Source organism: Aotus nancymaae, unplaced genomic scaffold (genome assembly GCF_030222135.1).
Source record: "Aotus nancymaae isolate 86718 unplaced genomic scaffold, 86718_ANA_hifiasm-v0.15.2.pri h1tg000040l, whole genome shotgun sequence".
Lineage (NCBI taxonomy): Eukaryota > Metazoa > Chordata > Mammalia > Primates > Aotidae > Aotus > Aotus nancymaae.
Genome location: NW_026988454.1, coordinates 10,082,114 through 10,626,588, shown reverse-complemented (window position 1 = coordinate 10,626,588; position 544,475 = coordinate 10,082,114). Strand labels below are relative to the sequence as shown.

Below are 544,475 nucleotides of genomic sequence, written 5' to 3'. Positions count from 1 at the left end.
TGCTAGGGGGTCATGGCAAGAGAGTTTTCCAGTCCAGGTGACCTAGTTGTGAGATTAAGTAGAAGGATTTCTAAGTAGGTGACAGAGCATCCTGGAATCCAGGGCAGGGGAAGGGAGTTCAGAACTTCAGGGAGGAAGGCTGGTGTCACCAAGAAATTTGTCCTTCGGTAGCAGAGCTGCAGTCCTTCGGCAGAACTGAAGACCTAGAGATGGTAACTGGTAATTGTGCCAGACACAAACCCAGCTAAAATAGCAAGGAAATGAAACAGACACCGCTGGTCATGAGCCCAGTTGTCAAACCTGGATCACTGTGATAGAGTCCGACGTACTCTGATGTTGAGTCAGCAAAGCAGACTGAGAAGCTCAGGTCCAGACGTACTTGCTGATTCAGGTCAGGATGAAGGCTGGGTCTGCAGGTAGGAGTCGGGGTTCAGCCTCACAGGGGTGGGAGGCTCAAGGAGAGAGAGGGAAAGAGACAGGGATCTTGCCTTTAGTTGTGCAACATGTTCATCTGCATGAAAGCCTCCATCTTGGGGGCCGTGGAACAGGCAGGGTCAGGAATCCAGCCTGCGTTTAGCTCACCAAAGCCATGTGCTCTGGTGCTGGAATCCAACAGTCTCAGGGAAAGTGCACCTTTACCGGTTCACAAAAAAAAAAAAAAAAAAAAAAAGGTACCACATGGGCCAATATTGGCTTTGGAAACCTGGTATTCAGAGGCTAGAAACCAATTTAAAATATCCCAGCTGCTAGGAGTATATCGCATATCTCAAGTGTATTAAGTCAGAAGAAAATTCACAGGCTTCCAAAGTACCCAAGGCTGCGGTCTCAGAAACCACAGTATGGTTAAAGAGGTGAGAAATGTGTGTAGATTCAACGTGCCTTTCGGATTCAGAGAATGGGTCAGGTAAATATTGCTTCTGAGAGGCGCAAGCATGCTGAAGCTACTTGAATTGACATTATTTGAAAAAATATATACACGATCCTTGGGCACATTTTTATAATATTGGCTTCGCCAACCGTTCCTCTCTGCATTGCGAGAGAATTGTCTACAGTTACTTCCCGTTGGGTGGTTGTATTTTAGGAACGCTTTATTGGGATTTGGCTCCTTTAGTTTACTCTTGCTTGTGAAAGTAATAACCTCTTAGAATGTGATTATACAGCCTGATAAAATATTTACTATCTAATAAATTACATATCATTTAGATGATAGTGTTTTATCTAGGTCAACTGTTCAGGGCCCAATACCGTTTTAAAGTCAAAGCATTTGATGGATTCATTCTGAGTACACTATAAATAAATGCTACCTCAAATTCCGGACAATGAAAATGTGCTAAGGGATAATCAAAGCTACTGTTAACAACGCCTCTTTCAAGGTGATGGAAAGAGCCTGGACTCGTCACTTGTCTGGAAGCCAGGGTCTAGTTTCCAGCCCGTCAGTAATGGGGAAGGATTGCCTCCATGTTTCTTAATAGGGCTTCATTTCCTTCCTCTGTAAAATGAGGGAGTGAGGCAGGGCACGGTGGCTCACGCCTGTAATCCCAGCACTTTGGGAGGTAGAGGCAGGTGGATCACGAGGTCAAGAGATCGAGACCATCCTGGCCAAGATGGTAAAACCCCATCTCTGCTAAAAATACAAAAGTTAGCTAGGTATGGTGACAGGCGCCAGTGGTCCCAGCTACTCGAGAGGCTGAGGCAGGAGAATCGCTTGAACCCTTGAGGCAGAGGTTGCAGTGAGCCAGGTTCACACCACTGCACTCCAGCTTGGTGACAGAGTGAGACTCTTGTCTAAAAAAATGAGGGAGGGATTAATAGATCCACACTTTGTCCAAGTATGTTTCATGCCAGTTCCAGAAGCCGTTAGGTGTTACCTGGACCAAAAACCAAAACCAGATTCTGTGATCAAGTAAGTTTGGCAAACAAAATCTCACAGAATTCTTTGCTTCAGAGCCTCTCAGGGTCTTCAAGAGGAAGGCACAGTAAGCATTGATTCTATAACTTATTTGACTACACAACTCTTCGTTTAGGAGCGTCTTGTGGGCTCATAGATCTTAGAATATAGATATATAGATCAAGAAAATACTGAACTACTTGGTCACTAGGATTCTTTCTAGTTCCTAAACTCTGTGTTAAGTTTGTATGTGTTAGTTAAGTTTGGAGAAATGAGACTATTCCCTTTAGATGACAGAGGGCAATGCGCCCTCTCTCTTGCCACTCATGGTAAGATCTAAAGGTTAGTGATGTCTTTACTCTGCAATTTGTCTGAACCAGAAGAGTGGTCAAAATAGCAAAGACCAGATTTCATGATGGGGTGGAAGCTTTCCTTCTACTTAAGCCAAACACAATATCTCACTTTCCCATGTCAAATTTAGAGCTTTTCTTCACATTCTAAGGGAGAAGAAGGAGAGCTATTTGCTGGGGGAAAAAAGCCAAAATGGTCATGCATAGTCTACTTCATTCCAATCAATTAGGAAGAAAAACGCAGTCCGCAAAGCACATTCTGAATTGGTATAGTTGAGAAACCAAAATAGACTGGCATACAGTAGAATTAGATTTACTATTTCCAGCCCTGATATATATTTATCCTTATTTGGTTGTCTTTTGCAGAGTTGCATGACTATGGAGATGAGAGTGACCTTGGGTCATGTAGCTGATCATCTTGTAACCAAGAAGGATTTCTCCCAAGTTCTCCTAATTACAGATTCAGGAGCAGGCCTATTGTGACTCCTGATTTTAGAGCGCATTCTACCTTACACACAGTTTCTCTTACAGTAACCGGGTACCCAGTGTGCTGTGATTGTGGGAGGAGTAGCATGTACTGGAGAAATTTGATGATGTACTGGATGCTAGTCATATCCTCAGAAAAATGGCCAGGTGTGGTTCCATTTGCAGAGGTGGCTGTGTTTCATCTCACGTGACCCACTTACCCTGGCCAAAGCGAGTTGAACCAGAGTCACCACCAGACCCAAAGACAGCCATGTATAGGCCAGCAGCTCTGCCTAGTGGGAACCACAGTTATCAATGGTCCACCCAATCTGCAACACATGGTATCCTGACGACTTCCTCTCTCCTGGAACTCTGTCTGCTCTTTCCTCTCCTAATTCTCTTGCAGCCGTCCTTCAAGGTATATGCAGGTTTGCTTTCTCTGGCTCCCACACTGTCTTTCATGGGGATATCATGAAAGCCCTTATGGTGTCTTTGCTAGAATTGGAAAAACACACCCCTCTCATGGAAAATGGTTTTATTTAATGCATTAATACCTTGTTGCACACCTGCACACGCAGTGGTCTGGGCAGTACATGCTGCTCCCATAACTACAGCCAGCCGTAAGTACAGCCAGCCACTCAGTTCATGGCACTATACGGGCTTTTACTTCTAGAGGGTTTGTGAGTGGCATAAACCCTCTAGAAGTAAAAGCCCGTATAGTGCCATGAGCTGAGTGGCTGGCTGTACTTCCTAATATTACTAATATAATGGTTAGGTCTGACACGTCAACCTTGCCCCAGTCCATGGTGTGTTCCGCTCCAGGAGTCAGATCTGATTCTGGGTCCTGGTTTTTTCCTGTGTGTGCTGCTCTATTGTAGTGGCTGCACCCATAACTGACCACGTAACTGTTGGGTCACGTGGAACTCTGGACAATACTCTTCTTCCAGCCAATCTTTGACAAGGTCCTGCCTTTCATCACTTCATCAGTAAGATTGGTTGCATTTGAAGCTGGTTGATCACCTATGCCCAAAGAAGAGTGATTTATGTGTCACCTGGAAGGAGACACCTCAGGTCATGCCACAGGTCTCTCCTCAGCCCTGGGCATTTCAATGTATTTATGGATAACTTGGACCTAGAGCTAGAAGGCAAGGTATTAAATTTTATGTAAGGCTCAAAGCAAGAAGGTTTGGTTATTTAATGAATGAGATGAACATGAGAAATGTCTTTAAAATGAACTTTAACAGGGATAAGTCCAATTTTCAGAAAACATACAAGTGCAGGATGGGAGAGATTTGGCCTGCAGCACTTCCCATGACAAAGACATGGACAATTTCATTGGTGATAATGCCGAAACAGCGGAGGCAATTGTGTGCCTGCCTAGGAGAAGTCTCTCCCGCTCATTTCCATCTGTTCTGGGGCCACCATGGAGGAAGCATCCTCCGAGAGCAGGCAGGTGAAGGGGAATGACAGGGAGGGTGAGAAGCCTGAGCCACCTCATCTAAGCAGAAATCATTGAGGGAGATATATTTCGGTTGGAGAGAGAAGAATTGGGAGACTGATGACTCTCTCAGGAGACGCAGAGAGAAGTTATATTGGGTAGATCATGTCTCTATACATGAGAACCTTTTAAAAATTTGAAATGTCCCCAAAATGGAATTAGGTACTTTGAATTATGTTGTTTCCTATCATAAGGACTTTTTGAGCAATAAATGAACATCTTTGTATGTCAATAAACATACCTTTCCAACAGCAGTTTCATAAATATATTTTTTGTATTAATACAAAAAATATATATTTTTAATATGTCCAAGGCGATATAGAAGACATTTCTCCACTGACGGACAGGTTGGAACTTGCAAGATGGCTTATGCCACAGCACATGGGAAGCTCAGCTCTGCTGTCTCTGAAACTTTCTTTTGTCAGCAGTGCAAGAGTAGATTTATCTCTCAGGGAAAATATCATCTTAATCAGACTCACGAGTGAATGCCAGCTTAATATAGTGTAATGAAAAATATGGCAAGGGAACCATAATGGGAAGCCAGATAACAATCAGAAAGTTGCAGGGAACACCCCTGTTTGAGATTCTTGCAGATTAATTAGACAAAAGTAAGGAAAAATGTTTGGAATGATCGAGGATTCAGTGAAATTTCCAGCTATAAAAGAAATCTCAATGAAAGTTTTAACTTTTCTATACATTAACTATACCCCATTAAATGCAAAACACAGGGGAAGAAATCCACTGTGTGGTGATCACAACACTTGACTGATACATATAGGAAGACCTGACTGCATCACTTTTCTGCTCTAGAAGTCTTAATCACAAAGGTTGTTAATTCTTCTCCTTTATGTTATAAATATAATGCCATTCCTGTTGAAATCCACATAAGATCTTTTACTGTTTTGTTTTTTTTGAGACAGAGTTTCACTCTTGTCACCCAGGCTGGAGTGCAATGGCACTATCTCAGCTCACTGCAACCTCCGCCTCCCAGGTTCAAGCAATTCTCCTGCCTCAGCCTCCCAAGTAGCTGGGATTACAGGTGCAGGCCACCATGCCCGGCTGATTTTTGTATATTTTAATAGAGACAGGGTTTCACCATGTTGTCCAGGCTGGTCTTAAACTCCTGACCTCAGGTGATCCACCTGCCTGGGCTTCCCAAAGTGCTGAGATTATAGGCATGAGCCACCACACCGCACCTCAAATAAGATCATTCTTAAACCTTGTCAGAATGATTCAAAATTCATCTAAATAATAAACATTCAAGAAAGTTCAACATTTTGTTGAGAAAGCACTATGATGAGAGAGACTTGCCCCACGATGCTAAAATGCGTGATACTTTATATTAATTAAAGTACTAGCACGCAGAGCAGGAATCTAGATCTTCAGAACAGAACAGTAAGGGCCAAAACGCACCTAAGCACATCTCACAGCTTACTGAACAAGTAGAATATTTCAAATCAGGGGAGAAAGTTCAAAAGTGATTTGGGGACAAAATGAAACAATAAAAGTAATGGGAAAATTATAAATGAATGTCTACTGAAATAAGTTGGTAAATAAGTTGGGAAGAACTTTTTAAGCATGAAACCAAATAAATAAATAGAAATCAGTTTGATTACATAAAGTCTTAACACTGATCTACAGCAGACAGAGTACGTTTGCTCACTTACTCCTATGCCCTCTTCACCCTTGTCAGCCTCTCCGTAACTGCTGGGAGTGGCCACGAAATTAGTTCTAGCCAATGAGACACAAGCAAGGGGCGGCCGGTCTTGTCTCTTCCTCCACTCTTCTTCCTTCTGCCTGGAACACAGACCTGGCGGCTAGTGCTGCAGTGACCATTTAATGATGATAAGGTGACAAGCAGGAAGGCCACGAGAGGACAGGGATGTGAGCCGTCACATTGTCAACTGTCTGAATCAGGTCCAGCAGCTGCCTCTCTATGAGATGGTTGTTATGTGAGATAATACGTCCGCTTTAAGCAGTGGAGGTGGGTTTTCTCTTTTTTGAAGTTAAATTCATTCCTAACTGATTCTGAGCTTAAGAAAAAACATCATATTGCTGCAAAAGGCAAATAACGCAAAAATATTTGCACTATGGATCACAAAAGTTCATATCCCTATTTGTATAAAGACCTCTGTAAATAAGTAAGAAAGCTGTAGCTATTCCACTGTTTAAAAAGAGGGCAAAGATTATGAGTAGGAAGATTTTAAAAATAAGAAATTCAAGTGTCTAATAAATTCAGGAAAACATTTCGACCTCACTACAAATTAAAACAATAGGCTAATGATTTATCACCTAAAAAACTGACAAACATTGGAACAATTATAAATTATTTTCTGGAAAGCAATCTGGCAAAATGTATCAGGAGTTTTGGAATATCCATGCCCCTTGGGAGTCTGTGCAGGGAAATGGTTAAGGAGTTGCAAAGATTTGCTGCAAGGATGTCTCCAACAATGTTGCTAATAATTGCAAAAGGATGGAAATGGAAGACATGCACGAGAGCTTTGGTTACATAAATTATAGGATTGCCCCACCTACAAAAATAATATGTATTTATGAACCTGCTGTCGTAGAGGTATATTTGTTGACATGCAAAGATGTTCATTATTCATTATTAAGTGAACAGCAAGTTGAACCCTCCCCGTAAGGATGAAACATTTCTATTTTTGTTAATATGTGTATTTGGATATTGACGTGTGTAAAAAATGGCCATGGAAGGAAATATATCAAGGCACTAATGTCATCCCTGGTCTTGGCCCATATTTTCTGATTATTTCTGTTCTAAACATGTACTACTTTTGAAATAAGAAAATTATTACTATAAAAATATGTCTTGGTAAATACAGAATTGAAACATGGGAAATTAGAATTGATTATTTAGGCGGGGCGCGGTGGCTCACACCTATAATCCCAGTACTTTGAGAGGCCAAGGTGGGTGGATCACGAGGTCAGGAGATCGAGACCATCCTGGCCAACATGGTGAAACCCAGTCTCTACTAACAAAAAATAAAAAAAGTAGCTGGGTGTGGTGGTGCACACCTGTAGTCCCAGTTACTTGGGAGGCTGAGGCAGGAGAATCCCTTGAACCCAGGAGATGGAGGGGTCGCAGTGAGCTGAGATTGCGCCACTGCATTCCAGCCTGGTGACAGAGCAAGACTCCATCTCAAAGAAAAAAAAAAGAATTGATTATCTAATGGCATCAGGCTGAGAAAAGTTGAGGTGTTCGTTTCACAGTAAGGATATCTAAACATTCTAAGCTATTCAAGCTTGTTCTTCAGCAAGGAAATTCATTGAGCACTATTCATGTCTGCTTCGATAATGAACTTCAGCCGCCTTTTCTGACAAGTACATTTTGCTTTAGATAGTTTGATATACTCAGTCCAGCCAAAGCCAAGTCCTACAGCTTTAATGATGCTTCTGGGTTTTGTTTTACTTTGGGTTTTTGTTTTGAGGCAGAGGAGACAGTGTCTCCCTCTATCACCCAGGTTAGAGTGCAGTGACGTAACTTGGGCTCACTGCAACCTCCGCCTCCCAGGCTCAGGCAATCCTCCCACCTCAGCCTCCCAAGTAGCTGGGCCTACAGGCATGAGCCACCACACCTGGCTAATTTTTGTATTTTGTAGAGATGGGATTTTGCCACGTTGCGCAGGCTGAGGGTACTTTTGTTTTTAAGGTGACTTTGTATTTCTTTATTATTTTGTTCAAGTGATTTAAAACTTAACTCTCAGAGAGCACCTTTTTTCTCTCATTTCCAAGATTTTTTGGGGGAGGGATGAGAGTATGCCTCATGATAGTCCCTAAATATTGGCTGAGAGGTAAGTGTTGGATTCTCATAGGCAGGTACTTAGTCTTTACCTTAAGAATAGAGAAGGTGCGGTGGCTTACACCTGTAATCCCAGCATTTTGAGAGGCCGAGTCCGGCAGATCATGAGGTCAAGCGATCAAGACCATCCTGGCCAACATGGTGAAACCCTGTCTTTAACTAAAAATACAAAAATTAGCTGGGTGTGGTGGCGTCTGCCTGTAGTCCCAGCTACTTGGGAGGATGAGGCAGGAGAAACACTTGAACTAGGGAGACGGAGGTTCCAGTGAGCTGAGACCGCACCACTGCACTCCAGTCTGGGCAACAAGAGCAAAACTCTGTCTCAAAAAAAAAAAAAGAGTAGTGAGAAGGCAGATGGCCAAGAACAACATGATCCTTTGGTAGTTCGATTCTGCTAAGTCCTGTTCTAACTATTTCTAACTTACCATTTTTCACATTTCTGAATCTATCGAGCCATGAGCAAGGATTACATTTCCTTTGCCGTGTTTCTCAGTTTCACTAAACTACTAAATCCTAAAAATGATGATTTTCTTCATGGCAATTACCATCATGACCTTGCAAAAGCCACATATGCCAGCTGGAACTTCTCCAGAATTTCTTTTCTAATGAAGGAAAATATTTTACTTAACTGAGAGCATGACTGATGGGAAAGTAGGGTGCATGGGAAAATATTGAAGTTTATCATCTTCACATCTGTGGCCTGGGGCCCATCAGGAAATAGAAAACCCCTCAGCTGGTTCAGCAGAAGGTTCTTTGGGGTTTTTAAAATTTGTTTGTTTTTCTCCAAGACAAGAGTCTCTCTCTGTCATCCAGGATGGAGTACAGTGGCGCGATCTCAGCTCACTGCAACCTCTGTCTCCGGGGTTCAAACGATTCTCATGTCTCAGCCTCCCAAGTAGCTGGGATTACAGGCACACGCCACCATGCCTGGCTAATTTTTGTATTTTTTAGTAGAGATGGGGTTTTACTATGTTGACCAGGCTGGTCTAGAACTCCTGACCTCAAGTGATCTGCCCTCATCGGCCACCCAAAGTGTTGGGATTACAGGCATGAGCCACTACACCCAGCCTGTTCAGCAGAAGGTTCTTTAACCAAGGGACTGTCACTAGGGATGTAGACAGGGAGCCGATGAGAGGCTGAGGCATCCAGAGACTAGCAACAGTGGGAAGCTGTACAAACCCTAGGCCTCGAGGGAGATGGGGTGGGAGTGTGGATGTTTTGAAACCCAGCAATCTGGCAGAGCCAGGAACTCCTGGAAGGATGTCGTCACTCCCAAAACCAGGCACCAAAGCATGAAGGGAACAAGGAAAAAATGTCCAGCCTCCTGCCCTGGGATGTCCGCTGATGCCTCTCACTGACCCAATCTTAGCAGCTGAAAAGGACCCCACAGGAGTTCTTTGGAGCAGAGAAAGAGGCTGAAGAATGCATCTGTGGGCACAGGTGAAGCAAGACCAGCTCACTCTCTGAAGGAATGTTTTGTCCTTGAAAAGAGATAACACTTCAAGTAAAACATTGGCAATGCTTAGCTGTGCTTCCTCCAAGGTTCAGCTATGTGTGGTTTCAGGACCTTATAATTCTCAAAAGATTAAAAAAAAAATCAGTGGAATTCCAAAGAAACATGTTGTTTCAGACTAATAAATGTTTGTATCCCCCCAAAATTCTTATGTTGAAGTCCTTAATTCCCAATGTGACAGTATTTGGAGGTGAGGCCTATGGGAGGTAATTAGTTTTACATGAAATCATGAGAGTGAGGCCCCCACATGGGATTAAGTCCTTATAAGAGGAAACACCTGAGAGCATGCTCTCTTTCTCTCCATGTGAAAGCACAGCAAGAAGGTGGCTGTCTGCAAGCCAGGGAGTGAGCCCTCACCAGAAATCAACAGAGCTGGCACCCTGATCTCAGACTTCCAGCCTCCAGAACGATGAGAAATGAATTTCTGTTGTTGAAGCCACCTCATCTATGGCATTTTGTTATGGCGACCCAAACTAAGATACATACCTAAAATGAAACATGCATATACTGAAGGCAGTATTAGCCATCATGTATCGAGCACATGCTTGGTGCCAGGCACTGTGCCAAGTGCTTTATCTGCCCAGGGTCATTTAATCCCCACACTGGAGGGTAGATACTGTGACCCCATTTGACACAGGAAGAAACTGTTGTCCAAAAAATTGTTCATCCATCCCCCAAAGTCACATAACTAGCCAGGGTGCAAGCTTTCTGTCTCTGGAGGGCAGGCTGCTGTCCCTGGTGATAGGTGCTGCCACAAATTGGGCCCCACCGTTCAAATGCCCAGAGTGGATGGGGGCAGCTGCTGTCCTCAGTCACTGGAGGACTGGGATAGGCAGTTTGGGGGTCAGGCAGTTTGGGGGTCAGGCGGTTTGGGGGTCAGGTGGATTATTTCTTTGTTTTCTAGCTTCTCTCACCAGGATGACAGTAGGAACCTGGCGGTCTTGTTCATCACTGTATCCACACAACCTGGCATGCAGCAGGTGCTCAATAATGTTTGTGAATACATGACCCCACCAGACAGAATCAGTGTTTGTAACTTACATTGTTTCCACCTGATGACTTTGTGGTTGTGCAAAAATCACCTTCAGCAAAGAGAAATGTACTTAAATGTTTTTATAAATCAGTGGTGTGGAGGTGTATCTGAGCATGGAAACTGGTTGAAACTAGTTACTGCTTCCAACCTGGATCACTAATGTGAGCAGCCCAGCAGGGCCGCATGTGGGAGGTGGCACTGCGCAGTGGGCTGGCCTCATCAGTGTGGTCACAGAGCCACACTCCCACGGCTGACATGTGTGCAGAACCTATCTGATGCCATTTAAATATTTTTGGGTTTCTGTTAATTTAATTTTTATTTTTTGTAGAGATGGGATCTCACTATGTTGCCCAGGCTGGTCCCAAACTCCTGGGGCTGAAGCAATCCTCCTGTCTCAGCCTCCCAAACTGCTGGATTACAGGTATCAGCCTCTAAACACAGTCATCATTTAAATGTCTGTGAGAGCCGTGGCCTGGCTCTATAGGAAGATGAAAAGAATTCAATGTCAAAACAATAGGGACAAAATAGAGAAGTTTAACTGAAACCTTAGTTGAGGAACTGGTTTCCATCATCTTACATCAGGCAGTAATGTTGAAAGAAGTTTGAAAGATTAGATAATGCTGTTACTTGAACCCAGGTGCTGTGAGCTTTAAGATTAACCCCCTCTGCAAAGTAAGGATGAATCTTCCTCTATTGTCGGACTACAAGACAAGCGCACTGGTCCATTATTATTAGTAGTAGTAGTAGCAGCAGTAGTATTTTACCATTCATTTCAATTTTTTTTTTCTTTATATAAAGAACGCCTGAACCCATGATATCATTTCAAAAGCAAAAACCAAAGGCCGGGCTCAGTAGCTCATGCCTGTAATTTCAGCAACTTGGAAGGCTGAGGCAGAAGGATCTCTTGAGCCCAGGAGTTTGAGATCAGTCTAGACAACATGGTGAAAATTCGTTTTTACAAAAAATACAATTGGCTGGGCATGATGGTGAGTGCCTATGGTCCCAGCTACTCAAGAGGCCAAGGCCGGAGGATTGCTTGAGCCCAAGAGGTTGAGGCTACAGTGAGCTGTGATCATACCACTACATGCTAGCCTACGTGACAGAGTGAGACTCTGCCTCAAACAAACAAAAACAAAACAAGACAAAACACAGCAAAACAAAAACCAGGTGGACAACTTGCACATTCCTGTCCAGATGCCACAGTCTCCTGCACGATTGCGTTCTGAGCCTGGCGAAGGTAAGTACAGGAAGTAAAATGCTCTGGAAACTGACAGAACTAAGGATGTGAGGCAAACGTTGAGAGAGAACGGGCATGCTGTAGTTAACTCCAGGTGCCTTAACGGAAACAAGTGAGATCAGTTCACGGCCAGGTCTTGGGAACAGAGAACAGAGAAGCTGAGTTCAGCTGAATGAAGCACCTGTTCACATCCAAGGCACGTGCTTCTCATTGCCCCACCACTCCAGGCTTCTTGGAGCCAATGCATTTCCTCAGCACAAGACTTTTTAGAATTCTTTAAAAACTGATAAATTAAAATTGTATATACATATGGTATACAGCGTGATATTTTGATACATGTATACGTTGTGGGAGGATTAAATCAAGCTACTTGTACATTGCTTCACACACTTAACATTTTTTTGTAGTAAGAACACTTAAAATCTCTTAGCAATTTCCAAGTGTGAAATGTATTGTTATTAACTGTAGTCACCATGATGTACAATAGATCTTTTGAACACTCCTCCTGTCTACCTGGAATTTTCTATCCTTTGACCAACATCTCTCTAATTCCTCCTCCCCCGACCCCCAGCTTTTTAGTTTGATATAACGCTATTTGTTTATTGTTGCTTGTGTTGTGGGGTCACATCCAAAAAATCATTGCTCAGAACGATGTCATAGAGATTTTCTCCTAAGTTTTCTTTCAGCAGTTTTACAGTTTCACTTGTTACATTTAAGCTTTTAAACCATTTTGAGTTTGTTTTTGTATATGATGTGAGATGAGGATCTAATTTCATTCTTCTGCATGTGGATAATCAGTTTTCCCAACACCATTTATTGAAGAGACTGTCCTTTCCCCATCGTGTGCTCCTGGGATTTTTGTCAAAAATCAGTTGGGATGTGTCTGACACTGGTCAGTTCTGGCTGCAGGTAGGATTGCCTGGGGCAAATGCAGGTGCAGAACCGGAGTCTCATGTAGGACTTGGCTGCCTGGCCAAAAAGTGATTTGAACACTTTGAGAAGACGATTGGGGATAATGAAATGGTTCTTTCCACTGGGTGAACTGTAGTTCTAGCCCTATAAAAGAATTAGACATGGAGATGCTGATGTAAACCAAACCACACTGTTCATATCTTTGTGTAAAGTTTAAGAAATCATTGAGACAATCTGACTGTACTTAGATTTTAAGTGTTTGTAATAAGAGAATTGGATGCATTAGAACAAAGACAGCCCTGCTTGTGATTCCACTTAAAATGTGTAATGAAGTAATTGATTTCAGACATGATTTTGGATTGAGTTTAAAATTTGATTAGGCCAGGCACTGTGACTCACGCTTATAATCCCAGCACTTTGGGAGGCTGAGGCGAGTGGATCATTTGAGATTAGGAATTCAAGACCAGCTTGGCCAACATGGTGAGACCTTGTCTCTAATAAAAATACAAAAATTAGCCAGATATGGTGGTGCATGCCTGTAATCCCAGCTACTCGGGAGGCTGAGGTAGGAGAATCCTTTGAACCCAGGAGGTGGAGATTGCAGTGAGCCAAGATCCCACCACTGCACTCCAGCCTGGGCCACAGAGTGAGACTCCCATCTCAAAAAAATTTTTTTTTAATTAATTTTACAAACGAATGTTTAAGTGAGCTTAAGAGTCACTATATTTATAGGTTTAATGTATTAGATTTATTATTATTGTTAAGGATTTGGAATGGCTTTGCTCTTTAGGATAGGCATTTGAAGCAATCCAAAGGAAAATGGAATATATTAAATTCATAACTGCAGTTTCACATATTTGAGGGAATTTAACCGTATGTAAATGGGAATGATTAAGAACATTTAGTCTGTTCAACTTGATTTGATCATTGATAAAAGAAAAATAAAATTAATTATTCCTGTTTTGCTAGATGTATAAGTAGACTAAGAGTTGTCATTTGACCTTAGTGGCTCAAGGAAAACTTTAAAATGTGGCATGCCCTCCTCCTTTCCGGTCTCCTTCAGCCTTTCTTCTAGAGGCCCAGGGGGCCCTGTGCTTTATGAGATTGGGGGCGGGAAGCCTGCCCATGAAGGCTTCAGGACAAGTGGTGAGATGTGCTCCTGTCTCTCTTGGAGGGTCGGGGACTGAGACTGCTTACAGGGCCAAAAGGAGATCTGGCTTTGCCTCTGGGGATGGGCGCCCTGTGAAAAAGCCACACACACATTTCCTAAAAAGAGATGTCTTCAGCAACAGGGGTCAGCAACAAATGGAACCACACTGCACTTGCCAGAGCCTGAGCTTCCTCTCCCCAACACACGCCCACTTTGCACTTTTGCCTACTCAGAGCTAGGTCCAGGAGTCATATTAGCTATTACCCTTTGTCCAATGCTGTACTGATGACACCATTGCCAGTTACCTCTGCATCAAATTTATAGGAAAGCTGGTCTCAAGGCACTATAAGTCTTATTTTAAAGACAAGGAGCATTACTCGGTTTTCAATAATGCATAGATCTGGAGCCTGACAAGACATAAGAGAAGGAGCATTTATCCAGCTGGCAGCAATTAGTAATGGAATGGCACATTTTGAGCCAAGGAATTACACAGCCCCCTAAGGGAAGAGTCAGTACTGTAAGAATAATAACCAGCCATATCTCAGGCCCCTGGCTATGTCTCAGCCATTCACTGGAGTCTTCAGCACATGCACATGGGATACATAAACTGTAAATGGCAAGTCCAAATGAAGACCCACCACAAGACAGAAGACAAGAAATCACATTGATAAGATGGATACCCAGTAAGAATCTGTTGACTTGCCTAGACAGGTAGGGGATTGTATTAGTCCATTTTCATGCTGCTGATAAAGACATACCTGAGACTGAAAAGAAAAAGGAATTTAATGGACTTACAGTTACCTGAGACTGAAAAGAAAAAGGAGTTTAATGGACTTACAGTTCCACATGGCTGGGGAGGCCTCACAGTCATGGTGGAAGGCAAGGAGGAGAAAGTCACATCTTACATGGATGGCAGCAGGCAAAGAGAGAGAGCTTGTGCAGGGAAACTCCTATTTTTGAAACCATCAGATCTCATGAGATTCATTCACTATCATGAGAACAGCACAGGAAAGACCCACCCCCATGATTCAATCACCTCCTACCGGATTCTTCCCAAGACACATGGGAACTGGGGGAGTTACAATTAAAGGTGAGATTTGGGTGGGGACACAGCCAAACAATATCAGGGATATATCTGCTGTCTCAGAGCTGGATAATGATGAAGCACAGACAAGGATCCCAGATACCCAACTCTTTAATGCTCCATATATGGTGATTCTAGTTACTTTTAGCAAAGGTAAAACCTAAATTATGTGGATTCCAATTAAATGGGACAGCAGCAGAGTAAAATATGCTTTCCTCAATGGACAGTATAATTTATTCTAGACCAATTGTGTAAACAAAATAGGAGTGGAACAATTAATAGGCCTATGGACAGACATTCCAAACACTCATGTCCTTTAGAATCACTACCTTATGGTAATTGATATGGAAAACACACACACACACACAGACACACACACACACACACACACACACACACACACACACCCCTATTAATTTTCAAAGGCAATCTAAGGATTTGCAATTGTTAGCTTAATTTGTTTAAAATGCAATTGATAGTAAAGAAAATCTATTAGTAAGACCATTTTCTCTAACTTTAATTGACATTTATTTACTAAGATTCACAAATGAGTTCTTTCACAAGAATTTTTAAAAGATAGAATGGGGAGATATTTGAGACCAAGGAAATGATATTATTGAAGACTTGAAAATATGTTTGGGTCTCTTCTGATAAAGCCTTGTTCCCCTAGGTTAAGACAAGACTGCTTCTCCGTACTCTCAAAAGTACACATCTCTATCACAGTCCTTCCCCCAAGCCATCTTGTGATCATTGGTTATTTGGTTTCTCTCTCTCTCTCTCTTTCTAGACTAAGAGTTCCTTGAGGGCAGGAACTATGTCTTTCTTTGTGGGTCTAGCACCTAACCCAATCCCATGTACCTGACAGAGACTGAGTAGATGTTTGCTACTTATCACTGGGTGACTCAGTTGCTGGTTGAGATGTGCCAGATTGGCTTGTGGTAAATGGAAGGAGCATGCGTGGATATGGTGAACTGACCCTCAGCCACTATCCCACTCCTTCTAGAGGGCTTTCTCTCCTGCAGAGGCAGAAAACTAAAGGCTGCTTCTCTGGACTCCTGTGCAGCCAGTGTTTTATGTGTGAATTTGGTTCTACCAATTAGATGTGCTTTCCTGAGATTTGGAAGTGGGAAGTGACGTGCAAGGGGGAGAGGGGGACGGGTCACTCTTCCCCACCTTGGTTGTTGCTGCTGGCCAGAGAGGTGGTAGGGATTTATTTCTAAGTGTCCAATCACTAGTGGTGTGCATTTTGAGAGCCTTTATGGGTGTATAGGAGGCTCTCTGATATCCAGATTGCAGCCAGGATGGGGTTTGTTTTTTGTTGTTGTTGAGACAGTTTCCCTCTGTCGCCCAGGCTAGAGTGCAGTGGTGTGATCTCAGCTCACTGCAACCTCTGCCTTCCAGGTCCAAGCAATTCTCATGCCTCAGCCTCCTGAGTAGCTGAGATTACAGGCAAGCACCACCATGCCCTGCTATTTTTTTTGTATTTTTAGTAGAGACACGGTTTTACCATGTTGGCCAGGTTGGTCTGGAACGCCTGGCCTCAAGTGATCTGCCTACTGCAGCCTCCCAAAGTGTTGGGATTGCGGGCATGAGCTGCCATGTCCAGCCAGGGATGGGGTGTGTTTTAACTCAAAACTTCCAGTGAAAGCCTCCTGGCACCCTACTTCTCTGATTGAAGAATTCCCTTGGTGATCCAGTTTGGTGGTCTTGCATGGGGGTAATTCCTGGCAGTCAGCTGGGCAAAGATCCTCCAGCCTCCCAGTGATTTCATAAGCCCTGAATTATCCGTGTACATCTCTCTGTGCTTCAGATCATTGGAATGGTTTCTGTCTGCTGCCCTTGAACCCTGACTGATGTAATGGAAAGGAGAAAGGAAGCTGCTTGAAAGGAAGGTTTGCAGAACTTATAGTACAATGTACAGAACAAGGGACATAAGGCAATGAGAGATGCCTGAGAAGTTATCAGGACATGAGAGGCTCCTCTAACCCATGCTTGTCTGTCTTAGACTCTGCTTTCACCACGTTGATGGGTTATGTAAGTACAGATAGCTGTGGAAGGACCGAGAGTGATAGGGGTTAGGGAGAGAGATTTAAGAGCCATCAGCAGAAACACCTAGCAATAAAAGTATATATGTAGAGAAACGCCCCTTGAAGAAGAGATTGCAGAGACTTGAACTGGGAATCATTTCTTATTTTATACTCTTAAAATGAAAATTTAACATATATACAAGAAAGACGGCCGGGTGTGATGGTTCACGCCTGTAATCCTAGCACTTTGGGAAGCTGAGGCGGGTGGATCACTTGAGGTCAGGAATTTGAAATGAGCCTGACCAACTTGGTGAAACCCCATCTCTACTAAAAATACAAAATTAGCTGGGTGTGATGGTGCACTCCTGTAATCCCAGCTACTTGGGAGGCTGAGGCAGGAGAATGATTTGAACCCAGGAGGTGGAGGTTGCAGTGAGCTGAAATCGTGCCATTGCACTCTAGCCTGAGCAACAAGACGGAAACTCAGGCTCAAAAATAAATACATAAATGACTAAACAAACAAACAAATAAATAGATAGTACACATCTTAGGTACTCAGTTCAGTGAATCTTTACAGTGTAAAAACAATTGAGTCACCCCTACCTAGATCAAGCTATGGAACCCTACAGCACCCAGAGGCTTCCTCGTGCCTCTCTCCCAGTCCAAACCCTTCCAAAGGTAACCAGAATTCTCAGTGCTGTCACTGTAGATGTTTCCTTGTTTTTAAAATTTATATAAAATAAATATTGCAGTAGGTGTTATTTTTGTGTCTGTCTGTTTTGGTTTTGTGTGTGTGTGTATCTGGTTTTCACACTCAACACAGGATTTGTGAGATTCAACCATGTTGTACAACTACCAATAGTTTGTTCATTTTTATTGCTGTACACTATTCCACTGCATGGCTTTTATACAATTTATTGATGTATTCTACTATTGATGAATACTTGTGTTATTTTCAGTTTGGGGCTATTATGGATAGCACTACAGTGAATATACTTCTCGTGTCTTTCGATGCACTTCTGTTGGGTATATACCCAGGGGTAGAATTGCCAGGTGATAGGGTATATGTATAGCAGATTTTGCCAAACAATCTTCCAAAGTGATTTTGCCAGTTAGCACTTGCTGCATAACAAGCCACCTGAAAATGTGGTGGCTTAAAGTAGTAACTCATGGTTCTATGGGTCAGTATAGGGAACTGGATTCCTCTGAGATGCTTTATTTGTGCTCCATCTATGTCAGCTGGGTTCCATCCTCCATTTGCAGTCAGCTGGCAGTTGATAGCCTCATCCACATGTCTAGCAGTTGGCTGGTTGTCATTAAGAGTGATGGAGCTATACATCACCCATCAATGTCATTAGGAGCCATGGATCATTCATCATCTGGCAAGCTGGTCTGAGTTTATTCACATGCTGCTGTTGGTTGCAGGGTTCCCAAGACCAGCAAAAGAGAGTAAACTCCAACCTACTATCTCTTTTCAGGTTGCCTGTTGTGTGACATTTGCTAATGTCCCATTGACGGAAGCATGTCACATGGCCAAGTGCAGATTCAAAGAATCTAGATATGACCTTTTGGAGGAAGAAACTGCAAAGTCAGTTGCAGATTGTATGTGTTAATTGCAAATGCATACACAGGTAAGAAGAATTTGCAGCCATTTAAAAATTTGCCACAGTATTTTATACTGATGTATGCTCCCCCTAACAGTGACGAGAGAGCGCAAACGCAGTCCCCCGCTACCACAAATTATGCAGTGGAGTTTCCCACATTTGGGGAAATCTCAGGGGTCAGCACATCCGGAGTGCAACGAACAGATAAGCCTTGCCCTGGGAAAACCGCCTTCGTGATCATGGTATCTCCCCTGCCAGGTAACTATGAGATCCAGTTGTTCTTATCCTCACCAATATTTGGTGTATCAGTCCTTTTCACTTTAGACATTCTGCTAGGTGAGTGGTAACATCTATGTGCTTTAAATTTCAATTGTCTTGATGACTAATGATATCACACACCTTTCCATGCATATGGTCCATTTAGATACATTCTTTCTTGAAGAACCTATTCAAGCATTTTTTCTGTTTTCTAATTAGATTTTCTTCTCAGTTATTTATAGGGAGCACACATATATTTGTATATATTTATTATTTATGAATTCTCATGGCTTGTCACTTGCCTTTTTATTATTTTCATTGTTTTAATGGTGTTTTTAAATAAACAGTTCTTAATTTTAACAAAATACAATTTTTTACATTCTCCTTTACATTTAGTGCTTTTGGGGTCTGATTTAAGAGCTCATTGACTACCTCAAGATGATGAAGATACTGTCCTAGGTTATCTTCTAGAAACTACGTTATTTTACTTTTCCCATTCAGGTCTATGATCTATCTGGAATTGAATTTTGGGTGTGAGGTAGGAGATCAAAATTCATTTTTTCCCCAATACAGCCATACTTCATTTTAATGCCCTCTGTTTTATTGTGTTTTGCAGATATTGCATTTTTTTTGAGACAGAGTCTTGCTCTGTTGCCCAGGTTGGAGTGCAGTGACACAATCACTATTCAATGCAGCCTCAACCTCCCAGGCTCAAGCCATCCTTGCACCTCAGCCTGTCAATTAGTTGGGACTACAGGTGCATGCCACCACACCCAGCTAATTTTTATACTTTTTGTAGAAACGGGGTTTCACCACATTGCCCATGGCTGGTCTCGAACTCCTGGGCTCCAGCAATTTGCCCATCTCAGCCTTTCAAAGTGCTGAGATTTTAGGCATGAGCCACTATGCTTAGCCAGATATTGCATTTTTTATAAATTGAAGTTTTGTGGCAACACTGTGTCAAGGAAATCTATCAGTGGCATTTTTTTTTTCAACAATACGTGCTCACTTCAAGTCTCTGTGTCACATTTAGGTAATTTTCACAATATTTCAAACTTTTTCATTATTGTTATAAGTATTATGATGATCTGTGATTGGAGATCTTTGATGTTACTATTGAAATTGTTTCAGGGTACCAGGAATCACACCCATATAAGATGGGGAACTTAATAAATGTTGTGTGTGTTCTGACGCAATGGCCTCTGATTATTCAAGTGAAAAGAAGAGTCTCTCACTTTAAAGCAAAAGCTATAAATGATTAAGCTCAGTGAGGAAGGCATGTCAAAAACTAAGATAGGCTGAAAGCTAGGCCTTGTATGCCAATAAGCCAAGTTGTGTATGCAAAGGAAAAGCTCTTGAAGGAAATGAAAAGTGTTACTCTAGTGAACACATGAAGGATAAGAAAGTGAAACAGGCTTATTGTTGCCATGGAGAAAGTCTGGATCAAAGATCAAACTAGCCACAACATTCCCTTAACCCGAAGCTTAATCCAGAGCGAGGCCCTAACTCTCCTCAATTCTGTAAAGGCTGAGAGAGATGAGGAAGCCGCGGAAGAAAAGTTTGAAGCTAGCAGAGATTAGCTCAGGGGTTTAAGGGAAGAAGCCATCTCCACAACATAAAAATGCAAGGTAAAGCAGCAAGTACTAATGTAGAAGCTGCAGCAAGTTATCCAGAAGATCTAGGTAAAATAATGGATGAAGGTAACTACAAAAAACAACCAATTGACAATGTTGACAAAACAGCCTCCCATTGGAAGAAGATGCTGTTTAGGACTTTCATAACTACAGATGAGTCAATGACTGGCTTCAAAGCTTCAAAGAACAGGCTGACTCTTGTTAGGGGCTAATGCAGCTGGTGACTTTAAATTGAAGTCAATGTTCATTTACCATTCCAAGAATCCCAGGGCACTTACGAATTATGCTACATCTACTCTGCCTGTGCTCTACAAATGTAACAACAAGTCTCAATGAAACCACATCTGTTTTCAGCCATGGGTTCTTTTTTGTTTGTTTGTTGTTGTTTTTTGAGATGGAGTCTCACTCTGTCACCGAGGCTGGAGTGCAATGGTACGATCTCAGCTCACTGCAATCTCTGCCTCCCAGGTTCAAGTGATTATTTTGCCTCAGCCTCCTGAGTAGCTGGGACTATAGGCGTGCAGCACCACGCCTGGCTAATTTTTGTATTTTTAGCAGAGACAGGGTTTCGCCATGTTGGCCAGGCTGCTCTCAAACTCCTGACCTGAGGTGATCCACATGCCTCGGACTCCCAAAGTGCTAGGATTACAGGTGTGAGTCACCGCACTCAGCCTCAGCCATGGTTTGCTGAATATTTTAAGCCCACAGTTGAGACCTACTGCTAAGAAAAAAGATTCCTTTCAAGCTATTACTGCTCATTAACAGTACACCTGGCCACCCAAGAACTCTGATGGAGATGTACAAGGAGATTCATGTTGTTTTCATGACTGCTAACACAACATCCACTCTGCAGTCTATAGATCAAGAAGTAATTTTGACTTTCAAGTCTTATTATTTAAGAAATACATTTAGTAGTAAGGCTATACTTGCCATAGCTAGTGATGTCTCTGACAGATCTAGACAAAGAGCCAAAAGATTATAACTCAATGAAAGTTGAGATGATCATTAGCAATTTATAGCAATAAAGTATTTTTTAATTATGGAAGGGAAAACCTTTTGGAAAAGAGTCACCATTCTAGATGCCATGAAAAACATTCATGATTCACAGGAGATGGTTAAAATGTCAGCATTAACAAGGGTTTAGAAGAAGCTGATTCCAACCCTCATGGATGACTTTGAGAGGTTCAAGACTTCAGTGAAGGAAGGAACTTCAGGTGTGGTGGAAATAATAAGAGAAATAGAATTATAAATGGAGCCTAAAGATGTGACCGAATTGCTACAATCTCATTATAAAACTTACACATATAAGGAGTTGCTTCTTAGGGATAAACAAAGAAAGTGGTTTCTTGAGACAGAATCTGGTTCTGGTGAAGATGTTGTGAACACTGTTGAAATGACCACAAAGGATTTAGAATAGTCCATAAATTTAGTTGATAAAGCAGCAGCAGGTTTGAGAGGAATGACTCCAATTCTGGAAGAAGATCTACTGTGGGTAAAATGCCATCAAACAGCATCACATGATATAGAGAAATCTTTTGTGAAAGAAAAAAATCAATTAATGCAAAATTTTTTATTGTGATCTTGTTTTAAGAAATTACCAAAGCTACCCCAACCTTCAGCAATCACCAACCTGACTAGTCCATAGCCATCAACATTGAGGCAATACCCTCCACCAGCAAAAAGATTACAACTCAATGAAAGCTGAGGTGATCATTAGTGATTTAGAGCAATAAAGTATTTTTTAATTAAGGCATGTACATTGTTATTTTAAATAATACTATTGCATACCTAGTCTATGATCATATAGTGTAAACATAACTTTTTTTTTTGAGATGGAATTTCACTCTTGTTGCCCAGGCTGGAGTGCAATGGTACGATCTCCCCTTACCGCAACTTCCGCCTCCCAGGTTCAAGCGATTCTCCTGCCTCAGCCTCCTGACTAGTTGGGATTACAGGCATGTGCCACCACACCTGGCTAATTTTGGATTTTTAGTAGAGATAGAGTTTCTCCATGTTGGTCAGGCTGGTCTCAAACTCCTAACCTCAGGTGATCTGCCCATCTTGGCCTCCCAAAGTGCTGGGATTACAGGTGTAAGCCACTGTGCCCGGCCTGTAAACATAACTTTTATACGCACAGGGAAACAAAAAAAATTTGTGTGACTTGCTTTATTGTGATGTTCACTTTATTACAGTGGTCTGGAACCAAGCCTATAATATCTTCAAGGTTTGCCTGTAGACCCACTATCATTTATTGAAAAGACCATCCTTTTTCTGAACTTTGTGTTATATTCTGGTGATCTATTTTAGTTCCCTTTCACTGATACCATAATATTTAACCTCATTTTACAATAAACTTGATATTTGGTAATATAAATCTTCCAACTACTTTTGTTGATCAAGATTGTTTTAACTTTTCATGGCCCTTTGCATTTCCATGTAATTTAAAAGTCAATTTGTCAATTTCCAATTTATCAGTGAACTACAGGCATTTTTTTTAATTGGGACTGCATTGAATCTATTGATGGATTTGAGTAGAATTAACCCTTAAAATATTGAGTCTCTAATCCATGAACATGGTATATTTTTCTCATTTATTTAGATCTTTTCAAATCTTTTCAGGATGTTTTGTAGTGTTTTAAGAATACCCATCTTCTGTTCAATTTATTCCTATCTCTTGCTTTTTATTGTAAATGGTCTTTTAAATTTCATTTTCTATTTTTTTCTAACATAGAAATACAGTGTTAACCTCAGAATTGTCTAATTATTGTGCCTTTGAAGATAATATTTTTTCTCTTTTACTATTAACTTTACTCTTTTACTATTAACTCTTTTACTATTTAACTTTGGTTTTTGCAATCTTACAATGACATACCTATGTGTAGTTTACTTTTGTATTTATCTTGGTTAGAGCTTCCTGAATATAAATACAGCTCAGATGCACAATTATGAAATACAAGAAGCAGAAATACAGCTTCTTGAATTTGTGGCTTGATGTCTTTTGTCAGTTTCGGGAAATAGTTTCTGCCTGATTCTCTCTCCTCTCTAGGAATTTTAATTGCACATATATTAGAACTTTCCACCATGTTTCATGTACCCCTTTTCTCTATTTTTGTATCTTTTCTCTCAGAGCTTCAATTTGTACTTTTTTGAACTAAACTATCTTCCAGTTTGCTAATTTTCTCTTCTGCTTTTAGTTATCAAGTCCAGGTTTAGAGTTATCAATCCAGTTATATTGTTCAGTATAGAATTGCCACTTAAAAAAAATATGTCAGTACTCAATAAAATCCTCCACATTGTAATCTATTTTTATGACTATTTCAATCAGTTATTTTAAAGTCTGAGTCTGATAAACTTAATATGTGGATTAAATGTGTTTCTCTTTTTATTGTCTTGTTTTTTTTCTCTCTATTAAATTTTGGTCTTTGGTCATATTTTCTAGTATGTCTGGTAATTATGGATTAAATGCTGGACCTTATGTATAAAAATTACAGAAGGTCTTAATGATGATTTCCTTCCTATGGAGAGGATTCAGTTTTATCTGGCAGCAGATCACCTTGATCAAATCAGAAATTGAGCTGATTGGAGCGGAGTTTCAGGTTTTGTAAGGGCTATCTTTTCTCTTATTTGCCCTCACTCTTCAAATGTGGCCCTTTAGCGGTTCTCAATGAAAGGTCTGAAGTGCCTACCAGGAATCCTCTTTGTTGGAATGTCCTGAACTCTGAGTTTTGTCTTCCCGGGACCATGAGACCCCTAAAGTCTCAAGTTAACAAGCTGTTTGTTGGGTGGTTTCTTGGTTTCTTGCCTCTTGGACTGTGCATACTTAGTCTAGAAATAGGGCCATTCTGGCTGGGCATGGTGGCTCATGCCTGTAATCCCAGCACTTTGGGAGGCTGAGGCGGGTGGATCACGAGGTCAGGATTTTGAGATCAGCCTGGCCAACATGGTGAAACCTCATCTCTACTAAAAATACAAAAAAGTAGCTGGGCATGGTGGCAGGCACTTGTAATCCCAGCTACTCAGGAAGCTGAGGCAGGAGAATCACTTGAACCTGGGAGGCAGAGGTTGCAGTGAGCTGAGACAGCACCACAGCACTCCAGCCTGGGCAACAGAGTGAGACTCCATCTCAAAAAAAAACAAAAAAAGAAAATAAAAAGAAATAGGGCCATTCCCCTGTGGCCTGCCCAGAGACTCAGGGTCACCAGAGGCTGAGTGATGGGCACCCTTGGGACTGAGCAATCCTTGGGAACATGACTGTGTCATCCACAGACGCAGGCACCTTATGTCCTGGGGAGTGGCTTACTACATTTGCACACGTAAACACCTACCCCACTACAAGAAAGAAGCCTTGAGTTTGGTCTCTCGTGCTTACTTCTGTCCTGTTACGCCCTGGCAGGGCAGCCTGAGTGTGGGGAGAGCAAGCTGTGAGGGCAGGGACCAGAGGGCAGGGGTCCCTTCTCCCTGGCTGTGCCCTCCCAAGCCCTTCACAGCTTAACATGCGAACTCAGCTACTCTCTTGCTCCTCTTCCCATATTTTACATCTTCCATTTTTATCCATTTTTTTAAATTAAAAACAAACCCTTAAAAAAATTCACTGGGCTCTTTGGGGGCCATTTTACTTAGAAAAAAAATCTTTTAAAAAGTGCCGTGTTCGTGCACAGTGGCTAATCATAGCTTCAGGTGGCATGGATACTGATGTTACTGACCTTGTCTTTGACATCTGATTTTGGAAAAGTCGAGACGCCCCTTGGCTGGCAGTAGTGGGGATGGAATAGCATGAAGTCCTTTAGGACCATGTGCAAGTTTCCCTTCTGCTCTGGTGCCTGGGAAGGCTTCCATTCAGCTTGGCCTGTCCTTCAGGCGCGCTGGTAGAATGTTGCACTCACTCTGTAGATGAGAACACTGGACGATGATGAATGTAGACAGTGTGGAAACACGTTTGCAATGTCTCCATCTGAGCGATGTCCTTCCAATACCCCCATTCCCTCTCCATACATGGTTGCTGGTTGGAGGGAGCAGATGTGTTTCCTTGGAAAACAGTGCAGGGGCTTTTGGCTTCTTGTTAGATTTAAGGGTGGGCCTCTTTGAGCTCACCAGGAACTGTTTACTTTTCGTGTATGTGTTTGTACAAGATTCAGGTTCTGGGAGCTGTGTGGTGACTTCCCCAGACCTCAATATTAGCTCCAGGCAGCACCACAGCCTCGTTCCCCAGGGCCGGCCCAGGTCTGGGCGGCTCTTGGGGATACCAGGTACTGGAGGGACACAGGTCATCTCAGATGGGGCACCCATGTCCCTTCCCAGGGTCCACTCTGAACTTTCCCCTGGGACCCTCTAGAAGGTCCTGCTGTCCTACACCTGGCCACCCCCTGCCTTGGGGGGCACATGTCTTCGTTCCCCACTGACTGGGAATGTCAGGCTCCTACAGGCCAGCTGCATGCTCCCCAGGAGCACCAACTGGGAAATTCCCCAACAGGTAAAATCCTTTAAAATGACACTTCTACCTACCTAACTTTGGGGGCCAAATGCCTGAGAGGGAAAGGAAACAGTCAAATGCAAACAAAACGTCATACTAGAATCCTGGAGAATGAATCGAATCGCCCAGGGTGGTCCTAGAACTCCTGTGGGATGGCTTAATACTTTGCTACTTTAAAATACAGAGATAATAGAAACAATCTGAATTTTCTTCATTCAGCTGATAGGGACTTCAGTGCCAGAGGCTGTATGACAAAATTTTGCCTGTACCTAGGAGCATTTTTTAAAATATAGGATTTTAAGCAATGTTAAGTTGCTGATCTAACTAGTGAATTTGCTCTCAAGTGTCACTTACAGATTATTTCTGTTGGAATTGCAAACATTGAGAAAGGCACAGGGATTGAATGACTCTGTCACACACAGCTACTCAAGCACACACGCACTGCTTACTAAAAGCTGAGGTGAGATGAAGGGGGCCTACAAGAATAACGAGTTCACCAACTTTGCCTGGAAAGAAGGGACTGGAGCAGCCAGGAGACTCACTTTCCCGCCTCGCTTGGGCCCTTCTCTACGCCTTAGTCTCTCCAGCACGCGCACACAGCATGCACACACACATACCCTACCCAAAGACAGCTGTGGCCCCCTCCTACACCCTGCTCCCCTCGCCTCCCCAACCCCGCTGGTTGTTGGGGGCTGGAGCGAGGAGGTCCCATGGAATTTGTTCTGGTTTCTAGGATGTAAACAAGAGGACTCCAAGCCATGAATTGCCCTGCTTTCTAGACGGTGCAATGTTGACCCTGCAACTTTAGAATCACAATCATTTATTAATAATTTTTTTGAAGCTCCCATCTACCCATGTTAGAGAAATCAACAGGTTCCAGGAATTCAGTATGTCTCTTTGTAACCTAGAGCATGTTCAGTGTTTGGAAACCGTATTTCAATGATTTTCTGAATACCTTTCACGTGTAGGGCTTCTTCCCCCAGAATCTGACAGTCCCTTTCTGTGAAGAGAAGTGGACACACCTGGGAACCATTCCCTCCCTCTGGACTGTGGTCAGGAAACGCCTGCAGGGCCTTGCCCCGCCTGCACGGTGTCCTCACTTCTGCATCCATACAGGTGGCTCCAGTGGGCATTTTTTAATTTTACATTTTTTACATGAAGCAATAGAAGTAAAAATACTTATTTTTTCAAAATTTAATGTGCTCCATGAAACCTGTTGGCAAGCGCTTTCCTTCCCCACCCTCCCCCATCTAAATCTTTGGTTTCTACTTGTTTTTTGGATTTTTTTTTTTTTGACCTTGTATCCCAAGGACTAAAAAATTAGCACAGACACATTTGATGTTGAATGAACTAGTAAGTCACAGTAGGTGGTGGTCTTCATCAGTTTCTCTGTGTAAGTTTTTAAAGAATGTATGAAGATAGTCATGAATGTACTGAGTGTTCGCATCCTGCTTCAGTTCACCTTGGCTGTGCCTACACGACAACGAATGTTTGACAGGGAATAAAGTCATGTCTGGCGTCATTTGCGCTTGTGTGCCCCTCCCCTTTCAGTGTTGGCTCCAAACCTTCCTTCCCTTTTATGTTCATGGGGAGGGGACCACCTAGCAGCAATCATCAACCAACCAACCAATGGGATCTACTCAGTGGTGAATGGATTGGCTATTTAATTGGTAACAGGTGCTGGCCCGACCACACCACAGCGTGGCCACTGGGTTCCTTTAGAGACGGCCTCCATTTCCAACGTTCCCCCCAAATGTTTGCTTCTTGCCCAGTCAAGAGGGGATCTCGAGACTCCTGAGTGGAGGTTGTGAGCTTGCACCCTGCCTGGCTGTAGATAGACTGTATAGATAGATATATGAAGTGGGGGTGGGGACCAAGGGGCTATTACTGCTGTTTGGAAACACTTGCCTCCCGTGGGTCCAGCCTTAATGTTTTTCTGATATCCTAGTAATAGCAGACCCTGCACAAAGTGGTTATCAGAGTTAATACTGTGAGGATACAAAATAATGAGAACAGTTTTACCAAAGATATGAAATCTCACATCATGTCTGCATTTTACCATTGATTGGAGTGCATCCTTAGAAAACTGAATGTAACAAAAACCCAGGACATTTTTGGAAATTGTATGCTCTCTAGCAACTTTGTGTGAATTTTTATACAAACACTGTTTTACGAGTTATATAAAATGTTATAAAAATAGGAAAAACAAAAGAAATAGGGCCATTCCTTGAGGGGACATTACATGGAGAATGTAGGGCTCACTTCTCTAGAATGCTGGCTCCTCAAATCCTTTAAGTTTGATGGTCATGAATTCTACTTCTCTCCCAGCTCAGTAAGACTCTTGCAACACAAGGTATTACTATTTATTTGGCCTCTGTGCTGCAAAAAATTTTCTGTAATAAATAGCCGTGGTTCACATCAATGCATTTTATTTCTCTCCAGGATCTTGGCTCATTAAATCCTGGTGGCTTTGTTACTCTCTGCTGTTTAGAGCTGTTTTTCTTGGGGGACTGCTTTATCCTACCCATATGGGTTTAAAAAAATTTTTTTTGAGAGAGGCTCTCACTTTGTTGCCCAGGCTAGAGTGCAGAGGCACAATCTTGGCTCACTGCAACCTCTGCCTCCCGGGCTCAAGCCATCCTCCCGCCTCAGCCTCCCGAGTAGCTGGAACTACAGGTGCACACCCATGATGCCCAGCCAATTTTTGTATTTTTAGTAGAGATGGGGTTTCACCATGTTGTGCAGGCTGGTCTCGAACTCCTGAGCTCAAGCAGTCCTCCCACCTCAGCTGCCCAAAGGGCTGGGGTTACAGGCATGAGCCACCGTGCCTGGCCCTCATGGCTTTTTTTGTAGAAGTGTTAGTCCAATACAAGCCATCCTATCAAAGGTGGAAGTAGAAGTTTCCCATTTTTTAATTTTTAGGGAAAAATAATATGTTGCCAGAAGTCTGCATTATGCAAATGGCATATTTATTCTTTCTCTCCCATGCAAGGACGGAGGCTTCTTGTGATGCTTGTGTCTTCTCAGCCTCATTGCTTTATTTGACATTTGCTCTTAAGCAGATTTGAAGACTTCTAACAATTTGGTCACACATTCTGTGATTTTCCATCAGTCCCTGTGGACCTGACGTTTCTCAAACTGGTCTCTGGAGAACAGAATGATTTTCCTTGGCTGCTTAGAGGCTGGGTGTGTGGCTATGGCAGCAGTAGCTGCTGCTCCAAGAGTAGGAAGGGGTTAGCCTTGAAGAATCCACTGGGATAAAATATGGGTTTGTGTCATCCAAAGCTCAGTGAGGAAAACTGGCTAAAATAAATAATTCCCTCTCAAGATATGGCTGTTGCTATGCCTAGGGAGACGGTTTCCATAAGAAACAACAATAAAAATAGCATTATTTTTAAACTGGGAAGGAATGGCACTTAGGTATCCAGATTTTAAAATAATATTGAATAACAGGAAATGTTGAAAGATTCAGCTATTTTCGTTTGACAGCATCTCTTTTTGCATTCCTCCGATTCTGAAGAAACGAAAAAGAGATAGTTCTTCATGTCCTCCATATGCTAGAAAGAAATGTCAAAATGTTTTGAACCTTTTTTATGGGACAGAAATGTAAAATTCTGGCACTGCAATCAGATGTTTCCATTTTTCGTCTATTGAGAGCTTCTCTTAAGTTGTTGAGGATTCTTTCAGCATACTCAAGTTATCAATCAACTACTATGAGTCTTTGTTTGTTTTTTGTTTTTGTTTTTTGAGACAGAGTCTTGTTCTGTCACCCAGGCTGGAGTGCGGTGGCGCAATCTCGGCTCACTGCAACCTCCACCTCCTAGGTTCAAGTGATTCTCCTGCCTCAGCCTTCTGAGTAGCTGGGAGTGAAGAAACACACCACCATGCCCAGCTAATTTTTGTACTTTTAGTAGAGACAGGGTTTCGCCATGTTGGCCAGGCTGACCGCAGGTGATCTGCCCATCTTGGCCTCTCAAAGTGCTGGGATTACAGGCATGAGCCACTGCACCCAGCCTACCATGAGCTTTTAAGAAATAAGTTGGCTTTGATAAGAACAAATGACTCCAATTTTCCCCAATATCTTTGACTTGTTTTCTCTTGTTATCCAGAAATTTGTCCTTGCTTAATGAAACTTTATAAAAACATGTCTCTTCCCTTCTGATGATGGAATCATTCAGGTTATGGAAATACAGACATTTACTTGTGAGAAATGTGCAAAGCGTTTTTGATATTTTAAAACTAATTTATTTTAAGAATTACTTTCTGCTTCTGGTGGGGCAACTCAGCCCACTGGAGGCAGAGTTAGAGGAAGCAGGGTCAGCCGTGGGTGCGGGGAGTGCTAGAGAAAGCCAGGTCCCAGGGGGCTTCCCACCGATGCTCAGACAATTCAGGGCCTGGACCACGCGCTCACAGATCTGAAGTTGAACCCTCAGTCCCCCAGTTTTCAACTTGAAAGAGACAAAGAGTTTTAGAACTTTATTTAACACACAACAGTTAAAGGTAAATTCAAATAACAGCTCAATCGTGCAACTGAGCTGTGTTCAGAAATGCCTCCAGCATAAACTCTGATTGCCTAAGACCGTGCGTCTGATGCCTCTGCTAGAAGCTGGTCCGCACAGCACTCAGGGAGACTGTCTAAGGAAGTGGCTATTGTCCTTTAATGAAATCCCCATAGCCGGGTTCTCTGTGCCAGAGCTGTTGAGCGGTTGAAGCCTGATTTGAAACCTGGGCGTGCCCTACTATTGCTAAGGAACTTCCATATTCCAAAGGAAATAAAAGATGCCAGGACTAAAACGACGGTGGTTCTACTGGTATACCTAGTGATATGTTAGTATTTAGAGACAGCTTAAAAAGAGCTGAGGTCACATAAATAAAGATAGACAAAATAGATATTAGGCCTGGTGCGGTGGCTCATGCCTGTAATCTCAGCACTTTGGGAGGCCAAGGTGGGAAGACAGCTTAAGTCCAGGAGTTCAAGACCAGCCTGGGCAACATAGGGAGACCTTGTCTCTACAAATAATTAAAAAATTAGCTGGGCATGGTGATGTGCACCTGTGGTCCCAGCAACTCAGGAGGCTGAGGTAGGAGGATCATCTGAGCCCTGGAGGTAGAGGCTGCAGTGAGCAGTGATTGTGCCACTGCCACTCTAGCCTGGGTAACAAAGCAAGACTCAGTCTCGAAAAAAAAAAAAAAAAAAAAGAAGAAAGAAAGAAAGAAAAGAAAAAGGAAAAGAAAAAAACAGACATCATTCTGATCTTGTAGGTAAAAGGAATTCCCAACCTTCAAAGTGAAATTTTAAAGCTACCTCCTTTTAGCTATCTTCTGGTTGCCCCAGCCAGGAGTGAACGCCTGGTCTCTCTAATTCAGCATTTATATGCTGCTGTTAGGCAGTGATGACTCCATATGGGCCTAATTTGTATTTCCAGCGTGAAAGTTCCTCAATGGGATTATTATGTCTACAGTTACTTTGTGCCCTCCATGGTACTCAGGAAATTACTTTAAAGCAAGTAGCTGTGTGATCTCAAGGAAATCACATAACTTCTAAACATTTTTGCTCATTTATAAAAAGAGGACAATGATAGTACCTACCTAATTGAGATTGTGTAAAGATTAAATAACTCAAGTGAACTGTGTAGTATGCTGCTTAGCACACGATACTCAGATAAATACTGTGCATGGGTAAATATATGTGTGTGTGTGTATATATATATATACACACACACATAACATATATACTTCTATCTATCAATCTATACACATCTATATATATATAAATATTGATGCTGACCGGGTGTGGTGGCTCACGCCTGTAATCCCAGCACTTTGGGAGGCCGAGGTGGATCACTTGAAGCCGGGAGTTCAAGACCAGCTGTCTCCACTAGGAAAAAAAAGTACAAAAATTAGCTGGGCATGGTGGTATGTGTCTGTAATAGGCCAGCTACTTGGGCGGCTGAGGCAGGAGATTGCTTGAACCTGGGAGGCAGAGGTTGCAGTGAGCTGAGATCGTGTCACTGCACTCCAGCCTGGGCAACAGAGCAAGATTCCATCACGCGCACAAAGACATACATGCACGTGTGGGCACGCGCGCACCTCCCCCCGCCCCCACACACACTGATGCTATGCCATCCCAGGGTTCTGTGGCTAAGATGAAAGAAGAGCAAGCAGTGCCTGGCACACTTTCTAAACACATGCCCTCCCCTTCCCTCTCAATCTTTGTCTGCAATGCTTACTTTTTACTGTGCCTACATCCTGAGGAAACCTGGCTAACTGGTAGAGAAACTAGAAAAGAAAGCATTTTCCCTAGAAGCCAAATGCATTTATAAGTGCTCTCTTGTCACATTACGGAAACTTTCTAACAGCAAATTGTGCTGGTTGCCGCTGTCATCTTTGTTGTTATGTAGAAGCTGCTAAGTGATTTCACCACCAAGTCTGAGGGTTTATAGAAGCATCTCTCCCACTAAGCAAAGACTACAGGCGGCTTGACGCACTACACTAGAATGAGTCCCAGAACATCTTCAGTACGGTGCAATGGAGCAGCTTGGTACCCATTGCTAGGGTACCACTCTCTGTATAGGGTTTCTAGGGTAACTGCCATCCCAACATCCTCGGGTTTGTATTCTGGTTATTCCTCGCACGAAGATGACAATCTCCTTCAAGGCCTGAAGGCCTCTAATTCTATTCACTACTTATGGCTTTCCTGCCCTCCTTCCTCAGACCCCACACTTTCCGAAAACCCTTGCACACTGACCTCCCTACTCCCGCGACCACTCTCTCGGAGGACCTGCGCACCTCATAATCTCCAAACGCAGCACTCTCCTGCCGGACCTCCATGGAGCTGATGTCCTCTCTGGAGTGTTTAAACTGTTCAGTGCCCGTCCTTTTAAAACCCTGTCCTTTATTGGCTTCTTGGGAATTACACTCTGGGATTTTCTCTCTCTGACTAATCCATCTTGCTGCTGCCACCCCCTCCCACCTTCTGTCCCTCAGATGTCAGCGTTCCCCAAGGTTCTGCCCTGAGCTACATTTTTTCCTTGCTCTATATATTTATTCCCGCTAGAATCAATCCACTCATATGCTTATTACAAGAATGGGCCAATGCAGGTAAATTTAATGAAAAAAGTAAAAAAGTCACACAAAATTCTAGACATAAACATTGTCGTCTATCTATATTTATGCATATAGTTGCATTTTATAAAAACCAGATCATTCTATGTTTAGTAACCTGATTGTTTTTCTTTTTCTTTTTGAGACGAAGTCTCACTCTGTCACCCAGGCTGGAGTGCAGTAGCACAATCGTGGCTCACCGCAAGCTTCACCTCCCAGGTTCAAGCGATTCTTCTGCCTCAGCCTCCCAAGTAGCTGGGATTACAGGGGCCCACCACCATGCCCAGCTGATTTTTGTATTTTTAGTAGAGACGGGATTTCACCATGTTGGTTAGGCTGGTCTCAAACTCCTGACCTCGTGATCCCTCTGCCTCAGCCTCCCAAAGTGCTGGGATTACAGGTGTGAGCCACGGCACACAGCTGGTAACCTGATTTTTTTTTTTTTTAAGTTTTTAAACTTTTTATTTGCATATTAAAAAAATGTGCATTCCAATAATTAAAATCATTTCAACAAAAAAAATGGCACTCTGATTAAACTGCATTACAGCCTGCAGGATGCCTTGGGCCAGCTTGGTTTTACTCTAGATTTCACATTCGTCCCACCCCACTTCCTCCACCCCACTTCTTCCTTCACCAACATGCAAGTTCTTTCCTTCCCTGCCAGCCAGATAGACAGATGGGAGAGGCAGGCGCGGCCTTCGTTGTCAGTAGTTCTTTGATGTGAAAGGGGCAGCACAGTCATTTAAACTTGATCCAACCTCTTTGCATCTTACAAAGTTGAACAGCTAAAAGAAGTAAAACAAGAAGGCAATGCTTGTGGAATGTACAGTGCATATTGGCGGCGCACAACTCATTACGATTCGCCTGCTTGCTTCTCCTGTTCAATCGTTTCTTTGGAAGGCAGTGGATTTTTCTCTTGCATTTCTGTCTTCAGTTTCGACTTATCGAATTTCTTGATCTCAGCCATATCGGGTTTGTCAGACATGGTTGCGGAGGAAAAGCGGAGCGAGGCGCACGGACGAGCAAAGTCTGGTCTGCGCAGTGGCCACCACCGAGTTGTCCGGTAACCTGATTTTAAAAAATTCAGTAATATGCTAAGGCAGGCAGATCACTTGAGGTCAGGAGTTTGAGGCCAACTGAGTCAGGAGAGTCTCTTGAACCTGGGAGGCAGAGGTTGCAGTGAGCTGAGATGGTGCCACTGCACTCCAGCCTGGGTGACAGAGTGTGACTATGACTCAAAAATAAATAAATAAATAAATATTATGGTTTGAATATATTGACATGTCAACACAGGATTTTTATCATCATTTTAGGTGTACCATATTGTATTCGTTTTCTAGGGCTGCCATAACAAAATACAACAGCCTGGGTGGCTAGAAACAGCAGTCCCCAATCTTTTTGGCACAGGGACCAGTTTTTTGGAAGACAAGTTTTCCACAGACCAGGGTGGGGGTTGGGGGAGATAGTTTTAGGATGATTCAAGCCCATTACATTTATTGTGTACTTTATTTCCGTTATTATTACATTGTAATATATAAGGAAATAATTTTATGATCCACTATAATGTAGGATCAATGTGAGCCCTGAGCTTGTTTTTCTGCAACTCGACAGTCCCATCTGGGGGTGATGGGAGATGGTGACAGATCATCAGGCATTGGATCCTCATAAGGGTCCGCAACCTAGATCCCTCACATGTGTGGTTCACATAGAGTTTGTGCTCCTATGAGAATCTAATGCTGCCACTGATCTAACAGGAGGTGAAGCTCAGGCAGTAATGAGAGCAATGGGGAGGCTCTAAATATAGCTGAAGCTTTGCCTGCTTGCCCACCACTTACCTCCTGCTGTGTGGCCCAGTTCCAAACAGGCCACAGACCGGAAGTTGGAGATCCCTGGCTTAAACAACAGAAATGTATTGTCTCACAGGTCTAGCGACTAGAAGTCTGACATCGAGGTGTCAACAGGGTTAGTTTCTTCTGAGGTCTTGCTCTTGGCTTGGAAATGCTCATCTTCTCTGTGTCTTTCCATGGTTGGTCTTCCCTGTGTATGTCTAAGATACTGGATTAGGGCCTCTCTCTTTAAAGGCCCTATCTCCAAATACAGTCACGTTCTGAGGCACTGGGGGTGGTACTGAGCACATGAATGAATGGAGGAACAATTCAGCTCATAGTGTGTTTCTCTCTCTCTCTCTCAATCAATCAAAAACAGGATCTTGCTCTCTCATCCAGGCTGGAGTGCAGTGGTGTGATAGCAGCTCACTGCAGCCTTGACCTCCTGGGATCAAGTGATCCTCCCACTTCAGCCTCTTGAATAATTAGGACCACAGGTGCATGCCACTACACCCGGTTAATTTTTTTTTTTTTTTTGGTAGAAACAGGGTCTCACCATGTTGCCCAGGCTGATCTCAAACACCTGGGCTTAAGCAATTCTCCCATCTTGGCCTCCCAAAGTGCTGGGATTATAGGCACGAGCCACTGTGCCTGGCCATAGCGTGTGCGCGCGTGCGCGCGCGCGCGCACACACACACACATATTTATTATACTTCAAGTACTGGGGTACATGTGCAGATCTTGCAGGATTGTTACATAGGTATACACATGCCATGGTGGTTTGCTGCCTCCATCCCCCCTTCACCTACATTAGATATTTCTCCTAATGTTATCCCTCCCCAACCTCCCCACCCCCTGCTATTTCTCCCCTAGCCCCCCACCCGGCAACAGATCCTAGTGTGTAATGTTCCCCTCCCTGTGTCCATGTGTTCTCATTGTTCAACACCCACTTATGAGTGAGAACATGTGGTGTTTGGTTTTCTGTTCTTGTGTCAGTTTGCTGAGAATGATGGTTTCCAGATTCATCCATATGCCTGCAAAGGACATGGACTTATCCTTTTTTATGGCTGCATAGTATTCCATGGTGTATATGTACCACATTTTTTTAAAATCCAGTCTAACCTTGATGGGCATTTGGGTTGGTTCCAAGTCTTTGCTATTGTAAACAGTGCCACAATGAACATACGTGTGCATGTGTCTTTATAACAGAATGATTTATAATCTTGTGGGTATATACCCAGTAATGGGATTGCTGGGTCAAATGGTATTTCTATTTCTAGATCCTTGAGGAATCACCACACTGTCTTCCACAATGGTTGCACTAATTTACACTCCCACCAACAGTGTAAAAGCATTCCTATTTCTCCACATCATCTCCAGCATCTGTTGTCTCCAGATTTTTTAATGATTGCCTTTCTAACTGGTGTGAGATGGTATCTCAATGTGATTTTGATTTGCATTTCTCTGATGAGCAGTGATGATGAGCATTTTTTCATATGTTTTTTGGCCACATAAATGTCTTCTTTTGAAAAGTGTCTGCTCACATCCTTTGGCCACTTTTTGATGGGTTTGTTTCTTTGTTTGTTGTAAATTTCTTTTAGTTCTTTGCAGATTCTGGATATTAGCCCTTTGTCAGATTGGCAGCTTGCAAAAATTTCTTCCCTTTCTCTTGGTTGTTGGTTCATGCTAATGATTGTTTCTTTTGCTGTGCAGAAGCTCTTAAGTTTAATTAGATCCCATTTGTCTATTTTGGTTTTTGTTTTCATTGCTTTTGGTGTTTTAGTCATGAAGTCCTTGCCTATACCTATGTCCTGAATGGTATTGCCTATGTTTTCTTCTAGGGTTTTTACACTGTTAGGTTTTATGATTAAATCTTTAATCCATCTGGAGTTAATTTTTGTGCAAGGTGTAAGGAATGGCTCCAGTTTCAGGTTTCTGCACATGGTTAGCCAGCTTTCCCAACACCATTTATTAAACAGGAAATCTTTTCCCCATTGCTTGTTTTTGTCAGGTTTGTCAAAGATCAGATGGTTGTAGGTGTGTGGCATTACTTCTGAGGCCTCTGTTCTGTTCTATTGGTCTATATCTCTGTTTTGGTACCAGTACCATGCTGTTTTGATTATGATAGCCTTATAGTATAGTTTGAAGTCAGATAGCATGATGTCTCCAGCTTTGTTCTTTTTGCTCAGGATTGTCTTGGCTATACAGGCTCTTTTTTGGTTCCATATGAAGTTTAAGGTGTTTTTTTCCAGTTCTGTGAAGAAGGCAATGGTGGCTTGATGGGGATAGCATTGAATCTATAAATTACTCTGGGCAGTATGGCCATTTTCATGGTATTGATTCTTCCTAACCATGAGCATGGAATGTTTTTTCACCTGTGTCCTCTCTTATTTCCTTGAGCAGTGGTTTGTAGTTCTCCTTGAAGAGGTCCTTCACATCCTTTGTTAGTTGTATTCCTCGGTATTTTATTCTCTTTGTAGCAATTGTGAATGGGAGTTCACTCATGATTTGGCTGTTTGTTGTTGGTGTATAAAAATGCTTGTGATTTTTGCACATTGATTTTGTATCCTGAGACTTTGCTGAAGTTCCTTATCATCTTAAGGAGATTTTGGGCTAAGATGATTGGGTCTTCTAAATATACAATCACGTCGTCTGCAAATAGAGACAATTTGACTTCCTCTTTTCCTAATTGAATACTCTTTACTTCCTTTTCTTGTCTGATTGCTATGGCTATAATTTCCAATAATATGTTGCATAGGAATGGTGAGAGAGGGCACCCTTGACTAGTGCCAGTTTTCAAAGGGAATGCTTCCAGTTTTTGCCCATTCAGTATGATTATAGATAGCTTTTATTATTTTGAGATGCATTCCATTGATACCTCGTTTATTGAGAGTTTTAGCACAAAGGGCTGTTGAATTTTGTCAAAGGTCTACTCTGCATCTATTGAGATAATCATGTGGTTTTTGTCTTTGGTTCTGTTTATGTGATGGATTACATTTGTGGATTTCCATATATTGAATCAGCCTTGCATCACCAGGATGAAGCCTACTTAATCATGATGGATAATCTTTTTGATATGCGGTTGCATTCTGTTTGCCAGTATTTAATTGAAGATTTTTGCATCGCTGTTCATCATGGATATTGGCCTGAAATTTTCTTTTTTCAGTTGTGTCTCTGCCAGGTTTTGGTATCAGGATGATATTGGTCTCATAAAATGACTTAGGGAGTATTCCCTCTTTTTGTATTGTTGGAATAGTTTCAGAAGGAATGGTACCAGCTCCTTGTTGTACATTTGGTAGAATTTGGCTGTGAACCCATCTTGACCTGGACTTTTTTTGGTTGGTAGGCTATTAATCGCTGCCTCAACTTCAGACCTGATTATTAGTCTATTCAGGGATTCAGCTTCTTCCTGGTTTAGTCTTGGGAGGGTGTAAGTGTTCAGAAATTTATCCATTTCTTCTAGATTTACTGGTTTATATGTATAGAGTTGTTTGTAGTAATCTCTGATGGTAGTATGTATTTCTTGTGGAATCAGTGGTGATACCCCCTTTATCATTTTTTTGCATCTATTCAATTCTTCTCTCTTTTCTTTTTTATTAGTGTGGCTAGTGGTCTATTTTGTTGATCTTTTCAAAACCCAGTTCCTTGATTTATTGAAGAGTTTTTCGTGTCTCTATCTCCTTTGGTTCTGCTTTGATCTTAGTTATTTCTTGTCTTCTGCTAGCTTTTGAATTTGTTTGATCTTGCTCCTCTAGTTCTTTTAACGTTGATGATAGGGTGTTGATTTTAGAACTTTCCTCACTTCTCCTGTGGGCATTTAGTGCTATAAATTTCCCTCTAGACACTGCTTTAAATGTGTCCCAGAGATTCTGGTATATTGTGTCTTCATTCTCATGGTTTCAAAGAACAGCTTTATTTCTGCCTTCATTTCATTATTTATCCAGTAGTTATTCAGGAGCAGATTGTTCAGTTTCCATGTAGTTGTGTGCTTTTGCATGAGTTTCTTAGTCCTAAGTTCTAATTTGATTGCACTGTGGCCTGAGAGACTGATTGTTATGATTTCCATTCTTTTGCATTTGCTGAAGAGTGATTTACTTCCAATTATATGGTCAATTTTAGGGTAGGTGTGATGTGGTGCTGAGAAGAATGTATAATCTATAGTTTTGGGGTGGAGAATTCTGTAGATGTCTATTAGGTCTGCTTGGTCCAGATCTGAGGTCAAGTCCTGGATATCCTTGTTAATTTTCTGTCTCGTTGATCTGTCTAATGTTGACAGTGGAGGGTTAAAGTCTCCCACTATTATTGTGTGGGAGTCTAAGTCTCTTTGTAGGTCATTAAGAACTTGCTTTATGTATCTGGGTGCTTTTGTATTGGGTGCATATATATTTAGGTTAGTTAGCTCTTCTTGTTGCATTGATCTCTTTACCATTATGTAATGCCCTTCTTTGTCTCTTTTGATCTTTGTTGGTTTAAAGTCCATTTTATCAGAGACTAGGATTGCAACCCCTGCTTTTTTTTTTTTTTTTTTTGCTCTCCATTTGCTTGGTAAATCTTCCTCCATCCCTTTATTTTGAGTCTATGTGTGTCTTTGCAGGTGAGATGAGTCTCCTGAATACAGCACACCAATGGGTCTTGACTTTTTATCCAATTTGCCAGTCTGTGTCTTTTGATTGGGTCATTTAGCCCATTTATATTTAAGGTTAATATTGTTAAGTGTGAATCTGATCCTGCCATTTTGATGCTAGCTGGTTGTTTTGCCCATTAGTTAACGCAGTTTCTTCATTGTGTTGATGGTCTTTACCATTTGGTACATTTTTGCAGTGGCTGGTACTAGTTATTCCTTTCCATGTTTAGTGCTTCCTTCAGGAGCTCTTGTAAGGCAGGCTTGGTGGTGATGAAATCTCTCAGCAATTGCTTGTTTGTAAAGGATTTTATTTCTCCTTCACTTATGAAGCTTAGTTTGGCTGGATGTGAAATTCTGGGTTGAAAGTTCTTTTGTTTAAGGATTTTGAATATTGGCCCCCATTCTCTTCTGGCTTGTAGGGTTTCTGCCAAGAGATTCATTGTAAGTCTGATGGGCTTCCCTTTGTGGGTAACCTGACCTTTCTCTCTGGCTGCCCTTTAGCATTTTTTCCTTCATTTCAACCCTGGTGAATCTGATGATTATGTGCCTTGGGGTTGCTCTTCTTGAGGAATATCTTTATGATGTTCTCCGTATTTCCTGGATTTGAATGGTGGCCTGTCTTGCTAGATTGGGGAAGTTCTCCTGAATAATATCCTGAAGAGTGTTTTCCTGCTTGGATTCATTCCGCCTGTCACATTCAGGTGCACCGATCAAATGTAGATTAGGTTTTTTCACATAATCCTATATTTTTTGGAGGTTTTGTTAATTTCTTTTCACTTTTTTCTCTAACCTTGCCTTCTCATTTTATTTCACTAGTTGATCTTCAATCTCTGATATCCTTTCTTCTGCTTGATTGATTTGGCTATTGAAACTTGTGTATGCTTCGTGAAGTTCTTGTGCTGTGTTTTTCAGCTCCATCAAGTCATTTATGTTATTCTCTAAGCTGGTTATTCTAGTTAGCATTTCATCTAATCTTTATTTATTTATTTATTTATTTTATTGCATTTTAGGTTTTGGGATACATGTGAAAAACATGCAAGTTTGTTGCATAGGTGCATACGTGGCAGTATGATTTGCTGCCTCCCTCCCCTTCACCTATATCTGGCATTTCTCCCCATGCTATCCCTCCCCAACTCCCCACCCCCCCACTATCGCCCCCTCCCCCCAATGGACCCCCGTGTATAGTGCTCCCCTCCCTGTGTCCATGTGTTCTCCTTGTTCAACACCCGCCTATGAGTGAGAACATGTGGTGTTTGATTTTGTGTTCTTGTGTCAGTTTGCTGAGAATGATGTTTTCCAGGTTCATCCATGTCCCTACGAAGGATGTGAACTCCTCATTTTTAATGGCTGCATAATATTCCATGGTGTATATGTGCCACATTTTTCCTGTCCAGTCTATCATCGATGGGCATTTGGGCTGGTTCCAGGTCTTTGCTATTGTAAACTGTGCTGCAATGAACATTCGTGTGCATGTGTCCTTATAGTAGAACGATTTATAATCCTTTGGATATATGCCCAGTAATGGGATTGCTGGGTCAAATGGAATTTCTATTTCTAGGTCCTTGAGGAATCGCCACACTGTTTTCCACAGTGGTTGAACTAATTTACACTCCCACCAACAGTGTAAAAGTGTTCCTGTTTCTCCACATCCTCTCCAGCATCTGTTTTCTCCGGATTTTTTAATGATCGCCATTCTAACTGGCGTGAGATGGTATCTCAATGTAGTTTTGATTTGCATTTCTCTAATGACCAGTGATGATGAGCATTTTTTCATATGTTTGTTGGCCTCATGTATGTCTTCTTTTGTAAAGTATCTGTTCATATCCTTCGCCCATTTTTGAATGGGTTTGTTTGTTTTTTTCTTGTAAATCTTTTTTAGTTCATTGTAAATTCTGGATATCAGCCCTTTGTCAGACGGGTAGGCTGCAAAGATTTTTTCCCATTCTGTTGGTTGCCGATTCACTCTAATGACTGTTTCTTTTGCCGTGCAGAAGCTGTGGAGTTTGATTAGGTCCCATTTGTCTATTTTGGCTTTTGTTGCCAATGCTTTTGCTGTTTTGGTCATAAAGTCCTTGCCTACGCCTATGTCCTGAATGGTTTTGCCTAGGTTTCCTTCTAGTGTTTTTATGGTGTTACGTCTTATGTTTAAGTCTTTAATCCATCTGGAGTCAATTTTAGTGTAAGGTGTCAGGAAGGGGTCCAGTTTCTGCTTTCTGCATATGGCTAGCCAGTTTTCCCAACACCACTTATTGAACAGGGAATCCTTTCCCCATTGCTTGTTTTTTTCAGGTTTGTCAAAGATCAGGTGGTTGTAGATATGTTGTGTCGCCTCCGATGCCTCTGTTCTGTTCCATTGGTCTATATCTCTGTTTTGGTACCAGTACCATGCTGTTTTGATTACCGTAGCCTTGTAGTAGAGTTTGATGTCTGGTAGTGTGATGCCTCCCGCTTTGTTCTTTTTGCTTAGAATTGACTTGGCTATGCGGGCTCTCTTTTGGTTCCATATGAAGTTTAAGGTGGTTTTTTCCAGTTCTGTGAGGAAGGTCATTGGTAGCTTGATGGGGATAGCGTTGAATCTGTAAATTACTTTGGGCAGTATGGCCATTTTCACAATATTAATTCTTCCTAACCATGAACATGGAATGTTTCTCCATCTGTTTGTATCCTCTCTTATTTCGTTGAGCAGTGATTTGTAGTTCTCCTTGAAGAGGTCCTTTACATTCCTTGTTAGTTGTATTCCTAGGTATTTTATTCTCTTTGTAGCAATTGTGAATGGCAGTTCGTTCCTGATTTGGTTCTCTTTAAGTCTGTTATTGGTGTATAGGAATGCTTGTGATTTTTGCACATTGATTTTGTATCCTGAGACTTTGCTGAAGTTGCTTATCAGTTTCAGGAGATTTTGGGCTGAGGTGATAGGGTCTTCTAGATATACAATCATGTCGTCTGCAAATAGAGACAATTTGACTTCCTCCTTTTCTAATCGAATACCCTTTATTTCTTTTTCTTGCCTGATTGCTCTGGCTAGAACTTCCAGTACTATATTGAATAGGAGTGGTGAGAGAGGGCATCCTTGTCTAGTGCCAGATTTCAAAGGGAATGCTTCCAGTTTTTGCCCATTCAGTATGATATTGGCTGTCGGTTTGTCATAAATAGCTTTTATTATTTTGAGATACGTTCCGTCGATACCTAGTTTATTGAGAGTTTTTAGCATAAAGCGCTGTTGAATTTTGTCGAAGGCCTTCTCTGCATCAATTGAGATAATCATGTGGTTTTTGTTTTTGGTTCTGTTTATGTGGTGAATTACATTTATAGACTTGCGTATATTGAACCAGCCTTGCATCCCTGGGATGAATCCTACTTGATCATGGTGGATAAGCTTTTTGATGTGTTGTTGTAATCGGCTTGCCAGTATTTTATTGAAGATTTTTGCATCTATGTTCATCATGGATATTAGCCTGTAGTTTTCTTTTCTTGTTGAGTCTCTGCCGGGTTTTGGTATTAGGATGATGTTGGTCTCATAAAATGATTTGGGAAGGATTCCCTCTTTTTGGATTATTTGGAATAGTTTCAGTAGGAATGGTACCAGTTCCTCTTTGTATGTCTGGTAGAATTCGGCTGTGAAACCATCTGGGCCTGGGCTTTTTTTGGGTGGTAGGCTCTTAATTGCTGCCTCGACTTCAGACCTCGTTATTGGTCTATTCAGGGTTTCAACTTCTTCCTGGTTTAGGCATGGGAGGAGGCTACTGTCCAGGAATTTATCCATTTCTTCCAGGTTTTCTAATTTATGTGCATAGAGTTGTTTGTAATAATCTCTGATGATGGTTTGAATTTCTGTGGCATCTGTAGTGATATCCCCTTTATCATTTTTTATTGCATCTATTTGGTTATTCTCTCTTTTCTTTTTTATTAGTTTGGCTAGTGGTCTGTCTATTTTGTTGATCTTTTCAAAAAACCAGCTCCTGGATTTATTGATTTTTTGTAGGGTTTTTCGTGTCTCTATCTCCTTCAATTCTGCTTTGATCTTAGTTATTTCTTGTCTTCTGCTAGGTTTTGAGTTTTTTTGATCTTGCTCCTCTAGCTCTTTCAGTTTTGATGATAGGGTGTCAATTTTAGTTCTCTCCTTTCTTCTCATGTGGGCACTTATTGCTATATATTTTCCTCTAGAGACTGCTTTAAATGTGTCCCAGAGATTCTGGTATGTGGTGTCTTCATTCTCGTTGGTTTCGAAGAACATCTTTATTTCTGCCTTCATTTCAGTGTTTATCCAGTCAACATTCAGGAGAAAGTTGTTCAATTTTCATGAGGCTGTGCGATTCTGGGTTGGCTTCTGAAATCTGAGTTCTAACTTGATTGCACTGTGGTCTGAGAGACTGTTTGTTATGGTTTCCGTTCTTTTGCATTTGCTGAGGAGTGATTTACTTCCAATTATGTGGTCAATTTTAGAGTAGGTGTGATGTGGTGCTGAGAAGAATGTATATTCTGTGGTTTTGGGCTGGAGAGTTCTGTAAATGTCTATTAGGTTTGCTTGTTCCAGGTCTGAGTTCAAGTCCTGGATATCCTTATTAATTTTCTGTCTCGTCGATCTGTCTAATATTGACAATGGTGTGTTGAAGTCTCCCACTATTAATGTGTGGGAGTCTAGGTCTCTTTTCAAGTCTTTAAGAACTTGCCTTATGTATCTGGGTGCTCCTGTATTAGGTGCATATATATTTAGGATCGTTAGCTCTTCTTGTTGCATTGATCCTTTTACCATTATGTAATGTCCTTCTTTGTCTCTTTTGATCTTTGTTGCTTTAAAGTCTATTTTATCAGAGATGAGAATTGCAACTCCTGCTTTTTTTTGCTCTCCATTTGCTTGGTAAATCTTCCTCCATCCCTTTATTTTGAGCCTTTGTGTATCCTTGCATGTGAGGTGGGTTTCCTGGATACAGCACACTGATGGGTTTTGGCTTTTTATCCAATTTGCCAGTCTATGTCTTTTGATTGGGGCATTTAGTCCATTTACATTTAGGGTTAATATTGTTATGTGTGAGTTTGATCCTGTCATTTTGATGCTAGCTGGCTGTTTTGCCCATTGATTGATGCAGATTCTTCATTGTGTTGCTGCTCTTTACCATTTCGTGCATTTTTGGAGTGGCTGGTGCTGGTTGTTTTTTTCTATGTGTAGTGTCTCCTTCAGGAGCTCTTGTAAAGCTGGTCTGTTGGTGATGAAATCTGTGAGTACTTGCTTGTTCACAAAGGATTTTATTTTTCCTTCACTTATGAAGCTTAGTTTGGCTGGATATGAAATTCTGGGTTGAAAGTTCTTTTCTTTAAGGATGTTGAATATCGGCCCCCACTCTCTTCTGGCCTGTAGGGTTTCTGCTGAGAGATCTGCTGTGAGTCTGATGGGTTTCCCTTTGTGGGTAACCCGACCTTTCTCTCTGGCTGCCCTTAGTATTTTCTCCTTCATTTCAACCCTGGTGAATCTGATGATTATGTTCCTTGGGGTTGCTCTTCTAGAGGAATATCTTTGTGGTGTTTTCTGTATTTCCTGGACTTGAATATTGGCCTGCCTTGCTAGGTTGGGGAAGTTTTCCTGGATAATATCCTGAAGAGTATTTTCCAGCTTGGATGCATTCTCTTCGTCACATTCAGGCACACCTATCAAACGTAGATTAGGTCTTTTCACGTAGTCCCATATTGCTTGTTGACTCTGTTCATTCCTTTTTACCTTGTTTTCTCTAATCTTCCCTTCTCATTTTATTTCATTGAGTTGATCTTTGACTTCTGATATCCTTTCTTCTGCTTGGTCAATTCTGCTGTTGAAACTTGTGCGTGCTTCACGAAGTTCTCGTGTTGTGTTTTTCAGCTCCATCAATTCACTCATATTCCTCTCTAAGTTGTCCATTCTCGTTAGCATTTCATCAAGTCTTTTTTCAAGGTTCTTAGTTTCTTTGCATTGGGTTAGAACATGTTCTTTTAGCTCACAGAAGTTTCTTATTATCCATTTTCTGAAAGCTGATTCTGTCATTTCATCACACTCATTCTCCATCCAGTCTTGTTCCCGTGCTGGTGAGGAGTTATGCTGCCTTGTAGGGGGAGAGGTGTTCTGGTTTTGGGTGTTTTCAGCCTTTTTGCGCTGGTTTCTTCCCATCTTTGTGGATTTATCTGCCTATTGACTTTGTAGTTGCTGTCTTTCTGATTTTGGTAATTTTAAGTCTGCAGCAGCTGAACTCATAAACCCCCTTTTCTTCTCCCCAGGTGTTCTGGCCCAGGGGTTAGCGCTTTATGCTTTTCAGCTGTGTTGCTACCGTTTTCCCTGCCCACAAGGTGGCAGTCTAGTCACACTCGGCCTGCAGAGGCTTCGCTGAGCTGTTTTGGGCTCCGCCCAGCTTCCATGTGAGCTTCCCTGTAGTCCTGTGGGTGTAGTTAGAACTGCTTCCGCTATGCTGGCCCGCCCCTGTAGTGACGGAGTCTCTGTAGTGGCGGGTTGTCTTGGTTATGGAAAATTGCCCCGGGAACTGCAGGGTGTTTCCCGATGGAGGACGCCCCTCCCCCTCAGAGCTGGACCGTCCCGGGTTCAGCCGTGTTTCCAGAGGGGCCCTCTTTGCCCGGTAATCTCTTGGCTTGCCTCCTTGCCACAGCTCCCCTTGCTGGCCCAGAGGGGACACAGTCTCGTTCACTTTGCTCAAGGAGCTGCTGCTCCCTGCCCCCGGTGCAGGCCGAGTGGCTGCTCTGGTCCAGCCAGCGGAGCTGGGAACCCGTGGAGCTTCTCCGCCTGTGAATCTCCTGGTCTGTGGGCAGTTAAAATCCGCTGCCCTGTGTGCCGCTGCCTCAGCTGAAGCAGCGGCTCTGAGATTCGTGGCGCTCCCTTGCCCAGGGTCTCCTGGCTTGGCTCCCTGCTTCAGCTCCCCTTGCTGGCTCAGAGGGAACTCTGTCTCTCTCGCTCTGCATAAGAAGCCACTGCCCCCCGCCCCAGGGCGTAGGCTGAGCGGCCACGCCACTCAAACCAGCGGTGCTGGTGACCCGTGAGGCTTCTCCTGCTGTGAATCTCCTGGTCTGTGGGCAGTAAAAATCCATCTGGAAATGCGGCGTCCACTCACCCTCTGCGCCTTCTCTCAGAGCTGCAATCCTGACTTCCTCCTAAGCGGCCATCTTGGATCCTCTCCTCATCTAATCTTTTTTCAAGGTTCTTAGTTTCTTTGCACTGGGTTAGAATACGTTCATTTAGCTCAGAGAATTTTGTTATTATCCACTTTCTGAAGCCTGCTTCTGTGAATTCATCAAACTCATTCTCCATCCAGTTAGGTTCCCTTGCTAATGAGGAGTTGTGATCCTTGGAGGAGGAGAGGTGTCCTGGTTTTTGGTGTTTTCATCCTTTATGTGCTGGTTTCTTCCCGTCTTTGTGGATTTATCTACCTGTGGTCTTTGAAGTTGGTGACTTTTGGATAGGGTCTCTGAGTGGGCATCCTTTTTGTTGATGTTGAGGCTATTTCTTTCTGCTTTTTAGTTTTCCTTCTAACACTCAGGCCCTTCTGTTGCAGAACTGCTGGAGGTCCACTCCAGACCCTGCTTGGCTGGGAATCACCTGCAGGGGGTGCAGAACAGCAAGGATTGCTGCCTGTTTCTTCCTCTGGTAGCTTTGTCCCAGAAGGGTACCCACCAGATGTCAGCCAGAGGTGACACTTTGGATATACAGGGGTCAGGGAGCTGCTTGAGGAGGTAGTGTGCCCCTCGTCAGAGCTCAAGTGCTGTGGTGTGAGCTCTGTCGCTCCCTTCAGAGCTGCTGGGCAGGGATGTTTAAGTCTGCTGCAGTGGAACTCACAACCGCTCCTTTTCCCAGGTGCTTTGCCTCAGGAAGGTGTGGCTTTATTTATAAGTCCCTGACAGGCTGCTGCCTTTCTTCAGAGATGCCCTGATCAGCAAGGAGGGATTCTAGTCACAGTCTGCCTGCAGAGGCTTGCTGAGCTGCCGTGGGCTCCCCGCAGCTGCTGTGTAAACTTCTTTGTGTTTTTGTTTACACAGGTAGGGTTAGAGCTGCCTCTATAATGGCAGACGCCCCTCCCCCAACAAAGCTCGACCCTGGAGGGTCGAGCTCAAACTGCTGTACTGGCCGCAAAAATCCCAAGCCAGTAGGATTCAGTTTGCTAGTCTCTGTAGGGATGGGACCCGCGGAGCCAGATCTCCTAGCTCCCTGCCTTCAGCCCCCTTTCTCTGAGGGGTATTGATTGGTGACCCTGTCTTGCAGGCACTCCAGGCGCCAGTCAAAATGGCTGCTCAGATTTGTGCTGGGAACTCTCAGTGCTGGCTGAAATCAGCTGACCAGATTTGCCCTGGAAACCTGTGGCGCCTGTTGGCATATGGGGATCTCCTGGTCTGTGGGCTGCAAAGACTGCTCGAGAAACGCAGCATCAGAACCGGAGCTCCGGAGTGGCTGGACGTCCCCAGTGGCCTCTGTTGGGTAGAAGGGAGTGCCCTCCAGCCCATAGCACTTCCCAGGTGAGGCAATGTCCCACCCTGCCTCGGTTTGCTCTCCTTGGGCTACACCCACTGTCCAACCAGTCCCATTGAGATGAACCTGGTACCTCGGTTGGAAATGTGAAGATCACTCGCCTTCTGTGTCACTCTCACTGGGAACTGCGCTCTGGAGCTGTTCCTATTTGGCCTTCTTGGTGGATGTCTTGGCACATATATTTTTAAAAGGAATTCATTCCTGGACATTTAAGTCATTTTTTTCAAATATTTAGATAATACCATGATAGCCACCTTTTATCTTTAGTTTTGGCGTTTTCTTGTCATCCCTTTGGTTGATGAGTTGAATTTCAGGAGTGGTCCACACCACATGCCAGCTTCCCCTGTGAAACTGACCACGGGCAGCCATTCCTTAACCGCGACCCTGTGCTCTGCTGCATTCTCCATCATTGTGGTAATTATTCTACTCTGCCCTGTGGGGAAGTCCTTAGTCACATTTTTGTCAATACACTTAATGTCGAAGAATGGTTCTTACTTGTCTCTGCATCCTCCCAGGCTAGAGCACATTCCTGGGACTCTGGATGGATGGATGGAATTCACCAATGTTACCTCACTTCCCCTCAGGTGCCCAACACTTTTAAGGTTCAAACCTTATATTTTCCCATCATTTAGGCTCTCTTTGTCTCCTTTCCTTCTTGGTTCTTTCTTTCCATACTCTTTTTACTTTTTAGCCGAAAGAGATTTTTCAAAGCTTTGCCTCAAACTCACTGAACATCTGTGTTAACTTAGATAGCTAGATTTGTGGCACTGTTAAGATACCTAAGTTAAGAAAATGGAATTTTTATTACGCACTTTCCCTTTTGCCAGGAGGATAATAAATATTTAGTGAAAAGCTGATTGAGATAAAGTAACATGGTAAGTTTTTCTTGTGGTGACGAGTTTACGTGTGGACAGAATCATCACAGGGGTCTGACAATATTCACCTAGTATAACTTAGCGCATCACCCTATTTGCACCTTTCCAGTGAATTACACATGCATTTCACCTTTCCAGAGTTCCTTCTAACCTGTGCTTGACAGCTCCCATATTTTGCCTAAACCTCAATGATCAATGCTGCTAATAAGCTGCTGTTCTATGTCTCAGTAGCTGTGGATGCCAACCTCCCTCAGATACAGAGGATGAGGGCTGCACTAATTAGAGACCAGGACACGTTCAAAGAGAAATGCCCTTACACTGGTGATTTGGGGAGGATAGATTTTTTATCCGAGGAAACATATTGTTTGGAAACTCTTTTAGTCATTTCTAAACAAACTTGTTTAGAAATTGTTTCTAAACCAATTTGTTTAAAAATGACTAAAATTTAAAAGTAATCTTATTACTGGCCAGGCCCAGTGGCTCACACCTGTAATCCTAGCACTTTGGGAGGCTGAGGCAGGTGGATCACCCTAGGTCAAGAGTTAGAGACCAGCCTGGTCAATATGGTGAAACCCCATTGCTGCTAAAAAATAGAAAAATTTGCTGGGTGTGGTAGTGGGTGCCTATAGTCCCAGCTACTCAGGAGACTGAAGCAGGAGAGTTGCTTGAACCCGGGAGGCGGAGGTTACAGTGAGCCGAGTTCGCACCACTGTACTCCAGCCTGGGCGACAGAGCTGGCTGGAGCTGTCTTTAAAAAAATAATAATAATAATCTTATTACTTTTGAAATTAAAAAGTAATCTTATTCTTAAAAAAAAAAAAAATTAGGAAATGCTGGCCAGGCACAGTGGCTCGCCACTGTAATTCCAGTAATCTGGGAGGCTGACATGGAAAAACAGCTTGAGGCCAGGAGTTGGAGACCAGCCTGGGCAACATAGCAAGACCCCTGTCTCCACAAAAAAATCACAAAATTAGCCAGGCATGGTGGCGCACACCTAAAGTCCCATCAACTCTGGAGGCTCAAATGGGAGACTCACTTGAGGCTGCAGTGAGCTATGATCATGCCATTATATTCCAGCTCAGGGACAGTGTGAGACCCTGTCTCTAAAAATAACATAGTTGGAAATATTGTAGGAATTTTTAAAAACCCTTTTAGATAATAATATAATAAAATATAATACTCTCCCCGGTACCCACATATAACACAAGAAGTAAAATGCATTCAATTTAAACTCCTTGTTCTTTTTTCTTCTTTCCTCCTTTCCTCTCTCGCAGATGTAACAAATCTCCTGAAATTTGTGTTCAGAATCCCTTTTGATTTTTTCCGAATTTTAGAGTACATGTATTTAACTATAAACAATGTATCCTGTTGTAATTCTCGTAAAAGATGTTATAATTATGTAAACTCCAGCAAATTTCTTTCTTCTCAACATCTTTTTTTCTAAAATCTATGTTTATTCTTATAGTTCTAATGATTTAATTTCACTCCCATATAATATTCTATTTTATGAAAGGTCCACAATTTATTTATCTAGTCTCCTACTAAGGGACATGCAGGCTGTTCTTAATTTTAATTTAATTAATTTATTTTTTTACTGTTTTAAAAACAGTGCGTTAGTGAAAACTCTTGCACGTATCTTCTTCTGCACAGTACTAACTGCCTAGCTGGAGGGATGGATGAGAGTTCTGTTGTTTCGCCTCCTCTTCAGCATTTGGTATTGTTTCAGCTGTGGCTTCTTCATTACCACTGCTTACTACTGAAAGTCGTATAGGACAAGAATCGTCTCAGTTGGTTCAGGCTGCTGTAACAAAATACCATAAACTGGGTGACGTAAACAGCAGACATTTATTTCTTACAAGGCGATTATGATAAGTACGCATACTTTTAGTGGTTATTTCCAGAATAGTCACTTAAAAATAAGGAAAAGAAGTACAGCTAAAAAAACAGTAGAGAAATTAAAATGGAATGTGATAAAAATTTTTGATTAAAAGAAGGCAAGAAAGGAGTTGTAAAGAATCAAAATATAAGATCAGTTATGTAGTTATACAGTCTGATCTCATATTTTCATTCTTTGTAACTCTTTGTATTTTATTTAACAGAAAACAAATAAAATGGCAGGCCTAAATCTAATCTATCAGTAATCACATTCAATGTAAAGGTACTAAGCACGCTTATTAAAAACAGATTGTCAGATGAGATTTATTAAAAAGCAAGACCTAACTACATGCTGTTTAAAAGGGTTACTCTGTGTAAAGTACAGAGGGAATGAAAGCCAATGATAGAAAAAGACATACTATGCAAACAGTACGTGTAAGGAATCTGCGATGGCGACGTTAATACCAGATAAAAGAGACTTCAACACAAGGAATAAAAACAAGTTTTAGTAACTTTAAAAGAGCGGGTCACACAGTGGCTCTATGCCTGTAATCCCAGCACTTGGGGAGGCTAAGGCTGGAGATCACTTGAGCCCAGGCCTTGAGCCCAGGTGTTTGAGGCCAGCTTGGGTAACATGAGACCTTATCTCTACAGAAAATAAAAATAAAAAAAATTAGCCAATCCTGGTGGTGTGTGCCTGTAGTCCCAGCTGCTCTGGGGGTGGAGGTGGGAGGATCTCTTGAGCCCAGGAATTCAAGGCTGCAGTGAGCTGTGATCATGTCACTGCAGTTCAATCTGGGTAATAGAGCGAGACCCAGTCTCAAAAATAAATAAATAACTGAACTAAACTAAAATAATAAACAGATTATTTTACAGATTCTCTGACCACAAAATAATTAAGTTAGAAATGAATAGCTATATGAAGAAATTAAACAACTTCTTTTTTTTTTCCATAAAGCTATATTTATTCAATTTAAATGACAACTTTTATTCTGACAGGGAACATGTCACTGCCAGATGACAGGTTTAGAATCGCCCCTTTAGATCTTTCCACCATTCCAGTACACCAATCGTGTCATCTTACAAACAGAAAGAATATTAATATTTATCATTTTCTTGATCATATTGTCCAAGTCAGGAATGTCCAAAAAGTATTCAGGATACTCATATGACATTCCCACGTTGTTCACTAAGACGCCGATTTCAAGACCAGCCAGGCCTGTTTTAATTTTACCATGAATATCTTTTGATGCAAAGTCAGCAACAATGGTTCTAGTCTCCACTTTGCATTTTTCTTTGATTTCACTGGAAACCTGGTCAAGTTTATTCTGCGATCTGCTGATAAGGACAACTTTCATTCCACCCTTTGCTAACTCTTCTGCATATGATTTTCCAGTTTTATCTGTACTACCTGTGACAACTGCTCATTCTCCAAGCCCTGGGCCCACCCCCGCCTAGTTCCCCACTCCCTCGACCCTGAGGGCGGTGAAGAGCCGGTACCAGATGCCAGATGCGCAGGGCTAGGTAGGCCATGGTGTCTGCGCCCACCCAGTACAGGAAGCTGGCAGCAGGGAGAGCACTCTCCATAGCTTTTCTCTAGACCACACTACCTTCGTGAACCAAAATAACTTACTTCTAAATAAACCACGGAAAAAAGAAAAAATCAGCTGGGTGCAATGGCTCACGCTTGTAATCCCAGCACTTTGGGAGGCTGAGGCGGGTGGATCACGAGGTCAGGAGTTCAAGACCAGCCTGGCCAAAATGCTGAAACCCCATCTCTACTAAAAACACAAAAAAGTTAGCTGGGGGTAGGGGCAGGCACCTATAATCCCAGCTACTCGGGAGGCTAAGGCAGAGAATTGCTTGAACACGGGAGGTGGTGGTTGCAGTGAGCCGAGATCACGCAGCTGCACTCCAGCCTGGGCAACGGAGCGAGACTCAGTCTAAAAAAAAAAAAGAAAGAAAAGAAAAGAAAAAATCATGAGAAGAAATCTAAGAAGAAAATTAGAAGATACTTTAAACTCTGATGGTAAAGATACAATGATACAACATATCACAAACATATCAAAATGTGCGGGATGTAGCTCAGGTGGTCCTCACAGGAAAATCTATAGTTTTAAATACTTGTATTAGAAAATAAAAAAGTTTAAAATTAATCTAAATTTTTATCTTAAGAATCTAGAATAAGATGAGTAAATTAAACCCAAAGAAAATAGATGGGAAGTACTTAAAAATATAAATGAAATAGAAAACAAATAATAGCTTAAACTAACAAAGCAAAAAGTTGTTTTCCTGAAAAAAAAATTAATGAAATGGACAAACCCCAGTAAGAATGATTGAGAAAAATTGCCATTACCTGAAATAAATGATCTTTCAGGCATTAAATAGCTAATAACAGATTATGAACAACTTAAACTAAATAGAAAACTTCCTTGAAAAAACAGCTTACCAAAACAGACCCAAGGTGAAAGAGAAAATAAGAACAGCTCTATATCTTTTAAATAAATTGAATTTTCTATCATCAACTTCTTCTCAAATAGAATTCCAGAAGCAAATGAATTGACTGGTGAATTTTATCAAACACTTAAGAAATAAATATCAGTCTTACAAAAACCACTTCAAAAACATAGATGAGGGAACAATTCCCATCCCATGTTATAAGGCAGGAGAATCCTGAAGCCAACACCTGACAAGACATGACAATAAAAAGAAAAAAGAAAAGAAAAAAAGATGTTATTAACCAGTTACCTTAAGAAACATAAATGTATTTTTTTCATACAATGTTAGCAATTCAAATCCAGTAATATATGAAAAGGACAATATATGTTGATCAAGTGAGAATTTTCTCAGAAATGTAAAGTTTTTTTTTTTTTTTTGAGAGGGTCTGTCTCTGTTACTCGGCTGAAGTACAGTGGCATGATCTCTGCTCACTGCAGCCTCTGCCTCCTGGGTTCAAGCAATTCTCCTGCCTTAGCCTCCTGAGTAGCTGGGATTACAGGCATGCACCACCATGCCTGGCTAATTTTTGTATTTTTAGTAGAGACGGGTTTTCGCCATGTTGGCCAGGCTGGTCTTGAACACCTGACCTCAGGTGATTGACCCGCCTCAGCCTCCCAAAGTACTGCGAGCCAGTGTGAGCCACTGCAACTGGCCCTAAAGGTTTTTATTTTTTTTTACATTCAATTATTAAGCAATGTAATCAATCATATTAGTAAAATAAAGGAGAAAACTATGTCAGTAGGCACAAAAAGAACATCTGACAAACTTCAACACCCCAACATATAAAACTCTCAGCAAACCAGAAATAGAAGAAAATTTTCTCAGCCTGATAAAGGGCAGCTATAGAGATCCTAAAGGTAACATTATTTTTAGTGATAAAATATCTGATGCTTTCACCCTAAGACTGGGAATATGAAAGGATGTTGTCATAAATTTGTTTAATATTTGTTGCTGCTTTGTTTAAAATTTGTTTAAATTTGTTGCTGCCTTGGCATCCATTTTTAGGCCCAACGTAAGTTGTTTAAAACCCAGTCGTAGCGCATCACCTCTGCCCTAGTTAAAACTTCCTCTCCCTGCCTGCTTGTTTTTGATATAGCCCACTTGCTTTTCATCCCTCTAACTCAAAACCCCATATGCCCCACAGCTGCTGACCACTGTAAAATCGAATGACCAATACCAGAGTCAGGTAAACAAGTTCTCCTATTTGTATTTTCCTTAAACTAGCCTGGCCACAGCCCCCACAGCCCCCTCAGGAAAGCCTAGGCAATAGTGCCCATGGACCTTAATGAAGACATAGTCCCAGAAGTCCCTCCCCATGCCCCATCCATCCACTGGGTGAACTCCTTGCAGCCTCCAGACTCCTGCAGGCACCCTTAAACCTCTCTGGGACCTATGAGTAATACATTTCTTTGGTTTCATGCATTTTGGTTTTACTTCCTCATCATATTTCACCTAACTGATACACAGGAACCTAAATTTCCCTCAGTTAGAGTTCTCCTAGAGAGGGGTTATCTTGCCCTGTGGGCACTCTTGAGGCAGGACTTGGTTGTAGGGGTGGGGCTCAGACGGAGGACTAGCTAAAAGGTGGGGACAGCCAGGCGCCATTGTCTCACACCTGTAATCCCAGCAGTTTGGGAGGGCGAGGCAGGTGGATCACCTGAGGTCAGGAGTTCGAGACCAGCCTGACCAACATGGTGAAATCCTGTCTCTATTAAAAATACAAAAATTAGCCAGGCATGATGATGGGCATCTGTAATACCAGCTACTTGTGAGGGTGAGGCAGGAGAATCACTTGAACCAGGAGGCGGAGGTTGCAGTGAGCCAAGATCGTGCAACTACACTCCAGCCTGGGTGACAGAGTGAGACTCTATCTCAAAAATAAATCAATCAATAAAAGAGAGGGACAAAAGCAGCTTCCAATCAGACATGCCTGCCAGTGTGCCATGTCAATTTACCGTTGTCATGACAACATCTGGGCGTTACCGCCCCTTTTTGTGGCAATGACCCAATGACTCAAAGTTGCTGCCTCTTCCCTAGAAATTTCTGCACAGATCTCCCTTCAATCTACATGTAATCGAAAGTGGATATAAATATGATTGCAGACCTGCCCTGAGCTGCTGCTCTCTGCCTTCATGGTGTCCCTGCTCTGCAGGAGCCATCGCCAAGGTGCCACGCTGACGCTTCAATAAAGCTGTTTCCTTCTACCTCTGAGGGGTCCTTGAATCCTTTCCTGGGCAAAGCCAAGAACCCAGCTGGCCATGCTCCACTTTGGGGCTTGCCTGCCCCGCATCACTCTTGAGAGACCTCAAGACGAAATTAGAAACCATAACAATAGAAACCACAACAGATGTCTACGATTTTATTTTTTATAACATAAAAAAGGAAGAACTGTAAAATAAGTATTTGATACTATTTGCTGGTCTGCTTTTTGTGGTGCCTGGACTAGCAATTCTGAAACCTTTTTGTATTCTAGGCTTGAGGATATGGGTAAATGTATTGAGGATCATGGGAGGAAGAAGCTATAGATGTGAAAAGTGGGAAGCAGGGAATACAGATGCAGCTTTAAACTGGAATTACAGGTAATCACCTTGAACACACAGTGCTTTCACATTGAAGAAAGTAAATGTCTATGCATTTGTGTGTCTATGTTTTTTTAAAGTTAGAAACAGAGATGCACAAACACATATATATTTTCTACTAAAAGGAACTTAGGGCCCCTTGGAGAAATGACAGATTGCAGGGGTGGAAAGTGAAAGTACATGATGGGGTTGGAACATTTGACTGAATCAAATAGAAGAGAGACAAGCATTAAACAAACGTCAAATTAAACAGGGATGGCTGGGGCCGTGGCTCACACCTGTAATCCCAGCACTTTGGGAGGCTGAGGTGGGCAGATTACCTGAGCTCAGGAGTTCAAGACCGATCTGCTCAACATGGTAAAACCCCATCTCCATTAAAAATACAAAAATTAGCCAAGCGTGGTGGCAGGCATCTGTCATACCAGCTACTCAGGAGGCTGAGGCACAAGAATTGCTTGAACCTGGGAGGCAGAGGTTGTAGTAAGCCAATATCTCCCCACTGCACTACAGCCTGGGCTCAAGTATCCTCCCCGCTCAGCCTCCTGAGTAGCTGGGATGACAGGCATGTACCACCATGCCTGGCTACTTTTACTATTTTTTGTAGATACGAGGTTCTGCCATGTTGCCCAGGCTGGTCTCCAACTCCTGAGCTCAAGCAATCTGCCCACCTCAGCCTCCTAAAGTGCTGGGATTACAGGTATGAGCCACTGTGTCCAGGTCTTTGTAATTGTTAATTACAATGGAAAAATGGAACTTTATATTGGGAAAACCTGGTGGAGCCACCTTACCCTAATGATCAAAATGAACATCATCAATATTGGGAAAACCAACATCGTGTGCCTTTTGATATGGTACTGAGAAAGACACAGCATCACTGCACTGTTCCTCCTGTCAAAAATGCATAACCTGATTTCTGTCCCCAAAATATCCAAATGAGCTAAATAAAAAGGTGGAGAAAAATCCTAGCTTATTAGGAAAAAAGTATATCTGTGTTGTCCCAGAAAAGATGTAATGTAAAGCATAAGTTACTAAGTTATATTTTGAAATAATTTTAAACCCAGGAATGAGTTTGTATTAGAATAAATTAAAATGTCTCTTAAGGTGAAATATTACAGGAACAACAGAAAGTTCTAAAAAGGAGTTTTAGAAAATGTATTTGCACTCTTTACCTTACTGAGTTATCTACAATCAAGAATAATCTTAATATTTTTACACACAAATTGAAATAATCGTCAGATTTTATTAATGTAAAGTTATCCAGATGTTCATAGAACAAAGACACACACATTTTCCCCCCTGAATGTAGCAATCAGGCTATTGACCCCCTAAAGAAATCTTGTGAGAAAGTAGACACTCTCATAAATATCTCAATTACTTTTAGAAAGAAAACAATATCAAACAATGAAAACTGCTAACTGAGAAAAGGGAAAATCACAATACATTTAATACCTGCATATGAATTGACTATTTATAAGTCATTTTCATATGTATTTTTAAATCTCACAAACAACCTTTGAGGTAGGTGGTTTCAGTTATTCATTCCAATGAGGTTTTTATTCCACAGAAATGCTATCAAGGATGCTAAGATGAAAGAATCACTTGAGGCCAGGAGTTTGAGAACAACCTGGTCAACATAGTGTGTTAAAGGCAGAATGTTTATTCTTAGGTACTGCAAGGAAAAATTAACATTAGACAAAAAGTTTTCTCAGCCAATTTTACTTTCTGCAGAAAGGGTACTACTCGTCAGCAATCTTGCTATGAGAGTACAATGAACAAAGGAAAGGCAGGTGTATTTATCCCTTACGCATTGGGTCCTTACTGCAATGTCCAATCTCCATTGGTTGGAGTCAGACTTCACAATTTAAACTGGACTTGATTGGCTAATAACTTAAAACTTTTCTAAATAAGTAAAGGCAATGGAGAACAAAGGAAAAGAGGAAGTTGCTTATGAAAGGACATAGAAAAGTAATAACATTCCTAAATAAGGAAGGGGCATAGGCTGTGAGCTGGGACATGCCTGTGAGCATGCCCAGCACAAATATCTTGGTTAAAGTACAAGGACATAGAATATACTGTGTGCCTGTGAGCATGTTTAACACCTACACAGGATAGGGCTTAGCGAAGCATTATTAGCAAAAAGCAAGAAGGCTTTGAAGATCGTCTCTAAAACAAACTATTATTTCTAACATTTATTATTATTATTCTTTAACAAGAAGGGAAACTTTGAAGAGGAACTTTTTACTTTCTACATAGCGAGACCCCCATCTCTACAAAAACCAATAGTAATTAGCTGGATGTGGTGGCATGCACCTGTAGTCCCAGCTACTTGGGAGGCTGAGGTGGAAGACTCAAGCCCTGGAGTTCGATGTTACAGTGAGTTATGATAATGCCACTGCACTCCAGCATGGGCAACAGAGAGAGACCGTGTCTCTTACACACACACACACACACACACACACACACACACACACACACAAAGGATACCTGGAAAACTTTGTCCTTGAATCTGGTTTCCACGTATTTGGAAAATAAATAAAAGTGAAAAGAATTGGTTTTTTTGACTAGCGTTAGTTTGGAAATTGCAATAGACATTTCTCAAAATCCATTCTTTACAGAGGAGACAAGAAACATTTGAAATTCACTTTGGATTCTTTCTGATTAAGCAACATTTTCAGTAGAGAGAACCATTTCTTTGTTTTGCTCACGTCCTTTGAGGACTAAATAACCGCTGACTGCCCAGAGGTAGGTGTTAGGAGAACCAGTGCCGGGCTCTGGCCTTTGGAGCTAGACTTGTAGAACTCAGAGCCTCATCCTATGGTGTCTTCCCTGCTGGGCTTAATCTTAGGAGTAGTCAAATTGTTTCTCATTGCTCAAGGAAGCTTCTCCTTTTACCATCATGTTTACTGTTCTGTGGTACATTTTACAATTAATCAACAAAATTGTTTTGGGGACTTTGTATCTCTTCATAATTTCTGCTTCTTTAAAACAGAGTGCATCCTATTTTGCTTCTCAATTAAAAGGTATCTGTATTTTGGGTCAATTTTGGTCTGGGCTGGAGGCACACTCTCTAGACTTCAGCAGCACCAGCAGCTGGAAACAGCATAGATGTGATTCTTCAAAAGTGCTCTCATCACTGTGTGAGGAGCTGGGGCCCAGGAAGAGCAGGCCAGGCTGGAGCAGGTATCTCGTAGTTTTAGCAGTGCAGCCCTGAGGTGGTGTGTTGGCCCCAGGGAGGCCACCACTGCTTGCGTGGGATGGCTGAAACCTGGTGTATGCCCTCTCCTGAATTTGATTGTGAAGAAACAGCAGACAAACCCAATCGAGAGATATTCTACAAAATAAAGGCCTCCACTCTTCCAAAATGTCAAGATCAAGAAGCTCAAAGAAAGGAGGTAGGGCTGTCCTGTGTGAAAGGAGATATAACAGATTTAACAACTAAGTGTGATGGACTGAATCCTGAATTGGGAAAAATTAACTGAATTAACTGGTCCCAAGCCATGGACCAGTACCCATCTACCTGATGATAGGAAGTGGGCTGTGCAGAAGGAGGTGAGCAGTGAGCTAAGAAATTATTTATTTATTTATTTTGAGGTGGAGTCCCGCTTTGTCGCTCAGGCTGGAGTGCAGTGGCATGATCTCGGCTCGCTGCAACCTCCGCCTCCCGGGTTCAAGCAATTCCCTGCCTCAGCCTCCCAAGTAGCTGGGATTACAGGAGACTGACACCATGCCCAGCTAATTTTTGTATTTTTAGTAGAGATGGGGTTTCAGCATCTTGGCCAGGCTGGTCTTGAACTCCTGACCTCGTGATCCACCCACCTCAGCCTCAAAAAGTGTTAGGATTACAAAGTGTTAGGTGTCCTATATGAGCCACCACACCCGGCCCATATAGGACATTATTAAGACAATTGGAGAAACTGTAATATGAGCCGTATGTATGTGTGTGTATAGGTTTCCCTATAATTATATGACCTGGAGAAGGCTATACAACATGTTATTAACATTAGTTACCTGAGATAAGTGTGGGGATGGGAAATTAAGAGAAAAATACGACAATTAAAAAAAATGCACACAGGATGAAAGTAGCATGTATGATATGATTCCATTTTTGTTAAATGATACGGATATGTGTATGTGAGTATATATCCATAAAATGAATTATAGAGATGGTCAACAAATCATTAATGATTGTTATTCCTAAGTGATGGGAATTTGAACTTTTACATTCTTCATTTTTTTGTGTAGTGTAATTTTTTTTCAATGCACAGGTATTATTTTTATAAACACACTAAAAAGTAATATTTTTGTGTTAAAAAGCAAGAAAAAGTCACTCACGGAACAAGTATAAGAAAGTTTTGAGGCTGGGCATGGTGGCTCATGCCTGTAATCCCAGCATGGGATTGGGAGGCCGAGGCAGGCAGATCACCTGAGGTCGGGAGTTCAAGACCAGGCTGACCAGCATGGAGAAACCCTGTCTCTGCTAAAAATACAAAATTAGTCAGGCATGGTGGAGCATGCCTGTGATCCCACCTACTCGGGAAGCTGAGGCAGGAGAATTGTTTGAACCCGGGAGGCAGAGGTTGCAGTGAGCTGAGATCATGCCATTGCACTCCAGCCTGGGCAACAAGAGCAAAAACTCTGTCTCAAAAAAAAAAAAAAAAAAAAAAAAAGAGGGAAAGAAAGAAAGTTTTGAATTAAAGTTTTTCTGCTTTAAACTAATACTTTCTTATAGTGCTGAGTTTATTATTATATTTGAAGCACCTTACATATTCTAACACAAGATGTTCCCAGTTGTGCAGAGCACGTGCTAAAGTGTGAGCTGACTCTCTCGGTTGGAAGAAATGAAAGTGTCTGCTTTTCTGAAGAATCTTGTTTGGTATGGAAGCTTCAGCAGTTACTTCCTGCCATCATAGAGCTCTCTGATGACATCCCTTCTGTCGATTCGGAGTTCTCCTAGGACTGTGACCCTCTGACCTGTATGTACCTTGACCACGTGAACTGCACACTCATTTTTGCCCTTGAAAGGCATATAAATCACATCCTGTCCTGCATCTGAATGTCTTGCCTTTTCACAGTGGATAAGGCTACACTTCCTCTTGGCTTCTTGAAAGTGTGCTGAGAACTAATGAGATGGGTTTGTGGAATGCTTTGAGCTGCTCAGATGAAAAGAACAATGCTCTAGCTTTGTAAATAACATAACCCCTATTGTCAGTGAATCCACTGAGTCATGAGGACAGGGAGAGACCCACTAGAATCAAAGATACTAACAAACCAGGGAGGGCCAGCTTGTTGCTGTAAGTGCTAATGGCAGTGACAGCTGCGGTAGATAAACGTAAAGAAGATAGAGTAATGCTCCCAGAAGGAGGTCTCAATGCTCCCAAAAGGAGGTCTCAATGCTCCCAAAAGGAGGTCTCAACTAATAACAGATGGGGAATTGGTGGATAAACTTCAGCTTCCTTGTCCCTCAGTTGGGATAACTCTGGCAGGTTCCACAACTTGGACTTCCCCAGAGTTCCCCAGAGCAGGGATCCCCAAACCTCGAGCCATGGACCAGTACCCGTCCACCTGCTGATAGGAAGTGGGCTGTGCAGCAGGAGGTGAGCAGTGAGCAAGTGAGCGAAGCTTCCTCTGTATTTACTGCTACTCCCCATTGCTTGCATTACTGCCTGAGCTCCACCTGCCTGAGCTCCATCTACTAACAGATCAGCGGTGGCATTAGATTCTCACAGGAGTGCAAACCCTCCTGTGAACTGAGCATGTGAGCGATCTAGATTGCTCGCTCCTTATGAGAATCTAATGCCTAATGATCTGTCACTGCCTCCCATCACCCCCACATGGGGCTGTCTAATTGCAGGAAAACAAGCTCGGGGCTCTCACTGATTCTACATTATGGTGAGTTGTATAGTTGTTTCTTTACATATTACAATGTAATAATAATAAAATACACAATCAATGTAATGCACTCGATCCATTCAGAAACCATGCCCCCATCCCTTCACCCTCCGGTTCATGGAAAAATTGTCTTCCACAAAACTGGTCCTTGGTGCCGAAAAGGTTGGGGTCCACTGCCCTAGAGGGTCTGAGTTTCAGCAGCCCACCATGGTAACTTGCTCGATAGCACATGCTTTATTCTCTTTTTCCTTCCTGTCTCACTTCCTCACTCTCCTGCTGGTGTTTCCTGCAATCCCCTCCCAAATAAACTGTGCTTGGATTCTTGTCAGTTCTACTCCAGCTAGAAACATCATGTGCTTTCCCAATAATTTACTTTTCTACACCCATCCCCATTTCCCTGAGAGACTAACCCTTTTATGTTTTTCCTGTCCAAACTGTCAAGCTCAGAGTTGCACTTTGCTACAGCCTGGGCCTGAGACTTCTCTTCCCTCTGAAATCAAGATGATTTTCTCTATTCTACTCAGTTGTTGGTTCATCAGACCGTGTGCTCTTTCCATTGTGTGGGGGATGTAGGAAAGCTTGGGTCTGACATCCATACCCAGCCTAGAATCCTGACTCCGTTTCTTACTTACTGCAAAACCCTGGGCAAATCACCTAACTTCTCTGATCTTCAGTTTCCTCTTCTGCAAAATCAAGATAATAATCCCTGCCTCATCAGGTTATCCTCTGGATTTAATGAGAACCAGGAGATTGCCTAACACAAAAATACACTGGAGAAAAGATCATTATCTTTATAATACTGTTTTCTTGTATTAATGAATTTCTCACGTGCCTCCATCTTGTTTCCCAACCTTGACTGTCGTTTCTCTGCCTCATTTGCCTTCTTATCACACTGCCCTGCACATGATGGGCACTAAACATCCATTATCAATTTTCTAAAGCTTTAACGTGTTAAAAGAAAAACTTCAGCTGAATTCAATTTAAAATAGTTTAACTGAGCAAGGAATGATTCATGAGTTGGGCAGCTTTCTGAGCAAGGGCAGCCTCAGTGCAGCCGTGTGGTAGAAGAGAATTTAAGGCAGAAAAAGGAAAGTGACGTATAGAAAGCAGAAATGAGGTACAGAAACAGCCAGATGGTTACAGCTCAGCATTTGTCTTATTTGAACATGGTTCGAACAGTTGGCCACATTTGAGTGGCCAAAACTCAGTAATTGACATACGAGTAGATCATACTCTGTTTACATTTCCATCTAGCCTATAGTTCACAGTGTACAGAGAAACCTTTAGGCCAAACTTAAAACACGTAAGGAGGCAGCATTAGGTTAAACTCGATTTAACAGAAGTAGATCATGTACTCTTTCAATTCAAGACTCATTTTAGGATTATTTGTTATTGGCGTGTTATTGGCGAGGCATTCTCAAGGAATTTTTCGCAGGTCATTTGACTTTTCTGGGCTTCAGTGTCCTTGTATGTGAAATAAATATTTTGGTCTCTAATTCTAAATATGCTGACATCCCTCTAGCATTAAAGTTTGGAATCTATACATTCCTGGAGGGCAAGGATGGTGATTCTTCTTTCAGACCCCTCAACACCTAAACCAATGTTGGGTACAGAGCACGGCATACAGAATTGATTCTGGTGCATGCAGAATCAATTCCAGATGCCTCCTTGGTACTGTTTCTTCTTCTGTCTCTCCTTGGCCCATGCTCCACTCCAGCCAGACTGGTGTTCTTTGTACCCCTAGAATTTTCCAGATTGTTCTGCCTTGAGGACTTGGTATTTGCTGTTTCTCATCATTTGATTCTCTCTCTGCCTGACCCGTCTCTCCAGCCCATAACCTGTTTTGTTTTTTCATTCTCGTAATTGCTCTCTGAAATTGTCTTATTATTTAGTCATTTATTTGTTTGTTTATTCTCTCCACCTCTTACCCAGTCCCCAAATATAAGATTCCATCTTGGATCTTTTTATATCGCTGCTGCTAAAACAGTACTTAGCACAATCTAGCCTCTGAAATAGATAACGGTAAAATAAATAATGAACTCTACCATACCTTATTCAGTAGGCTTTACAGTCGTCACTCAGTATCCTCAGGAGATTGGTTCCAGGATCACCTGCATATACCTGAATCTGCACATACTCAGGTCCCTAAATAGATGCCACAGAACCCGCATATAAGAAGAGTCAGCCTTTGCCCTCTGTATACTCACATTTCCCATCCAGAGATGCCGTATTTTCTATCTGCATTTGGTTGAAAAAAAAAATCCGTGTCTAAGGGCATCCATGCTGTTCAAACCCATATTGTTCAAGATCAACTGTAGTTGGTGAGGTGAATTCTATGGCTATCACACACCAGGTTCTAGTGAACGCCCTTAGTTGAGAGTAACCCATAGAAGTGAATTAACTGCCAGAGGTCTTAGTACACATAGAGGGGGAAGAAATAAGTAATCCCCAGGAGGACAACTGTAGACAATTGTATCAGCTTATTTAGAAATCATATCAGCATATCTTATTTTCTGTGGAAAATTTAGGTAACATTTTAAAATTAGTTCATTTCTTTTTATTATGGAAAATGTCAAACATAAACACGGTAGATGTGGTATGTAAGAACAGCATAATGGACCCTCTTGTACACTGTGGGGGACGCACTCCAGGGTGCCCCCTTGCCCTAGTGTTCATGCCCTGTGTAATCCTCTCCCTTTGAGGGTGTGCAAAACATGCTTTTTGGTCAACAGAATGTGCCCATTTGAAGTTGCCCCCGTGGGATTGCTTTATGTTATATAAAATTCTGTCTTGCTGGAGGCTCACTCTGGGGACTCTCCTTGTGGGCCCGATGCAAAAAGTGGCTGTGCTTGGAAAGCCCAGCTGACAATGAAGTCCAGGTAACCTCCAGGAATTGCAGGTTGCCTCTTGGAGCTGAGGACAGTCTCCACTCTCCAACTAGCAAGAAGCCAGGGCCTTCAGTCCTACTGCTGCAAGGAAAGGAATTCTGCCTGTGCCCGGAGTGACAGTGGAAGCCAGTTCTTCTCCAGTGAATGCGAATGCAGCCTGGGCAGCCCCCTGATGGCAGGTGAGACTCTAAGTGGAGGACTGAGTGTACCTGGACACCTGATCCACAAAAACTGTAAGAAAAATCTGTCTTGTTTTAAGGCCACTAAGTTTGTGGTAGTTTGCAGCAATAAATAATTAAGTCTACATCACCCAAGGTCAACTATTTTTAACTGTTTCCGATTGTTTCATTTACAGCCCCATGTCTGGGGCTGGGAAGGTGGGAGGAGGGGAGTGAATGGGCTGGTGTGTTTTAAAGCACACTTCAGACTTTATATTGTTCCACTGGCAGATACTTTAGTACATATCTCTAACAGATAACGAAGGACTTTTTAAAAGCCTAACCACAATGCCAGAAAAATTAGGTTTAATTGAGAACAAGAGTGGGAATCTTTTTAATGCCATCAAATCAATGGATCTGTTATATTAATTGGACATTCACAGAATAGGCGCTCGCAATAAATAGAATAAGAATAATACCCCATTGATCTCATTAGCTAAAGAACAGGAAAGCATATGAGAGCTTTCACTTGAAATGTCTGAAGCTTTCCAGTTGGTTTTTAAAAAATAGTCCAGCCACAAAGTACTTAATTGTCCCTGTAATATGCTTGGCTCTCATACATTATCTAAAATAATTCAAACCCAATTACGACCGTGTGCTTAAGATCCATTCTCCCTAGACCCTAACCTGCTTTGGAATGGACCCCTGTAAATTTCATTTTTATTCAAAACTCCCTGGCCATACTCTAATTTCTATTCCCACCACCTTTTCCTTACTACAAGAAGCTCCTCCCAACTGGTCTTCTTGGATAAGCCAATCTCATCTCCCTTCGACACTGCTCACTGAGGCACGCTTTGTAACGGACATACTTAGGGTTCAATGCCATCTCTATCACTTGGGAGCTTTCTGACATTTGGCCAGTAGTTAAGCTTTCTCTAAGCTGGAGACAATAATGTCTCGCATGGTTCTGGTGAATATTAGACAAAGAACATGTGTAACGTGCAAAATGCCCAGTACAGAGAAGGCACCGTTCCCCACAACCCTCTTTGTTGGTTCCCATCTCTCACCATAGAGCCCCAGGACGCCCGGCACCACGCCTCACCCGCCCTTGTCGCGGGGGATGCAGGGACTTGTAGTTTCTAAGGCCCGAGTCGTGCTTCCGCTAGGAGCCGGCCGGCGGGAGGAAGAACTACACATCCCAGTGGGGTGTGAAAGGAAAGCAGGGCTCGGAAAACCGAGCGTCCCTGCCCAGCTGCCTTCGCTTTCCGCGGCCCCGGGGCTGTGCCCACCCCTGCGGGGGCTCGGACCAGCGGCAAAGTCCGGGAGGCGCTAGCGAGCAGCCACCCCCAGCTCCGGCCGTCCCAGGGCCGCGCCGGCAGCTCCTCCTGGACTGTCCGGCGGGGAAAGAGGGAGGCGCGGGCGGGAGAGGAGAAGCGCGCGATTCCTCTGCTGCCTGGAGGGCTCCACGGGGGAATGGAGGGAGAAATAAAGCGAGCAGTTGTGATCATCTGTGGGAAGTGGAGACCGAAAGGGCTGGGCGGCAGCAACCCAGAACCTACCCTGCAAGAGGCTTCTACTCCGGGAGGGAGGCCGGGGCCGGAGGGGACCCTGACCGCTTCCTCCGCCCTTCTCTCTCGGCTGGGAAGCCGGCCGAGCCGGGCCCCGAGACCCTCGGCCGCAGCCGGGTCCCGGAGTCAGGCCGGCCTCGGGCCGCCTCTCCCCATCCTGGCACCCGGCACCCCCACCCCATTCCCCGGGCATCAGCAGAATCTCCCGGCGACTCCACCGAGCGCCCAGCCGGGGAGGAGGAAGAGGGGCGCAGGCCAGGGAGAGTCACCCCTGCGCCGCGGCTCCTCAGGTCCCGGGGAGTCGCCAGGACCTGCTTGCCAGTGGCCGTGAGAATGAGCGTGTCCCGAGGCGGCAGCTGCTGCGGGGGATAAACCCGGGAGAAGCCGCAAGACAGACTGAAGTCGGTCAAAAGCGCACGGCGCGGCGCCCGACCCCATCCCTTCTCGGCCGACGCCACCGGGAGCCCCTGCGCCTTCCCCCGGGGCCTCGCCAGGCCCGGTCCGGCCCACAGCCCAGGGCGCCCGCCCGTGGAGACCGGGGCGGGGACCCAGCGGCGTCGGTGCCCGGGCTTCGCGGGAGAGGAGGAGGAGGAGGAGGAGCAGGAGGAGGAGGAGCAGGAGCAGGAGGAGGAGCCGCGGGTGAGGCGCGGGGCCGCCGCCCACCCAGCCTGGAGGAGGCGGATCCACTTGGAGCGCCGCGCGCGCGCCGGGGCTGAGCCTTGCAAACAAGTGTCTGTGCGGTGTCCCCGCGGTCCTCCTCGCGCCGGGGCTGCTTCCTCTGGGCAGGAGGGAGCCAGGGAGCCCTCGCCGCGCGGCCCCCGAGCCGCCGCCGCCCTCTGCCCGGGCATCCCCGCGCGGGGCCCGCGGACTCTACTCGGCTGCCAGGCGCAGCGACAGCGGGTCGCAGTGCGAGCGGCGCCAGGGCTCTCGCCGAGCTGCTTCTGACAGAAAAACGTGCGTGGCTGTCCCCACCCCTGGGAGGGGTTGCCGGTGCCGCGCGCGGCCGCCCAGTCGCCAGCGCTCTCTCCTGGGAGGATCCGCCGCCGGAGAAAGGAGTGGACCCAACCTGGCCGCTGCTCAGAAGTGGCTCCCGAGGAAGCCGGCGCCGGAGCCGCCGCCTCGTGTCCCCTCGAGATTTAGCGCTCTGAGGTCGGCGGGCCGGAGCCGAGGCGCTGCCGGGGAGCTGGGGACTGCGGGGCCGAGCGGGCGGCCGCGCGAGGGGGCGGGCGCTCGGCGACCCGGGGGCCGGCCGGGCTAAGCCCATCTCCCCGGGACACGGGCTGGAAGCGACGGAGGAGCGCTGCCGCGGGCTGCCGGCCAGCGCCGTCCCCCTCGAGCCGGGCTTCTGCTATGACAGTTGGGCTCCCCGGAGGGTTAACCTGGGTGTCCTCGGCAAAGTTGTCGCCGAGCCGGGAGCCCGTGTAGGGGCCGCGGCGCCGCGGCTCGGGGGGCGGCCGGGTGGCCGGCGGCGGTCGTGGCTCGGCGGGGCCCGTGCGGCCGGGGGGCTCCTGGGGGTGTGCGCCCCCAGCCGGCTGCCCTCGTGGATGCCTCCCGGCGGCGGCGGGCCCATGAAAGACTGCGAGTACAGCCAGATCAGCACCCACAGCTCCTCCCCCATGGAGTCGCCCCACAAGAAGAAGAAAATCGCGGCCCGGAGGAAATGGGAGGTGTTCCCGGGAAGAAACAAGTTCTTCTGCAACGGGAGGATCATGATGGCCCGGCAGACGGGCGTCTTCTACCTGACGCTCGTCCTCATCCTGGTCACTAGCGGACTCTTCTTCGCCTTCGAGTAAGTGGCAGCGACCGCTCCCCCGACGCCGCGGTCCCCTCGCCTCTCCTGTCCTCCGCCCCTCCCCAGCCTGCTTTCGTTTTCTAGAAGCTTTATCTACTGTAAATTGTTATATAATGCCAGCCCGTGTTCCCTCTTTTTTCTTTTAAAGGTCTGATTGTTTTTGGGGCCCCACAGAGAACCCCATTCTGGGGCCGGGCTCCTGGGAGCAGTGAGGTAAGGGGGCCACTTGGAAGGCCCCCCTCCACCCCCGCCTTGCTGTTCCAGGCGGCGGATGGGACCCAGCAGGTGGGGCCGCCGGTCCCTGATCCCTGGCATTCTCTCTACCGAGTTTGGGGACCCAGAAAATCAGCTCAGATGTAGCCTGGGGTGGGGTGCGATAGATTTCTAAGTTAGGAATACACAGAACTGACTTTTTCCTCCCTTGCTGACAAGATATAGGGCATCTTCTTAAGCTCAGTTGACTAAATCTCCCATGCAACTCCGACGAATAATTGAGGAATCTTGGTTATTTCAGGTTTCAAAGTGTTGGCCACCTAGTGTGCCCTGGATAGATCATTTCATCCTCTAGTCTCCTACATGTTCACTCTTGATGACAATTTCTGATTTGCCATGAGGTTTCTAAACTCTTCACTTTCAAAAAGATTGCAATAAAAAGTGATCGAAACAATTTGGGAGTATGTGAAAGGAGACCTTAGGTCTGTTAAGGAAGTGTATGACACTGCGTGACAACTTCTGATTCCAGAAACAACCTGGTCTTTAGGGATTATATCTGGGGGAGAAAAAGTACATGCAAGTCTTCACCGTTTTCAGGAAAATCAAATTGGCCAGTAGCAACTGTCCTCCTGCCAACTAATGAAAGGTCTTCTTATTTATTAACAGTGATTAGATAAAGCAGTTAAACCACATTCCAAATCAATTTCAGTTGCTCTTTTTGAGTCCGGCATTGAATGCAACTCCTTATGTAAGTCGCGGTATCCTATGCTCAATGAAAGGTGGAGTTACTTTTTCCCCCCAGAATTTAAAAAAAGCAATATATTTATAGGGAGTTCTTCTCTGGGCTTCCTATATCCTGGTTATTATTGGGCATGATACTCCTTCAGTCTCCACCTCCTCCTGTTGGGTAGGCTTAATTAAAACCTTTCGAATTTATTTACTTTTGTTTCTGATTAGTAGTAATAGGCTCTAATTTTGTGCCTGGCTTTTGCCCTTCCAAATGCTGTCTCAACTGGAAATAAATGATCTCTTGACAATATAATACTTGTCACTCAAAGCCCTCTGACTCTCAGGAGAAACGTTTTGTGTCTGGACCCTGTGCTCTGAGAACAGGCAATGAGAAAGATCTCAGATTTAGGCTAATTCCCCTCTTCCCAGTCCTTCTCTCACACAACTCCTTTCCCCCATTTCTAACGGTGTGTGCAGTTCCTGGGTGCCTTCTTGATGTGTAGATTCAGTGGAGGGACCTGTGTACGGGAGGGAAAGCATGTGAACAGGCATTGAGAGTGGCAGGGAGACACACTCTCCTCAGGCTGCTGTTGCTCCCATGGGCCCTCATTGAGAGCAGCCTCTTATCCTTCCGGACCCTGGAAACTGGAAGAAGGGGCACAGAGGTTCCGCATGAGTTTACGTTATCTGTTAGGATCAACACTGGCACTGGCATGATGATGCCATGTGGTTTAACAGAAATGCCATCTCTCTAATGGTGGATTCGTTACAGGTGGTCCTCTAGTTGCAGAGTATTAACTGTGTTCCTAATGTTAAAAAAAAAAATCCCGAACAGATCCAAATTGGCACTTTTGCTCTTTTTAGTAATTTTAACTGTGGAGAAAATGGGTTAATTTTGTGATTCTGTTGCAGAGCTTCAGCCACAAGTGTGCTTTGTGGAGGATGATGAATATTTCATATTCTGTACATACCTAAATCCCCACTGTATGGTTAGGGATTCCCCCAGTTATTACTTAACATCTTTTATTTCTACCTTCAAACATAGCTTCTAACCAAACCATCATAAATTCATTTTCATTTCTTGATCTCGGCATGTGTTTTTCCAAGAGTTCCCAAAAGTCCTCAACTGGCAGGTTGTTAGGGATCTTTCTCTGCGTCAGTGTTGTGTTAACTGATGACCGTAGGAATAAACGTGTGCACTGGGATTTTATTAGCTGCTATTTGCAGCATCTCTTTTATGTCAGCTCTGTGGGAGTGTATGCGTGTATACGTGTGTGTGTTTGGTCTCCATGGGTGTTGCTTCAACTAGGCAGTTTGACATTTCAAGAAGACAAGAGGCCCATCCTGATGCCTCTGTTCAGAAAAATCAGAGGCTGTTCAAGCTATAGAATATTATGGTTTAGCTGAGAATATTTGTTACTGCATTGCTTTCAAGTTCTTTATTCATAAATTAAATAACCAAATTGACCAGATTAATTTGCTAGAGACCAAAGAACCAGTTAACCCCATGCAGAGGAACAAAATACCAACAGGCCAATCCCTAAGCAAGATCCAGAGGAAATGCCAGTACTGCTAGCCCCGGCCTGCCTTTCTCCTGCCTTCCTCTAGTTACTTATTGAACACATACCATGTGGTCCCCTATTTTGATTGTTTAATTTCATGTCTAGATAGCTTTTAAAAAAAAATTATTATTTTTTATAGAGATGGAGTCTACTTATGTTCCCAGGCTGGTCTTGAACTTCTGGCTTCAAGTGATCCTCCCGCCTTGGCCTCCCAAAGTGCTGGGATTATAGGTGTGAGCCACCACACCTGGCCATCATGTCTAGATAGCTTTTTATTGGAAACAGAGTCTCACTCTGTTGCCCAGGCTGGAGTGCAGGGGCACAATCACGGCTTGCTGTATCCTCGACCTCCTGGGCTCAAGTGATTTTACCATCCTAGCCTCCCTGGTAACTGGATTTGCAGGCGTGCCACACCATGCCCGGCCAAGCTTTGTATGTTTTTATAGAGACATAGGGGTCTCACCGTGTTGCTCAGGCTGGTCTTGAACTCCTGGACTTAAGTGATTCTCCCGCCTTGGCTTCCCAAAGTGCTGGGATTATAGGTGTGAGCCACTGCATCTGGTCATCATGTCTAGATAGCTTTTTACTAGAGACAGAATCTCACTCTGTTGTCCAGGCTCTAGTGCAGTGGTACAATCACGGCTCACTGTAGCCTTAACCTCCCAGACTCAAGCGATCCTCCCACCTCAGCCTCCTTAGTAACTGGCAGGTGTGCACTACTTCGTCTGTCCAAGTTTTGTATTTTTTTGTAGAGACGTGGTGGTGTCACTGTGTTGCTCAGGCTGGTCTCAAACTCCTGAGCTCAAGTGATCCTCCTGCCTTGGCCTCCCAAAGTGCTGAGATTATAAGCGTGAGTCACTGCACCTGACTCTCATGTCTAGATAGCTTTTAATGTTAGTAAAATTCATTGTCAAACATTAGAATTGTGTTTTCCCAGTTACACAAAAGCAAATAAAATGTGTGACAAGAAAATTGAATAACTTAGTCATTTAGTTTGAGTCTTCCCTCGTCTGCAGTTCTTCTCTCATCCCAGCTCTCATTCCTGACCTTGAACAGATGGACAACAAAGTGTGTCCAAGAGAAATGAACTTCCTGGAACTCAGCAACAAGTGTTGATACAGTCTTCAACCCCTGGAGAAAGGCAGGGTAGAAATGAATTATTCCCACATCAAAGATGAAGTGACAGAGGCTTGGTGAGGTTAAATAGTCACCTCCCGTCGCGCAGCTGATTTGTGGGAAGGCTTCTGGCTGCAAAGCCAGTGCTCTTTATGGCTGACTGTGCTGCTCCTGTTTCACGGTTAAAGGCATGGATTTTGGAAGGACAGACCCTAAGATTGTTACTAGCACTATAAACCTGGGCAAATGGTTTGTCTTTTTTAAGCCGTAGTTTCCTAATCTGCAAACTGAGATTAATAATAATCTACATTTAAATGATGGGAAGATTAAATGGAAAAAGTACGTTCTGCGCAGTATACAGTATAGTATGTATACAGTACAGTATATGATATACTGTGTGCCAGTGTCTGGTACACAGCAAGTACTCAATAAATGGTACATGTTATTAGAGTAAACCTTAGAAGTAGCCCCCAAGGACTCTGGTCACCTTTTCTGAGAGCATTTTGAGGAAGGGAACATGTAGGTTAATAAGCAACTGTGACTGTGAAAAAACTCAGAACTGTGAAGTCTGCTGTTAAAGACTTTGCCAGGTGCAGTGCTCACGCCTTTAATCCTACCACTTTGGGAGGCTGAAGCAGGAGGATCCCTGGAACCCAAGAGTTTGAGACCAGCTGGGCAACATAGCGAGACCCCATCTCTAAGTTTTATTTAAATAAGAGTTAAAAATATAAAAATAAAATAAACACCTTTGTTTGAGTCCAAGGAGCCTCTGTGAAGCTGTGGTTTTGCTGTTACCCCTTTAGAATGGGAGTCCTTCAGGGATGTCTGGGGACCTGTTCTTTTTGTTTTTTTTTGAGACAGAGTCCTCCTCTGTAGCCCAGGCTGGAGTGCAGTGACACGATCTTGGCTCACTGCAACCTCTGCCTCCCAGGTTCAAGCAATTCTCCTGCCTCAGCATCCCAAGTAGCTGGGACTACAGGCATGTGCCACCACACCTGGCTAATTTTTGTATTTTTACTAGAGACGGGGTTTTACAGTGTTAACCAGGATGGTCTCGATCTCCTGACCTCTTGATCCTCCCGCCTTGGCCTCCCAAAGTGCTGGGATTACAGGCCTGAGCCACCGTGCCCAGCTGGAGACCTGTTCTTATCCAGACTGGATTTCATATTAGTTTTTGAAGACACCATCCCAGAACAATGAAGACAGTACAGAAAGCTACTAGAAGCAAGCAGATGCAATACTGTACTCTTTCTCAAGCAGGGAAGGACTGCTTATCTGTTGGCATCTTTATGCACCGTATGGAGTACTGATGAAAAGTGACAGCATTTCATGGCTGTGTTTAGGGGAGGTGGGGAGCTGACTGCAATGCTATCCAGACATCTCACCCTCCTTGCAGCCATTAAGAGTCTCATCAAAGGCTGTCTATGCAATGTCATTCTCAGAAGTAGAATTTGAAAAGATCACTGAACATTAACAATTTCTTCTTCTCCCTGACATATACACACATACAGCCTGCTTTTGTTTATAGTTGTAATTTTTAAAATAAAATGTCTTTGGTCCTGAAATATTAAACTTTCAAGCTGGGAGGCTGGGTGAGGTTCATGTTTTCAGCAGCATCATATGAGGTGAGGATGGTCTGCTTAGATCTGGGGCCTGTATCTCCCCATTCTACAGTGTCACCACAGACAAGTTTCCTGGGGCTCAGACACTTGAGAATGTAGGGACATTCTCAGACTTCTCATCACTGGAAGTCCATTGATAGTTTTTAAAAAAACCTTCTCTCTTTCTCTCTTTTCCTCCCTCCTTCCTTCCCTTCTTTTTAAATTTAGCTAATCCCTTCTGAAATAAATGATGGATAATTGGGAGTCAATAGAACTGGGAGCATGTTTGCCTTGAAGATGCAACTTGGGGCTGTCGTCTGCAAATAAAAGTGTCATTTCCAAGAACAATGTCTCTATTCTAGATGGGTAACTTTTACTTTCTAGTAGAGGGTGCTGCCTTTATAACATAGAATGACCCCATCTTTTCTTACCACCTCCCTACCATGCAGAACTGCATCAACCTCTCCACCATCGCAAAAAACATCTGCAGAGGGTCCCATCTGTTTTTTCCAAGTGCTGGCCATGCTGTGCATCATAGAAGACCATGGGGTTGATTCAGACAATACATGACCCTCAGGACCTTACCACAGAACAGTTCCTAGGAACATAGTACATGGAGCCAAGGACATTTATAACCCACTGTGGTTCCACAAGAACTTTAGGTGACTTCAAAACCTTATTAATGACCTGTTGACATGAAAGCACTAACTCATTCATTTGTGTACAAGATCAACACATGTCAGTTCCTAGAGGAAAGGGACTTGCTTTGTTCATGCTGTATCCCCAGGACTTAGAATAGTACCTGGTCCATAGCAAGCTCTCAGTAAATATCTGCTGTTTAATGAAGTAATGGTAATACTGAAACACTTTGGAAAACACCTTTCTTGTTTTTTGAGATGGAGTCTCGCTCTGTCCAGGCTGGAGTGCAGTGTTGTGATCTTGGCTCATTGAAACCTTCACCTCCTGGGTTCAAGCAATTCACCGGCCTCAGCCTCCTGAGAAGCTGGGACTACAGGTGCGCACCACCACTTCCCGCTAATTTTTGTATTTTTAGTAGAGATGGGGTTTCACCACGTTGGGCAGGATGGTCTCGATTTCTTGACCTCATGATCTGCCTGCCTTGGCCTCCCAAAGTTCTGGGATTACAGGTATGAGCCACTGCAGCTGGGCTCTAATAAAACTCAAGAATACCATTGACTACACATGTTTTATTGTGTTCTCTTTCAGCTAGTGGGACGTGACACTAAATTGTGCAGAAAGAACTCCTGTAGGTTTCTATACTAGAATAGTTATGGTTAATTATTTAATGGGCTGTATCTGCATATCCTGGAGATTTTTTTTCTTTTTCAGTACAGTGTTGGATATAATTTATTCACAGCAGAGTTATTATGTCTTAGGAAGATAATTTAAATTCAAAGTCTCAAGGAAGTACATTTTATAGCTGATGTTGTTAGGAAAGTAAAAAACAGTGGTGATCAATAGATACTTAATTAGTTACATCCAGGAATTTGGATCTAATAAAATGTCAGTTGATTCAGATAAGGGCTGGGGACCAACCTAATGCTTTTGTTCAGTTCATCACTAAATGTAAAGACTGGTCCTGGTTCAAACTTATTTTTATAAACTGGATGATCTTCTGTCTCCCCAATTTCCACCTTTTAAAAAATGTAATGTGAGATTAATACAGAAGATTATATGTAACACTTGCAAGTTTTGAAGTAAAATAATATAAAGAGCACCCATGAAACTACCACCCAACCCCAGAAGCACATCAACACCAGCGCTTTTGAATCTACTTGGTCCTCTGTCTTGCTCAGTCCCATCTTCCTGATCCTCCCTGAGGTCATCACAGTCAGAGCTTAGTAATTATCAGCACCTTGCTTTGTCTTCCCCCGGGGATTTTGAGTGTGTATATTCCCAAATAATAGGTTATTTAGTTTGATTTATGTTTCTTTATAAATATGACATCATGCCATAAGGTAGTCTTTTAAAAAATGATAACATTGATTTAATTTGGATTTAACATAAGATAACATCACAGCATAGATTTAAGGCAGTCTATTCATGAATCCATGTAATTCTACAAATGACATAACTTTTATTTTGAAATGATTTCAAACTTCCAGAAGAGTTGGAAGACTAAAGAACTCTGTATACTCTCCATTCAGATTCATCAATTGTTAACGTATTTCTGTAGTTATTTCTCTCTTTTTCCCTCTCTCCCTCAATCTTGCTATTCATAGTTTCCCCTCAGACTATTGGAGACTAAGTTGTGGATATTATGGTCCTTTATATCCAAAAACTTCTGCATGTAAATTTTAAGAAGAAGAATGTTCTCATATAAATACAGTAACGGCATCAATTTTAGGAAATCCAACATGGATACAACAGTTCATATTCAGATTTTGCCATTTGTCTCAATATTGTTGGATTTATCATCATGGTATTTGTTTTCTATTTAACTAATATGTATTTTGTTTCTCTTTCCCATCTTTTGGTTTCTTTTAGATGAATTGCATATTTTTAGTATTTTATTTTATTTTTAACAAAATTTTAGGCTATGTTTCTTTGTGCTATTTTTTTTTTTTTTTTTTGAGATGGAGTCTGGCTTTGTCGCCCAGGTTGGCATGCAGTGGTGTGATCGTGGCTCACCACAACTTCTGCCTCTTGGGTTCAAGCAATTCTCCTGCCTAAGCCTCCTGAGTAGCTGGGAGTACAGGCACGTGCCACCACGCCCAGCTAATTTTTTTTGTATTTTCAGTAGAGATGGTGTTTCACGGTGTTAGCCAGGATGGTCTTGATCTACTGACCTTGTGATCTGCCTGCCTTGGCCTTCCAAAGCAGGATTACAAAGTGTTGGGATTACAGGCGTGAGCCACCACACCTGGCCTCTTCGTGCTATTTTTATTAGTTGCTTAAGAGATTACAATGTGCATCTTTAACCTATTATAGTCTGTCTCCAAATAATAGTATTATACTTCACAAATAATGCCAGAAATAGAAAACATTATAATTCCACTTTCTCCTCCTACCCTTTATACTCATTGTCATATATTTTACATTTATATATGCTATAAAGCCACTAATATTATTTTTAACAATCAGTAGTATTTAAAAAGAAAAATATATGTAAAATAAATATATTTTAAAACACATATACATGTGTAAGATATAAAACGTATATACATATGTACATATATTACATAGAGATAATTTTAAATGGACTTTTATTATTTATCCTCTTGTATTTACCATTTCTGGTACTCTTTGTTTCTTCTAATTATATCATTTTCCTTTGGCTTAAAGTACTTCTTTCAGCACTTCTGATATGCAGGTCTGCTGGTGACAAATTATCTTGGTTTTTGCATTTTCTGAAAAAGTTTATTTTGCCTTCATTTTAAGAAGATATTTTTACTAGATATAGAATTCTAGGTTGATAGTTTTTTTCTTTCAGACCTTTGATGATATTAGTGCCATTGTCTTCTGAGCTGTTGTTTCTGATAAGTTAGTTGGTTTTTTTTTTCAGCATTTACCCCCAAATGTTATGTGTGATATTTCTCCAGCTGATTTTCTCTTTATCTTTTGTTTTCAGTAGTTGGAGTATGATAACATACCTATATATGGTTTTCTTTACATTTAACCTGCTTGGGGTTTGTGGAGCTTCTTGGATCTGTAGATTGATATCTTTCATCAGTTTTGGAAATTTTTCATTCTTTCTTCAAATATTTCTTCAGTACATCTTTTCTTTCCTAGAACTCCAATTACTTATATATGATATCAGTTTGTATAGTCCCATACTTTTTAGATACTTTATTCCATATTTTTGTCTATTCTTTTCTTTTCCTCTTTGTGTTTTAGTTTGGATAATTCCTGTTTGTTTTCAAGTTTAATATTTCTATGTTAAGCCAATTTTGGTATCTTTTTTATTTTGAACATTTCTACACTTAAAAAATAGGTTTTAAGGAGTCTCCATTCTTCTGCTGAAATCCTCCATCTGTTCATGGTCATGTTAACATTTTCTGATAAATACTTTAACATGTTTATTAATCATCCTTTAATAATTCCAACATCTACATAATCTCTGAATCTGCTTCTTTGGACTGTTTCTTCTCTTGACTATGGGTTATATTTTCTTTCTTCCTTCATGCCTTTTAATTTTTTTTGTTGTTGTTGTTGCATGCCAGACATTGTATGTAAGAGATTATAAAGTCTATAGTAATTTAAATTCTTTTTCAGGCCACTAGTGTGTGTGAGTCAATCTAGTTTGTAATGGAAACAGGTTTGAACCTTGGGGAAGCTTCAATTCAATTCATTTTATCACTGACTTCAAATGTTTTGAGGGCAGAACCAGGATTCCCCTGTTAGCAGGGATTGAGATCTGGGCCCTGGAAAAATGCTGGAGATTTTTAAATGCTTTATAGCCCAGGACCAGCTTACCAAATTGTGAAAGATTCCTGTTTTTCAGCCTGACTGCTGGCTTTTTGGGTCACTGGGGAGTTGTCTTTTTGTTCAGTCTTGTACCAAGTTTCTGTACCTCAAGAAATCTCTGCACAGCTGCTCTGCCCCAGCTTTTGGAGGGCTACTGCAGTGGTCTGAGTGAAGGCCTAGAGTGCTGCTGAGTGGCTTTCTCTGTTTTTATATTCTGACCCTTTTATATCATACCCTGAAGCTAGATACTGTAGGCTTCAGGGAAGATGTCTCTCTAGTCTCCGGCCCAGTCTTTGGTGTAATTTTGTTGTGTTTTTGATAAAGATCATTGGGAAAGAGTTGGCTGGTGGCTAGGACTCCTTGGAATTGTAATTCATATGGCAGCTCACATATGGCCATTAATGTGGGTTAAAAATTTAGCTGATTTCTCCTCACTCCTGTTGATGGTGGATTCCTGTTCTTCCTGCTGCTTTGCTAGGGAAGGAAGCAGCTGTTGGCCTTTTTTCTCTTGGAAAGGACTTGACATATTTAGGCTTCTTTGCATTCTCGGCTCCCTGACAGATTTTTTTCAGACTATGCTTTTGTAGCTAATCTGGCTGTTCTCATTGTTAGAGTGGGAGTGATTGCTCTCACAACTTTCAACTTGTGATGTTTAAAAACTTAATACTGTATTTCTCGGATTCATTTGTGTTGTTGCATATATATGTAATTCATTTTTACTGCTGTAAGATTTGATTTGTGTAAATATGCCCAGTTTATTCCTCATATGCTTTTTAATCTTTCTTTCTTTGACTTCTTACTGATTCTTGGCATTTGTTGTCATTTTCTATGTAATGCAGAATCTGAAAGACTTCCATTTTACAGATTTTGATCCTCTTAAATGTGTCCTGGCAATAACTATGACACTTAGACCAAATGCTTAGGCCTGGATAAGTGAGAGAGAATTTAGCTTGGGATTCATTGGCTTTTGTGTGATATTAAAATACTTATTACAATGATAAATCCTAGCTCTTAAGTGATCATTGAAGTTATATACAATTAAGAACATGGTTTATAGAAATACATATCCTTATGATGAGTGAGGTACTTTATCTCAGATCTTCATCTCCTAGCTTAATTCAATGCTAATTTTTCTTGATTTAAAAAGAGAGTTAAACTTTTTCTTTTTCTTTATCACTTACAATACTTTGTGCTTTGAAGCTCTTCTCTGATCTCATACTTAACGTGTATACAGGCCCCCATGTGTGTGTGCGGGGTCTTCTCATGTAGCCAGCTTTCTTTGGAAGCCTTGACAGGAGGGGTTTCTGATTGAATCAGCCAGGCCTCTGCTCTTGTACACTTTCTAGTCTCTGGTGCTTACCTGAGAGAAAACATTGCTTCCTCTGCCATGACTGGACCCAGAGTGAAGAGAAAGGTGTGTGTGTGTATATGTGTTCATCTTCCTTGACTCCAATCCTCCTATCTGAAGAAGTTGGATGATCTTTAATTTAGATTTGTTTTTGCCTTTACCTCCTTGTCCTTTCATAGCTGGAGCTAACATACCATTAGAGTAGACCTCCCTGTCTCCCTCTAGAGACTTTGGATGTAGACTTGGTTTCAACTGCAATGGGACTTTTTAATTTTAGAACAATTTAAGCACACTATTAAAAAACAGCAATATAATTATTTCTGTACATCTTCAAACTTGATTTTAAAACCTGCTGACTTCCATGCTATGGGGAGTGCTGTTGCTGTTGAGAGCCATGGGAATGAGGCGGGACCCAGCGGCTGATAGAGGAGGGTGTAGCCAACGGCTCTGCATGTGGCTTGCCACGAGATAGTCTTATCAGTGGAGGAATGGTGATCTAACCCACTTGGGAAGGAATTTGAGCTCCATAAGTCTGCTATCTTTTGCTGGTTTTCAGGCGCGGCTCATGAATACAAGGCAACAGCTTATTTTAACACTAAATACCAGAGTCTATTTGAGATTTTACTTCTACTTGGTGAGAATTGATTGCCCCTCTTGTACTGATCATAGAAATAAGTCTCTAAAATGTGTGTTCCTGGCTACTTCCTTGACATAATCCGGTCTTTTTCTCAGTTTTCACTTTCCCTTTCTCTCATAAGATCTCTCGTAAGTATACTGTCTCTCGTGGTTAAGATACTGTGACTATGTTCTCTTTTTTTGAAACTTTTTCTTCCTTTAACTTCTAGGATGCTCTTCTCCCTCTTACCTTTAGTTATTTCCTTTTCTCCTGCAATATATATCTCTTCTTTCTTTCTTCCCTTAATTAATTTTGTTCATTTCTCTCCTGCCTGTCTTACTTTCCTAAGCAGGTTTGCACGGTCATGGTGGTTGCTCTGGCCTTTTCAAATGTGACTTTCATCTCTCTGTCTCTGTCCCCTGCTTTTAGAGTGCCTGGCTCCCACCTTGCATTTCCTCTTGCTGTAGAGATCTCCACCTGGGTGTCCTCCGACTCCCAGAAAGCAAGTCATCGAAAGCTGAATGCCTGGCCCTTTCTTCTCAGTAGACAGTGTTGGGGCCCCACTGCTCTCAGGAAAGAACATTTCCTGGGTTGCAGAACTGCGGCCTGGGGACATTCTCACTTCCACCTTTCCCGCCTGCCTGCAGCTCTCACGCTCTACGCCTCCTTTCCTTCCGTGTCTCTTAGACTGCATTCTTCCTCTCTGTGTCCATACTCAAGGTTCTGGTTCACAAACATTTCACAGATTCTTTTTTGTTCTTTTATCTCATCTATAATTGTTATAACTTGAAGCATAATGTGACCCAAGCACTACCTTTCCATCCACAAGACTGGCTCTGAGTTATTTTTGAACAGCTTATGATATGCTTACGTAGGCTTATAACTTTGCTCCTTCAAACAATACTTTTCTTTGGCAAACAAGCCCTGTGGAGAGTTCCTTCCACCAATTTGCTTCAGTTTAACCTATTTCTAGAGGACTAGTACATGCACAATTGGCAACTACAGGGGATGTAAAGTTCACAAAGTAGATCCTACAAGATGTAATAAATACTTTTCTTTTAAACATCAAGATATAGCTTGGAATTCTTTGACATTTTTCCCATAAAAAGGTGGAGTCTGATTCCTTTCCTCTGGAGTACAGGCCAGCCCACATGTGAAGGACAGAATGTGGCAGAAATGATGCTGTGTGATTTCCAAGGTGAGGTTAGAAAACATAGCAAGGTTTCCCCCTGCTTCTCTCTCTCTCTCTCTGTGTGTGTGTGTGTGTGTGTCTCAGGACATGCACCTTTGGAGCTCTGAGCTGCCATACAAGAAGTCGAGTTTCCTGGACACCTTCATAATACAGAGGCCATGTAGAAGAGTTTAAACCACATAGCAATAGAGGTGACAGTGGAACCCCAGCTGAGTAAATGAACCTTCACATGATTCAAGTCCCCCACCTCCGTGACCCCACCCCACTCCCACTTTTTTAAGCCATCCAGTGAAAGCCAAATGGAGCAGATCTGAGCAGTTCCTGCTGAGCTCTGGCTAAATTTCAGAGTGATGAACAAAATAACACCATCATTGTTTTAAGCCACTATACCTTGGGGCCCTTTATTATACAGCCGTAGTAACTGGAAAATGTAACTACCAGAACGTCTCAAATGAAGTGTTGGGACTGGTTTGGGGCATGCAGCGATTCACGTGTGACCAATGACACTAAAGTGACAGTGCTGAAGTTTGAGAATTTTTTTTTTTGACGGAGTCTTACTGTGTCACCAGGCTGGAGTGCAGTGGCGTGATCTCAGCTCACTGAAACCTCTGTCTCCCGGGTTCAAGTGATTCTTCTGCCTCAGCCTCCTGAGTAGCTGGGACTACAGGCACACACCACCACGCCTGGCTAATTTTTACATTTTTTAGTAGAGACAGGGTTTCACCATGTTGGCCAGGATGTTCTCAATCTTTTGATCTCATGATCCTTCCACCTCAGCCTCCCAAAGCACTGGGATTACAGGTATGAGCCACCGTGCCCGGCTGAAGTTTGAGAATTTTTAAAAAATGATTGTAAATTCGGGGTCAGCTCCTTTCCATTCTAGAATGCTTCCTTGAGCAGGATAGAAAGAGTTGCAGCCAGTTTGTGCCCCCATAATTGTGCCTAATCCCAGCACTCACCTGGCAGAAGCTGTCCTTCATCTCCTGTGCCCTGGTGGGAAAGTAGTGAGTAGTGACAGTCTAGGCCCTCACCACCCCACGCCTGGGTGGTGTTGCCAGCTTTCTTCCTCATTCCCTGTCTCTATTTTTATTTATTTATTTATTTTTGAGATAAGGTCTTGCTCTGTCACCCAGGCTGGAATGTAGTGGCATGATCACAGCTTACTATAGCCTTGACCTGCTGGGTTCCAGCGATCCTCCCACCTTAGCCTCTGGAGTAGCTGGAACTGTAGGCACACACCATCACACCTAGCTAAATTTTTTTTTTTTTTTTTTTTGGAGACGGAGTTTCGCTCTTGTTACCCAGGCTGGAGTGCAATGGCATGATCTCGGCTCACCGCAACCTCCGCCTCCTGGGTTCAGGCAATTCTTCTGCCTCAGCCTCCTGAGTAGCTGGGATTACAGGCATGCGTCACTGTGTCCAGCTAATTTTTTGTATTTTTAGTAGAGACGGGGTTTCACCATGTTGACCAGGATGGTCTCGATCTCTTGACCTCGTGATCCACCCGCCTTGGCCTCCCAAAGTGCTGGAATTACAGGCATGAGCCACCGCGCCCGGCCCGCTAATTTTTTTTTAAGTATAGATGGGGGCTTCACTATGTTGCCCAGGCTGCTCTTGAATTCCTGAGTTCAAGTGGTCCTCCTGTCTCGGCCTCCCAAAGTGCTGGGATTACAGGTGTAAGCCACCACACCCAGCCTCTCTGTCTCTATTATTCCTTTACTATAGCCTTAAAAATCCCAAGTTCCATACTATATTGTGTCTATTACATATATAGTGATAGACTCATACACCTGTTGGGAAACCGAATCCATGGAAAGCTATATAAAATCTGGTACCTGAGGCCTTTCTATTTTTCTCAGAATTTATTAAGAACAACAGATGAGAGTCTCTGTTCCCTAAGATCTCAGCATATAGCAGTCCTCTCTGTTGATTTAGGTCTGTTTTTGCCTTTACCTCCTTGTCCCTTCATAGCTGGAGCTAACATACCATTAGAGTAGACCTCCCTGTCTCCCTCTAGATGTAGAAACACAGCTCTCGTAGGGACACCTTTTTGACACTGTCCTATACCAGGATGGTTACCCTTCCCTGGGTTCATGAGAAGGCCAGGGGCCTGTTTCACCTGCCTGCCATGCTGGTGACACACCAAGGCCTTTCCAGAAATAGCCTATGGTGGCCTCATGGTCTGCAGAGCCTGCTGTCCTACAAGGGGGCAGCTAGGCAATTAATGACTCTCAGTGAGCTGATCTCTCCAGCGAGCCTCAGATTTATAGAATCAAAGCAATTTATCATCTTGAATGCTCCTATTTTGGGGTCTTTTAATGCCATGAGTTTCCCATACACACATTCTTGATGGCAGATAAGGGCATTTTTGAACATAAAAGCCAAAGTCAAGTTAAATTCTGCAGCTATATATGGTCTATTTGTCTTTTGAAGCAGGAAGAAGAATTCTTTACTTAAATTATCTCACACTTACAAACTTGATACAAATTTTCCTGTCTCTCTTTAAGATTGCAACCCATGTGCATTAAATTTCAGCGTGGTCCTAACACACACAGTCAAATGGTGATTATGATTCTATGTAGGAAACACACAGAGTTTATGTTTGTTCTTATTCCATTAGCTATAAGCATATTTTGCATAGATATTTCAAGAGGTATGTTCTTGTCTTCTTAAAGGTAGATAGATACTGAATGTTGGAGAAGCCTGCTCTTCCTGGCATAAAATTATTACTGAGGTTAAATTAACAGTGTTTTATATAGAAACTATATTTCTTCTTTGGCTCAAAAAACTAAAGTTAGGAAGTATTCCTTTTTTTGGCGGGGGGGGGATGGAATCTCATTCTGTTGCCCAGGCCGGAGTCCAGTGGCACATTCTTGGCTCACTGCAACATTTGCCTCCCAGGTTCAAGCAATTCTCCTGCCTCAGCCTCCTGAGTAGCTGGGACTACAGGCACACACCACCATGCCCAGCTAATTTTTGTATTTTTAGTAGAGAGAGGGTTTCACCTTATTGGTCAGGCTGGTCTCGAACTCCTGACCTCGTGATCCTCCCGTCTCAGTCTCCCAAAGTGCTGGGATTACAGGTGTGAGACACCATGCCTGGCCTCAGAAGTATTGCTTTGAAGCTGTATGCTTTATTGAACTAGGAAACTACTAACATTCCTTTTTTTTTTTTTTTTTTTTTTGAGACGGGAGTTTCGCTCTTGATACCCAGACTGGAGTGCAATGGCGCGATCTCGGCTCACCGCAACCTCCGCCTCCTGGGTTCAGGCAATTCTCCTGCCTCAGCTTCCTGAGTAGCTGGGATTACAGACACGCGCCACCGTGCCCAGCTAATTTTTTGTATTAGTAGAGACGGGGTTTCACCATGTTGACCAGGATGGTCTCGATCTCTTGACCTCGTGATCCACCCGCCTCGGCCTCCCAAAGTGCTGGGATTACAGGCTTGAGCCACCGCGCCCGGCCTCCATTTTTTAATTTAGAAGTTGAAGTGGCAATGAAGTAGAGTCCCACTTATAACTAAGCTCGCTGCCTCTTGGCTTCGGATGGTGAGACAAGGAATGATCTATCAGGACAGCGTCATCCCCTTGAACCTGAGATAAAGATGATTCTTTATGCTTATGTGAAATTGTTGATTTTGGAAGGTTGTGGGGGTTGGGGACCGTAGTTGGGATTGTCAAGACAGACCTCAAGCTTTCCTGAATGGGAGCCCCAGTCAAGCATGAAGGGGGAGACTTAAATGTGGAAATAAATGGAGAGTTTTTTCTTTACTTCCCATTCTCTCTTCCCCCAGAATTAGTTTTCTTTTGCTGCTGTAAAGAATTGTTACAAACTGAGTGTCTTGAAACAACACAGATTGATGATCTTACAGTCTGTACATCAGAAGTCTAGTCTAATCCTGTTCTCCCTGGGCTACGGTCAGGGTGTCCACAGGGCTGTGTTTCTTCTGGCAGCTATAGGGAAAATTCTGTTTCCTTGCCTTTTTCAGCTTCTAGAGCCATCTTGCAGCCCCTCCCTCCATCCTCAAAGCCAGCAAGGCTCTGTGCCTTCCTTCAATCGTCACACCTCCCTCTGCCTGCAGCCAGGAAGGGCTTTCTGCTTTTAAGAACCCATGGGATTGCCCTGGGCCCACCTGGATGACCCAGGAGTTTCAGCTCAAGGCCCTTAATGTATCACAGCTGCAGAATTCCTTTGGCACTATAAGGTAACGTGTTCACAGGTTCTGGGGATTAGGAATGTGGACGTTTCCTGGGAAACGTTATTCTCCCTTCCACACCCTGATTCTTATTGCTCCCTATATGAATCTGGACTTCAACTTCTCAAGACTTTTCTGCAGCCCTCTGAGGGGGGCTGTCCCAAGACAGTAGGCAGAGGGAGGGATCATTTATCTGGCTGACCACAGTGTCCACTATGGTGAATAACACTTTCCTCTTGCAGACGGGTCTGCCACCCAGTGCAAAGACCCAGGCTTTGGGGAGACAAACCCAACTGCTAGAGGAGAGAGAGAGAATCCAGCCTGGCAGGCAGCATGGGGTTGGCTCCCCAGCTCCCCAGATGGCCCGGGTAGGCAGAGACTGGCGCAGAGGAGTGGACAGTGACTGGATTCGGTGGAGTGTGGAAACAGGGATGTGTGTCTGTAGAGAGAAGGGTCCCTGGCCCAAGACTGAGATCTGGCGAGAAGCTTTTGCCCAGCAGGCTGGGTGGGCCCAAAGTGCCAGGCCACGCTGTGGTTCTAGAGGGAATCTGTCAGGGTCAGGGCAGGGGTGCGGTTACTTCCACAGGTGTCATGTCAGGATACAGGGGTGGCCTGCTGGCAGGGGGAAGAGTTTCCAATGCCAGGTTGGGGCTGTTGCTGCTCTGTTCCCTCTGGGGCTAAATTGAGGGCCTGCTGGAGATTAGGATGTGGATGTTTGCGGGGAGGAAAGGAAAGCAGAGGCTGGAGGCCAGGCTGAATCTGACATCTAACTCAATTTCCTTCTCAGTGTGGGATAGTCCTGTCTCCTCCAAAGAAGACTTAAGTACATCAGTGTCCCCCTGCCCCCACCAATACAGAAAAATGGGAATCATTACTGAAGCTCTAGAAACAGCTTGAATAAGTCCTCTTCCTTCTGGGCCAGGAAGACTGTGAGGATGTTTTACAAGAACACAGTCGATTGTTTCAAATTAAAATGTTTCTTATTTTGTAATACATTTTGCCATTCTTACTTATTTTCCATTTTTTGCCTGGGGAAAGGAATTCTGTCGTTATAATGACTCCTCTGCAAACGATGGCTCATTGCATCTCCACTGACCAGAACAGCAGGAGAGAAAAAGCTCTAAGAGGGGGTTTAGCTGGCTCATTTCCACAGCATCCGCAGTTAGGTTAATTCAGCCTCCAAAGAAAAATGGGTTTCATTGAAATGTCTGGTCGTATACATTGATCAAAATAATTAAGACATTTTACGAACCTCTGCCATTTTCCGGAGGGGACCTGCGTGTCTGTTTTCCAGACAAGTGTCAGGCCGTGCTTTCCTGATTAGCAGCAGTTAGTGGGATGGATAAAGCCTCCCTTCAGAACACAGTCTCATTTCCATTTCTTTCAAGCCACTTATTTTTTCCATATCTTCATAAATTTTTCACTCTTCTTTTGTTTAGTATCTCTTGGTCTCTTGAGTCAAGAAATATTTACTGAGAATGATTGCGTGCATAAATAGTATGTGTTAGAGATAGGATGCCTGTAAGACACCGCACCACACACCCGGGTAGATCCGGGTACTGTTGTCTGTTGCCAGGGCCAAAGTTGGTGTTTTCTAAGTGTTCGAATAAGCACCATGCTGTGGGATAAGGAATGAAAGTGTTTGCCTCATCTGTCATCTGTAGTTGTGTATATATGCCCTGTCTTCAGACAGGCTTAGGTCTCTTCTCATCATTTGTGCCTTTTCCCTCATAAGATTCTGGTTTCAAAGGTACAAAAACAGTTTTTGTTATTGTCACTTATATGAAGAAAACAGAACTCCTAGGAGGTTGATGAGTTCATGAAGAAGAAAGCTCTGGAACCAGGATCCCTCACCTCAGTGGACTTCCCACCACTGGAGCAGCTTCCTTGCCAGGCAGGGCTGACCTTGGCAATGGCTCTTCCACGCGCACATTCCTTTACACATTACAGCTGTCGGGAGGCCGTGCACGATCTCACCATTCTCCATGGCCCTTTCCACAGACCAGGCTGGCTGAGTGGCACTGATCCTGATGCCACACACGGCACTTTCTGCAGTACAGGTCCAAGGTGGGCCTGCGACAAGGACTGGTCAGATTACTTTGAAAGGGGACAGGGAGGGTGATATTTGGGGCAAGGACAGTTTTACTCAGAACCATTTGTGTTGTCACCATCAGGGCTGGATTAAAACCTTTCAGAAGCCATCAGTGCTGAGAAGTGCATGGTAACCTTTTTCTCCATCACCATGTGTAATTTACATATTGAAATACACTGTGAACCATAAAATTTCATTTTTCCCGATTGCAAAATTCTGAATGAATTCTTGAAGCTGAACTTTTTGCATTTTTTTCTTGCCCCTTCCTTGCTGCTCCCCTAGACCATGGTGAGGTCCGCCCTTGGGCAGCTCAGCCGAGTTGCCACTCACAGACAGTGGGACAGAGCGATAGAGAGAGCCACACTGCCAGCCACAGCTCTGCAGGCCTTTTTGGTGAACCTCCTTGGAAATGGTCCTCTCCCAGTGTGAGAAAGGCTGCTGTCACCTTCATCCTGAGAGCTGCTCCCAGTGCTGGGCTCTGTTCCTGGGAAGGCAGCAGTGGGGCTGATGACTGGATAGCCCCTGCTGTACCCTATACCCCCAAACAGTGCCCTTCAAACTTTTAGAGGATGACCTACACCCTTTATATCCAGCAATACGTCATGGAGATCCAGGACACACACACACACACACACACACACACAGAGAGAGAAAGGAAATTTTCACAAAACAGCACTTACTGTGACCATGTGTAGTAAACTCTTTTCTACCCTATTGTTTATTCTAGAATATTTCACTTAAATAATGCTTCTGGACCCATTAACTTAATTTCATGACCCACAACCTGCAACTTGAAAAACACTGCTCCGTACCCCAATACCCTGAGTCCCTCACTGCTGCCCATGGATGTCAGGTTGTCTTATACTCTTGTGTTCACCCTACCGTGCTGTCTGCCGAGAACTCCTATCCCCTCCAGCCCTGAACCTATGAAATGCAAACCGTGGAAGCCTTCCTGATGCCCCTGGCAGTAACCTTGCAGCATTCCCCCAGGTCCCGCTTTCTTCCTGTGGCTCTGCCTCTTACCAGTCAGTGCTGGACTCCCTGTGCCGTCCGTGCACGCCTGCCTTATCATCACCTGTACTGTGCACTCATCCAGCCCAGGACACTGTCTTACTGATCTTTGTCTCCTGTGCCTCTGATACTACTGTGTGGTCCACAGTAGGCACTAAATCAGTGTTTCTGGAACTTCATTAAAAACAATATGCTCTTGAGTGGAGGAGACAGCAAAAGCTTGCCTTTAAAGCCAGGTGCATCTATTTCAAGGTTTCCACGTGTGGAGTGTTTGCATTAGCCGCCTTCATAATTTATTTATCATATGTTAAAGCTTCGCCACAAGAAGCATTGACATAGTTTATCAGTAACCCAATGCTGAGATGTAGAGTTCAAAGATAAATAGAAACATTGTTTCCAATAATGGACAACTAAAAGTTTTTTTTTAGAAGCCTAAAAATATGTCACAATGGGCGCTTTTCAAAATAATGCCTTTTTCTTGTTGTTGACTATTGTCAATCTCTTGGTACACAGTATGTAGATCTAGTTACTGGGTATATATGTACAGACATTGTTTTCCTTACTTCTAATCATACAAGAGTTGAACTGGTAAAAATGCCCTCATTTTATAGACGAAGGAACTGAGGCCCATGAGGGCTGGATGACTTCCGCAAGGCCACAGCTGCAGTAGTGAGAGGCGCACCCGCAGAGTTCACAACTGTAGTAGTGAGATGCGCACCTGCTGAGGTCACAACCACATTAGTGAGATGCACACTCGCGGAGATCACAACCACAGCAGTGAGAAGCGCACCCGCCAAGGTCACAACTGCAGGAGTGAGATGCGCGCCCGCCGAGGTCACAACAGCAGGAGTGAGATGCGCACCCGCTGAGGTCACAACCGCAGGAGTGAGATGCGCACCCGCCGAGGTCACAACCGCAGGAGTGAGATGCGCACCCGCCGAGGTCACAACCGCAGGAATGAGATGCGCACGCGCAGAGGTCATAACCGCAGGAGTGAGATGCGCGCCCGCTCAGCTCATAACCGAAGGAGATGCGCACCCGCCAAGGTCACAACAGCAGGAGTGAGATGCGCACCCGCCGAGGTCACAACCGCAGGAGTGAGATGCGCACCCGCCGAGGTCATAATAACCGCAGGAGTGAGATGCGCACCCGCCGAGGTCACAACCGCAGGAATGAGATGCGCACGCGCAGAGGTCATAACCGCAGGAGTGAGATGCGCACCCCCGAGGTCATAATAACCGCAGGAGTGAGATGCGCACCCGCCGAGGTCACAACCGCAGGAGTGAGATGCGCACCCTCCGAGGTCACAACCGCAGGAGTGAGATACGCACCCGCCGAGGTCACAACCGCAGGAGTGAGATGCGCACCCGCCGAGGTCACAACCGCAGGAGTGAGATGCGCACCCGCCGAGGTCATAATAACCGCAGGAGTGAGATGCGCACCCGCCGAGGTCACAACCGCAGGAGTGAGATGCGCACCCGCCGAGGTCACAACCGCAGGAATGAGATGCGCACCCGCCGAGGTCATAATAACCGCAGGAGTGAGATGCGCACCCGCCGAGGTCACAACCGCAGGAATGAGATGCGCACGCGCAGAGGTCATAACCGCAGGAGTGAGATGCGCACCCCCGAGGTCATAATAACCGCAGGAGTGAGATGCGCACCCGCCGAGGTCACAACCGCAGGAGTGAGATGCGCACCCTCCGAGGTCACAACCGCAGGAGTGAGATACGCACCCGCCGAGGTCACAACCGCAGGAGTGAGATGCGCACCCGCCGAGGTCATAACCGCAGGAGTGAGATGCGCACCCGCCGAGTTCACAACCGCAGGAGTGAGATGCGCACCCCCGAGGTCATAATAACCGCAGGAGTGAGATGCGCACCCGCCAAGGTCATAACCGCAGGAGTGAGATGCACAACTGCTGATTGCTAGTGTGGGGCTCCCTCCACCGCCTCCTCTCTTCTTACTGGGGTAAAAATGAAGTGGTGTATGACATTCCCCATCATCCTGTCAACAAAATATCTCTTTAATGTGAGGTTTTTTGGGCAATTCCTTGTTTTAAGTTTTAATTTCTTTCTTGGGAAAAGTGAAGGGCAGGCCATTACTTCAGCCCTCACTTGAAGGTATTAATATTCTCCGACTGGTGATGTACCTTTTTTTTTTTTTTTTTAAGACAGTGTCTCACTCTGTTGCCCAGGCTGGAGTGAGTGGTGCTATCTTGCCTTACTGCAACCTCCGCCTATGGGTTCAAGTGATTCTCCTGCCTCAGCCTCCTGAGTAGCTGAGATTATAGGTGTGCACCACCACACCTGGCTAATTTTTTTGTCTTCAGTAGAGATGGGGTCACCATTCTGGCCAGGCTGGTATTGAACTGCCGACCTCAGTTTCCGCCAGTGTTGGTCTCCCAAAGTGCTGGGATTACAGGCATGAGCCACCATGCCCAGCCTTGTGATATACCTTCTGTTGCCTTCTGAACTGGACTTGTTGCATTGCACAATAAAAAATTATGCTAATTTTCACTGGAGTTCATAGATTTGGCTTCATTTTAGAGCACCTGCTCCCATTAAAGATGTTAGCACATCAAAGGAAATGTAAATTGAATTTCTAACAAGCACTCTTGGATGGGAAAGGGGTTTTAAACAGAATTTCTTTGTATTGTCATGCTCCACAAGCTGGAACAATAACCTACAATGACCTACTAGGTTATGCATGAAAGCATATATTTTGTGAAATGTGTGGTCATTTAGTTGGGTTGGAATGAAGTGGTCACTGATGTTCATTTTCTTTATTATTTTCTTTAATGTTTTACCCTTACTCAGCCTATGCACCCGGGAAAGGGGAGGACCGTCAGTTGCTTTCTTCCAATGGACCCACAGCCCCTAAACTTCAGTATGATTATTCCCTACACTATTGTTCTCTTCCTTAAGCATTAAAAAAGGGTTTAGGGCTGGCCCGATAACTCTGTCCTCATTTGTCACATTGTTTCTTTGGGAAAACACATTCCCAGTTTCAAACAACCAACCTACAAAACCTTAGGGGCCGCCTATTCACGAAAAAAGAAAGCTGATTTCTGCAGAGCTGATTAGCTGAGCAGAGCTCATTAGCTTAGCTTAGTTTAGCAAGTATGATCTCATTAGCTAATGTGACACCATAACAGAGACACTCTCACCCACCGGTGTCGGGAAGCATGAAAGGCGGTCAGGAAGTGGCAGGCATGGACCCGCCTGCAGGACAGCGGACCTCGCTTGCTGGGCTCCTGCTGAACAAACACAGCGTGTGCCTTGGCAGGTGCCTAGCATGGCGGGCACACAAAAGCACAAACGGGAGGACCTTTCCCAGCGGGGCCTGCCTGCCCATGCCACATGCTGGCTAAGGGCTGGAAGTTTACTTAACCCACACGCTTCCCCCATAGTAGCTACTGTTATTACTCCATTTTACAGATGAGAAAACTCAGTGTCATATATCTTTAGAGTCTATTGTGCAAAAATAGAATGTGTGAACATGGAAAAATGGCTTTCTTTTTGTTTATTTATTTTTGAGAGAGTCTCACTCTGTCACCCAGACTGGAGTGCAGTGGCGCCATCTCGGCTCACTGCAACCTCCACCTCCCGGGTTCAAGTGATTCTCCTGCCTCAGCCTCCCGAGTAGCTGGAACTACAAGTATAAGCCACCATGCCTGGCTAATTTTTGTATTTTCAGTAGACATGGGGTTTCACCATGTTGACCAGACTGGTCTTGAATTCCAGACTTCAAGTGATTTGCTCACCTCGGTCTCCCAAAGTGCTCGGATTCCAGGTATGAGCCACTGTGCCCAGCCAGAAAATGGCTATTTTCTAAAAATAACTTACGTCCTCCTTAACTAATTCCTAGGGCCTTTATTCAGTATTCTTCGCTTTGATAAGACTCCCCAGTGCTGACAGAAGCCTTAGTGGATACCTGGGAGTTGCTTTAGGGAGAGGGTCTCTCCTTTCTCTCTAAAGTGCCCATTTGAGGGGATAAAAATAGCTTTTGACAGTTTTCTAGCAGTGAGTCAAGGACAGAGAGTCCCTAGAGCAGGTGGCACTGTGCTCAGTTCACAGATGCTCAATGGAAGCTGGGTCCTTGTCGTTGGTTAGATAAGTTGTTTTTAAATATCCTTTTTTTATTTTGGAATTTTTTAGATTCAGAGAAAAATGTTGAAAATAGTGTTACAAAACTTTTTCGTTTGCTTGTTTCTCTTTCAGCTCCTCCTCATATGCCCTTTAGCTGTTGACGTATTTGCTCATTAGGAATTAAGAGTTAATGAGTGGATTCCTTATGCACTACTGACATTTCGGGGAGGGGAAAAAAGATACACAAGTCAATTAGAAGCAATGTGTGAAAAAAGTAGCCCTCTGAGATCCCATTCAGAACATTTACAGGGATGCCTTCAGAAGTGGCAGATTTCAACCCAGTGGGTAAAGAGAAACAGGGCTGAAGCTCCTTTAGTTATTATTTTTTCCCGCTCAGTAAAAAAATATATATATTCTAAGTATCTCAGAAATATTTTATGTTAGGGTCTAAATCCAGAAATGTGAAACAAGGAGAGAGACCCATGGGGAACTTTTTTTTTTTTTTTTTTTTTTTTTTTTTTTACCGCCAAGATCCAGTGCAAAACCTCCCCCAGGTGAGCTCAAGATTGAAAAAAAATATATATTCTTTCCTCTTGAAGTCTGGAGATTTTGGTCAGAAAACCTCTTCAAGGGTTGATATTAATAATGATGGTGGTGATGATGTGGAAAATATGTTGTGCTGTTAATAGTAATCATGGTGCCTATTTGCATAAGCAACGGTATTTGAGCAATGATTTACTCAAGTATAAGTGATTCTTTATTACAATTGCCTAACTGTGCTTGTCACTTTATAAGTGAGGCTGTAGTTAGTGCTTTCATGTAATGACTAGTCTTTATTTTTAAGTGCTATGCAAACAGACATTTTGTCATGAATTTGTAATAATTTAGTGTGACGGAGCAGGTGTGCTAACACGAAGATTAAATCCTGGATGAGCTGTAAATGGAGAATTCTGGAAGATTATTCCCCATCCCTCACTCCTGCTTGGACCATCCCAATTTTTCCCTAAATCCTGGATGGGCTGTAAATGGAGAATTCTGGAAGGTTATTCCCCATCCATCACTCCTGCTTGGACCACCCCAATTTTTCCCTCTTTCGTGCACCTTCTAAGTAGGATAATGCCACCCTCGACAGTCATTTGTTTGAATTAAACCTTGTCCTTTTGAGGGCATGGTTTTAAAAATATTAATTCCCAGTGGGAGAGGTGATGTATGGAGTTTGTATCGTATCAGCCCCAGACTGTGGATTAGCTCATCACTTTCCCACCAGGCCTGCGGCCCTGAACAGGAAGCTGCAGTTTAGGAGGGAGAGGGGTAAGGATTTGAAAATCAAAGGGATCCGTGTATCTGTTTGGCTGTTCTTGAACGTGTGATGGCTCCTCAGGTATTGCTCTAAGTAGGATCGTAATTCTCATGTTGAGGTTATGATGTTGACAGATCAGGACATTGAATCATGCCTTTGGTTGAATATGACTTCAGAAAAATATTAGCTCAAAAAGCTGGATGGAATTTGGCTTGCTGAGCTAATGAATGGAGTATTCCCAGCTTCAAAAGAAATACCTGGTTAAGCCAGAGGTTCCCCAGCAGGGCTCTGACTGCTCCGTGGCTAACTTGTATGGCACCTTTAGGGAAACGTTGAGAAAGTCACTCCTTCAAAATGGCTTATTTCTGCTGTCAAAAAAGTGTCATTATATAAATATTTTCATTAAAATAAGACATTTCTCTCTGCTGGAAATATTTCAAAATAAAGATCTAATTCTATGAGGTCTACAGCGTAAATGGTGCCACTACTTGTGAAGCCCTTGTTCAGTGTACAAACTGTGCAACTGAACATGCTTGCGTCGTTTTTCTCCCATCCTCTCTTCTCCGTTTCTTCAGCAAGGCTGAGTCCCCACCAAGCTAACTGCCTGACATACAGAAGAGCCTCTCTTTGTCTGCGGGTCTGAGAGAGAGGCAGTGAGAAGGGGGATAGAGTCTTGCTTGTTAGACTCCAGCTACGAGGCATTAAAGCATGCACTGGTTTTTATTTTAGCATTGCTGTTCTCAACCTTGGATTAGAAGTGCCCTGGATGTACAATAACATTTCCATAAATGTAATGGGCACATATTATGGGCTAGGAATTTATATACATCTCACTAGGCCTTACAACAAATGACCCTATAATGTGGGTGGTTTTGTGGCTCAAAGAGGGTGGGTGACCCATCCACAGCCACCCACCTAGTAAGCAGGAGAACTGAGATATGGACTCAGGCCGCTGGGCTTCAGAGCTGCTGATGTCCCTACACCTGGCCACTCTGTAGCCCCGGCTCTGGGAAGGGAGTGGGACCCTGCCCTCCGCTTTCCTACATGACTGATATGTATAGGCAGCAGCACGGAGGTGGTCTCTGGGTAGGGAACACTCTGCCTTCCAGGATTCATTGGGGATGAAAGTCCCAACTGTTTTATATTCTTCCTAAATTTTGCTTTCCTGTTAAACCAAGATTTACTGGATGCAGGAAAACCTCCCAGCAGTCCTCTAGAAGGAAAACTAACTATTAGTAGTCTTCCTGTTAGCAAATAAAATTCCCCAAATCATTTCTGTAGACTGCCCAGACCAAGGCACTTTGCATCTGAGAAGACACAGCAGTTGTCTCAGCTCTAAAGTAAAAGAGAATTTTGAAAAGGTGGACTCTTGGAAATTCCTGCTGGTGCTTTTGCCATGTGATTACAATGAAGTCGATGTGCCTTCATCCTCCAAGGGCAGAACTCAGTGCTTTATGTTCATTTCATTATAGTCTGATGGGACAGACACTTCTTGTTTGTCCGTCCTCATGTTCCATATTTACTTCAGGCTGATTAGGATGGCATGTGAACTTAGACCTAAATAAACCTTGCTTGGATGGGTCACCTGGCTAAGTAAACTCACCATTAACTTCTCAGAAGTAAAATAAGCAGGAAGCAGGTTTTTAAAATGCAAGTCCTCCGTGCTCTTTTAAGTGCTGCTACGTTGCTAGGAAATAGAAAACTCTTTGTCCTCAAGAAATGATAAAGGCCAAATATAGAAGTAGACTCAAGAACGAGTTAGCTATATTAATGATGATGAATCTTTAAGAAGTTATTTTGTGGGCAAGTTGTGATGGGTGGGCTATATCTCTGTTTTATACATCAGTTTTAGCCAGGATTAGGCTTTGCTTTAAATAATAGAAACCGCCCAAATAACGGAGGCTTAATCAAGAGAAAAACTTATTTTTCTCTCACATAAAATGTCAGAGGTGGGCAGTCCAGGCTGGCCTGGTGGCTTGTCCACGAGATCTTTAGAGACGCAAGCTCCTTTCTGCTTTTTTTTTTAAGTTCCGGGGTACATGTGGAGGATGTGTGCACGCTTGTTATGTAGGTAAACGTGTGCCATGGTGGTTTGCTGCACAGGTCAACTCGTCACCTAGGTATTAAGCTCAGCATTCATTAGCTATTCTTCCTGATGCTCTCCCTCTCCGCCCTCCTACAGGCCCCAGTGTGTGTTGTTCCTCTACCTGTGTCCATGTTTTCATTGTTCAGCCCTCATTTCTAAGTGAGAACGTGCAGTGTTTGATTTTCTGTTCCTGCATGAGTTTGCTGAGGAAAACAGCTTCTGACTCCATCCATGTGCCTGCAAAGGACATGATCTCATTTTTTTTAGGGCTGCATAGTATTCCATGGTATATATGTACCACATTTCCTTTATCCATTCAATGATTGATGGACATTTGGGTTGATTCCATGTCTTTGCTATTGTGAATAGTGCTGCAGTGAACATACATGTGCATGTATCTTTATAAAAAATGATTTATATTCCTTTTGGTATATACCCAATAATGTGTTTGCTGGGTCAAATGGTATTTCTGCTTCTAGATCTTTGAGGAATTGCCACACGCTCTTCCTCCCTGCTTATAATTTCCATATTCCCTAGGAGGTGAGCCTTGTTCTTGTGCCCCCACATGGCAGCTGGATCTCTGGCAACTGCATCTGAGTTCCAGACACCAGGTTGGAAGAGAAGAAAGAGGGGCAGGAGGAACCCCCAGATGCTCCTTAAGAGCTGCTACACGGCATTTCCACTTGCATCCCATTTGCTTGGTCACAGTCACTGTGCCCTAACCAACTGCAGGAACACTGGGGAGATGAGTCTATCCTGTACTTCTGTGCACCTCGCAAAATAATCTCCTATTGCCGAGGGAGGGAGAAGAGGCCAGCTGATATGGAGGAACAACCAGCACTTTCTGCTTCCATGTCCCAGGGGGAAGTGGGTGTGTTGAATCCCCACCGGGGGTGTGGACCTCTAAGGCTGGGCTGGATGGGACATTAAGTGGGCCCTCTGTGGCATTTCTGTGACCTCCCGTCAGGTCTTCTGGTTAAATCCTGCTTTCCAGAAGCAGAGGTAGCAGCGGGTTACCTATGTTTGTGGCTCCTGCAGTTCGCACGCCCTCCCTCGGGCTCTTCTCAGTAGAACAGTGTAGGTAGTGTTCTCTTCGGTGACCTCTTTTCTGGTGAGAGGCTGGACAATGGCGTGACTGCTCCCCTCGGTGCTGGGTGAATATGTTACTCAAGCTCTTGAGTAAAGTAGAGAACGAAACACACTATGCCAGACCTCTGTCTTCATGGGGCACATGTTCTAGTGGGAAGGTCACATTGACTGGATGAAAGGGAGAAGGCATGAATTGCACTCAGCCCTGTCATTTCCTCCTTTTCTTCACCTTCATCATCATCCCGTGGAAGTGATTCTGTGTGGTTTCCCATCTCCTCCAAGGGCATGAGGAGAGGTTGGTCTTCTGCCTCACTGGCAGTGGTTTTTTTTGTTTGTTTGTTTTTTGAGACAGAGTCTTGTTCTGTCACCCAGATTAGTGTGCAGTGGCGCAATCTCGGCTCACTGCAACCTCCGCCGCTCGGGTTCAAGTGATTCTTGTGTCTCAGCCTCCTGAGTAGCTGGGACTACAGACATGCGCCACCACATCCGGCTAATTTTTGTGTTTTTAGTAGAGATGGGGTTTCATCATGTTGGCCAGGCTTGTCTCAAACTCCTGACCTCAGGTGATCTGCCCGTATTGGCTATTCTCAAGAGGCATTTCAGTGCCTATTGGTCATGGAGAGACACTCACAGGCTGGCTTCTCACCACTTCCCAGACTGTCCTTTCCTTGTAGCTTCTGTCTGTGGCATTTTTTTTTCATGGATTCTCTATGGTCAGCCAAGCTGCAGTCAAAACATGCACTGTACTTATTTTGTATTCATCTTCTATGGAAAGTGGAAAAAATAAACAAGGCTGGAATGTGCTCCATCATGGTAGTGCTATTTGGGTCCAGGGGAGACATAAAATTGGCTGGATTTGTTGCTGTGCATTTTATATGAAAAAATGATTCTGAATGAAAAAGTAAGAATTTTTGTATAAAGACTTGCAGACCTTTGAGCCAGAAATAATTTTGAAAACAACAACAACAACTCATTACCAGCTCAATTATTTGGCACCCTAGAAAGAACAGGCTATGAGATAAAAGCTAGTGCAGTTTAATGAGGTAGTAGGCACATTAGGCTAATCTGGTTCCCTTGGAAGCTCCAAGGTTGTGGCAGATGAAGGACGTGGGAGAAGTAAGCTTCCTTGCCTTAGCAAGATATTTGATTCCATCTTTAACACCACAGACATCTGTTAGCTGGAGGAGATGGTCCAGGCCAGTGGCTCAGAAGCTGCAGTTGATAAGGATCCCTTGGGCAGCTTTTGAGTATGCCATTTTCTGGACCCCACCTTAGACCGATTGTATCAGAATCCTGGGACTTAGGGTGAGGCGGTAGGGGTACTGATGAAACTCAGGACAGATTATTTATTAAAAGCTTTCAATGAATGAAAAAAAGCCAAGCTCAAAAGGTTATATACTCTTTGGTGCCTTTTATGTAACGTTCTCACAATGACATCATACAGAGATGGAGAACAGACAAGTAGTTGCCAGGGAGGAGGCAGTGGGGGAGGGGAGGGCTCTAAGGGCAGCATGGAGAGCTCCTTTGTGTGGATGGGACAGGAATGCATCTTGATCAATCTGCGTGTGCAAGAAGATGTCATATAAGTATACACAAGGATATATCGAATAAACAAATACATGCAAAAAAATCTTGCCATCAGAGTAGGATCTGTAGTCTAGCTTATTATCCCATGCCCGCCAACTTCCTTTAGTTATGTGAGATGCCCCTCCTGGGGGAAGTCAGGTGCTGGTACTTTCTTACATAGAAAGTAAGAGGTGTGAAAAGAAGGTTAAGGTAAAGGAAAATAAGAAAACAGAGAGAAAGTAAAAGGTGGAGTACTCTCTGCACTATTTTTGGAGCTCCTTGTGAGTCTGTAATTATTTCAAAATAAAATGGTAAAAAGGGCTTTCCTTCCTGCATTAGGGCTGTTCGTGGTTAAAAAAAAAAACAGAAAGAAAGAAAGAAAAAAAAAAAGAGCTTTCCAGGCACCTCTGATGTGTGGCCACTGCTTTAGACCACACAATCATTGGATATGTGTGCAATTGGTGAGTTAGTGTGACACCGGGGAGTGGTAGAAGGATTAGCTTTGGATATGTAGTTTCTTGGAGAGATATCTACATCTATATCTCTATCTTTATAGATTATAGATATATTTTTTATTTCTTTTGTTTTTGAGATGGAGTCTTGCTCTGTCACCCAGGCTGGAGTGCAATGGTGCAATCTCAGCTCACTGCAACCTCCACCTCCTGGGTTCAAGTGATTCTCCTGCCTCAGCCTTCCAAGTCAGTGGGATTACAGGCACCCGCCACTATGTCTGGCTAATTTTTGTATTTTTAGTAGAGACGGGGTTTCACCATGTTGGCCATGCCGGTCTTGAACTCCTGACCTCAAGTGATCCACTTGTGCTGACCTCCCAAAGTGCTGGGATTACAGACGTGAGCCACCACGCCCGGCCAGTTTGTTGGATATTTTATTAATAGCTAGTAATAGAATACAGTTTTTGTTGCTGTTGTTTGTTTGTTTGTTTTGAGACAGAGTCTCGCTCTGTTCACCCAGGCTGGAGTGCAGTGCTGCCATCTCGGCTCACTACAGCCTCTACCTCCTGGGTTCAAGTGATCTCCTGCCTCAGCCTCCTGATAGCTGGGACTACAGGCACCCACCACTATGCTCTGCTAATTTTTATATTTTTAGTACCGGCAGGGTTTCACCATCTTGGCCAGGATGGTCTTGAACTCCTGAACCTCAAATGGTCCACCCACTTTGGTCTCCCAAAGCGCTGGGATTACAGGCGTGAGCCACCATGCTTGGCCAATAGAATGCGGTTTGCAGTGGGAATTGTCTTAGCTTGGAGTGGTGATTACCTTCACAATTCAGGTGGAAGTGGTGGTACAACTCAAGTTTGGAGAATTGGAGAATGAGGAGTACTAAGCACAAGCACACCATGATTAGCTTGGGCAGAAGAGAGACCACGGGGCTCCACACCCACATCAGAATCAGAGCAAACCATTTGTCAAATGGGGGACATGAAGTTCTGGAAATGAGTTTGCATGAGAGCACCAGTGAGGAGAAAGCGTTGGGAAATCAGGTCCATAGGAAGGAAGAAAGGCTGTGGGATCCGTATTTTTTGGCCCAGAAGTTACAGATACAACAGCTTTCAAGTGCATATGTTTAGAGAGCCCGTGGGGTTAGCGGTTTGGCATCATCACCAAAGTGAAAGGAGGTCGGCTCACAGTGCTGAACAGCAGATTGAAGGGAGACTTCAGGAATAAAGTCTTGGAAGTGAGGGAGACAGTGAACGAGGAAGGAAGTGTAATCCTTTCCGCGGAAGTGTCTAAAGTGCCAAGAACAGTACCTGGCATAGAGTAGACATGCACTCCCTGTTCGTAGAAGAAGCGGTGACATGAGGCCCTGGGGGGTCGAGGGGTGGCCACGTGGTTCTCCTGCTTCTCTCTGCCTCTCAGCGCAAGGCTGCGTCTTCACCACAGCAGACATCTGGGGACAGCTCTAAAACACAGAGGTTTTGCTCATGACACGTCACCGAAGATTTACATATGGAGAGAGAGCTGATGAACAGCTGTTCTCGTCTCCTCGCCTGGCATCTTACGGGCGGTTACAGCTTCTCTGATTCTCTTTTACCAATACTCACTGGTAAGATGTCACTGCCTTAGTTTGCCTCAGGAAGGGGAATTTCTGATTTCATAGTTTTAAAATTACCTGAAATAGCAGATCATGTTCTTTCAGAAAGATTTTTTTTTCTTTTAAAGGTGTCTCTGTTTTAAAGCTTTTTTTTTTTTTTTAAGTCAGAAGGCAGCCAAAAATTCCTCACATTCAGAGACTTAGTGGGATGGCTATGTGGGAGCTTTCTACACTGCATTTTCTAAAATGTCTTTTTTCTGTCTAAGCCTGTCTCCATGGAGCTTCAAAACTCCTCTCTACCCACAACAGTTTCTTTTCTTTCTCTGGAAAATGTGTGCCTGGATTCAGGTTCCATCCATGTGGCTTCTCATGGACATCTGTGATGAGTTACAAGGTGTCTGTCCACTGAATGCCACTATATTCCCTCCACCCTGGAAAGGCCAGGATGACACTGCGCAGGTGACCCAGCGCGTTTCTTTCTGTGCTTTTTTTTTTTTCTGGAGACAGAGTCTCGCTCTATCACCTAGACTAGAGTGCAATGGCACAATTTTGGCTCACCACAACCTCTGCCTTATGGGTTCAAGCGACTCTCGTGCCTCAGCCTCCCATGTAGCTGGGACTATAGGTGCCCGCCACCACACCTGGCTAATTTTTTATATTTTTAGTAGAGACAGGGTTTCGCCATGTTGGCCAGGCTGATCTCAAACTCCTGACCTCAGGTGATCTGCCCTCCTTGGCCTCCCAAACTGATGGGATTACAGGCATGAACCACTGCGCCCGGCCTCTTTCTGTGCTTATTTACTGCTCGCAGAAGTTAATGCATCACTCATTAATGCATCACCCAGTCTGTTATGTCACGTTGAAGCGTAACCAAGGGACTGGGTGCCACTGTGACTTGCTGTCTATACTTGGGAATGCGCCCTAACCCAGTGATGGCCTTGCGCATTTACTCAGTGTTTTATGCAGATGCACGTGACACTAAGTAAAGGGCGTGAAATCAATAAAAGATTCTGGATGTTTGTATTGCAGGTCCCTTCAAAGATGATAGATTCAGTGATTCACTCATTCATTCATTCCACAAAAATGCATTCAGAATTATGGCACTAGGCCCAACTTGGAGTTGAACTGGTAACCCAAACAGACAAGGTCCTTGTACTTATAGGACTTAGAGTTTGAGGGTTGTGTAAGTCTAGGTCCTCAGGGAAGCAGAGGCAAAGAGATTAAATGTGCAAGAATTTTTTAGGGATCCAGGGCTCTCAATCCATTGTCCTTTCTGGAATAGGAGACCTGGGATGTGCATCTCCAGGCTACCCTCATAATGGCAATGGGCAAAGATATTAACCTAAAAGTCACATGAAAAATGCAGAATTCAAGCTCCCGTGAGCTCTAGGAAAGCAAAGGTACAGAGGTAGGAGAGTGGAGTGGAGCTGTCCGACCTGAAAGGGGGTGACAGGACAGGGAAGGCTTCCTCGGGGAGCTGAGGTCTGAAGAATGAGGAGGAGTAAACTAGGCGAAGTTGGGAAAGTGGGGATCACTTCCCAGGAAGAGCTTCCCTCCTGGCGCTTTTGAGGAACTGGGAGGTAGATCAGGCAGGCCTTTTAGATGAGCAATAGTAAGCCATGGGATGGGGGATAGAACACTGTCACAAACAGGCTTTGATGTGAGGGCTCAGGTTACATGTGAGGAGCTGATTGGAGAGAGCAGGGGGTCGGGGAGAGCATGATTGGGAGGAGGCTGTTGAGGAAATCCAGGTGGGCTGCGAATCAGGAATGACACACGTGATGGAGAAAAGGGGATGCCCATCTTGGAGAGGGCATAGTTGATTGTCCTTAGACTGCTTATGGGGAGGGCCGAAGGGGTCATCAAGAATGACTCCCAGGTCCTGGTTTGCAGCATTGAGTGGATGGAGGTGGTGGGCAGGGGACAGGGGGGAAGAGAGAGAGAGGGAGAGAGGGAGAGAGGGAGAGCGGGAGAGTGGGAGAGAGGAGAAGAGAAGAGGACAGAGAAAATGTTTGACTTGTTGCATTTGAGGTGCTTTGTCTGACCTTGTGAGTTATCTATTATAGTTATGGCGGCTTTAAGGAAAATGTCTAACATGAGGGAGTGGCCTCTTGGGACCTGTCGGTTGGGCAGAGGAGGAGGGGAGGAGGGGGAGGAGGGGATGGAGGAAGAGGGGAGGAGGGGGAGGAGGGGATGGAGGAGGAGGGGGAGGAGGGGGAGGAGGAGGGGGAGGAGGGGGAGGAGGAGGCGGCGGCGGCTGTGCAGTGCTGGCTAGGGGCACAGCAAGGGAAGAGGGTGCTTCAGAGGAGGCGGTGAAGTGAATGCCACTGCTAAAATGACTGCCAGATTCGGTGACATGCAGGCCATTGGTGACCTTCCCAAGAGCCATTTTGATGAAGTAGTGGTGGGGACACCAGACTGGAGTGGGCTGGGGAATCAGTAGGTGGCTAGAAGCAGCAAGCTTTACAAGTTTGGCTATGAAGGGGAGAATAGAGCTAGGTCAGCGGCTGGAAGAGGCTATGGGGCTGGGAGACCTTTCTTTCTTTTTTTCTTTCTTTTAATGGTAGAGATTTAAATAAACTTGCTCATTGGCAATGGAGTGTTCCTGAGAAGGCAGGAGGAGTGGGATCCCGAGCCCGGGTGGAGGCCTTGGCCTTGGGGAGAGGGATGCTTCTTCCTGTTGTCCGAGGAAAAAAGACTTGGAGAAAGGGAGTCCAGGATGTAACTGGCAGTGGTCACAGGTTGGCCTTCACGTCCTCCTGGGTTCCTCACTTGTCCTCTCTGGCACAGTCGCTCTACCTTGGTGTTTAACCTGGAGGATGATGGTGTTTCATATTTAGTACCCTAGACTCCCCTGATGTGAGGAAATTATCCTGTGCTTTTTGGAGACGTCTTTCAATAAATAGTGTTTCTGGAAGCATTTGACATGGACGACGATGGGTGCACAACATCAAAACCTATAGCTGTATCTTTCTCTCTCTCTTTTTTTTAATTTTTTGAAACAGAGTTTTGCTCTTCTCACCCAGGCTAGAGAGCAATGGCGTGATCTCAGCTCACTGCAACCTTTGCCTCCTGGGTTCAAGCAATTCTCCTGCCTCAGCCTCCCAAGTAGCTGGGACTGTAGGCACATAATACTCTGTCTGGCTAATTTTTGTATTTTTAGTAGAGATGGAGTTTCACCGTGTTAGCCAGGCCGGTCTTGAACTCCTGACCTCAGGTGATCCTCCTGCCTCAGCCTCCCAAAGTGCTGGGATTATAGGCATGAGCCACCATGCCTGGCCCGGCAATATCTTTCTCTAAACACCAGATGCTGGGATTTTACCAAGGAAGGGAAGGCAAGAAAAAGAAGGAGGAAAAAAAGCAACATGGTCAGTGATTTGAAATGACTGGCCAGACGAGAGCAGAAACGTGGAGCAGCAGACATGGGGCAATAAACGTCTGTTTCCACCCCATCAGCTGCTTCCACCATTAGGGCTCTGGGGAAGTAGAGCCTGCAGGTGGGGTCAGTGTTGGCTTTTAAATGAACTTGGAGCTGAGGCTGAATCTCCCTCACACTGGCTGGAGGCTTCTATTGCGAATGAATTTTCTGCCAGTCCGCTGCCTTCATCTACCTCGGCAGGACTTTCCTAATGGAAACTGAGCCAGGTTCTGGCTTGATTGCGTGAGGAAAAGTCACCCCTGGGATAGAAACTTCCAGCTCCCTTGGTTGGCCCATTGCTTTCCAGTAACTGGCCCAGTCGAGTCAACACATGAAATTAACCTTCATGCCAGATAGAAATGGGATGTGAGTGGAACAGAAACACCTCAGAAGAGTGTGTGTGAATGCCTTGGAGGAAGGAAGTACCAGCACATTCAAGGGACTGAGAGCATTCTGTGCATTGGGGAATCGGCGGTGTGGGAGGGGAGGATGGAGGCCCCATGGCCTCCCCTGGGCATGTTAACATCACAGAACTTTGACACATGCTTCTTGCCCTTCTTTCCAAAGTGAGGGGAAAGGTCTGAAGTTGTTTGATAAGATAGGACGGCAGGCCCTCTGCATGGAACGTGTAGTGTTTGGCTTGTTTCTCTAAGAATAAAATCGAAAGCAACTTTAACCACTGGGTCATCCTCACCCATAGAAGGTTTATGAGAGAGCACGGGTTCTGTGTTTGTTTTTGTTTTTTGAGACAGAGTGTTGCTTTGTTTCGCAGGCTGGAGTGCAGTGGCGCAATCTCAGCTCACTGCAATTCCTCCTCCCGTGTTCAAGAAATTCTTGTGCCTTAGCCTCTCTAGTAGCTGGGATTACAGGCTCACCATGCCCAACTAATTTTTGTATTTTTAGTAGAGACAGGGTTTCATCAGGTTGGCCAGGCTGGTCTTGAACTCCTGACCTCATCCTCCCAGCTTGGCTTCCTCTGATTACAGGCGTGCGCCACCATGCTCAGCTGAGAGAGCACTGGGTTCTTGCTCTGTCTCTGCCGCTGCCTCTGTTGTGCCCACCAACTCCCTTTGCCTCCCTGGGCTTTTCTTTCTTCATCTCTGAAAGACACCGATGGCCTCTAAGCTTCCCCCCATCCCCAGTGATCTCAGTTTCTAGAAAAGTAGGCTGGCTGGCACTTTTGATTATGAAAGCCATGGTGCCACTCTTCCACTTCCACCTTTAAAATAAGGCCAAAATGAGCATTCTGCATTGGCTCCTGCTGCGCTGGGAGGACGGGATCCTGAGGAAGTGCCGGCGCTGTAGTCAGGAGTTTCCAGGACAGTATGTGACTGAGATGCTGACCGTCTCCATGGGCTGTAGCTGCCACCAGAGACTTTTATCCAGGCCAAGAGACCCATGGGATGCACACGTGCAGGGTCATTTGTCTAGGCACAGGGAACCTGGTTTAGGGTCTTTGCAATGTCAGAGGATACTCAGTGTCCATATCAAACAGTTGGTGGTTTTTCCTGACAGCCCTATGAAATTCCTTCACGTCTTTTTTACAAATTTCCTCACTGCCTGATTACATTCTGAACTCTTTTCCTTCTCCTTGCCTGTCCCAAGTACAGGCTTTCTAGATATTTTGAGAACGTTTGCTTGGATCTCCGTATCTCTCGTACCTTTGTTTCGCTCTATAGTTACAGCTCTAAAGTCACTCTTACAAGGATTCAAGGACTAAACGAACCAGACTTCCAGAGAGGACAATGGGAGGATGTTGGCAGAGAAAGTGGGTGCTGGGCTGGTCCCCCTTACTGTCAAGAGAACTATACTGATGATACTTTTGCCTCGTCTGGCTTTTCAGTCGGTACATCATGAATAAACCATTGAATTACTATTTCTTTTTTTTCTTTAAAGTTCCTTTTATGTTCTGGGCTGGGCTAGGCTCATATTGTAACCAATATTGTTATAACAAGTTATTGATACTGTCTTCATTGCTTGTTTATCAGACGGCTTTGCAAGGGGTAGGAAGGTATTTTTAAAAAATCACCGCTCTCAGATGAATTGGTGGAGGCAGGAAGGACAGGGAATGCTATTTCAAGAATGAACAGAGCTCTCCAAATGCTTATTGAAGAAAGAATGGAAATTGGGTAACATTGGGGCTTTTATAGAACAGATGGGATGTGCTCCATGAGAGCAAAGCTTATCAGCAAAGAACTTCTCAGAAGTAAGATGATGTCTATTTTTTGTCATGTCCTGAATGCTTTAGAAGGGTGGATTAAAAGTTAGTGGCAAGGCTGCATGTGGTGGCTCACACCTGTAATCCTGCTCTTGGGGAGGCCGAGGTGGGTGGATCACTTGAGGTCGGGAGTTCAGGACCAGCCTGGTCAAGATGATGAAACCCCATCTTTACTAAAAATGCAAAAATTAGCTGCGTATGGTGTTGGGCACCTGTAATCCCAGCTACTTGGGAGGCTGAGGCAGGAGAATTGCTTGAACCCGGGAGGCAGAGGCGCAGTGAGCCAAGATTGTGCCACTGCACTCCAGTCTGGGTGACAGAGTGAGACCTCATCTCAAAAAAAGAAAAAAGAAAAAAGAAAAAATAGTTGGTGGCAAAAATAACTCCTAGGGAATATAATTTTCTCACTCAGTAATTCTGATGAAGTGCCCCACATGCAAGCCAGGATTTAAAAGTAAACATGGGAGACCAGGCAGAACCTGGATCTTCCCAAAGTTACTCTTCAAGCATCATAGGTAACTCTCATCCCTGGCGCGTAGCAGCGGTGTGGATCACTGGAAAAAGTTATTTTGCTGTGGAGTGCACATGTTTGCGTTTGGACTGTATCTTTCAAATTCTGATTTATCTAGGCTTTGTTAATATCAGTGTATACTCCCCTAATTCATGTCACTATAAGTAGCTAGAAAGGTTGTAGATGATTTGAATGAATTTCTAGGCAGTGATTTTTCTATGTATATCTACCATCTGAATTTCTATGGATTGTTGTAATTGAATCCTTTGAACATTTTGAAAGTGTTTTTCATCTTAATTTAAGAAATCGTAGCTTGGATGCAGTGTCTCAGGGCTGTAATCCCAGCACATTAGAAGGCCAAGGCAAGAGGATTGCTTCAGTTCAGGAGTTTGAGGCCAGCCTGGGCAACATAGTGAGACCTTGTATCTAAAAAATAAAAAAAAATTAGCCAGGTGCAGTGGCACATCCTGTGTGCTGCATGTGGTCCCAGCTGCTCCAGAGGCTGAGGTGGGAGGCTTGCTTGAGCCCAGAAGATGTAGGGCTGTGGTGAGCCATGATTGTGCCATTGCTCTCCAGCCTGGGTGACAGAGTGAGACCCTGTCTCAGAAAAAAAAAAAAAAAGAAAGAAATGATAAACGTAGTACCTGCTATGGTAAAAAATTTGAGCAGTACAGAGGTTGTCGAATGGAAACTTGTTCACCTCCCATTTGCCGCTCCCCGAGTTGTAGCCATTGTTAGCAATGTTATGGCGTCCTTCCAGAATTGTGTACATGTGGGTGTACGTGTGCTCGTGAGTCCCGTTGCAGTTTACTCTTACCCAATCCTGTATGCTCCCGAGATCCAGAGAGAGGCCTGTTCTGTCCTTGTGTATCCGCTCTACCCATTACATGTTGTCATCCCTACCCAAGATGTGGAGAAAAGCGTGTGTGTACGTTTTGCCCAAGTGAGATTCTACTACATATACTGTTCTGTACTCTGTTTTTTGTCAACTGATCACAAATCGTGGGCATTTTTCGTATCAGCACATATAGAGCCCCTCTCCCTTTTTAAGAGCTGCCTAGCATTCTGTAGTAAGGATGGATCCTCATTTTCTCAGCCAGGATGGACTTCTGGGTTTCCAGTTTTCAGCTGTTATGAACTAGGCTGCAGCAAACATTCTTGGACATAGGGTTTGGCACATATGTCTGCCTTTGTTTGTAGAATTGTATCAGATGACTTTCAGCTGCAAGTTACAGAAAATGATGACTTGCCCTGGCTGATATGATACATAAATCTGTTATCTCCATAAAGACGAAGCCCAGGGTCAGGCAGGCTCCAGGAGGTGTTGGTTCATCTGCTCAGCGATATCTCGGGCCCCAGGCACTTTCCTCCTCTGCACTTACCCCGCATGGTCCCAGAAGGGCTACACTGACTCCAGGGGACACGTCCAGACCTGACAACACCCAGGAAAAGGTGAGGCCGTGGCTTCCTGTGGGTCCTTCTCAGAAGTGAAGAGGCCCTGTCCCACCCCTGTCTTATGACCCATTCTCAAACCCATCACAGGCTGGGGTGGACTGTGTGTTAGAAGTCAATTTTTACACTTGCTAAAAGGATGAAGCCTTGCAAATGGGATTGCTGGGTCGGTGATTTTAAAGCTACATTAAAAGTTTTGCAGAATATTCCCAAATTAACTTATGAAGATGTGGCACCAATTCATACTCCTACAGGCATGAACGAGGGTCCAGCAGTTGAAGAAGTGGGTTCTAAAGCGGAGTGTGTTGCACTTCGCTTTCTAAAGGATGTATGGAACAGGACATGTTTTTATTTAACTGTTCATTATCAGAGGGCTGTGCCCTTTATCTAGGAAGGATGTCCAAAGCAGTGCAGAAAAATGATAGGTTTAATAAAAGGTAGGCCTGGAAACATGGGTGGATAAGGCTTGTTCATATTTTGGGAACACAGAGAGGCCTTTAAATTATTAAATTGCTTCATGACTTTGAGTGTGCTGTTTTACTGCTCAATGAAATACAGATATCTGTGTTCTATTCTCCTCACCCCGTTCCCCACCTCTCAGCAAATACACCGCTTAGTATTCCAGAAACATTTGAGTGAGTGAATGTAGTGCCAAACTTCTTCAAATAGACCCATCTCCAAATCATCCTCCAGGTGTGTGTTTCCTTGTTAGTCAGAACCCCACACATATGTCCAAGATAAAGCTATTTAAAGACAGAGTTACTAACCCAGATAGAAAGCACTCAGAGAACCCTTAGCAGTTCAGTTATTATATTGGATTGCTGAAGAATTGTACTGGACTACTGCACTATAAGATGCTAGGATGTCATATATAGTGCAGTCCTTGTGATACGTTTAAAATGCACTCGCAGGTTTAGGGCCATTTGCGGAGCAGCAGGCTTGGAACAGGACTGGGGAATTTCACCATTTCTCTGCTGTAGGGACTCCTGGCGTCTTCCTCCTGGGGTTGTCCCTCCAGTCTTTGGCTGTGATCATAGTGTGGTACCTTTGTTACAATTGATCAACCTATATGATTCATGATTATTAACTGAGGTCTCCAGTTTAGGGTTTACTCTTTGTGTTGTACATTCTATGGATTTATGCCATGCATAATGTCATGTGCACACCATTACAGTATCATACAAAATAGTTTTTTCATATCACACAAGGCTATTTTGTATGATCCAGTATCATACAAAATAGCCTTGTAAATTCCCTGTGCCTCCTCCCCATCCTGCACCCAAAGTCTGACAACCATTAGTCTTTTTACTGGCTCTATAGTTTTGTCTCTTCCAGACTGTCATGTAGTTGGAATCGTGCAGGATGTTGCCTTTTCATATTGGCTTCTTTCACTTAACCATGTGCATCCAAGGTTCCTTTGTGTCTTTTTGTGGCTTGGTAGCTCATTTCTTTGCATTGCTGAATAATATTCCATTGTATAGATATACCACCATTCGTTTATACCTATCGCAGGACATCTTGGTTGCTTCCAGTTTTTGGCAATTATGAATAAAGTTTCCATAAACATTCATGGGCAGGTTTGTGTGTGGACATAAGTTTTCAGGGGTCGTGACTGCTGGACGTATGGTAAGACTATGTTAAGCTGTGCAGGAAACCACCAAATTGTGTTCTAAAGTGGCTACGCCATTTTTCATTCCCACTGGCAGTGAATGGAAGTTCCTGTTGCTCCACATCCTTGTCAGCACTTGGTGTTGTCAGCGTTGTGGATTTTAGCCATGCCAGTAAATGTGTAGTAGCATCTTACTGTTGTTTTAATTTGCAGTTTTCTAAGGACATGAGACATGGAGCATCTTTTCATGTGCTTATTTGCCATCTCCCCAGGCTATTTTAAGGTCTTTAGCATGGCATGAAAACTCTGACCATGGGAAAGCAGAATCGAGGCACTAATGAGAGGAGAGAAGTTATAGTCATTGAAGTGTTGGGCTGGCCATCTGAGCTGTGATTTATTACTAGCCCGATGGAGTGGCCTCGGTCAGCTTTGAGCACATCTCCGTAATTACTTCCCTTCCTTCACTCTATAGAAGTGGGTTGCTCTCTACAAGCATAGGTCAGAACTTGGTCACATTTCAGCCTAGCAGAGTGAATGACTCATTAAGGGAGATGACATCAAGGATGATGGGAGCCCCTGCTTGAGTGGACAGATGTGCTGTTCGGTGTGTGCAGTGGCCCTGTTGGTTGCCTCCCCACCAAACGTTCCCCTCCTCTGCCTTGGCGACAGAGCCCTGTGCCGCAGGCCTCAGGAGCAGCTGTCCTGATCTTCACTCAGGGGAGGGCCTGAAGTCTCAGATGACCCCACCTCATCTGAGTTAAGCTAGCCTGACTTAGGTTTTCTGATGCTTTGCAGAAGAACACATCTGAACTAATGTAATCTCTTTTTTAGTAAGGCCCTTCACTTTATTTTCTTTTGTAGCAAATCCTTAGTGTTATTAGAAAAGCCCTGAACTGTAGACTTCAGTTAATAATCTTTATTGATAGATGGGTGGGTTATGACTGCAGAGCCCAGAACTGAAATAAGTAGACTTTATACCAAGAACTTGGAGTCTGAAAGTTTTCTACAAGTCAAGATAGAAGCAAACTGCCTGCTCAGTGAACTGTGCTTTGAGAGCCTTAATGGAAAAGCACTGAAAGAATCATAACAACTAACATTTGGATTGTGTGTTTTTGTTTGTTTGTTTTTGTTTTCGTTTTGTGACCAAGTCTTGCTCTGTCACCCAGGCAGGAGTGCAGTGACGTGGTCTCCGCTCACTGTAACCTGCACCTCCCAGGTTCAAGCGATTGTCCTGCCTCAGCCTCCCTAGTGGCTGAGATTACAGCTGCCCACCATGACGCCTGGCTAATTTTGGTATTTTTAGTAGAGATGAGGTTTCACCATGTTGATCAGCCTAATCTTGAACTCCGGAGCTCAGATGATCCACCCACTTTGGTCTCCCAAAGAACTGGGATTATAGGTGTGAGCAACCACACCCAGCCTGGATTGTGTGTTTCACATACTTGTCTCATCTGAAGATTCATTTGTTCGCTCAGCATGTGTTGAACTTGTTCTAGGCCTCAGAAGCCTCATAATGATTCTGAGGGGTGGGTATTTTAGCTTCACTTAGTGGATAAGACAGCTGATGAGTGTGGGGAAACTTGAACCCAGGTGCCCGGGTCTCAGTACAGCGCCCTTTCCAACCGGCTGGACTGTAGCTTTCCCCGGCCCTATCCAGAGCATTTCCAGGCATCTGGAGGCTCTTCTCTGGATACTCTTAGGTTAGCTTTATTAATCAAGGGATGTCAACAGCACAGAAAGGTGGGTTGAGGGTGGGATGTTAGAAAACTCTTTGTGTTAGGACACATGGGTACATTGACGCAGGGCTGCTGTCAGAGAAATAATGCAAACTGTATTTTTTTCCTTTGCCAGATGTTTCCCATACATGTTCAATGAGTGTTCCAGATTTTAAGAAATTCCATCTCCATTTCTGGATTCTGTACCTCTATCCCACACATCCTAGTTTTAAAGGAATAGAAGGGACCCCCGCCCACTGTTGTGAAAGCTAAACTCAGCAGCGTCTAGTGGAGCGTTACCTGGGGAAGCAGTGAGCTCTGACAGGATGGAGGGAAGACCATCAATGGAAGGTGACTGGTTTTCATAGAACCCGAAGTAACTGAAAGCTTCTCATGGACCCTTACTATGTGGGCAGACTCTACACTCTATTTTCATTTAATGACTTTTAAAGATGTTCCACATTTTAAGATTTCTATTCCCCATTATTGGGATGGGCAGAGTAAGCCCTGTCCGTGATAACCAGGAGGAGGAATAGTACAGTCACAGTATGCCCAAGGCATTCGCATAGACCCCTTCTGTGTTTTTTGTATTTTTAAATTTTGTACCTTTTAATCTGTATTTTATATTCTTCTTCTTCTTCTTTTTGTTTGAGGCAGAATCTCACTGTGTTGCCCAGGCTGGAGTGCAGTGGCGTGATCTTGGCTCACTGCACAACCTCTGCCTCCTGGGTTCAAGCAGTTCTCTACCTCAGCCTCTTGAGTAGTTGGCCTCTACAGGTGCATGCCACCATGCCCAGCTAATTTTTGTATTTTGTTTTTAGTAGAGATTGGGTTTCACCACCTTGGCCAGGCTGGTCTTGAACTCCTGAACTCGTGATCCACCTGCCTTGGCCTCCCAAAGTGCTGGGATTACAGGCGTGAGCCACCACACCTGACCTACAAACTTCTTTGTAAAACAGAGTGACTCTCTCCACCATCTGTCCTGATGGCCTTTTGGGTCCAGGAGCACAGATCTGTGTAGTTATAGGAAAAGCAGCTGAAACGTGTGTGCTTTACTAACTTTACTTCCCCTCTGTTTAAAAAGCAGCTAATTTACTCTTTCTCATGCATTCTACTTTTCAGTCGATAAGGAAAATGTTTTCCAAGGCCAAACAAACTAGACTGAGATTGTATGCTTGTCAGGAGACCAAACCTTCCCTCAAGGCAGCTGCCACTTGAGTGGGTAAAATGTATTGTCGTTGATATTCCTTAGTTTAATAAGATCTCCAAAGTGGCACTGACTTTGAGTTCTACTGACTTTTCATGTGACTTTAGGCCTTAATTTTCCCACCTCAAAAATGGGATAAACGAAGCCCCACTGGCAGGAGGGATACAACTAAAGGAACTGACACAGATACTGTAAGTTTTAGGGGCCTTTCTGTTTTAAATGCAGGAGGACTCTTGAAAATCCTTTTCCTTGTCTTCGGAATTTGCGATTATTCATAGAGTGGGACGCGATGCTGGGAAGATCTGGCCTTTTTTTTTTCTTAGTGTTGAAGTACAATAACATCATCCATAGGGAAGTAGATGAATTATTACGTTTTCTAACACCTCAAGCTTGTTTAGCCTGTGAAACCGAAGGTAATAAGCTGGATTATATTTTTAAATTACCATAAATAAAGCTCTTATTTAACCCAAATTAGTGAGGCTTTACTAAGTATGGTGGGATTTTCCAGGTATGAATTTTTAGCATATATAACATTTAGATTGGGTATTCTGACCTCCAAATATTATAGTCTGAAGAGACTTGAAAACATTCACTTGTTAGATTTGAAGTTCTTTGACGTAAGATGGTGGCAAAATCTCTGTTTTGTAAGCCAGGAGAATGTATCCCAATCGACAGGCTAATCCTTGAGAAATGTGGCTTCCAACTTGCTGAGCCGATTTAAACTCTTGCCACTCCAGGTGCCATCTGTGGATTTGGAGGATGGCATTGCCTAGGAGCTCACTGGAAAAGCAGAGTCTCAGGCTCCACCCCAGACCTGCAGGCTCTGACCCCGCAGGTGATTGGTGTGCAATATTCTGAGCACACTGGTTCAGGCATCCATCAGCGCTTGTGTAGCCTGCAAAGAAAACCCAGCCTGGCAGCTCCTGGAGGTAAGCTGGGCCTCAACTTGTCTCATCCAAAGCTTCGGCTTATTTCACCTGAGTTTTAGCAGATGTGGGCTTTGCATAACAGTCCGTTTGCACCCAAACCAAATACACTTCTTTTTCATTTCAAACAACACATTCACTGAAATGATTTCCGTAGATGTTTGAGAGGCAGCTACTGTGTGATATATTTAAACTCACTTTGTTCTATCTGAAAAAATGTGTTGAAAAGAATTCTGAACGGGGGGAAAAATGGCAAACCTTAAAGGGATATTGCTGCTGATAAAATGACAGGCCAGTGGTGGGGAGAAATTTTGTTTTGCCTTCAGGACTTATTTATTTATTAAAGAAAACTGAAGGCAGTCTGGAGATGTCAAGCCACAGCTAAAGTAAATGTTGAATCTGACGAGGTCAGACTCAAACACAATCCCTGCCCTATTTTTTAGTGGTGGAATTTTGTATCAAAAGGAGGAAGGACAGCACAGAGAGGGAAAGAGTAAGTGTCTTTCTGAGGCTTTCTGAGCTTGAAGCCATCCTGTTCTCCAGTGCTCTAAGCAGAACACCTAATTAGCAGCGTCAGAGAGCAGATGTGGTGCTTCACTTGGCTGTGAACAAGCCTTTCTGGAGGGCCTTGTGAAATCTGTCTGGGGATCCAGAAACACTGCCCTAAGCAGAGATTTTAGTAACATGGGGATAAGTTTGCAGAAGTTTCGATTGATGATTAAGTGGACAAACCCAAAACCAGGAATCCTGGTTTGACTTCTCTTTCTCACTTCCCCTATCCAATCAATCACAACAGCCTGGGAATTTCTCCACGGGAATATCTCTCAAATATGCCCTTCGCGGCATCTCCACCTCCACCCCAGGCCCCAGACTTAGCTGGGTCCAGCTTCTTCAGCAGGATCCCTGCCAGGTCTCCTAGCTCATCCACCAGCCCACCCACTCTCTCTCTGCAGTCCATAGCCAGCCACACTGTAAGCCAGAGGGAGCTTCTCATACCAACTCCAGAATCAGAGTGTTCTGATGTTTAAAACTCCCATTGTTATTTTTATTGGGATTGCTTTATGTTTATAGATTAATTTAGGAAGAATTGACATCATCTTATTGTTGAATCTTCCTGTCTAGGAATAGACATCAAGTCTTCTTCTGCATCCCTCAGGTTAATTTAAATTCTCTTCATAAGGATCTTGTACAACTCTTGTTTCATTTATTGTTAATTTCACACTCTTGTTTCTATTATAAATGGAGGCCGTTCCTTCTAATACCTCTTGTAACTGGTTATTGTTCATATACAAGCAAGTTATTGATTTCTACATATTAATTTGCTTCTGCCACCTTACTGAATTCTCTTATGGTTTGTGTAGTATCTTAATGGATTCTTTTGGGGTTTTTAGCTATAGAGGCATATCATATGCAAATAATGAGAAATGTACCTCCTTTTTTCTCATTTTTAAATCTCTAATTTTTTTCTCATCCAATTATGTTGGCCAGCTCCTCAAAGAACAATGATAGTGGACATTGGGTCTTGCTTTTGAGTAGTGACATGTGACTAGCGTTCCCTTTCTAAATGCTGAATTTTGGTTGAGATATTGGCATTTTATCATGTTAGGAAATTATCCATCATTACTTCATTAACTAAGCATTTTTGAAGAGGGATCTTTTTAAAAGGCAGGCTTGATCATGTCACTCTTCTGCTTCCTGGTGTTGTGAAGAAGAAACTAAAATTCTCACCTGCATCCCCAGGCTCTGGGCCATCCGGTCCCCGTTTCCACTGCAGCCTCATCTGGCCAGAGGCTGCATTTTGCTGCCTGGGATCCAGCCACACCGGCTGTCTTCTTGTAGCTTCTGGAGCAGACTGTGCCCCTGCCAAGCTTAGAACCCTTGGACACCTGTTTGCTCTGCTGTGATGCTCACTGCTCTGCCCTCTGCCACTCCACGTCTTTGCCTGGCCACCTCCTACTATGTTGCAGAGGTCATTTCAATAGGCCGTTCCTCATGGAAGTCTCCTGATCCCCCCACCAGACTGGCTCCCCATCTAGTCTCCTGCATTCTACCTAGAGAGGCAGACAGGATAGGAGTGTGAGGATCCTGGGACAGTGAATCTGAAGCTGCCAGACCAGGGGTGGGAGGTCCAAAGGAGGCGGACAGGCTGCTCATGCTCAGATGGCAAGAGCCTGGCACAAGGTGGTGGTTCTGGGTTGGGCAGGAGGGATCTGGCACAAGGGACGTTATGGAGGTAAGAGCTACACAGCTTAATGCTGAATGGATGATGGGTGGGAGGTGGGGAAGGGACAGCTAGGGTGAACTAAGGACTCTACTTGGATGACTGGATGATGCCATTGACTGAGATGGAGATTCCAAGAAGAGAGGCAGTTTTGAGGGAAAAAGAATACATTTGGTTTGGAACATTTACTCAGCAGTCATTTACGGAATGCCCATGGTGTGCCACATGCGACATTAGGGTCTCAGGATCCGGGGTGACCCACAGAGCAGTTTGACCCCCACTTCATGGAGCTGACTGGTTGAGTTTGAGGGGCCCACAGGGCACCCAAGGGGAGAAGTGCACCAGCTCACAGGACGTGTGGGTCTGGTGCTCAGAAGAGAGGGTGGCCTGGCGCTCAATGCTGGGGAAACCCTGCTGTGGGTTTGGATGACAAGCATCCTGGGAGAAGGTGTAAGAGCCGATTGGAAGGGAATGCTGGAGGAAAACAGCGGCCAGCTATGTGGGAGGGAACAGAGAGGATGGGGAGCTGGAACCCGTGCCAGGAGGGAGTCAGGCCTCGGGAGGGAAAGCCAGCGTGAGGCCCTGCAGAGCTCAGGAGAGAAGCCTGGAAGTCGTCTCGCCTTTGGCCATTTGGAGGCTGTTCACCTCCACAAGAGCGTTTTCAGTGGAAATGGAGACTTCATTGTAGTGGGTTGAAGAGTGACAGCTGGGGCTGAGGGACCAGGAAGTGGGTGCATCCATTGCAGACAACCTTTCTATAAAAGGCAGCTGTAAGGGAAGGAGAACTTAAGATACTTGTGTCTGGAGGAAAAGGTAGGTGAGGAGTCGGTCTAGAGGAAAAGGAAGAGAGGCACCGTGCGAGCGGGGATGGCAGCAGAGCCAGGGCCCCAGGGAGAAGAGCAGGGTGGAGGGACGAGGCTCAGCCTTAGACTCAGGCCTGGGAGCACAGGAGGCAGGAGGAAGGGCCGATGGAGGGTCAGCTGTGGGAGGGCTTGCCTCATGCCCTTGGTTTATCTGTGTTGTCAGAGGCCAGTGTGATGGTTGATTTTAAACTTAATAAGGCAAGAGGGCAGAGATGTGAGGGCTGAGGTCTCAGTGTGTGGAAATGTCACTCAGTGAAATAGGAAGGGAGAGTGTCTGCAGAGATGCGCAGGGTTCAGGGCCCCGAGGACTGGAGGGCGTTTGTGTTTTGGGGAATCTGCTCCCCACTCTGCTTTCTCCAGCAGGGCCCACCTGCATGGGTTGGTGTGTGGGTGAGGAAGGTTGGCTGGGTTCACTCGGGGCTGGAATTTGACAGAGAAAATGCAGGACCAGGAGGCCAGAAAGTCAATGGCTTTGGGCCGTCAATGGCAAAAGGGAAAGTGATGTGATAAAGCACAGGGTCCAGGCTGGCAGAGGGATGGGAGGAGAACGGGGGGCCTGCAGGCACGAGGAACATGAGTATTGGGATATCGGCATGGGAGGTGGCTTGGATTTTTTTTTCCAGAAATGGCAGATGTGATAGGGCTGTTTCTCTTGGAGTAGTGAGCGTCAGAAGCATGCTGTGAGCTTGACCACCTTCTGTTGGAATCTGGAAACAGGTTTTCATCAAAATCCTTTTCATGACATGTGGCTCCCAAGGACAATGGAATGGTGGGGCTCTAGTCTTCATCTTTTCTCAGTGACAGCATAAAGGATGAATCTAATAAATCACAATGAAACTGTTTTTTTTTTTTTTTTTTTTTTTTTTTTGAGACGGAGTTTCGCTCTTGTTACCCAGGCTGGAGTGCAATGGCGCTATCTCCGCTCACTGCAACCTCCGCCTCCTGGGTTCAGGCAATTCTCCTGCCTCAGCCTCCTGAGTAGCTGGGATTACAGGCACGCGCCACCATGCCCAGCTAATTTTTTTGTATTAGTAGAGACGGGGTTTCACCATGTTGACCAGGATGGTCTCGATCTCTTGACCTCGTGATCCACCCGCCTCGGCCTCCCAAAGTGCTGGGATTACAGGCTTGAGCCACCGCGCCCGGCCGAAACTGTTTTATTGTGATGAGAGGAATATCGGGTTCCTGGGGGCTGTTCTGCCGTTGATATGTGCTGTCTTCACACATCAGTGTGAGGGAGGAATAGGGATTGTGATGAGAGGAATATCGGGTTCCTGGGGGCTGTTCTGCCGTTGATATGTGCTGTCTTCAGCACCTTATTCAACCTCAATATTTTCCGCCAGCAAACTGTTGAGGAGGAGAGTGCTGCAAAGGCAGTGTGCTAACATGGCCACACCCTGGCACAGTCATTGCGGTGTTTGTATGGGTGGCAGCAGCACAGTAAGAAGACAAAGGGCTGCACACACGCCTAGAGACCCTGCCCACTCCCACCCTCCGGGCCCCTGGCCTTGCCAGCAACTCTGATGTAGAAATTCTCTCAGGAAAGTGGACTGGATTTGCCAAGCAGGGTAATGTTTTTCAAAGCCAGTGATCTGGGAACTGGTATTTGTCTAAAATTAGCCTGTGAAAAGATAAGCTTTAATATATGTCATTAGGTGGAATGACAAGTAATTGAGAGTAAAAATTCCCATTAAAAAAAAATCTGTGCAAACAAGGCCCTCTTACATAAAAGGGTACTGTGACTTTTTCAACTGCTTTTAATAGCAGTGCCCTCTGAAGCTGGTGGCCTGTTGTGCCTTGTGGAGGAGCCCCCGAGAGAGGCACGTTCATGCTTAGTGAGTGCCCCGCTCCAGCACAGGCAGCTGGGGTCTCAGGCCAGATTGCTTACATGCTGATTAACGGCCCTCCCAGTACAAGGTGGGAGTTTGATCAAGGCAGTTACAGCGCATTGTTAGCCCTTAGCTGTTCTAGTTGTTGCTTCTTACGTAAAGTTAAATCTCTCTGGTTTGTTCCCAGCAGTCAGAGGTCTCAGCTCCCAGCACTGGCTCCTCCGTGCTTGCTTCGTTGCTGTGAGCCCTCCGCTATGCTTTCACTCGAGTGACATTTATAGCCGTGTACCTGGCTGACAGGAACAGTGAGTCATGGTTTTCCACATTCAGCACCTTTGATTCCTTCCCTTCAAGGGGTGATGAGCTTATGAGTGTGTTGGAAGTGAGTGATTTTATCATTGAAATGACTGGAACCTGCAAGTCTGAGTCAGCTCGCCCTGCATGGATGTTGGGGGGGGTGTGGGGGAAGGGAAAGGCCTAGGATCCACGAATTCTTTGAAAACATTTCTGGGGGATAGGCTCTGTGGATCTGTGCAGTGATCATCTTGACACGGGCGTCCAGACTTTTAGGTCAGCATTTTTCCCACTGAGAGGTGTAATCCATTACTAGGTCATGAAATCAACTTACTAGGTTACTGGTCAGAATGGAGAATAGAATAGAAATAGAGTAGAATGGAAAATGGAGTACGTCTCCTTTGGTAAGGTTGGTGTTGTTTGTGAATGGAAAATAGAGCACATCTTCTTTGGTAAGGGTTGGTATTGTTTTGTTAAACTTCTGTTTCAGTTTAATAGACTGTGATATAAAAAATTTATTGCTGTGGTTAATGGTCCAAAAAGTTTGCACTTCACTGCTCTTAGATGGATGGTAAGTCTGATGAGCTCATTGGATGGGTATTGAGGGTGATTGACTCATTTTTGTATGCCCCTGCCTCTAGCTGTATGTAGCATCTATTAGAGGCTCACTGGCTGTTTGTGGAAGGAAGGAAGGAAGGAAAGAAGGAAGAAAGGAAGGAAAGAAGGAAAGGAGGGAGGAAGGAGGGAGGGAGGGAATAAAGAAGGAGGGAGAGAGATCTGATTTTATGGACTTGAAGGGCTACATAAAGCAGGCCTGGGAATCATATTTCATCACTCAATGTCATTCCAGGGTCTCAGCAGCCATCTCTCTTCTCCTCCCTTTTCAAAACCTCCTCCTAAGTGATCTGGAAAGGGAGTCGAGAAAGTCTCCCATATGATGGCAAGAGGTAATGGAGGTAACCAGCTCCAAACCAGCAAGCCAGAGTTCAGGACGATAGAGAATCTTCAGGAGGGAAGAATGGCTAAGAAAATTGCTGTCCCTGAGCAATGCTGGGGTTTATGGAATCTCTACTCAAGAGATCTTGATTGGATAACGTGATGTGTTTTCTACTGCTGCTATAACAAATTTGCACAAATTTAATGGCTTAAAATAGCACACATTTATTACCTTACAGTTCTGGTGGTCAGAAGTCCAAAATGAATCTCTTTGTCTAAAGTAAAGATACCAGCAGGGCTGCATTCCTCCTGGAAGCCCCGGGGAGAACCTGTTTTCTTCCCTTTTTCAGCCTCCAGAGGCTGCCCCTCCCCCACCCACGCCCACTTTCCCTGGCTTGTGGCCGCCCTCCTCTGTTTTGAAAGCCGGCAATGTCAGGCTGGGTCCTTCTCACATTGCCATCTCTCTGGTCCTCTCTTCCAACTTTTAGGGACCCATGTGATTATCTTGGGCTCACCAGGATAATGGAGGGGAATCTCCCCGTTTTAATGTTAGCTGATGAGAAGTCTTGCTTCCATCTGCAACATGAATTCCCCTTTGCCATGTGACTGAACGTATTCACAGGTTCTGGCGATTAGCATATGGACATCTCTGTGGGACCACTATTCTGCCTACTGCATATGGTTTGAAGATTTCCAATCCCTGGTGGCCCTGCCAAGGCATTTGTATTTGTGTGGTGTACAGTAGGGCTGGACATGTGTGCAAGTGATAAAGCCGTTTCTACAGAATTCATCTCTGGAGAAAGATGTGCCTGACATCTATTTTGGCTGGGTTAGTTGTACAGCCAGGTTATGATATATTCTGGGACTTTCTCAGAGCTGTTGTGTTGCTGATCTGCTTGTTGAAATTGTCTGTAAATAGCAGCTGTCTTCATCTGGCTCACCAACTCCCATCTGCCAGAGTGTATACGGGACATAGGGTGAAAGGAACGTGCGTGTGGGTGGGTGTGTGTAACCCAGCACCCACATCAGGCTCTGTGCAATTGTTTGAATTTAATCTTCAGAATACCCAGTTGACGTGGGTGCAATTACCGTCCCTATTTAGAGATGATCAAGGCTCAGGGAGGTTTGTAATTCATCCAAATAGATCACTCAGCTGGTCTAAGTCTCAGAGCCTGGATTCAAGCCCTAAAGTTCTTCCCTGCAGGAACCACACAGGGTGGGGAGTTCAGTGCCGGACTCCTAGTCCTGGGTGAGACTCTTTCTTTGTTGGGCTATGTCCATAGTGGGTGGAGTACACGGGGGGGAGTACACAGTGGGACCCAAGTACACGGGCGAGAGATCATAGTGCCCGTGTCCCATATCCAATGCAAGGGAACACACCGACTTGGACAAGAATTCTGTTTTGGTGATTGAGGATGGAGGACCTTAGTGTATTTGGTGGGCGTTATGGGGCAAGGGTCTAGGTTATTGGTAGCATGGGTCATGTTGAAATCTCTTTCATGCTGCTGAGGCTATCCAGGGCTACCTCACCTCCTTAGGAAATTTGGTCTGAACCAAACAAGTCATAATAAACCAAACAAGTTACCCGGCATTTTCCCTTTGGCTTTTTATTACTTTTTTAATGCAAATGTAATTTTTTTTTTTTTTTTGAAACAGTCTTACTCTGTCACCCAGGCTGGAGTGCAGTGGCATGATCATGGCTCACTGCAGCCTCAACCTTCTGGGCTCAAGTGATCCTCCCACCTCAGCCTGCAAGTAGCTGGGCCTACAGGTGCACACCACCACATCTGGCTAATTATTGTATTTTTTTTGTAGAGATGGGGTTTTGCCATGTTACCCAGGCTGGTCTTGAACTTCTGGGCTCAAAGGATCCACCCGCCTCAGCCTCCCAAAGTGGTGGGATTGCAGGCATGAGCCACCATGACCGGCTCCTTGGGCTCTTAAGGGAAATGTTGCTTTCATTTTTTCCTCTTGGACCTTTAGAAATGCTCAGCCAGTGACAATCTGCAGAAGGAAAAAGGGGCTCTCCAGGTGAAGAGTGCAGAGTTCACCTCCAGTTTCTTTATGTTTGTGGTGAAATTTGTGTGAAGTGCAGTTGGAGGCTTCATATCTGTGCATGTTTGATTTTTAAAATAAATGGAAAACATTTCCAGCAAAAAGAGAAAAGAACCTTGTCTTGCTCACCTTTCTATCTCTGGGGCTTCATAGAGGGGGCGCTCAACAACTGGGTTGAATGAATAATCAGATTATTCATTCCTTTGTTAATAAAATAGCACTGGAGTTGGAGTCCATGGGGGAGGAAGGGGCAGGCCCTTACTTCAGGGAGCTTCCTAGCAGGTGTGGTTGCCCAGGGCTGCTTTAGAGAGACAGTAGCTGTGCAGGTGGTGTGAGGCTGTGGAAGAGGTCGTAAGTCACCTGAGGCTTGCCTGCCATCACTGTCTTCCTCAGCAATTTATTTTCATTGTCTGGTAGCCTTCCAAAAGGAGGTGGTTTCTTGGATAATTTCCATTATAATTTAATTTAAAATTTGACTTCCTGCGTGAGAGAATAAATGGTGTTGAGACTGCTTAGAGGCAGACCTGTTTTGTACTAGAAATCTAATTAGAGCTATTTTCCCATGATATTATGAATGGCAAAATGGCTTTCACGCCCTGCAAACCACTGACACGAGCCACCTGTTTCAACCTATAGTGACACTAAGGTAATACCAAGAAATGGGGCAGGAAAACAGCTTTTCATGCTTCTGGAAGTTGCCAGATACTGTTGACATTTAAGCATGCGCAACTTTGGGTCCTGTTTTTATGTTTTTGGATCCAGATGGTTGTTCCAAAAGGAGCACTGTCCCTGCTGATCAAGTGGGAAGCAAAGAAACAAGTTTCCTTCTGCGCTGAAATCCCCTGTGTGGGGCAGCTCTGCTCTGGTCGCCAAAGGGCTATAGCATCTTACTGCCCGAGAGCAGCGTGCCTGTGTCCAAGGAAGGTGCTACATGGCCTGTGTGCTCACTTTTCTTTGAAAACCTTGTCATGTGCCTTAGCAGATGGCAAGTTTGCATTTGGGCATGAAATCAAGCACAGGGCTGGCACGATCACTCTATTTCTTGAGACTTACTTAGGTAATAAGAATTTATAATTGAATTAAGTTGGCCCATATAATGAATTGCTTTGATTCTGATTATGTGGACACATGTTTGCAAGCTGAATACCAAATATTATTGTGTATCTTTTCTGTTATAGAAAGAAGGGTAGTTAAAACAAGTAATTGTAGCCCCATCTTGGATAATGCTTTTCATTTGTCTAAAGGCAGAACCTCATAGGTGTTCACTAAAGAAAGAAAGAAAAAGATGACAAAAGTAGTGACCAAGATAAAGCAGAGGCTTAGGGCCCTGAGAGGTCAGCCTGGGATGCGGTGTTCAGGAGCAGCTGTCCACCTGCAGAATCCTGGGCAAACCATGTACCCTCCATGGGTTTTGTCCTAGTTATAATGGGAGAAGTTGACCGGGTGACTCTAGGGTCTCTTTAGCTCCAGAAATTCTCAGATTGTGTGACTGTGGTCCTCTGAAGGGCAGATTTTGGTAGCAGCATCAGGACTGAGTGGGTATGCTCAGACTTGCACACAGACCCCCCCTAACTCATGATCCAAAGCACAGCTAGTGGCCTTTATTGGCCTTGACGAGTGTCCTTCTCAAATGGACACTTTAACAAACTGCGACATGGCATGTGCTGTGAAAATGGTGACTGTTTCGATGTCTTCCAGTTGGCTGGCTCCCATCTTTCCAGAGGGAGCCCTGGACTTCTGGGTAAAAGAAATAGCAGTGACCAGGAACAAGAGATCCACCCTCCGCACACACGCTTTGTTCCTGGTAATTGCATCAGTATGTGACTTAGCTAAGTGTACCCATCATAAATAGCTGTCAGCCCATGTGACGCCAGAGGCAATGGCTCAGGACATGGTTTTTGACCCTCCTAAGATATGTGCTAAAAATTTTTTAAAAATCTGGCTCTAAGATGACAACCTCAAGCAACAAAAAGGAAATAGAGAAGAAAAACAGAATCAGACCTAACATATTAATTGATGATGACTTTTTTTTAGAAAGAGAGAGCTAGCTTATAGTTTTATATATTTATCATACATGTGCACACACACACATAGGATCATTCTATTATATGTTGAGTTCAGGGTCACTGAGCTATTCTGATGTTCTGAATAGACTAAGGCTGGGCCGGTGCAAAGTTGAGGCTTGCCTGATTCCCTCGTTGGGGCCCTGCCAGCTGGTGGAGAACACCCTTAGGAGCTGGGCCTGTTCACACTGGACAGGAGGGTATTTCCTCTCAGCCCAGGCTGGGCTGGAGTGGCCCTGCACTCTCCTTTGTCCCGCTCCCCGAGTCCCCATGAGGACTTTATCTGATGAAGCCATTTCAGCATGGTGGTCACTTCCCACTAGTTCGTCTGCACCCTTAAACATTTTATTTGGGTCATGAAAACACAATTCTATGAATCATTTAGGCCACAGTAAGAGCTGCAATAGGGCTTTCTTTTAATATCCTGTGAGTACTTTCAAAATGGATCTTTTGCCCCAGTTTTATTCAGTTTATCAAATGTTTGTCGGTGTGATTAGGCCACCTGAAGAGGAGCACCCAGGGAGCTTGGCATGACAGGAAGGAGCCAGGGCTTTAAAAGGCTGTGCCAGGCCCCTCCTGTCAGTTACACTGTCTGTGGAGCTATTTGCTTAATGAAACTGGACCCGCTCCACGACGGAGAGAATCCTGGCGTGACATGTTTTGTAATAGCCCCGTTTGGGTTGGCTGTGGCCTTGAAAGAGGGGACCTGCCCAGGGCTTCCCTTCCTGGACTGCCAGCAAAGCCTTTGGAGAACACACTTTCTGGGTTTCTCCCAGGGAGGCTTGTTCATTTTGACCTTTACAAAAGACATAGTGCAGATTATTCAGACCACCACTGAACACAGATCTCCGTGGCTATGCTCATAGAAGATTGTTTTCACTCTGGGAGGAATTGCCATAGCAGTTCCTCGGGGGTTCTTTGCATATGTTTATCTCACTTAATACTCATACCAACCTTAAGAGCTTTACAGATGGGGAAACCGAGGCTCTGCGAAGTCACGGGGAGGAAGCAGGATTAGGATTTAACTCCCTGTTTCCTGCCCTGGGGAAGCTTGCCCTGTAATCCAGACAGATGAGGTAAGTATGGAAATCTGAGAAGAGGGCAAGAGTAAAGGTGCCTCGCAGAAGTGTCTGCACACGTGAAGGGTGGGTGGGAGAGAGGAGGGAAGGAGGGGCTGCAGAAAGTCTTCATGATGTCGATGACATTGGGATGAACCTTGAAGAAAGGCTGGGACATAGTTATGCAGACGTGTGCCTCTTAATTAATGGCAGTTTATGGCATTAGCCTATAAGCTCATTAGGGCGGGCACCCCCCTTCTTCCCTCATCTCTCTCTCTCTGTCTCTTTTTTTTTTTTGAGACGGTGTCTGGCTCTGTCACCCAGGCTGGAGGAGTATAGTGATGCAGTCATGGCTGACTACAACCTCTGCCTCCTGGGCTCAAGCGATCCTCCTGCCTCGGTTTCCCAAGTAGTTGAGTCTACAATTGTGTGCCCCCGTGTCCGGCTAATTTTTGTAGAGACATGGTTTTGCCATGTTGGCCAGGCTGGTCTCGAACACTTGGGCTTAAGTGATCCTCCCACCTCGGCCTCCCAAAGTGCTGGGATTACAGGTGTGAGCCACCGTGCCTGGCCTCCTCATCTCTTTCTTCACTGTATCCCAAGGGCCTGGCAGCATGGCATAAAGCCTGGCACATAGCAGGCAAGTGCTCACTGTATGCTGTTTGGATGGAGAGTTAGGGTGGGTAGGGAAGCGGAGGATGTTTCAGGCAGGGAGAGCAGCATGGGCGTGAAGAATTAGGACAGGTTGTAGTTTATTTTGACTGGTGACTTGGGCAAGGAGAGGACACTGAGTAGTAGTTGATGAAGGAAGGCCAGTAGGGGAAGGTCACACTGTGGGAGGTTTTGGAGGCCAGGCTAGAGAATCCAGAGAGAGGCCAGTTCCCAGAGTCCTGCCAGGTGCCAGTTGTGGAACCTTGGATAACTTAATGTTTCTGATCTTCCTTTTTCCCCCTTATTTGTAAGATGGAGATAATGAAGGTGCAAATGGAGATACAAGGTTGTTTGGAAGATTAAATAACAGATCTGTCAGATGCTCGCCACTGAGACCACAGCAGTGAAGCGTGTGCTTGGTAATAGTTGGCTACTGTTATCCTAAATTTACCAGACAATGGGAGAGGGTGACTTTCCTGTAGGGAAGCGATTTGACTGGGGTGGGTGTTCAGGTCAGTGAATCTGGCAGCAGTAGGATGGATGGGAGCAGAGGCAGCGACCCTGAGGGAGATGTGACAATGAGTTAATAAGCACAAGAGTCCAGATGAGAAGTCACGAGGGCTTGAACTGGGGGGTTGCCCGAAGAATGTGACGATGAGCATAGGCGTCAGGTCCCCCAGAGAGGTCTGCGGGACTTGGCAGTGACCTAAAGGAGGGGGATGAAGGCTTGAATCTGAGCCCCGAGAGGCACAGTGGTGCTATTCATGGGGAGAGGGAAGCCGGGCTCGTTTGCTTCAGGAAGACGATGAGTTCAGGTTGGGTCATGTTGGCTGCACAGTGTCTGTGGAATTTCCAGATGTGGAAGGAGGCCCAGATGCTGGAGGGAGGTCGAGGCAGGGGAGTCATCAGGGAAACTGTCTACACAGAGCTGTCTGCAGGGAGTACTGGGTGGTCTGAGGTGCCTGGAGAAGAAGGCAGTAGGGATTGGGTTGCAGAGGAGGCCTTCATCCCGGGGGAAAGAGGGGGACTGAGACTCAGCAGCCGCTGAAAAGGGCAGAGGGCTGTGGCTGTGCATGTGACATGGTGACAACAGCTGGCCCTGCTTCCATGGCCCTACCCTGTGACTGCAGGTCTCCCCAGTACAGCACAGGCCTTCCCCAGGACCAGCTGGCCCGCGCGTAGACCGGAGCGTGGGCTCTGCATCTGGGAGACTTGGGGGCCGTTGCTGGGCCCCCATGAAGCTTTGTGCTGTTCTGCGCCTTTGTTTTCAGGGGGCACCTGCAGGGGCCCTGCAGGAATGCCAAATCAGGTTAACGGGAGCTCCTTCCATAAGGAGGCCACTGTCCCTGCAGAGGACGCCTAGATCCTCTTACAGTAGTGTCATGAAGATGAATGGCGGTGCTCAGCTGCACTCCCGAGTGTCCTGTCTCCAGCCTTGAATGAGTTTGTTTGTCTCTGTAGTGAGATTGGAGTTCTTAGTCCTTTTAGAAGGAAGCAATGAGTGCTCTTCCCAGAAAAATTCCTGCATATCCCTATATACAGCACTTGGATCAATTCACTGGGCTCATGGGTCCCGGGAAGACCCCAGCTTAAGAATCCTTCTCTCACAGGCTCAGTCTCCGTATTTCTTACTAATAAAATGACCTTTCATATCAGGGTAAAATAGATCCAGACAGGTATGACTAAAGGCTGCTAACTCTTCTACGGAACTGCATTAGTTGATTACTGCAGGATAATAAATTTGTGTATTTAAAACTGAAAAAAACAGTCGTATGTGTGCTATGATTCATTCTATTCTTCCCCATATGAAGTTAGGTGATTATATAAGTCAGATTTTTACAGAAGAAGAAAAACTACAAATTGGTTAAATTTATGACATTAGTGTTTACATGGGATGGTAAGTAAAACAAAAAACTCAGGCTTTCTTTTTTTTATTTTGTAATTTATTTGGTTTTCTAGATAGGGATTAAGCTAATTAAAAGTTATTTGTACTGAACTATCATGTATTTTTTTAATTGAGGTAAAATATACATAACATAAAATTTACCATTTTAATCAGTTTCAACTGTACAGTTCAGTAGCATTTATTATATCATGTAGTTTTAATTAATCCTATTGTGGACAATTTCTAAATCTTAAAAAAAAAAAGAGAAAGTAAAAAAGAGTGTAAGAAGTAATTTACCAAGAAAAAAATATACGTCTTGAACAGGTGGCTAAGGTGTCACAAATTTGGGCTTTCCTGGCAAGAAGAAAGCAAGCATTTAAGATAAGAATGCTTTATGGAAAGTTATTGTAGATTCTAGAAATATAATTTTTTTCAAATGGAGTGATTAATTTTATTTTGCAGGGAGAGGAAGGAAATCTCTGATAGCCATGTTAAGAGAATTTGAAAGATTATAAGGTTAAAATCTGGACTTTGAGTTGCATTTGGAAGCACAGAAAATCAGTGAGACTCTTGAAAACAAATGTCATGTTTTCATCAGCTGAAGTTAACAAGTTATCTTCACAGTTATCTCAAAGTACAGCACAATGCTGAAACCCCCATGTGAATTTGCAAATGTGAGGATCACCATAGTAACATCTATATTAAACTTTACATTTTCACATTGTTAGTAAAAGATGCCTGTGTCTTTGTAAGACTTTCTCAGGGAATAAAAAGTATCTTTCCTTCCACTGTACCACAAGATATTTCTTGCTTATCTCAGGCATTGTTTTGAAATCCAAAAGTCTGGATGTCATATTAAAAGCAGCCAAAATATTAGTGTTGGTGTCAGGATGTTAGAGTACTATTTCCAATAGCAGTTGGAGCCAGAGCTGTGGAATTTATGGATGTATTTGGCTGTGGAGGATTGCAGAGAAATCTGTGGACAAATATATTTTATAAGTGATAAATTCAGGGTATTGTCTGGGTGGTAGTGAATGCCAAGAACTGAATTCATCTAGAATTGAGCATTTGTGCTGAGTTAGCCTCTACTGCTTAGAGAATCATATTGCCAACAAAGAGTTTTTATGGCAGTTAATGTGAGGGTCACTGAGCAACTTTTTAAAAAATGCCCGTTCACTTGGGTTTGGTAAACTCCCTATCCAGAGAAACTGTCACGTTCCCTGTCTAACATAACATTTGCGTCTCTTATTTCCTGCTAAATATTTCCATTCTTCATTTTCAAAACATCTTAGGGCCTTTAAGAAAATGGCAACTCAAGTTACAGAGTGCTAGAATGGGAGAAAGTTTCTGCAGTCTATCCAACTGACAAAGTTCTAATATCCTAAATCTACAAGGAATGTAAACAAAATGACAAGAAAAAACCCAACCCTTTAGAATGTGGACAAAGGACATGAACAGACACTTCTCAAAAGAAGACATTTATGTGGCCAACAAACATATGAAAAAAAGCTCAACATTACTAATCATTAGAGAAATGCAAATCAAAACCACTCACACCAGTCAGAATGACCATTATTAAAAAGTCAAGAAACAACAGATGCTGGCGAGGCTGTGGAGAAATAGGAGCACTTTTACACTGTTTGTGGGAACATAAATTAGTTCAAACATTGTGGAAGCCAGTGTGGCGATTCCTCAAAGACCTAGAACCAGAAATACCATTTCACCCAGCAGTCTCATTACTGGGTATATACCCAAAGGAATATGAATCATTCTGCTACAAAGATACATACACACATATATTCATTGAAGCACTATTCACAATAGTAAAGGCATGGATCAACCCAGATGCCCGTCAGTGATAGACTGGTTAAAGGAAATGTGGTATATATACACCATAGAATACTATGCAGCCATAAAAACAGACAAGATCATGTCCTTTGCAGGGACATGGATGAAGCTGGAAGCCATGAACTAATGCATGAACAGAAAACCAAACACCACATGTTCTTACTTACAAGTGGGAGCTGAACAATGTAAACTCATAGATACAGGGAGGGGAACAGCGCACCCTGGGGCCTGTTGCGGGTGTGGGTGGAGGGACAGCATCAGGAAAAATAGCTAATGCATGCTGGGCTTAATACCTATGTGATGGGTTGATATGTGCAGCAAATCATCATGGCACACATTTACCTATGTAACAAACCTGCACATCATGCACAGGTAACCTGGAACTTAAAAAAATGATAATAAAGAAGCTTACAACTCAATAACAAAAAGACAAACAGCCCAACTAAGAAATGGGCAAAAGGCTCAAATAGACATTTCTGCAAGAAGAACCAGCAAGCCAACAAACACGTGACAAAATACTCAGAGCAATTAGTCGCTAGGGAAATGCAAATGAAAACCACAATGAGCTACCTCTCCACACCCCCCGGGATTGTGATAACTAAAAAATAAAAGGAACATACAAGTGTTTATGAGGATGGAGAGAAATTAGAAGCCTTGTACGTTGCTGGTGGGAGTGTAAAATATTGCAGCCACTGTGGAAAACACTTTGGAGGTTCCTCAAAAAGTTAAGCTTAGAATGACTTTATGACCTAGCAATTCCATCCCTAGGAATATACCCAAAAGAACTGAAAACAAATACTGAAAAAATACATAACATGCCTATGTTCACAGCAGCATTCTTTACAATGGTGAAAATGTGGAAACAGCTCACATGTCCATCAGTGAGTTAATGGATAAGCAAATTGTGGGATGGTCATCAAATGAAATATTACTCAGCTATAAAAAGGAATGGAGTACTGATACATGGTACAATGTAGATTAATCTTAAAAGCGGCGTGCTAAGTGAAAGAAGACAGAAGCTATCACATATTTTATGGGGAGTGACTGCTTCATGTGTACAGGTTTTCTTTTGAGACTGTGAAACCGTTTTGGAATTAGGGAGAGTTGAGGTAATACAACATGGTGGTTACATTAAATGCCACTGAACTGTATACTTTAAATGGTTAGTTTTACCATATATGAATTTTATCTTAATAAAAAGGAGAAAAAACAAGGAATGTGACTTGGGGGGTCTTTTTGGTTCTGAGCTCTTGGGCCTTTTCAGTGTAAACTCAGAGGAAACCTAATAGTGTCCAAGGTTTCCTGTCTCTTTTTTGTGGCCCTGATAGTTTTGTGTCTGTGAGTCACTAGTGAGAGCTGAAAAGAGGGAACCACACCTTTGAGAAGGTGGAAGTCAGGGCAGGGATAGGAAACAGAGATAGCGTTTTGTCTGGAAGGATGGCTTGTGGCTCAGATCTTTCTAGGCTTTGCACATCCCCCATTCTGTCCCAGCAGGTTTCTGATCATTTGAGAAGAGAGTTCTTCAGCTGGAAGTTGATTCCAGGAAGACACCAACACTTGTTCTTATTTCCGAATTTCTGTGAATCTGGTTATTTGTTCTCTGTTGCTGTAGCCTCCTCATCGCTCACTGCTTCTGCAAGTGTTAGATTGGCAGATGTGTTGTGTGGGAGTGAGGAAAGGAAATTTCCTATGTTAATTTCTTTCTGATAAGCACATGTGCAAATCTAGACACAGACTCTTGAACAAAAAAGAAACAGATAAAAGAAAAAATCTGGCCAGGGTGGTGACTCACACCTGTAATCCCAGCGCTTTGGGAAGGCCAAGGTGGGTGGATCACCTGAGGTCAGGAGTTTGAGACCAGCCTGGCCAACATGGAGTAACCCTATCTCTACAAAAATACAAAAATTAGCCGAGCATGGTGGCATGCATCTGTAATCTCAGCTACTTGAGAGGCTGAGGTAGGAGAGTCACTTGAACCCGAGAGGCAGAGGTTACAGTGAGTCAAGATTGTGCCACAGCACTCCGACCTAAGCAACAGAGCGAGACTCCGTCTCAAAAAAAGAAAAAAAAATTGATATCCCTTAATCTGTGTCTGTCTGTGTGTGTGTGTGTGTATGTGTGAGATTTCCATACAGAAAAGATTTCCATTTCATGAAAACAGTATTTTAGTGTTAGCATTACAGTTAACTCATGATACCAATCTTTTATCCTCTTGGTACCTCGGTTTTATTAACTGTAGAATGGATATAGTGTTGCTTGTTACCCAGCCCTCAGAATAATAGAAACAGTGCTTTGTTGAAGAAATACGCTACGTTCATAAAGTTTTTTGAAAACTTCACCTGGGCATGGTAGCTCATGCCTGTAATCCCAAGCACTTCTGGAGGCCGAGTGAGGAGGATCCCTTGAGCCCTGGAGTTTGAGACCAGTCTAGGCAACATGGTGAAACCAAAAAAATACAAAAATTATCTGGATATGGTGGTGTGCACCTGTAGTCCCAGCTACTCAAGAGGCTGAGGTGGGAGAATCACTTGAGCCCAGGGGGTCAAGCCTGCGGTGAGCCAAGATTACACCAGTACACTCCAGCCTGGATGACAGAGCGAGACTGTCTCAAAAAAACCCAAACCGAAACAAAAAAACTTCCACACGCTGCATTAATTACTGAGGTAGGAACTATGGCTGTTATTACAGAATGGCTTTGGTAAGAGAAAGATGAGAACGTCGGTCATGGACTACAAGAGGCATTTTCCTCCTGGCTTTCAAAACGCCTCGGGGGTTTCCAAGCCCTGCTCTCCTAGTGTGCCTGTTTGTTGGTGGCAAAGTAAATATCACTTCCATTAACTAAAGAGAAGAAAATGTTGTTTACAGTCCACCAGCGTTTTGCCTGGGTGATTTTCTCCTGATGTAGAAAGCGTACCCTGGAGGCCACCAGGTCACGTGCTGTTTTGCTCCTGCCGAAGGTGACCCAAGTCTGAAGCCCGCCCAGCAGATGCCTCCTGAGGAACAATTTGCTCTTCTCTTTCTGGCTCTTACTCAGCAGGTGCACTCTTAGAGGCAGCCTCTGCCACTCGCAGCACCCCTGGCGGATTTTATTTTTTTTAATAGCAACAATTCTAAGACCCTTTTCAAGAAAAGCTTTTCCAGAGCTTGGTCAAAGAACATCACTGGGTTGTCATTTCCTCTGTTACTAGTTTGAAGCCAGCCAGGTAGCCGCCTGTCCCACGCCTCTTGGGTTGTGGTCTGATACGGTTAGGCTGTGTGTCCCCATCCAAACCTCAGACTGAATTGTAATCTGAATTGTAATCGCGACATGCTGGGGGAGGGACCGCATGGGAGGTGATTGGATCATGGGGGCGGTTTCCTCATGCTGTTATCATAGTGAGTGAGTTCTCAGGACATCTGATGGTTTTACAAGGGGCTCTTCCTCCTTTGCTCTGCACTTCTCTCTGCTGCTACCTTGTGAAGAAGGTGCCTGCTTCCCCTCCCACCATGATTGTAAGTTTCCTGAGGCTTCCCCAGCCATGCCGAACTGTGAGTCAATTAAACCTCTTTCCTTTATAGATTACCCAGTCTTGGGTATTTCTTTACAGCAGCGTGAGAACGGACTAACACAGGGTCCCACTGCCTGGGTGAAGGGGAGCATTGTGGCAGCACCCAGGGTGATCCTGTACTGAACCCCATCCCTTCTACTCTGTGGCTGTCCCTTGACCTCAACCTCAGCATTCTTTTGAGGAAAAGCACCATGAGCTATGAAGAAACCAGATGTGGACTTTTAATAAAACCAAAAACATCAGCCAGGGAACCACTAGACCTGTTCCTTGAATGACTCACAGTGGCTGCCATCACTGGTGGTGAAACCGATCTATGTGGTGAGGATTAGCACATTTCCAGCTTTAAAATGAATGGCCAAGGGTATTTTCCTACCCAAAGCTAAGATGAACTAGCTGCACATGGATATTCATGGCTCTTATTGATCTGATACACTCTGGCCCGATTGATTGACTCACGTTTGAGTCCCAGTTCTGCCTCTTACTAGCTGCGTGACTTTGGGTCATGGCTTACCCTCTCTGGAACTCAGTTTTCCTCCTCTGTAGAGTGGAGATGTCTGCCTCCTATGGTTCTGTTTCAGATTAAATGCCTTAACCCAGATAACACACTCAGAACAGAGCCTGGCATATCATAAGCATTAGTAAAGGAATATGGTATTATTACTTTATTATTTTTCAGAGTCAGCTAGCATTTAATAAGTGTTCTATGTGTGCTCAGCATTGTGCTAAGTCTTAATATAATATTTTGTTTATTCCTCACAATGATCTCATGAACAGGAGGTTAAGGAACTTTTCCAAAGACAAACTGTAATAGCGGCAGAGTGAACAATCTTAATATAAATTAAACTGACTCCAGAGTATTATCACTGGCTTCTGCAATATTCTTAGATGGTCGTCACACCCGCAATGAAGCCTAGAGTTAGTGAGCGTATCATAGCTAATGACAGAATCCCAGGGCACATGTTGCAGTCTCTGCCTTTTGTGATCAGATGGGCTGTTTGGTAGTGACACCACAGAATACACATTGGGGCAGGGAGCTCTGAGACTGGGGAGAGGCTCCAGAGAACGCTTGGTAAGAGGCTATACCAGGCCGGGCGCGGTGGCTCACACCTATAATCCAAGCACTTTGGGAGGCCGAGGCAGGTGGATCACCTGAAGTCAGGAGTTCGAGACCAGCTTGATAAACATGGTGAAACCCTGTCTTTACTAAAAATACAAATCTTAGCCGGCCATGGTGGTGCACACCTGAAATCTCATCTACTTGGGAGGCTGAGGCAGGAGAATCACTTGAACCTGGGAGGCAGAGGTTACAGTGAGCCGAGATTGCACCATTGCACTCCAGCCTGGGCAACTGAGAGAAACGCTGTGAAAACAAACAAACAAACAAACAAAAAAGAGGATATACTTTACCCCTACATCCAAGAAAGTCAGGGACACTCTTCCCACTCAGTTGCAGAAGACCTTCTGTGGGCAGCCTTTGTAGAAACAGCATTCACAGGCCATCCATTCCCCCACTGAGGGTCAGGTGGAGGGGACTTCCATGGTCTAGTCAGTCCCTCAAGGAGGAGACCAAAGTGGGTGTGGGAGGGGTCACTGGTCACCAAAGGGTCAGGCAGGAGGATCAATGTCCTGAGCAAGCCAAAGTCCAGAAGTGGGCATGTGGCCAGAAGCTCGGCCCAAAGCAGTGAGAACAGGGATCCCAGTGGGAAAAGGCCAGCATTGAGGGCAGCGATTCTGACCGGGTAGACAAAGTGCAGGCTGGGGAAGGGGCCACAGCAGAAATGCCCGGTGACTCCTGGCAGGGATCTTAGCACTGCCAGATAGACACACATACACAGTTCATATCAATTTCTCTCTCTGTCTGTCTGTCTGTCTGTCCATCTATCTGTCTATTCATTTATCTTTCTATTATCTATCATTTTGTATATAAAAAAAAACCATTGAAAATAATAGCTCTGAATTATTGGAGATAAATGAATGATTCCAAAAGAGGCGGAAAAATTCTAAGAGTTAATTTCACCTCTGTCTTCTGCCAGCTTCTTATAGCAGTTTTGATTCGATAAGAGCCATCACGGTTTATTAAAAATAAACAAAGCCAAGATGGGCCGGAAATAGATGAAAACCTAGTTCACTTGTCTTGCCTCCGTCTCCTTCCTGTTACATCTCCATTTCCTGCAGTTGTCTGTCCAAAACAGTTTCTATTTTTAAAGCAACTGAGGATGCTTTTCAGGCTTGGGTTAGAGAGGCCCCTCTTTGGACCAACAGTCCCTCACAGTGAGTGACAAGCCCCCTCTGCCACCTTGGGATGGTGAATGGAGGGTTCTTTTAAGCCTAATGTCCTGCAGAAATTATCTGGGAAATCTACTAAAATAGAGTCTGGTCTGAAAGTAAAACATCTCCTTTCCAGTTTTCTTATACCCAGACCTTTAATGGTTGTTTGAAGAACTATATTTAGATGCAGAAAAAAATAATAACTTAGGCAAGATGGTTCTGATTTGGAAAAAGAGAGAGAGAGCGAGCGAGAGAGCAAGAGAGGTTAGGATACAAACCTAAATGCTATCAAATGCCTAGTGTTTAGTAGTTATGAAACAACCAAGTCATCAAATTTAATATCCTTCTCCCAGCAAGTTCTCCAGGGCAAAGTCACCTCTGGGGCCAGAACCTTTTCAGCAGATCAGACTCTGTACATGGTGCCGATCCAGAAGGGTGAGTCAGTGGATGGAGTGGGGTACCTGAGGGCCATTGCAGGTTTTGGTAATTACCCTTTATTTTAATTTGATCATACCTTTTTGTTTATAACCTTATTCTAAAAATAATTCAAGGTGGCCATGCGTCCCTTATACTTCTTGCAGCCACATCTGTCTTTGGTGGTATTTATTATGCTGGGGACAACTGGCGTCTGTTCGACCCTTACCTGTAACTACTCTGTCATCTGGAGATTATCTCCAGCACAAATCTGTCACCCATTGCTCCACCGAGGAGCACATCAGCTCCTTGCAGTTGCCATTTGCCCCTCTTGAGCTTTCTCCACGTAACCACATCCAATCCATTCCCAGAAACTTAGCTCAATTCCCTCATCTCAGATGTTTTCCCTGACCCTCCAGTTGGTATGTTTCTTCCTTTTTTTTCTTTTTCTTTTCTTTCTTTTTTTTTTTTTTATTGACAGAGTCTCACTTTGTTGCCCAGGCTGGAGTGCAGTGGTGTGATCTTGGCTCACTGCAACCTCCGCCTCTCAGGTTCAAGTGATTCTCCTGCCTCAGCCTCCTGAGTAGCAAGTACCTGGGATTACAGGCGCGTACCACCATGCCTGGCTACTTTTTGTGTTTTCAGTAGAGATGGGGTTTCACCATACTGGCCAGGCTGATCTCAAACTCCTGACCTCAGGTGATCCACCCACCTCAGCCTCCTAAAGTGTTAGGATTAGGGGTGGGAGCCACCGCGTCTGGTTTATCTCTTCCTTTATAAACTCATTGACATATTGGCTGTATTACACAATGAATGACTTGCTAGATCAGAGTTATATGCTGATGTATGTGTGTACAGTGTATATACACATAGGTATGCACATTTATAGGCTGGGCGCAGTGGCTCGTGCCTATAATCCCAGCACTTTGGGAGGCCGAAGCAGGCATATCACCTGAGGTCAGGAGTTTGAGACCAGCCTGGCCAGCACGGTGAAACCCAGTCTCTACTAAAAATACAAAAATTAGCCAGATGTGGTGGCAGATGCCTGTAATCCCATCTACTCAGGAGGCTGAGGCAGGAGAATCACTTGAACCTGGGGGAGGCGGAGTGGGCCAGGGAGGCGGAATGGGCCAGGGAGGCCACCGTTCTGGGCTTGGCGGGCCTTGCTCAGGCCCTTCAGCTGCCGTGTCTCCCCATGGGGTGAGGCGTCCGGGGGTCAAGTGGGTGCTCCTCCCCCTTCCTATGGGCCATGCTCTGGGCACCCGGGGGCTGGAACTCCTTGCCCAGATGACCCTGAGCCCCTTACAGAATTTGCAGGCTCTTCCTTGGGTTTGGTCTCCCAGTGCTACCTGCGTTGCTTGGGGTGGGCACCCCCAGGACTGAGGGAGGGTCAGGGACTGTATGGAAGGAGGATGGCGCGATGAGCACTTGGACACGCAGGCTGGGCTGCCCGCTGCAAGTGACGGGAACAGAGGCAGGGCTGGAAAAGAAGCCAAGACAGGCAGGGCTGCAGGCAGCGGGAGGAAGGCCCCGGAGTCCAGGGATCCTGAGCTGGAAGTTGGCCTCCCACGTTGTCATGAAGTGCATTTGCGAAGGAAGGAGGATGGAAGCCATTGGTTGAAATTTTTTACCTTAATTTGTAACCTTTACATATTTAGGTGGATGACGAGTGGGCCTCTTTTGTACTTTTATTTTAAATGCCACAAATGTTGGGGGCTTTTCTCCTCAATGAAATGATAAGCTTTTGTCAGTGGTGTTTAAAAACGATTATTATTTTTTTAAGAGGTGGGTTCTCACTCTGTTGTTCGAGCTGGAGTGCAGTAGTGTGATCATAGTTCACTGCAGCCTCACACTCCTGGGCTCAAGTGAGCTGCTTGCCTTAACCTTCTGCGTAGCTGGGACTACAGGCCCGCACCACCACACCTGGCTATGTTATTATTCTTGTTGTTTTGTAGAGACGGAGTCTCACTCTGTTGCCTGGGTTACTTTTGAACTCCTGGCCTCAAGTGATCCTCCCACCCCAGCCTCCCAAAGTGTTGGGATTACAAACGTGAGCCACCATGCCTCACCTAAAATATGTTTTTATTTGATTTGTTTATAACTATAGTACTTACGGTCTGACTTCAAGTAACTGAAAGGATGTATTTGAGAAAAACTTTGTTCTACCATTAACTTATCCCTCTCCCAAATGAATATTTTTCCTGTCTAGAGTGTGTTGCGGGGGTGGTGGATAAATGTGGCAGATATCTATTAAATGTCTAGGTTGAATACAGCAGCTTCACAGATAATTATGTAAAATCATTTTGATCAATATTCAGTTCATCTGAACAAATAATGTTTTTTCAGTCTACATTGTATTATCTTTTACTTCCACATACTAACCCCACTCTTCCTCTCTGTTATTATCTTCCATTGATAATTTTCCCAGAGGCTTGCTCTGTCACCCAGGCTGGAGTGCAGTGGCATGATCTTGGCTCACTGCAACCTCCACCTCCAGATTCAACTGATTCTCCTGCCTCAGCCTCCTGAGTAGCTGGGATCACAAGCGTGCACCACCATGCCCAGCTAATTTTTGTATTTTTAGTAGAGATGAGTTTTGCCACGTTGGCCAGGCTGGTCTTGAACTCCTGACCTCAAGTGATCTGCCTGCCTTGGCCTTCCAAAGTGCTGGGATTACAGGTGTGAACCACCATGCCTGGCCATTGCTTTCATTTTTATTAGTCCCTTTGGTTGTCATAAACTCTTAAAGGGAGACATTGTCATCCCTATTTTATAAAAGAGAAAATTTAGGCTCAGAGAGGCCTAGTGACTTGCCCAAGGTCACCTATCTGTGAAGCAGAAAGGCCAGCCCGAGAGTGAAGGTCCTCTGACTTTGAGTGCACGCCTCTTCACATGTAGCTTGCCCAGCTCAGGCACCCAGGACCATACTCTTGTCATAAATAATCACAAACATTTTAGTCGATGGATAGAACATTGGTGGAAGATAAATTTCCTAGGGGTTAGAGTTATGTTGGCAAAAAAAATGAGATGGCCAGCAGAAACCTCAACCCATGAAAAGATTTTGTTTTATCAAATACATCCATAAGTTTCCCACCAAACGTAGGTTGACCTGAAGGTCAGGTAAAAAGAGGAGAGAAACAGCATACTCTACATGGTATGTTATATGAATGTTATTCTACTTCCTTTTAAGCCCACTTTTAAACATTCAGATTTACTGAGGCATAATTTACATAAATAACATTCACCCACTGTAAGTGAACAGTTGGATGAGTTCGACAAGTATGTTTAATGGGGAAAACATCTCACAGTTATCATGACTCCAACCTCCTGGCATCATCTCCTGTTCTCTGAAGTCGACCCTTTCCCCCTCCCCAGCCCCTGCTAATCACCCATCTGCTGTCACTATAATTTCATAGAAAGGGAGTCATACAATATGCAGTCTGCCGTCTTCTCTCACTTTCTTGAGCTTACTTTTAATTGTTCTTATGTTTATTGTTTTGGTCTTTGGGTCACGTGAACTAGGCCTTACTCTCCAAGTGGAATCAAAGGCTGCCATAATTCCTTCTGACTTGTTACTGATGGAAAATTCACGAAAAGAGTGGTAACCTCAGGCAAACTACTGCTTTGAATTTTTTCCCCAGTACATTGATGGGTTTGACGTCAGACAGATTTATGGTTTGAATTGCAGCTTTCCCCATTTCTAACCATGTGAACTTGGGCAGGTTTAATTTCCCTGGTCCGTGGTGCTCTCCCCTTTAAAGTGTGGATAATGACGGTGTGTACCTGATAGGGTTGTTCCGACGACCAGAGAGGGTTTTACACGTAACGCACTTAGCAGTCTCTGCTGTGATGTGTGCTCTGCCACAGGAAATTAATACATTTGATGATCATTTAGGCACGACTTTTCATGTGCTTCCTGTCTAATCAGAGGACTTCTGCTTGGGATGGATGAGGGGAGACTAAGGAAAGGGGTACATTTATGGTATTTCTCAAGCCACACTAATGTGCAGATTTTCCCATAACAGACGATGAGCCTTATATTATGGTGCTTCTGAGCCACATGGTAACACCTTGGGTAGAGAGTTACAAACATTAGCAAATAAATGTATTTAAAGAGGAATAGTTCTGAATCCATGAACTCTGTCTAGCTAAGCATTAATAAATAATTGGCTAAACTGTTTCATGAACTTGAGAAATTCCTGAACATTCAATATTCTCTCTCTTTATTTCCGTTTGGAATGTTTTCTTTGCAAACGGAACGGTCTGGGACTAAGTAGCCGTAAATGGATCAACCATTACTAATAAATAAAATTATTAATAAATAAAAACCAAACTAGTTTCTGAAAAAGTCACATATTTACTGGAAGGCTACTGATGCATTTTGACAATCGGATTTCAAGCCCCGTCCTTGGATTGTAAATAGTCACTGGGTAAGGCAAGTGTACAAAGAAACTGACAGCAGTCTGTGCTTCCCACAAACGTCACCTAAGGAGACTCTGCAGCCATATTTCCACAAGGCACAATTCCATAGTTGGCCTGTTAATAATATTTTACCTTGATTTTAACTTCTTACCGCATCACAGATGTCTTTGTATAGAAACATTTTAGTGTTTTTAATAATTATTGTCAATGGTGGGACGAATGTTGATGTCAAAAATCTGGTCCTGTGTTTGTGTGTGTCTGTAGAGGCTGATTGTGTTCTTTACGGACGAGCTCTGACCGCTTGTCAAGGTAGGATGTTGAGACGGATGGGCTGGGGTGCATTCGCCATGCTTATGATTTCCAAAGAAACCAATTAACCTTTGCTGTGATCTTGACCTTCTTCAGAGCTTACCGATGCTAATTCTCGGTGCATCTTCCGTTGATAAATTTAGCACAAATCAATATCAGAAGTAATAAAAATTTTTGAGGTATTTGGAGAAATGGCAAATGGAAGAATAATAACCTTGTCCATTTTCCGTGTCACGTATTGTTCTCTGGGTCAGAGAAAGGTGGAGTCTATACCTGGTCCTTAACATTAAAAGTGGAGTCATCCTAAGACCTGGACTATGCACTCCAAAAGGGCAGTGTATTCCCCGGTCCTAACAGTGCTTGGCACATAGTAGGCCCTTTATTCGATAAACATTGATTGAATATTTATTTATTCAGCATCTAATAAATGAATATATGAGTTAATGAAATAATAATCAATTGCCAAATCAGTGAAAACTACTGTTATTATTATTATTATTTTGAGACAGAGTCTTGCTCTGTCACCCAGGCTGGAGTGCAGTGGCGTGATCTTGGTTCACTGCAATCTCTGCTTCCTGGGTTTAAGCGATTCTTGTGCCTCAGCCTCCTGAGTAGCTGGAATTACAGGGCCCACCATCACACCCAGCTAATTTTTGCATTTTTAGTAGAGATGGGGTTTCTCCATGTTGGCCAGGCTGGTCTCAAACTTCTGGGTTTAAGTGATCTGCCCACCTTGGCTTCCCAATGTGCTGGGATTACAGACATGAGCCACTGCACTCGGCCTCTTGAATATTAATAATGGAAGGTGGCATATATTTTTGAGGGGAAGCAAGAAAGCAGGCTAAGGGGACCAAAAGTGCCTGCTGGGGTCCCTAGGAGTGGGGAGGTCCCTGGGGCTGTGGGGCCCAACAGGAGATGTTGACAGTGTTGGAGTCCAGTGAGCTCTGATGAATAATCCAGAAAGTTGAGTTGGCCCTGTGCGGGTTGGACCAATTTAGCACAGTATTGATAACCTGGTCAGTGAGTTCTGAGGCCAAAGTGGTGGTACCCCACCAGCTCCTCCTTCCAATCAATCTTGACCTTGGACCAGACAGATTTACAGTCCTGATCTAAGTTTAACCAGTATTTCCAAACTGCTTTCCACCTGCACTCCTAATTTCCTAATGTACCTAGGATTTTTTGTTTTAATAACTAGACTCACTTGAAAAGACTTCAGTTTGTCCATGTACCACTTAAATCACCTGCTGTATGAATCGCCCTCTGGGAAACGCTGGCTTACCCACGTACAACCTGAAATATTCCACCTTTGCTGAAACTCTTCTTTCTCCCAGCAGTGATGTCTGTGAGGTGGGGGTTCTTGTTTTGAAATATGTGTGTGTTGCATATGTTCTGATGTGGTTATTGCTTAACAAAACTCTATTTTTTTAAAGATTCACAGCCTTATGTTTAAAAACAGTTGTGTTCTGTGTGACTGTATAATTTCAGCCTTTGCTTTTGGTAGAGCTTATGATGTCTTAATTTTCTATATTGCCAAGGAAATTTGAACTTAGACTATATAACCCAAATTAAAAGGGAAGGTTTTTTGGCAAATCTCATAAAGATCACCAATACATGGGAAATATTTTTTGTTTTTATTTTTTGATACAGAGTCTTGCTGTCACCCAGGCTGGAGTGCAGTGGCTCGATCTCGGTTCACTGCAACCTCTGCCTCGTGGTTTCAAGAGATTCTTGTGCCTCAGCCTCCTGAATAGCTGGGACTATAGGCATGCACCACCACACCTGGCTAAATTTTATATTTTTAGTAGAGACATGGTTCATCATGTTGGTTAGGCTGGTCTCGAACTCCTAATCTCCAATGATTCACCCACCTCAGCCTCCCAAAGGGAAATACTCTTTTTAATAAACTGCAATTGATCCTTCAGGAAGAGTAATAAGCACAATATTCTTCTTTCCTCACCCTTCCCCTCCATCTGTTGTATTCCCTTTCTCACATGACAGAGATTGCCTGTCCTACAAAGGTCCTGTTGTGAGCTGCGTTTACTTAGGATAACTGAGGGTGTTATTTGACCTGGGTGTCTCCAGGTTCTCAGGGCCAGTTTCTTCAGACAGGTATTCCAAGGGGATCTCTACTTCTCATCTATCTTCTTTAGATATGGAAGACATTCTGTCTCTGTATTGATCTTTACTTTGAAGCTTTATCAAATTTGAATGACAGAATATCAACACCCAAAAATCCTTGACAATCCTAAATTCACCCTTCCCAGATACTGCAGAATAAGGCTTTAAATTCCCATGACCTGTTAACTTTTTCTGTTCTCTCAGACTACTCTACAGCTACCTTTCACTTGAACCATCAAAGGGCCTTAATTCCAAGGCCCTTTTTCACTCAAACTTGAGTTTCATGTAAAAGATCCTCTACTAATTAGACCCCTGGCTTAGATTCACTAGCTATCCTTGACTTCTGCTTCATTCATAGAGTGGATATTTACTGAACATCCTTGACTTCAGTGTCATTCATTCATTCAGTAGGTGTTTATTGAGCATCTACTGTGTCCCAGACACAATGCTAGGTGCTAGAGGTGCAGCATCTTTTCTTTGAAGACCAGATGGGTGACTAGCTGGTCCACCTGAACTTCTATTAGATTTCATTCATTCTAAGGCCATTGCTTTGTGTGTGTGTGTGTGTGTGTTTACCATGGATGACTCTGCATGTAATACCAGTATCTTCTTTACTTCTGGCGGCCGATACATTCTTTTTTATTCTGCCTCTGAAAATAAGCCTGCTGATTAATTGGCAGCTGTTGTTTAAAACCTTCCTATGCTTATCTTGAAGCCTTTAGGTTTGGGGTATACAACTTAGGTTGAGATTTGGCTGTGACCAATAGGAAAAATATTATTTTCGTAGACAAAATGGATGTTTCTGTCTTTCAGGCTAGGACTGGCATGGCAGTGCTGCTCCACAAAGTCCTCAAGGCCACAGACTCCTTTTCACTGTTAGCTGTAACTGGCCTACATTCCCACGGTTACCTCATATTCCAAAACAGCTGCTTCAGCTCCAGCCATTTTATCAACCATCCAAAACATGAAGGGACAAAGAAATAAGATCAAAAGGCATGCATCAGCTGTTCTTTAAGTACTTTTAAAGGCACTTTTCTTCTAACATCAAGGAATAATTCCCTGTTACCTCTCTACTTTATGTTGACATACCACACTCTTTAATTTCAGAAGATTCCTTGCTATGAAATGTGTCTATCCATAAGAGAAAGAAGAAAAATACAACATAACATTACTGATTTTAAAATTCTTTCAATGCCTCTTTTTTTTTTTTTTTTTTGCCTGCCAAGAGTCTCACCCTGTTTCCCAGGCTAGAGTTCAGTGGTGGTGTGATCATAGCTCACTGCAGCCTTGAACTCCTTGGCTCAAGTGATCCTCCCCACACCTCAGCCTCCCCAAGTAATGGGATTACAAGCATGAGCCATGGGGCCTGGCCTTAATGCATCTTTAAACATGCTCTAACACAATTTAGAAAGCAAATAGATATAAACACTCTGATTTTTCTTCTAGCACATATAAAAGCATCTGAAAATTTTGCTAGTTTCCTCCATATTAATGGAGTTATTGAAGAGATGCTACAGGTGAAGCTGTCATTTTCTTCTGTGAATGCTGTATTTGATGCTGACATGGTGTTAAATATTCCTAAGCCCCGAGAGAAGCACAGTGTTGATTTCAACTGGACCAGCAAGCATCCCTTTGCGGGTACCTCCCACGGCCCTGCGAACAATGCTGTTGGTTACTCTGGGCTGAAAACAGGCCTCAGTTTCGGTGCCACCATTTTAACACTCTCACTTATTGCAAATTGATGGGCCCATCCCTTCCAGCTGCACGTCTGTGGCCTGATGTTTCCTGCAGCCAGGACACTTTGAAAGGCAGCAGAAAGCTTTTAGGAGTGAACTGAGCAGGGCAGTCACTGCACGATCATTGCCTCCCGAAGTTCTTGAAGCATTTCCCAGTCCGTGTGGGCAGGAGGACCAGGGTTTCTGACGGTCACCTGCTGCAGACAGTCTCAGTCTTCCTGAAGATGTGTGGTCTATGAGGCGGCAGAGGTGCTCCAGAGACGCCTTCATGAGGGCAGAGTGATCAGTCACCTTGCCTTAGAGGCAAAGTACTCAGGAACTGAGAAAAGACAAAAGCAGGGGAGGAAAGCTTCTGGCCTGGAAGGTGGACGCTGACATGGGTTCCTGTTGAGTGACTTTCATCCCTGCCCTTCCTACCCCAAACGAAGCAGGTGAACCACATGAGAAATCCTCCCGCTTTTGGCAGACAGCGAGTTTTCTCCAGGTTCGTCTTCAGTCTGGAGGCCCTCACGCCGCTGGCCTTGGTGCGTGCGTTTGTGTTGTTTTCCGGCTCCTGGAGTGACAGTGAGCCCGGGGCCCTGCCGCAGGGCTGCTGAGAGCCCTGCCACTTCCCACCTGCTGGTTCCCTCGCTCCTCCCTCTGCAGGACCCGGGCCATTTCGGGACCATTGTAATTTTCTTCATGAGAAACAGAATGTGATCTTTCTTACAGTCAGCTGGGGATACAAGCGGCTCTTGTTAGAAGGAAAATGCCTGTAGAACACAGCATTTTTCTCTCAGATAAAGCAGTTAGTTTTAGAAAGGAAATTACAGAAAGTAACACGTTGGCCCTTTGTGTGTCTGAGCCGCGCTCTCCCTGCAGCTATCTCTGTGTCAATGGCATCCTTTGATAGTCTCTGTGGACCACTTCACACCCCTTTAATCTGACTTGTGGTGGAAAGAAGAGAATTATCCTTAGGTCTCAGAGAAAGAACAGAGGAAATAGGAGTTTTGCTTTTTTGGCAAGGTTTTAGGTTTCATCTGAGTTCATTTATGTTTGCAGATTGCGGCCTCCATTATGAAAACACATCCTTTCCTTCTACTCCCAGAGGAGGCTTGCCGCGGGAGGGCAGCTCTTCCTGACCTCTCCCTCCCTGAGGAGGCTGCCACGGCACGTGGCCCTAGCTTCTGACAGAGGTCCTGGGTTTGGGTTCGAGCAAAAGCAGACAATTCCAATGATGTGTCCTGTTAGCCCCCCGAAGTTAGCATTTTCATTGATTTGCCTGAAAGCAGGTGCTGCTTAGGCAGCTCGTGATCCACCTGGCCCTCTCCTCGTTCATCCTGGGGCTGCCAAAGCAATGGGTGGAGAGTCAGCGCCTGGCCTTGAGTCCAGGCTCCCACGAGTCGTAACTGTAGGTACATCATATCCCCCATGGAACCTGGGTTTTTGTAAAGTGGGAAGGACAATCGGTCGGCACCCAGCGCTGTTAGGGACCTGACATCACATTATTTATGTGAGAGCACCCTTAAAACTGTCAAGAATTGAGTAAGACAAAGCATCACCATCTCTCTCCCTGGCAGCGCGAGCTGCTTCAGAGAGCAGATGTGGGTAGAGAGAGGAAGTGAGCCTTGTCAGCCTGCTCTTTCAATCAGGGTTTTTAATTTTTTTTTTTTTTAAGTTTGGAAATTTACCAAGGGAGGAGGAGATTTAAGCAGAGTTATTTGGAGAATTCAGTGAACCATTCTGTTTCTGTCCACCTGTGTTTGAAATTACTGAGAAGTAACATTGCTATTAGTAATCGCATTACATGTGCTGGTACACAGACTGAGTTGTGGGCTGGGCGGGGTGGCTCATGCCTGTAATCCCAGCACTTCGTAAGGCCAAGGCAAGCAGATCATCTGAGGTCAGGAGTTCAAGACCAGCCTGGCCAACATGGTGAAACCCCATCTCTACTAAAATACAAAAAAATACATATATATATTTAGCCACGTGATTTAGCCACGTGTAGTGGCACATGCCTATAGTTCCAGCTACTTGGTAGGCTGAGGCAGGAGAATCACTTGAACCTGGGAGTTGGAGGTTGCAGTGAGCTGAGATCACCCATTGCACTCCAGCCTTGGTGACAAGAGTGAAAGTCTGTCAAAAAAAAAAAAATGAGTTGTGATGGGCACTTTGTTGGCACCGAGTTGGCCACACATTGAGACTCTGTGGTGAAGGAGTTGATCAGGGCTTCCATGTGGGTCTGGGAACTTTGTTTGGCCACCATAAATAGAAATGGAGTCCAGCGCCATTCCTGGAGCCCAGGAGTGGGAATGCTAGCTGGTATTATAAAACCTGCTTTGTGATCATTTGGGAATGACATTTCCTGGAACTGGAATATGAAACTGGAAATTTGCTCTAAGATTGCTGGAGAACTATCCCATAATGTTTTAAAATGGACAATAGGCCAGGTGCAGTGGCTCGTGCCTGTAATCCCAGCACTTTGGGAGGCCGAAGTGGGCGGATCACCTGAAGTCAGAAGTTTGAGACCAGCCTGACCAACATGGAGAAACCCCATCTCTACTAAAAATGCAAAATGTTAGCCAGGCATGGTAGTGCTCACCTGTAATCCCGCTACTCGGGAGGCTGAGGCAGGAGAATCGCTAGAACCCAGGAGGTGGAGGTTGCAGTGAGCTGAGATCACACCACTGCACTACAGCCTGGGCGACAGGAACAAAACTCCATCTCAAAACAAAACAAGCAAAATAAAAACGGACAGTAAAGGCTGTACCGTTCTTACTTTCTGCCTTTGTCAGCAAGTAAGAACACATGAAAACTAAGATATATTCACTGGAACATTTATCAATCATTTAAGTATTATACCACTGCTTTTTTCATAAACCTGAAATTACAAAAATGTGATTTTACTGTCAACTATTAGTCAGTGATATTCATGTCAAAAATCATGCCTGGGACTAAATTGCCCTTGGCATTGGGGGTCTCTCTGGGGTCTGACATGTAGATCTGCACAGATTCTGTGTTCCTGGTTTTACTGTTTCTGAGTGGGTCTCATCCATTGGCCACTATCTGGCCCCTACCACTTGCTCCCTCAACCAAATGCAGCATTGAGAGATGGCCCCCTGGCCACTGAGCCTCAACTGCTGCGCTGAGGTTTTACAGCTGGGGGGCTGGAGTTGTGCCTGTCCCAGGGACAAGGAGGAGCAAATTTGGACAAATTAAAACCAGTGCAAATATAACCAACTCATAAAACTCTTGTGAGTATATCTGCTTAGACTGGCTTTGCAGGAAAGATGAATAAATAGACCACCTGCCCCCAGTTTCCATCCCATACTCTCTGGCCTCTTCTTTCTGCAGTCGGTATGTGTAGAATCTGGTTATTGTAATTTATTTATGTTTATGCCTAGAGGAGTGTTTTTGTGGAAGCGGGTAGGTAGAAGAAGGGAGGATTGTTCAGGGTAATTGTATGTGATTGCTAACTAACATCTTTTTTCCTCTTCATAGTTCCCATGGTGATTTTTTTCGTTTGGCGTAGCATTGATCTTGTGGGCTTTAATTAGACTCTAATAGTCCCCAAGAGCAGAGAGTGTTGCAATTCATTAGTATTTGTTTTTATTTAATGTTCGTGGATGGGTGGACAGCATAAAATGGTAGAAAATCTATTCTGTTGATATCTGTTACATTGCTTGATAAAATAACAGGAATATAAGAGTAGCGTGAAAAGAACAAATTAAGAATAAATGATTTTGCTCTTTTCCCCTCTTGAAATGTCAATTCAAAAAATTCTTTCGGGATTATCTAGTAAAATTTTGGTTTCAAAGAAATCACAAAAGAGGATAAACCACAGAAGTCCCCAGTGCGTGGGCCTTGGCCTGGGGCAGGGCGGGGCGTGGGGCTCCTGTGAGGGGTCAAGGACCCAGCGTGGTCCCTGAACAGTGAATGGTGCGTCTCGTGTGGATGTGAGTGCTGGTGCTTTTCCCCAAGCGCATGTAGATCCTGTGTGACTAATCAAACGTCAACTCAATGAAAAGCGTAGCTGAATTTAGGATATAACTATGTATTTTCTCAATAACCAAAAGATGTAAAATACAGCTACTAGTAAATGTGGACAGAATTTTTTTGTTTGTTTGTTTTTTCTTTTTTTTCTTTTTTTATTTGAGGGAGACAAAGCGCTCCTCTCACGATGATCCATGGGACCCTATATTTATTTTTATTTTTATTTTTGAGATCAAGTTTTGCTTCTGTTGTCCAGGCTGGAGTGCAACGGTGCAATCTTGGCTCACCACAACCTCCATCTCCCTGGTTTCAGCGATTCTCCTGCCTTAGCCCCACAGGTAGCTGGGATTCCAGGCATATACCACCATGCCCGGCTAATTTTGTATTTTTATTAGAGACAAAGTTTTTCCATGTTGGTCAGGCTGGTCTCGAGGTAATTTCTATGCATGCCTCCATGCAATGGCCAGGAACCGCTGTTCTGAACTGTTTGCCAGAGTAGTGTTGATCTGTATGACAACATAGAGAAATGCAGAATAAAGGTATTTCTCCAGCAGTGTTGATGAAAGAACATTCTGGAAAACAAATTGTTGGCATACATAATGTAGAAGGTGTAGCTCCTGCTGCCTAGACGATATCAGAGCTCCAGGTGACCGTTTGATGATGGCAGCAAGACTTAGAAACAAAATAAGAGATCCCTTCTTCACCAGCTGTGTACGTTTTCCATAGGGTGAGGAGGGAGGCAAATGTCTTGTTTCTGTGGTGGTGGCTGGAAGTTTGGAGGCTTTGCTGGAGGGATAGTGTGAGTCACAGAAGAACAAGGCACCTTGTATTGTGTTGACAGTGGAGTGAGTGTGAACAAGCTTTGCGCACGTGTGGGCGGCCCTCACTGATGAATGCTGCCTGTAAACTGATATGGGAAGAGTTGGGGTTTCCGGGGAGCTTGGAGCAGAGGCAGCTAGAGAGAGCCTCAGGGTGGGAGTCACTAGAATGGGTAAGCTCAGTGAGCTTGGCACGGGGGAGGGAGTGGCCTGTGTGCCCCTAAGTGGGGTGCAGGGGTAGATAAGGGGACAGTTAATGAGCCAGGTGTCCACTTCACTCCTCTGGGTTGGTAAGTCAACATCTAACTGTGATGTCCTTTAAAGAGTCATCTGGCCGGGCATGGTGGCTCACACCTGTAATCCCGGCGCTGTAGACCACGAAGGAGGGAGGATCATTTGACGCCAGGAGTTTGAGACTAGCCTGGGCAACACAGCAAAAGCTCTGTCTCTGCTAAAAATTAAAAAATTAGGCCAGGCATAGTGGCTCACGCCTGTAATCCCAGCACTCTGGGAGGCCGAAGTGGGAGGATCACTTGAGGTCAGGAGTTCGAGATTAGCCTGGCCGATACAGTGAAACCCCATCTCAATAAAAATACAAAAAAATTAGCTGAGTCCAGCTATTCGGGAGGCTGAGGCAGGAAAATTGCTTGATCCCAGGAGGTTTTAGTAAGCCGAGATCACGCCACTGCACTCCAGCCTGGGTGATAGAGCGAGACTCCGTCTCAAAAAAAAAAAAAAAAAAAAAAAGCCAAGCATGATGGTGTGCACCTGTACTCCTAGCCACTTGGGAGGCTGAGGTGGGAGGATTGCTTGAGCCCATGAAGTTGAGGCTCCAGTGAGCTATGATCACATCACTGCACTCCAGCCTGGGCAACACAACCAGTCTCTCTCTCTTTCTCTCTCTCTCTGTCTCTCAAAAAAAAGAAAAAAAAATAAGAGTCATTCCTATGTTGTGCATACCTTTCTGTGTCTGCTTCTCCAAAGAGTGCTGTTGATACCCACATAGCAATTCTTGAATTCCTATGACTAGGAGTTTTGAAGAAGCTCACTGCCTGGGAAATAAAACAATAGACTCTCCACGTAGGAAAGGAATCATTTAGATGACCTCGCGTCCAATTTCCCATGCTATGCAGGAATCCTTCTGTAGTAAAGCTTCCCAGAATTCTGGAATGTGTATCATTTTAATCAAGAGTTCCAGTTCTTAGTTGTACCCTTAAAGTATACGGAGGCAGAAATAATGTTACTAAAACTGGGCCCATGTGGAAACATCCCCCATTTTCTTACGGCTGGGGATGGGTTAGAGACGGCAGGCGAGGAGGGTTTCCCGGGAGAGGCAGGGGTGCAGGCTGCCGCAGGCCTTCTTATAGGGTCCTGAGCCCAGCTGTGTTTCTCCCAGCTGGCACAGGTTGGCAGTAACAGGAGACACCTAGATCATCCCTTTATCTATTTTTTCCTGTATGGGACAATGAATAAAACACATGCATGTGCTCAAGTAAGGCTTCCTTTTCCTGACTGCCAGCCACAGCGATTGACATAGCAAGAAGCAGAGTAAGGGCTGGTTAAACTGCACATGCAATTTATAGTGGAGACTCTTATGTCATCGCTGTGGACTTTTGTTTTTAGAATCTGAAAAACACACGTGCTCCAGGGGCCTGGGAAATTCCCAGGTGGCCACCACCATAAACAGTATGTCTTGGAGTTTGACTAAACTGTGGCCAGAGTTCCAGGCTTCTAAGCACCAGTGATACAAGGCGAGAAGGGGTCGGCATGGGGAAAGATGCCTTTGAAAGGCCGACTGTTTGTGGCCAAAGTCTCCTGCGCCTCTGTGAATGCATTTGATGTAAATTTCTGTTCTTCTTGGTTGAATAATGATTGTTACTAAAAATAGCTTTAAAAGGGACATCAGGATACAGCTGGAGCAAGACAAAGGAAGCAGGGCAGATTGCTGTGGCTTTTGGAACTGCTTTCCTGAACACATTGTACATGTACAGTTCATTACAGCCCAGCCCCATCACTCATGCCATTCCCAGAGACAACGGTGTTCGGATGGTGAAATGCAACCTCCCTGGTCCTGCCTCCAAGTTCCTAGTTATCTCTATAACAGCAGCTACGTCTTTGGTTAGAGTCTTGAAGTTAGCAGCCTCCACCCTTGTAGACAGACATACTCTCCTTCTGGATAGGAAATAAAAATTGGAGGATGCCTGTTGAAGGACAGAGCTGGGCAGCAGTGGGTGGGCAGGTGACAATGTGGTGACACCCTCTCTACCCTGTGAGGGACCCAGTTCCCGCACTTTCCATCCAGCTGCTGGGTGCACTGCCACAGTCAAGGCTTGCAGCATTAGGGATTTATCAGTCAGGGAAACTACACCTCAGAGCACCCAGCCCCCGCCAGAGACAGAGCGGTTCTGGGTCTTGAGATCCTCATATACGAAAAGTCTGCCACTAATTTAGAACCATTTTCATGCTTTAGAAAAAACTTTTTTTAAAGCTCTGTTGGGTCAGATCCTGGTCTATCATGTGACGGTGGCATCAAGGGGTCTCTGCAGGGGGCATCAGACAACCTCATTTCCCTTGATACAACTCACTGTACATCTGTGACTTCACATCATTTCTGAGCTTGTTTATAATTTCAGCCTCTTCAGTGCCCGCTGTGATGTCATGAGTTTTCCACCACCATGTCAAGTTAGCTCTCTTTCTTACTTATCCTAAATTTACCCCTTTAGTTCAAAGTGGTCTCCTTAGCTCTGGGGTTTCAGAGTTGGTGGACACGCCTGTTCATCTTTCTATTCTTTTCCAGTGTATTTTCTAGTGAGATTCGCTGTAGGTTTCCACAGGATGGTCACTCACTGGAGCGATGAGTGCCTTGTGAATCCTTCAAGGACTTCAACAGCCATAAGCCTGTATCATGTTCTGACTTATAAGAAAAACGATTTTTCTTTCTCTTTGTTGTAGGGGATGTCTTCTACCACATTAGGCAAAAAAAGCAGTGCAGTGCCTTGTTTTCAGAGCTTCTGACAAATGAAGATTCCCAGGACTTCTGAGTTAGGCAAAGAAATGTGGTATTTTCTGGCTTCTAAAGATCTCTTTGAGAACCTCTTTGGAGGAGAATGCCTGTGCCTGCTTTGCATTATCTCTTAGAAACAAAAATTATTGTGTTTATAAATCTTCCCTTAACTGTCTGCCCCCGAATCTGCTCTCCACAAAGTGGGAAAAGAATCCAAGGTTCTCTGTTTGAAGTGCCCGGCCCGGTGCTCCCCCAGCCCCGGAGGGCCTGGCAAGGGCATCTTCTGCCCTTCGCTGCCTTTTTTCATGGCTGTCTCTGCAGACTTAGCTGAAGTTCCGCATTAAGGGGGCTGTGTGTTGTGTCGAGCAGTACCCTGTTAATGCTGTTTAGTTGTTTAAGTGTGACCCTCACAGAATTACCAAGGAGAAAATTCTCTACCAATAAAATTTCCTGAAAGTGCATAAAGCTAATTGTAGCTAGGAGTCAGTCTCTTTTCTAGAGCGATTCTTACGTCAGCCGAGTTCAAGTAGGTAGGTGCATGTTACACAGAGAGTTTATTATATGAGTTGTTGGCTGTTCAGACATGCACATAAGACAGCTGGAAATGAGAGCCTTCCCTGGGAAATGCTTAGTTTGGAAAGTGACGACCTGAGAACAGAAGCGTCACAGCTGTTGTTTCTATTGTCTCTTCGGCGTTTAGAACATGATATAGAACAATTGAAATTGGTTTTTCAGTGAAAATAACTGAATAGTCCAGATTCATTAATTTTTTTCTCCTCTTGCTGTAAATGAAGATTTATGAAAAATAATCAAATCTCTTTTCCTGCCTATTCTAATGATGGATTATTGTCTTAAAAGCACCCCCAAATGTAGAGCCCTGACCCCTGTACATTTGATTATCCGTAACAATGCTGTGCTCAACATCACCCCAGCTCTTCACCAGAGGGGTTGACAGTGACTGAGCCTACAGAAAGAATACTCAGAAAGGAATGTAAGACAGCAGCCCATCCAGTATTCCCACCTGAAGAAGATCTTGCCAGGTTAACATGGCTCCTGTGGATAAATATACTCTTAGATGTAAAATAATTCCCAAGCCAAGCAGATGGTGCTGGCACTTTGTCCCAGTCTCTCCCAACTTTACCATTCATTGGTCAGTTCTAAAACTTAACACCAGCCTAGACCCTATAATCCCGGCACTTTGGGTGGCTAAGGTGGGTGGATGACTTGAGGTCAGGAGTTCGAGACCAGTCTGGCCAATATAGTGAAACACTGTCTCTACAAAAAATACAAAATTAGCCGGGTGTGATGTTGCATGCCTGTAGTCCCAGCTACTCAGGAGGCTGAGGCATGAGAATCGCATGAGAATCGCATGAGTCCAGGAGGTGGAGGTTGCAGTGAGGTGAGATCGTGCCACTACACTCCAGCCTGGATGACAGAGCAAGACTCTGTCTCAAAAAAAAAAATTAACACTAATGAACCTTTAAAAAGGTATAGTAAGCAAAGGTAAGAACGTAAGCTGTAATACAAGTTCAGTTCATGTTTAAATATTTAATCCTGACAACTACAGGTATGTGTTGAAAATCCTTAGAGTTCTGAAGTTTTTGGAGGTTGGATGGAATTGCTTCCTGCTCTTGAGAAGACTACAACCTGGAATATTCCGTTTGTGTGTATATTTTAATACACACACTTTGATAACCTGGTTCTTAATTATACATGCTGAATAGTTCCTTTCATCTTAGGACTTTGAAATAATTCATTCATTTACCTTTTCTCCTCTGACCAAAAATAGTTATAGTTCATAGTTTCCCCATTCATTCAGACCAGGAATCGTTAAATTAGATAATTCCTGATTAGATATTCTACTTCTTAGCTGTGTACATAGTGGGAATTCAGTAAATATTATTGACTTATTTAATGGTTACTGTGCTCTTCACATTACACCAGTATCTTGTGAAGTAGATTTTAGGGTGAATGTGTGGGAAGCTATCACTGGTCCAGAATAACTATTTTTCCCTCTTGCTGTAAATGAAGATCTATGAAAAATAATCACATTCTCTTTTCCTGCTTATTCTAATGTTCTATTATTGTCTTAAAACCACCCCAAAACTTAGCAGCCCAAAGCAGATTGTGTTGTATTACCTCCTGGTTCCGAGGGCTGACTTGGCTCCCCTGGTCTTCTCTGGTTAGGCCGTTTCACGCAGCTTCCGTCTGATTCTGGCTGCAGCTCCTGGCAGCAGGGTGGTCTTGGGTAATCACCCTCTAGGGCCAGTCAAATTGACATAATGACTTCATGAAATATTATGCAGCTATAAAAATAACAAGGAAGATTATGTATCAACATGCAAAATGCCCATGATAGAATATGGGTTGAAAAAGTGTTAAAAAGCTAAAGGCATCCATTGACCACAAGTATGTTAAAATAAATACAGGTGAAAAAGACGGGAAAGGAAAATATGAAAAATGACAGTTGCATCAGAGTTGTGAAATTATGAATGTTCCACAGTGTTATTTATATAGTTTTAAACACTATTTTTTTACAGATAGGAAAACTTCAGAAAAATGCCCTAAATGCATTTATTGGTACTCTCAGAAACTATTAAGAAAATTTAAAATTAGATACATTCATATCATGGTAGGCTAGTATTACATAGATTATCTCCAGCTCCTGAACCCGGTGGAAGAAACTGGGCAAGAGATAAGTTTGAGTGTTTTAGAAAGCAGGGCTAATAGAACGTGGTCTTTGGCTAGGAAAGTCTATACAGTGTTCCAGGAAACCAAGAGCAAAGCTGAACCAGCCTTGAAAGACCCAGGCCTGTGCTTCTGTCTCATTCAAGTTCCAGTCAAGCAAGTCCTAAAGACTGGCTCAGCTTCAAGGGGAGAGCAATTAGATTTTATCTGTCAATGGGCAGGAGCAGCAAAGAATCTGCAGCCATCTAACCTACCCTATGACATTCTAAAAAGCAGCATGCTTTTTTTTTAAAATTTTACATTTTAATGGTTGTTTATTGGGTTGGAGCACTGAACAAAAAAGATTTAATTTTCTTTTTAGAAAAGTACAAACATGTTCAGTTATCCTGTTGTGCCAATTTTAATTGGCACAATTAAATTAAATTAAATTAAAATTTTTTAATTTTAGGTTGTGGTAGTTTCAGATTATACTTAACTTGTCATAAACCAAGTAGAGTACATTTAGGTGCCTACTTCGAAACTAATAACATTTTAATTTTGCGGTTCTGACTCACTGTTATTCGTGAGAGCTTTTCTGAGAATTATCTCCTTGAGCTCAGATCTCCTGGGGGACAGAAAGTCCCTACTGAATGCGGTAAAAATGGCCAAGCCCATTAAAACAAAACAATGGCTGCCCCTGTAACCACGCATTCTCTCCAGGAACCACAGCAAATGGGAAATGAAATAAAATGGGTGACTTAGAGCCCTCCTTTCCTAGAGAGTCTGATTTGAACCATGGCATCTGAGTAGTTAATGCCATTCTATTTAGCAAGAGAGGCTAAAAAAAAAAAAAAGAAAGTAATCTTCAAGGTCGGTCTTCTGTGAGGTGCCATGAGGCTCTCGTTAAAACGTCATGTGCCAGGAGATTCTATCCCTGAGGGCAGGTTGGCCTCTGTGACTTGGTCTCTCTCCAGAGGTCTGAACTTGGGCATTTAGAGAGAGGTGGGGGCCGGGGCATGGTGGCTAATGCCTGTAATCCCAGCATTTTGGGGATCGAGGCAGGTGGATCACCTGAGGCCTGGCCAACATAGTGAAACCCTGCTCCTACTAAAAATATAAAAATTAGCCAGACGTGGTGGCAGGTGCCTATAATCCCAGCTACTCAGGAGGCTGAGGCACAAGAATCACGTGAACCAGGGAGGCAGAGATTGCAGTGAGCCAAGATGGTGCCACTGCACTCCAGCCTGGGTGACAGAGAGAGATTCTGTCTCAAAATAAGTAAGAAGTGGGAAGATAAGCATCTCGCCGGTGGGCCCCACAGCCTGAGGGTTTGTTCTGCCTTGGCCTGATCCACAGCCACCTCTCCGAGCACACTCATCCCTCTCTAGGGAGGACTGGAGAGGGGCCTTGGGGCTTGCTGGGATGCTGGCTCATCTCTCCCTGGGTGAGTGTGGCTGCCAGCAGTGCTGGTACCCATGGCAGTGCCGGGCCCCAGGTGCCATGCTCCCAGGACAGCTCAGTGTGGGCTGCACAGGGCCATCTGCTCCACAGTAGCACCCTCCCATTGACGGGATCACAGCTGATAACTGAGGCCCTGGTCACTGCTGCACTCCCAGGGCTTAGGACTGCGCCTGGCACACAGGAGACACTCAGGAACATTTGTTGACTCAGCAGTAAAGGCAGAAATCAAATATGTGTTATTTAAAAAGTTGAATTAGTTGAAAAACCAAAGTAAGAAAATTTCAACTAAAATTAAATTCTTTTGTTTTTTTCAGCCAGGCCTGGTGGCTCACCTGTAATCTCAGCACTTTGAGGGGCCAAGATGGGCGGATCACCTGAGGCCAGGAGTTCGAGACCAGCTTGGCCAACATGGTGAAACCCCATCTCTACTAAAAATACAAAAATTAGCTGGGCGTGGTGGCGGGCACCTGTAATCCCAGCTACTTGGGAGGCTGAGGCAGGAGAATCACTTGAACCCAAGAGATGAAAGCTGCAGTGAGCCAGGATCACACCACTGCACTCCAGTATGAGCAACAGAGTGAAACTCCCTCTCAAAAAAAACACAAAACTTCTTTTGTTGTTTTCTTGAAAAAGATGTAAAATCTGGCAATACTGGGCCTGAGAGGCAGCCACTGGCGGGAGGTGCACAGCGGCTGACCCCACTTGGCGAGGCTCATTCTCCAGTGACTGAAGGCTCCTGCCCCGTCTGTGCCTTGCCACCTAGCCTACTTACCCTGTTTGAGATTGCAAACCCCATAAGGCATGTTCCCATCTCTAATTTGGAAATACCCCTAGAGGTTTTTTTGTTTATTTTGAGGGAGGTCATAAAATTCTTGCATTGCAAGGTTTTTTTTTTACAGCACCTTTATTGAGATATAATTCACATGCCATAAGATTTGCCCTTTTAAGGTACACAATTCAGGGGCTTTTAGTATATTCAGAGTTGTACAATTATCACTCTTTTCTAGTTTTAGAACCTTTTTATTGCCCTAAAAAGAAACCCATACCCACCAACAGTCGCTCCCCACGTCCTATCCCCCAACCCCTGCCTGGCCTAGGCAACCACTAATCTATTTTCTGTCTCTATAGATTTGTCTATTCTGGACATTTCATATACATGGAGTCATGCATTATGTGGCCTGTTGTGCCTGGCTTCTCTCATTTAGCACAGTGTGTTCCACATTTATCCATGTTGTAGTATCTATGAGTTCTTCATTCCTCGTTTTTTTTTTGGTTACGGTGTCTCACTCTGTCGCCCAGGCTGGAGTGCAATGGCCTGATCTCGGCTCACTACGACCTCCACCTCCCGGTTTCAAGCGATTCTCCTGCCTCAGCCTTGTGAGTAGCTGGGATTACAGGCACTTGCCACCATGCCTGGCTAATTTTTGTGTTTTTAGTAGAGACAGGATTTCACCATGTTGGCCAGGCTGATCTCGAACTCCTGACCTCAGGTGATCCGCTGGCCTCAGCCTCCCAAAGTGCTGGGATTACAGGTGTGATTCATTCCTCATTATGGTAGGATAATATTCTGTTGAATGAATAGACCGCATCAGGTTTACACATGTATCAGTTGATGGATATTTGAGTTGGTTCCACTTTGGGGCTATTATGAATACTTCCTGGAAGATTTTAAATCCTATTAAATAATTGTGTGTGCTATATAGCACTTTAGGCATAAGAGAAAAAACATCACATCAGGAAAATGAGGATAGTTTGTCAACATTCCAAAAAGTTTGGAAAATCACTACTATAAGAAGAAAACTGTAACCTAACAACTCCTGAGTTAGAGCAAAGGGCAGGACCAGGGAAAGAACCCGAGCGAAGGGCTGGAGAGGGGCAGACAGAGCAGGCAGGAAGCTTCGCTGGAGGGAGCCTCAGGCAAAGTTTGGCTTTCATCAGCCTCTCTGAGCTAATTCATCTAGGAAATCTTCAGTGTACAGTGCGTGCTAAAGTGAATCTGGCTCTGAACGTGGAGGTAACAGGGATGGTGGCAGCACTGCACATTCTCAAAACCCATTCCTTGTAATATTTTGCATCCCTCTGTTGTTAAAGGGCTTCCAGTGTAGAGGACGTGCTAACACAGCACAAGCCTTCCCCTTAATTGCTAGGTCCTGCTGAAGACCCAGTGGCTGCCCAGTTAGAAAGAAAGGTCTTCTCAAGGATTGCAAACATGGGGCACTTATATGAGTACTATAGCAAACAGCTGTCTCTTGATAGCAAGAAGCTCCCCTTAACACTGTGACCCCAAAAGTATGTTTTCAGAATGATTGTCTAAGTGTATGATAAAGCAGATAGAAGGAGGCCCTGCCCTTTTGTGAAGTTTGCTTTCATTGGAGGAGTAATACTGATTTTCCTGTTTTATGGAGAGGATGAGCCTAGGAAGACACTTGAAAAGCTGTAGGAATAATTTCTTGAGGACCTACTGTGTGCCAAGCACATTCGTACTCCTAATTAGCCCACCATCCTGCAAAGTAGATATTTTGATTCCCATTTAATGGGTGAGAAATTTGAGGCTCAGACATGGCACAGGATTTAAGGTCATTTAACTGGTGAATGGCAGAGCTTGCATCTGAGCCCTGGACAAAGCCTGTAAAACACAAGTCTCTGTTCCCCTAAGGCCATCTTCCCAGGAGATGGTATTTCTGGGAGGCAAGAGGTCTTAATATGAGTGACAGAATCAAATCTCTCTGGGACAAGATGGCCAAAGGCAAAATTGTTGGCGACAGGGTCTAGCCTCCTGAAGCTGGGACAACAGGCAGCTACCCATGTGTCCAGCACAGTACTCTGGAACTCTAAGGGGCTGTCCTCTCTCTGGCAAGAACTCAGAGCCCTAAATGTCTCTTCATCCTGTCCCCAAACACAGCCCACTAAATTGTTGCCCTCTCTCATATGGAGCTGATGAACCCGTATCTGTAACACTGGTAATGACTGGGGCTGCACACTGCTACCCTCCACAGCCCTTCACCCAAATGAATGTCCTTCCCAGTAGGTATTTCAGGCAGCGTTTTGGGGTGTGTGCCCTAGATACTCCTCAAATCACCTTATGAAGGAAGCTGCCTATGTGTAGGGAAAGCTTACGCAATAGTCATTTTGGAAGTTGAAAGACGTCCGGCAGAATGGGCTAGATTATGCTGTGGTTACAAACTACTCCTTAATCTTAGTGACTCCTGACAACAGCAGCTTATTTCTTGCTCTGTCTCTGTAGCTGTTGCAGCTCAGCCTGGGATTCTGCCCTGTAGCTCCCCACACTGGGCCCCAGGCTGATGGAGCAACGATCCCGTCAAATGTTAAGGTCATTGCGGCAGAGGGAGAGAGTCCTGGAGGATGCTGCACCAGCAGTTAGATGCTCTGGTCTGGAAGTGACTCACATTACTGCCATTCACAGCTCAGTATGGCGCTACCCAATCACAGGGGCCGGAAGTGAAGTCTACCAGGTGCCCCGAAGTGGGGCAGAGCTGGAAAGATTTGGCAAACTGTCCTTATGTCCATCACAAGTCTCTTGAAGTGTCCCTCCCTGCCCTCTGTCATTTCTTCCCTCTCTCTTACTGTGGATTACCACAGGGTGGGCTTTGGGTCAGAAGGACCCAGCCCCCATCCCCTAGTTACGGCGCATGAGTGGGTACGTTACCTCTGCAAAATGGAGACTAACACTTACTTCAAAGTGTGCTGTTGTGAGGATTCCATGAGCCTGGCACTGTAGTGTCCAGTAAATGATAACCTATCAGGTGCTCTCTGATGAAAAATTATGTCCTCTCACAGCCACAAAAAGTCCAGTGTTTCACATTCTTTAGATCCTGTTTTCCTTAGATAAGCCGAGGTTTGGAATTCTATTCTGAGGGAAAGAAATAAATTTAAAATGCTACTACTTATATATTTGAAAGACCAGAAGGAACAAAAATTAAATGTCTAACAATAGAAAAATAATTAAGTAAATTGATCTCAAACTCCTGACCTCAGGCGATCCACCCACCTCAGCCTCCCAAAGTGCTGGGATTATAGGCGTGAGCCACTGTGCCCGAGATTAAGTAAATTGACATAATGACTTCATGAAATGTTATGCAGCTATAAAAATAACAAGGAAGATTATGTATCAACATGCAAAATGCCCATGATAGAATATGGGTTGAAAAAGTGTTAAAAAGCTAAAGGCATCCATTGACCACAAGTATGTTAAAATAAATACAGGTGAAAAAGACGGGAAAGGAAAATATGAAAAATGACAGTTGCATCAGAGTTGTGAAATTATGAATGTTCCACAGTGTTATTTATATAGTTTTAAACACTATTTTTTTACAGATAGGAAAACTTCAGAAAAATACCCTAAATGCATTTGTTGGTACTCTTGGAAACTATTAAGAAAATTTAAAATTAGATACATTCATATCATGGTAGGCTAATACTACATAGATTATCTCCAGCTCCTGAACCCAGTGGAAGAAACTGGGCAAGAGATAAGTTTGAGTGTTTTAGAAAGCAGAGCTAATAGAACGTGGTCTATTAGCCAGTAAAGTCTATGCACACAGATGTTATGGTGGCTACTAAATATGAGCAGGCCTGCTGAAGCTGGGAGATTCTTTAGGAGTAGAGGGCCCTTCAGACCTTGCCTGGAGAGCTAGTGGAGCAATGGTCAGTCATCTTCGGTAGTTCGTGGTGGGTTGCCAGGTCAGTCTCTTTCAGGGACCTGAGGACCTGGAGTATGAGAAACATGACTTTTCATTCCTGGCATTTTCGGGTTTCTTCCAGCCCCTGACATAGAGGTCCATGGTCTTCAGATTTTCCCAGGACCTAATTTAAAGCTCAGATGCTCATATCCCCACCCCTAGGACTTTGATTTGGTGGGACTGACGTGGGGTCCAGGAAGCTGCACTTTGATGCTCTCCCCGCAGAGTGTGCTTTGCGCCTGGCAGGAGGGGCTCAGAGATGTGCCTGTCAAGTGATCATACTAATCTGACTTGTGAGGGACTCAGCTTTGCCTATGGTCGGCAGGTTTGCTGCTCTCACATTTCCCATTGATTTCTGTGTGAGCCGGACTCCCCGGCCAACACCAGACACACTTGCTGCCCCCTCCCCACCCAGACCCCCTGAGGAATAGGAATTTGCACTGCACAATGGGTCACTGGGCAATTCCAGCATCTGTGCAAAGTGGTTTCGTGTTGGTTAATGCTGCCTTCTATGAGAAGGAAGGCGTTATCACAGGAGGGAGCTAGCTCAAATGAAGAGTTCGAGAGCCTGAAATAGCAGGGAAAATGGCTGCCTTTGTAAGAAAACTGAACCTACTTTGCTGAGGGGACTGGTTATAAAGCAAGCATTCAGGGGCTGGGCACGGTGGCTCACACCTGTAATCCCAGCACTTTGGAAGGCTGAGGTGGGCGGATCATGAGGACAGGAGTTCGAGACCAGCCTGGCCAACATGGTGAAACTCCATCTCTACTAAAGATACAAAAATACAAAAATCAGCTGGGCGTGATGGTGTGCGCCTGTAATCCCAGCTACTCAAGAGGCTGAGGCAGGTGAATAGCTGGAACCCGGGAGGCAGAGGCTGCAGTGAGCTGAGATCATGCTACTGTACTTCAGCCTGGACAACAGAGCAAGACTCCATCTCAAAAAAAAAAAAAAAGTGATCCAGGGAGAGAAGACAGTCTAGGAAGCCAGACAAGCGGGAATGAAACAGAAGTTTGATAGTGTCAGCCTTTGAAATGCCCCTCTGAGGCAGCGTGGCCGACGTTTTCTGGCCAGATCCAGGGAATGGGTCTTCATTCCTTCCTCCGTGAAGTGGGGGTTCCAATGCTCCCTCCCTCGGGACTCTCTTCCTCGGAGTTCCTCGTAAGGATCAAATGGAATGCTCTAAAGTGCTCAGCACAGTGGCTGACACCGGTGAAATTCGGGTGTTTTCAGCATTGCTTTATGATGAGGATGCACGTGGACGATAGTGAGCAAGCACGTGAAGGCAGGTGGGCATCCACCTGCGCCTGGGAAGAGCAGTCCTGGAAGCCAGCCTCGCTTGCTCTGCCACCAACCAAGGGAGCCTCTGCGGTCAGCTGAGGAAGGGGTGGGGTGTCAGGATGTGCTGCAGCCTCAGCAGTCCCAGTGGGTCCCTCTCACTCGTGGTGGCTATTACGGGCTGGCTGTGGCCGTGGGATCCAGCTACAGGACAGAAATGGGTTTCCCCAGGGCGGGTGACCCATCAGCCCAGGATGAGACCTGGGGCCTTGAAACCAACCCCCTTCTACTTGGCCATTTAGAGCCGTGCACTCGCTGGATAAATATTTACCTCCATGTGGAGGGCTGGGATGGTCCCTCCGCATGGAGATCAATGTTTATCCAGCAAGTGCATGTGTCTCCAGGACCAAGTGCTGGGATTCTGGTTTTGACTTCAGACAATGCTGCTTGGCCTGGCAAATAATAAGCGGAGCGGTGTGGAGTGGAGGCTTGCTTCTGGGAGCTGAGAAAACATAATGATGCACTCCTGTTAAGCCAGAATCCACACTTACTACGTGACTCTCCTGAAAATCAACCTAAGATGATGCTCTCCTTTCCTTATTCTTGCTCCTTTGCTACAAGATGGTACTTTTTGTATGAAAGGCGATTGAAAACAGATGCTGTAGGAGTGGCGACCCCACAAACCTTACAGAAAAGTGAAAAAGGGCCTAATGGGAGAGGCAATTCTGTAGTCCTTACATGTGGATACAAAGGGCAGCTTTGCTCTTAGGAACCTGGGAAGTTTTCCAGCATTTATTGAGCCCGGTGCAGATAAAACCTGTGCCAGCTGTCCCCTGATAGTGTTGATGGAGGTGCTGTCCCCTGATAATGTTGATGTGTGCCAGTGCTGTGATGGACTATGCCGCGTCGTGTTGCTTTCCTGAGTAAAATTAACATTTAAATAAATAAATAAAATTAATAAATTTAAATAAAATTAATATTAAAATTATGCTTTGAAAAGCAAAGATAAGATAATGGGTGCTTTCAAAAATCTGTGATTTAAGAGTAGTACTCACTTTTTAATGAAAAAAATTGTTTATATGTATGGTATACAACATGATATTTTGAAATATGTATGCACTGTGGAATGATGAAATCAGACTATTTAACATCTGTATTACCTCACATACTTAGCATTTTTGGGAGTGAGAACACTTACAATCTACTCTTTTAGCAATTTTTAAGAATATAGTATATTGTTATTAACTTCAGTCGCCGTGACGCACAATAGATCTGTTGTAGCTGTTCCTCCTGTCTGACTGGAATTTTGTGTCCTTTGACCAGCATTCCCCTCCTCCGTGACAGTCCCTGGTAACCCCCATTCTCCTCTCTTCTTCGGTGAGTTTCACTTTTTAAGATCCCACATATAAGTGAGATCATGCGGTATTTGTCTTTCTGTGCCTGGTTTATTTCACTTAACATAATGTCCTCCAGGTTCACCTGAGTTATAGCGAATAACAGGATTTCCTTCCTTTTTAAGGCTGAATAGTACAGATTGACTATCCCTTATCCAAAATGCTCAGGGCTAGAAGTATTTTTGATTTGGTATTTTTTTTCAGATGTTGGAATACTTAAGATTATATTTACTGATTGAACATTCCTAATTCAAAAACCCCAAATCCAAAATGCTCCAAAATACAAAAAAATTTTGAGTGACAACGTGACACCAGAAGTGGAAAATGTCACATGTAACCTCATGTGACAGGTCATGGTCAAAACAGAGTCAAAACTTCCTTTCATGCACAAAATTATTTAAAATATTGTGTAGAATTACCTTCAGGCTACATGTGTAAGGTGTATTTGAAACATAAATAAATTTCATGTTTGGACTTGTGTTCCATCTCCAAGATACCTCGTTATGTATATGCAAATATCCCCAAGTCTTTTAAAAAAAAAATTTATAGCCCTAATGGTCTCAAGCATTTTGGATAAGGGAAATTCAACCTATATCACATTTTCTTTTCTTTTTCTTTTTTTTTTTTTTTGAGACAGAGTCTTGCTCTGTTGCCCAGGCTGGAGTGCAGTGGCGCCATGTGAGCTCACTGCAACCTCCACCTCCTGGGTTCAAGCGATCCTCCTAATTTTTTTTTGAGACAGAGTCTCGCTCTGTCACCCAGGCTGGAGTGCAGTGGTGCAATCTCAGCTCACTGTAACCTCTGCCTCCCTGGTTCACGATTCTCCTGCCTCAGTCTCCCAAGTAGCTGGGACTACAGGCTCATGCCACCATGCCTGGCTAATTTTTTGTATTTTTAGTAGAGATGGGATTTCACCTTGTTAGCCAGGATGGTCTTGATCTCCTAACCTTGTGATCTGCCCACCTCGGCCTCCCAAAGTGCTGGGATTACAGGCATGAGCCACCACGCCTGGCCAATGTTTTTTTATCTTTAGTAGAGATCGGATTTCACCATGTTGGTCAGGCTGGTCTCGAACTCCTGACCTCAAATGATCCACTCACTTCAGCTTCCCAAAGTCCTGGGATTACAGGTGTCGTCCACCGTGCTCGGCCCCACGTTTTCTTTATTCGTTCATTAATGGACACTTAGGTTGATTTATATTTTGGCTATTGTGATAGTACTGCAATGAACATGGAAGCGCACGTGTCTCTTTGACATGTTGAGTTCCTTTCCTTTAATTATATACCCATTTTAATCCATTCTAAGTTGATTTTTGCATATGGCGTAGATGAGAGTCTAATTTCATTCGTGTGGCTTTAGATATCCAGTTTTCCTAGCATAATTTATTGAAGAGACTATCCCTTTGTGTGTTTTAGGAAACTTGTCAAAAATTAATTGAAAATGTGTGGGCTCTCTATTCTGTTCCGTTGGTCAATATGTCTGTTTTTATGTCAGTACCATACTATTTTGATTACTATTGTTTTCTAATACGTTTTGAAAGCAAGTAATGTGATGCCTCCATCTTTTTTTGCTCAAGATTACTTTGGCTATTTGGGATCTTTTGTGGTTCCGTATGGATCTTAGGATTTTTTTTTTAATTTCTGTGAAAAATGTCATTGTAATTTAGGGATTGCATTGAATCTGTAGATCACTTTCGGTAGTATGGGTATTTTAACAATATTAATTCTTTCAGTCCGTGAACATGAAATATCTTTACATTTATTCGTGTTTTCAATTTCTTTCATCAGTGTTTTATAGTTTTCAGCATACAGACCTTTCACCTCCTTGGTTAAATTTATTCCTAAGTATTTTAGTATTTTTTGGTAATTCTTGTGAATGAGATAGTTTTCTTGGTTTACTTTTCAGGTGGTTCATTGTTAGTATATAGAAACAACACTGATTGTTAGTATATAGAAATAACACTGTTGATTTTGTACACTGCAACATTACTGAATTTGTTTATTAGTTTTAACAGATTTTTAGTGGAGGAATTGCAGAAAAATTCACAAAGGTGAAAATTAAAAAACATGCCCTTAGACAACCAATTTCTTCTCTGAAAGTGGGTCAAAGAAGAAATTAAAAGGGAAATTAAAAAAATATCTGGAGACAAATGAAAATGGAAACACACCATATCAAAACATATAGGACGCAGCAAAACAAGTTCTAAGAGGGAAGTTTATAGCAACAAATACCTGCATCAAAAAAGAGGAAAGAGGCCGGGTGCGGTGGCTCATGCCTGTAATCCCAGCACTTTGGGAGGCCGAGGAGGGTGGATCACGAGGTCAAGAGATCGAGACCATCCTGGTCAACATGGTGAAACCCCGTCTCTACTAAAAATACAAAAAAATCAGCTGGGCATGGTGGCACGTGCCTGTAATCCCAGCTACTCAGGAGGCTGAGGCAGGAGAATTGCCTGAACCCAGGAGGCGGAGGTTGCGGTGAGCCGAGATCACGCCATTGCACTCCAGCCTGGGTGGTAACAAGAGCGAAACTCCGTCTCGGAAAAAAAAAAAAAATGAGGAAAGATCCCAAATAAACAACCTAACATTATACCTCAAGGAACAAGAAAAAAAAAAAAAAAAAAGAACAAACAGCCCAAAGTGAATAGAAGGAAAGAATAATAGAGATCACAGCAATATGAAATAAAGACTGTAAACAATAGAAAAGATAAATGAAACTGAGTTGGTTTTTTGAAAAGATAAAATTAACAGATCCTTAGATAGACTAAAAAAGAGAAAAGACTCAAATCAGAAATAAAAGAGGAGACAGTACATCTGATACCATAAAAATACAAAGGTTCATAAGGGACTGCCATGAACAGTTGGAGAACCTAGAAGAAATGGGTCAATTCCTAGACACATGCAACCTATCAAGACAATCATGAAGATATAGAAAACCTGAACAAACCAATAATGAGTAAAAAGATTGAATCAGTAATAAAAAGTCTCCCATCAAAGAAAAGCCCAGAACTTGATAGCTTCACTGCTGAATTCTATCTAACGTTTAAAGACAACCCAATACTAATCCTTCTAAAGCTCTTCCAAATAACTGAAGAGGAAGGAATACTTCCAAACTCATTTTATAAGGCCAGCATGTCCTGATACCAAAGCCAGACAAAGCCCCTACAAGAAAAGAAAATTACAGACCAATATTCTTGATGATCATAGATGCAAAACTTTTCAACGAAATATTAGCAAACTGAATTTAACAATACATCAAAAGGATCATCACCATGATCAAGTGGGATTATCCCTAAGATCCAAGGTTCAACATACGCAAGTCAATAAATATGATACACCACATTAACAGAATAAAGGACAAAAATCATCATCATCATAGACGCAGAAGAGGTATTTGACAAACCTCAACATCGTTTCATGATTAAAAAAAAAAACTCTCAACAAATTAGGTGTAGAAGGAACGTACCTCAACACAGTAAAGGTCATATATAACAAACCCACACTAACTTCATACTCAATGGCAAAAGGTTGAATGCTTTTCCTCTAACATCAGGAACAAGACAAAGATGCCCACTCTCAGCTACTTCTATTCAACACAGTACTGGAAGTCCTAGCCAAAGCAACTAGGCAAGAGAGAGAAATAACAGGCATCCAAACAGGAAAGTAAGGCCGGGCGCAGTGGCTCGCGCCTTAATCCCAGCACTTTGATAGGCTGAGATGGGCAGATCACCTGAGGTCAGGAGTTCGAGACCAGCCTGACCAACATGGTGAAACCCCATCTCTACTAAAAATACAGAAATTAGCCAGGCATGGTGGCGTGCACCTGTAATCCCAGCTACTTGGGTGACTGAAGCAGGAGAATTGCTTGAACCCAGGAGTCAGAGGTTGCAGTGAGCTGAGACGATGCCATTGCACTCCAGCCTGGGTGACAGAGTGAGACTCCATCTCAAAAAAGAAAAAGAAAAACAAGGTTGTTTTTTTTTTGTTTTTTTTTTTTTTTTTGCAGAAAAGTGATTTATTTAGGCAGAGAAAGAGAAAAAGGAGAGAGAAAAAGATGAGCAAGAGAAAGCTTCCACGAAGATTGTGGAAGGGGACCCAAAGATGGAATCCCGGAGAGGAAAGCAGCTTCCACACTGAGTGGAAGGGGACCCCAGAGGGGGAATCCCGAAAAACAAGTTGTTGTTTGTGCAGAAAACATTATCTTAAATACAGATAACCCTAAAGACTTCACCAAAAAAACTGTTAATGCTTTTGATTTTTGAATATGTTCCATGAATCCATCAATGTAGAAATGTCCTAAAACCATCTATGTTTTGTTTTTCTTGGCCTATATTGGCAAAATTTGTTTTATTTTTTTTTGATACATTTATTTTTCCCCCTTATCATAAAAAAGCTCATTTGGCTAAACAGTCCTTATTAAGCAGACATTGGCAAAGATGGATTACAATAAAGATAAAATTTCAATTAATTATTTGAAATTTTTGTCTGTTCCGGACTTGTGGTGTATGGATCCACAGCATAGCTCTGCATCATACAGCCATAATATTTATTTATGTTTAGAAAGTCCTAACAGTCTTTTGCCTCTAGGACCTTTGTCAGTTATTTGTGTTACTGGGACAGGAACATAAGAAAGGCTTTTCCCACTTTTCCACTAGTGTATCTGAGTTTCGTATGAATGACATTAACTTTCTTTTTGAAGAAAAAAAGAACAGCTCATCTGAATCGTGACAAGAACAGCTCATCCGATTCGGAGTGTCTGTGGGAGCACAGGAGATCAGGCCAGGAAGGCGGGTGGGGCCCCCTTTTGACCAGCGCCTCACTATACAGCTGGTCGTATCACATGCGGAAATGGTTCACTCACAACGGCTCAACGGCTCTCTAATTAACTGTCCATTTTCTGTGTAGATTTTCACAAAAAGGAAAAATAAGATAAAAACACTACCTTCGCAGACATGAGTTGCTCATCTACAGAAAGTTTGGCCTCAGATCTCCAGAGATTATTTAAATAAAACACAACAAACATATCAATGATGTCTCCATGTTTTACATGGAAAAAATGAGTGGGAGTGAGGAAACATCACACATGTAAGTATACATAAAATTCCAGAGCTAGAGATAATGTTATAGATGATCTGGGTTAGCTCCAGGCGAAAATAGAAAATAACGGTTTCAGTTGAACAGCACATTGTCAGGGATTTTCAACAATCCGTTGCAACTTACCTGGACAACTTGGTGATTCTGTAGCTCTTGTGACTAAACAACTGATATCAATAAACAATGCAAAACACATTTTTTAAAAACTATCAAAATGTTATTTTCAAGATTGGGGAATAAGGAATATATAGTATTTATACCCCTTTTGTTGCAATGTGAAAATCATCTGTTTTATCTCATAAAAGCTGAGGAAGCCTGCTCAAACATCCTCTGAGCACGTAACCCAGAATCAGGAGCATCAAGGAAGTGCTAGTTAGACTCTTAGAACAACCAGTGTCCATCATGGAGATACAATTGTACCTTCAGATTGGGCTTTTCTTAAAACTGTGATCATCTGATCCAATCCAGAGCATGCCACAGAGTGGGAACAGTCTATCAGGTGCAGGCCATAAGCTAGTTCACCTGCTGGCAGGAATTTAAATCCATCAAAAACCTGACCCAGGCCAGGCACGGTGTCTCACGCCTGTAATCCCAGCACTTTGGGAGGCTGAGGTGGGAGGATCACTTGAGGCTAGGAGTTCGAGACCAGCCTGGCCAACATGGTAAAACCCTGTCTCTACTAAAAATACAAAAATTAGTCAGGCATGGTGGTGGGCATCTGTAGTCCCAGCTACTCAGGAGGCTGAGGCAGGAGAATCACTTGAACCCTGAAGGTGGAGACTGCACTCCAGCCTGAGTGACAGACCAAGCCTCTGTCAAAAAAACAAAAACAAACAAACAAACAAAACAAAACAAAAAAACTTGACCCAAAGTCTATTTGTTATCTAGCATCACCAAGGACAGATGAATGGAAAAAATGTCAGTGATGAAATGCTCCCCTTCCCCAGGGACCTGTCTCAATGTCCTGCCTGGTTCACCACTGAACCTACCATGTCCATTGCTTGTCAAACAGTTCGCTTGATCCTAACAGCGGCCTGTGACATAGGCGGGCCGCTGTTGTCCAGATGGCCCTCCCAGAGTGTCTGCAAACCAAGCTCCCTACCCTCTCGGGGATCCTGGCAGCTTCCCCTCTGTCCTCTTTTTGTGAGCACAGTCTAACGGGACAAGGACTGTCTACTCTCACTCATGGAGGTAGGAAGGCTTGTTTGAGCAGATTCATGTTGAAATCACAGAAATGGCTTAATCGTCAAACCACCACTGGCCTCCAGCTCTCTCTGGGCCAGGAGGGGACGGGGGAAGTGTCCACATGGGCAGGCCCAGTGCACAGCTTTGTTTTTGCACAACTCTACTTCATACATATCTGGGATTCAGTGAATTCTTTTCCTTGGCATTTTGGCTCCGATAACAACTTGCTCAGGTTTAAAGGCAAACACCTTCACGCCACTTGTTTCCACCCTTGAGAAGTAGAGCCAACCTCCTGTGAGCACAGAAGCTTCTGGCAAAGGAGATGGCTAAAGAAGTATCTAAACTGAGGGCTGTGCCTGTGAAAAAGCCTGCCAGGGCACTTCAGAAAGGGCAGGGGCAAGAGGCAAATGCCAGCAGGAGGGCATTTCCAGGGCCTGAGAGAGGTCCTGGGGGCTGCCTGAGAAGGACTTTCCACTCCCCCTGCTGGAAACCGATTGTGAGAAATCAATTTCCCAAAGGTTGTGAAATCCAACTGAAAATATGAACACAGTAAAAAAAAAATACTTAAGACACATAAAATAAAAGCAAACTCTTACACTGTACTTAGGATGTGCCAATCACAGTTCTAAGACATTTATATATCTGTGTTCACTTAATCCTCAAAACACTCCTATGAGGTAAGTACTAATCCCCACTTCCTGTAACTGAAGGCGCAGAGTGGGTATGTACCTTCCTCAAGGTCACACAGCTGGTTGGTGGCTGAGGTGGGACCTGAATCCAGGGAGGTGGGCTCCAGAGTCCATGCTCTTAATTACAATGCCATGCTGCCTTTCTGACAGAAGGATGACAGTGGGGATTACAGGGAGGAGAGATCTCCAGCCCAACACAGTTGGCTGACATTATGTGCCCCCACGGACCTTTCCTTGGTGTCACTGGGTTGGCATGGGAACCAACCCAGGTCATAGATCTAAGGCACCTGCTAAAGGATTCATGATTAATGCTTTAACGCACACACTCTTCACTACCTCCTAGAGGATTCGCGATTCATGCTTTAACGCACACACTCTTCACTACCTCCTAGAGGATTCACGATTCATGCTTTAACGCACACACTCTTCACTTTTTTACTTCACATGGTCAAACATCTTCCATCTAATTATTTTCTTTGGCATTTATTAAATTACTAAGTATAATGGACACTGGCTAAGCATTTACTAAGTACCAAGCACTATGCTAAGTGTTAGGGATATAAAGATGAACTTTCTAGAGGCTGATATTTGGAGCCAGTAATACAGAAGTGACAGGAAAACAGCAGAGTTTAGACAACAATAGGAACTAATAGCTTCCTTCATTCCTTCATGGGACCTCTCTAGATACTGTAAAGGTACCAGTCTTTGACCCTCTTGGGTGTGGACAAGGCTGGTAAAAAACAATCCAGTCATTCACTCCATGAAAAATCACTTTCAGCAAAGTGATTGGAAGTAAAGAAAATAGAACGTGGAAACAGAAGTCTTAAATCTGAACCTGAATTGCCTTTTTAAAAAATAAATTATAAAATTAGCATTGTGGTTAACTTTGGGAAAAGATAAGAGTGTAAGATTGTGAGATTGTTCTAAGAGAAACACAACAGTGTTGGTAGAATTCTACTTCTGAGACTTGGAGGATTTGTGACTGCTCATTTCAGTACTGTGCTTCATAACTTACAAATATTTTATCAAATAATACATAATAAAAACTTGACTCTATCATTGTCCAACTTTTTAAAATCATGATTGCTTCAAAGTAGAGGTACCTAAGACTTAATGTATTGAAGACTCCTGAACACATGTTTAATGCAAAGTTCACCAATGATGTGATCTTAAATTAGAAACTTCTGATTAATCCAGGATGTGGTGCTGAACCTAATTACCTAGTAGCTCTGTTTTAATGACAAACTAATTTAAATAGACAGATATATTAACTGAATGGCTAAGAGTATTTAATTAAAGTCTACTAGAATAAAAACTCACAGCAGCGAAACGTAACATAAAATTGTTAGCTATTTTACTTACCTATGTCAAAAGAAAGTTTTTTTGGTGCCACAAAGAAAAATTAGTACTGGGACAAAGTCCTTGTCAGCAAAGCAATTCTTTTTGCTTCCTGCAGAAAGGGTACTCCCGTTAGCAATCTTGCCACGAGAGTACAACGAACAAAGGGAAGCAGTCATATTTATCCCTTACGCATTTGGGGTTGTCCTTACTGCTGTGTCTGATCTCTGTGGGCTGGAACCAGACCTCACAATCTAAACTAAAACCTGATTGGTTAATAACTTAAACCTTTCTAAACAGGTAAAAGCGATGGAGAGCAAAAAAGAAAGTCCAAATAAGGAAGGGGCACAGGCTGCGAGCTGGGACATGCCTGTGAGCATGTCCAGCACAGATACCTTGGTGAAAGTACAAGGACATAGAATGTGCTACGTGCCTGTAAGCATGTCTAACAGCCACATAGGATAGGGCTTCTAGCAAAAAGCAAGAAGGCTTTTAAAGAAAGTGTTTGAAACAAACTATTATTTCTAACGCTTATGAATTTTTCTTAACACAAGAAAGGAAACTTTGAAGAGGAACTTTTCTACTTCCCACACTACATACCTACTGACCTGTTATCCATCTATCTCGTTTCTCTTATTATTTTGTAAGCAACGAGAGGTGCATGGCTGGGTCCTGAAGAGAGCTTTCCTGGCTCAAGAGTGGGGCCAAGTTCAGAGGGTGGGACAGAGAAGACTTGAGCTCAGAGACTGAATCTCAATGAGTTGATTGAGCAAGGCAAACTTTTTTTTTCCAAACTTGATCAGTTCTTTCCATGGGATGTTCCCACTGATACTACTTCATGGAAAGAAAGCTCACAAAAAAGTGCACAATCTTTACGTTCTGAGAGTTGCTGTTTTCTGGGAAATTGTTTCAAAATATAAACTTGGCCTCTGATAGTCACCAGTTGGAGATGTTTGGTTTGAATACCTGTAGTAGAGTGAGGACACCTAACATCTTTTTTTTGAGACAGAGTCTTGCTCTGTTGCCCAGGCTGGAGTGCAGTGGCACGATCTCGGCTCACTGAAACCTCTGCCTCCCAGGTTCAAGTGATTCTCCTGCTTCAGCCTCCTAAGTAGCTGGGATTACAGGCTCCTGCCACCATGCCCAGCTAATTTTTTTTTTTTTTTTTTTTTTAGTAGGACTGGGGTTTCACCGTGTTGGCCAGGCTGGTCTCGAACTCCTGACTTCAGATGATCCACCCACCTTGGCCTCCCAAAGTGCTGGGATTACAGGCATGAGCCACTATGCCTGGCCTCTAATGTCTGTATTTCATTTACTGTTTCTCCCTTTCCTTCAAGCTGATCAACACTCTCTTCACAGCCTGTCCAGGCCCCAGATTAATGGCCTGAATTGTTTCCCTCAGTGTGAACATTTTACTCTCTTCTCAAGTCTGAATTGGATGACACCTAATGGTTTTAGAGTGTCAAAATGATTTTTTTTTTTTTGAGACGGAGTCTTGCTCTGTCACCCAGGCTGGAGTGCAGTGGTGCAATCTCAGCTTACTGCAACCTCTGCCTCCCAAGTTGAAGTGGTTCTCCTGCCTTGGCCTCCCTAGTAGCTGGGATTACAGACACACTCCACCACACCTGGCTAATTTTTGTATTTTTGGTAGAGACAGCGTTTCACTATGTTGGCCAGGCTGATCTTGAACTCCTGACCTCGTGGTTCGCCCACCTCGGCTTCCCAAAATGCTGAGATTATAGGTGCGAGCCAGCATGCCTGGCCCTCAAAATGATTTTAGAGTGAATCCAGGCAAGATGAGATAGCATGCCAGTGAAAGCCCTGGATCTGGTGGCTATAAGCATTCTGATTACATTTTAATCATAGTTTTCTCTCCGGGCAGCAGTTTTGATATGATTCTCTTGCAGAGTATACCAAATACAGCGTGTTCTTGCACAGACGCAAACCCTGCTATCTCAGCCCTTCTTCGATCAACTCATTCTTTAGAAATATTGGTTTTCCTCCCTGCTGACACTCTGTATGCATTTCATGCAGGTCTTGTTTTTTGCAAAAGACCGTTATGCCTTACAAAACGGCAGCTTTGATGCACAGCGTCTGACTAGGATCCTCAGGCAGTGCACTGTTTGTCCATAAGGCTCATCTTCATAAGAGAAATACCTTTAAAACAAGATGAAATATGTTTTTCCCCCTGAACTGGCGATGTGCTTTCTTTTACATAAAATCGTGGTGGGAAAATGTCAAAGTGAAGCTAGGCTCATGATAGTAATGATGATGATGGGCCTTGCTGAGACACAGCACAGCTCTTTAAACCATTTCATGATTATTACCAGCTAATTCCTAGAGGCCCTCTGCTAGAAGGGCCATTTTTGTTGTTCCTGCCAAAATTACATCAAAGTGGCTCAGGAGGTCTGACGGTGGGAAAGCCCCTTTGCAGCTGTTGACCCTGCGTGTTGTATGCGTGCACATGCGTAGGTGTGCACACACTTGCTGTGTGAGGAAGCCAGACTTCTCTGTTTTGGAGGACTTTAAGATGTGTGACTTAGTGCGCTCTTCATTTATTTCTCTTTGTAATCTCAGATCATTCTGTGTAGTTAAAAAGAGACATGGAGTCAACCTAAATACCCATCAGCAGTAGACTGGATAAAGAAAATGTGGTACATGTATACCATGGAATACTATGTAGCCATAAAAAAGAACAAGATCATGTCCTTTGCATCAATATGGATGGAGCTGGAGGCCATTATCCTAAGCAAATTTACGCAGGAACAGAAAACCAAACAGCCCCTGTGTTTACTTACAAGTGGGAGCTAAACAATGAGAACACATGGACACAAAGGGGAACAACAGACATTGGGACCTCCTTGAGGGCAGAGGGTGGGAGGACGGAGGGGATCAGAAAAGAATGCCTACTGGATACTAGGCTTAGTACCTGGGTGACGAATTTATAATCTGGATACCAAACTCTCATGACATGAGTTTATCTGTATAACAAATCTGCATACATACCCCTGTACCTTAAATAAAAGTTAAAAGAAAAAAACATATTCTTCATTCATATTAGGAAATAAAAACAGTTTTCCTCCAATAATTTACAAAGAAATAATCCTTTCAGACGATCAAAAACTTTTTCAGTATTTACACTGGAATTACCGTGTGTGGTTTGTGTGATTTGCAGTAAGGTAATAAAGTTTTCTTAAAAAATACGAAGGCACCCAAGGGCTTTGGGGTGCAAACACAATTGAACAAAGCTGTGGCTGGAAACTGTCCCTTTGAAAACTGCCTACTAAATTACAATTCCTGATAGTGAAGTGATAGAAGTAAGAAGATTTGGTTCATTTAAAAATCATAGTGAACAGCCTGGCCACCATAGTGAAACCCCATCTCTACTAAAAATACAAAAATTAGCCAGGTGTGGTGGTGTGCACCTGTAGTCCAGCTGCTCGGGAGGCTGAGGCAGAAGTGCTTGAACCTAGGAGGCGGAGGTTGACATGAGCCGCGTCATCCCAACTCCAGAGCAACAGAGCAAGACTCCGTCTCAAAAAACTAATAAAATAAAATACAAAATAAATAGATGTTGGAATTATAGACTGTTGGACCTGGAAATGAGCCTGAGGCCCTGACCCTGATCCCTCATGAACTTGTGCAACAGCACTGGGAGGTCAGGAGCTGGGGTGCCCGCGGTGTCCTGTACGGCAGCGGGGACGGAGCTTTGCGCACGTGGGAGGCTTCATCCTCTGCACACACCTGGTGTCCACCAGGGAGGCAGTTTTGTTGGTGGAAAGGTTTTCATGAAGAAGTATAGGAGCAAGAAAGTTTGGAATGTGATTTCTCTCATCCTGCTGGTGTCTTGCATGTAAAAGTTTCCTTTCTGAGTTTTAGGCCAAATGTTATTTCTTTAGATTCTCCCATTTGTTTATGTGGTTAGATTTTTGTTTTCGTTTTTGTTCGGGCTTTATGGTTTTTCTCCGTGTCCTGCTTTTCCCACTTGATTTCGTGTCTCCGGCAGAGATGGGCAGAGCCCAGGGACTGACTCTTAATAGGCTAAATCTTTTTTAAAATTATAGTTTAAAACCTACACTATTATCTCCACTATTACTGATTTTTTTTTGAAGGGAAAAAAGTCTATAAAGAATGTTTCTAAGGCCAGGTGCAGTAGCTCACATCTGTAATCCCAGCACCTGGGGAGACTGAGGCGGGTGGATCACTTGAGGTCAGGAGTTCAAGACCAGCCTGGCCAACATGGTGAAACCGGGTGTCTACCAAAAATACAAAAAAATTTGCTGGTGTGGTAGCACGCATCTGTAATCACATCTACTTGGAAGGCTGAGGCAGAGGCAGGGCAGGAGAATCGCTTGAACACAGGAGGTGGAGGTTGCGGTGAGCCGAGATCAGGCTACTGCACTCTAGCCTGGGTGACTGAGTGAGACTTGGTCTCAAAAAGCAAAAGAAAAAGAAAGAAAAGAAAAGAAAACAAAGAAAAAGAATGTTTCTAAAGCTGGCATCCTCCTCGTTTTTTCCATTTCCCACTTAGGAAATGAGGTGACTGTGTTAGTTCTGTTCCGCGGTGTTTACCATTCCATGCTATTAGTTCAGTGAGTGGTCCTGGGCCTCTTGTCTGACAATTTCTAGGTGTGTTCTTGGTGACTGCTAAGAGAAACAAGCCTCTCCCACGTGTAAGAGAGTCGGCCTGCTGGTACATCACATCACTACGCCGATATCTCTGAATTTGGCCATATGGTAGACACTCAGCCATGACTTCAGTATTTCAATTCCATAAACTTGCCAAGCACAGCCTCTCCTACCTGTATTATCTTGGGCAGCCAACACATTTCCTGCTGACACATCTTCATATAAATTGAATCCATGGAAAAGGCAAATGTGAATATTCCTTCTCACTCTGAAATTCTAAAATTCCGATTCTCACTTCGGTGTGTAAGTTTTTAATTCTCCAAGTTAGATCTTGAATCATTTATATAGATATTTCCATTCTCACTTCCACAGGCACATATTGAGCACCTACTAAGTGCTAGGGCTGGGGGTCCAGAGATAGGAGATGCTGAACAGGGTGGCAGAGTAAGCCTGCTGGTGCTGCGGGGACTCGCAGGGAGCCTGATGGAAGCCCTTCCCAGAGGAGGTGGTGCTGGAAGGGAAGCGTCAAAGAGAAACACAATGTAACCAGGCAGAGAAGGAAGGCAGGGCAGGCGTGGCGAGGATGGGCGAGGCCCGGGGAACAGGATGTGTAAAGGGAAGAAAACAGAAGGAAGTGTGGCGAGCTGCGAAGCGAGCCTCGTATGAGGTGAGAGGCACGGGAGGATGCAGGAGGAGGGCAGGGAGGCGACTGCGGCAGTGCCTGCTGTTGACTGCAGGCCTGAGCCCAGCTCTAGCACTGGCCGGTGTCAGCAGCATTTTTGCAGGTGAAGATGCTGAAACATAGAAAGATCCAGCAACTCCTGGACACATGAGTAATAACTGAAAGAGCAGACTTGGAACTTGGGTCTTTGTGACACCAACCGTCAAGCTCTTCCTCCCTCTCTCTCCACCTGCGTCCCTAAGGCTGGGGGATTTAAAGCACCCTTTGACCCTGGCCCCGGCCGCCTTGCCAGGAGTGTGGGTATCATCCTGGGGGACCTGGGGCCGACCCCAGAAAGATTTCAGGCAGGAGGGAGTTGCAGTTGGGTAGAGAGGTTGAAGGGAAAATGGGACCGGGTGCCGGTCAGCTGGGCCATTCCGCTGGGTGACTCAGTTCCAGCGAGGTCCTGGAGGGGGCCTGGGTGGCATCTGGAGTCTCACCGACCTCGTCTTCTGTCCACCATTTCTTTGCAAACCTGTAAGGACTAAAGAAAATCCAAAATAAAGAAAAAAAGGTAGTATCAGCCTGTAGTACTTACTGAACCTTTCTACATGCCCTTGGCGAGCATTACGGCATTTAATTCTCATAACAACCCTCTTTTTGTTTGTTTGTTTTTTGTTTTTTGAAACAGAGTCTTGCTCTGTCTCCAGGCTGGAGTGCAGTGGCACCATCTCATCTCACTGCAACCTCCACCTCCTGGGTTCAAGCAATCCTCCTGCCTCAGCCTCCCGAGTAGTTGGGACTACAGGTGCGCACCACCACGCCTGGCTAATTTTTTGTATTTTTAGCAGTGATGGGGTTTCACCATGTTGGCCTGGATGGTCTCAATTTCTTGACCTTGTGATCCGCCTGCCTCAGCTTCCCAAAGTGCTGGGATTACAGATGTGAGCCACCGCGCCGGGCCAACAACCCTCTTAAGTAGAAACAATTAATATCCTTCATGTACAGATGCTGACTGGCCTAAGGCCACACAGTCTGTGCGTGGCAGAACTGGGAGGAAGCCCAGGTGAGAGCACTTAGCCTCTGTGGCTACTCCCTTCCAGCAGCACAGGGCTTGGTGCACGATTGGAATCAGAGCTTTTCTAAATCTCATGGTTGTCATTGTTATTTTTAGTATTACTATTCGGCAGCGGCAAGAGCTAAAGGCAGGTGGCAGAACCCAGACAAGCAGCCTCATGACCGGCAGCCAAGGTGTTATTTACCTGCCGTGCCCTCTCCCACCCAGGCGGGTCCCCTGGAGCTGCTCTTTCTCCAGCCCCTTCCAGGTCTCAGAGGCTCTCACAGGAGGCTCCCGCCCCTCCCCAGCTCCAAGATGCCCTGGACTGGGAGCCACGTGCTGGAGGGTCATCCCCTTTGCTGCCTGGTGGCGGTGGACTCTTTCTCAGGAATGGTTTCTGCCCACTTGCAGCCCAGGTGGGACCTGAGAATCCACACCATCCCTCCCAGAGAGAAGGCAGCCAGTCCCTGCCTCGCATCCCTTCCTGCGTCCTGGGAGACCTCCCTTCCCAGAGGCAGCATTCACTTCTCTCCAGACAGACCTTGCTGGGCATTTGGCACCGACTTGCTTCTTAATTGCGGTGGGAGGCAGGTATGAAAGGAAGTTTGGTTTGAGAAAATGTTGGCTGATCTTCTCCACTCCACTGTGATCAGACTTCAGGCTGGGAATCTCCTGCCAAGGAGTCCACGGAGCTGGGTTTCTCCGTGACTTGAACTCAATCGAAGATTTCAGGGCATTCTCTCTGGGGGTCCTTGCATCTGAAATTCAGTCCCCTGTGGTCCAAACAACCCTCCATTCACCTTGCTTCTAGGAGAGGGTGTGTGTGTTTAACAGGCACCGTCATCCTACATAGGGAGACTCAGAAAATTTAATCTGAAACTCAAGATGTCTGACTAGCATACCCTTTTTAGGGGTATTTAAGAGCTTAATTTTTAAATCTCAAATGGCCACAAGGCTTCTTTCATTGCAAAGTGTACCTGGCTTTGCAGAGGAGAATTACCTTTTTCTTAGCTAGCCCTCTTTCCCTCCAGGGTCGCTGGGTAGTCAAATGTCCTGTCAGTACTCCTACCAGTTTAGTATTTTTCTGTCTTTAGGCAGATTAGAACACTGCTGTCCATAGGGCTGATTGGACCTCACAGATGTGTCTTTAAGAAGAACATACACATTTGCATGAATGGGCTTATCTGCGAGGCGTAGGGCGCCCCCTCTTACCGGAGTTTACATTCTGAGCCGCAGTGTGGGGGCGCCTTAGTGTGGCTGGTGCGTCTGTAGCAATCATGCCACACATTTAATTTCCATAAATTAATTGGGAATGTGTGTTTCGTGAGCATGAGGAAGGGTTGTTACTCTGTTTTTAATGGATTTACAAGATAACCTGATGCTATGCTGTTTGTTTACCGTAGCGGCTTTATGGTGTTTTGTACCAGCAAACGGGCTTCCATCAGCATAACTCTGTCTGGAATAAAGATGCTTGCAGATCGAGGGTGTAAGCAGCCTCCCCATCCTATTGACAGCGATTCCTGAAAACTCACAGGGAATCTCAGCTTGCTCATTTGAGTTTTATTCACTTTTCTCACATAGGAATATTTAGAGTTGAAATTTTTAGAAAATGCAAACATTACTGGAGGCTTAAATTGTAACGCGAACCTAATACACAGAACAAACTCACGCACAACTGCTTTCTTCTTAAAAGTTGTAGTAGCATTTATGCTGCACCAGGGAAAATCCCGACAGGAAGTGTTGGTTTTGAAATTTGCAAGAAAAATGGCCAAGTTTTTTTAAACACCTTTTTTTTCTTTCAGTTGTTTTTATTGAATGGTTAAAAAATGTTGTTCTCGTTTCGTAGAAGTTTTACATTTTAGAATGCTCTTTGTTGAGGCACTTGGTGTTGGTGCTGTCTGGATTCTGCAGTGGAGGGTGGTGGTTATTCATAGGGAGGGGCTGAACTAGGTATGATCAGAACCCAGGATGTGACCAAGCCCCTCTCTACCAGGCACGCTGTGCTGCAGGTCTGCAGGCCTCCAGGCCTCCAGGATGAGAAGCGCCTCTGACGGCAGTGGGGAGGGGAGGAACGTGGCTTCTCCTCCCAGGATGCTGGGAAGCTACTGCAGGGTTTATGTTCGTTTGAGACAGGATCTCACTCTGTCACCCAGGCTGGAGTGCAGTGGCATGATCATGGCTCACTGCGATGGGAGTGGGGACGATTGGGTGTGTGGTGTTAGAAACTCCCTGTGGCAGCTGGGAGAGGAAACGATTTGCTGGGAAGAGTGGCAGAAGGAGACCAGTTAGGGACTGCTGCCGTAAGTGGGGAGAAAGGACAGTCATGGGGAAGGGAGGGATGTGGGCAGACCTGGGAGGTGGAATCTTCTGATGTTGGTGGGATGGGATGGTGGAGTGGAAGAACAGGAGATCCAGGGTGACCCCCTCCGTTTGTAGATAAAGAAACACAGTGGACGCTCATGCCATTTACTGGAATGGGGAAGTTGGTGGGGGGTGGGGGGAACAGGTATTTTATGGGCAGAGGGGGCAATGCATGAAGAATTATCAGGGCTCACAAATTCCTGTGGGTGTCTCTAAACAGATATAAGCATTGTTCGTTCACAGTTTTCCGATTCTGTTTTAAATGCTTGAATCTGAATTAGGAAAATCACTTGGGTAATTTTATCTGCTTAATATTTGAAAAGTAATTAAGCCAGCATATATTCCACATACGAACACACACACTCCTCAAGACGCCGGGTCAGCCGGCGATGAAGAAGCACAGATGTGATCCTTGGCCTTGAAAAGCTTTTACTCTAATTAGGGAGGCAAGGTATATCTACGTGAAACCCTCAACTAATTATCACTTGTAATTATCTAGAAAATTCTAATGGCAATCTATAATCAAGCATAATGTAACACGAATTGTATGTGAGATGCTGAAAGCATAAATACACAGGAGAATTTCTGGCACAAGGATGAAGTCAAGGAAGGTCTCTTGGAGGAGTTGAGTCTTCACTTGGACTTTGAAGAAAGTGTTCATTCCTGCCTTGTAGAGAAGACAAGGAGCACAAGGCCAGTGGGTGAAGAATCAGGGAGGGCAGGAAGGAAATGAATGAAGCCTCGGAGGGAGCGCCAGCGGATCTCAGGGCAGTAGTGATATGAATAATGGTGCAGCTATTGTTCTGCTAGTTGCTGAATGTCTATCAATACCAGGCACTTCGGAGGAGCTTTGCAACAGTTATCTCATTCAACTATTAAAATAATGTTGCAAGATAAGTATCTCTATATTGTACATATAAGAAAAAAAGCAGGGGGTGGGGGCATGGGGGAGACTATTAGGGAGGGAAGGGGGAGGAGGGCAGGGGGGCCCAAGTGTTTCCTGAGGGCCCAGGCTGCCTGTCACTGGCTGGCATGGGCAAGGTGCTGTTCCCCACGCTGCACCTCATCCTCAACACCAGCACTTCTGACTGCACCAGACGGTGCCCTTCTCAACCCTGTTTGTCCCCTCATTCTGTGGGTCACATTTAGGGTATGCAGCCACCCTCCAGGGTGGACATTCTTATTCGAGGAGGAGAGGTGTGTTGGGTCTGGGTACACAGACGGGCTCAACACCTGTCCTCTCCCTTCGCCTCTTCTCAGTGAGGTTTTGTCTTTTGCTGAGGATGGATGAGGCCATGTTCTGAGCTTTTCCTGTGTTCTTTTAGAGCCAAGGTCAGGAACCGCATTGATTCTGTGGTCCCCATAGCACGTGGCACACTGCCGTGCATATAGTGGGCATTCTGTAAATATTTATGGAATGACTGATTGGGCTAGGTGAGTGTTCCTGGACATGAAAGGAGATGAATTGGAGACTTTATAAATGGAAAAACTGTAGGACTTGATGAATACTTTTATGAGATTATATCGGTTTCCTCTTCTTTATTTATCAACTTCTGTGAATGAGCTGAATGTGAATTTCTACATTAAAATTTAATTTGTTAAGCTCAGAAGTGAAGGCTCCAATCAGCTGCTTTGGCTGGGAGTCCCCAGGCCTGGGGCCGTCATTTGGCTCTGGTTGAGTCTCACTAACAGGACACCTTACTGACAGTGGCTTTGGCTGTCACCTGATTAACAGCTCTGGCTCCATAAACTGGCAGGTAACAGCACTGGAATGGACCCGGGGAGGCTGAGAGTGATGGTAACCATAGTCTGTGAATGGCCAGCAGCGCAAGCGTAATCCTGAGGATTAATTATTTTGATTGTCGAATTATCTCTCGTGTGGATTTGCCATTTTCTCAGAAACGCACGGAGCTCACCTGTTCAACTGTGCCGCTTCCTGGTCCCTACCGCAGGCCGGCCAGGGAAGCCAGAGCATTGCCTCCCCTTCATCACAGGCTGCTGTAGCGACTCAGGTGCTCCATCCAGCAGCCCTCCAGGCAGGTGCTGTCCCGTCGGGGGAGGAAACCCAGCCCTCTCCCTTGGCTCCTCTGCTACCTGAACCTCGACCCTTGACATCCCCCTCCTCAACCCCAGCCACTATACGGTCTCCCTGTGTACTCTGGAGTCACCTTCCTGCCAAGAACCCCAGTGACCTCCTCCCCAGCCTTGTCCTGCACCACCCCACTTACTGAGCTCCGGCCACCTTGCCCTTCTTTACTCCAGAGACCTGGGGGCATTTCACTGCCTGCCCGGCCTGCTCGCTGTCCTTCCCCTTCAGCTATCACCAGGAAAGCGGGAAGGAGGGAGCTCCCTGGTCAGCAGCACAGCCAGTTCTAGAATTGGGGAATGAGCTTTGCGGGCAGACTGCTCTTTTGTGGGTCAGGCAGCAGATACAGAAGAGGAAGGGCTGTTTCTTACCCGTTCAATCCATTTGCTGAGTGTCTTGCGTGGAAGGCTGTGTTCTAGCTGCTGGGACTATTGTAGTGAACTAAACAAAGCCCCTGGCCTCATGCTGCTTACAGTCTAAGGCATGACAAAATTACTTTACTATGGGATGCATGGGTGCTGAGAGCTGGGAAGGGAAGACCAGCATGTGAGGTGCTTGGGAGTGGCCAGCAGCAGGGTGGTTTTAGAGGAGACAGGTGGGAATGGGGACCTAGAGGGGAGGAGGGGTGCTTTGCATGAGACCTTCCAGGCAGGGTGCACCCTGGGAGCACAGGCCTGGCTTGTCCTTGGATCGGCAAGGAAGACTGTGGGAAGGGAAGGCAGGGAGGGGAGGATACAGGAGATAAGATATCATGGCAGGGGAGGGGCCTGGAGGTCAGGATGGGATGGGAAGCCACTGGAGGGCTTTAAGCAGGGGAATCGCCTTTTAGCCTTGAAAAGTTTGCTCTGGCCCATGTAAAGGCAGAAGCAAGGAGACTGAGGTACTACTGCAATGGTCTGGGCAAAGACGGTGGTGCTGGGACCAGGCTGTCCTTGTAGGTACAGAAGTGGCAGGACGTGACATGTGGTCTGGGGAAGAGCTGATGGATTGGATGTGGCGCAGGAGGAGAGGAGTCAAGGATGAAAGGAAGGTTACTCCAGGATCACAGACGGTTGGATCAGACACCTTGCCCTGCAAAAACATGCACCCAGCCCCTGCGCCCTGAGTCGGGTCTGCTCGCACATTCTGAAAGAAGCCTGCCTTTCCCTCCGGGCGCTTATCTCGGGGTCTGGGCATGGGTAGGGTAGGTAGTGTGAGTGTGTGACCGTCTCTCCAACGCGGGCTCCGCGAGTGAGGGGCCTTATAGCCTGGCGTGCAATGAGGACGAAACAAATGCTTTGAGTGAGTGAATGAAGGGGCCTTAGAGAGGTTGGGAGGCATGGCCAAGGCGCTGAGGTGGTGAGTGGCTTTTGACCCCCCTCCTAGCCCCAGGAGCTCTCTTCTCTGCCCACCCCATTCTCTGATGGCTTCTGGGGCGACAGCAGCAGCGGGATTTCCGAGGTGACGATTTGCTCTTCATCCTTTGACTCACCCCACAGGCGTACTCCCTCCCCTTTCTCAACCTCCCTCCCCCTTTGTCTGCCTCCCTCTCCCTTTCTCAGCCTCCCTCCCCCTTTCTCAGCCTCCCTCCCCCTTTGTCTGCTTCCCTCCCCCTTTCTCAGCCTCCCTCCCCCTTTCTCAGCCACCCTCCCCCTTTTTCAGTCTCCCTCCCCCTTTCTCTGCCTCCCTCCCCCTGTCTGCTTCCCTCCCCCTTTCTCAGCCTCCCTCCCCCTTTCTCAGCCTCCCTCCCCCTTTTTCAGTCTCCCTCCCCCTTTCTCTGCCTCCCTCCCCCTTTGTCTGCCTCCCTCCCCCTTTCTCAGCCTCCCTCCCCCTTTCTCAGCCTCCCTCCCCCTTTCTCAGCCTCCCTCCCCCTTTCTCAGCCTCCCTCCCCCTTTCTCAGCCTCCCTCCCCCTTTCTCAGTCTCCCTCCCCCTTTCCCTGCCTCCCTCCCTACTCTTTCTCTCTGTTTTGTCTCCCCCCGCCCTCCTGCTCAGAATATTTTGTTCTGGAACACTGAAACTATTCTGATGGAAGTGTTTGTTTTCTTGTCACCCATGTGACGTTTGGTTGCTCCTCCTTTCAGGAAACGTGCTGTTCACATTCAGTGCTCAGTGAAGGTTGCAGTCTCTATTAGGGCTCCTGGCTCGGGCTGGGTTTCGGCATATTCAGGGAGCTCTTGTTCCCTCTGTTCTCTGCACTGTGCCCTGTTAGAGAAAGCTATCCAGTGCTTGCAAAGCCTCTGCCTGTCCTCTCTCTTCCTCCTGGGAGGGCAGGTCAGCAGCCCCTTGGGGAAACTGGACACTTGTTGGGAATGAAGGGTTCTGCGGAAGGTGGCGGGCAAGAAGGAGCACAGCCTCCGGCCAGGGGCTGGATCACAGTCCCACAGTGCAGAGAATACAGGGGGAGGCGGAAAGGCAAGGGCTGGGCATGACCTCATGGTGAAGGCCTGTCTGCAGGCAGATAAACAGCAGCCACCGCAAGGGCAAGCCGGATAGTCTGAGGGCTGGCACAGGCCCCGGCTCTGGGTGGGCGGAGAGGGGGAGGAAGTCAGCCCTGCTGGTGAGAGGGGCTCTACAGAGGCCAGGCACAGAGGGAGCCTTCCTCCAGGAGCTTCAGTGATGGCCTCTCCTGGCAGCAGAGTGTTTGCAAAGTCCCGGAAGCCAGAAGCATGCCAGTCAGACAAATTTCCTGGGAAATCATTCAATAATGAGGGAGTCTTCCCAACCCACAGGCCCCCAGCCGTGAGAGGTGACCCAGAAAGTGTGAGCCACATCCGTGGCATTGGGATGAACACATCAGGATGGTGGGCACAGCCCTGGAACTTCCAATGCAGCAATGCTGTCCTGGGGGGTCTCAGACATTTTGGGGTGCAGAAGCCTTTCCTGGGAAGTGCCCACTTCATGTCTGTGCACCCTGGTCTGCCGTCCTGTCTGGGAAGTGGGACAGCACATGCCTCGAGGCCACACCTGGATTTCAAACCTTTAATGCCGGACAAGAGCTGGAAGCAAAGAGTGGGGCTTTATGTGGCTTGGGGTGTCCTTGTTTGAAAGAAGCGTGGTCTTGCCCGCAGGCCCTGTAGGGCCCTGGCTCCGCTCTGACTTTTGAGCCACCTTAGCCATTTTGCTTCCTCAGCTTGAGCCTGCATTGCCTCAACTCCAAAATGAGCGGGTTGGACTTGATCACCTCTGAGATCCCTTTAAAGTCCCTACATTTTGCAATGCTGAGGCCAGAGCCCCTGGGATGTCATTAACATGCAGTTGACCATGAAGGGCTGGGCCCTGCCTAGGAACTGTTTGACACAAAGATGGGGGACCAGCTGTCCTTGGATGCCTGTCCCTCCTCCAACCTCCCCACCCCCACTTTGCACCCTGTGACACTCTTCTCTGCCACCACCCTCCCCAGGGGCTCTGCATGCCTTCTGCCTAGACATCCTAATGGCGGGATGGTAATGATCTCTGGTCTGGAGGGGTAGACGGGGCATTTGTTCTGCTTTCCACTTGAAAGATGGTGAACCTGAGGTTTAGAAAGGGCAGCCAGGAAACATGTGGCCTGGACTGCAGGGCTCCCAAAGCTCTTTCCAAACTTACGCAAGATGTCGAGGACCGTGGGCAGATTTTTATAAAGAGGAACATGACTTACTTTCCTTCTAGATCGTGGCACCTTTGAGAACACCCATTCTTATAAAATCTTTTGTCCCAGTGCGGTTCACTTTGTTTCATTAAGGAAGTTTACAAGAAAATAAGTTTTTAAAAATTGAATAAATACAAAGGAAGAATGGTAAATTGCATCTTGTGGGTTCTAAGGTCTCAAATCCATTTCATTTCCTGAATGCATAATGCCGAATCCGTTTCATATCCTGAAGTCATAGCCTACATTTAAAAAGTGCCAGGGACAGCCAAACCAATAGGCAAATAATGAAACGCTCATTGATACCTTGAAAGTCTCTTCTTGTCTTGGTCCCCAAAGACTGCATTTTCTTCTCCCCAAGTTCCCTAGAAATCATGTAGCTTAGATTTGGTGTCTCAGCTTTTCTTGACAGCTGTGTTCTGCCACTACATGGGGGTACAGCCTCCTCCCATGGTGCCTTTTTGTTTTTTTTTGTTTTGTTTTTCATTTCCAAATGGATGCAGAAAAAGTATACCCCAAGGAGACTTACAGTGTTTTTTTTGCAAACTCTTTCCTCTCAAAGCTTCCATCTGTAGATTCCTCACCAAGCACTGATGAGATGCAAACTTCTATTTTTTGGAGAATTTAAATAAGCTATAATTTTGTTGTCCTATGTAACTATGAGATTTTTTTAAAGCAGTCTAAAATGGGAATCGAATATAAGCCTTCTGCACTTCCTGTTTCATTCATTTAACAAATATTTCTGCTGTACGTGCACTGGGAGAGCATGATGAGCAACTAACATGTGAACTGGGCCCGTTTCTTCCCTCGAGTTCCTTGCAACCAGAAAGGCTGCTCATGTGTCGTGGACGCCTATAATCCCAGCCAGCCAGTGGCTCCTGCCTCTAAGGACGGACTTTGCACAGCATCAGAGACCCCAAAAGCAGGAAAGCAAGCCCGGAGAGGCATGAGGGAAGGAGGTTGTTGGATAGGCATGGGGAGATACATGACATCTCATCAGGAGAAGATGGCAGGAAAGAGCAGCATTCTTAAAAGCAGAGCAGGAGGATGGTGGTACCCAGCAGCTTTGGGAAATGTTGAGAAGTACGGGTTGATTTTTATTTTTGAGACTGTATCTCCCTAAGGTGGTTCTGAGATGGGAGGTTGAGTGAAACATGACGCCCCCGCCAGTTCACTAGGACTGTCTCTAGGGTCTCTGTCCATAGGCCTCATGTAGCCTGTAGGGTATGGGGATAGAGATGTTCCATTGAGGGCTGGTCCCCTCCCACACTGGGGAGTAAGTCACCCCTATGCTATTTTAGTTTAAATTCTGTCCCCCCAAAAGATATGCTGGAGTCCTGACACCCAGGACCTCAGAATGTGACCTTATTTAAACATTGGTTCTTTACAGAGATTATGAAATTAAAATGAATTTATATGGGTAGGCCCTAATCAGATATGATTAGTGCCCTTATCAAAAGGGGACATTTGCACAGAAATGGACAGGCACAAAGGGAACATGGTGTGAAGACCCATAGGGAGAAGGTGGTGTAAGACCCATAGGGAGAAGATGGTGTGAAGCCCTGTAGGGAGAAGATGGTGTGAAGACCTGTAGGGAGAAGATGGTGTGAAGACCCATAGGGAGAAGATGGTGTCAAGACCCGTAGGGAAAAGATGGTGTGAGGACCCCTAGAGAGAAGACGGTGCGAAGACCCCTAGGGAGAAGATGATGTGAACACTCATAAGGAGAGGATGGGCGTGTGCCTGGGATGATGCATCTACAAGCCAACAATGCCAGGAATTGCTGGCAAGGAAGGACCCTTCCTTATAGCTTAAGAACAGGGACCTGCCACCACCTTAAATTTGGACTTCCAGCCTCCAGAACTGTCAGACCCTATTTTTCCATTGTTTTCAGTCACCTGGTTTAAGGCACTGGTTATGACAGCCATAGGAATTCAATACACACAGAGACCTGCATGAGCCACCCAAGAGCTTCCTTTTACACGGGTCTCAGCAGCCAGGACGCATTTCCTCCACCACTTCCCCTTGCTCTCCTCTTCCTCTCTGCTTTTCCTGTGAACACAGTCACATGAAACATGGTGTGCGCGTAGAGGTAGGGTGGTGTAACAAAGCCAAGATGCAGGCCAGCATGAGAGGGTGGGTTAGGGAAGGGGAAGGAGCTGCTAGACTCCAGGGGTCTGCTCAGAGTAGCACTGGATAAGGGAGGAAACTGAAGGTGAAATAAAAAATAACTTCATGATTTGGAATAGCAAAGCTCTTTTATTTTGAAAATTATTCCTCACTTTGGACAGTGATTATGGTGATTGTGATGAGGAAAGTGAGAAGGAATTTCCATTTTAAGAACAATTGTGGGTTCCATTACCAACATGATTAACTTCAGGGATTGGAAAAGGTGGAGCTTGGAGGGGCTTTCTGGAAATTCTGGAGTTATGGATAGTTTGAAACGTATAGTTTTGAAAACATGGTGGAATGTGGCGTTCATGGATTAGGATTAAAAGTTTTTACTATTCTGTGAGTATTCCTGAAGGGCCATGATTATGCAAAGTGGTAACAGTTGTAGTGACGTTGCCTCATGTGGGGTGTGGTAAGGATCATGTGGAATTTGCAGGTAATGTTTATATCCCAGTGTGAACTCCACGAGGAAGGAGTTATGAGGATTAGGCTCTGATGTGCCCACAGCAGCTCAGTACCTCCATCCCATTTACAGGATGAATTTGGGGATTTGACAACCTGAGATCTGTGAAGATCTCATGATGAAATCTACCAGAAGACATCTGCCAAGGAGAAGCAACATCTGAGGATATTGTTTGTGAATTATAGAATCAGTGAATTAGTTCCAGCTTTCAACCCAACACCCTCATTTTCACCAGATGAGGAGCCTGTGTCTCAGTGACTTGCCCCAATCATACTACTAAAGATAGTGAGTCAGAACCACAGTTCAATTTCTACCATCCTGATCAACAAACATTTTCAAGTAATGACCACGGGGCCAGCACCAGGAAACATACTCTCTCTTCTCATAGCCTATAACCTAATCAGAGACAAAGCCAGTATCTCAGCATTGTCTGATGAAGACAGTAAGGGCAACAGGAGGCGAAAGGGGCTTTCCATAATCCCTTAACCTGGAAAACCCTGCTCTTCTTCATCTGGTACCTAGAATAATATTTGTCTTGCCTCCTGAACTTGTTACATGAAAATGGTTTGAAAACTAAAATGCACTATGAATGGAGGACATGTTAACAATAGAGTCAGGGGCCGGATGCAATGGCTCATGCCCGTAATTCCAGCACTTTGGGAGGCCTAGGTGGGCAGATATCTTGAGGCCAGGAGTTCAAGATCAGCCTGGACAACATAGTGAGACCACATCTCACACACAAACACAAAAGGAGTTCAGAGAAGTGAGAGATGGATATAGACTTGGAGAGTGGAAAGTAGAATGCAGCCCTTACAGTGGGTATAATTTTGACATCTGTGGCTGAGGAGAGTGTCCAGGAAGAATGAATAGGATGAGCAAAGGCAGGAAAGTGTAAATTGGGGAAAGAGAATATTGATCAGATTGATGAGTTTGGCTGGTATGGTGAGTTACTGTGAATCTTCCAGCCAGTATTTGCAGTCAAGTCCAAACCAGAGTGGCTCGAGGGATTTGGTATAGATACTGTTACAGGTATTATTGTTGTTGCACAGATTAGTATTATTTGTGGAAGATCTTTGAGATAAACATGATTTCTTTAGTCTCTTAGTAAACATCTGTCCCATTGAGCAGGGAGAAAACATATTTTTGAAACAGATGTTAGCACCTTATTCATGCTCTCTCTTGTCCTACTTTATATCTTTTCATGTACAAAAGTTAAAATAGAAAACAGCAAATTCAGATAAAGGTGGTAGTATATCCAGAGAATAGTGCAAAAACGTCTGTCAAGCTAAACTTGGGACTTTAATAGGTTAAAGCTGCCATGACTGTTATCTGTGTTTCTGTTGCATTGAATTGAGCGGCTGTTATGCAGGGACAGCTGAGCAGATTTTGACCACCTGTGGTTAATATTAATTTGATTCATTTGGGTTCTTAATAGCTCTGGTGAAGTGGAGCTGTGTTTGACAGTACTTTTGTTTGTGGTTAGATGATGTATTCAGTTCTGAAACTTGAAGAGAAAAATAAAAAAAGAAAAGAAAATGTTGATAACCTGCCTGGTTTTAATCCCATTTGCCCCCTATAGCTCATAAAACTCTTGTAGCTAAACTTCCACTGGGAATCAGGGAACACTTTTGGTATGCGGGCCCTGCTGTTTCATCCTTTGCTATGAAGCAGTGTTTTAGTCTGTTTAGGCTGGCAAAATCCCCTAGAGTAGGTGGCTTAAGCAACAGACATTACTTCCCAAAGTTCTGGACATTGGAAAGTCCAAGATCAAGGGTTCAGCAGATCGGGTGCCTGCTGAGGGTGGCTTCCTGCTTTGCAGGTGACACCTTCTCCTGTGTCCTCATGTGGCTGAGGGAGCCAGCCCCAGGCTCTTCCTCTTCTTCTAAGGACACTATTCCCATCATGGGGCCCCACACTCATGATCTCATTTAACCTGAGTCACCTCTCAAAGGCCCCATTCCTCCTGATACCATCCGGTTGGAAGTTAGGGGTTCAACATATGAATTTTGGGGAACCCATTCACTCCATAGCCAACAGCATTTGGTCTGAGACCATGAGTCCAGAACCTGCCTCACCGAAAGGGTTTCGTTACTGCCATTCCCCGTGAACTTCTTTATCAGGGTTGCTCTTGGGATGAGAGCAACATGAGGATGGTGTTCCATGTCACAGGATGAGTGAGTTTTTGCTACTTGGATCACTCTATGCATGTAAGCAACCGCCTGCTTATAATAGTGATCTGAAATGTTTCATTTGAAGAAGTAGAGATGTGTTGGAAGTTTGTAACTCTTAGGTCTGCAGCTCACAGGAGACAAATTGATTGATTGATTGATTCATTCATTCATTGATTATTCATTCATTAATTCAACAAATATTTGCTGAGGACTAAGCATTATTCTAGGTGCTAAATGATTTAGCCATGAATGAGACAAAATTCCTGCCTTCAAGGGGCTTATGTTCTAGTAGGTATGTCTGATGATGAGGAAGTCCACAGATACGTGTATAACATAGTATCAGATTATTATGACAGGCAGAAGAAAATTAAGAAGGGTGAGGCAGCAGACCATGACTTGGGGAGATGATGCTGTTTTAGATGAGTTAGTCAGGGAAGGCATATTTGAAGAAGTGACACTGAGCAGAAATCTGAAAGAAGGGATTGAGACTTGAATATCTGAGGGAAGAGCATTCCAAGGAGAGGGAACAGCTAGTGCAAAGGCCCTGAGGTGGGGATAAACTTTGCATGTTTGAGGCATGGGAATAAGATCAACGTCACTGGAGTACAGTGAGTTAGAGGCTGAGCGGGAGGAAGAGGAAGCCAGTGAGAGAGCTAGGGGCCAGATCAGGTAAGGCCTTACAGACATGTGAGGACATGAGGTTTTGTTTTTAGCATAACTGGAAGTCACTTTTAAAATATCACTCTAGCTGCTGTGTAGAGAGTGGGATGTAAGGGGGCAGAAGAGGAAATGGGAAACACAGAAGCTATCACAAGATTTCAGTTGAGAGACGCACGTGGATTTGGACCAAGGCTCGTGATGGAAGAGATGGGAAGTAACTGGAATTAGGAGCATTTTGACAGTGACACGATTTGCCGATGGATGAATGTGGGGTGTGGTTATCATGGGAAATAGCTTTGCTCTCATTCTCCAGGTAGAGATGCTGTTTGCCACAACCATGAACCCCCACCCATTGCCCAAGAGCAAACATGGTCCACAGCGGCAGAATCCATGGCCCTTTCATGAAGGTGAAGGATGGACAAAGCCTTAAAATGGCTTCCATCACTTCAAATGTGATTCATTTTCCATGAAGAACAGAATCAGGATTTTGCTTACTTTGTATCACCTTTTAAAACCCTTTTTTCAGCAACCTTTCAAAACCACAACTGATGTTCCTTAGTTGAAAAATTAAATAAATTGCAATTTCCAGGAAAACAAGACCCATTATCATGGGCACGTTATGAAGTTCATTATTTAGCATATCGGAAAGATTGGATTTGTTTACAGTTTCTTCTGCCGGATAGTAATCCTTGACAGAATCAGCACAGTTAATGGTGAAAAGTAGGCAAATAATGAAAATTCAGATTTTTCTCTTCTCATTTCTGGTAGTTCAGGTTTTAAATAATTTTCTTTTAGGAACAATACCCTGTTTTGGATTTCTGGTTTCCTTTTGTTCTGTCACTATTTTTTCCTTCCTTCCTCTAAGTCTGTTTATCACATTTTTCCCTTGTAAAAAAATAATTTGACGTACTTTATATGTTTTCTAAATTTGTCTAAGACAACTATGCAATTGCTTAGGGTACTTTTGTAAAAAACAATGTACAGAATTAAAATAATGTGATTTGGGGGAAGTATCAGCTATTTCTTGTTTTTTTTTCCAAGAACAATTATTCCAGGAATCTGTTCTACTCTAAATTAGCTGTATCTTCCCTGTTCTTTAAGGTTGCATTTACAGCCTGTGGTAAAATTTAAGCCTTGACATTAAAACCATGTCAGCTCTTGTTTTGTATCCAGAACATGCAAAGTAAAGAGCGCATTCATGTTCAGAGAGCTCCTGCCTTTCTATAAAGTCAATATTGTTTTATTTTGGAATGCACTGACAAGACTAGCACTCCTGTTGCTGATTTCCTCAGGCAAAGACCATGAATTTTGCATTTTACTGGTTCGTGGAGCTGGTAGTTTGCAGCAGAGTATCAATGGTTAGTTTTGTGATGAGTCTGATTTTATAAGATTGTTGTTCTCCAGCTGACATAGTCATTGCTCAGATTCTCTATTGTTAAGGATATAATTTAATGATGCTTTACTTCTGCTAAAGAGGAAATATATTTCAGCTTCTTCAGGACACAGGACTGTGTTTTAGGCTGGAAGGATTCTAAGGCCAGGACTCAGCCTTTGACCACACATGGCCACCATGGAGGTCAGTCTTCATGCATTCTCCCAATGGCATTAACACCACAGACATTTATGGAGCACTTATGATGTATTGTCATAATCCACTCAACCAACTTGCAGTGTTCTACTTGCTGCAGTTGAGAAGGCAATTGAATCTCAGAGACAGTAGTTGTCTTTCTCAGGGCCTGCAGGAGTAACCAGCAGGACCAGTGGTCACGTCTGGTGGAAAGGAGGCTGTAAAGTACAGGACAGCATAACACCTTCCTTTAGGTTATGTGCAGCCTAGAAGGGAAGACCAAGAAAGTCATGATAGAAACAGCAAGAAGACCACTGCATGTACTCAAGGACACCATGACTGGATGTGAGCCGAAGATGTCCCCACTGTGTTGAGGCAGAGTGGATGACAGAGCAGTCAGGTGATGGCCGTGGCAGCATTAGTCAGGTGATTTCTCCACATTGAGTGGAATTTAACTGCTAGCAACTATTCTGAATGATCCTGTTCAGGGGATTTCAAAGTCTGCTTTGGAAAGAAAGCCCATGCTCAGCAACCCCAAATTTCTGAGTCTTATCCCTGCTACCTGATCCCCACCTCACACCACTCATCTCCTCCTGCCTGGAGATGATGTGAGATGTCAGGTTCATCTGTACACATCCACCTGTTGCTCTTGTCCAGCTGCCCACAAGTGCTAGGAATGCTACTCATGGCTTGTAGTTTCTGTTGTGTTTACTTGTTGTTGTTTTTTTTTAAGACAAGTTCTTGCTCTGTTGCCCAGGCTGGAGTGCAGTGGCACAATCTCACTTACTGCAACCTCTGCCTCCCAGGTTCAAGAAATTCTCCTGCCTCAGCCTCCCAAGTAGCTGGGATTATAGGCACCCATCACCATGCCCAGCTAACATTGGTATTTTTAATAGAGAGGGTTTCACCATGTTGCCAAGGCTGGTCTCGAACTCCTGTCCTCAAGTGATTCATCTGCCTTGGCCTCCCAAAGTGCTGGGATTACAAGCATAAGCCACCACACCCAGCCATGTTTCTTTGTTTTTAAACTATACAACTTGTATCAAGATGCTTTTGGTTGAAGTAACAGAAAGCCAGGTTCAAATTGGCTAAAGCAGCAAAGAAATATATTGATTTGCCTAAATAGGCACTCAGAGATAGCGGGCTCCATGTTGGTCCATGTGACAGTTGAGCAGTGTGAATGAGGTGGTTCTCATCTGTCTGCTCGGCCCTCCATACAGGCCACTTTCCTCTCTGATTGCTTCTTCTCATGGGCCCAGGATGGCTGCCAGAAGCAGATGGGTCCGTATGCTTCCTCTTTCACATCCAGTGTCAGACACATCCTGGCTTCCCATTGCTGCTTGTGAGATGAAGGAAGGATTTTTCTAGATGCTTCCACTAGTCCTGTCTTTTTCTCTCTTTAGACAAATTTTGTTTACATCACCACTCCTGAACCAATTACCTTCAAGAGATGTGGGATTCCCTTAGACTACACATATCCTCCTTTTGAGCTGAGCTCCAATCTTCAAGCCACAGGCTGCTGTTTAATGGGAGTGGAGTTGAGTAATGGCAGCGTCAGCCACAATGCCCATTATACAGAGACAAGTAGTCACGCAGAATCACCCACTGTCTCTTCATGTGTCTTGATTTCCATCCTCCTAAGAAAGATTTTGGGCTAATGGATAGTGTGATACACAGTATGACAAAATGAATTGCCTAAAATTATTAGGAGCCAGGTGGTAGACAATCTAAAAACATGAAAACATGCTCAGCCTCATTAGTAATCAGGAAAATGTAAATTAGGATCACAGTGACATGCTTTTTACTCCTACTAAGTTGGCAGGAATTAAGAAGTCAGACATTACCAAGCTTTGGCAATGATGTGTATGAGGAAACAGGACCGCTTGTATACAGCTCGTGGGAGTGTAATTTGGTACCACCACTTTGGATAAAAAATTGGTATTATCTTATAAAGCAGAATACACATCTACCCTCTGACTCAGCAATTCCATTTGTAAGTATATATACTAGAAAAATGTTTGCAATTTCTTGAGGAGGTATGTTTGAGATTGTTCATGATGATACTGTTCACAATAGCAAAAAACTGCAAACAATATAAATGTTCAAGAAGAGAAAAAATAAATGCACCATGGGATATTCATCCAGTGGAATATTATCCAGCAGGGAAAACCAAAGACACTACAGCTACGTGTACTTATTATTATTATTTTTGAGACAGAGTCTCACTCTTGTCTCCCAGGCTCGAGTGCAATGGCGCAATCTCAGCTCACTGCAGCCTTCACCTACTGGGTTCAAGCAGTTCTCCTGCCTCAGCCTCCTGAGTAGCTGGGATTATAGGTGATTATAAACCAACCACCATGCCTGGCTAATTTTTTTATTTTTAGTAGAGACAGGGTTTCACCTTGTTGGCCAGGCTGGTCTTGAACTCCTGACCTCAGATGATCTGCCTGCCTTGGTCTCCCAAAGTGCTGGGGTTACAGGCATGAACCACCATGCCCAGCCTGCATGGGTATATCTTAAAAATTTATGGTCAACAAAAAAAGTTGCTAAAGACTACATTCAGTAAAAGAACTTTGTTTGGAGACTGAGACTCTCTCTGTTGCCCAGACTGGAATACAATGTTTGTCAATCTCAGCTCACTGCAACCTCCATCTCCCAGGTTCAAGTGATTCTCCTGCCTCAGCCTCCGGAGTAGCTGGGATTACAGGCACCCACCACCACACCCGACTAATTTTGTATTTTTTGTAGAGACAGGGTTTCACCATGTTGGCCAGGCTGGTCTCAAACTCCTGACCTCAGGTGATTCACCTGCCTTAGCCTCCCAAAGGGTTAAGATTACAGGTGTGAGCCACCGTGCCTGGCCAATACGTGTTTATAAAACTCAAAAGCAAGCATATGTAAGCGATAAATTGTTGGGAGACATCCATGCATGGTAAAACTATGTTTAAAAACAAAGATGGTTTCCTGGGAGGGAGCAGTCTGGAAGGTAAAATCCAGGAAGAGCACAAAGTTATCTCCAATGATGTTGGTAATGGGATCTAATCTTTAGTTAGGTGGTAGGATTGGAAGTGTTGTTTTATTTGGGGGCCTCTTAACTTTCAATCTATTCATATAAAATATTGCATAATAATCTTTAAAGTATAGGCTCACTGTGTTCTTAAGAGAATGTGACTGCATGCAGTAGAGTGGCAAAGTAAATGGAAGCCATGCCTGATGAGTGACTTAATAATTTGTGAGGAAACAAATCATCATGTGGTTGGGGGAACCAGTAGCTGTAATCTATTTAGACCTGGAAAAAGTCTTTGATTAAAGGCTGTGTCATGAGTTATTAAAACCCTCAATGACATCATTGTGGCTTGGGGAAATGTTTGTTCATGGATAAGGAGGCAAGGATCAGAAGTTAAAAAAATTTTTTGTTTAAATGAAGAATTAAATGAGTCTTCATCTGCGTGTAGACGTGTAAGTGTTTTGTTTCTGTAGTGATCAGAGTTGATATTTGCCAGTAGCACATTTTCAGTAAATGATTTGGAAGGGCAAGGAAGTCCCTTGGTTAGATGTAAGCTGAGTGCACCCAGTTGCTGAAACACTGAGAAAATGAGGCCCAGTGAATGGGATTAGGGCCTGTTTGACTCAGAAATACAGCAGATGAGCTGTAATGTAGATAGCACCTGTGTTTGGTAACTTGTACTTCTCATTAAAGTCTTCTCTGGTCACTGATCATCAGTGGGAAAACACTGTAGCTTGGGTGGTTCAAGGCTTTTCCCACATTTAGCCTGGAATGGAATCTCTTCATGGTTAGATGGTAAGTTCTATTTCTGGTGTCATTTGTGTGACTCAGCACAATCTCATTATCCCTCTTTAGAAACGTCCATGTCTCACTCACAGAGTAAGACCCAGACTGAGTCCGGGGTTGAAGTCTCTGTCCAGTCAGTGGTGACTACATTACACAATTGTTATTTTTGTCAACCTATCTCAGTTTCCTTATTGAGGAAATGAAAGGATTAAACTGGACTATTTCTGAGGTCTCTTTCAGATGCAATATTCTGACTCTGGGAATCCATTTGCTAAAAACGCTGGATGTTGGAGGAAACCCTCTCCTGGGTCAACATGAGACTAACATTAGCTGCCTTCTTGCTCACACCGTTGTGTTTGTGCGTGAGATGATGTGTACTTCTGTAATCCCCTTCGAACATTATTTTCCTGTTGCTTGAGTTATGTTCTAGGTCCTCTCCCTGAACTATGCAAATGAGAGTAAACTTAGCGATGACAAGCTAGAGTCTTCCAGAGTTTCTTTATTAATTTGCTTCTGCCGTACAACTTATATGATGTGTGAAAAAGCCCATTAACTTTAGTGAGCCTTCATATGCTAACGATGGATATATTTTATATTGGTCCCTGGGGGAATGTTAATGTGAGCTATTGTCTATATCTAAAGGAAAACAACCCTTCAGGATATTAGCTAGTGGATGCAATTGTGCTTGCATAAAACTTCCTAAACATCCATCTCCTTCACTCAGAGTGAATGTGGCCATTGATGAGTGACACTTAGGACAATAGAGTCATTTAAAATTTTTTTTTTGTTTTTTATTAAAGTTACACATAGTTTAAAAGGCCAAATTGTGCTAAAAGACTTGTAACCAAAACCAGCCATCTCCTGTGACCCCGTCCCCTATTCCGACTCAGTTTCGACTGTTTTTGGTGTTAACTTCCACGTTTCTAAGTAATATGTGGGTATTTCTCTCTTGGTTCATTCATGTTAGACATTATCTATTTACTTTTTATTCTCTTACGCTCTCCCTTCCTCTTTCTCCCCTAATCCCTTCAGAATAGCTATATCATAAATTTTTGTTAAATCTATATCCAGACTTTTAAATTATTTTGCCCATGTAAATATTTTCACACCTGTGCCAGGTTGTACACTATGAATATTTCCTTGTATAACATTTTATATTTGCTGACTCTTTTTTTTTTTGAGACAGAGTCTCACTCTGTTACCCAGGCTGGAGCTCAGTTGTGTGATCTCAGCTCACTGCAACCTCCGCCTTCCAGGTTCAAGTGATTCTCATGTCTCAGCCTCCTGTGTTGCTGAGTAGCTGAGTAGCCCTTAGTTGAGAAGGGCTTTTGCCATGTTGGCTAGGCTGGCCTCCAACTCCTGACCTCAAGTGATCTGCCCACCTTGGCCTCCCAAAGTGCTGGGATTAGAGGTGTGAGCTACTGCACCTGGACTCCTGACTTGTTTTTGTATTTGGACTTTTTCACATCTTCCAACAGCTCTGTAAAAATATGTCCATCCACTTATACCCATTGTTATTTTACCTCTATCTGAGCCTCCTTCCACTTCAGTTGGATTGGCCTGGGTCACTGCTGTCACTCTAGAGTCTCCCATCATGACTATCCTAAGGGTTTTCCTTGCCCTTCTTCTGGATGGGCATCTTCCTTGGCAAGGGACATCCTTCCTGTCCTGCATCCCAGGTCTTCAGCTTCGTCATTTTCCTCCCTGTTTTTGGTGGAACACACCCTGTGACATCTTAAAGAAGTGATACCTTTTTGAGATTTTAAATATCTGAAAATACGTTTATTTCAATCTTACACTTGATTGATTGTCTAGCTGGGTATATAAATATGAATGGAAGTCATCCTCAGTCAGACTTTTGAAGCAATGAATCCATTGTCTTCTAGCTTCCACATTTTCTATTCGGAAGTCCAGTGCCATTTACTAAATGTTTGAACCTGACCTTGTCCCCACCATTCCTTTACCTTTTCCAAAGCTTTTAGACATTCTTTATAGCTGGTGTTCAGGAGGTTTTGTTTTTCCAAACGATGATCAGTCATTGTGTTGGGCTTGAATACAAGGGTGGTGGTGAGTCCTATTGATGTAGAAACCTGTGTTTTTCATTTCTAGGAAATATCCTTTGATAACTTCCTCCCCATTATTATTATTTTTTTGTCTGTTCTCTCTATCTGAAACTTTTTTTGTATCTGTAACTCTTTTATTTGGATATTGATGTCTTGTATTGTTTCCTTGAGACAGGGTCTTACTCTGTTGCCCAGGTTGGAGTGCAGTGGTGTAATCATGGCTCCTTGCTGCCTCAACCTCTAGGCTCAAGCAATTCTCCCACCTCAACCTTCTGTGTAGCTGGGACTACAGGCGTGTGCCACCATGCCTGGGTAATTTTTTTTATTTTATATTTTTTGAGACAGGGTCTACTATGTTGCCCAGGCTGGTCTTGAACTCCTGGGCTCAAGTGATCTGATCCTCCTGCCTCAGCCTCCCAAAGTGCTGAGATTAAAGGTGTGAGCCACCACACCCAGCCAATGTCTTGTACTGATCCCTTAATTTTCTTAGCTTTTATATTGTCCATCTCTTGATCTTTTTGTTGTACTTGTTGGAAGATTTATTTATCTTCAGTGAATCTTTTCATTAATCTGCAATATTTTTCAGTATCAAAAACTCCTTGTTCTCTGTTCCTTTTTAGTGTCCTATTCTTGCTTTATTTCTCTGATGATATAAATGATAGTTTCTTTGAAAAATGACAGCTAGCATTTATATAATAAAGAAGGAGGCACTGCTCTAAGTATTCTACATGTATTAACTCATTTGATCCTTGTAGCAACTCTTTGAAGCAGTGTCATCATTACCATTCTTATTTTACAGGTGGGAAAACTGAGGCCTAGCGAGGTTAAGTGACTTGCCCAGGCTCCCACAGGTAGAATGTGATAAGGCCCGGTGTCAAACCATTTTGGGTTTAGATACCATGCCCTAACCATGAAGCAGTATTGCCTCTGCTCTCTGCATCATCTCTCTCCTCCTCTCTCTGTCTCTCTCTCTCTTTTTTTTTTTTTTTTTGAGTTCCTCATTTTTTTGTTTTTGTGTTTTTCATATTGAAGGCTTTAAGGGTGAATTATTATGAAGCTCACTGCAGGCTTTGTTTGACTGAGTAGAGCCTTTTGACCAGTGGGCTACCAGACTGTAGTGTGACTGGGTAGCTAGCCAGTTTTGTATTGGAGGCTCTCAATGATCAAGGGGTCTTTTTTCTAGGGCCCTTAAGTTTTTCAAAATAAAGGTCCTCTAATCTCCTGCAGTAAAGCTCAAGCTTGGCCAATGGTATCCTTTTTTTTTTTTTTTTTTTTTAATGATGGAGTCTTGCTCTGTCACCAGGCTGGAGTACAATGGTGCAATCTTGGCTCACTGCAACCTCTGCCCCCTGGGTTAAGCGATTCTCTTGCCTCTGCCTCCCAATTAGCTGGGACTACAGGTACACGCCACCACACCCAGCTAATTTTTGTATGATCTCAATATCTTGACCTCATGATCCACCCAGCTCGGCCTTCCAAAGTGTTGAGATTACAGGTGTGAGCCACTGCGCCCAGGTGGCCAATGGTATTCTTAAACTGGGTGAGAGAAAGGGTTGGGGGCCTTGTTCAGTGCACATATTTTTTACCCTGTCTTCAGGCTGGTATTCCATCTGTATCCTGTTCTGGAGTCCCTGAGTGTAAGGCCTGTCTGATTTAATTTTTTCAGTGTATACTTTCCATCTTCTGCACAGGAAAATCTAAAGTCAGACTCCTGGAACAGAATATCATGCACACGACCTGCTTTCCGTCCCTAAGCTTTCTAGGTCTTGCTGCGGGAACTCGTGTGCCTGTCAGCCTTACCCTCTCTCCTTCACCCCCACACTCCATGCACTTCCTTTGACCTTCCTCAATTCATGAAGGAATTGATCATTCCTCATCCGTTTTCACTTGCAGCTGCTTCCTGATCTTTGTGGTGGTATCCTTCATAATTTCATTCTCTTTATGCGCAGCTCTTCTACCTTCTGTATTAGACAATCATAACAGTAGGACCTGATCTCATTTCTCGTTTCTTCTGATTCTCACAAATCTACAAATCTTAGCTTGTGTCCTTGGTGCTTATTGATCTTTGATCGTGAGCTCACTGCTAGCTTTTTGTCTGTGGAAAATCCCACAGGCCTATATTAGGGACGCTAACGTATCTAACTTTATCAAGATCTGTGGGATCAGCAGACCTTAGGCCCCTTCAGCCTCACTGGATCTCCACACAGGAGGCCTAAGGTCAGCGACTCTGCCTTACAGCTGGTCCAGGGCTCAATATCGAAGCTCATGGTGTATCTATACATTGGCATCAGCTGCCAGTGCAATCCTACCCTATGGTTTGCCCACCAGTAAGTGCTGTGGTTCTGCCCCTAACTCTTTTTTTGCAGAGTCGGGAGGGGCTTGGAGGCTTTCCCCACTTCTGAGAGCTCAGCAATGGTAGGTACGCCGCGGCTGCCGTGCAGTGCAGGAACCCTTCCCGGCATGGGGCACGTTCATTGCACAGCACTCCTCCAGGCAGGCACCCAGGGATGGTCACCAGCCCCGAGTTTCCAACAGATACCCAGGGACGGCCACCAGCCCCCGAGTTTCCAATGTCCTCTGCCTTCCTCAGACACCTCCCTTGCTTCAGCGGTTTCAATAACCACACTGGGGCCGCTTGCTCCCCATGGTTTTGCCATTTGCTTTTTTCAGCATTAGAAAAATGTATATATTTTTTCATCGTAATTTACCTTTGTGGCTTAGAAATCAAATCGTGGAAAGCAACTGTCTCCAACTCCACCCTCGCCAACCGCGGCCTCCGCCTCAGAGCCAGAGCCTCTTCCCCTTCCTTACTAGGCCGGCTCCTTTTGTGTGAGTTCCAGGGCCCTGCCGTGGGGGCAAAGAGGATGGAGTTGCTTACCCGCCATTTCCTCACGGCTGGCGAGGCTGCTTATCGTGAAGGGAGACAGAACTGTGAAGCAGGAAGCAGGAGCAGAATCGCCCTCACCTAGAAATTCTCTTTTAGTTTATTTGCTTCCTGGTTCCGTTATCTTTACACTACAGCCAATCGCTCTGCTCAGAGTAGAGCGTGCAGTGGGGTAATTGGTGGTGAAAGTGCATGAGGAAACATTTTTATATAATAGAACGTTTACTTGCAAATATTGAAAATGCACAGCATATTTGATTTCCACATCTGCCTAATACATGTGCTCTGTCTCCGTATTTACCATTATCGTCTTTTATGAGCTGGGAATTTCTAGGGGACCTCTGTGTGTGTGTTTAGTGTAGCACTTAGTGCAATGTCATCAATAAATATGCTTTTAATCCTGGTGATGATATTGATCACACTCATGATGTCTGGGAGAGAAGGCCTTGGCTGTGCCGCTCACTGGTCTTGATTTCTTAGAACTGGAGCATGGACGACATGCCAGAAATGGGGAAGCAATGAACTGGAACAGCTGAGAAGGTCGCAAGAGGCTGCCTGGAGGAGGATGGTGATGGCACTGTCATAAATGCTTTCTGTGTATTATTTAATTCTTGCAGTTTTCTCCTGTGATAGGTACAATTATTATCCTCATGCTTAGTACAGGAAACTCAAGCAGGGTGAGGTTAGATTAATAACTTGCTAAAGTCACGTGGCAAGTAAGTGTGGAGCCAGGATTTGAATGCAGTCATCCTGGCTCAGGATCCGTGGCCCTGGCTGGCCCTCGATGCCACTGAGGGGCCCTCTGTAGGGCTGACTTGCCTTCCTGAGAAGCCCCTTCCTTAGCTCGTGGCCGCATAGCCCTCTGACAGTCCTCATCACCAGCTCTCCTCTTACTTTGGCCATTTCCCCCTTAGGATTGGAGTGATCCATCCTTCAAAGACAGAGCCATGTTGTACACTGTGTTAAGCACAGTCCATGGCTCACAGTTCATTCACACACACACATGCACACACATGTGCACCCACATGCACACACATGCGTGCGCACACATGCACACACACACGCACACATGCACACACGCACACACGTGCACACACATGCACATACATGCGGGCACACACATATGCATGCACATACACACATGCATGCACACACATGCACACACACATGCACACACACGTGCAGTCTGTTGGGAGGAAGAGCAACAATACATTGCTTATTTACAAATGGGCAAGGCCATGTGCAGTGGCTCACACCTGCAGTTCCAGCACTAAGGAAGGCAGAGGTGGGGGAGACAGCTTGAGCCCTGAAGTTTAAGATCTGCCTGGGCAACATAGCAAGACACAGTTCTCCACAAAAAGAAAAAAAAGGGAGAGAGAAATGGGTGGACTTGTCAAAACAGATAAAAATATATTTGTCTTTCAGTATCTGTATTTTCTAATCTGTACACTCATCGGAATGTAGGATTAGACTATACCATATACTCTTAAAATGTTCCTATCATTATTTGAGAAATTACATATTTTATAGATTCCAGCTGCATATGTTTCCTAACCTCAGGAAAAGCATGTTTCTGCCTTTATATTCCATTAATATTTCATTGTCAGTGACAAAAGTTCAAAAGAACCCAGAAATGAAACAAAATCCCCAATATTTGGGAACACTGAAAAAGGCATGTGTATTACTGTCATAATAGTGTTCCAGCATAAACAGTTTATACAGGACTTTGTTAAATAATGTATCCACTTCTGCATAAACGTCTGGCAAATGCTGTTATTTCTAAGGAGATTGTTTAGCTGGGGACACCAGGGGAGATGGCTCAGCTTGTTTGTGACGTCTCGCTGTTGAGCAGATTACTCTTAATAGCTTACTGTTCTCTGTAAGATGAAAACAAAATTGACTGCTCAGCACCATTCTCCTCCTCTTAGTGTCATTAGTTTTCATAAATGGACACTAAACTCTCATGAGTTGTCACTGATAGGGCTGTAGGAAAGGTGTGTCACAGCTGTGAGTGTAGTGGTGGCGTCCACACCTGTCAGCACAGGCAGGGCCCAGGGTCGGAGCTGATAGTAAGTCGGTTTCATTCTGAACATTCATTTCTGAACATTTCACACCATTCCCTAAGCTGTCATTGCTTTGTTACTTTTTACCTGATTGCACCCTGAGCTCCATCTGGGACTCTGTCAACATTGACATAAGCCTGGGAAAACACAGACTCATGGCTGTTTTTACCTTTCGGTATTTATGATTTACACTATGCCAGGCACATCACTAAATACCATAGGTACATTTACTTCATCCAGGCTGCATTATTATGGTTACGTGATTGTACTATTTATATATTATATTCTGTTATTATAATATGTGACGATGATGATATGATGGGTCATCGCTTTTATTTTACAATGAAAAGGTTCAGAAAGGTTAGGTAAGTTTGCCTTAGTCACACAGCTAGTGATGGAGTCAAAGGTCAAAGGCAGGCCTTCCTGACTCTGAACAAGATGCTCCTTACCCAGCCCTCATGGAACCTGAAGGGAACTTGGAAATCAGCTGTTTCCAGCCCCTCATTTTATGGATGAGCAAACCTTGGCTCAGGAAGAGTCGATTGCCCCAGGTCCCCTGTCAGTGGCCTTCAGGCCCCGGTCCCAGGCTCCTCCCACGGTGACACGCCATCCACATCCTTTCTCTCGGAAATGGCTGGTCCCTCCTGCCAGTCTTCCTGAATGAGTTTGCTTCACCAGATTTGGCTCTGTCTATGGAAACAAAATGAGTTGAGTTTCATTGCAAGCGTGAAAAATGTAAGTTCAGAGATGGAAAGGAAAAACAGTTGAAATATAACATATTGAAGGCAAGTGGGCATAAATACGCTCCAGGGCTCTCAAGTTTTTGGAGGGACAAGGCAGAGTTATGTGTAAACAAGCGACAAGCCAGCTCACGGCCGTGCAGCCCAGACTGCGCTGTCATTCTCCTCTCGGGATCCATCTGCTCTTCAGAAACATTGAATTTTCCTTTCTATGCCCGTGGTCACTTTCACCTGTGCTCAGGCACAGTCGGCTGTGCAAAGAGCAAAACCTGGGCGTTCTCGGGTGGCTGCTGGGGCTGGGATGGAAGGTTCTGCTCTAGAAGCCAGGAAAACAAAAATATCTGCCTGTTAGATTGCAGTGATTAAATACCCTGATATCGCCAAGAGGTTGGATTGGAGGAAGTCCCTGGAATCCTCAATCTAGTAGTTCGGTTTCTGTGTTTATTACTAGGCAGTGAATATTGAGTTTCATGGCAAATGTCATACAACTCGAACAGCCCCTGAGGCAAGAGACGGACCCCTTATTTGGGTTATCGTTTGAGCCCTGCAGCCTCTTGACTGCTGGGAAGCGTCACAGGCCTTGACCTTGGAAGGCTGACCCAGTCTCTCTTCCCTGCTGGGCGGTGGGGAGTGGGTGATGTCCAAGCCACCGATATACAGGCACAAAAACCAGGTCGACAAGGAACCCATTCCAGGAGCATGGGGGTGTTTGGGGCCTGGGTCTCAGAGGAGCTGTGTTTTGATGGAGTCTCCAAAGTACAACATCTGATTCTGGACTCGGCAGGTCCAGAGACTCAGTGTTGTCACAGCAGTTTCAGAAGTGTTTGCATTGGACCTTACAGGTGCCTGAGGTATCAAAAGGATGCTAGTGCATTTAGTGAGAACACTTTGTAAAGACGGGAATATTCCTTTCCAGCTCTCCAGCGTGTCCTGCACTGGGGAAGTGGAATTTGTGGCTAGAAGGTTGCTTGGTGAGTGGGAACTGAGAATTCATGGGGAGAGGTGACCCTGAGTGACACCTCATGCCAGCCACGCATGGCCTAGTGAGTCATCCCACAGTCGAGCGTATCACTGGTGACCAGAAGATTGCCTTCCTGTGGCAGCATCTCCACTGGACAGTGAGGAATGAACGCTGCAAAATTCTCCCTCTCCGAATCTTTTCCACGGTCTTTCCAGCAGAGCACAGTGTCACCGATTGCATTCCAGCTCACGCGATTCTCGTCACATTTTAGGCCTTCTTTTCTGAGCCGATGCCAAATCACACACAATGAACTGGGTGCACTGCGAGTTTCTTCAGCCACAGGTTCTCACACGATCTTCGCACTCCTTCGGCTGTCTCCTAACACCAGCTAACTGCATCTATCCTTTTATTTAAGTAAACATTTTTATAGCTGTATAGTATTCATTTGGGAAAATGTACAAATTGTGAAGGTATAGCTCGATACAGTTTTACAAAGTTGTCAGACTAACATAGCCAGCAGGTAGAGCGAGAAATAGAACATTACCAGCACCCAAGTCCCCTGTGTGCCCCCCTCTCAGCCACCACTCCCTCCAGAGTAACCGCTACCCTGCCCAATAGCATCTTAGCTTTCATTTTGCCGGTTGATAAACTAGATAGTAAAACTCACACTGTATTCTTTTTGCTCAACATAATTTTGCAAGCTATGTCTATGGTTGTTTCATGTAGCAAATAGTACGTTTATCTCATTCCTGTACCATACTCCATGATAGTAATATATAACTTATTACTACATTCTAACGTTGGTACTTGCCTAGAATCATGTGAGCTGGAATGCAGTCAGTAACACTGTGCTCTGCCCAAAAACCATGGAAAATTCGGAGAGGGAGAATTTTGCAGCGTTTATTCCTCACTGTCTGGCAGAGATGCTGCCACAGGAAGGCAAGGACTTTCTGGTCGCCAGTGATACTAACGTTTCCGATTGGGGCTTTTATAATAGTGATGCTGAGAACATCTGTATATAGCACTGCAAAAAATCAACCACGTTTTTAGTTTACTTAACTTTGCTCTCTTAAGATAATTTTATTGCAAAATTCTGGGAGTACCTTATTGCCATTCCCATGAACAGGCTGTGGGTCACTGAGTGCCTGGTCCCTGCTCTGTCTGCCATGATGTCATTTGTGGACCTGGTCGGTCTTTTCCTGGCAGGGTGTAAATCCATGGGAGCGTCTCCTGCACGTAGTTGAATGAATTATCAGTTGAATGAATGTCCTGATGAGGGACTGGAGCCTGAAATATTGGATTGCAGTGGGAAAAAAAATCAGAGTTGCTTCTTTCTGTTTCACCATTGCAGTGTCCCAAGATGCTACAGCAGTTGTGGAAGAAAGCACAAATCAGGGAGAAGGAAGGTCTAGTCTGAGCTTCAGTGAAGCCAGAGACCTGAAGGGCTCGGAAATGGCAACCCTCTGAGGGCCTTCCTGCAGGGGTGTCAGTCATGGGCATGCTGCAATGCATTCAGTTAATAAATTTCAAGAACCACTCCAGGTGCCACTGTCATCTTCCAGATGAAACCCGTTCCCATGGTATCTGTCTCATCTGTATCACACAGACACCAAAACATGATGGTACCTTGGGTACCGTGGGTACCTTGGGTACCGCCGACCGTGTCGGCATCTTAGCTCCCAGCAGGCTAAAGGTTGCAGCTTGGTTGATTTTCCTGAAGTTCAGCATTCCCATCCCTTTGTGGAAGGCCTCATAGAACAAAGACCACCCACCTGCGGTTGCTTTTCTTTCTATTCTGTGTGCTTCAACTCTAAGGAATCATTAACCATGAAGGAAGTGGCTCCCGCTAGATCTTCCTCAAGCCACACTGACAGATCTGCCATTAGGTTCACTGTGGATTCCAGCAGGTGATCCTGGATGGGCAGTAGCTCACTGGCATGGACTGAGGTCTCAGGAGGACCGTGTGGGGTCACTGAACTCCCCAGGAGTAATGCGGAATGGTGGTTGAGGGCGGGAGGGGGGCTCTTTACAGACAATCTGAGATGATGTGTAGTTGCCAGACTGTGTATGGTGGAAGAAAAGTGCAACAAGCTAATACAAGTAACAAGTTAAAACGGACAGAAGACAGAGGAGTGAATGACCATCCAGTTGTTAGTGTACTGGCCTCTGTCTGTAGGTGACACCCACCTGCCCGGGTGCACCAGCGGATGGGGCTCAGCTCACCTGTCCCCACCTCTCCCACCCTCCTTCCTAACTCACCCTAGTTGTGAAACGGTGCCCACCTTTCCCAGTCGTTTCACGCGACCCTGCTTTGGTGATTTAGAATCTGTCTCAGCGTTTACTTCCTGGAACCTTGGATGGAAGCCAGAGAGAGCTCGCATCAGTGGCTTCCCCGCTGCCCTGGACTGGCTTTGATGGTTGTTTCTCCAGCACATTCTTGTGAGGGGTGTGGTCTTGACAGTCACATGTGGCTTGAGATCCTCTCTTCACGTGGGGCACACAAACGCTACAAGCCATCCAGCGGCCGGCCGAGAGAGGGGAGCTGTCAGTGGTGAGGACCGGGGGAGGAGAGCCAGCTGACAGCTGCCCGTTACCTGTATCTGTGCACCTCTGCCATTTTCCCTGTTGTCAACCCAGCGTTATGAGGGCTGACCCACGGCTCATGGGCTCCGGTGAGCAACAGGAACTGCCGTGATCTCGGAAACACAGATGAAGGGAGTTGTTCAGGATTTTCCTGACGTCTAAAGAGTCCAACTGCAAAGCAGCAGCTAAATTTAAGTTTTGTTTTTACATATTTTCCAAATCTTGATATTAAAACTACGATGGTGTCTTTACTTCAAACTGGAAGCAGAGCGATAAGTGAAGCTGAATATTTATTTTTATTTTATTTTATTTTTTGCTATGAAGCAGTTGCCAGGAATAATGTCTGTTTTTACCACATACTGATGGAAGTAGGGCATTGCCTGGCCAAAAAAGAGAGGCTTTCCTCACTGGCAGCCTTAGCTTGGGATGCCCGGTGACTGTGGTGGGCAGCTTGTATTTACTTGCCCAGAGAGATGAGCTCATGGGAGAAGTGAGGACTTAAATGAGAGACTTTTCTGAAAGGTGCCATCTTGGATGTTCATAGAAACATTGATTGCCTTCCCATGGATCACTGAAGCAACTTAGATCCACCGAAGGTTCGGAACGCCAGCCTCCTGGGTCACCAGCAGGCAGAGCCTTGGAGCCGGGGTCTTGAATTCCAGTCTTAGCCCTGCCCCTCAAGAGCTGTGTGGTCCAAGGGAAAAGTGACTTCCCCTCTCAGCTCTTCCTCTGCAAAACAAAAGGATTTATTTATTCATTTTTATTTTTTTTCATTAATCAAACATCTCCTGAGCATCTGATAGGAGCCCACGGCTTGGCTAGGTCCTGAGGATAAAATGCTAACCTCCCCGTCCCTGACCCAAGGAAGTCAAAGGGTCCCGATTAGAGAGAAATGGGAATGCCAGCAATTGCAGTGCCGGGGAAGTGAAGTGACTGCCAAGAACGCCCTGCTGGCAATGAGCTGGCATTCGGGAGCCTGGGAATGTCACTCAGGACAGACTTCTTGGAGTAGGTGGCCCTTTGACTGAGATGAAGGGAAGAGAAGGGACTTGCAGGCTGAGGGACGATCCCAGGGTGCCCCCCAAGATCTAAGGTGTGGAGTCCGTAATTGAGGTGTGTAGCCTCTCCAGAGGTGTCACTGCGTTCCATCCCAGCCCTGTTCTGATCTGGGACCCTGGCTCTCAGGACAGTCTGTTCCCCATCCGGACTGCAAGGGAGGAGCCTCCAGGAAGACCTAGCTGTCCTGCCCCGTCCAGTCCCGCCCACAATGTGCTTTTGGCTCTTCCGGCTTCGGGGTCTTTCTTCTCCAGCTGTCCTGGCTTCTAAGTCTCATTGGCTCATGTTTAAATACAGACTACCTGGTAGCCGCAGTTTATGCCAGAGATGACTTCCTAGCTAGCTCATATTATTTAAAATGCACATCATTTGAGACTGGTGTTTCCAAAGACATACGTTTATAGAAAGGGAGGTATGGTTTTCAAAAGCACACATCTATAACCACTGAGCAATATTTTTGCATGTTTTGAGCCAAGTCATAAAAAATGCATAATAACATATACACAATAGTAGTGTTTTATACTAACTGGCTTTCCAGAATTTTTAAGTTTCTAGTGTGCTTTCCACCACTAGCCTAGCATCTGCCTCTTAATGAATGCGTAAATACCATTTCTATAGACGATCTTTTGGGAGATTTTAAGTGAAAATAGTAGTAAGTATTTAAATAACAACCCAGTAGCCAGCAAAGTCACATGTGTTCTGAGACACGAAACAAAAGTGCTGGGCATAGATTGCCGAGAAAGAACGGCTACTTGCTCTTTTATCTGGGAAAGTAGCCTAGTAATTAGAAGGGAGCGGAGGGGACAGTTCACTTTCTGCCAACTTAGAAATTCTTTAGTTCTAGACCATTTTTTATTAATTCAGAGGGATTTGAATTTTTGCACATAAAATGAAGCTTTTAAAAACACTTTTATATCATGTGATTCCAAATGCATATAAATTTCAAAACCACATAAAATGTAACTGCACCGTGTGTTTACCAAAGTGCCGTGATTAGGGGAGGGCAGGCCAGTGGCTGTTTATTGAAAGCCAGCCTGGCCTGCGGGGACAGTCAGTCCCACTTCTTCATTGACAGATGGAGAAGCGGGGACCCTGGAGGCAAAGTCGGGAGTCCACACTGAGTCCATAGTTTCTTTGTTGCTTTCTGGTTTGGAGTCAGGCGTTACAGCTCCGTTTGGAATTTGGGCCTTCCAGCATGGTGCTGCCACACGGTATGGGCTCAAAAAAGTCTGGAAGCAGCCTTGAGTAGGGCCTGTGTGGTTTCTACACGGCACCTCAGCTTTAGAGCAGGAGGCTTCTGTCTTTATCCATTCAGGGTGTTACAGCAAAATACCAGGCCACAGGTAGCTTACATACAACAGAGACTTACTTCCCGCAGTTCTGGGAGGTCCGAGATCAAGGGGCCGGCAGATTTGGTGTCTGGTGAGGACCTACTTTCTGGTTCAAAGATGGCGCCTTCTAGCTGTGCCCTCACATGGTGGAAGAGGCCAAGCAGCTCTTTAAGGCCTTTTTTTTTTTTTTGAGATGGAGTTTCGTTCTTTCACCCAGGCTGGAGTTCAGTGGCCCGATCTCCGCTCACTGCAACCTCCGCCTTCCGGATTCAAGTGATTCTCCTGCCTCAGCCTCCCCAGTAGCTGAGATGACAGGCATGTGCCACCACGCCAGCTGATTTTTGCATTTTTAGTAGAGATGGGGTTTCATCATGTTGGCCAGGCTGGTCTCAAACTCCTGACCTTGTGATCCACCCGCCTCAGCCTCCTAAAGTGCTGGGATTACAGGCGTGAACAACTGCTCCCTGCTTGGTCCTCTTTTACGAGGACCTGAACCCCACTCATGACTTAATCACCTCCCGAAGGTTCCACTTCCTAATGTCGGTGCATTGGCAGATAGGTGAATTTTGAGGGAGGACCACACAAATTGGGACCACAGCAGCTTCTTTGGTGTGAGGAGAGGCTCTGGCACGGTTTCCTGGACAGGCGGAATTCAGCAGCGACAGAGCAGGAAGGTGCTCATTGTGAAACCTCTGGTGGGGCCATGGCTTCGAGCCACATCTGGCTTCTACTAGGAACCAAGGAGCAGCTCTGACTTCTAGATGGACTGGATCAGGCTTCCCCATCAACAGTTTAAGAATGCTTGCTTAGAAACTCTAAGGCCATCCAATAAAGGAGAAACATTTGAGACGGTCTCTCATCCAAATAAACTACAAAATTGCTAAGTACATAAGAAGTTGCATTTTTTGGAGAAAAGTACAAAGCTGGTTACACAGACATCCAAAATGAGCAAGAGTGGTGGTGCATTTGCACTTCTCACTTAGGAGAGGAATGACCTTAGAGAAAGTGCTGAATGACATTCATCAATGACCACAATACCTACCCGTAGGATTGCCGTGAAAATTCAATGCAGCCTTTGTGTTGGGTTCCTGGATCTGTTTCATGCAGTGTGTTCATTCCTCGCTTTTAGATACGAATATTATGTCAAAAGCCAAACTTAGATACAAATGGCTTTCCACAACTAAAACTGAGAAATTCTACCATCAGATAAGTAGACTTTAGACTTGATGCGTAATCTCAAATTAAAAGTAAATGCTCGTGAGAAACTGGTACATCTGGGTTCACAAACAGCCATGGATTTGACCCTGTGTCAGTGATTTTCACACCAGCTTTTTGATGAAGTGTGGGGGAAATGTAATCTTGCCTGTGGTCCCTGTTTTTTTTCCCCCTATTTCCCACTTTTATGATCTTAGAAAAATAATTAACAGGAAATACAGGCTCAGGAAAAAGAAAACACAGCAAACTTTTAGTGATATGGGTTGGTCCCCAAAACTACAAGAACCATTTTTATAAATTTTTATGATATTCATATAAGAAGTGACTTTTTATTATTTCAAAAGCCTACTAATTGTAGGAAGTTTTTTTCTTTTCTTCTCTTTCATTTCTTTTCTCTCCTCCCTCCCTCCCTTTTCTTCCCTCCCTCCCTTCCTCCTTCCCTCCCTTCTTTCCTCCCGCTCTTTCCCTCCCTCCCTCCCTCTCTCTCATCTTCCTGCCATTCTTCCTTTCTTTCTTTCCCTTAAACTTTGGCTCTGAGCACTTATTTCCAGACAGCCATTTAGGAAGGCTGCACTGGTCTCCATACCCCACCAGGAAGAGGGTGGATGGGATCTCTCTCTTTCTCTGTAGCCCTAGGGGCATTAGTCAATGTAAATCTACAAAAGCTGTCCTTAATTTCCTTTCTTTGATTACTAGTGAAGTTCATGGGCACTTAAACTTTTTCTTCCGTTAAGACCCTTTCCTGCCCTTCAGGAGCCATCTGCTTTGTTCTGTTTTATGATATATTGAATACGTGATGTGTGATCCAAAAATGTCTTTCTCGGTTCATCTCCGTCCCCAGTATATTAATGAAAGAGCTCTTATCTTAAGCCTTCATTGCTATTGACTTTTTGTTTTCCTTTCTGTGTATCCCCGTGATGGTTCTCATGGGAGGCTGGAAGGTGGGATACCAGAAGGTCTCATGAGCTGCTTTGCAGACTCCACCACAAAGACATGCAGATTTCTTCTTTCTTTATGCCACTCAAAAGAATATCGGACCATGGGGGCATACAAGTTGGCATAGCCAGATTGGGGAAAGAATATACTTTAAACTTGTTAGAAGACTAGCTGGGCACAGTGGCTCATATCTGCAATCCCAACACTTTGGGTGGCGGAAGTGGCGGGATCACTGGAGCCCAGGAGTTTGACACCAGTCTGGGCAACATAGCTAGACCTCGAGTCCACAAGAGAAAAGAAAAAAATTAGCCAGCGACAGTTGTGCATGCCTGTAGTCCCAGCTACTCAGAAGGCTGAGGTGGGAGGATTGCTTGAGCCCAAGAGATGGGGGCTGCAGTGAGCCGTGATCGCACCAGTGTACTCCAGCTTGGGTGACAGCCAAGACTGTCTCCAACCACAACAAAGACTCACTGGTAAATGTTTCTCTCCTACTATTTTGTAAAAATTATGAAAATATTTTCTTAGGAAATAAAATAGGACAAAAATTACATGGTTGGTGGTATCTAACACAGGGTTACAGAAATTCAGCTGGAAGAGATTTAAGGGGGTCTTTAGGAAATGCTCGGATGGTTGATTTGTGTTCACTTTATTGCAGATAAACAGACTTCACTCCTGTTGATTGGCAATTTTTTTTTGATGGATTCTCGCTCTGTTGCCCAGGCTGGAGTGCAGTGGTGTGATCTTGGCTCACTGCAACCTCCACCTCCCAGGTTCAAGCGAGTCTCCTGCCTCCGCCTTCCGAGTAGGGTAGCTGGGGCTACAAGTGTGTGCCACCGCACCCGGCTAATTTTTGTATTTTTAGTAGAGACGGGTTTGCCATGTTGGCCAGGCTATTCTCAAACTCCTGACCTCAGGTGATCTACCTGCCTCGGCCTCCCAAAATGCTGGGATTATAGGCATGAGCCACCACACCCAGCCTCTTTGCAATTTTTTATTAGGTAGTATTCAGCTCACCAACTTAATTTTAAGTCTTTCTGTGGCATGTGGTTGTACATATACACGTTTTCTCTTTCCATATTAGTTTCTTACTTATCTTTGTTTACATATTAAGAAGACAGATTTTCAGCCAGGCATAGTGGCTCACACCTGTAATCCCAGCACTTTGGGAGGCCAAGGCAGGTGAATCACAAGATCAGAAGTTCAAGACCAACCTGGCCAACATGGTAAAACTCCATCTCTACTAAAAATACAAAAATTAGCTACCTGTAATCCCAGCTACTCAGGAGGCTGAGGCAGAAGAATTGTTTGAAGCTAGGAGGTGGAGATTGCAGTGAGCCAAGATTGTGCCACTGCACTCTAGCCTGGGCGGCAGAGCAAGACTCCGTCAAAAAAAAAAAAAAGAAAAAAAAAGACAGATTTTCTTGGTCATTGTGTCTGTAAAACTTTCACATCGCCTTGAACATAGTCGTGTAGACCATGGAGTGGTGACCCAAGCTTCAGTTAATCAGTGGCAGAGCCCTAACTAGTAATTTAACAGGTTTTCATATATCGGGAAGGATCCTTGTGTACTACTTGGCCAGTCAGAGGAAACTGCAGGTGGAAAGAATATTCAGGATTTATTTCCTTCACTGTGATTCTGTAATATTCACTATCAGAAGAATATTCCATTTTCATTTTACATCTGTAGTTTTCTTTACTTTGTGCCTGACAGAACCACCTGTGTTAGTGAGCTATTGCTGTGTAACAAATGACCCCAGAACTCGGTGGCTTTAAACAGCAAGCATTGATTATCTCACAGTTTCTTGGATGCGGCTTAGCTGTGTCTTCTGGCTCAGGGTCTTCCACAGGGCTGCAGTCAAGATACGGCTGGGGCTGCCATCATCTCAAGACTGAACCCAGGGAGGATTCACCTCTCAGCTTGGGGCTGTTGGCCAGAAGCCACCCTTGTGAGCCTGGCCATATGAGCCTCTCCATAGGGCTGGGATTTTTTTGATTTTTGTTTTTTTGAGACAGAGTCTCACCCTGTCACCCAGGCTGGAGTGCAGGGGCATGATCATAGCTCACTGCAACCTTCAACTCCCAGTTTCAAGCAATCCTCCTACCTCAGCCTCCTAAAGAGCTGGGACTAAGGCGTGTGCCACCATGGCCAGCTAATTTTTAAGGTTTTTTTTTGTAGAAACAGAGTCTTGCCATGTTGCCCAGACTGGTCTTAAACTCCTGGGCTCCAGTGATCCCCTTCGCTCGGCCTCCCAATCTGCTAGGATTGCAGGCCTGAGCCACTGCACCCAGCCTCCACTGGGCTGTTTACAGTGTGGCAGCTGGCTTCCCTCCCAGAGGGCCAGTGAGAGCTCCAGAGGCGGGGAGCAAGACGGAAGTTGCAGTCTTTTTTGTGACCTAATCTCACAAGTGACACCCCACCACCTTGGCCACTTTCTAGAAGCAAGTCAATAGGCCCAGCCCCCAGGCAAGGTGAGTGTGAAAACCGGGATGAGGGATCACTGGAACCGTCCATCAGGCTCCCTACCATACTGTGGAGTGACTTTTCCCTGCAGGGCCTCATTTAAAATGATTCTGGGCATCAGAAGGCCTGGAAACATTGCTCCTTCCCGTCCCACTGCTGCTGGGTGCCTTTGAGGGGATGGGGCTTCCTACTGTTAAACCACAGGGCTAGCTACTGGCTTCCAGCTGCTTCCGCTTTCCCCACCAGACTTCTCTCTTTCATGGACTTTTCAGGAATTGCCTGGCTTGCCCTCTCTTCCAGGATAGAGCGATCACTCTTCTGCCTGAATGCTCTCTGAGCTTTGAAGCCAACTTCTTCCTACTCCACTGAACTCTGAACCAAACAAAGAACTCTCATAAACTTTTACTTTAAACTGCAGGGAAATCCACTGGACTAAAGCAAAACAAGGAACAGCAGGGAAGTGTGGGGGTTACCAGAAATCCAGGCGAGTGCAAGACTGGCTCTCCTAGCGGGAAGGAAATACTATTTATGGACTATCTCATGCCTACCTAGAGGCTTTGCTAAGGGTCTCCCTGATGCTAACTCGTCAATTGTCAATGCAATAAGACTATCGTCACCTATAATTGACATTATTCCAACTTAACACATGTGGAAATGAAGACTCAGAATAAGGGACTTTCCCAGGCTTACAGAGTAAGTGCCCTGCTGCCCAGGATCCACTCCCAGTGCCTAAGGCCTTCCCGCGACACCACCACCACCCTCTTCTGGTGGCCTCTGTCCCATCTCCCAGATTTTTCTGGTATGGAAGTGAGTCAGGTTCTTGTTTTCAACATTGGTCTACTCAGTCTTCACAAGGTAAAGTTCTGTAGACTCCAGATAAAACTGGCAATAGGATAGTACCCCTCCCCCATCTCTTCCAGAACCTTCTTCTCACTCTCCCATTTTGCCTTGGGCTATTTTTCTCTGTCACACAGAGTGTCTTCAGCATTTGAGAGTCTTGCCCACCCTCAAGTTTGTGGGTGAGGAGGGGGCTTCCCTACCTGCCCCTACATCTGCGCTAGTCTCAGGGTGTCCTCTGTGCTCCTGCCTACTTCAGCGACTGTGGGAACCCGTCTTCTCTAAATGGACTGACACGGGTGCGCAGGGCTCGGGCACCAAGGGCCTGGGTAGATGCTAATTTTTATTTGCTGGATCATAGAGAGGGGTTCTGGGGATGCGGGGAGAGGGGCTGGGGCAGTGGGTGGCCACTGGGAGCCCTGAGGGACTTGGGTTGGCATCTTTAGTGGCTGCCCCACAGTGTGCTCCCGAATAGGTACTTGGGTACCTACCTCCCCTCCTAAGGGTAGTATTTCATAGTACTGTTGGGGTCCAGAACCCCTTTGAGAATCTATGGATCCTCCCACACAGTGTGAAACCATGACCTCCAGGTGAAGACCATGGCTGTAGGTAAGGCCAACGTCCTCTCCTGTCGCTGCAAGCTGGTGACCCTCAGCTGAGCCACCCTGCAACTGGTGCCTGAAAACAGTTTACATCAGCTGGGGGGCCATGGCTGCATCAGCACCCCCACCTCCTACCAGACTTGGGGCACCTCCCATCAACTCCAGGAGCTCCCCAGTTCCTGTTTCTCCTCTGAAGGAGAGGCTGCATTGTCAGCTCACGTGGAGAACAGGAACAGTTCATATTCCTTTGCTTAACTGACCTGTTTTCCTGTCTTCCCACCCAGATCTTCCATTCAAGAATCTCCCCTTCAAAAAAAAAGTATTTTTCAGAGCTTGCTGTTATAGTCAGACAATATTGAAGTCTTTCATCTTGCACCATGCAGCCTCAGACTCTCCACCCAAGGGAGAATAAGAGTCAAAACCTCAACTGATGGAAACTTCTGGTGGAAAAAGCTTCCAGAACTTCCCAGAGTACACACTACAGACACGAGTTTTGCCACTGAGCATGTCGGCTGTGCTAGAGCATTTTCAAGCTGTTTTTCTGTGGCCTTGCTTGGTGGACCTCTGCTTTTTGACCTCAAGTTTCACAAGTGCTTAAAACACGAAGCAGTGTTTTTCTGGCAGCCATGTAACAGTCTCTCAGGAAGTTGTTTCTGGAAATGGAAAGACCATTCTCAGAACGTGACAGTTCCTTAGGGCTCCAGTTATTCTGAATGTTCAAGTCAACTGGACAATGTATGGCGCAAGCCTGAGGGTGAGAGGGAGAGGGATGTAGCTGTAGGAGGGGCTTTCCGAGCCTTCTTGCTCTCCATTGTATCCCTCTACACTTTCCCCGTTGATTCTCCAACTTTGCCATCTGCTTGGCAAAGTTCAAGAAAGGAGGCACTTATTTAATTGATTGTAGTTTCATGGCAGTCCCACCTCCCAAGCATTCCATCAGGCCAGCCAGGCGTGAATTCCATTGTTTCAATCCCTCTTGGTGTTCTCTAATTAAATATGCTTTTTCCAGAACTTTCTCCACCACATTCCTTAAGGTCATTTCCACCATTTTTCCCTAGATCTGATGCTCACTATTTTGTCAAAGCCCTTCTCTTTTTAGTAATCAATTAATGGTCGTGTTTGACATGGGAAAGTCCTCAGGAGTCCTTCTGTTCTATTTCAAAATGAGCTGAAAAGATGTTTATCTCCGAAGTATGTGACTTAAAGAAAACTGAAGTAAAGAAATGATATGAAAGTTAAGCAACAGATGAATATACTTGGAAAAGCACAATTAGATGAAGACTAGGGGTTGGAGTGGGTAAGGCATTAATTCTTCAACAGCACACGGTATTTTTCAGCTTTCTCCCTATGAGTTCAAAGAGTTTCATTGAAAGTATATCCTTGTACTTCCTAGCGTGTAGGAGACACACTCAGCCTTCCAGTTTTACACAGTCCCTACCATCTGTACTCTTCCGAGTTTCCTTGCCATTCCTGCTGGATACGAGTGGATACTGGAGCAACGGATAGAGTTTCACACTGATGTTCCGGAAGTGGAGGCCTCTGGAGTCTCTGCAACCCTGCCCGCTCTTCACAGGGAGCAAGTTACTCCTGGGGTGTGACTGGGAATTTTAGAAAGTTTATCTTTTTTTCATAAATCAAAGTTTATGCTTTAGCTTTGTACTGGTCAGAATCCTCTAGTATTCAAGCAAAACTAACTGTAAGGGTCCTTGGGTTCTTGCCGAGTTTAAAATGAAGAAACTGAGGCCAGCACAAGAAGATCCAATGCGAATTTATTCAGCTCCCGGGCGAGGTTCTGCGGTTCGACAGGAGGGGCCGGAGAAGTCGCATGGACTCCTCTCAGACGTGGGGTTTTATAGGGAGCAGGCAAGCTTGCTATTGGCAGGTAGGCAGGGTTTGAATGCTATTGGTTAGATTTACAAGACTTGACTGCTATGGGGTAGATTTAAAGACTCGAATGCTATTGGGTAAATTCACAAGACTTCTTTTGCATTTTGGCGGGGTTTTTTAAGGGAGGGCTAGGCTGTGTGAGGGGGGTGGGCGTGTCAGAGCTCCCAGAGAGGGAGGGGGTGCGTCCGAGCTCCCGGCGAGGCGACCGGCCTTACACTAACCAGAACGGTCTTTGTTTAGCATACATGTATTTTGCAATAACAGGAGGAGGCATCACCATTTAGTGTCAAGCTTGATTGACAGGGCCCCTGGGAATCATGGTTTCTGTGTTATATAGAAACCACGGAGCTAGTTATTCTTCAACTGGAATTGGGAAGCAGAGCCCAAGAGAAATGTTCTTGCCCTTCGATCACTAAGGCTGCCACCTGACTGCTGGCAATCCATCAATGAGAGACTTTGTCACCCAAGACTCCCAAGCTTGTCTTCTCCTCAGACTGGACAAGGCACCTTCCTGCTGAATAGTTTCAGGTTTCACTGTGTTCTTAAGTACATTTAATGAGGATCACTGAGATCCTTATAAAAAGGGGGAAAAAGGCACAACTGTTATTATATTCCACTAAGAAAGTGTATGAGTGTAGGCCTCACTGCGGCGTGATTGAGAGACCGTGCCTTGGGCTCATGGGATTTCAAGACGGCCACATCTGACTGACTTCTGGTTCTGAAATGTATTAGCTAAACCTGGCTCAATCAAATTCATGAACCTCTTATAAGCCTTATCAGTCAAATTAATGAACCTCTTAAAGTCTTATTAGTCAAAGTAATGAACCTCAGTTTCCCCATCTGTAAAATGGCCTCTGTAATACCAATGTCATAGACAATTAGCTGTGTACATTTTTGTGGGCATTATATGAAATGTTACATGTGAAACTGCCTGCAATGTTGGTACTCAGTCAGAAAACGTGCATTTTCATTTTCTCCCTGCAGTCTCACTATTTGGCTGCCTGTTACTTTGAAAATCATGTGTATGAAACAGTAACAGCCTAGCTAGAACTAAAAAGAAGAAAGAAAATCACGTGTGACCACATCTATATGTCTAGCAGGGATGGATCTTCCCTCTGGATCCGTTTGTTCTGACCCTGTCTTCTCATTGAGCTGGATAATGACATGGTGGGAGCTCTCCCCAACATCAGGGCCGAGAAACACTGTCACCATGTTGTAATGCAAAGGCACTTTGCCAAGGATAATAATACCATGGGCATTGTTTTAGGTGAGGAAAAGGAATCATCTGTGAATGAATGCTAAGTGCTGTCCCTTTAGAGAAGGGAAAGTGAATCCACAGCCTCCAACAGCAACCCAATATCCAAAGACTTTCAGTGAATTCCATTTTGTTCACTTTTCTACCAAATACGCATGTTTGAAGCTGTCTTCACCTGATAGTCTCCAGCTTGGTGTCGCAGGGTTTACCTTGTTTTATTTTATTTCTCCCCACTTTGGAAATAGAACCATTTTCTCCTTAAATACCCTTGTAACCTTTTTCTTTTCTAGTCAAAAGCACCTGTTTCCATTTTGCATAATAATTATGTACTGTTTTTCAAATTATGATGTCTCTGCTATTGGAAACAACATTGTTTTGTGAGTTTATGGGAGAAAGAGCTTAGCCTTCTGCACTCACACGTGTCTCTGTCTGAACCACTGGATATTTCTCACCTCTGCTTCCATGAGGTTTATGATGATGGAGAGGTTAAAAAGCAGTCTTTAATTCCTCTTCGCTCTCAGGGAACACTGTAAATCCAAACGTACTCAGTAATTCTTCCTCCTTTGCAAAAGGAAGAAGGTGGCCCTTTTTCTGCCCTGGGAGTGGGAGCTTCACCCCGGAGGAGCGCTGTCAGCAGAGGCTGGACCACACAGAAGTGGGGTCTGCTCCGGTCCCTCGCCGTGTCTTCCACTGCTTCAAGCGCATGATGACCTTCTCACACGTCACTTTGCAGTTCGCCACCCAAACGTGGACCCAGATGTCCTGGGTCTGCTCTGATGATTCCGCTATGTTCAATTCAGAAAATATTTGCCAAGCGCCTCTTGGGTGGCAGTGTGTGAGGCCTGGGGATGCCACAGTGACTAAGCCTACAGCACCCCTGACCCCCGGACTTGCCATTCCAGAGTCCAGTCCAGGGAGGGACCCGTCACTTGGTTCACTGACCGAGGGAGGCCTGGTAACATTAGGGACAGGGGGGTCTGGGGCTCCCTGTCCTTGCCAACACCCTTCCTCTCTGCGGGTCTCGCTCCTATCACTCCTGCCCCTGACACCCCCCCCAGAAAGGCTTCACCAGCACCCCTGACCCCCAGCCCACTGAACTGGTTCCTCAGCACCTGTGTGTCCACACTTGTTCTTTGTTTGAAGTGTGCTAATTTCCCCCATCCCCCGACTACTGGAACGTGAGCAGCCAGGAAGCCAGGGTCTGGTCTCGATCCTGCTTTCCTAGTACATGGCGCTGTGTGCTGGCAGGTGGCATGTGCCCAGTGAATGTGTGCAGAGTGCCTGAATGGAGGCGTGAAGGAGACTCAGTAATGTCTTGCATCCACAGCACTCATAGACTTGTCTTCCAGCTCTGGAGAAACTTCCCAAGACTCACATGTGCCGTTGCCCCAGAGGCCCTGAGTTATTTCATCTTCATAATGCCAAAGACACTTTTCATAGCAGTAACATCTGGACTTTGTGCAGTATGACCATCCCAGAGGGCCTGGCCTCATTCTGCAGGATGGGTGTGGGGATGCCAGTTCCCTGGCAGAGGCCCCAGTCATGGGTAAAGCTGTGCTCGCTGCCTGCCCACCCTGGCTGAGCAGTGGAAGCCCCAGTGTAGGTCCGTTGGCCATGGGAGCACTGGGAAAGGGGCCGCTGGGGGGTAGGAGCAGGCACAGGCACAGCGGGGGGCTCTTGGTGGCACCAGCAGCCACACCCCTGGGCCATGTCCCAGCAGGGAGCCTGATGGTCCCAGAGCCTTAGGATGGGAGGAAGGGCTTACTGGTGCTGAGTCTGAAACAAGGCAGGGGAGTTTTCCTTCCAACGAGGTTTTCTTGAACATGTAATGATTAAACTAATTCGCATTTTGTTGGAAAAGTCTCTGTTGAACAATTCATTGGCAAACAATGCTCATTGATGAGCTGCCCAGCATTGGGTTCAATTCCACGAACATTGCTGGTGTTGAAGAGATTTAACTTGGGTAGCATTTGACTCTTTCTCGTTCCTGAATGCCTCCTTTCCCATCCTGCCATCTCTGCACCACCCCTAACCCAAGGAAAGAAAAAGGGACTCTACCAGCACCTGAGAGTCTGGATCTCCAGGGGGCTTGCAGGAACTGAGGGGAGTTGGGCCGCATGTGTGGCCTTGGACTGTACTGTAAATATCCAGCTAAAGACAGAAATCTGCAAGGATGACAGAAGAACTTTCTCTAGTCACATTCCTCTAAGAAATTGGGCACAGACCAGAGCTGAGATGGGAGATAGCCTGGGTGTTGCATTCTCACATGTAGGATCCTCCATACCCCGGAACATAGCCAGTCTAATTAAGGTTCTGTAAGGCAACTTGCAAAAATCAAGAGCTTCAGCCCGCTGAGGTTTCAGTCCAACAGAGAACAGTGCGTTATTGTCAAGCATCTTCTTTATCGATAGTTGAGCTTTTAAAAGCACAGATTTTAATATTTTGTCAATTCTCTTTTTTAGTTCAACAAATACTTATGCATTTATTTTTAATAACATATTTTTCTACTACAAAAATAAGCCATGCTTTAATCAAGAAAATTTGGAAACCACCAAGAGGCACATGTGCACAAAATCACCAGGGATAATGAGATAATGGGGCACATTCTTCTAGTTAAGAATATAAATGCGTGTGAAACAAATTTGGTTATCTCGACTGTACTTTGTATCCTGTTTGTTTAGATGTCTCTTCATTTCATTTAACAAATAGTTACTGAAGGTCGACTATGTGCTAGACGGAATTCTAGGCACCGGGGGTTACATCTGTGAACCAGGCAGATACACTTCCTCATTGCATGGAGCTTTTTCCAAGTAGAGGTCAGACAGTAAGCAGGCAAGTACACATGTGAATAGTGTGCCGAGCGGGGCTAAGTGCTATGGGAAAAGTAAAACCTGGAGGGGATGGGGGCGGTGGTGGAAGGGGTGCCTGGTCTTAGGGGGCTGCAGTTTGGAGGCTGTACGCTTATGCACCACAGTCTGGGAAGGTTCTGCAGTGATGGTGATATTTGAGCAAACGCTGGGAGGATCTCTGTGGCTCCCTGCAGGGAGGGAGTTCCAGGCAGAGGAAAGGCACAGGCAAAAGCCCAGAGTAGAGTGGGTCAGCAGGAGGGAGGAAGATGAGGTCAAAGAGGTCACAGGAGCCAGATGGCTTTGTAGCCTCAGCAAGTACCTGGCTTCAGTTCTGAGCAGCGGAGGGACGTGCTCTAGCTTGAGCTAGAGTGCAGGCGAGGGGAAGCAGAAGAGCCGGGCAGTGCTTTGATGGCCTGTGGAGGCTGCAGCGTGGAAAGCCTCCCACGCAGACACCTCTGCCTCAGGCTCTACATGCGAAGATGTTCTAGGAATACTGTGGCCAATTCAGTTCACTCACATTGTTTTAAATGTATGCACAATAGTGATAGATGATTTTTAAATTGGTGTCTAATTAAGTCTATAATAGCTCTTTCAATAAGTATGAAATAAAGATCCCTTGTGGGTAAAGAATATTATCTGATTTGGCACATTTCCCCTTAATGATACATCTTAAAATGTGGGTCCCTTAGATTGGATGAAACAAGAATTATGAATAGAGCAAAAGTCCTGCTATGACTTTCCCGTACAGAGTTTCCAGAATGGAGGCAGAATGGACACCCTTCAAATATAAGCCAGGGTCAGAGGCAGCTAAACCTTCAAATGATATTTAGTGCCAGGGCAAATCCCAAATCGCTACCCTGGACGCTCGGAATGTGCAGGTCTTCCCAGCACACACACCAACAGCTCTAGGGAGAGCTTTCCCGAGAGGGCCCTGGCTTGCCCTGACACTGCCTTACAGTTTCAGGATGCACAGAAAGCAAGATGGAGTTACTTTGGCCAGTTAGCTCAGCGGCCACACATGGTCTGAAAATGACAAAACATTCACCTAAGCCAGGACTCTAATGGAAATCTGCGACATATGGTTGCCATGCCTAAGTAATATTAGGATGTTAAAGAGCAACTTTTGGGGAAAAACAGTGTTTTCCTTCCCATGATTCACACGCTACCCAGAAGCCTCTGGCTTCTAGAGTTTAGTTTTATTTCTTTTCTTTTCCTTTTTTTTTTGGTTTGAGACAGGGTCTGGCTCTGTTGCCCAGGCTGGAGTGCAGTGGCATGATCTTGGCTCACTACAGCCTCAGCCTCCCAGACTCAAGCCAGCCTCCCACTTCAGCCTCCCAAGTAGTTGGGACTACAGACACATGCTACCACACCCAGCTAGTTTTTGTGTTTTTTTGTAGAGACGGGGTTTTGCCATGTTGCCCAGGCTGGTCTGTCTCAAACTCCTGAGCTCAAGCAATCTGCCCACCTCGGCCTCCCAAAGCACTGGGATTCTAGGCACTCCCAGCCTCTTCCTGGAATATTAAATGCAACTCAGAATCACTTGGCAAAAATGTTGATGCACCACAATATTCACTAGTAAGCTCTTGTAAATTCTCAATGGTAGATGGGTAAATTGGGCAGTTCACACGCTGTGATTTGAAGCCTGTATTTTAAAGCTACAGATTCCCAGGTTCTGTATCTATAAGTAGATCTGTCTGGGTGGTCTGGGAGGCCCTGAGTTAATGGGGAGAAATGCCAGATACAGGTGATGGAGCAGAAGGCAGCAAACCACATTGCCATGTATGTACCTATGCAACAATCTTGCATGTTCTTCACCTGTACCCCAAAACCTAAAATGCAATAAAATATATATTTTTTAAAAAAAGAATAAGGATGCTAACTCTGTCTCACACACTTGGAGGGTGTTTGGGCCACACGGGTGGGCGGAAGAGAGCACTATCCTCTTCTCCCCTCCTCAGCTCTCCGTTCACAGAAGTGCTTGGAGCCTGGAGCCCCTCTCCTCACCCAGGAACTCTGCAAGTTCAAGGCAAGACTGTGCTGTATTTAGAGACGTCCCTGTCTAACTCGGCATTTAGCCGGAAGGCCTGCAGGGAAAACCCAAATTTCCTAAGTGCTGTTCCTCTCCTTGGTAGGGTGACCTTCACCTTCCTCCTCCCGTAGCAAGCCTGAAAGCCTCAGTTCTCACACGACAAATGTATACAGAGAGATAGGTGTAAAAACGAGCTGTTGAGCTTTGATGAAACTGAATGTCACCTCTGTAGTCTACAAATGGCTACGTGGAGCCCCACCGTCACCTCCGTGCTTCTGGGTTTGCGCTTTTCCTTCCAGCTTGCTTTGCTTGTATTTTCCATGTTAGTCCCTGGGCTCGCTGATTTACATTCCCTCCTTTGGTACAGGCAGGCATAGACTCCTGGCTGTGTGCATCTGGGGTCATTAACACAGTGAGTCACCAAGGGCTTTCCAGGCACGGGGTCCTGACATCGTGATCTTGTAGGGGAATGTCAGTCTTGAGAGTTTTATGAAGTCATCTATTTGGTTTTTCCTATTCTAGAGTTGTGAGTGGGTATGATTTCTGAATCTCCTTTTTTCTCTATTTGTCTCCAAGTAATGTGCTCATCTTTGCCTTGTTGCGGTAGACTTATTTCTAAGTATGCGATTAAGGAGCAAATCACAAAATGAATGGGGCTTATGTTCCTGCCTGTAAGTGAAAAGTACATTTGTTTTGCAGTGACTCATGTGAAAAGGAAAAAGGGTCATTTTTATTGCAACCCTGAAAACCTCCATTTCTCACAATGCTACTCTGTTATTATTTCAGACGTGTGAGTCATTGGCTCAGGTTATTTCATTTATGATTGTTTGCCTTAACTACTTATTATTGAAATGCTTTGCAATCAAGAATCTGAAATTTAAAATGCTAGGTTATTTTGTGATTTCTGCAAAATAGAAACTCCCTGAATTGAAGTGCGGCAATAATGCAGCAAGGCCACTTCCTCTTCCTGTGTAATAATAAATGCATGCCTCGGCTGCCTGTAATCCCAGCACTTTGGGAGGCCAAGGCAGGCAGATCACCTGAGGTTATGAGTTCGAGACTAGCCTGCCCAACATAATGAAACCCCGTTTCTACTAAAAATACAAAAATATTAGATGGGTGTGGCGGCATGTGCCTGTAATCCCAGCTACTCGAGAGGCTGAGGTGGAGGTTGCAGTGAGCCGAGATTGCGCCACTGCACTCCAGCCTGACGACAGAGCGAGACTCCATCTCAAATAAATAAATAAATAAATAGAAAATGCCTCATTGTTATGTCTAATAAACAGTTATTCTCATGTTTATGCTTTCATATGTACAGGACAGACCAAAAATATCAAATGTAGGTCATCTGCTATAGTCAGGAGTCATGAGCTAGTATTAAACTTTGTTAATGTGTATTCATTTATAGACAAAACGTTAAAAGAGGACTTGAATAGTTTTGATATGGGAAAAGACTCTCTACTTCTTGTTCCAAAGGGCGCTTGGTTTTAATGGCTTTGCTATATCTTGTTAATATTGTTTTGTTTAGTTTTAAAGTTAATCTTCTCCCAAAGAATGTCCTCTGGAAAACAGAGAGACCAGACCTAACTACTCAATAATGAAATCCACATTTCCTATCCAAATTTTTAAGAAATTAATTTAGTCTTAGGGGTTTTGTTCAAGGAATCAGCTTTATGTCAAATTCTAACCTTAAGTCATTCTCTAAACATGAATATAGAATTAATGATAGTATTGATTCTGAGATGTCAGTATCGGTTTGATGCTAAAATGATTTTATATATCTCTCTCTCTTTCCATCCGTCCATCTTTTTAATGACCAAATAGACCGATTGCGTGGTCTCAGAAAATATGGTGCCAGAAAACAGTTCCACTTTTCATGTATAAACATCAAAGCACAAAAACAGTTTTTACTAAAGATTCAAAAAGATTGTTAGAACTGAAAAATTCCATATACTCTTTTGGCAGTGCTATGATTTCTAATTATCACCTGGAATGAATTTCTGTACCTCATATGTACCATGCATTGACAGTGTGTGCGTAGGTATTCATCATCCTATCCAAAATCAAACAGCTCTCGCTGATGTATGTGATTGGAGGAGGGAGAGCTCTGTAAAGGCTTCTCATCATTTTAGCATCTGGTGCTAAATTAGCTAATTTCTTTTATGTTATGAAGACGTATGCTTTCAGATTCTTATTTTTTCCCTCTGTCACTTTCCAATTCAGCTTTATGAAGACTAAGAGGCCTGTAGCCTGTTTGCTACACTGCCCTGAGTTGTATGTAGGTCACAATTCTTGAGACAGAAATAGGATTCCATTTGGTGTTTATATCTTTGGCAGCTGCCTCATCATCTTGTATCAAATCCAGACCCTCAGGGATGGAGTCTTCCTCAACACAGATGGCACTCAGCATTGGAGATCCCATCCACAGTTACTCAGAAATATGAAGGAGTCATTTTCAAGTCCTCTGAGCTCAGGCTAAGAATTTGCCGTACTGTGCACAGCGCTTCCTTCAGCTGTGAAGCCATGCCAGTCTGTGGGTCGACTGAGATGTCCCATTGGTCTCACCGCCTTCAGGAGATCAACATTCACAGTCGTGGGCAGGGTCTGCTTATTGCCTTGTCACAAGGACTACAGGTGCTCTCTGCTTTTTCTGAGCAGCAGTTTGAAGGTGTCTCAGTAGCCCTGACCTCATTGTTTGTTTAGGGTTGGGAATTCTGCTGCTTTTATTAAAAGGAAGTTGCTGAGGATTTCTAGGACAAACTCAGCACTGTCCTCTGTCACACACAGAGGCTGGTGGAACGGGACAGTCACAGAGCACCTAGCATTCATTGTACAGAGTTATACCAACATATGGGGCTTCATCTGCTAGAACTTTAGCACATGGAGAGTCTTAGAGGTTCTAGCAAATGCCCACAGAAGGTGAACGTGAGGCCCACTCAGCTCAGCAAGCTCAGGAATAGCCTCTCCTCTCAGCCGAGGGAGCCTTGTGGAAGGGACCGGACCTTAGCATCTGTCTGAAGGAAGTTACTGGACCTAGCAAGCTGACAAGAGTTGAGAAGTCCTAGAGCAGAACCATGGTTGCTGAGGGTATGGGAGACTTGACTTTCCTCCCCTTTCAGATGTTACAGTAGAATTCACTAAATGGATTCTATTCATTCAGCTACCCAACAAATATTTATCAAACCTGATAGTATTTTCCACCATGTGAGGCGTCCTACTAGGTGCTACAAAGGACAAAAAGAGGAGCAGGGTCCAGTCTCACCCTCCAGGACTTTTAATCTTGTGAGGTGCATGGAGCATGTCCACGAATAGCCACGTGCCCCAAGGAGAAAAGCAAAGGAAAACATGGTGGGGGTTCAGAGAAGGAAGCGATCACTCTGCTTGGGGGTGAGCCCAGAAACTCTAGCAAGGCTTTTCAGGAAGTGGTGTTGAGCTGCAACTGGAAAGCTGGGGGGCATCAACATGCTGAATGGGAGGGGTGGGTGTTCCAGACACTTGGGCTGGACAGGCAGCATGGCGGTTGGTGAAAGCCCATGCCTGCCTGAGATGCCCAGATGTTAGGTGTGGCCACTGCTGGAATTCGGGAAGGGGCGGTGAGAGAGAGGGAGAAAAGGTGACTGGGGGGACTTGGACACCAGGAAGAGCTTGAGCTTCATTTGGCAGCAACAGTGGGGTCACGGAGGGCTTTTGAGCAGAGACATGTGTGATTGGATCTGGCAGTGGTGGTTGGGACAGACTGAAGGAGGAGGATCGTGGTAGGTAGGAATGAGATCACTGTTCTAGGCCGGGCATGGTGGCTCATGCCTGTAATCCCAGCACTTTGGTAGGCCGAGGCAGGAGGATCACTTCAGCCCAGGAGTTTGAGACCAGCCTAGGCAACAAAGTGAGACCCTGTCTCTGCAAAACACACAAAAAGTTAGCCAGGGGTGGTAGTGAAGGACTGTAGTCCCAGCTACTCAGGAGGCTGAGCTGGGAGAATCTCTTGAGCCCCAGGAGTTCAAAGCTGCAGTGAGCCGTGATCATACCACTGCACTCCAGCCTGGGCAACAGAGTGAGACCCTGTCTCAAAAAAAATCATAATAAATAAATAAATAGAGATCACGGTTCCAGCTGTCCCCAGGGGAGAGAAGACAGAGAAGGTTTCTGAGAGGAGGGACTGGAAAGCAAAACAGGGTGGAAGGAAGGCCCGAGTTGGGGGAAGGCTGGCTGTTGCTTATTAAGAAGAGGGAAGGAGGAAGAAAAATGCAGGTGGGCCGTGCACCTCGGTTCCCCCAGGGCTTCCAAAGCACTCGCCAATGCGAGTCTAGGCAGAGTCGGTTTTAACCATCCGATGGACCCAGAGCACGCAGTTGCCTTGTAGCAGAACTCTTCCTGTAGGCTCTTTCCTGCCTCCCTCTCTACTCCACCTGCTTTCTTCTCCACCATGGAAGGGCCAGAAACTGCAGCTGGAGGGCTGGGGAAGTGGAGAGGACTTAACTTCATATCAAGGTAGATGTTACTATTATGCACTGGGATTATTACTCTTTTATTCACTTAAATGACACTGTTTTCTACTTAAAGTGACAAGGGCTTCCTATTACCTTCGTAGTATGATCAGAGAGGTCATGAGACCTGCCTGAGATTTCCAGCAGGGACAGGAGCAGGAGCAGGGTTCCCAGGGAGACACAAACAGTTGCGTTCCGGATCCATGCCCTGATTCCTCCGCGTGCGCCAGCCCACTGCGCAGTGAGAGAACCCTGGCAGGCAGTGGGCCTCCCCGTGTCAACTGGACTTTGCCTTTTTCTCCTTCCCTGGGATGGCTCTTGATAAATCAGTGTGTGTTCAAGTGCAAACAACAATCTACAATGTATTGTCTCTGCAGTGAGAATGTGGCAGGGGACATCCTGGTTGGGGGGTGGAGGTGATGAGAGGCCACAGAGGCGTCAGCTTGGAGGAGTGAGGTAGCTGTGGAAGATCCCAGTCCCGCTGGGAGTACACTCGGGACTGGGAGCGGTGGAGGGCAAGGCATGCTAGAACCTGCTGTAAGAGCAAGGGGCAGCCTTGGCACCGTTGAGCAAGTAGACTTAGAGGTCAACCGAGCTGCCTTTCAGACCCGAAAAGGAAAAGAGAAGCACACCAAAGCCTAAGCTCCACGAAGTCACCTTCACGGGAGAGTTCTGGCCATTCAGAAGTAGCCATCCTTGGAGAAGCTCCGTAGAGTCAAATCACAGCTGTCAACACCTGAGGTGGAACACTGTCTCCTAACCAGGTCTGTCTGGTTCACATCGTCCAGCTGGGCCCTTGCTGAAGCTGGCTTTGCTGTGCCAACATCTTATTCAAATTTGTTAATCTTCAAAAAGGGGGAAAACCTGGGCTTCTTTTCTTCACTGCCATTGTTCAAACCATGTTGAATTGTGAATTTTTTTCTGGAAAATTCTCTTCTACACAGTTGCTCTTTTCCCTAACCATTTTGTAACAAAAAAAATTCCACTAAAGTAGATTATTTTTGACTAAAATTATATGTATTCAGGGTTTATATATATATAGCATATATATATGTGCTATATATGTATACACACACACACCCCTATTATTTCATACCAGGGTAATTTCATGCCTTTAATATAGACTGTGTTTCTTTTTTTAACTTTTTAAATAATTTCAAACTTACAGAAAAGTAGCAAGAATGAGAGTAGTACAAAGAGCGTGCATTCACCCTTAACCCAGATGCAGGTACTGCTAATACTTTATCCCATTTGCTCTGTCTAGACGGTATTTCTTCTGAACTGTTTGGGAGTAAGCTGCATGCATCATGACACTTGATTTCTAAATACTTCGGTGTACATCTCCTCCTACTAGGAAGCTCTTGCACAACCACGGTGCACATTGTCAACGTCAGCAATGGTTCCAGGAAGCTGTGTCTACGTCTGCAGGCCCCTTGAAGGCTGGCATGCTAATGTTGTATCACTTGTCTCAGCAAAGGGGATCACGACTTGTGGCTCTCAAGTCTCACACTCGTGCCAGCATCCCTTTGCCACCCATCGAGACCTGCACAGCAGTGGGGTGCTGGTTCCCAGGGCATCATGACCAAGATCCCTGTCTGCTTCCGAGTCTTGAGCAGAGCTGAGCTTTGCAATGCTTTCTTCTCCAGCTCCCCATTTCTGTTTCGTCTTGAGGGCCTGGAATAGCATCTTCTGATGAGGTGGGTCATCTAGCATTGCTTTCCATGCTAAATGCTCTCATTCCACGATTCCACGTCACGTTCCCCAATCTGCATGATGTTATTTAATGTGGTGACAGTGGACTGACTGTGGTCCCTGCAGATCCCATCCTTCACTTAGGCCCAGGCATCTGACTGCATCAAGGAGCCATGGCAAGAACCGCCCAGGCTCCGGAATACCCGGATCAGAGGCCAAATGTCAGACGCTGCTTCCGAGGCTGGCCTCGTGTAGCGTTTAGTCTGTCCCAGTGGCACCTCTCCCTGACTCACAACAACCCCTGCTTCACATCAGCTTGTCAGACTGACAACAGTGAAGAGATTGAATTAAGAGCTGGGCCCCGTTTGTCCGTTGGTAGCTCAGATGCCCTCTGGAAAAGCACGAGATGATTCTATTGCAGCTGCTGAAATCCCTTAAATCGTCTTCAGAAACTTGCCTGCAAGTCCGTTTCTATAGCTCATTCACTTGGGAATAGATTACCACCAAAACACAGAAAATTGGTTTCTTGCCCTTTGAAAGTGGGTGTACAGTCCTCAGCATTTGGTGCGGGGCTGAAAGTCCTTATGTCGTTTGACCCAAGTGCGAAAGGCCGGCTCTCATGAAGATCATTCTAAATTGGTGTCTTCTTCTATTACGTAATTCCAGGGGAGGGTGGGGGCATCTCATAGACTCACGAACTGTGTTTACAGCTCAGAGGACATGTGTATATTTATACAAGCTCTGTGTGTCTTAGGCTGATTATACAAGCCAGACTAATTTTCATTCTTCTGCCAGCATCTTCCTGTGAGAGCAGAGGGCTTGGGCTGTTGTGCTAGGGAGCGGGGGTTCAACTGTCTGTAAGAGAGGACTGCAGAACTCCCCAAACATAAATCTTTCACAGCGATAAAAAGGGATGAATTTTTTAGTGGAAATCAATTTCTCTCCTCCAAATAAGCTTTTGGCTTCTTAGAAAATGAAGACTGCTTACTGTTGATTCCTGACATTGTATTTCCTCTCTTCCCCTTCTCCCCGGCCTGTCCATCCTGTTGGTAGCTGTCCGTACCTGGCGGTGAAAATCACCCCTGCCATCCCTGCAGTCGCTGGCATCCTGTTCTTCTTTGTGATGGGGACCCTGCTCCGCACCAGCTTCAGCGACCCCGGAGTCCTCCCACGGGCCACGCCTGATGAAGCCGCTGACCTGGAAAGGCAAATAGGTAACAGTGAAGGTCTGCCCTGGCCTCTGGTCACTTCCCTCCCGAGGCCCAGCCACAGTGGGGAAGGCAGGCCGAGGGCCATGCAGGAGGGGCTGACGCTGGGAAGGAAGGAAGGAGGCTGGAAGTCAGCATTCCTTAGTTCACTATGGGGGCAGGATGACCTGCAGAGGAGGTGGGACATAAGGCTGGAGGGACAGGTGCCCTGGAGGCAGGACTCCTGGCCCACAAGAGCAAAGCATTGCCTGTGAGCTCTGCTTCTGATGTTTCTTTGAAACCCAAGTGTTCACTTCTGTTCTGCTAAGCAGGATTCATCCCGGAAGATCTAGAGTTGTAGGTTGCTGCTCTTTTTCCCTTTTGCAGGCATTGGAGCATGACCAGTTTCCGTGATATAAATCTAGAAAAGTTACATCTTAGACTGTGTTCTTGTTTATCCAGCCTAGGATTGAGAATTTCCTTTATTTAAGTATAATAAGCATGTATCTGTGATATGTATTGAGATAAATAGCTTTATTTTTGCTTAGATATTAAAACCCATACTAAAAAGTTTATTACAACCCATTTCGAAGATATTAAAACAGATCCTAATCCCTTACACAACAAAGTTTTAAAGTTTTTTTTTTTTTTAATTAAAAAGAGAGCTTTTTTTTGCTCTTAAAAGTTTGTAATGGTGAATGTGTAGCTTTGCTGTGGTGCCTTGGTAAATTTCACAAGCACAGCAGAGGGGCTGTGATGACTTGGTGTGAACATAAGTTTACACTTGGCAGATATATTTCTCTCCCAGAATTCTTCCTATTCTATGGACTTTCCTTTGCAGCCTCCACTAAAGCTGGAGGGAGCTCCCTGTCTACAGTGTTAGAAGATAGAGCTGTGGATCTTGCTAAAAAGTGCCTATTCTGGTCCTCCCATTCCCCAAGCACTAAAGCACAGCTTTGCCCTTCTCTTGACATCTGCCTTCATCCTTCATCCCTGCTGCCTGGGAAGGGAACAGTGAAATGGGAGTGTGTGGAGTGTGTGGTGTCGTCTGCTAGACCGCAGCTGTCTTGTGTCCTGAGGTAGGAAAGAGGGGGAGGAAGAAGCAGCAGTGGGCGGACAGTCTCTTTCTTAGCCCCTGCATTGTGGGATTCCAAGACAGACATGCTAGTGCATAGTTTTGAGACCCACATTCTATAGCACGTTCATCATTTGTCAGGCCCATCCATGGCCATCACTGTGTTTTTTCACATCTACGCCACCTTGTAAGGAAAACTTTATTATTACACCCATTTTACAAATAAGGAAACTAAGCCCCCAAGAGGGGCTTAAATGGGTGAAGGTGGCAGAGCTGGAGCCTAGAACCCAGGTGTCCAGGTTTCAGAACATTTTCTTTCCAGCTTCTCACATCACTGGGGAGAGAGAGGAAAGTCAAGCTAATGTCCTTCAAAACTCTGTGGTTTATGCCTACATTACCTGAGCAGGTAACTTGATAATCTCAGTGCAAGGGCCCAGCTCCCACATGGGGCTGATGCAGTTTCCTGCCGTGATCCCCGTTTCCAGCTTAGTGCGGGCGCATCTGCAAAATCAGCATGATTAGGAACAGGCTTTCTGCCTTTCTTACAAAGTGGATAAGGCGGAACGCAGTGGCTCATGCCTGTGATCCCAGCACTTTGGGAGGCCAAGACAGGAGGATCACTTGAGGTCAGAAGTTTGAGACCAGCCTGGCCAACATGGCAAAACTCTGTCTCTACTAAAAATACAAAAATCGGCTGGGTGTGGTAGTGCAAGCCTGTAGTCTCAGCTACCTGGGAGGCTGAGGCAGGAGAATCACTTGAACCCAGGAGGAGGAGGTTGCAGTGAGCCAAGATCATGCCACTGCACTCCAGCCTGGGCAACAGAGCAAGAATCCATCTCAAAAAAAAAAAAACACAGTGAGATGCCACTTCATACCCACTAGGATGGCACTAATCAAAAAGACTGACAATGACAAATGCTGGTGAGGATGTGGAGAAGCTGGTGGGAATGTAAAACGGTACATCCGCTTTGGAAAGCAGTTTCTCAAAATTCTCCAAAAGCTAAACACAATTACTGTATGACCCAGCAATTCCACTCCTAGGCATATATTCAAGAGATAAAAACATATGTCCACACAAAGACTTGTATATGAATATTCTTAGCTGCATGATACCTAACAACCCAGATGTCCATCGCAGGATGAACTGATGATCAATATGTGGCATATCCATACAGTGGGATTCCATGAAGCAATACAGGCTGCAACATGGATGAACCTTAGAGGCATTTGCTAAGGGAAAGAAGCCAGATACAAAAGACTACGTACTGTGTGATTCCATTTGTATAAAATGTCCAAGAAAGGATGAATCTTCAGAGACGGGAGATTAGTGATTTCCTGGGGCTGGGAGGGTCGGGGTGCAGGTTGACTGCACGTGACCTGAGCAATTGGGATTATGAACATGATGTGAAATTAGGTCGTGGTGATGGTTGCACAATGCAATAAATTCACTACAAGTCACTGAATTGCACACTTTCCATGGTGACTGCTGTGGTATATAAATTACATCTATAGAAAGATGTTTGAAAAAGGAAGAGGAGAGTGGGAAGGGAGAGAGGAAGAAGTTGGGGTGGAAGAAGCAGAAGGAGAAGAGGAAGGAGAGGGCTTTGGACGCACTCAGACATGGGTTTGAATCGTGGCTCACCGTTTCTCTAATTGTGTGACTTAGACGAGCAGTGCGGTTATCTACACCCTATCTCTCTGTGTTCTTATCTGTGGAACAGGAGTAATGGCATGGAGCTTTTGAGGTTCTTGTCAGGATTCGCGATTATAGGAAAAGTGCCCGGCACACTGTAGATGTGTAGTACAGGGTCTTTTTTTGTTTTGTTTAATTCTTCTCTTTTCCCACCCGGTTTTCTCTCTACCTTCTACAAATGGATGTTCTCATAAAAAGCTTCCTGAACTGTGACAGGAATAAATGGCAGTGCTGGTACAATGTCTTTGGGACCGCTGCCTGCCAGCTTAGCTGTACCTCCTCCAGGCTGAGAAAAGGGTGCAGGCCCCCACAGGCTGGGGTCTTTTCCATCACTGACCTAATTCTTCATAAGAAGTCCTCCTGTATACCACTTGGCTTTGGAAAATAAGGTTGTTTCAATGAAATCTTAACACATTTATGTTGCATAATCTGGCTAAAAGAAAAATGAACAAATAGACTTGGAAACTTTCTATTGTTAGGGTTATTCATTCTAATAATCCATTGTAGATCTCTTACTTATAGAAGCCCATAACGGCCTGTTGGAATCAGCCATCTGAGTAATTTATTGAAGATTTGCCAAGAATTTAAACAGCTTCCCCCTGTCTTCAAACTTCTGAGAGGAGTAGGTGGGGAGGAGGGCTCTGGGCTTCAGAGTCTGTTTCGAGGCTCTTGAAATGCCTTATGCTTCTTTCCGCCGAAAGAATGTTCCTGATGACTTAGGTTGCAGCTAAAAAGACATCAAAGAATAGCAGCAGGGGGCCAGGGAAGCTGGGGTCACTGGAGTCTTCCTTGGAAACTTCAGTTTCAGAAACTCAGGTTTCACAGCTCACCCAAGGATGATCTGATCCTAAGCAACTGATTTGGGGCTTGAACAAAATGACAAGTACTGTACTAGAAATCACAGGATCAAAGCATTTAATTTCGATTAGGGGTAGACGTTTCCAGGGATCAAAATAGGGGAAAGGACTTCACATTCCCACAGGTGTGCTCTCTTCCCACCCTCCACAGTCCTGACCCGATCGATGCTGAGACTCAGGTAGTGCAGAGGGCGCGAGGAGCTGAAATGGGAACTGGGAGGAATTGGCTCCCAAAGCAAGGCTAGTGATGTAGAAGGCACCTCCTCCAAGCCACAGTAACCCGGATACCATATACATGATGGACTTTGCTTGGTAAGAGTGGAACCAGATAAAAAGAAGCTGGCAGACTTTTAAAAATTCACTTCTGGCCGGGCACAGTGGCTCACACCTGTAATGCCAGCACTTTGGGAGGCCGAGGCAGGAGGATCATGAGGTCAGGAGATCCAGACCATCCTGGCCAACATGGTGAAATCCCATCTCTACTAAAAAAAATACCAAAAGTTAGCTAGGCATGGTGGCACACACCTGTAGTCCCAGCTATTCAGGAGGCTGAGGCAGGGGAATTGCTTGAACCCGCGAGGTGGAGGTTACAGTAAGCAAAGATTGCACCACTGCACTCCAGCCTGGTGACAGAGCCAGACTCTGTCTAAAAAAAAAAAAAAAAAAAAAAAAAAATTGCTGCATTGATGCAGAATCTGAAGACTGATTGTCTCCACCCTGTACGTGTTGCTGACGGCGTAGAATGCCACTTCTGCAGGCAGAGTGGATGCGCCCATGTGTGTGTGCATGTGTGCGTGTGTGTGTCTGCGTTTCTTCTCTCCTTCTCTCCTTCCTCCTCCGCTCCCTCCCTTTCCTTCTCCCTGTCTTTGGTCAAATTCTCATCATCCATACATTTTCCTATAGTACATAGAACCAATCACCAGTACTAAGAGTAAAGCTTATCTTTTGTTATTTCCTAAATTAATCCTTGAAACAGTCTCTGGAGGAGATTTTTAGAAACCACAGCACAGCAACTTCCTGACCCTACGAAAGACTGGACTTGTCATGAACACAGTTCCATCCCATCCTAGATAGAGCATCTCCTGGGAAGACTTCCACCACCACAGGAAGTTTTGATCCACTCATTTGACTTGCTGGGCTTCCTCCCCACCCCAAGATATCTTAATTCTGTGTTTAAGAGTAGAAACATTGGCTGGGCACAGTGGCACATGCCTTTAATCCCAGCACTCGGAGGCCGAGGTGGGCAGATCACCTGAGGTCAGGAGTTCGAGACCAGCCTGGCCAACATGGTGAAACCCCGTCTCTACTAAAAATACAAAAATTAGCCAGGCATGGTGGCAGATGCCTGTAATCCCAGCTACTCGGGAAGCTGAGGCAGGAGAATCTCTTGAACCCGGAAGGCGGAGGTTGCAGTGAGCTGAGATTGTGCCATTGCACTCCAGCCTGGGCAACAAAGAGTGAAACTCTGTCTCCAAAAAAAAAAAAAAGAGTAGAAACATTTTAATTGAAATTTTAACGACACTAATGGATTTTTGTTGGAGAAAGTACTTTCTCAGGAAAAGACTATTTAAGTTAATTTAAGACCATAATTTTCCCTATCACACAAGTTATTTCCAGTTTTTTAATTTACATTTCTATTTCACTAAAATTCTTTTTATTGGAGTAATTTCTTCTCTGCATAAAATTTGTAACTTTTTCACTGATCAGTATTATGAATGCTGCCATTGTGAATTTTTTTATAGAACTATTATTTCTACAAAGACCATTTTTTCTGTGATTTTATTTTTTTACCATATGCAATTTTGGAGAATTTTTTTGTTTGGGTTTTTTTTTTAGGCAGTATTAATTTCATTTTATGTTGTCAATACTCACCATCAAATTGCTTTAAAATGTGATGATTTCATTGATTTTTACCTAACGAGTAGTCTATTGGCTGCAATTGATCTGTGATTGAATCTTGACACACTGTGTGGTCACTGTGTACTGTATACTAGTTGTCCATACTGTTGAATACACACCCCTCCCCCCAAAAAAAGTTGGCAGGCTCAAAATAGCAGGCATTACAGGTGGCTACGTTGATTGCTTTTTGTCAGTTTTCTTTTCAGAAGGTGACATTTTCTGGCCAGGTGCGGTGGCTCACACCTGTAGTCCCAGCACTTTGGGAGGCCAAGACAGGTGGATCACGAGGTCAAGAGATAGAGACCATCCTGGCCAACATGGTGAAACCCCGTCTCTACTAAAAATACAAAAATTAGCTGGGCGTGGTGGCATGCGCCTATAGTCCCAGCTACTCGGGAGGCTGAGGCAAGAGAATTGCTTGGACCTGGGAGGCAGAGGTTGCAGTGAGCCAAGATCGCGCCACTGTATTCCAGCCTGGCACCTGGCGACAGAGCGAGACTCTGTCTCAAAAAAAAAAAAAAAATTAGCTGGGTGTGGTGGCAGGTGCCTGTGATCTCACCTACTCGGGAGGCTGAGGCAGGAAAATCGCTTGAACCCGGGAGGTGAAGGCTGCAGTGAGCCAAGACTGTGCCACTGTGCTCCAGCCTGAGCAATAGAGTGAGACTCCATCGCAAAAAAAAAAAAAAAAAAAAGAAGGTGACATTTTCTATTTCCTGCAACTCATATTTGCATCTTTCTACTTACCTCCAATGTCGCCACAATTCACCCTTTGTGTAATTTTTATTTGCAGTGGCCCTTTCAGCCTCCCATGCACTCTGACTAGGCCACAGAGCTCTGTGCAGAATGGATTGCACCTGCCAGTGTGGGCATCCTCACTGCCTCTCCCATCCTCCCTCCCTGCTGCTTTCTGCCCTGTTCTAGGTGGTCACTGTGATGCCGCCTCAGTAGCCTTTGGACTTTCTCCTCCACCACCAGCTTTAAGCACTTACCTGTGCCCAAGAAATGAAATAGTCCCTGTGCTTTCCCATGCGTCTGTGTGATTGGTCTGCTAGGCCCTGATGAACAGGCCGGAAAATGTTCATGGCTGTTGATGATGAAGCATCTCTCCCCGTGCGGGATGCAGCCACACCGTGGCATTTGCCCACCATCCGTATCCTGTTATACCTTTGATGATGCCCGTGCTTGGGAGGAAAGGGGTTTGCCAGAGGTCACTTAGCCAGAGCTGGGAGTCCAACGCCCATCCATCTGATATCACACCCTGTGCTCTTACCCACCATATGGTCCTGCCCAGCTCCTGCTGCCTTGGGGACCAGGACCTGAGCAAGCGATGCTTGGCTCCCTGGAGCAGTGGCACATCCCCTTCCCATGGACCACATCCCTCTCCCCAGCCCAGCCTTTAGCTTCGAAATAGAAAGCCGTGCCCAGCATGCTGCAGCCCGCAGGTCTGGTTCTCAAATCCTGGGCTCAAGTGGGTGGAGGAGGAACTTCAGGGAATTTCCAGACAATCTAACTCCCCTCTTGGAGCTTCTTGAAGATACAGGGGCCTTTTCCAGTGGGACTCTCGCTGATGTCTAGATGTTCTGTGATGTCTGAAGCTAGGGAGAGTGAGGGAGTCCCACCGTGTCTGACTTACCTTCTGGAAGAGATAAAGGCTTCTGAAGAAAAGGACATCCTAGAAAAAAGGGTAGATTCCTTGTCTGGGGAAAATGCTAGAACCATCTAGAGGTGCACGGATGCCCGGAAGTGGGACAGCGAGGCTCCTTCACAAGTGCAGCGTGTCAGCTCAGGATGTCAAGATCCTGATGTCCCTTTAAACAGAAACCTCAGCCTGGGAGAGCTGGAAACCAGATGTCACAACTCAAAATTATGGTATTTGGGGAAATACCACAAGGTTTTGAAGGGTCTAGTTCTAAGGGAAGGAAGGGTCCAGAGATGTTGTTTTTCCCAGGATTTGGAAGGATGTGTGATTTTCATCCAGGACATTCAAGGAAGCCTGTGTTATTTATTCTTCCTATGGAAATCCACACTTGTGGGAATGTACCATGTGTTGGAATTGAAGCCACTTTCTGATGCAAACATATTTCCTTGATCTTGAACTTGGCAAAGTTACTATACGCTGATTGGTGTGGGGACTTAGGATGACAGCTCTGGAAAGCCGTCCTGTGTCTCCTCTCTCCTGGTGGGCCGTCTGTCACAGAATTGTCCTCTTGGTCCTCTGGAGAGCTTTGTGGGTGGAAAGTGGCATTTTCCTCCTTACAGGAAGAGAAATTGAGAGCGGGAGGTTATTTAACTTGATGAGATCACACTTTTGTGCTCAGCCTGCACTAAGCCTAGGAATCTGAGTTCCTGAGTTCACACAGGCATTCTAGAGAGACCACAACATCACGCAGGCACTCCAGAGAGGCCGCAGTGTCACGCAGGCACTCCAGGGAGACCGCAGCGTCACGCAGGCACTCCAGAGAGGCCGCAGCGTCACGCAGGCACTCCAGGGAGACCGCAGCGTCACGCAGGCACTCCAGGGAGACCGCAGCGTCACGCAGGCCCTCCAGGGAGACCGCAGCGTCACGCAGGCACTCCAGGGAGACCGCAGCGTCACGCAGGCACTCCAGAGAGACCACAATGTCACACAGGCATTTTAAAGACTGCAGCTTTTCCATCCTGAATGTTCTTCTTTGTGTAGTGTGTGTACCTATGTAAAGATGTGAAATCTCTTCTGTAGAATTGATGAACTGCTCCCTAATGCCAGGATATCCTTTCAGGTAAGGGAAAGTCTCTTTCTCTTACTGCACCAATGTCACTTCAGAGTTTGTGTAAAGCCAGCAGGATGATGATGGCATACATGTTGACATGCTCTGCTAAAAACCGGAATGTACTGTGATTAGAATCAGCTTGTCTATACAGGGTCATGGAAGGGGAAGGGTGATGGCATAACCAGGGTGAGGAGAAGATCACCCTGAGGGCAAGAAAGACAGAGGCTTCTGTGGAGTAGGGGAGTAAAGGACCAAGCGGCGTGAAAGGATGGAAAACTTGGGCCCACATGCATGGTTCAAGAATATGATCAAAGCAAGGAGGGAGTGGTCTGGAGCATGTTAATGGAATTCCAGGCCCACGCTTACCCAGCCAAGGGTATCAAGAAAGCTGGTGATGCATGGGTCTGTCATCTCCCACGACAGCTTTCCGTGTCCCCTCCCTTCTTCCTGGCATGAGGCTGCTGCTGGGCTCTGAGTTCACAGGACAGTCCAGCTTAAAGGGACCTCAGCAGTCATGGAGGTCATCCTGGACAAATCCCTTGGTTTACAAATGGGTAAACTGAGGCTCAGAGACAGGTGCAACTCCACCCACTGACACAGAGCCAATCAGTGACAGGTCTGGGACCCTGGTGTGGGGTCTGGTTCTGTATAGCTCTCCTTTGTCTTTTTGGCTTCTGAAATGGAATTTCTAAATCCTTGCTACTCAAGTGAGGTCCGTGGAAGAGCAACATCAGCGTCACCCAGGAGCTTACAGAAATGCAGACCCGTGGGCCCTCGCTCACCTGGTAAATCAGAATCTGCCTTTCAACAAGACCACAGGTGAGTCACCTGAAGGTGAGAAGCACAGCACCGGGGCCTTTCCGCATCCCACCTAGTGACCTTCCTCTACAGCACAGCCTCCGCTTCCTCTCCACGGAAACTCCCAGGACTGGCATAGTTTCAAGAGTTTGGCTAACTACAAATCCCTGTACTCTGAGCATTCCGTTTAATCACCTCCCTCCCTGCAGTGCCTGTGAGATAAGTGGCATCTTATTCCTTACTGTTACTTGTTTAGAATAACCATATGAACTTACTGTGTGACTCTGAGAAATGTGTTGACTTCTCGGGGCCTTAATTTCAGTGTCTGTAAAATAGACCCACTGAGTGCAAACAGCCATTCCAGCATTGTCGTTCTAGGATTCTAGAAACAAGTCCCTCTTCCTCCTTTGCTTGGTTGTGAAAATCTGGGAACCTAAATACTTTAGAAGATTATTTCGACAGTTCCACTGCTTAAACAGAAGAAATGACGTCTTCTGATAATCTTAAAACGCAAAGTTCCGTGCACACCCACGTAAATTCAGCAAGCAAACTGTAGGTACCACAAAATAAGTAAGATATTTCAACGACTCACTGGAATATTACTACCATTCATACTTTAACTGGCGTACTTGGGAGGATAAAGCAAGATGATGGAACAGTAGCTCTTTCGAGTGAGGGAGTGAGTCAGTCAGTTGGGTTTTAGAAGGAAGCCAGAGATGAAACTCTTCATCCAGAGTCGGCAGGGCGGCCGGCACGTGGGGCAGAATGATCTCTGGAACAGCCCTCTGTGGTGGATGCGCTGGGCGTGAGGAGAGGAGGCCACGCGGGCTTCTCGGGAGAAAAATCCCCCTGGACTACGTTAATCAGGGGGGTGGGCAGGCTCTTTGTGTTCAGGAAGTGGGAGGCATTTTTATTCCAAGGGCAGAGGTAGCATGAAAGGCAGCTCAGGAACAAAATCAAACAAAGGACTCACTGAGGACAGAGGAAGTGGACAAAGGCAAGGAGGTGTGGCAGGACCTGGCTGGGAGGAGACCAACCCGGGAAGGCTGAGCAGGTGCAGCCGCGTGGAAGAGTCCCAGCCACGCTGAGCCCGAGAGAGGACTTGGAGAGCAGGGGCTGCAGTCCCACAAGCCAGGCCTTCCCTGCAGAGCCTCTCAGGGAGAGGCCCCGGGAGCCTTCCACACTCTGCCTCCTAAGAATCATCTGCAATGTTTTGGTGGCTGGAGTCGAGACTGGGAATCTGATCTAATCTAGAGCCATCTGCCAAATAACATGCTCAGAGTGCCCCGATCATCTCTCACACCTCACTGTTAAAATTATTCAGACATTTGTTAAAACGCGAAGGCAGACTTTATTCAGGGAGACCATGCAAGACCACAGGGACCAATGTGGTGGGGTTTGCAGTAGAGAAGAGGCCTTGAGCTCCGCTCCAAATACAGCAAGGAACGGTGGGAATTTACAGCCAAGGAGCAGGGTTGGGGGCAGTGGATGGAAGCCTACGAAAAGGGAGCCTCGGGGTGAGGGGCCTTTTGGCTAAACCAACCTAACCGGATTCCACCGCAGGCAGGCCAGGGCGGTCAGAGATTTCCTGGGGGACGGTGGGGGATGAGGAACCCCATCAAGTAGTGAAGGTGATCTGATATTGAGAGTGAGCGTTCTGGCTAACCTGACTCAGCAGGATTCTTGCTAAAATTGGGCATTGCAGAAACAGACACAGAAGCCCCCATATCAGGGTCTCGCTGGGAAGAGCCCTCAGAGATGCCGGACTAGAGTTTGGCAAGGATGGGATCTTTCTTCCTCATCATGGGGGCCGTCATGTCATCCATGTGTTCTCATACTCTGTGAACATAGGACTTTGTCGAGGTATCCTCTTCGGGGCCCACATGCATGTCTGTGATATCACTGAGACTCTGCTGTAATAATCGCCCTCAGAACCCCTGTCATGATCAAACCAACTCACCCTTTGCCCTCCCGGTGACCTTTCTCACTTCTTTACTTTAGACCTGCATGCTGTGGCAGGGGGCAGCTGGCAGCCCGCTCTGGGGGAGCTACATCTCCCTTCCCTCTGTGCCCTGGAAAACTTACATGTAAGGATGGGAGCTACATTAACTGTTTGTTTTGTGTTTCTGGTAGATAAGTTCTGAGATTAAGAATCATTGCCTACAGACATGAGACAACGTATGGCTACCGTGTAGTTGAAAGTCTGACATGGGGGCAGCACTCAGAGGCTATCGGGTACTTAGAGAGAGGACATAGAAGGCAGATGGGGGTGCCTCCGGGAGGACAGTGGCATTGTCCCATGAGGGCTCTTCCCACCACCATGTTTGGTGAGGAAGAAATTCCCCACCATCTTCATCTGTCCAAATTTACCTTCCAAGGCTCCTGAAGGAAAAGCTTGGCTGACATAGATGGGCAGAAGTGAACAGCATTTATTTGGAAACTGTAGATCACACTTTCTAGGAGGAAGCAGAAGTCCAAGCGGATGAATGCCGTGTGACATACCATCACAATTTGGAGTGTACACTTAAAATAATCTCTTTATTTTCCTTCAAGGAGGGAAACTTGAAGTCCAAGTGTCCTTGAGTGGATGGGTTAGTTGTTCTTTACATTCAGTAGAAATCCACAGAATAGAAGCGGGTTAAAATCTTCTCTGCCTTTAACAAACGCAACTCTAGCACCTTTGGTGTGGTGATGGTGGCACCTGCACTAGGAATGCAAGGCAAGTCGCAGGGGAGACTGCACGTGTTCTGGTAGTGACATTTAAAAAGTAAAAAAGGAACAGGTGAAATTAATTTTAATAGTATATTTCACTTAAGCCAGAATATCCAAAATATTATTTTGATATATATTTGGTATAAAAAAAAGTACTAATGGAATATTTTACATTCTTTTTTCACACCGATAGTACATTTCAGTTCAGACTAGCCACGCTTGAGGAGCTCTGTAGGATAAGCGCACAGGACTAGGAGCTCCCACGCTGGACCACACAGATTTAGAGGACAAGGAATTGGGTGTAAAGACTTAACTGAAATCTCTCAGATGTATCCATCTTATTTATTTTATTTTCAATCATTTGAAAGAATTCTAAGGCCGGGCACAGTGGCTCACGCCTGTAATCCCAGCACTTTGGAGGTCCGAGGTGGGCGGATCACAAGGTTAGAAGTCCGAGACCAGCCTGGCCAATATGGTGAAACCCCATCTCTACTAAAAATACAAAAATTAGCCAGGTGTGGTGGTGCACGCCTTAGTCCCAGCTACTCTGGAGGCTGAGGGAGGAGAATTGCTTGAATCTGGGAGGTGGAGGTTGCAGTGAGCCAAGATCACGCCACTGCCTTCCAGCCTGGGTGAGAGAGCGAGACTCCTTCTCAAAAAAAAAAAAAAAAAAAAAAAAGAATTCTAAGCTTTTTGAGGCAGCGAGTAAAACACATGGGCATTTGGAACGAGGCTGTTCCTCTCTGATCATCACTGTGATGGTGCGATACTCTGCAGAGAGCTATCAGGAATCACACAGGAATGCCTATGGCTCTCATCAGCTTGCCTCAGCTGTTGACTTTTGGGCAGGGTCAGTTACAAGCTGAGTCACCTGTGCTCTATATAAGCCGCCATCCAAGTTATGGGTGCCTGCACACCTATGCGTCAATCCTGCCATCCAAGGTGGGAGCAGAGCTATGGACTTCTCTCTCCTCTACTCAGGTCTCATGTTTTTAGAAGAGACCTTGGACAGACCTGGTGATGGTTGCCAGGGGTTCTATCCTAGGGCCCGTCTCTTTTCCAGCTGTCCCTTAAGGACTCAACATGGATTTTACATCATTTGGATGCACCTTCCTCAATGCTACTTCCAATCTAGGAAAGAAAAGACACGTTTCTCTTAGATGCAGATGATGAGGCTTTGCTATCATATACAATATTAATTTTGTGAATGCCAGCAAAAAGCTCATGTTTCTAGAAAGGAACACAGACACGGAGCTGGTCTCCAATGGTTTGTCTGCGTGGTCTCTTCTGATGAGGCTGTGACCCCCCAGGCCCTCTTTGAAGCGGCACGTCTGTCCTGTAGCTGAATAAACTTTCAGTTGGTGACTACAAAGAGAATTCCCCATTTTTCTCTCAAAGAGCACAGACTTTTCAAACCTTTATGTGACTATTTCTTATCGTAGGATGACACGTCCCAGACATGTAATGAAAAATGTTCCTGGATAGCTGTGTACTTAGAAAATTAATCATTATCAGTTAATCCGTCTTAGGCATGGTATTGTCTTAGGTGCTACAGAGGAATCAAAAGAATTCCAGCTGCAGGGCTAGCATGCACAACAGCAGCCCCTGACAGCTTCTTTTTAAACAGAGGAGCATCAACAAGGACAGATTATCATAATGCAGGGTTTACGGCCATGCCCTGTGGCCAGATAATTCCTTGTTGTGGGCCCCCACCCCCAACCCTGTGTATTGCAGGGTATTTAGCAGCATCCCTGCCTCTACCCACTAGAACTGTGACAAAAAAATCATCTCCCCACATTGTCAGATGTCCCCTGGGGCACAAAATCACCCCCAGCTGGGAACCACTGCTGTAATGTGAACTGAATTTGTGAGGGCTGAAGGGACGGTGTGCCTAGGAGAGGATCAGGAGGGATTAATCGAGGGAAGCCTCTGCAGGAGAGAGATGCACCCTGGCTGGGTTCACAAGACACAAAGGCTGTGAATTGCCAGAGGAGAGGGTACTGGGATGGGGGGGGCGGCGGCAGAGACCAGGAGAAGGGAGGCGTTATTTCAGAAACTAGTGACTGAACAGGAAAATGTGGGGACCCCAACTAGATGTCTTCAGCTGGCAAGCGTGGTGTACACGGAGTAATTAGTGGATTTGGTTGGTGTCGTGGCAGGTCATAGCTACACAAGGCAGGGGTCAGCAGGCAAGAAAGCAGAGCCGGAAGAGAGAACAGGGGTGGAGAGGTGGAGGGTGGAAGGGGGGGATGGCCAGCGCCCTGCAGCACCCGCTGTCCCCAGACCCCATGTGCATGTGTCCCACACGCTCATCAGTCCTCTCGGCAGCCCTCTGAGCCAGGGGCTAGTGTGATTCCCACTTTACCGCTGGAGAAACTGAAGCACACAAAAGACGAGTAACTCCCAAAGCCTCTCAAGTAGTAAGCGGCAGAGCACAGCTCAAAGCCCTGCCTGGCATCTGAGCTCACGCCCTCACCATGCTGCTTGATCGGGGTTAAGGCAGTGCTAGGGGCTGGAGCTCCCGTCACAAGCAGGCAGAACGGGTCTGGAATCCAGGCAGTCAAACAAGGTTTGAAAGAAATAAAAATGCCTACCCTAATTGACAGCACAGTCAGGAGTGCGTATGGAGTGAGACTGAGCAGGAAAGCCAGAGATGAAGTCCAGGGAGACAGCTCAGTGTCAAGGCCCCAGGGCTGGAACAGGGGACGCAAGGCTGATGCTGAAGCAAAGGCTGGAGCAGAGTGACAGGTGGGGCTTTGGGAGCAGGCCTGGGCTTGGGGCACAGAAGGGGAAGGAGATGGCTGCCAATGGCTGAGGGACAGGTCCGGGCGGGTCCCAGGTGAGCTGAAGAATTCTGACTCTGATGGAAAAGTCCGCAAGAGGTCAGGGTGACGAGGAGGAGGAGTTGGGGGAGCTGAGTGGCTCAGGTTGGAGATGAGGCTGGGCCTGTGCCAGGGAACAGGAGTGCAGAGGGATCCCTCCAAGAGACACTGAGGGAGGTCTCAGTCCTCTCTCTGCAGGGAAAAGGTCAAGAGCCCGGACCAGACCACGCCACTCTGGGCTGTGTCCTGGGTGGGCTGCTTATTCCTCCAGCTGCAGTCATCTTCTCTGAACCAAGGACAAAATAGCACCTCCTGAATTGCTTGGCTGCTGGAAGAATGAGATGAAATACTGCACATGCGGGCCTAGCACAGCGTCTTGCACACTGGGGCAGCAGAGGAGGATTTGCTAGTGGTGACTAGGTCAGGGCAGAGGGGGAAACTGCAGCCAAACGAAACAGGCAGCTGGGGCAGCGCCACGGAGCACGGGGCACCTGTGCCGGGACGGGGTCTCTGGGAGGGCTCCGCTGGGCATCAGAATTGGTGCCAGTTCTGATAGAAGGGAAAAGAAACTTGACTTTTGCCATGTTAGGATTTCAGTGTCCAATGGCTCATTCTAGAATACATATGGATGTTATAGCAATGGACAGAAAGTGCACAGTCAGTTTTCACATTCGGCAGAGGTGAGTGGCTGGTTAGATAGGTCCAGCATGCATTACATTGAAGAATGAGATGAAAACAAAATACTACTTTAGGGACAAGACTTTGGTTGTTCTTATTTGTAAATTTAGCTCTAAGAATAATTTCAGCCTCAAGACAAGGAAGGGGTTTGTGGTCCACCTCTTGTCAGCTGGGTCCATCTCTATCTGCAGACTTCCTGGTTTCATTTCTGTACCCCTGAGAGAAGTGTGAACAATAGATGGCTCCCAGCTCAGTGCTCCCCAGCAAACAGACTAGAAAAGGAACAGAGGCCGCTCCCCAGTGTGAGGCCGGTGCTGTGCGGTCCGGGCAGAGTGTGGGGGACTGCCCTTGCTTTCTCCACTCTTATTGGGATAAATAGTGGATTTCCCCTGATTTCCAATGAATGATTTTAATTGCCCAAACCAGTGCTGTCCAATAGTCTATAATGTGAGCCACATATGGTAAATTTTCCAGCAGCCTGAAAATTAGTGACTCATGCCTGTAATCCCAGCACTTTGGGAGGCTGAGTGGGCAGATCACCTGAGGTTGGGAGTTTGAGACCAGCCTGACCAACGTGGAGAAACCCCATCACTACTAAAAAGACAATAATAGCTGGGTGTGGCAGCGCCCATCTGTAATCCCAGTGATTTGGGAGGCTGAGACAGGAGAATGACTTGAACTTGGGAGGCAGAAGTTGCCATGAGCCGAGATCATGCCATCGCACTCCAGCCTGGGCAAAAACAGTGAAACTCTGTCTCAAAATAAAAAAAAATCGTGTATTTTATTTAGCCCAGTTATTGGAAGTATGATCATTTGAAAAGTAATCAATATGTAAAGATATTTGAAATATTGAGATATTTTACATTCTCCTTTTTTGTAGGAAATCTTTAAAATCTAGCCACATTATGTGTGCCCAATAGCCCCATGCAGCCATTGGCCACCACCTTGGACAGCATAGGTCTAAATCCCCAGCCAAGATGCTGCCATTCCCCGACAAGGCTGGTAATGACTCTGAGTTGGGTGACATTCACGTCCCCCTGATTCCCTTCTGACGGATGCCTGGTATTCTGATGGTTCATTTCCAACTGGCTAGTCTGCATTCCACAGGGAAAGTGTTTAAGAGCCATTGATCACCCAGAGCGCCCACGGGTAGGCCCTTTAGTGACAAGAGTAGCCAACTGAGAGGGCTGACACCCAGCTGTTACCAAGTCTAGAGGAAAACAAAACTAATGATTCTGGTGCAAAAATGGAATCCAATTTTGTGGAGAGGAGGAATTTCTAATATAAGAAAAGCAATGGCCCATCGATAAAGATTGGATTCAGGCGAAAACAATGAAAGACTCAGAATTGTGTTTTTGGTTTTATGTCTTCTGTTTGGGATCCTCATTTCAGGCCCCTGTGATTCTGTTTTTCCACTTGACAGCACACAGTGTGGTTGTAGGGAGTCATTATGAAAACAAAAATGATTGGGATGGAATTTTGCAAAAATCACCAACTGAACTTCGTTGGTTAAAAAAAAGAAAAGCAAACAAACAATAAGACAAAGTTCCAGAACGCAGAGCAGAGCTTCCTCTTCCCTGCTGTAGGAAATTGCTAGGGGAGAAGCATCTGAGAGCAGGACCTGTACGGCATGGCTGCTCAGCTCCCAACATCAGAAGCTGGATTTCTCCCCAGCTCTCCAATACAAACTAAAGTGACCACTTCCGAGTCTAATCGCAGCTCAAAACACGCAAACAATATGATGATTGGGAGCTTTTTCAGGCTTCCCATGAAGCTCCGTGGAGATAAAAGCAACTAACAACCACTCTTCCATGATGATAAATGGTTGTTGGTTTTCTTTAATCAATATTTTAATAACTGTGTGCACATTTTGGCAGTTATGACTACAGAGAGACTGATGATGAGTACAGAAGCAGATTACAAAGGTCATTCGCAAGGACGTGGTGGTTGGCCATTTCTCTGAGACAAGTGGGCTTCAGCCAGGCACCTGCTGCCCTGCAGGCTTCTGAAGCAGGTGTACTATAGCTGTCGCCTGGGCAGCTGATGTGGCAACAGTCAGCCCCACTCTGGCTGACTCGCTCTGCTCCAGGACAGCTTTGCTCCCCATCAAGTGCAGCAAAAATTCACTCCAGAATCAGCCACTTGCCTCTTTCCGTGGGCATGACGTTAGAACCACTGGCTTTAGAGCTGAGCTGGCCACCATCCTGTGCCTGCATGCGTGGAAAGAATCCACCCAAGCGGGACCTGCCCTCACGTCTCCCCCGGAGGGCCCAGCCACAGAGGGCATCTTCCTGGGAGAAAAGTGTGCTCATGTCTCGTGGCACTTCACATTCTCACTTAAAGGCATATGCCATTCATTGCTTTCACTTTATTTTTCCCCATTTCGAGCTCCAGGTTGCAATGAGTACTCTTTTGCAGTTGTACCAGTTATAAATGTTTTGTCCAGAAAAGAGCCTGGAGGGAAAGCTCTGAAATATCTGGATTTGCAGAGAGAGAGAGTTAGGAACCGTCTTTCTATATTGTATCAAGTTTTAGAAATAAATGTGAAGAACCAAAATAATAAAATGATGGAAGAAACTCAATGTGAAAGAAGTTGAAATAGGCCCCCATTGACAGGGCTGCAGGGAGCAAAATAGAAACTTATTTGAAAATAAATATGAAGATGTTCATGATAGAGTTATTTATAATAGTGGAAAGGAAATAGAAGCAATTTCTATGCATACCAGTAGGGAAATGGATACATGAATTATGCTATGCCTCTATGATGACTGTTTTTCAGGATGTCTTAACATGTTGATTTCAAAAATATGTAATAGCTTATACAAGTTATCCTTATACAATTTCAATGAAAATATGCAAAATACAAAATTGGATGGACATTGGAATCTTAATATGTGTAGCAATCTAGACCTGAAGGAGATATAAACAAGTTTTTTTGTGATAGGACTGGCAAGTAATTTTAATTTTTTTCTCTGTGTGTTTCTGATATTCCCTATGATGAGCATGTGTCACCTTTATAATTAGAAGGAAAAAATCCATAAATGTCATTACATAAACTCTAGCATTAATAGATATGCATTAATAGATATGCATTAATAGATAAAAAATCCATGAATAGTCATTACATAAACTCTAGCATTAATAGATATGCATTCAACAAACATTTATTAAGCAGGACCTCTTACTCATTGCCTTGGCCTTGGCAAATAGTGAATTCTCTCTGAGGGCTTTACTTTTTCATCTGGATAATGGGATCCCAAGCCCTTGCCTGACTCACAGAAGCATTCTGTGAGGAACGGATGCATTCACCTGAAGAAGCTGTGAAAACAGCAAATTGCTTATCCAAGCACGACGCTATGAGGCATCGCGTGTCTAATCGTGAACCCACTAGAACATAAGAAATAAGAAACTGAACAAGGCTGTAATGAGTTGTTTGGAATGGAAGCCTGTAAGAAACTAAAACCAAAAAGCAGCCAGCATTTAAATGCAGATTGCAGAAGGACATTTTGGGGTGCCCAGGTCCTCAGAGCATGGGGGTGTCAGCCGCCCTGTGCAAGGGCGGTCCTTTATTGAATAACACTTCAGAGAGCGTTGCTGAGTGTGGCTTCTTGCAACTACTCCTGAGAATGACATTCACCCTGCTTCATTCAAAACCATCTATCCTATGTGTGGGAGAAGCATTCCTCGCTGGGGTCAGGGCCAGGGACAAAGCTCAGAGGCCGTGCTGAGTTTTCATCAAACACCTGCTAGCAGCTGGCATGTGCTAGGGCGTGGTCTAGGCTGAAGGTTGCCATCCTCGTGCAGAAGAGAATCCTGTGGAGGTTGGAAATGTTTACCTGCTTGTTTTTTTTTTTTTTTCTTACCATGTGTATTATTTTCAATAATAAAATACATATCCAAGTGAGCACTTTCCCCTGGAAATTCTGACTCAGCGGGTAGAGTCTCCAGCAGGCATGTGTGCGAGACCTGCTGTCCCAGTGCTTAGATAAACATGAGGGACAAACGTGACAAAGCAGCCACCCTCGGTTTATAATTAGGAAACAGAAACTATACACACCCACCTGGCACAGAGCAAGTGCTGTCACCCAGACCTCTTGAATTGTTGGGTAGAATTTATTTACTTATTTATTTGAGATGGAGTTTTGCTCTTGTCACCCAGGCTGGAGTGCAGTGGCGTGATCATGGCTCGCTCTAACCTCCGCCTCATGGGTTCTGGTGATTCTGCCTCAGCCTCTGAGTAGCTAGGATTACAGGTGTGCACCACTATGCCTGGCTAATTTTTGTATTTTTTGTACAGATGGGTTTTCACCATGTTGGCCCCCCAAAGTGCTAGGATTACAGGTGTGAGCCACCATGCCAGGACCTGAATTTAAAAGTTAAATGCAGAATACATAGATGTTTTCAGAGTGTTTGACACATTTTTTTCTTTTAGGTTCTGAGGCTTTTGTGGGTTCAGTGAGAGACCTGGGTGTTTATAACTTATCAAACAAAATGGTTTCAGTTCCTCAACTCACAGCTTTTCAGAGGGAGGGGCAGAGGGGCACTTTGAAGGTATCCAGAAAACGTGTGGGGCAGTCAGATGGAGCAGCTGCAACCTGGGGCATCGGGGCTGTGGGGACCTGCAGCAGCCTGGTTGGCAGCCATGAGAAGAGAGGGGAAGGGCCTGCGGGTCAGTCCATCAGCGACCATGACACCCACAGCCCTGGGCAGTGAGGGGAGGAAGCAGGGACCAGGGCTGCCCGACTGGGGTTTAGCCATGAGAACAGCCGGCACAGCCTTAGAGAAGGTGCTGCCGAAGCTCCCAGGGTGGACGCTGGGACTGTGGACTGGAAGCTCTGCGAGCAGGGCGAGGGGGCTCCCCCTGTTCAACTGTCCCTGGCTGGCCCCTCATTTTCTGTTATTGGGGCTAGGGCTGCTGCTGGGCTCTCCATGTGGTTCTCTAAGCAGATTTGGGGTGAGGGGCTCCCAAGAGGGTCTATGAAGACTGTACCCCTTCTTCAGGTACAGGGAGGGAGGGGTCCTTAAGCTGCGGCCTCTCGCTGAGGTCAGTAGACCCCTGGATGAGCCGCCTGAGCAGTTCATTCGCAGACAAGTTCCAGGCCCAGTCCTTAACTCACCATCCAGAGTCTCCTGGAGACAGGGCCTGGGAATCTGCATCTAGCACAGTAATGTTGAGATTCACTGACTTAAAATGTCCTCACACATATACAGAGCATTTTATGCGTGTGAGGTGTAGTGCTGTGAGAGCGGGCAACCTCCTAGAGAATGGAGGTGTCAACGAGGAAGCCACTCAGGACAAGTGTCCCCTCCCACCCCCCATCGACCCCCAAGCAGCCACTGCGCCCAAGTCACGGAAAAACCTAGAACTCCCCAACCCCACCCCTGCCCTGCAAGAGCTGTGCATTCCTGGTGAGAGGCTGCCCAGGAGGTGAAAGGGAGCCAGGCGGGTGGACGCTGGGACCATGTGGATATAGGGTCCACGGTCTTCCTGCGGGCAGAAGCTGGCTCCACAAGGGTCCCTGGCGTCTCCCAGGCACTCAGAGCTGGACTGGGATTCTGCATGTGGTGATTAAGGCAGAGTCCTTGCTCCCACTACAAGCCTGAAGGCTGGCGGGGAAGGCAGCCAAGCTGACTCAAAGGCCTGGATGGAGGAGCTACTGGCCAGGCCTGCCGTCCCAGGAAACACCACAGCCACTGCTTAGAAATGCTTCCTGGTGGCTGGGTGCGGCGGCTCACACCTCTAATCCCAGCACTTTGGGAGGCTGAGGCAGGTGGATCATGAGGTCAAGAGATCAAGACCATCCTGGCCAACATGGTGAAACCCTGTCTGTACTAAAAATACAAAAATTAGTTGGGTGCAGTGATGCGCGCCTATAGTCTCAGCTACTTGGGAGGCTAAGGCAGGAGAATCGCTTGATCCTGGGAGGCAGAGGTTGCAGTGAGCACCACTGCACTCCAGCCTGGTGACAGAGCAAGACTCTGTCTCAAAAAAAAAATAGGAAATGCTTTCTGGAAAGGCCCCTGCCCGGGCTTGGCCTGGTTGGGTGTGAACGTGCCTCTTTCCTGGCTGCAAGCCAGAAAAGGAGTTGGAGCTGGTCTGGGTGACGTGAGATCACCCAGGAGTGCCTGGTTCCTGCCTTGCCCTGCTGTGACTCGGGAGGCTGGTTTGTTTCTTCCCCCTCCCTGGAGCAGAATTTCTCTGTCGAAAGTGGGGGTGTGTGCTCTTAGGTTCCCAATACCTGGTTCTCGGAAGGTGCTTATTAGAGACCCCACGGCAAGCACTAGCCAGCCCTGGCAGCTCCATCTATTCACACTGTGCGTATCCAGAACAAAACTGGTCACTTCTTTACATAGGATGCGAAAAAGATGGTGGTGCGTCCGCAGCCAGCAGGACTGCGTGCTAACCAGGACCAGAGGCACAGGCTGCGGACTGTGGATCAAACGCCCAAGGGCCTCTAAGCCCAGACTTCTAGGTTGGTTAGTTCAGGCTGTGGGGCTGCGGTCAGTGAGGTTGCGTTACAGTTCTGGGACTTTTCTAGAAGCCTGCATGGAAGAGAAACTGTGTGCTCTGGTTGGCTCATAGGCTTCAGGCTGATTTCAGTCTTCCCAAAATCTAGCCATTCTGAGTGGCTCCCTCAGGGGAACCCCTGTCTGCAGACCAACCCCAAGGGCCAGACAGAAAGCAAAAGCCTGCCAGACTTCACTGTAAGGATGTCAGGGCCCTTGTAGAGAGGAAACGGGGCTGGAAACTCAAATGATTTCTCAGAGTCATAGTTCTTCGTAGTGAAATTGACAAAAGAATTGAGAAACTCCTTTTCTGCTGACCAGATTTTAAAAAACAGTAAAACTTCTCACTCTAAAGTTAAAACTGTTGTTGCAAGGTGGTCAGGCTGGCATCTGCTGACTCACACTTGGGGCAGGGCGGGGCTTTGGCTGGATAATCAGAGGCACAAGACAGAGATTCAGATCCCAATTCCCTCTGTCCTCTTCATGCCAACCACACCAGGGTCCTGAGCAAGTCTCTTTCTTTTCCAGAAGTGGGGGGAAGAAAAAAAACATATTCAGAGGCATCAATATGTCTATTTGGCTAGAGAGAATTATAGGTGTTTATGAATTGTCTTTTATATTATGCATACATTTTAAAAATATGTAGATATTGGTGATGAGTACAGACTAATCTCTAGAACTAGAAACTCAGTGTTTTCCTCCTTCAACCCAATACATTAGATGTCTAGTGAGTTGTCAAACACTCTGCAAGGTAGCAAACATTGAAACTAATACAAAGATAAATGAAATAAGTTTTGTGTATGTCAAAATCTAGACCAAACTGCTATTGATCACAAGGTGCTTGCCAAGAAATAATTTCTTAAATCTGTCAGCCCTTACAATTTGATTTCACAGCACTTACAGTCCTTTATTAAGGACCTTTACTGAGCACCAGTAAAGGAGGGAAAAATCAATATTGGCAATCTTACGATCAAACTTAGGAAAAACTCATTTTTGCCTGATTTCCCTTTGAGGACTCATAGGTTTGGGCCTCTGACGGCTGCTCTGGGTCCTCCAAGGTCCATGTGAGACAGGAGGGGTGAAATGATAAACATCTGTGGGTGAGCTCCTGCATGCTGTTTTTGTTGTAAAGTATTTTCCAAAGTAAGACTATTTGGGCCGGGCAGGATGGCTCACACCTGCAATTCTAGCACTTTGAGAGGCCGAGGCGGGTGGATCGCTTGAGCTCAGGAGTTCAAGGCCAGCCTGGGCAGCGCGGTGAAGTCCCACTTCTACTACAAATACGAAAACATCAGCCAGGTGTGGTGGCACACACCTGTAGTTCCAGCTGCTTGGGAGGCTGAGGTGGGAGGATCGCCTGAGCCTGGGAGGCCAAGGTTGCAGTGAACCAAGATTGTACCACTGTGGCAACAGAATGAGACCCTGTCTCAAAAAAAAAAAAAGACTTTGAATAACTTCATTTAATCGCTCTATGTAGAGAGGTGTTGAGATTTTTGGTGTAATTAATGGTGGACTGGATTTGGGTTAAACAAGCATTGATTGTGCTCGCCTACTGTGTGCCTATGTTGACCATCTGTGGGAATAAGGCAAAAATGCAAGAAAGTAGTTTATGGGGAACATAGGCAAGTTACTCAGTGTTATTCAGATTCAGTCACATGCATGTCGAAGAGCCCAAAGCAAAGCAAGGGTCAGTGCACTCAAACGGCCGGGCGCGGTGGCTCACACCTGTAATCCCAGCACTTTGGAAGGCTGAGGTGGGCGGATCACTTGAGGTCAGGAGTTGGAGACCAGCCTGGCCAACATGGAGAAACCTGTCTCTACTAAAAATACAAAAATTAGCTGGGTATGGTGGTGCATAATCCCTGTTAGTATGGGGGGCTGAGGCAGGAGACTGGCTTGAACCCAGGAGGCAGAAGTTGCAATGAGCTGAGATTGCGCCACTGCACTCCAGCCTGGGCGACAGAGCAATTCTCAAACAAACAAACAAAAGGTTGGGTACAGAGAAACCCCTGTCCAGAATCCTAGACCCCAAAACAGATAGGAACCTCTTTCTCCAGCCCTTCGTTATATTCACCTAAGTGACCCAGGGACGTTGAGTCACTTGTGGTGGCAGAGCGGCGACAATATAACTCAGTTTCTTGATTCCCAGGAAAATGCTCTTTCCGCTGCCCCTGGCTTTCTCTTGGTGCACAAGCTGGATAATATTTTGACAGACGAAAGAATGCAATTCCCAGTAGCATAAAAGGCACTTAGAGATAAATGTTATGCTGATGTTACCAAGCAATCAGTGGGCTCACTGCCTGATGCACATAGAGGCCAATACTATGGCACTGGCTTTTGAGAGAAGAAAAGCTCTATTGCAAGTCAACTGGCAGGGAGACAGGCGGAAAAGCTCAAATCTGTCTCTCTGCAAAAGCCTGAATTCCTGAAGCCAGTCCCTCTGTTGGCTAGCCAGATCCAGACTGCTATTTGCCAGGCTGAGGGTGTCTCTCAGTCCACCAGAGCACAAAGTGGCCAGAAAGAGAAACCGCTGTTTGCTAGGAGGGGATGTTTTTCAGTCCCTCAGAACACAAAATGGCCAAGGAAAAGGACAGAGCCCAAAACCAGAGGTGTGCTGTGCTTAGTCCAGAGATCCCATTGCTAGATGCAGAGGATGACTCTTTCAGTCAGCCCACAGGGTGAAGTCCACTTACCACCCTGAAGGAGCACTGAACAAAAGGCCAGACGGCCACTTCTCCTCTTTCAGAGTAGGTCCGAGTGACACTCTGGTGGGCCAGACACCTGTGATTTCCAAGGAGGTCCCTGGAAATCACACCCAACGCCTCTCAGGCAATGTGAGTTAGCCCAGGCAAGCTAAAACTGCCCACTTCTCTGCCCATAGGGATTCTTCGAGGAGTTTGGGACAGAACCCAGGTCCCAGTCCCATCTGGGTCACTAGAATTTTCTTACCCATATTGGGTGGGTTTGGTTGCTTGAGGGGGCATCAGCCCAATGACCACAACCAAGGAAAATTTAGCAAGGGGATTTTTTTTTTTTTGAGTCAGAGTCTCGCTCTGTCACCCAGGCTGGAGTGCAGTGGCACGATCTCAGCTCACTACAACCTCCGCATCCTGGGTTCAAGCCATCCTCCTGCCTCGGCCTCCAGAGTAGCTGGGATTACAGGCGCGTGGCACCATGCCCGGCTAATTTTTGTATTTTTAGTAGAGACACGGTTTCACCATGTTGGCCAGGATGGTCTTGAACTCCTGACTTCAGGGTGATCCACCCGCCTCAGCCTCTCAAAGTTCTGGGATTGCAGTCATGAGCCACCACACTTGGCCTAGCAAGGGAATTTTATTACTTATAACAAGTAAGGAGAACACCAGGTATGGTTACCAAAGCTGTGTCTCCTCAAGCTGGGGGCTGGGGCAGATTTAAAAGCATAGGATAATGAGGCATGATCTAATTGGACCTTGTAATGCAGTGATGCTGGGAGCACCATCTGACTGCCATGGGCTGACACCAGAGCTCAATCTGATCGGATCCTGGATGCCAGGCAGTGTCCACTTCTTAATTTCGTCCCCACTTCTCATTCCAAGCACCTTGGTTCCACCTGTGGTTGCCAGTTTGGTTCATCTGGACATGCTCAGGTTATGTTACCTTCAACCTGACAGTCCATGGCAACTGAAAAACAGATCATAACTTTGTTACATAAAGGTTTAACCCACCAGGTGCAGTGGCTCATGCCTGTAATCCCAGCACTTTGGGAGGCTGAGGCAGTGGATCACCCTGAGGTCAGGAGTTAAGACCAGCCTGGCCAACATGGTGAAACCCTGTCTCTACTAAAAATACAAAAATTAGTTGGATGTGGTGGCATGTGCCAATAGCCCCAGCTACTCAGGAGGCTGAGGCCAGAGAATCGCTTGTACCTGGGAGGCAGAGGTTGTAGTGAGCCAAGATAGTGCCACTGCACTCCAGCCTGGGTGACAGAGTGAGACTCCATCTCAAAAAAACAAAGTTAAGCCGGATTGGTTTGATGTGGTTACACTGAAACAATCTGTGTTTAGTGGGCTAATATTTAGACTCGGCCCCATACAGCACTGTAGGGCTGACAGAGGGCCAGGAGGGGACTTAAAATTCAAAGAGCTACAAGTGGCCCCAGTGAGTGAAATACCTCCTTGTCATGGAGCTTCAGAGTGAAGTGAGAATCTGAAAACCTTCTATTCACTCACAACCAGCCTTTAGGAGAAATAGATGGGACATCTTTCAAAAGTCGTCAATGAAAACTATGAACTTGTATTTTTTTTCAAAGCAGCAGAAATACTTCATTGACATCTAAATTTATGAATTGTAGGGAACCAATTTCTTTTGCAAATGTTTTATGCCTATTTCCAAACTGTTTTAGAAGGAATTTTTTTCTCACTACAAAGTAATATATTTCCATTATAGACTCCTTAAAAAGGATAAGGAAGCAAATGAAAATAAATATATTAAAGGTATTTAATTAATTCTATCAGAGATATTCATAATTAGCATTTTGATCTATCCTTCCAGTTTTTTTCTCTGCATATTATATTTTTACCCAGTGGGATCACATTGTATATTACTATGTTGAAGACAGATTTTTTTTTCCTCTTAATATACTATGAACCTTTCTTAATAGGTATTTCATTTTTATTAGGTGTGTAGTAATCCAGTGTATGATCACATCATAATTTGTTTAATAAATCTCCTCTTGTTGATGTTGAAGTTGATTCCAGTTTTTAATATGAATCGTTAAAAAAAAAATGTTACAATCAGTATTCATGAAAATTTCCTTAAGTCAAATGCCTAAAAATGTTGTTCCTGGGCCAGAAGATACATACTATTTTAATGTTTTGAGATACACAACTAACTTGTTCCCCCCAGGTTGTATAAATTTATATTCTCATCAAAAGTACATGAGCATCCTTATCCTCACTGCTCTCAACAATACCAAATATTGTCATGTAAAATTAACTTCTGACCTCATTTGTTTGAAATTGGCAGTTGAGTGCAAATCACCAACTTTTAAAAATATATTTAGTGATAGTTGTTATTTCTTGTGTAAGTTGCCTGTTCATCTTTTTTGCCCATTTTGTTACTGGAATGTTTGACTTTTTTCTATTCATTTATAAGAACTCTTTAAAGATACTACCCTTTGTTATATATGTTACAGATATTTTTCTACTTTATCATTTGCATTTTTATGAAGTTTTTTTGACATATAGGATTTTAACTTTTTATATGGTCAGGCTATCAGTCTTTTCTTTATGTTGCTGAAGTATGTGACAAGCCAACATATATAAAGAAAAGATTGACAGTCTGACCATATAAAAATTTAAAAACCTGTAGGTCCAAAAACCTCTCTCCACTCCACTCCTCCAAATTGGATAAGTTTATCTGTATTTCTCTAGTTCTTATATTTTTTACATTTTAGTTTCTGGTATGTATTTGAAGGTGTGGTTTTAACTTCAGGTTTTCCCCTCAGATGATTAGCTGTCTATCCTAATTTTGTTTATTTATAATAAATAAACAAAATAATAATTAATAATAATCCATGCTTTCTCCACTGATTTGAAAGGCTGTATTTATCAGATACTAAATCTTAGAGAATTTGTCTACTGGGGATCTTCTATTTTGTTTCAGTATTTTATTTATTCTTAGGCCAATGATTTCCCCTTATTATTTTACTTTTTGAAATATTCTCACATTTATTCTTCCAGATGAAGTTTAGAATCATTTTATCAAATTTGTGTCAAAATTTTTCTAAATCATATTGAGATTTCTATTAGCATTGTAATAGACGTATAAAGTAATCTGGGAAGAGCTGACATATTTAAAATAGTGAATCTTCCACTGCAGGATACAGAATGCCTCCCCAGGGTTTTCAAACCCCCCTTCAAGTCTCCATATTGTTTTCTTGTATTTTTCTTCATATGGAAGCCACCAACTATTTTTTGTTAGCTTTATTTCTAGAGTTTTGTGGTTGTGTTTTTCTGTTTTAAATGGGATATTGTCTTCTTTATAGTTTCCAACTGTTTGTGTCATTAAATATATACAAATATTTTTTAAGCTTGTATATATATTGGTTTATATTGGTTAGCCTTGGTTAATGAAGATTCTCATTCATTTTATCCAATTTGTGTTGATTAGAGGCAAAAAAAAAAACAAAAAACTTAAGACCATAATGGATGGGCATTTCTATTCTTTAAAGTATAGTGTACTTATAAATAGCATCCCTGGCTTCTGTACTGGTAACCTTAATTCTCTTTTCTTCACTGCTAAAGATAAAATCTTGCAACAGTCCTGTGTAGAATGAGCGATAAAGCGGCCCTTGCATTCGGGTCTTTGTGAATGCCCTCAATATTAATGCCACTCAAACTTCAATCAAAGCCCATCTGATTTTTCTGGTGATCATGATGAAGCCTGGCCCTGCCATGGCGTAGTGTCCAGTGTCCACTTTTTACCTTTGTTCTTGTCTACTCGTCTCACAATAATGCAAACACTGGCAGCCCAAATTGATCTCCATCACTGTACAAGATTTACCAATTTCTGACAATGCAGAAATTATGCCCCACAAAGTGGAAACACACACAGATATTTCTAGCTTTGGCTTTCAGTAGAACTGATCTCCACAAAAACAGCACAGCGGTTTTGTGTACATACTCAGAGAACTTTGACACATTTTGAGGGAAATTAAAACTTGGCAAGGACAAAGCCACTTTCTTTTCCATTCAAGGGCAAGGCTTTGGCATCCATGTGGAAAAAATAATATGGCAAAAAATAAGGTAGTCATTAATTTTCATTTTGTTATAAGCACGTATTGGATTAACTCAGTTAAACTAAAGAACTCACAGCTACTAAACACTAAACACTTTTTTATTCTGTTTTTAATTGTTATAATTAGTGCTGTATACATATATTGCCCTACAGAATCTGGGCAGCCCCTGAAAAAAGAGCTTTTCATAGCTGTTAACATCATAGCATCTGACAGTTCAAGGTCTTTGCATGAATGACAATGTCCCTGAACTGCAGGAACTGAGATTGTCATAGTTTAAAAATGGAGAAGCTGAAGCTTGTTTTCTCCACCAGATCAAAAAGTCATACTATTTACTGAGGCCATTCTCTATTTCCATTTTCTGGAACTTATATTTTCAAAACAGTTTGTGGGAATATTTGTGTTTCTATTCATGAAATCATTTTTGAACACTGATGTTTGCCACCCCATAGTCATGTTAAAGTTCACGCAAATAGTCATCTCAACTTAATGCAGAGGCCCTGAGTCTCTCAGCATCAGCACTGTTGATATTTGGGATGGAATATTCTGTGTTGGGAGGGGGGTCCTGCACATTGTAGGACATTTAGCAGCATCCCTGACCATCATCCACTAGATGCCACTTGTGACATTCCCTCCCACTCATGACAACTACAGACATCTCTATATGTTTTCAAATTTCCCCTGGGAGGCAAATCACCCTGGTTGAGAACCACTGCCCTAAGTGATTATGATCATCAGCCAAGTTTAAGATCTGCCATTAAGTGTGATTTGTCTGCACCCTTAAATTATTAGAAGTATGAGATTTCTCCTTGAATGAAATGTACTTTAATATGGTCTTTTTCACCTAAAATCAGCATGCACTCTAGGCCACAGCTGTTGTCGGTCATGATGTTTTTCAAACTGTGCCTCCTGGAGCCCGAGCAAGGGACAGACATGGTGGGCGCCCCCATAAACCAGAGCTGCCTCACTCTCATCTGTTTTGTACACTGAGGTTCCTTGTAAACGTTTCTTTGAATGGAAAGTCACACTGCTATAAATAACAACAAAAACAGTGTGAACACCTGGCCTGGCTGTTTTACTGGGCAGACCTTCCGTAATTAACTAGATAATATCAGCTCTGTGGGTAATGTGAGCATCACATCATGGCTTCTCTCTTTCTCTGTAGTCTGTGTTCTTAGCCAGTTGCTCAGATTCCCCAGCTAATGGTACTGAAACGCAGCCTTGGGGTTCAGCTGTTACTTGTGTAGTGTTTGCCATGGGCCTCAGATGTACACAGGGAGCCTTTATAAAAATACACACTCTTAGCCCCTCCTGCAGATAAGAATCTTCAGGAATGAGGAATCTGTATTTTTTTTTTTTTTTTTTTTTGAGCCGTCCAGGTATTTTCATGCATGGTGCTTGCCAGAGGACCTAAAAGGAGAGCTGGGACTTCACCGAGTTTAGCTAACGAGCTGGCTGGCTGCTGTTGATTTTGTCTTGCCTGCTAATAAACATGTGCACCTACAGCAAGGCTCCTCAGACCTTCATTTGCATCCAAATCCAAATTCAGGGTAGGGGGTGTTGGGGGGGAATCTTTGATAATGCAGATTCTGGCTCAGCAGGGTCGAGGCTGGGAGGAGACGCTGAGATTATTCATTTCTGACAAGTTTCCTGGTGATGCCAATACTGCTGGTCCATGGCCCACACTTTGAGTAGCAAGACCCTAGGTTACAGCCTCTCAGCCTCAGCACTGTTGATATTTGGGATGGAATATTCTGTGTTGGGAGGGGCTGTCCTGCGCATCGTAGGACATTTAGCAGCATCCTGGCCATCACCCACTAGATGCCACTTGTGACATCCCCTCCCACTTTATGACAACTACAGATGTCTCTAGATGTTTTCAAATTTCCCCTGGGAGGCAAGTGGCCCTGGCTGAGAACCACTGCCCTAGGTGATCCTGATCATCACCCAAGTTTAAGATCTGCCATTAAGTGTGATTTGTCTGCACCCTCAAATTGTTAAAAAGACAGACTCTGGGTTTATCTGGCTTCCCTAGAGTACAAGCCACAATAGGAAAGAGAACTTACTTTGTTTACCACTGTATCTATAGCACCTAGAGGAGGGTTGTGCATACAGTAGGTGCCTAATAAATATTTGAATGAATAAGAGAAACTAGCACTGCGTACACATGAAGCTCATTCTTCGAGGCCACCTTTTTCTGTTCTCTATTAAGTAGACAGAAAAAGGTTGCTTTATCCTATTTTCTACTAATATTTCCATTGGGTTTTTCCCCCCTCAATTCCTTGTTAAGGCCCTAAGTAGTCGGGTTCTCAGGGGGCTAGAGGGCCTATTTAAAGTTCTTATCCTACGAATACCTTCCTAGACAAAGTTCTGTCCTCAAGAGATCACCCCATACACCCGTTGATGACCAAGTCTGCGAAAAGCCCAAATCCTTCGTGTTTTCTAACAGAATTACCCCTACAGCTCAAAGCCAGCTTCATGTTCCCAGAGAGGCAAGGATCGTGTGCACTCGCCGCCCCCCTTTCTTTGTCTGTCACAGCCTTATTCCCCCTTTATCTTTCCCACCACTTACACCCTCCTTCCAGCTGTTGAGGAGCTCTGGGGACTCCTCTGCAAGTCAGAGCACTGTCAGGGCTCTCCAACCCTGTGCGCTGCTCCCTCCCAGCAGTGGAAAGCATCCATGCCAGTTGCATCCCATTTCATAGGACCAGTGTGTACCCTGTGGCAGGCCCTTCATGTCCTGCTCTGCTCATGAGGGCAAGCCCACCAGAATGTTTTGAGCCCAAATGGAAAAAGATCTGCTCAGCCTACCGGCCCTGCATGCCTCCAGTGAGGGCAGAGGCTAATCATCTCTATGGGACATGCCCCAGGGCCCTTCCAGATCCCCATCTCCATCGTGGGGTAGGCCACCTGCCGCCCACCCTGGCTCTCTTCTAGGCCCTTCGTGAAGGATCCCTCTCCAAGCCGATGCAGCCTTAAATCATTCCAGCTTTGGTCTCTCACAGTGCTTAGCTCCACACCCTCCCCATCTTTGTACATGTGGTCCAAGCATTCTGGGCATGATGGGTTAATCACTCCTACCAGCTGCTGATCCTGGCTGAGCTTTGTTTCCAGCACTCTCTGTCCAGCCCAGAGGGAGCATAGCTCAGCCGTGGCGCTCTACTCCCACGGAAGCCCCAGGATGTCCCTGGCAGGGTCCACCCTCCCACATGAGCATTCCCCGTGCCGGTGGGCCTTGGTGGGGGAGATGCCTGGATGGTATGAGGCCCGTGCTCAAGCATACTGGGGAACGCTACTCTGTAAGAAACCTAGGGGGCTTTCTTTGCTGCTAGGTTCCTAGTACCTTGGCTGCGCTAATGCTCACATCAGCTTCCTAGAGGGAACACCAGATTTTGGGTTTTCTCAAACGTGTTTGGCATGGACTAGATGCCTCAATACCACCACACTGTATACCTCTCTGTTGCTCCTTGCATTTTAACACAGGAGAGGCCAGGCACGGTGGCTCACACCTGTAATCCCAGCACTTTGGGAAGCTGAGGCGGGTGGATCACTTGAGGTCAGGAGTTCGAGACGAGCCTGGTCAACATGGCAAAACCCTATTTCTACTAAAAATACAAAACTTAGCCGGGTGTGGTGGTGCATGCCTGTAATCCCAGCTACTCGGGAGGCTGAGGTGGGAGAATCACTTGAACCCAGGAGATAGTAGAGGTTTCAGTCAGCAGAGATTGCACCACTGCACCCCTGCCTGGGTGACAGAGTGAGACTCCGTCTCGAAATAAATAAATAAATAAAATAAACATAGTGACCGTGTCATTGCTGAATGCTAATCTTCAGCCTCAGCCCTTCCTCTGAGGTCCAGTTCTGCATGTGCACCTCCCAGATGGTATTTGCTCATGCTCAGTACCACATATGTGCTTCCTCCCACTCCCCTCACTGCAGCGCCACAGAAACCTCCCTGGACTGCCCCGGGCTCCCTGCCTGAGCCAGAATCCAAGATCACCCTGGTCACCTGCCTGGCTCTCATTCACTACATCCATTTATCGTTGGTTTTCCTGTTTTAAAGTTTCTGGAATGTATCTACTTCTCTCCATCACCATGGCCACCACCCTATTTCAAGCTAACATCGTCTCAAGCTTGTATTCCAAATCCCTCCCAACTGTACATAGATCCATTCTTTCTTCCCTAGCCGATTTGTCTTTGATACTGCAGTCGATGTGATATCACTTAATTGCCTACCTGATCACATGACCACACAATACAGAACCCTTCTTGGCCTCTGTATTAGTCAGTGCTCTCTAGAGAAAGATCTGGGGAAACAGAATGTATGTATGGGGGGCAAGGAAGAGGTGGGTTGACTTTAGGAATTGGCTTGTTCTGATTGTGGGATTGGCGAGTCCGAAATCTGCAGGGCAGGCCAGCAGGCTGGAAAGTCAAGTGAGTTGGTGTTGCCGTCTTGAGTCTAAATCCTGCAGGACAGGACAGCAGACTGGAAACAAGGGTGGGGTTTCTGCAGCGTACAGTATTGAGAATTTCTTCTACCTCAGGGGAGCTCAGTATTTGCCCTGAAGATCAGCACCTGATTAAAGGAGGCCCACCCTCATTGGGGAGAGTAATCCGCTTTACTGAAAGTCCGCTGATTCAAATGTTAACCTCATCTAAAAATTATCTTCATGGCAGCATTTAGACTGGTGGTTGACTGAACAACTGGCACGTGACTGAGTCAAGTTGACATATAAAATTAACAGTCACTTTTGCACTCAGCATGAAGGCCAACATCCCAGACGTGGCTACAGGGATTCAGTTTCTTCCTGGTTCAGTTTTGGGAGGTTGTATGTGTCCAGGAATTTATCCGTTTCTTCTAGATTTTCTAGCTTGTCTGCATAGAGGTGTTCGTAGTAGTAGCTGGGTTACTTTTGGTATTTCTGTGGGGGGTAAATAAGTGGTAATATCCCCTTTGCCATTCTCTCTCTCTCTTTTTAATTAGTCTAGCTAGCAGTCTATCTTACTAATTTTTTCAAAGAACCAACTCCTGGATTTGTTGATGTTTTGAATTTCGTTTGTCTGTTTCTTAATTCCCTTCAGTTCAGCACTGATTTGGTTATTTCTGACTTCTACTTGGTTTGCTCTTGCTTCTCTACTTCCTCTACCTGTGATGTTAGGTGGTTAGTTTGAGATCCTCCCTACTTTTCGATGTGGCCATTTAGTGCTATAAACGTCCATCTTAACACTACCTTAGCTGTGTCCCAGAGAGTTTGGTGTGTTGTATCTTTGTTCTCATTAGTTTCAAAAAACTTCTTGATTTCCGCCTTGATTTCATTATTTACTCCAAAGTCATTCAGGAACAGGTTGTTTAGTTTTCTATGGAAATGTATGGTTTTGAGCAGTTTTTTAGTATTGATTTTTATTGTTCTTATGCTGTGGTCTGAGTGTGGTTGGTGTGATTTTTTTTTTTTTTAATTTGCTGAGGATTGTTTTACATCTGATTGTGTGGTCAATTTAAGAGTATGTGCTATGTGGCAATCAGAAGAATGTATATTCTCTTGTTTTGGGGTAGAGAGTTCTGTAGATGTTTGTCCTAGGTCCATTTGGTCAAGTATTGAGTTCAGGTACTGAATATCTTTGTTAATTTTCTGCCTTGATGATCTAATACTGTCAGTGCGGTGTTGAGATCTCTCACTATTATTGTGTGAGAGTCTAAGTCTCTTCATAGGTCTCTAACAGCTTGCTTTATAAATCTAGGTGCTCCTGTATTAGGTGCAAATATATTTCGGGTAGTTAGGTCTTCTTGTTGAATTGAATGCTTTGCCATTATGTAATGCCCTTCTTTGTCTTTTTTTGATCTCTGTTGGCTCAAAGTCTGCTTTGTCTGAAATTAGGATAGCAACCCCTGATTCTATTCTGTTTTCCACTTGCTTGGTAGGTTTTTCTCCATCCCTTCATTTTGAGCCTGTGGGTGTCACTGCATGTGAGATGGGTCCCTTGAAGACAGTATACCATTGAGTCTTGCTTCTTTATCTAGGTTTTCACTCTGTGCCTTTTTTTTTTTTTTTTTGAGACAGGGTCTTGCACTGTCACCCATGCTGGAGTGCAGTGTTGCAATCTCAGTTCACTGCAACCTCTGCCTCCCAGGTTCAAGCCATTCACCTACCTCAGCCTCCCAAGTAGCTGGAACTACAGGTACATACCACCATGCCTGGCTTTTTGCATTTTTAGTAGAGATGGGGTTTCTCCATGTTGGCCAGTCTGGTCTCAAACTCCTGGCCTCAAGTGATCTGCCCAGCTGGGCGTCCCAAACTGCTGGAATTACAGGTGTGAGCCGCCATGCCCAGCCCACTCTGTGCCTTTTAATTGGGGCATTTCCCATTTACATTCAAAGTTAGTACTGATATGTGCGGATTTGATTTTGTCCTCACGTTGTTAGCTGCTTGTTATGCAGACTTGTTTGTGTGGTTGCTTTATTGTGTCAATGGTCTATGTACTTAAGTGTGTTTTTGCAGTGGCTGGTAATGGTCCTTTCTTTCCATATTTAGTGCTCTTTTCAGGACCCCTTTTAAGGTAGGTCCAGTGGTAAGGAATTCCTCAACATTTGCTTTGAAAAGGATCCTATTTCTCCTGCACTTATGAAGCTTATTTTGGCTGGCTATGAAATTCTTGGTGGAAATTCTTTTCTTTAAGAATGCTAAATATAGGCTCTCAATCTCTTCTGGTTTTTAGGGTATCTGGTGAAAGGTCTGCTGTTAGCCTGGTGGGGTTCCCTTTGTAGGTGAATTGCCTCTTCTCTCTACCTTTTTTTTTTTTCTCTCTCTCTCTCTACCTTTCTTTAATTATTTCTTTCATTTCCATCTTGGAGAATCTGCTGATTATGTGTCTTTGGGATAGTCTTCTTGTGTATTATTTTGTAGGAGTTCTCTGCATTTCCTGAATTTGAATGTCAGCTTCTCTAGCAAGGTTAGGGAAGTTTTCATGTACGATATCCTGAAATAGTTTTCCAAGTTGCTTGCTTTCTCCCTGTCTCTTTCAGGAACACCAATGAGCTGTGGATTTGGTCTCTTTACCTAATTCCCTATTTCTCAGAGGTTTTGTTCATTCTTTCTTACTCTTTTTTCTTTATTTTTGTCTGAGTTATTTCAGAGACAGTCTTTAAGCTGTTAGATTCTTTCCTCAGCTTGGTCTATTCTGCTGTTAATACTTGTGATTTCATTATGAAATTCTTATAGTATGTTTTTCATCTTTATCAGATCAGTTTGGTCCTTTTTTATAAGGACTGTTTCATCTGTCAGCTTCTGTATCATTTTATTGCAATCCTTGGATCCCTTGGATTGGGTTTCAACTTTCTTCTAAATCTCAATAATCTTTGTTGCTCTCCGTACTCTGAATTCTATTTCTGTCATTTCAGTCATTTCAGGCTGGTTAAGAACCCTTGCTGGGGCACTAGTGCAGTTGTTTGGAAAGAAGACGTTCTGGCTTTTTGAGTTGCCAGAGTTCTCATGCTGGCTCTTTCTCATCCATGTGGGCTGGTGGTCCTTTAACTGTGGTGTAAGTTGAGTACGGTCAGTAGACTTTTCTGGATGTTTTCAGAGGACGAAGCTTTGTGCAAGGTCTTTATTTATGGTTGAATTCTTGTCCTTGGTTTCACATGGGGAGTATATTAGCAATTTTTTTTCTTTTTTTTTGGTGTTGAAGTTCTGGGCTTTGATACAGTGGATGGCATTTAAGCGTAACGGCCAGCAGGTAGGCTTTTCCTCAGCCACGTGGCTCCTCGGTGTTTCCTCACGTTTGCAGCTGTGCTCCCTCTCCGCATTCTGAGGTGTAGGCTCTTCTCCCACTTAGGCACTGGCTGCAGATCTTTTGGCACTCCCAGGCTGCCCCCCTGCAGCTCTGGGGTAAGCTCAGGCTTTATATTCCATCCCCAGCTTGGAGGCAGCCGAGGAAGGGCGGTGGTTGTAGCAGAGGGCCTTTCACTTCTGTCATGGGGCTCCACCCCCCAAAAGATGCAGAGTCACTATCAATCAGTGCGATTGGCCTGGGATGGGGCAGCTGTGCTGTGGACCTGAGTAGAGGGGATCTTTCTGGTGATGAGCAGGATGGGCAGGTGGGTCCCAGGGGAGACAGCCTGGTCTTCTCCTTAGGGCAGCTGCAGCTTACTGGCAGTATGCTTGAAGCACTCAGGGTCTTTGCTCCTTTCCTGGTCCAAGGGCAGCAAGGCAGCACCCTGGCAGTGGCAGTGGCTGAGGAGCTCTCAGTTGCCTCTGGAGCTGCACCTCAGAGAACGGCTGAGCTGCTGCTCTGGGTGGGAGTGAACACTCAGAGTGCTCAGCCGGGAGGCAGGGAGCCTGCGCTGCTGGCCTGAGCTGGGGAATCTACTTGTTGAGGAGTGAGTGGTAGGGGCTTACAGGGAAGAGAGCCTGGCCCCCTCTCCGTATGGTGGCTGTGGTGTGCTGGAGGTGCCAGTGTAGTGACTAGGCCCTTTGTCCCTTCCCCAGCCTGAGGGCAGTTGGGGCAGTACCTCTGCAGCCGCAATGACAGGAAAGAAGCTTAATCCACACCTTTTATAAGTTGGGATTTTCTTTTTGCATTGTAAGAAAGCAGAGTCCAGTTACTTTATATGGCAACACATAGACATTTGGTCCCTGAATTTGGGGCAGGGATTAATCCGACTTGGGACAAATGGATCTATCAGGATGGAAGTGTTCTGTTATTCCTTCAGGAAGGAAAGATGACTTACTTGAAGTCACAGGCAGAAGTTAAAGAGCTGATAGGCCTCTGGCAAGCCCAGGGGTTGTGTGTGAAGCAACTTAGTCAACAGGCAGCTTCCCGTCCTTGAGCCCACACGCTGCACAGCCCCAGTTTCTTCATCCCCAGCTCCCCACATTTTCGCCCACAGGCCTGATGGCAAGGCTAACACTATGTGTAGTATAGTATGTGTAGGTGCTCTTCTGCCTCGATGCCAACAACGTCCACCAGTTGGTCGGGGCACTCTATGAAGGAAGAGACCAGTTCAAGCTTTTACATTCAAAATGCTTGTGTATAAAAATTTCCTTGAATAATACTGACCCGGGACAGGCACACTGAGCCAGGATCACGGCTGTAATCCCAGAACTTTGGGAGGCCAAGGCAGGCAGATCACCTAAGGTCAGGAGTTAGAGACCAGCCTGGCAAACATGGTGAAACTCCTGTCTTTACTAAAAATACAAGATAAATTAGCCAGGTGTGATGGTGGGACCCTGTAGTCCCAGCTACTCGGGAGGCTGAAGCAGGAGAATTGCTTGAGTCCAGGAGGCAGAGGTTGGAGCAAGCCGAGATCCTGCCATTGCATTCTGGCCTGGGTAACAAAGCAAAACTCTATGTCCAAAAAATAGAAAATAAGAATACTGAGTCATATACACTTGCAGAACTGCTAGAGGTTCGCCCCCAAATCCTAGTGTTTGACTCACTAGCTATTGCAAATGCCTATTATTTCTTTCTCAATCGCTGTATTTAAACCACAAAGAGCAGCCCGAAGAGGCAGAGGCACAATTGTAGCCAACAGCCCAAGGAAACCAAAATTCCAACAAAATACCCAGAACTAGAAAAACTGAGTAGAGCAGAAAACCCCCCTCTGCTCCTGTCTTTGTGCCGCATGACACAGGCCACATGTGCTTGTGATCTCCAGGGATGAGAGGAAGACTTCATGATGGGCCATTGGCCTCAGGCTAGAATACTGAAGAAAACTTCTTTTGTGCTAAGGTTGGTATGTGAAGTCCCGGTTTCAAGGCCCCTTGTTCCATCTGCCCTGGATGCAAGTGTGCCTGAAAGCCATGGGCCTGGGCAGCTGTTGGATGCATTGTGCAGAAGAAACAGCAGCGTGGCCCCTGAGGTACACAGCAGGGCTTCTTAGCCAGCCTTTTTTGGGGGCGCCGCCCGGCCATGCGAGGTTGGCTCTGGATCAGCAGCAGCTTGTGGACAAGTTTCAGAAGAGTCAGAGCCACAGAGCACCTTGGAGAAGCGTCCTCTGCAAGGGAGGGGCTCTAGGCACAAGGTCAGCCTGCCTGGTGGACAGCGTCGCAGCACTTGAGGGCATGCGGCTGTGACTCCTAGGCGGGGTGGAGGCGCTGGAGCATGGCAGTCCCCCGTCTTGGGCACCTCCTATGTGCTAGACCCTCTGCTGGATGATGGGGACTTGAAAGTGGAGCAGCAGGAAGACCTGGAAACAGATCCTCCTGACATCATCATCCTGGGTCTTCCCTCCGGCCTGTAAACACCAACAGCAGCGAAGAAGTCTGAGTTCCTGCTGTGTCCCCAGCTGCAGCCCAGAGCTGTCCCCTATTAGAAGCACAATACAGATCTAGCGGCTGGATAAATAAACGAGCCAGGCACAGTGAGAGCCCAAAGGAGGAAACAAGTAACTTTGCTTGCAAAGTGTTTTCACAAGAGAAGCTGGAACTGGCCCTCAAAGCACAGGATTATCTGCGCAGACAGCAGGAGAGGGAATCCCAAGCAGAGACATCGCGTGCAAATGCCTGGAGGTAGAAAACAGCGTACCCCGCTCAGGGAAGCCCAAGGAGGCCACTGTGGAAGATCGTCAAGGAGAGAGAAGGTTCACAGACAACCTTGTGTGCTGCATGGGAGGGCCTGCGTTTCTTGGTGGGACTTGCATTTAGAAAGCTGACGCTAAGGGACAGGAGAATGGACCAGATCAGAATGGGTGGCAAGATGGGGTTGAGACTCACTGTGCTTATCCGACAGCCCAGCAGCACCTCCCAGGACCCCAGCAGCCCTCTGCAACCCCGAGTGCACCATTGGCTTATAGTAAACCCTTCATAAATATTGGTTGACTCTTTCCGTGGCATAGCTGGGCCCTGAATCCAGGTCTTCTGATCCTTCCATTTCTTTTTTTTATTTTTTATTTATTGCATTTTAGGTTTTGGGGTACATGTGAAAAACATGCAAGATTGTTGCATAGGTGCACACGTGGCAGTGTGATTTGCTGCCTTCCTCCCCTTCACCTATATGTGGCATTTCTCCCCATGCTATCTCTCCCCAACTCCCCACCACCCGCTGTCCCCCCCACACCCCCTAACAGACCCCAGTGTATAGTGCTCCCCTCCCTGTGTCCATGTGTTCCCTTTGTTCAACATCCATCTATGAGTGAGAACATGCAGTGTTTGATTTTGTGTTCTTGTGTCAGTTTGCTGAGAATGATGGTTTCCAGCTTCATCCATGTCCCTACAAAGGACGCGAACTCATCGTTTTTGATGGCTGCATAATATTCCATGGTGTATATGTGCCACATTTTCCCTGTCCAGTCTATCATCGATGGGCATTTGGGTTGGTTCCAGGTCTTTGCTATTGTAAACTGTGCTGCAATGAACATTCCTGTGCATGTGTCCTTATAGTAGAATGATTTATAATCCTTTGGATATATATCCAGTAATGGGATTGCTGGGTCAAATGGAATTTCTATTTCTAGGTCCTTGAGGAATCGCCACACTGTCTTCCACAATGGTTGAACTAATTTACACTCCCACCAACAGTGTAAAAGTGTTCCTATTTCTCCACATCCTCTCCAGCATCTGTTGTCTCCAGATTTTTTAATAATTGCCATTCTAACTGGTGTGAGATGTTATCTCAGTGTAGTTTTGATTTGCAGTTCTCTAATGACCAGTGATGATGAGCATTTTTTCATATGTTTGTTGGCCTCATGTATGTCTTCTTTTGTAAAGTATCTGTTCATATCCTTTGCCCACTTTTGAATGGGCTTGTTTGTTTTTTCCTTTTAAATCTGTTTTAGTTCGTTGTAAATTCTGGATATCAGCCCTTTGTCAGATGGGTAAACTGCAAAAATTTTTTCCCATTCTGTTGGTTGCTGATTCACTCTAATGACTGTTTCTTTTGCCGTGCAGAGGCTGTGAAGTTTGATTAGGTCCCATTTGTCTATTTTGGTTTTTGTTGCCAATGCTTTTGGTGTTTTGGTCGTGAAGTCCTTGCCTACGCCTATGTCCTGAATGGTTTTGCCTAGGTTTTCTTCTAGGGTTTTTATGGTGGTAGGTCTTAAGTTTAAGTCTTTAATCCATCTGGAGTTAATTTTAGTGTAAGGTGTCAGGAAGGGGTCCAGTTTCTGCTTTCTGCATATGGCTAGCCAGTTTTCCTAACACCACTTATTAAACAGATAATCCTTTCCCCATTGCTTGTTTTTATCAGGTTTTTCAAAGATTGGATGGTTGTAGATATGTTGTGTTGCCTCCAAGGCCTCTGTTCTGTTCCATTGGTCTATATCTCTGTTTTGGTACCAGTACCATGCTGTTTTGATTACTGTAGCCTTGTAGTATAGTTTGATGTCTGGTAGTGTGATGCCTCCCACTTTGTTCTTTTTGCTTAGAATTGACTTGGCTATGCGGGCTCTCTTTTGCTTCCATATGAAGTTTAAGGTGGTTTTTTCCAGTTCTGTGAAGAAGGTCATTGGTAGCTTGATGGGGATAGCATTGAATCTGTAAATTACTTTGGGCAGTATGGCCATTTTCACGATATTGATTCTTCCTAACCATGAACATGGAATGTTTCTCAGTCTGTTTGTGTCCTCTCTTATTTTGTTGAGCAGTGGTTTATAGTCCTCCTTGAAGGGGTCCTTTACATTCCTTGTTAGTTGCATTCCTAGGTATTTTATTCTCTTTGTAGCAATTGTGAATGGCAGTTCATTCTTGATTTGGCTCTCTTTAAGTCTGTTATTGGTGTATAGGAATGCTTGTGATTTTTGCACATTGATTTTGTATCCTGAGACTTTGCTGGAGTTGCTTATCAGTTTCAGGAGATTTTGGGCTGAGACGATGGGGTCTTCTAGGTATACAATCATGTCATCTGCAAATAGAGACAATTTGACTTCCTCCTTTCCTAATTGAATACCCTTTATTTCTTTTTCTTGCCTGATTGCTCTGGCTAGAACTTCCAGTACTATATTGAATAGGAGTGGTGAGAGAGGGCATCCTTGTCTAGTGCCAGATTTCAAATGGAATGCTTCCAGTTTTTGCCCATTCAGTATGATATTGGTGTTGGTTTGTCGTAAATAGCTTTTATTATTTTGAGATACGTTCCATCAATATCTAGTTTACTGAGGGTTTTTAGCATAAAGGGCTGTTGAATTTTGTCAAAGGCCTTCTCTGCATCAATTGAGATAATCATGTGGTTTTTGTCTTTGGTTCTGTTTATGTGGTGAATTAAATTTATAGACTTGCTTATGTTGAACCAGCCTTGCATCCCCGGGATGAATCCTACTTGATCATGGTGGATAAGCATTTTGATGTGCTGTTGCAATCGGCTTGCCAGTATTTTATTGAAGATTTTTGCATCTATGTTCATCATGGATATTGGCCTGTAGTTTTCTTTTCTTGTTGAGTCTCTGCTGGGTTTTGGTATCAGGATGATGTTGGTCTCATAAAATGATTTGGGAAGGATTCCCTCTTTTTGGATTATTTGGAATAGTTTCAGAAGGAATGGTACCTTCTGAATTCTACCTCTTTGTATGTCTGGTAGAATTCGGCTGTGAACCCATCTGGACCTGGGCTTTTTTTGGGTGGTAGGCTCTTAATTGCTGCCTCGACTTCAGACCTTGTTATTGGTCTATTCAGGGTTTCGACTTCTTCCTGGTTTAGGCTTGGGAGGAGGCAACTGTCCAGGAATTTATCCATTTCTTCCAGGTTTTCTAGTTTATGTGCATAGAGTTGTTTGTAATAATCTCTGATGATGGTTTGAATTTCAGTGGCATCTGTGGTGATATCCCCTTTATCATTTTTTATTGCATCTATTTGGTTATTCTCTCTTTTCTTTTTTATTAATCTGGCTAGTGGTCTGTCTATTTCGTTGATCTTTTCAAAAAACCAGCTCCTGGATTTATTGATTTTTTGAAGGGTTTTTCGTGTCTCTATCTCCTTCAGTTCTGCTCTGATCTTAGTTATTTCTTGTCTTCTGCTAGGTTTTGAGTTTTTTTGATCTTGCTCCTCTAGCTCTTTCAATTTTGATGATAGGGTGTCAATTTTAGATCTCTCCTTACTTCTCATGTGGGCACTTATTGCTATATATTTTCCTCTAGAGACTGCTTTAAATGTGTCCCAGAGATTCTGGTATGTGGTGTCTTCATTCTCGTTGGTTTCAAAGAACATCTTTATTTCTGCCTTCATTTCATTGTTTATCAAGTCAACATTCAAGAGAAAGTTGTTCAGTTTCCATGAAGCTGTGCAATTCTGGGTTGTTTTCTCAATTCTGAGTTCTAACTTGATTGCACTGTGGTCTGAGAGACTGTTATGGTTTCCGTTCTTTTGCATTTGCTGAGGAGTGATTTACTTCCAATTATGTGGTCAATTTTAGAGTAGGTGTGATGTGGTGCTGAGAAGAATGTATATTCAATGGATTTGGGGTGGAGAGTTCTGCAAATGTCTATTAGTCCAGGTCTGAGTTCAAGTCCTGGATATCCTTGTTAATTTTCTGTCTCGTTGATCTGTCTAATATTGACAATGGTGTGTTAAAGTTTCCCACTATTATTATGTGGGAGTCTAAGTCTCTTTGTAAGTCATTAAGAACTTGCCTTATGTATCTGGGTGCTCATGTATTAGGTGCATATATATTTAGGATCGTTAGCTCTTCTTGTTGCATTGATCCTTTTACCATTATGTAATGTCCTTCTTTGTCTCTTTTGATCTTTGTTGCTTTAAAGTCTATTTTATCAGAGATGAGAATTGCAACTCCTGCTTTTTTTTGCTCTCCATTTGCTTGATAAATCTTCCTCCATCCTTTTATTTTGAGCCTTTGTGTATCCTTGCATGTGAGATGGGTTTCCTGGATACAGCACACTGATGGGTTTTGGCTTTTTATCCAATTTGCCAGTCTGTGTCTTTTGATTGGGGCATTTAGTCCATTTATGTTTAGGGTTAATATTGTTATGTGTGAATTTGATACTGCCATTTTGATGCTAGCCAGCTGTTTTGCCCATTGGTTGATGCAGATTCTTCATTGTGTTGATGCTCTTTACCATTTGGTATGTTTTTGGAGTGGCTGGTACTGGTTGCACTTTTCTATGTGTAGTGCCTCTTTCAGGAGCTCTTGTAAAGCAGGTCTGGTGGTGATGAAATCTCTGAGTACTTGCTTGTTCACAAAGGATTTTATTTTTCCTTCACTTATGAAGCTTAGTTTGGCTGGATAGGAAATTCTGGGTTGAAAGTTCTTTTCTTTAAGGATGTTTAATATCAGCCCCCACTCTCTTCTGGCTTGCAGGGTTTCTGCTGAGAGATCTGCTGTGAGTCTGATGGGCTTCCCTTTGTGGGTAACCCGACCTTTCTCTCTGGCTACCCTTAGCATTTTCTCCTTCATTTCAACCCTGGTGAATCTGATGATTATGTGCCTTCAGGTTGCTCTTCTTGAGGAATATCTTTGTGGTGTTCTCTGTATTTCCTGTACTTGAATATTGGCCTGCCTTGCTAGGTTGGGGAAGTTTTCCTGGATAATATCCTAAAGAGTATTTTCCAGCTTGGATTCATTCTCTTCGTCACATTCAGGTACACCTATCAAGCGTAGATTAGGTCTTTTCACATAGTCCCATATTTCTTGTTGACTTTGTTCATTCCTTTTTACCCTGTTTTCTCTAATCTTGCCTTCTCATTTTATTTCATTGAGTTGATCTTCGACCTCTGATATCCTTTATTCTGCTTGGTCAATTCGACTGTTGAAACTTGTGCATGCTTCACGAAGTTCTCATGTTGTGTTTTTCAGCTCCATCAATTCATTTATATTCCTCTCTAAGTTGTCCATTCTCGTTAGCATTTCGTCAAATCTTTTTTCAATGTTCTTAGTTTCTTTGCATTGGGTTAGAACATGTTCTTTTAGCTCATGGAAGTTTCTTATTACCCACTTTCTGAAGGCTGATTCTGTCATTTCATCACACTCATTCTCCATCCAGTCTTGTTCCCTTGCTGGTAAGGAGTTGTGCTCCCTTGTAGGAGGAGAGGTGTTCTGGTTTCGGGTCTTTTCATCATTTTTGCACTGGTTTCTTCCCATCTTTGTGGATTTATCCACCTGTCAACTTTGTAGTTGTTGACTTTCTGATTGGGTCTCTGAATGGACGTCCTGTTTGTTGATGATGAAGTTATTTCTGTTTGTTAGTTTTCCTTTTAACTGTCTGGCCTCTCTGCTGTAGGACTGCTGAGGTCCACTCCAGGCCCTGCTTGCCTGGCGCTCACTTGCAGCAGCTGCCAAACAGTAAAGGTTGCTACCAGTTTCTTCTGCCTTTGTCCCTGAAGGGTACCTGCCAAATGTCAGTCTGAGCTCTCCTTTATGAGGTGACTCTTTGGATATATGGGGGTCAGGGAGCTGCTTGAGGAAACAGTCTGTTCTTTATAGTAGCTCAAGTGCTGAGCTGTGAGCCCCGTTGTTCATTCAGAGCTGCTCGGCAGGTAAGTTTAAGTCTGTAGCAGCAGAACTCATAAACCCCTTTTTTTTCCCCAGGTGTTCTGTCCCAGGGAATTAGGGCTTTATGAGTTTCTGCTGTGCTGCTACCTGTTTTTTTTTTTCTTCAGGGCTGCCCTGCCCACAAGGAGGCAACCTAGTCACTCTCAGCCTGCAGAGGCTTCGCTTAGCTGCTGTGGGCTCCGCCAAGCTGCCGTGTGAACTTCCCTGCAGTCCTGTTTATATGAGTGTAGTTAGAGCTGCCTCAGGAATGGTTGCCCGCCTCTGTAATGATGGACTCTCTCTGTAATGGCGGGTTGCCTCGGCAACTGCAGGCTGCCTCCGTAATGGCGGATGCCCCTCCCCCACAGAGCTGGACCGTCCCGGGTTCAGCTGTGCTTGCTGTGAAAGTCTCAACCCAGAGCGTTTCCAATTGCTGTTTTTTTGTTTTTGTTTTTGTTTTTGCTTTTGTGGGGGTGGGACCAGCCGGGCCTGATCACCTGGCTCCCTGCCTCAGAACCTTTTGTTTTTTAGTTGAACGGTCGGCTCTCTACCAGATGACCTGGTCCCCTGTTGAATAGGTGCTGGGATCTGTGTGATTTCCCATGCGGTGACCCACTGTGCCGGTTGAAACTGTGGCTCTGAGATTCCTGGTGCTTTTTTGCCTGGGAATCTCCTGGCCTGGCTCCCTGTTTCAGCTCCCCTTGCTGGCTAAGAGGGGACACAGTCTCGTTTACTCTGCACTGGGAACCGCTGCACCGGGGCGCAGGCAAAACAGCCGCACTGGCCAAAACAGCCGCCCTGGCAACCCGTGGGGCTCCTCCGCCTGGGAATCTCCTGGTCTGTGGGCAGTAAAAATCCGTCTGGAAATGCGGCATCCACTCACCCTCTGTGCTTTCACTCGGACCTGCAATCCTCAGCTGCTCCTAACTGGCCATCTTGGATCTCCTCTTTTCTCCTTCCATTTCTTTTATGTAAAGAGCTCTCCAAATATTTAGTCAAAGAGTTTTGGGTTTGGGTTTAATTCTTAAGCTTCAATTTACTATGTCTTTTGAATTCTAGCTTTCAGCTCACTTTGTAACAGAGGTTTAATCTTTTTAAAAATGCACTTTGGAACTAAAAGATCAATAGAGTTTATCTTCAGGAGTGCCAGCAAATACTGGCTTTTGCAAGTCATTGCTACTCAGAACTAGGCTATTTAAAGAATTGTAGTGGTGGTAAGTGTGTCATTCCTGCATTTTAAAATATTCACCTTCACAACTCAATTTCTAAACTTTTCTGATGAAATTAACATAGATGTTTGGTTGAGTTGCTATTTTTAAGAATAGATACCAGGTCTGCTTTTTCTACCCATGTTTGCAGGAATAAACAGAGGCAGTAGATTTCACAGCTGACATAAGGATTATTATTAATCTAGGCCTCTGTGGCACCCAGCTGGCACCCATAGAGACCTGACCTTATATTTGATGGGTTCAAAGCCTGTGATTTCTATCCAGTGCTCAGGGGAAGCACACAGCCGTGCCATCTCTTTGTTCTCTCTTTATTGCAGAATCAGTTGGGAAGCCTCCCTCTTCTTAAGGCCCCTGCTTTTGGAGCTCAGCGCCTCTCCAGATGCCTGTGAAGCCGGCATTTGATAGGGCAGCCACCTGGAGTGCCAGGCAGGTGGGGCACCTGCCAAAAGAGGGTGTCTGCTTGGCAGGGCAAGGCCACTATGAGTCCTTGGACTGGCTCCACAGCTATTCTAGGCAGAAGGGTTGAGCCTCAGGAAGAGAGAAGTAGGAGGCCTTCTTCTTCCTCCTGCCATCGTCCTGCCCTGCCCTCTACATGGCCTACTCTCCCTCCAACCTGGAACTTTAATTTTCCATGAATAATTCACGGCCAGTAGCAGTTCAAAGTGCTCCCCTTAACTCTGGGATTGTACTTTCACAAATACTAAAGCCTTAGGCTAAAGGGCTATGGCAGATTTCCAGGCCTCTAACAGCCATTTAAAGAAGACCGAGGCTCAGCACAGTGGCTCATGCCGGTAAGCACTTTGGGGGTCCAAGGTGGGAGGATCACTGGTTGAGGCCATTGCTCGAGACCAGCCTGGACAACATAGTGAGACCTTGTCTCTACAAAAATAATTTAAAAATTAGGCTGAGTGTGGTGGCCCATGCCTGTAATCTCAGGACTTTGGGAGGCCAAGGCAGGCAGATCACCTAAGGTTAGGAGTTTGAGACCAGCCCGGTCAACATATGGTGAAACCTCGTCTGTACTAAAAAATACAAAAATTATCTGGGCGTGGTGACACACACCTGTAGTCTCAGCTACTTGAAACGATGTGTTTGCTTCCCTTTCTGTCATGATTGTAAGTTTCCTGAGGCCTCCCCAGCCCTTCAGAACTGTGAGAGAATGGCTAGAACCTAGGAGGCAGAGGTTGCAGTGAGCCAAAATAATGCTGCTGCACTCCGGCCTGGGTGACAGAGCAAGACTTCATCTCTATAAATAAAGAAATAAATAAATAAAGCAAGACTTCATCTCAATAAATAAATAAATTAAATTAAATAAAAACTTAGCCAGGCGTGGTGGTGCATACCTGTAGTCCCAGCAGCTTGGGAGGCTGAGGTGGGAGGATCACCTGAACCTGGGAGGTCAAGGCTGCAGTGAGCTATGATGGTACCACTGCACTCCAACCAGGGTGACAGAGTGAGACTCTATCTTTAAAAATTAAAAACATACACACACACACACACACACACACACACACACACACATTATATATATATTTATATATATATTAAAAATATATATATATAATGTGTGTGTGTGTGTGTATGTTTTTAATTTTAAAGAAGACTACAGGGAGGGGCATACCTTTTGGAGCCCCTGAATCATGACATGTGAGTCATGGGTACTGTCAGTGAATGACAGCAGCCCTGCTGGGTGGCAGAACGACACAGCTCTCCAGACACCATGAGCTGTTCTAAATCACCAAGTGCTCTGCGTGAAAATGCTCGGGTGCTGGGTTTGTTCTGTGATGCAGCCCCTCACCTGGCTAAGCTGTGTTCTCTAAGTTTAGCTCTTTATCATGCAAGTGAGTGTATTTGAGCACATAATAAAGAGGCACGTAGAAATGTGTGGACTGGGGAGTATTTACTGGCACCCCACAGTGGGGTTCTCCAACCTGAAAGTTTCAATCACTGGGGAATCTCAGTGGAATGCAGATTCCCAGTCCATAGGTGGGACAAGCCGAGAACCTGTTTCTCTGCTAGGCTGTCAGATGATATGGATGCTGGTGGACCACTCTTGGAGCAGGGCTTCTCATCTTTGGCTGTAGACTCCCGTCTGTATTAGTCCATTTTCACACTGCTATAAAAAACTACCTGAGGCTGAGTAATTTATAAAGAAAATAGGTTTTATTGGCTCATGGTTCCACAAGTTGTGCAGGAAGCATGGCTAGGGAGGTCTCCGGAAACTTACAATCATGGAGGAAGGAAAAGAGGAAGGAAGGAAAAGAGGAGGGTCTTAAATGGCTAGAGCAGGAGGAAGAGGGCGCAGTGGGGAGATGCTACACACTTTTGAACAACCAGATCTCATGAGAACTCACTATCAGAAGAACAGCAAGGAGGAAATCCACCCCCATGATCCAAAAATCTCCCACCAGGCCCTTCCTCTGGTATGGGGATTACAATTCAACAGGAGATCTGGGCAGGGACACAAAAGCGAAACATATCAACATCTCTGAGGAGTTTGTAGACATCTCAGTGCTTGATACAGTTTGGCTGTGTCCCCACCCAAATCTCATCTTGAATTGTAGTTCCCATAATCCCCACTTGTCATGGGAGGGACCCAGTGGGAGGTAACTGAATCATAGGGGCAGTTCCCTCCATGCTATTCTCATGATAGTGACTTCTCATTAGATCCAATAGTTTTATAAGAGGCTTTTACCTCTTTGCTTGGCACTTCTCCTTCCTGCCGCCATGTGAAGGATGTGTTTACTTCCCTTTCTGTCATGATTGTAGGTTTCCTGAGGCCTCCCAAGCACTTCAGAATTGTGAGTCAATTAAACCTCTTTCCTTTATAAGTTACCCAGTCTTGAGTATGTCTTTATAATAGCATAAGAATGGACTAATACAGTAAATTGGTACTGGGTAGTGGGGCACTCCTTTAAAGATACCTGAAAATGTGGAATTGACTTTGGAACTTGGTAACAGGCAGAGGTTGGAACAGTTTAGAGGGCTCAGAAGAAGACAGGAAGATGTGGGAAAGTTTCGAACTTCCTGGAGACTTGTTGAATGGCTTTGACCAAAATGCTGATTGTGATGTGGACAATGAAGTCCAGGCTGAGGTGGTTTCAGATGGAGATGAGGAACTTCTTGGGAACAAGAATAAAGGTGACTTTTGCTATGATTTAGCAAAGAAACTGGTGGCATTTTACCCCCGCCCTAGAGATTTGTGGAACTTTGAACTTGAGAGAGATGATTTAAGGTACTGGTGGAAGAAATTTCTAAGCAGCAAAGCATTTGAGACGTGACAGAGCATAGAGGTTTGGAAAATTTGTAGCCTAATCATGCAGTAGAAAAGAAAAACCCATTTTATGGGGAGAAATTTAAGCTGACAGCAGAAATTTGCATAAGAAACAAGGAGTTGAATGTTAATCACCAAGACAATGGGAAAAATATCTTCAGGACATGTTGGAGACCTTTGCAGGAGCTCCTCCCATCACAGGCCCAGAGGTCTAGGAGGAAATAAATGGTTTCCTGGGTCAGGTCCAGGACCCCCCTGCTGTGTGCAGCCTGTGGACTCTACCCCAGCCACTCCAACCATAGCTAAAAGGGGCCAAGGTACAGCTCAGGCCATGGCTTCAGAGAGTGCAAAAGCATTGGCAGCCTCCACGTGGTGTTGGTCCTGTGGGTGCACAGAAGACAAGAACTGAGATTTGGGAACCTCCTCCTGGATTTCAGAAGATGTTTGGAAATGCCTGGATGTTCAGGCAGAAGTTTTCTGCAGGGGTGGAGCCCTCATAGAGAACCTCTGTTAGGGCAGCGTAGGAGGGAAATGTGGGGTCAGAGCCCCCACACAGAGTCTCCACTGGGGCACTGCCTATTGAAGCTGTGAGAAGAGGACCACTGTCCTTCAGACTCCAGAATGGTATGCTCAGCAAAGCTGCAGACACTCAACACCACCCGTGAAAGCAGCTGGGAGTGGGGCTGTACCCTGCAAAGCCATAGGGGTGGAGCTGCCCAAAGCTATGGGAGCCTATCTCTTACATCAGTGTGACCTGGATGTGAGACATGGAGTCAAAGGAAAATATTTTGGAACCTTAAGGTTTAATGACTGACCTATTAGATTTTGGACTTGCATAGGGCCTGTAGCCTATTTGTTTTGGCCAATTTCTTCCATTTGGAACAGGTGTATTTACCCAATGCCTGTATCCCCATTGTATCTAGGAAATAAGTAACTTGCTTTTGATTTTACAGACTCATAGATGGAAGAAACTTGCCTTGTCTCAGATGAGACTTTGGACTTGGACTTTTGGGTTAATGCCGGAATGAGCTAAGACTTTAGGGAGCTGTTGGAAAGGCATGATTGTGTTTTGAAATGTGAGGACATGAGATTTGGGAGGGACTAGGGGCAGAAGGATATGGTTTGGCTGTGTCCCCACCTAAATCTCATCTTGAGTTGTGGTTCCCATAATCCCCACATGTTGTGGGAGGGACCTAGTGGGAGGCAATTGAATCACAGAGGCGGTTACCCCCATGTTGTTCTTGTGATAGTGATCTCAGGAGATCTGATTCTTTTATAAGGGGATTTTCCCCCTTTGCTTGGCACCTGTCCTTCCTGCTGCCATGTGAAGGATGTGTTTGTTTCCCTTTCTGTCATGATTGTAAATTTCCTAAGGACCCCCCAGCCCTACAGAACTGTGAGTCAACTAAACCTCTTTCCTTTATAAATTATTCAGTCTTGGGTATGTCTTTATTAGCAGCATGAAAACAGACTAATACAACGTCCCACACCAATGAAAGAATCTCTGAGGGCAGGACCAGGATCTCAGCAGTTCTTCTCCATGATTCTTGCCCAGGATGAGTTGGTGTTGTTGTGTGACAGGTCTGAGTGGGTAATGGGACCGATTCCTACCACTTTGGAAATCAACCAAAAATATCTTGCAACCATCTTTGATAGTGTGCGCTTTAAGGGGGTGAGAATTAAAATGAACAGTTACATTTAACATTACCAGCTCTGATGCTCCCCAGGACTGATCCAGTCCCTTAGGTCTGGCTTGCATCTGTTGGCCACAGTGTCTCAGCTGAAGCCCTCATAGAAGTTCTTGCTATTCTCCCTCTGCCCCTGTGCTCCTGTGCTTGACAGGAGCTGTGTAGCCAGCTGTCCCAAATTCTTCTTGTTAAGGCTAATAGGGCTGTGAGGGGTCTAGGTGAAATAAAACTGGAAGTTTTATCTTCCCAGAGAGCAGGGGTTCTCAACCCTTGCCCACATGAGAACAACCAGGGTCATTCTGATTTGATGGATCTAGGGCAGGGTTCACACCTTAGGGGAGTTTTAAAAGCTCCCTTTTGATCCTATTGTGAAATCAGAGACTGTAAGATAAAATGGAAATTTAAAAATTCTACATTTGTATTTTCATTGACATTTTTAGAACTGGTTCTGAAATTCAGAGGTGCCATTGAGATGATAAAATGTAGAAATGATTTTTTTTTTAGACGGATTGTTGCTTTGTTGCCAGGCTGGAGTGCAGTGGTGCCATCTCAGCTCATTGCAGCCTCCTGGTTCAAGAGATTCTCCTGCCTCAGGCTCCTGAGTAGCTGAGATTACAGGAATGCACCACCACACCCAGCTAATTTTTGCATTTTTAGTAGAGATGGGTTTTACCATGTTGGCCAGGATGGTCTCGATCTTCTGACTTCGTGATCCACCCACCTTGGCCTCCCAAAGTGCTGGGATTACAGGTGTGAGCCACCTCGCCCAGCAGAAATGATTCTCAAAATATACATTTAATGATTTTTCAAAAATGTATTTTTTACAATCTGCATTCTCCCCCTCCCATTCTATACTTGGCATTTTTGAGGAAGCCAATGGGCAAAGTGAAGGGACCCTGGAGCTGGATTTGGAGTCCAGCATTCCAGGACAGCGAATTAGGGTGGTATGTTAATTAGGGCAAGGCTAGCATCTGTAACAAGTAACACTCTAGCCTTCCCAGGTTTAAAGCAGGAGTTTAGGCTCATAGACTTGTGCAGGCAGGAAGAGCTCGGGGTGGCCCTCCTCTGTGCAGTCAGGCAGGTCCCCAGCAGTAACTCCCAAGGTGGCCTGGGGCCTCTCCTGCCATCTGCAGGGAGGGGAGGGGGAAGAAGGAATGGGGCGGGGTTCCACAGGCAGGGCCTGGCTGGGTGGGGCTACGTGTGCGTCATTGGCCAGAGCTCAGTCACGTGGCCCCTGGCACGTGTGCAACAAAGGAGGCCGGAGTCCCGGTGGAGGGCGAGTCCCGGAGCTGGTCCGAGTAAAGCATGGGCACCGGGGCCCTGCCAGCCGCTGTGCCTGCCGTCCTGGGAGCTCACACTCCAGGCAAATGGGTCCCGCCGAGGCGAGGGAAGGTCTGAAGGGTCTTTTTCTTCTTTCCTCCACAGATATCGCAAACGGCACCAGTTCAGGGGGGTACCGCCCGCCTCCCAGAACCAAAGAAGTCATCATCAATGGCCAGACCGTGAAACTTAAATACTGTTTCACCTGCAAGATTTTCCGGCCCCCTCGCGCCTCCCATTGCAGCCTTTGTGATAACTGCGTAGGTGAGTAGCGCCTGGGCGGAGCCTGGCGGGAGCCCGGGGCCTGCGGGTGGGCTCTGCGCCTCTGCATCCCCGCGCCATGGAACACTCAGTAATGGTTAATATTTCAGCACATTTGCCTCTTGCCACTGATCCGGTTCACCCGACCTAGACTCACCAAATCTCTTTTGTATTCTCTTTACACCCTGTACCGCCCTAGGCCGCGCCTCCCCCAGCACAGGCACCCAAGGCTGGCAGGTCAGCAGGCACTGGAAATAAAACCGTGTCCCCCACCAGGTCCCTCAATTACCACGGGGCTGGCCGCACACCTACGGGAGGCATCCTTGTGCATGTGTTTGTCCCGATTCCTCAGAGGGGCTGGGTGCTTTCGATCCCCAGCCCTTCTAGGGACAGGAAAAGAGGCAGGGTGTGGGAGACTCCTTCTCCAGGAGCTGGAGTTAGGATGTGTACCCTTCCTGGAGACCACCAGGGCCTCCGCTCTCTGCCTCCCAGCTTCTGCCAGGACAGGCTAGGGAAACAGGAAGAGGGAACTGAGAGTCAGAGGTCTGCAGCTGTAAGGCTAGGCCCCACCACCGGCCCAGCACTGGCCTTCTACAGGTGACCCAGGCCCAACTCCTGGGATTATTTGGCAAGAGCCTCTTGTCACTGCAGACTGAGAGCTGCTCCACACACCCACAGACCGTCTTCTCTCTGTGGTCTCTGTGGCTGGAACTGTGAGAGATGAGGTTGGCAGGGAGATGGCAGGACACCCAAGTGACAAGAAGGGAAGCCAGAAGAGGACAGAAGCTTTCCCACAGTGGGAAGACTCGTAGCCTGCCTCCAGCGGAAGTGACCAGGGTATTCCCCAGAGAATAAGCAATGGAAACCCTGTTACCTCGTACCTGAGAGGATAGGGGTGCACCTCAGAACAAACCTAGTTTCCCTGAGTAACACAGCACTGATTGGCAGCTCTCTTCGTGAGTCTTAGAATTTGTAGTCTCAATTCTTCTTGAGTGAATTTGAGCTGGTCCTTCCCAAGCACAATAAATAAATGTCACTTTGCATGGGAGAGGAGGGAAGAAAAATGCAGCTTCCCAGGCCGTTCAGAAGAACAGTTTTCTTTATGAAATAAGTTTGGAAGTCATACGGGCCTCCTTGAGGGAAATAAGATTTTATAATGTATGTCCTGCTGTGCAAAGCAGTCTTCCATTTATTTGTCTTAAATTTACTTTACCCTAACTTTAATAATCTACAGTTCGGCACACAGCTCGTGTTTTCTCTGTCAGGCCTCGTCTTGGTTTTATTAACGTAGGTAAATGACTTTCAGCCTTGCCTCCCCAACAGAACAGAATGAAATGTGTTCTCTGTCTCCCATGTAGTAAGTAGCTGTCAGTTAAGAGCCTGATAGCTGGCACTATGACCTAGGTTCAGATACCAGCTGCGTGACTTAGGCCAGGCACTGAAATGCCCTATGCCTCAGTTTCCTCATTTCTGTGGTGGGGTCGATAACTGCCTGCTGCATGGGATGATGGAGAGAATGAATGAATGAACGGGTGGAAAGGGCCTGGCGTGTGGCAAACGCTCTGTAATTGTTAGCTGCTAGTGCTGTTGTCACTCCTGCTCCCTTGATAGTTTTGATTGGCTTTCTCTGCACAATGTCTTGATCTTGTATAGATGCAATCACCAAAACTACTCCTAGTTCTCCATGGGTGGGGGGCATACCAGGATTTCTACAAGGACACACAGCAACCTTTGTTTGATTACCAATACCCTTCCTAGTGACGCCAGCCCCAGTGTCCATTCAACACTGATCTCGGGGACAATTTAAGCTGAAGGAGCATGGCGGCATAAATATCTCTTGGGGAACAGTCTCCCTGTAGGAGTTCTCAGGACCCTTTCTTGGGTTGTAATTTTGACCTCCAGGCATTTGACATGATAGGATAGTGTGTGTCTAACACCTGTGCGCGTAAACTGTTCTGTCATCTGCATGCCTTCTCCTGGAGGGCTAATGCCTTATTCCAGTCTGTATTTTGGTAGGTAGGGTGTTATCTACAAAACTAAAGGGCCTGCTGGGCACTTCCTTCTCTTTATTATTTATAAAACTTTTTACTCATTTCTAAACACCCCAGGGTTTCCACTCATTTATCCTCTGTTTCTTGTCTCTAGGCTAGATTGTTTTTTTAATTGAGATGGAGTCTCGCTCTGTCGCCCAGGTTGGAATGCAGTGGTGTGATCTCGGCTCACTGCAACCTCCACCTCCTGGGTTCAAGTGATTCTCCTGCCTCAGCCTCTCATGGTGGCAGGTGCATGCCACCATGCCTGGCTAATAATTTTTTTGTATTTTTCTTAGAGATGAGGTTTCATCATGTTTGCCAGGTTGGTCTTGAACTCCTGGCCTCCAGTGATCCATCTGCCTTGGCCTCCCAAAGTGCTGGGATTACAGGTGCAAGCCACTGCTCCCGGCCTAGGCTAGAGTTTTAATCAGAACTGAAACTTTCTTTCCAATTTCCTGTGACTTACTGTTTTAAAATTCCTTTTCAATTATTGTCAGACATATTCCAAAAGTTCGTGTAGTCACTCGCATTTGTTCCCTCCCATTGCCCGTAGGTGTACATGTTCCTTAAAGAACCCTGATGAATGAGATTCATCACAAATATCTCTGCCTTCCCCTGGTGACGGCGTACTTCTGCATGTATGATAGGGTCGTCTCCTGTGCTCTCTACCAGCCATGAACCTAGGAGCCACCAGGCTGTAATAAGCCAGGAGCCGGGCCTCCACGCTTCTGGTACATCAAAGTCACGGTGGCCACTCAGCACCCGCAAGCGAGCATGGTGGTGGTTATGCATGGGAGACCCAGAACAGGAAAGAGAAAGGGAAAGGAGAGGAAGTGGGGAAGTTTGGGGTGGGGCCTAGAGGAGAAAGACTGGAACCCAGGAGCACACCACAAGCCACGGCCTCTGAGTGGTGCTCAGGGCCAGCTCTTTGGGGACAGGTGAAGACATAGTATATGACTGATATAAAATAAAGCTGCCCACAGGGCTCCTCAAGACACCACCCAGTGATTCAAACCTGCATAGCTGCGGTTTTCCAGTTAATTGTGGGACACGGGGGCCTTGGGTGTGACTGATGAGCAGGACAGCAGATTGGACCTTCTGCGATCAGAAAAATAGAGTGGAAGGCAAATGTCTCCCACTGAGAAGTGGAGTTGCAGAATTAGCCATGATCATATTTTTAGATGGAAAGTTTTTACTGAAAGAATTCTTCTTTTTGCAGCAAGGGAAATAGTACAGTGGTGTGCTGGAAGCCAAGGTGGGAACCTATGGCTTCCCTTACCTTGTAATGAGTGGGTTTGAGCTGGTCCTTCCCAAGCACAAAAAATAAATGTCACTTTGCATGGGAGAGGAGAGAAGAAAAATGCAGCTTCCCAGGCTGTTCAGAAGAGCAGTTTTCTTTATTAAATAAGTTTGAAAGTCATAGGGGCCTTTTTAGATGAGGACTGAGGAAAGAGCTTTCTCTGGTCAAATACAGAGCTGGTTGGCAGACACTAGTGGTTGGGGACCTGGGTCTGAGGACACACAGACCAGGGCTGAATCCTGCTCCTCTCACTCAGTAATACTGGAACCCGGCAAGTGGTCTGAACACTCCCAGCTGTTACTACATCTGTAAAATAGGATGTGATCCTAGTGCTACCTCCTGGGTTTCTTTTGAAGATTAACTGAGATAGTGCCCCCCACAGCACCCAGCACAGACAGACGTGGGACACTGAGGGGTCGGTAAGTGCACGGCTGGCCATTGATATTCTCATCAGCGACGGGAATGGTTCCGTCAGTGCTCCCGAGTAACTGATTCAAACGAGAAGCGTCTTCACAAGGCTGTAGGCATCGCCTTGTTCCTCTGTAACCTGGAAGGATTTAGATGATCTGCCGTGATAGACGTGAATATATTTTCTGTCTCTCTCTGACTTTGTCCGTGTTGCCTGTTTCTGTCTGTCTCTTCCTCCGAATCCTTGTCTGTCTCTGGTTCCCTCTGTGTCTCATCATTGCATTGCTTCTGCACATGTGGGGCACAGCATTTGGGTTGTTTATCCAGGCGGGCTTTGAGGTTATGGAATATTTTTAAACAACCAACAGCTGGGGCCAGAGAGCCACCTCTTCTCGCTCAGATCCTCATATCCCTCAAATCATTAAAGCGAGAGAAACTGAAGGGGCTGAAGAGGCAAAACATGGGCCTGTGAGATGCTCTCAGGCTCGCTATATGTGTTCTAAAGCCCCAGGTGTGTGCTGCCTTCATTTTACTGACAGGGTGGGCCCTATGAGGGATGTCTGTCCTCTGGTGGGCCCTAGTCCAGCCTCAGAATGGCCAGCAGCTTTCACTGGAATTGGGTATTTTTAGTACAGCCTAAACCTATAATAAGAAGGGATTTACATGAACTAGATTTAATCACACACTGTGGGCAAACTAATAAGAAAGTTTGCTAGACAGTAAGATGAAGCAATGTAAGCATTTGCAACTGAGTTACGTAAGAGTCCACCTAACTCTGGCCAGACCCAGGCAGCTTAGTCTTGAGGCTGAGAGGTGGCCTCTGGTGGCAGCTGCTACCTGGGTCCCAGGCCTGCTGTCCTGTCTGAGCAAGGGGACTGTCTCTGCACCTGTGATGCCACGTCTGGAGGGGTTGTGAGGACAAAGGAAGTAGCACATGGAGCTCTCAGGCCGTGCCAGCGCCCAGGGGCATCAAGCAGCACCAGCCTCCTCCCCCATTCAGGGTGTGCCCTGTTCCCTTGTCTTCTGTCCTTTTTGGTGTGGGTGCCACAAAGAGCCTCCAGGTGCCTTCTGCAGGGACTCCATGTCCAGTCGCTTTTATTTCTGGCAGGGCTTTTCCACTCTCTTTTAATTAGCCAGGCATGGTGGCGCATGCCTGTAATCCCTGCTATTCGGGAGGCTGAGGCAGGAGAATCACTTGAATTTGGGAGGTGGAGGTTGCAGTGAGCCAAGATAGCGCCATTGCACTCCAGCCTTGGCAACAAGAGTGAAACTATGTCAAAAAAAAAAATGCATAAATCCTTACAAGCTCCTTTTCTCATTCCCCCCGCTCTTTCTGGCTGTGCTCTTTCTCTCCCAGGCACCTGCTGGCATCTTACTGCACGCTCTGCCTTCTGTCCCACAGCGTCTCCCCGCTGTTGCTCTCCTGCTTCCTCTGTGTGGGCTTCTGAGCTCAGACTGCAGAAACCTTGTGCGTTGCGTACGCTCTGCTGTGTGCTGCCCACAAGAACCCGGCCACTGCTTCACGGTGGCTCATTAAGAGGTTGGACATGGCAGAGGTTTGGCCCTGCAGCTGCCTTCTGGTGTGGATTAGCACTCAGGAATGTCCTTGCAACTGTTTGGGTGTGATGAGAGAGCTATTAATTTCCCATAGGAAAGCAGGTCGTGGGAGGGGAATGGAGGGAGCTGGGATTCGTATCCTCCTAGGAACCAAAACAGGACTTCACTCTGCCTCCTGGTTTCCAGTATCTCTTCATTTCACCAGCGTTGAATGAGCATCTATGTATTAGGCACTGTGACAATAACTAGGTATGTGAAAATAAGAGACAGTCCCTAGGGATCATTATTAAGAGCAGACCAAGGAGAACTCAAGGCAGACAGTATTGTATTTATCATATCACACAGGTTAAAGAGTAATTTTATATTGGTTAAGAGTAGAATTAAGTCATCAATATTTATGTACCAAATAGCATTGCATCAAAATATATAAAGTAAAAGTTGTTAGAAAATGCAAAGGCAATTTGTTATATACATAATGGTGGTGAAAAACAATGGCATGTATCTGTTTTGATGGCTCAAGTCAACAAGCTGTAAGTAGAATATACCATGTATAAGTATAATAAATATATGTTGAGCTTCGTTTTTACAGAGTGTACTTACTATGTTCAACCATCCATGGAATATTTACAAAAATTAATCATATCAGGCCCAAAACATTTTCCAACTTTCTAAAAGCAGGTATCACACTGAAAATGTCATCTGGTGATACAATAAAACTAGAAATGAATCACAAAGACGTAAATGCACAAACATACCTAACTGTAATGCTTTTTACAAAACAACTTTAAAACTTTTTATAAATCTTTCTAAAGAGGCTATTCCTAAATCTTGGGTGACAGAAACTTCAAAGATGCAGTTGTAGAATATTCAGAAAACGGCAGCAAGAACAATGCAAAAGAAAACCATGCCATTCGGAATTCTACGTTTCAAACGTGAGAAATAGTTAACCTAAGCGGAAGAGGAACTAACTGGAAGACTGCCGGGTTGCCGGTAGAATGAACGAGGAGGCTGGAGAATGAGGCTGAGAAACAGGAACAGTGGAGGAGGCTGTTGCACCTGCAGCAGGATTTGCGGCAGGCGGGTGCCACAGGTAGGACGTTTGTGGCTCCATTACTGAGTTCCCTCTGCTGCAGCTGTCGACTCGAAACTCTGACTCTGTCTGCAGAGACCACAACTCCATTCAGAGACCTGGGTGGGAGCCCCGGCCAGCCAGGCGAAGGCAGCGACTGCCCCAGACTCAGCATTTATAATGAGGATGGGAGGGTGGGGCCAGGCATTCCACCTATTTTGGGATTCTCCCCACACAGGAAGTTTACTTTAATGGTGGATGGCCAATGAAATAAAATACTTCAGAAAGTCTAGTACAGAAAACAAAACTGAACTTAGAAGCAAATAAATGTACAAAGCATCCATCTCCAGAAGACAGAAAAAAAGCAGCAAAATAAACTTAAGGGAAACCAGAAGAAAACAATGACTTGGAAAACAGAACAACCCGTATGACGCCGAATCTAATTCTTTAGAAAACAGCCAACCAAGAGATTAACATCTGGTAAGACAAAGAAAATAAAAAAGTGGAAATAGCAGATTCAAATGAAACAAATACAGGTGGGATTTTTTTCTGTATTATTGGGAAATATATTATGTTGCATGTTGTGTTACTCTATGCCAACTGATTTGAAAAATCTCAGTGAAACATGATTTTATAGGAAATGGGCCAAGGGATGAGTAGAAAACTGGAATTGATTACTGGCCATGAAAAGCTGAAAAGTCTGATGAAGAATCATGTGAGAAAGGTGCTGGACCCAGACAGCTTACTTCCTATGTTCTGAGGAGTGTCTGAGAGCTTCTAAAAGGTTGAATGGTTTTTCAGTTCATTTCACCAAAATAGTATAACGCCAACACCAAAACCTGACAAAAATAACAAGCAAAAAAAAAAACCCACCCTTATTTATAAACGTTACAACAAGCCAACATGAAGACGAAGCAAACTTAATCTAGCAGTATAATGAATTAGTCATGACGTGGAAGGGTGTATTCCAGGAATGTGATTTTTTTTAATGGTAATAAAACTGTTAGTATATCAATAGGTCAAAAGATAAAAGGTATATATGATCATGATAATAAATACTTAAAGGGGATTTAATAAAATGTGACATTTGTTTCTTTTTTTGTGTGACAGAGTCTTGTTCTGTCACCTTGGCTGGAGTGCAGTGGTGAAATGTTGGCTCACTGCAACCTCCGCCTCCCGGGTTCAGGCGATTCTCCTGCCTCAGTCTCCCGAGTAGCTGGGATTACAGGTGTGCACCACCAACCCCGGCTAATTTTTATATTTTTAGTAGAGACAGGGTTTCATTATGTTGGTCAGGCTGGTCTCAAGTGATCAACCTGCCTTGGCCTCCCAAAGTGCTGGGATTACAGGTGTGAGCCACCACACCTGGTTGTGACATTCACTTCTAACCATAGACCTCAGTGTATCAAGATTGGGAGGTGTGGTAGGCAGAATTCTGGCCCCCATCACTGCCACTTCCCCCTCACACTCCCTGGGTTGCTCCAGTGATTATGTCACCTTGCTTGACAAAAGGGACTTTGCAGATGTCATAAAAGGTGACTAATCAGCTGACTTGAGAGAGCTTATCCTGGATTATCCAAGGGGCCCAGTGTAATTCCAAGAGCCCTCAGGAGCCGAGCTGGAGCGATGCCATGGCCAGGGGAGCTGCTCCACCTGCAGTCAGGGCCTGTGCCGAGCTCTGGGCTGGTGGCAGGATTCACTGCCTTCCGTCCCGCTTCGAAGGGGCACCCAGGACTCCTCCTGCACTGCATTGTGAGGTCAAGAGATTGAGACCACCCTGGCCAGCATGGTGAAACCCTGTCTTTACTAAAAATCCAAAAATTAGCTGGGTGTGGTGGTGCACACCTGTAATCACAGCTACTAGGGAGAGTGAGGCAGGAGAATTGCTTGAACCCAGGAAGTGGAGGTTGCAGTGAGCCAATATCACACCACTGCACTCCAGCCTGGGGGACAGAGCAAGATTCCATCTCAAAAAAAAAAAAAAAAAGAATGTATTCAGTGCCAGTGGGAGCTGTATGCAGGGGCGGGGAGAGCCCAGATTCCCCAGTTATTCCCTATGCTGAGTTGCCAAGGCTAAGTAGGAGTTACTGGCCAGCCTGCAGACACGCCCAGGGCGCTTAACGGTAGGACAGAGGCTCAGGGATGCTCGGGGAGGCAGGGCATCCAGCCTAGCAGAGGTGTCTGAAGGCGTCAGTAAGGCCAGGCTCCTGAGCATGCGCGGAGCCATTTGTTCTTCACCCGCCATGAGGATGCTTCCTCTGAGCTTTCTGGAGCGCTCCGGACCCGGGCTGGGTTCTGCTACTGCTGAGGGCTCCAGCCCCTTCGTGCTAGCCTGTCAGTTTTGTCTTAATGTCTGAAGTTTTGTTATTTCTTTGTGGTTTAAGCAACAGATCCTGTAACTAAACTTAAAAATCGATCAAACAATCTAATTCATGCTTTTGAGTCCAAGCCACTGGTCATGTCTACACGGTCTGCTAGTCACTGAGCGCTCTGGAAAGTTCCTGCACACCCCAGACCATGGGGCCATTGTCCCCCTGAGTGTCTGAAGTGGATGTTACGTGGCTCACCGCGGGGTGGGATGTCCACAGTGCTTCGTGGCAGTGTCAGGACCCAGGGCTGGACGTGGAGAGTCGAGCAAGGAATCCAGCCGTCTCTGTGGAAGGCTTTATGAAGCAAGCGTTTACAATGAATCCAGAAGCATTTATGGACTAGCTGCCTTGTGCAAGTAGAGGGCAAAGAAATTTCACACAGATCTCCTGCTCTTGAGGAGTTTTCCACATAGGCATGAAAAGTTAACCAACATCATAAAGAAGTATTTGACAAGGTCGTAGCACTCGGGATGACCATTTTAGACCAGGATGTTCATTTGAGACCAATTCTCATAAAGGGGAGAAATGGGAGAAAAAGCTGAAAAAAAGCTGACAGCCGCACCGAGAGCCCTTGGTTGCCCATCTAGGAAAAAGGGACTTGGCCGCTGGAGTGCGAGGCTCGAACAGGAGAGTGAGGGCTGGGATTCGGCCCTAAGAGGACTGGTCTGGCATCCGAGCAGAAAGCGAGCTGGTGACAGGTAGTAGGCAGCTGTTGTCTGATGATGCAATATTACAAGCACCCTCGAACACTTCGGTGGCCCGTAACAAGCAGCATTTCTCTTTCTCATGTGCCTGTGGGACATCTGGGACAGCTCTGGGGATTGGGCCAGGCTTGACCCCAGGCGTTGGTTCAGGTTCAGGTCTCCTCAAATGTTTTTCTGGGACCCAGGCTGAAGGGAGGGCAGCTGCCTGTGGTACCGTCCACCGTGGCCCAGAGCTGAGACGTGCAGCATCCCTTACAACCTCTGCCTGTGCGAAGACTCCATTGCCCAGGGAAGGCACACAGCATGTCAGTGGTCAGGAAAGGGCACCCCACCTCCAGAGGGAGGGAAGTGGATACAGTTGGCCCTCTGTATTCATAGGTCCTACATCCATGGATTTAACCAACCTCGAATCAAATATACTAAGGAAAAAAAATGTCTATACTAAATGTGTACAGGGCAGATGGCTTGAGCCCAGGAGTTCAAAACCAGCCTGGGCAACATGGCAAAACTCCATCTCTACAAAAAATGCAAAAATTAGCCACGTGTGGTGGCAGGCACCTGTAAGCCCAGCTACCCAGGAGGCTGAGGTGGGAGGATCACCTGAACCAGGGAGGTTGAGGCTACAGTGAGCCTTGATCACGCCTCTGCACTCCAGCCTGGGCGATAGAGTGAAATCCTGTCTTAAAAAAACAAAAGTAATCTAGAGTTGACCTGAAGGATACTGGAGGATGTGCATGGGCTGTACGCAAACACTACTTTATTTCTTATCAGGGACTTGAGCATCTGTGGGTTTTGGTATCCGAAGGAGGTCCTGGAACCAATCCCCCTTGGAGACAGAGGGATGACTGTGTTTACTAGGCCTCTCACATGAGGGGAGAGTTGAAGACCCAAGACCAGTTATTTTCTAAGAAGCAGTTGTGCATTTGTTTCATCTTTATTTATTTATTTTGAGACAGAGTCTTGCCCTGTCACCCAGGCTGGAGTGCAGTGGTGCAATTTTGACTCACTGCAATCTCCACCTCCCAAGTTCAAGTGATTCTCCTGCCTCAGCCTCCTAAGTAGCTGGAACTACAGGCATGTGACACCACGCCCAGCTAATTTTTGTAATTTTAGTAGAGGCAGGGTTTTTGCCGTATTGATCAGGCTGGTCTTGAACTCCTGACCTCAGGTGATCCACCGGCCTCGGCCTCCCAAAGTGCTGGGATTACAGGCATAAGCCACTGCGCCCGGCCTTACACAGTGCCTTGCTGGGTGCCCAGTAATCTGTTGTTGACTTGAGTTGCCTAGAATTGAAATTGGCTTCCAGCAATAGATTTGGGAATTAGGGAAGCAGAAAGTGAAACATACCTTACCAGCCTGAGGTGTCTTCTTCCAAGCTGTTTGTGGCTATGTCAGCCGATCCAGCTGCTCTCTGTTGGGTGTTGGCAATAAATGTTTCACCAAATTCCACCCACTATTTGTAGGAGTTGGGCAGAACTGAGCTGCAAAAGCCTAGAAACTCCGATAGTGAATAATAACCCATGTGCCTTAGTTTTGAAAGCTTAATATATGTTTGCACATTTTTTTAAAAAGAGTTATGAAAATAATTTGGTTTGCTGGAACAGGTTAAGTTTCATTTTGTTTTAAAAAGGTTGAAAACTATTTTAAATAAAAGACTAATTGAAATGGAAAGATGATATTTTGGGAGATGCAAGAAGCAAATGTATTTAAAAATCCAGTAATGTGCCTGTGGAAATGTAATTATTATCTTTTTTAAAATGAAAGAAGTGAAATGAATACATAGAAACTATTTGTACTAAGATAGCTCTTCCATTTTCATAATAATATCCTTTATTTATGTATGGATTCTTAGAAAAGCAATGGATTGGAAAGCGTCACTCCCATTTGCTATGGAACTCAGGTTCAGAGAGGGCAGAGACTTGCCCCCGATCAGATGGCAAAGTGAGAGCTAGAAGGCAACCTCCCAGGCTCTGTATGAAGGTTCATAATGGTTCATGGTCTTAGAGCAGAGAGGCACTCAGTGGGCCTGAAAGCGGGCAAGCAGCAGGTGGGCAGGTCAGATTTTGAACGTGAGGAAGGCTGTGACCTCTGCCCCAGCCCAGAGGAACGTTGTCGTGTGTCCAACAGTTAGTGTCAACCGTGAATGAGACTCCGAGTGGGCACAGTGGGTGGGTGGCAGGGGCGTGCAGGAGAGGGGAAGAGGATGATCACATGTGGCCACCAGTCTGTAAAGGCTTTTGAAGACTCCAGGAGGAGTAGCAAAGGTAACCATCTATTATAAGCCAGCTGAGCCCAGGCAAAGTCATAAATAAGCTCAACTTGCTAGTTCTTCCCCCAGGATTATCCTGAAGTTAGCAAGACAGGATGTATGTGCTGAGTACTTTTACATTTTTAAAAATTCTCTCACATATGTATATGAAGATCGCATTACTCTCCTGAAATTATACTACCTGAACATTTTAGTTTTTGGGGTAACATAGGCTCTCTATGCCTTGGACTGGGCGTTTTCCCCTTCAGTGTTCCCGTGAGTCCCTTAAGATCCGAGGAGAGGCCGGGCATGGTGGCTTATGCCTGTAATCCCAGCACTTTGGGAGGCCGAGGCCGGTGGATCACCTGAGGTCAGGAGTTCGAGCCCAGCCTGGCCAACAAGGAGAAATCCTGTCTCTACTGAAAATACAAAAATTAGCCAGCTGTGGTAGTACACACCTGTAATCACAGGACTTGGGAGGCTGAGGCAGGGTAATCGCTTGAACCTGGGAGGTGGAGGTTGCCATGAGCGGAGATCGCACCACTGCACTCCAGCCTGGGGGACAGGAGCAAAACTCTGTCTCAGAAAACAAAAGAAAACAAAAAAAGATCTGAGGAGAGAGTTTAATGAGCTGAGCTGCATGCTTGGATGAGAAAATGCCAGAAATTTGATGGAAGGCAGCAACTTGGATGGAAGCAGTGAGCCTCACACATGAGGAGACGTCCAGTGGTCCAGCCCCATGGCCTGGAGAGAGTGAGTTCCTTAAGAAGCCAGGGAGGGTACTCAGTGGCTGTGAGGGCAGTCAGAGAAGTCCCCTGGCCCCGGCACAGAAGTGCCACTTACCCCTGGGGTCCTGTCACCTCCCAGGGCATGGCCTGACCCGGGGCCAAGAACTTTGCTTCTGGGGTTTGTTTAGAGCAAGGATTCCTGACCTGGGTGCCATGAATGGAAGTCAGGGGCCCATGAACTCAAGAGAAGAAAACAGTTACAACTTTATTTCCACTAACATCTAAATGAAATTGAATATTTCCTTTAATGAATATGGGAAACACATCACAACAGTGGTGTTTGTCACTACTAGAAACTGCAGGGATGTCACATGGTGTCACGGTTATTGCGGATAGCTCAGAATAACATTTACACCTGCTGCTGCTTCAAAATTATGGAAGTTGATAAGCCATAGATCTTGTTAGTTAGCATATTCATAAGTAAGCATGTATTTTCTTACATCACAATGTCAAAATTATGTTAGAAACATTGTCTTTCTTATTGCTTTCTTTTGTCATCTCACATATTTATGTATTTTGAAACATTCTGGAAAGGGGTTCTCAGGCCTCGCCGGAATGCTGAGGGCTTCATGACACACACAGGAAAGCTCAGAATCCCTGGTTCACTCTTGTTGAGGCTCCTAAGTTGTTAGAAAATAGACTCCCTAAGATGAAAAGTCACATTGTCTCTCCACCCGACCAAAGGGTCTGTGTAGATTTTTTTCAAATAGTGTATGTTACCATTTCTTTCAAGCCATGTTTAAAGGCTTTTTTAAAAACAAACATACTGCAGTGGGCTCATTCCTCTTCCTCTCTTTCTTCCTTTTTCTCTCTCATCCTAAACACAGGTGTGCAGCACTCAGTTTCCTGAGGGTGGTTGGGGAAGGACCACCCGCAGTGTGGCCTGCCTGGCCTGGGGTTTTCCGGGAGTAAAGGTTGTTTAACCCTTTCACTGCAAAGAAGCAAGAGAAAGGGCAGTGGCAGGGTGAGGTCTTTGCGGCTGCCCCCCAGCCCTTGTGTCTGAAACAGAACCCATCTTCGTGGCTGTTTAAATGTTGGAGAGTCTTCATTCCCTCCCGTTGTTCATGTTTGTCTCAGTCCTTTCTGCCACTGAGAAATATTGGAAAGAAAAGAACCCCGGTGTAGTTAAAGAGATTAAAACCTGCTCACAAGAGTGAATGGGATATTGATAGGGTCATCTTAAATTTGAAGCAGCGATCCTTTCCAAGCTCCGCATGGGCTTTGTGAGGGCTTGCATCACATCCCTTTCCACTGAAAATTGACAAAAACAAGATAGTATTGCAGAGTGTGCTCTTGGCTCTCACAAGTTAAATTCATAACAATGTGATGTGCCATTTATCATATGATAAAAGTAACCAGTGTCTACCCCAGTTGTGCCTGGAAAAACCACTGGGTATTACTACTGATTTATGGGTTTGTTTTTCATCAACAAATTGAAAACACCCATTTTTTTCCACCTTTTCTCATGCTGGCACTTCACTTTAGGACAGGAAGTCATGCTCTGGGTGCATGGAATTGCCATCATGCTGTGTGTGCTCAGGGAGGCATCCTCAGGGCTGTACCCAGAGCAGGAAGCGTGTCATTCATTCACCCTGCTTAAGAAATAGCCGGCCAGGCACGGTGGCTCAGGCCTGTAATCCCAGCACTTTGGGAGGCTGCGGTGGGCGGATCACCTGAGGTCGGGAGTTCGAGACCAGCCTGACCAACATAGAGAAAACCCATCTCTACCAAATATACAAAAAATTACCCAGGTGTGGTAGCAAATGCCTGTAATCCCAGCTACTAGGGAGGCTGAGGCAGGAGAATGGCTTGAACCCAGAGGCGGAGGTTGCAGTGAGCTGAGATCACGCCGTTGCATTCTAGCCTGGGCAATAGGCAACAAGAGTTAAACTCTGTCTCAAAAAAAAGAAATAGCCACTGACAGGTTGACTGTATGCAGACTCCATGCTCAAGGGAGCTCTGGGAGACAGTGGTGAATGTGATCAGCATGGCCCTGCCTGCAAAGAGCTCACAGATACACACCCACCAAGGTGCACAGGTGGATTAGGAGGCACCGGTGGCGCAGGGAGGTGAGTGACACAACAGGAAAGTCCAGCCCACATGGGAGCATCCGGGAGAGATGCCCAACCCAGAGGGAGTAGCATCCCATCTGGGATGAGCTCTGGTGAGCCAGGCAGAGAGGGGCGAGCTAGGAGGAAGATGGTGCTGTGCACGCGGGAGGACGCCTGTGCTGAGCCCAGGCAAGGGAAGACGGGCCTGCCCCAGGGACCAGAGGTGTGGCTGACGTGGAGATGCACGTCAGTGTGAGTTAGCGTGGCAGAGAGGGCTGCAGCCGGCCGGGAGGTAGGCACATGCCTTATAAACCACACGAAGGAGTTTCGATCTTATCTGAGGAAAAGGGTCAAGTGACCTTATCAAATGCATGCTTCAAAAAGTGCCCTCTGGCCAGGTGCGGTGGCTCATGCCTATAATCCCAGCACTTTGGGAGCCCGAGACGGGCAGATCACTTGAGGTCGGGCGTTCGAGACCAGCCTGACGTACATGGAAAAACCCTGTGTCTACTAAAAATACAAAATTAGCCAGGCATGGTGGCGCATGCCTGTAATTCCAGCTATTCAAGAGGCTGAGGCGGGAGAATCGCTTGAACCCGGAAAGTGAAGGTTGCCGTGAGCCGAGATCATGCCTTTGCAGTCCAGCATGGGCAATAAGAGCGAAACTCTGTCTCAAAAAAAAAAAATTTTTTTTTTAAAGTGCCCTCTGTCTTCCTGGCAGAGAATAAACTGGATGGTGGCAGGACGGAGCCCAGGAGACGGGAGGGAGGCTGTTCCCACAGGGCAGGGCAGGCGCTGGAGCCTGGGAGACGGGAGGGAAGCTGTTCCCACAGGGCAGGGCAGGCGCTGGAGCCCAGGCCAGGGCAGTGGCCGAGGAGACAGAAAGATGTGCGTGATTCTGAAAGAATTTCAGCTGAAGAACCAACAGGCCTCGATAGCGATACTTCATTAAATTCCTGGAGTTGGGACAAAGGAGAATGCTTGACCCCTCTGCTTCCTGAGAGCACGGCGCTTTCCCCATGCTACGAATTAATGCTTTTAAAGAAGAGTAGAGTTCACATATTTTAAGTGGACTTGGTAACCTTAGTCTATAAAGTATATAATTCAGTGTAACCACCTGGACCCCTCGGGCTCTTGGTCCAGAATGATCTGCAGCAGCCTAAAATAAACACGAGGACCTCGAAACAGTGAGATCAGCTCCAGAGAGCCAGAACTGAGCATGACCTGTGTCAAAAGGTGAGCACCTGGAGGGAAAGCGAGAGGTGGGAAATGGATGGAGCAGCAACGGCACGGGACAGAGAGGCCTTAGGAGGAGCCCAGGGCAGCTCGCACTGGCAGAGGGGCCTGTGACTGGCCCTGAAGAAGCTCTTTTGTGACGAGGCCGCTCCAGGAGCAGCTGAGGATGCTGAGTGCCGGGGCACCCAGAATGCTTCCTTTATCCAGAATGCCTCCCCATCGTCATCCTTCTCTTTTGCCCAGTGATCTACAATTTACAGAGCAATGTCAAAGAGCAGGAAGAGTTTTGTGTTGAGTGAGGTAGGTTGTTCGAGGGTCTTAAATAAGAAGTGCCACAGTGAGCCACAAATGGGGCGTCCGTCTTCCATTCTGCTCTGAGCAGTGAGTGTCTTTCTCCGTCTTGTGGAGCCACAGAATAGGGACAAGAGGAGGTGGCCAGGCACTGAGCTTGGAGACGGTGCCCCAAGGAGGAAGCAAACCCTTCAGGAATGCCTGTGGACAGCAGTGGGACACTCGAAGGGGCTCTGGGCAGGGGCTGAAGCCAATGCGAGTCGGAACAAGAGCCCAAAGTGTCAAGGGGCACAAGCAGTGGGACCCAGAGGTGGCTCCAGGCTGGATCAGGGCCTGCTCACCCAGCCCTGCCTTAAAGGAACAACGCCCTGTGGACAAAGAACTGGGAAGTAACATCAGAACATGCTTTTTGGAAATTTTACCTATAACTTTGTGGTGCAAATCATTGCAGTTTATCACAGGGGGCTGCAGGCAGTCCCAGCAGAGTCCTTTGTTGGCCTCATAGAAGCCCAAGCAGTGACCCCAACCGCCTTAAATACAGGCATCCATAGACAGCTCAACTGGGCAGATCCCACCCACGACCTGAGTCAAGAATCTACACCTGGAGTAGAAACTAACTACCCTTCCCGCTGTGCAGTTCTACTGAGGCTTATTGTATCTCAATAGGCTGCACGTTTCAGGTTCCTGTCAGTCACTCCTGAGTCTCACAACAGCCCCTGGAGGTCAGGATGGAGGGAAGGGGCTGCACATTGCGAGGAGGAAAGGCATCGCTGGCCCACAGAGCGGCCTTGGTCTCAGACCCTGGACTTGGAGGACTGGAGCTCACGGATAGACCCCTGTCATCTGAGCTGTCACCCTAAATGCAGAAAGCCAGAATGAGGATTTGTTCATTTTCGACAAATGACTGCAGGACCAATGTTGTCAGGCCAGCGTTCTCCAACCAGGCAAAGCCACCCGCTTCTCTGCCTGGCATCAAGCTGCTTGGGCAGCCAGTTCATAATCAGAGTGCCAATTTATAAGTGTAGAATGAAAACTGAACCATCTAGGAAGCAGAATGGCTGCCTGGTCAGCCCTGTGGGACTTTCTGGAGACTTCTGTCAGAAATGCTCATGTAAGACTGGGAGCCATGAATATGTGCACTTTTCTTTTGAGACAGGGTCTTGCTCTGTCTGCTGGAGTGCAGTGATGCAATCTCAGCTCACTGCAACCTCTGCCTTCTGGGTTCAAGCGATCCTCCTGCCTCAGCCTCCACGAGTAGCTCGGGCTACAGGCACGTGCCACCACATACAACTAATTTTTGTATTTTTAGTAGAGATGGGGTTTCACCATGTTGGCCAGGATGGTCTCAAACTCCTGACCTAAGGTGATCTGCCCACCTCGGCCTCCCAAAGTGCTGGGATTATAGGCATGAGCCCTAGTGCCTAGCCAACGTGTGCACTCCTAAAAAGTGCTTTGATAGAGGACTCTGATTATTTATAATAATGCATCTCATGAAAATTTTTAAACGTATGATGTCTTTTTTATTCTGTGCATTTTTTTTTTTTTTTTTTTTTTTTTGAGACGGAGTTTCGCTCTTGTTACCCAGGCTGGAGTGCAATGGCACGATCTCGGCTCACTGCAACCTCCGCCTCCTGGGTTCAGGCAATTCTCCTGCCTCAGCCTCCTGAGTAGCTGGGATTACAGGCACACGCCACCATGCCCAGCTAATTTTTTGTATTTTTAGTAGAGACGGGGTTTCACCATGTTGACCAGGATAGTCTCGATCTCTTGACCTCGTGATCCACCCGCCTCAGCCTCCCAAAGTATTCTGTGCATTTTTAAAAACCGCTTATGATGAAAGAATGAGGCTACATGTCTAATGCAGTTTTTTGGAGAATGTGTCCCTGGCCAATAGGAAAGTCTCAGCAACAGAATTTCTGGGGCCTCCCGGGCACATTTTCATCCTGTCTTGGCTTTGTCAGTGATACCCACGGTGTCAGTGCCCAGTTTAGAGGCCTTCTTCCAAAGCAAAGGGAGATGTGTGCCTGCAGGTTGGAGCCAAGCCAGCAGGTGCAGGTGGCCTCTGGCCAAGCGCTCACCTAGTTCTGCCTGGAACTGTCAAACTGCAACTCAGCTTTAAAAACATATTTCTTCCACACCCAGAAAAGCCACAGTGATTGCGTCACAGAAGTCCGTTTCTGTTCGTCTGACTTGCCTGTCTGTGCATCTGTTTTGGCTGCTCCATCCCGTTTGTGTGTGTGTGTGGTTCTCATCTTTGCGGCTCTGGGGAGTGTGTGTTCATCTCCGTGTCTTGCTCGTTTTGTCTTCCAGAGTCTCTCTTTCCATCAGGCTTATGTCTCTAGCTCAGACATCTCCTTGGAGCTCCAGACTTACCTGTGCAGCTGCCCGCTGGACATGTCCACTTGGGGGGATTGAAAGTACCCCAACTCATCCTTCCCCGGTGACCCCCTCCTTCCTGAAGGCCAGTGCCATTCATGGGCGGCACAGGCCTGAGAGTCCGACTGACTCCTTCCTCTGCCACATCCTGCTCACCTAATCTATCCCCAGGTTCTCTACAGTTTGCTTACTAGGTGGATCCCAACTCAATCCACTTCGTCCCTTTCCTTCTGTGCACTGCCTTGGCCAGCTGCAAGCTGCATCATCTCTCACCTTAACTGTGCAAGGGTCTCTTAGAGGACCCCACCATCCACTCCTGCTCCTTATCTAAGCTAGCCTCTACACTGACATCAGAGTGACTGTTTCCAAACAGTCTCATTTGGGAAGGAGGCCCAAATCCTTAACCTGGTGTACGAGACCCACCTCTCCACCTCGGCTGGCACCATAGTCCTGTGTGCCCCCTGGGCTCCAGCCCCTGGACCTCCCCTGGTTCCTCTCTGTTCATTCCTGCCCATCTTTCAGGGAGGGGTTCAGTTGTGGGCCCCTCAGGGAAGCCCGCCACTGCACGCGCTTCCCAGAGCTCTCTTTATGCTTCCTTCACAGCACTGAGCAGGGTTGGCATGATATACACTGGGACATGCGGACTCACGTGAAGTCTCTGCCCATGGGTGGGTAAGCTTCAAGAGGTCTTGTCAGTTTCCCTCACTGTATTCCCACAGCCAGCGCCTTGGCTGGCACGCAGCTGCTCAGTATTTACTGAAGGAGAGAAGGGAGGGAAGAAGAACAAGAGAATTTCATGCTCCTCTTGCTGTATCTATCTTCATGTCTCCATCGCAGTTTCTCTCTTAGGGGAAACAAAAGGTATATTGCTTTTGTGGCCCTATGACAAGGTTAGTGTTCTCAACTGGGGGAAAAAAAGTCTCCGGCAGCCAATCTAAACTAAGTGAAACCCATACCCCTCACCCTCAGACCTCCCAGAAGTACAAATTTTAAAATGTCAGACTCCAGGAGGAATGATAATTTTAAACTATTAAGTCTGATCAAGAGCTAGTAATCCTTGCACAGTTCTGGGATGGTGGCAATGCCATCACTGAAAATGACTCACAGCATCTTTAGGCCTGTGACCGACGCAACTTACACGTGTATGTATCTACTCAACAGGCATCTGAGGGCCTTACGTGTGCCTCCTACAAACTTGAATAAAACAGTAGCTTTCAAACTTTTTGCGTTTTACAGCAACTCCCAGTAGGAAATACATTTTCTATGGGGATCCAGTGCACACAGATATGCACATCAAATGGCAAGAAGCAGCGCCTGCCTTTACCACAGGAGATGCTTTGGGACTTCCTATTTTATTGTTTGTTTTTAGTGCTGGTCATGACCAACTAAATCAATTTCATGACTCACCGTTTGATCACAACCCTTAGTTGAAGAAACCCTGGAATCAAGCGTAATTACAGTAGCTCCTTCTGAATAGGCCAAGGGTTGCACGGAGTTATACCGGGGTTAGCCCAGGGTGCCAGCCTGCCTGTGGCTGTGATTTTAGGCTATGACCCTCTGGGCCCCCAAGGATGGCACATTTAGCATGCCACACGATGGACATCTGTTGCCCTGCCGTCTTAGAACAGCTCATTTTTAAATTACTGGTTGAAATAAGCCGTTTCAAGCATCCTTGTTGGCTTGTTGGAGCAGTAGACAGCACATCAGTCTCATAATCTGAAATAAGTTATTTCAGTATCTGTGAACTCACCTGATAGGTCAACCATTCTTAACCTGGGGCCTAAGAACAGCTTCAGGAAATTGTACATAAAATGTGTTAAGTGTACGAGAGTGAAAGGATCCATCACTGTCATCAGAGTTTTAAAGCAGTGGGGAATGAAGAAAAGGCTAAGAACGGTTGCCCTGGAGATTACAAAGAGTTTCTGATGTTCTTGAAAAATAGCATTGAAAGGGCTGACAGCTTCCGGGTTCACTGACTCTTCCTCTCATGGTCTTCCTGATACTGTATCCTTCTTCCTTGGTAAACTTGTTCCCATCACACCTTCACCCAGTCAGCCTCGCAAGAGCTAGAAAATGGCAGCTCTTGGAAGACCCCTTCCACGGCTGGCTGGTGCACCTGAGTGAAGCTCTGGACGACGCCCACTCCTTCGGGGGGGTAGGGGGGCAGGGAGGGAACGGGGCAAAAGGCCAGGATCCAAGTTCAAGTCCTGTGCCTTAGAGTCCTGGAGTCCTGCATCCATCAGCAGGGCCCCACCATGTGGTGTTTCATAAAGGAGCCGCGCCACACCCCAGGAACTTCACTCGGAGCTGCTCACAATAGTTTCAGTCAGCATTTGCCACATTTACTCGCTGACTGCATCTTTTTTTTCCTTTTTGGTTGTTGTAAGCAGTGATCCATTTTAGAAAGTGAAGAATAATGAGGAAACTCAATATATAAAACGGATATAGGTCTAACTGCTGTAGTTCAAGGGGAAGAAAGCCCCAAGGCTCTCCATAGGAAGGGGCTGTTGACGAGGCCTTAACTTCAAGATCATCACAAAATCACAACTTCCTCACTGTACGATGTCTTAGAAACCCTCTATAAATCCTTTCAGAAGACCCAGTGGAATCTCTAGACACTGATCTGTCACAAATGAGAAAATCACACTCCCAGGCCATAACACCACGGCAGTTAGCAGGCCGGTCCACAGGTGTGCACCCTGCCTGCTCGCACAGGGCCCCAGCTGGACTTCATGTTCCGCCATCTCCAGCTTGAAACTCTTAATGATAGATATGTATTCTTTGAGTCTCACTCTGTCTCTCAGGCTGGAGTGCAGTGGTGTGATCTCGGCTCACTATAACCTCCACCTCTGGGATTCAAGCGATTCTCATGCCTTGGCCCCGCAATTAGCTGGGATTACAGGCACTCACCACCACACCTGGCTAATTTTTATATTTTTAGTAGGTGGGATTTTACCATGTTGGCCAAGCTTGTCTCAAACTCCTGACCTCAGGTGATCTACCCTCCTCTGCCTCCCATAGTGCTGGGATTACAGGCATGAACTACCATGCCCGGTCAGTTCTTAATGATTTTTTTTTTTTTTTGATACAGAGTCTCTTTCTGTCACCAGACTAGAGTGCAGTAGGGCGATCTAGGCTCACTGCAACCTCCACCTCCCGGGTTCAAGCAGTTCTTTGCCTCAGCCTCCCGAGTAGCTTGGGACTACAGGCGCCCACCACCACACCTGGCTAATTTTTGTATTTTTAGTAGAGACGAGGTTTCACCATGTTGGCCAGGATGGTCTTGATCTCTTGACCTCGTGATCCACCCACCTCAGCCTCCCGGTGCTGAGATTACAGGCGTGAGCCACCGTGCCCAGCCAATTCTTAATGATTTTTAAGCAGCTGCCCCCAGTTTTCACTTTGCTGTGGGCCCCCTACATTCCATAGCCAGTCCTAACTGGTGGAACTTTTGCCTGTTCTTCTGAGTGCCTTTGTTGAGAAAAGTAATTAAGGACCTGCTGACTGGACTGCAGTGACTCAGGGACACGCTTGCAGCTTGATGTGAACAACAAGAAAGCAAAACAACATGCTATATTTAGAGCCTCAGACGTTGGTGCGGACCTGCGTCTGCTGGCAGGGGTGTTGATGTCATACTTCGTCATTTCTGAGTGCCTGTAGAGCCACCAATCAGATCTGGGCCTAGCCTGGGTCTGTAAGTGCCCCTGCTCTTGTAAATTCTTTACTTAAAGAGTTCTTGCTGCTGGGCTGGCCAGCACGCCCTCATGCTGTGAAATTCTTGAAAAGTTTTATTTATGGAATCGTAGTAGTTGAGTTGGAAAGAACCCTTTATAGCATAACCAACTTGCTGAGGCTGAGAAACCTGTGCACATCACATCACCAAGCAGGCAAAAGGCCAGGACCCACATGCAAGTCCTCTGCCATAGAGTCCTGCATCCTCCAACAGGCCCCACCATGTGGGTGTTTCATGAGGGAGCAGCACCACACCCCAGAAACTTCATTCGGAGCTGCTCACAATAATTACAGTCTACATTTACCACATTTCCAAGCTAACTGCATATTTTCTTTGGTTGTTATAAGCAGTGATCCATTTTAGAGCATGAAAAATAATGAGGAAACTCAATATATAAAACAGACATAGGTCTAACTGCTGTAGTTCAAGGGGAGGAAAGAATTGGTGAGAGAGGGGGCGAGGGGCCTGCCCAGCACCCAAGGGGCTCAGGTTGGAAAGTCAGGTGTCAGAGCGCTCGGCTCTGCAGACAAATTCAGGGGTGCAGCCAGTGAGGGGAGGGGAGGGCGCCAGCAGCAGCAGGAACCACCCAGAGACTTCAGGCAAGAGGCTGCTGAGATGTCATTGGCACTAGAAGGTCCCATTGGCAACAGTGTGGGGGACACAAGGGGGGTGTCCAGGAAGATGTGACAGTGGCTCCTACAAGAGGGCACAGTGCTGTGGCCTTCAGACACCAGGCAGCAGGACAGGAGAGACCAGAGAGACTATGGCCACTTCCTGCTGACCACCGGATGTGAGGGATGGGGGGCACAGGGCGTGAAATGAATGGGTTCCCCATGGGGGATGCCACTTGCAAAGAAGAGGCAGCTTGTGAGGAGGAGAGATGGCAGGGAGTTTCACGACCAGAGCTTGGGACCTGTGAAAGGGGTGGGCCCGTGGGACAATTAGGTCCACAAGTGTCCAGTGGGCCAGCTCACCCCAGGAAGATGCCAGGCCCAAGGCTGGAGCTGGGCACTGCAGTACCTACACGTACCCTGGAGGACGAGTGGCCCTGTGCCCAGCAGGAAGGACTGCCAGGCTGCTCCACCCCCAAAAACGCCCTTCCCAACCTGCGCATGTGCTGTAGACTGAACCTCGAACTGAAGGGACAGAGGGATTGTGGAATCTCAGATGTACACCCTAAAATCCCAACCACATATGAGGCAGGAGGAACAGATACTTCGGGGGGTTGGGTGTCAGATGTTTGCTTGGAGGGACAGTGTGCCATGAGAATGTTAGGAGACCCTACAGATATGTCTGGGTGTCAGACGCCCCTTCTGCCCACCTGAGAGTGGCTTTGCTTCTGTTCCATATTACAAATCAGGGTGGTCAGGACTTGTCCCAGGAGAACCAGACTGAGCCACAAGGACCCCTGATAGGGAGTCTGGACTATGGGGTTCCCTGTGCCCCCAGATTTCAGATTATAGACCGTCAAAGCAGGAATGCCCTGGGGGTCTTCTGACAGCCACCCACCTTTTAGAGCACCATCGTGAATAGTATAAGCATGAATGGCAGCCTCATGAAAAGAACCCTCCAGGTGAATCTGAGGATACACAGGGGACATCTGTTCCTCTTACCTCATCATAACCGACATTAGTGACAGTCACGAGACACTACAGTATGTCTATCATTTTATTACCAGAGGAGGTAACGTGAAAAAGCCTTTGAGAAGTACACAGTACGGTGGGTTCCCAGAGGAAAGAAACACAGATATATATGGCCTTGTATCCTAACGATGACAGTAACGAGGTTGCATCTCCAGTTTCAACTCAGAAAAATGAAATGTCTCTGAAGTTCTGCAGAGGGTCTTCATTCTTTTTGAATTTTTAAAAAATGGGTTCTACTTGGACTCGTCACGGTTTGCTTCTTAAGGGAACTGGCATCAATCCATGAAGCCGTTGGGTGCTGCTCATAGACACGGCTCTCAGTGCTCCGGCGGTGTGGACTCTGCTGCAAGATCCCAGAAACGTATTTACTCTGGAGAATATGCCGATTGGGAATATAATTTTCTCACCTTGTATACATGTAGTCAGACGGTTTTGAAGAGCCTGCGAATTACTAGCTTTCTGTGTATCATATGCCCATAAGACAACTCTATTCTGGAATCTTTATTTTGAGGATAAATTGACTGAGGGTTCAAACAATCTTAATAACTGGACATGAAAGAACGTAAGACTCAGGAGTGTGGAGGAGGTGGGAAAGGCCGTGGGCAGACATCAGAAGCACTTGTTCTAGACCCTGGCAATTCCATTTCACTCCAAGCTGTTTTTCTCGCCTGTGCTCGGGGAGTCTGTGCCACCCGTCACAGGTTAGAGATCGAGTGAGTGAAATAAAAAATGTGAATGATTATTGAAGACCAGAAAGCATTACAAATGCGTTAGCCATTCCGATCTAAGGTGGCGCTATTGATTTCAAGGCCCGTCATTTCTAGAGGCATTGAGAAGTTTCTGAGGGCTGCTGGATGACAGCACGAGTTTGTTTTTCAATTGTGTAAAATAATTTGTTTTATTCCATGGAGAACTAAGGAGAACTCCTAGGCATGGTTTCTGGCCCTGCAAACCCAAAGATGGTGTCAGGCCAGCGCTGAGGGGCTTGGGTAGGTCAGGAGTGGCATGGGCTTACTGAGGACTAAGCCCTTGGTCTCATGGAGCTTTTCTCAGAGTTTTAAAAACGACAGATGGAGAATGAATGAAGAATGAACATACAAAGGCCGTTTTTGAGGCTATACACATTTGAACTTGTATGTGATTTTTTTCTTTTTTTTTTTGAGACAGTCTCACTCTGTTACCCAGGCTGGAGTGCCATGGCGGGATCTTGGCTCACTGCAACCTCCGCCTCCAGGGTTCAAGTGATTTTCATGCCTCAGCCTCCCGAGTAGCAGAGATTACAGGTGCCTGGCACCACACCCAGCTAATTTTTGTATTTTTAGTATGGACGAGGTTTCACCATATTGGCCAGGCTGGCAGGCTGGTCTTTATTTTTTATTTTTTAAAATTTTTTTGAAATGGAGACTTGCTCTGTCACCCAGGCTCGAGTGCAATGGCCAGACCTCGGCTCACTGCAACCTCCGCCCCCCAGGTTCAAGCAGTTCTCCTGCCTCAGCCTCCTGACTAGCTGGGATTACAGGCCCCTGCCACTGCAACCATCTAATTTTTTATTTTTATTTTTGTATGTTTAATAGAAACGGGGTTTCACCATCTTGGTCAAAAGCAGTTCTCCTGCCTCAGCCTCCTGACTAGCTGGGATTACAGGCCTCTGACACTGCAACCATCTAATTTTTTATTTTTATTTTTGTATGTTTAATAGAAACGGGGTTTCACCATCTTGGTCAGGCTAGTCTTGAACTTCTGACCTTGTGATCCACCCACCTTGGCCTTCCAAAGTGTTGAGACCACAGGCGTGAGCCATCTCACCTGGCCAGGCTGATCTTCAACTCCTGACCGCAAGTGATCCACCCACCTCGGCCTCCCAAAGTGCTGGGATTACAGGCATGAGCCACCGCGCTCGGCCGAATGACTGATTTTACCATGGTGATGCAGAGCCCTGATCCAGCTCCTAGATTCTAGGAAGCTTAAAGACCTCTCCAGTGGGTTCTTATTCTGATTCTTAGCAAATAGGAGAGTGCTGGGAGGGGGAGCTCAATCCTTCCCGCCTACCTCACATTTCTCAGTTCATATGACGACCCTCCACACACTAAATTTGGGGAATTGTGGGATTTCCTTTCGGATCTGAACTGATCAATTCACTTTTTAAAGTATCCTCATTTCTACTCATGTTTACTCTCCTTTTGAGAATTATTTACATTACAGATGAAATCGGCTTTCTTTACCTCCTTCCTCCCTCTCTCAAGGCCTTTTGTTTCTCTTCTCTGTGGCTTCATAATCATGTTTGTTTCCACCCAGCAGAGCTTACTCAGGGTGTCACTTGCTTCAGAATGCTGCCTCTGCAGTGCACACCTGTCCTCCTCCTTAAATCACAAAATTCACCTGACACTGGAAAGCAGGGTTAAAAAACAGAATTTATTGGGAGGCCAAGGTAGGTGGATCAGGAGTTTGAGACCAGCCTAGCCAACATGGTGAAACCCCATCTCTACTAAAAATTAAAAAAAAAAATAAATAGCCAGGCATGGTGGTGTGTGCCTATCATCACAGCTACTTGGGAGTATGAAGCAAGAGAATCACTTGAACCCAAGAGGCAGAGGTTGCAGTGAACCAGGATTGTGCCACTGCACTCCAGCCTGGGAGGCAGAGGGAGACTCCATCTCAAAAACAAACAAACAAAAAACAGTATTTAAACAAACCTGGAAAACATGAGGAAATAGAAATTTGTAAAATTGCCTATTTGGGGAGCTAAAGGTACCTCTGTTGTCTATTAGTCAAGCTCCATCATTCCATGCCCACAGAGACTCAGCCACCTGCCAGGTGGTGGCAAGGCCAGGGCAGGAGCCAGTGAGGCCTGGGGGGAGGGGAGGGACACCTTAGAGTCGGCCATGTCACTGTCCAAGGTTACTTTACATTGTAGCATAAAGGTCACAGCAGTGCTACATTTTACTAATTGATTTTACATTGAAATATTTTAGTTTTAGTTTTAGGGTTATTTTTGTTTGTTTGTTTACAAATGGTGCTAAACGCTGCAGAATCTTAATTTATAAAACACTGGCAAGGACTCAAGATCAGAAGAATTCATGCAGATACTAATAAAACAGTCTTTGTGCATTAAATTTTCCAGCTCAAAGGCATCTTAGAGCTTATCTACTTCAATGTTGTACACGTGAAGAAATTGAGTCCCCAGGCAGAAGTGCTATAATAATACTTTAAGGCCACAGAATTAGTTAATATGATTTCTTGATTTTATTTCTTCATACAATTAAGCAGCTAGGACTTATTTTCAGAAAAGGAGCTGAGAAGAGAGAGTGGGGGAAGAAACCGTACCTGATACATTGCTTTACCCAAGAGAACCCTGTCTTAGTCCATTTTCTGTTGCTATAACTGAATACCTGAGGCTAGGTAATATACAAAGAAAAGGGATTTATTTCTTACGGTTCTGGAGGCTGGAAAGTCCAAGTTGAGGGGACGCTGTAGAGTCTCAAGGTGGCCCAAGGCATCGTCACATATGGTGAGGGGGCTGGACATGCTGGCTCAGGTCTCCCTTCCTCCTCTTAAGAAGCCACTAAGGCCTCATCCTGATGACCTCAGCTGCTCCTGATAACCTCTCAGATATCATAGTCAGATTTCCCATCCTCTTATACAGCTACAATGTGGATTAAGTTTCAATGTGAGTTTCAGAGGGGACAAATATTGAAACCCTAGCACCCTCCAAGCTCCACAATCTCAACAATAATGTTTGCCAAACAGCTTTGTCCGATCCACATCTCTGTAAGAAATTTCTGCTTCCAGCATTGACTTTGCTGAGGATGAGGCCACCTTGACTTGATTGAGGGTGTATGTCTCCGCACATGGGCGGGTTCTTTTCTTGTGCTGCAGAGTCCCAAGGGACCCTGGACGTAAAGGCCAGGCCTGGTGTGGCAGGTCCCTTTGTTTCCCCATTCCTGTTGCCGTGCTGGGCCTGGGGCATCCCATCACCAGATCCACCTCGGGGTGTCTGCTCCAGCAGGGACGTGTAGGGTCCTCAGGGCACTCTGGCACAACGACCAGCAGAGGGTTGAAGTAGGAGGCAGTCACAGGTGGTGGCTCAGGGTGCAGATGAACACATGAGTTCCAGTGCTGACTCCTCCATCTGCAGTTTGCCTACCTGTAAAATGGGAATAATAGCATTGAGCTCATCCGATTTCATGAGGATTAAATGACACAGTTCATGTAAAGTTCTTAGCCCAGTGCCCAGCACAAAGCAAGGTCAGGTAGAAAAGATCAGCTAAAAACAGGAGAAGGTGGAGTAAGGCAGATGAGGTTCTTTTCAGAACTCTCCTGAGTCACTGGACACAGGAGCAAAGCTGTTATAACGTAGACCTTACCAGAAGACCTAGAGCCCCATGAATCCTTTAGAGCCTAAAGCAGGGCTTGGTCCTCTAATCCTTCAGCTAGTTTAATATTTAAATATCCTGTTGCATAATTTTATGAATTATGTGGTGACCGTAGAGGCCAGATACACTATGTACCGCTGTATCTCAACATTCGTCTTTCTAAACAACAAATGGAAGATAACTCATAAGGCAACATTTTTCTAATCTTGGAGGCAAAAAGCCCTACGTTTAAAGAAAAGTAATTTTCTGCTTCAGACCTTTAAAAACATGTGACTTAATTTAAATGTGATTAACACTTAAATTAGAAATTTTAAACTTCGACTGCACATTTCCATCTCCTTTCCACCAGATTCTCAAGACGCTCTTGGGGAACGAGGCTGGGATTCTTATTCTCCACATCCTGACCAAGCTGAGCCACTGTCTGCACAGAGCCTGTGACCGCTGCATGGGAAATGCAGAATCCTGGCTCTGGGTCCCCTCCCTGTTGTCCAGGCCTGGCCACAGAACATAATTTTTACTGGACTCCAGATCCACTCTTGAGGGCCTGTTAGAACCCGACTTCTGGGAGAGTTCAAATTCTTAACATTTTTTGACAAACATTTCATTCCTGTCTCCAACAGCCTTCAAATATGACTTTTGCAAATACTTTCCCCGCAATATTTCAGTGGAATTTTTGGTCCCTGTCCTATTGTAGTAATTCTCCAAGTCTCCATATTTTTAAGGCCCCCTTTTCATATTTGATCTCGTCTAGAAATTAAATCTTCCTCTAATCTGAGGAAAGGCGCAGTTGACTAAGCTCAGGGTGGGACCAGTGTTCTAACCTTTCTCACTGATTTCCTCTGCTTTCAGATACAGAATATAGCACCTACCCCCTAGGGCTGCTGTCAGGTTAAATGAAATAGTGCTTCCAGCGGGTACTCAGTAACTGGTAGCTTTCTTTAGTCATTAAGAATATTGTTTTCGGCTGGGTTTGGTGGCTCACGCCTATAGTCCCAGCACTTTGGGAGGCTGAGGCAAGTGGATCACCTGAGGTCAGGAGTTCGAGACCATCCTGGCCAGCATGGCAAAACCCCATCTCCGCTAAAAATACAAAAAAAATTAGCCAGACATGGTGCACGCCTGTAATCCCAGCTACTTGGGAGGCTGACACCGGAGAATCACTTGAACCTGGGAAGCAAAGGCTGCAATGAGCCAAGATCGTGGCATTGCACTCCAGCCTGGGCAACGGAGCCAGCCTCCATCTCAAAATATCAATAAATGAATGAATAAATAAGTAAATAATAAATAAAATTGTTTTCATCATTATTTAGAGTTTTAGGTCCACAAAATAGGACCATAGCTCCTTTTCCTGAACGATGTTCCCACTGGCCACTTTAATGGAACCTTCTTTGCCCACTTAGGATCTGAGGGCAGGTGACTTACGTTCCACTGCAGCCTGTGTAGGATCTGAGGGTGACTTGCATTCCACTGTAGCCTCTGGGGCTCTCACCGATGCCCCACGGAGCTTGAGTAAAACCACCGCTGCCTCCCACCATCTCTCCCCTCCCACTCTTTCTGCATGAGTTGGCCCATGCCAGCTGTTGTCAGCTCTTAGCCCTCTCAGTATCTCCCAGCCCTCAGCCTTCTCAGAACGTATTCAGAAGTCCTGGACCCCTGCTTCGTCTTGTACTTGGCATGCCCAGAATCTCATGTTTTGCCAGCATTTGTCAGTGTCTTCACTTGGCAATCTGGAGTAGTGATCACTCATAAACCTACTAAATGCAATTGAAGACATTTCTGCCTTTACTTAATGCATAATTACTGGGTGTCTGTCTGCTGCACGCCAGGCACTTAGGTGCCAGGGCTCTGAAGGTGACTAGAAATGTTTCCTCCCCTCTGGGAGCCAGCTAGATGAAAGAGGACAGCAGGTCCACAGGTCACTGCAGGCAACTCAGTGCCACCAGAGGCATGGCCAGGGTGCCCCGGCTAGCTAAGTTATTCTCATTATTTTCTAGAATCTTCCATGTTTTCCAGCCATCCCCCACCCTCAGTATTCCATTCACCAGTTGGCTCTTAGGGAGTGGCTCCTCCTCTTTTCAGATGGTTAGGCTGTGTGTCCCCACTCAAATCTCATCTAGAATTGTAGTTCCTATAATCTCCACGTGTGGCGGGAGGGACCTGGTGGGAGGTAATTGAATCACGAGGGTAGCTTCCCCCATACTATTCTCATGAGAGTGAGTGAGTTCTCATGAGACCCGATGGTTTATAAGGGACTTCCCCCTTCACTTGGCTCTCATTTTTCTCTCTCCTGCTAACTTGTGAAGAAAGACGTGTTTGCTTCCCCTTCCACCGCGATTATAGGTTTCCTGAGGTCTCTCCAGCCCTGCAGAACTGTGAATCAATAAACCTCTTTCCTTTATAGATTACCCAGTCTCAGGTATGTCCTAATAGTAGCATGAGAACAGACTAATACATTTTTTTTTTTTTTTTTGAGACAGAGTCTTGCTTTGTCACCCAGGCTGGAGTGCAGTGGCATGATCTTGGCTCACTCTGCCTCTCAGGTTCAAGTGATTCTCCTGCCTCAGCCTCCTGAATAGCTGGAACTACAGGTGTACACCACCATGCCCAGCTAATTTTTGTATTTTTAGTAGAAACAGGGTTTCACCATGTTGGCCAGGATGGTCTCCATCTCCTGACCTTGTGATCCGCCACCTCGGCCTCCCAAAGTGCTAGAATTACAGGCGTGAACCACTGCGCCTGGTCCTAATACATCTTTTAAAAGGAATCCTCCAGAGATGCTGTGGTATAGAGACCGCTCCCCTCTGGCAGGACCCAAACTTTAGAATCAAGGAATATGGGAAGAACTTGAAAGTGCTTGTTTAAAGAACTTCCCACCACACACACCCCTAACCCTGCCATCCTGGCTCACAGGACACCCATTTGATTTTTCCACACAGAAAGCATAGAAATAATAGTCTAATAATGGCTGTGTGGGGCTTCTCAGACGTGTTCACTTGGGCCCCTAGGAGCTATGGCATGTGCTGGTTGCAGTCACCTGCTCTCTCCCCAGCTCAGCTTGTGCCTAATTCTTGCCAACTTTCTGCCCCGGACTGAATGACACTGGCCTCCCCGTTGGAAGGTAACTCTGATAGCACTTTAGCTTCTGCTCCTCTAAATGCTTTCAGAGCTGGAGGCAGGAGGGTGGCTCTCCCACCAGGATGGCATGGGTCACCCTGTGAGGTCTCACTGCTTTTCCGTGGCCCATTCTCATCCTCGACCCGAAAAGGAAGAACGCTGTATGCTCCCAACAATGGCAATCAATTCCTGACTGACATGGAAGCTAAATTAGGAGTAGGTTCCTTGGATCTAAGGAATATTTTAGCGTCTGAAAACTGTGTCCTCACCAAATAAGACAAGGAACTCTGTTTGCAGCCATGGTGTCTTATGTTGTTGCTGTTTCTTCTTAGCATTCCTAGCACCTGATACAGTGCTGGGTACATGGGAAATCCTCAGTAAAGGCGGCGTTGCATTTAATGGACAGGAGCTCAGGTTTGGAGGCAGATAGAGCTGGGCCCCCATCCCAGCTTTGCAATACATCAACGGTGTGACCTTGGGCAAGGCACTTACTCCTGCAGATGTCCCTTTAATAGGATGAGAGTGTATTCAGCTACTTGACAAATATGTGTTAGGCTTAGAGTCGGGTTGGCAGACAAAAGCAAGGTCTTAGTCCACTTTGTGCTGCTACAGCAGAATACTACAGCCTGGGTCATTTCCAGAGAGCAGACATTTGTTCCTTACAATTCTGGAAGCTGGGAAGTCCACGGCCGAGGGGCCTGTGTCTGGCGAGGGTCTTCTTGCTGTGTCCTCCTGTGGCAGAAGGTGGGAGGGCAGGAGAGTGTGGGAGGCGGAGAGGATCATTCCTTTATGAGGAACCCACTCCCACAAAAGCAACGTTAATCCTAAACCACTCAAGAGAGCAGAGCCCTCCTGTCCTAATCCCCTCTTCAAGGCCCCACCTCTCAACACCATTGCACTGGGGACTAAGTTTCCAGCACATGAACTTCGGGGCTCACAGTCAGACTATAGCATCTGATTTCAGATAAAGCCAGAGTGGAGCTGACAGGACTCGTTCATGGGTTGGATGTGGCGGTGAGAGAAAGGGCGGGGTCAGGAATGATGCCTGGGATTCTGAGTCAAGCAACTGGTCAGATAGAGAGTCTGAAGAGGCACGTGTTTGGGGCGGGAGGACTGGATGTCCTCTCCGGGACAAGTGGAGTTTAAGGGCCAGTCAGGCCATTGAGCAGGAGTCTGTTGCTGAAGGCAAGAGGCGGCCATTCTGGAGGCATCCTTGTAGAGTTGGCATTTGGACCTTGAGATGAAAAGGATTGCCAGCGAGAGAGAAAGAGAGTCCATGGAAAAGGGCCCTGGGTACCACTGATCACTGGACGTTGGGCAGAGAGGAGCGCACAGAAAGGGAGGTGGGGAGAGCACGCGGGCTTGGGGTGCAAGAGTGTATGGTGGGCATTAGGCTGGTGAGATCACTGGCCCGAGGACTCTGATGCCTCCTGACTGCCCAGAGGCACCTGCCCAGCCTCTCAGACTCACTACCACCATAAACTCAACAAACACAGCGGAGGGCATGAAAAACATTCACTACGATCATTTCTCAGTGAGCCTAGATTTTTAGTGGGATTCTTGCCACTAAAATCCCAGAAAAAGTTTGCCAGAAAAAGTATTCAACACAAGTTTCCAGAAAGAAACTGCTTTTAGCTCAGGGTACTGGAGAGCCAGGAGCGCATACCCATCTCTAAGACGGCACTGGTTTCTGAAGAATCTCCCAGGCTCCGTGAGCACCTGTCCCATCCGCATCATCTGTCGCTTTCACTTCTGTAGTTACACTGCCTCAGTCGGGAAAGCACAGCGTCACCACTTAGCTGTTATTAAACTTTCTAAGCTAAAAATGCGACTAGCTGCTATGGCAGAAATGGCCTGTAGAGTCTTGTTTGCTGCAAGACCGTTGTGCATCGGGTGGGGTGTCCCTGGTGTTAACGACGCCTCCCAGACCCTGTGTCCTTCTTTGCTGATAGGCGATTTTCACTTCAGTCAAGAAGCTCAAGCTCACCACACATGGGATTTAGAGATCAGCTTTCCTGGAGTGAACTGGAGGTTACAACCCAGCATGTGCTTTTATGCCCCTAGCTTCCACTCTCATGCCCATTTTCTTTAGTCATACATTGAGAATAAAAGTGATTTCTCAAAATGACAGCCTCAAAGTCTTAGGGAATTCTGACTGATGCAGATTTTTTTCTTTGTGTGCATTTCGTCTGATAGATAGACCTCTCAGTGGACAGACTGTGTAGATCAGTAACGGGGAAATGAGGTGTGTTTCTTGCTAATATTTAAACACTGAATTTTTTTCAAAGCTGTTTTAGGTTCACAGCAAAATTGAGAGGCAGGTCCACAGACTTTCCATCCACCCCTCCCCTCCACAGGCACAGCCTACCCCATGAGCAGCATCTCCCATCAGAGTGGATACATTTGTTAGGATTGATGAACCTGCACTGGTACATCATTATCATCCAATGTCCACAGTTTATTAGGGTTCGCTCCAGGTGTGGTACATCTGTGGCTTTGGGCAAACATATGATTGCATGTTTCTGTCATTCTAGTGTCACACAGACTATTTCCGTGGCCCCGGGCATTCTCTGTGATACGGCTGTGCAGCTCTCCCCAGCCCCAGGGAGGTTGTTTTTATGCAGGGTTAGCTTCTCCAGCCATGAGGGGCCGCAACACATGTTATCGTGTAACTCACATGGGTACACTCATACAAGTTATTCTCACTGAGTGTCATCATCTTATAGGCCATCAGCTTATCACCATGCCAGGGAGCTCTGAAATCTCTCCTCAAGTCCTCTGCTCAGATGGGCTGTTTCTTGTCACTGCCACTGGCAGACAGCAATGATTCTCTTGCAGTTCCTGCGCCACCACTATCATTCAGGTGTCCTCATGCCCTTTTCAAGAAAACAAGCTTGCATTTGACCAAAAACACAAGATGACCGATTTATGATACATGACCAGAGAGTCATGAAACTGACTACCTTGCCTAACTTTATGTTTTATTTATATGGCCATACCTCCTATAGCACTCCCAGTATGTTTTCAGGCACACAGAGGTAGATAAAATATGAAAGCTGGATACAAGTTCAGCTTAGAAAACAGCCCAAGGAGAAAGCTAAGTCGTATGCCCAGCAGTGTCCTCCCCGGCGGCCACAGGCTGTCTTGTGTGAGCCGGTGTGTTAGAATGGTGTTCTCAATAGAAGATCAGCTAATCAGTAAAGAGAAGCCCTTTGCCATTACTTGCAAGGGGAAGAACAAATCTCCAGTGCATTACAGACTTTGTGTGCAGATGTCCAGGTGAGAGGCCTTGGGTCTGCGCTTAGGGTACCGTGGGTAAATGTGTACTGATGTCCGAATCGGACTCTCTGTCATTTACAAAGTGCCAGAGGCAGCATATAAGGTGGGAAGACAGAGCAGCTCTGAAAGGCCTGACCTCAAGTTCTAGTTCCGCTGCTTCTGAGCTGAATGGCACCGTGCAGGCAGCCTCCCATCTCTCTAAGCCTCAGTTTGCCCATCTGTAAAATAGGGCAACACCATCACTTTCTTCATAGGAATGTTTTGAGGCTAAATGTCTTAATAAATGTGATTGATATCTGCTGAACAGTTGTAACTGAAGAACAAAGGATTGTCCCTCTGTCCTGTCCCAGGCCCCTTGTGGCCTCCCTCTATGGCCATTTACTATGCAAAGCAGGTCACTTGATTGACATCCAGCCCCAGCCCAGCACTTACCATCAAGTGATGATGGTTCCCTCTTAAGAGAAGGTTGTTCAGTGAATGCAAAGAGGTTTCTTTTACCAAAGAGGGAAATCTTTACTTTCCAAAAGAAATGGGAAATTTCCCTCCTATTTCTTTAACTTGCCATTTGAGAAGAATGCATACACTTTGCTTTTTTCAAAACAGTTACACTCTGTTGAAAGAATGATGATATCCTTGAACTGTCTTGATGTGAAGCATTTCTCTGAGTGGTTAATTTGGAAATATGCAGAATAATGTCATTGTGTTATATCATCAGAGTACTGGGTGGGAGGGGTGGGGCTCCTGCAAGTAAAAAGATATTTTATTAATTGATTTCCACTTTTTTTTTTTCTGCCTCTCATTTCAGAACGGTTTGATCACCACTGTCCCTGGGTAGGCAACTGTGTGGGGAAAAGAAACTACAGATTTTTTTATATGTTTATTTTATCTCTGTCTTTTCTGACAGTCTTTATATTTGCATTCGTTCTCACCCACGTCATTCTTCGTAAGTATGCTGGCGAAATCAGATTACGTATGTAACCATTTGCCTGACTTTGGTTTTCTGGTTTATTTTGGTTTAATATTTTGATCACTTCAGGCTCTCTCTTTCCCTTTCTTTCTCCCTTTCCCCTCCTCACTTCCGGCCTGCCTCGCTTTCATTTCTCACCTTCCTCCATCCCTCCTCCGTCCCCATCATCCCCCACTCCCCGCCTCATCTTTCACAGCACCTTCCAGGGGTCACACCTGGGCCAGGCTGCGCTCTCACCAACAGTACCTTCTCCTTGATACGCACGTCCCTATTCCAACGTCAGTGACCTCACTTTTTCTCCTGCTAAGGGGTCCCCTGGAAGACTCATCCCCACATTTGCATAAAGGACTGTGTGCGGCAGTGATGACATTGAACAGTCGAGTTTCCTTCCTTACTGTGCTATCTCCTTATCCAAGAACAGTCACCAGCCACCCTCCCTAGAAAAGACGTCTGGGGAGAAAGACGAGGTTTTCTTGCACACAAATCTATATATGTTAAAAACATACATTGGACAAGATGTTGAAGTATCTGCTAGAACATGGACTAACTACCCCTGGCATATAAAGGAAGCAACTTTATTAAAAATTAGATTTGGAAATAAATGATTTTAGTACATATTTGCCTAAGCAAATGGCATCTTTTCCTTCCCCATTCTGAGGGTTGTAAGTTTGAATTTCTTTCGTCTCTTGGTCACTTTCCTACAATAGAAAGTGACGAGAAGGAAGTTAATTTGCATTGAGCTATAAATCGAGGCCTTTAAACTTCCATTACAGTCCCAATAGCAGCATTAAGCACTAGCCTTGCCTCTTGCGGGCATTCCTGAAGTATAACACCTCATTAGCAAGTCCGTAGCTTCTTTCTGGAATGTTCTGTAAGTATCTGAACCGAGGCTCCACTTTCTTCCCAGGCCGCAGTGCTCAAACCACAAATGGCATGGGCTCCAGCTCATATTAAGAGCACATCTTCCTCCCCTTCTCTTCTGGTGAAGTTTATATTGGGGGTGGGGGAAGTTGGGGGTAGGGAATGTTTTGCATTCATTCTTTTTGAATATTAGTCAAATTGGGCTGTTACATGGACCATCCCAAATTTTCATAGGTACTTTCAACCCTACTTCCCATTCTTTCTGACTATAATCTTTCATCCAAATGTGACACAAATGTGTAATATGTGCTTGAGAGCCATAACTTGGTGAGCTTGCAAGAGGACAGTGGGCACCTGCCTTTTCCACACCAGCTGGGCAGGATGCAGACGGGGCACCCTCTCTATTTTCAGAGTCCTCCGAATGGCAAAAATATGGCTAGGGTCCCATTTGTGCATTAATAGACAAAAGAAGCAGAGATAACAAGTAGGGGATCATATGTTATTTTCAAAGAAGTAATTGTTGACACAACTAGGGAAGAAATACGGACCGATCCTCCAGCACACATGTGGCACTGAAAAGCAGTGTTTCAACATAATTGTTATTATTATTATTATTATTATTATTATTTTGAGATGGAGTGCCACTCTGTTGCCCAGGCTGGAGTGCAATGGCAGGATCTCGGCTCACTGCAGCCTCCACCTCCTGGGTTCAAGCGATTCTCCTGCCTTGAGTAGCTGGGATTACAGGCGTGGGCCACCACACCTGGCTAATTTTTGTATTTTTAGTAGAGGTGGGGTTCACCATCTTGGCCAGGCTGGTCTTGAACTCCTGACCTCAGGTGATCCGCCTGCCTCAGCCTCCCAAAGTGCTGGGATTACAGGCATGAGCCATCACGCCTGGCCTAGACGTAGATTTTTATATCACCTTTAACAACTTCTAGATGCTTTCGTGTATATTATGGGATGGTATTTATGGCCTTGCCCCTGCATTGTGGATATCAAGGGCCAGTTGTCACATGCTTAGTCGTATACATAAACTCAAGGAACACACACAGACATGCTCATGGACTCACAGACACACACACTCACACACACCCTTACATACCCACATTCACACGTGCTAATCATACTCATACATACCAATACTCACACATGCTGTCATGCTTGCTCACTCACACCATTGCACACTCACATGCAGTCATGCTCACTCCCACTGTTGCACACTCACATGCTCACACATGCTGTCATGCTCACTCTCACTCACACTGGTGCACATTCACATACACACGCTGTAATGCTCACTCGTACTCACTATTGCACACACGCTGTGTGCTCAGTCATACTGTTGCACATTCACTCCCACACACATGCTGTCGTGCTCACTCGTACTGTCACACACTCATACACACATGCTGTTTTGCTCATCCATAGTCACAGTTGCACACTCATATGCTGTCATGCTCACTCACATTGTTGCACACATGCTCTCACACACACTGTTGCACTCACTGACATGCTGCCATGCTCACTTGCACTCACACCATTGCACACTCACATACTCATGCTTTCACAAATTCACATGCTGTCATGGTCACTCACACTGTTGCACACTCATGCTCACATGCTGTCATGCTCACGCTCACACTTGCACATTTACATGCTCACACAGTCGCACTTGGTGACACACCATTGCACACTCATACACACACGCTGTCATGCTCAATCACACTGTTGCACACTCATGCTCTCACAATCACAGTTGCACTTGCTGACACACCATTGCACACACATACTAACTCATGCTGTCATGCTGTTACACACCGTTGCACACACATGCTCTCACACATACTCTTGCACACGGTGACATCTGTGCCTGCCACCACACTCAGGTTGTAATATGCATTTCACTTTCAACTTCTCTAAGGTTTCACTCACCCTGGCTCCACCAAACTGGATTTTAGTCTGTGTTTAAGTATTGTTTAATCTCTTCTTCTACACAAAAGTATTAAGAAGTTACCTGCCTGTAAGTTATTGGAATGTTCTGGGCAAAAGCAAATAAAGCTTCTCCTTTTCTCTTGTTCGACACCCCCTCCTTAATGACCCCCATGACACGACCCCACCACCCTATCTGGCTGGGCATGTGATGCTTCAGAAAGGGCACAGGGTTTACATGGCTCCTTTTACCCACTAAGCCTCAGAAGACATTGGCACAGGCAGAAGGGAGAGCTGTCATCTGGGTCTCACTCCTGGGTTCTGGGCTCTTAGGGGAAGGACTGGACTTCTGTGGCCGCCAAGATTCCTGGGAAGGCAAAGTATGGATTTCCTTGGAGAGGAAGGAGAGTTTAGGCAAGCCGCACAATTTAGGTGCAGTAGAGAAAGAGAAATCATTTCTTTTGGTTCCTCATCTGCCTCAAGGCTGCATTTGCTCCACGTGGCTGCACAGGCGCTTGCCACTGTGCCCTTGGGGGCTGGCAGAGATGGAGGAGGAAGGCTTAAGCACCGTCCCTCCTGATTAGCGTTCCATGCAGCTCCTCTCCACAGCCCTTCCCACCCACTGTGTCCCACAGCTCAGACACATGGGCCATGGGCACAGAGGGAAAGGGACCTTGGGAAGAATAGGGAGCCAAGCCACTCTTCACACTCCCAGGTGGTCTCCCATAGTGGGACACATGGGGACACAGTGACCACTCACTCCCTGCCACCAAGTCCCACAGTGCACCCGTGCCTGCGGTCAGATGCCACAGGGACACCATAGCACCCATCTATTGTGTTATTTCCTTGCTGCCTGAGGGCCGGATAATGTCCCCTGAGGCTCAGTGGCTTCCCACAGCACAGAGGGACTTGGCACTGCTACCCCAAGATGGGATTGTTAGACTTCCTCTGTATTTTTATTTTAAAAGTATGATGTCAATGCATAAAATAAAAACTGCTTTCTGTCAGATGCTTCTTTATTCAAACCCCTAAAGAAATGTCTTCGTGCATAAGACAGCTCATATTAAAATGTCTAAAACCCAAAAGAAGTCTAGTAAATTTCAGCTTTATAACTGTTTACTCTGGGTGCAGAAAAAGAAGTCTTTCATATGCTGCAGCCTAGTTTATAGAACTTTCAGGGTCAAAAGTTAACAAATTTGGGGAAAACAGAAGAGAAAAGATAGCATACAGTATTCTGTTTTCCTATTAAAATGAGAAAAACAAAGGAGTAATCAGAACTGTAATTTATGGGAAAGTGCGCAGACATCCATCTGCTTTTATTGAAAAATACCCTGCAGATGCTGGGCCTAATTATGAATCCTCCATTTTCTTGGTGAAAAACTTTAGTGGAGCCTCAGTCTCTGATCAGTAAACTGGGTGTCGTAGCACTTGCAAAATATAATGATTTAATTGATCTTTAGCCACCTATTACTTTTACGTAGATGAGAGAGCGTTCAGCATGAAGGCTGTTTATGTCTGAATACTAAATTTTGGTTTCATTCCCACAGGTTCACAGCAGACAGGATTCCTAAATGCCCTTAAGGACAGTCCTGCAAGATATCCTTTGTGGTGGTTCTGTTTTCACGATGCTAACGTGTTGAGTATCTGGCTGACCTTCTACGTGCTCACCCCCTCATCTTCTGGCCTTGCTTCTCATGTATCTTATTCCAGAGAACTCCCTCATATGCACTGGCAGGAGTAGTAGCTTCGGAATACTTCCATCCCTGAGTGACTCAGCCTGTTGAAATCCAAGTGCTCTTTATTTAGCTAGGAAGCCAAGTATGAATTCTTACCACCTCCAGAAATCAGTATGGATTTGTGTTCCATCAGGTCAGTTTGGGGAGAGGTAGGGCTGTGGGCTGCAACTGATCTCATTTTGATCACCAGGTTGTCCACACAGAATATTTAGGGATGCCCACGTGGGGGTTGCGTCCTGGTATGCAGTCACCAGATGTGAATCCCCAGACCGCTGTGTATCCATTCTGTTGGGGTTACAGTTTGCCATTTGGATCGCTATATTATTTCCAGGAACATAACACCCTTTTATAACCCTGGATAGATTAAAGAGGGTCAATCTCAAGTCATTTGGATGAATGAGGATGGTTTCCCAACCTCCCAAGCATAGTATTTTGAATCTTGAAAGAAAAACATGCACCCATGAAGTGCTTGAATGAGATCTCATCCTTCCTGGGGGCCACAGGCTTTATACAGAGTGGCGTGGCATCAGCCCATGGGACCCCCTGACCTGGCTTGTCAGGGACCCAATTCTCTTTCTTCCTCATATAATCAGGTAGACTAGACTTGAACTCCTCATTACTCTCTAGAGTAATTTTTATCTTGAGGTAGGAAATTCTTCGTTTTGTTTTGTTTTGTTTGAGACCAAGTCTCACTCCATCACCCACCCAGACTGGAGTACAGTGGCACAATCTCGGCTGACTACAGCCTCAGCCTCCCAAGTAGCTGGGATTACAAGTGTGCACCACCATGCCTGGCTAATTTTTGTATTTTTAGTAGAGATGGGGTTTCACCATGTTGGCCAGGCTGGTCTCAAACTCCTGACCTCAAGTGATCTGCCTGCCTCGGCCTCCCAAAGTGCTGGGATTACAGGCGTGAGCCACCATGCCCAGCGAGGTAGGGAATTCTTTAAAAATGAAGAAATTTAATATGATATATGTATCATGTTCTTCTTAAAGTCAGCCTGCCACATCCTGTGTGTTTGAGAGGAGGGAGGTATTTAGATAGATCTAAAAACAAATGTGCTCCTATAAATGTACATATGTCTCCATAATAGATGATATCTCTTTTTCCGGTACCTCTGTGTTTATGGGCAGCATAGGATGTTGGCTACAGGTCCAGATTCTATAGTCAACTAATACTTTTTAAACTCAGATTTGTACTGTGGAATGGTACTGGGACAGGCAGAAGATGTACAAAGGGACTTGGAGAATGAATTCAACAGATAGGTTCTGTCTTCAATTAATGATGTGGGAAGAAGTTGACTGGGAGGAAAAGTGGCCCAGGGAATGAATGAAACCATCAGTACTCGTGCTGTTAAGAACAGGTCCAGTGAGAAATGTCCTCCTCCGTTCCTCTCCCAACTCCACCAAGGATGACATTCCCCCACTGTCACCTCTCTGTGCCCTTCTATTTTCAGGGAACATTGTTTCCACAAAGCTCATAGCCACGCCGCCTCTTCCTTCCTAAAGAAAAGGCTTGCCTACATCTCATAAGGAACCGGTTGTGTCGTGAAAGCATGCTAGTCACATTAAGTTTTATAAATCTGCCCCAGAACTAGCACTGGAGTCCAGGCTGCCAGCTGGAAGGTTTTCTGAAGCCTCACATATGTGGCAGCTTGAGCCACCTCCCCTCAATTCTGCCGTAGCCCCTGTGCCTCCCTGAGCTCCTGTGCGTGTGGAGGAGGCCTGGTGCACATTTCAGACAAATATCCGTGACAGGAGTGCCTCTCAGCTGGGAGGGGGAAGCGCTTCGTCGCTGCTGGGAAAGGCTGACCTTGAAGCCTGGCCATTCCAGATGCTTTGTGTCCGGCCTGCTGGCGACCTGCTGCTCCGTGTGTGTCCCCTTCAGGTGGAGCGCGGAGGGGCTGTGTGTGGAGTGGCCTTGCTGCCTGGTCTGTATCAGAGCTCCCGACACACCTCCCAAGTCGTGCATCTTATCCTATCCAGATCCCAGAAGGACTCTCAGAGACCAAGAAGGCAGTCGTGAACTGGGGTCAAATCTTTTAATGCCTGTTCCATTGCAATTAATTAAGAGGTCCGGAGTCATTTCTTAACCCTTTCGTGCCTCAGTTTTTTGACCCGCAATAGTCAACCACTGTGTACTTGACAATGATATGCTGACAAAGTCAGTTATTCAGTTATTCCAGGCATAGCCAGAGGGATTTCAAAGAGACTCTGCCAGAACCTTCTTTGACAGCACACGTCTGCGCGGTGCATGCTGCGGCTGGGCTGACAGTCTACAGAACCAGGAACACGGTATCCCCCGAAGGGCACAGACCAGGGCTGCTGTTAGGAAGGAAGCCTGGCAGTAGCGTGCTGGCCATGCCGGGAGCCCGCGGCAGGAAGGGGTGCAGGGAGGGAAGGGAAGAGGAAAGATGCTCTTACTCAGGCCAGAGCAAACTTCATTTTCCCCTAAAAATCATTCTCAAATGGAGGTAAATAGTGTTCCCGATTGGCTCAGTTTTGAAAATGCGTAGAAGTCTCAGCTGCTGCCTTTCCAAATAGTGTTTCCGCATCTGGGTGCTGACTCTCCGCCCACAGCCCTCTGCTCCCCCCTCCCGCCCCCTCCCGCCCCCCTCCCCCAGCAGGAGTTCCTAGCACCTCCGCCATGCTCGGGGCTGGGCAGCCACAGCCTGCTGACTGCTCGCAGATCCCGCCGCACGGCACCTCCAGTCAAGGCCCTCCAGAGTGTCAGCGCCTGGTGCTGCTGCACCGAACAGCCAGGACGTATCCCTGAAGGCAACACACATCCCTCATCGCACACTCAGTGGGTTCCAGTCCAGTGGGCTTGGCTTTCTCTGCTCCGGGTCCCGTGAGGCTGCGGTTGCGGTGTCGCCCCCCAGAGTTGTACCCAGAGGCTCTGGGGAGAGTCCTCTTCAGGCACGCTCAGGTTGTTGACTAGGTTCGTGAAGGGTGGGGCTGAGGGCCCCACTTCCTTGCAGGTTATAGGCAGGCTGTTCTCAGTCTAGAGGCCTCCACCGTCCCCGCCCCAGGCCCCTCTGTCCTCAAAGCCAGACGCTGGTGGAGCCCCTCCCACACCCTGCGCCCCTCCTGCTGCTCCTTCACCCCGCTTCTCTACCTCAGCCCGGAAACCTCTCTGCCTCCAGAGATTGGCCCACAATCATATTTGAGGCTAATCTCCCAGCTCATCTCATGGTGGATAACCCTCATCACAACTGCATACTCCCTGTGTCGTGCTGGGTAAAGTATTCAGATGTGCCAGGGAAGAGGCTGGGGACATCTCCGGGGAGGCTGCCGTTTTGCCCACCCCAGGCCGTCAGACAGGAGGTACCCCAAGAAGCAGGCACTGGAGTGCAGGTGGATTGGAGAGGGATTCTGTCTAAGCCCATCCGTGAAGCTCACTGCAGGCCAGGTCACTTGATGGATTTAAACACACACGTGCGTGTGTGCACACACACACACATGCATACACACAGTGCTGTCTATCCTTAGATATGTGTGTGTATTTTTAAGCCCTCATATATACATGTGTATATGGCTATAGATGCACACACACATATATATAAGGATGTATAAGTGTGTGTACACGCACACACACACATCTGTATCTGTATGTCTGTCAATAGGTAGAGATGCATACAGACATGTCCTCCCCAGAGTTCAGGCTGGAAATGCTCACGGGATGCCTGGAAGGCCCTTGCTGGCCCACGCTGCTCGCAGGAGGCTGCTTATCCTCACACAGCTCCTACTGGTTCGCTCCCCACTTGGTCTTATGGCACCTCCATGGACCAAGGGTTTTCTGATGGGCTCCTGCCTGCAAAAAGGAGACTTGACTCTAAACCCAAAATATCTCAGGGCAACCAACAAAAATACCCTGACAAAACCCCATTCCTCTGGGAGAAAAGCGGGGGCCAGAAGCAAGGTCCGGGAAGAACCAGCAACAGCTCCATTCCCAGTTCCGGAGAAGTGAGCAGTGCTGGTTGCGCCCCAGCCTGGGTCTCCTTTGTCCTTTTTGGAAGCAGGAATGAATTTCAAGAACATTAGACACACACCCACATTGCAAAGCAACGTGCTGGGTGCTTTAACGTGCAAAGTACATCAACATTTCTTCTGTGTTCCACTGACACCCCTCCCCTTGTCGACGCTGTGATTGCCTAAGGCCTCTCTGTTCAGACCGGGGGCTTTCTGTTTGAAATATGTGTTTTGGAGGAGTTCCTCCTCCAGCGAGTCTATTAAGAAGTATTGCAGGATGATTTATTCGAAGTTTGTGTTCCAGAAGGATACGCATGCTTTGGGTGCTGCGGGCTTGTCGTGTCTTTCTGAAAAAGCATTAGTTCTGGTTAATAGAGAACCATGTGCTGAGTAGGGCTGGATCCCATCAGCACACCTGTTGGTATTTTTGGTGCCTGCCTTTCCTCTGGATACCTGTGACTTTGGAGGTGGCATAGGGATGCCAGTGGGAGCTTACACAGTGAGGCCCTGTAGCTCCTGAGGAAGAGTGTGGCAATCTCAGCAGCCACTCAGGGGTCTGGCCCTCAGACCACAGTGACTGGGGGTGCCAGCAAGGAAGATGGGTCCTGCTTGTTAGTGTGGCAGGGGATTCTAGCATTAGAGAAATGCTAAACTCAGGACCACCAGCTCCCTTCCACTGCCGAGATCCTGAGAGCTTGAGAGTGTCTGTTGGGGTGGTTGGTTTATGATGGATGAGTTTGATCTGGGGCATGCTCATAAAAGCTGTCCTTTGATTCATGGCAGAGCTGCCCACAATTCATCCTCTCTAGACCTGTACTCCATCCAAAGTAAGAATCTAAAAGTCCCTAGTTCTTAAAATGGAAGGAAGTTTCCCAGCTGAATTGCCTGAGCACAGGACTGGCATCTAGTGGAAGCTTTGCAAGTGACCTCTGCAGTGTTTTCTCGGGCAAGACAATAACTTGTATTTTCACATTTTCGGTGACCTCATATCTAATCTGACCATGCAATAAAAATATTTTGATGAGAAATAAGGGCACAGGCAAAGATTTCTCACAACAGATTTATAAAATATCCAACTAAAAACAGTGTCAATGAGGAAATGAGAGAGATTAGAAACAAAAATGGCTAATAGCCATCTGAGACGCCTGAGCAGAAATATCAGTGTAATGATGGAAACATTGATCAACTAAAAGCTCTTTATCAGGCCCACGTAAAACCCAGCAGAACTTTAGGAGAAAGGAATTGAGCAGCTTCTACTGTAAGCCCAGACTGGGTGGTATCTAGTGCCAGGGTGTGGCCAGCCCAGGAGGAGAGGGAGCGAGGGAGGGAGGTGGAGGCAGGGGATTGGGGAGGCCCTAGATGGCTGTGGACAGAATGGCTCGTTTTCAGGTGCTCAGCAGGCCCCTTCCCAGTCTTCACTGCCAGCCCTGCCGGGGTGAGAGATAGCACAGGGCGCCCGCTGCTGGGCTGCAGCCTTGGAGGGTGCACTTCTGGCTTAGAGTCCGTAGTTGGTCCTCCCCCGTCCTCCCTTCCCACCTCCCATTGCCTGCACCAAACTCCATGTTCTCCCTTTCTTCTTTGCATCTGAGAAGCAGAGGCAGTGGGGAGGGGGTTCTCAGGGCTTGCGGCAGTGGGGTGGCTGCCTCATACCCTAGACAAGAACCCCCTGCCCTTCCCCAGGGACAGAGACGAACAGAGAGACTTCTCAAAAATAAAAGATAAAAGGGGGGAGCTGGGCACTCTGTCCACACAGCCAGGCATGTTCAAACAAGGGAGATCCACTCAGCAACTATTTCCTGTAAAATCATTTTGCTCAACAGCCACCATGGGCAAAACCTGCCAGGTGGGGCCTGGAAGGGTGAGGCGGGGAGACGGAGCAAACACACAAATGCACAGGCTCGCCCTCTTCTGCTGGCAGCTGCTGCCGCACAGAGCTGGGTTCTCACTAGGATTCCTTATGCAGAATAAGGCTTGGATGCCAGGAAAAAGACACAGCCTGGCCTTGAGGTGGGGCATCCTGCAGGTACATCGGGACAGGCAGTGGCAGGGGCCTCTTCTCAGGGCTGTGGGAGATGGGTGGGTTCTAGTGGGGGACATGGAGGGAAAGGTCCCAGGCGGTGCCCACAGCCAGAACAGGGCCTGGAGGATGGCACCAGAGGCTATCAGGAAGGAACAGCCCATCTGCAGGGCCACAGCTGGCATCCTGGCATTGTACCCACTCACTCCACATTGGGCAGGGTGCCCACCAGGGCTGGGCATCAAAAGGAGGCAGGGCTCCCCATCAACATGTGGTCTGCCCTGCATCATGTGAGCACATTGGTGCACTTACACACCCAAGCATGTGACGGAAAACCGGAGGGGCTGTGACAGCTAAACCCCAATGGGGTGAGGGCAGGCGTGACAGTGTTGAAGACTAAGGAGGTGGGGTCCCTTCGTCTCCTGCATGCTGGTAGATGAATGACATCAGAGCTGGGTTGTGATGCTTGTTTTAAAGAACACTTATCTTTATTTTATTTATTCATTTTTGAGATGGAGTCTCGCTCTTGTCGCCCAGGCTGGAGTGCAATGGCGATACCTCGGCTCACTGCAACCTCCGCCTCCCAGGCCCAGGCTATTCTCCTGCCTCTACCTCCCAAGTAACTGGGAGCTCATGACCACACCTGGCTAATTTTTTGTATTTTTAATAGTTGGAGTTTCACCATGTTGGCCAGGCTGGCCTGACGTCAAGTGATCCATCTGCCTTGGCCTCCCAAAGTGCAGGGATTACACGTGTGAGGCACTGCACCTGGAAAGAGCATTTATCTCGCATCAGGGGACACAACAGAATGAAACAGTTGTTTGTAGAGGAAAAGCCTGGGAGGGGGAAGTTAGTGGCAGGGGACAGCTTAGTAGGGAGAAGCAGGGCAGTTGGATCCGTGCCTGGGGAGGGTGAGGGTGGAGGAGGAGGAGCATTCTGCCAAGGGTGCCCGGGAGAAAGGGCCATGCTGGACGGGGTACAGCTAGTGCCGGTTTAGGGAGCAGTGCTGAGTTCTGTCTAAGATACGTTTATAAAAAGAACCTGAAAGTTAACACACTTCGCTGGGGGTGGTGGCTCACGCCTGTAATCCCAACACTTTGGGAGGCCGAGGCACGTGGATCACAAGGTCAGGAGTTCAAGATTAGCCTGGCCAATATGGTGAAACCTCATCTCTACTAAAAATACAAAAATTATCTGGGCATGGTGGCATGTGCCTGTAGTCCCAGCTACTCGGGAGGCTGAGGCAGGAGAATCACTTGAACCCAGAAAGAGGAGGTTGCAGTGAACGAAGATCACTCCACTGCACTCCAGCCTGGGTGACAGAGTGAGACTCCGTCCCAAATTAAAAAAAAAAAATACATGAGTGTCTCCATTGGCCTCGAATGACCTGAAGGTCCTCTCTTTAGTTATCTGCATGTAATATGAAGGGAGAAAAACGAAAATCAGCTGCCTGTCAATGAGGATATCGCAGCCTCATAGGAAATGTTACCCGTCAGGCACCTGTCAGGGAAGCCACGTGGTGATGCCGCCTGGGCTTCTCCGGTTCTCGGAGGCGGAAACCCTCAGGAACACGTGCTGGGGAGCCCCGGGGCCCTGGGCCTCCCAGAGGAAAACCCTGAAAGGTGAAGACCTGCCCATCCACAGTTATTTTAATGTAACGTAGCATTAACGTCCAATTAGAGGGATTTCAGCCATTTTTAATCATGACTTACTGTTCAACTCTCTCAAAATATGGAGGGGTTTCTGTGGTTGGTAAATCAAATGGTAATTGATTCTCCATTTGCGGTGGCTGTGACAGAAAGCGTTTTCATCCCCAAGTTCCCTTCACTAGACACTGACCCATCTGAAAGGCACGGTGGCCTAATACGTGTCGTCTGTTTTAATGGAATGTGGTAGGAGGCTTCAGGTCGGCCCACAGAAAGGACACCACAATGGGAAAATCACAAAGGCAGCACAGGTCTTTGTTAACCTGCCCATCCTGATACCTACTGATGCTCAGAGAGACCCCAGAAAGTAGGTAGGACAGGTGCCCCTAGGCTGCTGTGCTGAGAAGTTAATGACTTGCTCAGGGGTGTCCAGAGTTAGAGCCAGGTTCTCCCAACTACCGCCCCTCTCTCCCGCCAGGGGACTGAGATACTTCCTGCTGCCCCTAACCAGTCCCACTGAGGGAGGGTCAGGAAGAAAAAGCATCAGATCGTGTCTCATAAGATCACAAGGTGGGGAAGAGGTTGTTTGTTTTTTCAAATCAACCGAGTCCTACAAGAATGTATTCTCATTGTAAAAAATCCCCAATGGTCCAGAAATACAAGAGCGAAAACGGAAGCACTGGTCTTGGCCCTTCCTCCGTTGTGCTGTAGGAATCCTTGCCAGGTTCGGTGTGCCCTTCCAGATGGTCTTAGAGTTTGGATACATCCGTGCGCATGGTACACATATGCTGATATGGCGGTGGGAGGACTTGTGCCTAAAAAGGACCCTTCTTTTTGCATGGTTCCACAATTTGATTTTTAAAATATTTCCTGGAGATGTTTCCATGACGATATATAGATCTCGTTCTTTTTTTTAATTGCTTCATAGAACTCCAGAGTGTAGATGAACTGTAGTTTAGTCGCCTGTTGATGGATATTAGATTTCTTACTTTATTTGACTGTTCATGAAATGAAGTAGTGAATTTTCTTGTGTGTATCTCTGTGTGCACATGTTACTCTGTCTCTAGGACTGACAGGTTGTGGCATCTCTGAGTTGAAGCAAAGCACTTTTAAGTGTTGATAGACACACCAAACGCTCCTCGTAACAGACGGGGCCAGCCCATGCTCCTCTGTCCCCACACATTTACGGCACTGGCTGTGAACAGTCTTGTCATTTTGGCCAATTTGATGAAAAGAAAAAAAATTACATTGTTTTAATTTCCATTTCCTGGATAATAGATTGTACCTCTTTTTACATTTGTGTGCCTTTTTTTCTTATCACAAAGGTACATGTCCATGTATCAATTGGGTTATTTATTCTTTTTCTATGAACATGTAGGAGTTCTTAATGTATTCTCAGTAATAATAATAATCTCTTAAGTATCCTTTGCCAATCTCCAAATCCAACATTTAACTTTTAACTTTACTTTTTTACACAAAAATGCTTAATAATGAACACAATCTGTCAGTCTCAGATCTACATGACTCCTCGGTTTGTGTCTTCTATCCTCACCCCAGAGTTACATGAATGTTTCCTTAATTTTCCTCCAATACCTTTATATTGTGTTTCTTGCATTTGGTGCAGTAATTTGTCTATCAGATGGTTTTGTGGATGTGGTGCCAGCTGAAGTTCTAACTTTATTTTTTCTAAATGTTTAATGAAGTGTCCCAACAGCACTTACTATTTTACTATTCTATTCCAGCAGGTCTCAAATGTTTTGGTGTAAAGACTCCTTTACACATTGAAAAATTATAAAGGACCCCCAAAGAGCTTTTGTTTGTATATATTTTGAAGGTAGGTAGAGAGATAGATGGCAGTACATGATAGATAGATGATAGATATATAGATAGATGATAGATAGATAGAGTTATTCATGATGTTGGAAATTACAACTCAAAAATTTTAAAACACAAGAATGCACAGGCCCACATTGTATCTGAATGACAAGGATGTCATCTCCCTGCCATTCTGGAATCCAGGGAATTCTGGACATGTAACGTATGTGGTTCCATGATCTCTCACCTTTTATGATCCTCCAAATACTGAAGCACCCTAACCATTCTGCCCTGCACAGCCTTCTTCCCTTATGTAGCTTCCTGCTGCAAACAGAGCCCCTATTTCCTTTAGGGCAGGAAGCCCCTGTTTCTCAGTGCGGGGCTGGGTGCATAGAAGGACACAGAGCCAGCACTTCTGGGATTCGGCAGGAACTCGAGAAAAGGGTCTCTGCAGAGCAGCACTTTTCAGAGCTTTTCGATTTCATAAACGTTTAGGGAGTCCCTCAGTGTGCAACCTCTTAGGCTAGGGCTCTGGGGAATTTGAAGCCATCCCTCTGGCCACAGCGGGGACAGACTGTCTTAGGAGGAGTTGTTGGGGGGACAGAGGCACAGCAGCAGCTGCTATGATTTGAAACCCATCCTCGATGCAGTAAACAAAGTCCCAGCTGCTTATGAAATTGGCTTCCAGTAGAGTTGGAATGTTTCCTCTCCTTTCTCTTTCTAAAAAAACAAAGAAAAAAAAAACAGTAAATGGGTTTCGATACCTTTAAAAGAAATTTCTATTTCTTGATCTTATTATGGCATAGATATTTTCAGCATATAGCTAGTGGGCCAGTGAGGAATGTGTGTCTGGATATTTGTGTCTGAGTCTGAGGGCGGATGTGAAAGGGAATGAACCATGTAAGCTGCTGCAGGTTCACAAATCCTGGACAAGGAGCGCCCTACCTCCCCACAGCAGAGGCTGGGGTCAGTCTAGCACCACCTGCCCCTTGGCAAGAATTAGGAAAGAGACCAGCCCAAGGCTCTTCTGTCATCCCAGGAGAGCAGACTTCCAGTGTTCAAGTCCTGGCTCTGCTATTTCTCAAGCAAATTACTTCATTGCTTTCTGCCTCAGTTTCCCTATCTGTTGAGGGGGAGTCACACTTCTCCCTGGGTCACTCTGAGGTTTAAGCAGAACGGTACCTGACACATCCTAGTGATGTCAGCCACTGTTATGAATGATGATGATGATGGTTCCTTAAGACCTACTGTGGGGGAGTGTCCACTGGGTCCCAGGGTGAGGCTAGTGCAAGCAGGCTGCATCTTGCATCTCACCTCCTACACTGGATTCATGTCATTTTGACACAGCTGCAAGGTGACAGTGGGACTGCATTCTGCAATTTATAAAATGTTTCTAAAGCACATGAGATATTAACAGAAAAGCTGCCCAGGCCAGGTGGCTCATGCCTGTAACCCCAGCACTTTGGGAGGCCGAGGCAGGAGGATCACCTGAGGTCAGAAGTTCAAGACCAGCCTAGCCAACATGGTGAAACCCCGTCTCTACTAAAAATACAAAAATTAGCTGAGTGTGGTGGCGGGCACCTGTAATCCCAGCTACTCAGGAGGCTGAGGCAGGAGAATTGCTTGAACCTGGGAGCCAGAAGCTGCAGTGAGCTGAGATTGCACCACTGCACTCCAGCCTGGGCAACAAAAGTGAAACTCCATTTCAAAAAACAAAAAAATAGAAAAGCTGCATTTTTTGTTGTTGCTATAAACCTTTAGACCTCTGTATCTGATGGCTGCGATGCCTCCTGATGAGAGTAATGAGCAGAGTTGGCATTGTCAAAAGAGCTGCAGCCACTTTCAGTCTGGGATCCTTACTGCTTGGACATGCCAGGTTTCATGCGGTTCATACATCAGAATGTTACATGGATTTTGACGTTGCCATCATTCTACCTGGATCGTAAACTCTTGGTGACACATAAGTATTTCTGGGATTGCAGTTTGGCTCTCATGTATTATTCAGTAAATGAATCTGGTTCTGTTCGTGATGCTTTTCTCCCCTTGGCTATTGCTTGTTTCCGTTCCATGTGTCCCCTCCTCTTTCTGTCTCTTGTCTTTTCCTTCTGGCCGGTCCAAACCCATCACTAGTGTCACCTCCCTCTCACACAACCCAGCTTTCCCGACTTGGTCTTCCCACTGGCTGCCTCGATGGGTTCCCTGGACTCCACTCCACCTCTTCTTTCCAGCCAGTACATGACCTGAATCCGATGGGAGTTGCCTTCCCAGTCTGTCCCCTCTTGGCAGGGGGGCAGGGGGTAGGGAGAGGGGCCTCTTTAGCCCTGTTCTGTGGGAAGGCATTTGAGAAAGAGACCGTGTTTGGGCCACCATCCATGTGTCCCCATGTGCACACAGAGCCCCCACCATAGCCATTTGCCCAGTAGGAGTTGCCCAGGCTGGCGACAGCTGTGGGTAGGGGTTTGCTTCCCTGCATCTGGTCCCTACCGCTCCCTGCTACTGTCTCCTCCTAGAGCAGACCCAGTGGTTTCTGCCATGTTGAAAGACAGCCAACAGGCAGAAGGCCATTCACTCCTCCTGTTGCATGCAGCCCTGAGTGCCCAGGTGGTGGCACTGGTTAACCATGGCACAGTGGACCGCGGCACTGCACTGGTCATGTGCTCAGCCCTCTGGTCTAAAGATGAACGATCTCCAGCCTGGAGATCATCACTGCTATGTTCCGGCGTGATCTATGTGGCGTTTATCCTCAGAAGCATTAGGAAAGCACGAGCGTTTATTTCTCCAGCCTGTAATATATCCACAGGGGACGCAAAATGTATGTGTGAACTCCCAGACCCAGGATGAATGGATTTTCCCCCCCGAGAAATATCTGTATCTTGTAAATAGAATTTTATAAACACTTGTGGGACAGAAAAATTCTCTGACCTTTTCAAATTGCCACACTCTCGGGTGATGGATCTCATTTGCTGAAGAGCACCAAGCTTTTTTCCTGTGTGTTGGACACCTCTTGTGGAACTCTTGACTTCCTCTCTCTGTCCTGTGAGAACTCGTGGTTTCCCGCTGGCTATGGTCAGGGGTTGTTGGCTGAAGGGCTGGGAAAACTCCCCCAGGTAAAAATACCCTTCACCCTGACGTCACTCTGAGAAATGCCGCCCCCGGTTCAGGGGCTGATTTTCTCCTTCTTCACCTTCTCTGTAAGCAGAGAAGAGGCCGTCCGCTAAGGCAGAGGGCTTTCTGGGCCCCAGAAGCCATTCTCAAGGCAGAAGCCTGTTGGCACAGCAGTCCTCAGCATTCAGAAGCCAACATTAGAGTCTGTGATTGATGTGCGAGTCAATACGTCATCCTTTCACCCAGAGCCTGAGCTGCAGCCAACGCAAAGCAGGGTGCCTCCTGACTAGGCTGCCACAGCCATCGGCTCCACAGTGAGGCACAGGAAAAGGTGAAGGTGCAGTAGAAGTCAGAGGAAAGAAGTGAGCGGGTGACACCCAGGGAGCCCTCCAGTCCTCACGGAGCCACAGAGGCTGCTCTGTGTTGGGGATGATGACATCCCTGCCCTGACGGAGGCCTCCCTCGGGTTACAGGGTATTCCTAGAAGAGCAGGAAGTACGGCAAGGCCGGCCTAGAGAGAGGCCGGCAGCCTGGGGCCTACGCCTGGGGGTGTTTCGGTTCTAAGCCTCCATCACTTCCGCTGCTGCGCGGTCCCTCACTTCCGCTTCCTCCTTGACTCGCGTCACCGTCCTGGAGGCCGTGGTGTGCTTCTTCTCTGTCTGGTCCATCGTTGGCCTCTCAGGATTCCACACCTACTTGATCAGCTCCAACCAGACGACGAATGAGGACGTAAGTTCCTGACCACATGGGACACGGGCGTGTTCTTGGGTGTTTAGCAATGGAGGACGAAACGGAAAGAAGAGTGAGGGGCCAACTTCTCCATGCATCCCGTTCCGGATGTGAGCCCCTTGGGAATGGAGACGGCGCCGTGGAAACTTCTCCACAGGCTGTTCTGCACGTTTCTCTACTGGGAATCTCTACTTTCGCTTTTTTTCCCAACCACATCCATTAGTTACTAAGATTGGCCAAATAACACCTATTTCTGGCCCTGAAGAGAGTGTTCTTTCTATTCCTTTAAAATGGTTTCCTAAGCATCTTGTCACGCTTCCCCTGATAGAGACTATGGCGGGCCGACATCAAGTGAATGTTTGAGTCTGCCTTTCATATTTAATGTCTCTGTTTACTTTTGGGGGGAAATCGCCCTGACCCAAAATTTAAGTTTTCATCCAGGATTATCTGCCTGTACATAATGCAGATGGAGAGGAAGTATAAAAGCAGGAAACATAACGTTAGAGAATATTTCTAGAGCAGCGTGGTCCTCTTTGCTCTTTATACTTAGATTTTGACAGACGTCTCTGTCCACATGTGAATTAAATGTCTCAGGAAAATCCGGTTACCTTAAATAAAAGCTTGAGAAAATAGGCTGTGATAAGACACATGAGATAAGAGAATATTAATACAGTTATTTGTACTTGGTAGCTACAAATATTAGAATGTGCAAAACAGACTATTTTGGTCACAAGAAGAGGCTGAATTATTTCAGTCTGTAAATTGGGAATCAGGGGAACCATTTCACCTACCATTCATTGAATTGTTATTTAAGGCACTAAATGTGAGTACGAAAAAAATCTCTGCTGGCGCATGTGAGATGGCCTTTTTGTGCCATGTAGTACAAATATAAGACCATTGTCCCTGAGAATGTTATTCTTTCCCTAATCTCACTTGCTATTTTAGGAAATTTCCAAGTTTGGAGTAAGTGCCCATTTTCTTTAAGAAAAATACCTCCCTTTCTGTGGATTAAAGATGATTTGAATTCTTTATGGGCTTCTCATGGTCCAACTCACCTCAACTGTGCATTGGTATGAAGGATATTGCATGTTACTGACTTTACTTTTCTTTCAGATTAAAGGATCCTGGTCAAATAAAAGAGGTAAAGAAAACTACAATCCCTACAGCTACGGAAACATCTTCACCAATTGCTGTGTTGCTCTGTGTGGGCCAATCTCACCAAGGTAAGGCTCAGGATGCATCACGTTCTTTAACTGACCTTGGGAAAGCAAATGCCTCCGCTGTTAGCATAGGCCCCCCGACCTGGTGGAATGGGTCGCCACTACCAGGTGACCACTTTGTGCCACGTGGATGTGGCCTTCATGAAATTGAGATCTGGCTCTGTTTGCGGTGTCACGCTTCATACCTTTTTTGATCTTCAGCTGAATCTGTGTTTGATTTGGGGAAAACTTCCTGAAGCCCAAAATAGAGCAACACGCCTCTAACCCTGCTAATTACTGAACGTGCGAGCAGGGAGCTGTGGTTAACATTGTCAAGGAGTCAGGACACATGGGTAGGAAGGAAGCAGTCAGAAAGCCTGCGGGGATCAGTTTTGAAAGCCAATTTGCACAGCCTAGAAATGTTCACAGTGGGAGAGCTACGTGGCCACAGTTGCTGAGATTGTGGTTATGGTAATGACAACGATGATGCTAACCATGGCAATAGCTGACCTTTACTGAATCCATGTTAAGCCCTGCTCTGAGTTCTTGACTTGCATTAGCCTTTTACAAGCTCACTCCGTGCCTATAGGTAGATACTGTTATATCTCATTCTATGGATGAGGAAACTGAGGCACAGAGTTTAAATCATGTGCCCAAGATCACACAGCAAGTACATGCCAGCTAGTCAGGACTCACACCCAGGCTACCCAGTGTCAGAGCTGCTGTGTGCCCACTGATGCACGCAGCCTGCAAGTCAGAGTGTACAAGTTCAAAATACAGACAACTTTTGATTCTTTGTGAGTTACACCCAGGGAGAATATTTCCAACTGATAAACCATTATCAACAAATAGATATTGAGCAACAACACCTGTTCTCTAGAATGAGTTTCCAAGTTATTACTGCTTCCTGCCTTTTGGTCTCTAAATGTGTAAAGCGGGGAGAAATGACAGAAGCCACCATGACCGTGTTCGGGGCAGACCCACTGTGCGCCCAGACCTTACGGATGTGTGCCTGTGGAATGTACACTTCATCTGATTATCAGCCTCAATGAATCCTCATTAGAGAGGTAAAAAGAAAAAACTTCCAAGCATATATTCCAAGGCCATTTGCACATTGGCACTGAGTTATTATTACTTTGAGTCATCCATGGTGCTACTGCAAAACTAGAACTTGATCACTTTCTAGCATTTGCCTAGAAAGTTGGGAGCCCAGCATGCCACTATCCTCATGAATTTGGGGTCCTCAAGGGACCCTCAACCTCCTCAGAGGCTTAGAAAGGGCAGGTGAGGATCCTGAGTTGGAGGGACTGCTTGGGCCGCAGGGGTCAGACATGCCTGGGCAGGTGCCAGCTCCTCTTGAAGAAACCTCCTGACTCACCTAGGGATTCTTCCGGGAGCTCCTTAGGCAGCAAGCCTGATTTTTACGGCGTAGGTGGTGCTTCCCACTGGCATGTTTGTGACTAGCAGGGCAGGCCAGGAAACTGAGTGTACAAGCCAGGGAGAGCTGGCCTCTTTCCCCACCTGCAGTGTATGTATGGAGGTAAGAAAGGATGCCAAAGTCTCAGTTCTGCCCAAATCGCCCTTCTTGTTCCTGAGTCCTTCATCTGCAGATGGCACGGCTTTATGTTGTTTATAGACCACAAATTCTCACAGCCAAAATTATTTCCACTACTGGGTTACATATGCTGTTTTGGCTGGATTTGGGCTGTATTCTTTCCAAAATCCATGTTCCTTTGGGTGGGGCATTTCTTGAGAATGGTCCTACCCTCAGAAGTGTTTGAATCATTTGTTAAAAGTAAATTGAAGGACATTAAAATATTGAGGAGTTTATCTGAACAGACAGCAATTCATAAATCTGACAGCTCCAGACTTCAAGTGGTTTGAGGCCACACTGAAGGTGCTCCAGAAGAGGCTTTTATTGGGTGAAGGTGGGAGGAAGGCAGATAAGGTATTTGCTTTGTTAAAATGGGACCGTAGCTTTCCTTGGATTATTCTGGCACTTGGGCAGGGACATAGGCCACTCACAGGCTCCCATGCTAGCCCCAGGCAGACGTGAGGGGGTGATGCTTACCTTTGCCCCTCCCTCTCATTCCCTCTTGCCTTCTCCCCTTGTGCTACCTCGCCTCAGCCTCTGCACCCTTAAGTGGGCCAGGGCCTCCCCAGGCATCCTGGCCAGGCCCACCGGTTGAGAGTGTCACCTGCCCAGGCCCTTGTGCTTGAGTTGCCCGTCATGGGCTCTTAAACAGTGCCATGCCATGCAAATGAGCCACAGAGAGTCCTTGTGTTCCCCACTGGGAGCCTACCTACCAAGAGTGCAGAGACCCACGTTCAGTTCCCGCTGTGTCACCAGAGGCAGGAGTGGCAGCTGGCTGGGCATGGCCAGGTTTGGGGGAAGGGGTCCTCATATAAGCCTGACAGGAGGAATGGAAAATTGGAAAGACAGAAAGGCCCAAGGAATGGTCAGTGTCACACCAGACTTGAGCCAGTTCCGAGGGTCACACGGCCACCATTGACTGCACACGTGCCATGGAGCCAGCTTCATGCCAGGCACTGGCATGTTCCCCTTGAGCTCTGCCCCACCCCAGCTAGCCCTGTCCCCCTGCCAGCTTCCTGGCCAACAGTGAGAAGGGGATTTGGGACAGGGGGTCAGTGCTGTTGGTCCCCTGCTAATGCTCTCTCACCTGGTGAGGTTTGCGAGCACCTGACTGAGAGTTTCCTCTGAGAACCTCCCATCACAGTTCTCCTGATGTAGGCAGAGCCTTTCCTCCCGATGGTCACTCATACCTGTCACTGTGGCCCTGGCCTGTGGCCATGAGCCCTGTATAGGCCTCTCTGTGGGGCTCCCCATGGGGCTCTCTTGGGCTAAGTTTCCTAGAGCACTGCAGCCCAACAAGCGCCATGAAATGGGAGGGTTGTTTGTTCTGCTATAGTCGGAGGCCCGGAGGCTGAAGTCAAGGTGCCGGCAGGGTTGCGCCGGCCCTGAGGCTGGGGAAAAACCCTTCCTTGCCTCTTCCCTGCACCTGGTGGGGCCATCAGCCCTCCACATTCCTTGGCTCGCACATGCTTCACCATGGGGTGGCCTCTGTCGGCCGTGGTGCTCTCCCCGTGCTCATTCTCTTCCCACCTCTCTTTCTCTTCTCATAAGGACACCAGCCACACTGGACAAAGGCCCAGCCCAGTCGAGTGTGACCTCACCTTAACTTGGTTCCATCTGCAAAGAGCCTACTTCAAGTAAGGTCACACTCACAGGTACCAGGTTAGGACTTCATATCTTTCTGCACAGTTCAACCGTGACATTCCCTCAAGACCTCTTTTTTTTTTAACTTTTTGAGACAGTCTTGCTCTGTTGCCCAGACTGGAGTGCAGTGGCATGATCTCTGCTCACTGCAACCTCCACCTCCCAGATTCAAGTGAGTCTCCTGCCTCAGCCTCCCAAGTAGTTGGGATTACAGGCATGTGCCACCATGCCCTGATAATTTTTTTGTATTTTTAAGAGAGTTGGGGTTTCACCATGTTGGCCAGGCTGGTTTTGAACTCCTGACCTCCAGTATCTGCCCACCTTGGCCTCCCAAAGTGCTAGGATTACAGGTGTGAGGCAGCACATCCGGACCCTCAAGACATCTAGACACTGGCTCTACATGGGACCCACACCTGGACCTTCACCCAACCCCCAGGTCCCAGCCCCGTCCCCATCCCCGGCTCTTACCCACACCGGGGGCAGAGCACCTTTCTCCAAGGCAGCCTTGTCTGCTCTTTTCCTCTCTGACCCTTTGTACCCTCGAAGGGAGTATTGTGAAGCTGGTGTGAGAACCCCGCTTTGACGTCCTGCGGAGGAGGCCCAGCACTTGCCTTGGAAAGGGGGAGATTTTTGTTACCTGTTGTTTTTTCTAAACCTCTAGAGGTTCAGCTGAAACTGAGGCAGAGAGTCCCATTTGGGGATCCGGTCACAAGTGGTTTTTCTGGGTTATTGTTCTGCCACTTGAAGGCCTGAAGGCAGTAGTCACACGAGGTTGACGCCTGTCTTCCAGAAGCTGAACTGGTACATAGGAGGCCCTGCTGTCTGAGAAAAGCGGCCCAGGCAGTCAGTCCTCAGAGGCGGGGATAGGTGTGGCTTTGTGGATAGATTTCTTTATTTTGCAAAACACCGAGCACCTGGGAAAGATTCCGCGCTGCAAGTGTGACTGGTCCCACACTGTGGGGGCTGCTCCAGGGACACCCACTCGTGAGCTGAACCTCCTGTTGCTCTTTACACGTCTGCCCTTAGACTCAAGGTCAATGCTGAGCCTTGACTGGGGAGAAAAGCAGGCAACTTTACCCCACCCTCTAATGAGCGCAGTGCCATACGGTATAGAACCAGATGTCTTTAGAAGCATTACTCAGAAACTTGTCTGTGGGACAAGGGACCCAGTCTTCATTGCATCAAGAAGAATTTGCACAGCACCCACTGGGTGTCAGTCTCAGAGATACAAACGTTGAGACAGCCTGCCAGTCCTTGCCCTCCACACTCTGACAGATGCGGATGAGGGGCTCTAATCCCCATCTCTGTGTGCCAGGCACAGGGCCAGGTGCCGTCGGGGGCAACAAGGTGAAGACTCTGCCCTTGGGAGCTTGATTGCAGGCGGAAAGTGAAGTGCGGGACTGAGAGAATCAGAGAAGGGGAGAGAGGGGAAGGGGCGAGGGGCAAGAGCAGGGGCTTTTGAACCTGGTCTTGAAGAATGGACAACAGGGGGGAAGGAAAAATGACTTTGGGAGAGAGCGGGGAAGAGTCGGAACAAAAACCCAGAGATAGCAGAGCAGAGTGCACGCTGGGCGGGGCGGGGCTGTGGTCCTGTTCCCACATGGAAGGCGGCCGTTTCCCACACACTGTGCTGGCACTAGCAGGTACCTGAAACACGTTTGCTGGGTGAATGTAGTAAGAAGACTTGCAGTTGAGCCTGGAGGGGAGCGCTGGGGGCAGATTGCGACAGGTGAGAGTGAGACCAGCTTGGAGGCGCCTGCAGTTAGTGGACAAGAGGAAGATGCTGGGGTCTGAGTGGGCCACACACCCTTGGCCCAGCCAGGAGGCAGGCCATGCCACAGTCATGTTTAAAGGTAGAAGGGACAGAATTTGGTCACTGATTGTACCTGGAAGTGAGGAGAGGCGTGGTCTAAGGTGCCATCACAGCAAGAGGGAGTCCCGACGCGGAACCTTAAATAGTGTGGCTGCATCTTTGGCTTTTGATTTACCCTCTTCCTCCTGTGTTTTCTTCTCTCTCGCAGCCTGATTGACAGAAGAGGGTACATCCAGCCCGACACGCCGCAGCCAGCAGCACCCTCCAACGGCATTACCATGTATGGGGCCACGCAGTCACAGAGCGACATGGTAGGAGAGGGGGCCGCGGTTCCCCGCCAGGGCTTCCCTTTCGCTGCGTGCTCACCGACAGGTCACCAAGCAGCCATCCTAGCAAACCTCCCCGGGAGCGGGGCCAGCCCACTGCCACCCACCCTATGACTACCGCGCTCAGACAGGAGGCAAGGCGTTAAACTGAAACAGTAGCCGAGGAAGCGTGTGGCCACTGAGTTCGGTATGCTTGCTCACGGTTGTGCAGGGGAAGTCCACACACGCGATCCCTCTGCCAAAACAGCTGAGGCACGTGGATGGAAGCCCCTTTTACAGGAGCAGGCTGTGGTTTGAGGGATCAGGCGCACGTCCCAGGCAGGGCTAGGCTGATGATCTTCCATTTCCCTTTCCGTCCCTTGGTACCCATCTGTACTGACCCCTCTTCCACTTCTTCAAGTGTGCAAAGGATGGCACTGCCAGTTCTCCCTGCTTCCACCCAAAGTCTGGGATCAGCCCTGCGTACCTTAGTGCAAGTGATCAGACCAGGTGTTCATTCACTCGCAGCAAAACTGAGCAGTGCCTCTCCAGGGAGCGTGCAGGTCTCATGCTTTCTTCAAAGGGTGGATACAGTTTGCTTCCCATATGCAGGTTTCCAGCGTGCAGGTGGGAGAGCTGGGTTTCAAGGCAGGAGTTGCTCATGGACACCAGAAATCCCAGCCTGGCCTGGTCCTGACCATCAGTGTCAAGATCCCCTAGGTGTCTGGAAGGCAATGGCCTCTCTTTGTTTGTAACAGATCTCCTTACAGTTAGAAGTTCCATGTTCCTGCAGAGGTCTGTGATCCTGCGCTGTGTGCTCTTTCTATGCTGAATCCCCACTCCAAAGCATCCGTGACAGGTCAGAGACCTGACTTTCAGGTAGACAGGACATGGCCAGCAGCCCACAACAGCGTGCTTCTGGGTGCAAAGAACTGCAAGGTGGAAGTTGGCAGGCTCAGGACCATCTCTAATAGCTCAGGGCCAAGGGAGGCTGTTTAATTCCACACTGACCTGAGTGGCTGTGTTCAAGCTGCGGGAACTAGGCTCAGCCCCAGCAGAGGTGGCTGGGATTTACGTGTTGGCGGTAGTCGTGTCTTGTTTGTGTTGTTTTGCTGTGCTTTGTGAATAAAGTATTTTCTCTTTTTTTTGAGAGACAGAGTCATGCTCTGTCACCTAGGCTGGAGTGCAGTGGCACAATCTCGGCTCACTGCAACCTCTGCCTTCCAGGTTCAAGTGACTCCCCAGCCTCAGCCTCCTGAGTAGCTGGGACTACAAGTGTGCACCACCATGCCCAGCTAATTTTTGTATTTTTAGTAGAGACAGGGTTCTCCATGTTGACCAGGTTGGTCTCAAACTCCGGACCTCAGGTGATCCACCTGCCTCGGCCTCCCGGAGTGCTGGGATGACAGGCGTGAGCCAGTGCCTGGCGCGTTTTCTTTCAAAGCAAGTATGTTGACTTTAAGGCCCTTGCCACTCACTCTGTAAGGGATCAGGGAAGCAACTTGTTTGGTCAGAACTCACACACTCAGGGAGATATTAAGGGTCACTCCCCCATATTTTTCAGAAGAGTAAACTGAGAACAGAGGGAGGAAGAGAGAGGGGGTCACATTCACGGAGACCAGCTGTGTTCAGGGCACGTGGTGGTCAGCACCTCATTTAACCCTAAAGCAACAGTGGGAAAAGGGGACACCTGTCCCCACCATTTTAAGTAGGAGAGATTGATCATCTCTCTACCCAAGGGCACACAGACACTGTTTTGTGGGTTCAAAACTAGCCTGGTGACTCCAGTGCCCATGTTCACTTCATATACCACATGCCCTCAAGTGCACAGGCATTAAAGACCAGGAAATCTGTGCTCTGAGACCTTCTTGACGATTCGCAGGTGCACAAGGAGTGCCCTGTGAGGACAGAGCTCACCAGGATTCTGGCCACATATGTTGATCATGTCTCTCTGATGTGTGTGTGTGTGTGTGTGTGTGTGTCTGTCTACACACAATCACCTCTCATTCAATCAGCAACTCTACCTGGGTTCCCTCTGTGTATTGAGGACTAGAGTAGGAGCTGCAGATACAAGGTGTGTGGAGTACAGCTCATCTGCCTTCAAAGGGGTCAGCAGTCAGGGCACCACGTGAGCAGATACATGAAGGAAGCATTAAGAACCTTCTGTAGAATTCACCACTAATGGCAACCGTCCTTATCAAAACCATGGGCTTACATTCATCCTACCCTGTGACCCCCATGGTACTGGGCTCGCCAGGTTCTGCACGGTGCTCATCTCACCAAGCTCTACACTTTCTTGAGATTAAGAAAATTAACAAAGGCTGTTTAAAGGTGCTGTCACCAGGAAGCCACTTCAGGTCAAGACCAGATGGGACACAATTCATCAATTCAGCAAACAGTTATTGAGCACCTACCCTGGGCCTCTGTGATAGAGAAGGTAGGTTTGATGATGGAAGTGGGGAGGTCATTTTACTCCAGATGGCAAATCAGATTCCCCTCTGGAGTCCATTCATTCTACACCTGCACCAAGACTGTGGTCAAGCACACACATTGTGATGTGGCAGAAATGCTAGGGCACATTTGCCGATTCCTGTAAGAGTCACCTCCCAGCTAACTAGTACCCCTGAAGCACCGGGCTGTGACTTTTAAGAATTGTTGGAAGAGGGCCCTGCACAGGTTAAGAAAGAGGACACCGTCACAGTGCAGCCGTTGCCTCAATTCAGTGTAAGGCTACTTATTTTATTTATTTATTTTTTGAAACAGTGTCTCACTCTGTCACCCCGGCTGGAGTGCAGTGGCGTGATCTCCACTCACTGTAACCTCCACCTCCCGGGTTCAAGCTGTTCTCCTGTCTCAGCTTCCCAAATAGCTAGTATTACAGGTCTATGCCACCATGCCCAGCTAGTTTTTGTGTTTTTTAGTAGTGACAGGGTTTTACCATGTTGGCCAGGCTGGTCTCGAGCTCCTGGCCTCAAGTGATCCACCAGCCTCTGCCTCCCAAAGTGCTAGGATTACAGGCATGAGCCACCGTGCCCAGCTGGTAAGGCTACTTTTTAAGGCATCTATTCATCTGGGAGCTTGAGCACCGTGTCCAGAAGCTTGAAGATGACAAAAATTACCAAGGCCCCTTGCCCTCCTGTTCTCCACTGCAACTGAAGATGGGACAGTCTAAACACCCAAGGAAAGAGCTGCATGCAGCGTCACCAGGCCACTGAGCACCTGGCAGATCAGGAGGAGCTCTGGACCCGGAAGCAGAGTCTCTTCAGTGCTGGCCTTGGGCTGATGGCAGGATTGAGTGAGGACCTGCAGCCCTGGTCACCTGCCCAGGCTGACAGTGCACTCTCTGCCATGCACGCCTGAGGGTAGGTGGCTCCGCATCCCCTGCCATCCATACACACAAAAGGCAGAGAGCATCATTCATTTTTTTTTTTTTTGAGACAGGGTCTTACTTTGTCACCTAGGCTGAAGTGCAGTGGTGCGATCTCAGCTTACTGCAACCTCCACCTCCTGGTCTCAAGGTGAACCTCCCACCTCAGCCTCCTGAATAGCTGAGACCACAGGCATGTGCCACCATACCTGGCTAATTTTTGCAATTTTTGTAGAGACAGTTTTGCCACGTCGCCCAGGCTGGTCTCAAACTCCTGACCTCAAGGGATGCACCTGCCTCAGCCTCCCGAAGTGTTGGGATTACAGGTGTAAGCCACCGCACCCAGCCATTCATTTCTTTACTCAGGCATGCACAGATTTTTTCAGAGAGCTTCTAGGGGAAGGCTTGAAAGCACTGTTGGGTGTAAAGAAATGAACAAGGCTCGCATGCACCTGGGAGCTGTACGGTACAACACTTCAGCGACGCAGCCCTGGCGAATCCATGCCTGTGTGTCTAGGCTCAGACGCATGACATGTGCATGAAATTTCAGGATCAAGATCTCCCCTTAAAGCCCATGGACCCCATGGTAAAGAAGCCCTCCATCAGTGAGTACCATGGTCTACCTTCCTCCCTAATGGAGACAAAACTGTAAAAAACCTAAACATCCTGGGAGTCATGTGCATGTGAGCGCTACTCTGGATTTGGTAATAGCACAGAATTGTGTGTGTGTGTGTGCACGCGTGCACATGTGTGTGCACATGCTATTAGCTGGGTGCAGTGGCTCACACCTGTAATCCCATCACTTTGGGAGGCAGAGGTGGGTGGATCACGAGATCAGGAGTTCAAGACCAGCAAAAAAAAAAAAAAAACCTTACATTGAATTGAGTGATAAAGGGCCTCCAGAGTAGCTGGGATTACAGGCACCTGCCACCACACCTAGCTAATTTTTGTATTTTTAGTAGAGACAGGGTTCCACCCTGTTGGCCAGGCTGGTCTCACACTCCTGACCTCATGATCCACCCACCTCGGCTTCCTAAAGTGCTGGGATTACAGGCATGAGCCACTGCACCTGATCAATAGCACAGAACTGTATAGTGAAGTCCCTGAAGCAGGATGTTCCAGTCCGTGATAAAAGCTGTAGAGAGACATCTCTTCCACATGGTAAATGCTTTTGAGTCAGCCAGCCGGCTTTAGGATGCCTTTTTATCCCCATCCTGAAGAGGAAAATTGGAGATGGGGATTCACTGTGCAGAGACCAGACTGCTGCCACTTACTAGATGCATAACCTTGATAAGTTAATTAACCTCTGTCTGCCTCAGTGTTTTCATCTATAAAATGGGAACATTGATATTCTTACCTTGTAGGGTTTCTGTGAGGATTAGGTTAAGGCATATAAAGCACTTAAAACCTTGCCTAGCACAAAAGAACTACTATTTAAGTGTCAGCTATTATTATTATTGTCTCCCTGAGATCCATGAGTGGCAAGATGAGCGAGCTCCACTGTACCCTCTCAGAGCAACCGGCAAACAATGGAGATGGCTGGTGTGAGGGAAAGAGCCCAGGGTGGGAACCAGGGAACGAGCGCTCCCATTCTGGCTCTTGCCAGTTAGCTCCCTGACCGTGAGCAGGCCACTCTTGCCTCACTGGTCCTCAATTTTCCTCATCTGCAAAATAGGAGCTGGGAATAACTCGTATCTAAAGTCCCCTTCCAGCTGTGAGCCCTTTGTGAGTCTCCGACCCTTGCAGCTCCACGAGGAGATTAGGAGGGCAGAGACGACATCTCAGTCCACACGTGCAGGCAAGAGCTCTCCAGCCCCCAGAGGGAGGTAAACACTGTGACTGTCAGTTCCTCCTCTCCTCCCACCCACCCTGAACAACAGCCCCGAAACTGACTAAGCCCGCACTTGCCACAGGACTGGGGGTGTGCTGCGGGGCTGCGCCGCGGCCTGGCCATCACACCGGAACTTCCCCTGAGAGGAGGAGCGTGTGTTGCTCTTCTCATTTGTCTCCTATTTCTTGCATTTATGGGATAAAGCCCACTTGGCCATGGGGTGTAATTCTTTTTATATGTTGCTAAATTCAGTTTGCAGTATTTTGTTAAGGATTTTCTGTCTGTATTTGTAAGAGAATTGTCTGTAGTTTTCTTGTGAAGTTTTTGTCTGGTGCTGGTATCAGGGGGTAATACTGGCTTCATAGAAGGAGTTGAGAAGTGCTTCTTACTCTTCTGTCTTTTGAAAAGTTTGGGAAGAACCGGTGTTCATTCATCTTTAAAGATTTGCAACAATTTGCCAGGAAAGCCATTTGGTCTTGAACTTTCTCCATGGGTATTTTATTGATTATTAATTCACTCTACTTATTATAGGTCTATTCAGATTTTTAATTTTTTTCCCTGGGTCAGTTTCAGTAGTATGTGTCTTTCTAGGAATTTATCTGTTTCATCTGAGTTATCTAATTTGTTGCGTTGTCTCATCTGTCAATACTGTCTTATGAAAATAGATGAAAGAAGGAAAGCTTAAGGACTGAAAAAGTTAAAACAAATTGAAAATGAGAATAACTTGTAAAACTGGAGGGGAAGAGAAGAAACAGTCAGACCTCAGTGAGAGTCAAGAAGCACTTGGAGTAAGCCCTGAAGGGGAGAAATTGGTATTTTGTATTTTTTAAACATTCTGTGAAATGCACTTGGCAGCTGAGAAGCGGGGGAACCGCTAGCAGAGTGAGTTCCAGCACGGGTTCCGGCCCGGAACTGTTGCTTTGCTTTCTCCCGCTTTAAGTGATGTTAGGGCCATGAGAAATACACATACCAATTAATTTCCAGGAATTGTCAAAACACAGACAAATGAACTGAAATATTTCAAGACTGACAACAAAACAAATTCTCTGGGGCCACGGTAGGATTCTTCTCCTTTGATTTTCTTCGGCTGCCTGTAACAGACATCCCAAGCAACAAAGACCATCACAGGCTGATCCAGCGCATCACGACCAGCCGTGCCTGGCCAAAAGGGTCCCGAAGCCCTTCGGTTTTCTGGTGTCTGATGCAGCGATAGACACCCAGGGCACTCACCCTCTGCGCCTTGGAAAGCCTGCACGGTCGCTAAGACCAAGTGATCTGGCAACTTGCCAAGCAATCAATCATCTTCCTTTTTACTTATTTATTTCCTGATTTGTATATAGTTAGATCTCACAATTGATAAAAAATTTCTTGTGTTCCAATCCCTGACTAGACGGATGTGAAAACAAATACACAAATCCTTTAGTGTTGAATTAGTCAGAATCGCAAGCTAAACTTCAGGCTATTCTAAGAGCAGCACCAAGTTGATTTGCTCTAGAACCATACTTTGGTCAGGTGGGTCTCTGGTGAGGTTCAGCGCTCTAGAATGGGAAGAGCATTGCTAATATTGTGCCCCAGAGTCCCTGGTCCTGGTTCCAGGTTCAGGACTTGGGAGGAGTCCTGGTTCTGTTCAGTCTTTTTTTGCACTCTGTAAACAGTTTAAACCCTGAAAAAAAAAGTTTTTCTTGTGTGTAAATGTTTCAAATTAGACAGAAACCAGGGATTCTGTCCACCACTGTTCTGGAGTGGCAACGGAGTCCAAGGAGGTGCCCCTGTTAGGGCTGAGCCCCTCTAGGTTAGGCAAAAGGACAGGACCAGGGACTCTGGACACCCGGAGTCCAAAAGCAGACAGCCAGAAGTCGACAGGACCAGGAACTCTAGACCCAAGATTAAAGGCAGAAAAAAAAACCAGAACCAGGACTCTCCCAGAGTCCAAAACCCAACACCAGAGAAACCAGAATCAGGACTCTTCTAGAGTTCAGAACAGAACCAGGACTCTTTCCAGAGCCCAGAACAGAACCAGGACTCCTCCCAAGTCCTGAACAGCACCAGGACTCTTTCCAGAGTCCAGAACAGAACCAGGACTCTTTCCAGAGCCCAGAACAGAACCAGGACTCCTCCCGGGTCCTGAACAGAACCAGGACTCCTCCCAAGTCCTGAACCTGGAACCAGGACCAGGGACTCTGGGGCATCCAGAGCCCAAGGTCACAGGAATCACTGTAGTCAATTCCAGCATCCCGGTAATTGGATGATGCCTGTAACTTCCAGGAATAACCAGATTTGGCCTGACTTACCTTCTCTGTGGAGCAGGACTAGGGGTCGCTGAAGAATAATTTGATGGAGTGCACTGAGAGTCGATCTGCTCTCCTCCGGCAAGGGGTGGTCTATGGGGTCCTGGAATGTCTCAGGGGGTGTCTCCCCTATAGTCCACCTCCCAGCTCGAGGCAGCCCAGAACGAGCCCAGTCTGCACCCAGTGGCAAACAAAATAATACTATCTCGCTGGGGTCTCCAAATGTTGTAACCAAGTGAGTTAGAAGGAAACACCATGCTCTGAGTTCAAAGTATGAGTCCTTTATTCAGCCGGCGACCGAGAGTCAGCTAAGGCTCAAAATCTCTCGGCCCCAAGGAAGGGGCCTGATTTCCCTTTATACCTTGATTTAAGTAGGGGAGGGGCAGCCTAGCTGAAGCGGAATTGTACAGAAGCAGAACAAGCAAGTTAGTAGGAGGAGGCTGGTAACCAGGGGGCAGGAGGTTCCCAGGATTGTTGGTTGCTAAGGGTATTTCCATACAATCACTAAAGGGAGTAGCGGGGAACTTTCCATACATCAATCACCAAGGAGGGTATTCACAATAGCAGATAGACTTGCCAAGCAGGATGGTTACAGTGGTTACAGGTACTGTGAACAGTGTGAACCACTCTCAACGTTCAAAGCTTTGACCCAGTAATGCACCTGAGGGGGCCGCAGCAGGGAGGGAGAGGCTCAAGAGAGCATGTCAGGTTTGCAGCTAAGATGGAGTCAGTTAGGCTAACCCAGGTTAGGTTATTACACTATTATTGCAAGAATTACGTCACTTAATCCCCATAACAACCTGCAAGATAGCCTCATTTTACAAAGGATGAAACAGACTTGAATATGTTGAGTAACTTGCTCACAGTCACATAGCTAGGGATGCAAGCCTGTGTGCTTTCTTTTCCTTTTTTTTTTTTTCTTTTTTTCCCTGAGATGGAGTCTCGCTCTTGTCACCCAGGCTGGAGTGCAATGGCACAATCTCAGCTCACTGCAACCTCAGCCTTCTGAATTCAAGCAATTCTCCTGCCTCAGCCTCCCGAGTACCTGGGATTACAGGCATGTACAACCACACCAGGCTAATTTTTATACTTTTAGTAGAGACGGGGTTTCACCATGTTGACCAGGCTGGTCTCAAAATCCTGACCTCAGGTGATCCACCCGCCTCAGCCTCCCAAAGTGCTGGGATTACAGGTGTTAGCCACCGCGCCCAACCTTGGGTGCTTTCTGTGTCATATTTCCATTTGAAAAGCCCTCAAGTTGGAACCAGGTGACCCTCTTCAGGTCTGGCCCTATGTCTGGAGCTGAGGGATAATTTATTATAATCTGTTGCTCCTTAGCCCAGGACACTCATCAGAATCACAGTGCTGATCTCTGCATCCAGTTAAGTCAGAATCCCAGGGTGGGCGGCAAGGCCTTCGTAGTGCCATGGGCCTGGAGATGACTTTAATTGGCAGCCAGCATTGAGAACCATCAACATAGCCTTCAAATTCTCTTGCTCTCTCCAAAAGTTTCGGTTAAATGGAATGATTTTGGGCCATTATTTGCTTTGGTACAAAGAAGTTTCTTTTATTTTGAAAAACCTTAGGTCACTTTCATTTAACTAACATGTGGTCTCTTCAGAGAAATGGGTATGTGGAGGGTTTGAACAGAATGTGCTAGAATGTGAGAGACTGCTGGGGTGGGGGGAGCTTTGGCAAAGAGCACTTAGGTTTCAGGCAAAGCTTCCTGGAGGAGTCGACCTCTGAGAATTTGCCACCCAAAGGTAGGAGGGATGTTTCCAGCAAACAAAGTGCAGGCATGCACAGGGAGAAGGCTCTTGGTGTTTCAAGAGGAGGTGCAAGTTGGGGGGAAGCTGACTTAGGCATGTGGAATGTGGGTGCCCATGGATACCTGGGGCGGTGAGGAGAGGCCCAGCACGTAGGTGGATGGAACGCTCAGGGAAGGTTTGCTTCCCCATGTTGACGGAGAAATGGTGTGGTTGGTAGAAAATCACTTTGAAACGATGGAGATATGAATCCGTTTTGTCAGTTATCCTGGAAGAATGTCACTCCGGCATTTCAGAAAAACTCTAAGACTTACTCATGGTTGTCATCTGAGATGCTAATCCAATTTCATCTTACACGCTGGAAGATTATTTTTCAAAATCAGCATTCATTACATTTTCCATTCTCTATGCCCACCTTTGCCAGTTCTGTCCCCACCAATTCAAGTCAAGTTCCTTGGTCTAATTGGACACCAGTAAGAACAATAGAATAAGATAATCCTGAAAGATAATGGAAGGAGAAGCTTTGCAAATACTTTAAGTACACAGTGGGGTGTGGCAGAGAACAGCTGTGGGGTCAGAACACCCGGGCTGGCTCTGACCTTTGCCGGCCCTGACACTTTGGGCCTGGGTGATCTTGGGCAAGGAACTTAATCCCAAGAGCCTTAAATTCCTAAACTGTAAAATGAAGAAAGCAGTACCAGTGTTCACCTCCCTGGCCTGCGGTGAGGATTCCTCTTCCCGTCACCAGTTTATGACCTAATAAACTGGAGGTGCTTTTTTTTGTTTTGCTTTTTAGAGACGGAATCTCGCTCTCTCGCCTAGGCTGGAGTGCAGTGGTGCAGTCTTGGCTCACTGCCACCTCCACCTCCTGGGTTCAAGCGATTCTCCTGCCTCAGCCTCCCAGGTAGCTGGACTGCAGGCAGGCACCACCATTTTTTATTGGAAAAGCATAAGCCAGGACCCCAAACCAGAACTCTGTATGGAGTGAGGAAGGAGTTATTGTCCCCAGACATGGGCACACCGGATTGCAAATTAATAAAGACAGATAGTTGTATTTACATAGAGCTTTGCAATTTACAGAGCACTGAAAAATACATTTTCTAACTTAACCCTTTATTTTATTTTATTATTATTTTTTGAGACAGAGTCTCACTCTGTCACCTAGGCTGGAATGCAGTGGCACGATCTCTACTCACTGCACTCGACCTCCCAGGTTCAAGTGATTCTCTGCTTCAGCCCCCCACGTAGCTGGGATTACAGGCACACACCACCATGTCTGGCTAATTTTTGCATTTTTAGTAGAGACAGGGTTTCACCATGTTGATCAGGTTGGTCTTGAACTCCTGACCTCAAGTACTCTGCCCGCCTTGGCCTCCCAAAATGCTGGGATTACAGGTGTGAGTCCCGTGCCCAGCCTGGAGGTGGTTTATAAAGTTCGGTTGAATGTATATGCAAATTCCCCTCGCAGGAGCTTGCTCACAGGAGATTCTTAACACATATTAATTTGTTCCAACTTCTTTTCCTCATTCCTTCCATCCTCCAATTTTGCCACATCTCCAAAAACCTCCACCCTGAAGGTGGAACTAGGAGCTAGAGGGAAGGAGTTCTCTTTGACGTAGTGACATGCCATGGTTTCATGAAGTTATGGCCGTGGTTGGATGAAATTCATCTGCGAGCCAAGAAGTGGACACCATGGTCATTCTAGCCATCAGACACTGTAGCCAAGTGCCTGTGCCCTTTTCCAGGAACTATAAAACATTTTAAGACCTGGAAAAGAAATTACAAGCTCTAAAACATGAAAAGAAAACTGCAAAATCAAAATTGATAAATGTTTAATGTCTATGAGACACATGAATATGTTAACTTCATTAATTGTTAAATTCAGCACTCATGAAAATTTTATGACAGTTTAGAAATGATTTGTAGGTTGAGTTTTTCCTACTTCATAAGAATCCCCAAGCACACATATGATTACACAGAAATCATTACCAATTACAAAGTCAGTTGCTCATAGATGGATAAATTTAAAAGTCTAATTGGCTTGGAGCCCCATGCCCTCCCCACACTGCCTTTGCAACTGAAGTTGCTTCTGGAAGAAGTCCTTTTGGTTTCAAGGCTCCAACCCACTGTTGGAGTGCCCCAAGTGCCATGAGAACATATGCAGGAGAGGATGAGATGTGTTCTGTGTGGCCCCACAGGTCACATCTAGGACCAGAGGGTGGGCCTGGGATTCACATCCTACTCAATCCAAGAGGGAATGGCCCAGCACACAGAGCTCTTAGCAGACAGGAGTCCCCACCCAGGGATCTCAGACTTGGGACAGGAAGCATCTCCTAGCAATGTTGGACAGAGGACTTCAGCATTGGTGGCAAGGGCCAAACATCGACCTTCAGGCCCCCATCCAGTGGAGGTCCCATCCAGCAGCCTCTTCTCTGTCATCAGAGCTTTGAGCCCACTGTGTCTAATCAACAGGCCACTATCACCACCAGATAATGTGCCACTCTACTGTACATTCACAGGCCATTCAGGCACCTGGCAAACAGGCCTTCCTTTTGCTTCAGTTGTTCCTCACTTGCCTACAGTGTCTGATGGCTAGAATGACTGTGGTGTCTGCCTCTTGGCTCACAGATTAATTTCATCCAACCACGGCCATAACTTCATGAAACCATGGCATGTCACTACATCAAAGAGAACTCCTTCCCTCTAGCTCCTAGTTCCACCTTCAGGGTGGAGGTTTTTGGAGATGTGGCAAAATTGGAGGATGGAAGGAATGAGGAAAAGAAGTTGGAACAAATTAATGTATGTTAGGAACCTCCTGTGAACGAGCTCCAGTGAGGGGAGTTTGTACATACATTCAGCCGTGGGCTTCTGTGGTGCCAGGGCCATGCTCACAGGGCTGTGGAAAGAGCGCAGGCAGGGCTGGAGCTAAGTGGAACCTGAGGCTCAATGCTCTTTCCCGACTCCCCTCTTTGCAGTTCAGCCACCTTCACAACAACGCAGGGCTCACCACTCCCCAGACTATACCACATGGACATACCACGTGCTGTTCCAAGCCTTCCGCGTAAATAACTTCTGCTAACCCTCACAGCACCCTCTGAGGCTGCTACTAATACTACCTCCATTTTATAGATTAACAAAATTGGAGCAAGGAGAATTTAAGTACATTTTTCTAACAAAATCGTCCTAATTTGCCCCCAGGGTCCATGCTTTTAACCCTATGCTATGCACCTCAATAAAGAAACATCTACAGGGGATGTGGAAAGTGTGACTGTGTGGAAAGTGATTTTCAGCCACACTCTTTCAGTCCCCACAACCCATTACCCTTACCCGCAGTCCCCTGTGAAAACCTGTGCTTAGGAAGTGATCAATCATCACTCATTTATACATTACAGGGAACTTCAGTCAGACTTCAGGGATTTAGGAATTTCAGCTGTCAATGAATATGTTACCCTCTATTAAAAACGCTTAGGGCTTTAATAATAGTAATTGAGTACTTCAGTGCTGTTTGCTTAGCACTTCTACCCAGAGTCTAGAATAGTTCCTATGATGGTTGGTTTCAGCAAATGTTGGTTAAAGGAGAGCGAGGAGAAAGAGATTGGCTCCTGTGTGCGGGACACTGGGCTCAGTGCTTGACAAAATAATTCTCTCATCTAGTCCTCACAAAACTGTCTGATGTGGGTATTCTGATTGCCCCAGTGAGGAGACTGAGACTCAGGGATGTTAAGTGTGTGACAGAGATAAGCAGTGGCCACGCTGAGACCTCATGCTTGGCAGTCTGACTCCATGGAAAACACTCTTCTTAACCCCCATAGCAAAGGTCTCCCTGGTAGGTCTTCTTATGGAGTGCAGTGGCATGAAGGCTCCTCCCAGGGCTAAGGAAGCCACACCCCACTGCTCTGTCTGCTTTCTCTGCAGAAGGATGATTAATTGGTTGTGGTCAGTCACAAAACCAGGCTGTGGGACTGAATGTGCAACCTCTTCATAATCTAACCTGCAACCTGATCAGCACATCTATCAAGCATCGGCAGTGTCCTCTCTTTGTTAATCAATGGCGAATTAAACTCATGCTTTTTTCTTTCTACTGGCTCCCTGGAGTCCAAACCATTTGTACCACTTCAGACCAGTCTAGTAGAGATCAGGCAAAAGATTTGTCCATGTGGAAACATATCAGTATCCAGGTGAATTACTGACCTGACCCACGAGTGATCTCTGCTGTTAATACTGCTTAGAGTTGGTGCCATTTCTTTGGGTCTGAAAGTTATTGTTTTCATCCAATTGGGATGCTTTTTGCCTTCACTTTCTTTTTTTTCTGCCTTAATCCATTCTCCTTCCTCCTGGAACTCCAGTGATAGACATGTTAGACCACTTGACATTGGCTCAGAGGGTAGGTCCCTGAGACTCTGCTTTTTCCTTCAACATCTCTCTCAGCTCTTCAGACTGGATAATTTCTTTGGATCTGTCTTCATGTTCACTGATTCTTCTGCCATATCCAATCTACTGCTAACCTTATCCAGATCATTTTTCATTTTGTGTATGGTTCATTTTGCTTATTGTACTTTTTAGTTAGAGAATTTTGATTTGGTTCTATTTGGTTTTCCCATTTCTTTATGTGTCTATTAACATTTTATTGAATACAGGACATTTTAGATATATGGTGTAGAGACTGGATTTTGTTATCTTCCACCAAAGAGTGTTGCTCCTGTTACAGCAAGAAGTTCAGTTACTGGCTAGTCACCTTGAATTTGTGTGGGCTTATATTCTATTTTGTTAGTATAGATCTGTGGAAAGTCCAAAGTGTTTTCCAGACTAATTTGTTGGAACTCAACCTCCAAATTGTCTTCTCTGAAGATTGTTTGGTTTCAAGCTTGTTAGGATGGGCCTAGGGTCTTACTTTAGGGCACGATTCTTACTCCTAAGACACAGCCTTTCTGATGTCTTAGGGGTCCCAGGGACGTTAATAATGTGTTGGAGGTGTTAATGACATCAGTGTCCCTGATGCCCTACCTTTCTCCACCTCTAGTATCTCTGCTTCTCTTTCAAACCCATTGCAGCTGCTGTCTTACAAACTTTGGGGCAAGGGAGTCTCACCCTGCCCATCCACAGCACAGCCCTTCACTACAGACTTGTGAGGAGCCCCCTCTAGCACTTCTGGTCCTTCCTCTCTGAACAGCATCCTCTTCTCCAGTTTCCTGCCCTGCAGATCCAGACACTTTGGCTGTCTCACACTCTGATCTCCGCTTTCTCTATAGCCAAACGATGATGGTCTGCTCAGGCTCCAACTGTGCAGTGGTTGGGGAACTTTCCCCAAGAAAAGAACTGGTTGGTTGTGGGGCTTAGCTTGTAAGTTTCCCTCAAGGATTACAGTCTTGCATTATCTGTTATGCCCTACTGGAAACCATTTGCGTCCTGTACTTTGGCCAGTTTCATATACTCCCTTATACACAGAGTGAACGTTGATCCAGTATCAGTTCTCCATCATTCCTGGGAGTAGAAGCTTTGTCTCTATAGTTAGAGGACATGTTATAACCCATGTTGCCATATGTTCCACACATGGGTCATTTGCTACCGGCTCTGCCAGCAGTAAACACTGAATTAGCCTTAGGGTATGACTACTCTGGCCTAAAGCCATTTCCAATGCTTACTTTGAAGGAGGAGCCTTTGGAAACAGATTTAGCATCAGACTCAGCATGTTCATTTGCAGAAGAGAAAAAAGCTGGAGGGAAAGAGGCCCTAGGTATCTTTGGTCAAATTTTTGCCTGCCATTTTAGGAGGCTGAGGCAGGCGGATCACGAGGTCAAGAGATCGAGACCATCCTGGCCAACATGGTGAAACCCCGTCACTACTAAAAAAATATAAATTAGCTGGGCATGGTGGCGCGTGCCTGTAATCCCAGCTACTTGGGAGGCTGAGGCAGGAGAATTGCTTGAACCCGGGAGGCAGAGGTTACAGTAAGCCAAGGTCACGCCACTGCACTCCAGCCTGGCACCTGGCAACAGAGCAAGACTCTGTGTCAAAAAAAAAAAAATTTTGCCTGCCATTTTATTTTAGGACCAGTATCTGGAAAAGAAAGGTATTTCTTGAATGATAGAAAAGGTGCTTCTATAGAAATATGCAGTATTTTAGAAATTAGAGATAAAGGCTTTATAATTTTACATCTAGGTAAACACCCTGATATGGCAGGTCAAAAATTAGATAAATATTGATAGATAGCTGGCATCAAAGTACCTACCGAGATCTTATTTATTATCTCAAATACGGGAAAATTCAGTGGTAGTGTATCTTCTCACACAAGTTGGGGAGGGGGGCGGTTATTCAGTGCCTATGAGATTATCCCCGTTATAAATTCTCAAGGAAGAAAATGTTAGAGAAGTTACAACGTGACATCTAAAGCAATAAGATGATGCGTGTGACCTCGAGTATTTCTTGCCATCCAAACTCCTATGAAATTCCAAGGAGCCACACTGGAAGCATGTGTAAATCACCCAGAGCCAGCTGAGGACCACATTTTCAATATTCCTGCTTCCCTCATTATTGGCTCTTATTATTAGCTAGCACTGAAGATCTGTACAGGACAATGTCTATGCATGGCATACTGACGACATCCAGTGAGGGTCCACTTTTTAGTGTGCACGCCTCATTTGATTGTCAAATAATGTAACTTCTGTATAGCATTGGTGCCGTCATTTATGCTTATGTCTGGCACTTGTTGCTACAAAAGTCCTTTGGGATTGCATGCCAAATGCAAAGATAGTAACATGGTACATAATTGCTGTAATTTTTTTTTAGAAAATTATTTACTATATTTACTTAACCTAATATTTTAAATCCCCCAATCCATTATCAAAACAAGATTAAACCAGCAGTTGCTTGATTTATTAAACTAGTATTGCAGAAGAACTCTCCCTGTATAGTGTGAAAAATCAAATATAGTAGGAAAAAATAACTTAGGCAAACACAAATGATAATGTTAAATAAAAGAATACAAAAAAGCTCTCCTCCCAAGCTGCAGCTTCATTTTGGGTGGACTTTAGAAGATTGTGGTGTGTCTATAACCGTAAATAAGCATTCCTAAGACCCCAGAACAGAGCCTCACAGCCAAGCAGAAATAAATGATGCATAACTCTAACACTTCTGACAGAACTGGAGCAAAAGTGATAAATAATTTCACTGATTCTTAATTTGTATACAGACCATCTAGAAAATTCCTAGGTTTTGCTTTTAGTAGCATCTGTACACTCAGTTTTTTTCAGACAAGAAGTCAGCTAGGGTAAAATACAATATATTCCATCATGAGCAATTTTATTTGAGAATCTGCAGAAACAAGTAAATGATCTCTATGGTGTTTTTAAATTGTAACATTAAGTGCTAATGTGTGTGACATCCAGACATCTGAAGCCATAAACTTCTTTGCAAGTTAAACGCCGATGCTTCATTTGGGCAGTAAATCAGCTGTCACAGTGAGTTATTGCAGTAACAGCAAAAGCTCCAGCACTCCAGATAGTGGGATCGTTATGCTGCCAGCAGAAAGGTCTTTTCATAGGCACTCTTACAACAAATGAAGCTTTTATTCTATTAGTATCCAGCATTCAACCAATTTTTTACCTTAAAAAAATGGTAATGTCTTATATGATTTAACCTAATATTTGATAAATATGAACTTTCAAAAGGTTGTTTTGAAATAAAAACATGAATATCTCAATTTGCTGTTCAGAGAAGATGGACTGTCACTGTCAGAGATCTAAGCAGTCAGCTGTAATAGGGTTATGTAACTGGTGGGACCAATTCAAACATACCCAGCCGCTTCTTGATGATAGCCGGAATGTATGCACAGCCATCCAATTATGAGAGAAGAAAGCAAGCAGTGATGTCTCCCTCTACTGGCAGAAACCAGGAAGGCTCGGTGGTGGAGGGAAAAAGCTTCAAAGAGAAAAGAGAGAGGTAGAAAGGAAGAGACAAAGAAAAAAAGGAGAAGATGGAAAAAGGGGAAGTGGGAGGGAAATCAATGGTAAAAAAGGATAGGGGGAAGAGAGTTGGTGAGACCAGACAGCAAGAAAGTTAATAGAAAAGTCAACAAGAAATGGGCAAATAAGAATTGGAAGTAAAGGTTAAAAAAAAAGAGAAGCGTTAGAATCTTTTTCATGGTTATCTCCACAGTAACCCTGAAAATATTGGCCATTTCCCCCATGACTTTCTCAAATAGGAATCACAGCCATAAAGGTTTATGAACCTGTCGTCCTCGGAATTCTGGCAGGGTGGAAAATTAGGAAAAGCTCTTTAAAAAAAAATCAGGTATCCCTGAGTCATTTGATATCTGAGTTTTTTCCAAGAAGCATATGTTCAAAACAGACGACACTTTGAGAGCCTTTAATGAGAATTGTAAATTCCAGTCAGGAGCGTCCTTGTGCTGCCCTTGGCTGGAATCTGACAAAATTCTGCTCTGTCCACAGCAGTGCCGTCTTCTGAGCCAACGGGAGATTTAGATGGGCAACACCCTGCAGAACAGAGCCTGGTCCTGGTGTGCCCAAACTGGGATTTGCCTTCTAAATGGAAATCAGCTTGAATGTGGCAAAGTGTCTTCAAAGCTGTGAGCTACATGCAGGACTTAAACACTTAGGTGCATGGTGCCAGTCCCATGCCCCCACTAGCACCCAACAGGAAAGCTGGGGAGGACACAGAAAGTAGTTCATTATTAATAGGAAAGCAGTCCCTCTATCGGGGAAACACCCAGAGCTAGACTTGGAGACACAGTCATTTTTTAAGATGTTTAAACAAATCTATGTAGAAGAGGTATTTAACATCAGATAAATCAGAGTTGCAAATAGTCATCTGGAAAACATTTCTGAGTGACTTCTATATGGATTTTTTAAATTAAATTACTTACGGGCTGGGCACAGTGGCTCACACCTGTAATCCCAGCACTTCGGGAAGCCAAGGCAGGCAGATCACTTGAGGTCAGGAGTTCGAGATCAGCCTGGCCAACATAGTGAAACCCCATCTCTACTAAAAAAACAAAACATACAAAAATTAGCTGGATGTGGTGGTGCACTCCTGTAATCCCAGCTACTCGGGAGGCTGAGGTAGGAGAATTGCTTGAACCCAGGAGGCAGAGGCTGCAGTGAGCTGAGATCGCACCCCTGCATTCCAGCCTGGGCAAGAGTGAGACTCCATCTCAAAAAAAAAAAAAAAAAAAAAAAAAAATTAAACAGCTTCAGCTAAACTATTTCTTTCACAAATACTATTTCACACCTTCTTAAAGTTCTTAAGCTTTACCCTTGACAAACTCCAGAGCATTTCCAACAAGGCCCTGGCCAGCGAGGCCCAGAGAATGTTTGTCACAGTTCTTCTTCATTTATTTTTGGGACAGAGTTTTGCTCTCGTTGCCCAGGCTGGAGTGCAATGGCACAATCTCTGCTCACTGCCACCTCCACCTCCCAGGTTCAGGCAATTCTCCTGCCTCAGCCTCCCAAGTAGCTGGGATTGCAGGCACTTGCCACCACACCCAGCTAATTTTTGTATTTTTAGTAGAGACAGGGTTTCACCATCTTGGCCAGGCTGGTCTTGAACTCCTGACCTCATAATCCACCCACCTCGGCTTCCCAAAGTGCTGGGATTACAGGCATGAGTCACCATGCCTGGCCCTTGTCATAGTTCTTAGCGAGCTATAAGGTTGACATGGTAAAGCTCTAGTAGGAATGTGCTGGAGTGGGCCAGGTTTGGAGCAGCCTGGGCCATGCCATGGGAGACCATCTTTAAGAAAAAGCAACAATATGCAGAGAATGAGGCCTTGGAAAGAGGCCTGCATAAGTAAAGAAGCCTGAAGCGTCATTAGCTTCCCAGTAAAGCCACCTCTAGGGCTGTTATCTCTGTTTTAAGTTAGCAAAGGGATGTTTGCAAATGGAAGTCTCCAAAGGTGCACCCAACTCAGCATCAACCCCGACAGGGAACACAAGCTCTTAGGAGCTTAACCGACCACTGCAACAGCCACCTTATCCGAGAAGGTTCTCATGGTTGGGCAGGAGCTCTTTGCAGGCTTAGGTGGCAGAGAGGTGATCAGGGGAGAAGAAAAGGGCCAGCAGCTAATGGGGTAGTGCAGAGTAAAAGAATGGATAAGGGGCAAGGGGGAAGACAGAGAGCGTGGAGAGCCCACCTGTCCCCGGAGAGGGAGGGTGAAACAGACATAGAGAGTGGAGGAGAGCCCACCTGTCCCCAGAGAGGGAGGGGGAAACAGACATAGAGAGTGGAGGAGAGCCCACCTGTCCCCGGAGAGGGAGGGGGAAACAGACATAGAGAGTGGAGGAGAGCCCACCTGTCCCCGGAGAGGGAGGGTGAAATAGACATAGAGAGTGGAGGAGAGCCCACCTGTCCCCGGAGAGGGTGGGTGAAACAGACATAGAGAGTGGAGGAGAGCCCACCTGTCCCCAGAGAGGGAGGGTGAAACAGACAGAGTGGAGAGGAGCCCGCCTCTGCCCTCAGGCTCCCACTGTGTGACTTTGACCATGGCCTACAGCTCTACTCTCGAACATATTTTTCTGTGAGTCTGTAAGAGTCCATCAGAAGTACTTGGGCTGATCCCTAAAATAGAATTTGCCAATTAGTCTTCAGTGGAAAAGGCTTTCTTCAGGTCAATAGAGACAAGCAAATCTAATTTGCAATTTCCTTGTTCCTTAGAGCCTGGGGGGACTGTGTGGACAGAAAGCATTAGGATGAGTGAGGGCTCCAGCGGGGAAGCTGGAGAACAAGGTGCCTTGGCCCAGCAAGGGCGGGCTGAGCCGGGGGCTCACTCCCAGTCCTGGCCTGCTGGAGGCTGTGCTGCAGCGGCTCAGCGGCCTCTGTCAGTGAGAATACGAAGTGGTGATGTTCAGAAAACATTCTTTGCAAAGATGAATGTTTAATCTGCGAGGCTGCTCTGCCCTCACCTCTGGCCTGCCAAGACTGAGCCCATGTCCTGAGCGGAGCTGACAGTGTCGGAGAGCACCCGCAGCCTCCACAGGCCACAGCTGTCTGCAGCCTGACAGCCTCGCTACTCAGTAGCCCCCACCAGAAGGGACCTGCACCCTGAGCTGAAATTCCCCGCAAGAGCAGAGAAAGCTACTCTGCTGCCCACCTGACAGCTTGGAGAGGCACCGCTGGGGCGCAAATGATTTTGGTGATGAGTGGAAAAATGAAAACATTAAAGGATTATTAATGCTTCACAGTCAGCCCCTTCCAACTACTTTCTTTTTATTTAGAGACAGGGTCTCGCTCTGTCGCCCAGACTGGAGTACAGTGGCACAATCTAGGCTCACTGGAACCTCTGCCTCCTGGACTCAAGTGATTCTCCTGTCTCAGCCTCCTGAGAAGCTGGGACTACATTCGTGTCAACTGCTACCACCATGCCCGGCTCAATTTTGCACTTTTTGTAGTGATAGGGTTTTGCCATTTTGCCCAGGGTGGTCTCGAACTCCTGAGCTCAGGTGATCCTGCCTGCCTCAGCCTCCCAAAGTGCTAGGATTATAGGCATGAGCCACCGCACCCAGCCCCCCTTCCAAGTAGTTTCTAATGCCCTTTCCTCTCCTCTGAATAACCCCACTCCCCGCCCCACCTCACTTTGGCACCCTTCTCTCCCAAGCCTTCCCCAGCTTCTCAGTGTCGTGCAGTTCCACTGCCCGGGTTGAAGCCACAGAGGAGCAAGGACCTTCCGTGAGCCTTCCTTGCCCTCTTCACAGCTCCACTATGGGCTTTCCTCTTGCCTAGGACCAAAGTCTTTGAGCATCTGAAACCTGCAGATTTCTTGAAGACTGCAGCCCCTCATCCTTCTCTTCTAGGCTAGAGGGTGGCTCAGGGATGGCCTGCTTACTACTTGTCATTTTGGAAAGAAACCCATGGGGCTGTGAAGGAAGTGTGCACTGCCTGAAATAAGCACCTTAAGATCCGCAGCTTGGGTTGCGCTTCCTCCCTCCCCTCAAGGCTGCGTTGTGCACGTTGGCTCTGCACCGCTCTGTGGCTGCAGGGGTATGAGCAATGGCAGTTCTGGGCGCATCTCTTATTGGGAAGAGGTTGGAGCACCTAAATCACAAAGCCATTGGTGAGCAGTTCTTCAGTAACTCTAGCCCTCTGATAAAGTGGAGGAGACAAAAAAGCCAAATAACATTTATTAAGCATCTGCTGTGTCAAATGTGTAATAGTGGAAAGAGGTCTATCCCAGCTTCAAATCCTGGATCCATCCCTTACTTTCATCTGTAAGGTCTTGATAGAGCTGCCCAACCCATCTGAGCCCCAGAGTCTTCATTTGTGAAGAAGGGAAGCATGCTTGTTCTAAGAACTCCTGCAGAAGTGGAGTGACGTACCCAGCCTATAGCTTGAGCGCAGAGTCCCGGTTTGCTCACCTAATATCCATGCCTGTTCCTCCTCCTTCCCATCAAAACACTTCTGAATCTCACTGGGAAGGTGCTGCACAGGCTTGAGTGGAAGATTTCCAAGTCCTGTTAAGTCTCTTCTAGCTGTTCTGAAACTTACCCACAGTTCAAGGAGAGGGTTTGCAGAGGTATCAGGGGTGCCCATGATTTCGCATAGGCTGGAAATGTGCTTACACTATTTTCTTTTCTTTTCTTTTTTGAGATGGAGTCTCGCTCTGTGGCCAGGCTGGACTGCAGTGACGCGATCTTGGCTCACTGAAATCTCTGACTCCCGGGTTCAAGTGATTCTCCTGCCTCAGCCTCCCAAGTAGCTGGGATTACAGGCGCACGCCACCAGCATGCCCAGCTAATTTTTGTATTTTTAGTAGAGACGGGGTTTCACAATGTTGGCCACCATGGTCTTGATCTCCTCACCTCGTGATCTGCCCGCCTTGGCCTCCCAAAGTGCTGGGATTACAGGCTTGAGCCACCGCGCCCGGACCCTGTGCTTACACTATTTTCTTTGCCCAGTGAGCAGAGGGAAACAGAGGACACGAAGCAGATGTCATGTGGCTTAAGAAGGCGTGGAAGAACAGGAAACGTCTTCCCAAATGCAGGAGTTCTCAGACCACGGAGGCTTAGGGAATGGCTCTCGAGGCTGTTGGAAAGTAGCCGTGGGGAATTCTAGGCTTTTCCCAAACAGTCTGATCAGACCTTCAGGGGCTTCTGTCACCCGTGTACTTTTCTCTCCTTGTTTGTTGGTAAAATAGACATTGCATATTTGCCACTTTAACCATTTGTGAGTATAAGCTCAGTGGTATTAAGTCCATTGGTGGTGTTCTGCCATCACCACCCCTCTCCAGGGCTTCTTCCTCTTCCCCTGATGAACCTCCGCACGCCCTAACACCAGCTCCCTCTCCCTCCTGCCCCCCGCCCCAGCAGCCACCATTCCACCTTCTCTCCAAGACCCTGACTCCTCCAGGGGCCTCCTATCAGTGGAATCACACAGTTATTCATCTTTTTGTGGCTGGCTTGTTTCACTTAGCGTGCTGTCCTCCAGGTCCACCCGTCTCAGAGATGTGTCCGAATGCACGTCCTTCTTAAGGCTGCATCGCTAACATTGTGTGTCTACACCACACTGTGTCCCTGCAGTCATCCATCTGTGGACACTTGAGTTGCTTTTTACATTGCTATGAACATGTGTGTACAAGCCCCTGTATTTTTAAAACAATGTGGTTTAAAAAATGGTTTTCAGCATACATCCATTGCTATAAGTGGCCTGTGACTCTGTCCAAGATAGTTTTAAAAAATTATGTCCTTTAAATTGGGAACCAAGGCCTTTCACTGGCTTCATGGCCAGCGGTTGCATGTTATGCCCAGGCACCTGTGGTCACTTCGTTTGAGCAGAGGCAATTGCAGCACCCAGCAGTGGGTGTCTCTCCCAATGCACCTGGGCGACTGTGCGCGCTCCCTGCCTGGCTGACTGAGGTGTCACTAATGGTTTCTCTCTTCTCGCACCCTGCCCTCCCCGCCTGTGCCCCATCCCTGTTCCTCCTCCCCACCCCTGCCCCTCCTCTCCGCCTTCTTTTCGCTGGCGCCTCCGCTCTCCAGTGCGACCAAGACCAGTGCATTCAGAGCACCAAATTCGTTTTGCAGGCTGCGGCCACGCCCCTGCTGCAGAGCGAGCCTAGCCTCACCAGCGACGAGCTGCACCTGCCCGGGAAGCCCGGCCTGGGCACGCCTTGCGCCAGCCTCACTCTGGGCCCGCCCACACCGCCCGCCTCCATGCCCAACCTAGCCGAGGCCGCACTCGCAGATGTGATGCCCCGGAAAGACGAGCACATGGGCCACCAATTCCTGACGCCCGATGAGGCTCCCTCGCCCCCCAGACTGCTGGCGGCGGGCAGCCCCCTGGCGCACAGCCGCACCATGCACGTGCTGGGCCTGGCCAGCCAAGACTCCCTGCACGAGGACTCCGTGCGCGGCCTGGTGAAGCTCAGCTCCGTGTGACCCACGTGGCCCTGGGCCGGGGGGCACCAGAGACTCCTCCAGGAGCAGCGGGAGTGAGCAGAGGGGTGTGCCCCACAGAACTTTCCCAGCCACTGCCATGGTGGAGATGACAGCCCCGGGTCTGGGATACAGAGACCACTTAGAATGGCACAGGGCGGCCGGCCCCAGATGCCGAGAGCCTGGTTTCATTTGAACTTGCTTCCCCAACCTGAGTGCTTTGACAACAATGAAAATAGAGAAGTGGCTGTTTTCTTATGATGGACCTGGGGACGGGGACCCTCGAGGGATGGAATTGGAGTGCATCTGCCGCCCTTGTGACAGACACATGGAAGGTTTCTGACGCTTACGGCCTGACTGCAATTGCACTTACGTGTTATGCTACTAATATTTGAAACAGACATGCCATTCCATTTGTTAATTAAAAACAAAAATCCTAAAGGGAAAAGCCGAGCAGGTGTGGATCTGCATGCCATGCTGCCGTCTGTGTTAAGTGGTGTTGCTGTTTCCAAGGAAGTGCTGCTTCCTCTCTCTTTTTTTAATTTTGTGAATTTTTTAGTGCTGTTTTGTTGGAAGACAGTGCAACGAACTGAGACTCATGAACAGTGTCATCACTCAGCTTACTGGGCTGAGGCGTCTGTGGAGACGGGGCACCGGGGCTGCAGAGGGCGGCTGCGGTCCATCGTGTCGGGGGTCATTTCACCTGCTTGGCCGCCCGATGAGTTCTTGAGGTATTGTGTGAGGCCCCAGCACGGTTTTCACCTCCACGTGTGATGAAACTTCCCGTGGACAGCCAATAAAATCACGTCCTCTGTTATTTTGGATCTGTGTAGTTATCCTTAATAACATAAATGAAAACAAAATCATCCAGATGGGGAGAGCTTTTCTTGAAATATCCCTAATGAGGAATGGTCCCTGAACAAGCAAATCTTCGAACTGGGAGATATTTATAGAATGATTTCTTAGATAAAAGGCGAGCTTTCCATCATTTTTTTTTCTTTAATTATCTCTTTTTGACACCATCTTAGTGGAACTGGCTCTAGGTTTGCTGTTTGCCGTGCAGCAGTTAATCGGAAGTAGGTGGGGGGAGGGGACACTCAGGGTGAAGGGGTTCTGTTGGGTGTCTTCTGGGCTTCCTTCTGTGTTAACGTGTCTCTGAATCCCAGAAGTGCAACCTGAGGTCCTTGTAAAGGTACCAGAAAATGAGGAGAAATCGGCTTACAGTTTGGGCTGAGATCATGTAGGTTGTCATCCTTCCCTAGACACTAATCAGAATGAAATTAAGAAAATGACAACTTTGTTCACTTTCATTGATCACCTAGAAGGGAAGGAACTGGCTCTGGACTTAGGGAGTGTGTCACTATGGAGGCAGCCGCAGGGGACACGGCACCTCCTCTCCCAACTTCTTTCCAGGTTATAAATCTAACCGCTAAGGCTACTCAAGTTCAAAGCCATGCTCTTGCTCCTTAGAACCATATGAAAGACAAGGCGCATTGACCATTGATACAAGAAACCCCAAATGGTTTGCATTTATGGAAAAAGGCTATTTCTCCTGAGAAACAGTTGCCATTTTATATAAAAGAAAAGAAGATAGGAAAAAGAAAAGCACACGTTTTATCTGGAATAAAGGTAATTCAAGCTGAAAGGCCTGCAGAGTTCTTGCCGTGTGATATCTTCAAGCCATCTTTATTTTTCACACTGCACGCATGTATAGAAAATGGAATAGGTCCATTCTGTGTAGCCATTTTCAATTTTCTGTCCCACCTAACTACTTGTACCTGCCTGCAATTTGTAATTAATGGGGCAGTGCCCTCCTTACAACTCACAGGTATCCTCCTTGCCCACACTGCCTGTGAGCCCAAAGTGGCAGCCCCACAAAGGAGCTTCCACAACTTCCCAAACCGTCTCTGCTCCTTGCCCCCTTCCACATGCTCCCCAGAGGCCCCAGGAAGGAGTTGGCCCTGATGAGAAGGGTGCTCCCTGGGTGACCATAAATCCGGCTCAGCCCTCATTCTGGCCCCGCGTGTGGCCCAGTCCACCCCCAGCTCCTTCCCCTGGAAGGCAAGGCCATGATCTTCAGAGGCCCCCACTTCTAACATTTCCGTTCAGTGGTTGCTGCTCTCTTGTGACCAGCCCTTCTTCCCACCTCATTATGAAAAAAATCCCAGAAGCCAGAATCACAACTCACTTGTCTTCACATAATGGATATTTACTTAATATTTATTATCAATTTCCCCACCTCCAACCCTGTCCCTGGTACACACTTGGCTTCATTTATCCAGTAGGGGATTGGGAATTTTAGTGAAATGAATCAAGGCTTTTCAGGGTCAAGAGGGAGATTAACTTGAATGGGCCAATTTGCTAGATAATTAATGTCTTACAAACCAAAACCAGAGAGAAGCCCAAGCTCTGTCCTCTGTGGCTTGAAAAAGTAATCCAGCGTCAGAGGAATAAGCGATGATGCCCCCAGGGGTGCCCACTTCTAGGCAGGAGGGATGGTCGGAGGGGCGGCTCACCCGGTGAGGTGATGACTCTGCATTTCCCGCAAACATATATGTGACATGTACATAAATATATATACTTATGTTTATAAATGAATGGTTCCAGCTAGCTGTGGCTGAGAAGACCTTGATGTTTCTAAATTCTTTCAGTGTGTTAGCGATTAATTACTTGCTAGCTATAAAAAGTAAAATAAATATTTTACCATGCTATTAAAGCGTGGACCATTATGAAACACACACAAATACGCACTCATTCTGCTGTTTAAAAATCCATCTGCGTTCATTCTCCCAGGAGTGCCCGGGGGACCACAGGCTTCCCGGCACGTGAAGGCTGAACTAAGCCTGAGTGCCCTGGTCCCCAGCAAGCAGCAGACACTGCGGAAGGTGGCAGACAGCCTACATCCAGGAGGGCACAGCAACCTGTCACTCTGTTCTGCAGAAATTGGCCCAGCAATTGCCTTGTGCCCAGTTGAAAGATGCTCATTCCAGCTTTCAAATGTGATGATTTCAGCCTGTGAGGACGATGCCATGTCCCCACCCTAAGCCAGCAAAATGCCAAATTGCTGTTCTGGCCCAGAATGGCACAAGGGAGGAGTCTTTTCAGAGTTCTACCCCACCCCCAAGCTTACTGCAACCTTCACCTGTTGTGTCTAGGATTGCTGGCTGGGGTTCCAAGTGAGGAGCAAACCCATTTTATGAGCCGTGTTCCTGTGGGGACCTGATGGGCTGGGCCCTCTGTGGCTTTGAAAGCTCCTAAGCTCTGTACACCCTGGGCCTGGGTCTTCATGTCTGACTCAACAGCAAGAAAAATGAACTTGCCACAATTGGCAGCAGGTGTCCTTGGCACAGGGGCTTGTGATGGCATTGCCCAGGAAATTCTGGAACCAGAACTGGGCACAGCCTGATGGGCTACTCCCCGAGGGTCTCAGGTGTCTGCCCACCCTCCTACCCCACAGCAAACGCTTCTCTGTCACCTGACTTCTCCCTTCAGACCTCAGCCCACAACCATCCTCTTTATTCCAGGAACCAACTGCTTCTCAGCCTCGGCTTAGGGTTTTGAGATCACTGGAAGGGATCATGGGTTTGCATTAATATTATGAGGAATCTTCCCAGAGGGAGTTGCCCTCCATTCATCCACAAGAATACACTGTGTAATCCATTTAGTTCTTGACCAGGTAAGAAGAAAATAAAGGAGAACAACCATTAGATACTCTTTTCTAATGAACACCTTACTACTGTTTTGAAGCTGAGCCAAAATCAAATTGATGTTTACATTTTCTATCAAGTACATAAGAGCTATGGAGTCTAGCATTTTCTTGTCCAAACGAGAGAGACTTTCAAATCAATTCATATTCCTCCTGGTCCTTCTACCCATTCTGGAGGCCTGCGTGTGGCACTGTATGCCATGTTCCAAGGTACCTCATTTTAAAAAAACCTGCCTCTCATTTGTTCCCTTAAAACATCTCTCTCTCTCTCTCTTAAAACTAAGTTATTGAAATGTTAAGCGATCTGAAGCGTCTTTTTTTCCAAATAAATGTCAAAGATGGTAATAGTTTGTCAATCAGTAAATCCTCTGTCCATCTGCCCATTGTCCATGGTCCTGATAATAGAGCCAAGATGGATTTTCACATGTAAGTGGCTAGTCCATTAATACAGCCATTAAAAATAGTTGGGAAATTGAAGATTATTTCTGGAGCAACAGAATTTGCAGCTGCCACAAAACTAGATAAATGGCCACAACTGGAGTTATTTTTCGATCTCATAAACCCCAGGAATTACATACAGAATGGATTGAAAAGCAGACGAGCGTCATATGCTGTTGCGGAGACTTTTCTACCCAGCAAGTATTGAATTTTTAAAAGAAACTTGATATTGGTGTTGAAGATATAAAGGAACAACTCTATTACTTGCCCTCGATGTTTTCAGATGCCTCGTGAAACCGGGAGGCCACATGGCATATCCAAGGAGACATGTTGTCTACGTTCTACATGAATAGAGATGGTTTTAGTCTGCAATTAAAAAAACACACACACACATAGGTGAAGTCTTGCTAACCTTTTCCCCAGAGCATTATGGGTTGATATTTCACAGTCAAATGTTTTGGCATGAAGAAAAAAAAAGTATTTTAAACTCTTAGTGAATTCAAAGCCCTAAATCCAAACAATGGTGAACATATGAACATAACATTTCATGTTTTCAGAGATATGTATGCTTATTTAAGTGCCTTTCATGTTTTAATCAATGTTTGCAGAATTTATCTTAAACCTGAACCCAACTGAAAAAGCATTCTCCTCCTTCAATAAAAACTAATGGCATAAAATGTAAATTTTAGTCTTTATAACATAGATATCGTCTTGGTCAACAAGATGTAGGGAAGGGTGAAACCCACTTGCACTCAATGAATATGCACGGTGTGGACACCCATCTGTATAAACAGAGTGTGGGTTTCCTCATCACAGACATCCAGATTGGTTTCCTGAGCTATGGTTCTCACCTGTTTCATTTCTACTTAGAGCAATGCAGAAATTTAAAGCCCCTAATCCAGCATGTTCTATATGTCACCTTTAAACACACACACACACACACCCCAGCCTCACCAGATAGGAATTGTGTTTGGCTACTCATGACAAAAATCCCCAAATAATAGCAGCTTAGGAAAAGAAATGTCTTTTCTGTTATGCAAAGCAAGTGCAGAGGTAACGCAATCTAGGGACATTGTGGTGGCTCTACAGTGTCGTCAGTGTCCTGACTTCCTTCTCTCTGTTCTGCCATTCCTAGCACTGGCTTTCATCCTCAAGGTCACTTCATGGTCACAATATAGCTGCTACAGCACCAACTATCAAAGCCATATCCTTACATTTTGTATTAAGTACATACGAGCTGTACGTATGAGTCTAGCATGTTCTTGTCGAAAAGAGAGAGACTTTCAAATGAATTTCTATTCCTCCTGGTCCCCACCACCTATTCTAGAGGTCTGTGTGGCATTGTATGCCGAAAGAAGGAGAAATGGGGAGGAGCAAAATGGGTACAGACACTTAGGACTGCTCCTTTTAAAGAGCATTCTCAGAAACCACAACCTATGATTTTTCCATGATCAAAGTTGAGTCACATAACCACTGAGGAGGGTGGGAAGCATGGCGTTTTAGCTGGGCACATTCCTGCTCCAAATAATACTGGAGTTCTGTTAGTAAGGAAGAAGGGGGAAATGAGCATTCAGTAGATAATCACGATGGAAAACTACATCTCCTCCCTCAGTGCAAAAGAGCGACCCACCAGCTAGAGCTCTGTCATCCTTCTCTCCACCAAAAAGCTCTGCCTCATCCATCTCCTGTTCTCTCCCTTTAGAGAGCATGCCTGCCTGCTGACGTAGGCTTGACCCCAACCCCTGCATGATGCAGGACCCAGCCCCTTCCCTCCTGCATGACCCAGGACCCAGCCTCTTCTCTCCTGCATGACCCAGGACCCAGCCCCTTCCCTCCTGCATGACCCAGGACCCAGGACCCAGCCTCTTCCCTCCTGCATGACCCAGGACCCAGCCTCTTCTCTCCTGCATGACCCAGGACCCAGCCCCTTCCCTCCTGCATGACCCAGGACCCAGCCCCTTCCCTCCTGCATGACCCAGGACCCAGACTCTTCCCTCCTGCATGACCCAGGACCCAGCCTCTTCTCTCCTGCATGACCCAGGACCCAGCCCCTTCCCTCCTGCATGACCCAGGACCCAGCCCCTTCCCTCCTGCATGACCCAGGACCCAGCCCCTTCCCTCCTGCATGACCCAGGACCCAGCCTCTTCCCTCCTGCATGACCCAGGACCCAGCCTCTTCTCTCCTGCATCCCCAGGACCCAGCCCCTTCCCTCCTGCATGACCCAGGACCCAGCCTCTTCCCTCCTGCATGACCCAGGACCCAGCCTCTTCTCTCCTGCATGACCCAGGACCCAGCCCCTTCCCTCCTGCACGACCCAGGACCCAGCCCCTTCCCTCCTGCATGACCCAGGACCCAGCCCCTTCCCTCCTGCATGACCCAGGACCCAGCCCCTTCCCTCCTGCATGACCCAGGACCCAGTTCTTTTATTATCTTTTGAATCTTCAGTTTCTTCCTACCAGTTGTTTCTGTAGGCCACCATACCATACTGCTACTTTGAAAACAACAAAAAAACTCGCCCTCCTTGTCTCTCTGTTCATCTTTAAGCACTCATTCCTCTCATTGCCAAATGTCTCAAGAGCGGCCTGCCCTCCTGTCTTCCATTTCCTTACTTCCCACTCTATGGCAGCTTCCCTTCATAGCATGCTTCTGAAACGTGCTCTCCATGATCTCCAGTGGCAAATCCTTTGGCCTGGCTGCATTCTCTTTAACATCCCTGAAGCCTCTGAGCTGGTTGAGCACTCGGTGCCCCTGGATCCATGTGGCTGGCGGTATTGCAGGAGGCAGACAAGCATGCGGCTGGATGTGTCTACTGCTTCTGTGCAATGCTCTCTCCCTTTGGCCTCAGTGATGCTGCTGTCTTTATTCCAGCTGGCCTCTGCTTGCAACCTGCCTCCTTCTCACATCCCACAAATGAGGACATATGGCAAGGTTCATTTCCCTGCCCTTTGACCTTTGCTCTCTCCCTCTGCTCCCCTGCAGAGACTTCACCACTCCACTGCCTTCTATTCCTGCCCCTTCTGCAGACTCAACTCTCCAGCACCATTGCCCTCCCAAGCACTAGCCCCACAGCTGAACCATCTGCTTGCTAGGCAGAAGGAGGTTTAGTCAGGAATCTAGCTCTAGCGTGCCTGCAGCTAGCTCTGTAACCTCAGGCAGGTCACAGAGCCCATGGGCCTTACTTTCCTTGCCCACAAACGCGACCGCTTCTGGGCTCACCATGTTATGACTGGCTCCGTGTTCCCACTTACATATCCCATCCCTGCCCCAAAACCAAAGGCTTGAGATTGGGCTCAACATCTTTCTCCACAAACCAGCCTTTATTGTATTTGAAGCTTCTCCAGGAGATCCCCAGACTTACAACTCTGGAGAGGCCTTTGACTTCCCTGCTCTGCAGATCCAATCTTCCTCTACAGGATCCACCAAATCTGTCGTTCTTCTTCACTTTATTGCCACCTTCACCATCTAACCCAAAATGTTATGATGGCTGCGAAGAGCTCTCCTCCTGCCCAGTCTCCCTGTTCCTCCCCATCCCATACGACCCAGGCACCTGTCTTCCCAGCCATCGCCAGGCCCATGTCAGATCCCAGGTGTTAGACCATCCACAGTTCCTTCTTCCCCATTTGCCCCTCAGACCAGCATCTAGAGCCTCCATAATCCAGCCCCAAATGATTTCCGTTCTTCTTTTCCCTTCTCCCCGTTTCCCTCTCTGGCAATTCAGCCTCTTCCCTCTCCGGCAGAACCCGCCAGGCGCTTCCCACCCTCCATATCTCCCTCTGCCCCTCTCTGCCTCTCTCTGCTTGTCTAAGTCCTTCCTACCTTCCCATGACCAACACATTTCATAGGAGCTCAGGGGCTCCCTTTCCTCCAAATTCCTAAAACTCTTGCTCCATCACATATTTCTTTAAAATTGAGATATAATTCACATATCATGAGGTTAGTCCTTTAAAAATGTACAATTCCGTGTTTTTAGTATAATCACAAGGTTGTGCGACCATCACCAGTAACCCAGAACATTTCCAGCACACATTTAATACTTTTTCTAGACCACTTACTTTAATTTCTGTCTTCATGTGAATGTCCTGTCTCCCAGTAACACCTGAGAGCACCGTGATGGCTCAAGGGTTTTTGCTGTGGCACAGGGCCAGGCAGGGTCCTGCACCCCCAGCAACCATCAGTGCTTGAGAAGGGGGAGGTGGAGGTGACAAGGATAACAGAGACAACGTCTAAGGAACTGAGGATCCAAACTCCCCCAGGGACCTCATCCTGACACCTAAGGGCCTCAGAGAAAAGCCCCCTTCCCTTTCACTCCCCTGTATGTCCAACTGTGAGGAAAGGCAGCTGCTTCTACCAAGTCCCCGTGTGGAGTTCAGCTGAGCCAGGAACCACTGCTTCTCGGTGCTAATGAGAACTTCTCACTCACCTTTGCAAGCCACCTGACAATTCTCCATCCCTTCTTGTGGATAATTTGGGATAAAATTGGAGTCTTAAGTCAATTAAGATTTCATATAATAATGGAACTTTAAAGTATATATATATCATTAAGCCAGGTACAGTGGCTCACGCCTGTAATCCCAGCACTTTGGGAGGCTGAGGTGGTGGATCACCTGAGGTCAGGAGTTCGAGACCAGCCTGGCCAACATGGTGAAACCGTCTCTACTAAAAATTCAAAAACTAGCTGGGCATGGTGGCAGATGCCTGTAGTCCCAGCTACTTGGGAGGCTGAGGCAAGAGAATCACTTGAACCTGGGAGGCAGAGGTTGCAGTGAGCAGAGATCTAGTCTGAAGATTGAAATTTGTTTGTTTGTTTTTTGAGACAGTTTCGCTTTTGTCATCCAGGCTAAAGTGCAATGGCAAAGTCTCAACTGCAACCTCCACCTCCCGCATTCAAGCGATTCTCCTGCCTCAGCCTCCCAACTAGCTGGGATTGAAATTTAATTAGTTGGGTCAGTCTGGCAGCTATGCTAGAAAACACACTTTCTGGAGATAATGAGAACAGATGGCTTCAGAGGCCACCAACGGTTGTTTCCAACCCATCTTCTCATGGAAATGCTGAACAGGGTTCGCCATGTGCCTGGATAACAACCGAAGGTCGGCAGAGCTGAGGTCACAGCGAGGCCCTGTCAGCTGGTGCTCTGCTGCCTAACAGGTGCCTTGCCCTGCAGCTGTCCTCCTCAGAGCCAGGCAAACGTTGACTTTCTGCAATAAAACCCAATCCCAGAATATGATGGGCAGTGACTACGCATGTCAATGTGAAGGGCCTTTTTATGAAGCACAGAACCCACCTCCAATTCACCTGCGACACTGCTGTGGTCTCTCTGCCTGTCCCCCGCTTCTCAAGTCACCCCTCCCTTCTGAAACATACAGGGCATCAACTAGGAACCTCATGAAAGGGAGCCGGTCACCTCTAGATGTGTCGGCTCCCCTGTGACGGCACTTCCTCCTGACCAATGAGGCTCTGTATGTTCTCAGGAACTGACACATGAGCTTCCAGCTGATGTGGCTGAGCTCAGGTTTTTTGGTTTTTTTTGTTTTTGTTTTTGAGACGGAGTCATGCTGTGTCACCCAGGCTGGAGTGCAGTGGTGCGATATTGGCTCACTGCAACCTCTGCCTCCCAGGTTCAAGCGATTCTCCTGCCTCAGCCTCCCAAGTAGCTGGGACTGCAGGCACACACCACCATGCCCAGCTAATTTTTTGTATTTTTAGTAGAGACAGGGTTTCACCATGTTGGCCAGGATGGTCTCCATCTCCTGACCTTGTGATCCGTCCACCTCGGCCTCGCAAAGTGCTGGGATTACAGGCGTGAGCCACCGCCCGGCCAGCTGAGCTGTATTTAAATTCCACATTATGAGAAAGAAGGGGCTGGCATTCGTTTCCACCAAACACCCTTATCAGTTCCTCCTGAGCAGCCTCTGCTCTGAGGGGCCTCCTGCAGGCCCTTCTTCAACACCCCTCACCCGCCAGGAAGGACACCAGTCACTTGGAACTGTTTAGGGGGATGGTGCTTTTTCTAAGAGGGGAGCAGAAAAGCTTTTTTCTTTTCTTTTTTAATAGAATCTGCTTCCTTTTTTGTAACCCATGGTAACGAGCTGAACTACAGTCAGTGCTCAGCGTTTTATATAAAAGCCAGAGTGCCCAGATAACCCACAAGAAGACATCAGACATTATTTTCCTCTAGCCTGGATGCCGAGGCGGTTAGTAGCAGCAAGCGAGGATGAGGGTGCCTTGGAGCAGACGCAGGGAGCCGTAAAGCCAGGACCATGCCCTCAAGTCAAGCTAGACTGAGCAATGTCCTCGGGGCGGGGGGCGCAGGCCACCCTGAGAATCCCACATGGAGAGTTGCTGCTGACTCACAGGCCTGGGCTGCCCCGACACCACGATGGGGAGGATAGGCAGTGGAGCCCTCACATGAATATCTCGGGTTTTTGACATTTTTTATTCTAAGAAATAACAGGAGAAAACTCCCTGCTTAGGGAAGTCACAGAAAGAGCATAATGACTTCGGCACATGCTCATGAGCTGCAGACCCAGCCCAGCCCGCCCTGGGGAGCAGGTTCGTGTGTGTTGGCTCACCCTGGCTCTGGATGCACACACAGGAATCTCGTTCAAGGTCCCTCCAGTGGCAGGAAATCACTTTAAAGACCACCTAATGGATGATGAGGGTTATAAAACATTCTATTACAAAGACACATGCAGATGTATGTTTATTGCAGCACTGTTCACAATAGCAAAGACTTGGAACCAACCCAAATTCTCATCAATGATAGGCTGGACAAAAAAAATGTGGCATATATACACCATGGAATACTATGCAGCCATAAAAAAGGATGTGTTCATGTCCTTTGCAGGGACATAGATGAAGCTGGAAACCATCATTCTCAGCAAACTGACACAAGAACAGAAAACCAAACACAACATGCTCTTACTCGTAAGTGGGTGTTGAATAATGAGAACACATGGACACAGGGAGGGGAACGTCGCACACCGGGGCCTAGCAGGGGATGAGGGGGTTAGGGAGGGATAGCAGGGCATGGAGGATTGGGGAGGGATAGCATTAGGAGAAATACCTAATGTAGATGATGGGGGGATGGATGCAGCAAAATACCATGGCACGTGTATACCTGTGTAACAATCCTGCATGACCTGCACATGTACCCCAGAACTTAAAGTATAATAAAGAAATAAATAAATAAAATTTAAAAAGGAAAAAATAAAAAGACCACCTAACTGGGTCTCCTACCTCAGATCCATGCCCTCAGCGGGTCACAAAACCAGTGTAGCAGGCACAAAGCACTGTCTTCTTTCTAGATGGAAGGGGTGAGAACAGAAGGGTGGGAACAGGAAGTGCCAAACTGCTTTGCCTGGAATGAGGAGAAACAGCTTCCTGGGTCATGATGGAGATCTATTTTCTTATCATGGTCAAAAAGAAAATCTGAAAAACTGTTTGGTTCACCCATTCCCACCCCAACTTACAAGAGAACCCTGGAAACCAGAGAGACGAGAGATCATATCGAAGGTCACAGAGGTGGCCGGGACGCCACAGAGGTGGCACAGAGTGGAAGTCAGCCCTTCTCAAACCATGAGTGATAAACAACAGTATTTACTTTTTAAAAACATTCCTCTTCATTGCACATTAGTACTTCTGTAAAATAACATTTTTTAATTACTGGAATTTTTTTTTTTTTTTTTTTTTGAGACAGAGTCCTGCTCTGTTGCCAGGCTGGAGTGCAGTGGCGTGATCTTGGCTCATTGCAACCTCTGCCTCCCAGGTTCAAGCGATTCCCCTGCCTCAGCCTCCTGAGTAGCTGGTACTACAGGCGCACGCCACAACACCCAGCTAATTTTTGTATTTTTAGTAGAGACAGGGTTTCACCATGTTGGCCAGGATGGTCTCAATCTCTTGACCTCGTGATCTGCTTGCCTCAGCCTCCCAAAGTACTGGGATTACAGGCATGAGTCATCCACATCTGGCCTGAAAAAATTTTTAAATAGATTAAAAAAAGCCCCACTGTTTCATTATTAGATGTATTAGACATATTCTGTCAAATTGCTGTAGCTGTTTCTAAACCCAGATCCCATCTTCTGTACTTATCTCATCAGGGACTAGGAGCAAACAGTTGTGGCCTGGTGCTGCCATGTGCCGCCTGGGGCTGCCGGGTGCTGCCTGGTGCTACCTGGGGCTGCCTGGTGCTGCCATGTGCCGCCTGGGGCTGCCGGGTGCTGCCTGGGTGCTGCCTGGGGCTGCCTGGGGCTGCCTGGTGCTACCTGGGGCTGCCTGGTACTGCCGGGTGCTGCCTGGGGCTGCCTGGGGCTGCCGGGTGCTGCCGGGTGCTGCCTGGGGCTGCCGGGTGCTGCCTGGTGCTGCCTGGGGCTATCTGGGGCTGCCTGGGGCTGCCTGGTGCCACCTGGGGCTGCCTGGTGCTGCCTGGGGCTGCCTGGTGCTGGGCCACAGGGACTTTGAGGAGCCTCATGTGCAGTGGGGGACTAACCTTGTCCTTAGAGAGGTCTGGCTTCTGTCCTCTGCTACTCGGAGGTCATTGTTAAGCCCTTGCAACTGTCTCCCTGGTAAGAGTCCCTCTGCTTACCTGGGGGTTTGGCCCAGCCAGGCAGTCTGTGCTGGCCATGTGGGTTATGGCCTCAAGGATCAGCTTGGTCCCTGGAGGGGCTGCAGGCCCAGGCCAGCAGTGGAGATAGCCCATGTGTCCACATGACCCACCCCAATGAAAACTCCAGGCTTGAGGCTTGGGTGACCTTCCCTGGCTGGCACTATTCCATGCCTGCTGCCTCATCGTTGCAGGCAGAGATGGACCCTGTCCACACAGGCCCTCTGGGAGAAGACAGCCAGGGGCTCTGCTCCAGGCATCTCAGACTCCACCCCGAGTGCCTCTTGCTTTGCTTGACTTTGATGTGGATCCTTCCACCGAAACAGAACTGCATTTAGAAAGGCTCCTCGAGTTCTGTGAGTCCTTCTAGCCAATTATCGAACTGAGGGCCGTGGTGAGAGCCCCAACCTTACAGTGGATGTCAGAATCCAGAGTGGCCTTGGGGACTCCTGAACTTTGCACCCTGGTGCAGGCAGCTGCTCCCAAACTGTGCTCTGAGGGTCCCTGAATGATTCCCCAAATCTGTGATCTCTCCTACCCACAAGCCAGAGCCCCAGGCATGCCATGGTGCAGACACTGAAAGCCTTGCTCATAGACCAAGGTGTTATCTGAGGATCACAAGAGTCACGAGGCATTACAATTTTAGCATCCTTTTTAAAAAAGTGACATTAACCAGCAAAAAAGCAAGAAGCAGGCCAGGGACGGTGGCTCACACCTGTAATCCCAGCACTGGGAGGCTGAGGTGGGCGGATCACGAGGTCAAGAGATCGAGACCATCCTGGCTAACACAGTGAAACCCCATCTCTACTAAAATACAAAACTTAGCTGGGCATGGTGGCATGCATCTGCAGTACCAGTTACTCAGTAGGCTGAGGCAGAATTGCTTGAACCCAGGAGGCAGAGGTTGCAGTGAGCCAAGATTACGCCATTGTACTCCAGCCTGGCGTCTGGCAACAGAGCAAGACACTGTCTCAAAAAAAAAAAAAAAAAAAAAAAAAAAAGCAAGAAGCAGAGGGCACGTAGCTCTTAGTAGGAAAATGAAGACGAGCTGGCAGAACAAATCACTAAACAGAAAGCGAATACCCTTAAGTGCCATATAGACCTAGACCGATGTGTTACCTTAAAAATGAAGAGAGAGAAAAGAAAACATTACTGGTTTGCTCTTAACACTGGCAAGTTTACCATACTTAGAAATATTTAAAATTAGGAGTAATAAAGAGAGTTGTTTGGTATTTTTCCTCCTAATTTTCTTGAGAAAATGATAAACTCCTTAGCTAAAGAAATACATTGTTGCTGAAAAATTTCAAGAGGTGTTGCAGTCTTCAGCAATTTGAGATGTCAACGGAGAGGAAGAAGCTGAGGTGCTCGGGTTTGGGCAAAACCCTCAGCCTGGGGCGGGAGAGGGAGGTGGTCCTGCAGCCTGCTGGGTTTAGGGGCCACACGTCCATTCTCTTAACGCCACTTTTTGAGAACCACCCTTGTTTTCTCATTGTCTGAAGACATGGCGGCTTGCTTGGCTGTGAACTGAGGGCTAAGCCACACTCATGGAGGAAGCCTCAGAATCCCATGGCTGTGCACACCCAGGAGACCCGTGTGGACACTGGTGTGGTTCCCCTTGCATAAGGAATTGTTTCTGACTCAGGCTCTTCAGGATCTGAAAATTACTGCCGTGAAGGTCACATGCCAACAAGAAACCAGGGACATCCTGTAGGTTATGAACGGGCAGTGAGGCAAGACCGCAGGGGGCATCTTCAGAACTCCCCACATGACAAGGAAGCAGTGTCTGTGGGCCCCGACCTCCATAACTCTCTGCTTCTCCCATCTCCGCTGTGCCCAAGCCTGTTGGCAGCAGAGCGGAGGAGATACCTCCAATGTCCTTTAAAGCAGCAGGTCTCAAATGTTAGGGGCATGAGAATCAACAGGAGGACTGAAAAGAACACAGGGCACTGGGCCCACCCACAGAGTTTCTGATTCATAGGTCTGGGATGATGCCTGAGAATGTATATTTCTGATACGTTTCCAGGTGAAATCGATGGCACTGGTCTGGGACCATACTTTAGGAACCACTGCTATAAAGAGTGGTCTATTTCTGTTGACAAGGAAAGAGACGCCAGGTAGTCAGAGTGATGGAGTCCCGGCCGGGCACAGTGGCTCACACCTGTAATCCCCGCACTTTGGAAGGCCGAGGTGGGCAGATCACAAGGTCAGGAGTTCGAGACCAGCCTGGCCAATACAGTGAAACCCGTCTCTGCTAAAAATACGAAAATTAGCTGGGCATGGTGGCGGGGGCCTGTAATCTCAGCTACTCCGGGGTCTAAGGCAGGAGAATCACTTGAACCCGGGAGGCAGAGGTTGCAGTGAGCCAAGATCACGCCACTGCACTCCAGCCTGGGCAACAGAGCGAGACTCTGTCTCAGAAAAACAAACAAATGAAAAAAAAAAACAGAGTGATGGAGTCCCTGGGAAGAGGAGGAAGACCAGGGAGATGGATGCCAAGGCCACTTACATCCACCACCACATGAGAGCTTTGCACCGAGGTTGTGTAACTGTTGGCCTAGGTTCCTTACCATGGGGAAACCAAGCAGGAGGCAGACTCCACTTCTCTCTCTGTAAATGGGTACTGAGTAACACAGTGGGCCATGTGTTGGCCAGGTGCTAAGAATCCACAGGTGAACCTGACCCAGTCCCAGACTCCTGACTCCTCAGAGAGCTGAACAGCCTTCAAATTATAAAACCACAGGTCAGCAGATAACCCGACAGTGGCCAGTTTACCAACTCAGGCAGCAGTCAGCCCATCAGCGATGCTGGGCACACAGGATTTACACTGATGATGTATGCACTGTGCCCCACGTGTGCCTGGAAGGATGGACAGCATAGTCACAGACAGTCATCCTTACAGGATTCACAACAGGTATCCCCTCGATTCTCTGCTGTGCCACCACCCTCCACTCACTGAGTCTGGGGCTCCTCTTGGGGATCCTGGCACAGCCCAGAAAATAGAAGCTGATTCTTACCTGGAGCTGCTAGTAGGCTTTTGTGAAGCCAGAGCAGAGACAGTAACAGGAAGAGAAAAGCCCTTTTGAGTCTGGGTATAAATAAAGACCTGGAAGGATATCAGCAGCCAATTTCCTTCCACCACCTGGAGAAGAGCTGAGAATTCTGTCTGGACTGAGGGAAGGAGATTTTCCAACAGCAGACGGCAACCAGAGAGGGAAGCCTGCCCCCTCCAAGGGTTTTGGAGGAATTCAAGAGTGGAGGGACTGAGACTGTGCCTCCTGGGTTCAGTCTAAGGACACGGCTCATCTCCCAGCTGGCAGGAGAGCAGCTGGTGGAAATCAAGGCAGCCCAGATTTGAAAACAGGCACTTTGTCTTGAATCAAGAAACAGAGGGAGCCCCATCACCAGATCCCAGCCGCTCAGTCCAAAGCCCCAGACAGGCAGAGAAAGGGCAGCCGGATGTGTCCTGTGCCTGGAACCTCGCCCAGAGTGTACAGATTAGGAAAAGGGTGCTCACAACGGTTCCTTCCTTCTCTTGGGGAAATGTCCTAATAGAATGATTTTGGTAAGAGGACAGCACTTCGCTGCCATAGGCACAGAACGTTCCAAGCCACTGCGCAGATCCATGACGTCTACTGTGTGAGCAGCACCTGGGCACCATGGGGGTCCCTTCTCCACAGAGGCCACCAAGCAGAAGGTGATCAAGTGCTAAGGTGTCTTCCCAGAGGACACCCTGGCAAATACCATACCCAGCCCAGGGTGAGAGGGAAGCTTTAACTCGACTAAGGAAATGGCTGCCTTAGACAAGGTTACCTAGAAACGCCTACACTAATGATTCCCGCACAGCAAGGAGATGGGGGCTCAGAGCCGGAAATCAAGTAGTTCTCAAAAGCAAGCTTTTTCTCGCCCACATGTGTCATTGTCACACTTATAATTGCCATAGAGAGTCACTTGGTCCCTGGCCACATGGAATGTCTACCTCAGTAGTCTGTGGGACCAACCCAAGGCAAAAGCGGCTGCTGCCCACATCTCCAGCCTCTGCGCCTCACGTGCACCCCCCACTTGCTCCTGGGGCCTGGAACCCCCTTCCCAGTGCCATGTGCTCATACCCTCAGCCCAAGTTACTCTCGCTCCTGAGCGCCCTGCAGCCCCTTGCCTTGCTCTGACTCTTCACGGCATTTCTGCTTGCTAATATTAAACTACACACAATGTTGAAGTTGTTTACATTCTGTCTTCCCTAATAGAATGTATAACTTCCATTTGAAAACAGGGGCTTTGTCTTCAATCAGTGGGGATGTTTCCCAGTGCCTCGAGCACTACGTGGTGCATAGGAGATGCTCAATGTTCACAGAATGGATGAAGATCTTTATTTAGAGGTCCTTCAGAGGCTGTTTGCTGTTCTTGTCCTGCCAGCCTTGGCTTCAACTTGAGAACCCATCAGGGTGTCATTTCCCTACTGAGCTCCACCCAGTTCAAGAAATACCAATATCCTGAGTTTGTGGGAAGGATCTTACTTTTTTCTAGTTTATGAGTTTTTTTGAGCACAGTCGTCATAATTGCTCGGGCTTAACGGGGTGTAAATGCTGCTAGCTAGTTTGAGTTCTTAAAAAACAGGAGGAGGAGGAGGAAGAAGAAGAGAAGGAGGAGGAGGAAGGAGGAGGAGGGAGGAGGAGGAGGGAGGAGGAGGAGGGAGGAGGAGGAGGAAGGAGGAGGAGGAGGGAGGAGGAGGAAGGAGGATGAGGAGGAAGAAGAGAAGGAGGAGGAAGAAGAGAAGGAGGAGGAGGAGGAAGGAGGAGGAGGAAGAAGAAGAGAAGAAGGAGGAGGAGGAGGAAGGAGGAGGAAGAAGGAGGAGAAGGAAGAAGAAGAGAAGGAGGAGGAGGAGGAAGGAGGAGGAGGAAGGAGGAGGAGGAGGAAGAAGAGAAGAAGGAGGAGGAGGAGGAAGGAGGAGGAAGAAGGAGGAGAAGGAAGAAGAAGAGAAGGAGGAGGAGGAAGGAGGAGGAGGAAGAAGAAGAGAAGAAGGAGGAGGAGGAGGAAGGAGAGAAGGAAGAAGAAGAGAAGGAGGAGGAGGAGGAAGGAGGAGGAGGAGGAAGGAGGAGGAGGAAGAAGAAGAGAAGGAGGAGGAGGAAGGAGGAGGAGGAAGGAGGAAGACAAGGAAGGAGGAGGAGGAGGAAGGAGGAGGAGGAGAAGCAGCAGCAGCAGCAGCCACCAGTGGGAGAATGAAAAGAAAAGGCTGTGTTCCATTTCCATTTTGAAGCAGGAGGAGCTTGCCATCAACACCGCCGCCAACAAGTGGAAATATTGAGCAGACGATTCACGAGGTGCTGAGCAGACTACAGTTACCATGGAGTCGGAGCAGTGACAGACGGTTGCCGTCTGTCCAGGAATCAGGGGTGGTGACAGCACGGGAGGCTAGCTCAGCGCTCGGGAGCCCTTCTACCCCCACACCCTCCTTGACTTCTGCCACCGGGCTAAGGCCCTTTCATGACTCATTGTCCACTGGCACTCGAGTCAAGGACAGGGGAATAAATATTTTATTTTATTCTATTTCTGAAACAGGACATTGCTCTGTCACCCAGGCGGGAGTGCAGTGGCGCAATCTCAGCTCACTGCAGCCTTGACCTCCCAGGTTGAAGTGATCCTCCCGCCTCGGCCTCCCAGGGTGCTGGGATGACAGGCACACACCACCACACCAGGCTAATTTTTGTACTTTTTGTAGAGACAGGGTTTTGCCATGTTGCCCAGGCTGACCTTGAACTCCTGAGCTCATGCAATCTATCCACCTCAGCCTCAGCAACAAGAGCTGCCATGCCCAGCCTAAATCTGCCTTTTAAAAGAGCACAGCGGCAGCTGTGGTCCCAGCTCTGAGGAGTAAAGAGACAAGGCTGACATTTTCCCTAAAAGGGTATTTGGGATAATCCCTGGCTAGACCAGAAGCTCTCTCCAGGCAGGAATCTGCGCTCCATAAACATCTGCAGAATGCAAAGGCGTGAATGAGCCTCCCCATCTGCAGACCCCCACCTGCCACCCCACCAGTCCCCTCCCTTCCTTGTCACTCCGTCCCGTCTGTCCTCCCCACTGACCAGTGGTCCTCCTGAAAAGCAAACCCAGTCATGTCTCGTCCCTGATTAATCCCTGATCCCTCGTCCTCAAACCCTAGACTCCAATGACCCTGAAATGCAGCTTTTCCCATGTCCGCGCACATCCACCCCGTCTGCCTGGAACTGCGTGTCCCCTCCCTGCCCCCTCCCCTATTCATGTCTCCCAGGCCTTCAATGATTCCAGCCTCCAACCTCCTGAGAGGCTCGTGGGCCATCTCCTCACTGCCTCCCAGTCCAGCCTCCCCTTCTCTGTGGGGTGGGGGCCCCTCCCGAGGCTCTGCTCCACGAAAATACAGCGCTCTCCTCCCGCGCCCTCTCAGTGTCAACCCATTCACCTGTCCTCGTCCTCCAGTAGCCTCTGGGCTCTTTGAGAGTAGAGACAGTATCTTTTATCTGAGAATCTCCCATTCCTGGAACACAGTAGCCATTCAAAAAGTATTTTTTTAAATCAGTAAGTGAATGATGAATGTATGAGTTGGTTCTGTTACACTTTTCATTTACTCAAGATGACAGAACTCCAACGTCCAAAGTCAGTACTTGAAATAATGGCCAAAATATAATTATGAAGAAACAGGCTGAAATCCAAAACGCCAACACCACCAGTGCCGGTGAGGGCATGGAGCAACAGGAATGCTCACCCACTGCTGGGGGGAATGCAAAATGGTACCGCCACTTCGGAAGACAGTTTGTCAGTTTCCTACAAGATGAAACATGTTCTTACCATATGATCCAGCAATCGTGCTCCTTGGTATTTACCCAAATGAATTGAAAACTTCTGTCCGCACAAAAACCTGCACACAGACGTTTATAGCAGCTTTGTTCATAATTGGCAAAACTTAGGAGCAACCAAGATGTCCTTCTGTAGGTGAATGGATAAATAAACTGTGGTACAACTAGATGATGAGAATATTCAGTGCTAAAAAGAAATGAGCTTTCAAGCCATGAAAAGACATGGAGGAAACTTAAACGCATATTACTAAGTGAAAGAAGCCCATCCAAAAAGGCTACCTACTGTATGGTTCCAACTATAGAACATTCTGGAAAAGGCAAAATGATGGCAACAGTAAAAAGATCAGTGGTTGCCAGGGGTTGTAGGGACGGAGGGTGAATAGGCAGCCACAGAGGAATTCTGGGGCAGTGAAGCCACTCTGCATGACACTGCAGTGGTATGCACACGTCATACACTTACACAACACCAAGAGTGAACCCTGACATAAACCATGGACTTCGGGCAATAATGACGCGTCCATGCAGGGTCATCAGTGTAACAAATATGCCACTCGGTGCAGGATGGTGATGGTAGGGGAGGCCGTGCATGAGTCCCAGCAGAGGATGTTTGGGGATTCTCTGTGCTTTCCACTCCATTTTGTTCTAAACCAAAAACTGCTCTAAAAAATCAAGTATTTTAATTTAACAACAAGAAACACTGGCCGCATCTTCAAGAAAGTAATGATATGACATTAAATATATACACAAAGGAAGAATTGTGACACCAACTAAGGACATTCCCATGTGCCTCACCCATGAAAAGCCACAAGTGTGACTGTCCCATCGGATGGCCTGGCACCAATCCTGGCCCTCGGGCAGCCCCGGCAGGCTCTCTTACCCACAGATTAGGCCCCCCTTGTTAGAGCCCGTGCCTGTCTGCAGACAGGGCTGTTGGGATCGGATGTTAAAGTCCATCGCAAGTGTGAGCTGGCAGTCAGGAAAATCAGTTCAGGACATCCTGGCTGGGGCTATTTTAGGCTCAGTATCAGTGGCTTAGTTTCCTTTGCAGAGTAAAAGCCCTATTTAGGGCTGCACACATCCCACTGGTTTGGAAGGACTGCAGGGGATCTTAAGAGAAAATGTGTTTGAAAAATACAAGATATGTTCTACTGCTTAACTGGGAAGAAGTAAATATACCGGAGGCTTGATGGCTTGATGCTCTCTGTGTATGATCTGCCTCAAGACTGAGCAGGGAAAGGAGGGCCTTCCTGCCCTGCGCATCTCCTTAGAACAGCTTTCCTAGAACCTCTGCAGCTAACAAAATGCAATCTCTCTTATAAACGACCGGATTTTCCTTGAGCCCCAGGTAGAGCGTCTTCTTGCCTGTGGTGCTGTGTTCCTCCCATCATGTCCTGTGGTTTCTGCCTCTCGGGAGCCCTGTATTCATATTCACTGCCAGCCTGCAAGTGTCGAGGGACATTTATTCTGTGGTCTCCAACTGCCAACTTTAAAAGATGATACGGTGGTTGTGCAGGGTAACTGAAAAGTTGGAGTGAAGAAATTGGACCTTGGAAAGGTTTATCATGATTCCAATAAATCCCACGGGGCTAATCCCATCCCAAGGGTGTGTGGAACTGAGGCAAAGAACAGGGGCTTTCAAAGCAGGTGCCAGGAAGACAACTAGAGACATGGAAAAATGGGAAAGGAGCCAGAAGTGCAGTGCTGAGCCCCATGTTCGCCGGAATTCGCAATTCCTCTCTCCAGTGAGATGTCAGGTAAATACATTTGTCAGGACTTCAGTTAGGACTTGTTTGGTTGTAAGAGACAGAAACTCAACTCCAAGTAGCTTAAGCAAAATAAGAGGGTTCACTGCTTCCAGGGATAATCTATCATCAGACCCAGCTTGGTCCAAGGCCCCATCTATGTCATAAGGACTCGCTCTTTCCATCTCTCTCTCCACCTGTCAGCATGCGCTCCTCCTGGTTGGCATCCCATTCAGATGGTCTAAGCCTTCAGAATGACAAAAATAGGGACAGACAGCTCCAGGCTTTTGTCCTCCCAGGTAAGCAACACCAATGAAGGACAGGAGAGGTCCTCCCTCTGTGCGCCAAGTCCTGCAACCCAATCTCATGAGACCTGCTTGGGTCACCTGCCCAGCCCGGAACCCATCCCTGGAGCTCAGAGGATGCCAGGAGATCTGCTGCTCCAGACCTAAGCACCCCCCACCTGCTGCAGAGTGAGGAATCAGCCCCCTCAAACCTCATGGAGTGAGAGTGGGACAGGGCTGGCTGCCAGTGGAAATTCAGAGTGGACTGGTGGTGGGGGACAGAGGAGCGGTCCACTGTGCTTCCCTTGGGCATGGCGGCCTTGGTGTGATGCTTGCGAGTAGAGGGGTCAGGCAACGTCACCGCTTGGCCATCTAACAAGGGCTGGCAAAGGCCGAGGCAAAGAACAGGGGCTTTCAAAGCAGGTGCCGAACCCCAGGCCTGGCACAGCCATCCTGTGCAGCTCCCTGGCCCCCACGCAGTCAGCCACAGGGTTCCTTCTGCCTCTGCAAAGCTTTCCGGCCTGTGCCCCCTTCCCATGCCCACCCCCGCCTCAGTCAGCCCATGGGTACCGGCATGGGCTTCCTCAGCTGCAGTGACAGCAACACCACCTCAGCCACTCAACACAACATGAGCACGCCTCCTTCAGCTCTCCTGGAATCCGAGCTGGCCTGTGACTTGCTTTGCCCAGCACGGCGTGGCAGGCTGGGTTTCCATTGGCAACCACAACAGTCAGTTTCCACTAACCCTGTACTATACTTTTAATGAATGAGAAAGTTAAGCATTAAAGAACTGGAGAAACTGGTATCTGAGTATGAGGGCTGGAATGTGAAAACAAAATTAAGACCCTGCCTGGGTTTTCTCAGACCCTAAAGTCTGATCAAATAATAATAGCATTTTTATATATGCACCTCATACCAGGACCCACTCAAGATTAAGAAAATTTCCAAAACTCTAGAGAAAGATTTCCAGACCCTACACCCCAATTAAAGATTAGATCTAGGCTGGGCATGGCGGCTCAACCTGTAATCCCAGCACTTTGGGAGGCCGAGGTGCACAGATCTTCTGAGGTCAGGAGTTTGAGACCAGCCTGATCAACATGGAGAAAACTCATCTCTACTAAAAATACAAAAATTAGCCACGTGCCTGTAATTCCAGCTACTCGGGAGGCTGAGGTAGGAGAATGGCTTAAGCCCAGGAGGCAGAGGTCTCAGGGAGCCAAGATCATGCCACTGCATTCCAACGTGGAAGACAGAGTGCGACTCCATCTCAAAAAAAAAAAAAAAAGATGCTATTTAGATTGAATGAAACACTTCTGTTTAGCTATAGATTGAACTAGTTGGGCCAGATTACTGGTCTGGGTGGTGTCAGCTGATCCATCAAGTGCAGGGTCTGCAAAATATCTCAAGCACTGATCTTAGGTTTTACAATACTGATGTTATCCCCAGTAGCGATTTGGGGAGGTTCAGACTCTCGGAGCCAGAGGCTGCGTGGCCCCTAAACTGTAATTTCTAATCTTGTAACTAATTTCTTAGTCCTGCAAAGGCAGACTGGTCCCCAGGCAAGAAGAGGGCCTTTTCAGGAAAGGGATGTTGTCAATTTTGTTTCAGAGGCAAACCATGAACTAAATTCCTTCCCAAAGTTAGTTCAGTCTACGCCCAGGAATAAACAAAAACAGCTTAAAACTTAGAAGCAAGATGGAGTCAGTTAGGTCTGATTTCTTTCACTGTCATAATCTCCTCAGTTATAATTTTGCAAAGGTGGATTCAGAAAGAATTAAGTTATTATCTAAGGAATTGGAATCCATAGAAGGGAGTGTCTGGGTTTAAATGACAGGTTGTAGGACCAAGGTTCTTATTATGTAGTTGAAGCTCCAGGTAGCAGGATTCAGAGAAAATCGATGGTAAATGTCTCTTATCAGACCTGAAAAGGTGCCAGATTCTTAATCTCTCCTGGATCAGAAAAAGACCTGGAAAGAGAAGGGGATTCTCTAGAGAATGCAGACTTTCCCTATAAGAGGTAGCTTTGCAGAGCCATTTCAAAATATGTCAAAGAGGCGAGGTGCGGCGGCTCACGCCTGTCATCCCAGCACTTTAGGAGGCTTAGGCACGACTGCTTGAGTCCAGGAGTTTGAAACCAACCTGGGCAACATAGCAAGACCCTGTCTCTATAAAAATAAATAAAGAAATAAAAATAAAATATGTCAAAGAAATATATTTTTGGGGATAAAATACTTTGATTTCTTCCAGGGCCTGCCATCTGTCGTGTGATGCTATACTAGCGTTATGTTGGAATCTGGTATCTTATTGCTACAGTCTATCAGTCTTAAGATCTCTGTTTTAATGTGAATGCTGGTCAGCGGTGCCTGAATTCCAAAGGGAGGAGGGCATAAAGTGGCATATCTAACCTCGGCCTCCTGACCTGAACTAGTTTTTCAGGTTGACTTTGGAATTTCCTTGGCTGAGAAGAGAGATCCATTTAGTTGGTTGTGGGGCTTTTAATTTTATTTTTGGTACACACAGGAGACAGGGCACACCCGATTGGTCGGGATGCATGGGAGTAGGTGGGTGAGGTGTGAACAAGAGCCTTTATTGTGCCTTCTGTAGGAAGGTGTGGGCCAGGCAGTGGCAGCAGGCTGAGGGCTGGACAGTGAATAACTACAGCATGCTGTGGGCATAGCGGCTGTCCTTAGCTGTCTGGTACCCTGCCCTGAGATGATACAGGCAGGTGGATGGTTGGGGTGGGGCCTAGATCATGAGAGCCAATGAACGAGGTGGTTGGGGTGGGGGTGCTGGATGAGTTCCTTTTAATAAGAAGGCACACCCTGGGTGAGTTGTTTACCATCTCCAGGAATTGGTCAGCCCTGGCAGAGGCTATCTCTCCAGGGTCAGTGAGAGCCTCGGTGCCGAAGCATCAGAGAGACGTGGGAGACATGTCACAGCTCCTCTCCTCCCTGTGACATGGAGCCACGCAGGCAACCAGGGCAGAGCCTTTCCTGAGGCTATTGAATATGCCAAATCTGGTTAATCAAGAGACATCCCAGGAGGACTCCATTATGCCCTGCACATAAAAGGCAAGACAGCAGCATGTCACTAAAGACATCTCCAATTCTGTGCTGCTACCCGGCATTGTGAGGACCACGTACTCACCAGGTGTGGGGCCGACATACAGACACACAGTGGCGACGCACAGACACGCAATACCTTCACAGCTTTCACAGCTTCTCTACATGCCTTGGTTTTAGGCAAATCAGAACGGAGTCGCAGAAGAATAGCGTAGGCGTAAGCCATAGATAATTAAAAAGTGAGCAGGTCTTGAACACTATAGTGCATTATTGCTATACAATTTCTAGGGCGGAAATACCCAAAACTACTGCAGCAATTTCAGCCAGGGTGTCTGACCTTTTCACCTATTTGGCGTGAACCCAAAATATCTGAGACGGGTCACAGTCAATTGAGAAAGTTTATTTTGCCAAAGTTAAGGACATGCCCATGACACAGCCTTGGGAGGGCCTGCAACATTTGCCCAAGGGGGTCCGGGTACAGCTTGCTTTATACATTTTAGGGAGACATAATACATCAATCAATATATATAAGATTGACATTGATTCGATCTGGGTGGGACAACTTGAAGCAGGGAGAGGGGAGCTTTGAATTTTATTTTTGGTTTACATAGGATTGCTTTTCTTTATTTTCTCCCCATGGGTCTTGTGGGACCTGTGATGAATATTAAGTATTTTATGCTCCAATTTTCTTATAAATCAAGGACATGAATATCCGTTGATCTCAGCTTCTGTTCATTAGAGATAAGCAGTGTTTCCATGGTGATTCTGTTTAATTCTAGCCAGAAGCGAAGGAACATGATGTGTTGGTCAGCCTGTGTGGCATCACTGCAGGCTGACGGGTGACAGTTCACAAACTTTTGCGATATGCTAAAAATAGGCCACGAACCCCAGCGGACTCACCCTGTTACCGGTGGAAGCTGGCGGAGCTACTGGCAGTGAATCCATACATGTCTGCACCGACCTCAGTTCTTGCCTCCTCAGAAGAAAGAATTCGACTGAGAGGCTCAAGGCAGAAAAAGAGACCGAGGCAAGTTTCAGAGCAGGAAAGAAAGGAAAGGAAGTACACTTACTTGGAAGAGTCTCAAGCCGGCAACTTGAAGCAAGTGTGGCGTTTAACCTTGATCCGGGGACTTTGTAGGCCGGCCCACCTCTGGCACCTTGCAGCACTTTCCCATAATTCCTCCCTAAGGGTGGGCGGCCCACCCGCACAGCGCTGTCCTTACGCCTGGGAACTGAGCATGCGCAGTGGGCATAGGAAGTTGTACGCGGCCACCTCCCTTGTTCCGTGGAGACCCCGGAAGGTCCCGGAAGGTCGTGCTCCACCATTTTGTCTCTTAACGTGCATGCCTGGGCTCAAGTAGGCCAATACCTGAGATTTTATTGGAAGCCCTTTTTGCTTCTCCCTGGCACCTGCATTAAATTAACACTTTAATGTTAACAGCTGTGGATCTTCAAGAGATTGTCTCTCCCTGGGGCCGGCTGCTGAATCACCACTTTTAGAAGGGCAGTGTGATCACCCTCGCGCCATCACCTGACATTTCTGCTGGGTAGGGGAGAGCCCTCTCCTGTCCTGCTCATGCCTGTCTAACTGCCTGCAACAGACCCCAGTGACACCCGAGAGTCAGGATGTGTGCTTTGAAACAATGGACCACAGCTACAAAAACTCAGAGCAGTTGAACCCAAGTACTATCTGCCAGCTCCATCAGAGTAAAGATAACCGCACAATGTAACCGCCCAATGGGCTCTTCTTGCCTGCTGCCCAGAGAGAGCTGATTTATTAAGGCAGAGGAATTGCAATGGAGAAAGAGTTTAATTTGCACAGAGCCAACTGAAGGGGAGACTGGACTCATTATTACTCAAATCAGTCTCCCCAAGAATTGAGGGGCTAGGGTTTTTCAGAGGTAGTTTGTGGAAAGGGGTGGGGATGTCTAGGCAATGGGTGCTTGCTGCCCATTGGTTGGGGGTGCAATCAGAGGGTTATGGGAAATGGTCCTCCTGTGAGCTCTTTTCTGGGTTGGGCCATAGGAACACGTGGGGGGATCCAGGTGGAGCCATCATCAGTGTGAAACATGCAGAAAACCTGAAAAGACATCTCAAAAGGCCAATCTTAACGTTCACAGTAGTGATGTTATCTGCAGGAATAATCGGGGAAGTTGCATATCTTGTAACCTCTGGAATAATGGCTGGCAACTGTTTATTGTCTACACCTTAGCCAAATTCAGCTTCCTCTATCCTCCTAGCCTGGTGGTCTCTCATTGGCTTTACAAAGGTGGTTGAATTTAGGGGAAAGGCTATTATCATTTAGACTATCCCAATCGAAGCCCAGGAATAATTAAGGGCAGTTGAAGGCTAAAGCAAAAGGGGGATTGGCCAGATCAGATCTCCCCCTGCTGCCATCATTTTCTCACTGATAAAATCTTTTGCAAAGGCAATTACAATAAGGATAATAGTAATATCCTTACATGTTCCACATACCATCACAAGCATTTTCTATGCATTGCTTCAGTTAATTTTCATATCACTCTTATGAAACAGGATCCTAGAGGTGAAAGCCAAGGTCCTGCTGCATGGAAAGCCAGGATGAGATCTTAGTCCTTCCAGACTTCAAAGCCTGTGCTCTGAAGGCATTCTAAGTCACAAGGTCAGCTAGGAGATCAGTACAAGATACACATCATAAAGACCTTGCTGATAAAACAGGTTAGAGTAAAGAACTGGGCTAAAACCTACCAAAACCAAGATGGCCACAAGAGTGACCCTGGTCGTCCTCACTGCTACACTCCCACCAGGGCCATGACGGTTTACAAATGCCATGGCAAAGTCAGGAGGTTACCCTTTATGGTCTAAAAGTGGGGGTACTGTGAATAATCCCCCTCTTGTTTAGTATATGATGAAGAAATAACCGTAAAAATGGGCAACCAGCAGCCCTTGGGGCTGCTCTGCCTTTGGAGTAGCCATTCTTTATTCCTTTACTTTCCGAATAAGTTGGTTTTCACTTTATTCTATGGACTTGCCCTGAATTCTTTCTTGAGCAAGATCCAAGAACCCTCTCTTTGGGTGTGGATCGGGACCCCTTCCTGTAACATTCCTAGTGTGTACACGGCCACCTTCTTGCTGTGTTGTCACGTGGCCTTTTCTCTGTGCACCTGCAGAGAGAGAGAGAGAGAGCTTTAGTGTCACTTCCCCTACTTCTAAGGACACCAGTCCAGTGGATTAAGGTCTCACCCTTAGGACCTCTTAAACTTTTTTTTTTAGACAGTACTCTGTCACCGAGGCTAGAGTGGAGTGGCATGATCTCGGCTCACTGCAACCTCTGCCTCCCAAGTTCAAGTGATTCTCCTGCCTGTCTCCTGAGTAGCTGAGACTATGGGCACCTGCACCATGTCTGGCTAATTTTTGTATTTTTGGTAGAGACAGGGTTTCACCATGTTGGCCAGGCTGGTCTCGAACTCCTAACCTCAAGTGATTCACCCAGCTCAGCCTCCCAAAGTGCTGGGATGACAGACGTGAGCCACCCTGCCTGGCCTGGCCTCGTTTAACCTTAATTACCTTCTTACAGGCTCTGTTTCCTAATGCAGTCACACTGATGTGTAGGGCTTCAACCTGTGAATTTTGGGGGGACACAATACGGTCCATTCCAAAAGTCCTTGTAGTTTGTGTGGCTCCACTTGGGGGCCACTGCTAGGGAGGCAGGTGAGGCAGCCTGGCTATGCTCCTCTCCTCCCCGGAGTCACACGCACCTCACAGGTCCAGGCACCTGGTCCCTGGGCTTATCCATATGGAATAAGGTGGTTTTCTCATTATTAGGCAGATTTTTCTGGGATAGCCTTCTTCGCTCTTCCAGAAAAAGTTTGCAAGCAGAAACATCCTCAGCATCGAGGAGTGTGGTCACATTAAAAATGTGGGAGCTTGATTTGGGCAGCTCTGAATTCAAGGGTTGGTTCAGTTGCCTACAGGCCACGTGACTTGAGTAAGTCATGCCATCTACCTGAGCCTCACTTTTTCCATGTAAAGATGGCCCTCCCAGGGTTGTCGTGGCAGAGGTGTAGACGAGGCAGCTCTATAATGCGTGTGACCCTAAAAAGGATTCAGAAAACATTAGGCATGTGCCGGGCTATTGGTTGTACCACTGGCCCTTGATTTAAACGCCGGGTCAGAGCTCAAAGCTTCTCCCACTTGGCCACGGGCTTAGATAAAGCCCAACAGCATCTGTGGGGCCATCTTTTTAGGGTACCAAGACATTGCTACAAATGGAACACCTGCCCATTTTGCAGACCTTTTGTTGTCAACATTCAATTAAGTTAAAGCCACATTCATCCTCCAGGACCTGCAGGGCAGTGGACAAAGGCCGCATCTCCTGAAAAGCAGGCCCTGATCTGGCTGGACTGGTCTGAGAGCCAGCACTCGCCCCAGGTTAAGAGCAGGAGGTCCCACTGCTGCCCTGAGAGGCTCAAAACTGGCCATTTCCATCTCTGGGCTTCCGTGTCATCATCTCTAAAGTGGCATTGAGGCCTTTGGTTCCCATGGCGGAATGAGGGGGAATGTTGCCTAAAACACTGTCCCCACTCCCTTGATCTGAGCACAGACCAGGGAGCCAACTGATTGATCAATTCCAGCTTCACTTTCCCACTGCCCAGGCTGGACCCCAGAGAAGAGCAGGACCTGGAGGGGCCTGGCAGGCAGGATGGGCATTGATGCATGGAAGACAGTACTGCCCAGCAAAAGAGGTGCCCCTTAGGGATCCGCCAGCCTCTGATGGAATCTAAGCTCTACTTTTTTTAACTGATCCCCCTGAGGGCGTGCTCCAGTCCTGGAGATTCTGCAACATCCGTCAATGTGTGAAGTAGACTCAGCAAGCTCCTATCTCATCTCCCTCCTCCAAAAATTCATTTGATATTGTCCTGTAGTAGAGGATGTATTGATACAGGAGCTAAAAAGAAATTATTTAGGCAGTTAGTGAGGGTAAGAGAGTCCTCAGTAAGGTTTCCCTTTTAATAAAAAGCATCCCCCAAATCATTTCTTTTCTAACAAAGAGCAGCCCCAAAAAACCAAGCTGCAGACATAGAAAAGCAAGCTGGAAGCTTGCATGGGTGAATGCCAGCAGCTGTGCCATAGGAAAAGGCTACCTGGGGACCAGGCATGTTCAGCATGGAGGCTACATCTTCTCTTTTTTTGTCAACCACATGTTCAGTAAAGGAACGGGCAACATGGCACCAGCCAGGTAGAGAGCCCATCTGCATAATAAAACATTAGGATGGGGCAGCCAGCTTTGTGCTATGTAAAGGGCACACCTGCTCCAACCAATCTTTGGGCCCTATGTAAATCAGACACCACCTCCTCAAGCTGGTCTGTAAAACCCCCGTGCGTTTCAGCACGAAACCGGAAGACCCACTCAGGAGCCTCTCTCTCTCTGCAGGAGAGAACGTTTTTCTCTTTTCTCTTTCTTTCACCTATTAAACCTCCACTCTTAAACTCACTCCTGTGTGTCTGTGTCCTTGATTTCCTCGGTGTGAGATGATGAACCTCGAGTATTTACCCCAGATGACGACGAAGCTGCAGTATCAGATGTTAAACGGATAAGAGATACTACACTTGATCTTAGCCAAAAAGCCCAGAAGCTATTGAGCTCTCCTTCCTGCTCTATGTACCTGGGTGAGTGCCTGGGTATCTATAAGCCTCAGTTTTCCTTGTCTGTAAATTGGGCACAGTACTACATTTTCTGCATTATCACAGAAGGAGTAGATGGTCCATGCAGAGCACATGATTAAATTAATATGTAGCTCTAAACAAGTGGTAATTATTATTATTATCTCTGCCATTGTGATGTTACTTACAGCTCTCCCGGAGATGGCTGCAGGTGTGAAGAGAACTAGAACTCAGTCCCTGGAATGGTGCAGAATTGCAGGCTGCAGAGGAGGAGGTCTGAGCACACCTGAGAACATGGCTCCTGTGAGCTGGCATCTCCCAGCATATGATGATGGGGTCCTTCCCCACACAGAATCCTCTCCTCGAAATTCCTGGTCACAGACACAGAACAGGCCAGCAAGGCAGGCATGTTGGCCAGTCAGCATATTTACCTCAGGAAGAGGGGACTCTTTAGCACCCTGATATCCCTCTGTTTGTCCCTCACTAAAGAGCAAGCAGGTGTGATAGAGGTTACTGGGGAAGGACGGAGACTGGGAGAAAGAACGTTTCTCATACGCATTTCTTCCTCACTTCTGCTGGACTTCACAAGTGTTCCTTTAACTTCTCCGCATTTAAAAGGCTCCTTCCTAATGGCACCTCTGAGACCCGGAGCCTGGGTTGTCAGCTAGGACAGGGAGCCGACCACAACGTGGCAGCCAGAAACAGGCTGACGGTGGCCGCTTCTTGCTCATCCATGGAGGGGGAAAAGCGAAGCAAGAATGAGGCACGGTGGGGAAACCCTGGTCAAAATTCACTCGCCCCCGAATATTCCCCTTAAAGGGCAGTTGCCTGGACGGGGATGACCTGACTGGCTTGGCCTGGATTGGTGAACCAATCTCTGGCCAGCAGCTTGGGTCCGCAGGATCATGAAACTGATCAGAGTCCTCCCTGAAACAGGATTTTGTTAGGAAGGAGGAAGCAGATGGAAGGTGAGCAGGCGGCTGAAAGTGTCCACAATGCTATCATGGAAATTTTAAATCTAAAGGGAGTTGCTTTCACCTGATGGCTGAGCAGAAGCATGTGTGGTGAAGTATGTATGGCCAGAAAAGACCCTTGTACGAGGCTGGCCTATGCCTCAGAAAAGGATGTCAGTTCAGGTTCTTTGCACCCAGAGTGGAGAATGCAATGTCAGAGCTGGGGAGTGGCCTGGCAGGCTGAGGGGGGCAGCTCATGAACAAGGATCATTGTCATCACCCATAGCTGTGTGATACACAGGATCTCTGCTCTGCCAGGAGGGGCAGGGGAATCAGCTGTGTCCTGGGCCACCCCCTCTCCCTGTCTCTCATTCTCTAGTCCAGCTACTCACCCCTATTGCTCATGGAATCTCAGCCCTGGAAGAGATGTTCTATCTGCCAGGAGCTCCATCAGCTCATCTACAATCTGGCAAAGGTGCCAGAAGAGAGAGGTGTTCCCAGAGGGAGCCCTAAGCAACCAGCATCCCAAATGAGCACAGATGTCTGCTTCCTGCCTGAGTGAATTTTCCTTTCTCAGGAATACAATACCTCATTGACTTATATTATCTTTGGAATGACGATGGCCTAACTAATTGGGAATGCATGACTTCAATAAATGGTTTCATCAACTGCTCTTTCTAAGACTGTTTTCCAGGTCAACCAGTAAGTGAGAAGCAGTTGATGGTTTGAGTTTTAGGAGAAAACAGGTCCTATTCATTCTCTGCCCCAAGGGAGCTGACAACATCTCATAAATCCAGGCTCACATGATAGTCTGAGCCCTAGGATGAGCACCGAAATTCATCCCTTCTGTCTACACTGATGGATGTTGGTCATTTTCTCGAGTATTGGGCTGAGAGGCATTCTGAGGCTACACCAGAGAGTCCTATGTGCCGTTCACAATGTCTGCCATGTGTAGAGGAGAGAAATGGCACAGATGCCACACACTTGATATCCCAAGACTAAGTGGTCAAGGGAGGCCTTCAGTATATACCATATATATCCCAAGGTCAAGAAGCAGGTACTGGCCAGGCACAGTGACTGCCACCTGTAATCCTAGCACTTTGGGAGGCTGAGATGGGTGGATTGCCTGAGGTCAGGAGTTCAAGACCAGCCTGGGCAATGAGGTGAAACCGAGTCTCTACTAAAATATAAAAAAATTAGCCAGATATGGCAGTATGCATCTGTAGTCCCAGCCACTCAGGAGGGTGAGGCAGGAGAATTGCTAGAACCCAGGAGGTAGAGGTTGCAGTGAGCCGAGACTGTGCCACTGCACTCCAGCCTGGGTGACAAAGCGAGACTCTGTCTCAAAAAAAAAAAAAAAAAAACAGGTACCTATCTACCAGGAGGACAGAGAGTTTCCACAGAACCATTCCCTTGCCCAGGCTGAAGGAACTGCGGCCGTGAATAAACATGCCCCTCCCTATGCCTTCCTCATGCTCAGGGACACAGTCAAGAAGGCTTTTCTGAATTAAGCTTACCCTAAGCTCTAGGACACAGATGGCGTAAAGAATGTCAATTTTGGCTGGGTACAGTGATGCATGCCTGTAATCCCAGCACTTTGGGAGGCTGAGGTGGGTGGATCACATAACCTCAGGAGTTCAAGACCAGCCTGTGCAACACAGTGAGAACTTGTCTCAAAAATCAAAAGAATTAGCCAGGTGTGGCATACACCTGTAGTCCCAGCTCCTTGGGAGGCTGAGGTGGGAGGATTGCTGGAGCCTGAGAGATGGAGGCTATAGTGATGTAATCGCTGCTATAATCGAGGCTGTAATGATTGTGCCATTGCACTCCAGTTGGGGTGACAGAGTGAGACTCTGCCTCAGAAACAAACAAACAAAAAAGAAAAAGGATGTCAGTTTCATTTCTGTGTGTTTTTGTTATTCTGTTTTATAAACATTTGGGATACAAGGCCTATAAAAAGAAAAAAAAAATCAAGATAAAGTCTAAAAATTAGGCATTTTGGCTCCTCTGTATGTTTGCTGTGGGTTTCATCTGGGAGAAAAAGCTCAAATTACATTAAACTCACGAGTAATTGGATGGTGTGCAAACCAAGAGATGAAGAAATCTTGCAACACAGTTTTGTTTACCAGGGCTGAGTTTCAAACAGTGAGTTAGAGCAACCCTCATGACCAAATTGGTCAGCCCTGGAATCCCAGCTGACCTGACCCAGGCTCTGCAGGGAGAAGCCCCGCCTTGGAGCAGCAGGGGCGAGGCTCTTTTCTCACTGCCTGGAAAATAGCCCCACCCAGTCAAAGAACTAGTCAGCCATTGCCCCGAAAAACAGTCCCAGACTGCTGGGGCCTCTCCCCAGTCAGAAGCTTAACTGCAGCCAGAGCTGGGTGGATGCTCGCCCACTAGGAATAGCGCCCAGAATGACAAGGGTCATTGTGTGTTTTGCTGCTTAATGAAGCAGAGACGTTCCTCGTGCATTTTGTCCTGGACACAGGTAGGAAGGAGGGAAGGCAGGCTAAGAAGAAGGTAGCTAAGGCTGTCTGCAACCCAGACACGAGGAATCATGGCGGAAGAGAGCAGGGGCCCCACATGTTTAAACAACCATCATGCTGGCCATCGTGTTTTAAGCAGCTGCTGTAAGGCCAGGCATGTCTTAGGTTCCGTGTAACCTTTTTGCATCTGTAGTCACAATAGCCCTGACCCACTGGATGGATGAGAAAACTGTGGCTGCCAGACTGGGGTTGTTCGCCCGGGTGCCACACCTGGAGTGGCGGGGCTGGGCTTCTATTGAGGCAGCCACATTCTTCCTGCGGCACTGGGAGGCGAGCAGTTGTCTGCGATGGGGAGCCCAGCAAGAGAGCAGTATCAAGGTCTCGGCACAAGGAGGGAGGAATGCTTTTAGCATGAGAGATTTTACTTCAAAAATGTTCAAGCTTATATGGTTTTCTAGGGAGGTTTTTTTTTCCCCTTAATGCATTACATTCTAAATCAATGCCCTGGAAGATATTGAATAGATGGGACAAAATCCATTAGGCTGGATGATTTATGGCTGATCAGCATTTAGCAGGAGCAGCCAATGTGAAATTGGTTGCGTGCAGCGGGCCATTTTAGAAATTTGTCTCACGTTGCCCGTAAGCGATTCGTGCCATGCTTCCCAGGCCTCTTTTTGGGAAAAGCGGAAACAATATCGACACAACAGTGCCTTTGTCCTTTGTGAGCCCTGCTCAACCCTCTCCACCCGTCTCTGTCATCTCCACACTTGCTGGGCTGCATTTTATTGACCAAACAGCAATGGCTGTGACACGTGATCCGTGGTCGACAGAAGGCTCTAGCCAGCCTTCATCCGAGAGGATTAAACAGGACTTAGCTAATTTTTGTTTGTTTGTTTTGAGACAGGGTCTTGCTCTGTCACCAAGGCTAGAGTGCAGTGGTGTGATCGCAGCTCACTGAAGCCTCAAACTCCTGGCTCAACAATCCTCCTACCCTAGTCCTCCACGTAGCTGGGACTACAAGCGTACGCCACCACGCTAGCTAATTTTTTATTTTCTGTGGAGATGGGGGTCTGGCTATATTGCCCAGGCTGGTCTAGAATTCCTGGGACTCAGACTCCCAAAGTGCTGCTGTGACAAGTGTAAACCACCCCACCCAGCCTAGCTAAGTCACTCTTTATCATTCCTGCTCCCTGAGCGAAAGACGCTTGTGCTCTGCCAGCCCACCCTGCTCAGGGCAGTGAGCATGCCTGCTCTGCCTCCCTTCCCGCCTGGGGAAGGAGAAACACCCCCTTCTCCCACACCACAGCGCCCACCCGCTGCCATTGCTCAGAGCCATGGCTCCGCCCTTAGGTTATCATTTTCTTTACTGCCTTCTGCTCAGTAGGTGGGAAGCATCCAGAAGGAAGCCAGGTTGTAAGGAGCAGTCTTGCCTCTGCAGCTCCTGACACAAGGTCTTACACACAGGAAGCGCTCTATAAATATTTTCTTGAAAAAGTAGGTCACATGCAAGGAACTGAGGCTGAGCAGCCTTGTTTAAGGATGGGCCTTCAAACCATAGCTCTAGAAATGCCACTCAGGTTTGGTAGGAGCCTCTTATTTTTTCCGAATCTTTTTTATTTTTATTAAATTTGTATATTTATGGATTTAGGGGTACAAATGCAATTGTGTCACATGAATGTATTGCACAGTGGTGAAATCAGGGCTTTTAGTGTACTCATCCCCCAAATAGTGTACAACCAACCCAAGAGGGGGTGTTTCGTCCCTCACTCCTCCCACCGCCCGCCATCTGGAGTCTCCAGTGTCTATTATTTCCCTCTGCATGTTTGGGGGTACCCACATATAAGTAAGAACATGAAGTTTCGGATTTTCTGTTTCTGGGCCATTTCACTAAGGGTAAGGGGCCTCCAGCTCTGTCCATGTTGCCACGAAAGACAGGATTTCATTCATTTGTGGCTGAGTCCTATTCCATGGTGTATGTATGCACCACTTTTTAATCCAGTCCTCTGATGATGGGCACCTGGGTTGATTCCAGGACTTTGCTATTGTGACTAGTGCCACAGCTGACAGTGTAGGCGTCTTCTTGTACGACGATTTATTTTCCTTTGGGTGTGTAACCAGTAGTGGGATTGCCAGATCCAAGGGGAGTTCTATTTTTCCTCCTTTGAGAAACCTCCAGACCATATTCCACAGAGGTTGTCCTAACTTCCATTCGCACCAACAGCGTATGTGTTTTCCTTTTTCCCACATCCTTTGGGGTCCTCTTTGAGCTCAGATCCTATATCCCTCTTTCTCTATGTATTCTAAAGAGACACCATGGCAAGAAAGATATAACAGGCTTTATCAGTGTAAAGAAATTCTCCATCTATGGTGGGTGTGGAAGTCTTGAATTAAAAAAAATAAAAGCTAGATTGGTTTGGTGTAATTTATATGGTGGGTTTAGAAGTCTTGAATTAAGAAATAAAAGCTAGATTGGTTTGGTGTAATTTACATAGTGGGTTTTAGATCTTTAATTAAAAAATAAAAGCTAAATTGGTTTGGTGTAATTCATCCTAGATGTCTATAGCTAACTACTTTATGGAACAAGTGAAACAAACACGAAATTGCTTTATTTTTCTCATAAACATCTAGTCCCTTAGTGATCCCATTCTGATTCCATATCTCTTGAATGACACAGGGTTTTTTTTCAAAGTCTCGTCCAATCCATTTTAATCCACTTCCATTGCACGTCCTCACCTCCTAGCAGAAGGAGTAGTAGGTTTGCAGAGGGGTGAGATTCTCTGCCCAACCCCTTCTTCCTCCTCCCTTTTCTCCCAATGTGCTGTGAAGGGAAGGAGGGAGGCAGAGGAGATCGGAGTCTTTACCCAAGCAGTGCAGCTGGGGTCTTCCCTTGGCCGTTGTTGTCTGCTGGGTGGCAGCCCCTTTCTCTGGAAGGTTCTCAGAGGCCTCCCCACTTACAACTCCCTGATGAGGCAGTGTGGTCTGGCCCGGCCCACTCTGACCCCATGCCCAGGTCATGCCTGCAGGGTGCATCCCACTGCAGGGTGCCTCTTACTCCCAGGATGATGGCAGAAAAGCTCCTGAACCTCCCAGAATGTCCCCGAACCCACTATCATGCTCACTCCTAGGTGAGAGTGCAGTGGCTTTAAGATGGACCCATCCTCTGCCATGTCAAGTGGGCACACCTGGAATCATAATAAAACAAGGTTTTCCAGAGTAGCTCCAGAAGCAAGAAAACAGACATTGTTTCTACCCTCTTCCACGCTCAGGGTAAAATGGTCTCATTCTTTCACAACAGTTACAGGGTTAGCCGTTATGTTAATGGAGAAGAGCCGAAAGCCAGAAAATACAAAATAACAGTCAATCCTAAAGCACTTACACATTATCTTATAATTAAGCCAAGGATTCAAAGACAGAAGCAACCCCATTTAAACTCTGGAAGACAAATCTGACTCAGGCATGTCTTTTCCTGCCTCAGTCTCAAGTCTTTCCTGGCACCAAGTGACAATAACTCAGTTAGATGCGAAATGTGCTTAGAAGAGAACTCACCCAAGATAGTATTGTGGCAGCAGACTCGAGATTACAGGACACAGACGTCCTGCAGCTCAGTGATGCCCAGACAAAAGAAGGACAGTGTAAAGTCAAATTCGAGCTTCCAAAATGAATATAAAAGAGTCAAGACGGCTGGGCATGGTGACTCACGCCTGTAATACCAGCACTTTGGGAGGCCGAGGTGGGCAGATCCCCTGAGGCCGGGAGTTCAAGACCAGCCTGACCAACATGGTGAAACCCTGTCTCTACTAAAAAATACAAAATTAGCTGGGCACAGTGGTGCATGCCTGTAATCCCAGCTACTTGGGAGGCTGAGGCAGGAGAATCGCTTGAACCCAGTAGGTGGAGGTTGCAGGGGGCCAAAAGTTGCAGTGAGCTAAAGGTTGCAGTGAGCTGAGATTGCGCCACTACACTCCAGCCTGAACAACAGAGCAGGACTCTGTCTCAAAGAAAAAAAGTCAAGACTTGAGCCTCCGCATTCTCGGATGTTCTTGAATATTCATTAGCATGTCTGGTCACAAAGATTTGCTATATGAAATGCTATATGAATAATGAAGGACGTTGTTCTCCTTTAAAAATAAAGAGCCCTCCCCTTCCAAAACACTACATCCCTAAGAGTCACAAATAGGAGAACCCTAATATCCTAATGTCTGGTGCTGTACACTTTGTTGATTGCAACGAGAATCCATCCTCCCCTTTCCCTTTCCTAAGAGGTTTTGGATTTTCATCCCAGTAGCCTCTCCTGCCTCATGCAGCCCATGGTCTTTGGGAGAGGCAGGCCCCCTCCATCAGAAAGGCCCTGGTTAATCCAAGACAGAGAATGGAACAATGTATCTCCCAGGGGTCTAAGTGATGAGTTTAGGCGTTGCGTACAGCATTCAGACAATCACAGCTTTGCTTCAGCAACGGCCTGGGACCCAGCTGGGCTCATGAGACACAAGCAGAGATTTGCTAGAGGAGTCTTTCTCTCTTTGAAGTGCGGATACAAGCTCTGGGACTGTGGGACAACATTGTCACCGTGAGACGAGGCAGCCCAACAGTGACGCTGACCCTCTGAGAGGCAGAGCAGAGAAGTAAGGAGAATCCAGGGTTGTGAAGACACCACACAGCCCGTCACCCAGCTGACTGTGAAGCTGCCCTACCTCTGGCCTCTTTAGGAAGGCAAGCCAGAGTTCCCCCTACTGGCAAGCCAGTCTCTTTAGGGTTGTTTAACAGTATACTGAGGCAGGAGGATAGCTTGAGGCCAGGAGTTCAAGACCGGTCTGGTTGACATAGCAAGATCTTGTTTCTACAAAAACAAAAGCATTCTAACTACAGTGATCATGTAATTCCTTGCCTGAACCCAGGCACTTTTGAATGAAAGAGGCACTACTAATAATTACAGCAGGGGCTGGGTATAGTGGTTCACACCTATAATCCCAGCACTTTGGGAGGCTGAGGTGGGTGGATTACCTGAGGTCAGGAGTTCGAGACCAGCCTTGCCAACATGGTGAAACCCCGTCTCTACTAAAAATGCAAAAATTAGTCAGATGTGGTGGCGTACCCTGTAATTTCAGCTACCCGGGAGGCTTAGATGGGAAAATTGCTTGAACCCAGGAGGCAGAGGCTGCAGTGAGCCGAGATTGTGCCACTGCACTCCAGCCTGGGTGACAGAGTGAGACCCCATCTCTCTCTCTCTCTCTCTCTCTCTCTCTCTATATATATATATATATATATATACATATATATATATACCAGGACCACCGATATAAACCAGGATTGTCCCAGGCACACTGGAATGCAGTGTCACGCTAATCTTGACTGACAGGTGTCATCAGCATTCTCCAAATGAATCACCTTAAACTTGAAGAAATAAAATCAGAGTTATTCAAATGAATAAAATAACCAGATTCAGGCCCTTCTCTAATTGCTCCTCCACACTGCAGCTGAAGTGATCTCAAAACCCAGATCTGATTGTCACCTACCCTGCTCACAACGCTGCAGTGGCATTCCCTTTCTCTAGGACAAAGTCTCAGCACCTTTGTGTGGCCTGGCCTGTGTGCACGCTCTGCAGGGAGCACTCTTCCCTGCCCTGGTTCTCTCCTCTGTGCTCCCATTCACTCCTCCACCTTGGTGCACCTCCTCAGGGAAGCCTGCCCTTTATCAGGGTCAAGCTGCTTTGCTGGAGAACCTCGCAGACCAAGGCTCTTGCTCTTCAGTGTGATGCAAGTGAGCAGGGATGTGTCTGTTGTTGTTCTTTGTGGTGCTAGTACCTTCCATGGTGTCCGGTCACATAGAGATAATCAATCCATATGCGTTGCTGGAGTCTGAGGAATGCATTGATTAAGGCTGCAACAGAAATCCTGCAAGGTCTATCTTCCAAGTTCAAAGTGTCCGGGCTCTGGAAGGGGAGCCTTTCTGGGTTTTCGAGGGGAAACCAGCTCCCCCTAAGTACTCCTTTGGGTCCAGGGGCTGAATCCATAGCACTTCCCCATGAAGCCAGTTCCTGCTGAGCCCCCAGTTTCTAAGGCTCTCCTGCAAGGGGTGTCAAGGTCTGACCCACAGACCCTAATCCAGAGATGGATGAAAAAATGCACTGAAATACCAAAAATATGTGAAAGAGCAGGCTTAGGAGTCTGTGGTCACTCACAGACACTCAAAGAGAGTGCTGTAAAGAGCTAGCAACCACAGCCCCTACTGGCCTTGCTGGCCTTTATTCAGCACACATTAAATCACAAAGGCTTTGAGTCAACACCACTAGAGGGTAAAGATTAAAGGTCAGGTTCCGAGGCCTTAAGCAAACACCATCTGTAGGTAATAAACCTGGTCGCCCTTCCCCCAAGAGAGCCAACTGGCCCATGAATGATTAAAGGTTAGTTTTAGGACAACATGAGTAAACAACTTATTTAGATAAACTCCCTTACATTCCTTTGTATCTATTCTGTGTTATTTGCACAAGGAAAGGGGATTAGACTGCCTTCAGCCATAACTTTATTCTGAGGCTTTTACAAAACCTTCCGGCCTTCCAAGGAGGTTTGTGACTATTATAATTTTACAATCTCTCCCACCATCCTGACTGAATCCCCACAAAGGGAACTGGGTGCTGGCAGAATTCGGTAAAACCCTCGAGTCTGATGCAGATCCTCCTGGCTATAGAGGCAAAGCGTTTTCATGTTTTCTTCCTAAACCCTAGGCTGTAAATGGGGTGATTTTTTCTTCTACTCTCTGTTATCCAAAGGTCAAATCTGCTTCTCCAATAACTACCTTCTCTTTTTGGCCAGCATAGTGAAGGTAAAAAGTACTTATTTTGTTATCTTCATCTGATAATATGCCCTCTAACCACCATTTCTTTTGTAAGAGTGCTATAAGTGCCCTAGACACAGGATGTGAGGAGAACTCTTAAGTCTTGCCTGAGCCTGCGGTCACAAATGATCTCAAGCCTGTATTCCGGTGGCCACAGGATGCTACACCTTCTAGAATTATTTTCATTGCACATTCATTTTTCTCTCCATGTTCTCTTGACTCCAATGATGACTGTCTACACCTCCACAACCATTTTGCTCCAGCCTACAGCATTTTTAGCAAAAGCACTTCTCTTTGTCTTTCCTCACCTTAAGGATAGGCAGGAGGCAGATGAAACAGAGCTGGGTGAAAGCAGAAGACAAACTATCCTGCAATTGATGCTCACTCAGTGTTTTTATCCTTTTTTTTTTTTTAATTGTTCCTATCCAAGGCTAAACACGGTGGCTCATGCCTGTAATCCCAGCACTTTGGGAGGCTGAGGTAGGTGGATCACCTGAGATCAGGAATTCGAGACCAGCCTGACCAATATGGTGAAACCCTGTCTCTACTAAAAATACAAAAATTACCCAGGCACGGTGGCACACACTTGTAATCCCAGCTACTCGAGAGGCTGAGGCAGGAGAATCACTTAAACCCAGGAGGCAGAGGTTGCAGTGAGCCAAGATCATGCCACTGCACTCCAGCCTGGGTGACAGAGTGAGACTCTGTCACAAAAAAAAAAAAAAAAAGACAGAGGCCAGGTGTGGTGGCTCATGCCTATAATTCCAGCACTTTGGGAGGCTGAGGCAGGTGGATCACGAGGTCAAGAGATCAAGACCATTCTGGCCAACATGGTGAAACCCCATATCTACTAAACATACAAAACTTAGCTGGGTGTGGTGGCGTGTGCCTGTAGTCCCAGCTACTTGGGAGGCTGAGGCAGAAGAATCGCTTAAACCCAGGAGGCAGAGGTTGCAGTGAGCCGAGATTGCACCACTACGCTCCAGCCTGGCAACAGGGCAAGACTCTGTCTCAAAAAAAAAAAAAAGTTTTTATATCTTTTACAAAATTACTACAGAGACGTTTTTCAAGGCTCTGATATGAGGACACACACACACCCACACACACACAAATCCTCATAAAATTCAGCACCTGAAAATATCCATTTCTCTAGCCGGTTTTCTTTAATCAAGCAATGTGAACTGCACAATCTGTCCAACCACCCCTACGTCCTGAATTAGTAACTTCTAGATGAGCATTAAATTTATCCATCTCATCCTCAGCCCCTCTGTGCTCCTTCTAACCTCTATTTTCGCTGTCCTACTTTATACGGGCTTTAGTATTTTAAGCCACTTCTAAACCCTTTTAAAGTAGACAGGGCATAAGTAATAAAAAAAATCTTTTTTTAATATTCAACATTTCCTTAATCTTAGGAAGCCACATTCTCTTAAAAGAGTAAGTTCAGAATCACTTTAAAAAAAAAAAAAATCCCTGCGCCTGAGAGACCCAAACTGTCACTCTGAACTAATAACTTCAGGTCTGTTCTGCAGCAAACTCGGTTTCTTATCATTAAGTCTCTCAAGCTCCAGGTTTTTCCTTCCTGTGCCAAATCTATCATTCAGGCTCAGCCCTTGGAGGTTTTCTTCAGGCTCCAAGAAAACCAGCCTCACAGAAACTGCTAAAGCCTGGCAGGTTTTTATTGTTCGGGTTTGGATGAATATTTTATATAAAAACCTCTGAATATCCTTCCAAAGTTGCGCCCAAGGACTCAAGATCAAGAGAGAAAGAGATTCAGCTCCCAATACAACCTAATAGCAAGCTGTTTTAGTCTTGGGAACCCTCAGACTGCATCAGGGATGAGGGCCTAGGCTGAGCAGTCCCTCCCTTTGAACTGTTTTGAATCACAGCTCTTCTGAGACCAAATGTGTGGGGTTTTCCTCAAAAACCCGTTTTTATTCTCTCAGACACCAACTGGGTGTCCTGCAGTTCAATTCCATGCTGCTGACAACTCCTGGAGTAAGCACAGGCCCCGCCAGCTGAGGGCCTGGCCCCGGAAGACCACCTCCACTTCACGCACCACGCTCAAGTCCAGGCCACCTGTGCTTCTCACCAGCTGGCTGTAAAGTGGAGAGGGCTTCCCACAATCCCCTCTGCAGGTTCAGTAATTTGCTGGAACAGGTCACAGAACTCAGAAGAGTACCTTACTTACTATCACCAGTTTATTATAAAGGATCTAACTCAGGAACAAACAAATGCCTGGGCTGCATAGGGAATGAGTGAGGGGGGGCGGGGCTGTGGAGCTTCTGTGCCCTCTCTGAACAGCCGCCCAGCACTTCAGTATGTTCACAAACCCAGAAGCTCCCAAGGCTGTTGTTTAGGAGAACAGTCTGAGCTATACGAGGTATGTAAAATGTACCAGGCCAGGCCGGGCCCAGTGGCTCACGCCTGTAATCCCAGCACTCTGGGAGGCTGAGGCGGGTAGATCACAAGGTCAGGAGTTCGAGACCAGCCTGACAGACATGGTGAAACCTTGTCTCTACTAAAAATACAAAAATTAGTTGGGCTTGGTGGCACACGCCTGTAATCTCAGCTACTCAGGAGGCTGAGGCAGGAGAATTGCCTGAACCTGGGAGGCGCAAGTTGCAGTGAGCCAAGATTGTACCACTGCACCCCAGCCTGGGCGACAGAGTGAGACTTCATCTCAAAAAAAAAAAAAAATGTACCAGGCCCAGAGAGATCCGAGTCCTGCAGCACATAGCTATAACTTCTGCTTCTTAGATTGTAGATCAACTCTCCTCCTCATTGTTCTCATGCTGTAAATGACTAGGAGAGATCAGAGGCCAGACCTCCCCTCTTCCAATCACTAACCCTTCTTATAAGTCAAATGCCTCCTTTACTGTCTTGTACCCAACTTAGACCAGATGGTGCAAAAGACCCCATGACACATCATCATATGGAATGTTAAATGTACCTTCCCTGAAAGAAAAAGACCACCTTGACTAATCAGATCATTGTGACTATGCATTGAGCCTTACATAGAAGGATGCTGGCACTCTGCTAAGCCCCCTGCTGAATTTGTCTGTATAAATGATTCCAAGCTTCTGCACTTTGGAACACTGACTTTCATTCTTTGGAATCTGTGCTTCCTGGGCAGCCATCTTCAAACTTGGAGCTTGAATACATTTTCTTTAAACTAGATTCTGATCCTTTTGATTATTTTAGGTTGACAATATCATTTTACATCAAGGACTTGAAGATCCAAGGATTTTGGTATCCTCAGGGATCCTGAAACCAATACCACTGAAGACATGGAGAGACGTGACATAATTCAGGTCTGCTGGTGACACATTCTTTCATCTTTTATATCTTCAAAAAAGTTTAGCTTCATTTTTGAAAGACGTTTCAGTCGATAGCATCTGATTGACTTTTTATTCCCAATACTTTAGAAGTTGCTCCACTAACTTCTCACTTGCATTGTCTCCAACAAGAAATCTGTCGTGAATCTCATCTTTGCTTTTCTGCACATATCATGTCTTTTTTCTCTGGTTGCTTTTAGGAGATCGTTTTTATCACGGTTCTGAACAGTTCGGGTGTGATGTGTCTCATGTTTCCTTCATGTTTCTTGTGCTTGAGGTTTTCTTGTGTGGAGCTACTAAGATCTGCAGGCTGGTAGTCTTTGCCAAAGCTGCACATTTTTCAACTTTTACTTTTTAAAATATTTCTTCTGTCCTTCCTCTCTGTCCTCCACTTCAGAGACCTTGATTATGGATTAAGCTGATTAAAGTTTCCCACAGATAGAGAGCAGGGGGCTCCTGGCTAAACCCCACCCTTGAGCCTGGAACCATGGCCCTAAGTGAAAACAGTTGACCATGATTTTCTGCCCAAATGTTGCTTTTTGGCCTACCACACCCCTATTCTGTGCCCGTAAAAAGACTTCCACAGTGGTTGGGGATGCGAGCCATTAAGCTTTGGGGATACAAGCAGCTGAGTGGCAAGCAGAAAAGCAGCAACTGAGTGTCAGAGACTACAGATGGACACAGATAACTCAGACAGTGTGGCTTCAGTTAAAGATTGCCTTCTTCCTGCACCCTTCTTCCCGTACCATCCCATTTCCAACTCCTCATTCTGCTGAGGGCCACATCCTTCACCCAGTAAAATCCTCCTCGTACACTACCCTTCAATCCACTTGAGTGACCCGAATTCTTCCTGGATGCCAAACAAGAACCCGGCTGCCAAGAGGGCAGAGGATTGGATGCTGCCACAGGCCTGCACAGAGTCTGCTTCCACCAGAGAGGAGTGACTGGCTGGTTCCCTCTGTTCCACTCCTTTCATTCATTCAGAGGACAAAAAATCCTTTCTAAGTCTAATCAAGCTGTGAAGGCACCAGTACCTTCGAGGCCTGTCTCCTAAATTCTATTTAATGAGGACTGTGGTACCAGAGTGACATTACCTCTGTTTCCCATGCCCACTTGCTCACACGCTCCCTCTTGTGAGGAGTGGCCCACAGCAGGCTGAGTGAAACAAGCCACTCCAGTTCCCACCCACGAAATGGGTCAGGTCAAAGGAACTGTCCCATCTCACCAGCACTCAGCGATGGTCCATTTCTTAATTTCTTCTTTCTCTGTGTGTTCCTTTTGGGTCGTCTCCACTATTGTCTTGAGGTTTAAGAATCTTTCTTCTGGAATCTCTGCTATGGCCATTAATCCCATCTCATGTATTTTTTCATCTCAGCCAGTGTAGCTTTCATCTCTGAAAGTTTATTTTTGGTCCTTTTCATATCTTCCATGTCTCTCCTTAACTATATGAACATACACAATACAGGTATTGTGATTATTTCAATATCCTTGTCTGCTCATTCTAACATCTGTGCTAGTTCTGGCTTGGGTTTGATTGATTTCAATTTCTTCTCATTATAGATTGAATTTCTGTGCTTCTTTGAAAGTCTGGTAATTTTTTATTAGATGCCAGATATTATGGATTTTGCCTTGTTGAATGCTGGATATTTTTGTATTCCTATAAATATTCTTGGACAAGTTAAATGACTTGGAAACAGTCTGAGTTTTGCTTGCTTGCTTTTAACATTTCTTAGGTGGGACTGAGCCATGATAAATCTAGGACTCATTTCTCCTCATCACTGAGGTAAAAACTTCTGAGTGCTCCACCCAATCCCCGATAAGCTGAACCATGAAGTTTTCTGGTCTGGCTTATGGGAACAGGTGCTACTCCTGGCCCCATCTCACTGTTTAACTAAAATATTTAAAAACAACACAGGAGTTTAATAAAATTCAGAACTGTCCCAGGTTGCCATAATTAGCAATTGCACATGGACCTTATAAAATGTTGTTCTAGCAGCTGACACTGGAGTTCCACTCAGGAAAAGGATGAACGTTCATTTTGAAAATACCTTGATAGGTCACTCTGGTTGGGAGGTGAGGCTTCAACAGTTTGTCTGGAAGGAGGCAGTGAGAAAAAGCCAGAATGGCCTGTAGCAGAGGTTAGGAGAAATCTGGGTATGGTGGAGAGAAGTGAATTAATCAAGGGGAAAAGGTCCAGGGAAGGGAGACAGGAGCCCACATTGTTCCTGGAACTGAGCCAGGTCCAGCTGTGTTTCCTCATGGCCCAATAACAAGAAGCAGACAAACCAGGAAAGAAGGGAATTTCCTGCTGTAACCGGATACAGGAAGAAGGTCAGAGATAATTCCACCAGACCAATTCAGTGTTACAATTTTCTTAGTGCTTATCTAGATTGGTCATGTGCCGACGTGCCATATCACATTTGCCTAAATCTATGGGTAACTAATTTTGTTTCAACTAAAAAGTCAGAGGCCAAAAAATGCCAAGTCTGATCAAGCTGTGTGCCTTCAAGGCCTGTCTCCTACATTCTATTTAATGAGGACTGAGGTACCAGAGTGATTATTCCTATCTTATCTCATTTGCAGTTTGGTCAGGAGAGCTGCCCTAGACTCTGCAATAAATCTATTTAAACAGCTGCCTCAGTTACCTTGACTCATCACAGATTTCGTTGACCCGAGACGGGTCCCGGCACAAGGAATGTGAGGCTGTCTCCATTATCTTGGCTTGCTCCAGGTCTGGGAGAAGCCTGTATGGGACAGGTGTTTCATTTCTGGCTTTGATGTCTGGGCATCAGTTTCCCTGTGTTTCCCTAGTTTAATATTGAGGCAGGGCTGTGGAAATGTGTCTGTGTAGTTGGGGTGCTGTGCAGTCCTGTCGCTGATTGTCAGGGAGAATCGGCCTGCCACAAGCTGACCCAGAAGTGGGGAGAGATACAGGCAGTAAGACAGAAACTCTTAATGAGATGGACAAAAGACCAAAGCAGGGGTGTCTAATATTCAATTTTAGGTTCGATTCGTATTTAACTTTAGACTGAGATTCAGATGCGGTGGTATAAACATCTCCATGGCCGCAAATTGTCAGTAAAATTCAGCTACCTGTGCAGCCTTGGTCAATGGCATGTTGGAAAATGAAGTTGTCAAAGCCATGGCAGTTAGGGCAGTGAGGTGCAAGCTGGGATGAAGAGATGTTCCATTAGCTGAATTGATTTTGCAGAATCAGGGTTTCAGAGCTGGGGGTGACCTGGAAAAATGTAATACATACATCCCTCACCCTATGAATCCCCCAAAGAGTTTGAAGGGAATTCTAGGTCTCCAAGTACACCTGGGATGGAGGCTCGAGTCCATTTCACTTAAAACCTAAAGGACAGGGTCAACTTCGGTTGACATGTCAGTTAAGTATGATTAATTCTCAAATTAGTGACATTGATAATGTGCGGTAAGCATTCGGAAGGGAGTCGGTCGAGAGGACCTGCTTCAGCTGCCTGAAATGCGTCAGAAATAGACTTCGACCTTTGCCTCCGCATCTCCCCTTGAGATAATGGGCTTTTGGACTGCAGTGTATAAACTCATGATGTTATCTGCTCCCCACAACAAATATGACATCATGGTACAGCCCAGAAGCAATGTTATCTTTTTCCCCCTCAAGGTTAGATTGTCCCTACGATTCCTCACTCCAGTGGCAGAGCCGCAGAGGGACTGGCTGAGGTTTGCTTCAAATATCATATTGCTATTTACAGCAGGCGGAACAATTCCTTCTAAAAGGGACCTCTGTTATCTCTCCCGGTGCCCCTTTGTGTCCTAGGGAGGCACAGCTGACTTTAAGTAGGCCTTAAAGACCTTTCTAGGCCGGGCACAGTGGCTTATGCCTGTAATCCCTGCACTTTGGGAGGCCAAGGTGGGAGGATCACTTAAGGTCAGGAGTTCAAGACCAGCCTGGCCAACATGGTGAAACCCCATGTTTACTAAAAATACAAAAACTTAGCTGGGCATGGTGGCTGGTGCCTGTAATCCCAGCTACTCAGGAGGCTGAGGCAGGAGAATCACTTGAAAGCAGGAGGTAGAGGTTGCAGTGAGCCAAGATCACACTACTACACTCCAGCCTGGGCCACAGAGCAAGACTCTATCTCAAAAAAAATCAACAAAAATAAATCAATCAATAAATAAAGACCTTTCTGCCTATTCGTCAGTGAACCTAGGAACTCATTTTTTTATCGGGGGAGTGGACAGAGTCTTGCTCTGTCGCCCAGGCCGGAGTACAGTGGCATGATCTCGCCTCACTGCCACCTCCGCCTCCCAGGTTCAAGCAATTCTCCTGCCTCAGCCTCCCAAGTAGCTGGGACTACAGGCACGTGCCACTACACCTGGGTAGTTTTTTTTTTTTTGTATGTTAGTAGACATGGGGTTCCACCATGTTGGCCAGGATGGTCTCGAACTCCTGACCTTAAGCAACCCACCTGCCTTGGCCTCTCAAAGTGCTGGGATTACAGGCGTGAGCCACCATACCCGGCCTATGGTTTAATTTTTAATGCTTTGCTTTGGCTGATCTCGAACTCTTCACCTCAAGTGATCCACCCACCTCAGCCTCCCAAAGTGCTGGGGTTACAGGCATGAGTCACCTTGCATGGCCCTGGATTTTATTTTGATATAAGCAAGAAGTGACTTAGGAATGCAACTTTGTTTGATTCTAACTCACCATCCATTTTTTTCAGCACTTTTTATTCTGCACTGTCAGAAATTCTATCTTTTTTTGTATCCTACATTCCATTGTGCATGTCAGCGCTCTCTGCTGCCTACTCAAGAGAATCCCTAACTTAAAATGAGGAAGGCAAAGCAGGGAAGGATTCTGCAGCACCTTCTGGGCAGATCACCTGAGGTCCGGAGTTTGAGACCAGCCTGACTAACATGGAGAAACTCCATCTCTACTAAAAATACAAAATTAGCTGGGTGTGTTGGCGCATGTCTGTAATCCTAGCTACTTGGGAGGCTGAGGCAGGAGAACCGGTTGAACCTGGGAGGCAGAGGTTGAGGTGAGCTGAGAACATGGCTTTGCACTCCAGCCTGGGCAACAAGAGCAAAACTCGTCTCAAAAAAAAAAGAGAGAGAGACAGTAGATGAGTTGTTGGCCAGGGCTGGAATGGGTGTCGGGGAGGGGAGCTGGGGCTAAGGGGTGCATGCAGGGTTTCTTTTTGGAGTAATGAAAGTATTCTAAAATGGATTGTGGTGATAAATGCACAACTAGGTTAACACAGTAAAAGCAATTGGATTATACATTTTAAATGAGTGAACTCTATGCAGTGTAAATTATATCTTAGTACAACTTTAAAAAAATAATGAAAGAGCCAGGCAGGGTGGCTCATGCCTGTCGTCCCAAGATTTTGGGAGGCCAAGGCAGGTAAATCACCTGAGGTCAGGAGTTCGAGACCGGCCTGGCCAACATGGTGAAACCCTGTCTCTACTAAAAATACAAAAATTAGCCAGGTGTGGTGGTGCATGCCTGTAGTCCCAGCTGCTCCAAGAGGCTAAGGCAGGAGAATTACTTGAATCTGGGAGGCAGAGGTTGCAGTGAGCTGAGATCATGCCACTGCACTTCAGCCTGGGTGACAGAGTAAGACTCCGTCTCAAAAAAAAAAAAAAAGAATGAAGGGACATAAGCGAAATTTTCAATAGTGGCTACCTCTAGGTAGGGGGCTCATGGGTGGTTTTCATTTTCATTTCACTTACCTACATTTTCTTTTCTTTTCTTTTCTTTTCTTTTTTTTTTTTTTTTTTTTTGCTTCGCTTCCAAAGTCCTGGGCTTACAGATATGAACCACCAACCAGGCCCAGTCTCTAATAAACAAATGTTACTTTAGAAGGAAAGAAGGCAGGCAGGAAGGACCGGAGGCAAAATGGAAGGAAAAAAGGAAGGCAGGAGGTAAGGAAGAAGGAAGGCAGGCAGGAAGGAAATATTTGCTTTCTTTTCCTAAGAAGCAAGAGGTGGAAACCATGCTTGATGTCTGCTGGTGGCTCCATGCCCACCTACTCACTGTGTTGAAGAACATGTTTCTTTTCCTTGGTTCTTACAGGAGATTGGAATGGTTTCCACGTTAATTAAGAAGATGCTCGCTCTCTGAATAAGTTGCAACTTGTGAAGTCTTCGTCTGACCTGGAGTTCATCTGGAATTGCTCAGATCAAGTAGTGAAACTTTGGGATGATCCCCTGTCAGTTCAGATCCCTTTGACTAATAAATATATTCAATCCCTAGTCTATGTGTAAGAATAATCTGCTGGATCAATTATAAAAATCTATAAACTATGTCATTCCCCCCTCAAAGACCCTCTTACTGTGTCCTGAATTAAGCTGGGCACTTCCAGCTTAGAGCCCAACTAGGTTTTCTACTGGAGACCTCAGTCTGATGGACGCCAATCTAATCGGAATGATCCCTGTCCTCATGGAGCACACAGTGTTGGGGAAAATCATGGGACTGCTGGGAATGCCAGTTAAGGAAGGAGCCCAATCACCAAAGGCCAAGGCCAAGGTTGACAGTTTGAACTCCCTCCTTTGCCAAGAGGGCAATGAAGGGCCCTGTTGAGGGGTTTCAGGCACAGAAGACCTATCATACTTGAAAGACCACCCTGGCTACCAGATAGTACGGAACTGGTGTGGATGAGGCTGGAGGCAGCGAGGGAGGCCCCTTAGTAGTTCCAACCTTGAGGTCAGATTGCAGACAAGCCCCTAATTCCTCCCACCAAGAATGCAGGACGTCACAGAGCTGTTCTGGCAGCACTCAGCGCCTTCTACCATTCTGCCCTAGGCTGCATTTCCCACCACATCCGAGCTGGCTTAGGTCTGGTCACCTTCTCAGCCCCAGCAGGTTGTGGATAAAGCCCTGTTTGAAGAGGCTCTTGTTTCTTTTTTCGACCCCTAAATTATTTCCTCGTCTTTATTAAGGTATACTTGACAAATTGAAGTCGTACATATTTAAGGTGTAGAATGTGATGACTCAATATACATCTACGTTGTTAAATGATGGCTACAGTCAAGTTCATTAACACATCCCTGACCTCACACAGTTACAGCTTTGTGTGTGTGGTGATAACACTTCAGATCAACTCTCTTAGCAAATTTCAGGTAAACAATAGTGTATTATTAACTACAGTCACATTGCTGTATGTAAGATCTCCAGAACTTATTCATCCTGTTTAACTGAACCTTCCTACCTTTGTGGGTTTTTGTTTTGTTTGTTTGCTTGCTTTTAGAGAGGAGGTTTCGATATGCTTCCCAGGCTGGCCTTGAACTCTTAGACTCAAGCGATTTTCCTGCCTCAGTCTTCCAAATAGCTGGGGTTACAGGTAGGAGCCACCATGCCAGCTTCTTTGTACCTTTGGCCAACATCTCTCCATTTCTGCCACCCTCGCCGCAGCCCCTGGCAGCCACAATTCTACTCTCTGCTGCTGTGAATTTGACTTTTTCAGATTCTACATTTAAGTGAGATTGTACAGTATTCGTCCTTCTGTGCCTGGCTTATTTTGCTTGGCCTGACACCCTCTGGGTTCATCTATGTTGCTGAAAATGGCAGGTACAGCTCCAGGCTTTTGCGGCCACCTGAGGGGACTTCCAGCATTTCCCGAGGCTCAGACTGTCGTAGGATGCTCTCCAAGGACATTGTTTTGAGCGGTGGCAGACCCCAGGCTGCTACACTGACTTAGAAAAATTTGCCAGGTGGGAGGTGAAGCCCTTCACTGCCATTCCTGGTGAAAAGCCTCCAAGTTGACTTAGAAAACTTCATGTTGAACAGACTTGTCTAGGGGCCCTTGCTTCAGCTCACAGGCCTGTACACTGCAGTTAGGACCACGGTGAGGGACGCTTCTAAATCTTTCCATAGGCTCAGAAAGAGACACGTCGCCCTCCAGGGGTCGCCTCAGCAAGCTTGAGATGGTCCCTGCCTCCAAAAGGGACTTGCAGCATTTCAGAAGGTTCACCTCTGAAGGGACCCCTGGTGGTACAGATACAGCCCGAGACTGGTGGTGGACCATTTATCTCCCAAGAACAACCCTCCGGTCATCGTCCTGAGATGCCAGTGGAGAAACTCTGCTCAGTGCTGTGTAACGACATGACAGTCGTCACCTGAGGAAAGAACAAAAGCAACAAAAATGATGATGAATAACAACAGAAATGGTGATGATCGGCCGGGCACAGTGGGCGGCTCACTCCTGTAATCCCAGCACTTTGGGAGGCCGAGGCAGGTGGATTGCTTGAGGTCAGGAGTTAAAGACCAGCGTGACCAACATGGTCAAACTCTGTCTCTACTAAAAATACAAAAATTAGACAGACGTGGTGGGGCATGCCTGTAATCCCAGCTGCTTGGGAGGCTGAGGCAGGAGAATCGCTGGAACTCAGGAGGCGGAGGTTTCAGTGAGCCAAGATTGTGCCACTGCACTCCAGCCTGGGTGACAGAGTGAGACTCCGTCTCATTAAAAAAAAGAAAGAAAAAGAAAAAAATAGTGATGATCGTCATAATATAATAATGTTTTAAGATAATAATATTGAACTAGGGAGATGAAAAATAAATATGTAAATGAATGATGGAACTACACAAATGAAAATACATAAATGAAGATGGAAAACAAATACATAAATCAATGTCAGAATGGTCACTTCCTAGTGTCAGGGTTACACTCATTTAGGATTTGTGTGTGTGTATATGTGTGTGTGCGTGTGTGTGTGTGCTCTTTCACGATTTCCTCATTCTCTGCATTGAGTATATGTGATTGTACTAATTGGAGAGGAACAGAATATTGTCCAAAGCTATTTTAAATTGTTTGCTGTATTCCAGTGAAGGAAAAGAAAATATCCCGCTCTAAAATCCAGGGATTGGATGGCAGGACGGCAGTTTACAAAGTCAATGGCCTCCCTGTTCTCCTCCTGCCTTTTCCACCTAAAGACAAGGGCCTTCCCAACACTCGCGTCTCAGCTGGGAGACAGCAGCACCCGAGGACCGAGGAGCAGACTTTACTCTTTCCATAAATGGATCCTCCCACATTTTCCTGCTTTTTGGAAGCCTGAAGATGCTCTCTTCTTTGTCTTATCATTATAGGATTTATGGCTCTGTGTTAAAATACTATTTGAGCAAGGTTGCAAGGCTACTGCCTTGAGAGAGAAATGCTCTTGAACGAAGGCCCTCTCCTGTGTGATGGGTACAGTGCATGTCATAAACTTCTGCTGGTTTTTCTCTTTTTAATCTGGCTTTTGTTTTCAGGGGGGTGTCTCAACTAAGAACCCATCAGGGAAAAAAAAAGAAATTGTATTTTCTCCCCTACAGTATTATGTTCAAAGAAAACAGCCAGCACCTTTAAGAAGAATTTCCTAACTGGATTCAGGCTAAGACGTTACCAGCAGTTTGCCTGAGGCCTGCCGGAAGCTGAGGGTTGTCCTTCTGTCACAAGGTCAAGAAGGGCCTCCTGGCTGGACGCAGTGGCTCATGCCTATAATCTCAACACTTTGGGAGGCCAAGGTGGGCAGATTAGCTGAGCTCAGGAGTTCCAGACCAGGCTGGGAAACATGGCAAAACCCTGTCTCTACTAAAAATACAAAAAATTAGCCGGGCATGGTGGTGCCCACCTGTAATCCCAGCTACTGGGAAGGCTGAGGCTTGAGAATTGCTTGAATCCAGGAGACGGAGGTTGCAGTGAGTGGAGATCACACACTTCACTCGAGCCTGGGTGACAGAGTGAGACTCTGTCTCAAAAAAGGAACACACAAGGGCCTCATTCAAGTGGAATCAGAAGGGACAGAGATGGATTCCAGAGTTGTCTCCATCCTGGAGTCAAAAGAAGACATTTATGCGGCCAAAAAACAGGAAAAAAAGTTCATCATCACTGGTCATTAGACAAATGCAAATCAAAACCACAATGTGATACCATCTCATGCCCGTTAGAATGGTGATCATTAAAAAATTAGGAAACAACAGATGCTGGAGAAGATGTGGAGAAATAGAAACGCTTTTACACTGTCGGTGGGAGTGTAAATTAGTTCAACCATTGTGGAAGACAGTGTGGCGATTCCTCAAGGATCTAGAACCAGAAATACTATTTGACCCAGCAATCCCATTATTGGGTATATGCCTAAAGAATTAATAATCATTCTACTATGAAGATGTGTGCACACATATGTTCACTGCAGCACTGTTCACAATAGCAAAGACTTGGAACCAACCCAAATGCCCATCAATGATAGAGTGGATAAAGAAAATGTGGCACATATACACCATGGAATACTAAGCAGCCATAAAAAGGATGAGTTCATGGCCTTTACAGGGACATGCATGAATCTGGAAATCATCATTCTCAGCAAACTGACACAAGAACAGAAAACCAAACACCCCATGTTCTCACTCATAAGTGGGAACTGAACAATGAGAACGCATGGACACAGGGAGGTGAACATCACATACTGGGACCTGTCAGGGGTGGGGGGCTACGGGAGGGATAGCGTTAGGACAAATACCTAAAAGTAGGTGACGGGTTGATGGGTGCAGAAACAACCGTGGTGCATGTATACCTACGTAACAAACCCGCACGTTCTGCACATGTAGCCCAGAACTTAAGGTATAATAAAAAAAATTTTTTTACTTAACAATGTTCACAAGCAAATGTGAGATTGGCAATTCCAAGTGGTACAGGTTTCAGTGTGTGTAAGTCAAAACCCCTTTTTGGGCAAGGCCGCGTTCCCCAATCCAAGGGACTCTGTGCCCATAGAATCCGATATACTGGTTTCCCCTAGAGCTGTGCGACACGTCAGCCCAGGTCTTGCAGTAGAACAGCTTGGACCGCTCTTGACAAGGACAGAATCCCTCTCAGAAACCTCCCAATAGACCTTCACATCTCATTGATTGACAGGACGTGGCTCACTTACCCACTGCTGCCTCATCGACGAGTGGACTAGAATCCCAGGATAACTGAGCAAATCGGGATTGACAGACTTGGGGCTGCTAGGGGTCCAGTCCCTCTCTGACACACACAGCACCCCAGTGCAGAAAGGGGGCAAGTGACGGGGTCCCTAACAGCATCTGCCACACTTTGCTTCTGATCATCAGTTTCCAAAAAGATAGGTGTCCGTCATCGGCTAGAGAGCTCTGTAGAGTCGGGAGCATGGACTCTGGGGAGCTGTGAGCCGCCCGCAGTCAACAGGAGAATCAATCCACAACTGTTGGAGAAAAGAGCTCACAACTGCCATTGGTTCCCCACAGTTAGGGCGTGTGCTGGAGCCGCTCCTGGATGGGCTCAGGGCTGCCCCAGTGAGCTGGCGGACAGGAGGCATCTGTGGAAGTCACGTGGAAAGAGTGCAGGCCTTCCAATTGGATGGGCCTCGAGTCCTAGCTTTGCCATCGACTAGCTGTGCAACCTTAGTAATGTCATTCAACTTCTCTAGGCTTCAGTTTCAAAATAGAGGGAATAATATCTACTTTATAAATTGCTATTAAGATTTTTTCCTAGTCAGATGAAATCTCCAGCACAAAATAGGTTCTCATGCAATCATTCTTAAACACTGATGCTCTAATCATCACCTAAGAGTCTTGACCGGGCTCAGTGGCTCATGCCTTTATTCCCAGCATGTTGGAAGGCTGAGGCAGGGGGATCACTTGAGGCCAGGAGTTTGAGACCAGCCTAGTCTACATGGCGAAACCCTGTTTCTACTAAAAAATACAAAAATTAGCCAGGTGCAGTGGTGCACGCCTGTAATCCCAGCTACTTGAAAGGCTGAGGCACAAGAATCACTGGAACCCAGCAGGCAGAGGTTGCAGCGAGCCAAGATTATACCACTGCACTCCAGCCTGGGTAACAGAGAGAGACTCTGTCTCAAAAAAAAAAAAGAAGGATCACCTGAGAATTTATTTAAACATGCAGATGCCTGGGCCTCCCACCCCAGACCTTCTGCTGGCCTGCATCGGGGTCCAGGAATCTGCATTTTTAACAAGGGCCTCCAGGTGATTCTGATGTAAATGATCACTGGAGCCACATTGCAGTAAACTGCTGCTGCTGCTGTCATCAGCGAAACCTGAGCATGACGAATTTCTCATGCGACAAGGAAATTCGTCTTAATTTTAATTATCTATCTGTAATTAGCCTTGTTCCGTTAAAAATAGTTAAGTCTGCAGTGCTTGAGGTATGCGTGGCTCACTGGTAAATGCTGAAGTCCAGCAGCATTCTCCTTGCACAAATCCACCACGCACATGAACCTCACAGGGAGAGGAAGAAAAGCAGCCTCCTCAACCTTTGCAGCCAAAATAAGACTCTCGCTAAAATTACCAAAGCATCCCATTTCCGGCAGAGAACTTCCTTTCAACCTTTGGCCTGGACTAGTGAAGAGTCGGGTCCCAGCTGGCCCCATCATTCTGTTGGTCCAGTTGACTTCCTGCCCAAGGAAAGTTAGAGTGCCCGGAAAAGCAAAGGTGAACCTCTCACTTCCCTCTCTTCAGTAATTGGCTCTGCTGGTGGCCTCTGGAGGATGTAACACTATTTATTTCCTCTCTCCAGCCTCTTGGCCTCCAGCAGTAATAGCTGCTGCCTGATATTGCAAAACTAGAATGGAAAACATTTTGCAGATGGTGTGACTTGGAACACAAGAGCAGGAAAGAAAAGAACCGCCCCCCCGCCCCACCAGCCAGCATCTGAGAGTGAGGGCATGTAAGGGTGATGGAAGGAGGAGAAGACAGAGGAAGAGTGTTTGGGAAGGAAGCTGTTATGGACTGGGAGAGGTTTGGGAAGGGCAAGGCAGAAGACACGGCTGTGTTTGACTGTGTTCTGAAAGCCACTGGGCTTCTCCTGCTTGCGTAAGAAAGACTTGGCAGCAGTCAGGGTCAGAAGACTTGTGGTCAGGATGAGAGTGATCAGCTGTTCTCGTCCAAAAGAGCAAACCAAGGGCAAAATGAAATGAAATGAGATGAGATGGGGTGGGAAGACCTTTGGGTCAAGTCCAGTGCTTCCCAAAACTGGCCTGTCGTCAGGATCACTTGGAGTGCTGGTTAAGACACCCGTTCCCAGGCACCACCCTGCCTGGGAATTTGGATGATGGGGTGGATTTGGGAGCCAGTGGTGTAGCGGTTCAGGGCTCCTGGCTGATGGCATTACTTTTGGGGCGATGGCATTACTTCTGTGGATTCTTCATTGTAGTTAATGGATTTTTCCACATTGCAATAATCACATTTGTAAAGCTCTGTTCTTCACAGCCAAGGCCACAGTAAGCTCTCCCTGGGTCCTACGACACTGACTTTTAAGGCCCCTACATCACATCAAAGACAAAAACATATCCATGTTCCACTTTAAGTAGAATTTTATCATATTACTTTGAAAAGTTTCTGTTGCTCTTAGTAACTCATTTAAGGTTAACAGTCATTGCTTAGAGATCATCTAGATACTTAGGAGTTTTTTCACAGTGAAAAAAGTTTGATCCACAGATAATTTGCTAATGTAATGAAAGTTCCAAAATCCACCCTAAATTTAATAGCTGAATGAGTGGAACTATGATGTTCTGTTTTTCAGATATTTTGTTAAATCCTCGTTCATGTTGACTTTGAAGCTTTACTTGTATTTTCGGGTTTAGTTCTCTGTTTTAAGTATCAGTCAGTCATTTCTGTGAGCCTGTGGGCAAGTCCGAGGCATGGGACAGTTCCATCTAACGGGCCAGACATCCCTGCCAACAAAGACGCTGTGAGATAATATCACTTAGAGGTGAGAAGCCCATTGGAGTTGATTTCAGAGGCCTGAGTCCTATGCAAAAAAAAAAAAAAAAAAAAAAAAAAGCTAGGCTTGAGAATGGAAACATCAAAAAATCAAAGACCCAGTGTAATCAAAAAGTAACAGATCAACAGAAAACTCCACAGGGCTCACGGTCCTTACCAAGATTCAGCCGTTTTACTTGAATAAAGCTCCTGATATTACTGCAAGCCTTTGGTTAATTTCCAGAGTTTTGAAAAAGTTGGTTTTGACCATTTTTTTTTACATTGTTCTTGTTGCTTTCATGGAGACAGGAGTTTCAGAGGTCCTTGCACTGCCATACCAAAGTGTTTCTCAGCATTGCCTATTTTAGTCATAAGTAAGGCCAGGCATGGTGGCTCACGCCTATAATCCCAGCACTTTGGGCGGCCAAGGTTGGTGGATCACTTGAGGTCAGGAGTTCAATACCAGCCTGGCCGACATAGTGAAACCTTGTCACTACTAAAAATACAAAAAAAAATTAGCCAGGCATGGTGGCACGCGCCTGTAGTCCCAGTTACTCGGGAGGCTGAGGCAGGAGAATCGTTTGAACCAAGGAGGCAGAGGTTGCAGTGAGCTGAGATGGCACCATTGCCTTCCAGCCTGTGTGACAGAGGGAGACTCTGTCTTAAAAAAATTATAAATAAATCTTGTCCTTTTAGGAGTGAGTTGGAAAAGTGGTCATGAAAATTAAATGATCATTGTATATAAAACAACTAACCTAATGCCTATAGCATGGTAAATGCTCGCTATTGAAGACAGCAGTTATTCTTTTTATATGATCATGAGTGCTCCTGGCTGGCCCTAAGCAGTTTAGTGACTGAGTAGCTGAGCTGTAGAGCAGGGACGAGACCACCCATCTCCTGACTGACAGCTGATGCTTCTGTGAATGCCCCATCATGCCCCTGTGACCTCACCGCAAATGAGCCATGGTTTTCAGAGGCACTTCTTGTCTCTTAAATATATCGTGCCATCTCCAGGTATAATCTTCAATATAACTTTAAGACATGACTCACAGAATGTATAATAAAATGTGTAAGATAATTTAATTCCAGTGATCACATGCAGATGGGTGGAGACAGCCATGAGCAGAAAGCACATTCATGTTCACCTGCTCCCAGTACTCACTCAAATGCAATCGACGTTCCCTTGGAGCCGCTCTTTCTGACACCCTGATTCCTCACTCAGCCCTCTCACACCATGGAAGATGCATCTCCCCACCCTTGGAATCAAAAAGGCTTGCGACAGCCCACCCCAGCACTTCAGCCCTCACTAGAACCATCAGGGATGATGATGGCATTTTCCCGGCTCCCTTTGGACTTCGTCTTTCTTTCTAACTTTAAGGACAATGGGGCCTCTACAATAAGCAAAGGAAGAAATGTAGATAGGAAAATAGTATGTTTTGGAGTCAAGCAGAGCTAAATTCAAAGCCCAATTTTACTATTTACTGGATATGTGATTTGGATTATCAAACAAACCTCTCTGAGCCTCTGTCCCACTCATCTACAAAACAGGAATAAGATCACCTTTTTTTGCTAGGCTATTGTGAGACGTTGAAATTCCGTATGTCAAGAACCTGCTATTCAGCAGGTGCCCAGTTAGTAGCAGCGATCATCACCGTCACAGCCACGTGTTGACAAAGGCTATGGCACTAGTGAGGAACGAAGTCACTCATAGCTACCCTGAAAGTCCGGGCCTGGATTTGTGTATTTTGCTTCATTCTCCTCTCTCAAATCCAAACCTAATAAGCTCCGCTGCAGGCACAGAACCCTTTCCCGTGTAGTAAGTTATTTCTTTCCCTGTCATTTGTGAAGCCAAGAAAAGAAGACTTGATCCTTCCCGGCCCTGTTTGATTTTAACCCAGGAAAAGTTGACTTGGAAAGTTTGACATTTCTATTCTGCCCGGGGTGATTTTCGCCTTCAATTTCACTTTCCTGAGCCAAGAAAGAGCAAACCACAGAAAGACTTCATGTTTTTCTTCTTTTAATGAGCCCAAGGACAAGAATATGAAATATTTACTTATAAAGGGGGAAAGCAGGTGAAGAAATGTATGTGCAGCATGTCGGTGATCAGGGGCCCATCCTGGCTTCTCAAACTGAGAACTGCTCCACCCTGAGAGTTCCTGCAAGTACTACCTTGATCCAGAATTGCCCTCTTCCCTTCTCCAACTCTGTATGTGAAAGCGTGGAAACAAATAAATTTAGAGAAAAATGTTCAATCTTGCTGTGTAAACACATTACATACATGCTCTGTTATTCTTCATTAAAATCCGCTAGCCCTGGAATTTTGGTTCTCATGTACATATTAACACAAAAAGACACATATACAGTCTAAAACAGGAATCAGTAAGTACGTTTAGAATGTTGGAATTAATCAATGGCTTCCCGCAGGTAGAACTCCAGGAATCAACTGTCCTGGAAATTACTTCTTTGTCGTTCTTACGACTAGTCAAGTGGACCACTGGGAATAAAAAAGGAAATGGAAGTTACCTAAAATTTCCAATTCGTTACTCATTTCTGCATCATTCTTTTGTGAAATCTTGCAACATGTGAAGAGCATTTCTCCTAAAAGTTGAAGTATTCAAAGATTGAGCTTGCATATATTTATAACTTGTTTCTCCTTAAAAATAAATTAAAAATGCAAATGCATAAAACAGTTAAGTTGGGCAGTCTGTAGCCTACAGGATGCCGGACATAAAGTGGTTAACAGGTAATGCTCCTGCACTTCTGTCGCCAGGCAAAAGACTTCTTCCTGTCCTTAAATAGTAAGTATCAAAGGGCCATATTTCTGCCCAGTGAAGTACTCTTTTCAGGAAGTTACTCTTCCAGGCAAATGGAGAGCAACCGGACACCCTCCCATCCTATCCTGGGGCAAGACACAGATGGAGGGGGAGCCTGGCCAGAAAGAGAGAAAGGAGCCTTTGCAGAAGGTACAGAATGAGTGGCAGACATTTCTCCAGAGCTTTTTGGGGGGAGCCAGATGCTTATGATTAAAATCAGGAGGCCAGGGGCGGTGGCTCACCCCTGTAATCCCAGCACTATGCGGGGCTGAGGCAGGCGGATATGAGGTCAAGAGATCCAGACCATCCTGGCCAACAGGTGAAACCCCATCTCTACTAAAAATACAAAAATTAGCTGGGCGCGGTGGTGCATGCCTGTAATCCCAGCTACTCAGGAAGCTGAGGCAGGAGAATCACTTGAATCTGGCAGGTGGAGTTTGCACTGAGCCAAGGTTGAGCCACTGCACTCCAGCCTGGGTGACAGACCAAGACTCTGTCACACACACAAAAAAAAAACAGGAAATACAGGCCAGGTGACAGGGCAAGACTTTGTCTCAAAACAATAAAAAATTTAGGAAAGACTGTGATTTGAAGCAGGACGCCTGAGCAAGTATATTCTCTGAGACAGTGGTCCCCAACCTTTTTGGCACCAGGGGCCAGTTTTGTGGAAGACTTATTTTTCCGCAGGGTGCATTGTGGGCTCAGTGGGTATGGTTTCCAGATGAAACTGTTGTACCTTAATCATCAGGCATTAGATTCTCATAAGGGTCCACAACCCAGATCCTTCACATGCGCAGTTCACAATAGGGTTCGCGCGCCTATGAGCATCTAATGCTGCCGCTGGTCTGACGGGAGGCGGATCTCCAGTGGTGATGCTCGCTTGCCTGCCCCTCGCCTCCTGCTGTGCGGTCTGGTTCCTAACAGGCCATGGACTGGTACTGGTCCGTGGCCCTGAGATTGAGGACCCTTGCTCAAAGACAAAGAATAAAGACCCATCACTAGAAAGTAATGCCCCACACAAACCAGAACAGGATGGAAGAGGCCAGAGGGACCTGCACAAAGCATGTGGCCATGTACCTGCCCACACAAATACACAGGACACTTTCACTGAATGAAAACAGTCTACTCTCTTAGCCATGCGTGACCAAATCATCTCTTGCAGGAATAGTTCATGTTTTTTAAAAAGCACTCAAAGAACTGAAATATCACAAGCACAGGGTGGAATTCAGTGGTCATCAAACCTTGTGAGCAATCGAGTTTTCTCTTCCATCTTCATTCATAGCAGCTTGCCATAGCACAGGAGTAAATGTGTCATGAAAAGTTATTCTGTTAATTCTGGCAATCATTGTATTAACTACTCGTTCAAGGTATATTGCAATACTGACCCACCATAAGCTTATCTTCAAATGACAAGACAGCCTTGTACTATTACAAGTGATACCTTATCAACACTTGCTATCAAGAATTGCTCATAACAGAATTTGGTTGAATATAAGGTTTGATCATCATAAGCTAAAAAATAAAGTAATGAAATTACTAATCCCATATTTATGGAAAATATAAATTTTTATTAGTTTTAAATAAGTAAAACAATATTATTAATAATATCTAATGTTTACTGAGCCCCTATTATGTACTAAGTACTGTGCTAAGTAACTGATAAATGTTACCAATGTTAATCTTTACTAGGGCTTTGAGATGAGTACTGATATTATCTCATTTCCCCATTAGGAAACTGAACCTAAGAGAGGTTAAAGCTTCCTGGTAAGAGGCAGAGTTGACCCAAGCAGCCTGAGAATTGAATCAGAACTCTTAAACAGAACCAGATAAGAATTTTGTTCTTTATGCTGTTAAGTACAAAACAGCATCATCCATCATATTAAATTCATGTTATTAATCTGAATTTTACTGTTTTTTTCATTTTGTTTTTATCTAATTTATAGCTTTATCTTGGTTTTATCATTGTATTAGATCTAGCAGTATAAGGACTCTGTATCTAGTTCAGTTTTGTTCATATTTAAGTAATATAATGAAAAAGAATTCAGGTCAACATTGGATATCTCTGAGAAATATTTCCTTTAAAAAGGAGTCTATACTTACTTGTTTTACAAATGTCAGTGTAAAATAAGAGAACTTCTCCTTACTTAAAACAAACTTGTCTTCTGCCCAATATTACATTTTCAGCACTAAAGAATATTTTACCTAGAGCTGATAATTTATCTGATTTCTCATTTTCATTTTCAAAGAGTCTTTTCTCCTGAGAGTTTAAGGAGCTGTGTGAAATATTTTCAATAAATTAATATGTTTCATTACAATATCATCATCCTAAGAGTTGGGAAGAGTTATTAAAATCACATTAACAATAGCATGGCTTTCCATATTATCTTTCCTCTCAATATTGAAAAATGCTTTCAGAGTCATTATCTCAATTATCTTCTTACATCCTGAGGAAGTAGGCAGTGGAAAATCTCTGTCACAACCTCACAAAGAATCTAAAGTACAGAGAACTTAAATAAAACTCACAAGAGAATTCATGTCAAGCAGTGAATTTTATATAGTCAATTACCTTTGGGTTCTGAATTAGATTTCACAACCCCGAGGGAACTCACATATGGATTCCATGAAACCATCAGATGAAGAAGTCCCTATCCCATGCGTATCTGCTGTTCCCACGTTTAGATGAGGAGAGAGTTCGGGGAGATGGGTGATAGGATGCAGAGTCTGGTTTGGCTCTTAGGTTTGAAACTTACAAGTCTGAGACCTTGGGAAAATTACTTACCTTTTGTGGGCCTCAATTTCTTCATCTATAAAATGAGATGAGGAAACCTACTTTATGGAATCATTTTGATATTAAATAAGATATTACATGCAAAGGGATTGGTACTGACTTCACATAGAGTATATGCTGAAGAAATGGAAGTAATTACTGTCAGTACTAGCAATTGCGCTAACTTCTATTTTTTTTCCTTTGAAAAGGAGTCTCACTCTGTCACCCAGGCTGGAGTGCAGTGGCATGATCTTGGCTCACTGCAATCTCCGTCACCCTGGTTCAAGCGATTCTCTTGCCTCCACCTCCCGAGTAGCTGGGACTACAGGCATGTAACACCATGCCCGGCTAATTTATGTATTTTTACTAGAGACTGGGTTTTACCATGTTGGCCAGGCTGATGTGAAACTCCTGACCTCAGATGATCCGCCCACCTTGGCCTCCCAAAGTACTGGGATTACAGGCATGAGCCACCACACCCAGGCACTAACTTCTATTTCTGCTCAGAAGCAATGCTGATTTTCTCTTCAAAGTGGGCTTCAGGCATTGACACTGCCAAATCTTAAAAGAACTCCTGCTAAGATGAAGAGTAGAACTGATATGGCCAAAAAATGAAATTAGGGGGAAAAAATTCCCTTACTATAGCATCAAAAAGAATGAAATACTTAGGAATAAACTTAACTAAGGAGGTGGAAGACTTGTACACTGAAAACTACAAAACATTGATGAAAGAAATTAAAGAAGGCACAGATAAATGGAAAGACAACCCATGTCCATGGATTGAAAGAGTTTCCATTGCCAAAATGTCCATACTAACCACAATGATCTACAAATTCAATGTAATCCCTATCAGAATTCCAGCGCATTTTCTACAAAAATAGAAAAAAACTCTAAAGTGAACATGGAAACATAAAAGACCCTGAATACCCCAATCAGTCTTGAAAAAGAATTCGAGCTGTGTTAGCTGGAGACATTGGACTTCCTAATTTCAAAATTTATTACAAAGTTCTGATAATTAAAACAGCATGGTATTGGCATAAACACAGACATGTCAACCAATAGACCAGAAATAAACTTATGCATGTGCAGTCAACTGCTCTTCAATGAGGGTGCCAAGAATCCACAATGGAGAAAGGATAGTCTCTTCAACAAATGGTGTTTTGTAAAGCTGTATATCCATGTGAAAACTGTACCCTTATCTTATACCATACACAAAGTCAGCTCAAATGGATTAAAAACTTAAATGTAAAACCCAAAGCTGTAAAACTCGTAGAAGAAAGAGGAAAAGCTTTATGACATGGTCTTGGCAATGATTTCATGGATATGGCAACAAATGCAAACATAGACAAGTGGGAATACATCAGACTAGAAAGCTTCTGCACAGCAAAGGAAACAGTCAACAGAGTGAAGAGACAACCTGTTGAATGCGAGAAAATAATTGCAAACCATATATCTGATAAAAGGTTAATATCCAAAACAGGTAAGAGACTTCTACAACTCAACAGGAAAAAAAAAAAAAAACCCTAATAATGCAATTTTAAAATAAGCAAAGGACTTGAATAGACATTTCTCCAAGGGAGACATACAAATGGTCAACAGGCATATGAAAAGATGTTCAATGCCACTAATCATCAGGGAAATGCAAATCAAAACCACAATGACATATCACCTCACACCTGTTAGAATGACTATTCTTTTTTTAAAAAAGCTAAGAAGTGTCAGAGAGAATGTGAAGAAATTGGAAGCTTTGTGTGCTGTTGGCAGGAATTAAAAAATGGTGCAGCCACTATGGAAAACAGTATAGAGGTGTATCAGTCCGTTTTCACGCTGCTGATAAAGACATACCCGAGACAGGGAACAAAAAGCAGTTTAATTGGACTTACAGTTCCACATGGCTGTGGAGGCCTCAGAATCATGGCAGAAGGTGAAAGGCACTTCTTACATGGTGGTGGCAAGACAAAATGAGGAAGAAGCAAAAAAAGAAACCCTGATAAACCCATCAGATCTCGTGAGACTTATTCACTACTACAAGAACAGTATGGGGAAAGCCACCCCCATAATTCAAATTATCTACCACTGGGTCCCTCCCACAATACATGGGAATTATGGGAATACAATTCAAGATGAGATTTGGGTGGAGACACACTGCCAAACCGTATCAGGAGGTTTTCAACAAATTAAAACTGGAACTACTGTATAATCCAGCAACTTAGTCTTCACCCAAAAAAATTAAAATCCAAAGCTCAAATATCGGCATTCCCATGTTCATTGCAGCACCACTCACAATAGAGAAGATGCGGAAACAACCTAAATGTACGACGAATGAGTAAAGAAAATGTGCTGTGGACATAAATGGAATACTATTCTGCCTTAAAAAAGAAAGAAATCCTGCCATGTGAGACAACACGGATGAGCCTTGGGAACGTGATGCTAAGTGAAATAAACCAGAAACAGAAAGACAAATACTGCATGATTCTACTTAAAAGAGGTATCAAAATAGTCAAATCCATGGGAACAAAGAGAACGGTGGTTGCCAGGGTCTAAGGGGAGGGAAAATGGGAAATCATTATTCAATGGATATAGTTTCAGTTACACTAGATGAGTAAGTTCTAGAGGTCTGCTGTACAACACAGTGCCTGTAGTTAACAACACTGTATTGTGCACTTAAAAAATTAACAGGGCCAGACGCGGTGGCTCATGCCTGTAATCCCAGCACTTTGGGAGACCGAAGTAGGTGGCTCACTTGAGGTCAGGAGTTCTAGACCAGCCTGGCCAAAGTGGCAAAATCTCGTCTCTACTAAAAACACAAAAATTAGCTTGGCATGGTGGTGCACTCCTGTAATCCCATTTGCTAGGGAGGTTGAGGCAGGAAAATCACTTGAACCCAGGAGGTGGAGGTTGCAGTGAGCCGAGTTCACGCCACTGTACTTTAGTCTGGGTGACAGAGGGAGACTTCGTCACAAAAACAAAAACAAAAAAAAAACAAGCTAGATCTTATGTTAAGTGTTCTTACCATAATTTTCTTTTTAGTGGCAGAAAAAAAAAAGAGAGAGCTAATATGGGGGAGGGAGTGCAGCAGCTGTGAATAGAGAGCATAGCTAATTGTGAATTCTTGTTTAGCAGGCTTTCAGATTTAACTCATTATGGTCTATCCAAGGGGATTTAGTCTCATATAAAAAGAAGTTCACAGGTAGAGCAGTTTCAGGCTGACTAATTGAGCAACTCAAAAAAAAGTGCTTCCATTTCTTCAAGGATCCATTGTTTACATTTTTTCAGCCTACCAGACTCAATAGACTTGTTTTGCCTTGGGCTGGTTCCTGTCATATCACAAGATGGTTGCCATATCCCAAGGTTAAAAACAGCCATGGTTAAGTCCAGAGGAGGACCAGGATCTGTGTCTTTCTTTTCCCTCTATTTCCAAAGGAAGAGAAAAAAATCTTTCCAGAAACCTCCAGATTTCCCCCAGTGTGTCATTGGCCAGAAGAGGTCACATATTCCTTCGTAAGCCAGTCACTGAGACCATTATAATTGCCTAGGGTCATCAAGATTCTGCTTCTGTAACCACCCGAAGGGTTCACCTTGCCCGCCACCTAAACAGAGCCAATTCATCAAGATAGGGGAATTGCAATAGAGAAAGAGTAATACACACACTGCCAGCTGTGCGGGAGACTGGAGTATTATTATTACTCGAATCCGTCTCCCTGATCATTTGGGGAGCAGAGGTTTTTGTTTTGTTTTGTTTTGTTTGTTTGTTTTTGGTTTTGAGATGGAGTCTCACTCTGTCATCCAGGCTGGAGTGCAGCATAGAAATCTTGGATCACTGCAACCTCTGCCTCCTGGGTTCAAGTTATTCTCCTGCCTCGGCTTCCCAAGTAGCTGGGACTACAGGTGCGTGCCACCACGCCTGGCTAATTTTTTTTGTATTTTTAGTAGAGACGGGGTTTCACCCTGTTAGCCATGATGGTCTCGATCTCCTGACCTTGTGATCCACCTGCCTCGGCCTCCCAAAATGCTGGGATTACAGGTGTGAGCCACTGCGTCCGGCCAAGGAACAGAGTTTTTAAGGATAACTTGGTGGATTGGGGAAGCCTGTGAGCCAGGAGTGCTGACTGGTCAGAGATGAAATCACAAGGAGTTGAAATTGTCGTCTTGTGCTGAGTCAGTTCCTGGGTAGGGTTCACAAGATCAGGTGAGCCAGTTTATTGATCGGGGTGGTGCCAGCTGATCCATCAAGTGCCGGGTCTGCAAAATATCTCCAGCCCTATTCTTAGGAGCAGTTTACGGAGAGTCAGAATCCTGTAGCCTCCAGCTGCACGACTCCTAAACCATCATTTCTAATCTTGTGGCTAATGTGAGTCCTACAAAGGCAATCTAGTTCCCAGGCAAGAAGGAGGGCTGCTTTGGGAAAGAGCTGTTTAAATAAACTATAAACTAAGTTTCTCCCAAAGCTAATTCAGCTTACGCCCATGAACGAACACAGACAGCTTGGAGGTTAGAAGAAAGATGGAGTCTGTTAAGTTAGATCTCTTTCACTGTCTCAGTCATGCTGTCGCAAAGGCGGTTTCACTTCTAGGACAGAACATGGGAAGCACAGATAGGATAGAAACCTGGACAAGAGCAGGATTCTATTGGAAGGAGGAAGCCAGGTGGCTACTGGGTACGCCACTAACCGTGTGCGCATTTATTGGATGCTTCCCGTTTTGAGACAGGAAGTGTTTTCTTGAAAGTGGGTCTGTATGTCCATCATGCATTGTAGGAAATGAGCGCACATGATGTTGTGAGGGTAGACACGAGCACATCCTAACTCCGCTCTGTGCCTCTGAGTTTCAGGAGCAAAATTTCTGAGTGAGGGCTCTTCCTCTAACCTGTGCAGTTATCACAACCTCAAAGCATCAAAGGCTGTGGTCGGAATAGGAGTGCAGGAAAGGGGTCCCGATCCAGAATCCAAGAGAGGGTTCTTGGATCTCACGCAAGAAAGAATTCAGGGTGAATCCATAGAGTAAAATGAAAGCAAATTTACTGAGAAAGTAAAGGGGCCGGGCGCGGTGGCTCACACCTGTAATCCCAGCACTTTGGGAGGCCAAGGTGGGCGGATTACCTGAGGTCAGGAGTTTGAGACCAGCCTAGCCAATATGGTGAAACCCCATCTCTACTAAAAATACAAAAAATTAGCTGGGCTTGGGGACGGGGTCCTGTAATCCCAGCTACACAGGAGGCTGAGGCAGGAGAATTGCTTGAACCCGGGAGGCAGAGGTTACAGTGAGCTGAGATTCCATCACTGCACTACAGCCTGGGTGACAGAGTGAGACTCCATCTCAAAAAAAAAAAAAAAAAGTAAGAAAAAAGAAAATAAAGGAATAAAAGAATTAAAAGAATGGCCACTCCATAAACAGAGCAGCCCCAAGGGCTGCTGGTTGCCCATTTCTACAGTTATTTCTCAATGATATGCTGAACAAGGGGTGAATCATTCATGTCTCCCCTTTTTAGAGCATGTAGCGTAACTTCCTGACGTTGCCATGGCGTTTGTAAACTGTCACGGCGCTGGTGGGAGTGTAGCAGTGAGGACCACCAGAGGTCACTCTCATGGCCATCTTGGTTTTGGTGGGATAGCTCTGGCTTCTTTACTGCAACCTGTTTTATTCAGCAAGGTCTTTATGACCTGCATTTTGTGCTGACGTCTTATATCTTCTTGTGATTTAGAATATCTTCACTGTCAGAATGCAGGCCAGTAGGTCTCTGCCTCATTTTACCCGGCGCCTATACAAGATGGAATTGCTCTGGTTCACAAGCCTCTGACACAGGGAGAAAATCTTCCTCTCAGCCATCTCTTTCCTAGTGGCCTCTCTCTGCATCGTATTCCTGAGTGCCACTCCTCCCTTCCTGGTGGGAAGAGAATGCATCTGGGTTAGAAAAACACCAGCTGAGAGTTTGTAGACGTTTCTCTTTGAACATGTGGAACAACAAAGACGACTGAGAGACTGCTGGGCATAATTTTAGAGTTTGTCTTATTTTCTCAAAGACTAAAGAAAGAAAAGGCCACTTTCCCACTATTAGAGTTTATTAGATTTAACTCACTCAGATTATACTGTGACAATGTCCCTCATTGACTTAAGCTTGAATGTGAGAGATTTAAAAGCAACCGCTTGAAAGGAGTTCTTTTGCATCTTAAAAGACACCACGACTTCAGAATGATTTTGATTTTCCATTCCTACAAAGGAAGAAACGAAGGTAAATGCTTTTAATTCTAAAAGTGCCCCTTCAGAATTTCTGGGATCTCGGTTGCAAGGCAGAAGTGGAGAATTACCCACTGGATGCCTCTCCGGGACTCACAGCTGTCTCCTCAGACTTTGATCTTCTCGGATATTGCTGGAGAGGCAGGGACAGGAGAGATCGTGTGACGGATCAGACCACAGGGTTTTCCTTCGAAACCAGACTCCGTTTCAAGTGTGTTCTTTGAAATGAGACATAACATCAGCTGACTAACAACATGTTTGCCAGTAATCACATCTGATGACAGTAAATGTCAGGCTCCCAACACAATTTCTATTTTATTTCATTAATGCCATCCTCACTGGTATGCTTGAAAGGGTTAAATTAGCAAGATATGGTGGTCACACCAGTAGTCTCTACACTTTGAGAGGCCAAGGTGGGTGGATCACTTGAGGTCAGGAGTTCAAGACCAGCCTGGGCAACATGGTGAAACCCTGTCTCTACAAAAAAAATACAAAAATTGGCTGGGCGTAGAGTGCCTGTAGTCCCAGTTACTTGGGGGGCTGAGGCAAGAGGATCCCTTGAACCCAGGAGGTGGAGGTTGCAGTGAGCTGAGATGGGGCCACTGCACTCCAGCCTGGGCAACAGATTGAGACTCTGTCGAAAGGAGAAAGAAGGAAAGAAAAAGAAAGAGAGAGAAAAGGAAGGAAGGAAGGGAGGGAGAGAGGGAGGGAGGAAGAGAGGGAGAGGGAGAGGGAGGGAGGGAGAAAACAAAGGGTTAAGTCGGAAAATGTATGTCTCAGTGCTCTGTAAATTGCAAAGCTCTACATAAGTACGATTTCCTATCTTTATTAAGTTGCAATCTGATGCGCCATGTCTGGGGACAATAACTCCATTGCTCCAGGCACAGAGCTCTGGATTGGGGACCTGGCTTTTGCTCCTCCAAGATTATCCAAATGTCTTGCTCCTTGAAGGTGGACTTTGAGGACTGGCGTCCCTTGTGTACCACAGAGCTTCTGATGCAGCACGCAGGGAATAGACACGCCAGCAAGCAAGAGAATACGCGCTGAAAACCAGGCCTGGAGACGCACGCGGATCCCTAGGAGGCAGCCGAGGCAAATACGCGAGGAAGGATCTGATTCCGGCCAGCAGAGGGAGCGAGAGGAAGCCGGGCATCTCGGCAGCAAAGCAGGTTGTGCCAACATGAGGCGGAGGGCCAGGTCGCAAGCCGCGGCGGGGAGAGGACGCGCGGAGAATCCAGCCAATTCTGACAGCCTTTCCCTTGGACCTTCGCTGTAACGCGCGTGTTGCATCATCGCACACATCTCCGCACTAAATTCCACCCCTCCCCTCGTCAGGAGCTGGCAGTTCAGTTAGTCACCTAGATGATGCTGCCTCTCTAGTAAAACTCAGGAGGATTAAAATAACAATAAACAAACGAGGGAGGGAGTCCAGAAACGTGGACTAGGAAGGACGACCCAGAGGCAGCTTCAGCACTGGAAAATACTCCGTGGTTCTAAGAGTCCCATGCATTCCCTAAGTGCTCGGCAGCCACTTTCTCACTTGAGCTCCACACTCTTCCTATGAGGTGGCTACTTGTGGAGCGAAGGCCGTGTCTAAGTCACCCCGCATGGGAGAGGCAGCACCAGGATTCTATCTCAGGATCTTGAGGCCTTATCCATGTCACTGGACACGCTCATTCACTCAACAAACCTCACTGATGGCCCATCCATTCTCATGCCAGGCACGCAGAGGGGAAGGACACGGTCCTCCTGTCCTTCAAGAGCTCATTCCCCAAAGAAGCATGGACACTAATAAACAGTCACAGTTTGGTACGGCATGGCCCTGACGGAGAAGAGTTGCCCAATGCAAACTGGACGGACCAGTGAACATTTCCAGGAGGAGGTGACAGGAGTAGCCCTCTGATGGCCTCAGTGACACCGTTCATTTTACCACTATGTGCCAGAAAATTGCCATAATCTACAGTGAACACAGATGTGTTTGGGGCGCCCTCCACCGCTTTGCAATGCCTGCCTGCACAGCCATACTGGGAAGCTTGCAGCTGAACCAAGCTTTAAGGGATGACTAGAAGGAGCTGGCAGTCAAAGAAGGGAATGGGGGTAGGGCTGGCATTGGGTGGAGGGATTCCAGGCGAAGGGGAAGGCCCCATGGCTGGAGCATAGGTCTCAGGAGGAATGGTAACAAGAAGACTGAGAAGCAGATAGGGAGGCCAGGAGTTCAAGACCAGCCACAGCAACATAGCAAGACCTTGTCTCCACAAAAGAAATGAAAAATTAGCCCGCTGTGGTGGTGCATGCCAGTCCCAGCTACTCAGGAGGCTGAGGTGGGAGGCTCACTTGAGCTCAGGAGTTCAAAGTTACAGTGAGCTATGATCGCACCACTGCACTCCAGCCTCCCAGGTCTTCAGAGCAAGACCCTGTCTCAAAAAAAAAAAAAAAAAGTAGAGAGAGAGAAAGAGAGAAAGGAAGAAGGAAGGAAGGAAGGAGAAAAAAGAGAGCAAGAGAGACAGAAAGAGAGAGAGAAAGAAAAAGAAAGAAAGAAAGAGTGTCTGAGGGAGGGAGGGAGGGAGGAAAGGAAAGAAGGAAGATAGGAAGGAAGGAAAAGAAAAAAGAAGCAGATGGGTCCAGGTCACCTAAAAGGCCTTTCCTACCATGTCAAGGAGCATAGATGTTATATGGAGTGCTAGGAGGGTGTTTGGGAGAATATCATACAGGGAAATGGCAAAATCATAAATGTGATTTCAGAAATATCATTACCCTAGCAGCGTGGAGAATGGATTCGAGTCCAGCAAGTGTGGGGATAGGAGAGCAGTGAGGAGCTTCCTGATAATCCCAAAGTGACATGACAAGGGCCTGGGGAAAAGACAGTCCTGGTGGGGGCAGAGGAAGGGAAGCCTTCTGGAGTTGGGCAGGAAGGACAGATCAGATCTACTGACTAAACGATGGTAAGTAAGTGGGAGAGGTCGGGGTAAGGATGACTGCAAGCTCTAGCTGGGGTCACTGGGCACCTGGTGACACCCTGTGCCCTGGATAAGCCCCATGAGGGTGGGACTGTGGCTGAGTCACGGCTGCATTATCAGCACGTGGTGTAGTGACTAGCAGGTAATGGGTGTCTGAGAAATATTTATGGGGTGAACGCTAGTGTGGATGCCTGCGTGAGCAAGACAGGTAGGGATGATGGAACCCGCTGAGAGACGGTCACAGGAAGCTGTGCAGCAGGAAGTTGCACAGATAAGACCTGAATTCAACAGGGAAACCTGAACTGAAGGCAGGGATCTGGGAAGCGCGAGCAATCACATTCCCAGGAAGGACAGTGGAACTAGACCACATGGCCAGATCCTGAAAAACGCCAATGGCCAAAGGGCCGCCAGAGGAACCTGCGCCCTCAGAGAATGTTTGAAATCATGGCAAGGAACAATAATGGTGTTGACAGTTTCAAAAGAGAGGAGACCCTGGGAGGCCAGGTAGAATAAGGACTGAAATTTACCCATTGAATTTAGCAACCAGGACATCAGAAGTCACATGGCCCTGGCTGGTAGGAATTCTGAGATCACACAGGCTGCGGGCAGGGGAGCATGACATTTAGCTGAAGCCATGCACATATGGGGCCTGAGAGACAAAGCAGGCTGTGACACACTGGAGCTGGCCCTGATGGGCCCAGAACCACCAATGGTTAAATTTTCAGGAAATTTGCAAGATGCTTGTTAAACACAGCCATTATTAAAAATTAAATGGGCCAGGCACAGTGGTTCACAGCTGTAGTCTCAACACTTTGGGAGGCTGAGGCTGATGGATCACTTGAGGTCAGGAGTTTAAGGCCAGCTTGGGCAATATGGTGAAACCCTCTCTCTACTAAAAATACAAAAATTAGCTGGGCATGGTGGTGGGCGCCTGTAGTCCCAGCTACTCAGGAGACTGAGGCAGGAGAATCGCTTGAACCCAGGAGGCAGAGGTTGTAGTGAGCCGAGAGCCCATCACTACACTCCACCTGGGTGACAGAGTGAGACTCTGTCTAAAAAAAAAAAAAAAAAAAATAGCCAGGCGTGGTTGCGTGCTCCTAGTTTCAGCTACTCAAGGGGCTAAGGTGTGAGCTTTGCTTGAGCCCAGGTGATTGAGGCTGAAGTGAGCCATGATCATGCCACTGCACTCTAGCCTGGGTGACAGAGTAAGAACCTATCTCTAAATAAATAGAAAAAAGAAAAGGAAATAAAAATTAAATGATATAAACTTACAAATTAAATAGATTATACTAAAAACAAAAGTAATAAACACTTAAAGCTTATCACTTCCTAATGATTTACACTTTACTTTTTTTTTTTTTTTTAAGATGGAGTCTTCCATCACCAGGCTGGAGCACAGTGGCACAATCTCAGCTCACTGCCACCTCCACCTCCCGAGTTCAAGAAATTCCCCAGCCTCAGCCTCCCGAGTAGCTGGGACTACAGGCGTGCGACACCATGTCCGGCTAATTTTTCGTATTTTTTTTAGTAGATACGGGGTTTCACCATGTTGGCCAGGTTGGTCTCAATCTCCTGACCTCTTGATCCACTGGCCTTGGCTTCCCAAGGTGCTGGGATTACAGGCGTAAGCCACCGCACCCGGCCCACGGAGGTTATTTCCATCTGTATGTCTGTGTGGAGGAGGCATTCTAGAACCCCGTGCTGCTGCACATCTCTTTCCAGCTCTGCATTCAGTGACATCGTGCTGACAGCTGGAAATTGGCCATGGGGGGAGTATTTATACCATGGAAATCAGCAAATGTACATTTCAGGGCTCTTCTTCCAGAAAGCCTGTTGTGCACATTTACCAGCATACCATCAAAACCAGGCCAGAGAGTGTCACCCTCCACATTTCTCCCCCAGGGAGTGTCCGAAGGTTCAAATCACAAAGTAGGGAGATCAAATCTGAGCCAGAGTGGCCTCCATCTCAATCAGTCTGGTGAGGCTGGTCTAGGAGAGCCAGGGTGACAACCAGGCATTTAGACAAACAGTTCTTAGCCTCAGGAGATGCCAGTGTCACAGCTCCAGAGAGCGCTCTGTCCAGATGCAGGTGCAGGGCCAGCCATGAGGGTACAGAGGATGTGGGGACTGGGAGGAAGTAGCTTCTGGTTGCCTGACCTGACATTCAGGGCTGGATTTGAGGCTCAGAAGAAATCTAGGTTCAAGGCAGATGCCAGCTGGTGGCCTGGTCACCTGCACTGGCCTGGGTAGGGGCAGGGAGCTGCACAGACTGACTCCCATCCTACTCCCTCATGGGGAGGGGTCTTCAACATCCTTGCAGGTCCACTTCCCATTGCCCCAGGCCCAGTTGATGCGAGCAGGCAGGCAGCGGGAGAGCAGGCTGGGGAAGGCAGTGTCTGGCAGCCCAGCAGTGGAAAATGAGATTTATTTTACAACGACAAAAAGACCAATAAAAGTCATTTTGGAAAAATCTGATGGATAACATGAATCACCCTGGTATGAATCACTAGTTACACTTGGTGGTGTACCAGGGGAAGGAGAGGGCTGTGCATTATCTACAGAGAATTTAAAAATAGTAAGAACAATACTGCAGCGGTCTGCTTTCTATTATGTGTAGCAGTTTTAAACAATGGCAGACCACACCACTGGTTACACCCCAGATGTGCATTTTGCCTGTGTTCCAGGTAATCAGTTGACTGTATTAGAACAGCAGATGCATTCTTCTTTAGTTCCTTTTTGTGGTGTTAGTTTCACAGAACTGCTTATTTTTGGGGAGTTGGAGGCATGTCTTGTTTTTCCATTCAGACAACAACGTGTATCAAGCGGTCCAGGATGTGCTGTCTGGCAGTTACACGTGGAGTTCAAGAGCATTCTTAAAGACGCAATTTCTGCTTTGGAAAGATTGGTAGAGAGCCTTGTTTTGTATGTGTGGTAAAGTAAGTCAAAAGTTGGTTATGAGTCACCACTTCCCTGCTATTCTAGCATTCTACCCTGCACAGCAGAGAGGGGTGGGAAGCATTAAAAGGGGGCTTTTGGAAAAGCATGGGGTATGGAAAGGTGGCCTAGAAGCAAGTTCTGTGCTCATGAACCGTGTGACCTTAGAAGGCACATCCCACCCAGCTGCTCTGAGCCTCGGTTTCTCCATTGGTAGAATGGGGCTAACAGTACCTGACCAGCTGTTCCCAGGATACCATCAAGGGCCAGTGGAAGCAGGTGCAGGAAGGGAAGACGCACACCTGAGCTCCTAGGACAGCTTTGGTTCCTCAGGACCCAAGAAGCGGGAAGGAGAGCCCAGGTCCAGCATCTTTGGGGAGGTTCAGTATCGATTTGGGTCTGGAATTTCCATTTTCACTGCAGATACAGTGCGCTGAGAGAAGTTTGATGGCATCAGAATGAAAATTGGCATTTGAGGAACTGGGTAAACATCGCAGCGGGAAGGAGGCCAGGCTGGAGCTCTCTGGAGGGGGCTCACTGCAGAGAGCACGGCCAGAAGATGTGAGAAGTGGCAGGGGGGCTGTGTCTCTCAAAGCTCAGGGCGCCCCATGGGGCAGGGAGGGGTAGAGTAGGTCTAGAAGCTGCTCTGGGGGCAGCGCCCCCAGGTCCCCTTAACAATTGGCGGATTTGATTGTAACCAGAAGCCTCTTCTCTTTTCAGTGGGGTTGTTGCAGTTTTGAAGGGTGCTGTTTCTTCTGTGAAGGAAGGTGGTAGAAATTCTATGAATCCACCAAATCTTCCAAAGCAGACAGCCCTGTGACCTCCTTCTGGTTCATTGCTGTAGGGGAGGAAGAATAATTTTTTCCTCAGCTCTCATAAATTCTTAGTTGGAATGTACCCCCGTAACAAAAGACAGGTTAACAGGAGAAAAACAGAAGTTTAGCATCATGTGTTTATATCTTGTACATATCATGTATTTAATACGTACATGGAAGATGCCCAGGTAGTGAGTAACTTCCAAAGAGATACCTTTGAATTCCAGCTTAGATAGTATTTTTCAACAAAGAACAGCTAATGTTCAGAGAAGTGACAGGGCAGAGGAAAAGGACTTTGAAGAGTCTCCCTGAGCCCGCTGTGGCTAGGGCGGCTGCAGCGGGGACGGGGCCAGCAGGGGGTAGGGTGGGAGTATTTTTCTAAATATTTAAAAAATAGAAACGAAAAGGATTGTGAGTCTCTAGGGGGTAACAACTTGGGGAGAAGCAAGTAACTGGCAGAGGAAGGCTGCTGGGTGAGGCTTGCCCACGGAGGTTCCTCTGGTACCGTCTCCAGGCCGACAGGGTTTGAAGTTGTCCTCCGTGGTTAACCTTTGCTCTCCCTGGCAGAAGGGAGACGGGGCACCTTTTGACTTTGAGCCCTGCTTTAGGCAAATAGAGGGAGGGCAGAGAGCTCTCCCACATCTGCTTTTTTTTTAATTGCATTTTAGGTTTTGGGGTACATGTGAAGAACATGCAAGATTGTTGCATAGGTACACACATGACAGTGTGATTTGCTGCCTTCCTCCCCATCACCTATATCTGGCATTTCTCCCCATGCTATCTCTCCCCAACTCCCCACCCCCAATTGTCCCTCCCCTATTTCCCCCCGACAGACCCCAGTGTGTGATGCTCCCCTCCCTGTGTCCGTGTGTTTTCATTGTTCAACACCCACCTATGAGTGAGCCGCATCTGCTTCTTAATTGCCTTTAGCTCAACGATCCTTATGCATATCTGGGGGCAGCCTATTCTTGTCTTCCAAGCTACACAGATTATACAGCTCAATGAAAAACATGAGCTTTTTCTTCATTATCTAGAAAGTGATGGAAGTCATGTCCAGAGGGTGCTGATGTGGGCCTGGAGATGAGGGTATAGACGGCTACCGTCCCGGGCAGGCTCCATCTCTGCCCTCTGTGAAGTGGAGTAGGGGCTGAGGCTCCTTGGGTACAGGCGGGGAGAATGGGAGGGTGGCGGGGTTGAGGAAGCTGCCCTGTGCTTCCAGGCCAGACCATCCAGGATGAAAGGAGTTTTCCCCATGGATCTCCAGGTCTTCTCCATGGAATTTGGACAGCTGAAGGCAGAGACAGGTCCCTGCGGGGAAGTACCTGCTCCCTCTTCTAACAAGTGCAAAGCAAGCAGGGCAAGGCTCCAAAGGGAGCAGCCGGAGCAGGCCCAACCCCAGGTGGCCGTGGGTTCCGTGGCTGACCCAGAAGCAGCTCAGGCAGGGAGCCAGCACTAGTGACTCACAATCCCTGTGCAGAGAGAGACCAGGGAAGCATCCCTCCCAGGTGGAACCCCTCCTCCTCCATGAGTCACCCCGCTCCATACACCTGCCTGATTCTAGCAGCCCAACCCACCTGTGCCAACTAGCAGCCTACGTTTCTCATGTGCTCGACTGTCTGTCCCATTGGCAATTCCTCAAAACACCAAGGGCAGGAAGTGTGAAATGTTATCCTGGAAAACTTTGTGAGTTAGAAAACGGGGCCAAGTGCTCCCAGTTGATGACTGACAAATCTAGAATCAGCCTCATTGCGCTTCTACTGTGTTACCCAAACCGCCCAGCCTTGCTGCTTCTCCGAATATTGTATCTATAAAGTACGCCGGACTCTCCGCAGGCAGGATTTCTACGGCAGTGGAAGAGAGCAAAGCAGGTGTCGAGGTTCATTCATCTCATCTTGGTCCCTTTCTGAAAACGGACACACTCTGTGTACATATGCAAATGTATACTTGCTTTTTGTATGCATGTTTAGGACTATTTCTGATCTAGATGCTGCACTAAATTAAGTTAGTTTTAATTATATTATTCTGGTGCTAAAACAGTCTTCTGTGGTATTTCCCATGGCTGCGCTCTGTCTAGTATATTTCCAAGTCATTACCCGGCTCATGGTCATTGGGTTTTACGTTGAAGTGGCCACAGGTAGAGAATAGCACAACCTTCACATTGAATTGAGTCCACTAAGGCCTTTACCTTGGTAAAACTGAGGGGGAAATACAAATAGAAGAAGCAGTAACCAGCAAAAAAGATTCTCCCCATCTATCCGAAGCTGGCTCTCTGCCCTCAGGCGTGGTCAAAAGCCCTTGCTATAAATATGCAGAGGAAGTAAACTTTAACCACACTGGAGACTTTAAAAAATGACTCTCGTTTCTGTATGTGGCTTTCATAAATCAGTTTAATTACGTCACACTTCCACCTCAACTGTGTGATAACAAGGTCAGAATTGCCCAGTAGAAGGCAGAAAAAAAAATCTGATGTCTTTGTCATATGGCACCTTCCTACATGGTCTGTTTTTCCCCTGGAGCTGACCGTGAGCCACTTGTCAACATTGGTGGGGCCAACACGTGGCTGGCAGAGAGCTTGCCTGGAGGAGCGAGACTGGCGCAGGCTCTGTGCAGGAATGTGGCTGCAGTGACGTGGCCTGACACTTCCTCTGGGAGGCCAGATGTGACTAAGGCTCTTCTCAGTACTGTATGGAATGAATAGCCACATGTCAAAAATGTACAGCTACTGCCTTGCAAAGCTGAACTGGAAAATTTGCTGGTGCCATGTAACATCTCTTGCAAAGTACGATTACAGATACCTGTGCTCTGAGAGTTTGCACAGAAATAATATTCAGCGTAAAATAGTAACAAAGGCTGAGTGTAAACCCGCGATGTATTATTTTGATGCAAAAGTAATTGCGGTTTTTACTTTTAATGGCAAAGATTGCAGTTACTTTTGTGCCAACCTAATAGATTATCTAAAAAGAAACAGGAAGGAAGCCAAGAGTTAACAAGCCTATCAGGGTTAGGAAGAAACTGCTCTTGATTCGACAATGGACGTTACCCTCAGGGACCCCTAGCCCTCCGACTCTGATCTTGTCTCCTCTACAAAGAATTAGATGGGAGATCTTTATGGGCAAGTGTTTGTGCATGGATATTCCCACTCCACGGCATTGACTGGGGTTGGTATGTGGAAAGAGGGGCCTGATACTAATTCTTTTCATGGTGACCCTGTAGCAGCCATGACGTTTGTCCCTGCGTTAGCACGACCCCGCCATGTGCTTTTCGTCCATCAGCAATTTTCCTACTAGGTCATCATTTTGGGAAAAGAGATAAATCAGACTTCCTTCCCTGAACATTTGTTACGGTATTTGGGTGTTTTAGGAACTGAAATTTGCATTCAATGCAAGTTAAAAGGAACAATTTTGACCATTCAAATGAACCATAATATCCGTTCACACCAGGATCCTGTTTTCTCTTCAATCACAAATCGTTATAAAACAAAAATTAAAGGAGTTTCATTCCAGAGAATTGTTTATAAAGTGGCATGCTAAAGTTACAAGTATGGCTTGGCTTCCCAATGTCAGGCCAGAACTGATTCTCAAAACTGCCCTGAGAAATGATAATGCTATGAGGTCCTCAGCAGGTGCACTGGGCATGAGACCTCACAGTGGGGGATCCTGGGGGGACTGCTGGGGCCATGTCTTCTGCCTCACAGGCCATCAAGGAGTAGGAGGATCTACTCTTCCTGGTTTATCCAGGATCATCCCAGTTTTAAAACAAGAGTCTCAGGTCCAGGTACTTCCTCAGTACTCAGTGAGGTACTCAGTACTCAGTACTTCCTCAGTTCCTCAAGTGAACTGGGACAGTTGGCCACCGCAGTCTGACCTGCCTCGTGTTCCTCTGACCCTCCAGTCTCACCCTACGCACTAATCCCTGCCTGACCTACTCCATAGACTTTTCTTAAATTTTGTTTTGCTTTCCTTACCTACATGGTAGAAGACAAATATAGCAGAAGGAAAATAAGTGACTGAGGACAGATAATTAAGAGGGGTTGGAGATCATTGTTTCTTGGGCCACAGCCTTGGAGTTCAAGGCCAGGCCCCTCCCTCTCCTCCCAGCTCAGGGCCTTAGCAGCAGTCAACAACACCGGGGCAGGCTCAACAGCACCCTGGGTTTAGTGCGATGGCTGGTTTGTCTTCTTACTTTCACATAAATGTTTTAAAAAGAAGATTCATTGGCACCATTGACACCATACTTCACTTCCTCTTCAGGCCTTTTCTTCTGTGGGGTGTAGAGCAGGGGAGGAAAGACGTTTCCCCTTTCCAGCCAGAGGAAATACATTTGCAATGAAAATGAACCCTAGCAGCAAATTGCTCTTGCCTGCTACTTTTTTTAACGTAAAATTTCCTGGGGACAGGCTTTTCCTCATGACATCAATCGTCACAAACTAGAAAAACAGAGAAGAACACTTTTAAATGCACGTATCATCTCAGAAGCCACCCTTTGAAAACACACTTGGCCGGGTGCAGTGGCTCAAGCCTGTAATCCCAGCACTTTTGGGAGGCTGAGGCGGGTGGATCACCTGAGGTCAGGAGTTTGAGACCAGTCTGGCCAACATGATGAAACCCCGTCTCTACTAAAAATACAAAAATTAGCCCATGTAGTGGTGAGTGCCTCTAATCCCAGCTACTCAGGAGGCTGGGGCAGGAGAATCACCTGAACCCGGGAGATGGAGGTTGCAGTGAGCTGAGATTGCACCACTGCACTTCAGCCTGGCAACAGAGCAAGACTCCATCTCAAAAATACATAAATAAATAAAAACACTTCATAGCAACACAAGCAGTGGACACTTTGGTGAGCAGTACTTGTCCAGATGAGCCACGCCGTCTTTTGGCAGAGCCACCAGCTTCAAGGGCGCTCCTCGGGCCTTCCATGCAGCAATAGCAACAGCAGACACTGCCTTTCCCTCATTGCTAAAAGACAGCAGTTCTCTCGCGTGACACTGAATTCACTGGAGAGCCTGGCATCCATCTGACCAACAACCAACAGACTTTTGCAGACTCCTACTCCGATGCAGGCGCAGGCACCCTATCTTCGTGGACAGGAAATACACTGAGCTGTACCAGCAGAAAGAGCATGCTGGGGCGTGGGCACCCAGGCGGTTTCTCCTGGTCTGCGGAGGAAGGGAAAGCTCCTGGAGGACGGGGATGTTGTGCTTAAGCTGAGTACGTTAGCCAGGGCAAGACAGAGAGGAAGGGCGACACAGGCAGAGGGAGCACCTGCGAGGAGGCTCAGGGGCTGGGAGCATCCCTTCTGAGGGCAGCGTGGGAGAAGGTCAGAGTAGACACACCAAGGCCGGGGAGAGCGTGGCTGGAGCTGAGAATGTCAGGGAAGGAAGAGACAGAAAGGGCCAGGTCTGGAGGCCGGTGATGAGGATTTTCGGTAGTGGGGGTGAGAGGTAGTGGAAGGGGAAGCATGGGGCATGTTGGCAAGGGATCTAGGCCACAGACCCAGCAGCACTTGGAGACAGATGACAAATGCAGGTGGAAATGAGGGCCCAGATAACAGGTTGAAGAAGGAGAGCACCAGAGGTCTGAAAGCAGAACAGCAGCCCTGGGGCGGGGCTGGCTTCAGGGGCAAGTGACCTGAGCCAGCACGTGGTTGGGCTCAGTGCTTGGGTAAATGTCACCATCTTGAAATGCTTAGTCATATTTGAACAAGAGGCCGTGCCGTCTCATTCTGCACCAGGTCTGCAAATGATACAGCTGATCCTGCCCAGGGCTGAACATTTTCCACAGATCTGTGCAGAATTTCGCACAGTTAATGGTACAGGGACTCCATCCAAGGCCTCCAGATTGTCTGTGTATCCCATCAGCCGGGACAGGAGTGTGAAGGAGGCTCGAAGCGCCCAGCTCAAGGCCAATGGTGTCTGTGAGTGTGTCAGAGGTGACGTGTGGAAAAGTCCACCAGAGCAGTGCCGGCACAGAAGACTTCCTGCTCACCAGCCATGGACGCAGGGGCCTGAGGGCATTTCAGTAACATAAGCTTTGAGTTGGCTGCCTGAGTAAAACAGGAATTTTCCTCACCCAAGTTTCATTTACTTTAATAAGTCAAACTAAAGAAATTCCACAAGTTCAAGCCAACACCAAATGGGTATGCTATTTGCCAGAAAATACTTTTTTTAAAATGGTGTATTATTTTATTTGGCTAAGAATTTCATAGACTCATGCTAAACAAAATTTTCACTGAAAAGAAAATTATTATTGTAAAGGTTTAAAAGAAAATTTATGAATATACCTATGCTTATATTTATTTCAAGGAGAAAAAAAAGAGAGAGACAGCTTTACCAAAACTTAAGATGTGACACAATAAGCTATTATTTAGGGAACTGTCTATAAATTCACTAGGATTGCTATGCAAAATATCATAGGCCTGTAGGCTCTGAACCAAATACTTAGTATTTTACTATGAAATGAGAAAGTAAATGAGTAAGAGTAAGTGAGGTATGGATCACCGTCATGAATTTCTTTTCTTTCTTTTTTTTTTTTTGGAAGGAAGAAAGAAAGAAAAAAACAATGAAGAAGAGGAAGAAAAAGGAAGAGAAAGAGAGAGAGAGAATGGGAGTATTGCTTTCTTGCCCAGGCTAGAATGCAGTTTAGTAATGGGTATTGAAAACCTCTTTTATACCAATAATTATACTTAATGATGTAGACAGGAAGGAATAAGGGAAGAAAATAACAAACAAGCAGCCAACCAATATTTCATTTAAACCTATGAAATGCTATGTGATTACTGAGGAGTGATTTACTTCCAATTATGTAGTCACTTTTGGAATAGGTGTGAGGTGGTAATGTATGTTTTGTGTATTTGAAGTGGAGAGTTCTATAAACGTTTATTAAGTTTACTTGTTCCGGGTCTGAGTTCAAGTCCTGGATGTCCTTGTTAATTTTCTGTCTGGTTGATCTATAGAATCGTTAGCTCTTCTTGTTACATTGATCCTTTTGCCATTATGTAATGTCCTTCTTTGCCTCTTTTGATCTTTGTTGCTTTAAAGTCTACTTTATCAGAGGCGAGAATTGCATCTCCTGCTTTTTGTTTATTTGTTTATTTTTACTCTCTGCTTGGTTGGTAAATCTTCCTCCTTCTTTTTGTTTTGATTCCTTCTTTTTATCCAATTAGAATATATATAACTTTAATACTAGCATTTGATGCTAGCTGGCTGTTTTGCCCATTAGTTGGTGTAAATTTTTCATTGTGTTAATGCTCTTTGCTTTTTGATTTATTTTTGGAAAGGCTGATATTGGTTGTTCCTTTATATGTATAGTGCTTCTTTCAGAAGCTCTTGTAAAGCAGGCCTGGTGGTGGTGAAGTCTCTAAGTACTTGTTTGTTCACAAAAGATTTAATTTTTCCTTCAATTATAAAGCTTAGTTTGGCTGGATATGAAATTCTGGGTTGAAAGTTCTTTTCTTTAAGGATGTTAAATATTGGTCCCCACTCTTTTCTGGCTTGTAGGGTTTCTGCTGAGAGATCTGCTGTAAGTCTGATAGGTTTCCCTTTATGGGTAACCTGACCTTTCTCTCTGACTGCCCTTAGTATTTTCTCCTTCATTTCAACCCTAATAAATCTGGTGATTATGTGTCTTGGGGTTGATCTTCTTGAAGAATATCTTTGTGGTGTTCTCTGTATTACCTGGAGTTGAATATTACCCTGCCTTGCTAGGTTGGGAAAGTTTTCCTGAATGATATCCTGAGGAGTATTTTCCAACTTGGATTCATTCTCTTCGTCACATTCAGGTACACCTATCAAACGTAAATTAGGTCTTTTCACATAGTCCCATATTTCCTGGAGACTTTGTTCATTCCTTTTTATCCTTTTTTCTCCAATCTTGTCTTCTCATTTCATTTCACTGAGCTGGTCCTCGACTTCTGATATCCTTTCTTCTGCTTCATCAATTCGACTGTTTAAACTTGTGCATACTTCACAAAGTTCTCGTGTTGTGTTTTTCAGCTCCATCAATTCACTTATATTCCTCTCTAAATTGTCCATTCTCTTTAACATTTCGTCAAACCTTTTTTCAAGGTTCTTAGTTTCTTTGCATTGGGTTAGAACAAGTTCTTTTAATTCACAGAAGTTTCTTATCACCCACCTTTTGAAACCTGCTTCTGTTATTGGAACACACTCGTTCTCCATTAAGCCTTGTTCCATTACTGATGAGGAATTGTGATCCCCTGTAGAGGGAGAGGCATTCTAATTTTGAGTATTCTCTGCCTTTTTAGGCTGGTTTCTTCTCTTCATTATATATTTATCCCTCTGTCATCTTTGTAATTACCGACTTTCTAACTAGGTCTCTGAGCGGACGTCCAACTTGTTGATTCCCAGAGCCAAAATCTGAGCAATCCACTGCGCCGGCCAAAACAGCGGTGTTAAGATTGATGGTGCTTTTCTGCCCGGGAATCTCCAGACTCTGCACTAAGAACTGCCACGCTAAGGCGCCAGCAAAACCGCCGCGCCAGCCGCAAGAGTCTCGCTGGCAACCCGTGGGGCTCCTCTGCTGGGAATCTCTCGGTCTGTGAGCAACAAATATTCGTCTGAAAGTGTGGCGTCCTCTCGTTCTCTGCGCTTTCACTGGGAGCTACGTGCCCGAGCTGCTAGTGGTCAGCCATCTTGGATCTCTCTCATGAATTTCTTTAGGTGTTTTATATTCATTTACAGCAGATAGTTTCTATAAAATACTAAAAATTATAAGAAGAACAGGAAATTTGTCAAGCCTTCCCAAATATTTACAAGGCTGTGTCTTCTGAAGTCTAGTAATACAGTTAATAGGACGAGCTTTGAAGCCACGATTTCAGGTTCAAACCTCAGCTCCCTGTTCGGCAAGTTGCTTAGCCCACGGGAACCTCAGTTTCCCCATATATAAATGGATGTAATACCTACTTTACATTTATAATATATATGTTGTAATCATTCAATAACTTGTATTTCTAGAAATAGTACAGCTGCTAACAGGCGATTAAATGTTCAGAGATGGCTAGAAATAGTACAGCTGCTAACAGGCGATTAAATGTTCAGAGATGGTAGGAACTGGTTTTGACTCTCAGAAGAGAAGAGGAATCGAGTGGAAAATATGGGAAAGAAAGAGTCAGTGAGACGGTGTCACCCAAGGTGCACACAGGAGGAGCTGCCAGGGACATATCCAGAGTAGGATGACTGGTAGGCAATTTTTTTTTTTTTCAGATAGAGTCTTTAAAAAAAAAATAGTCTGTTGCCCAGGCTGGAATGCAGTGATGTCACCTTGGCTCACTGCAACCTCTGCCTCCTGGATTCAAGCCATTCTCCAGCCTTAGCCACCAGAGTAGCTGGGATTATAGGCGCCCATCACCATACCCAGCTAATTTTTGTATTTTAAGTAGAGATGGGTTTCATCATGTTGGCCAGGCTGGTCTTGAACTCTTGACATCAAGTGATCCACCTGCATTGGCTTCCCAAAGTGCTGGGATTACAGGTGTGAGCCACTGAGCCTGGCCTGGCAGGACAATTTTAAGAACCAATATTCTGACTGAAGGATGGCTTCGGGGGAACTCAAAAGGGCAAAGAAGAAGAGTGGGGGTGCTATCATAGCCATCTAGCTTGATTAGGGCTGGAACTAAGACAGTGGAGTGGAGGAGAGAGAAAACGTGAGAGCTATTTTAAAAATAGGATAAACAGCTTAGATGTGGCATGTGAAGGAGAGGACAGAAAAGGGTCAAGGATTTCTAGGGTGAAGGAGGCAGTGGGACTCCCAGCCAGTAGAACTGTGTCCCTCAAAATATGTGTTCAAGGCCTAATGCCCAGCACCTGTGACCTTATTTGGAAATAGGGCCAGCCTTTGCAGATATCATCAAATTAAGATGAAGTCTTGCTGGAATAGGCCCTAAGTGGGCCCTAGGTCCAGTGATTGGCCTCCTTATAAGAAAAGAAAATTCAGTCCCAAACGCAGGGATAAAGGCCACGTGACAAGGGAGGCAGAGACTGGAGTGATGCATTCTCAGGCTGAGGACCATCAGAGCCCACCGGCAGTGCCTGAAACAGATGAGGTGAGGACGGATCCTTCCCAAAGCCTTCGGGAAGAGCGTGGTAGTAACTCCACCTTGGTTTTGGACTTCCAGCCTTCAGACCTAGGAAAGAATGCATTTATGTTGTTTTAAAGCCACCTGCTTTGTGGTAGGTTGTTATGGCAGCCCAGGAAACTAGTCTAGGGACCTCCACTGAGATAGGAAAACACAGAAGTGTGAGGTTAAGAAAGAAAACTAGGTTTAGGCAGGTTGAGCCCAAGTAAGGAGCCTCAGTATGGGATATCTTTCAGTGGAAATAGGCAGAGGCCACTAGAGCTTGGAGCTTAGGAAATAATCTTGGCTGGAAATAGGGATCTGGGACTCACAGAGGAATAACGAGTGAGGTACAGCTGGACACAGGTAAGGCCACGCAGGGAGAATAGTGGGGAGAGATGAGAAGCCAGAGGACGGAAGCGTCTCCAAACTGTTCTTGGTGTTACAGACTCAACGTCCACATCTGAAGTAAAATGATGATGTCATCACTAAGGCAATTCCAGTTGAGATACTGGTGAGCACATTTTCCCTCTAAACACATTCAGCATTGTTTCTTGTTTCTCTCCTAAGAGAAAACGCCTGCAATACTCTCTCATGTCATGCTTTCCTTAATAGTATGTATTTTTTCTTTGTTAAGTAAAAGTCAAGAGGAAAACAACACAAACTGATCAGGAAAGAATATTCATTCACCTCAAATACCGATCGGGTCCCTCCTTGACTGCAGCCAGGGAGATAGGCCCCAGAGGCACCATGGACTCGGTGGATGGGTCCCAGCCCTCTCCACTGGGCAGCCGAGGTGCAGAGGTCGCGCGTCCAGAGGCAGGTGTGAAGGAGCCTACAGTGGGGGTGAACATGGTAGCAGGTGAGGCAGGCGACCTCGGCAGGAACCAGAACAAATAGCCTTGTGCGCCAGTAAGAGGTTCAGTGTAAGTTATCCTGAGGGCGATGAGAAGCCACGGAATGGTTTAAAGGGCAGGAGAAATATAAGGAGATATTTGCATGTTAGAAGCCTTAACATGTGAAGAGCAAAACTGAAAGGGACCAAATTCATTGCAAGGACGTCAGTTAGGGGTTTTCGCTGCCATCCAGGGAAGAGATGACCGATCCCTGGGATCAGGGACAACGCAACTGGGATGGGACAGTTTGGGCAGCGTCTAGATTTCCAGGACGTGCGTTTGATGGGAGGATGAGGTGCTGAGTTGGATTGGAGGAGGGAGGACATTAAGACATGAAGGACGTCAAAGTCTGGGGAGCTAAGGCGTTGTTTTTGAGCAGGAGCGGAGAGCAGGCTCCAGGGGAGGCGACAAGGTCGCCTGTGCATGTGTTAAAGGTGAGGTGCTCGTGGCACCATTAATTGGAGGTGCGAAGTGAACAGTTTGATATTCCTGGACACCCTCTCTGGAGTCTGGAGAACTGGGAGTCTGCAAGGCCCCTGAGGTCCCTGAGGAAAGAGTCTGGACTGAGAACAGAGGAGAGCCGACTTAAGATGAAGGTGCACAAGGGCAGAGGATCCTGCCCGGGGAATTGCGAAGGGAGAGCGTCAGAGAGAAAGAGGCAGACTCGGGCCAGAGGCAGAGGACCCAAGAGAGAGGCCAGCCAAGCTGCCCTGGGCTTGGACTGGGAAAGAGCCTTTCCAGGGCAGTGGCGGAGGTGGAGGAGTGGAGGGGGCATGCGGGAGGGATGGTGGAATTTGAGCTAGAAGTGAGGCTACAGCTGGAGATGATGCCCAGGAGAGAAAGCATCTCTGTAAGTGGAACTGATGTGAGCGGGAGTGGGTTCCACGCTGGCTGGAGGGAGGCTGTAGAGAGGAGGAAGCTGAAGATAAGGAGGGGGGCTTCGGAGGTGAAATGAGGAGTGAGAGACAGAGCACAGATGGGGCAATCTTCCCCAGATGGGGAGGAAGGCCCTGTCATCGTCTACCCACGTGTCTACCTTACAAATGACCCCCTCTGCAACTGAGACGCCTCTGCACACCTGCCAAGGTCTCCTTCCTCTGGCATATTTAGGGAAAGCTGGGAGGAGTGCTGGATCGCATTTCCACTTGCAGTGGTCCAAGCTGCAACACCACCCACCCCCGCCCCTCGACCCGGCTCCAAATCCTTCACATCTGCGCTCTTCACTGCTCATCTCCCTAGAGACCCAGGACAAACCTGACCTTCTGAAACGTGCTCCTCCCTCCCCGATGGCCTGGGGAGAGGGAGGGAGGGAACACACTTCTTTCCACTGTCCTGTCCAAAGCAAGCGTGAGGCCTATCTTTTAATCCCTGCTAGTCCCATGAACCCAAGGCCACTGGTCACAGTGCGGTGATGAGGGGCAGCACCCCCGTTTCCGCTATCCCAGTCTCAGGGAAGTCCTCACTGGCTCTTTCCTATGGCTGTGAAAAGTCAGTGGGGAAGACAGTTCAGTTTCCCAGGGCCAGCCGTGTTGCTGATCAACACAAATGCCATGCAAAGACTTTAGCAGGGGCCAGCTGTGGTGGCTCATGCCTATAATCCCAGCACTTCAGGAGGCCAAGACAGGTGGATCACTTGAGGTCAAGGTTTGAGACTAGCCTGGCCAACATACAGTGAAACCCCATCTCCACTAAAAATACAAAATTAGCTGGGCATGATGGTGCACGCCTGTAGTCCCAGTCACCTGGGAAGCTGAGGCAGGAGAATTGCTTGGACCCAGGAGGTGGAGGTTGCAGTGAGCCAAGATCGTGCCACTGCACTCCAGCCCAGGTGACAGAGTGAGACTCCATCTCTCAGAAAAACAAAACAAAACAAAAAGATCTTAGCAGGCTGGCTCTTACTAGGAGCCTTGAAAGTTTCAAAAAAAAAAAAAAATCAGGACCCAATCCAGCTTTTCGGTTTTCTTTCAAGAGAAAGAAACCAGGTCTTTCTCCTCCAGGCCAGTCTTACACCAGGGCTTAGCCCATCTGGCCTCCGTACCTCTACTCTGGTGGCCGTTGCAACCTTTCATGTCCTACATCTGCTGACTTCACGGTGCTGCAGCAGCTACCTTCATTTTTCCCCCAATTACCTTTTACACTGGAAAAGGCAAGATGTTTCCTGAAAGTAAAGAGCAGCCTCTCTCTAAGAAAAATTCTGCACTCCTTCTTAGAACAATTGGTTCAAACAGTAGTCACCTTCTGTTTTCACAAATGTGCCACCAGCACGATTATAAAAGGGCAGGATAGGGAGAGATGGGGAGTCTGGTCCTCCCATGCCTTCTACTTTCTCTACTGAGTAGGAGACAAGATGACTTCCTGAAAAGGAGGAGAAAGGTGGAGAGTCGTGTCTGAGGTTAGCGTGGAGACTGTTCTGAGTAGCTGCTACTGGGAATGGAAGAGAGGGCGAAATGAGGAAGGCTGGGGACCATGGCTTGGCAGTGACATTGTCTGCCCCAGATGAACTCAGCACCCACGTGTAAAGACAGAGAAGGTAAATTTAGCCAGTTAAGATTCTTCTAAGTGGATGAACAGAAGGAAAATGGAATTTAAGTTTTGGCAAGAGGGAAGTTGAAAAACTGGCCCACGGAATGCAGCTGGATTTGTGAATTGGGGCCTTTGATTTTGAATAATAGAAGCCAACCCATACTAGTTAACTGCTAATCATTAGGAAGCACAAGGGATGATGGGAGCTACCAGCCTGCTGTTCCTCTGTGGGCAGAATGAGAGGAGGCCATGGTCACAAGAACTCCCACTTGTATCACTCCAGGGCAACAGTCACAGATAAATGACATGTTCTCTCTCCCATTATGGATGAAAAAAAAATTCCTGGGAGAAGACTCTGATCGGCCTGGCCTGGCTCACACGATTACTCTAGGCCAGGGAATCCTGGGGGAAGACTCTGATTGGCCTGGCCTGGCTCACATGATTACTCTAGGCCAGGGAAGTGCACACTCTGGGGTGCAGCCCAGAGGTCCTTAAGTTTTCAGTGGGGAAGAAACTCTCCCATGACATCTTGAAGAAAGAGAATTTGCTACTAGAAGGAGAAAGGAATGACATTCACCCACCTCAAGAGAAGCAAATGAGAACAGAAAGAGGCTGAGAGATGGAAAGAAAGTAGAAAGCAGAGAGCCTGGTGGTGGTTTCTGCTAGGGTGGGGTGGCCACAGGTCCCATGGACCTCTCAGGATGTGGCTTGGCTCCCATGGGTTTGGTTGCTATGGGAGGTCTGGTCTCTGGTGGATGAAGGATGGTGAAGTTGTTGCAAAAGCAGACACTGGGATCCAGTGGAGCCAGATTAGAGTCTCAGGTATGATATTTACAGGCTATGTGCCTGAGACAAATCCTTCTCTTCTCTGAGGCAACCATTCTTTATCTGCAGAAGGGGAATTGAAACAGCCACATTGTGGGATGATGAAGGGCGTTAACCAAAATCAGATATTAAAATTCCTGTAAAGTGTCTCAGTGCAAGCACCCAACAAATATTAGCATCCCTTTCCACTCGAAAATTCAAATGGCCAAACCCATGAATTTCCTTCAAGTTCTGTTGCATAAAGCCCTTCTAAAGGTGGCATAAAGCAGTGCTGTGCACATAGTAAATTCTCAACAAGTATCAAAGTGAATGATGAATGAAAGAACCCATATAAAATGAGGCCTCTTTTATACAGCCATCCATCATTAACAGAAGGCATATTGCTCTTTTAACTGTGCTTTTCTGTTGTTTCGGTGATGCCTGTCTTTAACACAGGAATAACTATACAGTGGTGCCCCTGTCTGATGAAATCATCAATTTCTGAAGGGTCAAGTTGCAGTACTTACCATCATTCTTTCTCTCCCCATTTTAGGAAAGATTTTACTGCTAAAATGGGGAATGGCAAACTATCCAAGTGAATTTCTCCTGCTGGTGCTGTTGCGAGCAGGGTGAGAGCCCAAAGGACTTCAGGGGTGCTGCTGCTGACCTGCAGTGGGACTAGCTGTCGGGGCAGCCTCTGAGGTGTAGGAACAGCTAAGTGGTGCCCAGTGTGCGGCTGCTCTCAGCAGTCACATTTATTCACAGGCTTCCCCAATGTTCTGAGCTACGCTAAGCACTGACCACATGTAGAGAGGCCAGTCCTCACCATTGTCAATGAACCTATTATCCAATTGGGAGTTAGATCAGATATTGTCCTGTGTTAGTTCCCTATCACTGTCGTAACAGGTAACAGCAAACCGGAGGCTTAGAACAATAGAAATGTATTGTTTCCCCCTTCTAGAGGCTAGAAACTCAAAACCTCAAAAACCAAAATGCCAGCATGGCCATGCTCTCTCAGAAGGTGCTAGGGAAGGGTCCCTTCTTGCTTCATCCCAGCCTTGGGTGGTTGTCAGCAATCCTTGGCCTTCCTTGTCTTCAAGCTGCATTACCCCAATCTCTGCCTCCATCATCACTGTGAACCTATTTGTATCCAAATTTCCATCTTTCAGTATAAGGACACTAGTCACCGGGTTAGGGCCAACCCCAATTCAGTATGACTTCATCTTAATTTGATTACATCTGAAAATACCCTATTTCCAGATATATTTTGGGAAGACAAAATTCAACCCACAGCACTTCCTAATGAATATTTATTATACTTACAAAAAGACTATAAGAGAGCAAGAACTAGATGCCACACAGGTGAAATTCATGCAAATCCAGGGAAGAGAGACTTGCCTTGACTGAGGTGAGGGAGTAGTAAATCTTGAAGAATGGTTAGGAGTTAGAAATGAGAATTAGGGCACGTTATCATCATAAGAACCATTTTTTGATCGCCTACTCTGCATTAGACACTGTGCTGAATGCTTTGAATACATGATCCCTAATCCCCCATTGTCTACAATCTATTAGAAAATGGATTCTGAAGATGTAACATGACTTTTTCAAAGTCACACTGTTGGATGGTGTAAGGAGAGAATTTGAACTCAGGTCCAACTGATGCAAAAGCTTAAAACCCAGTCCGCCACACTGCACGGGCTCCCAGGTGGAAACAGGGAGTGAAAATGTACTGTGGGTGCTGTGAGGATGTTGTAGAGGATCGACATCACCTGTCTGGCCTGAATGCCAGCCTCCTGCTGGGAGGGCAGCTGATGAGCTGGACGGGTAGGTCAGAGCCACATGGTGGAAAGCTTCCCTGTTACACTCCCTGTCTAGGAGTTGCTAGAATAAGGGAACCCAGGAGTGAATTAGCAGGAGAGTCCTGTCTCCAGCTGCCAGTCATGGGACAGGGGGTGGAAAATATATGTGAGGAAAAAAGTGTGTATTACTCAAATTGCAGACTGGAGACAAATACTGTAATTCCTCAAGCTTTCAGCAAGGACAATGGAGTCAACAGCTGTGTTCTGGTCCCATTTCTGGTACTGCATGGCCTTAGGCAAATCCTTTAGTCTTTCTGTGACTCAGTTTCCTCATCTCCCAAAGGAAGATAATGATGCCTGCCTGAGCCTCCTCATGGTGTCATTGGGAGAGTCTCCAGGATAATGTGTTCGGGAGTATTACTACGGACCTAAGAGACTTGGCAAATCGCAAGCCCTCCTATTGGTGGCCGTGCATGGCCCTTCCCTTCGATTGCTTTAGAATTAATGAAAAAGACAAAAAGTTAATGTAAATGTCATTTTAAAAGACAAATAATGTAATTAGATTTGGGTGTTCTGGTTTTTTCCTGCGTGGCAGGAAAGGGTCTACGCAGACAGTGGTATATGCGCTCGAGTCACAGGGCCTGGGTTGGAATCTCACCTCCGCCGCTTGACAGCAGTGTTAAGGGCTCTGTCAGCCTCTTGTGCTCGAGTTTAATCTTTCCTACTGGTCAAATGAGTATAGCCAGTACACAGAGACTTCCCATGAGGATGAAATTCAATCCAATATGTGAAGTACCTGATGTAACAGGTATTTGATTAATATCCTTTGTTGTTATTATCATAGAGTGGATGAGTTCACTTGTCTTATCATCTTTTTTCCAGGCACTGACAAGACAAGTCTCCTTTGCTTAGGAGAGAAACAAAGGGTCAGTTATCAATTCTCTCCTTTGGGGCAAAAAAAAAAAAAAACTGCCTCCAATAGTTTCCTTTGTGCAAATGTTTATTCTAGTCTTTTTCATTTACTAACAACAGGCTGTTCAGAATGTGTGGTTTTCGTGAGTTTCAGAGGATCTTCTTTATTTGGGCTATGATGTTCCAAGGGCCGGCTCTGAGGCCAGTCAGCCTGCAACCTCCGGCGACAGGACCCCGAGGTCCTTCCTGGCTCTCTTCTCCACCCTCTCCTGGCTTGCTAGGCTGCCTGGTGAGTAAGCTTCGTCCCTGCCTACTTCATTGCAAAATGAGGGTAATAGAAACATTTCCCAACCTCAACAGGATGCTGTGGCAATTAGTGGATAAATAATTACAGAGCGCACTCAGATGTAATGCTCCTGATAAAGCTACGTTTATTTTAGGAGCTCACAAAAGGAAGGTTTTCCTTGTGAGCGTCCAGCTGGTGACTCTTGGCGTGGCCTGTGATTTGGCCTCTGGTTGGGCGTGCCTCCATTCTCATAAGGACAGAATTCTGAACACCCCAACCGGAGGCCCATTTCCCTGGAATGTAGCCTTCCAGGACCAGAATTCTCTCCTCCTCAGCAGCACTGAATGGAGATCATAGAGTTGTCAGTTAAATTTTCCAGGACTCCCAGTTAGATTTGAATTTCAGATAAACAAGAAATAATATTTTAGTAGAAGGATGTCTTGCTTCTCTTACTACATGAATTACAAAATTATTCTAAAAATTATTCATCATTTATCTGAAATTAAATTTAACTGAACCTTCTTTTTTCTTTCTCTCTTTCTTTCTCGCTTTCTTTTTTCTTTCTTCTTTCTTTCAATTGTTTGCAAAATCTGGCAAACCTAGGGGTCCACAGTGTTGTGTAGCAACCTCTCAGGACCGTGGCATTTAGAAGAAGTGTAATGTGTACCTTCAAGGAAGCGCAAACTGGTTCTTGGTGTTAATGTATGACGTGAAATTCTGTACCCAAATTATGTAACGCTCCTCATTAAGGCAGAATTCTTTAAATGAGTCTGCTCACCTACTTCTGCCTTCCAGAGTTGTGACTCTAATAGTCAGGTAGGGCCCATCCCATGCACTATATGTAACAATATGGAGGGTGTTTCTTTAACTTTATGACTTTGTGAAGATGAGAAAGTGTTTGAACCTCACACTTGGTAGCATAATATTTGGTTCAGCTTATACCATTCATGTTTTTCAAGATCAAAACAAAAAAAAAAGTGAACAGTAGCAATTTCACTGATCGACCTATTCCTGCAAGCTCCCATTCAAGTAACCAACACAGACAGAGCAGGCTCTGCCCCGCTCAGTCACCCAGTCAGACCTGCTTTTGTGTGACCGCCTGCTCTGTAAGGACATTTGCTCTGTTGGGGCACGTGCTCTGCTAGAGTGCTTGCTTCCAACATCAGGCCCATAAGGTGAGATCTCAGTCCAAGCTTATGCGTTTTCCCAAGGTAGTAAGTGTTTATGAACTGACTTCAATGGAAGGGCTTGGTTCTTACAAACTTCTCTGGAAAAGGTTGATTGTGGAGATTAAGTTCTGGTAATAACTAAGCAGCTTAGTAGGACTAAAGCCTGAAATCACAAGGGCAATTTTTCGAAAAATATTTTTAAAATCTAGAGAGTGAGTTGTGGACAAGATGGTCAAATAGGAGCAGCGCTGGTCTACAGCTCTCAGTGAGATCGATGCAGAAGGTGGCTGGTTGCTGCATTTCCAAGTGAGGTACCCGGCTCATCCCACTGGGACTGGTTAGACAATGGATACAGCCCACAGAGGATGAACCGAAGCAGGATGGGGAGTGCCTCATCTGGGAAGCATAAGGGGTTGGGGAACCCCCTCTCCTAGCCAAGGGAGGCCATGGGGGACTGTGCCATGAGAAACGGTGCATTCCACTCAGATACTGCGTTTTCCCACGATCTTCACAACCTGCAGACCAGGAGATTCCATCAGGTGCCTATTCCACCAGGGCCTTGGGTTTCAAGCACAAAACTGGGCAGCCCTTTGGGCAGACACCAAGCTAACTGCAGTAGTTTCTTTTCATACCCAGAGGTGCCTGGAATGCCAGCGAGACAGAACCGTTCACTCCCTTGGAAAGGGGACTGAAGCCAGGGAGCCAAGTAGTCTAGCTCAGCGGATCCCACCCCGATGGAGCCCAGCAAGCTAAGATCCATGGGCTTGAAATTCTCGCTGCCAGCACAGCAGTCTGAAGTTGACCTGGGACACTGGAGCTTGGTTGGGAAGGGGCATCCACCATTCCTGAGGCTTGAGTAGGTGATTTCCCCTCACAGTGTAAATAAAGACACTGGAAAGTTTGAACTGGGCAGAGCCCACGGCATCGCTACAAAGCTGCTGTAGCCAGACTTCCTCTCTAGAGTCCTCCTCTTGGGGGCAGGGCATCTCTGAAAGAAAGGCGGCAGCCCCAGTCAGAGGCTTATTGATAAAACTCCCATCTCCCTGGGACAGAGCGCCTGGGGTACGGGGCGACTGTCGGTGAAGCTTCAGCAGACTTAAGACACACATAGGTGGGCCGGGCGCGGTGGCTCACGCCTGTAATCCCAGCACTTTGGGAGGCTGAGGCGGGCGGATCACAAGGTCAAGAGATCGAGACCGGTCCTGGCCAACATAGTGAAACCCCGTCTCTACTAAAATATAAAAAAAAAATTAGCTGGGCATGGTAGTGCACATCTGTAGTCCCAGCTACTTGGGAGGCTGAGGCAGGAGAATTGCTTGAACCCGGGAGGTGGAGGTTGCAGTGAACCGAGATCATGCCACTGCACTCCAGCCTGGTGCCTGGTGACAAAGCAAGACTCTGTCTCAAAAAAAAAAAAATAGACACACATAGGCTCAAAATAAAGGGATGGAGGAATATTTACTAAGCAAATGGAAAGCCAAAAAATAAAAAAGCAGTGGTTCCAATCCCAGTCTCTGATAAAAAGGACTTTAAACCAACAAAGATCAAAAGAGACAAAGAAGGGCATTACATAATGGTAAAGAGATCAATGCAACAAGAAAAGCTAACTATCCTAAATATATACACACGCAATACAGGAGCACCCGGATACATAAAGCAAGTTCTTAGAGACCTACAAAGAGACTTAGACTCCCACAAAATAATAGTGAGAGACTTTAACACCCCCCGCTCAATATTAGACAGATCAATGAGACAGAAAATTAACAAGGACATTTAGGACTTGAACTCAGCTCTGGACCAAGTGGACCTAATAGACATCTACAGAACTCTCCACCCCAAACCAACAGGATATAGATTCCTCTCAGCACCACATTGCACTTATTCTAAAATTGACCACATAATTGGAAGTAAAACACTCCTTAGCAAATGCAAAGGAATGGAAATCATAACAAACAGTCTCTCAGACCACAGTGCAATCAAATTAGAACTCAGGATTGAGACAATCACTCAAAACTGCACAACTACATGGAAACTGAACAACCTGCTCCTGAATGACTGTTGGGTAAATAATGAAGATAAGGCAGAAATGAATACGTTCTTTAAAACCAATGAGAACAAAGACACAATGTAGCAGAATCTCTGGGACACAGCTAAAGCTGTGTTTAGAGGGAAATTTATAGCACTAAATGTCCACAGGAGAAAGCAAGAAATATCTAAAATCAACACACTAACATCACAATTAGAAGAACTAGAGAAGCAAGAGCAAACAAATTGAAAACCTAGCAAAAGACAAGAAATAACTAAGATCAGAGCAGAACTGAAGGAAATAGAGACACAAAAAACCCTTCAAAAAATCAATGAATCAAGGAGCTGGTTTTTTGAAAAGATTAACAAGATAGATAGACCACTAGCCAGACTAATAAAGAAGAAAAGAGAGAAGAATCAAATAGACATAATAAAAAATGATAAAGGGGATATCACCACTGATCCCACTCCCACAGAAATACAAACTACCATCAGAGAATGCTATAAACACCTGTATGCAAATAAACTAGAAAATATAGAAGAAATGGATACATTTCTGAACACATACACCCTCCTAAAACTAAACCAGGAAGAAGCTGAATCCCTGAATAGACCAATAACAAGTTCTGAAATTGAGGCAGTAATTAATAGCCTATCAACCAAAAAAAAAGCCAAGGACCATACAGATTCACAGCCGAATTCTACCAGAGGTACAAAGAGGAGCTGGTACCATTCCTTCTGAAACTATTCCAAACAATAGAAAAGGAGGGACTCCTCTCTAACTCATTTTATGAGGCCAGCTTCATCCTGATACCAAAACCTGGCAGAGACACAACAAAAAAAGAAAATTTCAGGTAAATATCCCTCATGAACATCGACGCAAAAATCCTCAATAAAATACTGGGAAACCAAATCCAGCAGCATATTAAAAAGCTTATCCACCATGATCAAGTCAGCTTCATCCCTGGGATGCAAGACTGGTTCAACATATGCAAATCAATAAATATAATCCATCACATAAGCAGAACCAATGACAAAAACCACATGATTATCTCAATAGATGCAGAAAAGGCCTTTGATAAAATTCAACACTCTTTATGCTAAAAACTCTCAATAAACTAGGTATTGATGGAATGTATCTCAAAATAATAAAAGCTATTTAGGACAAACCCACAACCAATATCATACTGAATTGGCAAAAGCTGGAAGCTTTCCCTTTGAAAACCAGCACAAGACAAGGATGCCCTCTCTCACCACTCCTATTCAATATAATATTGGAAGTTCTGGCTAGGGCAATCAGGCAAGAGAAAGAAATAAAGGGTATTCAAATAGAAAAAGAGTAAGTCAAATTGTCTGTTTGCAGACGACATGATGATTGTATATTTAGAAAACCCCACTATCTCAGCCCAAAATCTCCTTAAGCTGATAAACAACTTCAGCAAAGTCTCAGAATACAAAATCAATGTGTAAAAATCACAAGCATTACTATACACCAATAATAGACAAACAGAGAGCCAAATCATGAGTGAACTCCCATTCACAATTGCTACAAAGAGAATAAAATACCTAGGAATACAACTTATGAGGAATGTAAAGGACCTCTTCAAGGAGAACTACAAACCACTGCTCAACGAAATAAGAGAGGACACAAACAGATGGAGAAACAATCCATGCTCATGAACAGAAGAATCAATATCATCAAAATGGCCATACTGCCCAAAGTAATTTATAGATTCAGTGCCACCCCCATCAAGCTACTATTGACTTTCTTCACAGAATTAGAAAAAAAACTACTTTAAATTTTATATGGAACCAAAAAAGAGCTCATATAGCCAAGACAATCCTAAACAAAAAGAACAAAGCTGGAGGCATCACGCTACCTGACTTCAAACCATACTACAAGGCTACAGTAACCAAAACAGCAGGGTGCTGGTACCAAAACAGAGATATAGACCAATGGAACAGAACAGAGGCCTCAGAAATAATGCCACACATCTACAACCATCTGATCTTTGACAAACCTGACAAAAACAAGCAATGGGGGAAGGATTTTCTATTAATAAATGGTGTTGGGAAAACTGGCTGGCCATATGCAGAACACAGAAACTGTACCCCTTCCTTTCACCTTATACAAAAATTAACTCAAGGTAGATAAAAGACTTAAATGTATGACCTAAAACCGTAAAAACCCTAGAAGGAAACCTGGGCAATACCATTCAGGACATAGACACGGGCAAAGACTTCACGACTAAAATGCCAAAAGCAATGGCAACAAAAGCCAAAATTGACAAATGGGATCTAATTAAACTAAAGAGCTTCTGCACAGCAAAAGAAACTGTCCTCAGAGTGGACAGGCAAAATACAGAATGGGAGAAAGTTTTTGCAATCTATCCATCTGACAAAGGGATAATATCCAGGAGCTACAAGAAACTTTAACAAATTTACAAGAAAAAAACAACTCCATTAAAACGTGGGTGAAGAATATGAACAGACACTTCTCAAAAGAAGACACAACAACATATGAAAAAAAGCTCATCATCACTGCTCATTAGAGAAATGCAAATGAGATACCATCTCGTGACAGTTAGAATGGCAATCATCAAAAAGTCAGAAAATAACAGATGCTGGAGAGGCTGTGGAGAAATAGGAACGCTTTTACACTGTTGGTGGGAGTGTAAATTAGTTCAGCCATTGTGGAAGACAGTGTGGCGATTACTCAAGGATCTAGAACCAGAAATACCATTTGACCCAGCAATCCTATTACTGAGTATATACTCAAAGGATTATAAATCATTCTACCAAAAAGACACATGCACACGTATGTTTATTGTAGCATTATTCACAATTAGAAAGACTTGGAACCAACCCAAATGTCCATCAGTGATAGACTGGATAAAGAAAATGTGGCACATATACACCATGGAATACTATGCAGCCATTAAAAAGGATGAGTTCATGTCCTTTGCAGGGGCATGGATGAAGCTGGAAACCATCATTCTCAGCAAACTAACACAGTAACAGAAAACCAAACACCACATGTTCTCATAAGTCAGAGTTGAACAATGAGAACACGTGGACACAGTGAGGGAAGATCACACACTGGGGCCCATTGGGTGTTGGGGGACTAGGGGAGGGATAGCATTAGGAGAAATACCTAATGTAGATCACAGGTTGATGGGTGCAGCAAACCACCATGGCACATGTATACCTATGTAAGAAACCTGCACGTTCTACACATACATCCCAGAACTTAAAGCACAATTTACAAACTAAAAAACCTAGAGAATGAGCAGAAGCAGGTAGAAACTGGAGTGGAGTTTGCCCTTGAAAGATGAGATTTGGGAGCTTACAGCTTCTTTTATTTTTTATTTTTCTTGAGAGAACTTCCCTTACCTCCATCCCCTTTATAGGCAGAAAACATCAGCCTTACTGGCTTGAGGTAGATGTAATATGTACAACAACAGTATCACAATGTGTGTTGTGTGTGCGCGCGCACACACGTGTGCAGTGTAGGGGATCAGAGTGTACCACCCCAAAATATGCCACTGTGGCATAAAGATATTTTGAGCTAAAGGCAAATGAGAATCAACAGATGCAGCAATGAGCCTCCTTGGAACTTCCCTCATCTAACTACAAACAGAATATTCTGAAAAATAGGACTGCAATAAATCCCCTCTCCAGGGGAGTTTTGTGGCCGTGAAGACAGAGTCAGCACCAAGATGGGTCCGCAAGTAGATCTTACTAAAAAACTCTTATCTGCCATTAGTTTCCCGCATATACCTACCTTCTCACAGTTTGCCACCCAGAAAAGCTGAAACTCCTTTTCCTTGTCTTGTCACTTCTCTAAAATTTTGTTGTTCTTTGTTTAGGTGACATATATGGCCAAGTTCTAACCACTCCTTTGAGTTACTCATGACTGAGTTCTCCTGTGTGTATGGACGCCGACCGTTAATAAACTATTTTTCTCTTGTTAATGTCTCCTGTCAATTTAATTTCCAGAGCCCCATATAGGGAACCTAGGAGGGGAGAGGATAAAGGTTTTATCCTCCCCAACAGCAGCATATGGAACTCTACTGCTGTAAGGTTCTTATGAAATATATCAAGCTGTGCAGTATTACCTCTAAGTGGATTGTGATAAATTAAAGTTGTGTATTGTAATCACCACAGTAACAAAATATTGTTATTTTTATAAATGTTAAGAATATTTTATGTACAAGATGGTAGGGAAGGGAAAATAGGAGAAAGAAAAATAGATGAGAAATTAGAAATAAATATGAAGCCAGTAGATTTAAACCATATCAGACAAGCCAGCTCTAATTATATGCTATCTTCAAGAAAGGCATTTTAAATATAGACAGACACACAAAAAGAATACAAGCAAAAAGATGAAACCTCGTGTCATGGAAATGGCAAGCATAAGAAAACTGGAGTGGCTATATTAATTCTGGAGAAAATAGATAGCAAGATAGGGATTATTACTAAAGAGAAAGAAAGATTTTATAATTCCTAAAGGACCAATACATCAGGAAGAAATAATAATATACAGTACTTCAAACTACCTGCAGCAAAAAATGACAGAGATAAAGGAAGAAGAAGAAGATCCACAATCATGGTTGAAGATTTTAACACCCTCCTCTCAAGAGCTGATAGAACAACTAGAACAAAAAACATGATCATCAAGGAAATGGAAGATCTGAATGACACTGTCAACCATCTTGACTTAATAGATATGTATGTAACAAATGCAGAATAATCATTCCCAACAAGTACACATGAAACATTAACCAAGGCAGAGCATGTCATACACATCTCAGTAAATTTTGAAGGACTAGAATTTTAAAATACGTTCTCTGTCCACAAGTGAATTAAATTAGAAACCAGTAACAATGAGATATCTAGAAAAGCTTCAAATATTTAAAAATTCAACATTTCTCTAAATACCTTCTTTTAAAGAAGAAATCATAAGATAAGTTAGAAAATACTTCAGACCAATGATAAAAATATGACATATTAAAATGTATAGGCCATAAATGAGTAGAGGAAAAATCATAACTTTAAATGTTGACATTACAAACAAAGGCTTAAAGTCAATTATCCAAGCAGCCATTTTAAAAAAAATGAGCAATATAAACCCAAAGCAAGCATAAGAAAAGAAATAATTAAGTCAGAATTCAATGAAATAGAAAATAAACAAAACTAGAGAAATATTTAAAGACGAATTTGATTCTTTGAGGTTTATCAAATTAATAAATCCTAATAAGACTGATCAAGTAAAAATAAAGGGAGGAAAGATAATTTTTCAATATCATAAATGAGAGGATGGGGTATCACTTTAGACCTTATAGTTATCAAAAGGAAAAAAAACTTTTTTGATGGAGTCTCACTCTGTCACCCAGACTGGCGTACAGTAATGCAGTCTCGGCTTACTGCAACCTCTGCCTCCCGGATTCAAGCGATTCTCCTGCCTCAGCCTCCCAAGTAGCTGGGACTACAGGTGTGCACGACCACACTCAGCTAGTTTTTGTATTTTTAGTTGAAATGGGGTTTCACTAATGTTGGCCAGGCTGGTCTCGAACTCCTGACCTCAGGCGATCCACTTGCCTTGGCCTCCCAAAGTGCTGGGATTACAGGAATGAGACACCAAGCCCAGCTGGAAATATTATCAACAGCTTTATGTCAATAAATTTAACAACTTAAATGAAACTAATAGATTCCTTGAAAAATACAACTTACAAAAATTAACACAGGTGAAATTTTTAAAATCTGAATATCTCTGTATCTACCAAAGAAATCAAATTCACACTCAAAAACTTTCCTACATGCTTTCTCTTTCTCTGGCAAATTCAACACTTAAGAAGGAAATATACCGTAGTGAACATTTAAGGAACATATTAGACATTTAAGGAAGAAATAATACTCATCTTACACAACTCCTAGGAAATAGAAAAGAAAGTAATATTTCTCAATTCATTCTATGTGACGAATCTAACCCTATACCAAAACCTATCAGATACATTATTAGAAAAAAAAAGAAAATGATAAACCAAAATACCTTACGAGTAAAATCTTTAACAAGATATTAGCAACCAAATCCAACAATAAAAAAATAATAGATCATGACCAAGTGGGGTTTATTCTGGGATTGCAAGGTTGGTTTAATTCAAAAATCAACAATGTAACCCACTGTATTAACGGAGTAAAGGATAAAAACCACACAATCATTTCACGGATGCAGAAAAATACATTCAACAAAAATCAACACTCATTCATAACATTTTTAGAAATTTCAGTAAACTAAGAATAGAAGATTATATCCCCAAACTGATAAAGAGATCTATGGAAAACCTACAGCCTACATCATACTTAACAGTGATATACTGAACACTTGCCCCATAAGATGAGGAAAAATGTAGAGATGGCCATTCTCACTATTTCTATTAAATATTGTACTGGATAGGTGTGGTGATCATGAGAATACTCTTTGTACAACTGCTATTAAAGAGAATGTAATTGACCAGGGACTCCAGCCACTGAACTCTGAAATTGGCTGGAGTCACAGGACTCGCTCAGTGACAGATATTCCTTGCAGATATTCCTCATGCAGCGTAGCAATCTAGAGTGCCTCCACCTATTCTTCCTTCCCTTTCTCCTTTACTTTCTCACATCAACGTCTGATGGCTCTTCCAGCTTGTGGAGCTCCCTCTGCATTTTGTATCCTACAGAACTTTTCCCTAATAAAAATCCTTGTTTTTTTAAAGAGACAGACAGGGTTTCGGTCTGTTAGCTAGGCTAGAGTGCGGTGGCACAGTCATAGCTCACTGCAGCCTTGATCCCCTGAGCTCAGGTGATCCTTCTGCCTCAGCCTCCCTAGTAGCTGGGATTATAGGAACATGCCACTATACCTGGCTAAACTTTTTAAAAATTGTCTGATAGAGACAGGGTTTTGCTATGTTGCCCAGGCTGGTCTTGAACTCCTGGCCTCAAATGATCCTCCCACCTCAGACTCCCAAAGTGCTAGGATTACAGGTGTGAGCAACCATGCCCAGACAATCCTTGCATGATTAATTCTATCTTTGCATCAACTTCTTGGAGCATGTGACTAACCCAAGGTGCAGTAATTAATGATAAAGCAAGTGTAATAAGGCAAGAAAAAGAAATAAAAGACAAACAGATTGGAAAAAGGAAAGTAGAATGAGTCCTATTTTTAGATAACAGATTGTTTATGTAGAAAATCCTAAACCATCAACACAACAAAAACTATTAGAACTCATAAACGATTTTAACAAGGTCTCAGGATACAAGGTCAGTATGTCAAAATCAATTGCATTTTTATATACTAGCAGCAAACTATAAGACAATAAAAATTTACTTTTCATTTAAAATCACAATAAAAAACAGAACAGTTTGGGATAAATTTAACAAAAGATGTGTAAAGACCTTGACCCTGAAAACTACAAAACCTTGCTATAAGGCTATTCCTGCTGTCTACAGCTCCCTGTGTCTCCAACCTGAGCTCTGCACCCTATAACAAAGAGGTACTAGAACTATCTCCACTTGCTTTAGTCTAACAAATGATCCCTGTTCCATAAAACCACGCTTCCCATGAAATATCATTACCTATCCCCACCCTGTGATGGTTGATTTTATGTATCAATTTGGGCCACAGAGTGCCCAGATATTTGCTCAAATAGTATTCTAGGTGTGTCCACAAGGGTGAGTTTCTGGATGAGAATAACATTTGAATCAGTATACTGAGGAAAGCAGATTGTGCACCCTGAGGTGGTTGGGCCTCATCCAAGCAGCTGAAGGTCTTACTACAAAAAAAAAGGCGGACCCTCCCCTGAGTAAGAGAGAATTCCTTCTGCCTGACTGCCTTGGAAATGGAACATCAATTTTTTTCCTGCTTTCAGATTCTAACTGAAATCATAGGCTCTTCCTGGGCCTCAAGTCTACCAGTCTTTGAACTGGAACTACACCATTGACTACTGGTTCTCTGGCCTTTGGACTCAAACTGGAGTTACACCATCAGCTCTCCTGGGTCTCCAGCTTGCCAAAGCACACTGCCGATCTTCAGACTTAGCCTCTGTAATCACACAGGCCAATTCTTTATAATAATTTAATCTCTCTCTCTCTCTCTTTTTCTCTCCTTCTGTGTGTGTGTGTGTGTGTGTGTGTGTGTGTGTGTATACACATATATAGTTCACATATATTTTTTCTGTCTCCTGGAGAACCCTGACCAATATACACTCCCAAGCAGCAGAAGCTCAGAAAAGCTCAGGACATCATTATGTCATAATTTCCTGCCCAAGACTGTATAGGTTACATCAATATTAGTCATTAATATCATTATTATGAATTTTGAGAATATGGGAAATATTCTGTAATATTATAAATATATGATATAAACTAAAGTTTATATATTTGATTTCAAAAATAAATTAGATTTCACTAAGAGAAAGCTAGTTATCATTTTTATTAATTATCAACTCCTTATATGTTCTTAAGCTATAAATTCTGTAGCATAATTGAATGACTCATGGTTTCATGAGACTTTACTATCCCCCACAAATTCTAGCACAGTGCTGGATAGAAGCAGGGGTCAGTGAATTTACATCAACTGGAATTGAGCCTTTGGTTGTAACACTACGAAGTTAGGAAACAGATAAACCAATTCTAATCATCAGAGCTAATATTATTGAATGCTTATTATGCAACGAGTACATACTCAGCACTTTGTGTGGCTATCTCAGTCTTCACAACAATTTATGAATACTATGATTATTCTTACTATATCAATGAAGACATTGATGATTAGCAAGGTTAAGTAACTTGTCCAAAGTTATATTGTTAAATAACAATACAGAGAAGGTACTAGAGATAAATTAGAAGTTCTTAATTTGGGGGTCTAGGGACACCAAGATGTCGTCAATAAGCTTTCAGGGGTCTGAAAAACTATTTAAATATCTATATTAATTTTTTTCAAGGGAAAAAGTCTGGAGGTTCTTTTAGAGGTTTATCATCCTTAGAAGATGAAAGTCATTGTCCAGCTACGGGCTCATGAATCATTGAGCTAAGACATCAACAGTGAACTATGTCTGCACTGGCTTGTGTAGAAAGATTCTCATGTTTCATTATTCTCATTCAAAACCTCTTCTACTTGAAGTGCAGTTCTCTGGATGGTTAATTTCTTTTACAACTCAGAAAAATCAAAATTCTAAAAAGATCTAGAACTGGTTTTCTCAGTGCTTCTAGGTAGGGGAATATTAGAACAAAACCCACTAAACCTTATAGGGTGATGGAATCATCCCTTACAATACAGATTTAAATAACCCTTCACTAAATTTTGCTACATAAAATTTTGTCGAAAAGTTCACAACATACGAATGTGCTTTTTTTTTTCCTGGAAAAGCCCATCTTTCTGTAAATTAAGTTGTATTTTAAACGGTTTAAATAAGGTGGCATGTTATAGTGGACGGAGGCTATAGGATTGGAATCAGAAATGCAGGGTTCAAATTCTTACTTAGGCACTTAACAATTTACTTAATTCTCTGGGTCTCAATTTCCTCATCCTCAAAATGGGGATGAGAACACTTACCTTATGGGGCAATTGTAAAGAATAAACAAAACAATTATAAAAAGGGCCTAATGATGTACCTGGTACAAAAGAGGCTCTCTCAAAATACTTGTTTTTACTTAAGATTCGTCAACTGTTTCCCAAAGTAAATAATCACCCCTAGTTCACCTTTTATATAATCGTATATATTGCCACATCAGGTTTAGAAGCAGTATATTGTGGAACAGAGGTCAGCAAACTTCTTCTGTAAAGAGATGGTTAGTCGCTATTTTAGATTCAGGAGCCACATGGTCTCTGTTAAAACACCCCAGTTCTGCCATTATAGAGTGAAAGCAGCCATAGGCAATCCATGAATGAATGTGCTGTGTTCCAATATAATTTTATTTACAGAAAGAGGCAACAGGCTGGATTTGGCCATCCTGCTGTAGATTGCCAACTCTATCGAAGAAGAGAACACTGTACCCGCTTGGAGTTATACTACCTGGATTCAAGTTCTGACTGCCATTTATCAGCTGTGTGACCTTGAGCAAGTTATGTAACATCACTGTGCCTCAGTTTCCTCATCCACAAAATAGGGATAAATAATAGTTGTTTTGTTTTGTTTTGTTTTGTTTTTTGAGATGGAGTTTCGCTCTTGTTGCCCAGGCTGGAGTGCAATGCACAATCTCGACTCACAGCAACCTCCACCTCCTGGGTTCAAGCGACTCTCCTGCCTCTGCCTCCTGAGTAGCTGGGACTACAGGCGCACACCACCACGCCCAGCTAATTTTGTATTTTTAGTAGAGACGGGGTTTCTCCGTGTCGGTCAGGCTGGTCTTGAACTCCCGACCTCACGTGATCCTCCAGCCTTGGCCTCCCAAAGTGCTGGGATTACAGGTGTGAGCCACCCCACCGGCCAATAATAGTACTTTTATTCATAGAGTTGTACTAAATGAGTTAAGAAACCTAAAAGTCCTCAATTATCACAGAATAAGCACTCAGTCTCAGTTATTATTTTAACTTCAAACGAGTGGCAGCTTTTACATCAGTTAGGATTAAGTCCGGATGACAGAAACCCAAAATAACAAAGGCTTGAATAAGAGAAACGTTTATTTGGCCCTCCCATCAGTTACTTCTGAGTGACCAGGGCAGCTCCACCATCCTCAGGGACCCAGGTTCCTTCGGTCTCGTTGCTTCACCAACTTCGACACACGGTTTCCACTTCTGGGTTCACGTTGGTGTCCACGTTTCAGCCATCAGGCCCACTTTCCACATCACACCAGGAAGGAGGAAGGCAGGGAGGAAGGGTGCATCCACCCCCCTACAGATGCTGCACTTCCCACTCCCTCTAGAGATGCTGCACTGCCCACACCCCTGCCACTTACTTCCCATTGGCCAGAACTTAGTCACATGGCTACAGGGAGTGCAAGGGGTGCTGGGAGATGTAGTCTTGTTCTGAGTTTTCCCGGGCAAATTCCATTTCCTGTAAGGAGGAAAAACAGGAATCAAGGTAGAACTTGCAGTCTCTAACACATCCTTGCTTTTCCAACACCCATCGTATTAAAATCAAAACCTGTAATTTAATAACAAGAGTAAAGAAAGGTAGCCGATGCGGGGACTTTGAAATAGGAACACCAGGTGGTTTCCTAAGGATTTCGTTCATTTGTGGCCTGTTCGTTGTGAGATTGACAGGGAGGGTCCGGGGTACAGGAATCACGTCTGACAGCCCTTATTTTCTGCCTCCATTTACAAAGGATTGAGAGACTGTCACACTACCCCACTCCCCCGACCCCCACCCGTTTTCTGTATTCTCAACCTAAACCAGGACAGTAATAGATAAGGTAGGAGGTGGACCCCGCCCTTGGGAGAATTCACCCGGAAAGTTCTGGGATCACAGAGGAGACCTGGCACTGCTTATGAGCTCAGCTTTGACTCTATGACTGGGTCTCATCTCTGCAACCACAGCCCACCCCAGTCAATTGTCCCTGCATCCCAGACAGCCTTGCCCTCCCTCTCCTTCTGCTCCCGTGCTCCTCTTCTGGCAGTTGGGTGTAGGGTTCAGGGAGGAAACTCCTTTGTCTTTCTGGTTGTGCGTTCTCTCCTTAAGTAGCAGGAAACAGAAGTAGCAGCAGCAGCTTTCAGAATTAGGTGCTTCAAAAGATCGAACAGCTGAATCCATTAAAATCCTGTGGGTTCTGGCTCCTAACCTATTTGATCATTGTTGGAACTCTTCGGGAACCCACAGGATGAAAACAAATTTTGTTGGAGTCACTCTGATGCATTTTGTGGCTGTGATTGGAGTTTTTTAGTAAGATTGTTTTTGCTGTTTCAGTTTGTTTATAAACAGACTGTATCGGAAAGTTTTTGAGTGAGCATCTATCAGATTCTTGCAGTTCTGCTTATGCCATTGAATACTTCGACATCATGTGTAATTTTTCACCTCCCAAACTGCAGATGCAGGTTAAATTAATTCATTATTTAAATGATTAAATTTAAATGATTTAAATGCTAAATTACTGATGATAGTCTTCTATTGCTATTGTCTATTACATTCAGAAGAAAGTTTTGTAGTCTTAGTACCTACAATGGAAATTATTTTTCCTACTAAAGCAAAGAATAAATTCTCTCTCTTTGAAAGCCAACTAGTCCTCTCTCCAACTATGCAATCAGTCTCCTGTTTGAATCAGCTGAAAAATGCCTGAAATCACCATAAACCATAGCACCTAGGACAATGCCTAGTGGCTGGTAGGTTTTCAATAAATATATCTTGAATAAATAAATGAGAATCATGATTTTGCTAAGGAGTATTTTTGAAAAGCTGTGCCCATCCTCCTCAACAAATACTTCTCTAGCACTTGGCAATGTGACACCTTTCTTCTCCTTGACACAAACTGCAGGTGTTACAACAAAATTGTGGCAGGCTGTAAGTCACTCCAGAACAATTGGTAATTAGCCTACATCAGGGCAACACCTGATATTTCCACCAGGACAAGCTCTTGCATTGCACGAGGGTAATGATTGTTTGTCGCTAACCCCTTTCTCAGCTGGGAGTCATTACCTCATCAACAAGTTTCTAATTATTAAAATTTCCAGTCAACGTGAGGGATACTTATTGGTTTGATTTTCTAACCTCTTTTCTAAACCTCTTGTTAAATGATTCCTTCATTGAACAAGAGGTTTAGAAAAAATAATCCAGCAGAAAGCTAACCCCATTGAGAACACTTGAACCCTAGAACATTTAATTGAGGTGATCTGGAAATACAAGAACAGCAAAACTCCTTCATATTACTGCTTGTTTCTTTCTTTGTTTTGGAGTTCTGTGGGATCCAGTATTTTTGAATCCAGTTATTTTACTTACTAATTTATTTTTCTAATTTTACCATGTTTTTCTTTATGTTTGTATTTTTTAATTGATAAATATATCTATATTTATCACATACACTATGTTGTTTTAATACATGTATACAATGTAGAGTGGCTAAATGAAACTAATGTGCATTACCTCACATATTTACCATTTTTGGGTGAAAACACTTAACATTTACTCTCTTGGCAGTTTTCGAGAACACAGTACATTTTTATTAACTGAAGTCACCATTTTGTACAATAGATCTCTTAAACGTATTCCTCCCGTCTGGCTGAAATTTTGTATCCTTGGACCAACAACCTTCATATTATTATAAACCCTTCAATGCTCAATGTTTTCAAAGAGCCTGTGTTAATTATTTAAGGTATTCAGTGTGTAGTGTGTTTGTTTTGGTTTCAACTTTGCCCAGTGGATGCTCTGAACTGTTTAACTTCCAGCTATTGTTCACATATCACTCTGTTGCTCAGGTGGGAGTGCAGTGGCTCGATCTCAACTCACTGTTACCTCCGCCTCCCGGGTTCAAGCAATTCTCCTGCCTCAATCTCCCAAGTATCTGGGATTAACAGGCATGTGCCACTACACCCAGGTAATTTTTGTTTTTTGAATAGAGACAGGGTTTCACCAGGTTGGCTAGGCTTGTCTCAAACTCCTGACCTCAGGTGATCCACCTGCCTCAGCCTCCCAAAGTGCTTGGATTACAGGCATGAGCCAAGGCACCCAGCCTTAGAATTACTTTTGATAAATACCAAGTAGGAGGCATTTTATCAGCTTCAAAATAGAAGTTAATGTCTATATAGCTGAGGAGGTCCATTTCTCAAACCCAAAGATCTTGGCTTTGGAGACATTCATACTATGCCGAAGATATTCCTCATTCCTCCACCCCCAAGATTTTATTCATTCCCTTTCATTGTTTTGTGTAGGTACCAACCTCCTCCCTCCAACCAGATATTTTTTGCTCCCTCCAACCAGTATCTTTTTTTAAAGCATCTCATATTCCTGGTCTTTTTTAAAAAGGCTATATATATATATATAAGCTAAATACTAATTTTCTAAAGTAAGTCATTCAAAATAGCTAATTGGATGCTAGAGTATGCTGGGGTTTGTTTGGTTGTGTGTGTGTGTTTGAGACAGAGTCTCGCTCTGTCACCCAGGCTGGAGTGCAATGGTGTGATCCTGGCTCACTGCAACCTCCAACTCCCAGATTCAAGCTATTCTTCTGCCTCAGCCTCCCGAGTGCCTGGGATTACAGGTACATGCCACCACGCCCAACTAATTTTTGTATTTTTAGTAGACACGGGGTTTCACCATGCTGGTTGAGCTAGTCTCAAACTCCTGACCTCGTGATCCTCCTGCCTTGGTCTCCCGAAGTGCTGGGATTACAAGCGTGAGCCACCACGCTTGGCGGAGAATGCCGGTCTTTTACAAAACGCTAAGTTCCTTAGCAAGCAGGGCTTGGTCTTGCCCACGTTTGCATCCATCCTGCCTCAGCAACCCCAGCACCTTGCACAATTCCTCATGCACCTGGCAAGTCTGCAACAAATACCTATTCAATAAAAGAGGAAACATGACCATCAAGCAGTAGTACTTATTTTCCTGTGTGGCTTATAACCTGATTTAAAAGTATTTATAAAAATATTTTGAGGGATGCACTCTCAGGGAAATGACCTCATGGCTCCAAGGGGCCTGCTTTGAAAACAGTCTCATGTGGAAACCCAAGACCTGGTATATTTGTTGGGGGATGAAATGATTTCCTTGTTTTACAGGGGAATCATGCCCAGTTTCGGGTATGTCCTTATCATCAGCAGCATGGGAACAGACTAACACAGGAGCTAAGGCTCAGACAACTTAGAGAACTTATTCAAGTCGTTAGTTCACAGTAAAGGCAGGACTTGAGCCAAGTCTTTTCACTCCCTAAATCACTGCTATTAACAGGATTTTTTAAAACTACTACACTATATTGTCTATAGAGACTGCTAAAAACAAACACACAACATGTTTATCTTTTATTTGTTTATTTAACTAGGAAATTTTCTGGAAGAATTAGTAAAAGAAGTCTTAAATACAAAATTTAGCCAGGTGTGGTGGTGTGTGCCGGTAGTCCCAGCTACTGGGATTAGGCAGGAGAATCGCTTGAACCTGGGAGGTGGAGGTTGCAGTGAGCCAAGATTTCGCCACTGCACTCCAGCCTAGGCAATAGAGAGAGACTCCATCTCAAAAAATAAAAATTAAAACACATCTTGGGGATATTAAACTTGAATGAAGATGAGGTATCAGATATTATAAAAGAATTATGTTCTTAATTTTGTTAGGTATGATGATAGTATTATGATTTATATAAGAAAATATTCTTATATTTTTCCGATGTACAATGGGTTTTTTTTTGTTTGTTTTTGTTTTTTGAGATGGAGTCTCCTCTTTCACCCAGGCTAGAGTGCAGTGGTGCGATCTCAGCTCACTGCAACCTCTGCCTCCTGTGTTCAAATGATTCTCCTGCCTCAGCCTCCCGAGTAGCTGGGACTGCAGGCGCATGCCACCACACCTGGCTAATTTTTGTATTCTTTGTAGGGACGAGGTTTCACCATATTGGCCAGGATGGTCTCGAGCTCTTGACCTCGTGATCCGCCTGCCTTGGCCTCCCAAAGTGCTGGGATTACAGGCGTGAGCCACCGTTCCCGGCCGTACAGTGATGTTTTTAAAGGTTAAGAGCCATGATGTCTGGGGCTAGTTTTAAAACACTTCATCAAAGGGGAACAAAGATGAAACATGATGAAATATTAACAATTGTAACATAAAAGTGATAGTTTTATCGTAATTCATTATATTATTCCCTCTGCTTTTACACATAAAATTGTTATAAATTTTCATAGGAATAATGCCAACAGCACATTTGGGCAAAGGGAACAGTCTTCCCAATATAACCTAAGTACCATTTCAGCGTTGGAACAGCGTCTGGGGTGGTATAACACTAAAAATATCTTTGATGTGGAATTGCAAAGCTAGCCAGTTACTGGACAAAAGTCATACTTCTCATCCTCCTATAAGTAAAAAAGACGTCCAAAAAAATTTTAAACTATAAACAAAATCAGTATTTTATTTCAAGAGGAAGTGTGACTTGACAAATTGCCATTTTGGGAATAAAGGAAGTCAGAATCTGAAGTCACTTTCAGGAATGATCCACATGAAATTACAGGGCAAGGAGCTCTGTCAGGATGCCTTGAACCCCAGGAATTTGAGTGCTCTTTATTTTTCTTAATTATTGTTCCTGTCTTCTTCAGTGCTTCCTTCAATACATATATGCTTGCGATACCGTCTCTTTGATAAATCTCACACGTGGCATTTGCTTACACTGCATACGGAATGGTGTTTGGACTCTTAGTAAGGAGTATAGCTTTTGAAAATGTAATGGGATCTGTAAAACTAGAGAAGAGAGGTACGACGCAGACATGTTAACCTTGAGAACCTCAGTAGCTTTAAAAAGTTCATCTCTCACAAAAACTTTACTATTGGTCAGCAAGGCAGTGAGGGAAGAGTGGGAGATAGACTGGGTGGGAGCCAGGCTGCCAGAGGCCCCCATCTGGTGGCTGTGCCAACTGGAACTTGCCCCAGCAGGACAAGAGAGACTGGGGCTTCTCGAAAGTCACCTTTGCTCACTTTCCTTTGGCCAGAACTGGTCACATGATCCCACCTAACTTCAAGGGGGCAAAGAAGTGTGGCCTCCTGTATGCCAATCAAGGAAAAGAACCATGTTTTAGTGGGCACCCTGTTTACTTCATTGTCATTACATGCTGGGTAGATGTATTGGTCAGCCATCTATTTGTTGAGTACCTATTACACACAGGCATTATTCTAGGTACTGATGATAATTCAGGGATTTAATTAAATGGCTGCACTCCATAAAGGAGAGTACATAGTAAGCTCAGCTGTTTTATATTACTATCCAGAATAAAATATTAACTCAAAGGACAGAGGTAAAAATCTGTTTGCTGATATACACCTAATACATATCCAGGAGGTATTATATATCATAAATATTTTTAAATTTTTAAATTACTATCAAAGATGATGAATATTAGAGTGAAACACATCAGTTTCTCTTCCTGTGTTCCTACTATATAACCTCTCTAAGCCTCAGTTGCCTCCTTTGTAAAATGGATGAAGGAATAACATTATGCACCTTAGAAAATGGTTGCAAGAATTAAATGAGATAATGCATGGAAAGGCCCACAGTACCTGACTCACAGCAAGTGTTCTGCAAATGTAAAGCATGCAAATAACTTCTAATTGAAGTTAAATAATTTAAAATAACACAAAAATTGAACTTAAATTGTTAGGAAGCACCCTTCCTTCCTGTCCACTACCCCCGACTGCTGTCCATGTCTGGGAGCCTAATATAAAGTAATGGAAAGAAAAAAACTAGAATTAACCCTGTGGTGTTAGATTTGGAATTGGAAGTATTTGGTATGAATTCATGGCTTCAATATACACAATAGTAATAAAATAAAGTATATGCTTTGACATATAGAGATAAAGAAATGAAAATAAATGTAAAAGTCTAATACATATGTGGTTGAGTGTGTGTGTGTGTAGATAGATAAATCTATAGCTCTATTTTTATACAAATAATAGATATCTCTAACTCTTACTGAAAGCAGTGATACCCATTAACAATGTGCACACCTAGAGTCTAGATCTTGGTTTCTAAATATCATTCTTTACTAAAAGGATTCCAGGATTCTTGAGGAAATGACTGATTCTAGGGTTGGGGCAGGGAAAATACAAGATAGGCCTAGAATATCTTTTTGTGACAGAAAATAGGGAAGGGCTCAAGAAAGACAGAAACATGTTAAAAGCTCATAGAAACCAGTTTGATGGACCTCACACTGGACAAATCCAGGACAATTTGGCACCAAAATAAGTAACTATAGTAAGGATGATAGCCCACTACATAAAATAGGAATCGAGAAGTCTATGCTGATGCAATGAGATGACACAATAAATAAGTGTGAAGAAAAGAAAACTTTTCCTTACAGCAAAATGCTAATTAATAAATGTACAGGGAATGATGGAATTAGAAAATCGGCATTTGACAACCCAGTAATTATTAATGCAACCAGCGAACGCCAGTGGATAATAAAACTAGTGGGTGAACATTTAATGAGGGATGGAATATTTTCATGGTTTTGAAGTACCTCCTTACCAGATTCTTCCTAGCATCAAAAGAAAAAAAGGGAGGAAAACCCAGAAGACAACACTCTAATTAAGTGATCCAAATTAATACCATCTGTAATGAAATAAATGGAAATTTTATACCACCTGTGAGGGTGCAATGAGATGAATTTGCCATGATTTCTGTGATATTCCTGCAAAAAAGCATAACCTGAATCTAATCATGAGGAAACACCAGACAAACCCAAACAGAGGAACATTCTAGAAAACAACTGGTTTGTAATCTTTAAAAGTGTCAAGATCCTGAAAGTCAAGGATAAACTGAGGAACTGTGCTAGATTGAATGAAGACCAAAGAGTAATGAGAAGAAATGTAATGCTTGATCCTAGGCTGGATCTTTTTTTATAAAGGACATTATTGGGATAATTGGTGACATTTGAACATGGTCTGATGACAAGCTGATTGTACTTCCCCAATGTGGATTTCCTGATTGTGATGGCTGTACTGTGGTTATTTGGGAGAATGTCTTTGTTCTTAAATTTCACACCAAAGTATTCAGGGGTGATACAGGATCTCATAACAGCAATTTACTCTTAAGTGGCTTATTTTTACCACCTTTCTCTAAGCTTGAATACGTTTCAAATAGCAAAAAGCAAGGAATGGATGGTGGTGATGGTTGCACAACAATGTGAATGCACTTAATGCCACTAAATTGTACACTTAAAATGATAAATGTATGTTGTATGTATTTTATGATAATGTTTTTAAAGCCAGAAAATGGTATATGAAAAATAGAGAATAAAATGGATGCTCGAGAAACACGTTCAGAACTAGTTCATTCTCTGTATTAGTCAGTTCTCATGCTGCTATAAAGAATATTACCTTAGACTGGGTAATTATGAACAAAAGAAGTTTAATTGACTCACAGTTCCACAGGGTTAAGAGGAACCATGGCTAGGAGGCCTCAGGAAACTTACAGTCATGGCAGAAGGTGAAGGGGAAGCAGGCACCTCCTTCACAAGGCAGCAGGAGGGAGAGCGTGCAAGAACAAGGAAGTGCCACACTTTAAAACCAACAGCTCTCTTGAGAACTCACTCACTATCATGAGAACAGCGTGGGGGAAACTGTCCCCATGATCCAATTACCTCCCACCTGGTCCCTCCCCTGACACGTGCCGATTACAAGTTGAGATCAAACCGTGTGATTCTCTAAGCTCGAACTGCATGTGTGTGTGGAGAGATGTGCGCACGTGCATGCTTACCTGAACCCTAGAGAAGAGGAGTCGACCAATTACTCTCACCCAGTGGGTCTCCTTGGGGCGACATCAGCCTTGAGGGCTATTCGCAACTTTGTGGGGACACTTTTCTATTGTCACATTACTGGAGAAGGAAGGCGCTACTGGAATTTAGTAGTTGGGGACAAGAGACGCTAGACTGCTTGTATCAGTCCGTTTTCACGCTGCTGATACAGACATACCCGAGACTGGGAAGAAAAAGAGGTTTCATTGGACTTACAGTTCCACGTGGCTGGGGAGGTCTCAGAATCATGGCGGGAGGTAAAAGGCACTTCTTACATGGTGGTGACAAGAAAAAATGAGGAAGAAACAAAAGCAGAAACCCCTGATAAACCCATCAGATCTTGTGAGACTTACCATTACAAGAATAGCAAGGGAAAGACTGGCCCACATGATTCCATTACCTCCCACTGGGTACCTCCCACAACACCAGGGAATTCTGGGGGATACAATTCAAGTTGAGATTTGGGCGGGGACAAAAACCATGTAACTGCTATAGTGTGGACAGCCCATGAGATAAAGAATTGCCCCAAGTCTCCACAAGCATCCCACAGGCATTCGTGAGGGGGAAACCTTTTCCTAACTATCTCCACCTAAGAACTCCATTTTACATAGAAATACAAAATATTTTTTCACAGTTTTCACATTTGCTGAATTTTCCAGGAAGGTAACCATCATGTAAATTGAGAGCTGTTTGTACTCCATCTTGTTTAAAGCTCTACTAAGAAGGTGGTCACTATTTTGAAAAAATAAGATCACCTATAACAATGTTGTCCACGGTACTTGAGCAGCCAAACAGATACCTCTATCACTCTGCTTTTGCAACTTTCATATGTGACCATGTAACAGAGCAGCTTTGAGTCTCATCTTAACTGACAACCAAAAAACTGTAAAATTAGCAGAGATACATTAAATACTTTAAAAGAATTGTTATAAAATGCTTTAGGCTGGGTGCAGTAGCTCACAACTGTAATCCCAACACTGGGAGGCTGAGGCAGGTGGATTGCTTAAGCCCAGGAGTTTGAGACCAACCTGGGCAACATGGCAAAACTGTCACTGCAAAAAAAGTAAGATAAAATAAAATAATCAACTGGGCATGGTGGCACGTGCCTGTAGTCCCAGCTACTTGGGAGGTTGAGGTGAGAGGACTGACTGAGCCCTGGAGGTCAAGACTGCAGTGGGCTGTGACTGCACCACTGCACTCCAGCCTGCATGGCAGAATGAGACCCTGTCTCAAAATAAATAAAGTATTTTATGATAGCTATCAAATGTATATTACTTTTGTTACTCAATGGTAAGAAATACACTGTGAAATTGCATACTGTAATGACTCATTCCTTAGCTGCCTACAGTTTCTCAGTCAGATGCTGTCTCCAGAGGTCCACCACAGCCTCCCAGCCCTTATTCCACTCTGTCTCTTTCCAATCCATTCTGTCTGCCCCATTGACCATGGAAGCCTACGTCTCCAGTGCTTCCTTCTCTTGTGTGACTTAAGGAGCTCCATCTAGGAGACATGATCTCGGCCATTCTCAGTCGCAAGCAACACTGTCCCATGTCAAAAGGCAGGAAGTTATTTTGACACTACACTTGTAGGTGAGCTCTGAGTCCACCTGTGAGGCTCTCACACTTGCCCATTTCCGACAGTGTACCTTTCCTCCGGCATATATTATGACTTGAGGTAAGGTTATCTTCTTTCTTGCATCCTGTAGCATAATTTTGGCCTGTTATTTACCCTAGGGCATACTCCTCCCTTTACTCTTTCATTTTCTATACTGTTTCTACAGACGGGCTTCTGATCTTCATCACTGCTTGTGAAACCAAACATTATAAGCAGGTGCAAACGTTGTTTCATATGTTTTCCAAAGTAGCTGTGCCTGAGCATTTATATATTACATATTTTTTTCATAATTATTTATCTTTTATTCCTCCTTAATTTTATAATTCAAACATTATGTGTGTTTTAAAATTATGTGTGTGGGTAGCTTTTATTTCTGCATATAGAGGGGACATTATGAAATCTCCATTGTGGGCCAGGCACAGTGGCTTGTGCCTGTAATCCCAGCACTTTGGGAGGCTGAGGCAGGAGGATCTCTTGAGCCCAAGAGTTTGAGACCAGCCTGGGCAACATGGTGAAACCCTGTCTCTACAGAAAATACCAAAATTAGCTGGGCGTGGTGGTGTGTGCCTGTAATTCCAGCTACTCAGGAGGCTGAGGTGGGAGGATCCCCTGGCCAGGGAGGTAAAGACTGCAGTGAGCCATGATCGCACCACTGCACTCCAGCCTGGGAAACAGAGTGAGACCCTGTCTCAAAAAACTTAAAAAAAAAAAAGGCCCACAAAAGATCCATTTTGAGAAGGAGGTGGCTGTTGTGTCTGATGAGAACCTGTGCTCTGACAGAAATAACTGCTTGTTCTATCGAAGGTGGCTTGCACCATCTGAGGCTTGTTGTGAAGATAGGAAGCAGCATGATGGGGCACTTTTTCAAAAATTCCTGGGGGAACAGTTGAGGGAATTGAGGTTGCCAAACCCAAAGCATCCACGACATTCGGTCTTCAAATACCTCAAAGGCAGCTGAGCACACTGAGGTTTGGATGGGCTCAGGGTGGCCCCAGGGGACAGAAACTTGGCCAATGGGAACATTCTCAGAGAGGCAGATGTTTGTTCAAGATAGGGAAAGATTTGCTTAGTTCAGGCTGCCCCCAGTGCGGTCCTCATCTTCCCCTCTGCCCTCCGCAGCTGCTATTGAAGGTGTTCAAACAGATGCTGGAGGCTGGAGAGGGACAACTCTGAGGGGTGTCCAATCTGGACCCATCTGTGTATGGAAGAGCTTCAGGGTGTCACCTCTGGAACCAGGCTGCTGAGGTCCAAATTTTGTGCCTGCAGCCTCCTGATGGGGTGACAGTGGGGCAACTCAGTTTCTCAGTGTCTGACTTTCCTTATGTGTAGAGTGGAGGTGATTCTTTAAAATCCCTTTCTCTGAGGGTTCTCATGGCATAGGCTAAGTACTCAGTAGATGTCAGCTATTTCTGTGAATCTTTAGAAAGCACTGCAGGGAGAAACAGAAATAAGAAACAGAGTCCTAAGAACTTTCCACTTCCCCATTGAGACCCAGAAATAATATTTTTACCCTTGGGTTCCATGAAACTTTCCTGTGTTATTATAGGATAGTTCCTTTTTGTGTTTGTGCTAATTCAAGTTACTTTCAGTTACCTGCAACCAAAGTAGTTTGACTAATACAGATGAAGAGGATCTAAAATAGCTACTGAAAATAGGGCTAAGAAAGTAAGAAGAGCTGACAAAATAGTGCCAGCATTTGAGGGTCAATATGGCAGCAGACTCCAGATCTTGCGTGACGGGCCCCCTCAACTTGCTACTAGAATACCTGTGAGTGTACGCAAAACTCCATGAACTTGCAACACCCCGAGACACTAGAGAGGGGAGAAAGCCATGTTCCAGAATATGGGGAAATTTCCACTGCTTTGAAGTGGATGAGGTTGGGTTGAAAATTACCCTTGTGAACCATACCTCCCGGGTACCTGAACCAGCACAGTAATGGATGGCTGGAGAGAAGGTAGTTTCTGACTCACCTCAATCAGAAGTCCCCATTAATAGCCTGACAACACTTCTCTGAGCAGACCAACTTGTCTTGGAATGTAGCAAAGATGGTCTTAAGCAGGCGAGTGCTCAAAAAATATACCATCCTACACCTTCCTGAAAACATCACTCAAAGAATAGGAATGTCATGCTATCAGTATTGAAGCCAATTGAACATACACATAATTCTTTCCTATATGGTTTCAAAGCTGATACAGAAATAAAACTCTTGAAAAAGATCTATATGAGCAAATACTTGACATATTTTAGAAATAACAAACTAAAAAAGAGAGCATGTGAAGGGAAGGGGGTTCTATACCTAAGGGCAAAAGTTGTTCTTAACTTTAATAATGAGAGAAATTGATTTAAGCATGTAGCTCATAAACCTAAAGGTAACCTCACATAGTCTTAAAAAAAAAGTCTGTGCCCAAACTACTATCGGAGATGAAAGCAAATAAAAGATAGTATATATCCAGGACAAGAGACACAAACAAAGAAAATAACAAAGACGCGTAATGAGCAGGAAGTGAACATCAAGGCGACTGAAACAGGACCAAGCGTGTCAGTAGGATTATCAGCGGTTAATGACAAGTAGGGTAAAACAGCATACACAGACGAATGCAGTTGTCTAAAACATGTATCAAAGAGTCTGTAAGGAAAAGTATTTAAATTAGTTGCATCTGCTTGGATATAAATTTCTTGTTTATCCTTTTCTGGGGTTTGCAATTCATCAACCATGAACATGTATTACTACTGTACGGGGCTCATTACTGCAAGCAATAGAAACTAACTCTGACTTTTTTTTTTTTTTTTGAGACTGAGTTTTGCTCTGTTGCCGAGGCTGGAGTGCAGTGGTGTGATCTTGGCTCACTGCAACCTCTGCTCCTGGGTTGAAGCAATTTTCCTGCCTCAGCCTCCCAAGTAACTGGGACTACCACCACACCCAGCTAATTTTTGTAATTTTAGTAGAGACAGGGTTTCACCATATTGGCCAGGCTGATCTCAAATTCCTGACCTCGTGATCCGCCCCTTGGCCTCCCAAAGTGCTGGGATTACAATTGTGAGCCACCACACACTAACTCTGACTATTTTACCTTTTTTTTTTTTTTTTAGTGAAAGAATTTATCAGAAAGCTGTTGAGGGTTTATTGAATCAAGGAGAGGCCTAGGGAACTTCCCTGGGATGACAGTGACCAAAGCAGCTTGTTTATGGTTTTTATGTCCTCGTTTTACTTATGAAGGGGACAAATCGATTCTTAGTAGTCCCACCCAAAATGTTCTCACAAAAGTATTCAATGCTGGCCCTTTACTCTGCTGAAACTATTGGGAATGCGTCCTCTCTCCTCCTATGCATTCCTCCAGCTGGTTTCGAGAGCTTGGTGAGTGTATCTGTATTAGGGTTCTCCCTATAAACACAGGCAATCAGCAGTACAGAGAGAGAGAGGAAGTAGACCAGCAGGATGGAGACCCAGGGAAGAGGAGCTTTCGTTGGAGTCTGAAAGTTATCTATTGGCAAAATTCCCTCTGCTTAAGGGATCATCTGATTTTCAACTGATAGGATGAGGCCCACCCACACTATGAGGGTAATCTGCTTTACTCGAAGTTTACTGATTTAAATGCTAATCTCATCTAAAACATACCTTCACAGTAATTTCTAGACTAGCACTTGACCAAACATCTGAGTACCAAGGCCTAGCCAAGTTGACACGTAACATAACCATCCCAGCATCCAATGGGTTGAATCCAGGACGTGAGCTGGAGCATGGAGAGAGGGAGGAACCCACCTTTACTGCTGTAGGGAGAAGCAGTGCTCGGGGCTCCAGCAATACCACCCATGCGGGGGCTGCACCAGAAGCAGGGAGGGAGCCAGGTGCTGAACAGCTTTTCGAAAAGATAAACATTTGGCACAATTACATTTACAAGTAACCCCCAAAAATTTTTTTTTCTTTACAAAGGACTTGTAAGTTCAGCAGGGAGGCTTCGGTGAGATTTGGAGGCATGAGTCATTAAGCATGGTTTTGTGACTGGATGAAGTGGTGGCTCCCCACTTCCACCCAGTGCTCTCCACTTCCGGCCATGGCTAGGTTGGGTGACTGCATCACAAGCCACTCATCACCCAAACTAGGAGCTGGCCTTCATCCTGACCCTCCCTCTGCCTCATTGGTGTCCCAGCAGTCACCAATCCTGCCATCTCCCATGTCTCTCCCCTCCATCCCTGGGGCCGCCGTCCTGACCCAGGTTTTCATCATCTCTCATCTGTGCTCTTACTGAACCGCCTGGTCGCTCTTTCTTCCCAGCTGCCTTGTCTACCACCGCGGACCATCCTCATGTGCCTCCAGACTTGGCTTTCTTTTTTCTGAGACCGAGTCTTGCTCTGTTGCCCAGGTTGGAGTGCAATGGCATGATCTTGGCTCACTGCAACCTCTGTCTCCTGGGTTCAGGAGATTCTCCTGCCTCAGCCTTCTGAGTAGCTGGATCTATAGGTGCGCCACTAAGACACCTGGCTAATTTTTGTATTTTTAGTGAAGACGGGGTTTCACTATGTTGGCCAGGATGGTCTTGATCTCCTGACCTCATTATCCACCCACCTCGGGCCTCCCAAAGTGCTGGGATTACAGGCATGAGCCACTGTACCCAGCCCAGGCTTGACTTTCTAATAAACCACCCCACACTGCTGCCCTTAGCCTTGCCAACTACCTGCCTCCATGAGGGCTCCCAGAGTGTGGAGAGGGTCTGCTCCAGCTTCCAGATGTAGGGGACTCTGGACTCAACTGTCGAATGTGCTGTGATCTATGGAGCTGCCAGGTCCGTCATGTTCCACCACAAATGAGGACAGAGCACAGGACACAAAGAAAAAGCTGGAAACTATAGATGTTTAAATAAATCTACCTTTCCCACCTGAGGAGGTGAAATCAAACTTAGATTCCCTCCATTTTGCTCAAAGTGTTTTTCTAGATAATATTTTCACTCAATTCACAGCCCCCGTTGTATACTCTATTATCACAGCCCCCATTGCATACTCTATTTTCTAAATATAAGTGTTTGTTGCTCTATCCTACCTTCTTATGTATTCATTTACATGTGCATTCAACCATTCAGCAAAGCTTTGTTGAGTGCCCATCCTCCGTCAGGCACTAGGTCAGGTGCTGAGTATGCCCAGATGTGTTAGATCAGGGCTATCTACTGTAGTTTCACACATGCATCCGTTTTTCCTGGCCACAGGCTGGGTAGGAAGCAAGTGCCTGTCACAGTAACAGGCACTCATCCCACTGTAGTCTGTGAGTGGAAAGTTATTATTTGAATATTTTATTGGAATTCCATATACAAAAATTAATTTAAAAGTAGGTTATCGCTCATCAGACTCTTAAGGAGAAAGGATAAACAGCCAAAACAGTGTCAGCCTAAAAGTGAGCTACTCTGTAAATTCTCAGCATTTCAAAAAGAAAAAATAGAAGGCATTTCTTTTCCTTGGCTTCTTGTGCTGCTCTGGTTGATAAAGCCATTGTCTCCTTATTTCTGTTCTTCCATTTCTGCATGTGCCATTAAGTTACTGAGTTGCCTATCCTCAACAGATGTGACAGTTACTCAAACCCTCCAAAATATTTGATCATTATGGGGAGAAGCATGTTTGTGAAACATGATTCCATGGATATCATTTTGGCTTTGCAACTTTTAGTGGGAAAATAAAGGAAGCATCCTAACGTTTCCCTCTAAATACCCACATGGTCTACAACTGTCAAATGAATCTCAGGTTTTAAAATGTAAAGCAAATCAAACATCCATCTGTATCCTACCCTCTACCAAATAATCTTAAAATCAAACCGACCGTTTGTTTGTTTTGATGTCGTCAGAAGCAGATGATTTAAATCAACTGCTGAACATTTACTTGGTTTCTGAAATTGAAACGCAGTCGTCATGGCAACACAACATTTGGATGATCTGAAAACTGGGACAACTACATTTTTGTACCTAACTTCCTTTATATGTCAATCTGAAATATATATATATATTATATATATATATATATTATATATATACACATACACACACACACACACACACACACACACATAGGCTTGAGCCCTGGAAAAGCCCAGTGCAGTGCTTGCAAAAATGTGATTACTAATCACCAATAGTGAGAATATCTGTAGGAAGATTAAACACCCTTCCCTTGGCCGGGTGCGGTGGCTCATGCCTATAATCCCAGATCTTTAAGAAGCTGAAGTGGGCAGATCACCTGAGGTCGGGAGTTCAAGACCAGCCTGACCAACATGGAGAAACCCCATCACTACTAAAAATACAAAATTAGCTGGGTGTGATGGTGCATGCCTGTTATCTCAGCTACTCGGGAGGCTGAGGCAGGAGAATCACTTGAACCTGGGAGACAGAGGTTGCAGTGAGCTGAGATTGTGCCATTGCACGCCAGCCTGGGCAACAAGAGTGAAACTCCGTCTCAAAAAAACAAAACAAAACAAAAAAACACTCTTCCCACGCTGCTTCCAATTGAATATTCCAACTGCCTTCCACTGGCCCCTGCTCGGCCCCTCCACTCTGGTCCAGCTGCCTTCCTCCCCAGTCCTTTCATGAGTTACTTGCATTCCTACCACTGCCCTTTCTTGCCTTCACCCTGTGCCTTTCTACCCAAAAGGAAGGCTCTTTCTTCTTCACACCATCTAAGTAATTCCTTTCCATCCTTCAAAGATAGGAATAGCTGTCATCTCCTCCTTAAGCCTCCCTTGACCATGACAGTTCACACTCTTTCCTGCACAGTTATAGGACAAGGACTCTATTTGAGTAGGATAGGGAGAAGAGAGACTCTTCACTTCCTCATCGTTTAAAAACTGGCTGTTAGCTAGGTGCGTTGGCTCATGCCTATAATCCCAGCACTTTGGGAGACTGAGGCAGGCAGATCACGAGGTCAGGAGATTGAGAACATCCTGGCCAACATGGTGAAATCCCGTCTCTACTAAAAATACAAAAATTAGCTGGGTGTGGTGGCGTGCACCTGTAGTCCCAGCTACTCAGGAGGCTGAGGCAGGAGAACTGCTTGAACCCTCGAGGCAGAGGTTGCAATGAGCTGAGATCGCACCACTGCATTCCAGCCTAGCAACAGAGTGAGACTCTATCTCAAAAAATAAAATAAAATAAATGACTGTTGCAATTGCATTGTAACTGATCCTCAAATCATGAGTCACTTTCTTCCACGATACATTCTTAGGTCCACGAGAATTATTATAAAATAAATTTGATCATGTTTCTCTGTCACTTAAAATACTCAGTTGTAAATTCTAAAATGATGAAAAAGCTAAAACTCAGGTCCCAGAAACATGGCATACTTAGCTAATGCAGACCCTACTCTCTCTTTAGCATATCTCCCCCAAACACATAGAAACACTCTGTAAAATATAGCAAAATTATTTAAAATGCATAGCTGAGCTCAAAAGCTCAGGAACCAGAAACAAAGAAGGAACTTAATATCAGAATGAATAGTAAATTTATAACTTGAGGTCTCAGATATTGGGATGAGGTATCAGGAATTAGAATTACATTTAGGCCTCAAAGGCTAGGGGAGGGATTATAACACTCAAGTAAAGGCAGGAGGTGTCATCCTGGTCCCACATGAGGCAAAGAGCTGGAACTGAGACCCCCCCTCAAATAAACTAAGACTCTGGAGAAGCTATCCTTTCAATGAAAAGGGGATAAAGAAACTCTGTATTTTCCCAAGAAAACAACAATAAAGTGTACCCTAGCCAGGGTCCTGGAAGGAAAAAGATTCCCAATGAAATATTGAAGTTCCAAATCTGCATTATGCAGAGGTGTGGAGTCAAAATTTGCAGTGCCTTCATTTTGTGAAAATTTCCAAGCTAAAATTTTAATATGAAAATTAGTCTCACACTGGTGAAATCTCTGCTTATCTAGCAGAATAAAATATAAAATACTTCCCAAAGATATTTTCTTAGTTGAAAATACAAGTGACTTTATCAGGAAAATAAATCCTAAAGAAATGAGCTCATAAACCAAACTTATAAACCACAGGAAGAAACAATTCACCAGGGACAGAATAAACAGGATTAGCAAGAACTTGAGATTGCAGTAGAACTGGAAATGGCCTGGTAAAATCAGTCTTTAAAATTATATTTTCAAAAGGTATCATCATTTAAAAATAGGACTATGTAAGAAGATCCATATAGCTTCTCCAGAAATAAAAATATATATTTTTTGAAATTTAAAATTCAATTGCTAGGTTAACAACAGATTGAACTTACTAAGGAAAGACTTAAATCTTTAAGAAATAGCCCAGAGTACAACATAGAAAGATAAAGAGATGGGGAAAATGTAAACAGGTTAAAAGACTTAGAAGATAAACTCAAAGGTCTAAGACGCATGTCCATCAGTTAGCCTTTGTTGCCTAACAAACCACTTTATGTATGTTTATGATGTTTTTGCCTCTCAGCTCCAAATTCACCCTTTTTGTCAGCTCTGTGAAAATGGATCTGAGCCCTTTAAACATGTTTTCTTTGATATTTAGCTTGATATTAAGCTACATCAGTAGAGGGCACCTGGAAGAGCAAGGAGTTTTTCCTTCTGCTCTCATATGCTCATGATGTACATGGCTTCCCCAGACTGAGCTCCTGATGTGTGGGCAGTGTGCCCAGCACCAGGCTTCTGCAGGGCTCTCATCTTCTCCAGGCCCCAACTCCTGCAGGACACAGCCACCAGCAGCACCTGACACCCAGAAAACATCAGAGAATACACATGTTAATAGTAACTGTAATAAAAGAGAGGACATCACTAATGATTTTATAGACATTAAAAGGATAATAGGGGAATATTATTAACAGCATAAATGTTAGTTAATTTGGTAGTTTAGATGAAATGAAAAATTCCTTGAAAGACTCAGATTACCAAAACTGACTCAAAGTAGAAAAGGATGCAAATAAATCTCTATTAACCAAAGAAATTGAATTTGTAATAGAAAAATCTTCCCATTAAAACAAAAAGCTTAGGCCTTTGACTCTATTGCATAACTTAATATTAACCAAAAATGTTCAGGGTAATGCAGTGCTGGCAGAAGATTAGACATATAGACCAACAGAACAGGAAAGTCCTGAAATAGACCTCATATTGATCCTCAACAAAGTTGTCCAGGCATTTCAATGGGGGAAAAGACAGTCCTTTCAACAAATGGTGTCTTAACAACTGGACGTTTGCATATTTAAAAAAAAAAAAACCTTAACTTTTAGCTCACACCATACACAGAAATTAGCTCAAAATGCTTCGTGGACCTAAAAGTAAGAGCTAAAGCAACAAAACAAATAAGAAAATCTTCATGATCTCATGGTAGGCAAAGATTTCTCAGACGGAGCATAAACTGTAAAAGAAAAAAATGGTAAGTTAGACCTATTTTGGTTTTTGAAAGATACCATTAAAAATTAAAAGGCAAGAAATATATAAAAAGGAACTTGGAGAAAATATTAATAAAACAAATACAAATATCTGATAAAGAATATTTAGAATCAAGATTAAGAATTAGATTAACATTAAGCACGATTTACATTCTCAATCTAAACAGATTAAGAATCTTGCCTCTAAATAATAAGACAAACAACCCAATTTTAAAACAGACAAAAGATTTGAACAGATGCTTCATAAAAGATGCTATATTAGATGATGCTCACCATCGTTAGTTACCTGGGAAATGCAAATGAAAACAACGAGATGCAACTGCATGCACACTAGAATGACAAAAACTAAGAAGACTGACGATACCACGTGCTGGTGAAGATGCGGAGCAACTAGAACACTCCCACATTTCTGTTGGGAATTGAGAATGGAAAACGGTACAGCCATTTTGGAACAGTATGTCAGGTTATTATATGGTTAAATATCCTCTTATCATATGATCATTCAATGTCATTTCTAGGTACATACTTAAGAGAAATAAAAACATATGTCTACAAAAACACTGGTATGCAATGTACATAGTTACATTATTCACTATAGCCCTTAACTGGAAACACCCCAAATGTCTATCAAGAAGTAAATGAAAAAACAAATTGTGGCATATCCATTGAACAAAATACTACTTGGCAGTAAATAAGAATGGCAACTGATACACAAGCTGCATGAATAAATTTTTTTAAATATCATGCTAAGTAAAAGAAGCCAGCCACAAAATACTATATACAGTATGGCTTAATTTATATGGCATTACATTATACAAGACAAAAATATAATGACAGAAAGCGAGTTGTTTGGGACAAGTGTTGGAGATAGAAAAGTGATTACAAGTGGATGTGAGGAAACTTGCTTGGATGTTTTGTATCTTCACTGTGGGGGTGGTAACCTGTCTGTATATATTTCAAAACTTGATGAATTAAACACTTAAAAATCACTGAATTGTATTATATAAAAATTACTCCCTAATAAAGCTGTTGGGAAAAAATTCCAAGGTCTTTGATGATACTGTTGAGCTGCGGAATCAATTAACTATAAAATCTGCCCAGGCCACTTGCAAGCAAAGTCATTCTAATCAATCTCATTGATAAGAGTTCCCTTAACTCTTCAGTTATTGCATTGTAACCGTTTGTTTATTGTTCCTTTCTCCACTGACTTATGAATTCTTCAGGAACAGAAACCCTTGATGTCACTTTTTTTCCCACTGTCTGACACACAGAAAGAATTTTGTAAATTCTTGCTGAATAGTAATTGATGTAATCTCTCTCTGGCAAAGCTCATTTAAAACTATAGTTTGGCTGGGTGTAGTGGCTTATGCCTGGAATCCCAACACTTTGGGAGGCCAAGACTGGAGGATCACTTGAGCCTAGGAGTTCAAGACAAACCTAGGCAACATAGTAACCCTCCATTTCTTAAAAAAAAAAAAAAAATTTATCCAGGTGTGGTGGTACACACCTGTAGTCCCAACTACTCAGGAAGCTAAGGTGGGAGAATCACTCAAGCCCAGGAATTTGAGGCCAGAGTTAACTATGACAGCATCACTGCACTCCACTGAGACCCTGCCACCAAAAAAAAACCAAATACCATTTTTTTCCTTGAATCACCCTTTATTGATGCCTGTGTTTCCTCCTTCTCATTTATGGAACAAAAGACTCACCTTTCATAAAGTGAGTAAAGATTCAACTAACACCAGCTCACACACACACACAAGAAAATGCAGTTTTCTTGGAGTCACGAGGAGTCAAAATGCTTTAACAAAAGAATGACTTGATGAAATCAGTTTGTATTTTTGTCACCTCCAGAGATGGTTCTCCTGTGCTCCTTAAGAGGGTTTTCAGACTTAGAGTCATTCATGCCATCTATGCCAGAGCCACGATTAGGGATCACCCCACCCACTCTGCCATCCGGAAAATGTGATCGTGTATTGCTATACAAATTATTCAATATATTATAGTTGCTTAAAAAATAAAAAAGCATTATTGGAGTAGAGGCTAGTCGCTACAAACGCAGTGTAAGATGATTAGGAAGGAAAGAGAAAATATACGAAGATAAGATAGGGAGTAAGTGTGGGCTACCTTCAAATGTGGAAGTAAGAGATAGTGGAGGTCACTGGACTACAAACTTTGTCACTCCACAGGGAACTCATTTTTTAAAAAGTCTGGAGTCAAAGGTGATCCTAAGATTTCATGCTTAGCGGGAGAACATGGTGATTCCTTAAGCAAAATGTCCCTTGTTAACTCTTGTCCCCAGTAATTAACACAAAGTTATATTGATTATCTAGTGCTACAAAACAAATGACCCCACTCTTCAGCAGCTTAAAACAACAGACGTTTATTTGGGGCATGACTTAGCTGGGTGCTCTGGCTGAAGGTCTCTCTTGAGATTGCAGTTAGGTGTCACCCAAGACTGCAGCTATCTCAAGGCTCAACTGGGGCTGGAGAATTTATATGTGAGCTCAGTCACGTGACTGTTGGCAAGCCTCGGAAATCTCAGTAAGATCCAAACTTAGTCATGTTTTGGCAGGCTGACCTCAGTTCCTCGGCCATGGAACTCTCTCCAGTGGCTGCTCGTATATCCTCATGACATGGTAGCTGGTGATCAGAAAGAGAAAGACAGGGAATCGTAGAGCAACCAAGTTGGAAACCACAGTCTTTTTATAACCTAATCTTGAAAGTGACACCCATCCCTTCAACCCTATTACATTCATTAAAAACAATTCAATAAGTTCAGGTCACATTCCAGGGGAAGAGATTTTATAGGGAATGAATGCGGGAAAAGGATGTCATTGGGGGCTATCTTAGAGGCTGCCTACCACAAAGTCTAGTGGGCTCTCCACAAATAAATGTCCAATTAATGAAAGAGCTAGGAAATAGAGAAAGAGTGGTAAGATCAGGAGAGAATTTTGTAAGATCAGTTCAGCATCCTTGCTGTGTCTTGATTCACGCCATCTTTCTACCTTGAAAAATTGAAAATTTACCTGTCTTTCAAGACAGCTCAGATCCCACCTTCTTTTGCATTTTCCTAATTATTCCATTCGTAAGTGACAACTATCTGTGAAAAAACAATAGTCAGGGCCAGCATCATGGACCTATTCAGTTCACAGGGCCTCAAGAATAGAAGGCCCCAGGCTTGGTTCAGTTCTCTTCCACTATCTTGAAATTCTCAGTAATTTTTCAACAACGGGCCCTGAATTTTCATTATGCGGTGGCCCCACACATTATGCAGCCAGTCCTGATAACTCTGTCCACTGAGGAAATAGCTTGTGTTCCCATCTTAAGTGACTTGGGCTCCGCAGATCATAGATATCCAATTCCTTAGCGTTAGTAACTGCGGTACAAAAATACTCACTTCCCCTCCATTTCCGTCTATTCAATCTATTGACTATCAGGCCAGTTTTATGCAAGAGATCAATAGGTCCTTACTCCCCACTTTCTTTTCCAATACAATTATATTTTCAAAAGAATATGATAACTTAGTCTGTAGTTGCTAAGTTTCAGTGAAGGCTTGGAGGCTGGGGCTGACTGCAAGGCTGGCCCTGGGGTTGGCGAGTTGGGTTTTGAGGCAGAAGCAGTGTGGTTTGACTGATTTCCCTAAATTGTTCTGCTCTTCACTGCTGATTCTCCTTCTTTATTTCTGTAACCACAGGTTCTCTAAAACACAGGTGTTTCTCTTTTCTCCAAGTGGGTCTCATTGCCATAATAGGAGAGTTTTGTTTTCAGGAAGGAGCAGAGGATGCTAAGTAAGAGTGAATAGCCAGTCAAAACTGTCTGGGTTTTTTCTGTTTGTTTGTTTGTTTGTTTTTTAAGACAGTGTCTCGTCTCACTCTGTCGCCCAGGTTGGAGTGCAGTGGCACAGTCTTGGCTCACTGTAGCCTCGGATTCCTGGGCTCAAGCAATCTTCCCACCTCCTACCTCAGCCTCCCAAGTAGCTGGGACTACAGGCACACACCACCACACCTGGCTAATTTTTATTTTTTTGTAGAGACAGGGTCTCACAATGTTGCTCGGGCTGGTTTTGAACCCCTGAATTGAAGCAATACTCCCACCTCCCAAAGTGTTGGGATAACGGGCGTGAGCTACCTGGCCCAGAGCTCTTTTAGGGTGTTAAGATGAATGTTTTCTTTTCCTCATGGGATTTTAAGTTTTAGGAGCACACAGAATGCATTTTTTCATGACTTTATCTTATCTACCATAGCACTTTGCACATTGTAGGCTCTCAATAGATAGTTTAGGCATGAAATAAGAAGCAGGTAATAAACCAAACTAGCCATGAGAGGAACCCCTGCTTCCTAAATCCTTGAGTACCAAGCTCCGGGCCAGGGCTCTTGTGTGCATGCCTCTAGTCAATGGACACACAATTGCCCCCTGAAAACCACCCCTTTACTTTGCAAGTATTGACACGGGAGATAACAGGTAGATCAGAACTATTTATAAGAAACATCTCTGTTTCTAAACAGTCGTTTACTTAGTATTTTTTAAATTAAGCTAGAAATTCTAAAGAGTATAACATTAAACTTGTTACCTGTTTCGAAACTAATTCAGAGTTTGTATTTACTGGGATTGTGAGCTTTATGCACTTGTTTACTTAAAACGATATTTTGCATTTTGACATTTTCTTACTTTATCAAAGCTTTGATGGTTTTAAAAAGCAGAAAAGTTGCTGATGGAAAAATCCTGAGAAACTGGAGTTAGGGACATTCTATAGACATGTAAAAGAAGAGATGAAATATACCAGGGGACTGAAACAAAACACAGTGGGGTAAAAGAAAGAGAATATTGAGGAATTAAATGAATGACTGGAAAGAAAAAGAAGAAAGTAATGCCGTACGAGTGAGTAAATACAGGTACTAGATGTGCTCAATACTCTGTCATCATTGGAAAACAGTAGCTCGGGAAATTTGTCACAGATCTGAGAAGGGCAGTAAGTTATTGGCCACCACCAGCGTGAAGCCCAACCAAGCACATCATTATAATAACTATTAAGATCTGTTAGGACTTCCTGCTACTCCAGTTAAAGTTAGTTTCATGGAATCTTCAAAGCAAACTCAGGGCAACGTTGCTGTGCTATTGACTGAATGTTTGTGTCCTCCATAAATTCAGATGTTAAAATCCTAACCCCTAATGTAATGGTATTTGGAAGTGAGGGCTTTGGGAGGCGATCAGGTCATGGGGACAGAGCTCTCATGATTAGGATTATTGCCTTAGAGATCCCACAGTGCTCCCTCCTTCCACCATGTAAGGATGCAGAGAGAAGACGGCTATCCATGAACCGGAGGCACTTGCCAGGCACTGAATCTACTGGCTCCTTGAGGCTGGACTTTTCAGCATTTAGAACTGTGACAAATAAACATTTGTTGTTAATAAGCCACCCAGTTTAAGGTATTCTGTTATAGCAGCCTGAACAGACAAAGACAGACATTGGTACTGGGGATCAAGATCAAAGTACCCGCTCAAGTTTACACAGGTGACAAGCAGCAGAAGTGAGTTTCAAGCCAAGGATGTCAGATGCCAGGGCCAAGGCCATCTGTTCAGCACTCAGCAGTAAGTGACCTTTCTGATCAACGTCCTGGGAAAGAACAGGACTTACAAGGGCTGGAGGATGTAATTTGCAGTGTCTGGCTCTAAATCATGTTGGTCACAGTAAATGTCCTGTACTTGCTAAATATTCATTAGCAAACACTGTCATTAGAGTTGCCTTCCATAAAGCAAGCATTTGGTAGAGTGTGTCAGTATGTGCTACCATGTTATGTGGGGCTTTTAGCTTTAAAAGTAGCACTTAAGTTGGGCGCAGTGGCTCACACATGTAATCCCAGCACTTTGGAAGACAAGGCGGGCAGATCACAAGATCAGGAGTTTGAGACCAGCCTGGCCAACGTGGTGAAACCCCGTCTCTACTAAAAATACAAAAATTAGCTGGGTGTGGTGGTGGGCATCTGTAATTCCAGCTACTCAGGAGGCCAAGGCAGGAGAATTGCTTGAACCTGGAAGCGGAGGTTGCAGTGAATTGAGATCGTCTATCGCACTCCAGCCTGGGCAACAGAGCGAGACTCTGACTCAAAAAAAAAAAAAAAGTAGCACTTGAGCCCTTTTCTTTTTTGGAGGTCAAGTTTGCAGTGAGCTGTAATCACATCACTGCTCTGCAGCCTGGGCAACAAAGTGAGACCCTGTTTAAAAAAAAAAAAACTATCTACACTTTGTGTATTAGTCAGGGTTCTCTAGAGGAGACAGAACTAATAGGACTTATATATATAAAGGGGAGTTTATTATATATGTATATATAGAACTTTATTAAGTATTAACTCACTCAATCACATTAGGGTTCTCTACAGGAGACAGCACTAATAAGATATATATATACAAGTTTATATATATAAAGGGGAGTTTACTATATATATATAGGAATATTATTAAGTATTAACTCACATGATCACAAGGTGGGGTCCCACAATAGTCCATCTGGAAGCTGAGGAGCAAGGAGAGCCAGACTCAGAATGAAGAACTTGGTGTCTGACGTTCGAGGGCAGGAAGCATCCAGCACGGGAGAAAGATGTAGACTGGGAGGCTAGGCCAGTCTAGGCTTTTCACGTTTTTCTGCCTGCTTTATATTCTGGCTGTGCTGGCAGCTGATTAGATGGTGCTCACCCAGATTGAGGGTGGGTCTGCCTTCCCCAGCCCATTGACTCAAGTGTTCATCTCCTTGGCAGCACCCTCACAGACACACCCAGGATCAATACTTTGCACCCTTTAATCCAATCAAGTTGACACTCAGTATTGACCATCACAGTTTGTAACTTGAGCAATGACACATGAACTAGCAAAATGTCCTTTGCTACCTATAGCCACTGTTACTTCTTTGTGCCCAGTCACCAAATATATGTATGTCTTCAAGGACTCATGCCAGTCCATAACAGGTCAAAGAATTAAAAGAATATCCGAGGGCAAAGTTTCATGACAACCAGGGATCCTACAGGCTGGGACTTCATTTGGGAAGCCAACTGGTGAGCCAATCTTATATTGCTGCCCTCACCTCACAGCTCAATCCTTCTGGGAGTCAGAACTACCCAAACCCAGCATACAGTCTAGTACAGAAACCTCGAGCAAACGGTTTCTGTTCCAGCCTAACCCTGCCTGCCGCTGCCACCTCTGCCATCCTTGCAGCCTCCCATGCCTCCAGTCTCTCTCTGCACATACCAACTGTCCCTTCCTGGACTGCTCAGGGGCTAACAGTAAGATTTCTGCTCAATTTCTAGTTTCGGACACTATGTCCCTTTACTATTTATGGCTCCCTGTCTCCCAGACGATGGAGAGAGAAACGTTGACTTAGTCAAAATGGAACCAAAGTTAAAACCAACCAATCGGCTAACCAACTGAAACAAACACAATTTTAAAATCATACACTTTTATCCATACACTCAGCTAGTCTAATGCCAAGGGGAAGGCTTATATAAAATAACCTCTCCTATGTGGAGAAATAGGAACACTTTTACACTGTTGGTGGGAATGTAAATTAGTTTAGCCATTGTGGAAGACAGTATGGCGATTCCTCAAGGATCTAGAAATAGAAATTCCATTTGACCCAGCAATCCCATTACTGGGTATATACCCAAAGGATTATAAATCGTTCTACTATAAAGACACATGCACACGTATGTTCATTGCAGCACTGTTTACAATAGCAAAGACCTGGAACCAACCCAAATGCCCATCGATGATAGACTGGACAGGGAAAATGTGGCACATATACACCATGGAATACTATGCAGTCATAAAAAATGATGAGTTCGTGTCCTTTGCAGGGACTTGGATGAATCTGGAAACCATCATTCTCAGCAAACTGACACAAGAACAGAAAATCAAACACCGCATGCTCTCACTCATAGGTGGGTGTTAAACAAAGAGAACACGTGGACACCGGGAGGGGAGCATCACATACTGGGGTCAGCTGGTGGAGGCTAGGGGAGGGACATAGTGGGGTGGGGAGGTTGGGGAGGGATAACCTGGGGAGAAATGCCAAATACAGATGATGGGGGAATTGAGGCAGCAAACCACCTTGCCATGTATGTACCTATGCAACAACTCTGCAAGATCTGCACGTGTACCCCAGGACCTAAAGCACAATAAAAAAGAAAACCTCTCCTGCTTCTCTTTATCCCCATAAAGGCTGCCTGCTTTATTTTTCTTCAGAGCACTTATAAAAGCACCTGACACATTAGACATTTATTTGTAGTTTATTGTCTTCCCCACCCTCTACAGATTGTTAAGTTCTAAGAGAGCAGGGACCTTTATCTCCCTCACCTGTAACAGCATCCGGTTCAAGGTGAGGACGTCATACATTTATCAGCGCTGGAAAGGCACCAGCTGCACTCCTTTCCACTGTTTATTTTCAAGGTCACCCTGAGGTTTTCTTTAACCTCACTGAATTCATACCCTAAAGTGAGAGGAGGCGGTATCCCCTTGTGCCGGACACAGGCTGAATGCATTATTACATTCTTCTCATCCTCCAATCCTTATACGAGGTGAGCATCACACGTTTTCACTCTGTTCCACTTGAGTTTGCACAGTTGCACTTTTCTGCATTAGTTTCCCATTAGTTGACCAAGCATTTAGTTGGGCTCTGTGCTATCAAAAACATAAGGAGAATCTAATTTTGAATAGAAACACCTGACTGTACTGAACAAACCCAGGGAAGAGTTGGTGGCCATTATTTTCCTGTCTCCACAGCTGTGTGCTGGAGGAGGCTTCCTGTGAATCCTAATCACTTTATCTCCTTTGGCATGATTAAAAAAAAAAAAAAAGGTGAGGTCCAAAGCCTAAACAGAATGGCTCTGTTGCTCTGGCTACAGGTCTTTTTCTTTTGAAAGTGAGATCTAGTAATAACTCAAAGCAGTCTGCAAATGCAAATCCAACTACTTAACGAATCAATTGTGTTCTCACCCCTGGAGTAATGGAAGCTCATGCTACAGAGGAAAACCTGAATTTAGCATGGCCTGGTGTTCCCGGATCTGGGTTCTGAAAGCAGGTCTATCTAGAGCATCAGCTCTGAGAAAGCTTGCTCAAAGGAAGTGGACAGAAGAGAGATGTGCCTGGATGATCAAGTGGAAGCAGAAGACAAATGCCACGGCCAGGTGCAGGGGCTCACGTCTGTAATCTCAGCACTTTGGGAGGCTGAGGCTGCCAGATCACTTGAGATCAGGAGTTCGAGACCAGCCTGGCCAACATGGCAAAACCCCATTTCTAATAAAAATACAAAAAAAAAAAAAATTAGCCAGATATGGTGGCAGGTGCCCATAATCCCAGCTACTGGGGAGGCTGAGGCTGGAGAATGGCTTGATCCCGGGAGGCGGAGACTGCAGTGAGCTAAGATCTGGCTGCTGCACTCCAGCATGGGTGACAGAGCGAGACCTAGCCTCTCTCTCTATATATATATTCTATGAAATTGATTCTCCTCTATAACGACATTCGTGAGAAATGATTATTTTGACTAATATATATAAATAAAACTGCTAAGTTTAGCACTATTTACTGGAGATACAGCACCTCATTATTTAAAACGTGATAAAGATTTTAGTTACGTTCAAAACCCCTTCGGTGTGGCCTATTGTGGAAGTGCACATGTTTATCTCTTTTTACGTACTTTTTTTTTTTTAGACAGTCTTGCTTTTTTTAATTAAAAAAAGTAACAAATTAAAATTTAATTAAAAAAAAAAACCAAAAAAACAGAAATGAGGTCTCACTATGTTGCCCAGGTTGGTGTTGAACACCTGGGCCCAAACACCCCTCCCACATCAACTCTCCACCATTACTTCTAAAATAAAGCCAGGGTTACGGAAACTGTTCAGGCGGGAAAAGCTTGAAGTCTCTGGTCTTCTTGCTTTCGTGGTGCCGGGTGCCCAGGATGACTATTTGCATAGGATTTGCCAGATGACAGTGTGGAAAGGCCTGTCTTCACAGGTGCGCCCCTAACTTTGCACACTTCTATCAAAGGATGCATTGTTGAACGGCTGCAGAGAGAGCTGTACCCAGCCTTCAAATTTAAAGAATATGAAAAACTCATTACTTATGGCATGGTCTGAGTTCAAATCCTGGATTTTCCATATACTAGTGTGTGCTCTTAACCAAGTTATTTCTTTCATTCTTTATTAAAATATAAACTTCAGTTTTTAAATGAAGTAATACATACACATGGTCAAACACTCTGACAACAGGAATTTTCCAGGAATGTATAACATATTTCCTTTTTTTTTTTTACACAAATGTACTATACATAATGTTCTTTTTATCTTTCTTGATATCACTTAAAATATTATTTTCTAATGGGCTTCCTACTATTTTGTTTGAACGGATGTATCTTATTTACTGAAACAGTCCTGTTAACAAACACATAGGGTGCTTTCTGGTTGGACTCATTAAAGAACTATCTTTGATGAACATCTTTGTTCACTTGTACAAGTTTGACAGGAGGATAAATTCCTAGGAGGGCTGCTGGGTCCAAGGTTATTATCATTTTCAAATTGAATAAGTATTACCAAATGGGCAAGTTATTTAAGTGAGCCCTGATTGGCTCATCTTTGTAAACAGTGGACAATAATGAGTTTCTCAAATGTTTCTTACAAGGATTAAATGAGATGGGGATGTAAAAGCCTAGTATACAGCAAGCAGGTTGTCAAAGAATGTTGACCTCCAACATTTTATTTACGGAGAAAGACAACTATTTATGCATATTATGATGACTATAGCTTTAACCATGAGCTCAACAAACACAAAAATTCACAGAAAATTCTGCAATACCGTATTTATTTAATCTCCATTATTGAACTAGTGAAATCTCAGGTCAAATAGAATATATTTTAAAAGACACAAACTTAACATTAAATACCATGGAGTATTTAGATTTGATCTGATAGTTCTCTTCTTACAAATACATCCCTCATAATAATAAAAAGTACTCCACTAGTATGCCAATTAAAATATATCTTCCAGTCGTGTGTTTTTTTTTCCATCGTCCTTGAGTGAAAAATCTTGCTGCTCAATTCAAGTCATTCTTTTATTCATAACTCCCATATATATATCCAACTCTGGAAAAAACCACTGACAGAAAGATGGACAATTTTAGAACCCTCATTTCCATTGCAGAGATCCTGTTGTTCCCCAAACCTCTGGGGCTCTCGGGCATTTTTAAACGTATCAAGAGTCCAGGAGGTTAACGGGACGTCACAGAAAGAAGCCCCCCAAGGTCCCGTCCCAGGGGCTCCAAGCCAGGACCCCGGGCTGAGGGAGCCTCCGGGCGAGAGGAAGAGGCCCAGGAAGCCATTGCTCCGCTCCTTCCCGGCTGTTTATGTGGCACTCAGGGTACTCGGCCCAGGGCACGGCGACCCCGCAGCACCCCAGGCGTGGGGCACAGATCGCGGAGTGCAGGGGGCTCCTGCCTTACGGGCGCGTCGCGAGTTCCTGCCGCCCCCTCCCGCCTCTTGCACGGAAAGCCCCGAGCCACGGCGTTCGGCGCCGGCCGAGCGTGAACCGAGTCTGGGTTCGGCTCCCCCGAGCGGCTCGGTGGGCCGCGGACCGCTTTCCGCGGGGCGGCTATGCGGACTGCGGGACATGGCTCCGGGCTCCCGCCCCGACCCTGTCGCAGCTCGAGACGCGGCCCCCAGCCTCGACCAAGGGGGCCGGGCGGCGGCGCGGCGCAGCGCGGGGGCGGCCTGGAGGCCGGGCCGCGGCCGAGGGCCCAGGGCGCGCTTCCGCCGGGCGCCGCGCGCGCCGCGGTAAATGGGAGGCTCGGCCGGCAGGGGCGGGGGCCGCGCAGCCGGGGACTTTCAGGAACTGCAGGAGCGGGCGGCGCGGGAGTCGCAGAGCGCCCAGCGGCGGGGCCTGAGCGTCGAGACTCGGGGCAGAGGCGAAGGAGCTGCCGCTGCGCCGGGGCCCAGCCGGAGCCGCCGCCCACGCCCTCGCGGCTCGGAACCACCATCCGCGGCGCAGGAGACGAGCCGGCCGTCCCGGGCCGGGAGACCAGCCCGCCATGGCCACCAAGGTGAGGGGCGCGCGGCGCAGGCCCGGCCCGCCGCTCAGGCCCGCAGCGGCGCGGGGAGGGTCGGGGCCGGGGCCACGGGGAGGGTCGGGAACGGGGGCCGCCGAGGGGCCACGCCGCGTCCTCAGTGGGGTCCCCGAGCGGCTCCGCGGCCCAGCCAGCCCCCTTCAGGCATGGGTGCGGCGGGCTGGGGGACCGCCGGGATCGCGCCGGGGGAGGTCGTCGGGTCTGCGCGCAGACGCGGGTCGGGTCCCCGGGCGCAGCTAGGTTTGCGAAGTTTGCACCTGAGAGTGGGCTGCGGCCGGCGCTCCGGGAGGGGCCGCGGGAGCGGGTTGGAAACTTCCCACAGCCCTAGGAGGCCCCCTAGGCGACAGGCGCTCCCTGTTGTCCGCCGTCTCCGCGTCCCCTTCCGCTGCCGCCCGGGGGACCCTCGGCCCCGCAGGGCGGGTAGGAGTCGAGACCCCAGCAGAGAGGACGCGGCGCTTCCCGTCCCGGCCTGCGGGAGCTCGCGGCCGGGGAGGGACGGAGGCTGGGACGCCCAGAGCCCCGCTGCCTTCGCTGCTGTAATTTTTTTCTTGTTTTGCTACCTTTTCAGTGTGACTGGTATTGCCAGCATGAATAAAATATCAAGAGGGAAATGACTGTGCTTTCGATTACGTGTTTGCCTGAAAAAAGGCCCAGGCCCGAATTACGTCGTGGAACTTTGACTCCTGCTTGGTAATTGGCTAGGAGCGGTGATTTGCCTGTTTTACGTTATTGTTTATGAAATTAGCAGTCACTCCTTGCTACCTGAGTGTTCAAAAGCCACCCTCCCCCGCTCCTTTTCCTTGGCCTTTTTCAGTAGTTATTTGATGTAAAATAGTTGCTGGGAAAGTCAGGGACGCGGAAGGAGGACCTGGGGGAGGAGGCTCCATCCCTGAGCCATTGACTGATCTGTAATATGCTGTGAGGAGTGGGTTTACTTTTGCATTTAGTTTTTGTAATGTCAGTTTCTAAGCATCAGAACCCTTTCTCTATTTGTTTTTGAGATCTCTGAGCTACTTTTGGGTTGGTGGAAACCTTATTTTTTTTTTTTTATTTTTCGATAGGTGTTCGTGTGTGTGTGTGTTTGTGGAGTGATAAGGTGGAAAATGATAAGAAATTTCAAATCTCTTTGAAAGATCAGAATTGCTTGACTTCAGTCTGCCAGATTTTGTGCTGCGGTAGATTTTGTGCTCTGAATCCATCTAGGTGCTGCGTTTATAGAGAAATGGGGATTCTCCTCCAGGGAACCTGTTGCTACAGTTACTGAAATAATTAACCTTCTTGTTAATATATTATTGCCTGTGCTGTGCCTTGGTTTTATTAATGTGATAGAATTTGCCACCTTTTTAACGTATTAATTTCGTGTTGACCTTTTTAAAAATAAAACTTGGGCTAAGGATTTCTAAGGAAATTTGATTTTGAGGTTTGTTGCCAAACATTCCAGAAATTACCAGTTACACATCCTACTACACACTCATTTTGCAACCTTAAATCGGTCTATAGACCCTGCGCGGTGGCTCACTCCCGCCTGTTATCCCAGCACTTTGAAAGGCCGCGGTGGGCAGATCACCTGAGGTCAGGAGCTCGAGACCAGCATGGCCAATATGATGAAACCGCATCTTTACTGAAAGTACAAAAATTAGCTGGGCGTGGTGACGTGCGCCTGTAGTCCCAGCTGCTCGGGAGGTTGAGGCAGGAGAATCGCTTGAACCCGGGAGGTGGCGGTTGCAGAGAGCAAGGCTCCGTCAAAAAAAAAAAAAAAAAAAAGGCGTTTTATGACCTAGAGATCTGTCCAGTGGTGGTCAGTGTTGTGTTTTTCCACTCTGGTCTGCTGAGGCATGTTACCTGTACTGTCCTTTAAGTGGAATGCAGTTTAGCAACTAGTGCGGGTATACCTGCTAAAATTTTTATTTCATTGTTAAGCCTAAACTCAATTATTTTCCCAGAAAATTGAAAAGGACAGTGGTTCTTGTATTCATCTTGAATTGCATGTGTCTTCACTTAAACGCGAGTCTTAAAACATGTGTAAGCACTTCCTGCTTGGTTATCTACACCACTCCGAAAGCATATTCCAGTAGTTAGTTTCTTTCTAATCACTGTTCCACATGGTGCTCATTTCCATGTTTACATTGTGACGAACCATTTCCGTTTGAAGAAAAAGAAGAGCAGTGAAGCAGTTCTTAAACGAAGACCCTTAGTTTTCTGACATGCTGGCGATTGTTGTGTCCAACCAAAGTCTCATTTTTTAATTGTTCCCAGAGAGTCAAGTTGGTACTTTTCCTCCCTTCCCCCATGTATACACGCTTGCTGTTCCCCGCATCTGAGTAGTTCTGTTTTTTTCCTTCATTTTCTTCAAGGGGTGGGGGAATGTGTTTAGTAGTAATGACTACCTTTTAATAAAAATTTAGGCTCCAGTGGCACTCAGGCTGTTGCTATAATTATTAAGTGATGAAAAGTAAGTTCAGTGTCTGGATATTTTAGGTGATGTCGGTTTCCCTTGGAATTTACCAGAGAATTGGCTATAGTATCTTCAGATACAATTTTCTTACTTGTTCTTATGTATTTTCTTAAGGATGTGGTTATCTCTGAACTATTGGGATTTTAAAAAAATTCTGCTAGTATATTTTGCGATAGAAAAAGAAATTATCTTTTAGAAGAATAACTGTGGTAGGACAGTCCTTCACTGCTAGGGAAAGTTAATCAGTAACTGCACATTTTAAAGGGATTATCTGTTTTCTATTTCTAATCCTTACTCAGTAGAATGCTGCATTCAGTTTAAGTGCAAGTACTTAGTGCAATCGAGTCTTGTTTTACAAATATTAATACAAAGACTGCAGAGCGTTTTTTGTCTTGACCTTTATTGGAAGCCTCCCCTTTGGTGAATTTGAGTCATTATGTTTTATTTTAAAAATCAAGTCCTGGGAAAGAAATGAAGATTTTTTTTTTCAATGTATATCAAAGGGAACACGAAGGAAATTGTTAGTGGAGGTTAAAACATATCTATATAATTTAGCTGTAATTTCCATGTCAAAGTTAACCTTCAATCACTAATTTGGATCCTTTTGTGCTTACATAGTCACCTTTGGAGTAATTACAACAAGATTCCAGGAGCTCCAATACCTAAAGTTACATGCATGTGTTACACAGCTTGTCTGGTTGAATTAAATGGGTATGAAATGTTAAAAATAATGGTAGAGAATGAATGAATTGCTTAAGATTGTTACATGTATAGGTTAGTGAGAACAATTTAGAAGGCATACTTGTAGCCTCTCCAGAGCAGAAACCTTTATTTGAAGACTAGAATAGAAATATCTTTCTAACAGGTCTTAAAGTTGATTTTTATGGTTTTTAAAATGTTTGTGAAATGCTAACCATTTAACTTTGCATAGCAGTAGTATTTTCTATGTGTCTTACATAGAATGTTTGTGTAGTATTCTTATAGTCAAAAGTTTTGTGACAGTAGAAAGATGGGACAAATCTTATTAAAGAAGGAATAGATTAGAAGGCATAAAAATTTTGCGCTTTTCTACTATGACTTGTTTTTATGTTGACCATCTGAAAATTATAGTTTTACTTTAATCACCCACTTAAAACTTTGTAGCTTTGCAGTGCTGCGTTTGTTTTTGTTTTTTTTTTTTTTTTTTCTCTTTTCTGGAGTGCTGTTCTCCTTTGTCCTTGCCTAGGTACTTTGTTTTTACATGTTAGGTTTTTTGGTTTTATTTTGTTTTTTATAGGGGGACAGTTCCTCGCTTTGTCATCCAGGCTAGAGTGCAGTGGCACGAACATGGCTCACTACAGTCTCCACCTCCCTGGCCCAAGTGATCCTCCCACCTCATTCTCTCAAATAGCTTGGAATATAGGTGTGCACCACCATGTCCGGCTACTTTTTGTATTTTTTGTAGAGATGGGGTTTCACCAGGTATCCTAAGCTCAGGTAATCCCCCCTTCTCAGCCTCACGAGTATGCCAGGCCGCATGTTAAGTCTTAACATGTCTAAGCATCACTTCCCCGGGATAACCTTTCCTCATGTCCCCACCCCTGTTTCAGGGTCATATCATACACCCCGACTGCCATTTTACATTTGTTTCTATAACTAATGGCTGTCTCTTTTGAATGCTGTCAGCCTCAAGAGGCTGAGACTTTTGTATCTTCAATGACCAGTTTAAAAGAGCAAAAAGATATTCTGGTGAGATAAGTGACTCAATTATTGAAATAGAAAACTGTTAATCTCCAACTGTAAGCTTTTATTCTTTTAATTATACATTGTAGTGTGTTTGTTAAAAGTGTATACAGGTACAACGCAAAATTTACATCTGTAGCTTAGGTATTGGCAATTATATTTTTAAAAACATAATCAATTTTATTAATGATTACATGAGAAATTGCCTCTTATGTTTTAAGGCAGTTGGAACAAGCTTCATATTTCTGAGACTTTAAAGAGTTGTCTTTAACCTGTGAGTTGTCAGAAGTGTGTTTAATTTCCAAAAATATTGGGTTTTTCTCCTTATCTTTTTGTTGATGATTTCTAACTTGACTGTATGTGATCAGGGACTGTACCTGGAAATGTGTTGAGGCTAACTTTATACCTAGCATACAGTCAGCTTTTGTAATGTTTCACCTGTGCACAAAAGGAATATATATACTATTGATGTGTGTGTATTCTGTATGCTGTATGTCCATTAGACTTACTCTGCCGTTTGTATCTATCCTTACTAATTGTGTTTCTCTGCTCCGTCTGTTGTATCTAACTGATCCTCTGTCAACTTGATGGAGATGTTAAAATGGTAAATTTTCTCTACATTTAGTGCTAGTATTATCTTCTAGGTGAATTGAAGTGTTTATCATTATGAAGTGAACCTGTTTATGTCTGGTAATGCATATTTTCTTAAAGAATGTATTTCTCATGTTAATGTGATTTCACTAGCTTTTGGTAAATATTTCCCAGATATATAAAAGCCAATAGCTGAATTTTACCTTTTTATCTAGTCTGGTGATCTTAATGTCTGCCTGTACAGTATTGTGTTTACTGACGTATTTGGATTTCTGTCTACCATCTTACAGATTGTAGGAGCCCGCTCCCAACTTTGTGGAAGATTTGCATTATATAATTCTTTTTGCCAGTGGTTATCATAAGCATGTTAACATTGTTAAAGTCTGAAATTACTTAATATCATTACCCTTTTCCTTAGTTACAAAAAGACATGAGGTTATTTAACTCCAGTCATCTCCCCCAATATAATCAATTATTGCCCAGTATTTTAGTTATCTTTTTCACTACAAATTGGACATTATTTTTATTTTTATACAGTTAAATGTTTTAGATCTAATCATATTGTATTATGTCTTTGCTTATTATTTCTTCTTACATTTCAGTCTTTTATTGAGATAATTTTCCTTCTACCTAAAATGAATTGGAATTTCCATTGAGAAGGTATGTTGTTGGTAAATCTCTTATGTTTCTCTTGGGTATGAAAATTACTCTCGTCGAGGAGAGAGATCCAAGATGGCTGACCACTAGCAGCTCAGGATTGCAGCTCCCAGTGAAAGTGCAGAGAACGAGAGGACGCCACACTTTCAGACGAATTTTTGTTGCTCACGGACCAGGAGATTCCCAGTAGAGGAGCCCCATGGGTCGCCAGCGCGACTCTTGTGGCCAGCGCGGCGGTTTTGCTGGCGCCTCAGCACGGCAGTTCTTGGCGCAGTGTGAACGGGACTGGGTCCCCTTTTGGCCTATTCCCGGGCAGAAAAGCACCATCAATCTTAACACCGCTGTTTTGGCCAGTGCAGTGGATTGCTCAGATTTCGGTGCTGGGAATGAACAAGTTGGACGTCCACTCAGAAACCTAATTTGAAAGTTGGAAATCACAAAGACGACAGGTGGATAAATTTACAATGATGGGAAGAAACCAGCATAAAAAGGCTGAGCATACCCAAAATCAGAATGCCTCTCCCTCTACAGGGGATCACAGTTCCTCATCAGCAACAGAACAAGCCCTGATGGAGAACGAGTGCGTTCCATTAACAGAAGTAGGCTTCAGAAGGTGGATGATAAGAAACTTTTGTGCATTAAAAGAACTTGTTCTAACCCCATGCAAAGAAACTAAGAACTTTGAAAAAAGGTTTGACGAAATGCTAATGAGAATAGACAATTTGGAGAGGAATATAGGTGAATTAATGGAGTTGAAAAACACAACACGAGAACTTCGTAAAGTATGCACAAGTTTTAACAGTCGAATTGATTCAAGCAGAAGAAAGGATATCAGAGTTCGAAGACCAACTTAATGAAATAAAACGAGAAGTCAAGATTAGAGAAAAAAGGATAAAAAAGAATGAGCAAAGTCTCCAAGAAATATGGGACTATGTGAAAAGACCTAATCTACGTTTGATAGGTGTACCTGAATGTGATGAAGAGAATGAATCCAAGTTGGAAAATACTCTTCAGGAGATTATTCAGGAAAACTTTCCCAACCTAGTAAGGCAGGACAATATTCAACTCCAGGTAATAGAGAGAACACCACAAAGATATTCCTCAAGAAGACCAACCCCAAGGCACATAATCGTCAGATTCATTAGGGTTGAAATGGAGAAAATACTAAGAGCAGCCAGAGAGAAAGGTCAGGTTACCCACAAAGGGAAGCCTATCAGACTTACAGCAGATCTCTCAGCAGAAACCCTACAAGCCAGAAAAGAGTGGGGGCCAATATTCAACATCCTTAAAGAAAAGAACTTTCAACCCAGAATTTCATATCCAGCCAAACTGAACTTCAAAAGCGAAGGAAAAATAAAATCTTTTGCAAACAAGCAAGTACTTAGAGATTTCACCATCACCAGGCCTGCTTTGCAGAAGCTTCTGAAAGAAGCACTATACATATAAAGGAGCAACCAGCATCAGCCTTTCCAAAAATATATCCAGCTAGCATCAAATGCCAGTATTAAACTCATATATATTATTAACCGGATAAAAAGCCAAAACCCATCTGTATACTGTATCCAGATCCATCTCACATGCAATGATACACAAAGACTCAAAACAAAGGGAGAGAGGAAGATTTACCAACCAAACAGAGAGCAAACATAAATAAACAAATAAAAAGCAGGAGTTGCAATTCTCACCTCTGATAAAATAGACTTTAAAGCAACAAAGATAAAAAGAGGCAAAGAAGGACATTACATAATGGTAAAAGGATCAATGTAACAAGAAGAGCTAATGGTCCTATATATACACGTACCCAATACAGAAGCACCCAGATACATAAGACAAGTTCTTAATGACTTATAAAGAGACTTAGCCTCCCACACAATAATAGTGGGAGACTGTAACATCACATTGTCAATATTAGACTGATCAATGAGATAGAAAATTAACAAGGATATCCAGGACTTGAACTCAGACCCGGAACAAGTAGACTTAATAAACATTTATAGAACTCTCCACTTCAAATACACAAAACATACATTCTTACCAGTACGATATCACACCTATTCCAAAAGTGACTATATAATTGGAAGTAAATCACTCCTCAATAATTGCATAGCATTTCATAGGTTTAAATGAAATATTGGTTGCCTGCTTGTTTGTTATTTTCTTCCCTTATTCCTTCCTGTCTCCATTGTTAAGCACAATTATTGTCATAAAAGAGGTTTTCAATTCCCATTTTTAGACTGCATTCTAGCCTGGGCAATAAAGCAATACTCCCGTTCTCTCTCCCTCTTTCTCTTCCTTTTTTTCCTCTTCTTCATTCTTTTTTTTTCTTTCTCTCTTTCTTCTTTTTTTTCTTAAAAAAAAAAAAAGAAAATTACTCTCGACTTAAAAGAGTTCTAGGTTGACAGCATTTTTTCCCCAGTCCAGTGAAGGTATTCTTCCTTTGTTTCTACTGGCTTTGACATTTGCTGCTAAGAAGCCAGTTATCTAATTATTGTTCCTTTGTCAGTGGGGTGACTCCTCACTGCCTGTTTTTAAGACTTTCTCTGTGTTTTTAGTATTTTGCAGTTTGAATTTAGTGTGCCTGTGTATGGATTTTAATTACACAGCTTGGGCTTTCCTGGGTATCTCGGATCTGAGGACAGGTGCTACATTAGTTCTAGAACAGTGCTGTTGAGTGGAACTCGCTGTCACGATGGTCTACATCTGTGCAGTCCCATCTGGTAGCTGCCTGCCGCTTGTGGCTAACAAGAACTTGAAATGTGGTTAATGTGACCGAGGCACTGTGTTTAAATTTTAATTTCAGTAGCCACATGTGGCTAATGGCTACTTTATAGGAGAGTACAGTTGTAGAAAACTCGGCAGTTATTCATGAAAATTGCCTTTTCTCCACCCTTTCTTTCTGGAACTCTAGTAACATGAAAAGGACCAATGAAAAATCCAGCTTCCCACCTCTCTTGTCATGTTTTCTTTGTGCTGCATTCTGGAGAATTTCTTTTGTTCTTACCTTCTATTCGCTATTCTTTCTTCAGTCAGGCCAAATCTCTTTTATCCATCCATTTAATTTTCATTTTCAATTATCTTCAATTTTTAGAAATTGTATTTGGTTCTATTTAAAATCTGCTTATCATTCATTATGGTTTCTGGTTCTTTGCTCATATTTTTAAGCTTAAGGATGTAAAAATATTGATAGTTTTTTTTTTGTTTGTTCTAATATCTGAAGTCTGATTCACCCATTTGTTTCTGCACATTCTCACTCATTGTGCTTTGTTTTCTTGTGTGTTTTGTGATTTGATTTAATTTTTCCTTGAGTTGCTTGTTTTCCTTGGAACTTTATCTGAGGGAATCCTGTTACCTAGATTAACTTCCAGAGAGGATTTGTGTGTGCTGATACCAGTATCCTAGGGACATTATATCCATGAAGTCACTGTATCTTTAATTCCTGCTTAATGTTTTTTCCACCATACTGAGTAGCATAAATATGGACCTGGCATCTCAGGAGAAATTACAGGTTTTCCTCTTTACCCTTACATTGGGGTCCTTTTGGAGTCCCAGCTTGTAGCTTAATACAGGAGTCTTTGTGTGTTGCCTCCCCTGCCCCTACACAGTCCTGAGGGCCAGGCTCCCTGGTTTGTGGAGGCTCCAAGCAGGAAATCCTGCCTCAGCACATGTGTTCTCCCAGGGTTTCTGCTTTCACTTCCTTTGTGGCCTCTCTGGAGCCTTTCCTTTTGTGCTAACTTAGCAATGTGTGTCAAAAGGTGTTTAGTTTGTGTCTTTTGCTTTTAATGTTTTATTCAGCATTTCAGTTGTTTCAGCCTGGCAGTGGCTCAGGTATTAGCTTGCTGTAGTTGCTAGAACAAAATCCAAGTCAGAGCATCTTTGTAACAAACTGTCAAGTGAAAGGAGTGTAATATGTGCATGAAAGTGTTAATCTGTTCTTTGCAGCGGGGAGAAGGTGAAAAAGTTCTTAAGCATTTTGGTTGAAAGCAAACCTTCAGTCAAGCTGTCAAACTGTGGGCATTCAAAACTTTCCAGTTGGTATTTCTTTGTCATTTTTCTTTTGACTATTAAAAGCACGTGATAGACTCCTTCTTATTAATTTCTAGGCATTGTAAATGCAGTGCTTAAGGATGCTATTCAGTCTGACTCAATTTTTCTAAGTTATTTTTAGTATCTGGAAATTGAGTCATATTATAGTATTATTACACACAGGGGCAGTACTCAGAAATCACAGATTTGTGATTATTCATTAAGTCAGAGAGACGCTTTAGGGATAAGTTAAAGAGGGGGAAATGGCAGCTTCATTCTGTTACCTGTTACCCATTGTTGTCCACCAACTCATTCATTTGAACTTCGGATGTGCTTGGTGCCAGGTCCTCTGTTCCATATTGGGATGTCAGTATGAAAAGCCCTGTCCTTGTACTCCAAGGGCACAGTGTCCTGAAGGAGGGCAGGCTGTGTGCAGGGGCACAGTGCAGGCTCCTGGCACAGTTCCTCAAGCCCAGAGGCTTTCAAAGGACCCAAGTCTTGAAATTTCTGTGTGTTAGTCTGTTCTCATGCTGCTATGAAGAAATACCTGAGACTAGGTAATTTTAAAAGAAAAGAGGTTTAATTGACTCTCAGTTCCACAGGACTGGGGAGGCCTCAGGAAACTTTGAATCATGGTGGAAGGGGGAGCAAACATGTCCTTTACATGGCAGCAGGAAGAAGTGCTGAGCAAAAGCAGGAAAAGCCCCTTATAAAACCATCAGATCTTGTGAGAATTCATGAGAACAGGATGGGGGTAACCGCCCCCATGATTCAATTACTTCCCACCAGGTGCCTCCCACAACATGTGGGGATTATGGGAACTACAATTCAAGATGAGATTTGGGTGGGGACACAGCCAAACCGTATCAGTATGTTACTTTCTTTAGTACATTGAGTGAGTTTTAACCCTTAGTCTATCATTTCAGTTGCTTTAAAAATACTTCCATAGTATACAGCTCCAGTCTGAAAGTCCAGGCTTTGTCTTGGCGGATCCCAGATATACTGTTCAGTGGACATTTCAGTAGCTATTTTGTACCACTTGGATGCTGGGAGTAAAGATTTGGATCCTCCCTAGGACAGTTGACATTAATGAATTGGTATATTCAAAATGTGTCAGTTTAAATGTATTTCCTAACTTAAATTCACAGAAAAAGGCTTGAAAATGTAGATGTATGTATAATAGTTGCCTATTGTATAGTGGTTGCACATAGGACTTTTTTTGTGTTTTAGCTTGTTTTATATTCTCAAGATTTTGAGTAATGAATATTGCTGCTTTTGTAACAAGGAAAAGTTTTTTGTTTTGTTTTGTTTTGTTTTCAATAAAAACTCACTGTCTTTGGGCTTCTAAAGCAGATTCCCAAATTTATGTACCTTCTATTAATTTGTTTCAAAGTGTACTAAGTTGGAAAAACGTTTTAATTAATGCTTAAAAACTAGTAAGGGCACCTTCAGTAGAAAAATGCTAATGCATTCAGGATTACAAATATTATTTTGTAATTTCCTTACGTACCATATTTTCTTCTTCCAAGGGAGAAAAAGTATGTTTTAAAAGTAACTTTAAAAAAATAACTGAAAACTTACTGAAGAACTACCACTGAACCTGAAGGGGTTACAAATTGCTACTTCATAAAAACATTGGTAATTTTACCTGCCTCTGTACGCCTTCTCCCTCAGGAGCTTAGAAGAGGCAGGGTGGCTGATCCTTTGTGGTTAGACAGCATTTCCAGAACTCTGCTTCGCCTACCTTCTTAAACCATGATTCAGATTTTAGAGTCAAGAGTTGAGTAGTGTGATTTTACAGCTGTTTTGTTGATGCATCACATTTACTTTGTCCTGTGACTGTCATTACCAGTATTACCAAACTGAACTGGGTCCATTTGCCCATGCAGTGGAAAGCCAAACACTGAAGCACCAGGTTTTTGCAGTAAGAAAGGCTTATTGCCAGACAGCTGAGCAAGGAGGCAGGCGTTGAACTCAAGTCTGTTTCTCCACACTGGGGGCTAGGCCAGGTTTTGTACTTAGAAGGTAATGAAGCATGATCTGATTGGATCTTGCAATGAGGTGATGCTGGAGGCACGATCTGGATGGATCCTACCGTGGGGTGACACCAGGGCTTGATCTGATTTGATTTTGGATCCTGCCATGTGGTGTCCACTGTTTGTTTGTTTTTTCTTTTTTTTTTTTTTTTCTTCTGAGACAGGGTCTCCCCATGTTGCCCAGGCTGAAGTGCAGTGGTGCAGCTTCCGCTGACTGCAGCTCAACCTCCCGGGCTCAACTGATCCTCTTACCCCAACATCCTGAGTAAGCTAATATCACAAGTGTGTGCCAGCACACCTGGCTAATTAAAAAAAATTTTTTTTTTTTTTGTAGAGATGGGGTCTCATTTTCTTGCTCAGGCTGGAGCACAGTGGCATAATAATAACTCAGTAATAATAACTCACTGCCACCTTGAACTCCTGGGCTTAAGTGATTCTCCAACCTCAGCCTCATAGGTAGCTTGGACTACAGGTGTGTGCCACCCCCCTGGCCAATTTTTTTTTTTCTTTAGTAGAGTTGAGGTCTCGCGGTGTTCCCCCAGCTGGTCTCAAACTCCTAGGCTCAAACGATCCTCCCACATCAGCCTCCCAAAGTGTTGGGGTCCTCTTATTAATTCAGTGCCCATTCCTCAGTCCGACCACTTGGGTTCTGTCCATGGTTGCACACTTAGTTCATCTGGGCATGCCCTGGTGATGTGACCTTCAACCTGGGGGTCCATGCCAACTGAAAAGCAGCTCACAACTCTGTTACATAAAAGTTGAACCTGATTAGTCTCATACAATTCCACCAGTATGTAAAGCATATTTAGTGTCCTCGCAACCCCTAAAAACTCCAAAAGTCTAGGCAATCAATAGCCATTAGGTTACTGAGATCTGTGGTTAAGATAGGTTGAGCCGTTTGAATCATTTAAAGCCAAGATGATACCAAAAAGTATAGAAATTTTAAATTTAATTTTATTTTTGAGACAGAGTCTCACTTTGTCACCCAGGCTGGAATGCAGTGGTGTCATCTCAGCTCACTGCAACTTCTGCCCCCTAGGTTCAAGCAGTTCTCCTGTCTCAGCCTCCCAAGTAGCTGGGATTATAGACGTGTGCCACCACGTTCGGCTAATTTCTGTATTTTTAGTAGAGACAGGGTTTCACCATGTTGGCCAGCCAGGTTTTGAATTCCTGACACCAAGTCAGCCACCTGCCTTGGCCTCCCAAAGTGCTGGGATTACAGGCATGAGCCACCATGCCCAACCGAGATTTTTAAATATTCTAATATTTATTTCTAATTGAGTTTGATTACTATATGATGACCATAAGCAAAGTTTTCAACCTTTTAAAACCCTTTCCCCTCCTTTTTTTTTATTTTTTAATTTTTAGACAGAGTCTTGCTCTGTTTCCCAGGCTGAAGTGCAGTGGTGCAAACATGGCTCACAGCAGCCTTGGACTTGCAGACTCGAGGACTTCTCCTACCTCAGTGTCCTGAGTATCTGTGATATGGTTAGGCTTCATGTCTCCATGCAAATCTCATCTTGAGTTTTAATCGCCATAATCCCCAAGTCTCAAGGGAAAGACCAGGTGGAGGTAGTTGAATCATGGGGATGATTTCCCCCATGCTGAGCTGATGGTTTAATAAGGGTCTCTTCCACCTTTGCTCAGTACTTCTTCCTGCCACCTTGTGAAGAAGGTGACTTGCTTCCCATTCACTTTCCACTGTGATTGTAAGCTTCCTGAGGCCTCCCTAGCCATGCTAAACTGTGAGTCAGTTAAACCTCTTTCCTTTATAAATTACCCAGTCTCTGGCAGTTCTTTATAGCAGTGTGAAAACAGACTAATGCAGTGTGGGACCACAGGCAAGCACAACTATGCCTAGCCAATTTATTTTTATTTTGAGACAGGGTCTCACTCTGTCACTCAGGCTGAAGTGCCATGGTGTGATCTGGGCTCATAGCAGCCTTGACCTCCTAGGCTCGAGTGATTCTTCTGCTACAGCCTCCCAAGTACAGGCACATGCCACCACAGCCAGCTTAATTTTTAATTTAATTTTATTTTTTTTTGTAGAGACAGTCTTTCTGTGCCCAGGATTGTCTTGAACTTCTGTGCTCAAACATTCCTTCTTCCTTAGCTTCCCAAAGTGCTAGGATTACAACTATTCCTCTTTTTGATAAGTGGAAACATCTTGTGCCCTTTCTGTAGTTGTCATTATGAAAGTGATAAATGGTGATTCTCTAAAATGCTACAAGTGTTAATTTTGTTTTCAAACTCCCCTCTTCGCTGATTCTTTAGGACTCTCTGCTATACAGAAAGATATGGCAATGGTAATAAGCTTCCATCTGAGAGAGAAATTGGACTCTTGCTAAAGCCCATCGATATTTTACAAGTGATGATACTTACTGAGGTTAGGAATTAAAGGTAGAGCTGTGATACTCCAGCTGCATCACAGTCACCAGCTGGGGGAGCTTGTTAAATCACAGAGTGTTTCTGATTCAGGAGGTCTGGGGTGAGGCTGAGAACACATATTTCTGCTAGTTCCCAGGTGATGCTGATACTGCTGGTCTAGGGACTTTCAGAACTATTGTTGTGAGAGATGGAAAAGTAAAAGAAAGAACTTGGCGTGTGTCCTTGGTTGGCCCCTAAGATCAGGGAGGCTGTAAATGGGTGGCCGCAGTAGCATGCCATGTGCAGCGAACACTTGTGTCTTGCTTAAAGGATTCTTTTATCTAACTAAGTTCAAACGATGCAGAAAATCTGAAGATCAGTAAAGGATTCTCTAAAGCTATTTTGTTTCTCACCAACTTGTAGTGTTGTCAGTAACTTTTCAGTTCTTTTGATTGATCAATGGTATTATATGTAAAATGTCTCAACACCATTAGAATCTCAGAGTACTGTGGAGGCTGGTTACTACTCTTCCTATTGCCTTTTAAGTTAGCCAGAAAACGTGATACAGTTTTGTGTGTTATTATAGTAAATAGTAATCCATCCAGATTTGCTTTGTATAATATGTGCTACTATGATTATATAATGAAAATAATTTTTAATGGGAGATTACTATCTAAAAGAATCCTCTTTTTAAAATTATTTTATAAGTCAGATGATACATGCCTTTGTGTATATCCAGTTTTTAATGTTATTTGTGTCATATGTACCTGTATCTAATTTTGATGAGTTTGAATTTCAGCGGCTTCATTTTTCCTGTTTGCTTGCTTAGAAGCTTTAAGGAAGTAAAGAAAATGTTTGTCAAAGCCAGAAAAAAGAATGGATATAGTCCCCAAACTAGATAAATCTACCTCTGATTAATCAAATGCACCCGTGTATTATTGTAGGACCCATATGCATGAAGGCCCGGGCATGCTGTCTGTGCTCCTATGACCCGCCTCTGGAGAATCAGTAAGAAGTAATGGGTGTCTGAATAAGAGAAGGGCAGCAGATCATGAAGCCCTCATTGGCATTTGAACGAGGTGGCAACTGAACTGCACCATTCAGTTTCTTGTGGGATCCATGAACAGCATATGCTGTACCATTAATTATGGAAGGAATACATGTAATTGTTACTGGCTGTGGTTAACATTAGAATATTATTGTGCATGAACATCAAGGGGTGTTGACAGAAATATAAGTATGCTCCACTGTTACCAAAAATCAAATTTCGTTTCTTTGTTTTTGAGATAGAACCTCACCCTGTTGCCCAGGCTGCAGTACAATGGCAGCTTGCTGCAGCCTCCACTTCCTGGGCTCAAACAATCCTTCCACCTCAGCCTCCCGAGTAGCTGGATTACAGATCTGCATCACCATGCCTGGCCAGTTTTTGTATTTTTTTGTAGAGACTGTTTTGCCGTGTTGCCCAGGCTGATCTTGAATTTCTGGGCTCAAGATATCTCCCTGCCTCGGCCTCCCAAAGTGCTGGGATTACAGGCATGAACCACTGTGCTCAGCCAAGTTTTTTCTTTTTCATTCAACAGTCTCTTTCCAGAATTTATACTGTAAGTGAGAATGCATGTACATTTTTCTGTTCAAAGAATTTGCAGTCTAATGGACACAGACGTAGATATCTTCAATTAGGTGTACAGTTGCTATGGTAGAAGTACACTTAGTGTACAGTGAGATAGCGCAGTACTTGGAGTCAGAAATGGGACCCTTCTAACCTGTTTCCCTCCATTTTGCTTGTGGAAACCTAAAAGTAAAAATAAATTTGTATCAATAAAGAGGCCATAGTGGGAAATTGTATGTAGAAGTAAGTGCTAGTTAAATATTCTCACATTATGTTATTCATGGTGCAGAAGAGGATCATTTCTTTCTAGTTTAGGGAATGGTGTTAAATACTTAAAGGCATGTTTAGTTCAAGGTCTCATTTAAACAGCTCCTATTTTAGTGGCTGACCTTGCAGGATAGAAAATGCATTTTATAGAAGTGTAAATGTCCAGTTTCGCTCGTTGTGCTCTCTGGGACTAGTCACACTAAGCCACTCTTAGGAACCAGTGAATAGTCAAGGTAAGTAGTCTTTCTGTGTCCAGGCTTGTTCTAAATCCTTTGTGGCTGAGGACATAGTGTCATGGAATGGCTACAATGTATCTGCTCCTTTTGATTTCCAGGTAAGTTGTTGTTTGATGTGTTTTATTTACCTGGTTTGCAATACCCAGAGCTTATTCCAGAGAAGGGATTCCCAGCTGGCGAATTGTCAGGGGATCTTTAACTCTTTAAAATATATATAGATTATGTAATAAAATATAGGATTACTTAAAAACACTGGACTTCTTGGTACCTTTTTGGTGTTAAGTATCAATGAATTATACTTGTGTATAATTACTGTTATTTGTGTGGGGGGGATGTATATATATTGAGGTCATTGGCATTCCTCTATGATTCATTGTAGCTATTACATAAAAGCCTATTTCCCTTATTAGTGTTTGGTTTCTCTTAAGTTTTTAGAATAAAACAGAAATTGTGTCTTTTATTAGAGATGCAATGAATGAACAAAATTAGTTTGACCTGATTATGAAGCGTCTATATTTTCATGTAATAGTGGTGGTATAGCATAGAGATTAGGAGCCTGGGTTCAAATTCCAGTCCAGTTATTAATATGTAACTCTGGAAAGTTACTTAATACTTCAGTTTCCTTATCTGTAAAATACAAGTAACTGAATGGATTCAGGTATGAATTCCATTGCACAGTCCAGGTGGGGGAAAAATTATAATTTTACTCTTCTGTAATAATTTACAACAAATTCATTTCCATCCTGCTGGGGAAGCAGACCTATAATCTTTTAGTTCCCAGACCACCAACTCTTGCCCAGGGTGAGGCATAATTTGAGGGTGGGGATAGTAACCTAGTGCCATGTCCTTGGGGGTGTAACCCTGTCTTGCCCTCCAGTCTCCTCCCTAGGCCTTTCCTGCTGCCCCTCAGTTTAGTAGTTCTCTGCACCACTTTATTGCTGTGCTGCTTGAGGGCATGGGACCCACCTTGCTGGTTGTGCGTAGTCTTGGGGCATGAATCTCTGCAAAGCTCAGACACTTTCTGTCTTGATGTGACAAACAGCCGTTTGGATTCTCTACCCCTTCCGGTTGTTTCGTGGTTTCACCAGGGTTCTGGAAGCAGGTGAAAAAACAAGAAAGCCTCACTGGGAAGGTGACACTCAGGCAGAGACCTGAGGTGGAGGGTGTCTGGATCTCAGGAAAGAGCAGAGGGAGCACAGGGAAGAGGGGCTGCTCCCCAGGTGGGGGAGGCCCAGGCAACCATGGGGCTTTGACATTTATTTAGCAACAAAACCACTGGAGGGTTTTCACCACACCCCAAACAACTGACTTATAATTTTTTTTTTTTAGAGTTGAGCTTGCCTTTATTAGCCAAAGCTAACTGCAGGAGTTAACAACATTCTGTTTGCTTTGATACTGGATTTAAGCCTTATTTTATCCCTTCTTAAAACTTAATTGGTTGTATCTTATTAAAGCCACACTAGGAAAATCCTGCGCTCCATTTAAGTCAGTCAGTAGGAGAGCTTCAGAAGGTTTGACATGTATCCTTCTCTATATGAGGAATACTCCAGTCAAATCAGCTGGGAGAAAAAAAATTGTAAAGAAATTAAAAAAAAATCTAATATCTTGAATTTGAGATTCTTTCTGATAGAAAATTTCAGATTATGTCTTATGGATATACTGAAAGTAAATAAAAACGGCCCGTCAGACCATTTGGCTGTTATCATCATCATTATCAACGTCCTGTTCACTTGACTGATGGTCACCTAGACATAAGCACAGTACTTTCAGCCTGCTGGATTTCAGGCTGACGAAACCATTTATGATCAGCGAGTACACACTGCATTGCTCTTCTGATGAGGGTCACTGTGGGTTTCTGGTGTAAACTTCCTGAAACCCTGGCAGTCTTGAGAGCAGCAGTAGAAGAAAGCAGCTGAAACCCTGAGAACTGGGTCAGAATGCTCTTATGGGCTTGGAAGAAATGGCATCATATTAGTTTAGAATTTGGAGATTCAGTGAATCTTTATTCTTTCCTGGTTCCGTTAAGTGATTATTTTTAATATGAAATATATTACTGGAATTTCATATTACTTGTGCTAAAAAATTCCATATCTGTGTGTTTTGAGGATCTTTAAGATGAAGAGCATCCCCCAATGATTAGAGAGGCACAAGATGGAAATAAAGATTTTATTACCTACAGGCCCTGGGAGTACACAGCATGCCTGGAGGTCACACAAAGGATGGTCAGGGAGCTTGAAGGTCAGGAATCGTGAAGGGAGAAAGGGAGATTGAGACCCACCCAGAGACCCATGGGCCAACGCCGTCATGGGATCCAAACAGGTTTCCCTCAGAGAGGTTTAATTGGTTCTAGGAGGTCACACCGTGACTGCACAGCCCAGGTGGGGTGTGAGGGTCTGGGCCAGTGAAGTGGGCTGTGTGTAGCCTTCCCATGGGGAGGTAGTCACCAGGAGGAAGTTGTCTAAGGCAAGTGTCTGGATTGGCCACAGTGAGGACCTGGGAGGAGGGTAGAACTGTGCCCTGTGCTGTGTCCTGGGTGGCAGAGCCCTACTTCTGCTATGAGAAAGTCCTGCTTATCTTCAAAGTGCATGCTGAGGCAACATAAAATGATAAGAATTCATTTACTACACTGTGACTTTTTAAACTATCATCTCAATGGTTTGGCATGATTCAATAGTTTCTGTTTTGACTTTTTATTTATAAAACCTTCAAACATGGAGAAAAGTAGAACAGCACAGTGACCTGCCTTGTACCCATTACCAACTTCCACGGTGATCCTGGCCTGTTTTGTTTCCTCTAACCTCCACTGCCCTATTTTCCTCTTCCCTCACTATTTTGAAGCAAATTCCAGACATCATTTCATGATGAATTTTTTTTTTTTTTTTTTTTTTTGAGACGGAGTTTCGCTCTTGATACCCAGGCTGGAGTGCAATGGTGCGATCTCGGCTCACCGCAACCTCCGCCTCCTGGGTTCAGGCAATTCTCCTGCCTCAGCCTCCTGAGTAGCTGGGATTACAGGCACGCGCCACCGTGCCCAGCTAATTTTTTGTATTAGTAGAGACGGGGTTTCACCATGTTGACCAGGATGGTCTCGATCTCTTGACCTCGGGATCCACCCGCCTCGGCCTCCCAAAGTGCTGGGATTACAGGCTTGAGCCACCGCGCCCGGCCCATGATGAATATTTTAATATACATCTCCAAAATTGTAGACTTAAATAACTGTCATTCCTGTTACACTAAAAAATTCAGAATAAGTTCTTAATATCTTCAAATATCCAGTCTGTTGATAGGCAGTGTAAACCTATTGATAAATTAAGTTTGCTGTATATATTGTGTTGTTTGATAGGTATTAAAGTGAGAACAGTGCCATCTGTTATTGGTTGGCATTTGCATGAGTCCGCCCATGTTAATGTAAAACAAATTCACCACAGGTAGTGTGACCATACAGGTAACATAACCTAACAGGTAAAAAATATATGCATGTCTTGCTTTTATCTTGTTGACTCCAGTGCAGTTATCAAAATCCTCGTGATGTAACTGCCCAGTGTCACCTTGACTGTTGCCTAGACAGAACCAGTTTATCAAGACTGGGGAATTGCAGCGGAGAAAGAGTAGAGCCAACTGTGGGGGAGATCGGAGTTTATTTATTACTCAAATCAGTCTCCCTGAGCATTCGGGGATCAGAGTTTTTAAAGAAAATTTGACAGATAGGGAGTTGGGAAGTGGAGGAGTGCTGATTGGTCAGGTTGGAGATGGAATCATAGGAGGTTGGAGTTCGGTTTTCTTAAAGTCTTCTGTTCCTGGGTGCCATGGCAGAACTGGTTGGGCCAGATTACTGGTCTGGGTGGCATCAGCTGATCCATGGACTGCAGGGTCTACAAAATATCCCAATCACTGATCTTAGGTTTTGTAATAGTGATGTTATCCCCTGGAGCAATTTGGGAAGGTTCACACTCTTGGAGCCAAAGGCTACATGATCCCTAAATTGTAATTTCTTGTAGCTAATTTTTTAGTCCTGCAAAGGCCAACTGTACCCCAGGCAATAAGGGGATCTTTTCAGGAAAGGGCTGTTACCAGTTTTGTTTCAGAGTCAAATCATGGCTTAACTTCTTTCCCAAAGTTAGTTCCGGCCTATGCCCAGGAGTGAACAAGGACAGCTTAAAGGTTAGAAGCAAGATAGAGTTGGTTAGATCTGATTTCTTTCACTGTCATAAATTCCTGTTATAATTTTGCAAAGGTGGTTTCAAGGAGATGAAGCCCTTCTAAGCCTTTCTGTACAGCTTAAGTGGTGCTAGCAATGGGAGGATGCTTAGGATAGGGGTTAAAGAATTGACAAAAGTAAAGATTGAAAAGGAAATACAGTTGACCCTTGAACAACTTGGGGGTTAGGAGCACCAACCCCCTGCCCAGTTGAAAATTCAGGTATAACTTTTGACTCCCCCAACACTTAACTACTAATAGTCTGCCGTTGACTGGAAGCCTGTTAACAGTTAACACGTATTTTATATGTTATGTGTATTACATACTGTATTCTTACAGTAAAGCTAGAGAAAAGAAATGTTACCAAGAAAATCATAAGAAAGAGAAAATATATTTACTATTAAGTGGAAGTAGAGCATTAGGTCTTCATCCTCATTGTCTTCACATTGAGTAGGTGGAAAAGAGGAGGGAGGGGTTGGTCTCGCTGTGCCCAGTGGCAGAAATAGAAGAAACTATGCATATAAAGTGGACCAGACCTGTGTTGTTCAAGGGTCAACTGTACTAATTATCTTATTTTAACTTAAAATGTATAATGTGCATTTACTTACCAATCCTTTGATAGACAGCTATGATCTTTTCTTTGTGTGCCTCTGATTGCAATGCTAAATGATCCATTTTTGCATAATCCACACTCAATTCATTGCAATTTCCATTTTTTATTTTAAAAGAGCTTAAATAGTTTGAAGAGAATTTCAAAACATCGTGAGTACAGAATTCTAGATTTTAAAATTTTATTTCCTATTTTTTTTTTTGAGATAGATTGTCAGAAACAATTGCTCAGTGTAGCCAAAAGAAACCCCCATTTAGACAGAAAAATTTCTCAGCAGGGCACTTTTAATTCTGCAGAAGGGTACTGCTTGCATAGGTTACAATGGCAAGAGCACACCAAACAAAGGAGGGAAGGAGTTTTTAACTCTAATGCAGTTCCTTTTTCTGTGTCCTTCCCCTATTGGCTGGGGTTGGACCACACAGTCTAAGCTGATCCCGATTGACTAAGACTTAAAACTTTTCCCAAATAGGGTAAACGCACGATTTTGCAAGCAGAGGAAAGAGGGGTAGGATTGATTTACAACTTTTACAATTTATGACCAGAAAGTTGAGTCTTTGAAGAGGAACTTAGTTGTCCCAACAGTCTCACTCTGTTGCCCAGGCTAGAGTGCAGTGGGGCGATCTCGGCTCACTGCAACCTCTGCCACCCAGGTTCAAGCAGTTTTCCTGCCTTAGCCTCCCACATAGCTGGGATCACAGGCACACACCTTGCCTGGCTAATTTTTGTATTTTTAGTAGAGATGAGGTTTCACCATGCTGGCCAGGATGGTCTCAGTCTCTTGACCTCGTGATCTGCCCACCTTGGCCTCCCAAAGTGCTGGGATTACAGGCCTGAGCCACCACGCCTAGCTACCTGCTGAGTTTTTAAGGACAGCTTGGTGGGTGGGGGAAGCCAGTGAGTCGGCAGTGCTGATTGGGCAGGGATGAAATCATAGGAAGTCAAAGCTGTCTTGCACCAGGTCAGTTCCTGGGTGGGGGCCACAGGATCAAATGAGCCAGTTTACTGATCAGGGTGCTGCCCCGCTGATCCATCAAGTGCAGGGTCTGCAAAATGTCTCAAGCACTAATATTAGGAGCAGTGGAGGGAGGATCAGAATCCTGTAGCCTCCAGCTGCATGACTCCTAAATCATTTTTAATCTTGTGGCTAATGTTAGTCCTACAAAGGCAATCTAGTCCCCAGGCAAGAAGGAGGTCTGCTTTGGCTGTTGTCCCCTGCTTTCCTCTCTCCTCCCTCTCCTCCCCTCCCCTTCCTTCTCCTCCCCTCCCCTCTCTTTTGAGACAGAATCTCACGCTATTGCCCAGGCTGGAGTGCAGTGGTGCAGTCTTGGCTCCCTGTGGCTTTCACCTCCCAAATTCAAGGGATTCTCCTGCTGCAGCCTCCTGAGTAGCTGGGACTACAGACGCGCACTATCACACCCAGTTAATTTTTTGTATTTGGTGTTTATTGGTTTGCAAGAAGGATTAGCTGGAAGGGAAAAAGAATCCTGGCAAGTGTTGGGATTACAGGCATGAGCCACTGTGCCTGGCCCCATTTGTCTTAACTGCTGTCTCAACTACACTTATTTTGACAGTAAACTTTTTAGCCATGTACTAGATTTCTTAGAAACAATTACTGTTTTTTGAACTCGTGTTTCATTAGCTATGTAATAATTCAATTGCATAGCTACAATAATAACTTACTGTAATCACAACTGGTTTGTGGTAAGCATATGGTTCAGTTGGTGGGGTCAGAATTGCCCCTGTGTGTTAGAGTATCCTGCTAAATGCAAGAGTTCAATATGCCACATATTTTATACAAAGCATAGAGAGCATCTGTGTATCTGTAAATTGTGTGGAATACAGGCTGTGTGATACTCTTCTGTCAGTCATAGTTTTGAGATTTATGGCAAGTTCCTGGGTTTGGTTAGGTTAGAGTATGGTTCTCATGGACCCAAGATTGAACCTTGAAAAGAATTGATAGTAAATGCTAAATTTGATATTGTTTTTGTTCCTTACTCTTGTAACTTGATCGAGTCCCTTAATGAATCAGTATCTTCCTGCCATATCATAATTTACAAAATGATCCGAGGTGCTTTTGTAACACTTTCAGTGTTAATTGGTTTGCAAGGAGGATCAACTGGAAGGGAAAAAGGATCCTGGCAAAATTTTGGTGCCAGGCGCCCGTCCTGCTGCGCATATATCCCTTCAGGACCCCCTGACGAGATTGTCTTTGGCTTCTCTGCCTTCTCATGCCATGAATCCTTCATTTGGTAATCTTTTCCCCTCTGTCAGCTGCTGCTGTTAGGCAAAATCTCTTCTTTTGTCCAAGTATGATTCATTTTATCATTTTTGTGTAATAACTTTAGCTCTTCAAATTTTATTTTTCCAACTTAATTCTCTTTGGCAGTCTTATTTTACCATATCCCTGAGCTTACATTTGTGATGCAATGAAAGCCAGCTGTGGTTCTGTGGTGAGGGTTACATTAGTTCTATGAATCTAGAAGAGAAATTGCCTAAAGAGGAACTATTGATAAAAATAAATCGTAGTTAAGAATACTGGCCTCAGGCCAAGTATGGCTTAAAAGCAGAGACCCATAGTCCTCATGTAACCTAGTTGTATGTGTATTTATGTTGATGACCTTAAGGAGAAGTATCATTTTAAGTAGCTTAAAGATCAGTATGTTTCATTTTAGTAATGTTCTTTGAATACTTTGATATAAAGTATTTAAATTCTTTAAAAAGACCCATAGAGACTGGCAGATCATCTAGGCTGACCGTGTCATTATTCATGTGTGAAAGCTGAGACGTGGGAAGTAAGTATTCGTGTCTTTCAGCTTATACAATAATTCATGGTTATGATGGTGACCTTGAGTCATTAAGAAAAGATTCTTTTTGGCAGAGTGTGGTGGCTCATGCCTGTAATTCCAACACTTTGGGAGGCCAAAGTGGGTGAATCACTTGAGGCCAAGAGTTTGAGACCAGCCTAGCCAACATGGTGAAACCCTACCTCAATGAAAAATATAAAAATTAGCCGGGCCTGATGGCATGCATCTGCAATCCCAGCTACTCGGAAGACTGAGGGATGAGAATTGCTTGAACCTGGGAAGTGGAGATTGCAGTGAGCCCAGATAGTGCCACTGCCTTGCCACCCTGAGCGACAGAGCAAGACTCCATCTCAAAAATCATAAAAAGAAAAGATTCTTCTAATTAATTATATTTTCAGAGTAAACTTTTTATTAAATCAGGAGAGTCTGTAGTATTTTATTTATTTATTTTGTGATAGGCTCTGGCTCTGTCATGCAGGCTGGAATGCAGCAGCATGATTTCAGCTCACTGCAGCTTCCACCTCTTGGGCTCAGGTAATCCTCCCACCTCAGCCTCCCAGTTAGCAGAGACCACAGGTGTGCACCACACCACCTGGGTAATTTTTGTATTTTTGGTAGAGATGGGGTTTTGCCATATTGCCCAGACTGGTCTTGAACTCCTCCTGAGCTCAAAGCGGTCTGCCCACCTCCACCTCCCAAAATGCTAGAATCACAGTTTGTAAGCCACTGTGCCCAGCCTTACAGTACTTATTTTTAAAAGACCAAGAAAAATGGTTAGGCTAAAATTTTCCTGATGGTGTAGATCTTTGAAAAGCTAAATAACCCAAATGATGTGTATTCTATAGGAGTTTTCTTACTGAAAAATATGTATTTTTAAAATTTCATCCATTTTTATTGTTGAGTTTTGGGTACTGCAGGTGGCAAGCAGGAGTGTGGGGAGGCCTTGCTGGGAAGCAGCCAGGCTACCTGTAGCCATCCTGATGGATTATTCATTTCCGTGGTGGGCCCAGGAAGGAGGGAGGAAGCCTCATCATAGGTTACACGTCGTCTGTTCTGGTTTTAGTAGTTCTACAATCCTGTAGTATAGTCAGTGTATTTTATTTGTAGGTTATGTAAATATTCCTTTTTATCTCTGAATGCTAATTTATTTGCAGACACAATAGCAGGGAAGCGCTGCAGAAAATAAGGTATTAATTTTTAAAACTCTGTTGGTAAATGTACCTTCGTATTATTTGACCTATGGCTTTGTTTTGACCTGGCTTTACAAAGCCCTTTATCTGGGCCTCCTGCCACCCCCCAACCCCACATCCTCCCTAGCCCGTTTGTTCCTCACTGGCAAGACCCCTCTTTCTGCAGGTGTCAGCCCAGTGACCCCTCCTCAGCCACCTCCTTTAAAACCCTTACTCTGTCACATCACCTGATTAACTCCTGTAATTGCACTCACTGCCACCTGGAATTGCTTTGCGTGTTGATGACTCTCTCCTCCCGATGCTTTCAGTGCTTCTGAGGAAAGGAGGATACCTTGTCCTTGGCCCTTCACCACTGTCTCCACCTAGAACAACACCCTTGTAATAACTGCCTATTCAATATTTGTTGATAAAATAGAAACATATCAGCTACGTAGCTTCAATCTGGTAGCTAGTCATTGGCTTTAGCCCCCAGAGAATGCAGAATTTTTGAATTGGCTCTGATGATGGCTTTAAGCAGAAAAACCTGGGTAGGCTATTGGGGGAAAATTCTTCCTTCAAACTGTGGTAGAGATTTAGAAAAAGTGTAATTAAGACATGTAGGGGATAAGCATTGGCATTTTGCAAAATAAAGTTTAGTTTATAAATTTAAAAGTTTAATGATTGCTTGTTAAAGTATTGGCTTTTGGTTCTTTTATCTGGGGCAGTAAACCTAGATTAAATGAAATTTTTTATTTCAAAGAAATTGTACTTTCTGTACCTGGAAAACTGAACTAGTAAGATTGAATTTATTTGGAAATGACAGAGAAGCCTGAACTCTGTAAGCACCTCTTAGGTAGCAGGCGCTGTGCTACATGGTAAATGACTGTGCTGAGCAAGACTGAGAGGGAGCTTACAGTTGGGAGAATGCAGACATGTCCACAAGCAACGATTATACAGCAGCCATAAAATCATAGGGGAAGGGTAGTGTTACAAGGGCATCCGTGGGAGGTACGTAACCAATTTTGTGGGACATAAAATGCTTCCCAGGCTAGGCGAGGTGGCTCACACCTGTAATCCCAGCACTTTGGGAGGCCGAGGCGAGCAGATCACGAGGTCAAGAGTTCGAGACCATCCTGGCCAACATGGTGAAACCCCGTCTCTACTAAAAAATACAAAAATTAGCTGGGCGTGGTGGCGTGCGCCTGTAGTCCCAGCTACTCAGAAGGCTGAGGCAGGAGAATTGCTTGAACCCAGGAGGCGGAGATTGCAGTGAGCCGAGATTGCGCCACTGCACTCCAGCCTAGTGCCTGGCGACAGAGCAAGACTCTGCCTCAAAAAAATAAAAAAATAAAATGCTTCCCACTTGTGAAATCTAAGCTGAGACTGAAAAATGAGTAGGATTTAGTCAGGTGAAGAAAGAGGAAAGGTTGTGACTTGTTTATGGAATTGAAAAGAGTTCAGGCCAGGTGTGGTAGCTCTTGCCTGTAATCCCAGTATGTTGAGGCTGAGGCAGTAGAATCACTTGAGCCCAGAAGTTTGAGGCTGCAGTAAGCTATGATGTGCCACTGTACGCCAGCCTGAGTGACAGAGTGGGACCTTGTCTCAAAAAAAAGAAAAGAAAATAGTTTAGTAAGTCTGGAATTTATGGTTGAAGGTAAGAATTGTAAATGATAAGGCCATGGAGGTGTTGGGGGTCAGGTGATCATATCAATTTTTTTTTTTGGTCCAAACCGCAATACTTTCAAGAACAAAGAGGGTACCATTAATTCCACTGAGATGGCAGGGATAAACCGGAGCTGGCCTGGATAGATGAGGATACATGGTCAGCCTCTTTATAAGCCGTGTTTATTCACATTAGGGTTCATTTAGTGAACAAATAGGTGTTGAGCACCGTGTTGCAGGCATTGTGCGTGGACTTTCTTGTGAGAGCTGTGGGAAGCATTGGAAGGTTTGGATCAAGAGGAGCAATACCCAGTGTGCATGTTCAAAAGATCCTTGCAGCTGCAGGCAGAAGATGAATGGGAGCAAGGCTTGGCAGGTGTGGGGAGGCTGGAGGAGGCTTTTGAAGTGAATGAAAATGATTAAAGATGACTTGGACTATGGATCTCACACATGGGATGGAGAGAAGTGAGTAGATTGTAGCAATATTTAGAAAGTAGGCCTTTCTTAGAGGTGGAAAGGAATGAGAGGAGGAGTCACACCTTTCAGTTTCTTTCTGGGCAAGTGCGTAGGAGAGGTTCCATCTAGAAGTAGCTGGGGAATGCTGGGGAGAAAGCAGGTTCTGTGCTGGAATGCTGATGAGGCTTTGCTTGGTGTGTTGTATGTGCCCTTGGAACTGCATGCAGGAATCTGATAGGTGACAGATTGACAATCTGAACCTCAGGATGGACTTGGGATTCGTGAGTATAGAGATGGCAGGTGATGTCATCAGAGTGGATGTCACCCGGGGAGAATATCTAGAGTAAGAAGAGTGTAGGACCCTGGGGAACACAGGCATTTACAGTGTGGCCTGGCTAACACCTGAGAAGGCGGAAAGGAAGGAAAACCAGAGGAAGGTAGGTGTGGAAAGGCTGGGGAGGAGAGTATTTTAAGAAGGAAGAGTGGACAGCAATGTCTGATGCAGCCAGGCAGTCAGCTGGGATGAGGGCCTAGCATGGTGATTGGATTTAGCAGTAAGAAGGCTGCGGGTATCCTTGGCCAGAGCCGTTTCAGTGGTGTCAGTGTAGGCAAGGCTTGACTAGTGCGGGTGAAGCGTGAGTAGCAGATGAAGTAGACACAGGGCATGTGGACAACTTCTCTGAAATGTGAATTTCTTGATGTTAAGAGAAGGTATAGTCAAAGGAATATGTGGGGTTGAGGGAGGGTTTCTTTTTTCTTTTTAAGGATGTGACAGACAAGTGGGTTAAACAATATGGGAAGGAGAGAATAGCAAAGTTGTCATCAGTGTGTGGATGGGAGGAGTAACCAGGAGTCCCAGTGCAACTGGGTGGGCTCACATGCACGTTATTGTTAGAGTTTGCTGGGGGAGTCTCTTTTTCCTGGCTTCTCTCTCTTTTTTTTTCTTCTTCCTGAAGTTGGGATATAGAGGTCATGGGCCTACATGTAACACCCAAGAGTTTTCTAAAGCAAAAATTTGATAGTGGTTTTTCATTGTCAAGCTTAGTACACCTGATAATACTTGGTGACTGTATTTAAAGTATTTTATTTTTCCTGAAAGCTCCTCTCAGGTCACTTTTAAGAGCATATCTTCATTTCTTTGACTTTTTAGCCCATGGCACTGCCGGCTGCCAGGGGGCTTGGTCAGTGCTTGGGTGCAGCTGCTGTCATCTGAATAAGGCTAACTCCTTAGAAGGAAGGAGTGTGCAGTTAGGGTACCATTCTGGTTTATTCCAAAATTGTATGTATTTATTTATTTGTATGGTCTTTTAAAAATAGTGGTAAGGCTGGATGCAGTGGCTCACGCCTGTAGTCCCAGCACTTTGGGAGGCTGAGGCAGGTGGATCACTTGAGGCCAAGAGTGCAAGACCAGCCTGGCCAACATAGCGAAACTCCATTTCTACTAAAAATACACAAAAAAATTAGCCAGGCATGGTGGCACATGCCTGTAATCCCCAGCTACTTAGGAGGCTGAGGCAGCAGAATTGCTTGAACCTGGAAGGTGGAGGCTACAGTGAGCCAAGATTGTGCCACTGCATATCTAGGCTGGGTGTCAGAACGAGACTCTATCCAACAAAAGTAAAGAAATAAAAATAAATAAATAAATGTAAATAAACCTCTACAAAGTATACGGAATCTTAGTTAAAAATAGTGCTGAAATACGCATAACATACAATTTACCATTTTAACCATTTTAAGTACATGATTCAGTGACATTAGATATATTCACAGTGATGTATAGCCATCACCACTATTTATAGAACTTTTTCACTATCCCAGATAGAAACTCTGTATTGCATTTCCCCCCGCCCCCAGCCTCTGGTAACCCCTATTCTACTTGCTGGCTTTACTTGCCTACTCTAGGTATCTCATATAATTGAATCATATATTTCTCTCTTTTCTTTTTTTTTTTTTTTTTTCTGAGACAGAGTATTGCCCTGTTACCCAAGCTGGAGTCCAATGGTGTGATCTTGGCTCACTGCAACCTCCGCTGGGATTACAGGAGTGTGCCACCATGCCCAGCTAATTTTAAAAAATTTTTAGTAGAGACGGGGTTTCACCATGTTGGTCAGGCTGGTCTTGAACGTCTGACCTCAGGTAATCCACCTGCCTCAACCTCCCAAAGTGTTGGGATTACAAGCGTGAGCTACCACACCTGGCCTATTTGTCCTTTTGTGTCTGGCTTATTTCAATTAGCATAATGGTTTCAAGATTCGTCTTTAATGCAGCATGTATCCGAATTTCATTTCTTTTTATGGCTGACTAATATTCCTTTGTATTTTGTTTATTCATCTGTCAATGGACATTTGGGTTGCTGCCACCTTTTGGTTATATGATGCTGCTGTAAACATTGGTGTACAAGTATCCGGGTCCCTGCTTTCAATTCTTTTGAGTGAAATTTGCTGGATCGTATGGTAATTCTATGTTTAACTTTTGGAGGAACTGCCAAACTGTTTTCTACAGTGGCTGTACCATATTCCCACCAACCATTGATTTAGTTTGACTTCAGTTGTTTAAAGAAGTGTATCTGAATTTTACACATACTCCATAACTATAATTATTTGAATTAATTGGAATAGAAATTAATTGAAATAATGAAATGTCTGATTACTGGACATCAGAAACTGCTTTACATTAGGCCATGGTTCTCAGAATTCACAGTCCTCCTTTCCATTTTTCTTCCCTCCCTCCCTTCTCTCCCTTCCATGATCACTCTTAGGTTCACAATAAGCGTGCATGTCTTAGAACGTTCGAACTTCTGGTACTACAGCACCTCACCCATAAGAACTCTATAATAGTAGACTTCCATTTCCCTTTCCTGTCCTATGTGCTGCTTTTTTGTTTTTTGAGACAGTCTTGCTCTGTCACTCAGGCAGGAGTGCTGTGGCATAATCACAACTCACTGCAGCCTCAGTCTCCTGGGCTCAAGTGATCCCCTCATCTCAGCCTCCCGAGTAGCTGGGACTACAGATACAGACCACCAGGCCTAGATGATTTTTGTATTTTTTTGTAGAGACAAGGTCTCTCCACGTTGCCCTGGCTGGTCTTAAATTCCTGAGTTGATGCAGTCTGCCCACCTCAGCCTCCAAAATGCTGGGGTTACAGGCATGAGCACCATGCCTGGCCTTTGTATTTTTGTTGCACATTTTATTTCCCAGTATTAAAGACCCCAAAATATGTTGTTGTTACTCTTGTTTTGAAAGTCAGTTATCTTCTCAAAATCACTTTTCTTTCAGAAAAATTAAACAATTTTTTTTTTTTTTGCATGACCCATATGTTGACTATTTTTGGTGCTCTTCCTTCTTTTGTGTGGATTCAGTTTTCCATTTAGTATCATTTTCATTCAGGTAAAAGCGTGTTTGATATTTCCTGTAGTATTGCTTTGCTGGTGACACATTTTTTCTCAGCTTTTGTCTGAAATGCCTTTATTTCACCGTCATTTTTGAAGGATATTTTTGCTGGATATAGAATTCTGGGTTGGTAGTATTTGTTATTTTTCAGCACTTTTAAGGTGACATTTGGCTTGTATCATATTGTACTTGAGAATTCTGCAGTTATTCTTTGTTCCTCTGTAGGTAATAATATATCTGTCTTTTTCCTTTCTCTGATTTTAAGGCTTTTCTCTTTGTTGCTGATATTCTGAAACAACTATGATGTGTCTTTGTGTGGTTTTCTGTGTGTTTTTTTTTCTGTGGAATTTATTCAGCCTCTAGGATCTGTGAGTCATAGTTTTCACCAATGGGAAATTTTTGACGTTACTTCTTTTTTTTTTTTTTTTGAGACGGAGTTTCGCTCTTGTTACCCAGGCTGAAGTGCAATGGCGCGATCTCGGCTCACCGCAACCTCCGCCTCCTGGGTTCAGGCAATTCTCCTGCCTCAGCCTCCTGAGTAGCTGGGATTACAGGCACGCACCACCATGCCCAGCTAATTTTTTTGTGTTTTTAGTAGAGACGGGGTTTCACCATGTTGACCAGGATGGTCCTGATCTGTTGACCTCGTAATCCACCCGCCTCGACCTCCCAAGACGTTACTTCTTAATACATTTTTTCTGTCTTCCCCTCCATCATTCTGGAATTTGAATTGCATGTATACAGTAACTGTTGTTTCACAGGTGACTAGGTAGGGGAATGTCTGGTTCCCTTACTGGCTGGCAATGTAGCAGAATCACCTTTCATAGGAATCAGTCCTTTACTTTCCCTTGAACTCTAGGCTAGTTCTAGAGCCTTTGGTGGACTGGAAAGAGGCAATAGTTATGCCACAAGTTTTCGTACATGTGAATGTACATGTAATGTTAAAAACAAAGGTCATGAGCGCCTGCATTTATGGGGCCCTATGTGCTGGTCCCTGTTCTGTGGGCTTTATTTTTATTACCTTATTTCTCCTTTGCGTCACGAGGCACAGGCAGTTTGAAACTGATACTTTAAGGAATTAGTCAAAGTTTTCAAGACTGGTGAAACAGTGGCCTAGGGATTTGAACCTATGTGCCTGGCTTCACAGGCAGCTTATCATTGGCATGTTGCCAGTAATTTCATTTCCTCCCACTTTGGGGAGGAGGTGAGACATTGTAAATACACACACTGGTGAGGGTGTGGGAGACAGGCACTGTTAACTGGGAGTAAGTTTCTACCAGTTGTCTCTGGAGTTTGGGATTTGGCTATTGTTCGCTTTTAAACTTTTCTGTATTTATAGTCCTGTCTCCCCACCCTCAGTGAGCATGTAGTTTTACAATTGGAAAAAGCAATAAAGCTGTTTTAATTTGGGGCTGGTGGTGAGGTTATTTTCTTAGGCACAGCAAAGTAAGCTTTAATGTGCCTTGCCTTAGGGGTTAGATAGTGGGTTAGTAACCTTGCAGCTGTGATAAAGAACAGAGTAGATATGCTGATATGAAGAGTCTTTCAGATAAAATATGAATAAATAGAAGTCCTAAATAAATGAAATGTAGACGAGCACATAAGAAATGTTAAAAGTATGGAAGCATATACTGTGGTTCTCATTGGTTCTGGGCATGTGTGTGCTTTGACTAGTTGTGTACATGCAAACACGTATGTCAGATGCATAACATTTTGAGGGATATTTAAAAAATGATTAGCATTAGTGCCCTTTGGCACTTTTAGAAACTTTTCCTCTTTAACTTCATTATGTTGCTTTTGTTGTTGTATTAATAAAAGTGTAGGTATATATTTATATACACTGAAACTGTTAGTTCTCAGAATGAGAAGTCCAGGAATATGGTTTACCCCCTTAAGTAGCCTTTAATGCAGATTCTCTTTGCCATCTAATCAGCTTTTTAGTTAAACTTTGGAGTATTTTGTGCTTTGTTATAATCAAGGAAGCATTCTCTCATAAATTTTGGTGTTTGCAACATAACTCTGAGCATCCTAGGTAGAGACAATCCAAGACAGTGCTTTAAATTTTTTAATTTTTTTACTAGATAATAGGTTCACGTTTAAGAAAAAAAACACAACACTAAAAAAAGTGCAAAAAAGCCCCACTGAAAATTCCTCTCCTGCCTCTCCTCTCCCTTAGCCATCTTCTCTCCTCAGGGGTAGTGTTACCAATTTCTCTTACATTCTTACCGAGATTTCCTCTGCATACACAAGCAAATGCATGTTCTGCGTCGCCCCATTTCTTTCTTACACAAATGGTGTGCCTTGCTTTATTTTCTTATTTAATAAATATACATTAGAGATCATTCCACATCAGAAAAGTAAGCAAATTCTCATTCTTTTTCTGCATTATAGTACTCCATTTCATAGAGATCCTGTACTTCATTAGCCGGTCCTACCTTTTAAATTGTATTTGGTCTTTTGCTATTATGGGTGACGCTACAGTGAATAACCATGTATATATGTCAGTTTGCAAAAGTGTATTTCTAGGGGATAAGTTCCTAGAAGTGGAATTTCTGGTTTAGATACCATGTGTGTTTGTAATCCTCACAGGCGTTACGAAATTGCCTCTCGTGTCTGTTAGCGCGATGTAAGGATACCTGTTTCCCTAAACTGTATGCCCTCACCAACGTGGTGTTAGCAGAGTTTCGCTTTCATTTTTTGCCAGCCTAATAGGTGAGAAATAAACTATTTCATTTTATATTATTTTATGAGTGAGGTTTTACATTTTAAAAGGCTTTTTTTTTTTTTTACTGATTCATACTCTTTATTTAGAGTAGCAGAACCAATCTTTAGTCTGTGTTATGAATTGCAAACATTTTCCCCAGATTGTCATTGATTTTTATCTTATGTTGGCTGTTGCCAGGCAGGTATGTTTTACTTTGGGTGAAGAGAGATTTCTTTCTCCCTTTCTCCCTGTTAAGAACTTGCGGATTTTATTTCATAAAGTCCTCCTCTACTGCAAAAGTATTTTTAGAAATTCTCCTAAGATGTCTTCAGTACTTTTAATGGTTTTTTTTTTTTTTTTTTAAGACTTTTTATTGCAGAGAATGCCAAACACAGTCAAAAGTAGAAGAGTATAATGAAACTGTTTGTAACCATTATCTACCTTTGGCAACCACCCAACTCATTGCCTCCTTATTTCATCAAGACCCCATCAGTGTCTCTTGTTTCTGCATTATTTTTGAAGAAATGGCAGGTATTTTAACACTTTGTCTATAAGTATTTTCGTGTATACCTGTAAAGATGGGGAGGAAAGAGGAAATCTTTTAAAAATATAACCACAATACTATCTTGATGCCTAAAAAATGAATACTTTTAAAATATCACAGTCCTTTAAGAATTCAAATTTCATAATCATTTCTGCAGTTGGACTCAGAATCCCAATAAAGTCTACACATTGCGATCATGATCAGTCTTCTAAGTCTCTTCGTTTATAGGTTCCCTTACCTCACTCCCAACCCTTATCCCCTACTTGTTTTTGTCTTTGGGATTTGTTAGAATGGATTTCTGTAGTACCTGGATTTCTTACCTTATGCTCATTGCATAGTTTAAGATATTATTTTGTTTTCTTGTAAATTGTTATTAGGATTTAGAAGGTGAATAAGAGTCACATTCTTTTTTTTTTTTTCAAGTCTATTTCATAACCGGGATTGTGTTCCATCAGAAGGCAAGTGAAGTCTGGTTGTCTTTGTGATCTACTATGCTTAGATGAATTAAATCTTTGGGGATTGAAAAAAATGATCTCATTCTATTACTCCCTCTTTTATCAGCTGAAATACTTGTATAAGGAGAAACGTGTATCTACTACTTGGTTACTTCATAGTACAGGTTTTAAAGGATAAATGGTTGGGTTTTTTTTTTTTTTTTTTTTTGGCTTTATTTACCAGTTGTCAAAATGAATTGGTTTCCTGGTATTCTATAATGATGACCAATTAGTTTTTATGAACTCATGAGTTTTAAGCAAATTTAATGTTTCAGTCCATTGTGGTCATTATCCCTATTGATGCTCGTATTGTTCCACATTTGGACAGCAAGCTCATCTTCAGGTTGGTGCCTGTGTCTTTTTGATACAACCAGTAGGCTTTGCTAGTGTCCTTGATAATCTGGTAGGAAAAGATGTTCCAGGCCCATCTTGTATGTTTTATATGGAGTTCTTGTTTTTTCCCCCTGAAACCTGGAGTCAGCCATTTCTCTAAGTAAATCTGGTTCCTTTTAATGAAAAATGCTGCTCAGAAATCCCAATCTGGGCATTAGATATGTGATTACTTTTTTTTCAAATTAATCTTTGACCCATTATTTTGTTGTGAGGAGTAAGATAGGAATCCATTTTTTTTTCCCTCCAGATAGTTACTCATCTGTTCTAAAACAATAACATGCCATCTTTATCGTGTTACCTACGTTTCTATATGTCTTTGGGACTTGTGGACTTTGTACTTTTCTAGTTTTTCCTTGTTTTTTTTTTTTTTTTTAATTTAAAAAAAAAAGATTGGGGGCCGTTCTTGTTTGTTTGTATGTCCAGATGAATTTTAGGATTAGTTTGTCCTGTTTCAGAAATTAAAAAATTCTATTTGTATTTTTATTAGAATTAATGAGAGGAGGGGAGGTGCTTTTAATGATATTGGGGCTTCTCATCTAAAAATATGGGGAGACTCTGTATGAATCCATTTTGTTGCATAACACACTATCCCCAAACATAAAGACATAAAACAACAAATACTTCGTATTGCTTATGGTTCTGTGTATTGATGATGCGTGGTTCTTGTGGTCTGGAGAGCTCAACTAAGGCTGGATAGTCTTGGTGGCCTTTCCTTCATGTTGGGGTCTCACCTTATACAGCTAGGATGATGCAGGCCTCTTTCCATGTGGTCTTGGATCTGCAGAGTTACTAACCCAGGCAGGTTCAGTGGTAGCACAAGTGATCCTGGTAGCAAGAGAGGGCAGCCCTCATGTATCAGTGCTTTTTCATGCCTATGCTAGTATCACGTTTGCTATCGTTCTGTTGGTCAGAGTAAACTCATGAACTGAACTTTTCCAGAGTCTTTTTTTTTCGGTGGGGGGGTGTTTGTGACAGAGTTTTGGTTCTGTTGGGCGTGAGCTCAGCTCACCACAACCTCCGCCTCCCAGGCTCAAGTGATTGTCCTGCCTCAGCCTTCCCGAGTAGGTGGGATTACAGGCATGCATCACCATGCCTGACTAATTTTTGTATTTTTAGTAGAGACAGGGCTTCTCCATGTTGGTTAGGCTGATCTCACACTCCCAACCTTGCCTGCCTCAGCCTCCCAAAGCGCTGGGATTACAGAGATGAGCCACTGCCCCTGGCCATCATCCAGAGTCTTAATGGGGAGAGTGACAAAGTCATACTGCAAATTGGTAGATAAAGGGGTGGGAAGGTTTACTGTGGCCATTGTTACAATCTACCATGCTGTATTAGTATGTACTCACAATGCTAATAAAGACATACCTGCGACTAGGTAATTTATAAAGAAAAAAGGTTTAATGGACTCACAGATCCACATGGCTAGGGAGGCCTCACAATCATGGCGGAGGGCAAAGGAGAAGCAAAGGCACATCTTACATGGTGGCAGGCAAGAGAGCTGGTGCAGGGGGATTCCCCTTTATAAAACCATCAGATTTCATGAGACTTATTCACACCACAAGAACAGTATGAGGGATACCACCCCCATGATTCAGTTATCTCTACCTGGTCCTGCCCTTGACATGTGTGGATTATTACAATTCTAGGTGAGATTTGGGTGGAGACACAGCCAAACCATACCACGTGCTCTCATTTTTTGCCACTTTTCTGTGTCATTTGAGAAATTCTCAAGATTTTTTCCAGATAGGTTTTACACATTTCTTAAGTTTATTCCTAAATATTTCATCTTTCGCTATTACTGTACATGATGTCTTTTTCCTATCATTTTAATTTAGAATTCTAGGACAGGTGAGATATATATAGATTAGATATAGATACACATACACACACACAGAGTTAAAATTAAACTATATAAAAAGAAACATGATAAGTGTCACTTCCACTTGTGTTATCACTAATTGTCTTCTCCCATCTTTCTAGGTGACCAATTTAAAATTAATTTCTTGTTTTATTTATCTAGTCCTAAATACTGGCAAATATAAATATTCTATTCATGAAAAAGGTAGCATGCTATATGCCCTATTCCACAATTTGCTTTTTTTGGCCATGTATTCATTCCATGTCTGGGTGTATAGATTGTTCTCATTCTCTTCTTGCTACATAATATTCCATTGTGATGACATAGACTGGTTTATTTAATCAGTTCCCTGTTAGTAGAAGCAATATTAGGGTAGTATTCCTTAGCATCAGATTTGCAGAAATCCAAAAGTGAAGTGATTTATTCTGTTAGTGAAGCTGTAGAAAAATGTTACTTTCATATATAATATTGGTAGAAGTTTAAATGGTACAACCCTACAACCCCAAATTGAGGCAGTGGGGATCTGGCAATGTCTACCAGATTAATTTGTCTTTCTTAGTGTGTGTGAGATTGACTATTTTGTGATATGCTTAAGGGCCATTGTATTTTTTAATGAACTCTTTGTTCCTCTGCTCATTTTTATATTAGGTTGCTGGTCTTTTTCTTGAGTTCTAGAAGCTCTTTATATATTAGAAGCTTAACACTTTCTGATATGAATTGAAAATATTCTTTCCTTTATGACTTCTGCTTTATGTTAAGACTAGTGATTTTTATATAATAATTTTGTTCTGGGTCATGTTATAGGGGTCAAGAAATTATGGCCCATAACAAAATCTAGCCTGTCTTGTGCAGTTTGTAAATAAAGTTCTGTTGGAACATGGCCACATCCATTTGTCTATATATTGTCTGTGGTGGCTTTTGCACTGCAGCAGCAGACAGAATGGCCTGC

At 45.2% G+C, this 544,475-nt stretch overlaps 4 protein-coding genes, 1 non-coding gene and 2 pseudogenes across 10 annotated transcripts in view; 2 read left to right on the top strand and 5 right to left on the bottom strand.

Annotated features, from left to right (window-relative positions):
* Positions 1-18,679: 18,679 nt before the first annotated feature.
* LOC135268612 (U1 spliceosomal RNA) lies at positions 18,680-18,847 on the bottom strand. Its single transcript, XR_010336912.1, has one exon. It is a non-coding gene; the product is annotated as a U1 spliceosomal RNA (small nuclear RNA).
* Positions 18,848-33,615: 14,768 nt separating this feature from the next.
* LOC105716848 (thymosin beta-4-like) lies at positions 33,616-34,064 on the bottom strand. Its single transcript, XM_064360374.1, has one exon. It carries the CDS (start codon positions 34,030-34,032, stop codon positions 33,901-33,903), a length of 132 nt encoding a protein of 43 aa, XP_064216444.1. The 5' UTR covers positions 34,033-34,064; the 3' UTR covers positions 33,616-33,900.
* Positions 34,065-51,714: 17,650 nt separating this feature from the next.
* On the bottom strand, positions 51,715-52,328 carry LOC105717734 (very-long-chain 3-oxoacyl-CoA reductase-like; annotated as a pseudogene).
* A 12,382-nt stretch (positions 52,329-64,710) lies between these two features.
* On the bottom strand, positions 64,711-66,504 carry LOC105717984 (uncharacterized). The gene is given in 5 exon segments (XM_064360373.1): positions 64,711-65,903; positions 65,906-66,085; positions 66,088-66,148; positions 66,150-66,320; positions 66,322-66,504. Coding segments are annotated over 5 exon segments (969 nt in total). The 3' UTR covers positions 64,711-65,529.
* A 532-nt stretch (positions 66,505-67,036) lies between these two features.
* Positions 67,037-369,028, top strand: ZDHHC14 (zinc finger DHHC-type palmitoyltransferase 14). Of its 5 annotated transcripts, XM_064360515.1 has the most exons (10): positions 68,052-68,111; positions 230,681-230,731; positions 231,780-231,940; positions 284,509-284,667; positions 320,042-320,179; positions 324,544-324,592; positions 337,914-338,016; positions 339,130-339,239; positions 344,475-344,577; positions 367,809-369,028. In XM_064360515.1, the coding sequence occupies exons 2-10, from the start codon at positions 230,727-230,729 to the stop codon at positions 368,205-368,207; spliced, it is 1,227 nt and encodes a 408-aa protein (XP_064216585.1). In that variant the 5' UTR covers positions 68,052-68,111; positions 230,681-230,726; the 3' UTR covers positions 368,208-369,028. The 5 variants fall into 5 exon arrangements, with proteins under 5 accessions (XP_012307066.1, XP_012307062.1, XP_064216584.1 ...); XM_012451643.3 differs by lacking the exon at positions 230,681-230,731 and having other exon boundaries at positions 67,037-68,111; positions 367,854-369,028; XM_012451639.3 differs by lacking the exon at positions 230,681-230,731 and having other exon boundaries at positions 67,861-68,111.
* A 29,342-nt stretch (positions 369,029-398,370) lies between these two features.
* Positions 398,371-398,480, bottom strand: LOC135268411 (U2 spliceosomal RNA; annotated as a pseudogene).
* Positions 398,481-507,222: 108,742 nt separating this feature from the next.
* The window catches only part of SNX9 (sorting nexin 9), a 116,072-nt gene continuing 78,819 nt past the window's right edge, over positions 507,223-544,475 (top strand). The window contains exon 1 of one of the 2 annotated variants that reach the window (XM_021670141.2): positions 507,223-507,259. In XM_021670141.2, coding sequence (XP_021525816.1) covers positions 507,248-507,259 — 12 coding nt within the window. In that variant the 5' untranslated portion in view covers positions 507,223-507,247. Of the gene's footprint in view, positions 507,260-507,953; positions 507,974-544,475 lie in introns of those variants that run through there. The other variant, XM_064360513.1, reaches the window with a different exon arrangement.

Excerpts from the sequence above, each read along its gene's own strand:
- LOC105716848 (XM_064360374.1), bottom strand. The coding sequence starts at position 34,032 with ATGTCTGACAAACCCGATATGGCTGAGATCAAGAAATTCGATAAGTCG.
- ZDHHC14 (XM_012451639.3), top strand. The coding sequence starts at position 67,867 with ATGCCTCCCGGCGGCGGCGGGCCCATGAAAGACTGCGAGTACAGCCAG. Across the intron at positions 338,017-339,129 it reads ACCAGACGACGAATGAGGAC|ATTAAAGGATCCTGGTCAAA; the intron begins GTAAGTTCCTGA and ends CTTTTCTTTCAG. Across the intron at positions 339,240-344,474 it reads TGTGGGCCAATCTCACCAAG|CCTGATTGACAGAAGAGGGT; the intron begins GTAAGGCTCAGG and ends TCTCTCTCGCAG.